At 40.1% G+C, this 505,678-nt stretch overlaps 18 protein-coding genes, 2 long non-coding RNA genes and 2 other non-coding genes across 45 annotated transcripts; 12 read left to right on the plus strand and 10 right to left on the minus strand.

The window, feature by feature from the left end:
• Window positions 1-366: 366 nt before the first annotated feature.
• On the plus strand, window positions 367-5,573 carry LOC146708069 (CD209 antigen-like protein A). The gene is made up of 6 exons (XM_085459796.1): window positions 367-493; window positions 1,446-1,535; window positions 2,070-2,126; window positions 2,983-3,125; window positions 3,215-3,315; window positions 4,180-5,573. Exons 1-6 carry the CDS (start codon window positions 373-375, stop codon window positions 4,325-4,327), a joined length of 660 nt encoding a protein of 219 aa, XP_085315922.1. The 5' UTR covers window positions 367-372; the 3' UTR covers window positions 4,328-5,573.
• Window positions 5,574-11,660: 6,087 nt separating this feature from the next.
• Window positions 11,661-50,112, minus strand: LOC146708070 (uncharacterized). The gene is made up of 4 exons (XM_085459798.1): window positions 49,665-50,112; window positions 49,418-49,504; window positions 12,332-12,532; window positions 11,661-12,246 (listed from the first exon to the last, which is right to left on the minus strand). The coding sequence occupies exons 1-4, from the start codon at window positions 49,732-49,734 to the stop codon at window positions 12,224-12,226; spliced, it is 381 nt and encodes a 126-aa protein (XP_085315924.1). The 5' UTR covers window positions 49,735-50,112; the 3' UTR covers window positions 11,661-12,223.
• Window positions 21,265-31,496, minus strand: LOC146708071 (uncharacterized). Of its 7 annotated transcripts, none has more exons than XR_014920910.1 (6): window positions 26,022-31,496; window positions 25,704-25,814; window positions 25,393-25,614; window positions 24,110-25,304; window positions 23,796-23,932; window positions 21,265-23,709 (listed from the first exon to the last, which is right to left on the minus strand). XR_014920910.1 is itself a non-coding variant. In XM_085459792.1 (2 exons), the coding sequence occupies exons 1-2, from the start codon at window positions 31,424-31,426 to the stop codon at window positions 27,742-27,744; spliced, it is 3,525 nt and encodes a 1,174-aa protein (XP_085315918.1). In that variant the 5' UTR covers window positions 31,427-31,496; the 3' UTR covers window positions 27,670-27,741. The 7 variants fall into 7 exon arrangements, 1 of the variants encoding a protein (XP_085315918.1); XR_014920912.1 differs by having other exon boundaries at window positions 25,704-25,822; XR_014920911.1 differs by having other exon boundaries at window positions 24,110-25,272; window positions 25,704-25,840.
• On the minus strand, window positions 35,422-43,198 carry LOC146708072 (uncharacterized). Its single transcript, XR_014920915.1, has 5 exons — window positions 42,789-43,198; window positions 41,149-41,179; window positions 40,167-40,198; window positions 39,015-39,041; window positions 35,422-36,002 (listed from the first exon to the last, which is right to left on the minus strand). It is a non-coding gene; the product is annotated as an uncharacterized LOC146708072 (long non-coding RNA).
• Window positions 50,113-55,301: 5,189 nt separating the features above from the next.
• Window positions 55,302-59,476, plus strand: LOC146708073 (uncharacterized). 3 transcript variants are annotated; one of them, XM_085459793.1, is made up of 8 exons: window positions 55,302-55,479; window positions 55,638-55,727; window positions 55,950-56,012; window positions 57,542-57,601; window positions 57,679-57,741; window positions 58,510-58,652; window positions 58,766-58,866; window positions 59,007-59,476. In XM_085459793.1, exons 1-8 carry the CDS (start codon window positions 55,356-55,358, stop codon window positions 59,149-59,151), a joined length of 789 nt encoding a protein of 262 aa, XP_085315919.1. In that variant the 5' UTR covers window positions 55,302-55,355; the 3' UTR covers window positions 59,152-59,476. The 3 variants fall into 3 exon arrangements, with proteins under 3 accessions (XP_085315919.1, XP_085315920.1, XP_085315921.1); XM_085459794.1 differs by having other exon boundaries at window positions 58,588-58,652; XM_085459795.1 differs by having other exon boundaries at window positions 58,766-58,861; window positions 59,007-59,105.
• A 12,078-nt stretch (window positions 59,477-71,554) lies between these two features.
• On the plus strand, window positions 71,555-86,113 carry LOC146708074 (CD209 antigen-like protein A). Its single transcript, XM_085459799.1, has 6 exons — window positions 71,555-71,591; window positions 76,411-76,500; window positions 76,679-76,765; window positions 76,863-77,005; window positions 77,108-77,208; window positions 85,317-86,113. Exons 1-6 carry the CDS (start codon window positions 71,555-71,557, stop codon window positions 85,453-85,455), a joined length of 597 nt encoding a protein of 198 aa, XP_085315925.1. The 3' UTR covers window positions 85,456-86,113.
• LOC146708075 (uncharacterized) lies at window positions 81,073-82,041 on the minus strand. The gene is made up of 2 exons (XR_014920916.1): window positions 81,920-82,041; window positions 81,073-81,330 (listed from the first exon to the last, which is right to left on the minus strand). It is a non-coding gene; the product is annotated as an uncharacterized LOC146708075 (long non-coding RNA).
• A 14,029-nt stretch (window positions 86,114-100,142) lies between the features above and the next one.
• On the plus strand, window positions 100,143-103,790 carry LOC146708076 (C-type lectin domain family 4 member M-like). Its single transcript, XM_085460917.1, has 6 exons — window positions 100,143-100,305; window positions 100,558-100,647; window positions 101,072-101,134; window positions 101,260-101,402; window positions 101,503-101,603; window positions 102,967-103,790. Exons 1-6 carry the CDS (start codon window positions 100,269-100,271, stop codon window positions 103,112-103,114), a joined length of 582 nt encoding a protein of 193 aa, XP_085317043.1. The 5' UTR covers window positions 100,143-100,268; the 3' UTR covers window positions 103,115-103,790.
• Window positions 103,791-105,756: 1,966 nt separating this feature from the next.
• On the plus strand, window positions 105,757-119,563 carry LOC146708077 (centrosomal protein of 95 kDa-like). Of its 2 annotated transcripts, none has more exons than XM_085459800.1 (21): window positions 105,757-105,951; window positions 106,685-106,813; window positions 107,524-107,631; window positions 107,849-107,959; window positions 108,402-108,522; window positions 109,176-109,294; window positions 109,517-109,722; window positions 110,501-110,561; window positions 110,679-110,746; window positions 110,918-111,135; window positions 111,278-111,407; window positions 111,520-111,637; window positions 112,829-113,034; window positions 113,282-113,377; window positions 114,207-114,357; window positions 116,339-116,508; window positions 116,605-116,679; window positions 116,962-117,114; window positions 117,697-117,843; window positions 117,931-118,002; window positions 118,681-119,563. In XM_085459800.1, exons 1-21 carry the CDS (start codon window positions 105,927-105,929, stop codon window positions 118,855-118,857), a joined length of 2,661 nt encoding a protein of 886 aa, XP_085315926.1. In that variant the 5' UTR covers window positions 105,757-105,926; the 3' UTR covers window positions 118,858-119,563. The 2 variants fall into 2 exon arrangements, with proteins under 2 accessions (XP_085315926.1, XP_085315927.1); XM_085459801.1 differs by having other exon boundaries at window positions 111,281-111,407.
• Window positions 119,564-122,731: 3,168 nt separating this feature from the next.
• LOC146708078 (E3 ubiquitin-protein ligase SMURF2-like) lies at window positions 122,732-184,404 on the minus strand. Of its 2 annotated transcripts, none has more exons than XM_085459803.1 (20): window positions 184,087-184,404; window positions 157,899-157,937; window positions 155,986-156,094; window positions 151,538-151,671; window positions 148,081-148,146; window positions 147,495-147,579; window positions 147,164-147,247; window positions 145,486-145,697; window positions 142,010-142,094; window positions 140,548-140,706; window positions 139,441-139,494; window positions 131,296-131,509; window positions 128,638-128,741; window positions 128,408-128,522; window positions 127,956-128,134; window positions 127,162-127,299; window positions 126,892-127,012; window positions 126,559-126,760; window positions 125,884-125,959; window positions 122,732-125,743 (listed from the first exon to the last, which is right to left on the minus strand). In XM_085459803.1, the coding sequence occupies exons 1-20, from the start codon at window positions 184,136-184,138 to the stop codon at window positions 125,644-125,646; spliced, it is 2,328 nt and encodes a 775-aa protein (XP_085315929.1). In that variant the 5' UTR covers window positions 184,139-184,404; the 3' UTR covers window positions 122,732-125,643. The 2 variants fall into 2 exon arrangements, with proteins under 2 accessions (XP_085315929.1, XP_085315928.1); XM_085459802.1 differs by having other exon boundaries at window positions 139,441-139,497.
• Window positions 184,405-185,653: 1,249 nt separating this feature from the next.
• On the minus strand, window positions 185,654-193,759 carry LOC146708079 (importin subunit alpha-1-like). 2 transcript variants are annotated; one of them, XM_085459812.1, is made up of 11 exons: window positions 193,678-193,759; window positions 193,259-193,372; window positions 193,023-193,157; window positions 192,482-192,570; window positions 191,697-191,965; window positions 190,330-190,424; window positions 189,468-189,731; window positions 188,845-189,078; window positions 188,383-188,565; window positions 186,906-187,055; window positions 185,654-185,932 (listed from the first exon to the last, which is right to left on the minus strand). In XM_085459812.1, the coding sequence occupies exons 2-11, from the start codon at window positions 193,322-193,324 to the stop codon at window positions 185,843-185,845; spliced, it is 1,575 nt and encodes a 524-aa protein (XP_085315938.1). In that variant the 5' UTR covers window positions 193,325-193,372; window positions 193,678-193,759; the 3' UTR covers window positions 185,654-185,842. The 2 variants fall into 2 exon arrangements, with proteins under 2 accessions (XP_085315938.1, XP_085315937.1); XM_085459811.1 differs by having other exon boundaries at window positions 193,017-193,157.
• Window positions 193,760-194,055: 296 nt separating this feature from the next.
• trnar-ccg (transfer RNA arginine (anticodon CCG)) lies at window positions 194,056-194,128 on the plus strand. Its single transcript has one exon. It is a non-coding gene; the product is annotated as a tRNA-Arg (tRNA).
• A 700-nt stretch (window positions 194,129-194,828) lies between these two features.
• Window positions 194,829-200,882, plus strand: LOC146708081 (uncharacterized). Its single transcript, XM_085459813.1, has 5 exons — window positions 194,829-195,304; window positions 195,918-196,580; window positions 197,492-197,578; window positions 198,168-198,359; window positions 198,875-200,882. The coding sequence occupies exons 1-5, from the start codon at window positions 195,232-195,234 to the stop codon at window positions 199,060-199,062; spliced, it is 1,203 nt and encodes a 400-aa protein (XP_085315939.1). The 5' UTR covers window positions 194,829-195,231; the 3' UTR covers window positions 199,063-200,882.
• Window positions 200,883-204,599: 3,717 nt separating this feature from the next.
• LOC146708082 (nucleosome-remodeling factor subunit BPTF-like) lies at window positions 204,600-261,776 on the minus strand. 6 transcript variants are annotated; one of them, XM_085459806.1, is made up of 36 exons: window positions 260,985-261,776; window positions 256,680-257,502; window positions 249,981-250,032; window positions 249,591-249,759; window positions 247,214-247,474; window positions 246,574-246,771; window positions 245,386-245,571; window positions 245,002-245,177; window positions 243,947-244,126; window positions 243,446-243,627; window positions 243,039-243,170; window positions 242,177-242,306; window positions 241,467-241,602; window positions 240,908-241,180; window positions 238,691-240,776; window positions 235,973-236,097; window positions 235,060-235,212; window positions 234,463-234,613; window positions 234,077-234,116; window positions 233,591-233,813; window positions 232,365-232,514; window positions 227,214-227,344; window positions 224,558-224,672; window positions 223,921-224,138; window positions 222,258-222,498; window positions 221,855-222,132; window positions 221,499-221,612; window positions 221,060-221,221; window positions 220,614-220,696; window positions 216,879-217,104; window positions 216,373-216,695; window positions 215,789-215,962; window positions 214,287-214,479; window positions 213,608-213,692; window positions 209,733-209,919; window positions 204,600-207,017 (listed from the first exon to the last, which is right to left on the minus strand). In XM_085459806.1, the coding sequence occupies exons 1-36, from the start codon at window positions 261,556-261,558 to the stop codon at window positions 206,981-206,983; spliced, it is 8,967 nt and encodes a 2,988-aa protein (XP_085315932.1). In that variant the 5' UTR covers window positions 261,559-261,776; the 3' UTR covers window positions 204,600-206,980. The 6 variants fall into 6 exon arrangements, with proteins under 6 accessions (XP_085315932.1, XP_085315933.1, XP_085315931.1 ...); XM_085459807.1 differs by having other exon boundaries at window positions 235,060-235,188; window positions 245,386-245,574; XM_085459805.1 differs by having other exon boundaries at window positions 245,386-245,574.
• A 1,046-nt stretch (window positions 261,777-262,822) lies between these two features.
• trnas-aga (transfer RNA serine (anticodon AGA)) lies at window positions 262,823-262,904 on the plus strand. The gene has a single exon. It is a non-coding gene; the product is annotated as a tRNA-Ser (tRNA).
• Window positions 262,905-263,289: 385 nt separating this feature from the next.
• On the minus strand, window positions 263,290-275,018 carry nol11 (nucleolar protein 11). Its single transcript, XM_085459814.1, has 18 exons — window positions 274,854-275,018; window positions 274,079-274,192; window positions 273,411-273,467; window positions 272,662-272,810; window positions 272,487-272,544; window positions 272,227-272,368; window positions 271,499-271,705; window positions 270,794-270,870; window positions 270,209-270,332; window positions 270,000-270,091; window positions 269,569-269,634; window positions 269,273-269,457; window positions 268,902-269,027; window positions 266,677-266,901; window positions 266,408-266,486; window positions 266,211-266,303; window positions 263,934-264,041; window positions 263,290-263,801 (listed from the first exon to the last, which is right to left on the minus strand). Exons 1-18 carry the CDS (start codon window positions 274,998-275,000, stop codon window positions 263,688-263,690), a joined length of 2,163 nt encoding a protein of 720 aa, XP_085315940.1. The 5' UTR covers window positions 275,001-275,018; the 3' UTR covers window positions 263,290-263,687.
• Window positions 275,019-282,424: 7,406 nt separating this feature from the next.
• On the minus strand, window positions 282,425-287,568 carry LOC146708085 (beta-2-glycoprotein 1-like). The gene is made up of 8 exons (XM_085459820.1): window positions 287,415-287,568; window positions 286,706-286,882; window positions 286,132-286,228; window positions 285,661-285,737; window positions 285,153-285,341; window positions 284,371-284,550; window positions 284,038-284,235; window positions 282,425-282,731 (listed from the first exon to the last, which is right to left on the minus strand). Exons 1-8 carry the CDS (start codon window positions 287,482-287,484, stop codon window positions 282,667-282,669), a joined length of 1,053 nt encoding a protein of 350 aa, XP_085315946.1. The 5' UTR covers window positions 287,485-287,568; the 3' UTR covers window positions 282,425-282,666.
• A 1,311-nt stretch (window positions 287,569-288,879) lies between these two features.
• LOC146708086 (beta-2-glycoprotein 1-like) lies at window positions 288,880-293,561 on the minus strand. Of its 4 annotated transcripts, none has more exons than XM_085459817.1 (9): window positions 293,103-293,561; window positions 291,438-291,536; window positions 290,957-291,136; window positions 290,712-290,808; window positions 290,556-290,632; window positions 290,211-290,396; window positions 289,875-290,054; window positions 289,447-289,644; window positions 288,880-289,060 (listed from the first exon to the last, which is right to left on the minus strand). In XM_085459817.1, the coding sequence occupies exons 2-9, from the start codon at window positions 291,505-291,507 to the stop codon at window positions 288,951-288,953; spliced, it is 1,098 nt and encodes a 365-aa protein (XP_085315943.1). In that variant the 5' UTR covers window positions 291,508-291,536; window positions 293,103-293,561; the 3' UTR covers window positions 288,880-288,950. The 4 variants fall into 4 exon arrangements, with proteins under 4 accessions (XP_085315943.1, XP_085315945.1, XP_085315942.1 ...); XM_085459819.1 differs by lacking the exon at window positions 293,103-293,561 and adding an exon at window positions 292,918-293,025; XM_085459816.1 differs by lacking the exon at window positions 293,103-293,561 and adding an exon at window positions 292,855-293,025.
• Window positions 293,562-295,376: 1,815 nt separating this feature from the next.
• On the plus strand, window positions 295,377-448,772 carry prkcaa (protein kinase C, alpha, a). 4 transcript variants are annotated; one of them, XM_085459821.1, is made up of 19 exons: window positions 295,377-295,446; window positions 295,584-295,756; window positions 297,459-297,490; window positions 355,858-355,940; window positions 387,716-387,827; window positions 390,656-390,784; window positions 403,315-403,471; window positions 404,068-404,202; window positions 404,526-404,619; window positions 407,338-407,367; window positions 409,893-410,036; window positions 410,125-410,298; window positions 412,107-412,198; window positions 412,457-412,519; window positions 412,686-412,824; window positions 424,755-424,835; window positions 427,951-428,058; window positions 434,778-434,918; window positions 443,178-448,772. In XM_085459821.1, exons 2-19 carry the CDS (start codon window positions 295,590-295,592, stop codon window positions 443,340-443,342), a joined length of 2,046 nt encoding a protein of 681 aa, XP_085315947.1. In that variant the 5' UTR covers window positions 295,377-295,446; window positions 295,584-295,589; the 3' UTR covers window positions 443,343-448,772. The 4 variants fall into 4 exon arrangements, with proteins under 4 accessions (XP_085315947.1, XP_085315948.1, XP_085315950.1 ...); XM_085459822.1 differs by lacking the exon at window positions 407,338-407,367 and adding an exon at window positions 406,168-406,194 and having other exon boundaries at window positions 295,377-295,756; XM_085459824.1 differs by lacking the exon at window positions 443,178-448,772 and adding an exon at window positions 438,078-443,162 and having other exon boundaries at window positions 295,377-295,756.
• LOC146708088 (uncharacterized) lies at window positions 360,616-382,925 on the plus strand. Its single transcript, XM_085460701.1, has 2 exons — window positions 360,616-362,679; window positions 382,845-382,925. The coding sequence occupies exons 1-2, from the start codon at window positions 361,117-361,119 to the stop codon at window positions 382,923-382,925; spliced, it is 1,644 nt and encodes a 547-aa protein (XP_085316827.1). The 5' UTR covers window positions 360,616-361,116.
• Window positions 448,773-453,148: 4,376 nt separating the features above from the next.
• LOC146708089 (voltage-dependent calcium channel gamma-5 subunit) lies at window positions 453,149-472,604 on the plus strand. 2 transcript variants are annotated; one of them, XM_085459825.1, is made up of 7 exons: window positions 453,149-453,363; window positions 462,981-463,221; window positions 463,933-463,974; window positions 466,541-466,627; window positions 468,898-469,038; window positions 469,529-469,674; window positions 469,919-472,604. In XM_085459825.1, exons 2-7 carry the CDS (start codon window positions 463,026-463,028, stop codon window positions 470,180-470,182), a joined length of 876 nt encoding a protein of 291 aa, XP_085315951.1. In that variant the 5' UTR covers window positions 453,149-453,363; window positions 462,981-463,025; the 3' UTR covers window positions 470,183-472,604. The 2 variants fall into 2 exon arrangements, with proteins under 2 accessions (XP_085315951.1, XP_085315952.1); XM_085459826.1 differs by lacking the exon at window positions 463,933-463,974.
• A 14,121-nt stretch (window positions 472,605-486,725) lies between these two features.
• LOC146708090 (voltage-dependent calcium channel gamma-4 subunit-like) lies at window positions 486,726-500,128 on the plus strand. The gene is made up of 4 exons (XM_085459828.1): window positions 486,726-487,332; window positions 494,804-494,887; window positions 497,319-497,459; window positions 497,732-500,128. The coding sequence occupies exons 1-4, from the start codon at window positions 487,110-487,112 to the stop codon at window positions 498,286-498,288; spliced, it is 1,005 nt and encodes a 334-aa protein (XP_085315954.1). The 5' UTR covers window positions 486,726-487,109; the 3' UTR covers window positions 498,289-500,128.
• Window positions 500,129-505,678: the final 5,550 nt, after the last annotated feature.

The following is a 505,678-nucleotide window of genomic DNA, read 5'->3' on the forward strand; positions in this document are numbered from 1 at the left end:
CTGATCATCATCGGGAAAGGCCAGACTACCAGACCCACTACCACTGTTGCCTTTTCCATAGTGTTCTAAAGAACTGCTTTTAGCATTAGTTTTCCTTGGGAGACCCTATACTACAGACAAACTGCCACCTGCAACAAATCACTATTAACTATGGCAGACAAATCCCCCCCACCCCCAATAGAATTACTGGTTTTGGAACACTGGGTGTTCCCCCAGAGGAACTGGTCCATTGGAAGTGGGGGGTGAAGGGTAAAACCTATGTAATACTGAGCAAAGTGAAGGACAGAAAGAGGAAACAAGCAAACAGAAAAGTATAAAAGAAGAAGTGGATTCTACATCATCACTGACACTCTCCAGGCAGTTGTTTAAAAGATGGCAAGAGTTGCCCATAGAGAGCAACTAGAGATTACTATGGATTATGCAAATCTGCCTGATGTGTCAGACAGAAGTCGCTCTAATAAACACAGCCAAGGGGCTGCTGCTGCTGCACCAGGTAAGAAATAAATCATTTTGATTTTTTCTTTAATAGCAACGGAAAAAAAACACATTTTTAAAGGTATATTTTAAATGAAGCAATAATTGATGTACACGTGTTACTGATGTATACATAATTTGCATTGAAAACTCTTACTGATTTTGCTGTTTTGTGAGCTAATAATGAGCTTTTCTCTCTTCTGTATTTATTTGGGCAGCACGGTGGTTAGCACTGTTGCCTCATAGCAAGAAGGTCCTGAGCTCAATTCCACCATCAGGCTGGGGTCTTTCTATGTGGAGTTTACATGTTCATCCCGTGTTTGCGTGGGTACTCAGGCTTCCTCCCACAGTCAAAAGACATGTAGTTAGTGGGAATAGGTTAATTAGAAAAACTACATTGCCGATAGATGTAAATGTGTGAACCAGGGTATGGGATGTATAGCTATATACAGAGCAATTGAGTAAACAACAAAAAATATTTTCACAGAACTGCACAGAAAAAAAATGTAGACCATCAATACTACAAAAGCATAAGCATACAGAAACTTGCATCGAAGGCGCTCGTGGGTTACAGGGAAAGAAGTGCCATGCTGTGTCCATCTTCTGCATTCTGTTCTCTCTTTCCTTTGCAAAACCATTACACATTCTTACTCCACCATGCTCGCAAATTGATGTAACTGTTTCAAGTTTTACAGTTGTTTTTACATAACTAATCCCCATAATTTTCAACTAAAATGCTTTTACCAGGATCATCGTCCACATAAAGAAAATTCATTTAAAATAACTTTCCAAACAATCATTGTTTATACTGCATATTCGCCTAATATTTAAATGAAAACATGGAAATGCAGATATCTTTCAGTTTTGTGAGTTTGTCAGGTTTCGATGAGTAAGGTTAGCCCAAAAATTCTGCAGACCTGTTTCTTTAAAGAGGCTACTTAAAGAGGACTTTTTATATGGTTGTGTTGCAGGGAGAAAACTAGCCAGACTGGTTGCTGTTAGCTTTGGACTCCTGTGTATCCTCCAAGCTGCCATCAACATCTCCCTACGTTTTGCTTTCTGTAAGTAGCGTAATTAAACGTTTAAACACTTTTTTTACAAATCAGATATTGGAACAGAGTACTGCCCTAGTTTAGTTTTGTTGTTGTTGTTGTTGTTGTTGTTGTTTTATCACTGTGTACATCATTGATTAATGACAAGATGAAACATTTGTAGTCCTGTGTCTAGTTTTCATTTAGCTCACTAATACTGAGGGCAAGGAATTGTAATATGTACTGCTAGAATTAATAGTTGTTTGACATTCAGACAGAGAAAAAAGATTTGGGGAAGTTTAGATTCAAAAACATCAAGTCAAAATGCAACCAAAGAACCCCTAAAGATTGCGTTAGAAAAAGAAAGGGACTTTCCAGTTAAAGTCATGTTTCAGTTTTTGAGTACCAAAAAACTCAAAATAAAGCCATAGTCATGAGGTACTTACATTTCGCTGTGACACAAAATGTTTTCCAGTATCGGTTTGAAGAAAAAGTAATTTTAGGCTTTTTTTGTAGGGAGGGCTTGTCTTACATTCTGTTGACAACATGTTTCTGCTTTTGCAGACAGTAAAACATCATGTATTAAGACAGTGGAGACCGAAGAGCTGAAAAACCTCACTGGTAAGCATGAGTTTGTAAACTTTGTAAAGAGGCCTTTCATACACATATATGTATATATACTAAGGGTTAATAATATCAACACTTTGGTATACCTGGGTATCATGTAGGATATATTACAATAAATGAGTCTTTTTTATGGCTAATCAAATTAATGCAACATTCTCAAGCTGTAAATGATATTTACATTCAAATGGTTACAGCAGGATTTTGTTCTGTGGTAGGCGGCATGATTTTATTCACCATCTAGAGTTAAATGAAAATTTACACCAACTTAAACTTAACATGTTACAGCGTTTTACATCTCACTTTTTGTATTTGACTATTTTTACCCTTGCAAGGCCCTTCCTCATTAGCAAACATTGTGTAAGTGCTGTAAGCAAGACTTACAATACTTAAAGGAGATCTATTTAGCTCATGTCCAGCTTTATAATTCTTATTCTTGGACTCTGCTTAAATTGCTGTGCTTTTCGCAGTCTATAATACCTCTTAGGCCTCTTATGTTCAGCATTCTTGCGGCCTCTTGGTTTATCTTTTATTTAAAAAACAAACACTTTCCCTTTTAAGAAGACTCAAAGCATTTGAACTGTGACCACAAAGGCCCTGGGTTGACCTTATTAGGAATATCATCTCTAAATGACAACATACTGATCACAGCAAATTAATAAATAAACAAATAAATAAAGCAAAGACTGCCTCTGAAGTCTGATAATTTTGCTTAAAGAGATTTTTTACATAAGCTGACTATTTAAAATGTTCTAATTTTTAACAGGAGCCGAACTTTAGAATAAAACTGTTAATGTAAATTTATGTGTTAATCTCTGAAATATTAAATGTTGTTTTTTTTCTCCAACAACAGATCAATATTTTCAACAAGGATGGGTCTATTTCCGCCCAAGTTTCTATTATATTTCCTCTATTGCGAAATCCTGGAAAGACAGTAGAGACGACTGTTTACAGAGAGGTGCAGACCTGGCAATTATCAACACCAAAGAAGAGCAGGTTTGTGAATGTGACGTAATAATAATGGAAAGAAATTCATAAATACGTGATTAGTTCCATTAATTAATTATTTACTTTTGATTTGCTAGGACTTTACAAGAAACTTTAAAAAAGTCATGTGGATTGGATTAACTGAGACAGCCATGAAAGGGACATGGAAATGGGTGGATGGGACTCCACTGAGCAAAAGGTTTATACATTATTGTTTTATTCTACTTTAATCAGTGGCAAAACTAAGGCTACGTTCACACTGCAGGTCTTAATGCTCAATTCCGATTTCACACTACAAATAAAATGCGACAACAAACGCGCTCTATAGTGTGAACGCTCAAAGCGGCCCGCATGCGCAAAAGAAGTAATATTGTGTGACTGATGGCCTTAATATAAAGACTTCGGACTTTACGTTTCCCAATTTTTGCTTTAAGTTATTTTGTTATTTACATAATAATGTAGATAACCTAATAATTATCCCCATTGCTGTTTTAGAGAAGCGGTGCTTCAAAGGATAGTTGCAGATTTCTGTCAGAATCTGCAGATTATACAGTACAAATAAAATGTTCACGTTTCTCCAATGCTGTCTTCCCAACAGTTTCACTGACATCTACACGGGATGGCCAGGAAGCATTCGCGATGTCTTCTCGGGCGCTTCTCCGGAGCTGATAATTGGCGTCTGTCTTGTGTCGGTGACGTAAAAGACGGATTTAATGCGACTTGACCGTTCAAACAGCAGTCGCTTTCTAAAACATCGGATATGTATCGGATTCAGTACCACATACGAAAGTGACCCAGATCGGATTTGAAAATATCGGATTTGCGCGTTCACACTGTCATAACATGATCGGATATGGGTCGCATAGGGTCAAAAATATCGGATTTGATGCGCTTTCGCCTGCAGTGTGAACGTAGCCTAATGCCCTCACATATTGTTGTGCCAGATTACAATACTGCCGTTTATTTAAGGAAGCTATTTGAATTTTCTAACTTTCTAACTTGTCCACATTATAGTGAGCTGCATGCATCCTGGATTAAATTCTCTGTTTTGTTTGTTTTTCAGTTACTGGGGACCTGATGAACCCAATGGTTTTGAAGGAAAAAATGAAGACTGTGTCGAAATAAATTTTTTTGATTTCGAAAACAGCTGGAATGACATACCATGTGAAAATCAAAACTTCTGGATCTGTGAAAAGAAACTGGTTTCTTAAGTAAGCCAGTAACATCGTGCAAATACACTTCCTCATCTGAAGGCTTAAAATCACATTTCATGTGCAAATGCCTAAAAGCTGTCTCACAATCCTTTGACTGCATACTGCATATGTGAGCAGTGATATTGCATATGTGCATATGAACATGTGATATTGATGAGATAGTTTTGCTGTTTTTCAAACTCACACACACAATTTGTGAAGTGCAGTAAGTTTGATCACACAGTTCAACATCTTAAATGACTAAAATAACTAACTACAAAGTCTGGTTGGTATGTTTAATTGTCTGCAATTTCTCTTTTTACATGTTGAATTTTCTTTGCTGCATAACAAGGACGACTTTAACAGCACTCTTACAAATACTCAGAACAAGAACTCACCGAAGATCTAAGAGTTGTAGATTGAAGTGGAAGATAGAAGTTGAGAAAGTCTCTCGGATCCATTTATAAAACAACTGCAGATTTCAAGATAATTGGTTCAAACAAATGTGTAAAAGTACAAGTTATTCCAAAGAGTAACCACTTTGCCAAGGTCTCAAAATAGACCTACACGCTCACATTGAAATGTGACAAAAATGCAAGGAACTAAGAAATCAGGAAGGGCACAAATTGTTTTTTCAAAGCACTGTATGTAACGGTCAATAAATGTATTTACCAATAATCATGCCTCTTCTGTCCAAATGCAACCTTGAAAGATTAATGCATGCTCTTATAACCTTTCTGCCATGTACTTTTTTATCAGAATTTGCCAGGCCTGCATTGCTTGCCTACGGCTGGTGTAAAATGCTGCAGCTTGATTTTTATGTGGTGCAAGCAAGCAAGATCATGCCACCTCAAATCTTAGCCTCCCTTCAATGGCTTCCAGTTTGTTTACTAATCTATTTTAAAAGGCTTGTTGTGGCCCCTTTTATCTGTGCCAGCTGCTGGAAACATATGTCCCGTCTCGTTCTCTAAGATCAGCAGACCAGATGCTTTTGCTCGTTCCAAAGATGCAACACAAACTCAGAGGTGATAGAGCTTTCACAATTTCACATCAGACTTCTCTCTTTGCCATTTTTAAATCTCTTTTGAAGACACACTTTTACGCCCTGGCCTTCGGACCAGTTGAAAAGTTCACTGTGACCTTGAGTTACTTTTTGTGTACTCCTTTATTGTTTAACTTCTACTGCTGTTTTGTGTTTCTATATCTGTTACCCTCCGGCCTGTGTTTGTCTTTTATGTTTGGTGATATTGATAGGCCATGGTGGTGTTTTTAAAAGTGCTTAATAAATAAAGTAATACGGTATTGTATGGTATATTTAAAATAGAAGCGGCAGTCAAGTAGCTGCTGCAAACAGGTTAAACAGAAAAAGACAGTCACCTTTAAAAATAATTGCATCAGTCATCAATTTCCTGTTGAGCAGACACACATAATTGGGCCTCTTTTAGAAGGTGTTCCTTATTAGAGTATTAGACAGGCACTCTCTACAAACTGCCACCTTCACATTAGACATCGACAGTTCTAGAATGGAAATGGATAATATCTATGCTAATGTTGATGGATTTTCAGGAAAACACAGCAGGAAGAAGTGGGAGACACACGATTCACAAAATGTTTATGGTAATGTGTTGCTTCACAACCAAACTGATGCTGCACCCTCAGGTAATACATCTGTTGAGGAATATAACACATGTGTTTGAAAACCTGATTGAAAGTTTATGAATTTTTGTGATAATTTTCACCCAGGTGTTGACAGACGTGATAACACTGCAAAGAAATAATTGTTAGATCCAGCACATAGGTTTAGAAACCATTCGAGTCAGCTTAGAAGTGTAATTTTTGTGACTGGCAACCCCAGAAAACTATGTGTACTAACCAAGTTAATACATACAGTGTATGAAATAAGGCAACAATATGGTATGTCATGCATGTAAGTGTAAATAATGCAGTGTAAGTACACAATGATTTGGTGACTGGGTTTGAGTTAGTGTCACAGTAAAAATTTTTCATGTACGCTTCTGCAATGATCAACTTCTGCTGAGGTAAGTGTGAAAATATGTGTATAAATTTAGAACATGACTTTTTAAAAAGATGATCATTGTTCTTCTTTGACCCACATTAAAGAAGAAAAAGCAAAAAAAAATTTATGTGGTCTAACTTTTTTCAGCCCTGTACTAATGACATAAAAACAATGTAATAATTAATTTCATATTAAAAAGGTAAAAGATAAATGAATAACATGTGATTACCAAATAAATACCCAAGAAAGCCTACCACTATCACTATTAGTCTAACATTTATTATGGGAAACACATTCAAGTGAATGAGATTAAATAATTTAGCAATGCCTAGATTATATTTGGGTAACAGTATCATAGCTTGCTAATAATAATACTGCATTCTATTTGTATTTGGATACAAATAGTAAGGTAGCCTCAAGAGAAAACTGAAACCTGCGCTGAGGTAATGAAAACCATGCTTGTACTGATGAAAGCTGTGCTGGCTTTTATTCTCATGTCAAAATTCAACTCACTCTAATAGATGTGATGTGAAGCTTTGATAAAACGTACATTCATTTGGAAGAAAACAAATAATACATTTCTGGTTTTCTTCAGCGTCTGGACATGCAAAGAAGGATTCCTGCAGAGCTGCTATAGTGTTTCTGGCTCTGTTGTGTCTTCTCCTCCTGGCTGGACTCATTTATATGGTTTTCTTATGTGAGTATTTTTTTGGTATGCTGATGATGCCCTAAGGAGATAACTGGTTGATTTTTTTCTTTATTTGTTTATGTGTCAAATGCAGATACCAAGAGCAACTCTGATTGGAAAATGGAAAAAACTCTGTTACAGAACAGTTTCAACAATCTGACTGAAGAAAAAGACCAGTTTCAGAACAGTTACAACGATCTTTCTAAAATAAAGGACCAGCTAGAAAGTGAATATAACTCCCTTAGTGATCAAAGTAATAAGTTACGCTCCAGTTATGAAAGCCTTGAAAATCAAAGACTCCAGTTAGAGACAAAATACCAAAACCTCAGTGATCAAAGACGCCAGTTAGAGATAACATACGAAAACCTTTATAATGAGACCAGTTTCAATAATCTGGTTCAACAGATAGAGCAACTACAGACACGACTGGAGTCCATGGCCAAAGCCAAAAATGATAATCAGTGAAAGCTGGAAGATTACTATCTTTCATCTCCTCTCAACAACAAAAACACTCATTTTAACTGGGAAAAAAAACAGAAGTCTATAAGAAGAAACAATAACGGCATTCATATGTTCCAGTTATCTTTAAACTTATATCATTATACCAAATTATGTGCAGCAGCTTGCAAAACCTCAGTAATATCATAACCGCTAAATAACCTTTGTAATAACTGATGATTCGATTTGTTCATAAGAAGAAAGAGTTGTAATTAAAAGCTCCAGAAACAGCAAGTAAAATGGACTTTGTGATGAAGTCAAAGGGAGAGTTTTAGAAAATAAGCACAATACATAAAATTAAAATTTAAGATGTGAAATTAAACGGTCTTTACTGATTACCGTCTACCATTCTGTAAATACACTGCTTCAAAAATTAAAGGAACACTTTTTAATCAGCATATAGCTTCAATTCAATTAAACTTCTGTGATATTGATCGGGTCAGTTAAGTTGCAAAGGGGCTTGTTAATCAGTTTCAGCTGCTTTGGTGTTACTGAATTTAATAACAAGTGCACCAGAGTGGCAGCAATGAGTCAACCTACTCAATTCAATTAATAATTATTGATATAGCTCCAAATCACAATAACATTCAAGGTGCTTTATATTGTAAAGTAAAGACCCTACAATAACACAGAAGGGTTTTACAGCTTTTAAGTTTTTTTGCCTTCCTCTTCTTCTTAAACTGTTTTTTCACTAGTTTTGTATTTGGCTGGGGTCAGTGTCACTATAGGGCTTGGATAGCTCAGTAGGTAGAGTGGTCGTCCCATGATCGGAAGGTTGAGGGTTCGAATCCACTGAACGGCTACCCTGAGGTACCCCTGAGCAAGATACCGTCCTTACACACTGCTCCCTGGGTGCCTGCTTAGTGGCTGCCCACTGAGTGAATGGGTCAAATGCAGAGAAAAACAAGTAATTTCCCCACGGGGATGAATAAAGTATACATTATTAGTATTATTACTGCTGGTAGTAGAGGTCAATATTTCAAGCCTTAAGCGGCTGCACAGAAATCAACACATGCCTTTGCCAGAAGGTTTTCTGTGTCTCCCAGCAGTCTCAAGAGCATGGAGGATTTTCCTGGAGACACACAGTTACTCTTATGTGTTTTGAAAGTCCCCCTTTGGTTGGCATACACTTGTGCATCTAAATGCATAATCACCACTTTCCATGTGTTTGCATCTGCACTGTACATATAAGCATAGATTTTTAGTAGGGAGCATGATAATTTACAACATGCAACTCAGTACTGTTGCTATCAGTAGCTAGATTAGACTTTATGGGAATATCTGGATATTGAGTTGATATAGACTTCAGAGGGACTTTTCTTAACAAAGACTCAAATTAATTAGTCTTTGTTTATATTCTTGTCTTATATTTTACCCCCCAAAAAACTTCATTGCAAAAAATTTGTGTACTAAATACTGAATAATAGAGTCTAAAAACACATTTTGTTTTGTTTTGGGGGTTTTTCTAAGCTTATAATGATGTGTTAGGCAAGAAAAGTATTGTCTATTATAATATTTGACTGAAAATAAAACCGCTTTGATGGAGCTTTACTTCAAATTGTAATTTAAATTGTAAATTTTTTTGTCCACGTTGACTTATGGTGTGCTGACAGTGTGTATGTTAGATTATTTTTTCTTCAACAGGAAGGTCAGTGTTAAGACTTTTTAAGTTATCAGTTGTAAAAATTAACATTAACAATTAACATCTTGTATCTTGTTGTTGTTACTTTTTCAATACCAGCTTTCCTGTTTTAATATAAATGTATCAGCCAAAGTTAGTTGTACTGCACTGTATGTGTGATGGTTCATGTGGAAATAAAATCAGCATTAAAAAAAACAAAAACATTATCTGTATGGGTTAAAGTGGGCCAGAAGGATCCAGAATAGTATTCCAGCACCTTCACTTGAGTGAGTTATTAAATTTGACTGGAAAGTTTAACCATATGACTTTGAAATTATTATACTTTTATTTTATTTATGTATTTTTTTTGCTGCTCCCTGGCGTTGCATCCAGTTAGTAAATATCTCCAAAGTGTCCTAAGTATTAAAAATAATGACCTCCCAGCGCCAAAACATCCCTTTTTCCTTCTCATTCACTGTGATGCATTTATGGTGCACATACGGTACCTCAGCATGTAGCTAGCTCTGCTGAAGAGCATAAACAGAGTGGCAAATCGCTGCATCCTGTGGTAGAACAGTGAACCAGACCCTCATCTACTGTGGGAGGGTTACTTGTCTTTGTTGCCTTTAAAATAATAAATGATTTGCCGTTAAACCACAACATCCACAACATGCTAATGCCGACGGAAGATGGTGTTAGATTAACATGATCTTTGATTCACTGAACTGCCAATACAAATCAGTCTGATAAAATGCATACCTAATTATTTAATTAGGTATGCAGCTCTTGAAGGACAACTGCCCAGCAGAATACTGTAAGACTGACTAAAGATGTGGCTGTTGACCATATATACAGATATTTAGACCGTGAGACCATAACACCATCACAGAAACAGGAAAATGGATCTTCAAATACAATTTATGAAAATGTATATGAGACCAAAACTTTGTGAGTGGACCTGCTTTCTCAGGTAAGGAGTCTTTGTCAATTTGGTCATATTTGCCAAGAGAGAAAGCCTAAGAATATCATCATCAGGTACTGGCAAGACCCAAGAAGCAGACTTTGTGGTCAGTACTCAGTTAATTGAACTTTACTATCAAGTAGGGGCTAGTGAGTGTGGGGGGTAATGGGTGCTCTGTCACAGAGGAGGGTATAAACTAGAGTGGTCTTAATTGGCGGGGAAGCAGACTATGGGTGAGAAGCTAGGTTAGACAGGTGGAGTTTCTGTGGTTGCACAGGTGGTGCAAAAAGCGAGCAGATTTGTTGGAGATTTTACCGGCCTCAAGGCCAGTAGGCTGACTGAGCCGGCAGACCAAAGGATGGAGATTTTGGATGGAGATTTTTTGTTTTGTTTTGTTTTAATTTCTGGAACTTGTGTTTCAGCTTAAATAAAGACTTGTTTTAATTTGATTCCCTTTTCTTGCATCTTGCATTTGGGTAATCTTGATTACTGCATTGGTATTTGAAATATAACAATTTTTTAAATACAAATAAATAGTTTAATTACAAAAATATTTAATTTCATATTTTAAGTGTATCGTCCTTCAGAGGAAAAAAGTAGGTAGTTATTCAAAGGCCTTATACTTTGGTCATTGGACTTTTATCCAGCCACTTCAAGGGCTCATCTCTGCCATGTAAAATGACCCAGTAAAAGATATAAAAATCTCCTTCCAGATGATATATGTATGTTTATGATATATGTTTACATAAAGAAAAGTGCTAAAACCCCTTAAAATACCCTTAAATTACAAATTGTGTTTTCAAATCCAAATAGTTGCCAATTTTGTGACATACTGAACAATCAAAGAAGTGTTTCAGAAGAACACAACATCACATCATTTGATGGCTGTTGTTTATGTGCAAAATGTGAATTTGTAACATTTGCTGTCAAATAAATATAGTGGAGTAGATGTATTTTCTTCTGAGATCTGGTGAAATACATGACTTGAATTCATGTTTTAGCAACATTACAAACGTACGATTTGTTAATGTAACTCTTTCTTTAACAGTTCCTTTTGTAGGCTATTTGTTCTCTGTTAACTGTTGATCAGAACCAGGTTAGCTTCTTCACTCGCACAAGACTTTCTGCTTTCTGCCATTTTGTTCCCAGTAGAAAGGGGAAAACATCTAGATATGACTTCCCTCCAATGATAAGGAGGCTGCTGAGATGATGCTCCACTGCTCAGCTCTGTGAAAGTGACAAACAACCATTCACAGCCTACACAATAATGCGCTGAGATGTGCTTTAGAGAAGCTTTAGGTACAAAATGCAATTTGTTAGTGAAATTGACTGTACTACAAAGATACAGTTCTATAAATATAAACTTTCTATTCTATTTATCATATCTTTGACTTCAGAGACTTCTAGTGCAGGTGTAGGAAGACAAAATAAGGTCTAATGTGCTGGAAAATAAGAAAAAAATGTGAAAATATTCAGTGTTCTAAACTGCATGAAAAGATTGGTTTGTTAGGTCGTGTGGCATGTAAAGGTTAGGACCCAAAAGCAGGACACAGATGGCAGACTTACTAACAAAAAACAAGCCATTTTATTGAGGTTAATGTAGAAATTCAGGGCGTAAGAAAGTCCAAGAAGCAAATGAGAAACAAATCCAAAAGTCCGACAGCCATGAGGAGACAAATAGACAAGAAACTAGTGTGAAATTTAACAAATAGGACCCAAAACCTTCATAAAGAAAAATAATAAAAAAAATACAGCTCACTTTGGTAGAAAATGATGGATGGTAAAATAGAAATTATAATGAAAACCATGAAGTAAAACCAGACATGAACAACTCAATTTAACAAGAAATTCTCTTTCAGAATAATACAGACATAAACATTTCAAAGAATAATTAATAAAAATTATAAAAAAAATGTTTAAAAACCCCAAACAGAAATCCAAACTGTAATACAATCACAATCATTAACTGCAAAAGTCAAACATGTGGGACAATTAGCTTAAAACAGATTATAGACTAATAATAATAATAATAATAATAATAATAATAATAATAATAATAAACTTTGTTGAAATAATACCAAAACCATTTTAGAGAGAAACTCAACTGTTTCATATGAGCCGCCATTTTTCTAATTATACGATGAGATGAAACCTAAGAGAGAAAAGATGAGCGTGAGATCAGAATACCACAATTTCTTTTGCAAGTACAGAAAAGAGGAAGAACTGAAGTTTCTCACCATTCTGCCTCTTCTTCTCCTCCTCAAGACTCTTTATGATGTTAAGGAGCTCTTCATTTCTCTTTTCAAGCAGGCTTCTGTCTCTGTTCAAAGCAAAGATTCTTTCTTGTAGTTCGCTACAAGAATTTTGGTTAAAATTTCCTGGTTTTAACTGGTTGTTGCCACATAACTTTTTTGTGTGGGGTGAGTCATTCCCCTCGACTAAAACAAAGAAAGACAAGCACTGAACAAACTAGAAAAATTTGCATTTCCTGCGAAAATGCAGTGTGGATGCTTAAAGCTGAAGCTGTATGCAAAAAGTAGCTGAAAAAGCTGAAAAGTTGCAGAAATTGTAAAAACTTTGCAGAAGCAAAAGAAGTTTGCTAAAATGGAATAACTTAGCAGAACTGCAATATCTTAGAGGAAACATAATACTTGGCAGAAATACAATAGCATAGCAGAATTTAGCAGAAATATTGTAACTTACCAGAAACATGATAACTTCTCAAAAATACAAGAATTTAGGAGAAATAGTATAAGATAACAGAAAGAATATATTTAGCCAAAAATACTTAAACATTACAGAAACACTATGATTTAGAAAAATAGTACAACAGAGCAGAAATATTGTGATTTACCAGAGACACTGTGATGAACTATGAATATTGTAATTTTAAATTAAGACTATGTTTTAGCACAAATATTATAATTTGGCAGAAATACTATAATTTAGCAGAAATACTATATTAAGCACAAATCCTATAAAAAGCAGAAATGGTATGATTAAGCATAAATACTACATTTAGTAGAAATACTTTGTTTTAGCACAAATCCCATAAAAAGCAGAAATACTGTACTATGATTTAGTAGAAAAACTATAATTAATCAGAAATACTAAATTTAGCAGAAATACTATATTAAGCACAAATCCTATGAAAAGCAGAAATAGTATGATTAAGCATAAATACTACATTTAGCAGAAATACTATATTAAGCACAAATCTTATAAAAAGCAGAAATACTATATTAAGCACAAATCCTATAAAAGCAGAAATAGTATATTAAGCACAAATCTTATAAAATAGCAGAAATAGTGTGATTTAGCACAATAGTAATAAGTTAAACAGAAAAATTGGAAAAGCAAAATGGACAGCTGAAAAAATGCTGAACATGCTGAGGTTCCCTCAAATATACTTGTTAAATGACAAAAATCTGCAAAAAAATTTATGACAGCCACACAATTACAAATATGTACACATGAGGAAACACACATGCACAGAGAGACACACACACAAGATCCAATTCAGTCAACCAGTCTAAATATATTGAATTTGAATCTTACAATGGGATCATCCCATTAAAAGGCTTTCTCTCTCTCTCTCTCTCTCTGTCACACACACACACAAACACACACACACACACACACACACACACACACACACACACACACACACACACAGGGAGAGAGAAGTAAGTTTCTAGGTCAGCCTGGGAGCTGCTGAATTTGAATCCACCAATCAGAGTGGCTGTTTATGTTTTCCCGCCAAAACAGAGAGGCACAGGATTATTGCAGTCTATTTCTCATAGTGAGGACTCCCCTCAAACAAATGACCATAATTTCCTAACCGTAGGGGTTAGAACGGTCATTCTTACACCGTTTTGTTCAGAAGAGATGGGGGAATCTTCAAGTGTTGACAATTTATCATTAAAATATGAATTTTTAGAGATATATGACATGGATGACTTGTTGACTTAGAAGCCACGAATTCCCCAATATGCAAATTTGAATGCCTGAGGCCACATATATGATTGGCTGGCTGGGAAGCTGTGCAGGCCCTGATTTGTGGATTTGAATTCCTCAGCCCTCAGATATGATTGGCTGGCTTAGAAGCCATGAAGGCCCCAATATGCAAATTTGAATGCCTCAGGACACTTATATGATTGGCTGGGAAGCCGTGCAGGCCCTGATTTGAAAATTTGAATGTCTAAGTCCTCACAGAGGATTGGGGACCTGGCAGAAATATATAGAAATACTATGATTAAGCATAAATACTACATTTAGTAGAAATACTATGTTTTAGCACAAATACTATAAAAAGCAGAAATACTATAATTTAGCAGAAATACCATATTAAGCACAAATCATATAAAAAGCAGAAATACTATATTAAGCACAAATTCTATAAAAAGCAGAAATACTATATTAGGCACAAATTCTATAAAAAGCAGAAATACTATATTAAGCACAAATCCTATTAAAAGCAGAAATACTATATTAAGCACAAATCTTGTAAAATAGCAGAAACAGTATGATTTAGCACAATAGTAATAAGTTAAACAGAAAAATTGGAAAAGCAAAATGGACAGCTGAAAAAATGCTGAACATGCTGAGGGTCCCTCAAATATACTTGTTAAATGAAAAAATCAGCATAAAAATGCACAGGGAGAGAGAAGTAAGTTTCTAGGTCAGCCTGGGAGCTGCTGAATTTGAATCCACCAATCAGAGAGCCTGTGTACTTTTTCCCGCCAAAACAGGTGCATCCTTTTTACACACGCAGCACAGAGAGAGGCACAGGATTATTGCAGCCTATTTCTCATAGTGAGGACTCCCCTCAAACAAATGACCATAATTTCCTAACCGTAGGGGCTAGAGCGGTCATTCTTACACCGTTTTGTTCAGAAGAGATGGGGGAATCTTCCAGTGTTAACAATTTATCATTAAAATGTGAATTTTTAGAGATATACGACATGGATGACTTGTTGACTTAGAAGCCACGAATTCCCCAATATGCAAATTTGAATACCTGGAGCCCACATATATGATTGGCTGGCTGGGAAGCTGTGCAGGCCCTGATTTGTGGATTTGAATTCCTCAGCCCTCAGATATGATTGGCTGGCTTAGAAGCCATGAAGGCCCCAATATGCAAATTTGAATGCCTCAGGACACATATATGATTGGCTGGGAAACCGTGCAGGCCCTGATTTGAAAATTTGAATGTCTAAGTCCTCACAGAGGATTGGCTGCCTGGGGACCTGGCAGAAATATATAGAAATACTATGATTAAGCATAAATACTACATTTAGTAGAAATACTATGTTTTAGCACAAATTCTATAAAAAGCAGAAATACTATATTAAGCACAAATTCTATAAAAAGCAGAAATACTATATTAAGCACAAATCCTATTAAAAGCAGAAATACTATATTAAGCACAAATCTTATAAAATAGCAGAAACAGTATGATTTAGCACAATAGTAATAAGTTAAACAGAAAAATTGGAAAAGCAAAATGGACAGCTGAAAAAATGCTGAACATGCTGAGGGTCCCTCAAATATACTTGTTAAATGAAAAAATCAGCAAAAAAATGCACAGGGAGAGAGAAGTAAGTTTCTAGGTCAGCCTGGGAGCTGCTGAATTTGAATCCACCAATCAGAGAGCCTGTGTACTTTTTCCCGCCAAAACATGTGCCTCTTTTTACACACGCAGCACAGAGAGGCACAGGATTATTGCAGCCTATTTCTCATAGTGAGGACTCCCCTCAAACAAATGACCATAATTTCCTAACCGTAGGGGCTAGAGCGGTCATTCTTACACCGTTTTGTTCAGAAGAGATGGGGGAATCTTCCAGTGTTTACAATTTATCATTAAAATATGAATTATTAAAGATATTTGACTTCTAATGCACCATAACTGAGTAGAGCGAAGCAAAAACTGCCTTGACTTGCCCTCAAACAACGCTTTCTAACTCTAAATCTATTTGGAGTATCGATATCATTCTTTCACCGTAAGAGACAGCAGGCTTTGGTGAACAATCATGGAAATTTTCAGGTCTCTGTGGAAATCCAACAAAAAGTTATGACGAGAGAAAAAAGTGGTTCATTTCCACAGTTTGAAATCTGAAGAAATCTGAGCGAAGGACGAATTTCCTACCCTCAAACAAGTCCAACTCATTTCAGAACGGTAATAGCTGAGAAAGAAATTCTTGAATTGTGAGCGTCAGGGGTGTCTGAAGATATTCGGGGACAAGCCTCATGTCTTAACTTTGCTTTGTTAAGGAGATATGACGATTCGAATATGCCTCTCATTACAGAAATGCAGCGATGATTTTGAACAAGCTCTCCATTCACTTTATATGGAGAGTTTTCTGACATTGTGTTGGTCTGAGGAGATTTGCAAAAATTCTATAAATCCCACAACAATGATAGTGACATTTTCTGAAAGCCAGCAAAAATACCTACGTTTTGATGTATAATTTGTGGAAGTTGAGTGAAAATTGAGCAAGTAGCAGGAAGTTGTTCGGACATGAAGTGAAAATTGCAAAACCTTCAGTGGCACACTGGAAGCCAAGAGCATAGCAACCATAACAACGCATGTATTTTGTGAAAAATCACAATTTTGCAACTCAAAACTTTAAGAGGCATAAAAGTAAAACGGTAAAATATTTGAAAAAGCTGAAACATACATGAATAGCCCAATAATTTGTGAACATTTTAAAGTTTGAATGGTTGTTCTAGGTGAAAATTTGAGGAAGTAGTTAAGTTTCAAAAACAAGCAAAATTTAGCAGAATTGCTGAAGTTTCCCATTAATTTCAATGGGACAAATTAAAGGAAAAAAGTGGAATATTTTAAAAAGTATAATAGTTAAAAATACCAAAAGATATAGCCGGAAAGAGCAAAAATAGCAGAATAGTTTAAAATTTGAATGGTGAAAATCGGCTGAAAATTGTGGAAGTAGTTCTACGGCGAAAAGTGTACGGAAACACCCGGAATAATAATAATAACTAGAAAAATTTGCATTTCCTGCGAAAATGCAGTGTGGATGCTTAAAGCTGAAGCTGTATGCAAAAAGTAGCTGAAAAAGCTGAAAAGTTGTAGAAATTGTAAAAACTTTGCAGAAGCAAAAGAAGTTTGCTAAAATGGAATAACTTAGCAGAACTGCAACATCTTAGAGGAAACATAATACTTGGCAGAGATACAATAGCATAGCAGAATTTAGCAGAAATATTGTAACTTACCAGAAACATGATAACTTCTCAAAAATACAAGAATTTAGGAGAAATAGTATAAGATAACAGAAAGAATATATTTAGCCAAAAATACTTAGACATTACAGAAACACTATGATTTAGAAAAATAGTACAACAGAGCAGAAATATTGTGATTTACCAGAGACACTGTGATGAACTATGAATATTGTAATTTTAAATTAAGACTATGTTTTAGCACAAATATTATAATTTGGCAGAAATACTATAATTTAGCAGAAATACTATATTAAGCACAAATCCTATAAAAAGCAGAAATGGTATGATTAAGCATAAATACTACATTTAGTAGAAATACTTTGTTTTAGCACAAATCCCATAAAAAGCAGAAATACTGTACTATGATTTAGTAGAAAAACTATAATTAATCAGAAATACTAAATTTAGCAGAAATACTATATTAAGCACAAATCCTATGAAAAGCAGAAATAATATGATTAAGCATAAATACTACATTTAGCAGAAATACTATATTAAGCACAAATCTTATAAAAAGCAGAAATACTATATTAAGCACAAATCCTATAAAAGCAGAAATAGTATATTAAGCACAAATCTTATAAAATAGCAGAAATAGTATGATTTAGCACAATAGTAATAAGTTAAACAGAAAAATTGGAAAAGCAAAATGGACAGCTGAAAAAATGCTGAATATGCTGAGGGTCCCTCAAATATACTTGTTAAATGACAAAAATCTGCAAAAAAATTTATGACAGCCACACAATTACAAATATGTACACATGAGGACACACACATGCACAGAGAGACACACACACAAGATCCAGTTCAGTCAACCAGTCTAACTATATTCAATTTAAATCCTACAATGACATGCTGCCAAATAAGGGCAGGGTCCTCTCTCTCCCACTAAACACACACACACACACACACACACACACACACACACACACACACACACACACACACACACACACACACAGAGGGAGAGAGCTGCCGAATTTAAATCCACCAATCAGAGTGGCTGTTTACGTTTTCCCGCCAAAACAGGTGCATCTTTTTACACACGCAGCACAGAGAGGCACAGGATTATTGCAGTCTATTTCTCATAGTGAGGACTCCCCTCAAACAAATGACCATAATTTCCTAACCGTAGGGGCTAGAGCGGTCATTCTTACACCGTTTTGTTCAGAAGAGATGGGGGAATCTTCCAGTGTTAACAATTTATCATTAAAATGTGAATTTTTAGAGATATACGACATGGATGACTTGTTGACTTAGAAGCCACGAATTCCCCCAATATGCAAATTTGAATGCCTGAGGCCACATATATGATTGGCTGCCTGGGAAGCCGTGCAGGCCCTGATTTGTGGATTTGAATTCCTCAGCCCTCAGATATGATTGGCTGGCTTAGAAGCCATGAAGGCCCCAATATGCAAATTTGAATGCCTCAGGACACGTATATGATTGGCTGGGAAACCGTGCAGGCCCTGATTTGAAAATTTGAATGTCTAAGTCCTCACAGAGGATTGGCTGCCTGGGGACCTGGCAGAAATATATATAGAAATACTATGATTAAGCATAAATACTACATTTAGTAGAAATACTATGTTTTAGCACAAATACTATAAAAAGCAGAAATACTATAATTTAGCAGAAATACTATATTAAGCACAAATCCTATAAAAAGCAGAAATACTATATTAAGCACAAATTCTATAAAAAGCAGAAATACTATATTAGGCACAAATCCTATAAAAAGCAGAAATAGTATGATTAAGCATAAATACTACATTTAGTAGAAATACTATGTTTTAGCACAAATAGTATAAAAGGCAGAAATATTATAATTTAGCACAAATAGTATAAAAAGCAGAAATATTATAATTTAGCACAAATAGTATAAAAAGCAGAAATACTACATTTAGTAGAAATACTATGTTTTAGCACAAATAGTATAATAAAGCAGAAATACTATAATTTAGCAGAAATACTGTATTTAGCACAAGTACCGAAAAGTACCAGAAATACTATGATTTAGCAGAATAGCAATAACTTACAAAATTACAAATATGGAGGCATATTGAAACAGAAATGCAGAGAGGGACACACAAACACAGGCTCTAATCCAGTCAATCAGTCTAACTATATTCAATTTAAATCCTACAATGACATGCTGCCAAATAAGGGTAGGGTTCTCTGTCTCCCACTAAACACACACACACACACACACACACACACACACACACACACACACAGAGACACACACAGAGGGAGAGAGCTGCCGAATTTAAATCCACCAATCAGAGTGGCTGTTTACGTTTTCCCGCCAAAACAGGTGCATCTTTTTACACACGCAGGACAGAGAGGCACAGGATTATTGCAGCCTATTTCTCATAGTGAGGACTCCCCTCAAACAAATGACCATAATTTCCTAACCATAGGGGCTAGAGCGGTCATTCTTACACCGTTTTGTTCAGAAGAGATGGGGGAATCTTCCAGTGTTAACAATTTATCATTAAAATGTGAATTATTAAAGATATTTGACTTCTAATGCACCATAACTGAGCAGAGCGAAGCAAAAACTGCCTTGACTTGCCCTCAAACAACGCTTTCTAACTCGAAATCTATTTGGAGTATCGATATCATTCTTTCACCGTAAGAGACAGCAGGCTTTGGTGAACAATCATGGAAATTTTCAGGTCTCTGTGGAAATCCAACAAAAAGTTATGACGAGAGAAAAAAGTGGTTCATTTCCACAGTTTGAAATCTGAAGAAATCTGAGCGAAGGACGAATTTCCTACCCTCAAACAAGTCCAACTCATTTCAGAACGGTAATAGGTGAGAAAGAAATTCTTGAATTGTGAGCGTCAGGAGTGTCTGAAGATATTCGGGGACAAGCCTCATGTCTTAACTTTTCTTTGTTAAGGAGATATGACGATTCGAATATGCCGCTCATTACAGAAATGCAGCGATTATTTTGAACAAGCTCTCCATTCACTTTATATGGAGAGTTTTCTGACATTGTGTTGGTCTGAGGAGATTTGCAAAAATTCTATAAATCCCACAACAATGATAGTGACATTTTCTGAAAGCCAGCAAAAATACCTACGTTTTGATGTATAATTTGTGGAAGTTGAGTGAAAATTGAGCAAGTAGCAGGAAGTTGTTCGGACATGAAGTGAAAATTGCAAAACCTTCAGTGGCACACTGGAAGCCAAGAGCATAGCAACCATAACAACGCATGTATTTTGTGAAAAATCACAATTTTGCAACTCAAAACTTTAAGAGGCATAAAAGTAAAACGGTAAAATATTTGAAAAAGCTGAAACATACATGAATAGCCCAATAATTTGTGAACATTTTAAAGTTTGAATGGTTGTTCTAGGTGAAAATTTGAGGAAGTAGTTAAGTTTCAAAAACAAGCAAAATTTAGCAGAATTGCTGAAGTTTCCCATTAATTTCAATGGGACAAATTAAAGGAAAAAAGTGGAATATTTTAAAAAGTATAATAGTTAAAAATACCAAAAGATATAGCCGGAAAGAGCAAAAATAGCAGAATAGTTTAAAATTTGAATGGTGAAAATCGGCTGAAAATTGTGGAAGTAGTTCTACGGCGAAAAGTGTACGGAAGCAACTAGAATAATAAAGTATAAAGAATAAAGAGAAACAGGAACTCAATAGTGTGGATGCTTAAAGCATCCACACAACTAGAAAAATTTGCATTTCCTGCGAAAATGCAGTGTGGATGCTTAAAGCTGAAGCTGTATGCAAAAAGTAGCTGAAAAAGCTGAAATGTTGCAGAAATTGTAAAAACTTTGCAGAAGCAAAAGAACTTTTCTAAAATGTAATAACTTAGCAGAACTGCAATCACTTAGAGGAAACTGTAAAGCTGAAGCTGTCTGCTGAAAATACTTGAAAATAGCTGAAGAAGCTGAAGAAATCAAAGTCAGTGTTTAAAAAGTTGTTGAAATTTTAATAACTTTGCAGAACAACATCAAGTTAGCAAAAATGTAATAACTTAGCAGAAATGCAATAACTTAGAAGAAACATAACAATTCAGCAGAAATGTTGTAATTTACCAGAAGCTACAACTTAGCAGAAATGTAATAATTTAGTCAAAAATTAATAACTTGGCAGAAATATTACAACTTACCAGAACTGCTATAATTTTGCAGAAATGTAATTATTAGGAAAAAAATGTATACAGATAACAGCTGAAAACGATGACGTAACCTCAAAGTTACTTGTTTAACTGTGAAAAATGACCAGAAACATTAGAAAAGAAAGAAAACCAATTCAATTCAATTTATATAGCACCAAATCACAACAAAAGTCACCTTAAGGCGCTTCATAGATACAGAGAAAAACCCAACAATCATATGACATATGACCCCCCCTATGAGCAAGCACTTTGGCGACAGTGGGAAGGAAAAACTCCCTATTAACAGGAAGAAACCTCCAGCAGAACCAGGCTCAGGGAGGGGCGGCCATCTGCTGCGACCGGTTGGGGTGAGAGAAGGAAGACAGGAATACCAGCCAGCAGATAAACTGATGTGAAACAAAACCAAGGTAAAATTGCAGAATTTACACAGTTGGTGAAAGGTAAAAATGGCAACAACAACCCCCAAACAAACAAACAAAAAAACAAAAACAAACAACATTTAGTTAATAAGTGCACAAGATGATTCGATGATAAATATGGTACCAATCTACAAAATACTGTCGAAATGAAGTCCACATTGTGATATATTTCAGGTGTGGAGAGTCACAGAGCTAAAACAATCGATGTGCATATTTAAAGAATCAAATAAAGAACATTGTTGTGGAATAAATTACAGTGAATAATAATCACTGCCCTGCGTTAGAGAGTGACTTATGATGATGTATTAATTGGCTTAACTTTACCTCTAACAGCTTTTCACATAGTGCTGTGACCAGGGTGAAATCCATCATAAAGTAACTGTAAACAGTAGAACCATTAGCATGAATGTTATGCTTCTACTCTGATCAAAACTCAAGTCAGCTGTGTGACCTGATATAAAATGATAAAGAGGAACACATATAAATGACCTTTATGAACTTTTCAAAATGACTTTATATGTCTGACCCATTATCTATATATATTAGAGCAGATGTGGAAAACCATTGTTAGACCTACTCTATACTAACACAAACAAAGTCAAAAATTCATTGCTAGTGTGACATGTGGTCCTTTTTGCCTTTGACCAATGATATGCTGGTTACTTGGACCAGTTTAGTATTTGCTGTCACAGAGGAATGTTAACCATAAATCCAAAAGACAAAACTGAAAAAACATGTTAATTGCAAACATGTTTTTGCTTAGTAAAAGGATTGAAATTACATGGAAACTGTCACCTTAAAGCCTCATTGTAAATATCATCACAAACAGATGTTTTCCACACGGTTAACAAAGCTCCACCACATCCAATCACTGCATATAAATCTAAAAGAAAACAACAACAAATAAAATGTAATTAACACAAGTGAAGTCTAAGGAGCTTGGAAAGAAAAGCGTCTGGACTTCTTTGAGTTCCTTGAAGACGTTTCACCTCTCATCCGAGAAGCTTCTTCAGTTCTAAGGGTCAATGGTGGAGAGTCCCAGATTTAAACCCAGTGGGAGTTTCCCCCCAAAGAGGGACAAAGAACCCCCTGATGATCCTCTACCTAATCACATGAGCCAAGGTGTGAAAGTGGGTGTGGGTCCCAATCAGCCAGGGTTTCGGGTGAGCTCATTGTGAAACCTGGCCCCACCCTATCATGTGATTTCCTGAGGTCAGGAAATCACCCACGCCCACTCCCAGGATGTGAGTGGACGTTACGGTGTCTGGAGAGGGAACTCAAAACTGGATTATAGATGGCAGACAGTTGGTGTCGTAAACCACCGCCTCTGTTCAAAGATGGTCGCTCACAGTGGACGTAAATGGCTTCTTTCACTCCTCCATCTGTCCAAAATGTGAACATTGGCATCCTCAAAGAGTGACCTTTGTCCTTTAGATGCAGATGAACTGCTGAGTCTTGTCCTGTGGAGGTGGCTCTTCTATGTTGTGCCATGCGCTGGTGAAGTGGCTGTTTGGTCTCTCCGATGTAGAAGTCTGGGCATTCCTCGCTGCACTGTACAGCGTACACCACATTGTTAAGTTTGTGTTTAGGAGTTTTGTCTTTCGGGTGAACCAGTTTCTGTCTGAGTGTGTTACTGGGTCTGAAGTACACTGGGATGTCGTATTTGGAGAAAACTCTCCTGAGTTTTTCTGATACACCGGCTACATAGGGGATGACAATGTTGTTGTGTCTGTCTTTCTTATCCTCCCTCGCTGGTGTCTGATGTTCTTTTCTGTGAAGCTGGAATGCAGGCACACTGGACGAGCTTGTTCTAAAAAATACAGAAAAAGGAACATTTTATTTGTGTTAAGGCCTAAAAACTACAAATAAGTTATACAATGAACAATATTGAAATACCTTATAGGTGCTGTGGGCCACATAACCAGAATCCAGAGCAATCTCACACTCCCATGATGGTGAGGAAAGACATGAGCTCTGCAGGGAGGTTTGAATGTCTCAGTTGGGACACTGAAGAACTCAGAAGACAGCAATACCTGCACAGAGAGACAGAGTAGAAAAAGCATAGATATGTAATCTATAATGTCAATTAAAACTCAAAAAGTGTCAACAAGTATAATCATTTGAGTGTGGAATTATTTATGCAATAAACAGGATTTTAATTAATTGAATTAAAAACACTGACATTTTTTATCAAAGATAAAGAATCATACCTCTCTCTGCTCTGAGGATCACTGAGCATCTCTGACAGGAAATACAGTTTCCTCAGTATGAGTCATCATTGATGGTCTCAGAGGTTGTAGTGTGGCAGCATGATCAGGCAGGAGGTCAGGTGATGGGTGTGTCATCTTCTCCATTGAAGACACACTGGTATGGCAGTTCATAACACAGCAGTCTCCTTGTGGCATGTGGTTATCTGTGCAGTCCAGCACTGATGGATCAGGTTTGGCTCAGCAGTTTATGAAGATGGTGTTAAGATGTTGTTGTTTCAGCTGAGGATGGTGAAGTTTGAAGGTTTTGCCACAAAGGAGACTGTGCCGTTTCTGAAAAAATATATCTAACAAAACAAGTGCTTTTAACACCACCCACCCAGCTCAGCCCCCAAGTGTCTATGTAATGCTGGTATGGGGTGTCGGTTACTAAGTCTAATTAGTACATGGGGGATGACAATGTTGTTGCATCTGTCTTTCTTATCCTCCCTCGCTGGTGTCTGGTCTTCTTTTCTGTGCATCTTTGCTGACTTTATAAACGCCCAATTAGGATAGCCACATGTTTTAAGTGCTTCATTTACATGTTTGTGTTCCTTCTTTTTCCCTTCAGGCTTAGAGGGAACATGTTCTGCCCGGGGGGGTGTCCTAATTACTCCAAGTTTGTGTTCCAGAGGGTGATGGGAGTCAAAGAGGAGGTACTGGTCCGTGTGTGTGGGCTTCCAATAAACTTCAATGTTGAGGTTGCCGTTCTCTTCAATGTGCACAGCACAGTCCAGGAAAAGCAAACAGTCGTCCTTTGTGTCTTCCCTGGTGAACTTGATGTTTTTATCCACGGCGTTAATGTGCGCAGTGAAGGATTCCACTTCTTGAGTTTTGATTTTGACCCAGGTGTCGTCTACATATCTGTACCAGTGGCTGGGTACTCTTCCTTTGAAAGAGCCAAGAGCCTTCCTTTCCACTTCCTCCATGCAAAGGTTGGCTACAATAGGTGACACGGGGGAGCCCATGGCACAGCCATGTTTTTGTCTGTAGAAACCCTCGTTGTATTTGAAATATGTAGTGGTAAGGCAGAGGTCTAACAGTGTGCAAATCTGATCGGGTGTGAAGTTGGTCCTGTCTTCCAAGGAGCTGTCTTCTTGTAGTCGTTTTCTGACAGTCTCCACGGCCTCCGTAGTGGGTATGCAAGTAAAGAGAGAGACTACATCAAAGGACACCATGAGAACCTTCACAGACATAACACAAGAGAAGACTTTTGATTTAATAACTAAGCTTAAAATAAATGTTACCTTTGAATATTTGTGGGAAAAATCTGATGCTACCCCAAGAATACAAAGCCACACTGGAAATGATGACAGGCTTGCAGCCCTCTGTCTTCCTGGATGAAGTGCCTGATCAGTAGCAGTGAGTTGACAGAAGTCAGTGTCTGTAAGAGTGGTCAAACACTGATACTCTGTCCACTTGCGTAGAGTCTAAGAAGCTGGAATGCAGGCACACTGGACGAGCTTGTTCTAAAAAATACAGAAAAAGGAACATTTTATTTGTCTGTACAAACCCTAAAAACTACAAATAAGTTATACAATGAACAATATTGAAATACCTTATAGGTGCTGTGGGCCACATAACCAGAATCCAGAGCAATCTCACACTCGCATGATGGTGAGGAAAGACATGAGCTCTGCAGGGAGGTTTGAATGTCTCAGTTGGGACACTGAAGAACTCAGAAGACAGCAATACCTGCACAGAGAGACAGAGTAGAAAAAGCATAGATTTGTAATCCATAATGTCAATTAAAACTCAAAAAGTGTCAACAAGTATAATCATTTGAGTGTGGAATTATTTATGCAATAAACAAGATTTTAATTAATTAATTGAATTAAAAACACTGACATTTTTTATCAAAGATAAAGAATCATACCTCTCTCTGCTCTGAGGATCACTGAGCATCTCTGACAGGAAATACAGTTTCCTCAGTATGAGTCATCATTGATGGTCTCAGAGGTTGTAGTGTGGCAGCATGATCAGGCAGGAGGTCAGGTGATGGGTGTGTCATCTTCTCCATTGAAGACACACTGGTATGGCAGTTCATAACACAGCAGTCTCCTTGTGGCATGTAGTTATCTGTGCAGTCCAGCACTGATGGATCAGGTTTGGCTCAGCAGTTCATGAAGATGGTGTTAAGATGTTGTTGTTTCAGCTGAGGATGGTGAAGTTTGAAGGTTTTCCCACAAAGGAGACTGTGCCCTATCTGAAAAAATATATCTAACAAAACACGTGCTTATAACACCACCCACCCAGCTCAGCCCCCAAGTGTCTATGTAATGCTGGTATGGGGTGTCGGTTACTAAGTTTAATTAGTGCATCAGAAAGCGGGGGCTACACCTAAAGCCCACACTTTCTGATGTCTTTGTTTATTAGCAGCTTTTTCCAGCTGCTCAGAGCATTCTGACTTGGCCTTTATCCACCCAAACCCAAACCCACCCGGATAAAGGCCAAGTCAAACTCACACACCATACCAGCATTACATAGACACTTGGGGGCTGAGCTGGGTGGGTGGTGTTAAACTGTAGTCGGGAACTTTCAGAAAACTATCCATTTACTTCTACATCAGTTTTTATACACATTCTGTAAGCTGTACTAATGTTTTTCTCTACATAATGTATCATTATAGACATCTCTGGTAGCCTAAAGATAGTTTAAAACTTTTGACATTTTTTACCTGTAAAACATGATAAGCAAAAACTCATTCATCACAAAAACTTTTGATTCTACAAAATCTACTATAATCAAGAAAATATAATTGTCTGTATTTATTCGTGTATGTCATCATAATATATACCTGCATTTATCTGGGATTTATTTATTTACTATTTCATATTTTAAAGCCCTTGGAGGGGAAGATCTCGTTTGTTGAGCTACATACGTCATAGTAAAAAGATTTAGTCATTTAAAACATGATGTTGGTTTATCAAATGTTGCAGCACATTTCAGATCAGAGGTGCATGATAGCAGATGTTCTCTGCTCTGCATGAAGTTCAGCAATAATTTGGTGAAATGATTAATAACATTGCAATAAGAAAGGGTCTTCTGACAGACAGAGTAGGGAAGACCCTTTTTTCAATGAAAAATCTTTTTCATGCTCTACAATCAGTAAACTCTGTAACAAACATGATCTGTAATTGTTTCAAAACTCACCAGACGACTTCATGATTGGCTCGAGGACAGGACACAAAAGACAGGGTTGTGGTAACTGTAATATGATCTCAGAACACCTGAATACAGACATTTCTGTGGCTGAGAAATAAAAATGAGGTCAAGCAGGGTGTTCTTGTCTGTAGTGGCAGAAGTGATCAGCTGTGAATACCCTCTCGACTGAAACTGCTCCAGAATCTGTTTTCTTCCACTCTGCAACTGGTTCTCATTAAAATCTCCACACACAATTATTGGGTGACAGTCCATTATTTCAAGTGAATCTAAAAGACTTACCAGGTTTTGCATGAATGGTGTCAAACTGTAGTCAGGGGGTCTGTACACAACAGCAATGAGTGCAGGGAATGGAGCCTGAACCTTCAACACTAAAAACTCAAGATCAGTGACATTATGCAGATACTGTTTTACCTGAACCTGAAAATGATTCCTCAAATACACAACAACTCCCCCACCACTTCTGCTGGCCATGTGAGGAAAGTTTGTGTAGGACACATGTCTGTTGCGTTTGAACATGGTGTAGCCGTCCAAATGAAGACTGTCTGCAACAAAGGAGCCTTGAAGGTGAGACTCAGTGAGACACAAAACATCTGCTAAACACATTTCATGATGACTCTTGATGTCACTGATGTGAGATGGCAAACCCTCTGTATTGTGATGGATCAGTGTAAGAGTGTCAAGTCTGCTGGCTGTTTCTCTGACCTGAAGAAGAGGCATCATTTCCTCAACACTGGCTTGTCTCATGGTTTGGAGTGCTGCAGTTACCTCGGGATTGGCGTAAATCTTTTTCTCATCCAAGTCCTGCAAATAGAGTCCACTGAGAGACGTCACCCTGCTGAGAGCAACGTAAGCCATACCTGGTTCAAAAATGTTCTTCATTGAAACTACAGCTGTCTGTGTTGTAAGACCCTGAGTTTTGTGAATTGTGCAGGCGAATGCTAGCTTTACAGGAAACTGTCTGCGTACTGCTCCTTTAAACTTCAGACTCTCCTCTGCTCTCTCAATGTAAACAAGATCATCAGATGCTGCATTAGCACTGCGGTTGTGTCTCATAGGCTGCCGGTTGTCCATCCTGAGCCCCAGTTTAATTATGTGTCCATCATTTTCAGATCTCACCACCTTTACCAGTATACCAAAAGCACCGTTGACTAAACCGTTTAGTGTGTCCAAGTTTCTGGTCAGCATGACTCGAGCTCCTTCAGCAACATTCAGAGTGTCAGGTAAATCATTTCGCCCACCTGTAAATGGTTTGTCTCTTCGTTCCATTCTGCCTGTACATTTATCCTTCTGGAAATCGTCTGCATTGATTATTATGATGTTTGAATGAAGCTTCTTCAGGGTATCTGTGTTGTGGGATTCCACATTCTTGTTGGTGGCATAAATGTGTAAGACCTCAGTTGGACATTCTTCTGGTGCAGTCACAGCCTGTGACAACAAATCTCTGTCGCACTGAGAAAGTTCATCCGTCTTTTCTTTGACTCTAATCCTGTTCAGCATCTCTGCAAAGGCCACATCATCTTTCTGACGCATGATCTCGGTTAGAGTGATCATCTGAAAATGTTCCTGCCATAGGTCAATCTGTTCTGGATCGTAAACACAGAGAGGTTTAGACTGTCGCACTGGTGGCAGCTGGTAAAAATCTCCAACAGCTAAAACTGACATTCCACCAAAAGGTCTCTGAGTGCCTTTGATTTGTTTCAGTCTTGCATCCACATAAGCAAAAAGGGGTTTTGAAACCATTGAAATCTCATCAATAACAATAATTTCAGCATTCATCAGCTCAGATCTGACTTCATCCAGTTGGTTACCAAGTCCTTGAATGGGTGGTTTCAGACTCCTGGGTAGTTTCAGTAGAGAATGTAACGTAGAGCCACTGATAGAAAAAGCTGCTGTACCGGTAAATGAAGTCAGTAAAACAGTTGGATTTGATATGTCAGCTTCTTCTGCATTAGCAGGCAGTCTGCTCAGGATCTTTGATGCTTCAGAATGAATACACTTAATCAGATGTGACTTTCCAGTTCCTGCACCACCGTTGATATAGAAGAAAAATGGATCTGGGTTCAAACCACAAACTCGCTGAATACACCAGTCTCTTATGGCATAGAACACGCAGGCCTGCTTCTGGTTCAGATTCTGATACATTACACGTACCACGGCTGGATCTACTGCAGGTTGTTCTCTGATGGCTCTGATCTTTGTTACAGCATCAGACTGACGACTGTAGTCGGGAACATTCTCCTGTTCGTTCTCATCATCAGAATGTCTCTCAGGAAGATTCTCATCACATTGCAGCCTCACAACTTCAGATTCAGGAGCAAGATTACACCATTCATCAATCACAACATCCCTATTTTGTTCAAACTCTTCCAGTGCACTCTCAATATCCTCAGAGTTCTTCTCATACTTGTCTTTATTTCTTTTCACAACCCTTTTCACAGACTCACTGTGGTCTGAACATGGAAGTCGTACAAAACCTGAGTTGTAGAAGGACTGATAGGTTTGGAACCCTTGTGGTTTCAGTTCCTGCTCTGATCTGTGTGGAAGGTAAAGTCTCAACAGTCGACCATAATATTGCTCAGGATCTTTTTCCTGTGAACAGTGGTAATACCTGATTATAGCTGGTTTATCATTCTTTCGCCTTTGTACAAATCCAAGCTGGTTTAGAAGAGGAAGCACATCTTTTCCTTCATTTGGACCACTCACCAACCTGCACAAGGCAGCAAAATCAGCCAGTGACATTTCCTCATATTCTGGGGTCTCAGGTCTGCATTTGTATTTATCACTCAAACTTGTCATCCAAATATTACAACTGTCATGTGTTGTGCTTTCCAGGAAGCTCATGGGGCGACTCATTTTTACTGGGTTATCATCTGTTGGTACAAATACAACACTGCGGGAACATTTTTTCATTTTTAGGCCACAGACTCGAGTCACACACTCCTGTGCGCTGATTTCTCTCTTTTTTGAGTAAGCCTGCATCACAGCTCTCATTTCATCACATTCATTGACGGTGTTCTTATCAGAGTTGTCAATAACTGTCTTCAGGTATTCAGAGAGGCCAGATTCTTTCTTTGTTATATATTTACAGAGGTATTCTATACATGAATAGGCATTCAAAATGAATGAGACATCTAAATTAGAGTTCCAGGCTTCAAGCAGGTCTGGGTTGTAATTGTTGATCCAACACTCATTTGGGTCACGTTTCAGAATCAGAGCTGTTTTCTTGTTTATGTCTTGGAGGCACTGTTCATACTCATTCATTGTCAAGTTGCATCGTGACAGAATCTGCTCTATGGTGAGGGAAGCAGCTTCAGGTTCCTTCAGCAGGTTCAACAAAGGTCTGAGTTTGGCTTTTGCAGCTTCAGTGTCTGAATCCTCATCCTGTCTCACAATCATTGTTCTTGTGGCTGGTGGTTTGGGAAACCCAAATCTACAACCAGAGTTCACACTCTTAAAGCATGTCTTTGTGTGGTTTTTGCTGTGCTTTTGTAGCTCAGTGACTTTTTTGTGCAGTTCAGGTTGTTTTTCTGGATCAGGGAGTTGAGCTGAGATGTATCTGTCCACAAAGTCACAGACAGTTTGGTCATCATCCACATCTGCTTCTACCTTTTCTCGAATCCACAGCAACATGTGTATATGTGGACTACCTCTGTGCTGGAACTCAACTCTGTAAAAGTAATCAATGATCTCACCAAGGGGCTGTGCAGGAGAAAAAAGCAAATCTCTGAACAAAGCCTCAACACGTTTATCAAACATTCGCATGGTGGTTACTGGATTTGATCTTAGAATTTCACACTTTTCTGACCAGTCCAGGGCTTCAAAATCAACCTCTTCACCTTGCTGTCTCTTTATTGCTTGAATCACTTCAGGCCATCTCATCTCAGCAGCAGAGAAAGTGACAAAGAACTGAGGTGTTCCTATTTGGCGAACCATGCTGAATAGATCTCTGGTAGTTTTCTGCCAGTAAGCTGGAGTTCCTCTGAGTGGCTGCATAAATCTGATTGCATCTTTATTTCTTACCAGCTTCTCTACTTCTGTCTTACTTTGTAACATTCCTGATGTGATTTTGCGTCCATCTTTGGTCATAGTTTTACCTTTCCTTAGCTGTATTGTCATGCTGGAATTAGCCAAGTGTATTTCAGTGACAAACTGTGAGAAAAACAGGTAATTTGTGTCTTTAGCAAATCTTGCATCGATGTTGAAAAGCCTTGACTTGAAGTAAGCACTTGGTGTGAGTTTAAGACGTCTCTTTTCATCCAGTGTATTCTGACCAGTAGGAAACTGCACAGGAAATGCCATGGCTTCCAAATGAGGAGTTCTGAAGAAGCTAACAGGATTGTTTCTTTCTGCAGGAGCCACACAATATGTGTTATCAGTGAAACAGAGAATCTCTTCTGAAATGTCTACAGGCTGCAGACAACTTTCTAGAGCAAAACCTCCATTGTTCAAATCACTTTCTGGTTCATCTGGATTTTGTTCCTCTGGTTGTTCATCACAGGATTGCATATTAATATCTTGGTCACTTTGAGACTCACTTTCACACAAAAGGGCATCTTTTTCATAGTTGTCAATTTCCATTAAATCTGCTTCATTATAATCATCACTTGCCATGCTGGCTTCATCACTGCTGTCATCATCAGGTAACGTTGGATCACAAAGCAATGCATCATCTCTGATAACAATATCTGTGTACTGTGGATGAATTTGTTTCAGTTTACGCAGAGCTTGAATGAGTTTAGACCAGGTGACAGTCTGGAACAGCTGATGGCCTTTGTAGCACAGTCGTCTTTTCAGCTTTATCCTCATGATCTGTGATTGGCTTCTGATCCTCGGTAAACTGTCAACTGTTTGTTGGACTTCAGATGGTACACACACCACATTACCACGTATGAGTCTCTGTCTCCCCTTTGGAAGAGGAATAATCTTAGCAAATGGTATGCATTTGGCAATCAGATGTCTCTCCAGAATGTTGAGATCACAAAGTTCAGCTGGAATATCCTGCAGTTCTAAACCATTAACAGCAGCAAGCCTGGGCATGCATCCACTTTTGAGGGAACTGTGACACGTGTGACAGATATACTCTTTTTTTCTCTCAACAGGAAAGCTGCAGTGATCATTACATGCTTCATCACACACATGAACATATTTACCAGTTAGACACTGATGAGCTACAGTCTGGTGTTTTGAGTAATTTTGTCTTTTGCAGATTTTTACCTGATTAGGAAAAGAAGCTTTTAGACAAACAGTACAAACATAAGATGGTGCTGACTTAATGTTTGATCTGAAACGAGATATGGCCTCATTCATTAAAGTGTTCTCTGGATGACACTGTAAAGTCTCAGCTGGTCGATGCATCTGGCGATATTTTCTTTTTATGTTCATTGCACATCTGATATTATGCATCTGTCTAAAAGAAATACTGTTCCAATATTTTACTCTCATTCGTTCTCTCATATTGTCCTTGTGTTGTTGCTGAAATTGTTTTTCTTCTCCATACCGCTTAGTCATATAAGATCGTTTTTTCTGTTTAAAATCTTCGCTTTTTTTATATAGGTTATATACATATGACCTCATGTAAGCTTTATGTTTCTCTCTGAATCCAGCACAAGTTCTGTATATTCTTCTTATACGCTCTTTCTGCTTATCTCTGAATATGGGAGATTCTCTATACGTTCTTGTTATACGTTCCTTCTGCTTATCTCTGAATATGGGAGATTCTCTATACGTTCTTGTTATACGTTCCTTCTGCTTATCTCTGAATAGGGGATTGTCTCTATATGTCCTTATGACACGTTCTCTTTTTCTCTCTCTAATTTTAGCACTTTCTCTATACATCTTTCTCAAATGTTCTCTGTGTTTCTCCTTATAGGTAGCATTTAATTTATACAGCTCATTTTTGTACAGACTCTTTTTCTGTCTGTGATCAGGATCATTACACTTCTTAGTTGAGTTTTTTTTCTTTGTCTTGAAGCTTTCATCAAACCTGTACATCTGCCTTTCTTTCGTCTTCTGATTTTCCTTTCTCTGTGGTAGCTTTTGTTGGGTCAATAATCTTCTCCTCATTTTTTGCCTTTCATGTTTACTATATTTCAGCAGTTTATCTGAGAGTTCCTCTGTTATCTTAGTTGAACTGGAGGCACTGTTTGAATCATTCTGAGGAACAGAATCTGATGTTACCTGAGTGTCTCTTACAGAAGATGCAGAGGTTTCTATTTCTAAATACTCAGAAGGAAGATGGTTGTTTTCAGTAGCAGCTGTCTCATTTGAATAATCCACTCTGGATGATGTCACTTCAGTCGTTAAAGTGTCTCTCACAGTCTTCTGTGTCTGGTCAGTAGATCTTTGGGAGTTTATTTCATGAACGGCTTCATTTAAAGCTGGTGCTGTAACAGTTGTAGCTGTTGGTCTGTATTCGGTGGTTTGATTAGCATCTCTTTGGTCAGCAGCGTTTTCACTGTGAAACTCGATGGGCTGTAGTTCATAAGTGCAGCTTGGTGCGATGCTGAACATTCTGTACAAACGTTTGATCCTGTCAATCATGTCATTAAGACGTGTGAATTTCAACATAACTGCAGTTCCACCACTTACACTTAGCGACAATGGCATACCAGTAGACTTACGTGGGTGAGGGTCAAAATATGCATATTCACCTGAAGTCAGCCTGCTAACAGCGATGACTGTTCCTCCCATGACTAGCAAAGCATAGCGAACGTCTGAAGCCAAACACTGTAATCCCTGTTCAAGGCTCGGAAAGTGATCTGTACCATCAAATGTGCCGTAATGAGCAAACTGAGACATGTCGACTTGATACTCGTGTCTGCGGCTGGTAACAACTGAGGGAAGTTCATCGCAGGCTAGAAACACACTGTTCACAAACCTCAGTCTGGCATCTGAATAGACGGCATGGCCTTTGTCCAACACACGGTTTAGATCTGCTCTGGTAATAAATTCATCCTCATGTAAGAATGACAGGAAAACCAAACTGTTAGCCATGCATTGCTGATTCCGGTACTTTCCATACCTAGGAGCGGCCTGGCTTCGGGAAGCACAGACGCTACTCACTCGTGGACTTTCACTGTTTGTAACCTGTACATGAGACTGTACTGGAGCGTGTCCATCATGCTGTGTTTGTACAGTTAGCTGGGGTTTAGTCTGGATTACCTGCATAACTTCAGGCTCTGGGACAGACACTGAGGGAACACTTCTCTTTACCACATCTGCATAAGACACTGTGGCTGTCTCTTCATCATGCTGTGTTTGTACAGTTAGCTGGGGTTCAGTCTGGATTAGCTGCATAACTTCAGGCTCTGGGACAGACACTGAGGGAACACCTTTCTTTACCACATCTGCATAAGACACTGTGGCTGTCTGAACACTGCTCTGCACTTCAGTGCTGGGAAAAGTTGAAACACACACCTTTACCTGCTCACTGCTCTGAGAAACATTCAGCTGTTCTTTCTCCTTCTGACGTCTAAGCTTCTGAGACTGAGACCTTTGACCTTTTCTTGGCATTTTGCTGAAGTACAACCTGGAGCTTATATGTGGTTATACACAAATGTAAACAAAACTGAACCTTGAAACACAGAAAAACGTATAACTCCTCAAATTACTGTTAAATCTGAGAAATGTACTATTATATATAAAAAGCTGATTTTCTACTCCAAACTCAAAATAAAGGAAATTCAAAGTTCTCTGGAAACAATTTGATCCGTTTTATTGTAGCTCTTTTTGAAACTGTATAATTTTACTTATATTTTTTTAACCAGACTGATAAATAATTACAACTTCTGTAAAATGATATGCAGAATAAATCTCAACAATCAACAGGCTATATTAAAAGTCTTAGCTCTTAGGGGAGTTTATGTAAATCTTTCAGATATCTAAAATTGAAATCAAATATATGGAGCTTTGGTGGTGTGGTGATAAGATGACTGGTGATGAGGATTCTCCAGCTGGATTTTCTGCAGCAGTCAGGAAACAGGAAGTCCTCAGGCGCTTCTCGATGACAATACTAACTGAATACTTACACTGAGTGACAAAATGGGTTTGTCCTTAAATAATAGTACTATAAACTTGCAGTCAAATGTTATAGCCAATGAAACAGACTAACAGACTGGATCTAATTTATTATTTATCTGAATGTATGTATTACAAAATAACCAGATTATCTTATTACAAATAAACTTATAAAAAGGTGATATTTTATACAATTGATCAAAGTAAGCCAAACTAGCAGTCCAAACTAAAGTCTAATGCAAAATTAAAATGACAAATGTAGGGCTGTGTAAGTAGTTTCTACTATAAGTTCTACTGTACTGTAATTCTACTACTGTATATTCAACTTGTAATTTCCAGCAAAATGACTGAATGTGAGAGAGTTTAAAGACAGGAAAGAAAGAGCAGTGAGAGCAGAGATCTCTCAGAATTCTGTAACAGATAGATCAAGTTCTGGTAACTTGGATTTCTGAAAATTGGATTCTGAAAGGATTCTCAAAACTTGGATTCTCAAATTAGATAGAGCAGTAGAGATAGAGGGATACAAGATGGAATGGCTTTCAAATTAGATAGAGCGGTAGAGATAGAGGGATACAAGATAGAATGGCTTTCAAATTAGATAGAGTTGGGAGAGTGATAGGATAGACAGAATTGCTTATAATGATAGAGAGAGAGAGGATCTTCTGCAGCAGGTCACCTGTAAGACACAAAAGGACTGGAATTAGTCGTATTTCCAACATGCTTGGATTTACCATATTCTTCAGACTATATGGCACACCTAAAATCCTGTCATTTTCTCAAAAATATACAATGTGCCTAGTGTATCGATTCTGGTTATGCTTACTGACCTCAAACGGGATTTCTGTGGTACACAGCGCTCAAAATTCTGTGAAATATTTTAGTAATACTTCGGTAAGCTACAAAGCTGCGCTGCTTGATGTATTGTCAGAGCATTATGGCTACCATAGTCAGGACCCTCGCAGAGTAATTCGTACGGTGCTTCAACATAACATTATGGTGTGTGTACAAGGACCTGGCACGTGCTAAGAGACATGCTTATGAAGCAGATTTCAAACTGATCAACCCATGAAGAGTTTGATGGATTTGTAGATGAGGAATGAACTGAAAAAGTGAGTGTATTGTTCTGTATTTTATGTGTTACAACTGAACAGTGTTGAGAGTTGTTGTGAATGACTTGAATAAAGTTGGACTTATCTGACTGTTTGTTCGGCTTAATCTGCCTTAAAAACAGGCTTGTTTATTGACATTATGCCTTATAATCTCAAAAATACAGTACATGTAGGGCTTTAAATACTAAAGACTTCTACAGTAAATTATTCGAGTGAACAGAATGACAATGTTTAACAAATGATGGTGGAACTGTTATAAGGACATTTTTACGTTCTATTAAAACAATAAACTAAGTCTAAACTCAAACCAAGACGTGCTGCTACAGTAACTTACTGTAAATATTATATGGTCCAACAAAACCAACACACTGAGGTTAGAGCAGACAGTTTCAGGCCACTCTGTATGAATTTTGGCAAAATGAGAAATTTGGAGACAGCTAGTTTCTACACAGCAGTTTCTACATATTTCAGTCACATTTGGGGCATGTTTGATACACAGCAATAAGCACTACACTAAATCTATAATAAACTTATCATAGCTGATATAAAGGCCTAATTACCATAATTTAGTATGATGATAATTTCTTTGTAGATCATTTCATGATAAAAAGAACAGAAGTGAGTGCTGTATCTGAGCTGTTGCATGTAAGATCTTTGCTGGACATTCCCACATTTCTTAAACAAACAAACAAACAAACAAACATGACTTTCAGACAGTTCATCTTTTGTAAATTAGGGCAGGATTATTTTCAAAAAACAGCCTTGATAAAAATATCAGGCCACTATAAAATGTCTTATGTTTATGTTTTCATCCCACCTATATTTTGCAAGTCATTATGACAAATTACAAAAAGCAGTTTTTAGGCAGTGATTTAAGGGAAGAAGCTTTTGAAATCCACCATGCCCTACCACCAGTGGTCTCAAACTCTGGTCGTTAAGGCCTGGTGTCCAGAAACTTTTCTATGTGTCCCTGTTGCAACACACCTGAATAACATTAGTAGGTCATTAGCAAAACTCTACAGAACGTGACTGCATGCTGAGGTGGTAATTCAGCCATTTGATTCATGTTATAGCAGCTCATGAGTGAATGAACATGATGCAATGAAAGTACTTTTAGAAGTACATTTTTCCAAACACTTAAATTACTTAAATTTGAACAGTCTTCGGGGATGCCACTTCAACACAGTCAAATTCTATACTCTCACTAATGACCTACAAATGTTATTCAGGTGTTTTGTAACAGGGACACGTGGAAAAGCTTCAGGACACCGGCCCTTGAAGAGTGGAGTTTGAGACCCCTGCCCTATGTGAATATTTAATTGTCCCTAAACTGCTAGTCGTGAGCTGCTCTAATGTGAAACAAACACATATAGTTCTGTAAAGGTTTACAAAGAGATTTCTAAGGATCTGGAGACCCCAGAAAACAGAAACCCTCCCAGACGTTGTAGCTGAACAGGCAAAAACAAGTTGCCTAATAATATCTCAATGATAACCAAGAGCTGTGCTGACTAACTGCACTAAACTGAATCATCTATAGTGAGAGAAAAACACCAGCATTAAAGTCAAACATGGTGCTGTTACTGTGATGTCCCAGAGTTCCTTTACTACTTCAGGACCTACATCAACTCATCAGGTCCTGGGCTTAAGTTTAATCACACTTAGGATCTGAAGCACACAAGCAAGTCCAATTGAATGAATGAAACAAAACACTTGGTGTAAACGAATCAGTCTGGACTTTAATGAAATTAAGATACTTGGTATGACTTGAAAACCCTATCCATCCATCCATCCATCCATCCATCCATCCATCCATCCATTCGCTTCCGCTTATCCTTTTCAGGGGGCACTGGAGCCTATCCCACCTGTCATAGGGCGAGAGGCAGGGTACACCCTGGACAGGTCGCCAGTCTGTCGCAGGGCCAACACACAGGGACAGACAACCATTCGCACTCACATTCATTCGCAGATACACACCTAGTGACAATTTGGATTATTCAATTAACCTATCCCCACAAGCTGCATGTCTTTGGACGGTGGGAGGAAGCCGGAGTACCCGGAGGGAACCCACGCAAACACCGGGAGAACATGCAAACTCCACACAGAAAGACCCCGGCCTGATGTTGGAATTAAACTCAGGACCTTCTTGCTGTGCGGCAACAGTGCTAACCACCGTGGTACTTGGTATGACTTGAAAACCCTATATTGGGCCTTAATTAAGACTTTTTTCTTTTCTTTTTTTGCCTGTCCTGTTTGGATCTAATTAAGACAATTCTGAAATTATAGTGGACCAAAATCAACCAGTGATGTAAACCAGTCATTACCAGTTACTGTAAATGCTTGATGGTAATTGTTGCTATCAGGGCATCCACAGCTGGGTATTAGAGACCAATATGTTTTTACATTAGACCAGGTTGTTCTGGTTCAAAAATGAAATCATCACTTTAAAACTGCTTTTTGTATTTATCCAGGTCATCCTTGTTAGATGATTTGAAACATGTGAAAAAAAGCATAAACAAAATAAATCTGCAAAGAAGAAAGACCTTTCTCAGCACTGTACCGCAGACAAAACCTTTACTTACCAGACTTGCGACGATCAGATCAGTATCCTAGAGAAAGGAAACAACACATCAGATCACTGTTTAATGACTTACACTGTTGAACCTCTTCACACACAATCCAATTTACTGTGACATGAAATAACTAGTAAGATCCTCAATTTCTTCAAGCCTTTATGAACTCACTGTAGTCTAAAGAGGACAAACTTCAGTTACAGAGTCTCACAAGACGATAACATGTGTAATAAAGGCATGCATACTACAGAAGTGCAAAGAAGAGGCACCAATATTTGTTGGTACAGATTATGGCTTTTTAGCTCCATCATTTTCTATCACAAGTCAGTGCTTAATAAAGTGTGGAAAAACCACAACTGTTAGAATCAACGGAAAACCTCATTAGGTTTTAGTTCTGATCTGAATATGTAAATCCTAAAATACATGTCAATTCTGACATGTTATAGTAACAACAGTGGCACGCCATTTTTGCAATTAATTTCTTAAAAATTATAATAAAAAGTCCTTCCATTGTACCTGTTGGCAGGAATCTTTTTGTATTTTGCAATATTTCCCTTTTATATATAATTTTCAAACACATTGTATCAAGCAACTTATTAAGAAACTGATTTAAACTTAGTGTACATAAATTACACACAGGCTTTAACATACACAACATTGCCTACTCACAACTCTGGTTCTCTTAGTCTTTTATTATTGCTTAAATGTTTAACCTACCACTTCTGTTCACTCAGGCAAAAATACTTCTATAGTGGTCTGACTTTAATGTAATACATAAGCAGAATATGAGTGAAGATATAAATCAACAACTGTGGTGCTCTTAAGTGTTTAAGCTACCACTTACACTAACTCACCTAAAATGCGTTCATAGTTATGTCTGCTAGGTAAATCCATAAACAAACGGAGAACATGAACAACTGTATAAAAACAGTTGTTTGTGTTCAAACATAAAAATCAGACACAAATGGCCTGTTAAACTTCAGGGACAGTCAGAGGTCATGTGTGGGGCCTTTGCTGCTACAAGGTATAAATTCTGACCATTTGTTTTTGCCCATCAGTAAATGGTAATGTCACAAAAACCAAACTACGTTAGGTAAGTTGCTAAACATGTTACACAGTGACAATGTCATATTACTGCAGTTACAATTGCTGCTTACTTACCAGCAAAGGCAAAACCGAAGTTCTGTTTCACTCTGTAACAAAAGAACAAAAATACAGAATCAGACAACTGAAATCAGCATCAGAGTCAATACTGCATCACAATCTGTAGTGAAAAAAAAAATCTGTTAAATTCTTTGTTTACAACAGCTTTACTATAAACACCCCATCTTCTCTTTCTGCACCTTATTAAAGATTTCTGTCTTTATTAAGGTGATGTGTCGTTTTATCCATCTGCAATTCCACAGAAATTCCTCATGAACGTAAAGCTCTAATACTTTGGTGCTATTACATAACACAGCAGATACCACAAGCAATGATTTGCTCGCACTGCACACTTGATCAAATGATAACATCACAGTTTCAAAGCGTGCAACAATCACAAATAATACTTGATACTATAAATGCTTGATGGTAGTTCTTCGTATCAGGGCTTCCACAGCTGGGTATTAGAGACCAGCATGTTCTCACATTAGAACAGATAGCTCTGGTTTGGTTTTCTCTGCTTCATACGTGAAATCATCACTTTAAAATGCTTTTTTGTATTTATTCATATCATCCCTGTTAGATGATTTGAAACATGTGACAAAAAAGCATAAACAAAATAAATCTGCAAGGAAGAAAGACTTTTCCCAGCACTGTACCTCAGACAAAATGAACTCACTTTAGTCTAAAGAGGGCAAAATTTAATTGCAGAGTCTCAAATGGCCTTAACATGTGTAATAAAAACAATAATTACTACAGAAATGCTTTGATAAGCCTTTAAAATTAGACATAAATGGCCTATTAAACTTCAGGGACATTTTTAGGGACACTCAGAGATCTAGTGGGGGGGGGGCTTTACTGCTTATAAATCCTAAATGTGTTTTTGCCCATGAGCAAATGGCAAGATATCACAAAAAGCCAAACTATTGTATGTAAATTGCTAAAAATGTTACACAATCCCAATTTCATATTGCTTCAGTTACAATCACTGTTTACTTACCAGCAAAGGCAAAACCAAGCTTTATTTCACTCTGTGTAACAAAAGACAAAGAACAAAAATACAGGATCAGAAAACTCAAATCAGCATCAATACTGCATCACTCTCTGTTGTCAAAAAGATTCACTAAACTTCTTTGTTTACTACAGCTGGAATACAAACAACAACTCTCCTCTGTTTTCTTTGGTCTACATCTCATTTAAGATTGCAAAACACTCATACATGAAAAACTGCACGACATATTTTTAAGGCTTTAATATTTGAGGTGGTCTGCATTCAAATTCTACTTCCTAAAATATTACCAACTGCACATAGTATCATAGTAAATATGCTGTAGTTTTAAAATAAATATCTATGTACCATACTAATAATAATATACTGCCATATTTTATTTATGTGAAGGTGGGCTGTTGTTTATTTCATTAATTTCCCACAAAGTGAGAATTTAAACTGTGCTGCAGATTTAGGTTGGCACAAACAAGCCTTTGTTAAACAGTTCTTAAAAATTAAAGTCTACATATTAGGAGTTCTTATTATTCTTGGGCTATGTCCACACGTACACAGGTACTTTTGAAAATGGAGATTTTTCTATCCGTTTGCACCTTTCGTCCACACTTAAACGGCGTTTTCGGTCACTGAAAAACTAAAAACGCTTGCCAGAATATTTTCGAAAACTCCGTTTTTGCATTTATGTGTGGACAGGGAAACGGAGAAAACGCAGCGCCTTTTTTGACGTCACACTGTGCGCCACGTTATTGTTTCGGTGAAATGCATTTCTACAATACGGTTACTGTTAATTGTTCTCTCTGCAGTGTTTAAATGCTTACATATGCGCACACAGTTACTGTCCCCACACAGATATGACTCGGTTCTGCTTCTATGCCCCATCTTTGTTTACCATTTCCCACCGAGGCTTCTAGACTTCTGATTGGCCAACATTTCTACACGGTTAGGAATATAGCGCCACCTGCTGCTTTGGCATGTTCCTAGCAGCGTTCTCCTTCATTTCTGCATTTATGTGTGGACGGGATTGTTTTTTAAAACAGAAACGGAAAATCTCCGTTTTCAAAAATACCCGTGTATGTGGGGACATAGCCTATGTTTAATCCTCAGTTTCTCCCCCCCTCCTTTGTCTTAATTAACCCACAAGACCTGCACACACGTGACTCTTTTTCTCCCGTGTTCGGTCAGAGGCGGTAAAATGGCTCCTTTGATCTTGCCGACAGCTGACACTGAATCTAAGATGGCGGTTCGTTAAAAACTTTACAGCATAAAGAATGAGGCTGTTTTAACCAACTGATTTGTGAAGAGAACTAACTGCACCTTATGTAACAGACTGACAAACACGAACACACCAAATGTAATTAATAAAACAACACAATAACCGTGGTTTACCGTCAAATCTTCATTTCACACTGGGCTCAAAGGAGCGCTAGGCATTAGCATCGGGTTGTTAGCTCATCAAACACTCCTTTTACATACAAAAATGACAAAGTTTCACTAAGAAAAAGCAACCACTGTGTTACTCTAATATGAGTTATACCTCGGTTGGCTTTATAAATCACTAAAAGAACTCGTTAAATCGCACAAACAGACTATAAACATTTAGGAGAGAAGAGGAGAAGCAGAGCAGCTGCACTCACCCAGAGCGGACTCAGCGAAGTGTGCGGAAAGGCGGATGTCCGGCAGTCAGGTAAAAGATGAGGCGTTCACGGGTAGTAGGAAATTCCAGTATTACACACAATGGGCATTGTAAACATCAAAAATGTAGGTGATTTTAAATATTCTATACAATATTTATTTGCTACAGAAAAAACTCGCAGAACTTTAAATCTATAACTTGAATAAATATTATTAGAAGGCTCTACTCCTGAACACCAACACCAAAGAGCTGAGTTCACCAGACCTGAAAAAAACAAAACAACAGCCAGTCCAGGACAGTCAGTCTGCAAAGATGTTTTAAAGACAAATATATATATATAAACATTATCCATTAAGGATTCCCCTCAAAACAAATGACTATAATTTCCTAACCGTAAGGGCTAGAACGGTCACTGCACCGTTTTGTTCAGAAGAGATGGGGGAATCTTCAAGCGTTGACAATTTATCATTAAAATGTGAATTTTTAGAGATATATGACATGGATGACTTGTTGACTTAGAAGCCACGAATTCCCCAATATGCAAATAGTATGATTAAGCATTAGTAGAAATACTATGTTTTAGCACAAATAGTATAAAAAGCAGAAATACTGTAATTTAGCAGAAATACTATATTAGGCACAAATTCTATGAAAAGCAGAAATAGTATGATTTAGCAGAATAGTAATATATAGAAATAGTATGATTAAGCATAAATACTACATTTAGTAGAAATACTATGTTTTAGCACAAATCCTATAAAAAGCAGAAATACTATAATTTAGCAGAAATACTATATTAAAATTAAAAATGCAAAAGACAATAAATGTCCCTAAGGACCTCTGAAGGTTAAACACAAATCCTATAAAAAGCAGAAATACTATATTAGGCACAAACAGTATAAAAAGCAGAAATACTATAATTTAGCAGAAATACTATGTTAGGCACAAATAGTATAAAAAGCAGAAATACAATTATATAGCAGAAATGCTGTATTTAGAAAGAAAAATATAACATAGTAGAAATAGTATGATTTGGCAGAAATACTATATTTAGCACATATACTGTAACATGACAGAAATTCCTCCAATTAGTAGTAATACTTTAACATAACACAAATGTTATGATTTGGCACAAAAATCATGATTTGGCAAAAATACTATGATTTAGCAGAAATACTATGATTGAGCAGAAGTACTAAGATGTAGTAAAAGTACTTTGATTGAACAGAAATACAATTATGGAGGAGTAATACTTTAAAATGGGAGAAATATTGATACACACACACACATACACAGAGCCTAAAGGGAAGAGTATTTGTGCCATGGAGTGTTAACAAGAATGTGAGGTCCATATTATCAAAAGCTGGTAAAATCATAAAAGTTTGCAGAATTGTAATAAATGATGAATATGAATTACTGGTCTGTGACAGTGTATTAATTTGTAGGGAAAAAAAACATGTTGACCAAGGTGGAATCGAACCCACGATCTTTGGCTTGCAGAGCCGTGTCATTACCAACTGCGCCACTGGGAAAGAGAGCGGCCGCTTTGGAAAAACAGGCTGATGAGGAGTCAGAATTAGATCGCGGTGAGAGGCGAAAAACACCGTTTTTTGGAGTTACAAAACGTTGTGTAACTCAAAAACTAGGTGGACTAGAAGCATAATTCTTCTACTGGGTGAATCAGCGGTGTACTTTGAGTGCGATTTTCATTGCTCTCTGTACATCTATTGCTGAGATATGACGAGAGAGGAAACGGGAGACCTCAGATATGATTGGCTGGCTGGGAAGCCGTGCAGGCTGTGATCTGTATACTTGAATGTCTGAGTCCTCACAGAGGATTGGCTGCCTGGGGACCTGGCAGAAATATATAGAAATAGTATGATTAAGCATAAATTCTATAAAAAGCAGAAATAGTATATTAAGCACAAATCCTATAAAAAGCAGAAATAGTATATTAAGCAGAAATCTTATGAAATAGCAGAAATTGTATGATTTAGCACAATAGTAATAAGTTAAACAGAAAAATTGGAAAAGCAAAAAGGAAAGCTGAAAAAATGCTGAACATGCTGAGGGTCCCTCAAATATACTTGTTAAATGAAAAAAATCAGCAAAAAAACCTATAACAGCCACACAATCACAAATATGTACACATGAGGAAACACACATGCACAGAGAGACACACACACAAGATCCAATTCAGTCAACCAGTCTAAATATACTGAATTTGAAGCTTAGAATGAGGTCATGCCATAAAAAGGCTCTCTCTCTCTCTCTCTCTCTGTCACACACACACACACACACACACACACACACACACACACACACACACACACACACACACACACACACACACACACAGGGAGAGAGAAGTAAGTTTCTAGGTCAGCCTGGGAGCTGCTGAATTTGAATCCACCAATCAGAGAGGCTGTGCACTTTTTCCCGCCAAAACAGGTGCATCTTTTTACACACGCAGCACGGAGAGGCACAGGATTATTGCAGCCTATTTCTCATAGTGAGGACTCCCCTCAAACAAATGACCATAATTTCCAAACCGTAGGGGCTAGAGCGGTCATTCTTACACCGTTTTGTTCAGAAGAGATGGGGGAATCTTCCAGTGTTAACAATTTATCATTAAAATGTGAATTTTTAGAGATATACGACATGGATGACTTGTTGACTTAGAAGCCACGAATTCCCCCAATATGCAAATTTGAATGCCTGAGGCCACATATATGATTGGCTGCCTGGGAAGCCGTGCAGGCCCTGATTTGTGGATTTGAATTCCTCAGCCCTCAGATATGATTGGCTGGCTTAGAAGCCATGAAGGCCCCAATATGCAAATTTGAATGCCTCAGGACACATATATGATTGGCTGGGAAACCGTGCAGGCCCTGATTTGAAAATTTGAATGTCTAAGTCCTCACAGAGGATTGGCTGCCTGGGGACCTGGCAGAAATATATAGAAATACTATGATTAAGCATAAATACTACATTTAGTAGAAATACTATGTTTTAGCACAAATACTATAAAAAGCAGAAATACTATAATTTAGCAGAAATACTATATTAAGCACAAATCCTATAAAAAGCAGAAATACTATATTAAGCACAAATTCTATAAAAAGCAGAAATACTATATTAAGCACAAATCCTATTAAAAGCAGAAATACTATATTAAGCACAAATCTTATAAAATAGCAGAAACAGTATGATTTAGCACAATAGTAATAAGTTAAACAGAAAAATTGGAAAAGCAAAATGGACAGCTGAAAAAATGCTGAACATGCTGAGGTTCCCTCAAATATACTTGTTAAATGAAAACATCAGCAAAAAAATGCACAGGGAGAGAGAAGTAAGTTTCTAGGTCAGCCTGGGAGCTGCTGAATTTGAATCCACCAATCAGAGAGCCTGTGTACTTTTTCCCGCCAAAACAGGTGCATCTTTTTACACACGCAGCAGAGAGGCACAGGATTATTGCAGCCTATTTCTCATAGTGAGGACTCCCCTCAAACAAATGACCATTATTTCCTAACCGTAGGGGCTAGAGCGGTCATTCTTACACCGTTTTGTTCAGAAGAGATGGGGGAATCTTCCAGTGTTAACAATTTATCATTAAAATGTGAATTTTTAGAGATATACGACATGGATGACTTGTTGACTTAGAAGCCACGAATTCCCCCAATATGCAAATTTGAATGCCTGAGGCCACATATATGATTGGCTGGCTGGGAAGCCGTGCAGGCCCTGATTTGTGAATTTGAATTCCTCAGCCCTCAGATATGATTGGCTGGCTTAGAAGCCATGAAGGCCCCAATATGCAAATTTGAATGCCTCAGGACACATATATGATTGGCTGGGAAACCGTGCAGGCCCTGATTTGAAAATTTGAATGTCTAAGTCCTCACAGAGGATTGGCTGCCTGGGGACCTGGCAGAAATATATAGAAATACTATGATTAAGCATAAATACTACATTTAGTAGAAATACTATGTTTTAGCACAAATAGTATAAAAAGCAGAAATATTATAATTTAGCAGAAATACTATATTAGGCACAAATCCTATAAAAAGCAGAAATAGTATGATTAAGCATAAATACTACATTTAGTAGAAATACTATGTTTTAGCACAAATAGTATAAAAAGCAGAAATATTATAATTTAGCAGAAATACTATATTAGGCACAAATCCTATAAAAAGCAGAAATAGTATGATTAAGCATAAATACTACATTTAGTAGAAATACTATGTTTTAGCACAAATAGTATAAAAAGCAGAAATACTATAATTTAGCAGAAATACTATATTAGGCACAAATCCTATAAAAAGCAGAAATAGTATGATTAAGCATAAATACTACATTTAGTAGAAATACTATGTTTTAGCACAAATAGTATAAAAAGCAGAAATATTATAATTTAGCACAAATAGTATAAAAAGCAGAAATATTATAATTTAGCACAAATAGTATAAAAAGCAGAAATATTATAATTTAGCACAAATAGTATAAAAAGCAGAAATACTACATTTAGTAGAAATACTATGTTTTAGCACAAATACTATAAAAAGCAGAAATACTATAATTTAGTAGAAATACTATATTAAGCACAAATCCTATAAAAAGCAGAAATACTATATTAGGCACAAATCCTATAAAAAGCAGAAATACTATATTAGGCACAAATCCTATAAAAAGCAGAAATACTATGTTAGGCACAAATCCTATAAAAAGCAGAAATACTATATTTAGCAGAAATACTATATTAGGCACAAATCCTATGAAAAGCAGAAATAGTATGATTTAGCAGAATAGTAATAACTTACAAAATTACAAATATGGAGGCATATTGGAACACAAATGCACAGAGGGACACACAAACACAGGCTCTAATCCAGTCAACCAGTCTAACTATATTCAATTTAAATCCTACAATGACATGCTGCCAAATAAGGGCAGGGTCCTCTCTCTCCCACTAAACACACACACACACACACACACACACACACACACACACACACACACACACACACACACACACACACACACACACACACACACACAGACAGACACAGAGGGAGAGAGCTGCTGAATTTAAATCCACCAATCAGAGTGGCTGTTTACGTTTTCCCGCCAAAACAGGTGCATCTTTTTACACACGCAGGACAGAGAGGCACAGGATTATTGCAGCCTATTTCTCATAGTGAGGACTCCCCTCAAACAAATGACCATAATTTCCTAACCGTAGGGGCTAAAGCGGTCATTCTTACACCGTTTTGTTCAGAAGAGATGGGGGAATCTTCCAGTGTTAACAATTTATCATTAAAATATGAATTATTAAAGATATTAGACTTCTAATGCACCATAACTGAGCAGAGCGAAGCAAAAACTGCCTTGACTTGCCCTCAAACAACGCTTTCTAACTCTAAATCTATTTGGAGTATCGATATCATTCTTTCACAGTAAGAGACAGCAGGCTTTGGTGAACAGTCATAGAAATTTTCAGGTCTCTGTGGAAATCCAACAAAAAGTTATGACGAGAGAAAAAAGTGGTTCATTTCCACAGTTTGAAATCTGAAGAAATCTGAGCGAAGGACAAATTTCCTACCCTCAAACAAGTCCAACTCATTTCAGAACGGTAATAGGTGAGAAAGAAATTCTTGAATTGTGAGCGTCAGGGGTGTCTGAAGATATTCGGGGACAAGCCTCATGTCTTAACTTTGCTTTGTTAAGGAGATATGACGATTCGAATATGCCTCTCATTACAGAAATCCAGCGGTGATTTTGAACAAGCTCTCCATTCACTTTATATGGAGAGTTTTCTGACATTGTGTTGGTCTGAGGAGATTTGCCAAAATTCTATAAATCCCACAACAATGATGGTGACATTTTCTGAAAGCCAGCAAAAATACCTACATTTTGATGTATAATTTGTGGAAGTTGAGTGAAAATTGAGCAAGTAGCAAACAGTTGTTCGGACATGAAGTGAAAATTGCAAAACCTTCAGTGGCACACTGGAAGCCAAGAGCATAGCAACCATAACAACGCATGTATTTTGTGAAAAATCACAATTTTGCAACTCAAAACTTTAAGAGGCATAAAAGTAAAACAGTAAAAGATTTGAAAAAGCTGAATTATACCTGAATAGCCCAATAATTTGTGAACATTTTAAAATTTGAATGGTTGTTCTAGGTGAAAGTATGAGGAAGTAGTTAAGTTTCAAAAACAAGCAAATTTTAGCAGAATTGCTGAAGTTTCCCATTCATTTCAATGGGACAAATTAAAGGAAAAAAGTGGAATATTTTAAAAAGTATAATAGTTAAAAATACCAAAAGATATAGCAGGAATTAGCAAAAATAGCTGAATAGTTTAAAGTTTGAACGGTGAAAATAGCACAAAAATTGTGGAAGTAGTTAAACGGCGAAAAGTGTACGGAAGTCCTAAGAATAATAATAATAAAGAATAAAGAGAAACAGGAAAACAATAGTGTGGATGCTTAAAGCATCCACACAATAAAGAATAAAGAGAAACAGGAACTCAATAGTGTGGATGCTTAAAGCATCCACACAATGAAGGCAGTTTGTGGATATTTTTTCTTTCTTTTGAATTTCATAGATAAGGAATGATGCTCACATGTGAGGCGTAAAGCAAGATTGAGAGTGGCTTGTATGACACACAGCACACCAAAGCTGAGGAAAAGCAGCTGAAGGAGTCGTCTCTCTGAAAAATCGAAATCATTTTTAGTATGTTGTAATATGTGAAGCCTATTCTGTTAAAACATATGCCATTCACTGCATTCATATCTATCTATCTATCTATCTATCTCTCTCTCTCTCTCTCTATATATATATATATATATATATGTCATTACTGTCATTACCTTTATTATTGTCCATCCTGCATTTCCCATTGCATCTTTGCAGCTCATTTCTAGTCTCCATTTTCTCCATTACCTGCAACACTCTGAAGGCATCAACAGGAACAAAACTTCAGTGCTGTCTGATCATTGAACTGTTTGTCCTCTGTTGGTGTATTTCTTCAGCAATGATGGGTGAGGAAATATACTCATGCATTGTGGTTAACAGATTTGGAAATGGTAAAAATAGGGGAAGCAAACTGAAAGTCTAACAAATGATGAATCTAAGCCTTAAAGTATGTTGTCATGCTCAAGGGCACTTCAAATTGGGGAACAAAACTTTAACCCACCTGACGTATACATATCCTTTTCCACATAATGTCATATCTGCCATTAGGTTAATTTTTTTCACAATCACTGCTGACACTAAATTCTCTTCATCACGTCATCTTTGGCTGACAACTGTACATTGTTTGAATGACTGGGAAATGATAAATGGTTTTTCAACATATCTTACAAAAAACATGTTTAATATATGTGTCATGGTCCTGAGTCTGTGACCCAGCATTTGTGTTTGGACTTTTGGTTTATTTAATATTCTGAGGTTGAGATTCTGTTCCTTATGTTGGTTACTATAATTAACCCTCTGTTTAATATTTGTATTCTTAGGCCGCATTAGTTTTCCCATCTATTCTTTAGGTTCCCCCCCTGCTCCACGCCCCATGTGTAGTCATGTCTGGTTGTTTACATTTACAGTGTGTCCCTCGCTCTCTCTTTGGTTTGTAAGTCACATCTCAGTGCTTGTTCCCCTGTCTCATTAGTTATTGTCCAGCCATGTTCCTCAGGTGTTTCCTCTCTGCTCTGATTCACTCGTGTCTTTATATTGTGTGCATTTTCTTGTGTTCGTTGTCATGATCTCCCTCATCCCCCGCAGCTGTGTATTTGACTCATTAGTGTTCACTTGTTTAGTTCCTAGTGTTTCAGAGGTTTCCTGTTTGGGGCAATCGTAGGCTCAGTTCCCTAGTTTTCCTGTTTCCTCAGCCAAAGAGAGACAAGGCTTCCACCACTGCCGCTCTTCTCGTGCAGACCAACAACCTGCGACCAGAGTGTGTCTGCATCACTTTCCCCTCAAAAACTGCCAGGTATCACCACCTGAATAATCTAAGACTGTTTGTGTTTCTCATCCTTCATCCCTAAGTCTATTGCTTCACCTGTTCCTGCTCCCATGGTGGCTTGAACCCAGCCTTCCCCTGCACCTGTACCTGTTGCTCGGGTGAGGGTGGCTGGGACCCAGCCTGTCCTTGTCCATGATCCCAGAGTGGTTTAGACCCAGCCTTGCCCTGCGCCCACTCCAGTTCCCCAAGTGAAGGTGACTGTTCCAGTACCCAGAAAAGCTACAACTCAGCTTGTCCCTGCACCCGTACCAGTTCCTCGGGTGCAGGGAAAGCTAGTGTTCATCCATCAAATGCTCCTGTGCCTACTTCCAGCCGAGGCCCAGTCAACCTCAGCACCCGTACCAGTTCCTCAGACGGGGGTCACTGGCCTCCAGCAGGTTTCTCCACCCATACCAGCTCCTAGGATGAGGCCAGCCGAGGTCCAGTCCACTCTTGTACCCGTACCTGTTCTTGGGTGGGAGAGGCCTGTGTCCGGCAAGTTCCTCCTCCTTTCCCTGTTCCTAGGGTGACAGTGGCAGGACCCAGACTGTCCCTGCACCCATACCTGTTCCTCAGGTGGGGAAGGTAGACTTCAGTTCTGTGTTCTGTGGTGCCTACGTTTTCAACTTATTTACTCGCGTAAAACTGAAAAAGTACAGGCTCTGAAATGTACTCAAAGCAAGAAAGGAAAAAATAACTCTTTGTAAGAAGCTTTGTGCAAAGCTAAACAAACCCTTGTGCTATATTAATCTAATCTAAAAAAAAAATAGTATTAATAAATTAAAATACAACCTTTACATCAGTTTTAACTTGAATTCTAATTCAATCAGCTTGAATCAATTAAGTAGAAAATGAGCAAAAGAGAAAAATTAAAAAATACACTGAACAAAAATATAAACGCAACACCTTTGTTACTGCTCCCATTCCCCATGGGATGGATGTAGAGACCTAAAATTCATTCCAGATACACAATATAACCATCCCTCCCAAACAGTGGTCACAAATCAGTCCAAATGTGTGGTAGTGGGCACATCTGCCATATTGAGATAATCCATCCCACCTCACAGGTGTGCCACATCAGGATGCTGATCTGACATCATGAGTAGTGCACAGGTGTACCTCAGACTGCCCACAACAAAAGGCCACCCTGGAATGTGCAGTTTTGTCTCACAGCAAAATGCCACAGATGCCACAAGCAATGAGGGAGCGTGCAATTGGCATGCTGACAGCAGGAATGTCAACCAGATCTGTCGCCCGTGCATTGAATGTTCATTTCTCAACCATAAGCCGTCTCCACAGGCGTTTCAGAGAATATGGCAGCACATCCAACCGGCCTCACAACCGCAGACCTCGTGTAACCACACCAGCCCAGGACCTCCACATCCAGCAGGTTCACCTCCAAGATCGTCTGAGACCAGCCACCCAGACAGCTGCTGGAACAATTGGTTTGCACAACCAAACAATTTCTGCACAAACTGTCAGAAACCGTCTCAGGGACGCTCAACTGCATGCCCGTCGTCCTCATCGGGGTCTTGACCTGACTCCAGCTCGTCGCCGTAACAGACTTGTGTGGGCAAATGCTCACATCCGATGGCGTCTGGCACGTTGGAGAGGTGTGCGCTTCACGGATGAATCATGGTTCACATTGTTCAGGGCAGATGGCAGCTGAGAATGTCCCAGTTCTTGCATGGCCAGCATACTCACCGGACATGTCACCCATTGAGCATGTTCGGGATGTGCTTGACCGGCGTATACGACAGCGTGTACCAGTTCCCACGAATATCCAACAACCTCGCACAGCCATTGAAGTGGAGTGGACCAACATTCCACAGGCCACAATTGACAATCTGATAGACTCCATGCGACGATGTGTTGCACTGCATGAGGCAAATGGTGGTCACACCAGATACTGACCGGTTCTGGGTCCCCAGACCCCCAATAGCGCAAAAAACTGCACATTCCAGGGTGGCCTTTTGTTGTGGGCAGTCTGAGGTACACCTGTGCACTACTCATGATGTCAGATCAGCATCCTGATGTGGCACACCTGTGAGGTGGGATGGATTATCTCAATATGGCAGATGTGCCCACTACCACACATTTGGACTGATTTGTGACCACTGTTTGGGAGGGATGGTTATATTGTGTATCTGGAATGAATTTTAGGTCTCTACGTCCATCCCATGGGGAATGGGAGCAGTAACAAAGGTGTTGCGTTTATATTTTTGTTGAGTGTAGCTATATTTTCTGTTGGGTGAGTTTGACTGGCACTACTGTTTATGGTGTCATTATACTAAACAGTATGAAGGTGAATTAATCTTAGCATTATTTTAACTTCTGTAGTTTCACTTCAAATTCATCTCTGCTATACTTAATGTAACCTAACTCTGACCATGAGCACACCATCCACTGTGCACCACTCAAACACAATGCTTTATTTTAAATTCATCATATTAATGCAAGCTAACTAGATTATCCTGAACTATGGTGCATTTTCATGAAACCTTTAAATGACACATTAGCCTACCTCAGTTGGTTTCGCAGCAGCTTTATGAGCACTTAGATGTAAGATTTAAATTTCCAGTTTATTTCATTTCATTTAATTTCTTTATTTATTTCACACATGGTTCAACAGTGTTTCGTTTCCCACATACAGATCCTCCTTCCCATTAATATAACACTGCACCCATGGGTGAAAAGGAGCAGGAAGAAGAATAAATTCTTGTTAGCACCTGCCCCTTATGTGCAATCCAATTATTCTTACAAGAGGACGCCAGTAACCCCCAAAAATCCCTCTAACGTGTATTTTTATGTAACAATGCAAAACTAAACAACAAATCTGTATAATCAGCAATATACAGCACTAAATGGCAATGAAAATTTTTCCTTCCACATTTAGCCCAAATTACTTTCATGTTCTTCATATTGATTTATCCTTTTAAGTATATAACACATTTTAAAACGGTGCATGTTTGTACACCTCTTGAGATTATCTTGAAGAGAATTCCATATTCTTATACCCTTAACTGTAGGACACATTTGTCTTTGTGTGGTCCTAGCAAACTGATGCTTAAAGTCAAACTTCCTTCTACTGTCCCCACTTCCTGAACACAATACAAACACATACCACTTAGCAGAGGTTAAATCTAATCTCTTCCTCCTCTCCTACACTGTCTTTATCTTTCTCCATCACTGAGTGAAGTTAACTTTTATTTCTCTCCCTGTGAAATACAGCAGCTGTACTTTTAGCAAGCAACACACTGTGTAACAAACTGTAAACAGAAACTGTGTTCACCAATGTTTGTTGATTGGATATAAATGTTGCATTTGAAATTACTTGCTTTTCTCGCTCCTCTTCTGTAGTGCTAGATAGTTGATGAAGTACGCAACTATAACTTACAGACATGTGCACTCGTTCCAGTCTACTTTGACTCTGACTATGGTAAATGGGTTTGGCTCCTCCTTCTCTTTTATGCTACATACCAGCCTGTTTTGAAAATGTAGGCAGTAAAAAGTTCTCATATTTCTTTAACAAGGGAATAAAAGTAAAAAGTTGAATAGATTACTAAAAATTCTACTTAAGTACAGTATTAAAAGTATTTGTACTTCATTACTTCCCACCTTTGCTGCAAATAAACCTCATAATTCAGAAATTATTGGTCATGCTTGGGAAAATAATTACTGGAAATCTTAATTAAAATGTTCAGGCACCTCTGATGGAGAGTTGTACTTCAAACTAATTTTTAATTTAAGCTTGTTAAGAAATATATATATTAAGAATAAACTCTGAAGAATAAACTGAGGAGCCGAACATTTAGAATGACAAATTAACTGATGACAAAACTTACAAAACCTAACATAATGCTCTGGAGGTTTCTTACACTATGAATGTGTTATGATTCATTGATTTTTTTAAAATTTGCATTCTGTAACAGCATACCAATTTTGTGCTTTTGGTGAAGTGAAGTATTAACCAGTTTGTAGCGCCGCTTGCTGTGTGGATAACAGTGTCTAGAGTAACTTTTAAGGTTAAAGATAATAATGAACCAAATAAAGGTCTCCATTATAAAAATTCAGGCAAATTATAAGATGCAAATAGATATATAGAAATATCTTTGTTTCTTCTGTTCACATAACTGTTTTAAAATAAATGTAGTTATAATCAAACTAACCAGACAGGCAGTAACACAGCCTTAAGAGACAAACATGAAAAAACAAATATTTTTCTTTTGAGTAAGTACAACAGATAAAGAAATAATGTTCTGATAATAGAATGTGTGACAGAAGTAAAGGGTGTGGATGGTAAAGTGTCATTTTGATAAAGTACTGATTTTAAAAAAACAAACAATAAAAATGAAAAAACAAAAAGACAGGACATCTGCTGCTTGCTAGACACTTTTATATGCGTCTCTTCCTTCCTGTCCAAATGAGGTTAAAAGTGTGATGACATTTCTTGAAAAAAAAAAAGACAAATGAGGAAGAAAGTATTTTCCTGTGTAAGCAACTTGAAAAACAATGCACAGTGACTAACGGTTGTGCAAGGTCACATCAATTTCTGTTAAACATGAAAGGCCATAGAGATGAATCTGGTATGGTTCCGGATATTAGAACCCTCAGCTCTCCAGCCAGGAGTGTTGGCTTGAACCGGATCACTGATGAAAGCGTTGAAGCTGCTGCATCTGTGTCAGGTAAGACACAAATGAAATTTTAGTGGGTTTTTTTTACACTTTTTAGTGTGTGTAATGAATGCGTGTGTGTGTGTGTGTGTGTGTGTGTGTGTGTGTGTGTGTGTGTGTGTGTGTGTGTGTGTGTGTGTGTGTGTGTGTGTGTGTGTGGTCCTTTACAGGAGGAAAGCTGCATAAATGGATTGCTGGGAGCTTTTGTCTCTTATGTATCCTACAGGCTGCTCTCAATGTTTCCCTGCGTCTGGCTCTGCGTAAGATGGCTTTAATTATAACTTAAATACTCATGTTAATAAATGTTGTTATTGTGGAAACAGACAACAGAATGGTCTATCACCACTGTTGCCATCTTATGTATAAATGATGCATGATGTCCCTAAGCTAGTTTATTGTTACGGTTATTTAAAAGAATAGTTTTAAAGAAAAATGTTGTGTTGGGTGGTCATAATCTGATATTTTGCTAATCTCTACACTAGGTACTGATGTTACCTGTGAAAATCGAACTAATGTAGAAGACAGTTTGAAGAAGATCAACTTTGGTAAACATCATGGGGATAAAAGCCCTCTAATAGTCACAAATAAATGCTTATTAAATATTGTGCACACATAATTTGTCAGGTTTTATAAATGCCACATAATAATTCAATAAAGCTGCCAGAAATATGGATAAAATTTTACAGTGTGCAAATAAGCACGAACTATATACACTACCAATCAAAAGTTTGGACACACCTTCTCATTTAATGGTTTGTCTTTATTTTTACTACTTTCTACATTGTCGTCGTCATCATAGTTTATGTATATATCACCTTAAAAACGCGCAAGGCTTACCAAAGTGCTGAATAACAGAAATATAAGAGATACAATAGGAATAATAAATACAATAAAATAATAAACATTGTAAAAACAATAAAATATAAGTAAATACAAGTCAGAGTCAAAAGCCAGTGAATAAAAATGCGTTTTTAATCTGAATTTAAAAACCAGCACTGATGTTGATTGACTAATGTGAAGAGGAAGATTAGATTGTAGATACATACTGAAGATATCAAATATATGAAGCAAGATATATGGAAGAATGTAGGCAAGAAAAAAAATGATAAAGAACTTGATGTAAGTTTTAGATTGCTGAAAGAAGCCACCCTTTGCTTTGTTGACAGTGCTGCTAACCCTTGGCCTTCTCTTACTTAGCTTTATGATCACCTGAAATAGTTTTCACTTCACAGGTGTGCCTTGTTTGGGTTCATTTGTGGAATTTCTTACCTTCTTAATGGGGTTGCGACCATCAGTTATCTTGTGCAGAAGTCAGTTTGGTACACAACTGACAGCCTATTAGAATTCATGCTATAGCAAGGACCAATCAGCTAAGTAAAGAGAATCGACAGTCCATCATTACTTTAAGAACTGAAAATAAGTCAGTTATTAATTTGTTAAAACTTTGAATGTGTCCCCAAGTGCAGTCACAATACCATACCATACACTTTGCGTTTAGTCGGACCAGCATTTATTTTTCAACAGGACAATGACCCCAAGCACACCTCCAGGCTGTGTAAGGGCTATTTGACCAAGAAGGAGAGTGATGGAGTGCTGCCCCAGATGGCCTGGCCTCCACAGTCACCTGATCTGAACCCAGTCGAAGAGATGGACCGCAGAGTGAAGGCAAAGGGGCCAACAAGTGCTCAGCATCTTTGGTAACTCTGTTGGAAAACCATTTCAGGTGACTACCACATGAAGCTCATCGAGAGAATGCCAAGAGTGTGCAAGTTATCAAAGCAAAGGGTGGCTATTTTGAAAAATCAAAAATATATAACACATTTTGAGTTATTTAACCCTTTTTGTTTACTACATAATTCCATATGTGTTCATTCATAATTTTGATGCCTTCAGTGAGACTACAATGTAAATATTCATGAAAATAGAGAAAAACCATTACATGAGAAGATGTGCCCAAACTTTTACCTGGTAGTGTATACTTTCATACATTTATGCAATACATTCAGTTTAAAATTATGTTTTTATCATGCTCTGCTTATGTTTCAAGTGTTGGTAAGCTCTCTAAAAATATCAGCTTTGCAGGATTCTATGAATAAGGAGCGAGAAGAGCAGGAGAGGCAACTCGATTATATTGGTGAATACACGTGTTTCCATTAGTTATCAGAAAACTGGCAATGTATGTAACAGCTCGTCTCTCTTATCTTATGGCAGCTTCACAGCTGAATTTCCTGACAAAAGAGAGAGAGGAGTTGAAGAGGAAGCTAGAGGACTTTGGTAAGTGTGAGCATGAAACTCATACTCATACTCATAACATGATCATATCGTTTTCTTGCTGCCAGGATTGCACAACCAGTTATTGGGTATAGGTGAAAATGCTCTTTATGATTTCCTTACTGTACTGCCTTATGCAGAATTTTCTGAATCGTTTTAGTCATTGCTGACATCACTGTTGGGTTTTGTTTAGTTTCTGTTCTTCTAAGTCACGTCTGTTTTTGTATTTCATCTTTCTATGTTCCCTGGTTTCCCTCCTATCTTCCCTCTGTGTCAGGTTCATTTTATTTTCCCACTTCTGTTGTTTCTACGTGTTGTGTTGTGTTTACTTCCCCATCTCATTATGTCAGTTGTGCCACCTATCCCCTCGTTATCAGGAAGATATATTGTGTCTGTCTCCCTCTGTCTATTGTGGCACCATCCCTCAGCTCTCACATCTGTGTGTACACTAGCTCTTTACCTCCCTCCTCCAGGTATCTTCTAGTGCTTTTGATCTTGTGTAGTTTGGGCTTTCATCAATAAATGTTCATTTTAAGTTTACTCCTTCCTTCTGTGTCTCTGCATTTTGGTTCCACAAATAACCAGCTCAAACAACAACACATGACAGGGGATATACCCATTCACAGCACTATACACTATATACACAATACCAAACAAACACATTCAAATGAAAACTATGTTGTATCTTTTAACATTTGACACTTATTTCACAGGTGTTATTTAGGTTTGTACAATACTGTAACTACAGTTCATTCTTTCTTCTCATGAAAGCTCACTATGCGCAACAAGGTTGGCTGTATTTCAACAGCAGTTTCTATTATATTTCTTCAATCACGAAAACTTGGCAAGACAGTAGAGATGACTGTTTGCAGAGAGGCGCAGTCTTGGCGATCATCAGCAACACAGAAGAACAGGTATGTTCATTTATGATATAATTAGATAACAGAGTGAAACATTTAAGTAAAACAAAAATGTGTGTGACATCATTTCAATGGTTGATTGCTGCATGTTTATGTTTATGTGTAAGGAATTCATAAGGCTGCAGCAGAAGGTAATGTGGATTGGACTGACTGACAGAGAGACAGAAGGAGTTTGGAAATGGGTGGATGAGACTCCATTGACGGCAAGGTTTCCACTTTAAAAATTTATCAAATTAAATAATTCCTCTATTTACATGTTTAGATTGTAAATATCATGAACTTGTTGATTTTAAGTTGTTTCTAATTTGCACGTGTTTGTGTTGCGATTTTGTCCTCTTTATCTTTCAGCTTCTGGTACTCTGGGGAACCCAACAATTTTAAACGCAGAAATGAAGATTGTGTAGTAATAAATCACTACTATGATTATGAAAACAACTGGAATGATGCTGCATGTGAAAACCTAAACTTTTGGCTCTGTGAAAAAGACATGTGAAACATGTGGGTTACAGTTTTGCTTTGTTCCTGCTAAATAGTTTTAATAAAATATCCTGCATTAAAAAAGTCTAAAATGTGAATGTTCCCCTTTAAGCCCTTTGTGAAACAGTAAAAGTAAAGATCTGTGTATTGTTATATCTCACTCAAGTGTTCATACAGGTTAATCAGGACTTAACAATTAACAGATCTTTGGGGCCTACTTTCCAGGCCACTAAATCTTAACCCAGTTAAATACCAAGTGCACAGATTATAGAGAAGAACTGCTGATAGCAGGTGTGTGATTTGTTTTTGACTGCAAAGCCACCCTGGCAAGTACATATTCAGTGGACGCAGGATTGACATACAGGGGACCCTGGTCCCCCAACTAAAATACTATGAAGTATGTTTATACAGTGTAGCCATGTCAAAAACTGTTTTTACAAATGAACTCATTCTCGCAGCTGGAAATACTCTGATTTAAGCCTTGCAGAAGCCAGAAAACATAAACTCACTGTAAATTAATTTGACAATTTTCTGCCATATTCTTATGTGGTGCAACTCGGACATTACATGGTTTTTATTAAAAGTTTAAACTTGGGAATATATTTTCCTCGATGTGGCCTCTAAGATAAAATGACTTTGAAACCTCTTGCATAGAGGAACCAGGGACCATAACAAAAACTGGCTCAACTAACAAACCATAACTTAAGATAGAACTACAGCAAAGCAGGAAGCTCTGTGCTTAAAACTGCAGATGCTGTCAAAAATGAAAGAAAGATAAGGAGGTTCGCTATATCCAACGAGGATGGATATACTTCAAACACAGTTTATATTACGTTTCATCTATTGAAAACACCTGGAATGACAGCAGAGAGGACTGTCTGCAGAGAGGGGCAGACCTGGTGATTATCATCAGCAGAGAGGAACAGGTACAGTATATAGGAGCAAAATCTGTTTCTGAGACACAAAGACAAAAGTGTCTCAGTATTTCTATATAAGAGAAAAGTCCTGGAATGATGTACCATGTGACAGTAAAAAAGTCTGGATTTGTGAAAAAAATGTAGAGATAATTTAACCCACCAGAAAAGATGTAAGATGTAAAATCATGACAAATATATGTAGTCATATAATATCACCATTGATTTCAGGTAGTCAGCTGATTTTAAGTGAAAGCAGAGAGGCAGAAGAAAAGACAACCAACATAATACTTTGTTTATAAAGTTGGTGTGCAGGCTGTTGTCTGTATATTATATAATCTTATATAAAGCTTCTCCAGCTTTTCTCAACATATTCCAGAAAAAAACCTGAGTGCCATAAACATGTGGACTGATCTGTGTGAGGGAGGAGGGAGGTAGTGACGTGGCATTTCAAACCATATAGTTTTATCCTTCCACACTGAGTAGTAAAATCTCCATCTTACTTACTTTTTTTTTTTTTTTTTTTAAATTTAAGACAACTCAAATGACCAGAGCTGATCAGCTTTTTGAATGAAAAGTACTAGTAACTTACTTAAACTGAGTTCTAAAAACAAGTTGATAAAAACTCAGTCTACTTGATATTTTTAGTTAAACACATTATTAGATTTTACAGTGTGAAAAGAATTTAGATAATGTTCAAATTTTCATTTAAAAATATATATCTTTACCTAAATGTGAATGGATTTTGCCACAATTAAACAAATATGTAGGACTACTTTCTTCCATTTGCCTAATATCACTAAAATTAGAAACATCTGGTCTCAAAGTGACACTGAAAAATGGCAGATGACCGACGATGTGGAGGTGGTAGTAGGGGACCTGAAGGCTGCGTGGCCCCTGCAGCCCCAGGCGAAGCGGAGGCTGGACCAGACGAGGCGGAAGCGGAGGCTGGACCAGACGAAGCTGGTGCGGACGCTGAAGCAGAAGCTGGACCAGGCGATGCTGATGCTGAAGCTGAAGTTGGACCAGGCGACGCTGATGAGGATGAAGACACGGAGGCTGGACCAGACGAGGATGATGAGGATGCGGAGGCTGGACCAGGCGAGGCTGAAGCAGAAGCGGAGGCTGGACCAGGCGAGGCTGAAGCAGAAGCGGAGGCTGGACCAGGCGAGGCTGAAGCAGAAGCGGAGGCTGGACCAGGCGAGGCTGCAGCAGCTGATGAGGAGGCTGAAGCTGGACCAGGCGAAGCAGCTGATGAGGAGGCTGAAGCTGGACCAGGCGAAGCAGCTGATGAGGAGGCTGAAGCTGGACCAGGCGAAGCAGCTGATGAGGATGCTGAAGCAGAGGCCGGACCAGGCGATGCTGAAGCAGAAGCCGGACCAGGCGATGCTGAAGCAGAAGCCGGACCAGGCGATGCTGATGAGGATGCTGAAGCCGGACCAGGCGATGCTGATGAGAATGCTGGAGCCGGACCAGGCGATGCTGATGAGGATGCTGGAGCAGATGCTGGACCAGGCGATGAGGATGCTGAAGCAGATGCTGAAACCGGACCAGGCGAGGCCGAAGACACGGGGGCTGGACCAGGCGAGGCCGAAGACTCTGAGGCCGCAGCAGGCAAGGACGATGAAGCTGCAGCAGGCGAGGACGATGAAGCTGCAGCAGGCGAGGACGATGAAGCTGCAGCAGGCGAGGATGATGAAGCTGCAGCTGGTGATGAGACTGCAGCTGGTGATGAGACTGCAGCTGATGGCTGGACGGGCTCCTCGGGCCACCCAGCTGACGAGGCAGAAGGCTGGACGGGCTCCTCGGGCCCCCCAGCTGACGAGGCAGGACGCTGGACGGGCTCCTCGGGCCCCCCAGCTGACGAGGCAGGACGCTGGACGGGCTCCTCGGGCCCCCCAGCAAAAACAGTCTCAGAACCAGCAGGTGCGGAGACCTCTGGCAGGAACGCAACAGGACCAGCAGGCACACGGGCCTCTGGCAGGGACAGAACAGGACCAGCAGGCACACGGGCCTCTGGCAGGGACAGAACAGGACCAGCAGGCACACGGGCCTCTGGCAAACACATAGCGGCCTGCAGCTGCGCAGAGCATTGACCCTGCTCAGGCAGCGACAGCCGGGTGCAGTCCTCAGCTGGCTTCTTAAACTCCAGGGGTCCAGAGTCTGATGGGGGCTGAAACCCAGCCTCTGGGGAGGCCCTGGTGTGCATCTCAGTCTCAGAACTGGCCAGCCTTTGAGGAATGTTGACATTATTATTAGATTTGTCTCTCTGCTTGGAATGGATGGGCGAGGAATAGTGTCTTTCGGGTAGAATTGACTTGTATTGTTTTACAGGTGAAGCAACTGACACAGGATGCAGGGCTGGTGGCTGCTGAACAGGAGGCTGAACTGAAGGTGACTGACATAATGGTTGTGATGACAACGGTGGTGAAGTTGGAGACTGAACGGAGGATAAGACTGGAATCCTCAAGACTGGAACTGCTGTCAAGTGTTAAAGATGTTGCAGAGATAAAACAGAAAACTGTTGAAAATGATCAGTTTTAAAGTGTAATGTATTACATGGAAAGGAAGAAAGCATTTCCTATTTAAAAACTGAAGCAATGAAAATTGGGCTCCACTCTCCTTTCACTCATAAACAACCCAAAATGCTTGAATATCTTGAAGCAGCAGCAGGATACAAATTCACCATCGGAATAATGAAAAACATAATATAAAAACTAAAACAAAATAGTGCAAAACTGAGAAAGGATTACAATTTTTCAAACTGTAATGTAATTAATCTAAGTTTATTTACTGTATATCACCCTCTGATATAAAACATGTCATCTCAAGGCAGCTAAGACTTTAAAGCTAAGACTTTACAGTGTTATATAGAACGGTGTAACTAATGAAACAATAAGAAACACATGATTCTATATTTCCAATCATTTGAAGTATTGGCTCCATATCAAATATACAAGAGTCAAATAAAATAATGTCATATAATGTTTTACTCTAATGTAAATACTTGTCTTACTTTATAATTCCTTTACTGCAATTTTTAAAACTATGCCGATAAACTGCTGTAACTGAGGTTGCTTTTATTTTAAGCATTAGTATTAGTGGTGCAGTAGTTAGCATTGTCTGTGAAGGTTCTCAGTCATCCAGGTAATCGTAGTCAAAGGAGCTTGCAAAGAAAAGCGTCTGGACTTCTTTAAGTTACTTGAAGACGTTTCACCTCTCATCCGAGAAGCTTCTTCAATTCTAAGGTCAAATGGTGGAGAGATATAAACCTAGTGGGAGTATCCCCCCACAGAGGGACAAAAGGACCCCCTGATGATCCTCTAATCGCCTGAGCCAAGGTGTGAAACTGGGTGTGGGTCCCAATCAGCCAGAGTTTCGGGTGAGTTCATTGTGAAACCTGGCCCCACCTTGTCATGCGAATTCCTGAAATCAGATGGCCCAGGATGTGAGTGGGCGTTAAGGCGTCTGGGAAGGGAACTCAAAACTGGATTATAGATGGCAGAGAGTTGGTGTCGTAAACCACCGCCTCTGTTCAAAGATGGTCGCTCACAGTGGACATAGATGGCTTCTTTCACTCCTCTTTCAAACCATCTGTCCTCTCTGTCCAAAATGTGAACATTGGCATCCTCGAAAGAGTGTCCTTTATCCTTAAGATGCAGATGGACGGCTGAGTCTTGTCCTGTGGAGGTGGCTCTTCTGTGTTGTGCCATGCACTTGTGAAGTGGCTGTTTGGTCTCTCCAATGTAGAGGTCTGGGCATTCCTCGCTGCACTGTACAGCATACACCACATTGTTAAGTCTGTGTTTTGGCGTTTTGTCTTTCGGGTGAACCAGTTTTTGTCTGAGCATGTTGCTGGGTCTGAAATGCACCGGGATGTCATGCTTGGAGAAAACTCTCCTGAGTTTTTCTGATACACCGGCTACATAGGGGATGACAATGTTGTTGCGTCTGTCCTTCTTATCCTCCCTCGCTGGTGTCTGATCTTCTTTTCTGTGCCTGTTTGCTGACTTTAAGAACGCCCATTTAGGATAGCCGCACGTTTTGAATGCTTCCTTTACATGTGTGTGTTCCTTCTTTTTCCCTTCAGGCTTAGAGGGAACATGTTCTGCCCGGTGGTGTAGGGTCCTAATTACTCCAAGTTTGTGTTCCAGAGGGTGATGGGAGTCAAACAGGAGGTACTGGTCCGTGTGTGTGGGCTTCCGGTAAACTTCGATGTTGAGTTTGCCGTTCTCTTCAATGTGCACAGCGCAGTCCAGGAAAGGCAAACAGTTGTCCTTTGTGTCTTCCCTGGTGAACTTGATGTTTTTATCCACAGCGTTAATGTGCGCAGTGAAGGATTCCACTTCTTGTGTCTTGATTTTGACCCAGGTGTCGTCCACATATCTGTACCAGTGGCTGGGTACTCTTCCTTTGAAAGAGCCAAGAGCCTTCCTTTCCACTTCCTCCATGTAAAGGTTGGCTACAATAGGTGACACGGGGGAGCCCATGGCACAGCCATGTTTTTGTCTGTAAAAGCCTTCGTTGTATTTGAAATATGTAGTGGTGAGGCAGAGGAGCTGTCTTCTTGTAGTCGTTTTCTGACAGTCTCCACTGCCTCCGTGGTGGGTATGCAAGTGAAGAGAGAGACTACATCAAAGGACACCATGGTTTCATCTGGATCCAGGGTAAGTTTCTGGACCTTGTCAGTGAAGTCGGTGGAGTTCTTGATGTGGTGTGGGGTGTTCCCCACGAGAAGAGCAAGGATGGTAGCAAGGTGTTTAGCAATGTTATAAGTGGCTGAGTTTATGCTACTGACTATGGGTCTGAGTGGGACAAGCTTCCTTGTGGATTTTAGGAAGTCCGTAAATGCAGGGTATGGCATCCCCCGGGTAAAGGCGGTGATATGTAAGGTGATTTTGTCCTTTTCAAAGTCTTGAAGGCAAGCTATAACTTTCTTTTTGTAGCTGCTTGTGGGGTCTCGCTTTAAGGCTTCGTAGGTATTGTTGTCACTGAGGAGAGTGGTGATCTTTGTATAGTAATCTGTAGTGTTTAGGACCACGGTGCATCTTCCCTTATCAGCTGGTGAAACAGTGATGTTGTGATCTTTGCTCAGGGACACGACGGCCTTCTTTTCCTGTATTGTGAGGTTGGACGGAGGGACTTTGGCACTGGAGAGGGTGGCTGAGACTTTCATCCTGATTTGCTCTGCTTCTGTCTTTGATAATTTATTAATCCGTATGGCAGATTCTGTGGCTGTGATGAGGTCCACTATGGGCAACTGCTGTGGAGAAATGGCAAAATTGAGTCCTTTGGCTAATACTCTCTTTTCAGGTTCAGTGAGATTCCTGTCTGAAAAGTTCTTAACCCATTTCTCCTGACTGTCTTCAGGTGTGTTTTCTTCTCTGGGTTGTGTAGGTTCAGAATGAGGAGTGTGTGTTTTTGAAAGCAAGGTGTGAAATTTCCTGCGTTGTCTTTCTTTTCCTTTAGAGTGTTGGGCCCGCTGGGCCTTGTCCACAAACTTGTAAACCTCTTCTAAGATTGGAGAGGGTAGAAGGGTTTCCAGTTCCTGCAGAGTCTGGCTGATCTTGATCTGGAGGGCATCTATAGTGAAATGGACCTGTCTTATCCTTTCACTTAAAAGGTGATTTTGTGCTCTCTGTAGAATCAAGTCTGCTCTGTATCCCTTGACAGTGGATCCAAGGCGCAGGCTCTTAGGAACAACTCTGCTTTGTCTACATCTTAGGTTGAAACGGAGATGGTTCCTATAACCCGCTAGTTTCCTTGATTCCCTTTCATACTCCCGCACCAGTTGAAGGGTGTTCCTCCCAAAATGTACGGCAATATGTCTGTGAAGGTTCTCAGTCATCCAGGTCATCGTAGTCAAAGGAGCTTGGGGAAGATGAGGGAAGATGCACCGTGGTCCTAAACACTACAGACTGAGAACCTTCACAGACATATTGCCGTACATTTTGGGAGGAACACCCTTCAACTGGTGCGGGAGTATGAAAGGGAATCAAGGAAACTAGCGGGTTATAGGAACCATCTCCGTTTCAACCTAAGATGTAGACAAAGCAGAGTTGTTCCTAAGAGCCTGCGCCTTGGATCCACTGTCAAGGGATACAGAGCAGACTTGATTCTACAGAGAGCACAAAATCACCTTTTAAGTGAAAGGATAAGACAGGTCCATTTCACTATAGATGCCCTCCAGATCAAGATCAGCCAGACTCTGCAGGAACTGGAAACCCTTCTACCCTCTCCAATCTTAGAAGAGGTTTACAAGTTTGTGGACAAGGCCCAGCGGGCCCAACACTCTAAAGGAAAAGAAAGACAACGCAGGAAATTTCACACCTTGCTTTCAAAAACACACACTCCTCATTCTGAACCTACACAACCCAGAGAAGAAAACACACCTGAAGACAGTCAGGAGAAATGGGTTAAGAACTTTTCAGACAGGAATCTCACTGAACCTGAAAAGAGAGTATTAGCCAAAGGACTCAATTTTGCCATTTCTCCACAGCAGTTGCCCATAGTGGACCTCATCACAGCCACAGAATCTGCCATACGGATTAATAAATTATCAAAGACAGAAGCAGAGCAAATCAGGATGAAAGTCTCAGCCACCCTCTCCAGTGCCAAAGTCCCTCCGTCCAACCTCACAATACAGGAAAAGAAGGCCGTCGTGTCCCTGAGCAAAGATCACAACATCACTGTTTCACCAGCTGATAAGGGAAGATGCACCGTGGTCCTAAACACTACAGATTACTATACAAAGATCACCACTCTCCTCAGTGACAACAATACCTACGAAGCCTTAAAGCGAGACCCCACAAGCAGCTACAAAAAGAAAGTTATAGCTTGCCTTCAAGACTTTGAAAAGGACAAAATCACCTTACATATCACCGCCTTTACCCGGGGGATGCCATACCCTGCATTTACGGACTTCCTAAAATCCACAAGGAAGCTTGTCCCACTCAGACCCATAGTCAGTAGCATAAACTCAGCCACTTATAACATTGCTAAACACCTTGCTACCATCCTTGCTCCTCTCGTGGGGAACACCCCACACCACATCAAGAACTCCACCGACTTCACTGACAAGGTCCAGAAACTTACCCTGGATCCAGATGAAACCATGGTGTCCTTTGATGTAGTCTCTCTCTTCACTTGCATACCCACCACGGAGGCAGTGGAGACTGTCAGAAAACGACTACAAGAAGACAGCTCCTTGGAGGACAGGACCAACTTCACACCCGATCAGATCTGCACACTGTTAGACCTCTGCCTCACCACTACATATTTCAAATACAACGAAGGCTTTTACAGACAAAAACATGGCTGTGCCATGGGCTCCCCCGTGTCACCTATTGTAGCCAACCTTTACATGGAGGAAGTGGAAAGGAAGGCTCTTGGCTCTTTCAAAGGAAGAGTACCCAGCCACTGGTACAGATATGTGGACGACACCTGGGTCAAAATCAAGACACAAGAAGTGGAATCCTTCACTGCGCACATTAACGCTGTGGATAAAAACATCAAGTTCACCAGGGAAGACACAAAGGGCAACTGTTTGCCTTTCTTGGACTGCGCTGTGCACATTGAAGAGAACGGCAAACTCAACATCGAAGTTTACCGGAAGCCCACACACACGGACCAGTACCTCCTGTTTGACTCCCATCACCCTCTGGAACACAAACTTGGAGTAATTAGGACCCTACACCACCGGGCAGAACATGTTCCCTCTAAGCCTGAAGGGAAAAAGAAGGAACACACACATGTAAAGGAAGCATTCAAAACGTGCGGCTATCCTAAATGGGCGTTCTTAAAGTCAGCAAACAGGCACAGAAAAGAAGATCAGACACCAGCGAGGGAGGATAAGAAGGACAGACGCAACAACATTGTCATCCCCTATGTAGCCGGTGTATCAGAAAAACTCAGGAGAGTTTTCTCCAAGCATGACATCCCGGTGCATTTCAGACCCAGCAACATGCTCAGACAAAAACTGGTTCACCCGAAAGACAAAACGCCAAAACACAGACTTAACAATGTGGTGTATGCTGTACAGTGCAGCGAGGAATGCCCAGACCTCTACATTGGAGAGACCAAACAGCCACTTCACAAGTGCATGGCACAACACAGAAGAGCCACCTCCACAGGACAAGACTCAGCAGTCCATCTGCATCTTAAGGACAAAGGACACTCTTTCGAGGATGCCAATGTTCACATTTTGGACAGAGAGGACAGATGGTTTGAAAGAGGAGTGAAAGAAGCCATCTATGTCCACTGTGAGCGACCATCTTTGAACAGAGGCGGTGGTTTACGACACCAACTCTCTGCCATCTATAATCCAGTTTTGAGTTCCCTTCCCAGACGCCTTAACGCCCACTCACATCCTGGGCCATCTGATTTCAGGAATTCGCATGATAAGGTGGGGCCAGGTTTCACAATGAACTCACCCGAAACTCTGGCTGATTGGGACCCACACCCAGTTTCACACCTTGGCTCAGGCGATTAGAGGATCATCAGGGGGTCCTTTTGTCCCTCTGTGGGGGGATACTCCCACTAGGTTTATATCTGGGACTCTCCACCATTTGACCTTAGAACTGAAGAAGCTTCTCGGATGAGAGGTGAAACGTCTTCAAGTAACTTAAAGAAGTCCAGACGCTTTTCTTTGCAATCTCCTTTGAGTAGTTAGCATTGTTGCCTCACAGCAAGAAGAGTTTGACTCCACCATCTGGCTGGGGTGTTTCTGTGTGGAGTTTGCATGTTCTCCCTGTGTTTGCATGGGTTCTCTCCTGGTACTCTGGCCTTCTCCCACAGTCCAAAGATATGGAATTACTGGGGTTAGCCTCTTGCCCTATGATAGCTTGGACAGGCTCCAGGCCCTGCCAGGATGGATGGATGAATTTAGTTTAATAACAAGAAGGATTCTTAATGCAACTCCACCAGCAGTTGGAGACTAGAACAAAGCCTGACCACATACAACTAAGAACAGAGGAAACATGCAGGGACATCCCAAACCAGCCTGCGACCCTAACATTTTCATAACTGTACTTAATGTGCTTTGTCTCAGTAAAATATCTGAACAAATGAAGCTAACTGAAATGAAAAGTTTGTCATCCTTTCCCATCCAACAATAACAATTGTTTATTTGTTCTCACAGACAATTCTGATACAAGAGCAGATGCACCAAAAAGGATGTGAAATACTTTTTTGTGAGTATGATGTTGAAAATGTTAAAAAAAAAAATTTCATTCTTGTTATCACTTTGGTCCCTGTAATTATTTAATTATTCAGTTATTTCTGTGTAAGAATTTATTTTTTTAACATTTTCAAACGGATTTCCAACATGGATGGGTGTACTTCAGGGGCAGTTTTTATTACATTTCTTCTATTAAAAAATCCTGGAACAACAGTAGAGAGGACTTTCAGCAACGAGACGCAGATCTGGTGATTATTAGCAGTTCCTGTTTGTTTATAAGTTGTTGATATGCATCTCTGATTTCGTGAAAAAAGCTGATTCTTTAGTTTCAGATGGCACAACGGGGAGCCCAACCGTTATAATGGCCGAGATGAAGACTGTGGAGAAATGAAGATCATTAAAGATGAAAACAAATGGAATGACAGAGTGAAAACTTTTGGATCTGTGAAAAGATTGTGGATCTGTAATTGGCTATCGGACTAGTATTTTAAGCTACAGGGAAAACGGCTTATCATTATGCATGCAAGTTCAAACAAATATGGACATTAAAATCAAATTCAAGAGATTAAAAAATTATTCTGACCATAGAAATTGCATAAACATAAGGATAATGGCTGTAAAGTATATTAATGCACAACCAATAACAGGAAATATGTTGCGTTGCCACATGTTTCCTGTTTTTGTGAACATCTCCCTTAATGCACTTTCCCAGCAGCCAACAAGAGTTAGCAGCACTGTGAAATTTCTTTTACAAAGAAGGACAAGTCAGGGACTTTGCTGTGTATTAATAAATTACTGCAACAGTGAAAACTGTTCAAGTGTGTGAACAAGAAAACCTCTGACTATGTAAAACTAACATGGTTATATTAAGATGCATTTACCAGTTTTAGCTAAAAAGTCATGTTTGTATATAGTTTGCAGATATCCAACTGAACTTTATTTCTCTGTAAGACAGTATTAGCGTACTACTACATACTAAATAATAACAATTGTAACAATATTTTGTTGCCAAGACAACAATGTGGCAGGCAGAGTACTTTGATGTGTTACTCATTAAGTAAACTTCTTGCTGTGGTTAGCACTGTAACCTCAGATAAATTTGGCAAAGCCGTTCTGAATCAGCCATTTTTACTAATAAACTGTATATCACATGAAAAGGACTGGATTTCAGTTTTCTTATAAAGAACTTTATATTATATAGCACAAACTTTTCATTCCTTTAGATCAGATTTATTGGTGATTTGTTTAAAAAAAATGCAGAAAATTTTTTATAGGTTACTATGTTGTTTAAACGTTTTCCTTTTGTTTTAATAATCCTGGATCATTGTGGAACTCAGCAACCTTTGTATGGAAGTGTGATTGGATGCTTGTATGTGTATGTCATATCTTATATATGACTATGAACTCTATGCAGGTCTGTACACCTTATAGACCAGGGGTGGGCAACTCCAGGCCTCGAGGGCCGGTGTCCCTGCAGATTTTAGATGTGTCCTTGAACCAACACAGCTTATTTAAATGGCTAAATTAGCTCCTCAACATGTCCTGAAGTTCTCCAGCGGCCTGGTAGCGAACTAATCATGTGATTCAGGTGTGTTGACCCAAGGTGAGATCTAAAACCTGCAGGACACCGGCCCTTGAGGCCTGGAATTGCCCACCCCTGTTACAGACTATAGGTTTAGACTATAGGTAACAGCTACGTGCTACTATTCAAATGCACTTAAATAACTGATCATTAGTTAGTGAGAGCACTTCTATAAAAACAGAGGTTTTGCCTCTACACCCACAACTGCAGTTTGGCCCACAACAACAACCTCATCATCAAGTTTGCTGATGACACCACGGTAGCCCCCTAAAATATAAGCTGTTTTTACTCAGGTTTTAACATTCCAGCTTTTTAGTATAATGTTCAAATGATGTCCAGTTGTGCCAATAAGTAACTGTCCACAGAAATCACTGCGAGGTAGTGAGTAGATGTCCTGTACCTGCCTCCTGCACATTCTACCAAGGCAGCTGTCTCTTACTTGAAGTAAAGGGAGTAGTTGAGTACAATAAAAACTAGTAAACTATCTCAGCATGCCGTCTCATATTTAAAAGTAGATATATATGAATGTTTTTATCTTAGTGGAAATTGGAAACTGAGTTGATCTGATAAGGGAGAAGGGGTAGATGTATTCTGTGTACAGGAAGCTGTGAGCTTAAACCTGCCGATGTTGTCATAAACGGAAGAAAGAAAGGTAGATAAGGTTATTGATTAGTTCTGCATTTTCTCACTATATGCCTTTGCCATACCACAGCAAAATAAGTTTGTTCTTAAATACGAATCTGACATGGATTGTGAAAATGGAGCTGATACTTCGACCGGTAGTAAGTAATTCAATTTATTTAGAAGATTTTCATGCTGTCAATGTCGTATGTTTTATTCTAGTTTCAAGTATGAGTTTGCACTGAAAACCCCACCTTGGTAGATATTCTTGGAATCAGGTGGAGGATTTTTTATTTTTTTAAACAAACGATTAGGGAATAAACTGCATTCAAAGTTTATTTTTTCAACCACTAACACAATTAAAATTATGTAATAATTTTATTTAATAATTATAAAATATTGAATAGTTTCTTCTTTTAAAGAACTCAATATCAGGGCTTTCTTCTTCTAAATTCAGCTAAAACTGAGGCCACCGGGGGACAAAAGTGGGCACGTCTGTTTTTTCTTTTCTAGAATTCTGAGATTAAAGTCAGAATTCTGACGTTTTTCTCAGAATTCTGGAAAAGAAAAAAAGATATGCCCACTTTTTTTTTCTGGTGTCCCTAATCCTCTTCCATACTAAACAGATTCTTACTCTGGATGGCGTTATCTTGGCCTCCAGGAACACTGTGAGGAACCTTGGAGTCATTTTTGTCCTTCAGTGCAGGTATTAAACAAATACGTAGGGCTGATTTCTTCCATTTGCCTAATATCACTAAAATTAGAAACATCTGGTCTCAGAGTGACACTGAAAAACTAGTTCATGCGTTTACTACTTCTAGGCTGGACTACTGTAATTCATTATTATCAGGATATCCTAAAAACTTCCTGAAAAGCTTTTAGTTGATCCAAAATGCTGCAGCAACAGTACTGACAGGGACTAGAAAAAGAGAGCATATTTCTCATATATTGGCTTCCCTTCATTGGCTCCCTGTTTATTCCAGAATCTAATTCAAAATCCTTCTCCCCGCATACACGGTCTTAAATAATCAGACAAGAATAAATAGTGCCATAGGACCCCAGTAGAGCACTTCACTCTCAGACTGCAGGCTTACTTGTAGTTCCTAGAACAGGGGTCGGCAACCCTGAGCACGCATGCCACAGCTGGCACGCGAAGGGTTAACTGATGGCACGACCATAGCTGGACTGGCCATCGGGCATTTGCCTGGTATGCCTGATGGTCATTTTTCGTTTTTATGGGCCGATGATTTTTCGTTTTTTTTTTTCTTTCTTTTTTTTGTTACTTTCGAACAGTATAAACAATGACAGGTGGTGGATTGGCCAGATGCTGGCTGATGTGTAATAACTAGGGCTATCTCGATATCCTTTAGCTGGATGGCGATATACAATATATATCTTGATATTTCTTTAAAGCCATATAGTAGGAACAAAAAGAGAGTTCTCAGTCATGCTGTGTCCCAGATCTCACACAGGCACTTTTATTAACATACAGCGCAGATGTACATCAAAAAAATTGGTCAGAAATAAATTATCAGCAATTATTAAATAATAATGCTCCATAAATAAAGTAAAACAATGTTGTTTTTGTGCATAACAAAAAGCTCACAATTGTGCCGTCAAAATGTAAACTAAAAATACACTGAGCATAATAACAAAGACAGACAGATTTCCCAGCTGCTTTGTTCCCAAGTTCTACTGCGCGACTGACAGCCTGGAGTTTGAAATCTGCTTCGTAACCGTGTCTCTTAACAGGTACCATTTGTGGTCCTAATACACACACACAATATGGTATTATTACGGTAATATTACTCTGCAAGGCTCCTGACTACCGCAGCTGTAATGCTCCCACAATCCATCAAGCAGTGCAGCTTCGCAGCTTACCAAAGTCGCACTAAAACAATTTTTGACAGATTGCTGCCTGCCGTGTACCACATAAAATCAGTTCGCGGTCAGTAAGCACAACCAGAATTCATAAAAAAGGCGCACTGTCGATTTTTGACAAAATGAAAAGATTTTAGTGTAAGGTTATAGTTGGAAAAATACAGTATACGAGTTTTGTAAGGTAGTTTGTATCGGGGCAGGAGGTTGGGAGACTTCGCGGTCTGGGATACAGCATACAGTTTCACACACTTTTTATTTTGCACTTTATGGCGCTGTTGTAAATGGTGAAAACACTAGTACTGCTAGCTGCACGCCACCAATGCGTTAACGGGCTAACTGCTAACGCTAACCGCAACGCTAACGTGTTGTCCTCTTTGATAGCTTCTGTGTCCATCTTGTCGTTGCCTGCAGGTGAAGCAATGGGGGAGGGGGAGTTGTGTTCAGTGAAGGAGAGAGGCGAGGCAGAGTAACTTTGCGTAGAGACAATAGTGGATGAAAGAGAGACAAACTTGCGGTTCCACAAGTATAATTATAACGTAACAAAGACTATATTTTCACATCTCATATCTCATCTAAAAATATATCAATGTATTAAAAATCTCAATATTACGGAGCCCTGCAGGGGACATGGGAGAAAAAAAAATTAAGACAGACTTTTGCGAGATCTCGCAAAACTAACTCAACTCGGGATCTTGCAAAACTTTTGCGAGATCTCGCAAAACAAACTCGGGATCTCGCAAAACTAACTCAGGATCTCGCAAAACTTTTGCGAGATCTCGCAAAACAAACTCGGGATCTTGCAAAACTTTTGTGAGATCTCGCAAAACAAACTCGGGATCTCGCAAAACAAACTCGGGATCTCACAAAACTTTTGAAAGATCTCGCAAAACAAACTCGGGATCTCGCAAAAGTTTTGCGAGATCTCGCAAAAGTTTTAGCCGCATACTTCGGACGCTGGCTTGAAGCCGACCGGGAGGTCAAGGCACGATGTGCCGGGAAAGCGGTGTTCCTCCCGGCTGTATTAAACCTCCCGTTAACTTCGAGCTAACGGGAAGAATGCGGCTAAAACTTTTGGGAGATCTCGCAAAAGTTTTGCGAGATCCCGAGTTTGTTTTGCGAGATCCCGAATTTGTTTTGCGAAATCCCAAATTTGTTTTGCGAGATCCCGAGTTTGTTTTGCGAGATCTCGCAAAAGTCCGTCTTGATTTTTTTTCCTCCCATGTCCCCTGCGGGGCTCTGTACAATATGTCACCCAGTCCGAGTAATAACCACCTGATGGGTGGATGAGGGAAAGGGGAGGCAGGAGGAGGAAAGACCCGAGGCGGCCGCTGGCCCGAGTGTCAGGTGAACTTCAGGTAAGAAGTTATGACCTGCAGTCTATCTGGATCAGATATAAACCAAGTTTAGGTGTAGTCATAGCTGGACTGGCCATCGGGCATACCGGGCATTTGCCCGAAGGGCCGATGGTGATTTTTAGTTTTTATGGGCCGATGATTTTTTATTTTTTTCCGGTAACGGTACAAACAATGAAAGGTGGTGGATTGGTCAGATGCTGGCCGGTGTGTAAAAATAACTCAGTTGTTTGGTGGTGGTTATAGCGGAGCTTCCACAGATTCAGTAACATTAGCAAGTGGTGGAGGACAGCAGGTGGATGAGAGAAAGGGGAGGCAGGAGAAGGAGAGACCTGAGGCGGCCGCTGGCCCGAGTGTCAGGTGAACTGAACTTCAGGGAAGAAGTTATGACCTGCAGTCTATTTGGGTCAGATATAAACCAAGTTTAGGTGGAGTTTATTTTCGTTTTGCTGACTTTTTACCGTCAGTTACAATAACTTGTACTGCGTACTAGCTAGCATGACGGTGTTTCTATACATCTGGGTGGGTGTTATGATGTTACTGATAGTGAACTTTATTTTATTCATAAGGTTAGTTAGTAGAGTTGCCAACCGTCCCGTAAAAAGACGGAAATGTCCCGCATTCAGAGAAAATATTATGCGTTTCGTATTGAGCTGAAAAGGAACACAGTTTGTCCTGTACTTCAGCTAGGATGGAAAAAACACAAAGCTGGAATTATTCTGTTTTTACGCTGTCAGCTGCCTCTTCTTCGTTCATTCTTTCCCCTCCCTCTCCTGTTTCTACTTCAATGAATATGATCATGAAACTGATCAATGATCAGCTGATCAGCTTTTCTCTCTTGTTTATCGCCCACTTTGCGCCAGAAAGAGGAAACCAGCGGATGTCGCGTTAAACAACAGCAGCATGTTTAAGCTTGATCAGCTGTTGTTAGAATTTATTTAATATTAATTTCAAGTATCAGCTGATGTTTGCTGGAGCCACAGCTGTTAAGCTGCTGGTCATGATATCGGTTTGGATATGTGGTGAGAGATCTTTATGGTTTAGCACACCAGCTAATGCTCCTTTATCAGTCTGCTAATACACATCTGGTAAGAGATACAGATGCATAAAAAGTCACACCAAATGATTCCTGAACAGTTCTTACCCTACAAATGTAACCACACTGAACTGAAAACCACTAAACCCATTTGTACTTCCTCTTTATTTATCCCTTAATACATTTTTTATTCGGCAGCACGGTGGCACGGTGGTTAGCACTGTTGCCGCACAGCAAGAAGGTCCTGAGTTCAATTCCACCATCAGGCCAGGGTCTTTCTGTGTGGAGTTTGCATGTTCTCCCCGTGTTTGCGTGGGTTCTCTCCGGGTACTCCGGCTTCCTCCCACCGTCCAAAGACATGCAGCTTGTGGGGATAGGTTAATTGATTAATCCAAATTGTCACTAGGTGTGAATGTGAGTGTGAATGGTTGTCTGTCCCTGTGTGTTGGCCCTGCAACAGACTGGCGACCTGTCCAGGGTGTACCCCGCCTTTCGCCCTATGACAGCTGGGATAGGCTCCAGCGCCCCCCGCGACCGTGAAAAAGATAAGCGGAAGCGAATGGATGGACATTTTTTATTCTCATGTTGGTGTTTATAGTATTATTATTATGCATGAGTCCATATCCTGGCAGTGCACCATAATTTTCGTTGTACATTCTTATATAATGACAATAAATGTAATTTTCTTATCTGTTTGATACCTGCACACAGAAAGAAAACTCTGCAGACTGGTTGCTTTGAGCTTTGCACTTCTGTGTATTCTTCAAGCTACACTCAACATTTCACTGCGACTGGCTTTTTGTGAGTCAATTTACATTTTCTTTGTAATGTGACCATAAATTCACCATCTGAATAATATAAGAACAGAATGACAGAGACCGTTACAGTTTGAAGAATTGCAATGAATTTAACTTTAATCAGGTTCATTCATGTGGCACTCTGGTGGTGTAGTTACTTAAGGAAATGTTTGCTCTTACAGACAGTTCTGATACAACAACAACACCAGATTGTGAGGCCATTATGAAAAACTTGACTAAAGAAGAAGACATTAAAATGAATGAATTAGGTGAGTGTAACGCTAAACAGTATTATCATTATTAACATTGCTGTTTGTTATTTTCTTGAGCATAATTTTGAAGGTTCAGTTTTACTGTCCTTTGCAGCTCGCTATATCCAACGAGGATGGATATACTTCAAACACAGTTTATATTACGTTTCATCTACTAAAAACACCTGGAATGACAGCAGAGAGGACTGTCTGCAGAGAGGGGCAGACTTGGTGATTATCAACAGCAGAGAGGAACAGGTACAGTATATAGGAGCAAAATCTGTTTCTGAGACACAAAGACAAAAGTGTAAAACTCAGATGTATTTTATATTATTGTTCATTTCTTTTTCTGTGAATAAGAACTTCATAAGAGAGTTAAAAAATCGGACATGGATTGGACTGACTGACGCAGAAAAAGAACAGACATGGAAATGGGTGGATGGGACTACACCTACCATCAGGTTTCACACTTTATGTTTGTTACATAACTCTTTCATAAATTATTATTGGTAACTTGCATTTTAAGATAAAGTGTAGGTGTAAATTCTTGTCCTTGTGTGTAGTTGTTTGTTCAGTACGGTGGCCCCTAGAGACAAAGCACGTACAAACTCCAAAACACTTGCTAACTCCAAAACACTTGCAAACTCCAAAACACTTGCAAAGTATCTGAGGCTGAGACCACAGGACAGTAAAACATGATTGTTGGGCTTCATTTCTGTACTGAACAGTCATTTAAGATTAGTTAGTAAATAACAATTAGCTAATGTTGTTCATGAGACTAAAGTCATATCACTTTGGTAATGTAAATATAATATGGCAAATATTATAGTTATTATATTAATCATTATTGGCTATTACAGCAGTGAACATGAACTCTGTGTCAAATACTGAGCCTCAGTACAGATTCAAGTTGCAGTTATTTATATGTCTTATCACCTTAAATCTTCACTCAAAGACAAGTATCTTTGACAGTGCATATATAGGTGTATCATATATAAGAGACAAATGTTGTTCCTTCAGTATGTTGGCATTACTAAATTTGGCTCATTGCTTACATATATTTATAAAAAGAAAATGTACGAGCTGTGATAACTGTTTCTGATAAAATGAAGAGTAGACTGATATATGAAATATTCCTTTATTGGGTGAGAAAATCAGACCATGTCATAACTGCTGTAGCTGTAAGTCATACAGAATAGATATCAGAGCCTTAAACAGGCTGACTTCTGCTAAATGGGTCAAACTGGGCAGAAAGTCTACAAACACATAACATCCTTATAGAATATGATGTAACACTATAGATCAATGTAACCACGGTAACTTCTGACCCCACTTCCGCCAGTCCCTTTATTGTGGCGGGAATGAATCCTGTATAAGTTCCGGGTCAATCAGCTGCATGTCCCTGCTCCTCTGGCTGCTGTTGTCCCTGTGGTTGGCGTACTTGTCAGATATCGACAAATTTTGCACTACAGGCCAGTTGACAGCGTGCAATAACCCGGCCGATTCATTCATCTTTACACTACCTCACAATCGACTCAACGGTGAGTTATTTGTTTGTTTTGTCACAATTAATGACAATGCGGAGCCGCGATCGCACATCCTAAAACGCCAGTAAGCTAAAGCTAGGCTAGCGACAGTAAGTGCAATTACTAGTTTTATTTATTGAATATTGTTGTTTTTGTTTATTCCGTTATGGACGAATGTTGACTTAATGTATCTAGAGTTGAACGAGTGATTTGATTTTTGTAGTTTTGTCCGTTTTGGATGTTTTTTGTTACTTTTCTGATGAAATGCCAAAACGGCCTATGAGATTTTGCATTGAGTTAAATTCCATTGAGCTTATTGAATCTGTTGCGCAACACCTGTGATTAAATGAGTTTTGTAAACATATTTGATTAACTTTGGATAATATTTATTAGCTTTAACGCTGATATACTTTGATGGGACCCATGAGAATGTTTTTCTATAATAGTATTTAGAATGAAATTCATTATAAGAGATGATGGTTTATTGATTGTTGTATGAAACGTGGCATTGATTACTTGACTTTGTTATTTATGGATTTATGTATTTATTTTGTCACAGCAGTAGAATGCTGTTTCGTTTTCTTCTGTGAATGATGATTTATGTTTTTGACCTTGTTTAGGTCAGGTTTTTTTTTCTCCCGCGATCAGCCCTGATCAGCGCGAGATGGCGAGCCACCCGACCACCGCTACGTTGCGGTAGGATTATGAACCTATGGACTGAATCAAACTGTTGACACATGACCTATCACAGGTCCATGGAACTAAAATAAATCACATACTGGACTACACCTCATTCCACCTCCCTTTTGGAACCCAATAAGCTGTTTTGTATTGTCAACATTATTTTTGGTTGTGATATATATGCATATTTATTTATTTTTTGTACATCTGTCTATATATTCCTCATAACATAATATATATATTTTGAGCTCAACTTTGATTTCCTGTGTTTTATTCACACCCTCAGGCTCCATAGTCGAAACTTATTCTGATAGCTCATTGTCTATGAGGCTGCAGTCAGGCGCCCTGGTCCTTTAACCGCATTACATCAACTTACCTCAGAATATATAAAGCATATAAACAATTACAGCAATATGATGCAACTGTCAGGGTTCCTGGGTCGGTGACCCAGTGTTTTCAGTTTTGTTCATGTTCAGTTTATTTTGCCACTTCCATGTGCTCACTTCCTGCTTTTCCTGTGTCAGCTCGTCTTGTGTCATTAGCCAGATTATGTTCAGCTGTGTACTCACTGGTCTCTCATTATCATCCTCATCAGTCTGTGTATTTAAGCACTCTGTTTCTACTCGTTCACTGTCGTGTCATTGATGTTAATGTCGTCTGTGTGTTCAGTTTGTCAACCAGCCAGCCAGTCAGTCAGTCCTTTGTTCATTCATTCAGCCAGCCAGCCATTTCCTACCTCTGTACTGTTTGTTCACTCCTTCGGCAATAAACATCCACCTTCACCTACCTGCCTGTGAGTCCAGCGTTTGGGTCCTCCTTCTCTCATCCACGACACTACTCCTGACAGCAACAAACACAGCAGTACTACTAATGCAAAATACTCAAAGCTTTATAGAAATGAAACAAACATTTATTTTTAGCTCCATTCTGCTGCTGATACATACTTTAGGTTTCTGAATATTAAACTTGTTGCTGCCTTTCATAGTGTGTAACTTGAAGGCCCTGAGTACTTTGTCCCACACTGAAAACACTGGAATGATACAATTATTTGAAGATTGCCTAATAAGACTGATTCAGGACAGACGATTAGTTATTTAAACTTTCCTAGCAGTCCTTCACAAACAGGGAACAGTCTGTCTATTCTCTCCATCTGTCAGCTGCTGCTGGCTCTTCCTCTTCCTCACACCCTGCTGAGTTTGTCCTGGTGGATCATCAGGGGTGCAAAGCCTCACAGATGTGCAGCAGTGGGTCCCTCAGTCTGTCCTCACTCTGGACACTTGCAGTTGTCACACATGGAAATCAAATGTGTGATAAGCTGCAGGATTCAAACACAAGTGTGACTTATAAATGAATGTTCATACTTTTATTACACAATCAGAGAGAAAGAAAAAGAGAGAGAGTGCAGGACAGACAGACAGATGACAGTCTCAGGTGTATACACTGCTACAAAACAGCACAAAAGAAGGAGGATTTAGTGTTTGTGTTATTACGAAACAAGAAGAGTTCCCAGATGGTACAGTGGACACGTGTGACTCCTGTGATTAAAGCATCTTTCTTTCAGCTTAACGAGTGAACCGTCAGCTCGTTCAAACACACGTTAAAGTCAGTTTGGCTCGACCCCACCGAACAGAGGCAGCAATATAACATAGCTAACATTAACAGTGCAGTGAATCCTGCTTGTGCCGTGATATTCAGGACTGCAAACCGAGCAGCATCACTGACTTTCAGCTTGTTGTGTTTGTGGATATATGACTGACTTTAATTATCCATAAAATCATCACATTCTCTGTACACAGCAAATCCAGCATGTCCAAATTAACACTGTCGGATTTGATTTCAACACTATTAAAGTGTCTATATGGGTCCACACCAGAGAGTGTTAATTTAACTCTTTTTGGAGAGTTGGTACTTTAACTCTGTTTTAGTGTTAAACACCAAATCTGTCTGGAGTTGATAATTTAACACTTGGTGTTAAGAGTTAATATATAAACTCTCCAAGAGTATTTTAGTTTAACTACGTAAGAGTTATCTTCTAATTCATTCTAAAAAGCGGGAATTTTACTGTTCTGAACTTCTAGAAATTTCTTTTGGAAATAAACATTTACTAAAAAGACGCAATGGTTTTTGAAAAACATTTATTCTGAACTGTGCACCACAATTTCAAAACATTTTCTGAAAGATGTAACAGTATACATGTTCTCACTTTCATTAGAATTTTGTTTATCAAAAGGTCTGACATAGGTGAGCTGGTAAATGCAAATAACAGCATTCTCATCACTTATTTCTTCAATACAATATGCATGTCCTTCATTCATCACTTTGTGGAACTTCAACGCACTTCTGCTCTCCCCCATATTCCATCTTCACAAGCATATCCTGTGCGGAGATTAAATAAAAATTAGTTGACCCTAATTAATGGCACAAATAATCCAGTAAACAATTGCAGCACAGTAAAAAAAAAAAAAAAAGGAATCCTCTTTGAGCCTTTACTTGTGTAAAGTATTTTCCCAAAAGACAAAGACACAGGCAACAGGTAATACTGAACTAAATGTAAAACCTCAACCTTTTTCATTTTTACCTAAACCGTGTGCACAAAACTCTGGAGGGATCTATGCTAACGTAGAATCCAGTCAGGACGTCTGCTACTGCTGTTTGCTCGGTTTTTTTTTTTTATGGGCGATCGTTTTCAGGCTTCAAGTAGCACCATTATACCAACATTTCACATTCTAGACATTGTTTTAGGTGTATTTGACCAAAAGTTTGACTGAAAATTCACATGCAAGCTTTTTTCAAGGCTGTGGTATTTGCCCGCAGACAATACCTTTCAGCTAGCTAAAACAGAATATTATGCTATCACCGAGCAACATGGCTAATGCCTTTCACACAGCTTTGTCTCAACTCCAAAGAGCCACAGAAGTAAAAGCTAATAGAAATAATTGAAACAATCTTTGAAAAAATGACTTACCAAGCATGGCAAACAACTCAAATACGTAGAGCAAAATGTTCTGAAACGGCTTCACTTCAGCTTCGATTGGAGCCTATGGTGCTGGGGGCGGAGTCTGTGAATTTACTCTGTTGGTGTCATAGCCCCTCTAGGAGTTCAGAGTTAAGAGGTCAAGATGTTTCCATTGTAACACCTCCAGATTTGACATAGAAACACTCATTTTTAACACTCGATTTTAACTACTATCATTTTACACCTCAGAGTTACATTAAAACAGGGGTCACCAACCTTTTTGAAAGTGAGAGCTACTTCTTGGGTACCGATTAATGTGAAGGGCTACCAGTTTGACACACACTTCTCAAATAACAAATTTCCTCAGTTTAACTTAATTATGTGTTATCATTAATAATTAATGATATTCATCTATGTACGGACACTAATTATGTTAATTATTTTTCACCATAATTATAAAGAATGCAAGTAGGAAACAAGGTAGGAAACATAAATATCAATATGCAACGCTTTATTTCTATATATCTCTGCAAGTATTTACATTTTGAAGTGATCACTTCTACAACATTTTCACTTACCACTAACAAATTTTAACAAATCATGCACTGTTACATACATTATTTTTGTATGTATGTAACATACAAAAAAATCAACTTTCAAATTTTACAGAACTTTTCACCAAATTGGCAGCATTTTAAAGCAAATTTTCACATGTTACACTTAACAAACACATTTGTTTTTCAATAATTAAATTCAACTTTGACATGACACTGTAATGTTGCCACTGAGAACATCTAATATGGCTTTCTTTGTCTGTTAGTGGGAAACCTGGCATTGCATGCTGTTCACCAGTGTGTTCTAATCTGGGGTATAACTTGACACTGCAACTCTGAGTGAGTCTTGCAGATGTGCATCGGAGAGGCGTGTTCTGTGTTTGTTCTTGATGAAGTTCATGTCAGAAAAGGCTGATTCACAAAGATAGGTTGAACCAAACAGGCTGGCAACCTTCATAGCTGCTGTGCACACACCACTGTACTTTTCTGTGTCAACAAGGCACCAAAAGTTTGGTGCACCCAGATAGGCTTTGAGGTGGACGTCATTTTGCAATGTTACAATTTCGATTTCCACCTGTCCAGCATCCAAGCTGAACATTGAACTTAGTTGCTCAGCAATGCATGTTGTGTCCACATTCATGAAAGGATTGGAAACAAATGAGACACATGGCTCAAGCTGATCAAGGTCACAAAACCTGTTCTCAAACTCTTGACCAAGTCAGTTTATGACTTGAGTGTACTTTTCTGCAACTTTGTCAAAAGTCTTAGATGCTGAAGCATTGTCTTTCAGCACCATCTGCACAGAGGGAAAGTGCAGCACCTATTTTCTCTGTAAATGCACAGAGAAAATGTTCATCTGGGCTTTAAATCCATTTAAAGCACTTATCATGTCAGCAACAGTCTTACCTTTGCCTTGCAGCTCACAGTTCAAATGGTTCAGTTTCCCAGTAATGTCTGTTAAAAACGCAAGGTCAAGTGTCCACTCAGTGTCCTCCAGCAGAGATGTGTCTTCCCCTTTGGATTGCATGAACTCCTTGATTTCACCCAAAAGTGACAAAAAACGAAGCAAAATCCGTCCCCTGCTGAGCCATCGGATTTCCGTATGTAGTAGCAGGTCACCATATTCAGCTGACAGCTCCTCCAATAGCACCTTGAATGTTCTGTGCTGTTTAGCTCTGGAGCGGATGCTGTTTATGATCTTCACGACGGGAGTCATGACGTGCTCGAAGCCGATCACCTTTGCGCATAACGCCTGCTGGTGAATGATGCAGTGGTAATGCATGAAGTTTGGGAACTCTGTGTCACCTTTACAGTGAGCGATGAATCCCGTATGTCGGCCGATCATAGCAGGAGCCCCGTCGGTAGTCACTGATACCAGCTTTTCCAACGGTACCTTTTTCTTCGCGAAAAACTCCTTCACCACGTTATAGATGTCAACTCCCTTCATAGTTGTCTTTAGCGGTAGTAGTGTCAGAAGTTCTTCTTTTGTGGAGAAACCATCAAATACCATCCGGATAAAGACCATCAGCCGTGCTGTACTGCTGCTGTCGACGGACTCGTCACACTGGATGCTAAACCAACTGCACTTTGCCAGATCCTGATCCAACTGATCGGCCAAGTTCCCGGACATAGCCGACACTCTTTTAACAATTGTAGTTGCCCCCAGCTGGACATCAGAGAGAGTGGAGATTACATCGTTTCCATATTTCTCGTCTTTAAGCACAGTTTTTGCAATTATCATCATTGCTTCTTTGAAAACCTCCCTGTCTAAAAATGCCTTCTTTTTCTTAATCATGAAATGTGTAGCTCTAAATGAGGCTTCGGTTGCTTTTTGAGAGTTTTTCACCGGTCTCGTGAAAAAAGACTGCTGTTTGCTCAAACCTGCCTTTAATTCGCGGGCCTTTTCCGCTCGCAGTGTGCTGCCCTTTGGGTAGTTAGCATGGTAGCTTGTGTGACACGTTCGGAAATGTCTCTCCACGTTGTGCCGCTTTGCCGTTGCCACAGTTGCCCCGCAAATGAGACACACGCATGAATCTTTCACAGTGGTAAAAAAAAGAACTCTTCCTCCCATTCACTGTGAAAATTATACGTTTTCTTCCTTTTTTCCGCCATGTTTTCCTCATCTCCTCACCTTTGCCTTTGCTGGTCTTCACGGCAACTGTTTCCGTGGAGACCAGCTAGCACTAAATATTAGATCATGATCTAATATTTAATAATAAACATTTTTTTAATATATTATCTCTAACAAATTAACACCAATGCAATTGTGATTAAAAAAAAATAGCAAGAAAAAATAAAAATAGATGCAGCTTACTGGTAAGTTGTTATGGTGAGCTATTTTTAGAACAGGCCCGCGGGCGACTCATCTGGTCCTTGCGGGCGACCTGGTGCCCGCGGGCACCATGTTGGTGACCCCTGCATTAAAAGAATGTGACTCTACTTAGAGTAAAATTAACTCTACTTTTGCAAGAAGACTATTAACACCAAAACATTTAACACTTTTGAATTTGCTGTGTAAGATTAAAGTCAATTATTGAATGGCGTATATTTTGAAGTAAAGGCTTTAAAACCAAGTTAGTACAAATCGTACTAGTACATAATCGGCCTTAAAATGCGGCCTTTAAGGCTGCAGACCCCAAATCCGGTCATTGGTACTTCCTGGCTTGTGTAGTTACTAGGTAACAAAAGCTCAACACTGCCCCTAGCGTCCTGGAGCACTTCCGTTGTGTTTTGGAATTTGCAAGTGTTTTGGGGTTTGCATGTGTTTTGTCTCTAGGGGCCACCGTAGTTCAGTATACCATGACTTCAGTGTCAGTATAAAATGGTTAGTCTTTTTTTCTGTTTGTGTTCAGCTTCTGGTACATCGGCGAGCCTAACAATGTTGATGGAGGTGAAGATTGTGGAGAAATCTATTTCTATAAAAGAGAAAACTCCTGGAATGATGCACCATGTGGCAGAAAAAATGTCTGGATTTGTGAAAAAAATTTATAGATAATTTAACCCACCAGAAAATATTAAGATGTAAAATCATGACAAATAAATGTAGTCATATAATATCACCATTGATTTCAGGTAGTCAGCTGATTTTAAGTGAAAGCAGAGAGGCAGAAAAGACAACCAACATAATACTTTGTTTATAAAGTTGGTGTGCAGTCTGTTGTCTGTATGTTATACACAGAAAAATATTTAAATACTGTTCAAATTATGTGATTATCTTCTTTTTATACATATAAAATGTACCTCTGTTCCAGAGTTTTCTGCCATAAGTGGTACAAAACTTTCCATAAATGTGTTGGCAGCACTGATTTGCTTTGAGCAAACATAATCATGTGTGTTTGCAAATAATATCAAAAATACTTTATTCATTACATTATAACAGCAAGAACTGTTTCTCGAGTTATGTGTGACAACATGAGCCTGGTTACTGGAAAACAAGTAAATGACTTCAATAGTTTGGAAACTAAATGAGAAAAATGCAAAAACCCATGTGGAAGATTGTCACAGTTACCATTTTTTAAGGGTGCCAGAAAAAAACCAAATTATTTGTAGAAAGAATGATGTGAAGTTGTCTGACTGCTTGTATTCAGTGCCATTTTGTTATTACCACATATACTTCATTAAAAGGCCTGGAATCGCTTTTTCTTATTAAAAAACCCATTGCCATTTTACATGCAACATCTGTTAATGTTTAATGATCTACAGAATTATGAAAACAGCACACATAGCATTACAACAGGTAATCATGTACAGGTACTCAGAATTCTCACAGCCAGAAGGCATGCATGTGGTTACGTTAATTAGGTTGGTGATTCTAAATGTAAATAAGTACAAGCGAGCATATTCTTAGTATGGATATAAGCCTTTATTGTTTGTTTGTTTGTTCATTTATTTCAAACATGCAAACAATATTCAGGTAGATTTAATAAAGAAGATAAGAGAGAGAAAAAAATACTAAACAAAAGTCAATACATTTCAATATTGCTACCGTTCTAATTCATTTACATGTTGAAAGGGAGTGGTGCCACTAGCAGCAGCAATTAGACAGAATTCAGTAATTAAGGGCATAAAATGCAAGAACGTGGAGCATAAAATCAGCCTTTATGCGGATGATGTGTTACTCTTTCTCCAAAATTCACAAACCAATATCTCTGGGGTGATTGAATTGATAAACTCTTTTGCAAGAATATCAGATTACTCAATTAACTGGTCAAAATCTACAGTTCTACCGATTAATTGCTCCCTCCATAATTCCTCTTCTACACCACTGCAATCGGGAAATATAAAATATTTAGGTATTAATGTTTCTCCCAAGCTTGCAGATCTAACTAAATTAAACCATATCCCGCTTTTAAAGAAGGTAGAAGATGATCTGGCTAGATGCATTGTTTATTGTTTACGTTTTTGTGTGTAGCGTGCTTATTTTGCACTATGTATGGATAACGTCGCAACTGGTGTCGGTGTTCGTGCATACAACAGCCAGACACTTTTCAACCTAAATAACCTAGTTGACGACATCCAGGAGGGGCTGCGGGAAACGCTGCGTGAACTCGGCTTGCTCCGCGAACCAGGCCTCGAAGCCTCGGCGTTGCCTGATGCCGGCAGACGGAGGTGGAGACATCGGAAGCGTTGCGCGAGGAAGCGGAAGCGCGGCAAGCGGGCGGGAGTCTGTGCTAGGCTAAAAACAAACCCTAGCCGGCCGGCTCTACCGTCCATCATCTTATCCAACGTCTGCTCCCTGGATAACAAACTGGATTACATCCGACTCCAGCAGGCCACACAGCGTGAGATTAGAGACTGCTGTGTCTTTGTTTTCACGGAAACATGGCTCAGCGAAAGAGTACCGGACGCCGCTATTCAGCTAAACGGGCTGGCCTCGTTTCGCGCCGACAGAAATGCAGCTCTGTGCGGTAAGACTCGCGGTGGCGGCTTGTGTGTTTACATCAACGAGAAATGGTGCAAGAACTCTGTGCTAGTCTCTAGTTATTGCTCATCGCTGGTGGAGTTTGTGACTGTTAGATGCAGACCTTTTTACTTACCACGGGAATTCACCACTGTTTTCATTATCGGAGTGTACATTCCACCTAGCGCTAATGCTAAGGAAGCGCTATGGGAATTGTATACAAAGATCAGTGAACTGCAAAATACACACCCGGATGGACTGTTTATTGTTGCTGGGGACTTCAACCATGCAAATCTCAAGTCAGTGCTTCCTAGATTCCATCAGTATGTGGACTTTGCAACGAGGGGAGAAAACACGCTGGATCTTGTTTACACAAACATCCCCGGCGCATATCGGGCAGAGCCCCGCCCCCACCTCGGCTACTCAGACCACATCTCTGTTATGCTAATTCCAGCATACAGACCACTCGTCAGGCGATCAAAACCGGTTCTGAAGCAGGTGAAAACCTGGCCAGCAGGAGCCATCTCTGCTCTTCAGGACTGTTTTGAGAGCACTGACTGGAACATGTTTAGAGAGGCTGCAACTTACGGCGACTTCACTGACTTGGAGGAGTACACATCATCAGTGTCCAGCTATATCAACAAGTGCACCGATGACGTCACTGTCTCCAAGATCATCATCTCACGACCCAACCAGAAACCGTGGATTACTGCGGAAGCGTGCACTTCTAAGGACCCGAGACTCTGCCTTCAAAGAGGGAGATAAGGTGGCGCTTAGAAGAGCGAGGGCTGAACTTTCTCGGGCCATCAGAGAGGCGAAGCGCGCACACGCCCAGAGAATCCACAACCACTTTAAGGACAGCGGCGACACACGACGCATGTGGCAGGGCTTACAAGCCATCGCTAACTACAGGACGACACCACCTGCCTGTGACAGTGACGGCTCCCTCCCAGATGTGCTTAACAACTTCTATGCTCGGTTCGACAAGCAGAACGACGTGGCGGCGAGGAAGACCACCCCTCCTCCGAACGACCAGGTCCTGTGTCTCACTACAGCTGAGGTGAGGAAAACTCTACGCAGAGTCAATCCACGTAAAGCTGCTGGACCAGACAACATCCCAGGCAGAGTGCTCAGAGAATGTGCTGATCAGCTGGCAAATGTTCTCACCGACATCTTCAACATCTCTCTGAGCAGTGCCGTTGTCCCCACGTGCTTCAAGGCCACCACCATCGTCCCCGTGCCCAAGAAGTCTTCTGTGTCCTGTCTCAATGACTACCGCCCTATCGCACTTACACCCACCATCATGAAGTGCTTCGAACGGCTCGTCATGAGACACATCAAGACCCTGCTGCCCCCCTCACTGGACCCAATGCAATTTGCATACCGCCATAACCGCTCAACGGACGACGCCATCTCCACTGCACTCCATCTTGCCCTGACACACTTGGACAAGAAGGACTCACACGTCTGAATGCTGTACATAGATTTCAGCTCAGCATTTAACACGATCATCCCCCAACAACTGATCGGAAAGCTGAGCCTGTTAGGCCTGAACACCTCCCTCTGCAACTGGATCCTGGACTTTCTGACCGGAAGGCCTCAGTCAGTACGGATCGGGAACTGCACCTCCAGCACCACCACACTGAGCACTAGGGCCCCACAAGGCTGTGTGCTCAGTCCTCTGCTGTTCACACTGCTGACTCATGACTGTGTAGCAACACACAGTTCAAATCACATCATTAAATTCGCTGATGACACGACCGTGGTGGGTCTCATTAGCAAGAACGACGAGTCAGCGTACAGAGAGGAAGTGCAGAGACTAACGGACTGGTGTAAGGACAACAACCTGTCTCTGAATGTTGACAAGACAAAAGAGATGGTTGTTGACTTTAGGAGGACACGAGGCGACCACTCACCGCTGAGCATCAACGGCTCCTCTGTGGAGATCGTTGACAGCACCAAATTCCTGGGTGTACACCTGGAGAAGGACCTCGGCTGGTCCCTCAACACCAGCTCCCTGCACAAGAAAGCCCAACAGCGTCTCTTCTTTCTGAGAAGACTGAGAAAGGCCCGGCTTCCACCACCGATCCTGACCACCTTCTATAGAGGAACTATTGAGAGCATCCTGAGCATGAATTATGCGCCAGCAATAATCCCACAGCTGAGCGAGGTACTTTCCCTCTGAGGCAAAAGGTGAGTCCACTGGATCCATCTTGTGGTCGCGTCATTCTGTCAGGGCTCTGTGTGCAGGCGGATGGAGAGGAGGATCCAAATGCGAGACTCTGAGACTGAATTGAAGCTGAGAACCTTAGCTTTATTGCTGGTGATAAACGACAACGTGAACTGAACAATGACACTGCGAACTGAACACACAGGCATAATTCTGAGGGTACGACGCGACACTGAGCACAGGAAAACACAGGGCTAATATACACAGGGTGGTAATCAGCGAATGGGCAACAGGAGGGAGACACAGCTGGGAGAGATCAGGGTTAACGAGACGGGGGGAACCAAGCTGCACACACTAACATAAGACAAAGACTTTCACAATAAAACAGGAAACATGAATTACTACTCAGAGACAAGGACTTAACACAGAGAGACAGAAAATGACACATGGAACTGAACTATACTAAACATGAGATATAACTGAGAACAAATCCTTAAGCACGGATAACAGAAACAAGAAACTAATAATAATCATCATCACTACGAGAATAAGAAAACAATCCATGAAGCAGAATTAAACCGAAATATAATAAACTCAAAATACTGGGTCCAACGAACCCAGAACCGTGACACCTGCGGGCGGTCTATCATTCAAGCTCAGGTCTTCTACCACAGGCCTGGGAGCTTGACGGTCCTGCACAGTATCTTAGCTGTTCCTAGGAGTGCGCTCTTCTGGACAGAGATTTTTTTTCCTGGGATCTGCTGGACCCACTCACTTAGCTTGGGAGTCACTGCACCTAGTGCTCCGATTACCACTAGGACCACTGTTACCTTCACCCTCCACATCTTCTCGAGCTCTTCTCTGAGCCCTTGGTATTTCTCGAGCTTCTCGTGTTCCTTCTTCCTAATGTTACTATCATTCGGAAACGCTCCATCTATCCCTACGGCCACCTTCTTCTGTTTGTCCACCACCTCTATGTCCAGTTGGTTAGCCATTTAGCCATCACCATTTTGTCCGTCTGTGTCTGGAGGTCCCACAGGATCTTAGCTCACTTATTATCAGCTTATTATCCCGGCAGGGTATCTGATCACGGGTAGGGCGTAGGTGTTGATACTTGTTCATACCATTCAGCTGACTCCTCAGGACTTGCCTGACTCTCTGCAGGTACTTGGTGGTTGCAGTTTTCCTGGCAGCCTCTTTGTGGTTCCCATTTGCCTGTGGGATCCCCAGGTACTTGTAGTTGTCCTATATGTCTGAAATACTGCCTTCTGGTAGTTCGATCCCCTCAGTTCTGACTACCTTCCCTCTCTTTGTTATCATCCGACTACATTTCTCCAGTCCGAATGACATTCCGATGTCATTGCTGTATATCCTGGTAGTGTGGCTCAGTGAATCGATGTCTCATTTACTCTTGTCAAACAGCTTGATGTCATCCATGTACAGGAGGTGGATGACAACTGTTTCCTTCCATAGTCGGTATCCGTAGCCAGTCTTGTCAATGATCTCACTGAGGGGGTTCAGGCCTATGCAAAACAGCAGTGGAGACAGAGCATCTCCTTGGTAGATCCCGCACTTGATGGTGACTTGTGCTATGGGCTTGAAGTTGGCCTCTAGTGTTGTACGCCACATCCCCATTGAGTTCCCGATGAAGGCTCTTAGGGTCCTGTTGATCTTGTACAGATCTAGGCATTCCAGAATCCAGCTGTGGGGCATTGAGTCATAGGCCTTCTTGTAGAAAATCCAGGCAGAGCACAGGTTGGTCAGCTTGGTCTTGCAGTATCACCTGATTGCTTGTTCTACCAGTAGCTGGTGTTTTGCACCTCTGGTATTCTTGCCAATCCCTTTCTGTGCCCCACTCATGTATTAAACCATATGTCTGTCCATCTTAGCCGCTATGATGCCTGACAGGAGCTTCCATGTGGTACCGAGGCAGGTTATTGTTCGGTAGTTGGATGGGAGCCTTGTGGGGGTCCTTGAGGATCAGGACTGTCTAGCCTTCGGTTAGCCATTCCGGGTGTCTCTCGTCAACTAGTAGCTGGTTCATTTGTGCTGCCAGACGCTCATGGAGGTGTGAACCATGTCATGGCCTGGTGCTGTCCAACTCTTCATATTGGAGACCCTTGAATGTCTGCTATTGTGATGGTTACTGGACCCTGTTCAGAGAGGTTGCTGTGGTCTGCCCTCAGCCCTCCAATAGCCACTGAGCATTGCCATTATGGGTTGTGCCCTTCTCCCATATGCTCTTCCAGTATTGCTCCATCTCCAGCCTTGGTAGTGCTGTTCTCATGTTGTTCTCCTGCCACTGAGAGTACACCTTGGCTGATTCTGTAGAGAACAGCTGGATTATTCTCCTGCCTTCAATCTCTCTGGTGTACCTCTTTAAGCGGCTGGCAAGGGCTGTGAGCCATTGCTTGGCAGTTTTCAAGGCCTCAGGTATGGACAGCTTGCTGTACTTCTCAGGCACCTTCTTTGTCCCACCTTTCTGCAGCTCTGACAGTTGGCTAACCTCCCTCTGTGCTACTTTGTTCTTCCAGTATTGCTCCGTCTCTAGCCTTGGTGGTGCTTTTCTCATATTTTTCCCCTGTCACTGAGAGAACTTCATTAAACAATTCAGAGAGTTCACATGGATCAGACTGACTGACTCAGAAGAAGAGGGGACCTGGAAGTGGGTGAACGGGACTTTACTGAACAGAAGGTTCATAAATTCTCTTTATAATTTAAAGTTATAATCACTAATAATGTGTCAATATTGACCAATCATGACCAGTCATAAAACTGTTCCACAAAGTAGTTGCATTTTGCATAAGTAATGTTGGTCATGTTGTATAAACAGTTTAAAGATGAGTGTAGCTGAAATGCATTCACAAATCAATAAATATGTTTTTATCATAGTAAGTAATTACTCAACCTTCAGTGAATTGTATTCTGTGATTGAATGTTTCGTGATATGTTGCAGCATCTGCAGGTATACAGAGACTTGAGTTCAGTGTATCGGACAATATCTACCCAGATAGCAAGGAAACATTGAAACAATGTTGAGTCAATATCAGGCTGTGTCATTGAACCAACGTTGAAGTGTGACGTTGACCTAACGTCACTCTTGCACCCTTTTTTAATGTTGAAACAACGTCAGGTTTTGATGTTGAATCAATGTTGAAACCTGACGTTGATTCAACGTTATATTTTCTAATACTGCTGACATTGAAACAATGTCAGATTCTGATATTGAAACACTGTTGAGCTATGGTGTTGATTTTCCGCCTCTTTCGCACAGTTGCTTTTTATTAAAACAACAGTTAAATCATGACTGGAAACCTTATTCCTTAAATTGGACACCCTTTATAAAAAAAAAAACCCAAATGTCTCACAATGTATCATGTCAATATTAATATCCTAAAATAAGAAAGCATTGCATGTGATGTAACAGAAAAAAAATAAACAAAAAAAGGGTCAATAGGCATGTTTCGTTTGCTAAATACTTTATTAAAAGACAGTTTCCTATTTACGTTTATATGATTCACAGAAGTTTGTAATTTTTTGCATGATGTGCGTCCTGCACCACCCAAACGATCTGGGGCGTATCGGAGCCATTTCTGCACTGCTTGTGCAAAGACTAACTCGGACATAGAGTTTGCCCCTAACTGCTGCGTCAGGCTCCAATCAAGGCAAAGCGTCTCACCTATAGACACATTTTAAGAGATGGAATTAGCGTGTCTCATGTCTTAAATGTGTATGCAAGTGCTTGTGTGTTTAATCAACAAGCCGTTGTTATGTATTTAAATCACATCTGACAGCTATTACACTTTATAGTTACAAAGTGTACATAACCTTTATATACTTACCATTGCCTTATTTGCCTCTTGTGATTGAAGAGCTGGCTCTGCATTGTTTAGCTCCTCAATGTTGTGCAAGGGCAAATCCAGAGCCAGTACCCCAGCATCTACCGATTCATTGCAGCCGGTATTGCGGATGGCTCTGACCTCCTCACGGAGTTCGTTAACAGCTCTCGTCAGGTCTGACAGAAAAAGATGCTTTTTTTTTTAAGTATTTAAGAATACAGACAACTTGTCAAACGTTTCCTTGTGTCACACACAGATATGTACAAAGACACTAGACAGTATTTTATTACCTGGTATTTTCACTCGAGGGGCCTGGGGAAACCATTTTTTTTGTGGGCTGCTCATCCTCTGAGTCACTATATGTGTACAGGGGATTTGGTCTAAAGAAAAAAAGTTGAAAACGGTCATAAGTAATTACAAATGTGCTTTTGGAATATTTTTTCCTAAAGTTACAGTTTGATTTATAACAACACACACAGGAAACGGAGATGTGCAAGAAGGTACAGTATACAAGGAATTTTTGAAGTGCACAAGTGTACACGGCTTTGCATTTATAAAAAGTTTACAAGCTTCCACTTTTTGGACTATATTATGTGGTGGTATTGCAGTATGCAAGCACCACAGATATGTATAAAAGACAAGATCATAAATTCTTAGCAATCAAAGATATGTTTGTGAAATAAAAAAAGTTTTACTTGTGCTTTCTTTTATGACTGGTCTGAGTTTCAGCTTCGGACTGAAGGTCAGACATATCACAGTGTTCACTTAGATATTTCTGAAGACTGCATTCTGCTTCGTGAAATGTGTCTGGAAGTACAAACACAATGTATGGCCAGACATAAATTAGGACACGAAAAACTTGTTATTGTTACATTTATACAACACCAATCCAGATGATACCCACCATGGCTTATTAGAAGTCGGACTGGTGCATAGGTGAGCCATGTTGCACCAGGATGAACTCTCCTCTTTACTGCGTCGTGGATCCTGAATGTGTCTCACGGAGGATATGGAGGCCATGACAATTTCTCCCCATTTATCCATGATCTAGGGACTATTTCTGTACCACCAGTGCTAAACTGCACAATGCACCAGTCTTTCATTTTTATCTTTTTTTTAATTTGGAGTCCTTTTTTGCCCTGTCTAGGATAAACAGGAAACAGATAATTACAATATATTTCATAGTCACTACAAAACTTGATCTATTGATTGAACTAAATAATAAATAATAGCTTAAAATGTATATAGGCAACAATTACAAGCAAACCCGTATATGTAAGCATTTAAACACTGAAGATAATAAAATTAACAGTATTTTGTCTAAGTCTGCCATTGTAGGAATTCATGGCACCGAGACAAAAACTTGGCGCACAGTGTGGCGTCAAAATAGGCGCACACCTTTGACGCTGCGTTTTCTCCGTCTTCCTCGTCCACACGTAAATGCTAAACGCAGTTTACGTGTGGACAAAAGGTGCAAACGCAAGTTAGGTGAGCGTGCAGCGTAAAGTTAGGTGAGCGTGCAGCGTAAAGTTAGGTGAGCGTGCAGCGTAAAGTTAGGTGAGCGTGCAGCGTAAAGTTTGAATTGAGTGCGAATCGAAGCGGGTGCTCTCCAATCATTAAAAGTAACAAAGTCATTGAACACATTTATACAGTTACCTTTACGTTTATCAATCATATATCACAGATTTACAATTTTTTGTAGTACTATGCTAAAAAGCAACTACAGAGCGAAAGTCTGGGTCAAGCGCCGAGGCGACGGCAAGAACAAAGGAACCCTCGAAGCGTTAAAGCTAGCTTTGTAAGGGAATATAACGGAAAAGTATGAAACGAAAATGTTTTCTTTGTTGATAGACTTTGTTTGCAGTGCAATTTATTTGTTGCCGGATTGTAAGATGAAAGTAGACACAATTTCGGGCTCCCACATTTTATCCGAAACTTTACATTAACAAGTTTTTTGTTTTTTTTTTACTGTTATTCAAATGCAACCGTGGAAATAACGAATAGAACAAAAGTCATTCATTCTTACCTTATACTAATCGTGGCGCAGGCCAGTGCAGTGCATGAACTGATGCCTTCTCCGGTCAATTCCGCTGAGAGTAAATCTAATGTCCCGCTCTACTGTACAAGACAATGGTTACCTGGAGGGATGTACCACTGAGAGGGGTGCTGCGGAATAGTCCAAGTGGTAGCAGCTTTAATTTCCCGCTCAACCATAAATCGATGGTTTTTCAACGTGATTGTTGTCACCTTGTCAACTATAAATAGATCAACAATCAACGATGACAGAACAACAGTGAATCAATGTTATTTCAATGTCAGTGTAAGGTTTCATCAGTATTTCAATGTTGTTTCAACATTGGTTTTGTGTTGACATTTCAATCCTGACGATTCTGATGGTTCAGATGGAAAATCAACATCTGTTCAATGTCTCCTTGCTATCTGGGTAAGATTTAAACAGTTAATCATTATCATTATTCATATTTAATCATATCATATTTATTCAATATTTTATCGTTATTTGATTTATTTAGTGGTTACTGTTTTACTGATGCAGGTTGAACTTCAAGCTACAGCTAATTTGAGGACCTCGTTCCTGTTTGTTCACAAGTTGTTGATATGCATCTCTGATTTCTTGTTCAAAGCTGATTCTTTAGTTTCAGATGGCACAATGGAGAGCTCAACAGCTACAATGGCCCAGATGAAGACTTTGGAAAAATGAAGATCGTTAAAGATGAAAACAAATGGAAAAAACATATGGATCTGTGAAAAGATTGTGGATCTGTAATTGGCTGTCGCACTAGTATTTTAAGCCACAGGGAAAACGGCTTATCATTATGCATGCAAGTTCAAACACACATGGACTTAAACCTTTATTAATGCACAACTAATAACAGGAAATATGTTGCTTTGCCACATGTTTCCTGTTTTTGTGAACATCTCCCTTCACAGCAACCAACAAGAGTTAGCAGCACTGTGAAATTTCTTTTACAAAGAAGGACAAATCAGATACTTTGCTGTGTATTAATAAATTACTGCAACAGTGAAAACTGCTCAAGTGTGTAAAAAGAAAACTTCTGACTATGTAAAAGTAACAGTCAGCAAATATCCGACTGAACTTTATTTCTCTGTAAGACAGTATTAGCGTACTACTACCTACTAAATAATAACAATTGTAACTATATTTTGTTGCCAAGACAACAATGTGGCAGGCAGAGTACTTTGATGTGTTACTCATTAAGTAAACTTCTTGCTGTGGTTAGCACTGTAACCTCAGATAAATTTGGCAAAGCCGTTCTGAATCAGCCATTTTACTAATAAACTGTATATCACATGAAAAGGACTGGATTTCAGTTTTCTTATAAAGAACTTTATATTGTATAGCACAAAATTGTCATTCCATTTGATCAGATTTATTGGCAATTTGTTTATAAAAATTAAATATGCCGAAAAATTTTTTAGAGGTGGCTATGTTGTTTAAACATTTTCCTTTTGTTTTAATAATCCTGGATCATTGTGGAACTCAGCAACCTTCGTATGGAAGTGTGATTGGATGCTTGTATGTGTATGTCATATCTTATATATGAATATGAACTCTATGCAGGTCTGTACACCTTATAGACTATAGACTATAGTCTCCACTCACAGGCTGAGGACCGGCTCCCCATAGGACAGTGTGCTGAGCCCCCTCCTGTATTGCCTCTACACCTACGACTGCAGTTTGGCCCACAACAACAACAACCTCATCATCAAGTTTGCTGATGACACCTCGGTAGTCGAACTCATGTCAAGGGGAGAGAAAAAGGGAGACAGAGAGGAAGTCTTAAAGTTGGCAGCATGGTGTTCAGAGAACAACCTGGCACTGAACACCAAGAAAACCAAAGAGAACATTGTCAACTTCAAGAGGCACAGCACTGACATAGCCCCCTATTCATCAACGGTGACTGTGTGGAGAGGGTCCACACCTTCCGGTTTCTCCATGTCCTTATCTCCACTGACATCTCCTGGACAGACAGCATAACAGCGGTGGTCAAGGCCCAGCAGCAGCTGCACTTCTGCTGATCTTCTACTGCTCATCCATTGAGAGCCTGCTGACATACTGCATCACAGTATGGTACGGCAGCTGCACTAAGCTGAATAGAGTGAGGTTTCAGAGAGTACTCAAGGCAGCACAGAAGATCATCGGCTGCCCTCTCCCCTCCCTGATGGACATTTATTGTTCCCGGTGCCTCCGCAGAGCAGCAAATGTTGTCAAAGACAGTTCCCACCCTGGTTTTGACCTGTTCAACCTGCTTCCCTCAGGGAAGAGCTACAGGTGCATCAGCACAAAGACGGACAGATGCAAAAATAGTTTCTTCCCAAACGCCATAACCACCCTGAACTCACACATGCACTGACAACACAGTTTCACCCCCCAATCCAAGGACTTTCCTCAATACACAGAATACACATCTACCATCACCACTGTGCAATACTTAATTTACATGCAATGTCCCACACTGTAAATGTATAAGGTTATGTCTTTATTTATTTTTCCCCCCAATTTGTATAATTGTACATTTTATTTATTTATTTTTGAATACTGTTCATATGTAAATAGTCACCCACCTTTTCCCACATGTCTGCATTGAGTATGAGATGCCCTGTATCTTATTGTACATGTGTATAGTGGCAATAAAAGGCATTCTATTCTAAAGCTGGGTCATGTAAAGGACATGGATGCAGAGCTCAGCAGAAAATCTGCAACAGAATTGCTGAAAAAGAAAAATTATGGTGTTGCAACACCCCACTCAAGGTCTAGACCTCAACCGGAAAAAAATGCTGTGGTAGAAACTTTACAGAGCTGTGCTGAAATTAATGCCCACAAACCTTAAGGAACTGAAGCCACAGTGCAGAGGTGTGGACTCGAGTCACATGACTTGGACTCGAGTCAGACTCGAGTCATTAATTTTATGACTTTAGACTTGACTTGAAATAATGTTCTAAGACTTGTGACTTGACTTGGACTTTTACACCAATGACTTGGGACTTGAATTGGACTTGAACCGGTTTACTTGAAAAGACTTGATATTTTACCCCAAATATAAAATTTAACATGCATATTATATAGAGATTGAAAATGTGACGTCATTCACGGGTAGAACCGCAAAGGATTCTGGGAACTCGTGGCAAGCGGTACTAGCGCACACAGACTTTCAATTGAAATCAGTTATACAGCGATAAAAAGAAACACAAAAATGTCAAGAAGCTGTTGTATTATTAACTGCAATAGCCGGTCGCATGACAGCCACGGGAAGCCGACGGGTAAAGAGATCGGTTGTTATCAGATTACGTCGTTGAAGAGAAATTGTTCGAGCCATGTTTCCGAAGTAACAAAGAGGCGACGGATGGCCTGGATTGCAGCCATTCAAAGACCAAATATAACGTCCCAGAACACTCCAGCTCACAGGTTAGTCTGCTCCAAGCATTTACACGAAGGTCAGTGTTTTTTAGTAGTTAATACGTCATTTTTCATAAAATAATTGGTGATATAGGTTACAAGCAAGTCTGGCGCTGAACAGAAATTGTCGCGCTATGCTCCTTTATTTATTGTGCATAAATAGTGAATTGTCCTGACACAATATTGCGTTTCGCTTCTGTTATTATGGTACATTGACAAAAACATATACTTTTATTCACAGGATAAAACAGGTTTTTTGTATCACTAATTGCCCAGTACGATTACAGCATACAGTATTATTGTCACTGCTACATTTCTGTGATGCTACCAGAAATTATTTCCACTACTAATTAATTACCGTTGAGCTCAAAGGTCCTATTAATAAACGGTTAACGAATGTGTATTTATGACGACGATTTGTGAGACTGGTAAACTTATGATATGTACGATGGTCTTTCGTTCTACACGGTGCATTTCAAGGTCCTGCACCCATCCGTCGGTAAACTGTACCCGGGCTTGTTGCAGTGACCTGAAGTTACTAAACTTCATGAGTGTATGCACTCACTCCAAGAACCGTATGATTATAAATATGCATATAAATATGCTAAGATGAGATAGCTGACTTCATCTAACTAGCAAATGTTTTCCAGGCTACGTTGGTGATGCAGTTTTTTTTAAATGTGTATGATATTTTTGTCATGCGATTTTAAAGCCGGTCCTACAACCGCATCCAAGAATAACATGCAGCTTATCTCAGAACTGTCGGTGAAAATTATTCTTGGAGCTAGGTTTAATTGAGCTGCATTTTAAAGAGGTGCAATTTCACAATTTGTGTATATTTTCTAAGTTCACTATTTTGTCATGTGTTGAGAAAAACACAGATTTAAAAATTACATGGTCTAATATTTACATTTAGCATAACTGCAACATTCTTTTTTTCGTTTTTTTGAATGACTCGAAAGGACTTGAAATTCAAAGTTTCAGACTTGTGACTTGACTCGGACTTTTACACCAGTGACTTGAGACTCGACTCTGACTTGCCTGACATTACTTGAGACTTGACTTGAGACTTGAGGATAAAGACTTGAGACTTACTTGAGACTTGCAAAACAATGACTTGGTCCCACCTCTGCCACAGTGTAAAGAAAAGTGGGCCAAAGATCCTCCACAATGATGTGAAAGACTGATAAAGTCCTACAGAGATGTACTACTTTATGTTATTGCGAAAAGCAGATCTAATAGTTACTGAATCAGAGGGTTCATTGGTTTCTGTGGTGGTAAGTAAGCAGGGGCAAATATGTAGCAAAAGGGTCAGTATTTTGAGGAACAGGAGGTTGTTTTTTCAGTGTTAAAAAAGGGAAACAGGAAAAAGAGAAATCAGTTTGTGGATGAGTTCAAAATATCATTATATGAGTACATTCCTTAATTTTATCCTGATAAAATAAAGAACAGCCTGAGATGGACTATGAAAATGTACCTGATACATCAGCAAGAAGTAAGTATCTTAAAGATTGTTTATTTGTTTCATTTCAGCTCGGTGTAAGTACGCGCTCCACCATCGTCCACCATCGTGGGCAGTGTCAGAAACAGGTGAAGGGTTTTGTTCAAAAACAAACAGATCCAACCAACTGTGTGGAGTTTCTTTTCATCTGCTGGCAGTAATATGAAAATACTTTTTAGACATTTGAGTCTTTTTGCTGTTTAATAAAGATGATTTTGTGTTTGTCTATTTGATTTCTGCACACAGAAAGAAAACTCTGCAGACTAGTTGTTCTGAGCTTTGGACTTCTGTTTATTCTTCAAGTTATTCTCAGCATTTCCCTGCGACTGGCTCTTCGTGAGTTCACTTACATTTTATCTGTAATGTAAAATTCATCATTTGAATAGTGTACGAACAGAAGTTAGAAATAATTACCATTACCATCGGAAAAACTGCAACTAACTCCACTTAATTCAAGTTTATTTTTACAGCACTCTATTATAACATCACAGTCTAATTACTTTGTCAGCAGTTTACTTAATGAGGCCAAAACCTCATATTATTATATAAGACTGGAATAATTTATAAAATAATTACAAAACACTTACAGCTGTCTGTCCACTCCTTTAATAAAGAAACGTGGCCCTCTAACACATACTATCACATCACTGTATAATTTCTTCACTACAAACTGTCTTGGCCTCCATCCATCTGTGGAATAACTGAATAAACTAAATATATCTAAATGCATCCTTTAACATAATGTTTTATTTCACATCAGACCAGGCCACTAAAAATGAGACTAAAGAAGAAGAGTCACTGAGGAGGAAGCTGAATATTTTCGGCAAGTATGATGCTGGAAATTAAGAGTCAAATCTTAAATATTAGCCCATTTTACTAATAGTATTATCATTAGTGAAGTAGATGAAACCGTTTTCTTTTATCTTTTTATGTTTACATTTTGAACAGATCTCAATACAGAACAAGGATGGGTATACTTCAGGGGTGATTTTTATTACATTTCTCATATTAAAAAGTCCTGGAGTGACAGCAGAGAGGACTGTTTGCAAAGAGGTGCAGACCTGGTGATTATCAGCAGCACAGAGGAACAGGTACAGACTGTAATTCTGAAATCTGCAAGAGTTGAAACAAAGTTTTAAGAACTGCAAGATTGCTAAGATTTATTTTCTTGATTCTTTTACTGGGAACAAGAACTTCATAAGGCTGTTCAGGCGTAACACGTGGATCGGACTGAGTGACACAGAGGAAGAGGGGACGTGGAAGTGGGTGGACGGGAGTTTGCTGAACAGCAGGTCCATACAATAAAACTCCACAAAGCAGTAGTAATCACTCATAATAAAATCCTCCATCCATCAGCAGCAGCACTTTATTCATCCTCACTGTGTGTTGTGTAAATATACTTGAAGTAAATGTATTATAGTTCAAAATTGGTATGATATCAAAATATTCTTCTATTAGAATAGAACAGAACAGAATATATTTTAGTTTCACATGTAAATATAACTAAAATAACAACTATAAAAAAAACACATAAAAACTTTGTAGACATAAAAAACGAAGACATAAAGTTGTCATGAATATTTCAATATCCACACAATGTTTATGCTCAAAAAGAAGTAGGAAGAAGTTTGCATTTATTTGTTCCCACCTCCTTATTTAAAATTCCATAATTTGCAAATCAGAATTCACAGTTTGGCTTATTATCCCACAATATACACGTTTAACTGCATAGAAGTCTACACTCATATAAAATACTCACATAAAAGAATTAAAGTTCAAAAACCAAAACATTTTTACATTTGCCAAACACCCCGTCATTAACACGCCACTAAAGCTGTGTGCTTTGTCCACATAATCTCTTTTATATTTGTTTTTAAACTGAGTTATGTTTGGGCATTGCTTCATATAGAATTACATCGATGTGACAGTTATCTTAATGAAAACTTTAAGTTTGGGTTACTCTCGCCTTGATCTATATAAGATGTCACACTAAAATGTTTTAGATCATCAAACAAATTTAAATTTTAGACAATGATAACACAAGTAAACACAATACAGTTTCTAAATGAGGGTGTTTATTAAGGGGGGAAGAATGCCAAACCTACACGGCCCTGTGTGAAAAAGTAATTTCATCCCTGTTTGTGGATAATGGCTCTCACTGTGGTTTGCAAGAGTCTCAAAGCCTTTGTAAACCTTTCCAGACAGATAGCTGTCAGTGACTTTGTTTCTCAGGTGTAACATGTAGGTTGGACAAAAATGCAAAACAGGAAACCAGGCAGGGGGTAAACACTTTTTTACACCTCTGTAAGCTATAGGATAAGTACTCACTATTCAGTGGGTGGATATCTGTGACTAAATATCTCTTAATGTGCAGTGGTATCTCATTTTGTGTAACTTGGGTTTTGTAATACGCACACACTTTGTTTTTATCACTATCTGCTTATTACTTTATTCAATTTTATTCAATTTTATTTATATACCACCAAATCACAACAGCAGGTGCATCAATGTGCTTTAGGATTAGGATTAGGGTTAGGATACCGTGTGTGTAGGACTTAAAGTCAGAGCTAATTTGAAGACTTTCTCCTTTGTTTATAAGTTGCTGAAATGCAAATCTTCATTTCAGCAACTTGGCTGAAAGGCAACTTTCTTTAGTTTCAGATACTGGCGAACCGGGGAGCCCAACAGCCTTGGAGACGAAGACTGTGGCGTGATGGCAGCCAATGACGAAGAAAACTGCTGGAATGACGCAAACTGCAGAGATGAAAACTTTTGGATCTGTGAAAAAAAGGTGGAACAGTGATCAGTAGCAGGAAAATTGTTCCATCACATACAGATGTTAACATGTTTGTCTCGACTGCTGGCTTGCTAGGTTGTGGAAAATCCTTTGAATTGATAATTTGTGAGTCTTTTATATCTGCTTTTAAATTTCTTAGGGAGACCTCTAAAGGGAAGTCTGCAGAGCATGTAGATGAAACCCTATTTATAAATTGCTGTTAAACATTAAGTTCCTGTTATTATTGTATACTTACTAACACATACATAGAGTTCCACTAGCTGATGCAATTTTTAAAATAATTCAAATGTTGAGAGAATACCAATATAATAGATGAGATTTTCTTTTATATTACATTTAAAGTTCCGAAGTTCTCACTTTGTTGTTTGAATAAACTCAGTTTTCTGGTTTTAACATTTTGTTTAATCAGGGTATGCTGTTGTAGGCTATTAAAGAACACTTCTTTGTTTCTGTTCCATAACAGAAGCTATAAATGCTACTAAGCCATCTTTCACATAACAACGCTAAGCCCTGACATCATATTACTGTAAATACAACAAGACAAAAGTCTCTGTACAAAAACAAACATCCTTGATTTGTGAGCATTAAGATATTGAAACATATTTTTCTCTCTATCTGCATGTAGCTTAACTTAATTTGAGTGTGTGAAGGAAAACTGTGCATTAAAGTGAACTTCCTTATATTAATGTTTCTCATTTCTGATGCAAAAGAAAAAGCCAAGAATAACAACATATACAAGAGCATTGGTGACTTTTACAAAGTATGCGCGTCAGCAGCCACTTTGTAACTTTGTATCTATCCTACTTGAGCAGTCAAGGCTTTTTGTTCACACACACACACATTCATACAGCTCTTTTTCTGTCGAACCAGTTTCTATTTAACACACATGAAAGCATGTTCCATATCTTGCTCAAGGACACTTTGACATGCAAACTGGAGTAGTTAATCAGAGCAGTTAATCCTGGAATATCTAGGATGGACAAAATTTCACAAACTGACTTGTTGTAATGGTGGCCATCTGGTTACAGCCAGATGGATAAAATCATGCTAAAAAGCCTCTATTGATCATATTAACTATGTATCACTCACACCGGAAAAAGAGAAGTATTGCAACATATTTTTGCATGTGAGATGTACACTTTCAAAACAGGACAGATGTACAGATGATACTCATCCTGTTCCTGTTCAGATGCTGCAATGATAAAAACCTGATGAAGCACGCATTAAGGAGCGATATCTATGACAGCTCTGTAGCGTTCTTATTTAGATATCATGCGCAAGTTCCTAAATGATCTTTAGTCAACACATCTGCTGTTTATTCTTAAGATTTAAAAAAAGAAAAGAAAAAACTTCACACCCAGTACACCTCTCACATCCGAATGAAATGTAACTGACATGAAATTAGAAGTGAGAACTTCTTTCTTTTTATCTTCTTCAGTGTCCCATCCCACAAGGCTCAGTTCAACTGTGCGGTATTTACCTTTTGGTGGTTCAGTCTTTAGTTATTTAAAGCAGAATGTAAAGTGTTATGTTAAGGCACTAACATGACACCATTATTTCATCTTACAAAGTTGTGCCAAAGCTCAGTGTTGGGCTTTAATTCAATGCTTTTGTTTAGTTAATCCTTCACCTTTATTTCTTTCTTAATAATGTTTTCTTATGTTGTTCATTTTAAATTCTTCTTTCTTGTGCTCCCTGTATGGGTCACAACAGAGGATCAGCTATCTATCCCCAGTATCCTCTTCGGTCACACCACCTCTCTACATGTCCTCCTTCACTATATTGATGAATCTTCTCTTCCTCTTTTCTTCTGCCTGGTAGCTCCATATTCAATATCCTTTGTCCTGTTTACTCTCTCTTCACCTCCAAAACAATCTTTAAATAGCCCAGTCCTATCTACACCACAGCAGGACAGCTTGAATTCACCTCCAATGCCCCTGCCTTTCCTTCCCTTCAACCTGGTTTCCTAAACACAACAGTATAACTACTTCCATCATATCTCCATCATACCTGTTTCTTTATCAGCCATAGTCCCTACATTTAAAGCCTTCGTGCTGTCTAAGCAGCTCTAACCTGTTTATCTGTGTCAATATCTGCATCCTGTGGTGTATAACACTAGACAGGGACAACAGATTTTTAAGGTTATGTGAGCAGCAGCATTGCAGTTCAGTGTTCACTCTGTTACTTGAGTTTCTCCTGGGCAGGTTGTGTAGAGAGCTTCATCCTCCCTCTGACGTAAGGAACAGCCAATGCTGTGGGGAGTGTGTTTCTTCTGCAACAATGTTTTGGTGGGTGGTACGTGTCAAAGTAATATCCACATGAATGCAGGAGTGCGATTGTGACTACTTTGTGATTGGGTGAATGATACTTGCGTTAGTGCTTACTATTACTATTACTATTTACTTTTTTAGTGGTCTTCCACTTTTCCTCCTTTCTGCTTGCTATATGTTCAGCATCTTTTGTCCAAGATATCCACTACAGAAGGACGAGAACGATATCAGAAGGACACCTCAGTCCTTCTGATGTACTTACTTGTAATCCTACCCCTCGTGGTACTGTTGTTGTCATTGTCTATGGAGGTTGGAGTATTGGTACCAGTAGGGGGCGGTACGTACCAATCGAAAGGCACTTCCGGAAACAAAGAACGAGCTAATGTCCAATCAGAAGACTTTTCACTTTCAAACGATGGTTCCTTCTCCCAGTTACCGAAAACCACAACAAAACGGATTGTAGCGCTCGGTCCAGGCGTTTACAGGACTCTCTTTTACAGCTAGTAGATTTTTGTCAGCCCCATCTGCCTGCTGCAGACAGCTGTTTCATGGGAACCCAGGAGGGAGAGAGAGGTAAGGCAGAAGACCCTCCAACTCCGAGGAAAGCTAATGACACGTAACGCTGACTTAGAGCTAACGTTAGCACACGGTTAAAGTTGCGACTCCTCACTTGTCAGTAAGCCTGGCTGATATAAGCGATTTATCCATATATTATAGAGAGAACCAGAGATGAAAACGTGGGCTCTGCTTATGTTGTTTTCTTAAAATGTTCACGTTCGTGTTAGCAAACATTAGCAGTCTTAGCTAGCTACTTTTGAGTTGTCTTAGCCGGTGAAGTTGCGTAAAAAACATAAAATATAACGAAACAGATGGCAGACAAATTTAGATAGTTTTTTGATTTCAGGACAAAACACGACTACTGATGTTATTTATTTAAAACTTAATTTGTTCCCATCAAATCAACAGTTTTAGCCGGCGGCTAGCGTAGATAGTAGGTAAAGACTACCCCCGCCCCGCTCTCAGACTTAAGTTTGCCGGGGGCGGTCGTGATTGAGGCAAACTTAAAAGGCGTTGTGATAGAAGAACCACTTAATGTCATTGAAATGAGTTATACAAAAGTTAATTAAACTCTTCATGCTCGATAACCTCGATGTATTTTTTTTAATTAAAGCGAGTTTTCCACTCGAAGTGATGACAAGGGCTCTGCTTTTGTAATTTCTTTTATACTCCATGATTACGTCAGAGAAATAAGTTCTCGAGTTGCTGTTATATGAATGAACGTGACTTCTCTTTTTTTTGTCTACAGATTGGGTTGATGTGGCAAATGATCTTCTCAGCAAATGTCACGTAAACCTGAGGCTGAAGAAACTTACGGACTGTAATGCAGATGTTTTCATTGCCCTGTATGAGAACATCCTGGGGGAGAAAGTTCCAGGTAAGAAGAAGTTACAGATCTGGCAGATGTCCGCTTTTACATTTTTTTTAAGCAAAAGTGTAAAAATGTCTCTGTTCATACCTTTGTAACTCAGTATCTTGAGATTTTGACATGTCTAATGTCTATAGATGGCGGAGCATGGGGGGCATTACTGTTGCAGGTAATCATGTAATCAAGTAAGGGGGCTACAGTCTTAAGAGAAATTCCAGTTCCAGAGTTAACAGTACTATGGCATTAATCAAATTTACAATCTTTTAAACAATACTGACATTACAATCGTTTAACAAAAGTACTCACAGTATTTGAGAAAAACCTGGATAAATAAAAATTTAAAAACAAACCAATTCAAACAAATAAAAAAACTGGACTGCACTTGCTACAGGGAGTTAACTGAACTTTCATGGAAGGACAAAAGTAAAAGACAAGATGTGCTAAAAGGGAAATGAGTGAATTATTGCAAAACATATAATCCAGAACAATAATTGTTTAACTTTCATTATATGTGGAAGCAAAAGTTGTAATTCAAATTAAAATAAAATTATTGCACAGTCCAACTATGACTTTAGTTGGGAGATTAGTTTTGTAAGATTGCTTTCTAAGACCCTGTTTTCTTTATTGTTAAGTTGAAGGGGGAAGTTCAGCATGTATGCATTAATTAATTCATTGAGCATTTGGTTAATCAGATGCTTGTTTGTTTTTTATATGTTTAGATTATATTGCAGTGCCATGTAGTCAAGAGGAAGATGTCCACAATGTCCAATGTGTGATTGATTCTCTGTCCTTGGATTACCTTCAAATCAGCCTCTCACATATTACAGGTAAGAGAAAAAAAATAATTTGTAAAAACAAGGAGTTAATAATATAGGTTTAAAATTTTGAATGTGCATGTCAGAGAAGCGCAAATATGAATCACTGTTTCACATCTGTGCAACATTAACTTAAATGAAGTTGAGATCATCATGAAAGTCATTCAATTTGTACTGCATGGCAGATGTTGCAGAAACAAGACTTTAATGAGTATGAGTTTGTTTTCAGGAGAAAATGTTGTCAGAGGGGATAAAGAGTCGGTTAAGAACCTCTTGGAAATCTTTGATGGCCTCTTGGAATATCTGAACGAGGAGATAAATGACGGGTCGCCGAACAGTGGTAGGAAAATGAAATTGTTGCTTTTCCCTCATCTTTTCCTCATTTGCTTTTACTTTGAAAGGCAATTAAAACTATATGATTTCAAATGTCTATAGTGGCACAGCTTAGTGTTTCTAAAGGACTTTTGTAGTGTTTTTATACATTATAAAATGCTTTTTGTTAGGAGGCATAAAAGCTGCACTCCTGCCTCTCTTTGTTTGAGTAGAGTAGTTAAGTAGTAAAATTACAATCTGTTTTTTTTTTAGTGTTTGTCAGACATTTATAACTGTGACTCTTTGAGGTTAGCACTTTGACATTTGGTGAGGGGGGGTTTCTGACTCTGTATGAGTTTGTTTCTCTTTAAATTTCCATGAAACATGTTGTTATCACTACTTTTGCTCTCTTTTAAATTAGTGCCTTTTCTGTTTCTACCTCTGTCATTTGCAAAATTCATGTTTTTCAGAGGAGCAGAATGGCAGTCTCAGTGAGGATGCACACGGTGACATCAATGATCCGCCTGGATGTGATGCTACAGAGCAGAAGGAGACAAAGCTGGAGGTGGCGTCCTTGTCATCGAGTGCAGAGTAAGCACAGACATGTTTTATAGACTTTACACAAGTCTCAGTACAATGTAGAAGAATATTACTGTTTGTTTTCTTCCCATGAACCAAAACACCACTGACAGACAGGTCTGATATTGATGACTCAGACCGCCATCATTCAGCTTTAGAGCACATCCTGCTCTACACCCTGTTGACACAGCAGCCTTTTAACAGCAGTGTAAATAATAAAATGTTAATGGCTGTCATAATAGATGAAAGACATCAAAACATGTTTGAGTTTTTTTATGGTGCTGCTTGGACCACTGCTTTATTAATTCTCTTCAGAACTCTTAATATTCATGTTTTTTTTAAGAATAATAAGAAATGAACAAAAGTACTGATACAGCACGTGTCTGAGTCATTCTACACACCCGTTATAATTACTGGTAATCTTTTCTAAGCCTTGTATCTTAAAAATATAATTAACTGGCATTTTAATGTCTAAGTTTAATTTTTTTCTAGACTTCTTGTGCTGCAGTTGAATTTAGTAGAAATTTGTCCTTATGGGTTGCCCACTCTAATCATCTGAGAAAGAGAGATACGCACGTGCTGTGAAGATTACAGAGGTGGCTTGTTAAAGTTGAAAAACTTGTCGGTAATTAATCTGATACAGTCTGAATGCTCTCATTATTCAGGTCTGCCGTCCAGTCCAGTAAACAGTCCATCCACTCCTGGAATGGTGAGGAGGTGGGGTCAGCCAGCGAGCTCATCGGGCTGGGCGTGTCTGCGCGCACATTCATAGATAAAAAAGAAGGTAAGGCTTGCTTTGCCTCAATGACAGTGATTGTTTTGGGGATAATACTTTATTTCTTTGTACATATAACAAAAAATTATAATTTTCCACAGTTTCTTCAAAAAATTTTGTGTTTGATATTTTGGAAATGTATAAGAAGACATAGACAGTTTGATGCTTTATTAAAAGTCCAGGTGAGCTACCTTTTAATCCAAGGACTGGCTGTCCCTCCCCCAACCTCAGATGCAGCAACCACCTCTGGTCCTGTGGACAATGATGAAGCTCCACAGACTGAACCGATATACTCAGCCATTGCACTGCAGCCACCAAACCAGTCCAACACTCCCCACACTCCCATTGTAGGCCCTCACTTACCCGATCAACTCCCCACAGCTGCTGGTGTCAAAGAACAGCACACAGAGGAGGAAGTCAGCCTCATCACTACAGAGGTATCCTTTAAATACAGTATGATAAGGTTGAAGTGTTTTATGTGTTCTGTCTGCTGTGAACTGCAGTTTAAAACGACATGCAAAGTTTTACAACTGGTGTGTTGTGTTAATATTCTATACTTTTCCTATCATACACACACTTCCCACTTTGGTGACTCCAATTCAAATAAAGGAAGGATGAGCTTATGCTGACTTGGCTTCTCTGACAACATAAGTTACTCCAGTAATGCACTTCATTTTGACGTTCACATTTTCTGAATGTCTTCAACATTCACTTGCTGAACCTTTATATATATTTGTGTTTTGAGTATCTGTTGTCTGCAAGCAGAACTTGGTTATAAGATAATATCTGCTAAAAGATTAGCATTTTTCCAGCATGTTTCAAGTCGGTTTACATCTGTTCATCACTTAATGAGGAAGTCTCTGGAATCAGGAAGTGCCATGTTTATGCTGTTGTGATCTGTAAAACTATCTATGCTAACAGGTCTGACGTGAGTCTGACCTTCTACAGCACAAAGTACACAGAAACAAGCACCAAGTTAATTTTCCCTTATCTTTCTTCTGAGTAGTTTTTTTTGTACTTTGATTATCAGCCCTTATATTAGATTCTAAAAAACCTTCTTAGGTTTCTGATTATTTTGTTGAGTTGAGTTTTGAGTGCTGCAGATTATGTTTAGTGCTAAATCTAAGTCTTTGTAATGAATGTGAATGACTTCTGCTCAGTTTTGCCTAAAACTCTTTATGCTTTCTCCTTATTTTTTCACTCCTCTTTTCACAGACTTCAAAACTAGTGGCTGAAACTAATGGACTACAGTCTCCTACCCACTGCCAGTCCCCTGGTGAGTCAAAGCACACCACAGTCGATAAGGACACAATTTCAAGTGAATTGTGATGAAAGTGATGAAAACATGATTGGAGATTAAGTGAAGCATCACATAGTTTTGTTTAATTTTCAGCTGTAAGTGAGAAATCTTCAACCAGCCAGCAGAGAGTTGAGACAGAAGTGGAGGGAGAGACGCTGGAGGTGAGAGTGCAAGCAGTAAGACTTCACTTGTACCAATTTTACAGTTTTAATATACCATCTAATGGTAAATTGTAAACTTGTGTGCTAGATGTGGTGGTTAATTAGCATGTACAGTAATACTCAGATACACAGTTTAAGTCAAATTGACGCTTTTCTTCTTTCTATTCTTAGCCGACTAACGGAGGTCCCAGGAGGGTTTTATTCCGAACACAACCAGATGTGCTTTTCCTCACCCTGCAAGATGGGACGACACCTGCCACCCCTTCTCCACCAGACACTGAAGAGGAAGATGAGGAGAATTTGAGTTGCACACGAAGATTAAAGGACAGAAGGATACACTGTAGAGAAAGAACTGCTCTCAAGGAAGACTTTGTAACTCACCCTGAGAGGTAAACCGAATAGAAGAAAGCTATGGGGAAAAAACAGAATCTATCACAGATTCAGATTGTTATGTGGAGGCAGTGTGGTGAATGTTATGCTTTTGATTTCCTAACTATCTTCTTTATGCTATATATTATTGCCCTGGCCAAGCAGTAGCAGGACAGCACAAGAGGATTTTGAAGAGCCTCTGTCTTATAATCGAAAAAGGAACAAGCAGGCAGAACAAGAGTTGCATGAGATATCTGAAAACCTCTCCCATCGACTAGAAGAACTCGATCAGGTATGTTTGCATTTAGTTGACTGAAGTGATCAGCGAGTTCACAATTCAGTTGTGTCACTGTTCTCGAGTGAGTACTGGTTACGATATTTTAAGTCTTGTGTAATTAATGTAGATGCTTAAACGAGTTCTGGGGGAAACTGGAGAGTCCACCGAGGTCAGAGAGGAGGACAAGCAGTCGCACCACAGCGACAGCATCATGGAGCGTCGCAGGACTTCAAGACAGGACACAGGTGTGCACACATTTTTGAGCACAAACTTTGTTGTTGTTCTTTTCAATTTTGACAGTAAACTACTAACAAATGCCACAACTTTTATTATTAATTTTTACCACATCACATTGCCTGGTTGGTGAAAAAAAGATTTCCAGTTGATTTTAAAAATCTTGTTGTAGGTCTTTATATTGTTCTTAGAAAATACTATCTTAACTAGGGATGGGTACCGGTGTCACATAAACGGTAGTAACCAGACCGAAAAGCAGCGCACATTTCGGTGCTTTATTTCGGTGCTTTTTTTTCCTGAGCTGTGATACACTTTTAGCCAATCGTTTTACGTTTCCGAGGATAGTAGGCGGGGCCAGGTACGTACATTCTGTTAGCGCAGAGCTACAGATTAAAAATGTCCAAGGCGAAGCGGTTAAAAGTCTGGCTGTACTTCACAGCAAAATATGCAAACTCAGCAGCAACAAGTGCTTTAAGCTGATACTGTGATACTGTCAAAGGAGTTAACACCTCGAATCTCATGAAACACCTGGCGATGCATAGCGTTTTTTTAAAAGCCGAGAAATGCGCCGTATTTGATGGCAGCAGCAGCCGTTCTACTCTGCGTGAGTAGCTTAATGTTGTTCTTGTGTGATTTACGTTGAGTAGGCTAACGACGTTATTACATTAATGCATGTAAGGTGAACTAGCAAACACTGTCGTAGTTACATGCGGCTGTCTTCTTGTTTGATGGCAGATACTCCCTTCACCCTGGCCAAAAAGGCTAAAATGACCAAAGAAGAAGTGGAAAACAGTTAAACATGAGAGGTTTAGGACAAAGTTTGTGTTTTTTCCATTGATTAAGCACTGCTTCCAGCCAAGAGTGATGCCATATCTTTTTACAAAAAAAAACAGCTGAACATGAGAGGTTTTTGGACAAAGTTTGTGTTTTTTCCATTGTTTAAGCACTGCTTCCAGCCAAGAGTGATGCCATATCTTTTTACAAAAAAAAACAGCTGAACATGAGAGGTTTTTGGACAAAGTTTGTGTTCTCCATTCTTTAAGCACCGGTTTGAGCACCGTTTAAGCACCGGCACCGTTTCAAAAGTACCGGTTTGGCACCAGTATCGGATAAAACCTAAACGATACCCATCCCTAATCTTAACCATTCTGGATCTCATGCAAATTAATGAAATTGGTGAAATACACATTTAACTGTTTCAGGAGCACCTGATTTTGAGTCTACCCACCGAGCACGCTCCTTATCCCCTTCCCCTCCACGAGTCCGTCGTTCCCTGCAGGGACAGCTGGAGGATGTGATGGCAGAGGCTCTTAGCTTGGATGATGGGAGACAGTCCAAACTCACAGCGTCTGATCGATCAAGGCGAGGAGAGCTACACCACAGACCATCTCACAGAAAACATGACAAGGTACAGTACTAGTGCACTAAATATTACAAGATAATCAATTAGATGCTAAACTGACTTTTAAGAGTAGTTAAAGGACAATAATGATCAAATTTAGTCATGAACGTTTTTGCAACTGAAAAAAAATGTCATATTTGGCAAATATACTGTGCAAATTTAAAGATGCCATACGCAAATGTGAGCAATATGGTGAAGTTGCTTGATTACTTTCATATGCTTTGAAAATAAAATGATTATTACTCTTTTTCAGTATCTGGAGAACGAAGCGTACGAGGAAGAGCTAAAAAGATATGAAGAAAAAGAACGTAAAGAGTTAGATAAGGCTCGCATCAAAGCTCAGGAAGCTGTAAGTTATAAATCTACGGTTTTCTGTTAAAGATTATTTAATTATTAAAAAAGTAAAACCTACCCTGGGTCCAAAAAAAAAAGAAGAAAAAAAAGATGGTATATTCTAAAAAATAGGTAGACCTTTGAGATAACATAAGTAGAAAAAAAAATCTCTAATGTCTGCGGAGGGAAAGCATATTGGTTCACAGAGAATACAAAGTTGAATCTATTTAAACAAAAATCAGTGAACTATGGTACAGTAAATGTTTTGGGATGCATTCAAAGAAAATTTCCAAATAAGTAAATGAAAAAAAATTACTAGAAAAATAAAAACTCCCCTTAATTTTAGGCGTATTTTACTTAAGACTTTTATAAACATAAACAACAAGATTTCCCTTTTAAAGCAGCGGTCCCCAATCCCCGGGCCTCGGACCGGTACCGGTCCGTGAGTCGTTTGGTACCGGGCCGCGAGAGTTGAGGCTCGTGTGTGAAATGTATGGTTTTCAGGGTTTTTATCGGTTTTCAGCGTTATTTTGTTATCGTTTTTATCGTTAACTCAGTTTTCCTGGGTCTTTTCACGTGTGTTATGAATAAATCTTCTTTTTTTTCGGTACCGGTACTAGTTTTATTTTGTTGTATTTATCCGCGACACCTTAAAGGCCGGTCCGTGAAAATATTGTTGGGCATAAACCGGTCCATGGCGCAAAAAAGGTTGGAGACCGCTCTTTTAAAGCAATATGTCAAAATGTTAAAGAAGCAGTTATATTAATCTCTGTGAATCCTTCTGTTTAGTTGTGAGCGTAGAGTCGTTTGTTCTAGTTTACTAAACTAGGACTGTGTGTGTGCAGGAGCGAGAATACAGAGAGGCCATACTAAAGGATGTTTCGCCAGACCCCAGACCCTCACCAGCTAAAGTGAAAGCTCAGCATAAATCACAGCGTACTGCACAAACCACTCCAGGGCAGAGACGACTGGAGGCTCCCAGGAAAGCTCCATCAAGTAAGTTGTGGGTGAGGCTGAGGGTTTGGAAACTGTTCTGTTTGGCTGTGATCACTCAGCTTTAGCATTAACCAGTGTTTGGGTTTTATGAATGTTTGTATTCCGGGCTGGCTGGCCCTCTGATAATCACAGAAATAGCACTTCTGGTAGATTCAGAGGTAAGGACACCAAGTGTGTTTGCTGCTGCAGCACTTTCTGTTGGACATTAGGCAAGTCTTCATCAGCTGAATGGACTCCTCATCTACTGTGTAATGTGGAGCTTTTCTGAAATGCATCAGAAAAAAGAGCTGAGAAACAAAAGGACTGATCATCTACAGATGGTGAAATACAGGAGACGGTGGAGTGGAGGATGGAGTTCAGAGTACTTGAGTGTAGTTGAATGATGTAAAGCAAAGCTTAGAAAGAGTTGCTGAATGTGATCACTGCTTACTTAATTCTCTGGCAGATTTACTTGAAGGTCTTTAAACTAATGTCAGGATGCTAATGTCTTTATAATGGCTTTATAACTTCATAGCCTTTAAATGGTTGAAGATATGGAACGTTTGGCAAATTGATTTTAGATTGAGAAGAAACAGATATTTTTTAAAAATGGCGAAGGAAAAAGTGTTTTGGTGATGGGTCTAAATTCAGAAGATTTGGGCATGCTGAAGCAATGATTCTCTTTTGGTGAGTGTTCTCGTTTGTGTGTTTGTTGTTTCCGTTTGTCAGTGGGTTGCTTCTTGATGCTAAGAATGAAGATGAAGAGACTAGCCTGAAACATTTGTGGACATTTACCAATAAATTGACACAGATATTACAACGCCTCTGTATCTTCCACACTGCAAATATCACATGTTATGCATGACTATTACACAGGTTTGGCTGTGTAAATCATTCATAGTGATGCACAGAGAATCCAAATTAGATGGAAGTAGATTATTCACCAACGCCCGTGTGCATCTGAACTGACCTGACGGTTGGTCCCTTACTTCCTTGTCGCCATGGCAACAGTACCAACCAAAAACACATACTTTAAGACAGACCGGGTCATAATGTATTATTGTTACACTCAAACATTGCAACTATTCTTTCTGTATTTGCTTTTGTTGTGTGGAAGTGAACCTCTGTTATTGTCTGTCTTTCTTTAACACTCCCCCCGACTTTGCTAGAAAAAGTAATGAGGTCAAGGAAAACAATGCTTTAGGAAATATCCTATATCCTGTGATCCTCGGATAATGACTGCACACTCATACCAGATTTCAATTCGCTGATAAATAACATTTACATAATTTGCACCACTTCTAAACAGAGAGTTAGTTTAATTTTGTGTGAGAGTTGTTCTGCAGTCTTGTATTCTTAGTTTAACCTTTAAAACTGTGGTTTTGAGTTTTTGTTTAATCTAGTTTCCTTACTGGGTTTCTTGGGGATGGTTCAACTAGTATCTCTTTTTGAGCCACAGGTTTCTATCTGAGATTCAAAAAGAGAGAATCATCAGCTGCATTTCCTGTAATTTGTGGTAGTTTTTCCAGACATAAATGTTGAGTATCTTGTGACTTTGTGATGGCTGAAGTTTCCACCCCTTGGGCGTGTAGGCAGATGATGTTGACATGTAAACCTGATGATGTCCCTCTGAAGAGCTACTCACTGTGTCTAACTTTAGAATCTGAAGAAAAGATGAAAAGTGTCTGGATATAGGACAAGTAATGACATTCTTGTAAAGCCCCACATAAAAAGGCACACACACCAGGTTTGATGTTGGCTTCCCTGTTGAGCTGATGTTTGAGTTGTAAACAGAAAAAGACTTAATCCAATTAGACACGTTTCTGGTTAATCTGCTTTGGAATGGGTATAACTTTAATTCTTATTGTAGTAAATGCCATCCGTGGAGTCTAATAAAAGAGACGGATATGTTGAATGGAGGATTGCACTGAAGTACGTTAGTTGTTAGTTTGTCACAAACAATAAATAAATGTTCTTCTCTGTGCTTCATGTGTCTCTACAGTGAGAATAATGGAGAATGAGCTTCTCCCGGTGCTCCGGAATGAGTTGCCTCACCTTCACATCTCACCTCACGCCCTGGGTCGAATGTGGGAGCAGCAAATGCAGCAGGTGGACAGACTCCACGTAATGTCGTCCAATCACAGTCGGCATCGCAGCAAACTCTCCAGAGAGGTAGGACAGTGGTCATTACATGTCTGGTGCATTTTTGACCTGTACTAGATCATCTGATGAATGGCCTCATTAATAAATATGTAATTAAACTTCCAGTTGGAGGAAGCTCAGAGGAAACACGATCTGCTGGCTGAGCTCGTTCATAAAGGACAGGACCACAGCAGGCGCCTGGTGAGCTTTAACATATCAGTTACACTACAGTCCACTGCTGTCCCCTTTTCAAAACTAAACCTGATCCTACACATTTCGACCAAACATCGTCTGGTGCAGGTGCCAAAAACCTGGCAACACTGAGTAAAAATCATTTCTCAAACCTTTCAACATAAAAGACACCAAAGTCAAGCTGGCTCTGCAATGGCGTCCTGTTGCTGTGCAAAAAAAAAAAGTGCAGGACACATGCTCTACCTGCCTGTGCTGGACAGCATTTCTCTAACTGACCTTTCGATCATTTAGAGAGACTTCAAAGAGCGAATCCAGCAGCAGAAGTCGACGCAGAACAGGCTGAGGGACCAGAGACAGCAGATAGCTCGAGCCAAGAAGTACCACAACGACTATCATGTTCAGCACCGAGCCCGCCTCATGAGGGCTCGCACCAAGGAGGAGAGGGTGGGTACTGAAGGGACAGTTTAGGACTAAAGACAAGTAATTATTTACTCATAATCATGATGTTCCTCTTTGTTTTAAAAATGTGCATGCTGGTGCCTGATGTGATATTAACAAACTCACCGTGTGACAGCATAAAGACATTTTATTGCTGTAAAGGTAGAAATGTATCCACTGATCTCAGTTAACAAGCTGAAACAGTAAATGCTGGATTTATTTGACGGCTTCTACTTTCTACAGTGGACTTAATATCGTACCTACCATTGTACCCTCATCCATGTCCCCTGAGTCCAGACTGTTTCTGACTCTAAGCAATAAAGTTTGAAACGTGCCCTGAAAAATTCTTAACATCAAATACTGGTGTGGGTGTTTGAAAGGAGCAGTACAGGAAATTTGAGCCACCAGCTTATTTTCCCATTTTCAGCAGCTCCCTGTAAATAGATAAATATGAAAATGAAAAAAGGTTTACAACAGATATTTATAGTTACTGGACTGCTGTAGATTATTTATTATTTATCAAGTAGACTTCAGTAAAGTTTGGGCTAATTTGAGTGATGACTAAAGTGTGTCTGTGTGTGTTTGCAGATGTTTCGGCAGCTATTCGACGAGGGTTTGGAGATACAGAAGAATCGGTTGAGAGAGCAGAGAGCTTATGCCAGAGAGCAGCGACTGGAACAGCAGAGACGACACGAGGATCAGATCAAGTCCATGGAGAACTATTATAAAGATCAGGTAAGATGCAGCTTTCTGCCATTTCAAAATAAAGGCGATGACACACCCGTTCCAGGTGAAGTCGGTGACGTGCTGTCTCTCTTTCAGTTTTCACTGCTAGCTGAAAAACTTGCACAAGAGCGGCAGGACATCCAGGTTCGGAAAAAAGCTCAAGAAAAGGTAATTTATATACTTGTTACTGCTGCTTATTGTTAATTTAAATATTTGTTAGAAAGTAGGAAAATTAAATGTTCAAATTGCACCTGATCCCGTCAAAACGCATTAAAGAAATCAATGTAATTTGCTATACGGTCCAGCAGAGGGCACCCTTTAAACTCACCTGCATGCTCTGCAGGTAGAGAATGCAGTACCGCAGCAATTGTCCAGAAATCCAAACAAATAGTTGTCAAAACCAGGCAGCAGCATCAACTGTACTTTTTTTTTTTTTTGCACACCCAGTTTCTCACAACCATAAAAAGCATTTGTATAAAAGGAAATGCAGCGATTTGAAATTATTTTTGGTAGAAGTTTTTCAGGATGAAGCCAGAACTGGGTCCCAGCTGTAGGACATCCAAGAGGGAATTGTATAAACTGTATAGAGTTTTTATGTGATTTCATGTGAATCCACAGATTTTCCTGTGCATGGTATGCAGCATATCAAAACTAAATATATTACACTGAATTTTCTCAGTCCACTCTTAGAGATCCTCATAAACCACAGTTCTTTGCTGTTGCACTGTAGTCATGGAAACCGCAGGACAAACAACATACACAGTTTATATGCCAGAAAACACAAATGATCAATCATTTAAATAATTTAAAGATTTACAGTTTGTTTTCTTTCTTTTTTCCCCGCAGGCACTGCTGAAGATGAAGCGAGAGCTGCGTTCCAGGATGGAGCGTGAAATCGGCGAATTGCAAAGAATCATAATCCAGAACAACGAGGACGACTACTTCCAGGAGCTGGAGATCCAGAGGCTGCGTAATCGGGTTCGGATGGCCTCCTTCCAGTACAACACTAGCTATCTGCACTGACCAAGGAAGACTCTGGTCTGACTGGTTTGAATCAAAGGACTTTCTGCCATTCACAGCCAACAGTACGAGAACTCGATGAACAGTACGATCTACTAAGGCGTCCTCCTTCAGAGCTTTGCACAGGAAAAGGATTTTCTCTTTGTAAGAACTTGTTCATGTGCTGATTATTGATTACTGATGAACTGAACACACTCTGACTAAATGTAGCTATTGGCTAGTTTGGCTAGCTCTTCCGCTCTCACCTCAGCTGCTGATCTTAAAAAGACACCTTGGACTCTTTCTGGGTGGGTTTTTGGTACTTGATAACTAAGAATGTTTTAACTCCTTCACTGTGCAGTCTTTGTGTTGTTAATGTAGCAAAAAACCTAGCAATGTTCTTCCTCTTGCCAAATAAGGACCACAGATGCAAAGTTAAGTATGAACGTCACAGACTGACGACTCTTAACATTTTTCCTTTTATGTGCAACATCTTCCTTAATATTTTAACCATGCCAGTGGATTATTTATTTTTTAACTTTAATGTTTGGATTTTAATTAACCTGGTTTGCTTTCTCATCACCGGGGGTAGCGATAATCAGTCTTTAATGATCCTTTAATTTCCTCAGCTCAATTGTGATTGTTTTTTTTTTTTTTAACCTCAGCTGAACTTGAAAGCTTTGGACTGATGCACAAAGGTTTCCTCCATTAAAAACACCGTCTACTGACACTGTATCGTTTCTATGAGCACACACACAACGACTGTCAGCACCTATTAAATGTGTGAGTGTGACTTGAATGATACATAGATGCCTAATACAGTCAACTGAATGATCATAAACATACTGTGAAGGATGAAAGTTGCTGTTTTAAACCTGAGGTAAGATTTATTTATTTATTTTTTTGGTTAAAGTGAAGAGGAGACTGTGGCTCAGGACGTAGACTAGGTCATATATTAATTTGAAAGTCAGCAGTTCAAGTCATCCAGGGGCAACCTCTAGACTTCAATCCCCATGTTAAGATGGACGGCATTAGAGCATTAACCTCTTGAAAGCCTACCAGGAGTAACCCTTGATGATCTTTTCTAAAATGAATGGTTTGTCGTGTTTCAGGCCTGTTACATGACTGGATGTGCATCAGAAGTTAGTAGGGGTGGTCTCTGCCTATGTAGCTATTCTTGGAAAACTACGACCACGAAAATAGTTTCCAAACTCTGACTTTATTGATACGTGCTGAGGTTAATTGTTTGATCTCTGGGTAGTTTCCCCCTTCATAACAACTCTGAGTGAGGTGGTGTGTTTTTAAATAACTCATCCACCCGTGTAATTCGGTTAGGGGTGTTGGCACATTAACTGTCAGGTGTACTAGGCTCCATCAACGTTTGTGAGATTGATCAGCAAAAGCATTTAAAATCTCTGAGTGCTCTGTGGGAGTGGGCAAGTGCCATTAAACTACCAGTCCATTTACCATGGCATGCAGAGGAAAACTGGGAAATCTAGAGGCCTTTGGATATATTATCTCCTTCCTGTCTGCCCTTAGTTTGCATAATGATTTCCAGTCATTATGCAAACTAGTCTGGGTTAACTTGAAAAGGTTTTTTTTTTTTAAAAAAAAAAAAGGCATTGCCACTGATGGGTAACCAGGCAGCAGTCAAACTAAAATCACCTTTGACAGGGAAACTTGCTACTAATGCACACTGCTTGTAGCCATTGCCAGATTTTGGATTTGTGGATACTTATAAAGCAGTGGGGTACACGCCCCCCCCATTAAATTCACAGTTAATCGTACATCTTTAATAGCTATAAACAGACATAGAACTTCTCATTTTGATAACACCTTCCATACAAGGTAATAATCTTAAGCCCTCAGAGTATCTGAGTGCTGGTTATCGCCTCCAGTCATCTGTTGCCAAGTAGAATAAAATGCAACAGGTTTGCAACAAGAAGCTGGAAACATTTGGGCCTCTGCTCAGGCCTATTCCTAGATTATATGTATTATATGTACTGTAAGCATGCATTGCAGTTATCCTTCTATGTTCTAGTTTCCCTCAGCATGTATCACCTGGACAGTCACGCCAGTGAAGCTTAAAACCCTTAATGAACCGAACATCAACTCAAAATGAGCACAGATATGCAATGTGTATAAAATACTTCCAACCGTACTTGTAATAAAAGTTAACATAATGGAAGGATCCTCAAATGGACATCTTCAATAAACAACTGTAATGCAGTATCAATACTGTGAGAAATATTATTAGATGAAATAATGCTGTAAAGCATAGGTGTCAAACTCTGGCCCGCGAAGCCATACCAAATTATTATTAGAGCTGGCCTACTGGTATCATACAGCTAATATATCTATTTTTTAGTATTAAGCTTTGCTTGTTCCATATTCAGTTTTTCAGCAAAACTTCTTTGAGTCCATAAGAAGAGATTCATTCTTAAATCTGGAGGAAGATTTTTTTACAATAAATATTGATGTTAGCCCGCGACTTTGTTCCAGTTTTGAATTTTGACCCACTGTGTATTTGAGTTTGACACCCCTGCTGTAAAGAATGTTATTAATGCAATTATAATGATGCAGATTATATGGCAGCAATAAAAGAATTTCTGTATCTCCACACAGTCCACTCTCCCTGCAGCACGGACTACACTGCCTATGATGCTACATTCTTTAGAGCTATACCTGTAGCATTCTGCCTATTAGCTAACGACGACAACGACAACAACAACTCCTCACCGAGGAAACACGCAGAGACAGAGCGTCACCCTGTAACCATGGCAACCGTAACGCTGCCGCCTGGAACAGAACGTAGTCGTCAAAAAACCCAAACAGGCCTGGCCCGCCACAATATGAAACAGGGAAGTACCGCCGTGTAATCCATTTATTTCCATCTGCGTCTGCTGAACAGCCAACAGGAAATCAGTCCCTCTGAAATAGGCACCTGATTGGCTAAAACCTTTCCTAGCCCAGTATGCGGAAATGTTCGGTAGTGTTTATGTTTTTTGGTTCAAGGTACCCGAATCCAAACGGTTAATGCCAGCTGACGGTAACTACTAACTAAAAGCCTACCCCACCTCTAGAGCATTGATCGGATCAGTGGTTAACTGTGCAACCCCTCATTTCTTTTATTTACGTAATTTCCTCAGGGATAAAGAAAGTATTCCGATTCTGCTTTTTTTTTTTTTTTTTTTTTTTTTTGAAAGCAGAAAATATTTGCAGCAAAAATAGTTTGTGCTATTCTAATGAGCTCGAAAGTCAATATTTGGTACGATCACCTTTATTCTTCAACACAGCCTTCAGGATAATCAGTAATAATTCTCCGGGATTCTTAAAGTACATTCAAAATTCTTATTTGTTTTTGCCTTTTGTTCCACTCTTTGTGAGACAACCCCGCTCTGCTCTGATGAGGCTTTAGTGAACTGAAGGGTCAGACGCATCTCTGAGATCCTGCTTCAGATATTTGTGTGTTAAATTAATTTAGAATACTGTTCATCTGGTGTAGGTAACTTTTAGGCCCAGCACTTCTTTTGTCCTCCATTTGTCAAATTTATTTAAAAAAATTAATAAATAATAATAAAATTAACTCTTTGGGAATCGTATTTAATGCCTGTCAGATTGTGCACTTTGCCTTTTTGTTGCTTTGTTTAAAATTTGAAAGACGATATGAAAAAACGACAGACCAATGTTCTCTAAGATAATTTTCAACACAGCATCAAATATGTAGATTTTCTGAAGGCCCTACCTGTGTCACCCCCCTGTGAAACTCACCCTGTACGTATTCACTTAAGTCCTACTTAATAAGCAGATTATTACATGACCAGAAAAACCATCACTCAAAAAAAAAAAAAAAAAAAAAAGCTACAACAATAGATAAAAACCACAGTAACAGCCATAATTCTATAAAACATAATGCTGTTAGGTCCAAACAGCACAGTTTTATTGCTCAGCTTTCTGCAAGGGTACAAGAAGTTTATAACTTTGCTTCTTTATTGTCTTTATGTACAGGTGTCAGTTACAAACTCACAGAGCAGCTGATGTTAAAAACTATGCAAACATATACTGTAATAATAAATACAAAAACAGGATTCAAAAGGAAACATGGTGCATTAAAAAAAAAAAGGTTTTTTTGTACTGAATTCCACCAAAAATCATTAACTCGCTCACACACACAGGAATTAAAGGGGAGAGGAGTCTGCCGAACACTAACTTGTTGTGGTTTTTAAACCAGCTGATTTTTTTTTAAGTGCACAATATCAACCAGAATCAGATTTAAGTTTGCACTTTTATAAATCGCAGATGTTTCTTCAGAAGGTTAACAATCATCTGTAAAACTGTTCAGACTGTCTGATTAATTTGGCTGCTTAACAGGAGGGAGAGAGCATTTTCACCTCGTCTGGAAGCACTCAGCCCCAACAGCTTTTGTACGGAAGACCAAACCGTCTGGAAAAAGCAAAGGCGGCAACAAAGACCAGATGCGGACTTTGTGCACTGAACAAACATACTTGTGAGTCTATATATGCCATCTACATAAAAAAAAATATTTAGTCCAATAACTATTTGGTAAATAGAAGGAAGTGTTGGATTATAACTTGGAGTCCAAGTATGCATAATGTGTGCAAAAAACAAAAAACCCCATAAACTTGTAATGCATTTTCCAGTAAAATTATCAAAGATAAAAATCAATGAATATATCTGTAACTAGACAAAGACCACAATTTCAATGTACTCACTTTTATTTGTTTTGTCTCGTGATGAACAAAAATAGATTAAAAAAAAAAAAAAAAAAAAAAAAAAGGTTTACGATGCGAGGGGTGTCTGCTAATAAACCACCGATGGCTGCAAGTAAATGCAGATTACATATAACGACAACAATAAAATTAAAAAAAAGTAAAGAACATTTATTAGATTCTTTCCAAGTCAAAAAGTTTGCTAATAGGAAAATTTATGCAAATAAATATCCTTTAATCTCAAGCATCCATTCATGCAGTGTGTGGTTTTTGTTTGCCTGTTTTCTTTTTGGATGGATGGAGGCTTTGCTGATGGAGATGCTTCTCGCTGTCGCCTCTCTAGTATTTCAGTGACTTTTCATTTTGGTTAAACATTTTCACCATGTAGCACCCAGGAGCTCAGCAGCAGTCAAACTCCAGCATTTGCAGCTCTTAAGATCTCAGGACACCCAACAGCACAGAAACAAAAAACAGAAAAACAATGAATGTCGCCGAACAGATCGCTCCTGCACGTGTGAAATCACACCGCTGTCTGTGCTACCAGACCTCCAGAGCAGCAACTGTGGTCTCCTGTGACAACGTATGTTTGTTAAGAAGTGACGGTGAAAGACCACAAGAAAACGTCACTTTAAACTGCTAGGTTTACACTAATAAAGGTTTAAAGAAAGGGCCCCCATATACAGTTGTATCCCCTCCTCACATACTAGCCTAATGTAAAATTTAAAAAAAAATAATTAAAAAATAAAGGACAACTTCACCTGAGAATGCAAAGAGGTCTGTGACAGACATCAACATGCTTGCATTTAAACTGAACAGAAAGAACAAGCAACAATATACAAAATAGCTATGTATTTGTACATATATACTTAAAAATTACAGGTGTATAAGATATTTTTTACTCTATTTCAAATGTAGTTGTATAGCAAATGAAACGTGATATATTTCAATCTAATGTGAAGAAAGCACTCCTGCCATTACCGCTCAGTTTGTAAAGTGCTCTAAAGTGACGCGAGAACGAGAGAACGAGAGAGAGGAATACTTCTGCCTGTTTAAACTGATGATGTGACCGTTAACGAGCAACTGCCCTCAACAGCTTTTCGCCGAGCCTCATCCCGTGGACAGATGTGCTCTTTTCACATATGCTTTGACATTAAGTGGGCTGAGGCAAGCTTGTCCGGACAGAAAAAAAACAGAAGAAAGAAATAGGCATGCTGCTGGAGACAAACGTGTGAACGAGAGCAGGGAGAAAAAGGAAAGGTGAACCGGAGATGAAGGGCGACTGCGACATGGCTACTTTTCCTTGTACACATGCAGAAACACACAGACAAGCATCATTACACGACTGCAGCGATTTACGGAGAAAACATGATTGAGAATCCTTCACCGCCAGAGTTCGACCCTCGAAAACGCCACGAAACACGAGGACCTACGCCCGAATCATCTGTGACAAGTTCCACTTCAAAATGACACGAAATGACCTAACAGGTACAAAAGTACTGCTGGTGCGAAAAATCAAACTAATTATGGCCCACAGATGATCTTTTCTGACTCTTAACTGCCTAAATTATGACCTTTAGCATTTTGAAATGAAACCCTATCGATATCGAAGCAGGACATCGAGGTAGGATGAAGTCGTGACACTCCTACGAGATCAGGAGCAACAGCTCCACGAGGATCGGAAGGTGTTATATATGCTGAGGTTAAGATGGCTACTATGGTTTAAAAAAAAAAAAAAAAAAATGTATATGGCTACCTGCAGTATTAAAGATTCAGTAGCATGACATGCATCAGTCAGTAAAAACGGCAAAATAAAGAAACAAAGACTAATGGTTGCTAAATGTCTGGGGGGAATTTTCTAAGATGCTGACGATGACAGAGGGAGGACTCTATAGCAGCTGTTCAAACGCATCGATAAGGGAAGAGTGTGGACCGTGGTGGTGAGAGAAGAGGAAGACTGTAGGCTGGACACGCGCATCAGGCTCCGAGCGAACCTGTTGGCGCGTCACAGTGTCAGAAATAGTCACTATAGTCCTGCACAGTTACACTCGTTCATACACAAAAACACTCTACAAGATGGCTCTCATTCCACTGCGAAGCCACACGTCTCCTCGATTGCCGTCAGTAGCTTGTCGTACAGTTTATCATAGCTCTCGTAGGGCGGAATGTCGATCCGGTTAAAGCTGGAGAAAGAGGAAAACAAAAGAGGATTTGGACATGTGCTGTGAAAAAGGATCATTTTCTACTCCAAAAATATTTAAGTTTTTGTTCCTGTTAAATGTGTAACACATGGATCAGTCCTGGAGATACACGTCACACATACCAGGTATGGGCTTTGGGCAAGTTATTGGTGTTGGCATCAATCTGATGAATGGTGAAGAGTCTGGGCCCTGCAGCGCCTGCAATCAGAGCACGAACAGGATCCATCACCAACATAAAAGTGAACTTGTTATGCTGGTGAAGGTACAAATACTGCAATGTATGTAAAAGTAATGCCTGTGAGCAAAAGCTCTGGATTTAGACCGTTGCAAAGACCTAATTTCATAATTTTCCCCACAACTCTTAGATTTAAAAAAAAAAAAAAAAAAAAAAAACTGATAACCTGATAATGGCCATGGCAGGCACAACGATTTGACAGCGAACATAGTCGCTACTCCCACCTGCTGTGCAAACCTTCTGTTTGTGAGAGTCAGCCAATCAGAAGAAAGTTGGCTTAAATTAAGAGGTTTGTTTTAGACAGCAGATGAAGACAAATAATGATCCCAGAGTACAAGAAAATGTAAATATATGAAGCTGCACATGAACATGAAGTCCTACTCACTTTTTAATTTCAAAGAAAACTGAAGGAATTGCCCATTTGTTATATGGAGGGAAAGCAGAACCAATATTTAAAAGTGGGGTTCTACCTTTTTGTGGGTTCACAAAATAATTTAGAGCTGCAGGCAGAGGCCTGCTGGGAACACACACACAGACACACACACACAGTCAGGTTAAGTACCCTGTAAAGCCTTGAAGCCTTGCAGTGGGACTCTAGATGAGCCAGTAACAAACTGCAGTAATCGGGCCCTCCTCTCCTCGTCAAATGACTCCACGGCTTTCCAAAACCACTTGACGATGTTGGTGTCAGGGGTGCAATGCTTCAGGCGGGTGTTTGACTTCCAGTCGGCGATGTCTATCTTTCCCAGGCCGCACACAATCAGCTGAAAGAAGAGACACTTTTACATCATCCTGGAATTTGTTACAATACCTGAGTGGGCATAGAACTCATCAATATAAATGAAACATGACGATCTTTATGTTTTACAAGAGGTGCTGCTGTCATCTAATGTACCTCTAGTTCCTTCTCGTCAAAGGATTTGAGCAGATGTTGTGGGATAACCTCATTGAAGCCTTTCTGCAGGGCCAGAAACTGAGCCTCAATGCCATGAAGGAAACGCCAGTTCACATACAACCTGCATAGAGCATGAGAGAGCAGAGGAAACAGAGGGTTATCATCAGACAATGATGCAGAGAAGTGTAAAAGAGGAGAGCTTGCATGGGCTCAAATTAAACTCGGCTACATGCTGCACATTGTTGTCTTTGGGTTTCTTTTAGTCCATACCTCACATATTCTTTCTTGGTGTCTTCTGTCACAGAGATACTCTTCCCGTTGGGTTTGAGTTCATGTGGGATGATTTCTCCGTAAGCATTGTGCTCCACACAGAAAGTGTGGTCCAGGACACCAGTGATGTCATTGTCCCTGAGCAGACAGGGAGACAGAAAATACAGGATGTAGAGTGATAAGTACAAGCTCATTGATTCTGATTTCTTTATCTTTCAGTATTTGTTCCACAGTCACTAAATTAAGGGAATTATACTCCCAGGGTGTTTTGTCGGGGCCATTTGTTATGTCATGTTAATGTAAAGGTTTTTGTTTTTTGTTTTGGGGTTGTTGTTTGTTTGTTTTTGTTTTTTTTTGGGGGGGGGGGGGGGGGGGGGTTCTCCAGTGTTCACCTTTACATGATCAGCAATGTCTGAGTAAGAAACAGAACCAGCTGCATCACCAAAACAAAGCTGTTTACCATTAATCAGGCTAAAACAGAGGCACACAAGCCAACACAATTTTTAAAAGCGGCGGGTGAAGGAGTAAAATGGGCTGTTCGTTTTTGACGTCGGATGTTGCGCTCATGTGGCAGCAGGGGGCAGTGCAGTCATAAGAAATGGTTTGGTTGAGGACGAAATGATCAGGTTTTTGTGGGTATCTGAATAAGCGGTGCTCTGAGCTTTGTTTTAATTCATTTTAGTTTATGCAGACATGTTTCCCCCCTGCATGCGTGAAACACTACGATTTCAACTTTGTGTTGTCAGCGTTTAGAAAACAGATTAAAAGAATGATGTGAAAACAACAGGACTCACAAAATCCAGACGAGGCTGTTGTGTAGGTCCGGATCGACGGATTCCATATCATCCAGCGTGATCGGTTTTCCTAGCAGCTGTTTGTAGAAGGGCAGAGTGAAGCCTCCGTCAATGTAGTGGCCGTGAAACACTGCCATGCCCATGATGCGACCCACAAAGTGGAAGTATGACAGGTGCTCCTGCAGATTAAAACACAGAATAGTAATAAAGTGAGATTTCTTCCATAGCTTATCACATTCACCTCACCATTAAGCTGAAGCCAATGGTGAAAACCCAGGAGAGGAAATAATTCACTAGTTCAAGGCTTACAGAACTGAAGCTTGATCATTTAAAGGTGAAGTTGTTCTACCTACCAACCGTATTTCATGCTTTTGCCTGCAGCAATTAGCCGTTTACATACATTATCACATGTCTTATCAAATATTATGACTATTAAACCAAAGAATTCCTACTGGGTTGACAGCAGAGTCCGGGTTAATCTGTAGAGTGTAGATATCATCTCTAGAGTACTGGAACAGGCCGTAGTAAGGGTTCAGCATCTCGTGGGACAGCAGGTACAACCACTCCCTAACACAAATACGGGTTCAGTGTGAAAATGTAATACAAAATAACACTAACAAGCATAAATCAACGTTTAATGATATTTCAAGAACAGGAAAATAAAACGCATGGGACATGTTACCTTGCTACCCCGCCATAATCCAGCCCCTCTTCTCCTCTAAACTTGATCATGAGTCTCTTCCAAAGATCTTTCGGCCGCATCTTCATCACCTGCCGGTACGACTCCTATGAATCAGCAAATTTAACATGCAGGTCAGTAAAAGACGACACCCTTCAGTATCACATTTCTATGCAATACGACTTAAACAGTGGCACTGCTATCTTTGCTGAATGGAAATACACCAACTTTGCAACTTTGGTTGGGTAGGTGTATTACCTGCTGCACAAACACACCAAAGACTGTAAAGGAAACCAACTCACACCTTCAGAGAGTCGTGATGTGTGAAATAAATCAGAACAACCAGTACAGTTTGTCACTGTGCCAAGCGCGCTCAAACTCCACGGTCAAAGTTGAATATGTTTGGCCACCATCAGTGAATTTAACCTATTAATGAAAACTACCCGACCTGGTAATATAAAGGGAAGGAAAAAAGTTGATCATTTGTGTTTGAATTCAGTAAATTACAACAACACAGGTTGTTGTCTGCATGTGTCCTTTTTGTTTACAGGTTTCTATTCAAACAGACACGTCGGGTGTGTGTTTTAACAGGCAGGTAGCTTGCTGTAAACGTCGCCTTCCTCTTAGGGCTTCATAGTTTTGGTGATGAGGAAATGAGCGAAACTATTACAGAATATTTTGCTGGACTCCCACTCCAAGTTTTCGAAACTTCAAAGCTCTGCAGTCCTGAGTCAAAGTTTCTATAATCAGACCAGACATGAGAATATTCATTCATGTGCAGCCTAAAATACTACAGAATTACTACCATCATTAAATACTACTATTAAGATATTGCTTTAAAACAAACAAAAACCTAAATCCTCATCATCATACGGATCCTGTACAATTAAAAAAAGGTTTTGCTTATCAAGATCAGTCCTCTAACACGAGTCCAGACGCTCAAAGGCCACCCTGCAGTAAACAATCTCCTGCCACAGCAACGGCACTGCTGCAGCTGTGAAAACATGACAGATCTAGGCTGCACTGAGTCAGCTGCAAGATTAAATTCATCACAAACACTTTAGTTGTGTAAACTGAAGTTTTGGAGTCTTAAAAAGGTGCCGCTGATGTCTGGTAAACCACACAGCCAGCACATGGGAAACAAATGAAACTAGCCCTCCGACTACAGAATGTTAGTGAGCAAAAGGATTTGTGTACAAAGTCACCAAAACATTACTGAGGGACATCAGAGAAACTCAGTTAAAGATCATTATTTAGCTAAACATTGAGTATGACAGAAAAAAAGACCCCTCCACCACTGAAAGGTGCTAAAATGAAGCCAAAAAACCTGAAACAAAATAGCAGACCACAGTAAACAGAGTTTTACGAGTAACATTAAGTAAACTGGTTGATTACTTTGGCCTGCCTCATTGTAGTTTGGGTCTGTACAGCATCAGTGAGGAGACGCCTGTGTCTCCATGAGAAGATAAGAAGCCGTCCATGGAAGGGAGCAGAGTTTATTAACTTCAGAGGATTATTTATTTTTCTTCTATATCAAGATCTACTCTAATCTACTCTACCAGTATCTGTCATGTCAGGCTTGTAATCAGAGTTGCTGTGAGGTAGCAGTACATGAGCCTACATGCAGAGCAGTAAGCAACTTTCTGTTGACTTTTCTGTTTTCGGTTAAGTGAGATTGACCTTCGTTTTAAAGAATCAAACAGGTGCAATGAAATATCAGCTTGTGGCGCAAAGCAAGTGTAACGAGGTGTCACCGTCACTGCAACGCTGCACGAAAACCTCCAGTAGATCTGCACTTCAGGTTTTCACACTTTCTCAGATGTTCTTCCTAAGCCGTCACATCAAAGGGAAATGAAGTCATATTCTTCATCGCGCAGCTTGGAGTAATGAAGTTACGTCTAGCTACAAACACTTGCCACTGCTGCCTGAGCTCCTTTCCACACCCCCTCCCCATTACTGTTCAGCTGCTGAAATCATCCAGAAAGAATGCCTCTGCCTTGGTAGAACAAATGTTTGGGAGAGCACGAAAGAGGCAGAGGAGGAGAAAAAAAAGGAACATAGAAATAGGTTTTTTTGTGGTGTTGTAAAGGCCATTCTGTTCTGCTTTTCCCTGGAAATCATAAAGTAGCTCTCAGTACTGGTTCTGTGCTGTAATGGGCTATTTCTGATGCACATCGTAAATGGGGTGAAAAAAATTCCAGTAAAAATGCAAAGATTTGGGGTTTGCGAGCATTATGTTATTGTTTTAAGGCGTGGGCAGCAGTCATATGATGCTTTCAATGCCACGTGATTAATTAACCATGAATTTGTATGTGTGTAAATTCTTAGTTATTAGGTTTAATTTGAATACACATGTTTGTGGCTGCGTTCAGACGTCCTTCAGATGTTTTCTGTTATTGTTTGCAGCACACAAAAGTTTTAGGTTGGAATGCCAGGTTTATAAATATGACAACTATTCTTAGATAAAACATTTGTAGTCATGCGGTTCATCAATACAGTTCATGGAAATAAAGGTTCAGACGGTTCACTACCTCTGAACACAAAGAAGCGTGGTGTTTGTGTTCATTTTGCATTCTAAGAAGCATGAAGGTTATGAAAAGCTTCAGACCACCTGACCGTGTGTTTTTCCTTGCGTGAAAAGGATTCTGCTTTATTCCTTACCTCAAAGATCTCCTCACGGCTGACCTCAATGCGGCAATGGCCGGCCTGGGGTTGGTGCTGAGAAAGCTCCTGTCGCAGAATCTTCAGCTTCTGCACCAGGTCTCTCTTGTACTTGGGAACCGTCAGGCACTCTGCCTCTTCTGGTAACTGGGCTGGGGACAGGGCTTGCTGAGGGCCACCAGGAGCAACCTGTTCCTTTAACTGAGTCGGATGGCTGAAGGTGGTGAGATGATCAGTAGAGAATAGAAGAAAGGGAGAAGAGCATGGGAATAGATGGAGGGAGGGCATGAAAGAAAAGCAGGGGGGAAAGAAAAGAACAGCGGTTTGTCAGTAAGACCCATCAGTTATCTTAAAATGTTTGTCCTTAGATGTTCTTTCCTGAAAGCAAATTACTATTGTGTGATTGTTTATACAAAGACAGAGGAGATATGTCCGGTAGGGAATTCCCTAACTCCGCCATCCACTAACCACAGGACCAGGGAGTTTTGTAAGAAATTCCCTCTGAAGCCCTCACCCGCTTCACTGGTCTTAAAGCAAAAAGTGCTAAACAGAGCTCTAAGCTCTGAGCAAATCTAATCCAGACCTGTGGACAAGCTGAACCTTTGCCCAGAAAATTTAGACAGGACAGTGGTGTAAGAGTAGCTGGCGCCTCCGGCGAGCTCAACTGGACCGATAAGTTGATCTGTTCTTTTCCTCTTCATGTCAAACTTGACCTACTGTTTTGAAAAACACTCTCCATCCCACAAATCTTTACTTCCTGTTTTAAAGCTAGAGAGGTCCGTGGTTCCCAGTAGGTATCACTGCCCACCAACAAGCACAAGCAGAGCTTTCATCTAGCCCGCGGAGCTGCCCTCCCTTTCCATGCAGTTCCAGCTAAATTCGTTTTGCTAGATGTCCGTAGACCTGGAGCTACAGATATGGATCATATGTGAATATCTTCACATTTAGAGGGGGAAACAAACACTTTTAGAAAAAAGGACTAAGAACTAAAGTATGATACTTTTACATCCTCTCTGTAGAGAAGAAAAACAGAGCGGTTACAGGACTATTCATCATCAATTTCTAGGACAACATTTCAAAGAAGAAAAAGGAGGGTGAAGGGAACAAGGAGCGGGTGATCTTAGAGGCGGTGGAGGAAGAGATTTCAGCTGTTGCTGTAGCAGCAGGTGAATCAGGATGTGAAAAGTACCACTGCTTCATCTCCAAACTCAGGCTCAGAGCAGGAGGCTTTAGCTCTCTAGTCTATCTGAGCGGTTCTCAATTGTGTGTATCAAAACAACCTGACTTTAATTCTAAAACACAGCAACTGATGTGCTTAAATAACTGGTTACATCCACACAGACAGAGTGTCAACAGAGTTTGCTAACTATGAGACCATCAACATAGCATTTTGTTTAAAAACAAAACAAAACAAAACATTGAGGCCCTTATTTTTCTCCTCGTTTAACTTCTTCCGCCAACTTATTTGAATTTTTTAAAGCCAACCGCTAAAGTCACCTCTAGTTTTGCTCTGAATTTAGATGGAAGCCTAAAAAAACAAAAAAAAAAAACAAAACTCAAACCATAGTTCCATGATCCTGATAGCATCTCTGGTCGAAACTGACTGGCCACTTTGTCGTTTTCTTACTTGAACACTAAATAGATTTTTCACTATTGTCCATTTCTCTCAACGTGTTTTTCTTGTCCTAACACAAAATAGAAAACCACCCTTTTCCAAAATGCAGTTAACTATAATTCCAATTAATGCATTCAGTTCATGTTTGTGCGGAAGCCTTGCATTTTTTTAGACAACAAGGTCTATTGTGAGGAAGGTGGAATTTGACACTGAGGCACTTAAATGCTGACCTTCATCTTATTTTGCCCCCTTCGTTTTCAGAGCTTCTATGTTCTAAGAAATATTTAGATACAGCCTATGGAACGTGAGCCATGGTGAGGATTCATGTTCTAACTTCCTCCAGCCCTCACTGTGGTTTTGGTGGTGAGATGCCTGGGTGGGCTTCGTAAAAACAAACTCCATCTCTCCCTTGAGCAGGGCAGCAGCCCTCATTTTCCTGCGATGAGACATGCAGGCAGCAGACGACTGCTTTAAAAGAAGCTACTGTCCTCTGCTGGGAGTGTCAAAGCTGCTGTTGACTAAACAAAGACAGCAAACCAACCGGCATGAATTGAAACAAAAGAATGAGAAAGAGAGGCCTTCCAATGCAGCATCACATATCCACCCACTTATTCCAACACTTAGTGTACACTTGGGTTGTTGGGATCAGTGGGTTGAAAAAGGCCCGTCTATCTATGAGGGCTTTCCAAGCTAAACGGGTACAGTGTTTCACCAGCCTATCCCTGTATAATCAACTCAGCTGCTATTTATTTTATTGGCAGGCGCTGGGGCTCCTAGCATGTCAAAGAAAGGGTAAGACTGCAGTACAGCAGTCTTGAAAACCACTTTTAGGAAGGAGGAGGGGAAGAAAAGATGCCTTAAAACAAAACTGAATGAGTTGCTTTTGGCTGGAGGACTTAAGAACCATATAATAAAGCGTAATTTCAGCGCACTTTTTCTTCTGAGGGCACAGTGCAATTAAAAATATGTTTCGGCATAGTTCACTGTCTCAAGTTCCCAAATGGGACAAACTCTGCATATTTGATGGTAAATATAGAAAATACAAGCACAGCAAAACTGAAAATCTTTCCCTGAGCCAAAAAAGAGAAATGGTTCTTACTGATGTGACAACTGTGAAATATGATGAGTGGGGAGAAATCTAAACTTTCAAATTCAATCTAAAAGACACAGGATTGTGATATTGTTATTCCATGCTAGAGGGAACAGGAAAAAGAGGCTGTAAAGGTCAAGAAATTAAGACGCAAACATTTGCACAAACTGGATGACCCCACACCTGAACCGGCGGAGTCATGATAGCCTCTCTCTGTACTTGCAGGCTGTGTGTGCAGAGCTGCACGTCTCTGTGTGAGAAAGTTTACTTGCTGCTTTTTACACTACAGCTTGCACAGGTGGGATATAATGAGTGGTGACTAAGTGTAGTAGTGTTAAAGCCACATGAACACACCCACTCTGACCCCCACCCAGCCCACAGAATCAAAGGGCCCTTTAATAGTGGGGCTATCAGGCTGGTGCCATGCTCCTTACACTTAAAATGCATAAGAGAACAGAAAGAGCGGGGAGAAATGTCACTGTCGTGCGTCTTGCCAGTGAACCGTGACCTTTGACATTCTTTCTAATTTTAAAATTAGAGAACTTCTGCCTTCTCTAAAAGCAGATGCATTACAGGAAATAAGCACTAGACAAACTGTGGATAGCCTGATGATGAAAATATTCTGTGTATGAAGACATTTTCTAAAAATAAAGGATTAACATCATTTTCCATTTCTGATCATTATGTGATTTCTGATTTAATTAGAATTTTTAGCATCCCATGGATACTAATGCCTAGCTAAAACTGGTAGAAGTTACACTGTATATATTTGTTAAGATGGATTTTTTTTTTTTTTTTTTTTAATTTAATTTTAGGCTTTAATCCATGTAGTTTTTTTCTGTTTGCTCTAATACTAAAGGTTCCCTTTCAGGTGGCAATCACTGCACTGGTGAATCATGTCAGGTTTAGAAAATACAGTAGAAAAAGTCAAAATCCCCACAGCCAAGTAATTTCCATTTAGCTCTACAGGTTATTATACTAAATATAATCATAACTTCACAAAACATCAATGCAAATGTTGATATAAATGTCATCAAGATTTACTGCTTGGTTGGGAAAATACCTGCTGATGCCCAGCAAGGCCCAATCCAGCGCCACCTAAAAATACCTTCAAGCAAACACTGATGTAATTTTTCAGACATACTCTATGAGTGGGTGCAAAGCAGGAAGCTAAGTATGCGAGAGACGGTGTGGCAGACCACAGTAATGCAGCCGTGTCTGACTATTCGAGCCCTGCATCAGCTGAGGTCAAAGGCAACAGGGCTGTGAGTCTTATTTAAATGAAGTGTATAGGATTACAGTTTGCATCCCAAATCTGCTCCATGCATCTAATACTGCAGACTAAACATGCTGTTACTACAGAGAGGATGAATCTGAATCATGAAACAACAGAAAGAGTGCAGAAATGTGAGGTACTCTAGCTAGCAAGCTTCCAGCCAGCGTTTTTTTGTCACTGGAGTTAAAAATCAAGAAAAATATTGTCTGCCACATCACATAATTTTTTCAGCTGCTGTTTACGACATTGCGGCCTGAAGCACCAAAGGCTGAGCTGAGGTCAGGATAATAAAAATGGAGCACATGTCTGCATTAGCTGCAGTGCAGTGAGTCAAAAAGAACATGAAATTTTTTTAGAGCTTCAGGATCGGTAGAAAGGTTTTTTTGGAAAGATCATCAATGTCTGATGGCGTGAAGTGGGCAGTAAATCTGTCAGAGAGAAGGAGTTGACAGAGTTTATATTTGTTCCATATCTGATCTGCCTTCCTCTGTGTCTTTTTAAAAAAAAAAAGTCATAATTTTTTTTCCCCCCCACTCTATAGTCAGAATCTCTTCATTGTTTTTGAGTGGCCAAGAATTTCATTCTGTGTCTGTGTGACAGAAAATGACAGGAACATTAATTGTGGTAGTGGAAGGAAACACAAACAACAACTGCTTTTCTTTTCCAATATGCACACAAAATTTCCTGTTGTGCTCTCTCCTCCTGCGGTATGCATACTTTTGTTAAAACCCACGGACTCTCACTGAAATCAATTCTGCTGCTCTGAAATGGAGTTTCATGCCGTACTTAAGTGCGTGCTTCTATGTTATAGACCTAGGAAGTAGGAGGAAAAGTTGAAGAAAAAAAAAAAAAAAGGTATCTGATCTCAACTTGGCTGATCTCTCTTTCGAGGTCATCTTGTGCATGACTGGATGACTTTTTTAGATGTCTCAGTGGAAGTCACTTTCTGTATCCTTACACTTGCACTTCTGTGATGTGAGCTGGATCTCCTCCAGAGTGTCAAAAAGATTCTTCAACTTTAATTTTATTTAGTGGAAGTGGAAAAGCTTACTGGGAGCCAAGTGTTACGAGTGGGACAGGTGGTGGGGCAAATATTTTGTTGGTGTGTTCTCAGTGTGCTCGATGTTTGTGAGTGTAATGTATTCAGTATATTTTGAATAGAAATATAGAAAACTATTCGGCGCGTATATAAAACAGGTCCGCGGCTCTGAACCGTAGTAAAGGGACCTCTGGCTAATACGTCGGGTTCTGTGTCGGGCTCGTAGCCGAAAACTAGCTTTACTTTGTTGTCTGGGTCAACTTTGCTAGCGAGAGACAGAGAGAGGCGTTGAAAGGCTGCTCCAACGGGACTTATTGTTTCTGAGGAAAACACGAACACAGCGTACAGTCGAGTCTTAATAGCTTACTTACTGCTGGGCTCGTCAGACACTCTTTTTGGCTGCAGTGGTTATTATTATATTTACATGCTTCCAGCTCCTGTTTCTGCTCGATGACAGCTCGTACTTTTCGACTCTGTCCTTTCTTCCTCCCCTCGCGCTCACAGACACATAACGGGTATGGCAGTCCATTCTCCCTGCAGCACAGACTACACTGCCCATGAGGCTACATTCTTTAGGGTGATGCCTGTAACACTCTGCCTATTGCCTTCATATTAAATAATTTTTGAATAATCATTTTTAAAAATATTTCTTCACGTCATTATGCGGGCCACAAATAGAGGTGACATGGGCCACGAGATTGAGACACAGGCATTAGAGGCTCTTAATGTGTGTTTTGTTTGAGTGGAATTATCAAAAATAGAGAGGAGGGCATAACCTAACATATGAGTCAGTTTTAGATTTAATCATAAATCGTACAGTTCAAGTCATCATACTGGGACTTCCAGGGAGAGATCGAAACAAGCAGCTGTACTGGAAGCTGTCTGGGTATGCACAGAAAGATGGCCTTGAGGAAGAGATCAGCCAACTTTAAATTAGGTATTTTCATAATACCTTAAATGCAGTTTGGAGGCTAAATATTCTTAAAAGTAGATAATATCCAGCAATACTGTTTGGAAATAACAGTGAAGCTTGGCCCTTTCTCTGCCAAGAGTGTGTGAAAGACAAGAGGCGCTTGGTGACTTCTGACTTGCTGCCGACCAGAATTCGCTAAAATAAAAAAAGCAAATCAAAGTAGATGTCACTGCATACGGATCATGAGTGATGACTGAAACAGGTTGCTTTTCAGTTTACAGATTTTCCAAAGAAAATGCTACATATTATATCTTTAAATCCTGACAGCGATAAAAGAAACAGGTCCTGGTATGAAGTCAGCAGAAAAATCCAACACCTTTTCAGGACAGAAACGTTCAAGGTGGAAGCACAAAGGGGATTAAAAGAAAAATACACAACAAGGAGGAGGAGATGTAGAACAAAAACAGTGGTGGTGGTTTGACTGGTTGTTCTACTAGTGTTTACATACCGGCTTAGTAGACAGAAACTTAATGAGGCTGATACTCCCAAATGTTTCGACGAATCTGCTTCACTCGTGCAATATGTGTAAACAGCCTGGTGTGGCATTCGTGCATGTGCCTATGCAGCCTCTGTATTACTGCCTGCTGTTGTTTGTGTACATGCTGTCACAGTTCAGCCTCTCACCCAGTAAGAAGTTCAACATTTATCACCACTAAGAAAATGTTGTGTTTCAGTGCCAAAAGTAGAAAAGTGACTAATACTGAACATATTCCAATTTTGAAGAAAAATAAATAAAATTAAATAAAACACTGATTTTGAAGTGCGTTTACTTTTTCCTGCCACGGTGACTTTTCTACTTGAGTACATCAGGGTAGTAATTAAAAGCAATGTTGCCAGTTTTTGGTTATGGTCAGACATAAAGGAGCAGCTTTAAGGAAGCAGATACTATCTGAGCTGAAATTGTTTTTACAACTGTGCAGTTTTACATATGCGAGGTATACCACCGGACCATCACACGCCAAAGTTTTAAAGCCCAATTAAAAATGTAATCCAGCCAATATTCGACTAGGCTCTCTAAACTCCCCCCCCCCCCCCCCCCTCTGTAATTGTACCTAATAAAAATACAAATAAAGACAACAAGTGCTTACTTTTACATACAATAACGTATTCGGATATTACATATTTCGGCAGAGCAGAACATTGCCCTTGCTGTGACACAAAATTGCAAACGGACTGTCTTTCAGTTTTATTTTCATTAATATCGTGTGCATCACTGCAAAAGCTGCAGTACAAATGACAGCTTATTAATTTTTCAAAGCTCTAAAGTGTTGTCTGGACTCAAATCGCACCTAATAAGGAGTCAGACAAGCGGTTAACGATGCTGACTGTGGATAACATAACTGAGCTTCAAATCACAACCAGAGGCTGTTCTGACACATATGGATACTATTTGACCAAATGACCAGATGTTGATTTCCCAAACATGTCTATCGTGCCAGCCGCTATTATTGCAAGAGGTTTTGACTAAGATTTTCTACCAAAAAAGCAAAGACGGAAAAATCCCTACATCTCTCTGTATGCTCCTCTTGTTCTAATAATCCCCACTGCGCACGCTGAAAGTCGTAAGTAAAGTAAAGAGACCTCCCTGACAGCCAAAATACTTCCTAAAATTTAGTCTGTCGTGTCTACAAAAATACCACAGACAATTTTGGTGTAATTTTCACTAAATTATGCGTCCGGCCTGCGTCTTCTGTTGAAGAATAAAAGAAGATTTGTGCTAAGCTAGCAGCTGCTTCGCTAATATGTGTTTAGTATTTTCATGAGTGAGGTTTGGCTTCATTGGGTCAGTGTACTAAGCGCTGATCTTCCATGGAGGCAGGCTGCTGACAGACTAGACGAGCATAATGAAAGATGAACTGACAGTTCTCCGATACGGACAGCAGGCCAGAGAGTGTGTGTTTAATACTTGCATGGCATCCAGTTGAAAGGTAACCTTGAGAAAAAAGATTCGCACATGTTTACAATAACACAAGCAGACATGCTCCCCCTTTGGATGGCATTTTCTCTCATGGTATTATAACAGTGCAAGTCTGTGTGTATATAGTATGAAAGCCTATGTGCCCTGTGGACAGTTTATCTGTACGTTGCAGATTATGAATGCTCATGTTCTTCTCTATGCATGTCTGTGTTTTTGTGTGCATTTGTGGGTTACCTGAGGTTAGTGTTTTGGCTGTCCATGGCCACACGGGAACCATTTGGACTTGGGCTGCTGGAGAAAGCAGGAAAGAGGAAAAGACAGAGAAAGACAAAAGGGGGGAAACGAAGAAAAGGACATAAAAGAGAAGGTGAATGGCAGAGAAGAGTATTGGAGCATTGAAAACATCAGGGGATGGGATTAAAAAAGGAATGGAAAAAGAGGACAGACGTGAAAAAGGACAGAATAAAGGACATAAAGAAAGAGAATGTAGGTAAGATCAAACAAGAAAAATGGTGTAAAACAATCCAAAACATGGACAAAATAAAGAAAGCAAGATTTTTAAGGTTATAAACAAATAATAGGATAGAGTGTTAACATAAAAGAAAAGAAAAACACGACAGAGGAAGTGATAAGGAGGAACAAAACAGCAAAAAGAGTGAGTGAACCATATACATATTCATTGCTGGTGGATTAAACAATGTAAGCAAAACACATCCTCTCTTCTGTTGGTTACTCCATACACATGATGACAGGAGTACTGTTGATTTCCACTAACACAATGAGCGGGAAGCTCATTTTAAAAATATTAAGCCATTAATGTCCCTCTGCTTCAAATACAAAGATGTCAGAAAGCTAAAACAAACCTTAGCAGTGCAATAGGCACAGTGAGGTCAGCACTCAATGACGATGAAACGTTGGACTTCTTTTAGAAGAAGAAGAATATAAATGATGTCTTAAGCAATGAAAATATCTACTTTATTTTACAGTCATATCCTTGATCAGACTTGTTACTTTAATGGTTACCTGGTTTCCAAATAGCTGAGGGTGCTTTACAGAAACTACCATCAGTGAATTATGTGTTTCAGTCACCGCTACGCTCATTACCTTATGATTATAGAGGGACAGCTAATAAAAGGCTACAACAACTATATACCTGCATACTTCCAACATATCTAACTTCATTCTTTGGCATCTGACAGTTGTATGGAAATGTTTGATTCTTATATTACAGAGTGAACAGTACACAATAAAAGCAAGCATTTGTCTGTGCATACCACCACAAACCTAAACAACAACCATGGGACTGCTCTCAAAACACTCTTGAACAATTGTTAAACTCACTTGAGCACTAGATGCAGGTTAGCAGACAGCCGTGGGTCTGTGAACTGTGTTGTTCGATTGTTGTGGTCAACAAAGTAGACACGGCCGGTGGCAGTGTTTCTGATCTCCCAGCCGGGTGGCAGTGGGCCAAGCTCCTCACAGTTTACATTGCTTAAGTCCCTGAACCAAAAAAAAAGATTAAACTGTTACAAATTCACTCATGTTGCATTGATCAACCCTCTTTAATATAAGTAGCTGGATAGCACTGACACCATTAACTCGAGGCAAGATGAAAACGTTTTGCTACTATGATCATAAAAATAAAAAAACCAATAACTTAAGTGCTGTTCCTTAACTACAAAGTCGTGTCATTAGGTAGCATGCATATGCAGCTACAAGTGGTGAGAATGAAACTTTTACAGGATGCAATCTAAAAACAGGCAGTGCTGGTGCAGAGGTGTACGAGGAGACGACCTTGAAGGGCAGATGGGTCGTGCCACATACCTACTACAATTAATACACTACCAACTACAGTAAAACCAAATAACTGTTCATACAGAATTTTATATGAGGGACAATTTGTTGACATATTTGATGATAGTTGTGTTGTGTGATAATAAAATAAAGTGATAACCTGTAACAACACTGTTGTTACCACTGAAATTATCATTTTGCCCAAGTCCTTGTTCTTATTTCTTGATTCTCCTTCTGTCTTGCAGAGTGACATTTCTGTTAGCAGAAACTAAAGTTGCGATCTGGGACAACGCTGTAGCCTGAGGAGCTTCTGTGCCTTTCCTTGTGTGCGAATCCATCGTCCTTGTGTGAAGTGAGGACACATCACTCAGGCACAAAGCACATGCCTGGCTGCACTCATCGCAGATACTGGGTCATTTTAGCAGCTCTGTCCAAAATGACCAAACCCAGAGGTTTATGCTCTCAGTCGGATGCTATGTGAGCAGAAGCTACATCGAGGTGTAGCCAAAAACATAACGCAACAGAGCTGCTTGTAATCTTTGGGGAATTAAGCAGAGAACTGTTGAGAGTTGGTGAAAAAGCATGATTGAATGCAGAACCATTGGCTTATAGTTTGGTCAGTTCAACAAATGCAAAAATGCTCTTCCAACTCCGCATCAGACCCAGGGGTTGTCCGTTTGGCTGACACAGAGTCTGAAATTTGACTAATAAGAGTGTTTTTGAACACGAAAAACAGCAACAAAGGAAGAAATAACGTCTAATTCAACCAAGTCAACTCCAGTTTGCTCTTGTCAGTTTTGCAGTTTTGTGTCAGGTTTGATACTAGGAATCGAACAAAAAAAGACAACACACTCATTTCAACACACATTGAAATCAGTGTGTTGTTAATTCCAGTACAATCATATATATTAACAACTGCATATGCCTTATCAAATAGGAATTGAAAAGGGTTTTTACAAGTAAAGGCACAATGAAGATGAAAAGAAATATATGAACACAAATGAGTTACCTGGGCACCCGGGGATCATGCCATGTGCTGACTCCAGTCTGTGTATGGAGGAAGTAAACTTGGCCCTGCTGAGTTGTTCTTTGTTCTGTAACAGAGAGGAGATTCATTTGTCAAAAAAGGCCAAAAAGAGCACAGAAAAAAAGCTTGGGACTGTTTGTGGGACCGATGTTCTGCAGTCTACATGGGTATAAGCAAGGATAGGGAGTTTGTGTATTCTGGAGTAGGAGAAGTCTGTTTATAATTTATGTGACAGCCAAACTGCTGGGACACTGTTGACCTAAGAGTTTCTTAAGGTGTGTGCCAATGTAATCAATTAGTTCCTCTTCAGTCTCCAATAGGTGTATCCCAAGGGGATGGGAAAAATAAAATGTGAGGGAAATGTATCAAAGACTTCCATGAATGTTTTTCCTTGTGGACAGTTCGCTGATGCATCCTAGTTGCCTTATTTCACTTAAAGGTTTGTGCGTGCTTTGAAAGTAATCCACCCCCGTTAACCTTCAGAAACAAAGGAAATGGAAAGTTAAATGCTTTCATGTCGCCAAACCCACTAATTCGTGTGTAAACAACCAGAAGAAATCAAAGGGGAGTGACACTCATTTGTAAGCTATCATTAGCTCATTGAATCTGTGGTTCCATCCAGCGCATAGATGAATGGAGAGCAACTGTGTGAATGTTGGCATAAAGTCAGTGCTGCAGTGGTGGGGTATTCATGTGTATATTCACCAGCTAATCCATTACTAACTCCCACTCCAACTTCCTACTGGCAAAACACATTCCCTCTCTCCCTCTTATTCTCTCTCACCACACCCAGCCAGTAGTTCAGAGGGTTCAGCTAAGGAAGAAAGCTCTTGAGTTGTTGGGCATCAGTGACTCACTTTGTCCAACCTCAGCCAGTCTCAGTGGACACAGCAGGACCTTTCAAAGGGGGCACAGATCCAGTAGTGTCATTCCCAAGCACTGGCATATAAGCACCACACTTAAAATAATAATTTATTTTACAGAGACTGTGGCTATTGTGGGGTCCACTGTGGCTGACTGTGAGAGAAGAGCACTTCTTTGCAAAGAAATCTTTCCCACGTTGGAGAGGGCAAAAAACAAACAAACAAAAAAATAAACCCCAAAAACCATTTCTCTGTTATTTTCCCCCAAGTACTTGCATGCTGTAAGCAAATCCAGCTTAAAGAATAGACCAAAAAAACAAAACAAAACAAAAAAAAAACCCAACCTAAAGTCTCTTCTTGGAGTGAAACACTGAGCTATGAAAAGGATTCCCACCTTCTTTTCGTTGTGGGAATAATTGCGTGCAAAGCCAAAACATTCCAATAGTTAAAACGAGGAGAGGTGAGGAGAGGAGCCGAGAGGAGAGGAGAAGAGGAGCAGTAACACAAACTAAGGCTACGTTCACACTGCAGGTCTTAATGCTCAATTCCGATTTTTTGATCAAATCCAATTTTTTTATCTGCTTATTCACACTACAAATAAAATGCGACAGCAAACGCGCTCTAGTGTGAACGCTCAAAGCGGCCCGCATGCGCAAAAGACATCACACACAACGCGCTCTGTTTAGACCCAGAGCAAACAATATTGTTTGACTGATGGTCCTTAATGTGAAGACTTTGGACTTTACGTTTCCCAATTTTTGCTTCAAGTTATTTTGTTATTTACATAATAATGTAAATAACCTAATAATTATCCTTATTGCTGTTTTAGAGAGGAGCGGTGCTTCAAAGGTTAGTTGCAGATTTCTGTCAGAATCTGCAGATTATACAGTACAAATAAAATGTTCACGTTGTCTTCCCAACAGTTTCACGGACATCTACACGGGATGGCCAGGAAGCGTTCGCGCTGATAATTGGCGTCTGTCTTGTGTCAGTGACGTAAAAGACGGATTTAATGCGACTTGACGGTTCAAACAGCAGTCGCTTTCTAAAACATCGGATATGTATCGGATTCAGTACCACATACGAAAGTGACCCACATCGGATTTGAAAATATCGGATTTACACTGTCATACCATGATCGGATATGGGTCGCATAGGGTCCCCAAAAAACAAAAAAACAAAACAAATCTCATTTGATGCGCTTTCGCCTGCAGTGTGAACGTAGCCTAAGTGATGACTGCAGTTGTCACGATGTGCTTCTGCAGGGTGGGGGTGGGAAAGGAAAGAGGCGAGAAAGTGTGAATAAATCGAATGACGGGACGGGAATACAGGAAAAGACAACAAAGGGGAAGTTAGAAAGCTATTTAAATGAGATTCTCATGAAAAGAAAAAAAAAAAAGTGCCCCCAGGCAACAAAGAAAACACTCGCCCCAGGATCAGAGCGCCACGTCTTTCATCTGCATACCTTGGATATTTGGGGTTGGGGGGGTGGACTGATTTTGGATTGCACTTTTGGATGTTCCAAAATGCACTTTTTTAGTTCAACGAACATGGGATTTGGTAACCGCTCTAGTCTGAAACAACAGCTGTGAGAACGTAGTAGCTGACAGTATAATCACACCAGTACAATATAATGTGATGTCAATGAGGCAGCTTTCACTTAGTGGTAACAATAAGGAATTTAAATATAAAACAGTAATTAATACTAGATTTGTATGCATTTCCCGCTTTGCCATGTCTATATTTGTATACAACAAAGAGGCAGAAGAAAAAATCTGATGAGTTGGATGAGGTTTTGGCTTATACTTGTCAAGTTCATGCTGACCGTAGAAAGAAACTCCATCTTTCTTTAATGTCGCTAAAAGTTGTGAGGCATCACAGATACAGCATTGGTCTTCATTCATTATGACACAATAAGCATTCCTGACCAAAGCAACTCCCTACAGCATCTGGTTTAGGCCATAATTTGGCTGTAGTCTGAACCACCGATGTGTTAATACTAAGGCTACGTCCACACGTACACGGGTATTTTTGAAAACGGAGATTTTCCGTTTTCGTTTTAAAAAATAATCCCGTCCACACGTAAAGGCAGAAATGAAGGAAAACGCTGCTATGAACATGCCAAAGCAGCAGGTGGCGCTATATTCCTAACCGTGTAGAAATGTTGGCCAATCAGAAGTCTAGAAGCCTCGCTGGGAAAAAGTAAACAAAGCTGGGGCATAGAAGCAGAACTGAGTCGTATGTGTGGAGGGACAGTAACTGTGTGTGTATATGTAAGCATTTAAACACTGCAGAGAGTAGAATTAACAGTAACAGTATTGTAGAAATTCATTTCACCGAAACAATAACGTGGCGCACACTGTGACGTCAAAAAAGGCGCACATCTTTGACGCTGCGTTTTCTCAGTTTTTCTCATAAATGCAAAAACTGAGTTTTAGAAAATATCCACCCTGGCCGGAGTTTTTAAAATTCTCAGTTTTCAGTGACCAAAAACGCCGTTAACGTGTGGACGAAATCTGCGTTTTCAAAAATACCCGGGTACGTGTGGACATAGCCTAAGTGTGTGCATTTGTGTGTCACTCCACTGTCTCTCACCATAACCCTCAGGCAAATCTGGCGGCGTATGTAGGTGTGTTCGACTCATGTAGTTACGATGCCGCTGCGATCGAACCCTTCGCTCCTGGATCCGCTGTTCGCCCGGAGGGCCACTCGCCTCTGCCCCATTAACGGGCGTCATCACTGGGGTGTTTTCATCCACCACGCAGCTCAATGGACGCCCTGATGGGCTGGAGTACTCTGATGCTGGTCTGGAAAAGAAAAGAAAGGGCACATGGTCAAAGTGGGGTGATAAGGGGTTTGTATTTCACTTTTGCCTCCATTTTCAAATCACATTCTATGAATCGGTACATACTCTGACAGTATATTTCTTGGCATATCTGAAATAGCTAATCCTATGTTTGAAAGAGCATTTCTATTCCATCTTGCTATAAACTGGGTGAATAACTGAAAAGAACAATGTGTGCTTTTATTCCTACAAGTCGTATGTGTGACTCCAAGAAACAATTTTTTGGTGAAGTGATAAATGGTTGGCTTTTAGTTTTGGTGAATTTAAGCAAATGTTTACCATGCTTACCAGCAAAGCTGTGTTTTCTGTTAAGTCTCAGAAGCAGCAACTTGATCTCTTTTTGGTAAGCACACAGACACATGGATAGCATCTTTGTTGCAAAACACTTTGTTTCATATGCTCTCTTGAAGATAAATGTGTTTTATGATAATGCTTAAGCTTTGAATAATATCAGTGATTATGGGTTGCATAAAAAAAAGAACAAAAAGTCATGAGACTACAGTCTGTGTCAGCATGTTAAGAGCGGGACTTGCAAACAGATATCTGATAAGGAGACACAAACACAGACAGGCTGGCTTACTGGCAGTCATTGTGTGTGCAGCCTGTCTGACCACTGTCTGGCTGTCCAGAGTTACTGACGCCTTGGCTATCTAAAGTCTTGGACCCACAACCCCTCCAAATGCTCTTCCTCCTCCCATTTCCTCTTTCACTGTGCTTATTTTTCCCCCCCCCCCCATCTCTGCATCGACTTTCCTTTGTCCCGTCTTCATGTTCTACCCCTGGACAAGTGTCCCCTCACGACAACCTAATTCATCAACTCTCACTTTGTCATTGCATCCTCCTACACAGTCCTACCCACTCGTCTTCCTCCTTAAATTCATCATTTCCTCCTCCTCCCCCAAATCCACACCGCTTGACCTTTTCCTCACCATTATTTCCTGCCGTTCCAACTGTGTTCCACTCTGCTGTGTAGGGGTGACTAAAGATGTGAAGCAAAAGTGGGTGAGGTGGTCCAGGGTGTTATTTGCTTACACTCCTAATGGCTCCACTGATACGGGCCAAGTAGGAAGGCGACAGTTGTTCCTGTAGCAACGGGGGCCAAATGAAGCCAGGCTGCCTGAATGGCTGGATAGTTTATTTAGCCATTTGTGTCCGTGTGTGTTGGGGTGGAGGACTAAGGAAACTGAGAGCATTATCAACAGACTGTTTTTGTTGTGCTGAAGTGGATTTTCTTCTCAAAGGGGAAGTGAGGAAGGAGTACAACCACTTTCTCAGATCCTCGTGCAAGCTCTCTATAAAATTTGCTTTGGATTAAATTTGCATTCTTGCTGTATGTAAGGTAAAATTAAAGTGCAGGTACATTGGTATTCTTTTTAATATCCTACATAGATTAAGGTATGCTAAAACTAAAGACGTGTACATATGTACCTGGTTGGCCTCTCCCATTGTGTGGTGCGTGTGATGTGGTTCAGGTACTGTATCCTTCCAGAGGCCGTCCTCCTCTCTTCCCAGCTGTTTCATTGTACACAATGACACAAAGTTAATATTCACCATTTAAAAAAACTAAACAACACGAAACAAACAAACAAAAAACCCCACACAACATTACTTCATTTGTTAAAAGGATAATATTCAAAAGTTACTACTTAATTCAATCAAATGGACAAACTCCAAATACAAAAATAAGGTTTTTTTTTTTTTTAAATTAAAAACAGAACTAATAGCCAACAGGATAGATAAAATGTCTGAGGATACTGACCCGTCAGGTAAGTCATTGTCAAATAGACGACTGCAGTCTACCACTGGTCCTCCAGAACCGATGCGATCTCTGGACTGAAGACTTACTACAGTTTAAGACGAGAAAGATAATACAGCAGCGATTTTACTCACTATAAGGCTCAAAGTAAATTGAGCATTTTGTATTCTGTTATGCGTTTGTGTCACTTAAGCCATTTTCACACATGCACTTTTCTCATATGCAACCAGCAAAGCTGCATAATATAAGACAACAAATGTCAGATGGCGTTGGATTGGACATTAAAGAGTCTTTAACCTGCCAGCTTGTGAGTATAAAGTCAGTGTAATGTAAAAGAGATGTTATTCGCCTCCTGAAGGCAAGCTGTAGAAATGTATTTTCACTTCAGGGTAACATCTCTATTTACATTTCAATACTTCTGTTTCTGAGACCAACGCATGGAGCTGATGATCTGAGTTATTTGCATAATGGTAAATGCAGGTGTTAGAGACAATGCCAGGTGGTAACTGTACTTCGTGCACAGGCAAATGGGAAACAATACCCACACACTTAAACAAGCAGTTTATGCAGTGATAACAGTATTTCTTACCTACTATCTGTCCTCTCACAGTATCATTGTCATTTGGGCCCAGTTTATTCAGGTCAAGTCTCTGATCTGCAAACAAAATAGAAAAACGGATTCAGCATCTGCTGCATGTTTAACCTTTAAAAGTGTACCTCAAGGAGTCATACCAATAATGACACTAAGGAAAAAAAAAAAGAAGTTGTGTAGGTAGCACAGGCTATAAATACAAGATTGTTATAACTACTCTGATGTAAAAATAAATAAATAAATAAATAAATAAATAAATAAATAAATAAATAAATCATCATCATCATCATCATCATCATCATCCGGGTTTAAACCCATAAGCTGAGCATTTGTTACGGCAAAACCAGATGACGCAAGCGAGGACTTTGAATTGTGGCAAAAAGTTGAGCCAGGATTAGCATTTTTTGTCTGCGTTTTAAATAGTGCAAGAAACCACTGCTTCACTTAAAAGCCCATATTTCTGTGCATGTACAGAGAATACTTCAAATGTCCCTATAATGTTTTTCTAAGTCTGTAAATTGGATCGCCGCTGGTTTCAAATGAGTGGTGATAACCCAATTTTTAACATGCAAGTTTAATAGCAGTTAATAAAAAGAGGAATCTGACTCAGGAGACAGCAAATGTAGCTATGTCTGGACACAAACTGTAATTAGCCTTGTTGTTTCTGAGTAAGTAAGAATTCACTGTCTGCTCAGGAAGGGGCAGTGGTGCTAGACACATAATCCAAGTCACTGAACAAGATCCAGACACAGATACACTCATCTACACACACACACACACACACACACACACACACACACACACACACACTAGATCCTACAAGGAGATTTGGACATATTCCAATTGACCAGTGCAGGAGTAATATCAATTAATTTTCATTAACAACACAACGGATGTGTGTACAGGTGTGTGTGTTGGCTAAACACAAGACGTAGGTTGAGTGTAAAATAAACAGAAATATGCAGAAGAGAGTGTGAAAGAAAGCAAGATAAAGGGACACTCCAGCTCACCATAAGCCAACTCTTAAGTTGTCATGTCTTTGGTTTGTGTGCATGACTTATTTTGCACATTAAATCGTTTAAATGGGAAGAAGCATATAGCTCATTTCTATAATGCCTGCGGGTTTGTGTGAGAACAAGTGCATCTGTTCCAGATATGTGTCTAGACTAAACAAGGATGGTTTGAGCCTTACATGGCCAGAATAGTAAGCAGATTTTTTTTCTTAAATAAGAGAGGAGGAAAAACAGAGAGACAGAACATTTAAAGACCTTTAACCACAAGCCCTCACCACACCATTCAATTCCTCAGAGCTTTAAAAGCTGTGTGCTGCAATAGACTAAACTGCATAAATATGTGTCAATGTGCACATGCAGAGCCACATGTTTAATTTAGTCGCTTCATTTAGATAATGCACAGCTGTCTGGACATGTTTGCATGCATGTGTAAAAACTGTAGAATCAACAGTATCACTATCAGCACATCAGGAAAAATAACAAGACGTTGCATCAACAGTATCAATACCAAGAACAAAAAGCAAAGTTCAAAGTGAGTGTACCAATAGTAGTAAGGCAAGTCATTTTGAAAAACTGGTGGTCTGTGTGTCTGTGTGTGAGTGTGTTAGTGAGTTTGTGGGTACAGAAATGAGGCAGATGACTTAGAGGTTTGTGTCTGTAATGCTAAAGCAGGAAATGAGTTCAGTGTAAAGCCAAACAACCTTCTAGTAAACTAGGCAACCATGCTGGATACCCTTTTGCAAGACTGTGCAAGAGCAGTGTGTGTGTGTGTGTGTGTGTGTGTAGGGGAAGTTTTGTAAGGGTTTTGTGTTTATACTGGATGGCAGAGTGTGCTATGTGTATGAATATGACTTGCAGGAACTCAGACAATTCCAGTAATGCCTTTTTGTGTGTTTGGGTTGTTTTTATGTTTTTGCCTGTGTATGTGCACATCTTGGTTAGACCACAGAGTGGGCTCCATTCATATGTCTAAATATGAATTCATGTATCTGCACAACACAGGAGGAGGACAAAGGCATAAAGCAAGGACCTGTCACAGAACATGCTTCCCTGTCCACTTTCTGTGGCTGAGATAAAGTATAATTTCTGCCATGTTGACTGCACAGTAAGTGGCTTGTCTGGAGCCTAAACTGTCTGCCTCTGGAAGTGGATAAATTTAAGTCCCCCGTCATAGTGAGGTAAAAGTATTGCACCAGGCTTTCTTAGGTTGTCAAGGTCCCTTTTGTGGCAACAATAATGCTGTTGTGGTTTTCGGAGGATTAGGGGGAATTTCATGAGCCAGAAATACCATTTAGAAAATCCAGAAAGGTGCTGGAAAGTATTCTGAATGCTTATGTGAAGTATTTAGCTTGACAGTTAGAAGCTGGAATAAGAGGCTGTCGCATCTGGGCCAACCAAACTACAACTGCTTGCATTCATGGAATTCATGCATTAATAGCTTCAATATTGCAGTTTGGATTAACAAAACACTTCAGTAAGTGACATTGTTTGACAACTCCATAAGAGTTTTTTTTTGGAGAAAGACAAGCAGACTGGAACAGAGAAAAGGTTGGATACATATAAAAAGGGATAAATGTAACTCAGTGTGGTCTGGTACAAGTCTGACGGCCTGTGTTTAGGGCAGGCCAGGAAGACAGATTGAAGGAAAAGATGAGAATGACTGGAAGGAATGTTAATTTGATAGTCTGGACTTTGGTTAAGGGTATACGTGTCTGGTACTGCCAAAAAGTTAGGCAGGGTTAACAGGCATTTGGAATGCACAGAATATATTTGAAATAAAAGACCGTAACAGTGAGGTGACGGTCTTAAGCATGTAGATTAAGAACTGCTCATTTGAGAATGTGAGCATCTGTACAAGTATGTTGGGATCTTGTTCTGGGGCAACCAGTGATTATCTCATGCCATCATCAATCAGCAGCATGTTTCTTCCTCTTTTTTTTCCTGACAAGAAAGTCATTTTGCTTTAAATAGAACTATTGGCACTGATTTGGTCACAGGAGCCAGATGTCTGCAGCAAAAAATATTTGTGATATGTTATAAGGAGTTGCCATAAATCTCATAGCAATGAATGGCTGGCATATATGCTGTAGCAGGTTGCAGGCTAGGACACAGCTCACATGCTGCATGCCTACTGTAGCAGCAGGCATGCTATCTATTGCTGCAACCAGCAGAGGCACAGGAAAGACGAGTGTCAAGTCTGAAACCTAGGCTGTCTGGAGACATTTGGTTTGATTCACACATTTGTTTATGTGCGATAAGTTCAGTGCAGAATGTGTGAACAAAGGTTAACCTGGCATACCTAACTGAATCACACTTCAATAACAATCCTGACAGGTCACCTTATGGCAAAAGATGTACAAAAACAGAACACTGACCTGTTTTCAGTCAATGCGAAAGAAACACCTAAATTCATACTTACAATAATACAAATAGCTACTTACAGCCCGTGTCTTTGAGTCTGTTAATGGCATTGGACAGGAGGCGTACACAGCCCAGGAAACCCGCGCCCTGCTTTTTGTGGATCTTCTTGTGGTTCCATACACTGATGGTTATGGAGTCGGACTTTCCAATGTATCTGATGGGGTGAGAGAAAGAAAGTGAAAAAAAGACAGGTCAATAAAATAGAAACGATGAGTAATAACAAAGCTTTTAAGTCTTGACACTGTACTTGGAAAAAAAAGTTCCAAGACGTGTGCTTAGAGGCTCAACCCTTAAGAAGAGTGATATGAAATTGAATGAACTCACAAGTTAAAATAACCCTGCGCTCCAGAGATTTCCTAAAAATTATTACAGTTACTAAAAACTAAGCCAAAAAGAAGAAACACAAAACCATAACCTTCCATTTTACATGTACTTCTCTCTGAACCTGTCACAGAGTTTTAGATGTACACTTTGTAATGAGGCTGATTAGTGCATCACATTTAAAAGTAACTTCTGTCCCTGTGTGTGTGCGTGTGCGTGTGTAGAATCAGCACCGCTGAGGCCAGTCTAGTCGTGGTTTAAGGAACAGAGGAAGTCCCTGCGATGTGCTTCACCGCTGTCTGAGGCTTAGACAGCTCTTACAGTAAACACAATATTCAAATGCACAATCTCACATTCACTAACACACACGTAATTACAGTCTAGCAGCTGTTTTGCTATTATGCTGCATCGCAGTGGCATGGAGGGGATTTTCCTGCTCAACACATCAAAACATATAGGTTTGGTATAAAAGCCAAAACAAGGATGTTGGTAAAATGATAAGATATTCTTATGACCAGAATCCAGTAGCACATTGGCACACCGTTTGCTTCCCAGTAAATATTAACGTGTGGTTCACTGCGCATGTTTGTTAAAATCTCACTCTAATACTTTAACACCATTTGATGGCAAATTTTTTGAACGAATAGACCATTTTCTTTGCCACAAAGCATCAATTAAGCTCCAGTTTTTTAACATAAAGAAGAGTTAAATATACAGCATATTTGCCAGGGTGTTGATATTGACACAAAATGATTAGGATCATTAAATTTTCGGTTCTTTAGTTCCTGCTTTTTGTGTGCTGGGGTAAAAAGAAACCATACTTTTTTTATGTTTTCTTTCTACACAGTGTGGTTTACATTAAACAGGTCTCTTGATGCGGAGGTATGCTGTGCAAAGCACCACCTCAAGGCAACAGATTTAGAAGAGAGAAAAAAAAAGCTAAATTGCTGACAAGACTATGAAAGAGTGTCGCAAGATAAGAGAAGTTGAAAAAGTCATTTCCTGACTCACAAAAACATACTGACATAACACTTCAAACAATCTCGAATTTAGCAACAGTGAGGCACTGTCTGATGGTAGCCTGTCTGATGAAAGTTGAGTAAACTTTGCAGGACGGTTTATGACTTGAAATGCTGATATGACACATCTCTAAAGTGTGAATTAACCAAGGCTTCCTGTTTTCAATAGATGATTCCTGGGACAGATGGGATGTGAAAACAAGTGCAGGCCCCTAAAGTTCTCACTGAAAATCCTTGAATTTTTTCCAAAATCTATCTTCATCAATTATTTCTTATTGCTCAAAAGAAAATTGTCTTTATGTTGCTATGCTAACTTCTTTCCCGTAACTCTTCATCTCTTTCATGAATTCAAAACAAACGATGATGATAACATGGAAAAAATACAGAAACTTAAAATGTAAAGAGCATAGAGGATCAATAAGGATTCAGCCCTTGTTTTTGTCACAAATTTTTATTAACAATTTATAAAATCAATAAAATTCTTAACTTGTTGGAGATGACTGACTCGGCATTGTGATCGTCCAATCACATTCTGTGTAAACACAGCCTCAAAAGACGATCTTCAGCTGAACTTTAACACACAGTGTGAAAATGTTGTGTTTTGAACAGTTTTTTTTTCTGTTCTCATCTGTACGAAAAGCACTTTGGCTCAATGTACTGATCACTACAGATAAAAATGAGATACAAACTTTATTGTCAAAACCCAAGTTTAAAGGGTAATTCTACAAAAAAGAAAAGTATTTAAGGAGAAACACTGTTAAATATGCACAGTTTATCACTGTGTTAGGAAACCCTCCCAAAAACCTTTATTTTTGCTCGAATTCTTTGGTTTATTTACGCACTGAGCACTGTGTATCTGACATCATTCTCAATAAGTCACACAGATGCTAGCACGCGCATAACACATGAAGTTAATCTAGTGGTCTGAGGCGCCTTCGTCATGTTTTTATGAAAAAATAAAAAAGGTTACTGGCCTAAATTTGGGACAATACTCTGTGTGTGTCTCTCTCATCCACATACACATTTATGGAAAGAAAAATACAAGGATATTAGCCACAGCAGCAGCAAAATTAGCACTTTTTTATTAAACTATAGGCAGGTAAATTTGATGTAGAGGTAATGCCTGTGTCAAGCGATCTATATTGAGGAGAGTTGGGTTGACAACTACTACCAATATATTATTGATCTGGATGTCAACAAATGCCAGAAGGAATCAACGCTAATGCCATCTATGTGTTCAACACTTTACACATCCTAATTGAACAAGATTTGATTTGTTCCCAGTGATAAAGACGGCTGAATTACATAAGGCTGTACAACACAACATGTACAGAATTTAACGTCTCTTGGGGAAAGGCAGAGGGAGCAGCAAGCAAACCCAATACTCCCAACTAAAGTAATGTGAAGACTTGTACTGAAAAGCCTGGAAATAAGAGGCCAAGCATGAAAAGACAACCTGCCAAAACAAGACCTGCATACTGCAGAGTTCATAAACTTTCAACACTTACTAGATTTTTTTTTTTTGTGTCCTCAAATATCTTCTGTGCAGGACACCAAGGTGAATTATAGTGTGTAAATTGTAGTCTAAAAAAGCAAATAATTATTTTAGTGTATTTACAATAACAAGGCCCCTGTCAGGACCAGTGTCATGCTGAAAAAGACTCCACCTCCTAAAGCTAGAGGCTGAGGTTGGGGGTGTGGTGAGCTGGCGATCTGCCAAGCCCACACTCCCATTTGCTTTCTGTGGCATGTTAGCCATTTCCTGAACCAGAGGAAGAGGCCAGGGGTCACGGGTGGGGAATACACCCTCTCTGAGACGGTGGGGAAACAGAGAGGGGAGGAGAATTATGTAAACGGAGGGAACCTGAGGTCATTGTTGACAGAGCAAAAATATTCGAATTGTCCATCTGTAGAGAAATGAGAAACCCTCACACATGCATGTTCACCGAAAGTGTATTTACTTTAACATTTGCATTAATTTAAGGCTGTGTGCACGATTAATATTTCTATTATTATAAATTACTGTTATTCATTACATAAAAAGTAACTCGCACACTTCGATGCTGTTGAAAAGAAGCAAACATAGAGACAACTGTCAGAATCGAAGAAGCTGTGACGGCAAAAAACGAGGATGAACTAAACCAATTGCTAGACAGTGAGCCAACATACCAATTGTGATACATATTTTCACCCTGTAACTTGACACTGTCTTTCTTTTGGACTTCATGTGTGCATCTATTTCTTCATGACTCATTCTTCAGGCCCCTTATTTCCTCTCATTTTCTTCAGTTACCACAGTTTCATCTCTTCATCTCTCACCAGTGCATAGGCATAATCAAAAGTGGGGTTTACTGTGATCAGTTCTTGAAATGGCCTGTCAACACAATCCTCGGTAGAGATTAACATTCAGAGTGCACAGCCCCAGTGAAATCAATATCTGAGACCACAGAAAAGATGATGAACACATTATTTTATACTTGATCTGAAACCGTAACAAACAGGTGTTTTTAAACATTGGGGACAGAAAGAAAACGAAAGGAGCCCGCCCTTGTTGAAGGAGCAGGTTTCAAGATTTAAGTTGCATAGTGTTACAAAGGCTGATGATATGTGGCTAATCCTAAAAGAGATTAAAATAAAGTAGAGCTTTAAATGTGTGCGATCCACATTTAGTTGAGACAAAGCTAGCTTGCCAAAAAAAGTCTTCAGATTCACACAGAAGACCTTTCTGGAGTTATTTCCACAAATGCTCCGGAAGTAGACATAACCTGTTACTTTAGAGCACCATATCAATACAAGTTGGCTCCCTCCACATAAAATGTAATGAAAATACCTTTTGTGAGGCCTGTGGTATGGGACGCCTGAAATGTTACGCTACAGGTTTTGTTTTTATGTAATTGATCAGGTTGGTTTGTTTTTTTAACAGGGGAAAGATACAAATCAATCTACCTTCCTTCCACACAAAGACATGTGAGTGAGCAAAATCAGTACACTACATTCCTTCCTTCTATGTTTCTTTTGACCATTTTGAATTTGATTGATAGTAAACGCACACTTTTACAGCATTTGTTTCTTAATTAGCCACAAAGAGTAAGCAGCAATCTGGCACACGGCTTCTCCTGTTGACTTACAGATCATAATGTTGATTCCATTTTGGGTCCAGCGTATTTCTCACAGTATCTGTAGAGTGGCATTGTCCTGAACCATCCACCACCACTTTGGCAAAGGGATCTGGCAACCCTGTAAAAGTGGACAAACATTTTGTTTAACCTTTGTACAAACCCTGTGGGTACACCAATCATGGAGGCACTAGAGGTGACACAGTTTTTAACCCTTATTTTTGTCACTCCTTTGAGACTGCAGTGACAAGTTTATCTGGTTGTCCTCATTTACAGACAGTCAGGTTGGCAGCTACACCACTACTTTGTGAGAGTTCCTCTTAAAATTACATGTTGATTTTCTCTGCATTTCCCCCCCCCCTGCTTTTTAACTGTAATAATAATCTGCTGTAGTCCATAAACATTACATTTTTCCCCATATGATGATAATATCCCTGCAGTGTCTGACTAAAACTAAACTCAGGTTCATGTGAAGGTCATGAAACCAGCAGAGACAGGAGGATGGATACATGTGTTGCTGTGTAAGCTTGTGGGTAAATATATGGACACTATAAAGAAAGTTATTAGTCTAATCAAGCGTCTTGTTTTGTACGTTTTGGTTAGCTTCCTATTTCATGCTATAACTGATAATACACCTATTAAACAGGTATTTGATAAGATAAAATACTAACTTTAACGCTCTTTATCTTATGTTTAAGATGAAGGATTTTTTAAAAAGTAAGAAAGTACAATTAAAATCTTCTCACGGGCTACTGTATTTTGTGAAACATTTACACAACACATGGAACATATGAAGCAATATGCAGAAAAACTTTACGACAAGTCTGTTCACAGTATCTCACTCATTTGGAAATCTGATAAGAGATTCTTCATGGTGTATTTATCTTAGGGTCCCTGTCTAGGTCTGTGCATGCATGTGTATGTTTTTTTAAACTGCCGAGGTATGAAACTCTGAGCGCAGACACTTTACACAAGATAAACCTGTTTAGTCACTCAGTGGTGTCTTGGAATTTCCTTTGTTGTGGTTGTGCATTTGTGTATATACATAAGAGCATTTTTTTTTTTTTTTTAAAGACAAAAATGAAGTACAAGCTGCTTTTGGCAGTTCAGTGCTTTCAGAGAAACCATAATTTCCAACTGAAGTAAAAACAGTGCATTTCTTGGCTGTATACTTTGGCAGTGTTTCTGCAGTGCAGTGTACTGCAAGCCCAGTGGCTGGCTGAGTCTGAGTCAACGCCAGGCCTGGCCAAAGCACTGGACAATTTATTTTTAAATATATTTTTAAGTTGTTTTTCCCCTTTTTTTAATAAACATAAGCTGAGCTGTTAGAGCTAATGTAAGGTATGTTTTAATCCTACTTTTACATTGCAAATTTTTAACTATAACAGCTGGAAACCAAAAAGGTTTTAAAACAATTTTTTTGTAGTCGTTTACTTGATGATTTTGGATTTAAATTCAATAATTAAGGTATGTAAACCTTTGAGGGTAGTTAACCAATGAGTTTACGTTTTAATTAAAACAAACAAACAAACAAACAAGCTAAGTATAAACTTCGTCCTTGCATGCTCTTAAACTAAACTGTAAATGTAACCACTAAATCTAGTACTATTATTATTTACAGTATTTCATGGGTTTGACTAAAATAGCAATATCCATCCTGTCCAATTAAAGTCTTTTAGTTTGGTTTTTATGTGCCAGTGAGCCACATTCCTATTACCAGAATTTGGGTTAGCATTGGGTCCTAGTGTGTACCAGGGCTCCTGTTGTGTTTAATAGACAGATGGCTCCTAAGGGACTTCTTTTACAGTTTTCCCAGTTTTACTTCAAAATGCTGCAAGCCACCACTGCTGACAAAGCATTCTAATGTACAAGAGAGGAAACAGGACAGGAATAGCATCTTATAAATAAAAATAGTTTTTACTTACGAAAGAAGTCTTTCTTTGCCAGGTTCTTTGCACACAGAACTGGGAAAAAAAAAGAAACAGATATTGTTTTCTTTTACTTTTTTTTTTTGCCAACAAACGCAAAAAAAACAAAACAAAAAACAAAGTGATTCAGATATATTTGCCACAATAATTTTGAAACAGCATTCCAACAATATTCGGTATCATTTAAAAAATTCTTTCCTTATTTTTTTATATTTAGCCATATTTAAAGAAATAATGGCCACAAATATGTTTCATATATGTCAAAAAGCTATTATAAAAAACACAATATACATAATGTATAAATGCTTGACATCTTAAATAATAACTTTCTCTCTCTAATTTTAGTAGATTTTCATTAATTATTTTTTAAGTTTCTAAGGCTGAATAGGTACTACTCTCTTTTGGCCTACATCTTGGTTTGTCCATTTTCACAGTCCCTCACAGGCTGAGACACTTGTTAAGGGTTTCTCACTGTAAAATATTGAACAGACAAGCTCTTTTTCTTGTAGCAAGCAAGTCTATGGGGGTTTGCAACACGAACTGCATACACTAGCTTTCAAAAGAAACAAGAGGGATACTAAAAGTATGTCCATGCTTGGCTATGGTTATACCCTTTAAGATGTTTTTTTAATTCTTAATTTTCCTACTCCTAAATATTTTGTACTACATGCTATAGAATATAAGTGAAATTAAGCTCTGTCTGGAACTGGCTGGACAATCTTATGATGCTTACAGAGTAAGACAAAATAGGCCAAGCATAGAAGGAAAAGAGGGGGGAAAAAGAAGGAAAAAAAACGAGCGGTGGCAGAGAAAACTTGCACAATGAATGTTTAGAAAAAAACAACAGTGAAAAGGTGAAAGATGCAAAAGGAAGTTAATAAGCACCCTTCACTGCCAGCAGACAGACCAAGATCCCTATCACAAAAAGGCACTAAAGAAACACACACTATTCAGTCTCTCTGCTTTTAGCCATCCATGTATTTTAATATTCACTGCTTTCTATTCATGGTCCTGGGCAAGCCCTGCCAATACATTACTAATACAGGTACAGGTAACTTCTCTCTTTCCAAATAGCTTCACTGAGTTTTAGTCTTTGAGCAAGAAAGCAAACACCACAGTTAATCTAGAACAACTTAAACAGGAGGTAGTGCAAATCTGCTGAGCCCAAGGCAGCTCAATGAGCTGTAAAGGTATAACATCTGCTTACAAACACAAGTCTCATCTTTTGCTGCATATAAGCTTTCCTTGTCTCGAAATAAAAAGAAGAAACCCAAAAAACAGAATTGATTGTAAGCCATGCCCCCTTTCTGTTTTCTTAGCCTCAACTGAGAACTTTAATTTCTGATGAGTCCAAAAGGTAAGTTTCCGGTAGAGGAGCTGTTGTGTAATGCTTAACCGGCACCTACTTGCAGCAGAAAACAGGACGATAGCTATACTATACACAGCGTAGGTTAAAAGCTGCCATTGATCAGACGTTTCAAGCTTCAAAGTTGTATTGTCATATGCACAATAAAGAAACATGTTTCCCCGTGCAAAGAAATTCTCTTTGCCCTCCACAACAAATGCCAAACAAAAACACACACATATAAAAGCTATAGTATAAACAATAACTAAGACATACAAAAACTATTCTGGAAACTCCATATTAGAAATATAGTACAGACTATGAAAAAAAATATATAACTATACAAATGCAGCAATAGACTATATACCTAGGCACTATGGATAAAGGCATTATAAAGCAATTATAAAGCAATACTACCAACTCAGACTGCCTACTGCATACATCATTTACTATTTGATTCAGTACAGCAAATAAACAGTTTCTTATGCATTTGTCAAACTAGAAGTTTTCAAACGCATTAAGACAAGCCAAAACAGTGGGCATCTATTGTGTACATGGATTATATAACAGATTGCGTGTGTGTGTGAGAAACTGCCACTAATGAGCACTACTTCCGATAAAGATATGAGGCCGACTTGAGAAACAAACCTAGCATTACAGCCATTGCATGTGGAGACTTTGACAGTGACCAAAATGATACAGTCAATCAAATCAGAATCACAGCACAGGAACAGACAATCTCAACACAAACCAAACTGCGTTGACTGGATGAACACTAACCATCCACTTGTCAGGGGAAAATACACAGCCAAAGCCAACAGGTGCAGGCCAAATCAGAAGCAGCCAAAATAACCTCGCATGGGACAAAATGGACACGGTTATGTTGGCCAACAAGTGAAAAACAAGAGGTCTGAAATCTTGGCAGGACATATGTGAATAGATGCTACAACTGAAAGACTAAATACTGCAACAACAAAAAACAAAAACCCTCCAGAATGATCAGGATAGGCATGAAACCCATGCTTCAGGGTATTTGTAGAACTCTATAATGCAGATGTATTTCAAGGTGTTAGCAGTACAAACTTGGTCAGAAAGCTCATTTGCTCTTCTGCTTTGAAATTCTTGCCTGCTAAATATAATCAACATAGTCAATCCAAAATGAGTAACTGAGTAAAAGCTTTGATCATTCTGTCCACAAAAAAAAAAAAAAAAAAAAAAAAAGTCTTTAGTTTGTTCCTGATTATAGGGCACAATTTGCTGTGGTTATTCACAACAACTGAAGCTTTTAATAATAAATATTTAAAAGTAAAGTCATAGGCATCACCTCTATCCCATTTATTTGCTCTTATGTAGGCTTTATCAATTGTATCTCTATATCTATATATCTCTATCTCTATCCATCTATAGATATATATCTATATATCTAGATCTATATCTCTATATCTCTATCTATAGATATCTATAGATATATAGTTGTTATATTCTATATAACACATATTCTGAAGTGAATTCATAAGTGAATTTCAAATATATCATTACGCAAACTGGAGACAGGTTGTCATTTAGAGGTCAGGAGCCAGGCTGGTAACCTCAACAAAATCTGGAGTGTAGACCTGACAGCAGTGTGCGCTCACCAGTGCTGAAGAGGCAGCACAGATTAGTAGCTAGCAGGTTAAATTGGGTGCACTTGGCTCTTAAGTTACCAAACTGTGTTAGTGAAAATTAAGGGATTAATCTGCACACTGCTCCACTGTCTCAGCCATAATTACGACAGGGCGAAAATCCTCTTTCTTGTTATCAATGGCCTCTCACTAACTGTGCTGCCAGGCACATCAGAATAAAGCTACTGATAGTGCTTAATATGTTCAAGGGGGTGTAACTTGCACAACAAATCAATAATCAGTGAAATAAGACAAACACAAGATCTAAGAGGGATAGAAATAATTACTGCAGGTAACTATGTTACTGGTGATTTTCTAAATTTGTGCTGTAAGATCATGGGAGGGAACAAGACAATATTAAAAGTGACATTTCATGAAACAAATAGTTCTGGACTGTAACCCATATGGACATGTGAGTTTGTACTAAGTGCTTTTTAGAGAAAAGATCTTCATTATTGATGAGCTAATGAACTTCTCACCCTTCAAATCAGGGAGAAAGCATCCTCCTCCAATTAGCTTCTTAAGGAGAACTGAGATCCAAAAAATACATAACTGGTACCAGAATACCAGAATACATAAAATAAAATTGTGACTTAACTGGCACCAAACATGACTTTAGGTACATTTTGTATTCATCATAATGCTCTTAGAAAACATGAATTTGGCACAATCTTAATATGGACTAAATACAATATAACAAAAATTAATTTTCAATAACGCTGTCTCACATAAACGGGACTTTGTACAACTAAAAGAAAAGATTTAAAAAAACACACACACACACACACACACACACACACACACACACACACACCAAAGAAGCTCCTATTTGAGCTTTTATTCAGCTTTTATTACTACTACCCCAGATCAGATTTCTATATCAATTTACAGCCTTCCCATAAGGATTTAGAAAATATGCCGAAATATTTTTATAACCTTATCTACACATATGCACACTCTTCCACTGTGAACTACAATCACCAATGAGTCAAATCTCACACTGTGCCCTCTAGGGATCCGACAGTGTTAAATAGCTGCCACGTGAGCAGGCAAGCCATGGCTGGCAGGAGACCAGACTCATTCAGATCCTAACACAGAAAGCTAGGTCAACTAGGAAACAGTAAACCACCAAGAAGCCCTGGGGTGAGGCTGTCCTTTGTGTTGTCTATGGGTCATCATCCCAACCATAAAACCTAATTTTAAAAGCAAGGGGAAAGATAATAAGTCTGACTGAATACTTGCGCAGTCACAAATGACAACCACTAACTGTCATTTTCTCTCTATTGTTTAATGAAAGAATTTCAGAATTCCTGGTATTTTAGATGTATGATTTTCAGCACATCTCCTGTTTTAATAATTCTGTTTAGCTGCTGATGTTATACCAAGATCTTTCACAATTCACTTAACCTTAAATACAGGTTACAGTTGTAGACATTCTTGGTAGGTAATCTTAAGACTGGAAATACTAACAGTACATACTAAAACAATAAATAATAATCCCTATAGCTATTTTGATTGCTCTCTTTTCCTAGTCTTGCAATAACATGAAGTTTTGATGATTAACTTACATCAAAAATCAGTTCAGTTAAAAACCTCAAGAGATTTGCATCTATTTTCACACTTCTCACTGCAGTGTTTGAATAATCAACTTTAAACATGGATAGCCAATATTCCACAGTATTTTTGTTAAAAATCATAGTCACATGCTGTGCTTGAAAAAATACTTTTAATAATACAGATTCTTGGGGAAAAGATAAATAAATAAATAGCTTCCTCCTAACATAGTCCTCTGACCACCCAATATTGCTCTCATCTTAAACAAAGCTGTGGTAGCAGTTAAAAGTTCAAAATGGGGTCAACTCTACTCCATTGTTTATTCAAAATGATTTAAAGGAGCAGCTGCTGTTTTGGGATAATTTGCAAGTGGATCACCACATTACACAGGCTAAAATAAGCCAGTGAAACAGCTACCCCAAACCAAACTTACCCATCTAAGCAATTAACATACAAGGATAATGTTTTTACCACTGTCTGGTAGATAAGGGATGTGGAGACACACAGTGCCCTTTCACTAATCCAGACAATATGTCTGTACATTTCAGAGGTCAACGGTACCACTTCCCCAGGGGAAATGGAAGTATACCATTTAAAGCCCATGAAAACCTTCCAAACCTACATTTGAATGTGTTAAAACGAGGACACAGGCTATAAACAACTAACAATTAAATGGCTTTTAATTAGAGCAGGGCGATGTGACCAAAAATATTCATCACGATATACATTTGAAAATTGGCGATAACAATATAATTCACACTAGACAAGACACTTTACAACTCCACAACTTTATTAGTGCGAAACAAACCAAAACAAACCAAAACAAAAAAACATCAATGTATTTTCACTTAAACAAGCAGCTGGTTTTTTTTTTTTTATGTGCATTAAAGTTATATAAAAATTTAACAGTGCAAATGCAAATTCGTTGCTGGCAGTTTAACCAAAAGGCATTTCCAGTGGAAATTGGCCGACATATCCTCAGCATAACCACGTATAATATCCACAAAACTTAAGAGGTTATACACACACACACACACACACACACGGTAATATTATGTTGAAGCACAGTACGAATCACTCCGCGAGGCTCCTGCCTACGATAGCCGTAATGCTTATTCCGCCATGTGCGTATAAAAACAAAGGCACTGCGCATGCGCGTTTTACCCGTATTCTATTGCAGTATTTCATTTTCTTATTGTTGCCCAACATCATACCGGTATTACCGTGAACGGTATGATATGGCCCAGCCATACTTTTAATTACTTTTCCTTACAATGCAATTTTTGTCCAATCATCTTCTCAGATTATAAAATGATTTCATATGGTGATACTTTCATTTGCTACAACAGAGGAAATTTTTAAAATATTTTCAATTATAATATAATAATGTGTACAAATTACATCTTACAACTGAAAAAAAAAAATGTATTGCTCTTCATTGCCACCCATGCAATTTCCATGAATTCACATTTGGTTATAATTATACTGTGAATTAAAAAAAAGAAAAGGTAACAAAATATTATGAGTGTCTTTGATCACAAAGGGAGGCATTTAGACAGGCGGCACTTTTGTAACATCTCCACCTGTCAGAATAAAAGTGTCAAGCTAAAGGTTGGTATTAGTTCTGGTCATAAGGTGAAAGATCATAAACAGACACATGCGGGGGGCGCCGGGTGATTCTGACTTTTTTTCTCAAGGGACCCTGCACAAGAAGTCATCAACAGTTGTTAAATGCCCTGCATTAGTTCGGAAAAGGGGTGAGGGGTGGGATGTGGGATCGGACTCCAAATCCTTTGAGTGTCCCGTGAGCCTAACGGTCAGAATAGATCGCAAGTTAATCAGTTTAATTCCGGTCGAGTACTTCTGTTGCAAAGGACCAGAGTAAAATCTCAAAAATATTAATAAAGAGAACCTTGACATGATACAAGCCTGGCAACTGCACCACAAACTAAATGTAATTGCTTGATCTGTCAATCAATGAATAAATGTTAATACATTGACCAAACTGCCTGCAGACCCTGACAACGTAAAGATGAATGGAAAAAAATATATATTTATAAAAAGGGATGACAAGAAAAAGGGCATGAGCTGCATTAGAGTTCACAAATGTTTGTGATTTGCAATCACCAGTTCACTGCACAACTACCAGCATGCCTCTAGCCTACTGCATTCTCAGATAGAGCAGAGCTGGGTTGCGCTGTCCGAGTAACCCCAGTAGATGACTGTGTGATTGCGCACAGCTAACACTACAGCCAAATGCAGCCATTTTGTGGTCCATTTGCTCAATTAATTATCCAGCAGCAATCCAAGGACAGTACAGTCAACAAATGCTGCATCAGCACGACCCTGCTGTTGAACATGCAGGGAACACTCTTTTGAAGAGCCTTTTTCTGTATCATGTTCATTGTTTCAAGTTCAGTTTAGTGCATATTTGCCTTAAGTTGTGATGATTAAACTAATGTGCAAGTTTACTGCTGTGCTGGTATTTAATTTAGATAGCATTAAGCCCATCGAGCTTCAGAGTTACCAAATATTAGCATAGTAAACTGTGTGGCGCAAAAGAAAATGTTCAACACTGTTGACTTTGAAAAGAAGCCCGGTGAAAGCTCAGGTCTCGCTAAAACTCATGCAGGGCCGGGTGAGAAAAGGCTTCTGTTATGCAAGCACTTTAAATATTTTTAAGCAGAATCCCAGTTTTCTGCCAAAAAAGGCATTCTCACAAACAAATAAACAAACTGAAAAAAAAAAAAAAAAAAAAGGTTCAATGACCCAACAGGCAATGACTCACTAGAAAGCACAAAGTGGAATATAATCCGTTGGGGCTGGATTAAACACAACACAGCCAGAATAAGGAGGAGGTCAAATGCAATTCACAAGCTGAGTCATATTTAACAGCTTATGCCAGGGTGTCAGGTTTGACTATTAACTAGGATATTTTAAACCTCATTGCATTAGCAACATAAAGCTAACAAAGAATTCCTGTCAAATATGCAGGGTACAAACAAAGACAAAAAAAAAAAAAAAAAAAAAAAAAAACATGGTGAAAGTCATAATCAGCATTTTTTTAGTTACTACCTGTAATGTAAATAGTTGGAAACATTATTTGCTAACTTAAACTGTGGTTAGTGAGGGCACAAACCCTAATCTTGGCTGAACTAAGCATGGAGACAGTTAGGGCTTTTTAAGGAGGGGCAAAACAGCACAGCAATTAAAAAAATGATAAAGAAATATAAATGGGTGTGGTTGTACCAAGAGCTGTATCATTTTAGTCCGATGAGCTTGTTTTCACAATTGCTGGAAATTAAATGGAGGACACTCACCCAGCTCTAAATGATGATAAAAGTGAATCATTTCTATAGGATTTCTATAGAGACAACTACTTCAATAATGCACTGGCTTGCATAGTCATTCAAGTATGCATCTATAGCAACAATGTAAGTGACTTCAGGGACAGAAAGTTGCACAAAAACATATCAGATTTGGAAGATTAACAATATAGAGGGGAAAAATGAATACTTTTCTACTTTACCAAGTCTTGTCTGCCAAGTAATGAAATGTGTTTATGGCCCATAGCCAGAATTTTATTACTCTCGCCTCTGAACACATTTCACCTGCTGCCTGCCAATGTGGGTTGAGAATAAAGCTTCAAGCTGCTAAACTAAGCTGCTTGAGACCATGTTAACATCCCCTTTTTCAATTTGGAAAAACAAACAAACAAAAACACAACAACAACAGAAACATAATAAAAGTCTGGCCAATGAAGGACTGTATTTACAAAAAAAAAGTTCAACATTATTCCACACCAAGGTACACCAAGCCATACTACCAGTTTGCAGAGTTTATGAACACTGGGATTAAATGTCTCTAACATCTAAGCAAACTTACATCTAAAATGACCAAAGTCTACAAGACTGCCATTGCTAGGAGTGACTCTGTTAAGACAAAGTAATTAAGGAACCTGCATATTTTAATGAAAATATTTAGTGCCAAGAGCTGTATAGATATTTTTTCCTACCTCTGTAATATACCCGGTTGCATCGTGGTAGCCTTTGTGATAATGATAAGAGGGAAGGCCTTCAACTTCCCCCACAGATTTGGCTCTATTATGACTCTTACAACTCCCTTATGCAGTCTCATTCACAGTATTGTTTAAAAGTTAAACCAAACATTTCCACTTCCCTTCCTCGCTTACTTGCTCACTGCAATACAAGGAATAGAGCTCATGAGGGGAAGACGTCAGCACAAGTTGTCTATATGCAAGTTTATCTTACACTCTCCAAAAAATAAATATACATAAAAATAAAATAATGATGATGTGGTATGAATAAGCATTTATGGGTCTCCAAAACCTAATCTACACTTCCTCTATAAAACCATTACTCGATTTCTCAGCCTCCTACACTGAGCCTTCCTTGAGCCCAGTAAATGCGCAGGATGCCAATTGTGTCACTCAGTTGAGAGGCCAGTAGACTACAGCTGACACTCCCCCTCCTCTCTGCTCCCTGAGGAGATGCCAACAATTTGCAGGCAGGAATTTAGAGTGAATGTAGTCACTACATAGAGAGGGGTGAGAAGGTAAAGGCAAAATGTTCATCTGGAGGCAGGAATTTACGGTGGAATGAGAAGGGAGGAAGAAATGTCAGGAAGGGAGGAGAAAGGTATATCTACAGTCACAAATCTGTGGAATGCAGATATTAGAGGGGGAGAAATGGAGAGAAATACAGCAAAAGAGAGGGAGGGAAGGGGGGTAAAATAACTAGGGAATGACAGTGATGGTATTCCAGAAACAGTGGAAACACTGAGGGAGGAGTAGCAGGGATGGCAGTGAGAGATAAGAAAAAGTAGGGCAGGACTTTGTCTGGAAATCTATTGAGTGCATGCCATAAATAAAAAATGAAAAGTTCATTTCATCAAGTTCAATTGTTTCCACATTTATCTTTTCATTATGAACCATCAATAAATCTGGCATGTGTTTGATTACCATCGAATTTAATGATAACTGGCATAAAGCTTAAAAATGGTCAAATGTATTAAAAAAAGATCTCTATTTATATACTTTTATCCATAGTTACATGGAAAGTTGATTGAGCAATCCTCCTTATAATAAAATTCCCCAAATAATACCAGAACAACTACTGAAAGAGTTTGGGTTTTTCCATATCACCTAATAAAATACAAAGATTATTCTAAATTAGTATTTTGGATGCAGGGAAGCTGGCAAATAAGAACTAAATTGAGAGTTTTTTAATCTTGTGAAATCACTGATGAAAGATGTGGAGTCAGTAAAGAATCTAGGTCCAGATAATAAGAATTAAGGAATTAAGGAAAAGGAAATGAGCTGTGAGTCAAGCAAGACCATCTAAAGCCTGAGTCACAAAGTAAATGGAATAATCATACAGGAAGAATAACGCTTGAATCGGATACATTGAAGTATAATATACCAGAGGAAAGTTATTCACATGTGACTTATTAGGTACACTTGTGACTGGGAAATAGCTTACTTCGGTCTGATACTTCGCCTAGTGGAAAGCTGGTCCAGGATCTTTATGAGGACAGACCACAATGGATGTGATCCAAGTAAATAGTGGTTCAAGAATGTAAGGTCATTTTTGTCAATATCTAAGATTAGAAGGCTACTGTGATTCAGATGTCAAACTATGTAAGGTTTGGGCTGGAAGAGTGATTTGTTTCATGTATAAGACACTAAGGAAGAGACAAAGGAAGACGGCCATTAGACATAGAAAAACATTGCTGCTTATTGTGCTTTCAGTTCACCCAAAAAGGCAATTTGCTCCTGAAGCTGCTTACCTGTGTGTAGATAGTCAAAAAGTTCAAATGACTGTTTTGTCATGGCTATAGTTTTAAACTACTTTTATATAATAATTTTCAGTACAAATGTATAATTCTATATGTATAATGTGTTTATTTACTATTCAGTACATGTAAAATTGTGTGCAGAACATGCTTGTCCATGTCTTAACAGCTTTATCTTAAAAGGCAACTATGGCTTCAATCTAAGTGCCAACTGGTTATTTGAAGGGATGAAAACTATAACTAGTATGCAGTGTAGGTCTATGCACAAAGTAACACGAAAACAATAGTTACGTGGATTTATTCCCATATGGATGGATTAATTTATTAACAGTCTCTGCGTGGACTATTAGCATCTATAAACAACACAAAGAGAGATGACAGGTGGAAAATGATGATGTTCATGACTGTGACGTGGAAAAAAAGCATTCTGAGGATCTGAGGATGGGATGGGGAGGTGGAGATCTAGGAGAGTACCAACAGAGAAAAGAGCGATAAAAGAGGAGATGAGATGGAGCAGTGAAGGGAAAAGGACAAGCTAGTCACTACATGAGAGCCTACATTTTCATCACAATACAAAAAGCTAGATAGTCATATATTATTTAAGAACAAGGGCCAAAATACCACACGAGTTTGACTTCTTATAGATTTAATAGACCAACACCTAAAGTAAGGTTTAAGCTGTTTCTTTTAATGTGGCACTCCTTCCCTACGTATTCCCCAAAATATAAAACCGCTCTTCAAATAGTATATTTCAAAAGTGTCTGTGTGTGCTTGAAAGACAAAAAAAAAAAAGAAGCACAAAAGTAACTGATCTACTGAGACCATTTGATACCCCTACTTGGACCTAGACCACTAAAGCACAGTGTGAGAGCAGGCCAGCCAGGTAGGGGGCACAATCAGTGGAAAATAGGTGTGTTCACACTTACAGGTACAAGGCAGCCGTATCTAGTGTGAACACACCCTATGTCTTTATTCATCTTGCAGCTCTATTCTAGTTGACAGGACATTGAGAAAGGATTGTAATAGCTGACAGAAGTGTGAGACTAAATGGTGAGAGATAGGCAACTAGTGTGAAGACAGAGGTAGGCGAGAAAGAGCAGTGACAGAAGTGTTGCAGTAAAAGTTATTTCCTGTCACTCTTCTCGTAGAGAAGCATTACATGAATGTGTGTGATATTTACCAACTAATTCTTGGTATCATTACTTTTCCGGTTCCATTTTGAAATGTTGGCCTGGACATCTGCTGGCTACACTTGACGCTTGGAAAAAGCTGTCTACTGCGCAGATGGTTAAGTCTGCATAGAAGCCAATTAGCTTCCATACTGATTACTGTAAAGATGCCATCGTTTTCAAAAAGGCTCTGGGTTCGCTGTCCACACTGCCACGCGAAAACAGCGTTTTCAAATGTATCCACCTTTTACCGAAAACGCCGTCTCAGTGTGGATAGAAGGCCAAAACAAAGAGAAAAAGATGCGTTTTCAAACGAAAACGTATTAGTGTGGCATGGCCACAAAGACAGACAACCATTTGCACTTTACTCTTTGACCTTTGCACCTAGAACTGTTATTTTAATTATGTTCAGAGTTTGAGCTACATGATCCTAATCTCCACCACTGCATAACTCACATCCTCCAAAACTGTATCTCAACCACAGTTACACTGAAAACACAGATAGAGAGCATGGAGTGTGGTGAGTGTGTGTGGTGGGGGGGTAACTTGAGTGGCAGTGGACGTGCTTGTGTGTTTATATAGTATACGCTGAGTGGTCTAGCAGACACTCAAGCAAACAGAAATGGGCAGTCTGACAGCTGAAACAGTAGCAGGAGAACATTGGAGGGGAAGAAAGTGTGGTCCCTGAAGTCTTGCCTTCCTTCCTGACAATAATAACATTTGTGGATGTTGCACATTGCCGTCGTTTTTACTTTCATGAGAAGAGAGAAAAAAAAAAAAAAAAAAAAAAAAAAATTATATATATATAAAAAACACCCAGCACGCCCCTGCGGGCGGTTTATCCTTCAAGCTCGGGTCCTCTACCAGAGGCCTGGGAGCTTGAGGGTCCTGCGCAGTGTGTGTGTGTATATATGTGTGTGTGTGTATATATATATATATATGATTTGACATAATGTTCTCCGTTGGCCTTATATTTACACCATCAACTGAATCTAATTTCACTTTCTCTGTGTTAAAGGGATTAAAAATAGAGAACATTACATTCTAGGGGTCCCTGGAATCCCCTCAGAGTCCCCCCAACACCCCCTCAGAGTCCCCAAACACACTTTGACAAGCATTAAGTACTGTGCTGTGTTGAGGAACTGGCACAGGAAGTGTGCGTTTACACGTGCGTTTTTGTGTGTGTAGGTGCATGCGTGCACAACACATGCATAAAACAGATAAAGAAAAAAAAAAAAAAAAAAAAAAAGTACACCAAACTGGAGCCACACCGGCAGAGCCGTCTGACAGCTGTCTGGACTAGATCCGGGGGTGAGTGAAGGAGAGGAAGGAAGAGAGAGAAATGACAGAGAGATGAGGGACATCCTGTTCAAAAACGAAGTAATAAGACAAAAAGAAATAAAAAATAAAAAAATTCAGTATAGAAACTTGCAATGAGTGTTGCAATGGGGAGTTCAAAGCTGCAAGCTGTATCTTTTAAGCAGAAACGCAGTATGTTTGGTTTTACATTCCCATTTGAACTGACTTTAACATAAAAGTAAACTGAAAATATTTGGGTTTAGACTGTTGGGTCGAAAGGGAAAAAGGAAACTGCAAGTTTTTGATGTTAGAGCCAAAGAAATAATCATTGAAAAATTAACAAACAATAAAAGGTATCTGCCAGTTGCAACCCTAGAGGATTTATATAGTTTAGGCAGTGACAGGAAGACAAAACCAGGAGTATTTTAATTGCAATGCAATCGCTGCTGAAAAATCATTTGTAAACTAAATACCTGTCTTTAGACATGCTCAAATTTAACTTTTGAAAAGCTATAATCGTCCCACCCAACACACAAACACTTTGTACACTGATGTTGGCTTGGGACTACATATACATTGTCATACACATTGTACATCATACTGGAGAATGGTTAATTTTGTATTAGTCTACACATATTTTAATAAAATATGCATGGAGTAATACCTTTAAGCATTTAGGATTTTTTCCTAAGAATTTAGTAAGGGCTGTCAGAAATGCTATTCTGCAGCCATATGAAAAGTAAAAGGTGATATTTCTCCTCCACATTCAGCAGGAAAATCCTCTTGAAGCACTTGGAAAGTTTAATGTGTTTTGCATATTGAAGCCCACCTCTTCTCCCGTCAGAGGTTGTTATGCAATACTGAGGTGTTCAGTCTTTCCATTTTCCTGCTCGCTCTATACTGAAGTACTAAAGTAATTTGAAAAGCAGATTAAACTAGACTGACTGAAACAACGGAACAAGTTTTACAAAGCTATTAAGAGAGGCAAATTCACAGACTATAGTGTAACGTAGTATAGGTGTCACTAATAAAGTGTAATAAATGTGTCAACAAGCATACGTGATAAAATGCAGGTCATGAGTGGGGAACAGTAACGCTGAGTTATGGGAATGGCAGCAACCTGTGGGATTTCATTACTTAGACTCCTTATATATGCCAAATGCTTCCTAAAACACAGTGCTGTGTTAAGATACAAACAGACCACCAGAAAATGTTAAAGCCAGGTTTAATTTGTCATTTTTAACAGTAATGACTCAAAACAAATCACCGTAGCCTGATCTGATATCAAGTATCATTAATCTTAAGTTAAAGAGAGCTGACATCTCTCCAGAGCAATGCTCCTTTACGTCTTCTTTGGTGTTCCTATTAGATTTATGTCCTAAATCTAAAAGGAAAATCCACAAGTCAACTAAAAACAACCTTATCAATGAAAGAGGATATAATTTTACATAGCAGAAACCTGAGGGTTAGTTATCCCAAAACATGAAATCCGAGCACCAACAAAAGCTGTGATCACCTCAGTGCGAAGCAACTTTTTTCCTTCTCACTCACATTATGTAATTACATCCCCAAGAGTCAGTGTCTGTAATGCTGAAATTCAAAACAACCAAGTGTTATATTTTTTTAAGCTGACCAGGAAAAAGTAAAAGTGCGGCTTTTCATTTATCCTCACTTATAGGGCTGTGCGATATGACCAAAATCTCATATCCCGATATAAGACATCTATCGTCCTGATAGGATATAAATCACAAAAATTTTACCAACCTGGTGTTTGCGAGGAAAGACCATTAGAGGAAAGGAGTTTTACAGTACGCCTGACCTTAAAGATATAGGAGCTGAAATGACAGATGATTAACTTCAAAGCTCCAAAAATCCCCAGTACAAGCTAATTATGCATTACTTTATGCTGTGAATCTTAAAACTACTCAAAAAGAGTCAAAGAATAATGATATGGAGTTATGAGCATAACAGGTACACTTGAATAAAAACCATGTCACTAGAGTTCCACATGTCATATAACATTCAGTAGTAAAACAGCAGAGCTGAAAAAAATGTTAGTCTTTCAGCTCAAGATAGCCTTATCTGATATCATTCAACAGAGAGAGGAAAAACAAAACAAAACAAAAAAAGAAAAAAAAAAAATCAGACTGCAGATACCATTCTTTGCCATGAAAAAAAAAAACAAATTATCTCACAAATGCAGACTAAATGAGGATTTAGGAATTTTACAATCCTCACCTTCTGGAGCTTAAAAGTAAATCTCTGGTGGAAAAAAAAACCCTTTGATGAAATAAAACAACATGTTTTGTAATTTCCAGCAAAAGTTTTTGCTCATTTTAGCTTTGAGCTGAATAATTGGTTTATATTGAAAGGGAAACCAGTACATTAATATTTGATGTTTGGATTATCACAAATATTTCCGATCTGAAAAATGACGTCTTCTGATAACAGAAATGATAAATACAGCTGGAGCAGCTGGATCTTGGAGTAGATATAAACATTTCCATATGATGATGAGGGCCATGTAAACGGGTGTATAGAACCTGTGTAGTGTGTGGTCAATTGAAGTATATACTAGTAATGCAGACTAAACAGAGCTGGAGGAAGTTTGGGTACAGATCTCGGTGCTGCACTACAAAATCTAACCACAGCAAAGTGACCGAGGCGCTACAGGCAAGATCAAGCAGACATGCAGGCACACACAGTCACACATTTGCTTCATATTGGACATGCACACGGACAGCTGCAGACAACATGGACGCATAGTCTTCTTAATCTACTTTCTAGTTCACTTGGAATCTATGCTGCATAAATGCACAGTAGATTGGCATGGACAAGAAGACTTGTACTTCTTTGAAAAGTCTGGGCAATTTCTTCTAACAAAAAATAAATAAATACAACGCATTTAATTGTGCAATATTTTTTTTCTTGTCTACAATCTTAGAAAGAGGAACTGCACAGATGTGGGTGGCCATAGACCTTTTTGAATCCCCCCCCCCCCCCCCCCCGGCATGTATTTGTATTTTTTGGGCAAATACACAGATTTACAAACTTCACCAAAACATTTTGCTGAAGAATTGGTGCATTGGTGCCCATTTCTTAATTTGAGATTAAGAATGGTCATCAAATGAAATACAATTTCAAATTTATGCTGAAATTCTACGAAAGCATGACTTGCATTTTTGTGGTTGTTTGATGTTCTTGATCAAACACATCTGCATCAAGGTGCTATTCTTTAACACATGTGCTGTGAAAGCACCCTTCCTATGCATCAACAGTAAGTTCTAGGCAAATTTATGAATCACTGAAGGCAAAAATAAGGATTACACAGAATAAACTTTTTTCCTCTTTCCTGTCACCAGTGTTATGAAAAGTAGCTTTTAAGCAGTTGTTTGTATTTGTTTCTTTAGCCTTGACAATCCAGTTAAGACAAACAACCAAAACGGGCTAGAAAAATCCTGTCCAGCTGCTTTATCTCATTAGCGTAAGAGTACAACTATTGTCAAAGACGCTGAACACAGCATTTTATGTGAGGACACACACATTACTAAACTTTCTTATATCAGCCTTTAAATATTTCTAGTGGTGGTTCTTAACATAGGATTTTAATCTTTGGAAGTCATTCAAGACCACCATGCTAAGAAACGCCTTACTGAGATTCAGATCTTTAGAAATATCCCCAATTCTGGGAATTAAAACTCAGTGCTTCACAGAAAACATGGCTTGATGATGAACGGAAAAAAAATATTTACAAAAAATTAAATCAGACAGTATTTAGCAAGAGAAGGGGTTGTTGGAGAGGACAAAGAACAAGAGATGTTATAGGAGATAAAAGAAGTGGCATAAGATGATGTAGGAACAGACAATGACTCCTGTGCCTTTTCTTAACAGATTGAGTGCAAATGTTTAAGCCAGAACAAATGGTAAATGGGCCGGTTCTTATATAGTGCTTTTCTACTCTGCTTGAGCACTAAAATCACTTGATTCACCCATTCATTCATTCATTCAACATTCATGCAAGCATTTTTTTTCTATGCCTAATGTATTCTATTTAGTATTCACAATCTGATGAACAAAGAGAGCAACCTAGGGTTCGGTCTCTTGCCCAAGGATCCCTTGGGCAATCCCTTGGTATGGGATTGAACCACCAACCTTTCGATTAGCAGGCAACCTGCTCTACCTCCTGAACCACAGCCACCAGAATTGAAATGAGCATCATTCTTTTGTTAATGTTTGCTAAGAAAACTCAAACACTGATCATTCAAAAAGGCAGTAGACTGGTAAAACAAGTTGCATGCAGAGCTCCAGATATAAAACTGCTTTTTCAAAGCAGTAGGGTGGAGATGTGGTGCTGCATTCATAACAGCTAAAGCTTACTTATCTGAATGCCTGGATTGTTAAGGTATGTGAGCAACCTATGTAGATAGCACACCACATGCCTTAATCATAAAGGTTATTAGCACAAATGTTAAGCAAATATTTTCAGCCTATTATTTCTTCTTGTTGAGTGGACGATTGCATAAATTTGTGAAAACATGTGTTATAATTTTAAGAACAGCCCAGTATTCTAGAGGAAGGAAATTTTAGGCAGTGCCTATTAATTATTTCATATCTGGGTCAGACTGCACAGTCTGCTGGTGCCAGGCTTACATAAAGCAGAAAGGAACATACCGAACACGTCACTATATGACTCGCATGGATTGTGTGCTGATGAATCATAATCACTTACTCTATTCCACATTTCAACTGTCAAAACTGTATTGTTTAAAGGGGAGAAAAAAAGAGGCACTGAAAAATTACACAATTTACAGTCCCAAAAATAAATTACACCACCAGGTACATACATCTCCCAAGCCCGCTGGTACTAGGCTCTAGCAATGTTTTGACTAAATTTGACAACCAGCTACATTCAATATAAAAGAAAAGATCAAGCCAAAATGAAAATTTTATTTAGGGTTTTGCCTGTCTCAAAATGGGTCTCTGGTGTGTAAATATAGACATACATGACACTGATCTGAATTAAAGCAGTCTATTACTTTGTTTGATAGAAATATACGGCTTTTACTGCCAATTACTAATACTTAATAAAAATGTCTACTATACTTAAGCAACAATAAACTTCTTTTGTGAGTGCAAAAACATTTTCTATGCAGGAAAAACCCTTTGATTAAGCTAACAAAAAAAATCATTACTTAAGAAAAGTAGTTAAAGTTAAAATTTGCCATTAAAAAGATTAATACACCTTTAATCATAATCTTAGTCCAACACACTAACATGAGCAAATCCAAAATTAAAATATAACTTAAAATTTGACAATGCCGGTCAGTTTTTCACTATCACTAACGTCCACTCTCTTTGTGACATTCATTCCCTAAATTTCAGGAAGCCAGCACACCTAATTTAGTTCAGCACTGCGTGCTAACAGTACATCCTGTGGAAGCTCAACTGTGCACAGAAGTGCATGCAAGTATAGAACCAAAAAAAGAAAAAATGTGTTTAACACACAAACAAGCTGACACACAGATGTGTTTCCTGAGTGCTGATGATGAATACTGAGACAGTGGTCCCCGATAATTTCCCTGAAATACAGTCTGCCCTGTGGTAAAGCAGAGTCTGGAAATGAGGCTGGATCTTTATCTTAATCACCAGCTTCCTAGCTACCCACCTCCCCACCCCAACCTCAGCACACACACACGAACAAACAAGAAAGCATCAGCATTGCTTTCCCAAAATGTCAGAAAGAGAGGGACACAAACACAAGGCATGACTGTAGATGAAAAGTATACAGCCTAGTATCACACGCTCATACTGAATGGGAAAAATCCTGAGATGATTCTTCCAGTCCTTCCCTGCTTGCTGCATGCCAGTTGGAGGCTGATGGAGGAAATGGATCACATAGACAGACTCCCTTCCTCCTGGTTTAATGCAGCCAAGAGGCCATATTTGAGAGAAGGATTCATCCCCTTGTACATCTCGTGTCAGTCACCTATGAGGAACTCCATGTTCCACTGGATGAAGGAAAACCAAGTTCTGTTCTTATTAAGTTCAAATCACCCACCAACTCATTCTTCGCAGGAGACCAAGGTAAGTGAAGGTCAGCACAAGTGCCTGCAACCCTGCAGTGTTTGGAATACCAGTACTCAAAATCCAAGATTACTTTCTTTTCCATGCTCTGTGGGAACACTACAACATACTGCCTACCAGTAAACTAAAAGTAGGCTGATTTTCTAATTAACTGAAGCATCAAAGAGTAACTGTCACAGATAAATGTAAGAAGCAGCTCTGAAAATGTGAGAAATTTCATGGTGCCATTTAAATGCAGTGTGGGATGACATAACTGGGGATGAATCCTGTCACAATTCAAAATCCTGCAGCGTGTGGGAGTTCACCCTTTGTAATTTCTAAATCAGTGCTGCTGCAAGAGGGGATCCTAATGAGTGTGGATAACGAACAGAGCACACTTCAAATTCAGCCATCTCTGTGACTCATGACCAGAAACACACTTACTTTGGTGGAGGAGAATTTAAAAACAAAATCAGTTCAACGTTACATTACTGTGAGAAACACGGACAGAATAAGACATGGCTGCAGTTGAGCTTTGCAGCAATATCATCACCTACAATCTTTTTTTTTTTTTTAAACATCTGTATAGAGTTACAAATAAAAGACCTGTGAGCCTCTGGCTGTTCCCTGTCATTATTATTTAGCAAGTTACCAAAATGATTAGTCCTGGCACGGTACTTTAAGAAGCAAACCACATTAAGAGAACAAAAAAAGCTTTGAAGCATTACCATTTACAGCATTTAATAAAGGTATTAAGAAGCCATAAGAAAGATTTTTGTGAAAATCCACAACTATGCAATTTTTTAAAAGCCCAGCTGTGCCAAAGGTAGGTTTAATTTTTTTAATTCAAATTTTAATGCTGCAAATCATTGGGTACTAGCTCATAAATAGATTTGGAAACTGAGGATGAAACCAATAAATCAAATAACTTTATAATTATTTACTTAACTTCTTTAGATACATCCTTGCTCAGCCAATTTCCCATTTTTGCTAACACTGAAAAACTAGGAAGCCAAGGAAGATGGCAGCACACTAGAAGAGCTCCCAGAAGTACCAACCCTTTTTTCACATAAACTGGAAATATATACCCTGACAGGTTGAGAGGTATAAGTACTTTTGATGCGTTAAAACTTAAGACCTTCATAAGTGGCCAGATATTTGCAGTCTCCCAGAGAAATGTTGAGTAACAGTAGGGCTAACTTTTTCAAAGATGCGAGAATGAGACGCGAGCTAAGAACAAGGACCAGCCCGACGTTTGAAAATATTTCAGTGACTCCGAGCCCTCTGGAGGGCTCAAGCTGAACTGATGGGGGGGAAAAAAAACAATTCTGACTTTATGGAAGAAATACGAAAGACGAATGCGACATTGCAAAGAGCTTAAAGACTCAGCGAAAAATATTTAAATAAGACTGGGCAAAGATGTGTGAGAAGAAATTGGTGACGCTCTGGGCACATATGGAGGATTTGGAGAACCGGAGCAGGGGGAATAATGTGAGAATGGTGGGGCTGAAAGAAGGCAAATAAGAAAGGGTGAACATGGCTCAGTATGTGGAGAGGATCGCCTGGTGGCACCTAAACTAGATATGAACAAACCACCCCAAACCATCCCGATGCAGTTTCTGTGCTCATCAGCTTGATAAGGTACTACAGATGGCCAAAGAGAAACGGAGTTAGAATGGGAAGGCTGCAAACTATCCTTCTTTGTGGATCTGATGAAGGAGCTTGTGGAAAAGCGGAGAGCTTTCAACATTGTAAAGAAACACCTTCTGGTGTTCCCAGCAACACTCATCTTCACTTGGAAAGGAAATAGAAATAAAATCTGAGATAGCGCAGAGACTGAAACTTTTCTGGAAGAAGCCAATTAGAGAAGATGTATTATCATAGGAAGTGTATATTCCTCAAACACAAGGTAAAATTCATGCTGGTTCTATGCTTTGGGACTCAGGTGGTTGTTTTGCCTAAGCACAATTTTCAATGAGCCTCACGGACCAACTTTAAATAATAGATAAGTAGTAATTAATAAAGGACTATAAAGCGGCAACATGTTCCCTGTTGCATCCCTATAGTTTTACGTTGTTGGTTTTTATGTTTGTACAAGTATAGAACACAAAGCACCCACATTTTACAAATTATTTATTGGCATAGAAAAGGATGTCTGTAAAGGTGTAAGGATTATCTGACAGAAGGACCTTGGCTGTAGTATTAATGATGATGAATGGTTGCAATTGTGTTAAATAATGGCAAACATATTAAAGAGTCTAGAGGAAAATGTATTAATTGTAAGATGGTACACAGATTTTATTTTACTCCATCTAGGCTTCATGGAATGGGTCTACTTTCCAATAATTTATGTTGGAAATGTCGAGCAGAACCAGGAACCTTTATACATATGACCTGGGACTGTTAACACATTTTCCCATTTTGGAAAATAGTATTACAGCACATAGGAAAGTGGCTGGGCACGGTGATACCCATGTCACCAAGACTATTGCAGGATCAGACAATAATACCTAATATTTCAAAGCACCAAAGTACAGTGACGCAGGTGGGATTGGTCAAGGCTGTCAGAGTAATCCTCAGATTATAGAAAACCACTTCTGCTCTGGATATTAAAAACTGGTTGGAATTCATGCTGGAAACAGTATCATTTGAAAACATGCTGGCCAAGCTAAATAACAATACAGAAAACTTCAAGAAATCCTGGGACTGCAGATGCCATGAACTGCTATTCCGAGAAACACTGGTGACCGACTTCCTTTCCCTTATTTGTTGTGGCTGTTGTTGTTTTTTTTGTCGCTCTTTTTTTTGTTCCCTCTGAGGATGTATGTAAAAGAATTTCCTCTTTGAAATTTTTACACTATTATTTTGGTATGGTAAGCAATGACCTGGTAGCTTTATGTTTAAGTTATGTTATTCCTTGTCTGTTGTAAAAAATAAAAAAATTAAAAAAATACTTAACTTAATAACCTAATAACAGCAAAAAAAAAACAACATTGAAAAATAGAGAGACTATAGAACAGACAGAATAATGGTGGACCAGTTTGCAACGTTAATTCTAAATTCCTGCAGTCTCGATCACTTAAACCAAGGGTGGTCTCAACTAAACACTTGTGTACGGTGAGAGCTGCATGCTCAAGCCTTTTACGTCACTGGTCATCACTGTAAGAACAGAAATTCTGGTCATTCTATATGTGAACCTCAATCCCCCCCCCCCAGCACATACTTCCTTGTAATGATCACAGAATGTGTTTGTTATCAGGACAAAGTCTCTCCAAGGTTTCACATTCCTGGAATTCACGCAAGTCCATGTAAAACCATCCACATATTGGGGGGGGGGGGGGGGGACCCAGGACAACAAGCAGGAAGCTCATTCACCAAACCACTGCTTGCAGATGATATATCCGAGCAGCTTCTATTATCTATTACCACTATTTAATGGCACAACTGCTTCAATACCCATGAACCACCGATGCTGTGTCCAGCTTATTGAAAATGTTTTGACTACTCAATCATTATTTCTGATATTAATCTTGTGCTCAGAAATTGTAACTGTAAATTCGCTCTTCGTCTTCCCCACATAACAAAATCCATACTTTTACTACAGGTTTGGTCCTACAAGCGATTCTACCACTCACTTGAATTTTTTTTTTACCTATATGTCAGTGTGATAAATCATCTCCTTCAATAATGGCATTACAGTTCAACAAGGAAAATTTCCAGAGGGAAGAGAATTTAAAAAAAAAATGTGTAGGTTCAACAGATAAGTCTGTCGTTACAAGATTATCTCTCAATTTAGTAGAACACTTTGTGGGTAGATGATTAACACTTTCCAACCAGCAGGGTGATCATACAAAATATGCCAATATTTTCTCCCCACATTTATAAGAGTGAAAAAGTAAAAGTTAAAAGTTATCTATTTTTCTAACCCTAGAGAGAGAAACAATTAAAATTTTTTGAAGAGGTTTTTTTCTTCTTCTCAGAAACAAGAATACAAAGCATTAGCTTGTTTCTCAAACTCCTCCTCAAAACTGCACATCCTTTCTGTCCACAACAGCTGACTATACGGTAATCTCTTCTTCAAAGAGAATGGATGATATCTTGAATAATGAAAAAAAAAAAATCCTATCAGCCCACTTTTAATAAATAATAGTTTGTATTATTTCTGATTTATTCATTCTCACATTTAAAATGAAACCTCACAATTGGCCTCTGTAATAAATGTAAAACTAGGTAACCTTGAGTTAAATCTATTTAGATCCTCAACAGTGCCAATAAATATAAATATAAGTCATAAATATATCTGAACCAAAAGTTAATAAAGGAGAGGTATGATCATGATCAACATGACTAAGTTCAAGTTTCCCCATAAATAAATTCACATAACTAGGATTGACAGGGCTACCCACTGAGACCCTTTGCTTCTATAGGGGGAAAAAAACAAAAACTCAAATCTGAAAAGATTCTTAGTGAGAACTATTTCTACTAACTTTATCAGCAATGCTGTTGCTAAAGTTCCCTCTTCCCTTGCATTCAAATTATAATGTAGGGCCTTCCAATTCCTGTTTATGGGGAACATTCGCATATAAACTCATGACTTCCATTGGACATAAGATTAGTATCTTTGATCTCTCTCACAGATATTAATTTACACAAAAAAGGAGAGCCTACTGACAACAGGAGATCATGGAACAGGCCCCCACACAACTTATATAAATCTTGGGCAATGTATAAGAGAATGGGAAATCTAGGATGTTCTTCTAACAAATATCCAAATTGACCTTGTGATATTAAAGTGCCATTTACAGCTAGAGTGTTCTTTATTTACTTCTAAACTTTCAATGTAAGATCATAACTTTATGAACTGTAGAAGTCTGTATTATGCAACTGACTCATTACTTGAACTGCAGTATGATTCTTTGTTCTGCCTACCGCACCACCTTCACTAGCATACTGGATAACTACTGTTTCATCATTTGCAAGATTTTTTAAGAGCCTGTGGAATAAATTAGGATAGCACTTGCACCTCCTCTTTAACTAAATGACGGAAAGTTTGCAGAGAAGCATTAATATCTTGGGGAAGAAATATGTTTTTAGATTTTAACTTCTTACTCCTCTGCAGCTCGTTAATTTTATCTTCATCACTTGAGTAAACAGATTTTGAAGAGGGAGAGAATCTTTACATGAAAAGAAAGCTTTGAGTCTTAGTGCATGAAAATTCTTGACAAATTCAATCTTGGTCATAAACTATTAGTCTTTTTAGAAGGCTTAAAAGACAGACATTTGGATAACATGGTAAAAAAAAAATGTGATTACCTACTTGTGGTGTTAAGTTTGTAAGGGCTAAACTTAGAATGTATATTCTCTTGCAATACTTTAATTTAAGAGCATGTGTAAATTCTGAAATTAACAAGCTCAAGTCCAGTGAACATTTATTCAAGCCTTCCCCACCAATAGGTAAATATGTACCTTATTTATCCCTCAATCCCCTCAGGATCCTTTTTGTTCCTCCAATACTGAGATAATGCAACTCCCTCTGCTTCATACATTCTAAGTGTTACAACAAAAACTCGCAAGTCCAAAATACCTTGGGAGGCAAGTCTGAGGAGAAAAAAAAAAGTTCCTCTCACTAACCACCACAGAGAAGAGGCAAGCAGGAAGAACAGCTGGGTAATTCTTTGAGTACCGATTTGTCTTTTCGGTACAACTATACCCTGTTCTGTATGAATGAGCTTGTTGTTCCCCGTAGCAAACTGCACTTAATGAGTGCAACCAATGACTCCACAGCCATAGACATGCTACAGTGCTGAACAGTGACACTAAATAAAGGTAAAAACATCTCATCACGGTCAAATAGTTTAAGTTCCCTTCTTGCCTTCAGCAGTCATGCCAGATAAAAATCAACAAATCATTTGACTGATTTTGATCAACCTAAGAATTGTGTCACGCATAAAGTAATAGGTCCCAGCTCTCAGAGATTTACAATACACCAATAAGAAACCAGAGCCAGCTATGACATACTGAAGAAATAATGCTACCTGACAGCTTTTCCAAGCTTTGGAAACAAAGGCAGCTAACTTATAAACACCGAAATTATTGAACAAGTGTTTCACTCAGTCATCATCAGCACATCAAAACACCTGGTGATTTTTAAGATTTTTCAATAAATAGAGATATTCTTACATCATTAGAAGAGCAGAACAAAGGAAAATGTAACTCATTCTCATCTTCTTCTAATTAATTCATACAGCTTGCTTTAATTCTGCCCGTTTGCAGTAACACAAGACTCAAGACTATACTTTTGTTGATAACTTTGGCTTTAACAACAACAACAAAAAAAAAAAATATGCCAACCACATTTCTTCAAATGTATCAAGTAACTTAATTATGTTCACCTTTCATTATAAATTCATCAGAAATGGCATAGAGCACTACAGCCCACGTAGCCCACTGTGAAATAAGCTCCAAGGGAGAAACTACTTTATCTTTTGTTCTGCCAAGCTAAGCAAACTGAACAAACTGACATAGCTTTCACCAGATAACTGCGATGAAAGACGATGAGTTCCTGTATCTACCCATGACGAAATATATCCTACAGAGGTCATTTCCCTGTTAAACCACTCGCTCTTCAGGGTAAACAAAAATAAATACCTGTGTAAACTAAAAATAAAGCGGTGTATTACACCACCTTCACCTCTTCTGTTGCTTCACGCTTTTCCTCGAAATTCATCATTGCCATTAGGGACGTTAATTTGTAATATACTGTTGGCTTATTCTGCACTTGCCGTGAAGAAACACAGCAGCTATCTTTGGAAAATTAAGATAATATATGATTTTTAAAAAGGTAAGGCTGTAATGTAAGGCTTCTACTGCTAATAAAAGTATTTAAAATAACCACTTATCACAATGCTGAAGGGCTTTGAGGAAACGTGTCGATATCAAGCTTAAGTATTTAAACATAGCTAACCTTCGGGGGGGAATAATAACCACCCAATAAACACTGTTGTCAACGCTAATGTGTGCTAACGATAAAAGCTCATTCACTAGCTTCCAATATTCCTCAGTATGCTACCCCGGATTTCAATTAGAAATAAAGGAATTCAGTCAAGTCAGAACAATATTATTAATAATAATAAGGTAAGATATGGTTTAGCGCTTTTATAGATTACAACACAGGACAGAGTTATGCTGTACAATCAGGAGACGCTAGTTAGCATGCTGGGCTAGGAGGCTAGCTCGCTAACGTTTCCGAGCGGCGCAGGAGGGGGTTTAAATTTTCTTACCAGTCAACCGCAGCTTTACTGGGCCATTTCTCCTCACTCCTTGGTTAGACATTCCCCTTCGTGTTCCAGCTTGACGAATATTCACAAAATTATCACCGTCTAGGTTTTTTTTCCTTCTTCTTTTTCAAAAAGACATCTCCCAAACAAATCCCTCTGCTAGCTTGGGGTTAGCTTGTAGTATCACCATAGCAAATCACGCTGACTGTGCACGCAACAAACAGGTAACATAATCACATCCCTGGAATAACACTCTCCGCGCGAACTCCTTTTCCGCAAAACAATTGCAAATAACTACATTTCCAAATGCAGATCATGCCGTGTGCCACGAGTACTGATACAAGTCAGCAGAGAGGCTCGTCCTCCATCCGGACAGGCGTCTGCTCTGCCTGGGCTGCCTGGACTCAAGTTGTTCGTGATGATGGTGAAGACAGTTCTACTGCAGGCAGGCAGGGACAGGGGAGGAAAACACGAGAGGACATCCGGTGCGAGCGTTCAAAATAAACTCACAATCAAAACAATGCTTTATAGTTTTCCAGTACAAATACTTCCTTGTTATGAATATTATAGACCAGATTTTGCTATTAAAAAAAGAAAAAAATCGAATCTAACAGGATCACTTCACTGGGTTCAGTGCTGGGCCCTGAACTGGTCATGTTGGTTATAAACTCAGCTGTGTTTCTTAATTGTTCGCCTTATTCACCGATGACAGCAAGCTTCTTATGATAGTGAGACAAGTGAGAGTTTTAAAGAAATGTTTTGATATTAGAAAACTATCATGGTTAACTGTTGTAGTAAAAGGAAGCATATTTATATATTTGGAAATAAAAAACAAACAAAACTATGATGAATAATATTGAAGGAGGGGTATAATTTTATAGCAAAGCTCATATAAAAATGCTTTTTAAAAATGCATAAAACTAATACGCCAGTATATAAAACCAAAAGATTTACTGAATCAAGAAATAATTAGACGCCTTCTAATTTTGATACACTTAAACACAAAACTAATATAAAAATATATATAATTCCACTATAATACTATAATTCCAAAAACTTTGCTTAAGGGTCGCCTGAAGTAACAAAGATATAGTGTAAACCTAAGGCGAAAAATATGCTCTAAACTCTCAAATAATGAAACCAGTTAGCTCAAAACAAGTGGTGCCACCCCACCCCAAGGTTACCTGCTGTATAGATGCATATAACCTTCCAAGTCATCACCCCAATATAAAATACAATATACTGCAAAACTGAAATTCCATCCAGACTATAGTTACTACACTGACACACCTTGTTTTTAAACCTAACAAAAGTAGAAATACAGTGTCACCTAGTGGTGGTGAAGACATACTGCCTGTTTAGCGCAACAAAACTGTGCATCTGAAATTAATCCACTAGTTTGCGCAAGCTTATTTAATAAAAATAAGTTAATATAAAATAACCATTATCATTAATGATGAATCATTATTAATTTTCTAATTAATTTTCTGTTTTATAAAAAAGCACAAGCTCATTGTTTGTTATACACACACAGGGAAACAGATGAAACATCAATCAATAAAACTCCATATGAATTAATAAATGTTTATTTACAAATGTTTTTTTTAAAAAACAAAACAAAACAACAACATGTATATTTATTTTTCTATGCTGTTAAGTACAAAGTTCAAAAGACTATAAAAATTCCCTCCCCCCAACAACAAGAACCACAATGCAACAATTACTATTTGTTTATGTTACAAAAAGATAAGTGGACATGTTAAAATTTAAAAGTGCTTTGGTCTTCGGGGATGTGGAAGGCATAGCAGTCTCCTCCAGCCTCAGGAATAACCGACTCTTCAACGTCATTCTAAAAGGCAAGTTTGAGAGAAGCATTAGACGACTAACCAAGTTATGGTAATGTTTCTGGGATGTCTCACGTACACACACTGAAGATTTTCAGACATGAGACAAATAAGATTGTTGGTTTCATCAGTCAGTTAAATTGTTGACATTTGTGATTCAGACACAACACCATTCAGAAATTAACCGTGCATGGCTGGACAACACAGAGCAGAGCACTCTCTGCCCATGTTGCTGTTGATGACAAAGCAGCTGCTTCTTCCCTGAAGAAGCTGGTTTTAGTTTCCTCTCTCTTTTTCCATATCACAATTAGATGGTGCAATCGTAACCAAGTTATGGCAATGTGGCCTGGCCTCTCTCCAAAACATGTCCCTATATTCCATCTGCTCCTGGATGTGAACATAAATGTCTACTCCGGTAGACTCGACCAAGAAGAGTGTATTCTTTTAGCTATGAAAGGGTCTCTGTAAAGTGGTTAATATTAAAAGGCAGACTGCGTACGGACAGGCTGCACTAGAGCCAAGATCAGTGAACCTCTAAGTGTTTTTGATTAGATTTGACTGATGACTCTACACATTTTTTTTTTGGTTCAGGCAAGAATTTAATTCAAAGTAAATCTAGATAATACAAAAAATAAACTGTTCACAGAAGGCGCATGAAGGGATTTTAAGGAGGGTGCTGAGTGGCAAAGGCGAACATCTCTTTGGAATTTTACAAATTATTTCTAAAAGCCTGTTTTATGTCTTTAAAAACAATTTAGACTGATGATTTATCTTTACATTTGTAAAATTAAGCAAGTTTTTAGAGATGCCCCCGTTCTAAACGAACCCACTGTGGTCTGTCAGCATCATTAATTTCAAGCTGCATACAGCTTCTTCTGAATGCTTTCATTGTCAGTGCTGAACACTGTTGCCATCAACCACTCTTCAAACCGATCTGACTGAGTATCTGACGGGAACCTTGTTAGGAGGAACACCTACCTCGTCAGAGAAGAATGTGTCTATAATATTAAGCGAGGACTTGTAGACTGCTTCATTGTCGTGGGACTGCAGTGCTTCAATCTTGTCCAAACCACCCAGCTCCTCAATCATTAGGCACAGTTTCTGAAGTTCTACGGTTTTTTTTGCCATCTGTGCAGAAAGGGAAATGCACGTTAGATCAAAGGTTTCCACACAGAAATGATTAACCTAACAGTTATCAGATTTTATTAGTGACCACCAACAATGTACCACTGAGACAATAACATGAGCAAATTCGGTACATCATTTTAATGTTTTCTAATCTCAGAAACTCAAGTATCCCAATTACCCAAAACTACTACACTGTTAACCTACAAAAACAAATGTCTCCTGTCAGGGGAGTGTATAAATCAACTAAATTCATGTGATTCACATTCCTCACAGAACCTGATTCCATACATTAGGTCCATTTCACTTCACTTCTTGAAACGTTGACTTTGTAATATTGCTAGAGTTCTGGCATTAAAGTTTTCCCTTTAAAAAAAAATAATACTTGAAATTAAGTCTAACAGTTCATGTTGCAAACCTAAAAACTAAATGACAATTACAACTCCAGATAAGGATAAAAGATTTTTTCAGGTTCCCTCATTTCTTGTTTTGAATGAGATATGAGCCATATTAGAGGCTCAGATTAAAATAGAAAAAACTTTCAATGCTACGAAGATCATTTCTATTATTATATTTTGACTTAGTTTTTAATGTTAATTTAACACACCAATGAAACTATGAATCTGACTTTTTGTCTACACACCTACTTGACTCGACTCAGTTTCAGTCGTTTTCCATTACAACTCAGTACCACCTAATGTGCCTGGAGTCATTATAGCAATGCAGCCTATAGTCCCATCATGTCATTTGTTTGCACAAACACAACACTACAATGTGTGTATAACTGCTGCTGCGGTGTATGGGTTTTGTCAGACTTGAGGATCACTGTGTTGTTTTTGTGTAGCCATTTCCCTCGTTTTTGGGTTTCGAAAAGGGTGGTTTTGATTTTTGTAAAGAAGTCACTCTCATGACTCATCGAGTGACAGCACTGATCAGCCAACGGGTGGCACGCAGTACGGTGATGTCACATTTCAGATCGCGTCAGATCACTTGGAACTAAAAAAAAGTACCTGGTACCAGGTAATACAACCAAATGGAAAGCCCTAAAAAACTGAGTGGAGCCGAGCTGGTAATAGAGGAAAAGGGCTGTTATATTTTAACCAAAAAAACTGCATAATTTTCTCTTTAAACATTACCTTTAATGTCTAACTGGTTGTTTTCATAAAACACTGAGTTGATTGGCTAGAGTCTAAAGAGAGACTCAGAATATGTCTGCGTTTTCAGCCAAGTTGAAATCTATTCCACACACCATTAACTCCACCATTCTGATTGGTTTCAGTTTAGAACTACCAAGCAGAAACTGCAGTTTCACTTTAGCCTTTTATTATACCTGTAAAATATTGTATATTGCATCCAGGATGACTAGAACAATCTTGCTGTCCTTGGTTATCAGCAGATTGAGCAGAGGCTCTAGCACATTGCAATGAACCAGGTAGGCCACCTGGTCCACTGTTCCACCGCTGGTATAATTGGTAACAGCCCACACTGCCTCTCTCTGCGTCTTGTAGTCTCCCTAGACAGGAAATCCATCAATTCAGTTTTTATATCAGAAAAATTATAAACAAAAATGATCAAATAAATAAATTGCTGAAGGTTACAGAAAAGTTGGGGGAAGATTCAATGACTATACTGATTAGCTACAGAGAAGTCGGTGTTTATAGCAGATCTATAAATAAAGCTCTATTTTATTTATTTCCTCCTTTGTTTTAAACACTGACAAGTTTAATATAAATGTATTTAATAATAAGGACACATGTAACAAGTCTGCTCTAATTTCTGGTAGCACTCTGACCTGCTGGAGGATCTCCACCAGGATGGGGATCAGGCCTGCATTTATAACTTCCTGAATCTGGTTGTCCTTGCCGGCGGTGATGTTGGACACTGTCCACGCAGCTTCTTTCTGGATGTTTGGCTTTGGGTGGCGCAGAAGGCTGGGAAACAATGCCAGAGAACCTGCATTCAGCACACACTGGGTCTGCTCATCTGTCCCAGTCACAATGTTGCCAAGTGAGCGCAGGGCTGGAGTCTGTGAGGTAGAGCAAGAGCAAGCTGATTATTTTAAGCACTCTCAATTTAGAAAGTATACGGAATACAATCACACACATCTGACCTTCATGTAATATAAATAAAACAGATTATATATAATGAAAAAGTAATGAAGAAAGAACCAAAGAGAATATTTCTATCTTTGTGTTCAGCATTGATTAGATGGAAGAAAGTGACTCAAGAGGCCATAGTGTATAACTTCAACCCCTGTTGTGAATTCTGGATATGCTGTTTTACCACCAACAGCTACAAACTTAACAGGACACCAAGCCTCTATCAGTCTCCATCATAGCATCTGAAATTAGTGGGAATGTTTGATAACTAAACAAATACAACAGTCAGAGTTTAATAAATTGCACTGCCACATACCACAATACTGATCTCCCCACAGGCGAGTAGCTGCACCAGACGGGGCACCAGGCCAGCCTGCACCACCACCTCTATCCTCTCATTGGTGTGATCGGTCAGGTAGGACACAGCCCAACAGGTGTCCGTCAACACCTCCTTGTCATCGTGATGCAGGAGGCGCACAAGGGCTGGAAGGAGCTCCAGCACCGCCTCCAAAGGAGGTGGGGGGTTCTTGTTCCGACACAGGTTGGATATGGTCCAGGTGATATTGCGCAGGTAGGCGGGCTGGTATAGTGGGTTTAGATTCAAGTGTTATTTTATAACAATGATCACAAATGTGATTATTAGTGAATTACTATAATGACATTAAATAGGTAAGTAACTCTTTTCGAGAGTCTTCAAACTGTACAAGCTCAGTGCCTTAAACAACATGGCCTCATAGTTAACAACACACCCAAAAATAAAAAACTTTTAGTAACACCTGCAAAAATAAAATGAGAGCAGCTCAGAGGGAACGCGTGCACTATGGATTACCCCAGTAAATAACTGCCTAATTTGCTCAAATCAAACCAGTGACCTCACTACTGCCAGCTAAAGGTGTGCATTACCCGTTGAACAGGAATAAAAAATTCACAGCTCATGCTGAGGCCTCATTGACACATTTTAAGGGGTAAATATCAATCTACTTGAGCGTCATTTTTGGATTGGTCTTTAATTACATATTTAATTGTTTATAGAATGCCAGAAAATTGCTGGTTTTGTATTTTGATATAAGGTATAGAAGCTGTTTGTTTCAACTTTTTCAGGTTTTTGATGTATTTATCGTGAGATAATTTAATACAAATGTCTGTTAAAGGCACAATAATATTTGATAGAAACTCACAGGAAATACAGACAGGTCAGGGGCTGACAGCAAAGCCAGGAGTGAATGGACACCACCATGTGAGATCACTAGGTCTCTGGAACTGGGCCCATCACCTAAATATAGAGGAAAAAAATCTTTAGAGTAATCAGAAAAAGGGCACATAAAGGCAGATACTTTGAAAGTACACATGGTTAGCAAAACTAAAATTTCAGACTTCTAGTTTTTAGCTTAATCATCTTTGGAAAATGGACCCAATGTGGGACTCAGCAACAACGCACTTTTTACTGTATACTAGTGGTGCAACGGATCAAAAATCTCACGGTTCGGATCGGATCGCGGTTTCAAGTCACGGATCAGATCCATTTTTGGATCAGCAAAAAAAGAAAAAAGACAAAATTTAACATTTACTTATTCACTTATTGAAGTATTTTTTGCCTGTTAAAAACATTCAACTCTAGACTCATTCCACGCAATTATTAAAAAAAAAAATTATGGTTCAATATAAGGCAGTATAGGGCTTTGTATCTACCACTCAATTCAATTTTATTTATAAAGCGCCAAATCACAACAACAGTTACCTCAAGGCGCTTTATATTGTAAGGTAGACCCTACAATAATACACACCGCTCATTATATCGCACTTCGCTGTGATATAATGAGCTGTCACGGTCACGTAGCTTACGTTGCCCTGGAGGTTCACCCAGTTGTAGTAGTTAGGGCAACAGAAGATGCCTGGGACAGTTCAGCCATAACTTTAAACTTTTCCTGGTCATACATGCTTGGAACGATCTTGTCACACTAAAGTGGACGTGAATGGGATATCATAGTGTGGCTCAAGCACGTTCATCATAGTTTAAACCCCTTGTTTTGCACAACGGAATACGGCCTCCCGTCTGCAGCTAAACACCCCAGTAGCTTTTGTAATAGTTTTAGCCCGGTCGGACTGGGCAGCAAAGGGCTGCTTAAATACCGAAAACGCCTCTGCTCCTCCACTTGGACCGCTAGCGCTGGCCATAACTATTGCTTGACAGACCCACCACGCGCACCATGCACATACTTTTTTTTCCCCTTCTTTTTCGAATCTTCGGATCACGTGCGTGCCGAACCGTGGAGTGGGATCGGTTCGGATTACGGATCAACCGTGATCCGTTGCACAAGTACTGTATACATACAGAAATGCACTTTAAAGCCTTTAATATCACAGGCTAAATGGAACTCCAGATGAACTAAAGTGGGCACAATTGTCCACAATAATCTACAATGCATCCTAAAATCAAAACTATCAGAGCATACACCCGGAACAGTGTAGGATGTAGTAATGCACAGAAGTACATAAAATAACATCAAATCCAAAGAAAGAGGTTGAGTTTTGTGAGCCACAGTACCTGCAATGTTACCCAGAGCCCAAATGGCCTGTTCGCTGATGTGCTGATGGGGCGATGTCACCAGGCTGATGAAAGCTGGAATGGCCCCTCCATCTATTACAGCAGAAGTCTGGTCTGAAGTACCTGAGGCAATATTAGTCAGGGCCCAAGCTGCCTCAAATTGGATGGGGGGGCATTCAGACAACGCCAGAAAACTAACAAACGTTGGGATGAGTCCAGCAGCAATGATGCTGTCAATGGGTGGCTGTTTTTCCCTGGAAAGTAGCCTTCTGTGAATCAGAAAAACACAGTTGGATCGTTGTTAAAATTGAAGTAACTTAAAAGTAAAGGAAAATCTATTTTCAAACTGTTTAATATCATTAATATAGTAATACCAGTGATATAACTACAGGCAGATAGATAGAGAGTGTTACAGAAACAGGACAAAGAATAATAATAGTACAGTGTACAACAAATAAACAAAGTTAAAGTGCCACAGGCCCATAGTGAGTCCCTTTTACTGGGAGAAAGCGCAAACATTTCATATATATACGACACCGATGTAAAAAAAATTATTACAAATTAGGTTAAGTTTAAAAAAGTAAAAAAAAACTGAGTGTGCAGAGTAGTGCAAATTGCACTGATTTAAAAAATATGTACACTATAATACACTACAAAAGCACAAGTACCTCATTACGCAACCTTTTTTTTTCTTCCAGCCTGAGGTTGTCACTGAGCAACTGTCTCACACATTCACACCCACACACAGTCAATTAACCCAGCATTACAAGTATTATAAGTATTACCTGGCTGCCTGCGTTGCCTGCAGCTTATGATCTAAATTCTCGCTGTTTACACCTCCGACAATTTCCTCTACTGTCCAGTGATGAGGAGGCTATGAAAACAGAAAGAGAAATGAAAGGGGATTACTGCCAATAAAACCAGAGCAGCTAAAAATAACACATTTAGAGGAACTTGCTTTGAATGTTTTTAGGTCATGGTAACTCAATCGGGGCAACATATCTCAATTATAAATAGACATTTTATAAATTATCTGAGATACATTTTTTTTAAAAGTCAACAGTCTGTTATCACCAGACAGACACCTGCTCCAAGATTTAGTGACCTTTGGATAATGCTTGAAAATTGAGCAGGCTTAGCTTTTGTTCTTCCTGTGTGCACGCTCAGCAGAGGTGTTCCTTTGGAAGCTGTTACATCCTGTTTATAACGAGTAAACTTCTCGAACTCCAATGTTTCAAACAAGTTAAGCAGCTGTGGTTATATCAGGTGGGTCACCTTTACTCTCACAGCCAAACCAAACACAGAGAACCTGCTGATTACCCTTACGTTGGGGTCTTGCTCTTGCAGAGGGGACGTTGGCTCGTCCAGAAGGCTGTGGACGTTTCTCCTCTTGAGGATGTGGTCATCCTTCTTGGCTCTTCGCAGCTCCACATTGACTTCCGCTCTTCTGCGCCTCAGCTCCTGATTATACCGACACACAAATAAAAGATATACCACAGCATTCAGCGCATTTGGGATACCGAATTAACTCTCTGACGTTTACTGCTAGGTTCAGAGCTTACATTAGCATCTTTTCCTTTATTTTTGAACTGGTTGAGTCTCGCTCCGTTGTCCGTGCCCGCTGACATTCCTGACCGTTGAGCAACACAATCGATTCCACTAAAATCAGACGCTACCTGTAATAATTTCACAACGACAAAAAATAAGCGGCAGCAGCCACGGTTGCTTTTAGTCTCAGGTGTCAACTAGTAAGCAGGCGCTGAGCTAGCTAACCAGGCGGTTGTCTTGAAGCCAAGCCGGTTATCTAACACCATGTGGCCCTTCAGATACAGGGTCTGTGTAATAATCTAAAAACCCGCTGAAACTCAGAAAACAAAGGTTATACACTGTATTAGCAATTACAAAAGCCCAATAGCAATTTCAATTAGAGAAAAAACAAATAAATGCACTATTAGCCACATAGCATGTACAACGTGCTTACCGTTCAGATTTCTTGTATTCTTTTAATATATGCACGACGTCATGTAACGACGTTCCAATTTTTCTGATTTTTAATTGGCCAGTTGGATTTTTTAGCACCGCCTCATTGGTCACGTTTAAGGAAAAGAAGCATCAAATATGTTGTCAAAGGCAACCGCTGTCAGTATCGCGAGAAAACCTGTTAACGTTTCTGTGTGTTAGCTTGTTCTTCGTGTGCTAAATGCTATTGCTGGGTTGTAAATGTTTTCATTGCGAATTATTCCTCTTTTAAATAAAAAATAAATATAATCTTTACTATTAAGTAAATGAGTAATATCACTGACTACATATTCGATTTTCTATTTTCATGACTGAATTTTCCACACTTGTGCTACGTAATGACCCAGTGGCCTAATGGATAAGGCATCAGCCTCCGGAGCTGGGGATTGTGGGTTCGAGTCCCATCTGGGTCGTATTTAACTTCCTTTTCGGGGTTCTGCTGTGAGCTCTTTCACAGACTCAGAAACAAGAATATTGGAACATTGGAACATCCGGTTGTACATTGTGTGATAATACTAACGAGATGAAATTTTTTTCTACAGTCATTGGGTTGAACATATGACTAGCGATGAATCCGGTAACAAGCTGTTTTCAACATTTTATGGTTTGTGCCTTGTTCATAAACCCATTCAATTGATCTGCACAGTTATATTTAATATATATAAAATGTAAAAAAAAAATTGAAAAGAACAAAAACCTCTCTATAGGTAACATACAGCAGATCTATGAAAAAAGGCCTCAGAGAACCTGTACCACAATATTATGGCCATCTAAACTGTCTGTAGCACAGCCACGGCCATCCTTGAGACAAAGGAGCAGTAAACCACCGTCTTATGCGACAGAGCAACAGAAATAGCAGCAGCTAACAGCTCTGTAAATATATTTGAATAACACAAAGTCATAAATATACATTCAAAATAGGTTATTTGCTTATATCCTGTTGACTACAGCCTATTTAACAATATAAACCAATATATCAGACATTAAAAAACACATCTGCCACCACTGTTTTCAGATGTCTCTATTTCTGCTCAGCAGAGGGCAGTGAATACACATGGATCAGTCAGATCTAAAAAACTGTATTTAAATTAAGTGAGGAAGGATGTTAACTTAGAAAGTCTTATTAGCTCTTGTTCCTATTTAGTACCTATTTAATAGAACTAGGTTAATTATTATTAAATAACTAAAAAGCAGAGTAATGTAACTTCAAACAGTCAACTGGAAACCACATCCCAGGAAAAGTTTCACTTTGAATAAAAACTGACTTTGTGTGAAGCAGACAATACGCACACAGTGTCACAGTTTCCCTCACAGGCTGTAAACAACACTGCGGGCCTATTCAGAATCCGTGCATGAATGAAAGGAGTGTCACGTCCAAGTGTTTATTTTCTGTGTTTGGGACGTCCCACCACCTCCCTTTTCCATCCCATCTCCTTCCTGAGAGCTCCTATAAAAATCCCAGGAATCCCAACTGTGTAGCAGACCCCTGAAAGTGTGTCCACAGTGAGCTTGAAGGATGGCAGGGATTACTTTGACGCTTTTGTTTGTGGTGTTTCCTCTTTACAACACAGAGGAGCATGTCGTTAATGGTGAGTGGATTATTTTTCTTAATCTTTTTTGAACGCTGTGTTCAGTGACATTAGTATCATTCATAAATAGCCTAAATATCTGTTATTACATGCAATTACAGATATACAATAGGCTTTAGATGGAGAGTGACTTGACTTCATGTTGTACCTTTTTTAGGTTTAACCCTGTAACATTAAGTGCATCATATTTGATAGATGAATTTCTGATACCCTTACATCACCAGTGTGATGTTTTTAACCCTAACCCTCTCATGTGTTTTTGTTTTGCTGAGCAATAAATTGCACAAAAATGGCAGATGTAGCAAAGAATAATACAAATTAAGACTCACATATGCAAATTCATATTTATTTATGTATTTTTATTTATCATAAGGTTCAATAAACACTCCAGTATTTTTCAAAAATTACAAATCTGTAATTATTTCAGGCATAACAGGGATAATATAGCATAATATTGTTTGTACTCTATTGATAATAGAGTAATGAGTAAGAATTCATCCAGGTTTCAAGGAAGGTCCACAATGGGTCAATTACACAAAATTCACCCATTGTTGTAGATCTCTTTTTGCCAAATTGTGCAACTAAATGGAAGCTTTGTTTCTTTCGACTGCAGGTCTGTACACGCTGATAGAAAAGGGTCAGAGCAGCTTTGTGGATCCAGCTCTGAGCAATCAGAGCAGACTGGTGGTTAAAGAGCCCAACCTGCCCATCAACGAACTCCTAGAGAAGAGCAGCAAGAGCAGCGAGTCCAAGTTCAGCCTCCATCCTCTTCCTTCTGCTGTGTGGCCCAAGCACACTGACCTGGCCCACATCCCCCACCACCACAGTCCCCACAGCAAGAGCAAAAAGGGCCCAAAGAGTGACCGTTCGGAGGAGCACAACAGCGAGAAAGCCAGAGGAGAAGTTGCTGGTCTGCATCCCAAAACCCAGGTCACTGCAGCTGCAGGTGCTTCCACCAACCGCACAGTACAGAAACCCAGTCAGGACGCTCAGTCCAACATCAGTCCTCCTCAACACGGCGAGCCAGAGGGACACCCCAACTCCAGACCCAGAGCGCCGCCGCAGACCCAACCTCAGGCTCAGCCACAACAACCAGCTGCTCCCCCGCGCAAAGATCCCCCCAACCGACGCATGGACCCAGAGGAGAACCGGCCGGGGAAGTCCAGTCTCTATCAGTCTGGCATCAGTGCAGCGACTCGGAACAACAGCCGCCCGCCGGTGATCTTTAACCGGCGCTCCTCCAGCCTGCTTTATCAGTTTGACATCATGCGGCGAGGTATGGGAGGATTTTTTGTTTTGTTTCCTGACCTCAAAATGTGACCTGTGCATAATTACAGAGCTGTCCAGATATCTTTTGATGGGATCTTTGAACCTTACTCCCTCCTGGGAGTATAGATTTTAAATTATTAAACTTGAATAAGACTGTAGCCAGATGGGAACATCTTTGATCTTTAATATTACAATATTTCTCACTCGTAACCATCTGCAGCCTCTGGCCTTTAAACAATATATATTACATGAGTGCAAATTATCAAAACAATAAAAACATTTGTTACAGAATGAAAAAGAGCTGCTTTGTGATGGTATTTTTCTTAGCGTAGTGTCATTAATGGAAAGTTGACATTTGATCACAAGAAAAGGCCCAAACTCAATTTTATTATAAACTTATAGTGGCAAAAAGTGGATCCTGCTGAGTTTAAATTTACACTGCTGTTTTCTTTCCTGTGCTTTAAATATCACTTTAATTATCACTTTGAAAAGTCCAATTTGTTGCTGTGCCAGTATATATGTCATGTATGCTGACGCAGGTCACAGAGTTCACACAGAGGGTTGTGATGAGAGCGGTGGCTTTGTCTTTTCCTCTAGTAGCTAATTAAAGTCTCCTGCCACTAATTATAACTAATTATAACCGCTTCCCTCAATTCTGGCTGTCAATGCGTCCCCTGTGTGCAGTCCAGTCGTGGTTATAATGAAACTAATGCAAAGCAAGAGGGAAAGCTCTGATTTTGTAGTTAAGGTTAAAAAATGTACCACCAGCGTGATCCCGAGACACGGTCCACCTCCTCCAGGCCCCTGCCGAGGAATGTGACGCCTCGGTTTCGTAATGACAGCCTCGTCTTTTCTAATGATGCTGGAATGAGAGTCAGTCATTCCCTGACTCGCTGTGTTTGTCCTACTTCCCCACAGAGTCCGACTTCACACATGACGCCGTCTGTGTGAGCGAGTGCAGGAAGGAGAAGGACGAGAAGGAGCATTACTGCTACAGTGAATTTGGTATGTGTCTAATGTGAGACAAAGACGGACTGGTTTTCAGTGCTGGTCTTCTTTATCACACACACACAAAATCACATTAACATGTTAGTCCTCTGGACTGTTGTTCCACCATCAAGTAAAGGCAGGGATTTATTCTGAGAATATCTCCAAAGTTGGTAAAGTTTGGATGGCTAATTTGCACAAGCTAGAGCAAAAATACTTAAATTTAATTTTTGGAGTTAACTCTCCTTTTTAAATGTACGCATTAACAGCTGAATATCTATCTGTGCCTTTAAAGTTTTGATAATAAAGAAATGTATACATGCAACAGCTGGATAATGAAACTATGACCTTTGAGACTAGATGTAGTTTCAAGGAAATGCATTATTCACACGCATGGTTATGTTTGATCACTTAGACGCCAAGGAGTTTAGCCTGAAGACCAACAGTTTTTATATTAGATGAACAAAACAGAGTGCTTTAGGGGTGCTGGCAGCTGAATTTTCACCTCATAAAAGCATCAAAAATATTGCTTCACCTTCAAAGCCTGAGTTATGATGATAGAAAAATCTGATATTTTAAGATCTGATCATGTTTTTCTCTAACATAGCTGTCAATGGGATTGTCCATGACATCGACGTGTTGCGCAGAGGAATCCGGCTCATTACGCTGATGGTCAGCAGTGATGGCTTCTACAAGATGAGCCGTCTGTACGTGACCCCTGACAGCTTTTTCTTCAAAGTGCGCCTTCTGGTCCTGGACACCTACAAGTGTAGCAAGCCATGCCCTGACATCAAACTAGGTAGGTGTTGCAGTGTAGCTCCTTAGCTCTAAAGAACAAAAAACAGGCTTCATCAGAGAAAAACAGTCAACTGTCTGAATCCTTGCAAAGCATTACTGTGCCGGTTGAGCTCTCCTGAACGAGAATAATAGCGGTGTCCCTTTTAATTATGTTCATTTGTTGTTGGTTATGCAGTGTAGTTAATTGAATGATAAATATCATTTAATATTTACTCATATTTATAGTGTCTTCTAGCTGTTCAGTTCTTTGTTCATGAGTAATCAAGAGATGAGATTAAAGTAACAAATCGTGGGAAGTACAGAGTTTGATAATTGATATTTTACACGAATGCAACTCTTGAGACCCATAAATTAAAAACCATGTGACAACTTAACACCAAAGCGTCACTTTGTGGGATGTGGGAATTCCTTTTCCCTGAGATCAGCAGAACGTGTTTAGTGCAAACACAAAAATTGTTTGACTTTGCACTTTTTCCCCCCTCCGTCACTTCAACGTTCGCTCTCTTTCTTCCCAAGGGACCAGATACGTCATAATGGGTCAGATCTACCACCGAAGACGCCACCTCCCCTCTGAACTCCTGAACCTGCTGGGTGGTAAACTGAAGCCCGGGGACGGCATCCTGAGAAGCAACAGCTACGTCAAGAGATACAACAAGCGGCGACACCAGAAAGCTCTGGAGGCCACGCGCTCCAGGTGTAGGTGAACCAGAGATAAGACTATCGCCCCTCGCTGCAGGGGAAGAGACACTGCAGCAGACGTGAACTGATCTCACGTAGACAGAAGACATGTGGCGAAAGCATCGATTGAGTTTCATATGGACTGCTCTGATGCTAGCCAAGGACTGGATCATCTCCTTTTTACCGATCTTTGAAAATCCACAGTTGCTGGCTTGTGATCTTTTTTTTTTCTTTCTTTCTTTTTACAGAAAACACAAGCAGCTACAATTAAATGGGTTTTATGATGTTTTTTCCATGAGGCAAATGTTATTTTGTCAACATACAAACTCTTCATCCATTCATGGCTGGTTCATGAAATCCTTGCATTAATAAGGCATTGCATGTTAAAGGGAAATTTGGCTCATCTTTAGTTCACATATTACCGAGTGGGAATATTTTTATGGAAGAGTAATGCTTTTACTTGAGAAAAGGGTTTTCTGAATAAACATTTAAATAGTAAATCATAACCTTTAACCCTACAATATCAGGATATTTGATTTTTGTCTTTAAAAAATCATTCTCATAGTACTCGGGGACATTTTGCATTTCTCTTCTCCCCCCAAAGAAATTCTTTCTTTAAATTCTCTAGATGATAGGGTTAGGATCCAAACATTAAGGCATTTAGGGTACACAGACCACAGGATGTTACAGAGATAATTATCTCAGCTTTCCTGTAAAACTTTGCATAAAAAAAGCAGAGAAAGCCCCTCATTCCTTCAATTTAATGAGTGTAACAGTGTCCCCCTTACATAGTTTCCTCCAGTCATACTTTGGTTTGGTCTTTGAGAAATATACATGGTATTGCTAGATGAACTGTGGAATATGCTGTTAATTTAACAAAAACAAAACGTTTTTTTCCTTTAATTAAAAGTTTGCTCTGTATTTCCACAATAACCTAACAAAACAAAGACATGGAGCAAATCTGGTTAAACTGAAACACTTCTACGCACGACTGTTCCAAAATTACTCCAAATCCTTTTTTCCCCTGTAATTAACAGTTTCTATAACCTTTTGAAGACTTATAACATGTAAATCTTGCTTTAATTAGCCAATGGATGCAAAATATTGTATGGCATTGGACTGTGTTGGTTTGCAACACTCAGTCCTGTGCATGGCGTCACTGTGGGTTGATAATGGCAAGCAGGAAATGCAATAATAAAAGGAAGGGAATTGGGGGCCTTAAAAGCAGCACCAAACCTTCAGTGGAGGAGGAAGAGGAGGGGGAAAAAAAGACAAAAAGTGAGCAGAGATTTTGCATGTCACGAGAGTGGCTTACTTCTTTTAGTTTAATTATATATTTCATGATGATGTCTGGCTAGGTCGACTGGGACATCAAAAGGAGTCTTGCTGAATGAGGAGGAGGAGGTACGCTGTTGTTGGGAGTACGCCATAAATCTAATCGCGGGAATCTGATCCTCCGCACACCTGGACACACGACTGAAAGAAGTGCCTCCGTCACAGCTCCTTTTTGGAGTGCCTATTGCTTTCCTCTCTTGCAAACAAACACATACTCCTCTTGGACGGTGAGCATTCAAAGTATGTCGGCAGGATCAGAGGAAACGTGAGGTGGGGAGCAAAGAGGAGGAGGAGGAGGAATACAGACAGTTGTGTAAAATAATGCAGGGAGAGAAGTGAAATTGTAGAGACCGTGTTGTTGCGTCTGTCTTTCTTATTTAATAAAAAATCCCAGGCTCAACTGTAGTATGACCCTGAGCTCATGCTTCTTAGGAGAGGGAAAAGATTTGCACTGAACGCTTACTTTGCTTTACTAAACATGAACTCAATAAAAGTGTGTATTTGTTTTGTACTGTGGCCCTGCGAAGAATTTATTTATCTTTAAACCAACACCCCCTGGCTCGTTCAGTCACACGTACACTACCAACAGTGATCCTTATTGTCATTCCCACTGAGAGCCGGACAAGGAGTCACCAACCTAATTAGAGTTTAGCAACCAAAGGTCTTGGCCTGGCCTCCACGAAGAGAGAGACTGACTTGGGAACTTGGATGTTGATCCAGGGAGTGCTGAGCCTCTTTTCTCCCTCTCTGCATGTATGTCAGCCCAGGTCAGTTCCCAGGCTCGATGAAGCCCCTATCTGGGATCAGCGCTGGAGGGAACAGATGCATACGGGCAGGAAACAGGAGCCTGCTGCACATTGTTGCTACTATCACAGCGGGAGCACATTCCTCATGACAGAGGATGTAAAGGAGGGGGAGGGGAGAAAAAAGGGAGGGGAGGTTGGGTGAAAATATCTATGAGCTGCTTCCTGTGTGAACGCCCCTCACAACCAACTTCGGGCTTGTGGTCATCTGCGTCCATTTGAATCTCTGGATCCATTTAGTGGTGAGTGGAGAGTTAAAGAGTCGGGGGTGGGTTGTGGAGAGGGGTGTGTGAGAAAAGTGAAAGATCAAAGCAGGAGGTGGCTGGATGTGTCATCTTGGTAATTTCATCACAGGAATAGATGGTGTGTCTCAGCGCAGGGGTCATGACCTTGTCCCTCATGCTTGCCTTGAGCATGCAGCTAACAATTTAAGCTGAAAGCTGAACTTCATATTTGGAGTCAGATCAACTCACCAAGTACCAAAGAGGAACAATTAGCTGTGGCTCCTGCAGAGACCCCTGTTTCAGTTGCTTCAGACTGCCTCTCATCTAACCTCTCTATAAAACAGTTCCCAACAAGACAAGTGTTTCTCATCATGTCAATTCAAATTACCATGGGTCACTGGGAGTAATCTACCCCAGTTTGCCCAGTTAATAAACCAGTATTGTTTTAATGCAAAAACAGGTGTAGATACAGATATCGAAAGTAATGTTAATATGTAATTTCCAAGTAATAAAGTAGCAAGAAGTCAGTGAATTTGTGTTGCGGTGTACCCCAAGGTTCTATTCTTGGTCCTGTTTGGTTTACTGCGTGCATGCTTCCTTCTCAGGAAATGATGATATTCCCTTTGCATCTTTTTTTTTTTTAATTGAATGCATTATTAGAGAAAACATGATAAGAGGGGGGAAGAGATGGAATATGCATCTTAGTTAAGCTATGTAAAATAGATAAAATGTTGCAAATGTATAAATTCTTAATAACTGAGCTTCCAGATTGGAAATTAGATTTCTCCAAAGGGTGGCTTGGCTCAGCCTAAGGGTGAGAAGTTCAGTCATTGAAGAGGGACTCAGAGTAGATAAATGCTACTCCTCCACATTGAAACGAGCCAGTAGACGTCATTTGGGGATCTGATAAGGATGCCTCCTGGATGTCTCCTGCGTGTAGTGTTCCGGGCAGATCCTGCTAAAGGCCCCAGAGTAGACACAGGACATGCTGGAGAGATTATGTCTCTCGGATGGCCTAGGAACACCTCGGTGTTCCCCAGGTTGAGCTGGAGGAGGTGCCTTGCATTCACCTGTCACCCGTTATATAAGGACTGCACTCACCTACAGCTCACTCTTTCTTCACTCCCACATGGGTTGGCAGCTGAGGAGAGTTTCTGTTGAGTTTCCCGAGTTCATGTATTAATTTGAGTTACTGAATGACTTAAGTCATACTTTATTTCCTTTCAGAGTTAACAGTCCATGTGTGTCTTTCCTTTACACGCATTATTCAAATAAAACGAGAAACCTACAAGTAATTGCTGACTGTTCATTCTCATCCTGACCGGATAAGCCATGAGGGTAACAACCTCCAACCTCCTCTGAACCTTCCTCCAGAACAGTTGTTTTATTAAAAGCTATGAGCAGATTTATTTTAAAACATGGACCTCGGCCCAGCGTAGATGTGATTACCGTTTGGAGATGCTCCAGATCCTGAACTAAGAATTTTTGGAGGGATTCTTTCCATTGTGAGATTTGAAAAAAATGGCCATTTTTACTCAAATGGTTACAAATTCAAAGAAGAAAAAATGTGAGAGATCATCCTGTTGTTCGTTCATGCACAGTGGTCGAGCATTTCTTTTGTGCTGAAAATTGGCTGTTTATATTTCATGCTTAATTGGAGACTATGCATGCTGTTATTTCATCTCATTGGCTGTGGTTTTCTCTTTAAAAGTGTCAGTAAAACATCCCTGGACTGCTTACAGTTCTGCTCTTGATCATTAAGTTATCAATATGGTCATGTCTCACTGATTCAAAGGGAAGGGACGCTTCTTGTATGGACTGAAAATGTTATATTTATATGCAGTAACTTATTTCAAAATTATTATCATACCTGCCTGAATTGCTGTTTGGGGTTTAAAGTTAGAATTAACTTTAGATTAACGTAAGGGTTCGATAGTTAAACATGGTGGCTAAAATTAGGTTAAGATTTTGGTGTACACTTTATGTGTACACTTATCAGCTCTCTTATTAGGTACAACCTGCTAGAACTGTATTTAATTGCTTTCTCTTTCAGAACTGCTTTCGTTCTTCAAATTCACTAAGGAGAGGAAACATGGCTCAAAGATTTTTGTCCATGTTGACACAACAGCATCAAACAGTTGCACCTCCAGGGTGGGAATTGTCCATTCCACCATATCCCAAAAGCTCTATTGGGTTGAAATCTGATGACTGTGGAGACGGTATAAGTACAGTGAACTTACTGTCATGTTGAAGAAACACGTTTGAAAAGACTTGTAATTTGAGACATGGCGTTATGCTTTTGTAAGCAGGCATCAGAAGAATACACTGTTGTCACAAAGGGATGGACATGATTAACAACAATACTCAGGTAGGCTATGGTTTTTAAAGGGGCACACAGTGTACCAAGAAGACATCCCCAACACCACTTGATACAATGCTGGATGGACTCATGCTTTTGTGTTGTTTATAACAAATTCTTGATGTTACCACTTGAACCCAATTTTCAATTGTCCAATTTTGGTGAGCGTGTGTGAACTGTAGCCTCATCTTCCTGTTCTTAGCTGACAGGAGTGGCACCCAGTGTAGTCTTCTGCTTTTGTAGCCCATCTGCTTCAAGGCTTCTTGTGTTGTGCATCCAGAGATGCTCATCTGCATACCATGAGTTACATGAGTTACTGCTGCCTTCCTTTCATCTAAAAACAGTCTGTGCTCTGACCCCTGGCATCAACAAGACATTCTCACCCAGAGAACTGCTGCTCACTGGGTATTTTCTCTCTGTTTAGAGTTAGATCCCATCAGTTTCTAAAGTACTCAGACCAGCCTATGTGACACCAACATTATGATCAGCTTGAACTTCAGCAGGTCTTCTTGACCATGTCTACAAGCCTAAATGAGCTGCTGCCATTTTGGGTGATTGGATGTTTGTGTTAACGAGCAATTGAGCTGCCGCAGGTTGCAAAATGACTGGTGAGGCTACGTCCTCACAAAGAGCCATTCAAACATACCTTTGTCTGCGTGGGGGGACACAGAGTGGAGCAGACAGAAGTCTCTTTGGGGGAAACACTGATCGAAGACATTTGTTTTAGACAAAATATGAGAACTGCTCATCCAAACAACCTTAAACTCGACTAAAACAATGCACGAAAAAACAAAAACAACCTTGTATCAAGCTTAAAAAGCAGAGGCAATGAGAGAAAACACTGGTGTCAAAAACATTACTTTATTATCTAGGATGAAATGTCCTATCAAGTACAAAAGAGAATCTCCTCAGAGTTGCCACAATCTGTTAAAAACATAGAGTACTTTTATCTGCAGTTACGTTTTTTTTTTCTTTTTTCCAACATTACTCAAAAAACTGAGAACTTTTCATTGATATGAATAAATAATACAAGAAATGCAATGTCAATATAGACGTTATGCTGAACTGGTTGGTTTCTTACAAAAAAGAAAAACTCTGTACAAGAGTTACTGTGTCACTCTACCCCGTTCAAAACCTTTATGCTCACAATATGCAGCACTTTTAATATAAAGGGCAATTTCACCTAAATGTAGAGTTCACTCTAAAGAGAAAAAAATAGACAGTTAAAATATACAGGCGGGCTTAGTTGCTGGTTCAAATAGTGAAAAATAAAAGTTTCTACTGCTCTAAAAATCTCTCATCTCTACATATTTGGACAGCAATAATATACAATAGAGATTACAAACAGTGGATAAAGCACATTATCGTCAGATTAGAAAGTGACCCATGTTTGAAAAGACAGACATATGAAAGACATACAAACACACAGAAGATGACAGAGGCTACTTTATCTCTCAACTCTAATTAAAACACCCGGAAATGTAAAAACTTTACGAGTAAAACTGAAACGTTTCCTGATTATAAACAGTCTCCAACATATAAACTAAAAGACAACTGCAACTTTGCCTTTTAACGGCTCCCCTCCTACAAAACGGATGATCACAAATTACAAAAATGCTCCCAGAAATGCCAAAAATGCAGTTATAAAATTTTCATACAAACCCCACGGTACAAAGACTCCCCAGTCCCCCCCACTCCACTCGGAGTTTACCCTGCTGCCGCGGACCGCAACATAACTGAGTTGATTGTGAGTGGAAAAGTCCATTACCCAATTACTTAACCATGCTTTGAGGCAGAGTTGAGAGACAGATGTGAGCCAACCTGTCAGCTTCAGTGAATTATGCTGGAAGAAGTGGCTGAAAGATAAGGAGAGACAGACTTACAGACTCAGCCACCGACAGAAACGGACACCGGAGTTCGATGAGAGGAGGGTGGAGTACTTGTAGGTCGGTTAAGCCTCGTACAAGTTTCACCTTCCCTGAAGGCCTTTTAAAAAATAAAATAAATCCCCCTCCCTCTCCTCATACGTGGACCTTTGCCTCTTTCAACTAGTCATGTTTAAGGAGGCACAAAACTAGCTAACTTTTTTTTAAACTTGCATTTTAGAAGAACACTAAATGGAAAAAAGGTCAAAAGAACGGCAGGATGCTGTGGGTGGGGCAGCTTATTTTGGGTGTTCCCTGTGGAAATCAACATGAAAGCACTGCTGCACTGAGACTAAATGAAGACCCCCCCTCACATGAGGTCCAATTTTTTTTTTTTTGTACAAAATTGAGCTTCTGTTACAGGGGGCTCATCTCAGCATCAGCAGGCTGCTTCGATAATATACAGTGAAATGTGACCCTGAAAGACACACTGAGTTATACGAGGCTGATTCATGCTTCATGCAGCAGTACAAACCTGAAAACAATGTGGTCAGTATAACTAGGTCTAATGTAAGGTGATGCTGCGTCTTCAGGACTGGCTGAATGAAGCTGGTCTGCAGTGTCGACCTATCTTTGTGGGGTTATTATTTTTTCCTGGCAAAAACAAAGGTGGCGCTTATTGAATATGAGGGAAGTCAACTCCAAATTGCACATTTAGCTTCAGATGAAACATTTCCCGACATCGGCTGTGCACGTTTTACAGCAGTTTCCAGTTGAAGCAGTGGCTAAAATTGAGCGGGATGTTTGCATTGTGAAAACGGGACAGGATGAAGTTAAGAAAGGGGGACAGAAGGTGACACTTTGCTATATAGGATACACAAAACAAACAAACAAACAAACAAACAAACAAACAGCCATCAGCTACAGAATGAACTTCCAAGAGTCTGCTGCTGCTTTAAAGATAAGACTGCCACCGACCATCCAACGAGCGCTGCTGCCTCGCCATCTGCGCTCTGCAGGCTTTCTTCTCATGGAGGGGCTACACTGGCAGGGATGGCTGATTGGGATGTAAAAGGCTGCCAGAGAGTAAGTCTGCAACTGCCCTGCCCCTTGGTATGAAGACGACACTGACATTTTTGATGACAAATGAACCTTTTTCCAATTCACTTCTTTCTTCTCAGCACTGCAGGTGCCAGGTGAGGTGTTGTGTGAGGTGGGGGCGCCGTTCCTCCAGAGAGGAGTCGGGTTCGGACGCAGCCTGACTTGGACCACGCTTCTTAATCAGTCAGAGGAAACCACAAGCCGGGTCTGTGTGACACCTGGTTTGTTTAGTTTTTGTTTTGTTTTTTTAAGCAGAGCTAAGAGGCAGCTGACTGCAGCTTGTTGTTATGTGACCTACAGAAACAGGCAAAGAGAGGAGGAAGAACACAGTTGGAAAACTTCTTGTTGTTGTTTTTCTTCTTATTTTTTTTTATTAAAGGCTTTACAAAGTGACAAATATGTGACTAGGGGAAAGTACAAAAAAAAAAAAATGCAATAGCAAAACATGTATTGGATGCCAGTGGGTCAGACGGGTTGTTGCAGACCAAGCAGCCATGTTGGTGAAATGTTACTGAAATGTGTGTTTTTGATGTCGACCCAACAATAAGTATACAGAGTCTTTTTTTTTTAAAAAAAGATTTATTTTTATTATAGTGGAGACCGCTAAGCTCGTCATATTCTGAATATGAAAGCTAAACTAGATTTTTTTTTTCTTCACTCTACTTTGTTTTTACAGCGTAAACCATTATTTCCTTTATAACATAAAACATATTCCTTCACAAAAAAGATAAAATATGAACATGAAATATAATACATGGGTACAGCCAATAAAGAAAATGTAATGAATGTCAAAAAAAAAGAAGAAAAAAAAGAAATGAGGTAAAAATGTTCTGCAGCATGTTATAATGACAAAAAAAAAAAAAGAAAGAAAAGAACAACAGTTCTATCAAAGCAAAAGTAAAGTGTGTGTTTGTGTCGCTCACGTGTGATTTTACAGTCAAAATCAACACCTGTGATCAGAAACTGAATCTCAGAGACCAACAAATTTAGCAAAACTTCTTTTTGCCTCAACAAAATGTCATCTGGTGGAAGAGTGTAAAAAAATACATTTTCCCTTGAATGGTTTGTGTGACCAACATGGCTGCCATTGTTTTGTTTTTAATGTTTTTAGACAGTAGAAACTTTTTTTCTCCTTTATTTGCTTTTAAAATAAAAAAAATGATCACACCTAACGTGTGTCTTAATATATGCACTTTCTTACAAAGTTTTTAATGCTGTTTCTTTTAAAACAAGTGAAAACAGCAACATCCAGGATAGCGAATTATGTTTTGTTTGTTTTTAAGAGTGACCCCGGCACCCAGGAGTCTGACATCACAATCTGCAAGAGAGAGACAGAGAGAGAGAATGGATGACGTCAGTACATGCAGGTGAAGTACGTCGCCACCTCAAGCACATAAAGCTGGATGCAGACCACAAGACTTACTGAGCCCATTAAAACATCGTGGCTCAAATGCTCACAGGCGCTCCATCTTCTCAGTTAGGAGACGCCCGCTACCCTCCTCGCCCTATTTAATCAAACTAATGCACACACACACAAAGAAAGCCACCTGAAAGATAATGTGACTGCATTCCTGCCATCTTGTAGAGTGCATCCAACCAAAGCAATCACATGGCACAGCGAGGACAGCTCAGTGAGATGAGTTCAGAGGCACGACCAAGCACAGGCAGACAGTGGAGAAGGTGTCGGGTATAAAGGTGCATCTAAACAGGTCTGACTTCCACAGATCCTTCCCTACGCTCTGTCATACGACATGTCGGGTTGAATGGTAGAAAGTGGGCTTTTTATGTAGCTGCCAGCATGAAGTGCTCCGACGACACGATGAAAGCCTGAGCAGGTTTGTTGTTAGGAGTGCAAAGATGAGCTGACTGAAGCCTGAATGTGTGAAAGTGTGAAGGTCGCACTGATAAACAGTGAAGGTGTGAATGAAAAGAAAGAAAAAAATATATCCAGTAATTAAGCAAACACAACTCCAGCAAAACATTATCAACGACTATATAAATCTGACAGAGTGAAAGATTTGAATTAGACGTTTCTATTCGTTTCTTTCTGAAGTGTGTATTCCTCATCCGGTTGGTGTCAGTGGATAATGTGAAATCTGTTACAAATACAGGATGCTGTGCCGAAAACCTCCTTGCGATCGGTTTTGGTCACTTGCAGGTTGCCGCAGTCGCCGGCAGTTTGCATGGAAGATGGCGAATTGTCTGCAAACTGCTCCCTGAGCTTTATGCAAAACAGAAATAGGGACTTCAAAGTGAAAGCTCTGCTTTAATGCTCCAACCAAAACATCTGAAAAGGCCCAACTTTTACTCGTGAGAGCAAACGTTCTCCGTTTCCGATCTGCATCGCACTTCTTCGTTTCTTTATGGCTCAGACAGCGAGCGGCCAGTGTTTGTCAGCATTTTCCATGCAGACTATTGGCAACTGTGGCAACCTGCCTGCAACCTCCAGCAACCACCTATGAACCAGGTTTCCCTAGCGACTGGAGGTTGCCAGGGAGTTCTCTGACTGGTCTCTATGCCTGTGAAACTGGGGCTGTAAATATGACCATACTGGATCTGTATCTTTAGACCTTCTGTTTCCAGAGGAAAGCCAATCAAGAAAGCTGGCGTAAAGGGAAGGGCAGTTGAAAAGGGAAAGAGTTTGGTATTAAGGTCCAGAATTATATTTTAAAAAATAGGCACAATAGAGGTGTTACCGGCTTATTTCAGACAGAACAAGCTTGGTGGTTGAAAGAACATTTAAAACATTGAGGAGAACCATAAGATAGTGATCTAGGAGCAAATTTATTGTTATTTTTCTGTGAGAGATTAAATTTTATTGCTCTCACTTGAGTAAATCTACCAGTCAGAGTCAATTATATAGGGCTACAAGTGAAACTGCTAATTAGTTGGTGTCTTTCTGAAAGACACTGAAAATTCTCTCTGATTCTGGGTATTAAAAACAAAGCCCATCTTCGAAAGTACCCCGCTGCCATTTTGTTATCCTCATCATCCTCACCGTCATCTTACCTGCTGGCTTTGAAGCCTTTGAGTTTCTGGACAAAGAAGTTCTCCAGAACCTCGGCACACTGGTAGAAGGGCGAGTCGCTGGGGTTGTAGTAGCGGCAGTTGTCGAAGATTTTGGTCATGTCTGCTACAAACTCCGTCAGCTTGATGTACTCGCGTTTCTGTAACCTCTCCTCCATGGTGGAAAGGTCTGGCAAAGGGAGATTTAAAGATCTGGTTTGGTAAAAGACTTGATGGCAAGTTTGTAATATGAACGTCATTTAATTGTTAGTTTCTGGCAGAGAAACGCATCACATATGCGGAAACAGAGCACAAATATCTGGGTTTTCTAATCGATTTCGTTCCACAAATCAGCATGCTTGCGTCAAAGTAATTGCAGCTTATGTGGTATGTGCTTGACAGACGTTCAAATATGTTTCGTGGAAGCACAGAGCATCGCTTTATATGTGACAGCAAAAATCCACAACCTCTGCCAGCATTAACCTCGATCTATTCAGCCTTCCAGATTAGTTACTGAGACGTGACCGATTCGTCATTCCTGAGGAGAGCGCCATTATCTAAGAGTCATTTCTGAGGGGGTGGAAAAAAGCAAAAATGGTTATCAGTTCCTCTCTTGAAAGGGAGCTTTGAGAGTTGCTAACCTTTTTAAAACAAGTAGAAAACTTAAGAAAATAAGAGATTTAGCAAAGAAGCTAACTGGCAACAGATGAGGCTCTACATAATCTGCCGTTGCTGGCAGTTCGCACTGCGTGGCATCCCCAGGGCTGCGTTTCAAACAAACACATCCGACTCTTAACCTCTTTAACCCCCACCCAGATGACCAGAGGCTCACAAACCTCATGGTCAATATCAAAGACCTCCTTCTTCTCTGTCATCAGATTTCATCTCAAAACCCTCCAAAAACTACCACCGCCAGCAGCTTCACCAGCCAAAAGCTCTTTTTATTTTTTGTAAACCAACAAGGACTTTTTCTTGCGGTAGACGGGTGAGGGGAGGACTAGAGTTTCCAGGACCAGGCCAACAGGAGCTGAATGTGGGGCTGGTCCCTTTCCACAGGGAGCCCGGCAGACACGGACCAGCTCATTAACGGTTTGTTTGGATGGAAGTTCAAAAAGGCCCTGTTGACGCAAGTCCCCATTTACATGGCCGGTTTGATCTGAGTTGGAGGGCTTCCTCCGTGTTGCCCTCCTGGCGGGTGGTGTTTTTGTTTTTTGTTTTTTTTAATGTTTAAGATATATAGAGCCTGGGTGTTACTTCCAGAGCCTAAAGCAACTCCAAAATAAAAAAACAGCACTAAAGAAGTACAAATTATGTACCAACTCCCACTTTTGTTTTTATATTTTTCTCCTCAAGGAGGCTACACACTCCCAACAATTACAGTGCTTTTCATCACCAATCCCTTAATTGCACCTCAAGGAGACAAAGTGCGTGGAAGAGCGAGGAAACATAATTGTGTCTTTCATCACATGGCATGTTTTATAAAGGCTGCTTAAGACTGATTCTGTGAATCGCAAGATGTGAGGACGATGCGAAGGTGGAATGTGAGGATGCATCCTGTCATAATGAATGAACCCTAGAAGTAGAGCACACAGCTATAAAAAGAAAGCTTGATAGTTATAGAGAGTGTTGCATCATATTGTGCACCTTACATATGTTTTTACTGAGACAACCATCATATACAAAGTCCTTTATACAACCATCTATTAATCAATATTTTGCAATATTTTCAAAATGCAAAAGTTATAGTAGTAGTTAATATATGCAACAGTTAAATTTTACTGATGCAGCTTTGTCTTTCTGGCCAGGCACAAATTATTATAATAAATACAAAAACACCTTCACAAATGAGGTTTCTGGGAAAATTAACCTTCAGTAACATCGCCTAAAAAAGGTATTTACCTTAAAATTAAAAAAAAAAAAATCAAATGGTATGCTGCAGAAACTAAGCATCATATGCAATTTTAGTAAATGAGCTGAAACTTTTTAGATTCAGTGATATCGCTTTCAAGATTTCCAAATTGATGTGGGTTTTATTTCATTTCAGAGAAAAGGCTTCAGGAGTTATATTATGTAGACAGAAAATGAGGGGAGCTGTCAGAAAAGTTTAGAAAAAGTTTGGTTAAAATGTGCACAAGTATAAGTTCAGAAGTAACACAAACAAGGCTCAAATCCAGACCAGACGGCAACCTGCGGGGTTGAAAAATGAAGCCAGCACAGGAGTGTCAAAAACTCCCACAGAGGCTGGCCACAAAAGTGAGGCAATCCCCATAGAGTCCCTTATCAAAATGCCCAACCACCTGTTATATTAACATATTTACAGCCCGGTACAAAAGCTGTTTGTTTTTCTTGTTTCTACAGCTAATTTGACAGTCCGAAGGACTCGAAATTAGGGATGGACCGATCTGATATTACGTATCGGTCCGATACTGATCTAAAGTACTGGATCGGATATCGGAGAGAAACAAAAACAAATGCCATCCGATCCATTACATATCACAAAAGCACCTCACAAAACTTGCGACATGGTGTAACTCAGCTCATAACCTTAGCAGTCGGAGCAGTATGCGTCACGTGACAGAGCGGCTGAGCGTGCGAGACCTCTCAGCGGTCTGGTTCAGCATTTGTAGCCTCGCTACCAAACCAGCATTTCATCGCAGAGAAAGTTATCCCAGAGAGACGTAAAGCAAGTGTGTAAGTTCATCTCTGAATGTTTGTAACGCATTCCCACGTTAAGCTTAACAACCAATATATGGAGTGACTGCCTCTTCTCTCTCCTGTTGCTACTTCAATCATGAAACTGATCGGCTGATCGGCTTTTCTGTCGCGACTCCCGTCTCTCTTGTTTGTTTATCTCCCACTTCGCGCCAGAAAGAGGAAACCAGCGGCTGAACAACAGCAGCACGTTTAAGCTTGATAAGCTGTTGTTAGAATTTATTTAATATTACTTTCTAGACCAGGATCTTTTTCTACGTAGCTGACAACTGGTAACTGTGCAGGGGCGGATCTAGCAAAGTTTAGCCAGGGGGGCCGATAGGGCATTAACAGGGAAAAGGGGGCACAAAGACATAGTGTTTTGTTTTTTAAAACTTGAGTATGAATTTATACAAAATGCAGCAAGATATTAAAAAACAGTTTTATTGATTAAAAAATACACTATATCGGATTTATATCGGTATCGGCAGATATCCAAATTTATGATATCGGTATAGGACATAAAAAAGTGGTATCGTGCCATCTCTACTTGAAATGAAGGCAACTGAACTTCTTTTTGGTCACCTCTGATCCAAGAAGCTTCTTCAGCGCTAAAAAACTGATGGACATGTATTTAACCCCAAGTGTGGTTGTCCTCTTGGAACCCCTGAGAGTCACTGACCCGCCCCTGTAACCATCTGTGAATCAACGCGTGGGTCATTACTGTCATCATGGGGAAAAGGTGTGAATTACCTTCCTGAGACACTGCCCCATCCCTCCAACATGTGAGCTTTTAAGGTCACATGGGTCAAGCTGTGAGTGGGGATCGGACTGCATTAGAGGTGACTGATAGTTGGTGTCTGTTTGAAGTGCCTATCTGGATTTTGTTGAGAATTAATGTTGAGGGTGTGGCCCCTTTGACTGACATACTTGCAGACTTGTAGCTGTAACCTATACTTTTAACTTGTAATCGTACTTGAAATTTGTGCTTTTTTTTTGGGAGTAAAATTCTAATATTTTATTAGTTTAGTTAGGTCACTTCTAGCTCCAAAGAAACAATAAAACTCTAACATTGAGGCTATAAGATGCATCCAGAATAGGATTCTATAACGTTTTAGAAATAAGACAAGAGCTATTAACTGTTCATTTACAAATTTAAATAACTGAATTCACAACAGTGCACTCACCCATTGGTTCCTTGATAACCCTGTAGTAGTCTGGGGCGTCGTTCGTGTCCACTGGCTCCAGGAATGGCCACGCCATTTTATGTGCCTGCAGAGGTGGGAGAGACAAAAAAAATGGAAATAAAGACAAAGAAAGGCGCTTGAGAAAGCTGAAACCAATGAAGAAAAACAAACAGCACCATGAAAATTACAGTGAAAGCAGGTGGGTCAACACAGATGTTCTCTCTCACTTTCTCCCACATTTCACAGACACACACACACAGACACACACACAGGCTGCTGGACAGAGGAGGAGAAAATTAGAGGAGAAGAAAGAGAAAAGAAAGGGAAGCCAGAAAAGACGCCGAGGCCAGGCAACTGTCCAAGTAGGGGGAGCCAAACCCATCAGATAAGACGCACACAGAGGACTTTTTGTTTGCTGCTCTTGCATTGTAATGGGGCTACAAGGAGCTACGTTAGTGTTTTTCCCCCATTGCTGATAATAAAACTACAACTACAGTCCTGCTGATTCAGATACTGCTTGGTGTGTTTATGTACTTGTTTGTGACCCTCATAAATAAGCTTCTGTGACTCAACCTTCTCTTCCACAGCACACATTAGCAGGTAGTCTAGGCTGGAGGGTATGACCCCATCTCTCGTGTGAGAAGTGAGCTTGTGCAACAGCTATAAATCTTCAGTTCACCTGTAAGGAGCGCAGAATTCTTCTCAGGCCATCGTAGTCCTTGTCGGTGAGCGGTGTGAAGACCGTCATGGCGTCCTCTGTCGATTGACACTGAGGACACACGTATTCGTCGATGTGGTTGGCCTCGCTCTGCAGGATTCCCACGCAGCGACCGTGGTACCAGTTCTGACATCGATCGCAGCCGATGTAAAACCTGAGTAGATGAAAAGTACTCACGGATTGGTGTCATTTACATATAAAGCACTTATGATGGATTCCTATTTGAAACATGCTCATATTGATAATTAAAAGAAGAAGAATTGTTTGCTTGGATAGTAAAGAAGCCATTTTTCATGTCTATGCTTAATATTTTAAACTACTTATTAAGAAAGTCTTATTTACCGAATGAAACAACAAGGTGACACGTAATAACAGTTGGTAAAAATGATTCTTTTCTTTACAAATGAATAAACTCCGTCCATTAAAAACAGCTGCAGCAACCAACTGGTCGTCCAAAGGGTTCCAGGTGCTGCACATTCAAACTCTTATTGGCTGCTTTTGATCACAGGCCACCTGGTAGAAGGCAACCTGTCTGCAAACAGTTGCAGGCCAGACTCAGACTGACTGGCAAAGGTTTGGAATTAGTTGCTGTCTAATGTATAAACTCAGATTGCAAACACACAGCAAACATTCTGAAGCAGTTTATGTGAACCAGTGCAACTCATCTGCAACACATCTCTTTGCAATAGTGGACTTGACTCAAGGGGTTGCCAACTGGTTATATTCATAAGTAAAATAGAGGTTGCTGAGCACCTATTGCATTACGCAAGTAAATCTGTCCTGACGCAACTGCGTCACTATTTGTGGAGGAATTTCTGTTTCAAGCTGCTGGATTCTGAATGTATGTAGTTAATATGAATTTCTGTCAAGGTAGACGGCAACAGATTTGAGATTTTGTTTGTGTATCCCAAACAGATTGCACGTAATTGCCAACTTGACCCCGATTAACTGTAAACTGATATCAGACTGACTCTATTTTATTGCTGTCTTGATGCACCAAAGTCACTTTGAAGACAGCAACTGACTGTGAGTCGTCACAGACCCCCTCCCCATCTTCCAAGTAACCATTTCAAAGGCAAACCAGATGTTGTTGTGTTTGTTGTGTCTCAAATCACTGTTTTTACTAGTGCAACCGTAGCATAATACAGATTTTGATATAACTGGATTTAAGGAGCTTAGAAAGAAATTTAAGAAGTCCTCGATGACTGAGAACCTACACAGACATAACTGGATCGCTACTTTCGACCTTCAAACATTAGAACTGTTATCTATAGGGAAAAAAAGTAAAACATAAATATACTAAAGACACATTTTCATCAGTTCAAAATAAACGCTACGGTAAAAATGAATGAACCAAGATGAGTTTAAGGAAATTGCAAAAGGAGCAAAAATAGCAACTGTGTCTGAAATTCTCACACACTCCATTAAGCTGAATTTAAAGCAATTAAAAACTTGCTCCTTACTGTGACTCGTCATATGGTGTCTGACAGATGCAGTACAGCTCCTCTGTGCTGCTCTCCTGGCCCCGCTTACACTCCACACAGATGTAGTCGTCCATTTTCTTGGCCTCCTTTTCTGTGATGCCCACACATTCTCCGTGATACCAGTTGGTACACAGATCGCAGCCAATGTAGAACCTTTAGAGAGAACGAGGACACACAGGTGTCACTGTAGACAGTCACCGGTTTACAGTAAGTCAATAAATACAATAAATTTTAGTTTTAAAAATAAACATATGAGATTGGAAGGATTTGTTCTGCAATAGAAGACAGGTTTAATTCAATGAGGACTTGATGAATAGAGCAATACTGAGTAAAACCCTGAAAATAAGTGTACATTTAAAAAGAGTAACTGGCTGAGAGTGAGAACATCGTCTATACTTTGACCTCTGATATCAGGGCAGTAAAAACTGTGAATGTTTTAATGTGGACAGCTGCACGTCTCCAGTCTTTTTTCTTTTTATTCAGCTTAGTGCTGTCACCAATGCAGCTAAACTCGCTCATACAGTATTTTTATTGTGACAGTGTTTAACAGAGCATCATCATACTTGGTCTCATCGTAGGGCGTCTTGCAGATGCAGTAGAGCTTTGTGTCCTTCTTGCTCTCTTTTGTACTCGTCGTAGAGATCATTTTCTTCTTCTTGGACTTGGCTGACGTTGTCATCTCCCTCTCCTCTTCCCGTTTCCTCTTGTGTGCGGAGCTGACAGTCGTGCTAAGGTGATGCTGAGAGGTGATGTGGGACATATTTTTCTGTTGCTGGTTGTGGGCGGCAGCGGCGGCGGCGGCGGCAGCCTGGGCTGCCTGTTGGGCTGCAGCTTGAGCCCTTTCCTTCTCCCTCCTCATCCGCAGCAGATCCCTCTTTAGCTCCTCCTGGAGAATTCAACCCCAGAAACGAATGCGATTAATGTCACTTCCTGCCCTTTTTGTGCAAAATAAAGGCATTCTAGTGCCATTTGTCACCAGTTCTTTATAGTTGCCTTTAAAACATCACGCCCAGAGTAAAAACCTTTATGCTTTTTTAATATTTTTTCATGTCTCAAGCTTGCTTCATACCTGGGCTTCTAGCTGCAGCTCCTTGTCAAGAAGTGCCCGCTTCTTCAGAATCTCCATCTTGAGGCTCTCTTTGTGTCGGTAAAGGAGCGAGGAGAGCTTACTGGCGTTGGCTAACCTCCTCTTGGCCTCCACAACCTCTTCCTTCTTCCTCCTCTTGGCTGCCTGCCTCTCATCTTTGTCTATCCGGTCTAGGATGAACTTCATCACCTGGTTGCACACGATCATCCTGAAAGGATGAGAACAGAATATGGTCGAGAGAGAAAACAAGAGAGTAATCACATCTCTTAAAACTAAAAATCACAACTCATAAAAGCATACTGTATTTAATGTTAAAGTGCTGAAACTGTGAATGTTGCAGACTAATAAGAAAAAAGCTAAAAGAAGAAATAAAAACCCAGAACTCTACTAAATCTAATGAAGGCCCATGTGAAAAAGTGCTGTGGCATTTTAAAGACATTAAACACACTTAATACTCCTGCTGAGAGAGCAGAGGAGGATGAAAGGGCTGGGAGGGAAAGGATTATCACATATCTGAAGCTAGAATTCAAAAAGTCAGTACAGTCAAAGTCACAGAGGAAGAAATGTATCCCTATGACACACCAGTGGGCTGGAGCAGCGCATTAATCCAAACAATGCTTCTATGTTTCATGAAGTACAACCTGTGTGGCTACTTTGAAATATTAAAATTTTGCTTTCCACATGTAAGAAATGGCAGTCCGTGTCAATGAACAATGAAGGCATTTCTCTGAAAACAAGCCCGCGGGGCATTTTCATGGCTCAGTTGTGTAATCCATGTAACTACAAAGTTCTGACTCAGGTTCTGAACTTGCATTTCATCTCTATCTGGCTCCAAATCTCTTCTTTCTCAGCTGTGAGCAATCAAGTAAGGGTTAAAATCTGAGAAATATTAGGCAGGTTATGAAGAAAAGCGACTTTGAACGTGGCCTGATTGTCGGTGCCATGTGGGGCTGGTCTGAGTATTTCAAAAACAGATGATCCTCTGGAATTTTCCCACACAACCATCTCTAGGGTTTACAGGGGATGGGCCGAGAAAGAGAAAATATCCAGTGAGTGGCAGTTCTCCAGGAGAACTGCTTCAAGCTGATAGGAAGACAACCACAACTAAAAACAACCACTCTTTAATTTTCTTGGTACCCTTTAGGCCGCTCAACTGTGCATCACTTAAACACCACAGCCTCCTTAGTATTGTTAATGACCACATCCATCCTTACAGACTACAGTGTACCCCTATTCTGACAGCATTCCACCAGAATAATGCACTCCACAGTCCACATCTCAATCCAACTGAGCAGCTCTGGGATACATTGGATCGGGAGATTTGCATCATGGATGTGCAGCTGACAAATCTGCAGCAGCTGTGACGCTCACGTCAATATTGACAAAAAATCTCTGAGGAACATTTCCAGCACTTTGCTGAATCCATGCCACAAAGAATTAATGCAGTTCTGAAGTCAAAAGGGGAGTTCAACTCCGAAGCAGGTGGCGAGTTTAAGCTCAAACAAAGTGTCTAGCACCAAAAACCTCTGCTAGCCCACTGCTTAGAAAAGCACGAACATTTCCTTCTTTTAAATTCTGAGCCAAACATGATTAATTTCTAAAAGTGTTAGGCAAACGTGACATCATCTCTAGTTTTATTACTCACCCGCATGTTTGTACGGATGCAGAGAAGACTATTTATTTGTCTAGTGTTTATTTGTATAAGAGACTACGCTTCAGTGGCAAGCGAGTAGACTTGAGTGTTGGAAGACTGGAAGAGAGGCATGTTGAGAGATGAACAGATAGAGTGGGACTGGATGCAGGAGGAAGAAATGTTATCCACGCCATTGTTATTCAAACAAATGAGAATCCATAGAGGGAGAAAGTTACATGTTAGCAGCTTCATTTCGCAAAATCAAATAAATCCACACGATTTATGTGTTCCCAGTATGTTCACTTGTGTTCGCTAACATTCACAGACGAGATCGAAAGCCGTTGCCTCGTTCGGCGCCGAGTTTGTGCGAACAACACACAAACACATCCTCGGCTGCTGAGGTCAAAGATCGGCCAGGGATCCTACCGCGTGCCCGCTGAAGTACAGAGGCCAAATGCAGCGTGAAAGTGGAGGAATAAAGCAGGACACACATAAACATGCAAACGGATGCCAAAGTTCCGCGTTATTACTAACAGAACCGTGTTTTGAAGGAAAAGAGAGAAAAGGATGACATGAAGAAATGGAAAAAGGTTGAAAAAATAAGCAAAGACAGACAGCTGCTGCTTGAGCTGCTGTACTGATGTCACGGTAGTCTGGGTTTGGTATTTCAGGTCTGTGTGAATGGGTACAGTGTTTACACAGTGCCTGTGGACATAAACAAATGGTTGTCAGGGTCGGCTATAGGTCAGAGTATATTCTACCTAACATAAAAACACGGGAAGGAGGAAAGGAAGAACGAAGAAAAACATTTTTTTAAGCATTTGAATATTTTGGCTTTTGTTTTACAGTTGCAGTTGTCCTAACTAAGCTTGGTAAACAAAATGGTCTTGTAGCAGCAATCGTAGCTCGCTGCCTGGAAAACAAACACGTTCTGCATAAAAAAATATCGACCTACTAACGGTAGGATTGGTCACAGGGATGATGCAGTGAAAAATGGGGCGGCTTAAATTTCCGACTAATTTTTCAGTCGCTTTTCTGAAGTTTACGGCACCACAAATCCCTGAAGGAGTCGAGGAGAGATGTATATTTTTATTGTACAACTCCCGTCATTTATAAAGGGATTTGCCTGCTTGTAGGGTCACAGTGAAGACATGCAGCTGTTGGTGGTTACACGTCCAAATGTTCCCATGTTGTTCTGCACCTCCCAACAATGTGTTAGACAAAAGTCAGACGGAGAGAGAAGAGGATCCCGTATGGGCTGCAGGGAGCATGCATACGAGCGTGCACATGGGCACGAGAAGGTATCAAGTCAAAGACACAGTAGTGTCATGCAGATGCTGCAGGCTTTGGATTGAGATCTGGTGACTGTGGAGGCCATTGCAGTACAGTGAACACATCAAGCCAAAAAACTCAGTCAGAGATTGGAGAGTGGGAATGCAGTTGTAACAACAGGATGGACATTTGAGGAACGATATGTGGGTGAGCTGTGACTTATAAATGATGCTTAATTAGCATTAAGGGTTATGAGTCAAATCCACCCTCCAGCCAGGTAATCTGGCTTCCACCCATGGTCCAAAGACATGCACTAAAGGGGGCTAATAAATCACTCCCCGCACCAGCACATCACTTCTTTTTTTTCCTCCCTGCCTTCCATTGCTGAGCCTTAGCGAACCTCAGATCAGGGCATTCTTCTCTGATCTCTGCCATTAACTACACTGAGGTTGGAGAACTGCTGATCACTGGATGTTTGTATTCAGTGATCTATTCTTCATAAACCTAGACACAGTGCTGCATGAAAACCTCAGCAACTTCTTACATACCCAAACCAGCCTGTCTAGCACTTAAAACCACCCACTTAAACCACCTTTGTTCCCATTTGGTTACTTAATTTAAACATCCGATCATCTTCATCGTCATGTCTACGTGCCTAAATGTACTGTTTCTACCATTTGATTGGCTTATTAGATGTTTGCTTTGAGAAGCCATTTAATGTGTCCTCCCGGTACTAATGAAGTGTTAACCTGTTGACTTTTAAAGCAGCACATGTGACACACACACAAAAAAACCCTAATCTGGAGGCAAACCTCTGATTCTCTTCTCTCTCTGCAGGCGTCATGGTTTTCTTCTGCTTCAGGTGCTCGATCACAGCGTTTTGCTTCATGACCACCTGGAATATGCGACACAGAAGGATGACGGAGTAAACCTCATGGAAATACGAAAAATCAGAAGTATGACATTCATGGTAACAGGTCAGTCAAGGACCTGTTACCGTGAACTTCCAGCAGTTTGATGCGAACAACATCTATCTATAGAAATGTATTGTTATTAAGCACAGCACAGAATGTCAAATACAGATAAAAACAAACACAGGGACAAGCATTGCCAGGATAAAGCTTTATAAACAAAGACAGATCTGAGCTGTAAAATCAAACAGAGTCCAGGTTGAAGGGTGACGAATGTTTATTTACTGATGGCCAGGAGTTTTGGAGTGAGATGATAACCTGACTGTGACAGCTGCGTACATACACACCTGTTTCTGAATGATGTCGCTCTGGCTGGCTGCGTTGAGCGCCAACTCTCTCTTTGCTTCTGCAGCTTGTTTCTTCTTCTGCTGCTGCTGCTCTCTGAGCTGCTGGATTCTCTGCAGTTGCTCTTGGACAGATGCGGCCTGGATGGTAACCACGTTCCCAATCTGTGCAAAGCAGAGTGTGGCAGTCAGCTTGTGCTTTAAATGGGGAGTCATTGGATAGTTTTGTTTTTTTTTTAAAGTGGCTTTGTAAATACAGAAAAAAAGGTAGAGGAATAAAGGATCAGATTATTTAACATCTTCATCCCAATGATGACATTATTGGGGTCATTAGAACATGTGCAATACAATTTTGCTACAAGCTTAATTTTACATCCAACGCATTTTCATTCTGTATTTTCTGAGGATCTAAAGTCCTGGAGTAGCAAGCTGAATCTAATACCTGTCCTCCCTGAGCTGAGGTGGTCCCACTCTGTTGTATCTGGATGGGAAGCTGCAGCTTGATTTGCTGTGGCAGCGTGCCTCCAACCTGCTGGGCCTGCAGCTGGGCCAACACCTGCAGCCACAACACAGAAAATTCACAATTTTAACAAATCACACTGTCAGCTGAATCGCAGTTCAAAGTGGGAAACAATGGCAAATCCACAGACTGCACCAAATTGCAAACTGGTTTACTGCCGGCTGCTGTGAGGCTTTCACTGGAGGATTTTAAATGTGAATAAAAGTCACAGTCATCATCTTTGAGGGGAAAGGAGTGACTGAGGATGCAGTTAACTTTTTTGCTAGTCGTAACTATACCTGCTGCTGAAGTCCAGACACACTGATGACATGGGACGTCTGCTGCAGTTGCAGCTGGGTCGTTCCTTCCTGTGTTTTAACCTGCAGCGAGGTAGGAGACTGGATGGGCATGTGGGCCTGCGTCTGTGGGGGTAACTGGCCCTGAGGGCTGGCCGATGAAGGGGTGCTGGCGGTGGCCAGAGGGGCTGCCCCTGTCTGAATCGGGGCAGCGGCCTGCTGAGCAGGTTGGGCTGGAGTTTTGGTTGAGGTGGAGCTGGGCTGACTGGTTGCTGTTGTGGCTGGAAGGAGAAAAAGGAAACAGCAGACATGCACTTAAATTCAGACATCACATTTAAGTTTCACACTTATTTTTTATCCCTTAATGCAAAGGCCTCATCTGCCCTTCATTTGTCTCTTATCATACCTGTGCTTGACGTGGGCGTAGCAGCTGAAGCCAGCGGTGTGAAGAGGAACCGCTGCACCTGGCCGTTGGGCAGCGCAGCTTGCATGAGCTGCTGACCAGGTCCTGGAATGACAGTGACCCCGTGAGGTATGACCTGCAGCTGGCCGGTGGTCTGACCCTGGCCCTGAACCATCACCGTGAGAGCCTGCTGAGTACCACTGGCACCAGCCTGCCGATCCACACCAGATCCAGCCTGCTGCTTCTGTGGGGGGATGAAGCAGAACGGGAAAGCTTGTAAATAAAATTTTACAGTCCAGTCTAATCCAAAATAAATTGCCTGTTGTAACAAATGTTGATTGCATACCATTATCTGAGGAGTAGTAATACCCTATTTCCCCCACTAATTCCCAAACCTCATTACAACCAGGTGAAATTTGTTCAGGAGGAAAATCAGCACTGCGTACATCTTGTGTATACGAGACCTTCTTTTTAACCCTCCAAAATCCCATCTGAACTCTTTTTTTGATGGGTCTGATGCATCCACAGGAGTCCATCATTTTTTAATTATTTTAAACTATTGTGAGAAAGGGCATTTTACATGTTAACAAATAATTGCCAACAAGCAGAAGGAGCCACTGTCTCTGACTTTTCTGCCACTGCTTAAAACATGTATGTGGTTTAAGGCACCATCCACTTTGTGTTTCATAGTTCATAAAATTGTAAAACACCATTTCTTTAAGAGAAATCCAGATCAGATACAAGGGCAATGCGGTATTGTCTTGTTTTAAATGCAATATTTTTATGAGTGTAAAGCCTTTTTCATTCATTGAATGTAAAGTTAATCCTTTACTGGGTGAAGAACCGTATATGTTAAAGTGATCTGCAACATAAAAGTTAAAAGAAAAAAATATAAAATAAGTCCTGTAACATCAACACTTTTGGTTGAAATGTTAAATTTCCAAGTATTTCAACCCTAGTTTGTCTTAGAAAGACTTAAAGCCCCTAAAAAACTATTAATATCAAATAGGAGTTATGCAATATTCTAAAATTGTCAAGCTGAACATTTATAAATCTGAATACACAATTAAAGATAAACGTATACAGACAAATGTATATCTACAGGTTATTTGTCTTACTTTTAAGAGCAGGATGAGTGTAATATATAACCAAGATCAAATGGTTACAGGCCACAGTGCTGTTTGTTATTTATTTTTTTATTTTTAAAAGGCCTATTAAGATCACTTCCAGCTTTATATTTTTACACTTGGCCTCTACTAGAGTCACTTTGCATGACTGACTGCTCAAAAAACATCTTGTTTATCTTAGACCGATCCCTTTTGTGCTCCATCAGCGGATCCACTCTCTCAGAGAAGCTGATTTAGCTCCTCCCCCCTTACGGCCACCTTTGCTTTGTGCCAACTCTATACCGACAGCCTGCCCTTCACTGACAGAAGGATTTAACAGAAGGTGGCACAGCCAGAGCCGTGTGCCTGAGACGACCATACTGAGGATATCCCCTCTCTATGACAACACAGAGCCAAGAGTAAGAGAAAAAAAAAAAGCTGCAAGAGTTTAGAGCACATGGAAAGTAGTCAACTTTCCATACGTGAATTAATAAGGGGAAATTCATTTTAATGCTGCCTGTTGTAGATATGCTGCTTGTGTATGACAGGACCTCACAAACCTGCGTGAGCTGGGTGAGCTGTGCCAGGGTCAGTTTGACCTGGCCTTGCCCCTGTGCTCGTGGGGTGCCGGGTGGTGTCTGGCCTGCTGCCTGTCCCGCTGTGTTGGGACTGGCCACTCCCTGGCCAGTGACAGTGGCGACGGGGCTGGCGGCAGATATTGCCGTGGAAACTGCCTGCCCACGAATGATCTGTGTCACTACCTGCTGTCCACCCTGACCTGAAAGAGAACAATATCACAAATTTAACAACCAGGCAACAAACTGTATAAACAGTGGGTCACTTTTACTCTCATCCAGTAGTTTAACTTGAGTAGTTTTCAGCATTTTTCCCGCCACACTTTGGCCTTTGTGGGGAGACAGTGTTACATGACACTGAATATGATTACTTACAGTAACGAGTCTGTTATACAGTCTGTGTTAACTTATTCAACATAAACCTATAATTTGTTATTCCTGAGAGTCTATAATGGGTAAAATCAAATCCGAAAACAAAATGGTGCAAAAAAATCCCCCCCAAAACACCCATATTTATAACAATGATGGCAACTTTAATATACTTTCAGGGATCGGGTTAGTTTGCCAAAGCAGATAGCAGTACTCCTTTATTCTTTGTTCAGCCAAAATGAATGTAAATCACCTTGTTGGACCACGAGGGGTGTTCGAAGTATCGTCTTTCCCATTGGTCCTGTTTGCTGGACTGGCGTTCGGATCATTGTCATTCCTGGACGGATCTGACTGCCACCTGCCAGAACCTGGAAGATATTATCCATAAAGACAGTATTAATGAATTATTCCAAAGCCAGCAGCTACTTTTTAAACTAGGTCAAAGATCCAGGTTGGGTTCATGCAAAAGAAACATGCCTAAGACTGATTAAAGACAAATAAAGAAATAAAAAGTTCCACAAAATTTGACTTTGCTATAAGGTGTTTATCATAAAGCTACACCGTTTTCTCTATAGACAGCACTCTTACACTCATCTTTGGCTAAATACATAACAGAGTACCCAAATTGCCATAATCTGTATCTTAAAATTTTGTATAGGGAGCATGTGTATAAAGTTATTATCAGTCTCTGCCAACCAGGCCCCTGGGTGGGTCTGGGGCGGGCGTGGGGTTCTGGGGACGCTCCATCTCCGGGCTGGGGCCCTGGCTGGGCCTTGGGTCCTGCTTGGTGTGTCGCCAAGGTTATGGGCGGGTGGGTGCAGGGGAGCTCAGCCGTGGCGCGGGGGGCCTCCGTTGCATCGAGCCAACTGGGGGGCTCTTCAACTGGTGGGGAGGCTGTTACATCCTTACCAAAAAAGCCTCAGAATCAGAATCAGAAAGGGTTTTATTGCCAAATGTTGAGCGGGTTTACAACATTAGGAAATTGCTGCGGTGCTTCAGTGCAAACATACTGTTATAAATACTGTTATAAATTAAGCTTAAATAGACATAAAAATGAGAATAAGAATTAAAAGTGCTAAGTAGATAGATAGATATATACATGATATATACATGAGTGCAGGTGGTGATCAGTGCCAAACATGGAATGATGCAGTGAACACAGCGTAGGGTCATGTGTTAGTGGTGGGAACAGTCATACGGTTTTTGTTCATGTGTTCAACAGCAGAGGGGAAGAAACTGTTCTTATGGCGAGAGGTTCTGGTGCGAATGGACCGGAGCCTCCTGCCTGAGGGGAGCAGGTCAAACAGACTGTGTCCAGGGTGAGAAGGGTCAGCTGAGATCCGAGCTGCACGCCCCAGTGTCCTGGAGGTGTACAGGTCCTGCAGAGATGGGAGTCTGCAGCCAATCACCTTCTCAGCAGAGCGCACAACACGCTGCAGTCTCTGTTTGTCCCTGATAGTGGCTCCAGCGTACAACGCGGTGATGGAGGAGGTGAGGATGGACTCGATGATTGCAGTGTAGAATTGCATCATCGTCCATGTTGGCAGGTTGAATTTCTTCAGCTGCCTCAGGAAGTACATCCTCTGCTGGGCTTTCTTAATGACGGAGGTGATGGTGGGCTCCCACTTCAGGTCCTGGGTGATGGTGGTACCCAGGAAGCGGAATGAGTCCACAGAGGTGATGGGGGTGTCAGTCAGGATGATGGGGGGGAGTGGAGCTGTGTGCTTCCTGAAGTCCACAATAATCTCCACTGTCTTCTGGGCATTCAGCACCAGGTTGTTGTGGCTGCACCAAGACACCAGACGTTCAACCTCCCTCCTGTAGGCAGACTCATCCCCGTCCGAGATGAGTCCAATAACGGTGGTGTCATCTGCAAACTTGATTAGCTTGACAGACTGGTGGGTGGAGGTGCAGCAGTTAGTATACAGGGAGAAGAGCAGGGGAGAAAGAACACAGCCCTGAGGGGAGCCGGTGCTGATGGTCCGGGAGTCCGAGACATTCTTTCCCAGCCTCACATGCTGCTTCCTGTCCGTCAGGAAGTCAGTGATCCACCGGCAGATGGGATCAGGCACATTCATCTGGGAAAGCTTGCCTCGGAGATGGTCTGGAAGGATGGTGTTGAAGGAAGAGCTGAAGTCCACAAACAGCATCCTGGCGTAGGTTCCTGGGGAGTCCAGATGCTGCAGGATGAAGTGTAGGGCCATGTTGATGGCGTCATCTACAGACCTGTTGGCTCTGTATGCAAACTGCAGGGGGTCCAGGAGGGGGGCCGTGAGGGTCTTGAGATAGGAGAGAACCAGGCGCTCAAAAGACTTCATGACCACAGATGTCAGAGCCACGGGTCTGTAGTCATTTAGTCCAGTGATCCTAGGTTTCTTGGGGACAGGGATTATGGTAGAGGACTTGAAGCAGGCAGGCACATCCTAATAGATGCACCTATGGTATAAATTTGGGAACCCTAGGCAATTTTTAGAAAGGTTGAACTCTGACCTTGAGGTTGATGTCACTGGGATTCAAACTTGTTCAAGATTTTTAGTAGCTTTGAAAATCCTACATTGCCTTGTTCTCTATTTATTCTGTTCACAAGATTTTCAGAAAACTTTACCTCTGACCTTGAGATCGTCGTCAGTCCGAGATTTTACTAGACACATCTATGGTATCAATTTGAAAATCCTACATCGTCTCACTCTCAATTTATCGTAGTTTGGATATTCTGCTGTAAGCCTACCCAATCAGCCTTTTACAGCAGAGGGGTAATCACAAAGCTCATCATCAAACGCAATCAAATTGTATTGTGGGGTGTTGGGTGATTCCCATCACTGGCAAACACGGTTGAAAATAATATATCAACACAATTATGAACAAAATGTACAAACTAGAGCTGTAACCTGAGAAAACAACAGCTATACCTGTTGTTGGGAGCCCGCGGTATTGGGCCTGATGTTGAGCGTGGTAGTGCGGGGCTGGAATGTGGTGTAGGTTTGGGCACCTCCTGCCGTGCTGGATGGGATGATTCCCAGCACTTTCTGCTGAACCACACCTGCAGAGAGGAGAGGAGTGGAGAGACAGAAAGGAGGGTGAAAAAATTAGAGGTGAGTAACATTTGAATGAGGTTTCTGAGGGAAGCTTTACAAGTCTAAAAACGACAAAGAAAAGAAGAAAATTTGGACGTGAAGGAAATACTTTCGTGATGGTGTCTGCAAAGACGTGGCTTAAATACATGACAAAGATGTAAATAGTAAGTTTGGATTGCTTATTGCTTTACATTTAACAACTACACAAACATCAAACAAACAAAAATATTCTTAATAAGATTAAAATGCTCAAAACTAAAGTAAATTCTGATGTGAAGCAGCGGTCCTACATTAACTCTGCTGAATAGATTATTTGTAAGTTTCTCTTTTTGCTAGAGGGCCACGTTTTGATCACGGCACTTGTAAATATTAGTTGAGCAGGTAAACAAAATCTTCAAAGGCCCACTGAAAGCTTAGTTGGGTTTTCCCCAACATACCTGAAACCCCCTCATATATTATGCATGAATTTCACATCCTAGTTCTTAACTTTAATCTGACAAAGCCGGCGTTTCATAGCTGTTCACGGGGTTTCTCTGCCTTCACGAGCTCACGTGAAGCTGACGGCAGAAATGGAAACCATGAGAGCGTGGCTCTTTTTCCCTCTGCTCCCTCATTGCTGTGGTTTTTCAACCGCAACCGAGCAGGTAAACCTATATATCAAGGGTTTCCCTCTTCAAACAGGGACGTTAAGCCCGGTCGTAAGACTGAGGGAGTTGCTGCTCTGGTCACACACATCAAACAGGCTTTTCTATGGGCTGGCTGTTTGGAGAGGTCGAGGAGTTGGGATTCCGGTGAGTGGAGAGGTACACTTTTATTCAAAAAGACGAAGGGGGGAAAAAAAAAAGAAAAAAGGAATCCTACTATAGAGGGCTACCTGTCTGGGAAGCAGACCTCAGGGTAAACTTGTTTTCCTGCCTAACTTCCTTAAGCCCTTCCAAACCAAACAGGGCACCAAACAGTCATGCTGGATAAATACATATGTCCATTAAATGGTTACACTCCACCTGAACTTAGTTTCTCCTTCATGGTAACTTCAAAGGCAAGAAAAATCACTTTATGCTTGGTGAGCATCATTCTCATTTTCAATTGATTGCCTCTTTTTTTTTTAATATATATTTAAAGAGGTGTGTAAAATTAACTGTAATGTTCCTTCTTCTTTTTACAGTTTTCTGGGTAAATGGGATTTTGCACTAGCAAGGTGATTCCCAAAGAGCTATTGGCTGAAACTTTGCCATGTGCAGTGTGAACCATTCTTCAAGACTACTTCAAGAAAGTACAAGAAAGCTTGCCTAAGAGATTTCAGTGTGTGTTTCAGAATAAAAGGTGATGATACCAAATAATGAATTCCAATCTTGTCAGCTTATTTGTAAAAATTCTGTTTTTGCCTTATTTCCATTTTTTGTATATGTTTCAATACATCGCTGTAGGGCTGCACGATTAATCGTTACAAAATCGCGATCTCGATTCATACTTATGTGCGATCTCATTTCCAAATGACAACGATTTAAAGAAAGAAAAAAAAAAAGACGACGACGATTGTACCGCATTTTGATCCGGGACGTAATCTGCATGAAAACAAGCGCTCACTCTTCCTGCTCAACAAATGACAAGGGCGGAGCCTTATACCACGTGATATAGAAGCTGTGCCGTGTGATGCTAAAATTAGCAGGGAAAAAACAACGGAGAGCACGTCAGGGATGATGAGAAATTGACAGGAGAAAATCCGTCCCGGTCAACCACCCAAACATCAATAACGGGAACCTTATGCAGCGCTTCCCTATACCCGTCGAACTCCCGCAGGCACAAAGAAATTACGGAGGCTATTACTTATCACCTGACCAAAGATATGGCTCCCATCAACACTGTGCAAAACGAGGGATTTAGGAAAATGATCAACACCCTAGCCTAGACAAACGCTACACGGTGCCGTCCCGCAACTATTTTTCTGTTGTTGCACTACCTGCTCTATACACGCAGCGTCGAGCAACAGTGGAGACGGAATTACAAGCAGTACAACATTTTGCGGCAACCACAAAACGTGAGACATTTGTTGTTTTTATGTTTATTTATTGTTTTTATGTTCAGTCTCAACTGTTACGAAGTTGATGTGCAGTTAATAAGTGCAATAAATATTTATATTGGAAAAGAAAATCGTGAGAGAATCGTGATCTCAATTCTAAGCCAAAAAATCGTGATTCTCATTTTATGCAAAATCGTGCAGCCCTACATCGCTGCGCATATTTCTAATTTTCCTACCACAATAGAAATATGTGACGCGTGACTCTGGACTATTGCACGGCGCTGTAATCATCAGATGAATTCTTTTTGTGTTTATTTAGAGAAGCCAAATTTCACTTTAACAAATGTAATGTTTAAAAGCACATGCTGACATAATAGCACTGGATATGACTCACATTAGAGCTGTCAGCAGTTTAATGAAGCATGTCAACATGACAGGCCACAACTCCAAAGTGCTGAGCAACATTCATCCCTATAATTTGACAGGGCCACAGACAGAACTGACGGTGTCCAGAACAAACCACCGTCTCCTCCAAGGTGTCAATATTGACATTTCAAACTGCTCAAAAGCACAGGCGTTCGTACAGATACTACAGTTTTGAATCCACAGTCTTGATTTAGAACCTCAGACTACACAAGGCTACCATCCCAAAAACCATCCAACCAAAATAACATCTTCTTAAAAGAATACCACGCCAACAAGACAGAAGCAGACACGGTGTGCCACACCAAACCAGTGACTCATGCTGGCTCACACTGGGCACCACAATGGGGTTGGTGCAGACCAGTCTGGTACAATACGGTACGCCAACCTGGTGCCGTGATTATTATTGCTGCCTCACAGAAAGAAGGTTCTGGGTTAACATTGTGGGCCTTAGTATATAATATACTCTGCATAAATAGAATACAGCAGGGATGGAGTTCATCTAAATTCATAGGACCTAAAAATTGTGTATGAAACTAAAATATTTTTTAAAGAAGGAGCCAATGGCCATAAATTACAATATTTACTAGTATTATTTTCAAAATTCAGTTGAAAAAGTTCCACGTTTGTTGAATGATCTTATCGCCTTCAGTAACTTCAGCAGTCTCTGCATTGCTGCTTTACATCATCTCAAACATTACACACAGAGTTACGTTTGGAAAGACGTTCCTCTCATTCGGTCCACTGTTAAGTTGTATTTAACGCATACAGTTGTAGGATAAAAATTAGGGCTGTGCGATATAAGCAAAATCTCATATCCCGATATAAGAATTCTATCGTCCCGATAACAATATAAATCACAAAAATGTAACATTTTCTGTAAATTCTGTGAATCTCGGGCAGCTCGACTTGCGGGAAGTGTTTCCAGCTGCGCGTCAGGTACCTGGAGTCGAGTGTTTTAACCGATGCATGAAACTATACATTTTTAGACATAAGTTGTAACGGCCGCCGTTTTCTTTGTGAGTATTTTTTTTTACACGGCGTGCTGCAGGGAAAAGCTTGTTCTAACGTTTGAGTCCAAGGTTTATTTCTTAGCACCTGACGGCTCTTATTTGCTTCTCATCCGTAAATACTCGGCATACTCTTTCACGTGATTCTGTTTATTTTGAAAAGTCTCAAAAGGATCTTTGAGCTTTGTTGTGAAAGGTTTATGTGGAAAATACCGTCGTTGTTGCTAACGGCAACGTATAAAAACATGCGCTTGTCCGTGTGTAGTGTGGTTATATTAAATATAAGAGAAAGAGAGAACTTTAAGAAATTAATATAGCCACTACAGTGACCATCAAAACAATTAAAGGAAATTGCCGTAAACAGTTTATTTTGCGACACCACGAAACAAACGATAGCGTAAAATGAAACGATAGATGTTTTTATATTGTCATCCGATATATATCGTTATATTGAACAGTCCTAATAAATTCATTCTTACTTTTCATTCCCTTTAAACAGGCAACAAATATATATATATTTTTATCTTTGGAGTGACAAAACAGAAGTGCATTGCATTCACATCTACAAATGCAAATGATTGTAGTGAAACCAAGCCCCAAACTAAATAGTAAATGATAATTCAGTTGCACGTTAATTCTCATGTAATAGAAATCTGTCAACAAACAATTTAATCACTGATGGAGGATGGACAAAGGAAGAAGCCATTAAACTGTTTCCCCACATCAGGAACACTTTCCTTAAAATTGTCAGCTAGTTGAAGTTTGTCACTACACGCAACCACTTTTCTGACCCATTATTATCATAAGATATATACACACACGTATATATTGGCTACATCAGTTGTTTTCACAATTCGTTTCATGTCCTTAATTTAGAAAGCCATGCTTGAAATGATGTACGATATTTTAGGGTAAAGAAACGGGGCCAGAGAACAACTGAAAAAGCAAACTAAAGCTACCAGTGAATCAGAGAACAAATCAGCGATGCAGGGTGATAAATCTAGATCTAAACCAAGCTAAATACAGTATTTTAGATGCATGTAATTTCATGCCCATTAAGAAAAACATGGTCGCATTTGAACCATGGTGAATCTGCGACAGCTGTGTGACTGATTCTGAAAGAGTGCTTTAAATATTGACCAGCTATCCTGATACTTGAGCCCTGCAGTTCCCCTAAGTCGTGTTGTTGGCTCGCTGACCGTCGCAATCAAGGACAAAAGGAACGCCTGATTTGAAAGGTTCAAAAAGTCCGGCTTGCAGCAGCTGGCACCAATAACATTTATGAAATGAATAAAGACAAGCTCAGTCCCCCTGGAGAACTCTGTGTGTGGTTAGTACGCTAAATTACTTACAATGGCATCCAATTCATGGGCCAGATCTAATTTGGCCCCTCTGACACATTTTAAATGCTGCTGGTGTGGATCTGATGTGAGGCAATGAAAACAAACACACATGCATCCCCCAAATGGACGGAAAGAAGAAATGCTGCCCGAGGTCTGCCTCTGAGGTGTGACTTATTAAAACCAGCAATACCTCCTTGCGAAGTTGGCACGTTGACTGTGACGATCTTGCTGTTGGCAGGTAGTGGCAGCTTGGTGGTCACAACCTTTCCACCAACAGAGGTTCCCGTAATCTGGAAAGTGTGCCCACCAGATGTGGCCACCGTGGTCTCTGAGCCCGCTCCTAATTAAAGGAAGGAAATAAACAAAAGGTACCTTAAATACAGCAACACTGCAAATTCAATAATATTTCCCTTCTAATTAACGCACATAACCACTGTGCTTAAGACACAACACAGGAAATCAACACACTTTAGAAATGCTTTACAGTTTGCTGAGTTGAATTAATAAAAAAATAAGAGAATTAAAAATTAGAAAAGAGCTATGCCTAATAAAATGTCATCTCCAGCACCAAAACATATTTAAGACATTTATGCATTATGGCCTCCTCTGAAGGTGATGCAAGCTGTCACCCGTCTGTGCATAAACTGTGGTAAGGACTTGCTCTCCATTTCTGGATGAGTACAGCCTGCAGCTGTGCAATGAACACATGAACCCAGCATGTCCCAGGCACGGTCAACAGGAAACAAAATGAAGCTAAACGCTGGCCTAAGTAAGAGCCTGCATGTGCTCATGATCCAGAGGAGCCCACGATCCTCTGGCAGTGTGGGGACAGGAACTGTCCGGCTGAAAAAGCTGCAGGGCGGGGTGCAGTCGGATTAGTTGGAGGACCTCATCTCTGTGGCTCCAGTGAGATTTCCATTAAGAACAATCAGATGTTTGCTGTCATGGAGATGCAAGGGTGCAGCAACACCTCTGACACGGATGCCAGCATCCAGCATAACAACAGCCCAGCCTTGATGAAGATCAGTTATGGCTCATGGTGACATACACAGTTTGTTCTCTTTTGTTTGTGTGCATGTGTGTGTGTGTGTGTGTGTTTGTCTTCTGAAACAGCTCCCTTGGCAAGTGCAGTAAATCAAGTCAATTGTGAGCAACTGGTTCAGTTTGTGTTCAGTAAACAAATTACTAATCCATGACTAGAATAGTTAGACTGTAAATTGATTTTAAATTTTTAATTATTTCTTTTTGTTCACATAGCTCTAAAACAAATCCACTTCCTGGTACCAGCACCTGTTGATATATATAGATCTTAAGCATTGTTCTGATAGGTCCTACAACTTTATTTAGTATTCAGGATATTATAAAAAATCTATAAAAATACTCCAAATGCTGATTATTAGTTACACTGTAAAGTACCTTGTGTGCTTTGACCCTGCTTCACCCAGGTAGCAAACGACTGCTGGAAGTTTTTGTTCTGCTGGAATGTGACAGGGGTCCCCATCTTGGTGGACAGGACCACCTTGGTGCCGGGGGTGCCCTGGCCTGACAGTGAGCCAACGATCACTTTGGGTGTGGCAGCAGGTGTTGCAGGACTTCCTGCTGGGGTTGTGACTGAGCCTGGTTTCTGCTCAAGACGTTTCTGAAAGAATAAACAAGTTGATCACAACATTAACTTATTTATTTTTAAAAAAAGCCCCAAAACAATAAAATACCGTGACCTGGACTTGTTTATCTTTTTATCCAGGTGGGACCACAGATGTCCTTTTTTTCCCCACTCTCACAAAGACAAAAGTTTTACCGTAAGTTTGAAAAATAAATCAATGATTGAATAAATAAATACAATAAAATAAAATAAATTGATAAAAATGAAAAAACAGACTTAAAAAACTGAACCTCACTCACCTTGGCCTGCTCAGCTGCCTGAGCTTTCTCTTTCTCCACCCTGTGAAATGAGAATATGTGAAAAAGGTTAAAAGATAAAAAGAACAATTAAAAGATTATTAGAAATTTATTGAATTTGTCAAATTCTTAAGTAATATGCAAGTAGGATGTCTAGAATACTAAAAGAAAAAAAACCTCCAGTGAAATCAACTTTTAGGCCTTCCAGCATATCTCGCACAAATCTAACCCGACGATTTACTTCTAGCTGAGTCAGAAAATTCTTCTTCTGAAAAGAAATCTTCTGGAACAATATCTGGCTCTCAGTATGGCATGTTTCTATACTGACTAATATAATTAGTCCTACACAGGACGCGCAAACATATTCCGCTTAAATTTGTGACTCTGACCTTTCTGAGAAGGCTCTAATCTCCCAGAGGTCCAGCTCCTCCTCGGCTACCCAGGTCTCAATCACCACTGGGCCAGTCTGCTTGGCAGGCTCGGGCTTCTTGGGGCGCAAGGCACTGGATCGCAGACCCTTCCTCTGTGGGGTGTGGGTTTCTGGCAGAAAGATGAACAAATGATTGACGACAATTTGTAATTACATTTGGTATTGGACAGAAACGGGGCCCATGTAAATGTGTCAGTTTTACAGCCTGGTTACAATAATAACTTGTAAAATATAAATTAAAACAGACTGCACATCCTTTAAAACCAATATTTAGCAATAAATAATACAAAGACAGCATATCCAATGCTGAAATACTGAGCAACAACCAACTATTGCAGGGAAACCAAACAGAAGAAAGAAAAAACTGTATTTAAACATTTATAGTATGGTTTTATTTATACAGTTTAAAAGTTCAAAACAGGTTTGCATATTTCTGTTATTAACAAAGAGTTAGCAATGTAATAGTTTCACTTTGTGTTTGATGGTGAGAAACGACATGAGACGATTTTGTTTTGTTTGTTTTTTAATAAATGTGAAAAAGAAAAGTCTGTTTTACCTTTTGGAGTTTCTGGCACTCCAAGGGGGCAGATGATTTTGCGTATGCAGTACTCTGAGCGGATGCCGTATGGTCCCACATCGCGGCGCTTGATGATCTCGGTGGTGGTGATTTCAGTATCTGATGTCTCTGTAGCAATGAGTGGGGATAGGGCTGGGTTGGTATGGTGATGAGGAGGAAAGCCCGAAAAGATGGAGGAAACGCACTCCAACATAAAAACAGTGATGCCCAAAAATGTTTTGCACATGTTTTCTCTATTATTCTGTTGGGCCAGCACAGGGATAAGTATAGAGAGAGAGGACATCAAGAAGCAAAGACACTACAAGTTGGAATTTTTGGGAAGACAGCAGTTGCTGACCGGAAAGATTACCATGCCTTACAACAGCGGTCCCCAACCCCCGGGCCACGGACCAGTACCGGTCCGTGAGTAGTTTGGTACCGGGCCGCGAGAGTTGAGGTTCGGGTGTGAAATATATGGTTTTCAGGGTTTTTAGTGTTATTTTGTTATCGTTTTTGTCGTTTACTCGGTTTTTCTGGGTCGTTTCACGTGTGTTATGAATAAATCTTCTTTTTTTTCGGTACCGGTACTAGTTTTATTTTGTTGTATTTATCCGCGACACCTTAAAGGCCGGTCCGTGAAAATATTGTCAGGCATAAACCGGTCCGTGGCGCAAAAAAGGTTGGGGATCGCTGCATTACAAGTTAGTAAAAAGAAACCAATTGAAATAAAATCCTGAAAAAAAAATCTGGACTTACCTCAAAATGAAAAATAAATAAATAAAAATAACATTTATAATCCAAGCTGTAGCTGGAAGCACTTATTTAGCATAACACCTCTGTAGGAGTTTGTTGCCATTCCTCACAGAAAATGGATGAAAACTGTAAATGATTATTGGAACTGTTGAAGGTCTACCTGTACGCGTGGTGCCGACAGCAGCGGACGGTTTCACGGCCATGTCGTCCCATCTCAGACAGGCCCACAGGAGCCTCAGCATGAGGCTCACTCCAGCCATAGACTTAACTGTCTGCAGTCGATACCTGGACAGATAGATACCGATTACATTAAATTATCTACCACATTATTCCAAAGAAATAATGCACACAAACAGGCCTCATGAAACAGGAGCCTTTTTCCTCCTTTCACAGCACCACTGTGCTCCCTGTCTCGTTGTTGTATAGTGCAAATTAATATTTGAATCAGGCTTAGAAACACTACTGACAGCACTTAAGGTGTCACTGAAATGACTGACTCAGAGTTACAGAAAACACGATCATGGGTCTGGAAGCGGCAGAATAAAAACAAACGAGAGTTGTTGGTGATGATGTTGACACTTCACGCCTGTTTCCACTAAAGAAACAGAACAGATCCCTGCAGGGCTATTTATTTCTACAAGGCAAATCAAGCAAGTAAACAATTCTGAACATAACAGACTCTTCTCAGTCTAGAAATAGACAACAACATCTCATCCATCAATAAATAATTTCCAAAAGAAGGAAAAATCCCTTCCTTATATCGTTATGACTGCTATGACAATGAGGTTAGCATTTGGATATCGTCATTAACGGCATCTTAAACATCTGAAAAAACACAATCGTCACAGGGCTTATTATGTGTACGGGGTCTGGTGGATATTCCCTTTCCCATGTGTAACCGCAGGTGGAAAAATATGCCTGGGTTGCAGGGCTTGGTCAGCGCGCAAAGCGAACATCGTGACACCTCTCCGACCACCGAATGATTCATGTCTCCTTTGGAACTCTGAGGTCGGGTCAAAATAACCAGAGGTCCCCGTGTGACACCAGAGTCAGAGCTACAGCATCACCCGAGGCCAAAGCCACGAACGGCAGACAGGAAGAATGAAGACATAACGAACAATAAATCACCAGGACATGGCGCTCTGCCAAAGCTGGGAAACTGTTTAAAGGGGAAGGATGAGAAGCGAGCGCTTATAAAACTTAGAAGAAACACAAAAACTGCTTTTGTATAATCCTACAAGAACCACAGAGCAATACAGAGATGATTACGCACTGTGTCACACTTGCGCTCTGGCTATCATTACTTAAGTTTTCTTCTTAGGAAAAGAAAGTGTGGTTACAGAGAGTTTACACTGTGAAATGCTGCATTTTTGAGCTCATTTCCTGGATATTACATTTCAAGAGAAATGAGAAGTCCAGTAAAAAGAACTCATTAAGAACATTTTTAATTGCAGTGCTGCTGGACACAATATGACATGAAGCGGAACCTCACAATATCTGATAAAAGTGGATAACCTTGGTTATACCATGATGTTCAAAAGCCATTTAATGTAATTCTAATTCGATGATTATGCTGCTCCAAAATCTGAAAAAAGACAGCTCCTTTGGCCTGCTCTTTTACTCACAGCGGGTAGAATCACCAGTTAACATAACAAGCACGTGTTTTTTAACTGTGGGCGATCATGAGCTCTAAAGAAAGCCTCCAACTGCCTTTGAACCAAGAAACGCCTTGCAGTAAGGCGACATTGAAACCATCGGAGCACTCCGAACACATCCAAAGGAGTTAACACAGTAAGTATTTCCACATATTTGACTTGACAGATTTTTACGCCCCACCTGATGTAAGCCTCAAGAAATTTGCATCTCCTCCCGGGATACAACCAGGGAACTCAGCTTATGAACCAAGGAGGATGTCCTCGCATTTTACATATTTTGAAATATACTCCCTCTGAATGGCCATTAATTAACAGTTAAAAGCAATATGTAAATGGTAAATGGCCTGTATTTATATAGCGCTTTACTAGTCCCTAAGGACCCCAAAGCGCTTTACATATCCAGTCATCCACCCATTCACGCACACATTCACACACTGGTGATGGCAAGCTACATTGTAGCCACAGCCACCCTGGGGCGCACTGACAGAGGCGAGGCTGCCGGACACTGGCGCCACCGGGCCCTCTGACCGTCACCAGTAGGCAACGGGTGAGGTGTCTTGCCCAAGGACACAACGACCGAGACTGTCCAAGCCGGGGCTCGAACCAGCAACCTTCCGATTACAAGGCGAACTCCCAACTCTTGAGCCACGATCGCCCCGTAGCCACGATCGCCCCGTATGTTGTTGTTGTTTTTTTAAATTTCCTTCAGTCTATTCAATTCAGGGTCACGGTCTGACTGGAGACTATCCCAGCTATCACAGGGTGAGAGGGAGGGTATACCCTGGAGGGGCTGCCTGGCTATCACAGGCCTACAGCAGACCGACAGATCACCATTCATGCTCACATTCACACTTACGTCCAATTCTGAATGACCAATCAAAGGAACATGGGAAATAACCAGACCTACGAAGTTACGCTCAGGATGCCCATGCTCGGAAATGATAAAAACAGGATCAAACAAGATTAAACTCCTAAGTAGTTTCCACCGCCGGAGACAAGAAAAGGAAACGAATGATAATGAAGATAATGAGCTGGCAATGTCTCTTCTAGGCTTTAAAGATCAACTTGCTTCCACTTTTGCTTTTTCTATTCATGCTTAAAGAAATATGGATCTTATCTAAGACTCAATACAGATAATAGAATTTAATAACACACCGGCTTCAGAGAGAGAGGACAGTAAGTAAGACGTGTGTGAGGAAGACAAACTGAGAATGGGACCTTACCTCCAGGTGATGCCAAACGTAGGCCTGGGCGAAGGATACGGCCAGATATCAAGTGCTGGCTTAGCATTGTAACTAAACACTGGCACCTCACGGAATCCGCCTCGCCTGGCCAGGATCTTTAAGTCATCGTGCGGAAGTACAAAAATACTCTTCCGGCTGCTCTTGGTGACAAACTTGCAGTAAGAGGGAAGAGCTGTGTCCGAGCGGGTCTTCTTAGTGCGGGAGAACTTGAGGAGGCGCACACGGCCCTTTGTTGACGAGTCCTCCTCGCTCACGGTAACAGACGACACTGAGGTTTTACCGCTGGCGTCAGTAGTTGATTCGCCCACAGAAGCTAAAAGTGTTGTTTTCTGCTCTTGTGTCACCATTTCACTCTGGCTGTCTTCAGACTGGCCATCGAGCCCCGGGGAGAGGATTTTGGTCACAGTTGTTTTGGTCATGGTTGTGAGGGTAGACACGGCGCTGCTCTCTGTTGTCGACACTACAGGCACCACCGGTTCTCCAGATGTCGTCGACGGCACCTTGGCTATCCTCATTTCAGTGGAAAGTACTGTGGTGGTAGTGGTGGTGGAGGTTGTGGTTACCTGTGTGATGATGGTCTTGACTGGTTCTGTCGCCCCACCGCTGCCGTTCTCCTCTGCAAAGTCGTCGCTCAGACTCGACTCCTCCGCTGAAGGTATAGGAGAGGGAGCCATTCTTATGATCTTGACGCCAAGACTGGGTTTGGTCTCTGTGCACTCAAAAGATGATGTGCTGTTGTGAACATTCGGAGTATGCTCTGCGGGTGTGTCTACGTTATTTTCCAGCTTTGTTTTCTTCAGTGGAGGTTTGTAATCTTGGTCAGAATTTGTAATCTTGCTTTCTGCCTCTACCTTAGAAGCTAAACAATTTTCTTTGACCCTAACCTCCGTGCTAGTGTTTAAAGAAGCAAGATCCCCGTTCACTAGAGGCTTTTGCTGCGTGGTGTCTTTCAGCGACACAGCAAGCCGTTGTTCATCTTCATCCTTCCCAATACTGTTCACTTTGGGCTGAGGCCTGTTGTTGAGCATGCCATTATTTGAGCTCACCACAGAGTTACCCAGCATGTTTTCACCCCCAAAACCATCATTACCATTTACCTGAGGGAGAGGAGAAAGTGGCTCGGGAGTGCCAGTTACAGTCCTACCATCTCCAATATCTTGCATATTGTCTTGACTATCCTCTGGCCCCATACCGTTTTCCTCTGTGCTCAAATGCACTGAGCCTAAAACTTCTGTGTTTTGGGGAATCGGTTTTAAAGGAGCTGTGTCTTGACTGTCTTTTTGGTCAAGACCACTTCTAAATGTCACTGCAGCATTCAGTTTTAATTTGGGTTCCTCAGACCCTTCATTCTCAGTAAGCGCAGCCTTCGTAACATCTGATGCTACACAGTCTGCTTGTTGCTCTAAAGAACTAGCTGTTGTTTCTTGCACATTGGGGAGTTTAACAACCTCTTGCCCTGAACTAGCTTCCTTTGGCCCCGTAGTCCTTTCATTTTCCACCAATTTCTGGGGCGAGGAGGTGGTTTGGTGTTGTGGTGAATTTGAATTTTCACCTGTACTGCTACTGTCTTTGGGTGTGGAGTCTATAACAGGAGAAGGAAGAGGAGTGACAATCTTATCTGTAGTTTTAGAGAGCTCATCCCGACTCTCCCCTTCTACTTTTTGTCCTCCAACTTCTCCTTGCCCTGGAGTTTCAGTTGTGGAAGGTTTCTCCTCCACTTTCACAGCTTCACCCAATGTGAGATGTGTCTGAGTGAGAGCTTGGGGCTTGAGTGGTGACCGTGGCCGGACCGGAGTGCTTAGAGCAGGGGTTGGTGTGGATGAAACTTGTTTAGGCTCCTGGGGTTTGGAGGCTGACACCTGTTCCCTTTGCCTCTCTTCGATAATGTGCTGCTTCACTCTGCGTTCAAGTAGACTGTCCAGTTTGGAAGACTTGACCTTCTTCTTGTAAGCAATGCGGGTGAGGAAGCCTTTGCTGACATCCACTACGTCGTAGTTAAATGGTCGCTGAAGGCTTTCTGTTGGCTCCTCTTTCAGGGAATCCTTATCTTCCTGAATACAGGAACCTGGAGAGAAAACAATTCAGATTAAATGTGTTTCTTTACATTAGAATCATAAGTATTAGAGCTGAAGTAGTTTAAAGTAAATGACCACTCATAGTATACATGCAACAGAACGCAATGTTAATCAGTCATACTTTGCACTTCATCTGACGGCGAGTCTGTTGAATCCACTTCCATCTTCGTTGGCAATTCCTCTTTCGCCTTCTCCTTTTCATCTAAATCTTCTTTCTTTTCTTCGTCCCTCTTCTCATTTGACGTTTGTTGATCTGTCAGTGGCTTGGGGAGGCCAGAGGAGTCTTCTTCTGTGGCTTCGCTGCTTGTTGCAACAGCTCCCTGAGCTTCTGGTGTGACTACACTAGGCCGTCGACTCAAGTCCAGCAGAGTACACTTCTTGCCAAGTTTAGCATCTTTGAAAAACAGAATGAGAGGACAACCTTATATTAAGCTGCTCACACATTGTTATTATATTAACTGAGCAAATTAGCAGGACAGACCATCAATAATTGAATTTACTGGGAACTTTTGAGAAAATTAAATTAAATACCCCAGGACATCACCATAAATCCAGAGAAATTAAATTCACTGTTGACCAATAAACACAAACAATAACACGTAAAAATAACTGAATGAGGTACAAATCTGTCTAATAACTAAAAAGCACAGTATATGCCATAAAAGCCTCCTGTTCCACACCTTCCAGTTCTTTGCGGTAGTTGGCGTTGGTGTTTCCTGGAAGTCTGGGAACAAATCGTGGCACATAAGTTTTACTGATCCAGCTCCAGCCCCCGTAGCCTGTAACGCGATACTCCTCTCCTTTTTGCTTCCACACCTACATGTAGGACAAGAAAGTAGGCAAGAAAAGAGGAATCAGGTAAAGCGAAAATATTCACATGGGGGGGAAATATGTGGTGGGAAACTAAGAGGGTGATCATACAAAGAGCTTTAAGGTTACAAAGTTATTTGCACACCGATCACTAATTGCTGAGGGAAATGACTCACAGCAGAGCTTAACTTTCTGCATCAAAGAGCCTTTGATCGGCCCTCATGCATGTATGCACAACATGCACTTCAGTGTTTCCCACTAAAAGGACTCATTTTCCAAAGTTTCAATGCAGATGTAGATTAGACCGACACACTGCAGTTACCATTAAAATTAGTGCACAATCATTTCACAAGTGCATCTAAGCTTGATTGCCTATCTTACCATTTACATATTTGTCATTTAACTGTGGTCTTCCTGCACAGTATTAAGTACAAATTTACACATGGTCCAATCTGAAATGATGTGCTAATCTCTGGATGAGCTTATCCAGGTTTACATATGAAATCCATCATCCATTCAATAATTCATGTGCCAGAATTTAAATAATCAGTTCAACTGCAGCAATTTGTGCGGCGCCTACCTGATGTTTTATTGGAAAGGTGTATTTGACCCAGGTGGCCTGTTGCAACGTCTCCTCATCCTCCAACTTCTTCTCCCTTTTCTTTACTTTTTCTTTCTCCTCACGCTCCATGGATGTCATGCGATTTAACCTGAAATGCATTTTAAATTGTCATACAGCTCGTACATTTTAAATGTTTCCATCTTTATGCTAAGAGAAGCAGAAAACAAGTCGTTTTTGAGCAATCTGCATCTGAAATTTTGTTTTCATAGAATAAGATAAGATAAGATAAGATAACCTTTATTAGTCCCACACGTGGGAAATTTGTGCTGCATCAACAATATTATCATTGCTGCATGTGATAACATCATACATGGCGATGGATCACAAAAACTTCTTCCTTTCAAACTCTGATTAAAGATGAGGAGATGACAGCAAGTCTTGAAACCATTCCATGAAAACCTCCCACATATACACACTGATAGAAGTCCTTGAAACGCCACTTTCTCTCTCACTTACTAACAGTTCGGGCTTACACATACACACATTCTGCTCTTAACCTTGTGAAATCTTGGACAATCACTTCTTCAAAAGAGCCCTTGTGTTGCTGAAGCAGTCGTAGAGGCAGGGGTGGGTGGTGGCTGGTTGTGGACTTGCAATCTAAATATTATGCCTCACAGCCAGGGTGGGCCTTTTGATCTGATCTGGGTAAGATCAGCTCTGCCAGTTAACTGCATGCACATCCCCCCCATGTACGTGCACTGAAAGCTTGTTTGAGCTCTTCAAGGTATTTGAATTTTTTTGTAAAACTCAATTTATTTGTGTTTGTGAAGCGATAGCAGCATGTATGGTGCGCACTGTAAATATGTAAAGATTTTCATACCTGGTATGGCCCAGTGAATCCTTCCAGATGGGCAACATGGCCACAGGTTTGATTGCACACTCCAGGATGGCCAGAGCCAGTGCAAACTCTCTGGCCTTACTGCACATCTGAACTGCTTTGATCCAATTGGTCCTTGAAAGAAAAAAAATAAACAAAAACAACATTTTAGCATGTTTCGACCTCCTCCTGTACTCTGGGTTCTTTCAGATTTAGGCTACAGAATATTTGTAAGCGGACAGTCTGACCACGATTTGCTTTTACATCTGTTAAAAATGCTACTTTGACCCAAAAAGTAACTGATTTACTGAAAGATGTTAACCTCACTAGCAAGTTATGACATAAAACCTAAAACCCACTAAACAAAGCCAGTGGAGCACATGAGATATTATTGTTATATCCTTTTATACCTGTGTGACGCCCAGTTCGGGTGCATGAATGGTGCTGGAACATTGTTCTCCAGCTGAATGATAGTGAGCCTCAATGTGGAGATAGTCAGAACCTTGGAGCCATAAATGGATCCGTTCCACTTAAACTCTCCTGCTGGTGTCATGCAGAATTTGTGGGAGAGATGCCGCCTCTTGTCATGGTCCTGTAAACAAACAGATAAATGGAATTTAGTTGGGAATTGGAATCCAGTAACTCAAAGAACTGAATGAGATTTTTCACTTGGAACTTAATTCCACATCTGTAACTAGATAGTAACTGGTGTAAACTGCCACATATAACAAGTAAAGACACATATGTTCACAAGTGAGGACAACTTCAATGTGACTAGCACTACCATAAAAACAGTAGAAACACATGCAAATAAAAACAGCAGAAGAATACCGTAACCAAAGAGCCAGGCAGACAGATGCAGTAATGAAAGAACATTCAAATGTTAGAAATAAAGATGTCATGCTACTTGCCTCTCTGTGCTGGTGCTTGTTGAGGGCCAGGGCGTTGGAGCTGTACTGGTTATGGTAGATGCGGTACTTGCCCTCCTGCCCAAGCTTGAAGTATTGGCTGAGGGTCCCCTTCATTACCACATCTTTGCTGCTGCGTGTGCTGACGCGAGTGATGTCACCTTGTGCGTTTACTACCAGTACCTAAAAAAGTAAGCAAAGAATGAAAATCCAGTTGGAATGGAAAACGTGTCCCTATTGTCTTCTTCCCATCACTCCCAACTGTTCACAGCAAATGCCTGCCCCTCCCTGACCCTGGTTTTGCCAGAGGTTTTTTCCTGCAAGAAGGGACTTTTTCATTCCCACTGCTGCTAAGTGCTTCCCAATTGTTGGAGCTTTCTCTCCATTATTTTAGGGTCCTAACATGACAATTTTAAGAGCCTTAAGTGGTGCTATATAGATAAAAGTAATCTGAATTGAACTACCCACACTGACAATGCAGCTTTGAAATTAGCTAAAGTAAAAAAAAAAATTAAAAAAAAAACTTATGAAAACGTGTATGAGTATGACACGCCTGAACAACCGCCGCGTTATATCGTAATATCCAGCGTTACAGTAGGTGGTTCAGGTGAAGATGATAATGTATGTTTATTTTCAATACCAATGTTGTCTCTGTGCATTTTCCAAGTCACAGTAAAATTATTACCAGCAATAACGAAGCATTCCCTGAACCTTTCATTATATCCTTAAACAAGCTCCTCCTCCCTTTTCTCTTACATTTACTATTGCTGACTGTAATTTTACAGCCAGCAATAAAAAAAAAAAATAGACAATATGATTTGTTGGATAAAGCATTAGAAGATATCTTAGTTATAAGCATCAAAGTATCGCAAATAAAAATAATACTTTTAAGGGGAAAAAAAAACACTGTTTAAGACTTTTTTGAAAGAATCTGTGGGAATCCTTGTGTTCCTTGTAACGTCATGAATCTAAATGCCGGTCTGAACGCCCATGTTAGGAAGTTGGCACCAATTTTTCATGTATAGTCTAAAAGCCCAAATCCATTGGTGGTTTCTTACCTCTCTGCCCTCCTTGAAGCCTTTATTGGCTTCATGAACAGCAGCTGCGACCTGTTGGTTTTTCAGCTGGCTCAGCTTGCTGTCCGGGTTTCTCAGCCGGGTCACCATGCGAGTTGCTGATGACTTCTTAGCACCGGGACCTGTCCCCTCACCGTTGGTGGAGTCTTTACCGTCCCCTGGTAATGCAATGTCCAATTCACTCAGATGCAGAGGGAGTGATACACAGCTCAGTAATAAACTCAGTAATATACAGTGTGGTGGGGATTAGTAAGACATAGTGAACAGCTTCTTCTGGGATCGTTTATCTTCTGAGGTAGTATAATGAGGTAGTATAATATAGCATCATTCAGTATAATGTAGTCACATAACGCTGTTTTGTCAGACCTGCATCATCAAGGCTCGCCAGGGATGACTGGGAGGACTTGTCAGCCAAGTCTGGGGGTTCAGGACACCTCGGAGGGACACCAGCTCCAGTACTGCTGTTACTGTTTTCCTCAATGGGGTGGGGAGGCTGGCTTAGGCTGGGGATGCCATCGCCACTGACAGGAACAGAATTTGATGGCGGGTTTTCTGCTGAACAGGCAAAATACAATAAATGTAAATTTAATCATATACAGAGCTGACAGGTTAATTAAGAGTAATGTGACTCAACTGTGCTATTCCGTGGGTAACAATCCGAGACACATTTCATGGATCGTTTAACCCAACAACACAAAAGTAAACAGCACATATTGTAAATTAGAAAAATGAATACCAAGCCTTTAAAAACTTGGTCAAAAAGTGAAGGGTTAATATATAGGTTTAAAAAAAATCTTTCAGTTTCAGTAAAGACAGGAACTTTCTTCTGACCATTCTGAAAAATGTTGGGGCTGTGGCTCCCTCTGCTGATAAGCCATGCCTAATGCATGCAGCACATAAACACTTCAGGTGTAGCGATTGGTCACTTGAAAGTTAAAGGCTACTAGTCCAGAGAAAGAAACGCTCAACAATGAGGCTTGTGCACACATGACATCAATGATGAAGATGAGTCAGTTTTCTGGAGAAGTATATGCACATCGTAACTGAGCTATCAACCCAACAAAAGCAATTAATAAACAGAGCAATGTCTAATCAAAGGCAGCAGTTGCAAACAAGCAATTACAAATAAGCAGCCAAAGAAAAGCTTTTTGAAGAACCAGACAATGTGAATGCTGCCTCTAGCTGTTAAAGGAGCGTTTCTAGTCGTGCTGATTGCAGAGACAATGCAATGTGATTGCGAATCAACACAACACAACCAGCTTCTTAGCTCTTTAAAGAAAGCAAGTGTGAGGAACTGAGTTAAAGCACGAAATGACTGGAACAGTTTCAAGACAAAAGCCAATATTCAAGAAGTAACTACACCACTGAACACAAAAGCCAGTAGACGGAATGAGAGCAACATGCAAAGAGGAACACCAAAGCACTGGGAATAAATGTTGGAATGAAAATGAGATTCATCACTCAGTCCCGTGAAGTTGCAAACTGTAGCAGGGAAGCAGATCTCCAAAAGCAGCTTAACGAGGGCAATTTCTCCCTTAAATATTATCTATCTACCTTCATTGCTGTTAGAGACCTCCATATGGGAACACGCCTCCGTCAGAGCCTCTGCAGTCGAGGCCGGAGGCTTCGGAGCCTCGGCGGCCACACTAGAGCTTGCAGTGACCGTTTGCGTTGGAGAAGAGGTTGCTGGAAGCAGGGATCCATCTGAGATGCTACTATTGCCTTCTTGGCCAGTGGGAGGAGCTTCACCGACTACAGATGAACAGCAGCAACATTGTAAATATGTTGATAATGCATTGGTTACTTGGAGACACTGGAGAGGGGAAGTGATGATTGGGCACGTTTGTGTATTGTCTTTCTTAGAGTACGTGCAATAAAAGTGCTATTGCTCTTTTTAAATGCCTCTTTATCACAGAGGGCAGCATAGTCCCAACAAGACGTTGATGTGAATAGGCATATGTCCTTTTGTGATTGCCAGCCTGTGGCTTGTCTTGAAATGCTCACAGCATTTTAATAGGTCAAACACATGTGAAATTGATTCATCAATCAATAACTAATCACAGGATTGCAGTGATGTCGTTTGTTCAAGGCTCAAAAGCAGAATAAGACGGCTGCATACATGTTTTGTTTTCCTATGATTATTACTTTGGTCATATTTTTATGGGTTTTAAAAAAAATTAAGAAACATAATTACCTCCAGCTTTCGCACCATCCACTTTTTTCTTTGTAGCTTCTTCTTCTTTTGTCCGCTGCTCCCCCTCTTCCTTTGCCGCTTCCTTTATCTTGGCCTCCTGCTGTCCTTCATCCTTCAACTTGACATCTTCGTCTTCCTTCTCCACATCCACCTCTCTTTTCTCCTTCTCCATCTGCGCTTTCAGGGCCTCCTCAGCAGCCCGTCTCTTCACCTCTTCCAGCTCCTCCTCCTTCTTAGCCCGCAATCGTTCCAGGATCTCCTCTGGATAAAAGAGGAAGACGTAAAGTGAAATAAACGAAAGAAAAAGTCAAATTCAGGGCTGAGCCAAGAGAAGGTACAAGAAAATTTGAAGGACTGGAAAAAAAAAAAAAAAAAAAAAAGAGTTAAAACACATTTGCTCTTCGTATGTTTATGTTGGTGGTTGAGATGTTCTCAGTATATGATCATCTAAATGTCCGTAAGAAAACTGATGAAGACTTTTTTATTTAATTATTAGAGTAAATCAACAAGTAGTAGATGGATTGATAGAAATGATGACTGAAATAATAGCAATGATAATGAAAAATGAGCCATGTGAGTACATTATATGACAAGATTGGACTTTATTTTTAAACATAAACTAGGAGAAAAGAGAACTGCCTTTCAATGGATTCCTGATGTTATGAATGGTGGAAGCGTTAGACTGTTTATGATTTCGATAAGTAGCACGTACAATATCTATATAAACACTTGTGTTAAACTGGGAAGAATTTGCTGAGAAGCAGCCCAATAGAGCTAGATTCTAGTAAGGGTCAATTTTAGGTCAACTAGTCCAGTGCTGGCGCACACAGCAAGAGTGACATTGCCGGGTAGGGCATGCTGGGTATTTAAAATCCTGGAAGGGTGCTTTAGAAACAGGAATCTTTGGTGGTCTGACGACAGGTGAATGTAAAACTGGTCAACGTAAAACCTCTCCCTGTGCTGCTGTAACTGAAATACAGCAAAAGTAATAAAAAAAAAAACTGGACGGCACGACTATTGATTCATACATTGTCCTACTGCATCAATAGCCAGGGAGAATTCAAACAAAGCAGTAGAAAGACTGTTCAGGTGAGGCTGCCATCTCTCCAAAACACTACAATTCTGATAAAAAACAAGGGCTAAAATCCCAGTGCAGCAAGACAAAAGCAAAACAAAACATAAAAAACAGGTCAAGGGAAAAGAAACACCAAAAATGCAAATGACTGACATCTGTTTTTATTGCTGACGCTGACAAATCTATGTTTGCAGAGGTAGCTTGTAGGCTTTGATGGAAGATTTTGTGGCCAATTTGATATTTGTTTAGTACATCAACTCTTTGTGAACGCATGTGTGTCATCTTGCACATCATTATCTGCCATTTGTGTTTATTCTCATTTTACCCAAATTGGGAAATCTTGCTCCAAGCAGTCCAAACAGAAGACCATGCAAACACTGAGGAAATGCCTTTATTGACACACACAAAAAGGGAATTACAATTATTCTTTTAACTCCATATTTTTGTTTCTTTTCTGTCCTAAAATTTCTTTTTTGTTTAAACAGAACTGCTTTGAAAATGCCAGAGCTGCTGACAAATGTCGTGTCTCCACCTCCCAACCAGATATGAAACTTGTAGAGGGGAGAAGACAAAGGTATGCCAATTCTGTACTGCGTATTATCACATTAAGACTTAAATATCTGTAATCCAAAACATAAGAGAGTTATGTAGCAATACATAAACTAGATTTAAATTTTAATTCAAACCCTCTGTTTACAAGGAGCAGCCAATCAGAGGAAAGTTGGCCTTAAAGTTAAAGGAGCTGAAGTGGCTGTTTTAAGGCAGAAGAAAACCCAGTGTAAAGAAAACAGAGAAAAGATCATTATGAACCATGACTAATGCAAGACTAATCTAACATATATTTTCCAGTGTATTATTCTTACCAACTTCCACTGCAGAGCAAACAAAATGCTATAATAAATGAGCTGATATGTGGTCAAACGCTCTTAATTTTCAGACACACAAAACGCCCTGAAACAAACAAAAGACACTGGGAGATACTCTATAGGCAGAAAGAAAGGGATAAGGAGAGAGAGAAGCTCAAGTGCTGGACATGCTCCAGACTGGGACCAGCGTAACGTTACATAATAGCTGAGTTGATTCCTATGGCCAAGCCATCTATGACTGGGTGGCATTCATGAGTACTGGCGAGAACGCAGGCAGGAATGAGGAAAGAGAGGCAGGAAGAGAAAGGGGAAAAAATTACTTTGAGTTTAAAAGAGATCATTCTCCTTTCAAGCATGATTAAACTCAGCAACAGAGAGTATCTGAGACTGTCAGAGCCTATTTTATGAGGAGGAGAAAAAATGATAATCTCTTTACCATTTGCAGCAGTGAGGAAACATTTGTTGCTGCCACGGGCCTTGTTGGTTAGGTCCTCGGTGATGTCCATATGCGTGTGCACTTCGTCCCTTATTTCCTGAAGGGCTGCATACAGGTCAGCCTCCCAATACTCCTTATCCAAGCTATCTATCAGCTCAGCTAGCTGCACCTGAGAGAGATGTTCAGGGAGCATTCAGTAAATGATCACTCCACTTCATGAGCTCAAAGTTATGACAGGCTTACTGCCAAAAAAAAAGAAAAGAAGAGGGAATGCCTGGAAGCATTTCATTAGAAAGAAGGTTTATAATAAAAGAGATGATCCAAAATGATTAAATGTGATTTGGTGAAGAGCCTACAACAGAGGCAACAAGAAAAGATGAGGCACATTACCTTGGTGCTGTAGTACCAGATGGCTTTGTCCTCCAGCTCACCATCCTCTTCACTGTAGGGGAGACATGGGAAATTAGATAAAAAAAGAAAGAATTAAGGGGAAGAAGGAAGAGTTGCTGGCAGACATGCTCTAAATAATACAGACTCTGCTGTCTGTATTCCTTTGTTGGACTTTATGTGATTTAATTTGGCTTGTGTTTTTCCTTGTCAGGAGATTTATTCTTTTCATTTTATTTTTCATATCGAACTGTACAAGGTCCCTGAAGAGTGTGGTTACGCTTCCATTTCCTCAGATCCATAAAACAGGCTGTGCAAAACATGCAAAGTGACATACAGCGTTTGCAGCGCGGCATGATATATTATGTCGCAAACGACCGCTGGTGGTGACCACAGTGTGAGTTGGCACACCCAACGCTCCGGCTCTATTGTAGCTCTGCATTTAGAAAGATAACTTGAGGACCTGACTGCAGCTTTGGCTCATTCAGACAAATGTAGCTATGATTGTGACGCTAGCTTTCACAGTAGAGGACGGAGGCTTTCTGTCATGGGCCACCTTATCTCGTCAGTGATGTTCAGAGTAATTATATAACTTTCAACATAAAATAAATAAATACCATCGCTGTCAAAACTTTACTAACTGTGTGAACTAAGCAAAAACATAATTGGCTGTGAAGTTTTTCGTAACTTTGAAGAGTGAAGACAACATGAGAGATTAAAACTAGCAGCGAGCAGACCGACATCCTGAAAGGAGAATCAAAAGAGCAGAGATATGCATCGCCGCTTCCAGTCACACCTTTCAGAGTGCAAAGCAGGATGCAGTTTTAAGTTAAAGTGACATGCTTTGTATCCAGGCAACCACACGCACAGCCAATCATGTCCACCTAAGTCTTTGGAGAGAACTGTGATTTAAACCAAGGATTAGAATTTTTACCTGGATTCTGGAAATGATCTTTGCACAGTGGCCCTCTTGTTAGGTTGCACATGTCCCTGCCACTGTGGTTTGAATATTAAACTTAAGGTAGTAATACATTAATGGGTGTCAAGAAAAACTGCGAGGCGTAGCAGCTTAAGACTTAGTGGTACTGTCAGACTCACTTTATAAAATGAATGATCAGCAATAAATGCATAATCTTCAAAGTGTATGCTTGACTGACCAAAAAAATGAACAAAATGAGCCTTGTCAGAAATGATAAAGCCTATTTTTATCTTCTGTTTTGATTCAAATGAGTCTTTTTTTATTTATTTAAGTGAACTACATATAAATTCCTTAACAATAAGCAGGTACAGGTCTGACATGTCTATCAGAGGGACTGTTAGACATGTTTTTGGTTCTTATCTGCATTTACTGAACTCTTTAAATCTTTAAATTCTTTAAATTAAATCTCGTATACCTATATATAAAATTCTGGAAGCCCATTTGATATACATTAGATTAGGGCTGTGTCATATTGTATTGCCTGTGGTAAAAAATAGTCTAAACTTTTTACATACATGATATAAAACTGTCACATTAAGATATCACCGATATAGATGCCCTGTGTTCACGCTTTTTACATACATGATATAAAACTGTCACATCAAGATATCACCGATATAGATGCCCTGTGTTCATGCTCCCCCGTGCACACAACAAGGAGACAAACCCAGACGTGTTTGACAGCGAGCGCCTCGTGTCCACATCTGATGGCAACTGAATAAAAAGGGGGCCAACTTCATTATCCTCCAACAAAGCTTTGCAAAATTTGCAAATTAGAAACATCAAACTCAAGAAACACACCATCAAGTAGAACCAGGCTACAAAGGCACGCAAGAAGGAGATATTAGCAGCTGGTAATGAGGGACCCAAAAGTAAACAAATGACTCAACCAAGTGTTGCTGGAGCACTCACTAGTTGCGCTCCATGTGACAGGACGAGCAAACGGTAGATGGAAACTACTGATGCGGTTACGCGGTGGAAAAGCAGCTGATTAAAGAGCTAGACACAAATTACAGCATCCCGAATAGAAAATATCCTTCACATTCAATGTTATTATGTGACAAAAACAATAGAGGCTGATGAAAACTTTAATTATTAAGTATTAAAAGGTATAAAACGCCACCTAAGCTACTTTTGCACTAACATTTGATTCCTGCTGTGTCACTGCCATTGCCATATAATGCTGCTGCTAGCATCATGTGGCAATAGCTTCACACTTTGAATTAGGTAGCAGTCATCAATGACAGAAGCTCATTGGAAAATACGTATAGAAAATACCCTCATTTTTTGGCCCTGATAAGTGCTGCTGAATGCAAGCTGCAATCACTGATTAAACACTGTTCAGTTTTTTTTCTATATTATCAGAAATTTCCTTGAAATACTGTGATGTACAAACACATATTAATGCATATTAATATTTGAGCTACAGTACATGTACTAGAGTATCACAGCTGGCTTAGGCCTCACAGGTCTCTTAGCAACAACTTTCTCAATAACAAGTGATTACAGAGATTACATGTTTTGTATGGAAATTTTGTACTTTAATATTTTTCCCCAAAGGCAGAGCCCATGTTTTTTTGCTTCAAGTACATCTTTGACATGATATGACGGTGCTTATCTGTTCATTTTAAATAAAAGGTTTATAAATCCTTTTGCTTTCTCTAAATCTTAAAAAACAAAACTGGAAATATCTTAATCTTTACATGACAATGGAACAACTTCACTTCACATGGACACTTGACTTCATTTTGCAGCAGCTACAGAGTTCCTGCCAAGGGAATGTGAAGCCTCAGGCCATGTAACAGTAGTGTCTATTCAGCATCCCTCCAGGCCATCTGTGCGCACAAAACTTTATTTCCCCCCATTGCACATACACAGCTTGTGCACTTCTTGTAAGTGAACAGAGCTTTTAAAAGGTAGTCCAAAGACTGGTTGCTCAGCACCTGCTGTTGGCTGATTTGATGATCAGGGTGGAGCAGAGGAAGCAAAAAAAGTGAAATGTAGCAATGACAAACCTCAGGCCACCTAAACTCCTAAATCTCCTTTTGTTTAGGTCATTCACGCTCCTTTATGATTTATGTTGCACACTGTCTGCTGCTGCTGATCCAGCGGGTGCACATACACACCATCTGTGGCTGCTCAATACTAATATCAGTTGCTAGCATATGGGACCAATACTGCTGATAGTAAGGTTATGTTAAAACTATAATGGAGATGTAGCCTGGTTTAATAAAAAGCCGGTCTATTCCAACATGCAGATATGTACTCATATGCATGAAACCAAGTTATGATACAGTAGGGCTGTTCGATATAACGATATATATTGGATGACGATATAAAAAACATCTATCGTTTCATTTTACGCTATCGTTTGTTACGTGGTGTCGCAAAATAAACTGTTTACGGCAATATTTTTTCATTGTTCTGATGGTCACTGTAGTGGCTATATTAATTTCTTAAAGTTCTCTCTTTCTCTTATATTTAATATAACCACACTACGGACGGACAAGCGCATGTTTTTATGCTTTGTTGTTAGCAACAACGCGTTTCCGCTTGTTTATTTTCCACATAAAACTTTCACAATAAAGCTCAAAGATCCTGTTGAGACTTTTCAAAATAAACTGAATCACGTGAAAGAGTATGCAGAGTATTTACGGATGAGAAGCAAAAAAAGAGCCATCAGGTGCTAAAAAATAAACCTTAAACTCAAACGTTAGAACAGGCTTTTCCCCGCAGCACGCCGTGTAATAAATACTCACAAAGAAGGCCGTTACAACTTATGACTAAAAATGTATTGTTTCATGCACGGTTAAAACACTCGACCGATTTGCTGGACCGATTAGGGCCCCCGGGCCTTATGTTTGACACCCCGATCTAGAGTTTGTGAATGATTCTGTGGTTATGCTATACTCTCAGTACACGACGCCCAGCTGGAAACTGACTATGCTTGGCTGTGCTTTTTGGATGTTTCAACCTGAATGTTAATATCAAAGGCATTTGACCAGTACTCATAACCGTGACACTGATCTGGGCTGAACTGAGTGGGAACAAAGCCTGGTTGTAACCTGAAGACCTTTTTAAAATTTCCAGACTATTTCCAGGTTCAGACATGTTATTTGCTGTTAACTCTGTCTGAAAAAGGTTACATGTTTTATTACTGATAAAGCACATATGTTTGTCCTCATATTAGCTCATTAGAGCTCTTGAAAAAGACAAACAAAGAATTTCAATCGTGTCACGTTTGGTGGGTCATTAGTGAACTTTCCAGTAGGGCTGGGCCATACCATACCGTTCACGGTAATAATGTTGGGCAACGATAAGAAAATGAAATACTGCCATAGAATATGGGTAAAACGCGCATGCACAGTGCCTTTGTTTACATCTGCGCGAACGCAGATCGTTGAATGAAACAGATAAACCAGAACTGGTTTGTAAAAATGCTGCAACCTCAGTGGTGTGGAACTGGTTTAGCTTTCCTCCGTCAGATACACAACAAAGCACTATTTTTGGTAGAGCATGCTGGTGGGCCGTCGTTATTACCGTGTTTTTTGGAAAATGCGGCACACTTAAAATCAATTCTTTGATTTTTCTGAAAACCGACAGTGCCCCTTATAATCCCGTGTGCCTTATGTGTCTTAGGTCATATCGCCCTGCTCAACTTTCCAGTACCGGTAATCTAGATAATCTACTAATGTATTCGCCACCCTTTCATATGGCAATCAGTGTTATCATGGCTGCTTTAATCGCAGTTGGGAAAAGTTGCTAATCTACTTTGCCTGTAGTTGCTACAAGTTTCTTTGACATTTTATGCTCTCTGGTTGACGTGTTCCTGCTTACTTCTTCCTCTGTGGCTCCTTAAGGGCACCTGAGCATCATTGTTTTGACACAGGTGCTGCCTGTGGGCAAGTAATCAACAGTTATGTTAATGCTAGCCAACTTAGCCACCTAACATGCCAGTATGTCCTATTGATATGAAGACATTGCCATAAAAATAAAAATTACCCATTAGATCCTCGGTTTCGTGGATGCCAGAAGTGCATGAAAACTCTTGTGTTCTGTCTTGCAGCCGACCACAGAAGATGTAATGTGCTCTACCAAGTCATTAAAAAATGGGGCCTAAGAGGAAGCGCCTTGTTTCTGTGTGTGAGTTGTGCTAAACTAGATGCAAAGTGAGGCACTGTGCAAATGCAGTACATAATCACATAGATAACTCACTGAAGAAAACACTGGACTGCAATACGAGCCATTTCAAAAGCAGGGTCTTCTGTAGGAAAGACTAACCTCTTTTGAGCTGACTTTTTGTAGTTTTAGTTTCTACAATGATTTTGCAAAGACACAAAAGAAAGTTATAGCACCCTTAACCAAAGGGGAAAAAGGGTAAAAAGCATTATATGAGCACTTCAATTTATTGCACATGACATTTATAAAATAAAAAAAAAAGTTATAGAGAAGCTTCTGGTATTTCATTGCTCAGACTGTCCTGCAATTATAAATTTAGATTATAAAGTTTTCATTGATTCAAAGAAAATGTCCGTGTACTTTGGTTTAGTACTGATTGCAATGAGCGGTGGGGGTATTTCTCAATTGGAAAAGCTGTAAAACTTAGAGAGTTAAAAGTTCAAAATCTATGCACTTCTTCACATTTTCTAAAGCTGTCCACTGGACCGCATTGGAGTCTTTGCTGGGCCGATTAGGGCCCCCGGGCCTTATGTTTGACACCCCGATCTAGAGTTTGTGAATGATTCTGTGGTTATGCTATACTCTCAGTCATGCTCAGGAATAAACTTGTGACAATATTCTGTTTTTAAATCAGCCGAGTTAAGTGCATGTTGAATATAGTGCAGGTCTTTTTTTTTTTTAAAGATTAACACCTACAGGCTGGAACAAAGATGATGTCAATCACTGATGCCAATCTGTTCATAAGTGGCTGTGATTAACCAAACAGACCCCAAAACACGACATAGTAGTTAGAGTACATATCGTACTAAGAAGAAAAACTGTACAGAAAGCACATTAAGGGATTAATGGGCATATTGTGCTTCCCTGTGATGTTCTTTATAAGTCTATGTGCATATGGTTTGTGACACTCATCAACACTCCCACTTTGATACGACACCAAGTTGGAGACTCTGCCTTAGAGTGGATTAAAGTGCTTTAAAGAACACTAGTCGAACAAACAAATGCTCTTTCGTTGAGATAAACCACAAACGTCTGGCACCTGTGTCTTTGTTTTGTATTAGTAGTTTACAGTATGATTCATATCTCAGGTTTTGAGCCACGGTTTCAGCTCAGATCAGTTTTTTGAGAGGTTTATTAAAAAAAAGAAAATGTTAAAAAGGTATTTTATGGAAAGCCTGATTATTAGGTCATTATTGGACCATGAAAAAAATTAATAAACTCTATTACTCTGATGTTTTTTCTGAAAAATTACCGATTTCACCAGAACAGCACGCTTTGACTAAGCGATAGAGTTTGCTTGACTCTAGATAGGTATTACAGTATAAGAAAATGGAAATCGTAATTTCGGTCTCAGTTTCGCAATGTATGAACCCCCCTCAGAAGAAATGTCAAACTGTGTCAAAACTGCTGTGTCTTTTGGAAACTTTGAGAAATAACTAAAGAAATAAATCTCATATTATCAACGTACATCAGCTTACAAAATGAAGCCACGTGTCACTGTTCAATCTTGTGCAACAGCATAACATGAAACAATGTGAACTTACACGATAACGCGGCGATTCAAAAACCAGTATTTACGGTGGTGTCGGTCGTAGCCAATCGGTAGTTGACGAATAAATGGTCTGCTCTTCTGCACTTCTGGGATGCTGTCCGCCACACCGGGTACCTTGTGTGCCACACACACCTCGCACTGCCACTCGTCCTCTGGTACTTCCTGCAGTGGCGGCTTCACACACTCCAGATGGTATACAGCTGAACATGTCTCACAGCACAGCAGGTCACCAAGGCGATGGCACACCCTGCAGTGGTCGTCGTACGCTACCACCCCCTCTGACATAAGCTCCTCTCGGGCAATGTTGGTTGCCAGGAACTGGTCCACCAAAAACTGAAGAACTTTAATTTTGCTATCCAATGGTCCGTAAGGGTAATCCTCATTTTCCTGGAAAGGTAAAATGTGCCGGTACTCTGGGTCACTCTCACAGTACGCCCGCACCACCTCCGGCCAAGTCATACCATCCACAAAATACAGAGTGGAGTTAACGGAGTCCTTCACGTCAGTGGGACCAAATGTGGTGTTAGAAGTGTCCTCTTCTCTGAGAATAGCTTTGAGCAAGGAGACGTGGGTCTCTGCCAACAGCGTGCATTGCTCTTGGCTGGCCAAAGCTGTACAGAAATCCTCAAAACGGAACGGAGAGAGCCGTAAAACTGTGCCAAAGTTGCGGAGCACCTCGTAGACGGCAGACACGTTGAGGAGCTGTGAGGTAGGAACAAGGAGGTCCTCAGAGGACTTGGGAAGCTCCAAGGAAGGAATGTCCTTTGCCTCATGAATAGGTGACCGTGGTTGCAGTGTCCGAGTCTTTTTCCGGCCTATGCAAGAAAAAAAAGGGGAAAAAAGTCAGGAGAGATGAGAGATGTGGTGAAAAAGCCAAAATCACAAAAAAAACATTACAAACACGACACCAAACTGTAACGAGCTACACTGTATGCAGTTTACCGTTAGTCATTACATCCTTATACCTTAATGTAGCAACACCCTTAAGGTCTTATTGACTTTGCTCTGTCATTTTGCAAGAATAAACTGTCTGCAGTAACACAGCCACAGAGAGATGCCCTTGGCAAACCCAGAGCAATCTGTGGAGATTCCTTCTTATAATTTCCGCTACAGGAGAACCCACAAGAAGCATCTTTTAAGTGCTATGAGTGCAACTGGCGAGCTCCAAGCCCAATAATCTCCTCTAATAAAAAAAAACGGATGCAATAACACAACAGTAATAGAACTTTGCACCCTCCCCTTACAAATAGAAACAGGAGATGTGAGGAATTTTGAGGAATCACAAGCTAGTATGGATGTGAGCTGGGCTATTTGTAACCAAGTGTGAAGAGCTGGGGAAGTGATCTTAAAGGCTGACAAAAATATCCTTGTCTTAGGATAAACACACTAAATGCTCCAAGTTGATTTATAGGCCTGCTTTTGTTACTGTTGAGGAAATGTGTGCAGGTGTTGCAGCATAAGCTGCATGTACTAAACCTGGGTATTCATTCTGGACAATCTCTGCCTACAGACCCATCTGAAAGAATAACTAAATAAACATGACACTGTGTAAAATGTAAGAAAAAGCAGGATGTAGGATTTAAACATATTTTTAAAAATCTATATTTGTTTGAATGTAGCACTAATACAAAAATATATAGCTGACAATGTGTATTTCTTCTTTATCATTTTAAAAATATACTCGTTTAAAATTTTAAGCCTGCATTTCAACAAAGTCGGCACACGGGACCGTTTCTCAAAGGATTGTATCACCTCTTCTTTTAACGGCATGTGGTGAGTGTTTGGGGAACTGGGGAGACAGACTGTTGTAGTTTTGGAAGCCAAATACTTTTCCACTTTGCTGCATATACATAAGAATTAAGCTGTTCCTTTGTTGCTTTTTTCATCTCATAAAGCTCCTCTTATTTGGTGACAGACCCAGACTGTAGGCAGGTTTTTCAGCACTGCCTTCTAGTAATAGATAGATAGATAGATGACAGACAAAGGCACAGAAAGATGGTTGGATGGATGGATGAACATTTGCATTGCGCACTAATAACAAACTTGATAATTCCCCAATTCTTTAGTCATGATTTCCTATGAAGAAATTCAGATTTTGACAGATCAAACCCGTTTTCCACTTCACCTCACTCTTAAATGACTTCAGGTCAGGATCTTGTTATTGAGGGTTGGTTTTTTTTCCTTCTTTACATAGTAGAGTTTTAACTTTTGGGCTCCAGTGACAAACTATGTTCAAGATCACACTGATGTTCACAAGTGTTTCTGAGACCATTCAATCATTTCTACACTAAAATCATCTCTTTTTTTGGTTTCTTTAAAAATGCATTTCGCCGTCATGGCCACTCCTATTGCTTTTTGGCCTCATCCACGGCATACAGAGATTTCACCAGATTCCTCGAGTATTTGAATTTAATTATGCACAAATTCTTTACTATTTTGTCCATACAGTCTTGCAGAGTGCTCAAACCCTCCCTATATTTGATCAAGACTCAGTCTCCTGGGGATGCTTTATAGCCACCCATGTTACAAACATTAACATCATTAGTTGTGAGATGTTCTACAAACTCCTTTTTCCTCCAGGCATTTTCCAGTCTTTCTTTGCCCCAACTTCCGCCTTTCAAACACGTGATTAAAAAGTATGATATGATTTTTTAAGACTATTTTTTATATGTAGGCTTTAAATTATTTGTAAGTCATTGTTTTTATCCCACTGGATGTATTAAATATGTATAATCAGTGTAGTATTACTTTAAGTACACTGTTTTTATAACATTTGCATTACATGAATACACAATAGTGCGTGCAGATCTCACAGGCTCTTAAGTTTGACATGAGGTTTTCTTTCAAAACCCAAATAAATAACTCGATTATCAGCATTGCCTGTCATACTGTACAATTGGTGTAAGTGTGCTAGTCACTTTTTAGCAGCTGTATGTATGGTTGGCCTGATATTGTACTGTGGTTTAGAGGTGATGGGTAAACAGAGACTACAGCAATAAAACAATTAAATGGTCCAATAACGGCAGGCAGGAGGTTTAACTGAGCATCAAACACAGGGATTGAGTCCACAAATGGTGGACTGGCATATGCAATGTGTTTGAATTTACAATATGTGTCAGCCAGTGGACTGAATGATGCTTGTCTGTTGCTATTAGTCCTTCGAAAGCACATTCAGGGTAGGGACACAATGCTGCCATGTTCACACATCTATAGCAAAAGTAAACAGATTAATAGAAAGTCGAAAATTATGGGTGTATCCTTTGAAAAATGAATCCTGACCACTGCAGACAAAAGTGGAAAAAATATTTATATGTAAAAGAATAAAATCCAAATTCTATTATTTCTTTTCAGAGATCTGCATAAGCACAAGCTTGTGCTGTTGGACATACTGGAATGCACTCCTGAGTCCTCCTAATCCTATCTAGAATTACTTCCAGTAGTTGGCATACTGTTTCTAATGCATTGCATTGCATTACAGGAGTGTCAACAAATTTTTGCGCGCACAACTTTATTAAAGTGATCATTAAGTGGAAAAGAGATGAATTCAAAGCCCTTAATTGATAAACATGAGTGGTTACTATGGTAACGTCGACTACGTAATGAGCTGCAGTTTGCAACAAGTGAAAGAAAGAGCGGTTCTCTTCAAAACAAACGCCTGTCAAACTCATTTGGCAGCAATATGAACGAAAATATGTCTTGTGCAAATGCCCTGTAAAAAGCCTGAGTAAGGTCTACCGACTGTGCATAAAAATCTTTAAACTGCTCTTTTACTACGAACACTTACTGCACTTCACGTGGAAAAAGCACAACAATGCCCGATAAATCCGCTACAAACTGGAGACAATATTTACAAAACACGTGTTTGGCTACAGCGTCTCTCTTTGTACAAAGTTTCATTAATACGCACACATTTTTGGGGAAAAGGTGAATGAATGAATATAAAGTAACAAACGCTTTTCGTGCATCCTATTTCTCGGTGCGTATGAAAAGAAATCCAAGGCAGCGCGCGTGGTAATACCGTGCACGAGAGCACGAACAAAAAAATTTATTAATTACAAATTAATAACAGAAATGTGCTGATCCTTCAAAAGTCAAAAGCACGAGAGCCGGTTAAAGCGTGGAGCAGATTTGCAAACCAGCGATCAGGAGCACGGGGTAAACAAAGGCCCGTTTCTGAGTGCAAGCTCCATTTTGAACAATGCGGCTTGGTTTCTGTACTGAGCTAAAAATATAATGCACACTTTAAGTACTGCAAAACCCGGTTTCCTAAAGTGCGTGCACCTGCAAACGAACTTACCTGGGGTGCTCCCGAGTGTGCTGTGGCTTCTAAAACTACTCTCGGTACAGTAGCTGGCATCATCATCATCTGGTAGTTCCTCCACATAGTCAGAGTCGTTTCCCAAGGCCTCCTCTTCTTCAAGATCCGACGAAGGGTTGTCGTTCAGGAGTTCATCTTCGTCTGATCTGTAGCTTAAATTATCATCCTCCTCGTCGCTGTTGTCGTCGTAGACCACCTTGGTTTGAGGCCGCCTCACTCCGCCTCTACTGCCGCGGCCGCCTCTAGACCCCCTGCCTCTACCTCTGCCTCCTCTGCCCCGCGATGCAGCGGTAGCGGCGGTGGTGGAGGCTCCAACTTTCCTGCGGCCCCGGGACGAATGAAAGTTCTCTCGACCGGAGATTTCTGTATCTACCTCCACAGAGCCAGTGCCACAAACACCCCCACTTGCACCCCGTCCCCGACCCCTTCCTCTGCCCCTTCCCCGTCCACGCATCCCTCTACTCCTGCCGCCTCGAGAGCCACGGACTGGCCCGGGTGAACCTTCCCGCATCACTGCTGCTTGTTTGGGCGGCCTTCCTCTTCTCCCTCTCATTGTGGGAGAGAGTATCTTCTGTTCCGCTTCAATCTCGCTGCTTGAACGAGCGACGCACACCGGAGAAAAACGGGGAAGAAAAGGCCAACAGATCTGGCGACGGTTCCAGATAGGTCCCCACCAACCCCCAGTCTCTATTTGTGAGCGGAAAGCTCAAACTGAATGGCCGGTGTCCCGCTCTGGGTCGCCTGCAGACGCCATTTTTCTTCACCACTCTCCCTCCGTTGAAAACACAGCAGGCCCCAAAACTGCGTCAAGCTAAAACTCAGGTTAACAGTGGCTCAAAGCAGACGTAGAGCGCTAGCTCCTTCAAAATAAAAGCAACTAAAAGCAAAAAATTAAAACACTGACTATATACCCAGTTGAACAGAGCAGAGCAGCCGTTTAAAATGCAGAATATTATTTTTAATGCCACAGTGGGAGGCCATACATTTAAAAAAAGAGATTTAAGCGATTTCGCCTTAAGGACGTCGCTGTAGCATACACGGAAGTGATAGCGTCATTCTCGAACTTGATCTTAGCAGGCCTGAGTCTATTCGAGATCACGTGACTCACTATTCCACAATAGACGAAATTGCCGTGCTAGTTCATAAAATTGGTTATCCATGCAAAAGCTGTCCGTCAATAGTACTTTATTAGTGTTTGGTGCTTCTGTTGTGTGGTTTTAATCTCAGGTGGGTTGAGTGCACTCAGTAAAACATAATAATTCATTTTCGGCCCTGTCGCCATCGTCGTCACTGCAAAGCGAGGCGAGAAGATAATGCGTCCGACATTAAGCTCTTGTACATGGACACAAATATGCGCTCATTAAAGTTAATACCACACACCAATCACTTTGAAAATACCACGAATGTGTGAGAGCAGCTGCAATTTATTTAAGATACGAATGTATATTATATAACTTTAAAATCGTTACGCATTGTTTGCCAGTGTAGTCAGTTAACTTAAAAAGTAGTAGTGCTTATTAGCCTTTAAAGTATGTACAGTATGTACAGCGTAATAGTTGTAACTTGTTACCCTCTGGGTTGACTTTACAACTTGTATAGGTTAACTTGATTTTTTAATCTTTTCTGTCCGTTTTTTCTGTCACTTTGGATTGCTAATTCACCAGCAGACGGAACATAACCTTACCGCAGAACGGCTAAACATACAGAAAAGTGTCTTTTTTTTACCTCATATTATCCTGTAATACAAAACTCAACTAGGCAATAGCTACGTGGTTGTGTAGTGTGATATTGGTTCTAATAGACATGTGTGAGTAACGGTTGTCGTGGCCGAGTGGTTAAGGCGATGGACTAGAAATCCATTGGGGTCTCCCCGCGCAGGTTCGAATCCTGCCGACAACGAATCGTTCTTTTCTTTCACCACGAAGATAAGTTTGCGTTGATTATTGGCGGGAAATAATGGAAACACCAATCGATTGCCCTCATCTAGATTTATTCATCTTTACTTTTTAGCACCACATTCATTGATGGAAGAAAACTACAATTCAACTGGAGTTTCACTCAAAATCTTGCTAAATGCTCACCCTCAGTAACAGCCATAACAGTTTTCTTTTCACCTACTTCCACATACAGTACATTATATATATTTATATATTTTAGTACACTTAATGAAAGTGATATTTTAATCTTAGTCAAAATGAACACTACAAACTTTTAAACCTAAAACTTTAATTAAGCTGATATCTGACAGCAGCTTTTAATAAAAATAAAGACAAATGAATTCACATGTGTTCATCATCTTTTTTAATATTAAACATAAAAGGTTTTCACAACAGTTTTCAGCTGTGTAATGACACATACAAAAATAAGTCATCAACTCTCACAGTTCTAAAGGCAAAGCCCCAATATTAACATTACAATCTCACACCATACTGTTGCATGAGGTGGCTTCTGCATTAAACTTTTACAAAACCAGAAATTAAGCGAATTGTCAAATATTTTGACGACTTAAACAAGTTAAAACATGGTTAAAAGAGAGCCGCAACTTTTTCAAGGCCTACACATCTGGATAGCAAACGTCTGTGGCAAAAAAAAGCACTCAAGAATAATAACCGTGAAATCATTTTATCTAAAAGGTTGGAAGAAGATGGTGTTATGAATGATTAAAATTATTTTGTACACATTCTAAAACAGCTCAATGATTTCAATGGAGTACTGTCCGATGCTCTCCTTCGCCTTCATTTTACGGAGTTCTTGAAGGCTTCCCTCAATTTTTCCAAGCTCAGAAACCAGTCTCACCTGAGGATACAAGAAAGCATTTTTTAAAATAAGCTTGCAGTAATAAGCACAATGCTGACACACAAAATAGGTATTATTAAAATTAACATGCAGCTGATTACTGAGCAGATAAAAGGAATAACTGTTTGTTACCTGAGATTTAACAAATCTGTGGAGGTTCAGCAGCAAGCCTTTAGCTTCTGGAGTCATTACTAGCACCGTAAAATGAGCATCCAACAGCAAACACACCCAATCCATGATCTACAATCAAACAAAGCAACGCACAGTGAGCATTTCTTTTTCTTCTTTTCTTGTTTTGCTCCAACAGGAAAACCAGATTTTTTGCATTCAATAATTTGTGTACAACAATTTTGTGCCAAACTCCAGTAAAGTATTTTTATTATTCAGGCATAAATAATTACAAGCGCAATAAAAATCGTGCGTCTCCAGTGATTGCATTTCTTTTAATCTCTCTTGTAAATGTTTACACTGCGTGTATGTGCCGTGGGAGAACTAACCCACACCCAGGTGAAAATAGGTCCACAGCATCCATACAGGAAAATCTGTCAGCATGGTTGATAAAATGTTTTTTCTGTCACTTAATATTTCTTGGCGTACAGATAATAGCTGCACTGACACAGCTGCAAGGAACCCTGGCATTATTGTTTTTTATGTGTTGAGTTCTAATAAAATGCAGTCTGAGCTTCATCTAAGTCGTATTTATAAGCAACCTCAATCTGACTAAACCAATAACAGTCAATTTTTTCACATCTTTATTCAACAAATGAAATAATCATCCACACTACAGGTTGGAAAACCTAACTGAACCTCTGTGCTAAAGATTTCTTTAAAAACTATGTAAAGGGTGGTTGGTGGGAACAATACCTTTATCACAACAACTTTTACAGGGCCTTGGGAAGAAGCTTTAGAGAAACATTAGGAGTGAGGCATAAATAATTTCCAAAGATGTGAGTCTAAGTACTAACAGTTGCTCTCAGTGACACATTTATAGGAAAATTATTACATTTATTATGATTTTTAATCATTTCCCTTTGAGGTCTGGACTACAGGCTGGTAAAAACAAAGGTTATTCACAGGCATTTAGAGGCTCCTGGGTTTCTTAAGTAGAGGAGAAAATGCCAAAGACCCTGAACAACTCTACACCATCACCTGTTTCACCCATCAACAGAGGGAATACACAGATTTCATGCAATCCAGTTCATCTTTTTAAACTCAAAGTATCACTATTTAAATTATTCAGACAAGCTGATTTGTCAAAGCTGTTGCACCAATATTTAAGGTGCGCTGACGGATTCACTCATGCAAGAAAATATCTGACCTCTTTCATTTTTTTAAAATTTTTTTATAGTCCACAGATGGAGACAAGTAGATGGAGATAAGACTGGAGAGACAGCTGTCTTTATAAACCCTAAATATAATTGTGGGATTATAGTTGACCGACATATTGAAATCTGCCACCATTAGAATTGCTATTTCTCAACGGCAACACCAAGGCTCAATTCACTTCTATACTTCAACAACTACGGTGCAGTCCATTTATAGAACATGAGTTTGTGGTAGAAATTTTCAACTGCAATGCCCCCTCCAGTCGGAGCAGCCCCACCAACCCCAAATCAAGACGGCAGTGGTGCAAGCAAAAGAAATTGTAAAACTGTGTGCTAACCAACTAAACAAATTGTATTTTTTCTTGCGTTTACAACTAGGCTGTTTGAATGCTCTCGTGTCATGAGTGGCATCACTCCTAGCTTCGACATCCGAGGCAAATGAGCCAGGAGAAATATTCTCCAAATGCTGCGGGTTAGATTGTGATAATGTTTGAGGCTGATCTCATTGCAGGTTTGCTCACATTTCCCACTTAAATCAATAACACAAAAATTTCCCCCCCAACTGACTCACAAAAGAGTACTTATTTTTCCATTCTGCCCATTACTGCTTAGATTTAATTTAATCAACCAATCGTGCTTCTTTTAAAGAATGGATCATACCAAGCAATGGGTCAACACCTCGTCATTAAGATACAACTTTTAGCCCCTTAAGCCAAGACAAAGATGTCTAATCACACAATTAAATGAAGAAATAAAGTTTGGAAAGTTTCACAAATGCCAGCTAGACATTTGTGGGATGGCCTGAAAGGTGCTTTTCATTTAAATCGGCCCTAAAAGTACTGATGAACTGAAATGATTTTGTGGGCAGGAACGATCCAAATTCCCTCCTCGTGCTTGTGCTGTAAAGTGCTCCATGAAACACCTCCTTCCAATGGAGGTTCCACAAATTGCTAAATTCAACAGTTTGGTAAGCAATTTTTAGAGTGCACTGAGTGCTTACATCAAGTGTTCAATAAACTGTAACTTGGAAGACTGCATGTAAAGCAAAGCCATCCTAATTGCTTATTTGGACACAGATACAAACCTGACTCAGACTTGGTGATCTAAATCCCTCCATCTGTGGGAAAGCATCCTGGGAATATTTTAGGTATAGAAATTGCAGGTACTGGAGGAAAAGCTGGTTGGAAGAAAAAGAAAATGGCAAATATCAGAGTTGTTTGGGATTAAAGCACTGTCTAGTTTTTTTTAGAGAAGTGGAATAATTTGATAGCAGTTACTTACCATGACATGTTGAGAGGAAAGATCTTTTAGGTGTGGGAGGAGAAAGGTGTCACTGTACGGTGTCTGCAAGATCTCATTTCTATGCAGCTCCAGTTAAGACCCAATACTTTTAGATTTTCATGCATTTTTACATTTAAATTATTACACAACCACTTTGCAAAACTGCAGCTTAACTAACAACAAAGACTGTCGGATATTTAAGCTGAATGCAAGAAGCTGTGAGGACAACAGAACAGAATGGTGACGATGTCTGAGTGCTGGGAGGATACATTAGAACAGCCTTGTGTAATCCCACTGGACAACTGAGTTGTGAAGGAGCTGAGGCCTTCTTCTTCACGTCTTCAGCTCTGGTCTGACGGTCATTGACGACTGACGAAGTGGGGCTAAAACCATTCTGCAAGCCAGCCTCTGCACGATCTCTCGTGATTAGGTTTTCCATAAACTCGACGCTGTCAGGCTCCAGGCTCACCTTCTCTGCATCAACATCTGGTATACTGCATGAAACAGAACAAAAACAACTTGCATTAATAGAACATAATGCTATGTCAGGCCACGAATCAGATTATTAAAGGGAACCTATAATCCCAATTCCCATCTCTAAATTTAGATTCTCGTACTCCACTAGGGTAGCTATGCATGATTCACAGTTCATAATAATCATTTATCTTATGCTTACCCGCAGCGTTCTGAAATGAGACATTTTAACTCCTTGCCCTTTGAGGCTACTTTCTTCAGACTCATTGCATCTCACAAGCAGGCTTGAATGTCAGGTGGGTGGAGTTTCTCTGCTTTTAGTGAGAGGTGTGTGGCTGAGATGGCCATGTTAAAGTCACCTGCATTTGAGATACACTCACCAGCCACTTCCATACATCTAAACAGCCAATCACTTGGCAGCTGCTCACTGTATTTAGGCAAACATACATGGTCAAGAAGACTTGCTAAAGTTCAAATGAAGCAGGTCATCAGGTCAGAATGAGGAAATCATAGCTTTGCTGTTATACACAATGCCGTTTGGATTTTTTTAATGCATTTATTACTTCACTATAAGATGGATTCTAGGGCTGGGCCATATCATAACATTCAGGGTAATACCAGTATAATGTTGGGCAACGATAAGAAAATGAAATATCGCGATAGAATATGGGTAAAACGCGCATGCGCAGTGCCTTTGTTTTCATACGCACATGGCGGAAAAAGCATGGCGGTGATGGAGAATGAGAAGGGCGAACGCAGATCGTTGAATGAAACAGATGAACCAGAACTGGTTTGTAAAAAATGCTGCAACTTCAGTGGTATGGAACTGGTTTAGCTTTCGTCCATCAGACACACAACAAAGCACTATTTTTGGTAGAGCATGCTAGCGAGCAGGTCGTTATTACCGTGTTTTTTGGAAAATACGGCACACTTCAAATCAATCCTTTGATTTTTCTGAAAATCGACAGTGCCCCTTATAATCCCGTGGGGCTTATGTATCAATTCTGGTTGCGTTTACTGACCTCGAAACGATTTTATGTCGTACACGGCGCTTGAAAATCTGTCAGATGTTTTAGTACGACTTTGCTAAGCTACGAACCTGCACCGCTTGATGGATTGTTGGAGCATTACGGCTACCGTAGGCAGGAGCCTCGCGGAGTGATACGTACTGTGCTTCAACATAATATTACAGTGTTGTGTGTGCGTAACCTCTTTTAAGTTTTGTGGATATTATACATGGTTATGCTGAGGATATGTCGGACAATTTCCACTGGAAATGCCTTTTGGTTAAACTGTCAGCAAGGAATTTGCATTTGCACTGTTGAATTTTTATATAACTTCATAAAAAACAGCTGCTTCTTTAAGTGAAAATACATTGATGGGTTTTTTGCACTAATAAAGTTGTGGAGTTGTAAAGTGTTTTGTCTAGTGTCAATTATATCGTCAGTTATATCGTTGTCGCAAAATTTTCAAATGTATATCGTGATAAATATCTTTGGTCATATCGCCCTGTGCTAATGGATTCTATGGCAAAAAGCTCAAACCATCTCAAATTGGTTTCTTTAACATGATAGTGAGTTTACTGTACTCCAATGGGCTCCACAGTAACCACAGCTCAACCCAACAGAACACCTTTGGCATGTAGAGAGACAGGATGGATGTACAGCCAACAAATCTGCAGCAACTATGTGATCCTCTTATGCCAATACGGACCAAACTCTCAAAGGGACATTTCCAGGACCTTTTTGAATCTGCGCCACAAAGAATTACGTAAGGCAGTTCTGAAGGCAAAAGGGGATTCCTGGTACTACTTTGGTATACTTAACAGTGTCTCCAGTGAGTGTATATGTGGCAGAGATAAGGACAAACATGGAAGTCCACTTTAAAATACTACTGCAACTGTATGCATACCAAAAGTAAGAATACCGTTAGCATGCAAAGGACACTGGCAGATCACTTACTGTCCATAAACTGGAATTTGTACATAAGTTGTTGCACAGTTAAAAACAGCCTGTCTTACCTGATGAATGCCTTCAGGCAGGCACAGGTAACAGCTTCAGGAATGTCAGGGAAGAACTGCAAGCAGAGCTGACACAGGAAGTAATCCTTCTTCTCAAGGGCCAGAAGCACAAGGTCAGGACACACACTGTTGAATGCAATGACGGCACATAGTTATATTCAATTGCTCACTCGTTGAATATTTCCATCTGTATGCAAGAAAACAGTTTGGGGTTTCCTTCATGTTTCCCACATTAGAGTACAAACCTATTTTATGGTACCTTATTAAAAATGTAAACTACATTAAAAGAATATAAAATAAATTCTACACACTAAAAGAGTTTTGAGAGTCAATATTTTTTCCATCTACCTTATCTCACTTGCCATACATACCTGTGGCAAAGGCACCGAGTGTGAACCAGCTGTGCCAGCGTGCTAGAAGAGTAGAAGGCTGGATCGGCAAGACTCCGGGACACGAGGGTTAATGCAAGCTGTCCCACTGAGGGCTGCAGGTCCTGGAACTCTGCCCTGGTCAGGAACCCCTCCACCTCTTTCTGGATCTCTTCCACTGGTGCTGTCTAAGAGGGAAAATAAATATATTTTTTAAATTCAGAATTGTTTGGTATAATTCTGTTGCGCTGAAGCATACAGAACGAAAGCTGTGTCATAAAAATAAGTCACGTTTTTACCTTGATGAGCTCTAATACTTGGTCAGTTGTTAAATTAGTTGTTGACTGGGACTTACGGGTCGTTCTCTGTATGGAAAAACAGAAGAATCAAATTAAGGATCTACCACACAACACTGGTGTCTCACAGATAAGTTTAATAAATAAATATTACTATATTTTTTCAGTAGTTCGTAATATTTCTTCTTACTATTTAGAGTACCTTATTTCAGTAATTCCAAATGTTATGCAACATTATTTTTTCTTTTAATGTCATTAGAGATTTAAACAGAACGACAAAGAAACATGTTTTCTATTATCATATTATATAACTCTTTTATATAAAGGTTTTACAAACAGGAACAATGTTAAGGCTTCTGCCATAAGCCGTTCGTCTCTGCAAGAGTGTGGACAATGACAAACTCACAGTTCGCAAAAACACTTATCCAACTTACCGTCCTCCTCGTTTCTGCAGATTTTGAGGGCTGAGCTTTTTCACCGTGAAGAATGTTATTCCAAGACGGCACAGAATTCGGAGTCTTCGACTCTGTGGTTAAAAAACAAACAAAGGAGTATTGAGTGAACACAATTTCTCATGTAAAAATGGGAATCAGAGATATAATTTTGAGTCGAGCGAGAGTATAACATGTTTGATTCAGCTCACCTTCAGTCTTTGTATGTTTTAATTTTCCCAGGGCAGAGGCAAGAGAAGATTTGGGGCACTCGAAGGGTATAATGGAGAGGGTTTTCCCATGTGGAATAAATACCTTGTTGGAATAACTCCAAAGCTGTATGAGAGACAATAAAATCAACATAAAGATGATGCAGACATAGTTCAAAACTGTTGCTACATATTTGTGTCTAATACACTGGTTTTAAGATTGTAAACTGCTATAAAGTTGTGAGAAGGGACAGTGAGCCCCGTCACAGTGGAGTGCAGACACAGTGCTCTACCAAAGTCATACAGTCCTCCATCAGCACCCAGCAGCTGGAAGGACAGGGAACCTTGGCCCACACTTAATAACAATGAAGCCTGAGCACGTGTGATTGCTGTCGTGTGAGTATGAAGTAATCAGTCACTTTTAAAGATTAGGCTTTACTATTGTGAATGATGACTTAGCACTAATGTAAGTCACAATTTCTGAGTAGCATTATTGCTTTAAAATTTATTGCTTCATCCTAGTCAAAAACCAGGACAGTTAAATAAATAAACAAACTTTATATTCTGTTTGGGTCAATGCATTCCTACCTGTCCGTAGATCTTTCCAGCCATCTCTTTTCCAGCCTGAAGCGTCTGAAAGTTGGTATTCCAGATGCAAAGAAAGTCTAAAATAACACAGGCAGAGAGACATTCAGGAACTACAGACACCCAGATCAGATACTTCATTTTTGATCTGACAGATATCTTTTAGGCCAGAAAGCTAGCATGTTAACCAAGCATTCATTTCAGTTCTAATAACTTCAACCTGCAAAACCACTTCAGCTTCAGAACTTTTCTTTAGCCACTGAATAAAATCCAGACACTAGAAACCACATTTAGGCCAGCTAACCCATTATTTACTATATTTAATTACTTAAAAACAAAGGGCAAAACAACATAGCATCAAGTGATAGCTGTTTACACCGCTATTACTATTATTTGTGATCTTGGCAAAAAGAGAAGAAATAACTAGCTAAGACTAAACAAGCAGAGTTGAGTTTTACGTTTTTTTAACTGATTAACTAAGACATAAAAGACAAGCAGGTAGGAAAATAACAGCTCTACATTTCATCAGTATGATAACTGTGCTACTAAAAAATAAAGCCGCTGTTTCCATGCCAACTCCCTACAAGGGCTTACTGAAAGCCTTGATATATAAAAGACTAATTTCAAGAGGATTTGCCATGCACAGTATGGTACTTGTAGAGGAGTTAAAGATCTTTATTTTAGATATTGTAATTTAACAGCATTTACCTTTACCACCTCCAGCAGAGGGATGTGGAACCCCAACAACAGCTACATGGGCTTCATCCAGAGCCATGGCCGACGCTGCCTCCAGCTGGCCATCACCAACAGGAAGACCCAGCAGCAGGCTACGGGGCAGGGGTAAGGCCTGGACCCCCTCTTCAGTCCCGAGGCCCCGCACGGAGAGCACACTCTGGTACACGTGACCATTAGGGTCTAAATGTGAGAGAAATGTTTAAACATTAGCAATACTACATACTGCATACCTCACCAACTGTGTGTTTGTGTAATTTAGCTTCATACATGTAGAGTGCACCACTTATTTACATCAGATTATCAAACTGTGAGCAATTGGAGAAGAGTGCATTCACAACTAACTGAAGTGAGAGAGCAAAGGGGATCTTATTCACAGTAGTGGACCTTCACTACACGTCTTATTTTAAACTGCTAATCCTTCAAAAGTGTCCCAAATCAGCTCAGCAGTACTGTTCAGAGGAGGGGGACTAGGGGCCTTTTGAGTACAAGTTTAAACTTAGTTACTTAAGGGATGTCATTTTTTTTTAAAGTCACATTTTTATAATTGTTGATGACCCTGATGAAGGAACACAGCTGTACGTTTTTACACTCCCACCCCCTGTAACTGGCTTACAGTGCCAGTAATTATCTTTTCCAAATTCCATAGCATATGGCCTCAAGCACCAACATTCAAAATGTTCTGACAGGAAAGTGTGGCTTACAGAGATAAAGGAGGCAGATGTGCTTATCCCTGTAAGTGGCAGAGAAGCTCAGCGGGGAGAGACCAGGTTCTTCTCTCTCAAGCCGGTACCTCTGTACAGAGTTAGGGTTCAGTCTCTGCAAGTAGAGAAAATGCTCTCCTTTCTGCGGGGAGACAGTGACAGTCATGTTGGGCAAAAGCAAGGACATTAGCTGTGTTGCAAAAGCAATGAGCACTTAAAACTAAATCCACTTGAAACTTTTAGCCCATCAAGTATTTTACCTGTTCAGTTGTGATGATGATAAACTGCTGGGTCTCTGCCACTATGATGGTGCTCCACCTGCAGAGAAAAAAAAAAAAAAAGGGGGGGGGGGGGGGGGGGGTTAAAAGTTAACATGTTGCACTCAAGTACAGCTCTAGAATAAGGTCAACATAAAGTTTGCCAAATGACATCGACCTGATGGCTTCTTCTTGAGCTAGCACCTCCTCTATGGGCTGCTGCGGAGCAGCAAGGAGAGAGTCCAGCAGTCTCACAGCTCCTCTCTGAAACAAGACCACAGGCTCCCCTCCATGTGTACAGTGAACCTTCCAGACATCTGAAGAAACCTGGAGAAAAAGCACACGGAAAAGGCAGAAGTGTTCACGTCTGTCAATAACACACTAGTTAATTCATTATTTTCAGGTTAATTGCTCTAAATACCACTGAGAATTTTAGGAGCAATGTGCAATTTAACATCATCAGCAGGTCTACAGTGGTTCTTATGTGTTTTGTTGCTCTCTCCAAGTCTTAAGTACATCAGACAGGCTCATACTGTCAATCTTTTTAAATCTTATCTTAAAACGCATTTTTATTTACTGGCTTTTAATACAGCATGAGAGTTGTTTGTTAATTCATATTTGGTGTTTGCTTTTAATACTCTAAGTTGTTTTATTATGCACGTTGTATTCTTGTACAGCACTTTGGTCAACGCTCCTGTTGTAATTAAATGTGCTATATAAAATAATTAAACTATTAAAACCAGTCTTGCTGTGGAGACGGTGAGCAGTGGACTCTACAACAATCTGTACTAAAATATTTACACCAGTGGAGAGGAGATACCCTTAGAGCTGGGATTGTGTGTTTTGTTGTAGTCTTCATTTCTGTTCTTGGTGGTAGAAGCGGGGTGGCTGTCTACTGTCTACATCAATGTATATGTTCGGACTTACTGTTGCTTTGAAGGCTTTGTCCAATAGTATGTCATCTTCCTTCCAAATTCTTATCACCTTAAAGAAACAACATCAAAAACATTACAACATGAAAATTTATTCTGAAAACGCAGATCACTGGAGACATCTTTGAACTGATCTCATATACGAAATACAGATACTGCCTATTGAAAGAGGGATGCACATATATGTTGGCCGATAGACTTTTTTTTTGACTGATACTGGCCCTTCACAAAATAAAATAGTGTTTACCTATTGTGCCTATAGTGACTGATTCTGCTCCCAAGTCGATTTTATAGTAACTAAATGGTTGTTCTTGATAATATCCACCCCTTTTCATCATAGTACACCTAACTGTCAATGGCTGCTTTAGCAGGATAACGCCCCATGTCACAAAGCTGAAATCATCTATAACTGGTTTCTTAAACATTACAGTAAGTTTACTGTACCCAGTGGGCCACACAGTCACCTGATCTCAATCTAATAAAGCACCTTTTGACTGTCATGTTTATACAGACCAAAACCTCTGAGTAATGTTTTCAGCACATTGTCGAAGAATTAAAGTAGTGCTGAAGGCTAAAAAGTCTCCAACTTTGTATTAGTAAGATGTACCTAATAAAAGTGTCCAGTGAGACACTGCAGCAACCAAAGCAGTCACCAAAGCCTACCTTGTTGTCTGTTACTGCCACATATTCGTTGGTTTGTGAGTTGAAGACTGCCGGGCACGTCAGTTTTTGTCCTTGTTTCACTGTCCAGCTCCCCAGCGGCTTCTGGTCTGACACCTTTCAGGCCATAAAACAAAGGGATAATTAATAAAGAGGTGATGTTTCACATAGCTTCTATTTAGCCATACACACGCAGTGCAGAGTTATGTAAAGACTGTTTGCTACAACCACATCTTTTACCGCTGTGAACGGATCTCAAAAGACTTGATAAAGATCTGATAGACAGTTTACCTTATTCAGGACACACACAGCAGTAACTTTAGCTATTTTAACTACACTGTAATGCGTTTAGGTTATCCAAACAACGAGGCTTGACACGCTCATTCACGTTGGAGAAAACGAGGATAAGACATGCAGCCTTATTGTCAAGCCGTTTTTATCGCATGCAAAACAACGAGTTAGCCGCTGAAGCTGCCCCCCCAGAGAAGTCACATTTTAAAGGTATACACGACTTGTGATGTCTGTAGCTAACTTTAGCAAACATTTGACTGTCATATTCGAATAGCAAGTTTACAAAACCAATGTAAAACATTTACTGCCGAGTTTCACTTAAAAGACACATAATAAGATATAAGACAGCTTTAAATGCATGTTCGGTTTCGTCTAACGCTCTGGTTCCAACGCTGCTGGCCAGAAAACCGGAGGATGCTAACACGAGTCGCACTGATCAGCTGGCCCAGGTTAGGGGAGCCTCCTGAAAGCTAATTTTAAACGTTACCTTGTACAGAGTCACTGATCTGGTTGAATCCGTGACCACGACATGATCGCGATCTCTCTCCTCTTCGATCCCTTGAATGCCTGAACTTGACAGATTTTGATCTGGAACAAGCCCACACAACGTGTATCCTTCATACAGCGCTGCCATGCTGGACGAGAAGAACTCGTTGGATCTCGCGAGAATACAGATGAACTGACGCACCGGATCCACGAGACTTCTGTCACTGCGGCGGGATCTTGTTTTGCGCCCCCCCCCCCAAAAGAAAAAAAAAAGAAAGAAATAAGAAAAAACGAAAAACTTAATTTTTTTTAAAGTTTTGAGACATTTGAAAACACTTTTAATATTTTTTTTTACCCAATGATTAATTTTAGATATATAGAACTTATTGGATGAGGCTTTATTTTGAACACGTTACGATAATACAAAAACTAAACAAGGAAAACGGTAATTAAAGAAGTAGAAAGAAGTCCTCATCCTACTCCTCACCAGTCATCACCTTTCTATGTCATGTCATATCACGAATTTGTGTATGTGCTTGTATATAAACACGTGCACACATATTTTGCAACGTTGATAATATTACAATACAATACAATACAACTTTATTTATATTGCACATTTAAAACCGAAGGTACACCAAAGTGATTCAGAACAAGGTTAAAAACAACAGATATAAGACCATAACAGAGTACAAATAAGCTAACAAATGAGAAACGCTGGTTAAACAAAAAATGCACATAAAATAAGAAATAAAACATCAGAGCATAATTTAGAAGATAAAATCACCGAGTATTCAGAAATATAAGGTGGGGGTATTGATACAGTGGTACATCAAGAGAAGATAAATAACGTAGGGATAAAATATAGGGAATCTGCACTAACTAACCAAAAACGCTCGGTCAAACAGGTAAGTTTTTAACTGTGATTTAAATAAATGGATGGAACCAGAGGTGCGAATAGAAGCAGGAAGATTGTTCCAGAGGCTAGGCGCTGCAGAGCAAAAGCATGGTCACCTCTGGTATTTAGCCGGGATCTAAGCTGCACTAAGAGTAATTGTCCTGATTGGGGATATATGGACTAAAGAGTTCAATGAGGTAGCACGGCGCAGTATTGTTCATGATTTTAAAGGTAAGCAACAGAATTTTAAACTCAATGCCGTGTTTGACAGGGAGCCAATGCCAATGATAGTGAACATTCATAAGTATTGTGCCAAACCCCTGTACAGTGAAATCGACAGGAGAGAATCTGAATATGTTTTGCTTCTTATGTATATTCTTATGTATATATTTTATTGCTATTTTCATCCTGTTTAATCAATTATCACTCTCTGAACCAAGAACTGAAACATTCCTGACTTGCATTGCAATTGCACACACCTGCTGCTATATATATATTTTTAGTATTCTTTTAGCACTATTTATATTATTATATTACTATTTATTATCTTATTGTTAGGGCTGTTTTTGTTTTTGTTGTGCATCTGCACCTTATTGTTGTCAATGCCTACGCATTTTTTTGGGACAGTGTGAAACGTAATTTCAATTCCTTTGTATGGCAAGTACATTTGAAGAAATTGACAAATAAAAGTATTCTATTCTATTCTATTCTATTCTTATCACATCAAGAAATGTATTTTTATTAAATGTATCAATTTCCACACCATCTATGTGCACTTGTACATCATTCTTACCGAATAACAAATTTTAGTTTTATGTAGATTTAATGATAATTTGGTCCTACCAAACTACTTTTTTTCCACATGTTTGAAGTGACCAGTTCCAGTGACTCTTTTTCCCTAGAATAAAAAATATTTGTTCCATCTGCAAATAATACTAATTTTAATACATCCAAGCATGATGAAGAATATTCCCAGCTTCACAAATTGTGTCCTGTCAGTTAAAGGTTTCACTTCAGAGCACAACAGCTCTTCTAAACTGAATACTGTTACAGTTTATATTATGACTGATTTTTGTCAGATGCTTGTGTAAGCATTTATTGTAATCTCCTTGATTTAGGCAGTTATTACCAATGATGTAGAATCAGAGAATGATAAGATATACCTTATGTTAAAAAGTGAGTTATGGCCCTCTGATTTATGACAATTGAAGCAATAAAGGAAGTAATAAAATATGTATGACAGTCATGTGTGGTTTGTATATGGCTCAGCTGCAGTGGAGGGCTGGAGCAGTGATTTCAGGGTGTGTCGGGGAGGCTGACCAGAACAAGCTGTTGACCATTTCTGATCATGTCTTCCCTATATGAGTAGGACACCAGGACCTGAATTAAGAGCTTTGTGTGGTGTGCAGAGTGGAGGGATGCAGCTGGAAAGCTGAGCAGCGATAAATATCATCAGTTGGAACAGCTGCAGGACCAGTCTAAGTGCCAGACAAAGGTGTTTGAAAGTGGCCCGGAGGACCGACCTTTTGCCTATGCCTGGTGGTGGAGGAGCATTTCTTTGCGGGGCTCCCCACAGAGACCGCAGAATGAGTCCACTCTCACTGGCCAGCCAGCCTGGATGCTGGCATAACACTGGCCAAGGAAAGCAGCGGGACATCTACAACCACTAGTCCAAGCTCTGAGGAAGATGCTCCAGGGTAGTGGCCAAAGTTGGCCACTAACCCGCTTGTCTGTGCTCTATTTGTACAGGTCACAGCAGCTACAGACACCACACCTCACTCACCGTGAGCTGAACAAGCGCCGAGGCAGCCGTGTTGGAGGTGTGGGCAACCCGGGCATGTCTACCAGCAGCCTGCTGTTCAAGATGGAGCAGATGTTTCGTGTTGCTGGCCCTCCAACAACCTCCCTCGGTCTGAGAGGGATGTACGGTGTACCAGTAAGGTTCCAAAGCGGTATACGCCAGGCCTTGGTGGACTTGGGCTGTACCCAGACCATGGCGAATGGCAGACCATCCCGAGCAGTGGTGCTGCACACAATTTCTGCAAAGAGTGTGGGGCAGGCACTGTTTCAGGTCATCTCCCGAGTCAGCGTCCCGAAAGAGATACTGACTGGCCAGGGCACATTGTTCATGTTTCATACACTAATAGAACTATACAAATGACTGGGAATTAAATCTGTTTGGACCAGTGTCTACCACCCTCAGACTGATTGGCTGGTGGACAGACTCAGTAAGACTTTAAAGTCCATGATTTGTAAGTTAATTCATGACGATGAGTGCAATTGGGTTCGCTGGTTAGACCCTCTGTTGTTTGCAGTGTGGGAGGTGCCCCACACCTCCATGGGATTTTCACCCTTTGAGTAACAAGAAGCCGCAGACGATGTTGGACCTTTAAAGTCTGTATCTTCTGGACCTCAGAGCTACACACATTGGGAAGACTATCACAGGGAAATTTGCTCCAGGCCCAGGAACATCAGTAGTGCATGTACAACAGAGGGGCTAGACTCATGCAATTTTCACTGGGACATAAAATGCCTGTATTACTCACTTCTTCTAGCTCAAAGTTACTGGACAAGTGTACTGGCCAAGTGGCAAGGGCCCTTAGCGATCACACGGCAAGTGGGGGGTGTAGACTAAGAAGTTGTACGGTCACACAGATATATCACCTCAACCTCCTTAAAGTATGGAGAGAGGCTGAAACCGCTTCTCTGGGAAACAGATGAGTTGGGATCGGAGGTGCCAAATACTCTACATCAGCTGGAAGTTGACAGGAAGTGAGCAAAAATAAAGCACCATGGATAAGGAGTGCCTGCCAATCTGGTGGTTGGTCAACTCCCTCCGTTATTACCTCCTGGGACGTTCATTCACCCTCTGCTCGGACCACGCCCCACTACAGTGGTTCCACCGCATGAAGGATGCCCATATCACCTGGTGGTATCTGGCTTTGCAGCCGGAGCAGAGTGTGGGAGAAGAGTGTCAGAGTGTCATGAGTGGGTGCTCAACCAAAGTGGAGAAAGAGACTGTCAGTAGTGTGTCTCTACAATAAAAAAGAAAATAAGAACGGACAGCGTGTACACTTGTGGTCCTTTTTCACACTGTGACAGGCTTGTCTTTATTCATTCACCGTCATCATTCCAGTCACTGTAGCCTTTTGAGTCTGATAATCCAGATCATTTTCAACTTTCTTCTTGTCTGTCCTGAATTTAGATTCATTTCATGTAGCCGTTTGATTTGTTCAGGAGAGATCAAATACATTTTGTGCATTTTTATTGTTATTATGATAATACATGTATGGAAACAGATTGTTATTTACTAATTGCACATATTGCCACCATGATAGGTAACACCGTAGTAAGAAGTAGTAGCATGACTCCACCTCACTTATTAGCCATCAGTCTGTTTTCCTTGTATCGTCTTATTTTTTTTATACTGGCAATCTGTAATAAGGATATTACCTTTTAAAAGGTTGATGCAGAGCTCGCTTGCATAAAATCTGGTGAGCATTCTTCTAATATAGCTGTGCGATTTCTCTGTGAGCTAGAGGTCAGTGTTTTCTGCAAAGCAAAGTGTCTTCTCAATCTTACAGACATATTTTTAAAATCATTTTTTCCTTGATAAGAAAACACAAAGCTCTTTCTTAGACAGTATCCCTGATCTCAGCCTCAGGTGCTCTGGACAGCTGGGTGTGAGGTCTATCAACAAATAACCGTGAGGTTAATTATTGATAGAATTATTGATATTGATTTAAAACTCTCAAATAAAAAATGTTAGTGTCCAGGAAATATTTGAGGAGCTATTATATTAATATGTTATTTATCACATGGGCTTTTGAATAACAGCATGTAAGTGTTGTTATGCTTGATTAATGACCATTGATCAAAGGCCATGAGTACCATTCACAGAGAGTTGGGGAATGGCTGCAATCTCAGCATTGTAAGATGGTGAAAGATGTACCACTAGGCCCCCTCCTCGATTCAAAGATGGTCTTTTACTTTTCACATAAATGCCCTGACTGATGAGACCGGGGAAGCAAAACTAAACATAATGCGACCAACAAACTAGAAATAAACTGAAATGCACTACAGGACGCTAAATTATAAAGTACTGACTTTATAGTTTGGCTTTAAGTGATCTCTTAAATAACCAGAAAGAATAATGAGTCTACAACCAGCTCAAAACGCTGGGTCAGAGATGCAGGACCATGACAAAAGGCTGTTCCTGTGATCTAAAATAAAAATCACAGAGGCATGAAAAATAAAAATCTTTGGCAAAGTAGGAAAATTTCCACTTTACTGTATCATAAGCACAGCAGGACACCGGCGTCTATTTTGATGAGCTCCGAATCTTCCTTGGTCAACGCAGAAGCTTGACATCTAGAGCGCCAGTGTGACGTCCTGAACTCCCCCACTGTCTGAGGGATACTAAACACCAAACCCTTTATCAGAAGGCCGTAAAAACATCTGTGTTTCTAATTTGTCGGGTAAAGCCACCCCCCGGTTTCTGGCTGGTACCACTTTGAAACTGCTTTATTTGTGCTTCAGGGAGGAGCTTCAGGTTGTGGCTCGAACCCTGAATAATGGTTATTGTCATTAGGTGAAATTCTGGCTGATGAGACCTGGGTTGGGCCACCTCTTTTTTAAACTGCTTTATTTGTGGTTCACCTCGGTGCTCAAAATGTCAGTCGAAGGTCTTGTCATTTGGCCCAGACTGGCTGCTGTGTGAAGATTCACCTGTCTATTCAGAGTCTGCTCCTGGACAGTCGACTCACATGGAGCTGTAGAATGTGTAAGTCTCACTTGGATTGTGATTTTCCTTTTTCGGATTAAATAAACACATAAAATGAGTTACAGACTTTCAACGGGTTTGCAGCCTCCAGCTGCACCCATCACCATCACCCTCTGTTGTCACAAAAGCAGCCGTTTAATGACAACAACCTGTTTACTATCATTTAACATATTTTCTCACACACAAACACACAGCCAACAGCTGTCTAAAAAGTGAAGACATCATTATGAATGAATGAATCATATTCTCAAACATAATATTCATAATGCTGTTCCATATGTTCATCATCATATTTTCATCATGTTGTTGTCAATTATACCCAGGTATGATATATAATAATTGTATGACATGTCATTAACATTATAACTGTCATAAATCTTTATTACTTCCTTTATAACTTCCCTTGTCATAAATCATAGGGCCATAGCTCACATAATGTATACATTATTACTCTCTTTTATCCTCTTTTAAGCATTAGTTAGAATTAATCTCTGGCTCTCTTCCATCTTTTTTCCTGCCTTTAATACCCAAAAGGCTACACTATTTGGCTGCATTGACACACAGGCGCAGCCACAGGAGGGCCTTCGGTCCATGGATGGCAGACTTCGCCCAGGTGGCAGCAAGACACCAGCTAAAACACTTTAGCCACAGAGCAGCGGCGGGCGGAGTTTAGAGCTCTGCCCTCGCGGGGTAAATCCCGTTGTAGAAATGTATAAAGACATCCCTGGTACAGGATGGGTGACTGCCGCTGCTTCACTGTGTTTAGCGGAGCGGAGTGGTGGAGGACACTACTGGAGGGCGCTGTCGGCCTGGCCCCACTGGTGGAGTTCGGTGGACTGTTATCAGCCTTAAGTGTGGCGGAGACTGATTGGGACTGTTGCGGAATGGACCTTTATTGTGTTTAGTTTTATGTTCTTTTAATTATTCTTTCCCCTGATCAGGATACATTTTTATGCTGTAAATAAAGTATGTATTTTATTAATTACTTTAACAAGATTTTACTTGTCTTTCTGGTCCCGTGATCATCCCCTGCTGCTCTTCCCGGGGTTCCCTTCTAACTTATACCCGTGACACATCCAAGTGACTTGGACTTGGATCCCACCCTTAAAGTAAATTTACAAAATGAGTGAAACTAGCACCACTGGCAAACAGTGGCCTGTGTGCGGTCAGTTCCTTGATCATTGATATGTAAATTGTCATGACCACTGACCAACAAGGGAGTTTTTCCTTCCCATTGTCGGCAAAGAGCTTGCTCAGAAGGGGTCATATGATTGTTGGGGTTTCCTCTTTTTTGTATTACTGTAGGGTTTTACCTTACAATATAAAGCACATTAAGGCACCAGTTGTTGTGATTTGTTGCTATATAAATACAACTGTAGTAAATTGAGTTGAATTGAATAGTTTTCACTCCCTGTGACCCCATGTCTTTATGTGATGTTAATTTGTAAACATGTGGGAGTGAGGGTCACGACACATGGCTGCCTCTCTCTGAACCTGGTTCTGTCTGAGGTTTCTTTCTGTTAATACACAGTTTTCCCTTACCACTGTCACCAAGTGCTTGTTTATAAGTTGTCTGATTGTTTTGTGTGGGTGTTTTTTTTTGTTTTTTTGTTTTTTTACATATTCAAATAAATTTGAATTTAATCATAGAATTTGTCTAAATTGGTTTTTGAACCATTTTTCTGGGATTTTAGAGAATTGTGTAAGTAGAGAAACAGCAGTACAACTGCAGCAATCTTCATTTTGTTAAGAACTTTACCAGTTTCAATGAAACACTAAAATAATCTCTAAATTTAACAGGACACTAGATGTGAATTGATAGAAGCAAAGGTACTCTGAAAAACCAGCTTGCAAATGTGCACACAGACATATACACACTTTGAGCAACAGCTAAATGTGAACACTTGTCTCCTGGCCTTTAATGGAAAGTAATATCCACACATCGTGTTTCAATCCTGAACACAGTAAATTTAAATTCCTTTCATAAATGAATTATAAAACTACTACAAATTGAACTGCATTTTTTACAACGTAAATGTAGCTTCAGTGAAACCACATTCTTTAATTTCAGCGACCAGAATGCGTTAACATGTGCTCCATATTGCATCACCTCAGTTGGCATCTGCATTTTCTTCAGCATTGTTGAATTTCTGATGGAAGTGAACCTGAATTGAGATTATAATTTATACCACTGGGCTCTGGAAAAAGACACAATGAAACATGGAACAAGTTAGAATATTCACAGTAACTTTAAGCTCTTAATAACTGAAGAGTGCTGAGGAGAACTGTCATCGTTACATTTATTAAGATACAGAAAAAAAGGAGGACAGTTAAAGGAAATATTTTCTGTTATCTCAAGAAAGCAGACAGCAGAAGAACCCATGTGTGCAGCTGTGCTTTGCTATTTTCTGCACGATTGAGTGATAATAGTTCTAATGGGAAATGAGTACTTTTAGCATCTCCACATGGAAAGTTAGTACAAATCCCTGTGTCACAGTCTACTGGTTACTTGTTGAAGACTGTAAATATGTCACTTTTACTGGCATGTCCCTTTAAAAAAAAAACAACCTATATATTAAGGGGGACCTTAGGGGCTGCGACAACTCAGAGGGATAACACTTTTCAGCCTCCCCAGGAAGTCTATGTCAGGGTGCTGGCATAGACTTTGAATACGTGACCAGTTCTATATGTGTTTTGTGCATTTGGAGGAAGCATTCAACGGCATCCCCTGTAGTACCCAGTGGGAGTATGTGGTGGTGAGACTAACAAAGCTTCCACTTTGGTGGCCTCAAAATCTCATCTCTGCTTTTTGCAGATGATGTGGTTCTGTTGGCTTCATTAGGTGGTGGCCTCCAGTTTGCACCGGAGCAGTTTGCAGCCAAGCTGGTATGAGAACTAGCAGCTTCAAGTCTGAGGCAATGGTCTCCAGCAGGAAAAAGGTGGAGTGCTCACTTCAGCTCAGGGACGAGTTGCTGCCCCAAGTGGAGGAGTTTAAGTCTCCGGGACTTGTTCACAAGTGAGGGGAGAGGGACAGATTGGGGTATAGCGACTACATTGATAGTGACTGAAAGAACGAGATTGCAGATACAAGCAGTGGAAATGAACTGAGAGATGAGTTTGGCCATTCGAGAGGAGCTCAGAGGAGAGCCACTATTCCTCTGCATTGAAAGGAGCCAGTTGAGGTGGTTTGGCTATCTGACTAGGATGCGTGCTGAACAACTCCCGGGTGAGATGTTCTGGGCATGTCCCACTTGGAGGAGGCCGCGGGTCAGAATCAGGACACGCTTGAGAGATTATATCTCTCGGCTGGCCTGGGAATGTCTTAATGCTCCCCCAGATAAAATGGAGGAGGTGGGTGGGGAGAGGGGGCCTGGGCTTTTCCTCCTCCCCCCACATCCCAGTCCCAGATAAGTGGAAGAAAATGGATGGATTATTATGATTATTCATTTTTTGCTAGTGTATTGTTATGCTTTCTTTTATCTTTCTTTATGAAATAGACCTTACCTTCATAGCATTCAGGGATCATGAGCCTTCCATCGATGCACTGCGTTGACACAGAATATCCACATTTCCTGGCATTGTTCATGCACCAGACAGAGACAATATCTTTGTGGAAGACTTTGTTGGGTTTAAAGTCTTCAATCCACATTTTATTCCCTTTGTAAAGTATCCTCCCTTTATCTATTCCAATCTTACAAGGAGCTGTAAGTTACAAGAAGGAGAATTAAAAAATACAAGAGATGAAGGTCTCCGTTCAACTAATATAATCTCCTAAAAAGCGCAGCTCTTTGAAAATAAAGTGTGGTTTAAAAGATGTGATATTGGCTACAGTCCTACCCTTGCAGGATGGCTTCTCAGACCAAGTTCCATCCTGCTGGCAAACAATCTGCAGACTTCCCTCCACTATATAATCTCCAGTGCAGCCATATTTGATGGTCTCCAGGTAGTCAAAGTCTCTCTGGTCATTGGTTGACATGTAGCCTCTATCAATGTTCTCTGGTAGAGAGCAAGTCACCCCTGTAAAGGAGCAATTTCAGTAGACTGCTTAGACGACAATATTAATGTAGCTAGGCTTCATGCTGTCTTTCATAGCTCTGCATCATTATGACCTTTTTACTGGAGAGGAATATTTTACTTTACAGCTAAGAAGGGAGAAAATTCCAAAATCTGTCCAAATGTATTTAGATTTATAGTATTTTTCCTCAGATTTCACATTATTCTCAGTGAACAAACAGAACCACGAGTTGTCCATTAACTGCATATTTGATCATTCATCCTGTCCTGAATTGAAAAGATACTTATTCAATCAACAACTATACTTCTACTATGCTTGTTATGATCTAATTATGGAGTATGATAGAGACGCTCATACTTTTTAAAGTATGATTTTTAAAGTTTTCAGAACTAAATGGGAGATGTTTCAGCTTTATCCTAAGTTTAATCAATCTACTGTTACTGACATAAATACTAAACTCTAATCCTCAGCTTTTTAACAGTTTGAAATTGTGACACGTCAAAGCTAACACATATATTTTTGGGCTTTCTTTTAGTTTGAAGGGATGGTTGTGTTCAGTAAAATACATCTGCAGTGCCGCTGTAGCTTTTACATCCTCACGTACGTCGACATTCGGGTGTCTTGGTCCAGGTGCCACTGGTCGTGCACTCTGCCGTTGCATCACCGAAAAGTGCGTATGGAGGCAGGCATTTGTAAGTCCCCGTGATGCCGTAATCAGTGGTGTTCCCTCTAACCCTGGTGTTGTAAACAATCATCCCAAACTCTGGGATCGGAGGAAGACCACAGGTCATAGCTGCGACAGGAGAGACACAATGAGTGAATTTAGATATGTATCGTTACATGAAATTGTAAAGTGTCTTACCTAATTACTTATAACTTGTGCCTGTTTTAGAGTATGTAATAATTTGCATGGCCTTCTACAGCTCGGCCCACTCAGTAAATTCTTGTTTCTCATCAATTTTATTTCTGAATGTCATAGATATAAAAACATATAAACAGTACGAAGGAAGAACAACTGCATATTCCAGATAGCTGTAACATATATTTATATACATCAAATACAATTTTAATAAATAAAGAAATAAATATATTTTCTCTTTGTGATTCTGTACCTATGCATTCTGGTACAGGTGAGCTCCATGTTCCACTGGCTTGGCAGACAGAGGTGCTGGATCCAGACAGTATATACCTATGCAGTGCAATATTATTCATTAAGTTAATGCTTAAAATGTTTAATCACATAATAACTCAAAAATGTTAAATCTATTTGAATGCAAAGGCTGACTGAATGTTTGATTGCTATTTACTAAACATGCATTTTCCACTAGACAGTATTTTGCACCTCATTAGAAGTTCTTTATTTGCACGCCAAAAAACCAAAGCGTTAGCGAGAACAAAGTGCCCGATAGATTAAGGAAACAAATTTGTCTTTAAATGGCGCATCAAAAACAGCAGCTGGTTATACATCTACTTTTACTGCATATTATGGAGTCTTATTACTCTTGGTTTGTGGTGTATGTGCAAAGATATGGTGTGGTGTACGATGTCACACAATAAAATTTGACAAGATGCTCTTCCTTTACCCTTCCTGACAAGTATAGTTGATCGTACTCTGGTAGACAGTATCCTCGTAGTATAAGTCTCCATTAGGTGGGGAATCAGGATAAGGACACAGCTTTGCTGCAAGAAACAATATGTTCATGATAAGTTTCGGTATTTATTTGTTGAAGAATAATGTAAACAGAAAAAGATTTGCATTCTGTTCTTTCATGAAACCATCAAATACTGGTCCCACTGTATATAGTCTAACCTTTTCATTATTTAAACGTTTTAAATTATATAATATATATTACAACATAAGAACAAACATGAAGCGTGTCAATTAGTAGTATTAGAAAATGTTACAGTTAAAATTAGGTTACTCTACAAAAAATAGAAAAAACACTCCTTCTAGAGCAAATTGAAACATATTAGTAATATTTGCACTTATTACAGTTTCCTTTAAATTATTCTGCAAAAGTGTTGTTATTAAGGAGACAATTGACTTGAAAATCTTAAATGCGTCAAAAAGATGATGAATTTATGTTGATATTAAGTTACAATACAAGGCAATCAGTTCCAAGATGTTAAATTCTCACAAAAAAAATGGAGACCCACGCTTGCACAGAAGTTTAGTGGCTGTCCACGCTCCACTGGTAGTGCAAACAATTGTGCGAGGGCCTGAGATGGGGGTGTATCCGTCTTTGCAGGACAGCGCTAACTCCACACCAGGGTCAAAGAACATCTGGTCCACAGCCACATTGATGTTGGCATTCAGCTGAGGTCTGCGACATCCTTTGAAAACAAAATGATTTATTAAGAAGTGTATGCACTCTGTCAAGTTAACTGAGGGTTTATATATTATTACATTTGCAAAATATCTAACACTAAGCCTTACAGCACTACAAAGTGAACACCAGCATTTTCCCATAGAAATGAATTATTCACATATAATTATGGAAACGTATTTTTACTAAAAAAAAAAAGTCTTCGGATTATCAAATAATATTAACTGTCTGTGCTAAACAAATATTGCTACTTTAGAGAAGCAGTATTCACTTGAAAGTATTGTTTTTTTGCATATGAAGCTCAAAAACACTCATTTATGATCGTACTTCAGTAACTGATTACTGATTGATTTCCTTATAACTAAAAAACCCAAATATTTTACTTCTGTGACAATCATTAACATAAAAACTGCACTACAAAAGTACATTTCTTTAAAACAAGGCTATTGCGATGATGTGATCCTAAAAACAGAAAACAGTGAAATGAAAAATGTATATACAGTCAAGACATATGATATCAAAAAAACAAGAAATAATACCCTTGGCAGATGTCACGGTGCTAAAAAACAGAACTGGAAACAGCAGAAGCAAAGTCAGCCATCGTTCCATCTTTTGTCGAAATGTTCAGATGTTCTTCAGTACTTTCCTGTGGCCTCTGGTTCAAATACTGACTCGCTCTGTTGCTGCTGTTTGTATTTCTCTAGAGTAAATAGATAAGAGCGACATGAAGTAACTGCTTACTGCCTATCTTTGTTTTGTTTTCTGTATTTTGCTCGCTATCTGCAGTTACAGATTGTGATCCTTGTGACCTTTTACTGGAAGTAACAAACCGGACGAGTGGACTTTCCCTTGTTGCCACGATTGTTGCCCAACGCTGCAACCTTTTTTACATTCCTGTGTCACCATTTTGTAGCGGATAAATTACTCTGCAGAGCTTAATGCAATGCCTTGGGACAAGAGTCACCACAGGCAGGAGACAATCAGAAAAATATATACTGAATCTAAGTTGGATATGTTTTTTTTTTTTCATTTATGTTACCAGCTGATGAAAAATTGTAGAGTTTGAACCGTTTTCAGTATCTGAAGTTTGGCATGCAACAAAAAGTTTGAGAAACATTAGCACAAGTGAGTCAGAGATGCCTTAGAACATAGGAATGCCTTAAAATCAATCATTGCTGACAAATTTCTGCACTCACCTATGTCACCATTGCTCATGGTGTCCATGCTTGATGTCTTATACAACAGTATAAAGAAAATCTGTCTTACTGAGCTAAAACTCAAGAGAAATTTGAATCTATGTAGAAAGAGACACATTTCTCAAATAGAATCTAAATTAGTGATTGTGAGGATCTATGTTACTGTAAACCAAAGCCAGAAACATTGTATGAGCAGCTACAGTTTTAATATCAATGCCCGAACTCAAATGAATTGAAATAAAGTAGCACACTAATTCAAATGAAACTGCGCGATTTTCTTCACAAAGAAGTAATAATAGAGCCACACAGCATCTCATCACTGAATATTTTATCAACCCTATTACATGTTCAAGCTTTCAAGTCCATTTAAATTCATTTTTATCACAAGTGGGACTAAAGTGGCATCAGCACGAGTGTGGGTTGTTCACTCCCTGATATCGCATTTGAGTAGCTAAGGTCAAACGGAGAATCGACTAACATAAAAAGGTGTGAATTGGCTAAACTAAATCTCCTGGGGAAAGTTGTCAGTTGGACACTGCAATTATGTCAGCCTCTCTCATGTTAATAGCTTTTTATTAGCCACGAGCTCTCTGAGCTATACTTTGTATAGCCGTCATCTGGTTAGGAAGTTTAAACTTTTGAATGAGCCATTTCTCACAAGTTTAGCATATCTGACTGAAATGTGAAAATCATTAACGCACGTAGTTTAAATCTTCATATTTCATAGCAAAGTCTGGCCTGTGTATGGCTACGGATACAGTGTGTTAATAAGCGTTAATAAGTGTTAATGAATGCACACTTTCATGACTGACCAATGATATTTTATTATCAGTTGAATACAAGAAAACAGACAATGCCATTTAAAGATAGCGGCTTCCATCAACGTGTGATTGTAACGTTTCCTGGACTTGAAGTTGGGGGAGAAGCACACATCGTGATTTCTGATGGAAGCGTTTTTGGCCTCAAGTTGTAATCCATCCTGCCTGGGTCTAAAAAAAAAAGTGTGTGTGGGGGGGAACAAGACAGAAACAAATATATTACTGCAATCTTTGAACATCTTCATTTGACTGCATGGGCTTTCTAAAAACATCTGGAAACCATGTGACAGGAGTATTATTTAATTGTTTGGGGGGTTTTACAAAAAAATGTAATGGGTTGTTTAAAGTGAAAGCATGCGAGGCCGAACATGTTCATCACGAGCCCAGTTAACATAAAATAAACAAGTTTTGAACAACCTACATGTCACAAAGGAAGAAGAAAGAAAGTGAAACTGCTCTTTGATTTTCTTTTTTGGTTTTTTTTTTACTCTTAGGGACCTGAACACCACCAAACTACAACTGCTTGAAAGACATTTAGCGAGTTAACAGGAACTCACCCTCGAAGCATCCTGGGATGGGCAGGTTTCCATCATTACAAGTGGTGGCCACAGGGTAGCCACATTTGTTAGTTTTGTTCAGACAATAGAAGGCGACATGTTCTCCATGGAGGACTCTGTTTGGTTTCAAGTCTCCAATCCAGATCTTCTTGCTGTTATAGAAAATACGGCCTCTTTTGATGCCAACTGTGCAGGGAGCTGGGTGAACAAACAGAGCAGCTGAAGCATTTTCACTGGACGTTACAAATCCAGTCTGTGGCTTATAAAGAGAGTGCTACATGCTGAGACACCAACTTATTTCTCGTTAGGGTGAGAGAGCGGACACTCATGAACACAAACAATCTGAACCTATCAGAAATGTTTTGGAATAGTTTAAGATGAGGCTAGAATTTCAGCCTGAGGGAAGATCTTGTTTTCCTATGACTCACCCCTGCAGACCGGCTTTGATGACCAGTTTCCTGTGTTTTGACACTGTATTTCATCCCGACCTTCCAGAACATAGTGCTCACTGCAGGCATACCTAACCTTCTCCTTGTAGCCATGTTGTCTCATCACAGCAAAGGTGATGATGCCGTTCGGTATGTTTGTTGGAATTGGGCAGCTCACGTCTAGAATAAGGTTTTGAATAGGAATTAAACAGTTACCAGCAATTTCATAAAAAAACCAAAAACATTTTAAATAAAAAAAAATGGAAACAACATTTAGAGCAACAAAATTTTCCAGTTTTTTGTGAAGATCCAAAACAAAAGTAGACGTCTGCATACCTCGACACACCGGCGGTTCAGTTACGCCTCCATTAGCCATGCAGAATCCTCTCTCATAGCTTGGTGCTTTAGGTGGATTACACTCATATGTCCAAGCTTGGCCATACTTAGTTGTGGTTCCAGTCGATGGCTTATCGTGAACAATCCTACCATCGCTTGGTGGCTTGGGCAGAGGACAGTTCACAGCTTTAAGGAGAAAAAGAGGCCCGATTAGAGTCACATTGACAAAAGTTGAATTCGTTTTCTCTCAGCTTAATTTAGTGTACGATGTGCATTGGTTGTTCTCTTTGCTGTCCATTAAACATTAATGGTTTGATTTTCGCTCTGTACATTTTCCTGGATTACCTTTGCAGAGAGGTAGTGGATGGCTCCAGGTGTTATCATGTAAACATCTGGTTTCATTGCTTCCTATTAAGACATACCTGATGACGAAAAGTTCTCAGATATATTAACTGCAAACACAACTGTGTTTTGGGGTTTCATTCTTGCCGTCGCTCTTACCCATCATCACATGTGAAGTTAAGCACGCTCTTGAATGGTACTTCTGTCCTCCCCTTTGCAAACGGTTGCAGAGGTCTTGGGATCTGGCACATCTTAGCTAGAAAAATATGTCACAATATGGACAGCAGTGAATATTCTGTGGTTACAGAATATTATAAGCTGCAGGATATTAAAGCAGCTATTGCTGATTGTGTCTAAGACATATTCAGGAGGTCCCACGGCCTAAAACCACGATTTTTACTCACGAGAACATGCCAGGTTTGCCTGTGTCCATTCTCCTGTGGCAGTGCAGGTTATCCTGGCTGATGGTGTCCTTGAAGGCAAGTACCCCTGTTCACACGTGAGAGTCACCTCTTCTCCAACCTCATACACACGTTTTAGTGTTGAAGAATCAATCCCATCAGTGGTCGGAGGTCTGCTACATACTGGTTAAAGATCAGGCATAGAAATGGTCACGTTTTGCAACTAAACATTAAACTTTGTATTTTTTTAAAATATAACACTGCACTAAAACTCTGGGATCTATTATTCAGATAATGAGGCTTTCAACTGTAAAAACGTCACACAATAAACACACATGCATGAAATGCACAAATTAAATCATGAACAGCACGATCACTGACAGAAAGTCAAACGAGATATCTCGCAGCACATAACTCATAACAAATCTGTTTAATGCGAAAATACAAATGGTATAAATGGAGCAGTTATCCTCCTTCACTTTACCTTTCACTGATGTTACAGTTGTGTATAAAGCTACTTGGCTGAGGAGCAACAAAGCCAAAGCTGGAGACATCTTCCTGGGTTTGAAGACTCTCAGTGTTCCTGCAGATGTGTAAGGATGAGGATCAGGAGGGCTCCTGAGTAACAGGAGCGTGATAGCTCTGTCCAATCAGATGCTAGAGTAAACCCCTATTGATTGAGCACAAAGGTCGAAACTGTTGTATATTTACCTAGAGTTGATTGATAACTTTGATTTGTTACAAGAGCAATCAGCAGACACAAAGAATTACATGAACTCACAAGAACTTAACATAAAAACTTTGCTGTGCAAAGAATTGTCAATGAATAAACGTAAACAATCTTATTAGGAATGCATTTTTGCTCCAATAAAGCAGAGAGCAAATAGTTACCATGATAATGCCAACAACACAAGCACATTTAACTGCACGTGTTCTAGTTTGAGTTGACTAAAAGTTGTCCTTTAGCTCAATGAATTTAGAAAATTGTGGATTATATCAGCATACAAAAGGAGATTACTTCTAAAAAAAAAAAAAAAAAGAGGAAACTTTGTGACCTGCAGGACCATAATCAGTGAAATTATGCAAAACCTAAGTGGGTCAGAGGATTTGTTGATTGCCAGCAATGTCATGTGTCCTTCATGGACGAATCAAAGTATTCAGATAGGCTCCGCTGATTTATCGTAAATCAAATTACTCAGGAGGTCTCAGTTTTTACAGGGATCCCTTAATATTCTTGAAACACTTAACCATACACTTACTACTATACTGTTCACACTCTTAAATGCCTTTGGAGCTATTTTTATTTCAAAACTTTTCAACCTGAATACTTCAGACAAATGAGACTCATGTGACAAAAGCACAGACAATATGCTTTTATTACTGATAGCGTGGCTATGGGAAGAACATTAGATCTGCCAACCTAATTAAATTTAGAAGAAGAAGAATAGAGATAGCAGTGCTGTACCGCAGGTCAATGGACCATAAAGGAATTGGTAAACTCAGAGAAGTCTGACAAATAGCAAGCAATTCAAAACAATCCATGCAGCTGTGACCAAATGCTTCATATGGGAACAAATAGCCGAGCTGAAGCAAATAGCATTAGTAAAATCTGCAAAATGGAGAGTCCAGTGAGAGACATATTTATAACTCCAATCACAGAATTTGAGTGAAATCTTAAGCACATTATTAGAGAGCTTAAATGAGAAACTGTGCTTTATTAACCAAGTGAGAAATCGGTCTCCTGGTGCTCAGTAAATCCCACAAATGATAATATCAACACGTTCTGCACAAATTGTGCTGCAATTTGATTCAAAGCAACATGAAAATAACGGATTCAAATGTAAGCTGTGTGGTGTGATCAGTGTCATTATCTCTTTGTCCTCAGTACTTTTCCACACGACCTGTGAAATCTGACTGCGTGCAGTATGGCGTGCCAATGTAACCGGTGTGATTCTGCGTTGTGTCTGATAAAAAAGGTAAAAGAAAGAAAGACCTCCAAGTAAATAATTTGCCCACTCCAGCTCCTCTCCCACAGGGGAATTGTAGAAAAAGGGGCTGGCATTTATTTTTACATTAAACATAAAATATGCATTTACACGTAACATATTTGACATAAGATAAAACAAAAACAACATGAAATCTGACATACCTGATAAAAAAGGTAAAAGAAAGAAAGACCTCCAAGTAAATAATTTGCCCACTCCAGCTCCTACGACCAAATACAGACAGTGGGGAAGAGGATTAGCTCAACCCACCACAGCTCCCAAGCTAGCAAGGAATACATATTCATGCTATCATTTATGGCGCCTAAAACACATTTATGACACACACATACTACACACTTATAACATCTTACAAAAACAGGCTCAATAATGACAATAACTGAATTAAAATCGCAATCATAAACATCAGGGTGGTTAAATATGAATTATGTGTGCTTTAAGGTGCTGGAAAGAAATGACACCCACCTCTCCCACAGGGGAATTGTAGAAAAAGGGGAGAGGCAAAAGGGGTACACTGTATTTATAGTATTGCACCAAAGAAGAAGAAAAGAATGAGGAGGGGCTCTAACTGATAATGAACACAACTACAGGCTTGGAGGTCCTAAAAGTCAGGTATAAAAGGAGAAGTTTGGGGGTTTAGAACACATTTTGTGTAATTATAACAATGTTATTTATGACTCTGTTACACCAACCCTAACAGACTTTTTACATGTGTTGATCAAAATCCCCAATCGTGGTTATTTTATGCTGTCTCTAAAGAGGGCACAGACAATACTTCTGAAGACAGGCAAAATAATCATCTAATTTCTTCTGACTTGACGACAAGGATGAGTATGCAGATTATCAGTGCCTGAAAGAATGGATCTGTCTACAAGCGAGTCACCGTGAGCAAAACTCTCGATTTTCCTACTTTTTCTACACACCATGCGAGAATATGTATTGCGCTACTTTCTCCACGCGATGACGCCCCATCCTAAATTCCTGCTGTGGGATCAGGGGCCTCCTCCCACCCACAGCAGAACCTGTTGGGTGACATCAGCCCGAGAGGAAAGGAGGAAGAAGAGCGGAGCCGCGTCAAAGTCCGCAAAGAAACCAGGAAGTTCATCTTCAAAATAAAAACGTTAATCGAAGAAAACGAGTCAATGGCTGAATTGTTGAGCTCTTAATTTAGTGCCTAACTAACCAACCAACCTTCTTTTTTAAATTCATGCTTATAATTTAAATGCTGAAGTCTTTCATAGGGAGCTAAAAAAAAATAAAGATAGAAGTGGTTAATGAATGTAATCCACGTTGATCTGCGTTTAACAGAGTGGATATGCAGAGTGGTTTCACTGGCTCTTTTTCATCATTTGAAAGGTTGTGTGTGTTGCTTTCGTGTATTGTTTGAAAAAAAGGGGCACCGTGGACCGCTTTCTGCGACTAAGATTAAAGGACGTGCAGACACGGAGATACTAAGGACCCTGAAAAGGATCCTGACCCAGATGAATTATATTGCATTATAAAGAGAGGTGATTTTTAATAGTTTACCCCCACTGAACAATGGCAACACACTACACTACATTTTCAGCCCAAAGAAAACATTATCATCTTCATTAAGCCTGGGTTTGTTGCTTGATTTTTCTGTCTTCAGTCATAGTTATTATCGTATTATTATTATTATTTTTTAAATCAAGTACTATTACTACTAGTACTAATATGATACCCATAAAAACAGTAATGAAAATAAATATCACAACTACACAGAAACTTACAAAAACAACAATCAGGCAAATATTTACAATAGTAAATTTCTGCATTACTCGCACAATACCGATTGATGTTTTAAATATCATACTTATTGCCAGTATGCAGTAATTATGAACCGACTTATTTTTAAAGGAAAGAACAAAAATACTTAGGCCCTTTTCAATAAAAGCTCCGCACGCGGTCTGCACAGCTGCGGGCGGAGACTAAATAATTCATTTAAAAAAAGGCTTCACAGTATTATCGACTGACTGCTTTCTGTTGCTCAGGTGAACAAAAACACTTTTTGTGATTTTACCCCCCCTTTTTTTGTCAGTTTATCTGTTCATTTAACCATTCAAACGAACTGAAATGTTCGATTTAAATATGATATGATGCAGATGAAATGTTTCCCCACTAGGAAATGCAAATACACCGCTGAATGCAAATCAAAGACTCGGTAGTCCACTCCTGAGATCTAACTCTGAAAAGGTTGCATGAGCAGTTATGTTAGATTGGATTTTCTGCATGCTGCAGGTAGTAGTTTTTATTTTGGTTTTTAAGGTATGTGTTAGGATATAGCAAACAACCTCTTACACACGCACTCTAATTAAGAGAGAGAGAGAAAGAGAGAGGGAGCGAAAGGGCTTTTATTTTGAAGGGACAGAAAGGAAGCAGTCCTTCTCAATGTAGCTAGCCTGTCCGCGTGCACCTCTGTCAGTGGAGCAACCCAGTGGTGTCGACAGGCAGGGAAAGCCCTCACTGACTGTAAGTACAGTGTCTCCGGTGAAGACCGCCGCTCCGCACTCTTCCGCCGCGACATTGAGGGCTGCGCGTCTGAACGGACTGAAAACCACCCCGAGACAACAACGCAAAGCTGTTGCATTGTATCTTTTCGTTTTTAGGGGGACATGGCTGATGTAAGTTTGAACGAGTCGTCCTCCGCGGACGTCGCAAATAGGTTTGCTCGGAAAGGTGCCCTGAGGCAAAAGAACGTCCACGAGGTCAAGAACCATAAATTCATAGCCAGGTTCTTCAAGCAGCCGACTTTCTGCAGCCACTGCACGGACTTCATCTGGTAAGCTCTTCCGTTACCCACCTCCACCCCCTGCCTGACTGCAGCCTGTTGCATATTGGATAACTTCAGTCGAGAGCCTACACTCTGCTCGATGATGTAACACAACTACAGGCTAACTTTTCCCTTCATAATCCTGCGATCCATGCACCTCCTAAAGACTTTCCTACTAGTGGAGAGTCAGCGCAGGAGCACTAACGTCGTCATAACCCTTCCTAGCAGCTCCAAGCTTCTCCAAGGATCCCAGTCTGTTGTATTATTGTCAGACCTCTCGCATTTTCATGTTTGTGTTGTCTACTAATGTTGCATTTTCTGTATTAATCTGTTAACCTTCCAACTGGGAGAGTTCTTAATAAGAAACGTAGTTAAAGCGTCTTTTTGGTCCCAGTAAACCTCTGTGAGGACAACGTCAAAGCTGCAGCACATTCCTGCAAGGCTGAAACAACTTCAATGAAAACTGTGCCAAAAGCTTCCCATTGCTGCTGTACCAGCCAAGACTGGACCTGTTTGAAGTGCTCTGATGAGTAACAGGTTCCCCCTTCCTGGCACCCACTGTAGTTGGCCTGTTCGAATTTTCAATTTTAAGCTGCTAGGGATTTTTTTTAACTTGAAGCAGCTCAAACGCTGGTTCTGAGATCTGCAATTAATTGCCAGAGTGAGCCAGTATGGAAAAGCACTTCATCTACTCTACGTAGACTGATTTATGCATGTCCTGTTTTGCTGAAACACACTGGTGTAGAGGCACAGATTATTATCTCTCTGTTGCATTTGTGTTTTCTTAATTTGTGGCTCATGAGGAGAAATGCATTTGGATAACATGACGAAACACAAGTTTCCAAATGCTGTAAATTGTCTGATTCCATCTATATACACTAGGCGGTTCCAGTCTGTGCAGCAGGTCTTTAATTGCATTATGTTACTGTCCTAAAAAGCGTTCGTTTTCACATTTTATGCCGTATCTTAAATGTAAGAGGAGGAAACTTGCAGACAGCTTTGCAGAGTTAAACTGCTCCTCTCTTGTTAGTGGGTGTGTCTTCCAAGACCTTTTTTTCTGTGTAAAGCTAGTATAGCACTGACAGCTTTACACAATGACCTATGTTCAACCAAGCGCCACTCCTTAGTGCAAAGCACAAGCTCCACATAACCATAATTATTAAGGCAAACAGCTTGTTGCTTTTCTTTATGAGGTCAAAGCTTCCCTGTGAGGGCTTTGATTGATGAGGATTTCTGTAATGACATTGTGATTAACCACAGAACATGTCAGCAGAAGAACAAACTCAGTATGGGCACAAAGGATCTGCACACCTAACCATTACACCGGCGTGATTCTAGAGGACTGTGATTCACTCCAATTCAGCCACAAGAGCCTCAGTTCAGTTGCAGTTGGCCTTTCAGTTTGTTTGAAAGGTGCTGGATTGGGTTGAGGTCAGGGCTCCTCAAGGTCACTCAAGCATATCCACACCATAGACAGAGAAATACTTCTTAATAGGCAATGAATGCTTTCAGGAAAACATGAAATCCCAAGAACTGTGCAATGCTCTTCCTTAATAGTCATGGAAAACATGAGACACGTGGGTCCCTGGATTGAATGAATGCGTGTACAGTACGTGTGCGTGCAGGTGAATGAATGGATTTACTGTGCACACGTGTTTGAAAGAGTGTGAGCACGAGCAACTGTTCAATCCGTCCTTCTTTCTTTTCACAGGGGGTTTGGAAAACAAGGATTCCAGTGCCAAGGTAAAAAGCAAAACTTATTCATGTGTGAGGCCTTCAATTAAAATGTGTGTGTAAGAGAGACATGTACATGTTAAACTTTGATTTAGGACTATTTTGTCATTCTGTAGAAAAAAAATGGTGTTCTTTGTCTGTCAAGTCTGCAATTAATTTATTCTGATGCTGTTTCTCGAATCATCACATTTAGGGTTGATACATTTTTGTCACTTTTCCATGCATTTTGCTGCACTAGCTCCATCTCATACGTGCAACTACAAGAGAAAATGACTGAATGCCTGTGAATGCAATTACTGCTTATTCTGCTGTTTTATATATTTGGAAGCTTTAGATAAAAGCAGTGTTTTGCTGTTTGATAGCCATGCTTTTGATACCTGTGGCACCAGGTGTATCCGTCGAGTTTAAAGTAATCAAAGTAATGACTGAAGTTTGGTGTGACATTTAAAGACTTATTATTATCAAGTTAAATGAAACTTCATCCTATAAAAACAGGCTTATCAGAAGTAGGGCTGCCACAAACGATTATTTTGATAGTCGACTAGTCACCGATTATTTTTGCGATTAGTCAACTAATCAGATCATCATCCACTGGACGTAAAACGTACAGCTTATTGCACCAGCAGCATCTGCTCTTATATAACTATCATTAGCTTACAGCTTTAAGTGTTTCAGGTATGTGCTAACTAAAAATAAAGACAAGATGATAGTTTATTAAATTTTATTGAAATTTGCAGATTGTTTCAGTGAAGTTTAATAAACTCCTTGCTATCTAAAATATAACAGGACACCGGAGTAAATTCTCGAGCATCTCACACTTCTGATAATCAGCTGTCTGCTTGACATTTATTCAGCTGTGTAAAAACTAGAACTTTAGTCTCAGCCAAACCGATTTACTCAGGAACAAATAAAATACTAAAAAAAGCCAAACAATAACATTTTAAGTTATCTAAGTGACTCATATGTCATGTTTAACCTGAGAGAGAAAGACGGCGGTGGGTTTGAAAACTATTAGCCGGGAGTCCGGTGTTCTCACGGCTCCAGTTAGCCTAGCCCCCGGCTAGCTATCGAGCTAGTGGGTAACAGACGTCTCCGAAAACGTCGGAGCGCTTTTGAAAATACGTGGTGTCTTGATAAGCTGAGCAGATATTTGAGGTTTCCACAGCTACATTCTCGCCTGAAATATGTTAAACGTTTATTTTGTGACCCAGAACGAATAATAAGAGTAATATTAAAACTAACTAGCTGCCGCCATTGTTGGAAACTGAGCTGGGCTGCGCTATGAATTCTGGGACGCTGCTTCTTCTTCTTCGGGGTTTAACGGCAGCTGGCATCCTTGTACATGCAGTGCTGCCATCTTCTGTTTCAGTCCGTTATTACACTCTTAAATCCTACTACTTATTCCTGCGTCTTTTGTGATCTTACAAAGCTTCAAACGACGCGTCGACTATGAAATCAGTCGTCGACGATTTTGATAGTCGACATAATCGTGACTAGTCGACTAATCGTGGCAGCCCTAATCAGAAGTAGGGAAATTGGAGTAAACAAAGTGTGCTGAGCAGTAAATGTGCTATCTTAAAACAGAATCTAAACAATGACGTGTAAAGCAGGTTAGGGAAACAGAAAGTGAAAGAGAGTGGACAGGGATAGGGAGGAGATGCAAAGTGGGAAAAATGTGGACAGTTTTCTTGTTAACTGCTGTTTTTAGCTTTAGCAAGCACATAGTCTCTGAATTCCTCATCTAATTTGGAAAATCTGTGGACTTGCCAAAGCATTAGTTTGGCTGTAATTGCCCGGGTAGCAGGACAGATGATGTCCAACGAGATCTGGTTGGAGAAGTGAGCGAATCGTCCTAGCAGGTCAGACTCTGTCTTTTTACACTTAGGCCACCTCGCAGCAGTGAGAGGGCCGGGGCTGTGGGCCCTCCTTGCTCTCCCACTGACAGATCACTAACCAGAGTGTGTGTATCTCTGCTGCCTTCTCCCGCCCAGATTAGACAAAACACTGAGGAAGGGTTTCCATTACAGTCGTGCCATGAGCTTTCATGTTTTAATGGCGTTCTGCGTACTGCGCTCCCCCCACTGCCACAGAGAGAGTGGTGTTGGAGGAGAAAATAGCCTCATTCCTGAAGAAGGGAGTAATAATGTCAGTCTTCTAGTCTGAGGCTCAGAAGGGCTTCTTCTCCAGTGTTTGTTGTGTTGAAACAATTGTAAAACCTTAGCATTCGAGAAAGGATGGTTCAAATAAAACAGAGGCTTTAGACTAGATATAGGTAGATGCCTTTATCAGCTTTTTTTAGATTGATTTTTTTGTTCAAAAAATGAAAACAACACATCACATGTTGTTTTCGATATCGCACGGTGCTAATTTATAATCGGCGTCTGCGACCGAGATGCAGCGCAGGTGGATTTTGTCTGCGTTGCTTTGCTGATGCATTTGCTTGGTTGCAGTTTTTGTCTGTGCAGCCTTTGTTGTTGCATTGCTAAATTACTGCATCAAAACCACCAACTATTCATGAACTAACTGCAGGATGTGCGTCGTTCACGGAGACAGAAGACGCTCTTTCAGTGGGAAACTTAAAGATAAACACTTTGTCACATCGAGTGTTTAATCTCAATGATTCATAGACTACTCTCCTGAGAGTGTCAGGGAGAATGAGACACACAGGGGTTTTAAGTGAATCACAGCTCATCTTACTTATAAATGTAGATGGTTCATAGTGCCGTTAAGGGCGTATGGTATGTCTGGTTAACGTTTGCGCATAGGAACATGCGTATTAGCCCGTGTCTACATGGAAAACCATGTTTGACCCGTGGGCACGGCTGCCAGCAACCTCACACCCACTCTTCTATGTGATCGCCTCTCACACAAGTGAGATGTTGCCTGTTCTCAAGCTTTGCTCCTACTTGAGAACAGGCTCGGTAATGAGTCACTCTAAGGTGTCAGAGTGTTGATAGCCTAACATGTTTTTGCATAACCTGACATTATCGTCAGCGTGTCCGCGAGCCCCCTCCTCTGCTTTCACAGCAAGTTGCCATTTTCCTCCTGCCTCATTGTTACTGTCGCAGCTTCTGATGCAGGCGATGATAAACTCAGGGGTGGAAGGCCATCGCGTACACTCACGAAACACGAGCACAAATGATGCGCTGCAGCTTTTCTCTTCCCCGCTCAACACTGGCCGCACCTTTGTTATTCTATCATAAATCCAAGTGTGGACCTTTTAAATAAATTATGAGTCCGTCTCATCAAGACGGAGGTGATTGGTTACGCTGCAGCCAGTCAAAGAGAGAAAGGTCCCTACTTTCTAACATCTGCTTAGCCATCAAATATTAAACTTAAGCTTCTGTAAAATGGGGGTCAAGTCCTCCAGCAGGGGCAGCGAGCCTCTCGCTGACTACTTGAAGATGACAAAATGATGAACTGGAGAGTGGCATTTCTATAACAAGAGTGACATTTAATTTTCAACCGAGTAAATGTCCCTTTGCTAAGAATAGGCCGGGCTCCACTGTATTACATCATCAAGTGTAGTTTATGTGTTGAGATTTTGCGTCATATATTTAAGCTCAGTGAATATGTTTATTTTTGCATGTATTCCTTTTTTTTTTTTTTTTAACATTTTAAGATTAAAAGATAGAGCTCATAACAGTTTGGTCAGTTGGTGTCTCTGAACTAAACACTGACAAATATACATGAATCAATTTGATTACTGCAAAAGCCGTTTACGATAATGATTAATGAGCATCCCAGCTTGGGCTTTGGAATTGTGCTTTTTATTGATAAATTTATTAGGTACAAAAATAATTGGCAGGTTTACTATTAGTATACACTCACTGGACAGTTTATAAGGTGTACCTCTTCAAGAGTGGAGCAGTTAAGATAGGCAGGAAAAAGGGGAAGACACACAGCAAATGGCAGCAGGTCAGTCTCAAACCCAGGCTGCTGCACTCTGGTCATGTGGCATATGGTCGCCTACTCACCCACTGAGCTAAACTGGGGCCCCGTTCAACTGATTCTGAAAGCCAACGTCTAATCAACCAATCGCATGGCAGCAACTCAGTGCACCTAGCTGTGTAGTTGTGGTCAGGATGATCTGCTAAAGTTTAAATTGAGCATCAAAATGGAAAAAAGGGTGATTTAAGTGACTTTGAATGTTTTGTGCTTATTGGTGTCAGAAACTGCTGATCTGCTGAGATTTTCCTGCACAACCATCTCCAGATGGTCCGAAAGAGAGAAAACATCCACTGAGTGTCAAATCTCTGGGTGCAAATTCCTTGTTGATATCTGAAGTCAAAGAAAAATGCCCAGACTGCTGAACGGACAGCGATAGTAACTCACATAATCACTCTTTACAATCAAGGTATGCAGAAGAGTATCTCTGAATGTATAGCATGTTGAATCTAGTAGTTTTGGTACAGCTGTAGACAAACACAGCAGGTGCCACTCCCATCAGCTAACAACAGGAAACTGAGGAAATTCACCAAAATTGAGCAATAGAAGTTTGGAAAAACGTTGCCTAGTCTGATCAGTTGCTTTGAGCACAACAAACGATCCTCCGTAGTCGTCACTCAGAACATCTCAGAACATCAGAGCACCCTTGGCATGTGGCAGGTTGCCATCATGGATGTGCAGCTGGCAAATTTGCAGCGGCTTTGTGATGTAATCATGTGAGTATGGGCCAAAATATATGAAGAATGTTTTCCAGCACCTTGTTGAATCTGTGCCATGAAGAATTAAAGCACCTCTGAGTTCAGAAAGGGGTTGACGACTACTACAGTTGCAGAGTGCGAACTATCCAGTGAGTGTCTGTTTGTTAATTCGTCCTAATGATGCCACATGTTAAACTTCAGCGTGTGGAAATAATACTCAAGGGAAGCTATTAACATGTTTGACTTCATACAAAACAACACAGTTTATTTTGAACACAAATGTCTGTGGTCACATGTGTAAAGAAGAAAAATCAGATCTCTCAATGTGACACTTGAAATAAAATACTGAAGGAAAGTTAATGTTGTGGAAACAAACAAGCCTATCAGTAACCACCTTTCTAGATGGTATCTGCATTGTGAACAATCTGTCTGTCGTCTTCTGGCTACTTTTCCTGCGGAGTCTTATTTCAAGCTCCTGGCCTGCTGTCGTTGTGCAGCAGCGCAGCTCAAATCACTATTTAGACGACGCTGTAATGCAGTCAGGCCGTTCGTACTCGTGTCACTCAGCTCATTTACTGTTCAGACCTTGTTAACCTCACACTGTCTCTGGAAATCTTGAAACTTGAGGTTTTTTTGGAGGATTATTTTCAGGATTTATTATTTTCACCTCTTGATTTGCCAAGGTTTAATCTGATGGTTTGCTATTTTGCTTAGTTATACTGAGCTGTAGAAAAATCCTCCTAAGTATTTGGGGAACAGGTGCTTTCTTCAAGGGCACCTGTGTGACACTATGAAATCAAACAGTGCCATTTCAAAGTTCTGCCTCTAGTGGAGATTTCAAAGGAAGGTGTCGATGGAATTATAAGGCCATTACTCCCTGCCAGTGTAAGCCGAAACACAAAGCCATAACAGTCTCACAGTATCGATCCTATTTTAGATTTTTATTAATAACAAGCTTTTGAGTCCATCTAGTGCTGCTAATGCTTGGTTTTGTCCGCTTTGATAGATATGAAGCAGGAAATTGTTACTCAGATCTCAAAAACATGTGCTCAAAAATTGATGTTCTTTCCTGGCCTTTGTGTAAAATGGCAGCAAATGCAAAATCAATTGAATAATACGCGTAAACTTCCTGTCTGTACTGGCTTTAATATAAACAGGGCTGTTTGAAGCTACAGCTGAGCAACAACTAAAACGTCGGTTGAGTAGAAGGCAGAGCGAAAAAGAAAGATTAACTGAAAACCAGGAGGTCTCCTTGTTATTCACGCAGGGTATTCCTGTGATGTAGTGATGGCTGTCTTGTTTTCATCTTCCCACACTGGTCGTAATGCAGATGATTTCTGGAGTGCTGAGGCAGCTGATGGATATGTTCTCACATAATGGTTTCTTGAAGATGACCTGTGAGGTCGGCTTTTTTTTTTATTATACAATTAAATTTTAAGCCAGGCTCGGTATTGCACTACGGGAATCACCCTCTGGTGTGCTGTTGTAGAGCAGGGGTGTTAAACATATGGCCCTGGGGCCAGAATTGGCCAGCAGAGGACTCCAGTCTGGCCCACTGGACACCTTTGGAAAATATAAAGGAGGGGGATAGACTTTGATTTTTTTCACTGTATTTTCATTGTTTTAAAGTCATGTGTATGTGTATGTGGCCCACAGTGTAGAATGAGTTTGACATGCCTGTTGCAGAGAAACCCACATTCCTAAGAGGAAGCAGTGCACAACGCGCAGCCATACGTGCATTTATAAAATGAGATTACTTATTGCAGGGATTACGTTAATCAGCCTTGTTGCTTCTTTGATGGTGAAGTGTTGGATCTCGCTTTGATAGATAAAGAAAGATCATAAAGTTTGCAAACGTCTTCATTTCTGTAACTGCGTTGATGTGCAGTCACTTTGTTAGTCTTGGGCTGCTCGCTGTTTATTTAGAATATCCTTGTCCACACCCAGCGTCATCCTAATAAGGTGTTGACAGTCCGTGGAAAGTCCACGGGCTCCTTTCAGGATGCTTGGTGCATGTATTCTTATGCTCAGCTGCTCAAACAGCACATTTCTTAGTTGTTTTCTGCTCCTATATCATTTAGTACAGAGATTCCAGCATCAGTATTAGTGTCAGTGTTCAAAAGAAAAGGCAGAGTGTGTGCAGATAACTTATTTAAACCCTTCTCTCGGATTCATTATATATTGCTGGGTAGCCAACACTTTCGATTATATACTGCAAGCGTTGGCTAATGATCGCAAATTGTCCAACATGGACATAAAAGCACAGGCATTAAGAGCAGGAAGCCAGCATTTAAGGGTGCCATTTCTGTTGAGTGGCAGATTAGGGCTTCGTAGTGAGAGGAATGCATTGGCTCGTGCTTTTACTTCTCCAGGGGGGCCTGTAATAAACTCCATCTTTTTTCATGAATGGTATGAAAGTTTATTACAATCTTAACCTCAGGTGGTCTGAACACTAATGCATGCCTAGGTGAGTAATGCTCTTTGCAGCTAAATGATTTTAAAAACAGGGATGTCTGCTGTATAATAGTGAAGCCAGAGGCACAAGATATTACAAATATAATATAATCTCTAAAAATCCACACCAGTCATTTATTTAATATGCAGAAGTGAAACAGCTTATTTTTTTGCGAGCACTGTGCTCAGCTTGGTCTCTTAAATGCAATGCAATTATAATAATTTAGTCTTGTAAAAGCAATGAGTAGAAATTACCAAGGGTTTAAAATCCTCACTGAGTGTCCCTTGAAATACTAATCCATGGACCTCCTGGTAAGTGCCTCTTCAGATTGTGGGCATGGAAAAATAAATTAATAATTTTAATGACAAAATTAGTAGTTATTGCAGTTTTCTCCTCCAGTTTTCCCTAAGCACCTTTTTTTTTTTAATCTAAAAAAAAAAGCTAATAAATATGGAGCAAGACAGAAAGAAAAACACAGAGCGCGGGCATTATTTTCTAATTCTAACCATTAAAGATCTGAAGATCATTTTGGTCCTGATGATGATGAGCCACGAAACCCTCGTGGTGTCGAGTTTCTTATGTAGCATCAGTTTCAGTCAGGGCTTTGGACACACAGACCACTCTGCAACATCTGTTGCTTTATCTCCGCTGCCATAGTGGTCGTGCCTTTGTTTGCACCTTCATCTCTCTGATTTTTTCCTGTCCTCTAAAGCAGCGGTATACTTAGAACAAAGAGGCAGATCAATTGCTTACAGCTTTGATGAATTATCTGTAGCAAAACACCGCCAGCTTTCTTTGTTTCTTTCTCGTCGTCTCTCGTCTTTCTACCCGTTTGCTGGTTTCTCTGTTTGCCCTCTGTCACAAAGCTGCCCTATATTTCACCCTGTGTCCTGACCCAGGCCCTGGGGTTTCTCCTTTAAGGACACTGCCTTTCTTCATTTCTTTCAGCACAAACGCACTCTCGCATATCCATTTCTTTTATCTCCTCCTGGCAAACAGGGGAAATATTCAGTTTCTGGTTATTGAAGGGTGTTTGTTTGATACACTGCACGTTTGTGCTGTCAGGAATAGGATGTCCTAACTGCAACCTTGATACTATTTTGGCCCAGAGTTAGAGATAGAGAAAAATACAAGATTCAGAGATCCTTTGAGCAGAGCAGAGCAGAGCAGAGGCAGCGTGGCATATGTGTGTGTGTGTGTGTGTGTGTGTGTGTGTGCATCTGTCTATGAGATGCAGAGGGAAAGGGCAGAGTTCAGGTTTGGCTATATTTAGAGTTGTTCCTTGGTCCCCTGAAGATATACAGTGCTATGCAAAGCATTGGATCTGTTTATAGGATGCTTGTTCTTTTGATATCTTTTTGGATTACATAAGGGCTTTAACTAGGAATGCACACATGTTGTGCAGATGTTATCAACCTAATGATTTCACTCAGGATATTGTTCTTATGCAAACTTGGGTCATTGTGGCAGTGTGTTTTTTTTTTTTTTTTTTTTTTCTTTTTCAGTTTCTGCGTGTTTGCTCAAAATAAAACAAACACAAGCACAAATGTTCCTTCATTACAGGAGATTTACTATTTTGAATAGTTTCAAGTTGTTGATTATTTCTATCTGTTAGAGAATTCACAAACAGTTCAATAAGGAGAGATCATTTGGAAGAACTGAACGTGAGACTGAGAAATTAATCTGTTAATTATGAGGCAATTAAACGTCAATGACCCGTCATGGCAGAACGAACTTCCAGCTGTGATAGGATTTAGGACAGGTCTCCCTGGAATCTAGATGTTGGTGGTGGTGAACATGAAGAGTGAGGCTTGGATGGAGCTCTAGGTGCCTTGGTGAGGTGGAGATGGCAAGGTGGTGTGTTGCAGGAATGAGATTTTGAAAGGGAGAATGATGGAGAGCACAGAATGAATGCAGAGTGGAGGCTGATTGGCTCAAAGAGGGCGGGCGAGCAGATGATTGGACTACAGTAACGATGTCAGTGTTGAAACAGACAGCGTGGGAAAGTGGTAGTGATGCAGTGAACAGCCAAGCAGGCAGATGACTGATTACAGATCTTCCGTATTAAACTTATGCATAAGAATCATTATATGCATGAGAATCATTATATGCATAAGAATCATTATATGCTATAAGAACCTACAAGCGAGTACTTAAACCTGTGTAAGACTGAGCCACACTAGTCGATCAATTATGGTTAAAAATAACTAGAAAGGAGGGAGACAGTGCAGTAAATTGGTAAGCTTCAACAAATGAAAGACTACATCTGCTAAGCTGTAGCAGATGTAGTCTTAATTTGCTGGATGCAGAGCAAAGACGTGAATCATATGAAATATGTTTTATTGTTTTGTGTGGTGTCTATACTTAGATTAATCAAAAATGTAAAAATATACAAAAGTAGACAAAATGCATTCTGTTAAAAGTTCCAGATCTTAAATCTACACTATTAGCTGCAGATCTGGCTTTTGACCAGAGCCACTTGCGAATAGGAAGCATGTATCTCGATAAAACAAGCGCAATATCAACCGTAGACTGTATTTAAAAGACTTAATGCAACTCAGTGCAGGTTAGCTTTTTCGACCTATGTTTGGATGAAAGCTTGGAGCACCAACAGTACACAAATTGAGTTAAACAATCAAACCTTCCACAGAGTTCTTATGAAGGGGGGAAAAATCCACAGAGACCAAAACCATTTTGATGCAAACATGCTTTTTGACCCTGTAAGGTTGGACATGTTAACATGGGGATCTATGAGGATCGACTTGCTTGTGGAGCCAGCATCGAGTGAGCTCTTGCAGTTTTTTTGCACATCTCCTTGTTAAGTTTATTTTTCAGCAGTTGCCACTTGGTATCAACCAGTAAAATCCCTTCACCAATACTGATGAGGCCAAGAGGTCCAACATAAGGAATGATATCTGTATAATTTAACCTGGTGCATGTCGAGGGATGCAGGGAGTGATATTTCTTTTTTGACAGTTGCCATGATAAGAAATTCCAGTAATTACCCAGGAGGAGTCATGCTCGACTCATGTGTAAAAGGCTGAAAACCTTTTCTTGTAAGATCATGTCACGGTGATTTAAGTTGTCTGCTCCGTTGCTTCAATTGAAATTAGACTGGAGTCAATGAGGTACCGAATTAACCCTCATTTTGGAAGAAAGTCAACAGATGCAATCACTCATGTCAAACACGAGAAAATACAATCCTGGGCATGACATCATTGCACTGGTTGCAGCTAGTGGCATATGAAAAATAAAAAGCGATGAAAACACTCAGATGCATGTAACTCCCAAGAAAATATGTAAAAGCCACACTTTTTGGTCTTGCTCCCTGCAGTCATTCCAGCCTTTGCTGGAATCACAGGCAATGTGCTGGACAAACAGGAGCAGCAGGCAGTAAAAATAAGGTGTTAAATTAAAGTTAACGCTATGTACCTAAGTCCATCATCTGTCTTCTTAACTGCACCTCCAATTCAGGGCTACAGAGAGGCTGGAACCTGTCCCAGATGTCTAATGCTTAATTTATGGTTTGATTGTGTCAGTTTCAAGAGGTATTTGCCTACCGTGAGCCTATGGAGAGGGGTATTAAACCAAGGGAAAATTTGCTCTGGTGTAGTGCTCCAAAAACTGTAATTTACCCATGAAATGGACACTTAACCCAATACCTGCGCCAAAGAGAAAAAGTCACAATGTGCACAAAGTTAATAGCATTTTACACTGTGCTCATTGTGTCAGAAGCTTATAAATCAATAAATCACATTTACAGCATCTTATCAAATTGTGAGAAACCCAGAGGATCTTGATTAAAGTCTGCGGTCATGTAAACCTTTTAGTCAAATGCCCGCCTGTCTATTAGAAATGTTTTGAATAATGGGATAAGTCGAATTCAGTGTTGAAAAACCTTAGCAAGTGTATTGGAGAAGCTTAAATGTGAATAAAGGGCGCTTCAGATATACACACTATATATTTGTCTTTAAGACAGAATTGAATACAGTTTTAGTGATGCTCTAAATGGTCAAGTGGAGCTGCTGGCTTGTGAATGTTTGGGTAATTTAGATTTCCCTGAAAGCCTCTCACCTCACCTTACGTTTCCTTTTAGACTAATCCATCATGACAGCCTGCATTATTTATCACCTTAATTCCCATTATGCATCTGGGGGAAATGCTGTGTTGTGCTGCATAGTTCTAATGTGTTTGGTGCTGAATAAGGTAATGTTTGTCAGATTTGTCATCCTGTAGGGACTGTGTTGGAATATGTTAATCCCAGTGCTTACAATACGGATTTATTATAAATATTGCTTTTAAAGTCAACATTGATGTTCAGTCAAAAATGTCAGTGTTTTAAATACCGTTTTGATGATTGTTGTTCCCTTGCGGCAGTGTTTCACAACTCTGAAGTGGATTAGGTTCCCTTCCTGGCTTTCATGGAGATTTATGTGTACACGTTGCTGCAACAATGCTCATCATTTCTGGACAGGATAGCTCCTAAACAGAGAGAAATGCATCCTCTGACACCTGCATGTCATGAGATAATAGGCCCCTGTTCAGTTCCTGATTGCATGCTGGTGCCCATTATGTAGCCCAAATCTGTCCCACAGTTTGATAAGGGGATTTGAGGGCAGGAAGGGGACCGACTGAGCAATTGCAGGTGGGATGACGTCCATGTTCCTGCTGTCACGCTTACGTCATGAGAGAGTTCACCTGGGAATGAAGCTATGGCTGCGAGGCATAGCAGAGCTTTGCTGACTTTCTGGTTATGTGCGCTTGCATGTTGAGTCAGATCCTGGATTTGAATAGGTACCTTTCTGCCATTAGCCCCAACTGTCAACCTCTAATACTAACTGTTACGGCCCTAGCAGGGCCTCCTCCTGAAGGTGCCTGTGTGGGCGTGTCCCACCACCTCTTCTGCCTGAGGTGCCACCTTTCCCTGTTACACAGCTGACTCACATCAGTAATTAAAAGTATTTAAGCCCAGGGAAAGGTGAGCTCTGGGCCAGAGTGCCATGAGTGTGGTTACAGCTAGTGAGCTGAGTGTGTTTGTGAGTGGTTACAGCTAATGAGCTGTGTTATTGTGGTTTGCAGCTAGTGAGCTGCTCTCTTTCTTTTTGGCTTACGTTTTACTTTATTGACCACGCCTGAGTTTTGTTTGTTTTCTTAAATGGTGATAGCGGCTTGTCCGTCTTTTTTAGTTGAGCTACTTTAATAAAACTCTTTGATTTAACCCTTTTGCCTCCTTGACTCCTTTTTCTAACCCGGTCACTTTTTGTTACTCCCCCCTCACCGCCTAGACCCCTCAGGGGAACGTAACACTAACTAAGCTTTGATCATCAGTGATGTCAGTTCTGTGATTGTGCTATGTCTGTAATCCGTAACAGAAAATGTCGTTGTAATGATGAGGTGTTTTGTTATTGGTTCAGCAACTAAAGCAGTAAATTGTATTTTATTTTAGGTAATAGCCAACACTTTTCTGGGCACAGTTGCACTTTATTCAGTACTCTGCACTTAAAAATGTTTTCACATTAGGAAGCATAAACTTGCATGAGATCTCTTGAATGTTTATTGATTGTTGAGCATTTTGGTGGTTGGTGTGGTTATGTCTTCCGGGCACTTGGGTGGCTGCTCAGTGCCTGGTGGAGGCAATGTTAGCCATGAGTATAATTGATTAAAGTGTGGTTAAAAAGTGTGGGTAAATGTATTTGTGCAATCTATTGTGGGTGGGTGTTTGATTTTAGTGATTTTTTTTTTCTGAGGGTCGAGGCCACTAGTGTTTTTGAGCCCTGCCATGTTGAGCTCTGTACATGAGTACTGTGCATGATGGATAAAAATAATAAAATTTGGTAAAACCTGCCATCACCCGCAATCATTGTAGCTTATCTGCTTGATCATTTGCTCTTTATAGTAGTTCATGTTGCTTTGGAATAATAATATTTCACATGTTGGGGCAAGTAACACATTTTGTAGCTGAAACTGTCAAAAGTGTATCTGCCCTCGCCTACAACAGAATCAACATTGCTCAGCTTTTGTTTTAGGCAAGAAAAAATCTGAATGAATTTTCATAAAAGTGGCACGAACTCAATCTTTAGAACACCGAGTGAGTCAGACTTGGCCTTGAGCCTCAGTTTGTCTGTACTGCTGCATGGTCGGACATTTGTTTGTATGCCCATGTGGAGTTAGGTAAAAGAATGGACTGCCAGCACCTTTGTGTTACTGCGTCTGCTCTGTTTGCTCGGGCACCTCGATCTCGTACAAGAGGAAGCGTTTGGCAGCTCAGTCGTAAATGGACTCAAGTTGAGAGCATGCAGATACCGCATGGTGAGCCAAAGTCTCAGAATCTCAGCTGTAGAGTGAGTCCCTCATTTGGCTGGATATAATTGATATTTATTGCTAGTTTTATGAGACTTGTCTTTGGTAATGTGCAACTTGTGACAGCTGCAAAAACAGCCGTTAAACATGTGACTCAGTTTATTATAAGAAAAACACAAGGGTTCCCATAATTAATACAGAATTGTGTTATTTTTAACTCTCTGCTTTGCAATCGTGCATGAAGCAATCCACCATAGAAGACACTGAGAATATTTCTGCACTTACCGTCCTCTGAATTTTATGAGATCATGCAATGAAAGCTACACTCCATTATACATTACAAATAAGGACTACGACTCCCTTTTTGCTTTCCTGGAAGGACTTCATTTACTGATGCTGGTATTGTGTTCACTGTAGCATGTTGCTCTCGCTGCCTTCGTCATCAGTGATGTAAACAGTAAATGTGCACGAATCCAGTGTATCCATCCATACTTTGAGAGTGCAACACTATGCGGTAGTTTGACCTATTAAACAGACCTCTGATGGCTTAAGTAATGGTCCATTTAGATGATTAAAGCCACTTTCAGATGGTCGACAGTTCTGAGGGGTATAATTGTATCATAGGTGCTTAATGGGAGCTTAACTGTAGCTTTTACTTGAATGAAACACTCAGACGGTTTATATTTGTGAATGAGACCACCTGTTGCTCTGTCATTTGCTCGTAGGAAGTGTGCCTGCTTACTGGGATTAACTTTTAGGCTGGATGTGAGCAGCAGGGAACAGTCCTTCTCGGTCCTTCTGAATCAATGCTGTAATATCAACAAGTCACAAATCCCACATCTGTCTGTACACAAAGTAGGCCTCTGCAGGCTGCAGTACTTTAAGCTGAATCATCTGCCTTGCCATTTAGCACAGTTGGCTTCTGCAGTTAAATAAAACCCTCAGTTTTAGTGTGTTGCTTTACATCAAAGGCTACTGATCTTCGGGGGTCAACATCTAAGGTCCAGGCACTCTTAGGGGTTATTGATCAGGGCTGGTTTTAATTTCTTTGCCGATCTATAACTGCAAGTTGGGAAGAATTTACAGTTTAACCGATAGAATTCGTTCCATCAGCTTCAAAAGCATAGTTTGACATAAGGGAATGAAGAAATTGAAATAGAAAATGCTCTTTCTTTTGAAAATAAATAAGAAAAATTGTGAAAGGTAATTGATTATTCCAATATGACCAACTGAGAAAGGAATGCCTTCAGGTCTGGCTCATTTGTAAAAATATCACATATTCAATCACAAACAGCGATTTCCTGTTTTCTTGTAATGGGTGTGGTGTGTGTGTATATGGAAAGTCCAGTGTGTAAATATAAGGAGTCAATGTGGGTAAAGCCTCTCACATTTTTCCTCTCACTATGATGGAGAAACATTTGATTTTAGGACTGTGAGTCTATAATCTTCCCGCCTTCTTTTGTCTTCGGAGTTTGATCTCGATGGCAGCAGAGACACGGAGCTGTAATGCATTTTGCAGCACAGTTTGTGGGCTTGTCAGTCACTCTGTTATTTTTTCTGCCAGGTTTTGCATCTTTGCTTTATTGTTATTTACTGAGTTGGTGAAAAAAAAAATAAACTCACATCTCCAGAGCCTTATGCAACAGTGAGTAACCGCAAGCAGGATGGAGGCTTAATAAATCAGTCGCACAGACAGATTTTAAACAACAGCTTCCTTTGGCATATCCTGGGGGAGATTGTGAATGAGACATTATGACTGTGTCATTTATTTTCCTTGATTTAGCAGGATTCCATGCTTTTCGACTACCCTTCCCCTGCACAACATAGCAAAACCACCAGATCGCTGCAAATCCTTTGCACTGAATTCACCCATGGATTACAGAATACTGAATAATCCCAATGATGACAAATTTTGTTGGGCACTATCTTCTCAGTCATCACCAGATGCCTGAAATTATTTGCACGCACATTCAGTTTGGGTTTAAGTTAAGAGTCATGTAGGCCTGTATGCCAGCATCTGCTTCCTGAATGTGGTGAGTGATGGCTTTCAACTTAATCCACTTCAAGAGCACGTTGCTTGGTCTGTAGCTGTTTTATTGTTCCTCCATAATTTATTCTTACATGTCACATATTGTATCATTTGTTATTTTTGATTTTTCTACTATTCTGGCTTTTTATTTTACTCGTATGGGTCACTAAACGTAAAGCTGAGACATTATATACTTATCCTTCGAAGTTAAAATCATCCTTACAAGTTTTGATGAAAGTCAAAAATTGAAGCAACTTGGAAACACCCAGAAGAAAAAATTGTTTTCTGTTGCAATATTAAAGGATGCAACAGAAATAAATAAAGGAAGGGCTGTTATTAAAAAGTCATCATGCAACAGGATATTTGAATAAACGGTGTATGCCTGTATTATGTCTTCACAGAGATGAGATTCTTAAATGAACCAGCAAAGACAGTCGTGCTCATTCTATCCTACTTGTGGTGAAATTATGGTTCAGCAGTTAGGGTGTGGTCACAGTTCGCTGGCAGTCCTTGGGTGGCCCGTCTACCTGCAGAGAGCGTCTGTTGTCAGTGGAAGCAGTGTGCAAACTGTGCGGTACAACTGGTCTCGCTTGTGCTGTTGATGGTCCGTCAGCCATCTGCAGAGAAGGGTGAAGTTATAATGTACAAAGAGCTGAAGCGAAACTCAACCCTGCAGTTGGGATTTTGGAGGAGTGCATGAGTGCACGTTTCCATTGGGTGTAAACTCCTCTAACTGTCCATAGGGAAATACATGAGCAAATGGACATAACTGTGGTATGAAAAGATATGCATTCCAAGCTTGCCTGGAATGGCTTCATCCAGGCCAGCATACTTTCAGTTTCACTTGTTCCACCTAAAGAGGCATTGCATTTTAAGTGAGTTTACTTGACGCAGTGATATATAATAATCCAATTACATATGCATATGTAGATCAGAAAAATCATTTGTTCCTTCACTGTACTTTAGTGAAATGCAGTGTAAACTTGTATCATGACCTCATACTGGAACTATACCTAGTAAGTCCAGTGTGCTACTGGACCATGAGGATGTTACATTGCAGTCACTAATGGCTGTTAAGCTTTTATTAACAACTGGTAGACTTCCGGTCATTGCGTTAATACGCTTCATCCACATAGCTTTGTGAGTCGAGCACAACGATCATCACAAGGCTTTTGCTAATGGTTCTGGCTAAGTGGCTCTTAACCATCGTCATTATGGCTTTTGATGTTTCCTTGCAAACATTCTGTGATGTCATTCCGAACAATTTCTCTAATCTAGACTTTTTAAAAAAAGATGACGCAAAGTATGCCTTCCCTTTCGTTTCACTATTTCCAAAACTATTAAAACTTGATGTGAAGTGCTACTATGGAAGAAACACACACACACACACACACACACACACACACACACACACACACACACACACCAATTGTTAACTAAAACAGATTTTAAGAGACTCTAATTTACAAAATGTAGGACAAATTTCACAGAAGCTAAGATAATTGTAGTATTCGTGATTTCCTCTTCGCTGGAAGATCATTTGGCAAATTAGTTTTAATTGTGTTAGTTTAGGTTGATAGAGAGTATAGATTGATGAATAGTGTTCTCATAAATACATTTATATTTGAATTTTGGATTAGATTTAGTTGCGGTCCTCTCTTATCACCATTAAGTGAAGCATTAAAGTTGCACTACTGCTCAAAATATTCATCTCAGCAATAAATTCAGATAGGTGTGGTCTTAATTTTGTCCTTAAAGACAATAAGATGTGTCATCTCTCAAATTAATGCAGGCTCAGATTAATAAAATATTATTAGGACATAAAGAGTAACACGTACATACTTTTGACATCATCAGACTGTCTGACCTTCTAATTTTCTTTCAATTGAAACTGTGGACGGTTAAAGACCACAGCAGGTTTCAACTCAGCACAAGTTTTGTTGTATTAATAACAACAGGTTGCTAAATAGACTTGGTTTTTATGTCATGCTGTTCAACCACAGCCGCTCATAATGACACCGAGCAACAGCAATGAACTGTTTCAACTCTAGCTGACCTGAACGCACCTCCTTTGAACTGCAACTTGGTGAATAACTCACATTAGAATAATACAGATTTTCTCAGTGACATGGATTCAACTTAATAAAAGGTGTACCTTCCAGAGGTTCACGCCACTTTGGTTACGGATCAGAATGCTTTTAAAACTGAGAGGGTTTGGTTAATCCATGGGGAGGTGCAGCACTGAGCATTACCAAGGATTAGAGTAGGACATTACTACCACAATGCATTAGAAGAGTATTAGATAGCTCCATGATGGAGAACAGACTAATGCACCAGGCTCTGAATTACAGCATAATCTGCATTTAATTGCCATGAGTTTTGTTGTGATAATGGCATTATCTAATGGAAGAGCTCTAGAAGGGTTGGTATGAAGAACCAAAGGCAAGGGAAATGGAAGGGGTAGTGATGCAGTAACAGATGTGCGACTCTCACTTTAAGGATAATTATGCAGGCTGGCAAACCAGTGAGGATTTTTTTTGTTTTAATCTTCCTTGCACAAAGATCCCTCTCGTTACAACAGAGATGTTTTTCAACAGTGAAAATGTCAAGAATGCAAAAAACATTGAGTGAATATAATAGAACAGCTTTGTAAAGCATAACAATTCAATGCTTGTTTTGGATGAGGCACTTTGTCTGTTTGCTTCCAGCTATTACCAAGACCCATCGGCTGTTTCTGATACATTGCAGTGTTTAGCATTGGGATTTGCAGCGGTGGTGTTGGTGGGCTGTGTGCGTGCATGTGCGCTGGACAGGAGATACATGCATGCTAAACAGTGCCACATCTGTGGTGTTCATCTGCAGATGAAAGACATGCCAAATACCCTATGTTAAAAATTATTGTTGCCTTATATAATATATTAACTGCCTCTCCATGTTGTCTCTCAGCCTGCTCAGCAAAGTGGTACCTAAAGCAGTTTTCTGCTTGCTGTATCCTCTGCTCATTGAATAGGGACAACTGTCATCAGCTGCGGCCCACGATGGCAGAGCTTGGGAAGCAAATGAGCGAAACAGAAGACACAACAGTGACCTAGTCAGTGGTATATTGCTGGTATTAGGGCTGGGCCATATCATACCGTTCACGGTAATACTGGTATAATGTTGGGCAACGATAAGAAAATGAAATATCGCGATAGAATATGGGTAAAACGCACATGCGCAGTGCCTTTTGTTTTCATACGTACATGGCGGAAAAAGCATGGCGGCGACGGAGAATGAGAAGTGCGAACGCAGATCGTTGAATGAAACAGATGAACCAGAACTGGTTTGTAAAAATGCTGCAACTTCAGTGGTGTGGAACTGGTTTAGCTTTCGTCCGTCAGATACACAACAAAGCACTATTTTTGGTAGAGCATGCTGGCGGGCCGTCGTTATTACCGTGTTGTTTGGAAAATACGGCACACTTCAAATCAATCCTTTGGTTTTTCTGAAAATCGACAGTGCCCCTTATAATCCCGTGTGCCTTATGTATGAATTCTGGTTGTGTTTACTGACCTCAAAACGATTTTATGTACACGGCGCTCGAAAATCTGTCAAATGTTTTAGTACGACTTTGCTAAGCTACGAAGCCGCACCGCTTGATGGATTGTCGGAGCATTACGGCTATCGTAGGCAGGAGCCTCGCGGAGTGATACGCACTGTGCTTCAACATAATATTACCATGTTGTGTGCGTGTAACCTCTTTTTAAGTTTTGTGGATATTATACATGGTTATGCTGAGGATATGTCGGCCAATTTCCACTGGAAATGCCTTTTGGTTAAACTGTCAGCAAGGAATTTATATATATATATATATATATATATATATATATATATATATATATATGTATATGTATGTATGTATATGTATGTATGTATGTATATATATATGTATGTATATATATATATGTATGTATATATATGTATGTATATATATGTATATATGTATATATATATATATATATATATATATATATATATATATATATATATATATATATATATATATATATATATTAGGGGTGCAACGATACACAAAATTCACGGTTCGGTTCGATACTTTGGTGTCACGGTTCGATATTTTTTCGATACAAAAAAAATGTTCATGCCTTTTTAATTTGTCATTTATTAAAATTATAAATATATATTTTAACTCAAAAGTACAGTTTTTAAATTTAAGCCTAACCCTTGTGCGTGTTTTTTATTTTGACAGCGAATGCGCACCTGCGGACCACTTATGTGCAGCCCTGGTTATTTAGCTCGTCATATTGCAGCAACAGAAATTCTTTTGTCCATGAAACCATAAAGCTGCACTTTCTTTTTGCCTTATAGTCTCATTTGTCATAACTTCTCCGTTTTGTGGTAAGCTTTTCTTTGGCTGTCACTTCTTCACCCTGACCTGTCTTATTTGGCTCAGCAGAACTAAAATATATATACTGCTGCTTTTACACACGGACTCACATAAGCTCAGCGATTCTCTGCGCGATCAGCCTCTCACATGTTTAAGCTTGCTGCGGGAGATTTCACTTGTCATGTTTGCATAGTAAGCTAACGATTAATAAGACGATGTCAGAGGAATTGGTGCACAAATTATCATCACTCACAGATCAGTGCTGTCGCTCTCTATACACAGTTCGCGCGATTGCAAAGTGAAAGCAAAAAACAAGCACAAATTCAAACGCGATTTCAATATGTCACATATTGACAGTGGCTCACTGATGCCAATGACATAATTACCCAGCTACATTTCTGAAAGAATGCAAAAGCATTGACATATATTTTTCCTTCCTACAATAGCCCGACGGGCAGGGAAGAGATAGATTTTGGTAGCCCGACTGAAAAAATCGCTAGCCCCAGGACGTCGGGCTAGCGATTTTGCGAGCCCTGTATCTGATTGAGGAATCACTCATCTTTGGAAAAGAGAGTTTATTACAGAGAAATGTCTCTTTCCAAAATAAAAGCTATACTATCCGCTTCTTCTGGGCTATATTCTCAGCAGCATAAGGAGAATCATGTGCTAACAGCTGTCTAAATGACTCGGCTAAAGTTAGTAGCATGCTTGTTGTTTTTGTCTTTGCACTAGGATGATGTCGGCATAAATGTGCACTCATATTCGTTGTGTTCCCACTAGTGCTTTCAGGTTAATCTCGTTGAAATGACCTTAACGCCACAACACGGCAAATCTCCGTTAACGAGCTACCGCCGATCGCCCCGTGCATGGGGCTAGACGGCCAACACGTTAACGAGCTAACTGCGCTAACACACTAGTTCCCACCCATGTAATTAAGCATTGCGTGGCACATCCAACATACTGTTTTACTTTAGTCCATGACTCGCTTACCTTCAGGGTCATACGTCACATGAAAACCAAAATAATTCCAAACGCCAGATCTGAATGAGAGTGGGGGAGGTCCATCTTGCAAGGAGAGCTTAACTTCTGTCTTGTTAGCTTGCCCTGCGCTCTTCCTTCTGACTATGCTGTCTGTGTTGAGCGCTCAGTGGATCTGCGCTCGACAGTGCAGCCTAGGCGGAGTAGTCGAACGCAGATTCACTGAGCGCTCAACACAGACAGCATCGTCAGAAGGAAAGTTGATAAAATAAATTACAAATGTTGTATTGTTCGATACATATGCGTACCGAACCGAAAGCACTGTATCGAACGGTTCAATATCGATACGAATATCGTTGCACCCCTAATATATATATATATATATATATATATATATATATATATATATATATATATATATATATATATATATATATATATATATATTGTAACGATGGTTAAGTGTTACTGGACAGTGACATGTTGGTTTTCTCTGCACACTGTTGTTGTTCCTTTAAGATTCATGTTTAGTTGGGCTGCAGGAAGTAGTGAGGGTGGTGTACAGGAAGGGGTGGGGGGACCTGGTTGTTCTGTGTGTGTGCCAGGCTGAAGAGAGGTGTAGTTCGAGAGCGCTTCCCCCTGAGTTAACAACCCGCTGGCTTATGTGCCGAATAAACGGACAAACTGAGACCCCAACCGTCTGGTTCTTGTGAACGTTACATTGGTGTCAGAAGTGAAGAAAGAAAAAAGAACCCCAGAACGCCCGAGACCCTGTTGCCGGCGACGCTTGCCGTTACGAGACGAGGATGTTGCCGGGCAGGATTAAGAAGGAGATGGAGGAGAGGGAGGTTCGTCCGCGCTCGCCCGCCCATGGAGTGAGGGAAACGGCGCTGCGGCTGTCTGCCGAGGCTGGATTTTCTCCAGGTTTGACTAGGCTCGGGAACTGTTCGCACAGCGGCCGCGATTCCGGCGGGAAGGAGTCGACCTCGCTTGGCGCGCCGTCACGTGATGTAAACAAACATGGCGGCGCCCAGCAAGCTGCAGCGAATATAAAAACGCCTAAGTTCAGCGGCAAGACGCCATGGGAAGTGTTTATCGCACAGTTCGAGCTGTTAGCTGTTGCAGCTGGCTGGTCTGAGGAACATAAAGCTCTCCAATTGGCTTTGTGCCTGTGTGAGGATGCAGCTGCATGCCTGCTGCTGCTGACCGAGGAGCAGAGGGGAGATTATAATGCTCTGGTCGGAGCACTTCAGAGGCGCTTCGGGCAGTATAACCAACCAGTGCTGCTGAGGTCGGAGTTCCACAACAGACGCAGATTGCCAGGTGAGCCCCTCCGCATTTTGGCCCATGAAGTCGAGTGCCTTTGCCGGAGGGCGTATGACAGCATGCCACCATCAGTGCAGGCGGAGTTAGCTCGGGACCAGTTCCTGCAGGCCCTGAGCCCTAAAGAGCTCCGCATGCAAACTCAGCTTGCTCGGCCGGCCACACTCAGTGCAGCCCTGGAGCTAGCGTTGGAGAGGGAGATGCTTGCAGGATCCTCTGGGGGCGCTGACGACGCACACGTGGTGAGGGCTGTGTCAGCACCTGTGGAACAGATGGAGACGCCAGCGGGCCTGTGCAGTTTGGTGCAGACAGCTTCGCTGCAGTCGCCTTCCCCTCGGGCTGGCCCACACCGCCGACTTCAGAGCTGCTGGGGATGTGGACAAGTCGGACACCTCATCAGGCAGTGCCCCAAGCTTGCAGCGGTTCAGGGAAACGCCCACGGGCCCGTGTAGGCGGGAGTACACGGGCCTGGGAGAACGACATCCCCACACCACTGCCACCTCCACCCGGTGCGGCCATCACTGTGGGCTGGACCCAGGTTGGCGGCTTTTGCCATGTTCCAGTGACGATTGCGGGGGTGTCCTGTACGGCCCTGCTGGACACGGGATCCAATGCAACGCTGGTCCGACCCGATATTGTCCCAACCGGAGCTGCTGTACAACCGACTAACGTGCAACTTAAGACTGTGACCGGTGATCTGGCCCCAATGAGAGGGAAGGGAGTGTTCCAGTTCAAGGTGGGGGACCTCGGTGTGTCTTATGCTGCCTGGGTGGCTGACGTGCAGGACGCCTGCATCCTTGGGCTGGATTTTTTACGAGCCATTGGTGGTGTACTGGACTTAGGCAAAGGCCTCCTCGTACTCCCTGATGGGAAGAAGGTGCCGCTTATTCCTCCCCCGGTCTGCACAGCATCTGCCGCGGCGTCCACCTCCACCGCAGAGACCCCTGCAGACCCGCCAGCAGAACAGCGAGCGGAGGAGGAGGAGAGGCTCTCAGCAGTGAGGAGTATCTGGTCAAAGAACTGTGAGGGGCTGACTCCACAGCAGCAAGAGAGTCTATGGCAGGTACTAAAAGAGTTTAGTGACATTTTTGCCCTGAAAGAAAGTGATGTTGGCTTGACACACTTGGTAGAGCACGTCATTGAGACCGGGGATGCCCAGCCTATTAAAGTGCGCCCCCGCCGCCTGCCCCAGGCTCATCAGGAGGCTGCAGACAGGGAGCTGTGTGAAATGATGAAGGCGGGCATCATAGAACCATCTGATAGCCCGTGGGCCTCCGCGGTGGTGATGGTGCCTAAGAAAAAAAGTCCTAGGATGCGTTTCTGTGTGGACTACAGACCACTCAACAAAGTGACGAAGAAAGACTCTTACCCCCTTCCCAGGATTGATGAGTCCCTCGACTTAGTAGCCGGGTCCTTCTGGTTTTCCACCCTGGACCTGCGGAGTGGCTACTGGCAGGTGCCACTGTCCCCGGAATCCAGACCGAAGACAGCCTTCTGCACTAACAGGGGACTATGGCAGTTCAAAGTCCTGAGTTTTGGCCTTTGCAACGCTCCTGCGACCTTCGAGAGGCTCATGGACAGTGTGCTGGCTGGCGTCCCACGGCAACGGTGTCTGGTTTACCTGGATGATCTTCTAGTGCACGGGAGCTCCTTTGATGCTGCCCTGGATGCCCTGAGACAAGTGTTGGAGAGGGTGGCGGCTGCAGGCCTGAAGCTGCATCCCGACAAGTGCCACTTCATGAGGAGGGAGGTGGAGTCTCTGGGCCACAAGCTGGGTCGTGAGGGCATCAGCACTTTGGAGGAAAAAATTCACACCATTACCGAGTGGCCCACACCAGCAGACCAGAAACAGCTCAAAAGCTTCCTAGGACTGGCGTCTTATTACAGGAGGTTTGTGAAGGGCTTTTCCTCCATAGCCGCACCACTCTTCCACCTGCTGCAGAAGGACCGTGACTTCATCTGGACCCAGGACTGTCAGCAGGCGTTCGACACCCTCCGCAGATCGCTGACAGAGTCCCCAGTCCTTGCCCCCCCTGACCCCGCCCTGCCTTTTGTCCTGGACACTGACGCAAGTAATGTGGGGCTGGGAGCGGTGTTGTCGCAGGTTGGACCGGAAGGGGAGAAGGTGGTGGCGTACTTCAGCCGGGTCCTGAACAGGAGCGAGCAGCGCTACTGTGTCACACGACGAGAGCTGTTGGCTGTGGTGGCGGGGGTGAGACACTTTAAATACTACCTGTGCGGCACAGCATTTGTTGTCAGAACTGATCATGCTGCCCTTCAGTGGCTGATGTCTTTCAGGGAGCCAGAGGGACAGGTGGCTCGCTGGCTGGAGGAGCTCCAAGCCTTCAATTTCACCGTGGAGCACAGAGCAGGGACGCACCATTCTAACGCAGACGCCCTCTCTCGCCGCCCATGTGCTGCAGCTGGCTGCCGTTACTGTGAGAAGCGAGAGGAAATAGAGCGGGAACTCACGACAATAGACAGAGCAGCACAGCTCGCCTGCAGGGTTCTTCTGGTGGTGGATGCAGCGGAGTGGAGGGCACGGCAGGAACAAGACACAGACCTGCTGCCGGTCCTGCAGTGGCTGGAGAAGGGGGAGCAACCCCTTTGGGATGAGGTCACTGGGTTTTCCATCTGTACCAGGGGGCTGTGGGCCAAGTTTGCAGCTCTCAGGCTGAAGGAGGGGGTGTTGGAGCGTGCCTGGAAGGATCCTGCCACGGGGGAGGAGAGGTGGCAGGTTGTGGTGCCAAGGTCGCTGAGGTCAGCTGTGCTGGGAGCCTGCCATGGGAGCACTGGCTCTGGCCACTTTGGGGTCTCCAAGACTCTTCGCCGCCTCCGCCAGGGCTATTACTGGGGTCAACAGCGGAGGGATGTGGAGGACTTTTGCCGCAGCTGTGATGCATGTTCCTCACACAAAGGGCCACAAGACCAGTCCCGGGCTCAGCTTCAGCAGCAACCAGCAGGAGCCCCAATGGAGCGAGTAGCTGTGGACGTCATGGGCCCATTTCCTCGCACAGACAGAGGAAACCGCTATGTTCTTGTGGCCATGGACTATTTTACCAAGTGGCCGGAAGCATACGCCATCCCAGATCAGGAGGCTGAGACGGTCGCTGATGTATTAGTGGAGGGGATGTTCAGCCGCTTTGGAACAGCAGAGACCCTCCACAGTGACCAGGGGCGTAACTTTGAGTCCAAGGTATTTGCTGCCATGTGTGAACGCCTTGGGACTAAGAAAACCCGCACCACCCCACTTCACCCCCAAAGCGATGGGCTGGTGGAAAGGTTTAACAGGACGCTGGCCCAGCAGCTAGCCATCCTTACCTCAGAACACCAACGGGACTGGGATTACCATCTTCCCCTTACCCTCATGGCCTACAGGTCGGCAGTGCAGGACTCCACCCAATGTACGCCTGCCCTGCTCATGTTAGGGAGAGAGCTGAGAACTCCTGCAGAGTTGGCTTTTGGGAAACCCCCGGACGCGCCAGAGGCACCACCGGGCCGGGACTACGCAAGGAAGCAGGACCGGCTGGATTCTGCACATTCCTACGCCCGAGAGCAGCTGGCGAAGGCAGGCCTGCGCCAAAAGAGGAATTACGACATCACCACTAAAGGGAGGCACTTCCGTGCTGGGGAGCTGGTGTGGGTCTACAGCCCAAAGAGGAAGAAGGGACAGTGTCCTAAACTGGATAGCAGCTGGGTGGGGCCTTGCAGCGTCCTAGAGCGAGTGGGGGAGGTTGTTTACAGGGTGCAGTTGCCTCCTAGGGGGAGGATAGTAGCGCTGCACAGAGACCGGATGGCCCCCTACAGAGGACAGTCCCTCCCCTCCTTTCCAGAGGGACGTGTACAGAGCGTCCATGACCCTGCTCAGAGGGGCCCCCGACCGGGGCTGCGTTCCCCCCCCCTCGGACTCTTCACCCCAAAGCCCCGAAGCTCCGCGTCCTCCTCAGGGACTCAGGAGGTCAAGGAGGGAACGTAGGCTACCGCCCCGCCTCAGAGACTGTGTCGTTCCCTCGGGGACGAGGAACTTATTGCTGGGGGGGCAGTGTAACGATGGTTAAGTGTTACTGGACAGTGACATGTTGGTTTTCTCTGCACACTGTTGTTGTTCCTTTAAGATTCATGTTTGGTTGGGCTGCAGGAAGTAGTGAGGGTGGTGTACAGGAAGGGGTGGGGGGACCTGGTTGTTCTGTGTGTGTGCCAGGCTGAAGAGAGGTGTAGTTCGAGAGCGCTTCCCCCTGAGTTAACAACCCGCTGGCTTATGTGCCGAATAAACGGACAAACTGAGACCCCAACCGTCTGGTTCTTGTGAACGTTACAATATGTATATGTATATGTATATATATATGTATATGTATATGTGTGTGTGTATATATATATATATATATATATATATATATATATATATATATATATATATATATATATATATATATATATATATATATATATGTGTATATATATATGTATGTATATATATATATATATATATATATATATATATGTGTATATATATATGTATATGTGTATATATATGTATATATGTATGTATATGTATATATGTATGTATATGTATATATGTATGTATATATGTATGTATTAGGGCTGCCACAAACGATTATTTTGATAGTCGACTAGTCACCGATTATTTATGCGATTAGTCGACTAATCAGATCATCATCCACTGGATGTAAAACTACAGCTTATTGCACCAGCAGCATCTGCTCTTATATAACTATCATTAGCTTACAGCTTTAAGCTTTTAAGGTGCTAACTAAAAATAAAGACAAGATGATAGTTTATTAAATTTTAATGAAATTTGCAGATTGTTTCGGTGAAGTTTAATAAACTCCTTGCTATCTAAAATATAACAGGACAACGGAGTATATTCTCCAGCATCTCACACTTCTGATAATCAGCTGTCTGCTTGACGTTTATTCAGCTGTGTAAAAACTATAACTTTAATCTCAGACAAACCGATTTACTCAGGAACAAATAAAATACTAAAAAAAAAAAAAAAAAAAAAAGCCAAACAACAACATTTTTAATTTATCTAAGTGACTCATATATATTTAACCTGAGTAGCGAAAGACGGCGGTGGGTTTGAAAACGATTTGCCGGGAGTCCGGTGTTCTCACCGCGCTAGTGACCTAGCCCCCGGCTAGCTATCGAGCTAGTGGGTAACAGACGTCTCCGAAAACGTCGGAGCGCTTTTGAAAATATGTGGTGTCCTGATAAACTGAGCCGATATTTGAGGTTTACACAGCTACATTCTCGGCTGAAAATATGTTAAACGTTTATTTTGTGACCCAGAAAGAATAATAAGAGTAATATTAAAACTAACTAGCTGCCGCCATTGTTGGAAACTGAGCTGGGCCGCGCTATGAATTCTGGGACACAGCTGCTTCTTCTTCTTCTTCTTCGGGGTTTAACGGCAGCTGGCATCCTTGTACATGCAGTGCTGCCATCTTCTGTTTCAGTCCGTTATTACACTCTTAAATCCTGCTACTTATTCCTGCGTCTTTTGTGATCTTACAAAGCTTCAAACGACGCGTCGACTATTAAATCAGTCGTCGACGATTTTGATAGTCGACGTAATCGTGACTAGTCGACAAATCGTGGCAGCCCTAGTATGTATATATGTATGTATATGTATGTATGTATATGTATGTATATGTATGTATGTATATGTATGTATATATATGTATGTATATATATATATATGTATATGTGTATATATATATTATTATATTTACATTTTTATATAACTTTAATGCACATAAAAAAACAGCTGCTTGTTTAAGTGAAAATACATTGATGGGGTTTTTTTTTTTGCACTAATAAAGTTGTGGAGTTGTAAAATATCTTGTCTAGTGTCAATTATATCGTCAGTTATATCGTTATCGCAAATTTTCAAATGTGTATCGTGATAAATATTTTTGGTCATATCGCCCTGTTCTAGCTGGTATATTGAGTACTAAAACAGGTTGCACAATATTCTTAGTTATTTCTTATTATACCTAAGCAGTCATCGTGTATTTGTAAGACCTAAGTGATCATCATGGTTGCTTTACCTTTTTATTTCCAGTATTTGAGTAAATAAGAGCGCCTTGTATGTGTCATCGCCCGTTTAATAAAATGTTCTAGGTCCTAGGTCTGCAAAAGATTCTGTTCTGTGCTCTGTTCATGTGAAATTACAGCAATATTTAAGTGTCAGAAGGAAGCAATAATGCATTTATTTTTAGTTCTTTTGACGTGTAATTTGTCAGAGCCTCTGCTAAGCCCTCACAGTCTGGTGGCTCTACTCAAATGTGGTTGGTCTGTTACGCCAAGCCAGCCTCCCTCTGTGAGGACAAGAACATATGTCCTCACAGGATTGTTAACTGGTATTTGGCTACTGCAGCATGGACTGTATTGTGTACTTCAGAATTATAATAACAGACTTGAGTATCATAGGCTGAGCCAGAGAAGCCATATAATTACCTTGAGCACTGAATTTTATTCATTTTTGAACGAATCCAGTGAAGGATCAATGCAAATACTGTTGGCAGGTTTGAAAACTTCTAATTTGGTTCAGGGGTAAATGGAGGAGAACAGCTTGTGTCAGTTTCAGTGGTTTATATAGAGACTGAATGTTTAGCACACTAGAAAAATCCACAAGACAAACAAGTGCATATATCTGTATATATTTCAGCTGCATCTTGTGCACAAATAGAAATGTACAAAGGAAGATGAGACTTAAATTGTAAACTAGAAGTCCCTGAAAAGCTTCTACATTTAAATGTCATAGCATGAAACCTCTGTCTCGAGCCGACATCAGAACCAGTTGTAGCTTTCTTTCATAGTTTATTGTTGGTTGACAGTTAATTACTAAATTACAGCATTAATGCCCATTTCTTTGATTTTCAAAGTTCAGATTTGAGCATTTGCAAGCCTGATAACATTTAATTGACAGCTGGGAACATTCATTTTGGGGAAACAGAAATGTTGATCCTCTGCCTTTCATTTTGGAAACCTTCCTGCACAGTTTCCTTGTGGAAAGTTACTGTCTGTGAGCTTCACCTTCAATAAACAGACTTTATCAGCTGATGCTGAAAAGATTGTCTGTGTTTGAAGGGGAATAAGAAGGCCAGTGAGATGAATTGTAAGATGAATCCGCCTTTAAAACGCATTTCTTGTCAGAAGGACTTTTTCCTGAATAAAAGTTTTTATTGGAATGAATCTTGAATTTGTTCAGATTTCAGTCTAAATGTTGAAGACTTTCTTACATTTGATCGAAGTGCTTGGTTTGGTCAAATGAAGTTTTAGCAGTTTTACTTTCATAACACATTTTTAAAGCCTGCGGACGAGTATAGTTTGGGAGTTTGAATTAAAAAGTAGCTTCATGTTATGTTGAGAAGATTGGACTGCAGTAAATGATTAACACACAAATTAATGATCTGCAAATCAGTGACTGGGGATGAGTCCGCTTCCCCTTGCATGGCTTCAGAGGTATAAAGTTCTCAGTGTTTATCACATAGTGTAGAACAGAAAGGATTAATGGACGTGCAGTTTGCTTTTACCCTGTATAAACAGATAATTCTGCTTCTGTCTGTAGGAAATCAAAATGCAATCCCTTTTAAAAGGTTCCATTTGTTAACAGATGATCTAAGTACCAAGTTAATCCTGCCACAGATGTGTTTTATAATCCATTTGTGGCTTTAAGCCAATGTAAAAAAAGAATGGTTTTCTCAAAACGTGTGTTGTGTGTTTGGGTCTGTTTATTAAGCAAAATCTAACTCTGACTGAAGTGTGACTGGAAAATAAGATTTCTAGATAAATGGGAAAACAATTGTGGACTCTCTGGAATTTCAACAAACCTGGAAAAATGGAATTTTAGGAATTCACAATGATCTATTTAATACTTAGTAAGTCCAAATATAAGACGAGGCTGCTCCCGATCCTGTGCAAACCACACTTCATCTGCAGGCAGGTGCAAAATTAAATCATAATGCAAAAGAAATGGGTACATATTTCTGAGCCCCATTATGACAACTTTTAAAAAGTGGATAGCACAAACAACTGTGACCTTTCATACAGTGACACGGTGCTCATAAATAACTTAAAAAACATTACTTATACTAATGTCTCCCTCTTGCTATAGCAACAACTGCAAGACCTGGTACCGCCAAAAAATCTTTCAAGCAGAAATCACCATTCTCATCGCAACTTCTACCTCTCTGAACTATTCACACTCACTTGTGGTGCTTAAGGCAAAGTGGCTTTTATATCCAGCATTTTAAAAGAAGAGCATTTGAACTTGGAGTGTTTGATCTGTTTTTTTGACAGGTCACTTGAGCAGATGAGCTCTGTATCTATTAATATGTTCCAAGAAGTAATGCTTGGGCCTCTGGTGTCTTCCATGCACCCTTTGTTAATCCCTAAGGACATTTCTAAAGTATTTTGATTCTGATTATTTGGAGTTACTTGACACACAAGAAGATATCTGTTTAAGGAAAGGTTGATATAACAATGATTGGTATAGGTGATGTAGCTGAAATAGTAATCGACAGTGACCCTTTGATTGAAAGCATTTATCTTACACAAGCCTTGGACAGTGTTGTCATTTACAGTGTGTCTTCATACTGATGATCAACACACACTGAGCCTGGTTCTAAGCCATTGCTGAGCCTGTCTGAGGTTTCTTCCTGTTAAAAGGGAGTTTTTCCTTCCTACTGTCGCCAAGCGCTTGCTCACAGGGCTTGTCTGCTTATTGGGGTTTTCGCTGTATTACAGTAGGGTCTTTAGTAGGGCTGTGCGATATGTCCAAAATCTCATATTCCGGTATAAGAATTCTATCGTCCCGATAACGATATAAATCACAAAAATGTAACATATTCTGTGAATCTCGAGCAGCTCGACTTGCGGGAAGTGTTTTCAGCTGCGCGTCATGTAGCTGGAGTCCAGTGTTTTAACAGATGCATGAAACGATACATTTTTAGACATAAGTTGTAACAGCCACCGTTTTCTTTGTGAGCATTTATTACACGGCGTGCTGCGGGGAAAAGCCTGTTCTAACGTTTGAGTCCAAGGTTTATTCTTTAGCACCTGGCAGCTCTTTTTTACTTCTCATCCGTAAATAATCTGCTCTTTCACGTGATTCAGTTTATTTTGAAAAGTCTCAACAGGATCTTGAGCTTTATTGTGAAAGGTTTATGTTAGCGTAAAATGAAACGATAGACGTTTTTATATCGTCATCCGATATATATCGTTATATCGAACAGCCCTAGTGTTTAAGCTTCTCTCCACACTAATATAAAGGCTTGATCTTACTGTAGTGCTCTCGAGATAATATAATTTGTTGCTATGCAAATAAAGTTGATTTGAATTTAAAACAATAGAATTAGCTTTATTTTATCACTTTCCCATCATGTCTGTTTGTTTCAATGTAAATGGATTGCTGCTGTCACATCGTGTGCCCATTAAAAGATGTTAAATCAGAGCATTTGTCTGTCTCTCTGAAAAGCAAATGGACCCATAAAGTGACATTAACATGAGTCAGCATTTGGGAGTTGGCCTTTAGGAATGAGTCATAGTGGATCTACAGTGTGAGGGGGAAAAAGGTTCTGGAGCTGTTTATTCACTTATGAGAGGTGTTCCTGTCATAACTGTGGTTAGAAACAATCGAGTGTGTGTGTGTGTGTGTGTGTGTGTGTGTGTGTGTGTGTGTGTGTGTGTGTGTGTGTGTGTGTGTGCGAGTGCCTTTTTTTCCAGGCATACAGGCATCTTGTCGTCTTTGTTGTTTACTGTCTGTATGACTGTATAATCCCTGTGTTTAATCCGCATTGCTAAGGATTAGAGATGATGGAGTGCAGTATTGTTGTGACCTCAGCGAATATATTGTTGGAGAGGAAGGATATGTCTGGAAGACCCATATGAAGTTTTTTGGAGAGGCATGACATCATGTAACTGGCATGAACACTAACTCAGCAGATAACTTTCCATTCTAGAATTGAAAGGTCTCTTACTTCATATTCACTAACACTTAAATTGCTTTTTTTCGTTGTCGGACTAACAAATTGGCTCATATTTAAGCCCATAGTCATACAGGCCTAGATCGCAGTCAGTGACCATTTTTCCCAGTTGCCAAGGAAAAATATGTATTGTCCTACCAAGCAAGTGGTTACTGAAGGTTGCTACCAGTCATCATGAAATCGATTGCTAATTACCCCGTATTTCCTAGAAACAAGTAAAGTGTGTACTCTGGGAGTGCTGGAGGTTGGTGGAAGTTGGTAGTGTGAAACTGTTCGCAGACAGATCCAAACCCTCCTTTGAATTGCTTTGGTCTCCCGAAGATTGCTGCAGTTGTTTGCATGGAAGTTGTCAGCTTGTCTACAAACACTCATACCCTATTTACCAAGCTGTAGTGAGCTTTCAAAATAAAAGTTGTGGCTTTTGAAATATCTTGGTTACAACAGTGAGGCACAACTTTTACTTTTAAGGTGAATGTTCTTTGTTTACCAGTCGGTCAGGGAATACACATATCTTCTTAGTGACTAGAGGTTAGCAGGGTTTTTTTGACTGGTCTCTAAGCCGATCTGACTGAGGCCTATTGTACAGTTCAGCTCTTTTCTAGGTTACATCACACACACATACAGTTTTCATGGTTAATTATTTTATATAAGGTAGTTTTCCAGTACAGTCTATGACTGAATGATATTGACAGACAGGGCCATTAAAGTATCTTGTCATACCATAAAAATGATTCACACAGCAGACTGTCTGACTAAACTTTTAAGATAAAACATCCTGGCTATTGCGTTACACACCTACTGTTGCTATTTGTCTCACCTTCTGCCACCTTCTGTTTTTTTTTTTTTATTTAAATGAAATAAAACTCTTTTTAGTCTCCCAAAGATGCACCGTTTTTGTGTCTTTTGAAGGTTTAGATAAGGAAATGCTTAAATATCACGGGCATCTACACAGAAATGAAAATGCATCATATTTAAGATTCTCCTGAAAGAGAGCAACAGTGGTTCCTTCACAGTTTGTGATAATTGCTCATCTTCTCTTCTGTTTATGTTGCTGAGCAGTTGATGTTTCTGCCAAGCATGAATGTGTCTTCCTTTAAGGCATTTGATTTTTCCTATGAAAAAGAATGCAGGACAAATAATTTGCAGAAGAAATGCCAACACTGACCTGTTTTAAGGTTTGGTCAAGGAAACATTACATGACAGAGCCACTGATAATAAGATGTTGCAGGTTATTACTAAGACTTCACATTTCATATATTTGAATGATTTTCAGTGCTGCTAATTAAACAGAGCTACCAATAGTAATGCTTTACTGAATGATTCATCTTTCCATACAGTGGCTTTTTCTGTCTTTAGGACTAAGCTTTTACTCCCAACATGAGATTGATAGATATATGCTCTTTTGTAAATGCTTGCATAAAGTGATTAAATTTGACTCTGATATTCCCCTCAGAATGAAACTGGAACAGCTGTGGTGATTCCTATCAAAAACTTGAAAAATCAGCATTTCCAGCTGTACTTTGTGATTACGAGTAGCATCCTATATGCTGATGATAATCATGGTTAATGATTAACTGGAGAACATAAGTGTTTTAATCTAATCACAACGGTGACCAGAAATGACATAAACTTGGAACTGTTTGCAAGTCAGCTTGAAGGCTGGTTTAAATAACAGTCATAGGCTTACATGTGTTAAAGGTTTAAGCACATAGAAAATACCAGCTCACTGGGAAAGTCAAGCAGTTCTGTCTTTACTTTGCTGATGAAATTTAATACACATTGCACACTTGTCATATAAGCACCATATAATACAGTAATGTGCTGTTTTACTGTGCAATTGCAAGGACATGTTACGCACTATGCTGAGACATGCCAAGCCTTGGGCCTCTAGCTCTGTGGGAATGCATTTGTTTTATTTTACATCTTTCAAACTGTGTTATCTTTGGCAGTCTTCTTAGATTCAACTAAAGAAATGGGAATGTAAAAGTAGTTCTTTGTGTAGACACAACACTGTGTCGTCTCTTGAAAAAAAGGAGAAACTGTTGTGATACAAGGACTAGACTAAAAATGAGTGAAAAAGCAGCCAATGTCCAAAGACATACTTTGAAAGCCCTTCAGAAAGCCTGGAGAACTACAGCTAAAGACCACTTTTTAAAAAATGACAAGTAGCTCAAGACTTTGTTACATATGATTTGTCTAATTCACAAATGTTTTAATCATACATTTGTTTTAGCCACTGTGATGAAGAAAGATGAAAAGCTAAGCCAAATTCTACTTTTCATTTAGTATCAGAGGAACTGTATTTACATTGATCATGAGTGGCTATTGTCCTTCTTCCCGCTCAAGCACCGTAAAAAACACGAGTGCCTGGCAGTAGGTGGGGCTTAGGGAAATACTTTGAGTGTCACAGCTGTAGCAGTAAGCAAGCTGACAGCAGCTTTCTGCCGATGTGAAAGCTATTTATGACTTAAATGGATTACTGCTAGTAAAGATATAAATACTTAATCTCTCTCCATTCTTCACCTATACAGGATGGGCCATTTATATGGATACACCGTAATAAAATGGGAATGATTGGTGATATTAAAGTCCTGTTTGTGGCACATTAGTATATGTGAGGGGGCAAACTCCTCAAAGATGGGTGGTGACCATGGTGGCCATTTAGAAGTCGGCCATCTTGGATACAACTTTCGTTTTTTCAATAGAAAGAGGGCCATGTGACACATCAAACCTATTGGTAATGTCACAAGAAAAACAATGGTGTGCTTGGTTTCAACGTGACTTTATTCTTTCATGAGTTATTTACAAGTTTCTCTTTGTTCACAGCCATTGACATGTCGAAGAGGTTAACACGTGAGGAGGGGATCGAAATTGTGTTGATATCTGGTGAACGCAGTAACCGGGTCATTGCAGCAGATTTCAATGCATGACACCCTACAAGACCACCCATCTCCCATGGGTGGTCTCGTAGGGTGACCTTAGCCAGCAGTCAGTAAACTGCTTGCTAAGTTTCGTGAAATTGGTTCAGTGTTGGATTTGCCAAAATGTGGATGCAAGAAAACTGTCACAAAACTGTCACAAGAAACATCAGTGTCTGTTCTAGCTTCATTCAGCAAGAGCCCACAGCGTAGAACTCGCCGCATGTCCCTGGAGAGTGGCATTAGTCGAACGTCCCTTTGGTGGATATTAGCTACTCACAAATGGCACCCTTACAAACTCCAGCTACTGCAGCATCTCAACGAGGATGACCCAGATCGGCGCACAGAATTTGCAGAATGGGCAAAACAAAAATTGGAACAGGACCCTCAGTTCACGCAGAAGATTTTGTTCAGTGATGAGGCAAACTTTTATGTGAATGGTGAAGTTAACAAACAAAACCACTGCTATTGGTCTGACACTAACCCACATTGGATGGATCCCTCCAAGACTGTTGGAACAACAAAAGTGATGGTCTGGTGTGGTATATGGGGTACAACGATAGTGGGTCCATTCTTCATCAATGGAAACCTCAAGGCCACTGGATATTTGAAATTGCTACATGATGATGTGTTTCCCTCTTTATACACTGAAGCTGGCACGTTCCCTGAATTTTTCCAGCAGGATGGTGCACCACCACATTATGGGTGCCAGGTCCGAGCATTCCTAGATGAACAGTTTCCTGGAAAGTGGATTGGTCGTCGTGGGCCAGTTGAATGGCCCCCAAGGTCTCCCGATCTGACCCCCTTAGACTTTTATCTTTGGGGTCATCTGAAGGCAATTATCTATGGTGTGGAGATACGAGATGTGCAGCACCTGAAACTACGGATACTGGATTCCTGTGCAGGCATTTCTCCTGCGGTGTTGCTATCAGTGTGTGAAGAGTGGGAGAAGAGGGTTGCATTGACAATCCAACACAATGGGCAGCACACTGAACACATTTTATGAGTGGTCAGAAACTTGTAAATAACTCATGAAAGAATAAAGTTACGTTGAAACCAAGCACACCATTGTTTTTCTTGTGACATTACCAATAGGTTTGATGTGTCACATGGCCCTCTTCCTATTGAAAAAGTTGTATCCAAAATGACCGACTTCTAAATGGCCACCATGGTCACCACCCATCTTGAGGAGTTTGCCCCCTCACATATACTAATGTGCCACAAACAGGACTTTAATATCACCAACCATTCCCATTTTATTACGGTGTATCCATATAAATGGCCCAACCTGTAGATTTGTAGTGTATAAAAAGGGGAGATGAAATGCCCAAGGATAAATATTTTTTGCTTTGAGATGTGGGTGTTGGACATGCCAGGTGCACTCATTAATAACTAAACTCTGATGAAATGATAAAGAGGTTTTCCTTCTGTTTAAACTGTAACTGTAAAATCGTGCAATAAAACAATTTAAGAGCTGAATAAAGAAAAACAGTGATAAGGAAGGAGGACACGGAGCCAGAAAGTGAACTCAGCTGGTGTTTAGCATGCAGCAGGAGCATGGAAACATCTCACTGAGGCCGATAAAATAGTTAACAAAATAAAGAGTAAGAAACGCTGCTGCTTGCTACAGTATGACCAAAGATTAAACAATGAGTGAAGTTGGCAAATCCTCATGGCATACCAGTAGATCTTATATAGCTCTTGTGCCCTCACGATGTATAATTCATCCAGTGTGTCAAATAGATTTCTCCTTTTTTATGTTTGGTGTCCACCTCTAATACAAAATATATTAGTTCAACATGTCCGCTGAGCTGCTGCAATGGTTTTACTAAAGCTCAGGCATTTTTAAGAAAACATTCCAGAGGTTTGAGGGAGGGATGAGTAAGATTAGGTTCAGTTGTTGGTTGGTTTCCAGTAAATCCACTGGAATCTGTCAGCTACTCTGCCGACTTAGCCTCTCAGGGCAACAGCCAATATTTGAACTTCCAGTTTAGCTGGGACATCCATGTAGGGGATTATCGACTCAGGTTCAAGACTTCCTGTTCAGTTCAGCGTCCATTGTTTTTTCACTGATTTTGTTTAAATCAAACAAAACCCTACAGATTCTACATATTTATATGTCGATATCTGTTTATAGGATGAAGTGAATCGGTGCATAAAGAGTTAAATAAGAACCACTTAATGGCAAGGTGGACTTCATGAAATGCTACCAAACCTGCCAGCTATGACTTTCTGCATCATTCCTTCTGAAATTAACAAAAGCCATAGGTGAACGCCGCTCACTCCTTCGCAAATCGATTGATTTCGGTTCAGGCGGGTGTTTGATGTAGTATCCCCTACGCAATTACTGCTGACATCACAATCAAACCTATAGCCCGCCATCTCTCCTTTTTGTCCACCTGCTTTTGTGCTCCTACTGCTGCTTTTATTCCAGCACTTTAGCATGAAGGTTGAACCTTTACAGCCTCAAGGGACATGGATGAGTGACACATAATGCAGGACGGAGCAGTGAATTGGTAGCACAGTAAGGCAGCAGAATTGTCTTGGCAGAGCTCTGGCTTCTCCCCAGGCGTCTTGGCCTTAGAAAATACCTGCTGCATTGTGTACCACTTTTATGGCGCCTCTCCTATTAGAAATGAACTTTGCTCAGAAAGGCGGTGGGGTGATAATGATGTGCAGTTTGTGTGTGTTGGGTGTGTGTTTGTGTGTGTGTGAGGGTATAGTTAGAGGGTTGTGTAGTTGTGTGGGGGTTGAACAGGTTGTTAATAGTGACTGTAGTGTGGAGAGAAAAAAAACTCGGTTTCGTGCTTATACGAGAGAAAAACTTTTTAAGGCCAAACAGCTTAATAAACATACAGTGTTCAACTAAAAAGTTATGATTACTATTTATTTATATTTCTCCCTTGGATCTCCATATTAATGAAAATGCTGGCTGGACAGTTTCATTTTTTCAGCCAAATCCGTTGGCCAGTGTGAAATCCAAAAGAGAAAGTAATTTGGATATTTTTCGGCAGGAGATGAAACACGAGGAGAAGAAAGATACAGGCGAAAAAGATGGAAGCGGGAGGATAAGGGAGGAGAGGATAGAGGGGTCTGACAGATGACCTGATTTCTGTGGCAAAGTAAGGTGACAACCAGCATGAGGTCATCTGTCACTTTCGCACAGCCTGCTAATTTTAGAATATCATCACCCTCATCTTTCTCCTTCACCCCGCCTTCCCTGCCTGCCCCCTCCCCCCTCCACTCGTCACACCATTTAGCACCAGCCACCGCACGCTTCCTTTGTCAGTGGTGGTTAAAGGGTGACACAATCAGCAGTACCGACTGTGCGCGCACGCGTGTCTGCGTGGTAGACAGTGAGAAAGCGAGAGTGCCGCGCGCGAATGGATATGGTGCGCATGGGGTGTGAACTTGCGATCGCTCGAAGTGGCCATTGTGGCACAGATTGTTTACATGCCTTGTAGCTCATGTCATATTTTCCATAAAAATAATAAAGGCCAGTGCTTTTTTCACACATGGGCATGAATCAGCGAGAAGCAGCGCAGTCACTTCACAGACTGTGAACGTCGTCTGCTTTTGTTTTGTGTGCACGTGAATCAATGCAAAACAAGTGTGTGTGCGCGAAGCTTCACCAAGTGTTTGCAGTTGACAGCGAATGCATGATTTGTTCCTTTCGTGAACTCCTTTCACTCCATTCTGAGTGAAAGGAGTGTCAAGGGGTGTCATGCTAACAAATTTATTTTTATACAGTATGTGCTTTAAGTGCAGGGAATCATCTTCTAATGGCTTGCTGAGTCGCTACACAATTTTCAGAATCTGGAGCTTGAAAAAGACTATTTTGAGTGCGTAATTAGAAAATCACCCAATAAAAAAACAAACAACTTCACTTTTGAACAAGAAAATTTTCTAGCACAACAAAACAAGCTTAGAAACATTACCTTTAACATTACCTAAGTGCCTCAGGTAATGTTAAAGGCGCTTGCTACGCTTTTTCCAACAGTCTCCAAATGTCACTAAAGCTCTTCTATTTCCAATTCCAAAATGTTAAATGGGATACATGTGCAGTGAAAAAATGTAAACACATTCAAAACCACCTAATTCCAAACAAGCCTCAGTGAGCGCCATTGGCGTCCCACGTCCCGCGCGGCTTCCTATCGCATTGCTCTATCACGTGATTAATCTGCCTTTAATGTCAACTACTTATCCAGGCAGCTGGCTGTTATGAAGATGGAACCGGGACACGCCCATTTCCTGACACGCAATCACTTAGCATTTCCTTGACACCAATTTCCTTCTTCCTGCGCTCCCATTATTTTTTTTATTTTCTGCCACAGGAAGTTATAGGCTGCCATAGATAGACACAGGGAAGACGCACACAATCTCACGAGCGCAGGGATCAAATTCCGCAGCCCGTCCATCATCTGCTCTGAAGTGACATGTCTCAAATGTGCCCAAGTTGGCAGACCTTAATGCAATCTGTTGGGAAGTAAAAGTTACCAAGTTCACATTTTTTACCCCCCTTCCATCTGCCAGCCTTCACTTCTTAGCTTCTCGCTGAAAATTGATATCGGATAAAACTGCCAAAGCCAATGTGCTACATCTTGCGATATATTAGATCTGCTTATAAATTACAAATGAATTTAGCTGATAAGTACATGTCTTTGAGTCTTCTCAAAGAAAATTACACTGTGAAAAATTACACATCCTTTTCCAGGACTGCAACGGCACTAAGTCAACATTAGTCCAAAGCTGTTTGCATTTAAAGGCACCACAATCACATGACCTTGTTATTTGCATCAGTAGACCTGCTTTCCTTACTCTACCTTGTGTTTGCAACATTGTCAAAGGATGTGGTTGATTTTAGCAGCACACTGTGAGGCAGTTTCTCCATAGCTGTGCTCTCTTTGCCTATGTGGGCTAATGCAATTTCTCAAAACCACAGAGTAACTGTCAGCTCTTGCTGCCTTGGCATTTGTTGCATGCTGCTGTGACAGTGAAGTATGAAGCCCTCGCAACAGGCGTTGCTCAGTCCTCGTGTTAACAAGTATGCAGAGATGCTGGAGCTAAACGTACTGTCAGAGTGGGAGAACTGAGGTGGAGACTGTGAAAGCAAGAAAACGAGAAAAAAAACATCATTTTGAGTGAACAAGAAGAAATTAGGGAATAAGAAAAAGAAAAGAAGGCCCAGTTATGTAAGTGGCAGTAAAGCTGTAGTGATATCTTGGAGCACTTCCAGCTCTGTGGTGCACACCTCCCCGCATATTCACACACACCCACCCACATAGACCCACTCAGTGGATGGCTGCGGAGAGTAATGTCCTGTTTGTGTGCATGCTGTAGAAACCACAATGAGCTGTTTCTCTGGCCAGCTGACCGCAGCTGAGGGAGCTGAAGGAACAGTACAGGAAATACAGTCTGAAGCGGAGGACCAAAGGCTGACACAGGCCTTTGTAATTAAGTTCTCCTTTTTGGGCTCTTTTTCATTACCCCATTTAACTGCAGGGGTCATTAAACTTTTATCGTGATTCTCATCAGTCATGCCCAGCCATTATTTTCTTCTGTTCTACAGTTTTTACTTTTTGCACCGCACCACATCGTGTCCCATCGTTTCTCTTTTTAACGATTCCTTCGGATCTTTCCCGTATACTTTACAATTCTGCCTTCATCTCAGCCAGCCTTTTCTGTTAGAGGTCAAGGAGTCTGTTTAGCTACTCTTACCTAACTTGCATTCATGCTGCTTTTATTCTGCACTCACCCTGCCAGTTTCAGGTTATGAGTCCATCCCCCTGCTCTGAGCTTTCCTTCCATGCTTGCGCCATTTGAAGTGGCTTATAATAAATGAGGACGGTTCTTCTCTTACACTTTATTAATTTGGCTGCGTTTAGATAATCTGCTTTGTGTCTGTGTGCTCAGTGAAACGTCAGCTTAAATTACTCGAGTGATTTACAGTTCGAGTAAATTGTTTAGTACAACCACCTGTTAATGTTTCTGTCTTCCTGACCTGACATGACAGTGAAGATTCAAACTAATATCGCTGATATTTTGCAATATCGCTGATATTTTGCAATATCGCTGATATTTTGCAATATCGCTGATATTTTGCAGTATCACTGATATTGCAAAAATGTTAGTCATTATATGTTGTCACTAGAAAGTTACATTGTGCTTTCTTATAATATTCATACAGTAAAAATCTGGAAGATTTCCACAGGAAAAGTTTTCAAACACTACAGATGACAATAAATCATGTACAAAAGCATTTATGGCATTTTATAAATAAGCATTTATTTATAAAGACTAGTATTTTTATGGGGCAACATGCCCCGTTGTTCATAGTGTGCTGTGCTGCAATGTCCTAATAATGGCTTTAAGAGGATTCAGCAATGGCTAATTGCATTTAGCTGCCTGGACAGTGAGTCTGCAGCTTGACTCTGACCGTACCTGCCCAAAAGTGGTATGACTGCTGCTTTGATGCTTCTTGGTTGGTCCACCGTCCCCCACTCTTTAACCACATTTATGAGTTCTGTTTAAAATTGTGTGACCACTGTGACAGGCAGCAAAGAAAGGCAGTCAAAGGCTAGGCCTTCGGCAGATACAAAATCAATCATATTTGGAGGGTCTATATGTAAGCATTTTATTTTGAAAATGTTTTGTTTTGCTCTTCCCCGATATCTCCTAATCATTCTTCTTGGACTGCAGTTTTCTTGGCTAGTTTCCAAGTGTGCTCGGCTCTGACTGGTGAGCAGCCGGTCAGTCTCGCAAGCCGGCCCGTGTCATGCATTCACACAGCATTTAACAATAACAATAAAAGAAATAATAACAATAAACAATAACAATAATTTAACAATAAACATGATCAGATCGCTTTCACCAAACTGAACATCGGCATTTTAAAGAAGCTAAAGCTGTCCAGAGCTCAGACCTAGCCACAAGGCAGCAGCTTTGGTATGAGCCTCGGTATGAGCAATGAAAAGACCAGAGGACTTACAGTAAATTATCGAAACAAAGAATGAAAAGAAAATAGAGAGCTGTTTACCTGAGAGAAGATTCTGTAACTTAATGTTAAGTTTATAATTTCTTTATTATTAAAACAATACTCTTTATTTAAGAAAAATATTTGTAGTTCTTTGACAGAAAATCGGCAAAAATCAGTATTAGCAGATCACACCTTCAAGAAAATTGGTACATCCCTCCCTGTTACCCCCAATGGGACCTTCCACCTCACATCCAGAAAAAAACTTGAACTAAAAAAGCTACATATTTACTTTTTTAATAAACTTTTGAGCCTTCGTTCTATTTTATTGCAGTAGAAGTCTCTTTATCCGTTTTCAATTTGTGTTTGAAAAAGTTGAAAAATCCCCCCTCCCATCCCAGCCTGAAGCAGTCAACCGGCTTGATAAAGGTTGTGAGATGAATCAGGCTGTCTGCCACCACACCCAATAATCTCCTATGATTATTTATAGCCTCTGCAATGCTAGACCCCTGGAAGGATGGAGAGTTTTAAACCATTGTGCAACAGTGGATGAGCCTTCTGTGTAGATGGGTGTTATTGTACATGTGTTCGTTCATGTATTCGGCCTGCGTCTTTGGGTCTGTGCTGTTATATTTGGTTCTGGTTTAGTTTGGCTAAAACAAACACACAATAGTATTAGAAGTTAAAAAAGACAAAGACCACTAGAATAAAATGTATACTCTTCTCATGACTAATATGAGGCTTTGTACAGTGCATTAGTCTAGACTACAGTGCAGAGCAGTTAAACGTTAGGCTGGCTCATCATTCCCGCGAGTGGGAATGCATCATCTTTCAAGGTAGTGGGGGTTACACATGGTGGGCAAATTACTAACTGTGTGCATACAGGCAGACTGCACACACAAACACACCCACACACACAAGCACAAGTCTGCATGCTCTTCATAGCAACTCTCATGAAACGAGAGTTATTCACGTGTCTACCTACAGCTTAATTTAGACAGTGTATCATTATAAAGTCTAAACTCATAGGCACACCTGCGAGTTAGTTTGTGTTCTGGCTTTATCTGTGACAAATGAAGCGCTGTCATGCACTCTTCAGGTGTTGTAAGTAATGAAGTCCCAGAATGCTGAGACTAGAAAAAAAAAACAATTTCTCTGAAATAGTGTCATAGTGTTTTCCATTTATTAGCCTGATCTGTCACTTTGTAAAATTTATATCTTAGAGCAGTACCCGGAGCTGCGGGGATATTATCAGAGATCGATGTATTTGGCTCCATCTGGTGCCGTAATTCAACTGGAAAAGATCCACACCGTGTGAAGCATCGACAGCGCTGCCTGTGAAGATCCGAGTAATGGCAGACACGTCGATGCTTCCTCCTAACTTCCCATCACGAGGTTCATCTGTGTTGCTCAAATTTTTGCCATTAAATCAATCGTGGGGAGTTAGTTTCCTCTAGTACTCAGGGAAATACATTGGGCATATTTTTCACAAGCACGTCCATCATTTAGGTATGTTGTAGTTAAAAGTCATAGCAGTTACTCCATTCATGCTGTTGAAAAGCCTGCAACAGTGAGGGGCCCAGTTTGTTGGCGGTGAGTTGTTTATAATCATGCTGTGTTCTGCTGGATAACTAATTGTAATGCCAGAGTTGTGGCATTTCCATGGAATAACAAAGAGTCACTTTAATTTTGTAATTTTCTTCAAGGATTTGCCAGCTGATAAATTTTTCCTTTCCTGAGAAACAACAACTCACTGTATTTTTTATATTCTCGTAGGCACATACTAAAAAAAAAATCCCTGTTATTTTCAGTGCAGGCAAAGCATTTAGCTCAGATGCTACTGTTGCTTTTTTCTTCTTTGAATCCTGTAGTACTTGTTCTTGTGCACAAAAGCTCAATTAGCTCATCTAGCCTTTTTTTGTGCGGCTGTTTTAAAAGAGTTTCCCCCCCTAATTTGAACCTCTTCCTGTCACATGTAATTAGGGATCTGTGAGAGTTGATTAGGTGCTTTTAGACCGTCTGCCATTGACCTCTTACAGTCTGACCTCACAATTGCAGGTTGGATTTCAACCTCAAGACACTGGCTAGAGGAGTTTTGTATGTATGAGTTTAGCCATTTTGCAGATCCACATCACTACAAAGGCATTATATTCATTTCTGCCTTACTGTGTGTGGCATTTGCATTACTGCACTTTTCCAACTGCTTCTTGGCTATAATTGCACAAACACACACACACACACAAGCTGACTAATTAGATGGGCAGATGAATAGGAAGTCCTGTTGCTTATATAGCTCCCACCCCAGCACACTGTTAATAATAACTCAGCACCAAAAGTGAACATTGTACCAAAGAGGAATATGATTCTAAATTAATATTGTCGGCTGAGAACAAAATAAAGACATTAAGAACAGATTCCAGCATTATTACCCTGAGTACTTTCCTGAGGGGGTTGGAAAAGGGAGTGCAGTGTAGTTTAGAAGTCATACTGAAATGCACTATAAATAATGTAAATGCATACAGTATAATAGATATGAATAAAACAGGAGTGCAGCTGCAGGAATTTATTGCAGTGATCAGGAATAGACCATTCTTACACACTAATCCTTATCTAACATTATGCATATGAAACCAAGAAGGAAGTCATAATGAAAGCCCTTTAAAATGACAGATTCATCTTTATTAAAATGTTCTGCTTGCCCTTTGCAACTGTTTTTTTCCCCTTTCACCACCAATTTCTGTATTCATGCCCTGATTTTTGTCTGTGGGGTACAATTACACTTCAACAGTTTAAACATTTCATTGTGTAGTGACAGCCATGTCTTATAGATGCAGAAGTGTCCCTGTGTGTACTCTGCTGAGTTGTCGTCCATTATGGAGGTTTAAATGTCAGTGCGCAGCAGTGAACTATTGATGCAGATAAAAATTGATTCCTTTATCACAAAGACTAAAGATGCATGTCAATAGAATCCTAAAAAGATGAATTGACTTTGTTTTCACAGATGTTTTTCTTGTTCCTTCATCTCATTGACATTTGTAGAGTTAACCAAAGCTTCTTCTTGGATCTCATTTCAGACATGTTTGAGGCTGGATAGCTAGGAGAATGCAGAGTGGATGGTTAGAAAAAAATATTTTGTTCTTCAATGTCAGGTTCTGCACAAGAATGCATTAGAAAACCAGGGGGTTAAAAGTAGTTAAAAATGGTATTTGCATTGGTTTAATGCTAATTTAAGTCAGGATGAAAATATGCCACCCGTGGGTCCTTGTTAAAAATGTTCTCTAAAGTTTTGTGATGTATAAAGAGAAATTTTGACCAACTGAAAGGGCTTTGTTGACGTTAGGCATTTTGAAGCTTAGGCTGTCGTTTCAGCCAAACACAAGTTCTTAAGGAAATCCTGCGTCCTTTGTGAAACCTTTTCACCCCTCAAAGCCATGTCTTGAAAAATGACAACAAACGCGTTGTTTTTATTAATAAAACACGCTTGCTTACTGCAACTAGCGGTGTCAGCTATTGCCTGCCAGGGTTTTGTTTTCTTTTTTTTTTTATAATTCAAGTATTTATTAGATTTTGCATTTTATAACAGCAAATACAGAGATGCAACAACCAAAAGCAAGAAGCAAACAAACAAAAACAAACAAACAAAATAAATAACAAAAATAAATAAATTAAAAAAAAAAAACACAACAAAACAAAACAAAACAAGTGAGGTTTTAACATATGTTGTATTAAACTCAAATGTCCAAGTCAGGTAGACATGTAGGTGCAAAAATTGTCCCACTGTTCCAGCGCAGCTTCTGTCACATGATGTATTTTTCCCAGCATCTTTTCGCATGCAACATTCCCAATCATTCTGTCTTTCCACATTTTAAGCGTTGGAATATGAGAGTCCTTCCAGTGTTCCAAAATGACACGGGCACATGTTACCAATGCAGTACTTAACACTCTAAACTGGTGTTTACTTAATTGCGGCACAGGGTTTTGTTTTCTTTGCCCTGCAGAGAGTTTAAAGGCCATTCTTTGGATTAGCCCTATCAACATCCCATTAAGATCCTACCCTGTCGATTACTTCAAATCTCAGCCAGGTCAAGACTTCATGTGAGATCACTCACTGTCAACAGGATGCATTGTCTGATTTGAAGTATTCACCCAGCAGCATTTTGATTTGGTTATTAAGGACCCAGAAATTCCAGCATAATGAACAACTAAGTGTCAAACAACTAAGGTATTTTTTTGCATTAGAGAAAACAAAAACTTTGTACACATCTCAGAATGTTTCTTTGTCATTTTAATTGGCTACAAGTGCTTAGCAGTTTGAGCCTCAATATAGAGTTTGTGAGATGCTAACGTCTGCGCTATTTGATATCTGTAAATCACCCCAAACCCTGTGGGATTCCTGTGGGAACCACAACAAACATCCGTGTGAGATCCAAGTAAGAATAACTGGATGGAACGTGATTATAAACTGAAAATATGTGTCATGTTCTACCTCCAAATGATATCTCCACAGTATGGACTATGTAACAAGATACTTTTGAGGTGTGTGCAGTCTCTTACAATATTAATAAAAGTATATTTTTCCAGCTGGTTAACCGTTAAGGAATATGGATGTTATAACCTTACATAATGCACCTCTTACAGTTGAGGATAATTGTTGGAGTGTAGAATAAACGTCTTCCAAATATCAGATGGTACAAACAAAATGTTTCATATGCATGGCAATGCAGTGGAAAAAGTGTCTAAATAAATCCAGCTGTGTCTATGTTCGTGTTAGCTCAGGGCTTGGAGCAGGAAGCAGGGCCCAACTCTCTGATTCTACTGGGAGGAGAGCTAGGCTGATCCTCCTCTGAACTGCAGGAATTAGTGTTTAAATTGGCATTTCTTGATCTGCTTTGAGCCTATGTGAGCCATTTGAGCCACACAGGAACTGGGCTCTGCATGAAGAGGTTCTTCCTTTGATTTTATTATGGGTTAAACTGAAGGAATTGTTTTTTCTATAGTGACAGTTCTAGAAAGAGTGTTTGTGTGTGTTTATGTGTGTGTGTGTGTGTGGTTGTGGGTCACACTCCAAATGACTACTGTTTTCAATCTTTGGTCCCTGATAAAAGGAGTAAAATGCACTTCAGAATCGGTGAAATTGTCAATTGTCCATTAAAGAAGAAGCAAGAAGCAAACAGTTTGCAGCCCTGAACTTTATTTTTATTCCTCAGTAGGATGCTTCTGGATTTGTGTTAACCGCTGTTATGGGCAGCACTTTTAGTTGTCTGGCTCACTGGTTCGACCCTGAAAAGGATAAGCGGAAGCGAATGGATGGATGGATGTTATTCTTCCTTGCAAACCATTATCAGTACTGAGTGATTTATTCTTAAACACAAAGCATTGCTCTTCAAAACGAACTAGCCATGTGTGAAAAGACTTTCTTTACCTCAAAGGAGTCAGTCAGGCATTTATCAAAGGCGAGTTAGCAGAGAACAGTAGCAATTTTAGAAGAATCCTAAGTATGTCTTATATACACAAACACACACAGACACACACACAGATTGTGGCGCAACTGTAAGTGACAGCAACGCTGCAGTTGAGATTAATGCTGAACTGAAATGACTGCACATAGTTACCATAAGCCTTCAGCATGCTTATGTCATCATTTGATGATGTTTTCCTGCTGTGTTGATAGACCTTATCCTCTTTGTGATAACATCTTTGATCACATACAGATATATATTGATCACAAAGAGTAATAGGAATTCATGTACTGGTTAAGCCAAACCTGAATAGACTGAGTTGGTTTGGGCATTGTGAATGTGAATAGCCAGATTGCTTGACATAGTCGATGTCCTATTATACAGAGCATTTGATTGGACCGTGTTCTGATAATAAGCTGGAAGATCGCTCTCATGTTTAGTCTGAAGGATTCAATGTCCATATTTTCCAAGATGAATGTAAAATTTCTATTTTTCTGACCACAGATCAGTTTCCACTTTGCCACAGCCCATTTTCAATGGCAGATACCAGCCTCACGCTCACATATAGCTTCTTAATTGCATGATAGAGCTTTAACCTGCGTATGTGGCTGGAAAACTGGAAAACTGTGTTCGCTGACAGTGATCTCTGTTCTGGAGATGTTCCTGAGCCCATGCAGTGATTCGGTGCCTGAACATCATTGACATCTAATACTGAGTTTCAGTTGGGGTGTTTTGTGAAATAAATATGCATTTATGAGATTAGCAAATAATTACATTCTGCTTTTATTTATATTTCATAGCTTATCCCACCTTTTTTGGAATTATGGTCGTACCTAATGATTGTATAATAGTAATACATTTCTTTCCCCTCCCTCTGTTCCATAATTAATGCATTTGTGTAATCATACACAACTAATGTCTCAGTTACTGGGCTTTCTGCATGAAACAGTCAGTTTAAAATCGTCCTTGAAACAACACTGATGATCATTAGGGTAGTGCCCTGTTTACATTTAAACTATATAACCACAATATTGGCCTTTATCAACTGTGCGTGAAGTGTAAATATCACAGGGAAGCTTTCAACTTAAGCGTGTTAACACATGTGCGACTGCCAAGTAGTGCACTAGGTTTAATGATAAATGTGTTCGCATGAATTTTGTTTCCTTGTAATGCTTTGTGATTACAAGGAAACAAACAGCAGCTCGTTACAGCAGCTGTGTAACGAGAACAAACTACAGTTTTATTTGACTTCTTTTATTTACATCCTTGAGTGGCATTTCCTATCTGTTTGATAAATGTGATCAAATGCGTATCTGCCAAATTTAGGTATTGATTGTTTTTCACAGCAACATTTACTGGAGGCTTTGAATGAGTGGGGACCTGTGTGTGTGAAGGACAGCATTAGATGCAATCAGAAGAAGGTTTTGTAATAAGCTTTTGTAAATGGCTTGTACAATACAACCTCCTACTCTTTGCTTAAGAATTGAGTATTTTCAAAAGCTATTACTTAAAAAGCTTTTCTTAAGAAAAGGGCAATTAAGCCATATTCCACTGCTGCTGGTCAGGGCAAGGCTGTCTGAAATGATTGGTTTCATAAAAGATGCTGCTGTTCCATGGTATGCAGTAATATTTGGGTTTATTGGGAGCTGAACTAAAATCTGTTGAACCACCATGCGTTTAACTTACCTTACAGACAGTAAATATTGAACTAACTAGTCTGATTCTTCTAGTCATCATTTTTCTTACCCACTTATCAGACTCACCGTTTTTTGGAAGTGGAGCCTATCCCGCCTTTTATTGGGCAAGAAGTGGTGCACATCCCGAACAGGCTGCCACTCTGTCAGACTAACAGGCAGAGACAGATAAGCTTGTACACTCTCATTCACACCTACAGCTAATTTAAAATCACTGGTGGACTTAACAAGCATGTCTTCGCGCTGTGTGAAAAGAGCTGGAGCACACAAAAAACCCCACACAGGCACAAAAAGTTTTAGGTGTCGTGTAAAGAGATGCGCTGATCCATGGATATCGTCCGTGTCGACTATGTAAGACAGCATTTGCTGTTGTAAGTTATTTAAGATATTTACCTGTCGCATCAATTTTACATTGGCTAGATGTGCAAAATTGCATGATGATGAGCTAAAAGACTTTAAAACAGATCACAACGTGGAAGTAAATTTACTATCAGCTGAATTATTTTTGGTTTACAGGCTTGTTGCACTTCTATCGACCCAGAATTTTACAATTGGTGGATCTTTAATAGTGTGCTACTTTTTGTTTTGTAGTTATTTTGCAATATTTACATGAAACTGTAAGAAAATGTAGAAACCTGTCTGTGAGAACTTTACCTGTATTTCACTGACAGTCAGCCAGTAAGGTATTCAATTAGAACTCAAAGGTCAAAACCGAGTAAGAGGCAAGTATTCACTGATGCTGCCATAAATTCACATTCAATGCAATTTACTTTGCTGTACAAAGCAGTACAAGGTTTATTGATTTATCAGGTAACTACTGTTTCCTGGTGTTCAGTGGATGACATTAAAGAGAATTAGAAAGGGATTTTAATCAGTGTCACTAATCTACAGTAGCTCTCTTTAACAGGTAGAACGATTGGGGTCCAAGTCGAATCAGGGGTAGATCACTTAAAGTCTGTGTTAATATTTTATATTTTCTTTCATGTTGTCACTTCACATGAGAAGCGATCCATTCTCCTCTGATGGATCTGCTATGTCTCGTATGACAGTGATGCACAATGCTGCCAATTGTAATGCAGACAGCTTACAGTTAGGATGATAGTGATAGTGTTGATGATGAAGCAGCCGCTTGAGTGTTGTTGACGTTTAACATCACTTTATCATCCACAGTCAGTAGCTGTTTCGACCGCCAATACTTCAGGTAGAGAGTTTATTCATGTCAATGTGTGACTACTTAATTACTGTGGTCAGGAAACTTTGAAATGAAGGTCAAAATGTACAAAAGTGGACACCCCCCCCAAAAAAAGAACCTCCCAGTTATTTAGGGTATTATCTTATCTTTAGTATCAACACAATTTCATTTAATTTTAGGGTTATGGTTATGGTTAGGGTTAGACATGGGTGTATGTCACAATAGCCTTTTTAAAGTAACTCCGAGGTCCTTTTTGAACATAAAATTGTGACTTTGAAAGGATGACCCAGTTTTCTGCTGGGACTCTATTACATAAATGTATTAGTTTTGAAATATAGTGATACCGTGCTATCCTTTAGTTGTTGTGCCGTGTTAGGATGAGTCTTCTAGTACTAGACTCATTAAAAACAAATATCTATAAGCACAGTACTTTTTTTGTTTGTTTGTTTCTATTTGTAGCAAATAATGCAATCCTAGATTTCCGCTATCACACCTATCCATGTGGTAACACGGTTTATTCTGTTCCACGCTCACTAGAATAAAATATTGCTGGCAGAAACACTGTATGTTTGGGAATTATTTTTAGTTGAAAATAGAGCTGGGCGATAGAACGATAACGATATGTATCGCGATATAACTTTTACTCGATAGAGAAATTAAGCTATCGCGATAGACCTCGCCGCTCTTGTCCTCTTAAAAAAAAAAAAAAAAAAAAAAAGGTCAGCCAAATTAAGTAGCGCAGAGCTGAACCAATCACAGCCGCAGCGTCACGTCGCGTGACTTGTTACGTACAGCACAAGTGCCAAGCCGCACGTGTGTTTGTTTGGGAAGCAGCCAGCGGGTAATGGAGCCAGCGCGTAATGGAGGAAATGAGTGTGCCGACTAGAAAAATCAACCGAGCGTGACCGAAGAGAAAACCGATGATGGTTCCAATGCCGGAGAGATTGTCGAACGGAAGAGCCATAGAAGTTCCGTAGTGTGAAGGTATTTCGGCTATTTCAAGTCTGACAAAAAACAGAGTAGCGTGCACTGTAAATTGTGCCGAAAGCAAGTCTGGAAATACAATAAACTGGTGCATGCGTCACACTGTGCGCCACGTTATTGTTTCGGTGAAATGAATTTCTACAATACTGTTACTGTTAATTCTACTCTCTGCAGTGTTTAAATGCTTACATATACACACAGTTACTGTCCCTCCACACATACGACTCGGTTCTGCTTTTATGCCGCAGCTTTGTTTACTTTTTCCCACCGAGGCTTCTAGACTTCTGATTGGCCAACATTTCTGCACGGTTAGGAATTTAGCACCACCTGCTGCTTTGGCATGTTCATAGCAGCGTTTTCCTTCATTTCTGCCTTTATGTGTGGACGGGATTATTTTTTAAAACGAAAACGGAAAATCTCCGTTTTCAAAAATACCCGTGTACGTGTGGACGTAGCCTCAGTCTCTGACTGGAAGCGCTAATTCGTCATTTGGCTTTTGTCAGACTAAAGTAACTGTTAAAACTGTTTGAAAAGCTCAGCTATACAACAAGGAGAGATTGAGAATTTCCTTTTAGTTCTCAGTTTATTTGATATTGACAAAAGTTGGTCAGTTTTGTCTGTTATTCTGTAAAACAAACTAAGATTTATTTTTAGAATTAATATTTTGTTTCTAAGTGGAATTGACAATTTAGTCTGTTTCGTTTGTTCTATTTTGAAACTTAAACGCTTTAGCGGCTGCCTTTTGTGTAGTTTGCAATATTTGCCTTTATTTATCTGAAAAAGTCTCATGTTCCTTAAGTACATCTACCCTGTTGAACTTATTATGAGAAATAAATATTTAAATCAAAACAAGCTGCTGATTATTTCACATTTTACTTGTGAGCAACGGCACATTTAAATCTTACAAATATAGTTATTTGGCTTATATCGTGATAGATATCGTTATCGACTGAAATGAAAAAAACATATCGTGATATGAAAAAATCTCATATCGCCCAGCTCTAGGTGAAAATATACAAGTTCCTGCCAGTTTGGATTAATTTATTTCCTTGGTGTTTCATTACTCTGGATGAACCAGAGACGATATTTGTCAGCTGTACTTCCTTACCCGTTACATAATGCCTATTGCTCCCTGTGAGACCTCTCTATTCTCGAGGGGCAACATTATGGAGGCATATTGCTCAGTGTTTTTGTCAGACGCTCAATTGTCAAACTGAGAGGAAAGGCGTGTATAATTATATCACACAGTGAGTAAAATCTCAATCCAACTCAATTTGATCTATACCGTTTGTCTTTTCCAGGTGTAAATTGTTCCTTTTTAATGATAAGTCTGATTGTCACAGAGTTATTGTTCAGTGAAAGTAGTTCTGCTGTTCCAAATGGGAAAAAAATGTAAAAGAATAGAAATAATAAATGCTTCCCAGTCTAGGAAGAGAGGCCTTTGTCAAGGCCACCGGTGGGCTGCATGGCCTCCTGATAATTAGATTTAAAAGCTCTGGGTTACTTTGTTTTTGCGAGGTGCCTTGGAATTAAATCGCATCCACATAGCCAAAACCCAGTGAATTTAATCGTTGCCTCCGTCTTATTTCCTGCCTGCATTCACGAAAACTTCAGGAAATTGCTACTATGAACTTGTGACCTGAGAACGGTTTGGAATAAATTGATTTTCCAGAGCGGGAGTAGGAGCATATCTCAGCTATGTTCTCTTTTGGGAAAAAAGTAGTGATTTAAAAACCTCTATTACACTTAGAGAATGAACAATCCTTTCCAGAGAGTGAGGAAATTTTTAGGTCAGAGGAAGACAAAACTCTAACAAATGTCATTAAATCTTCACAACTGAGCTGCTTTTTTGGTTCAGTCCATGAAATCTTACATCGGATTTGGAAAAGTCACGTGGCAAACCTTCACGTAACCAACTGTTTGATCCTTAATTGCCTAATAATAAATTGCCCACTCCTAGAGGTTGATGTTTTGATCTAAATATCTAGCAGTTTTGCTAATTGCAGTGGTATATATAAACCTATAAAGTTGTTGCCAGTTTCGACCACCCTGTTATTAAGACTTTGCATCATTTATCCCCTCTACTTACTGACCCACTTACATAATGTTTATCCGTCCCCGGGAGACCTTTTAGTTACTTTAGTAACTATCAAGTAACTATCTTGGTGCCCTAATGGAAACAAGCTGCAGCAGTGGCAATCAGAGATGATGTATGTGATAAACCTCTTAAGTAGGGCTGGGCGATATATCGAGTTTTTAAAAAATATCGATATATTTTCATACGAGATATAAGATGTGACAATATCGTTTATATCGATATAGTCTATGTTACGTTATAATTATACTTGTGGAGCCACAGGTTTGCCTCTCTTTCGTCCACTTTTGTCTCTACGCAACGTTACTCGGCCTCGCCTCTCCTGCACTGAACACAACTCCCCCATAGCTTCACCTGCAGGCAATGACAAGATGAAAGCGGAAAATCTCCGTTAGCGAGTTACCGTGCGTGGGGCTGGATGGCGTCAACGTGTTAGCGAGCTAACTGCGCTAACGACATGCAGCCCAGAGGGGCTGCACGGGCTAAAATCCTTTCCTTTTCTCAAAAATCGACAGTGCGCCTTATGTATGAATTCTGGTTGTGCTTACTGACCGCGAACCGATTTTATGTGGTACACAGCGCTCAGCAATCTGTCAAAAAATGTTTTAATATGACTTTGCTAAGCTACGGAGCTGCACCGCTTGATGGATTGTCGGAGAATTACGGCTACAGAGGAGGAGCCTCGCGGAGTGATACGTACTGTGTGTGTATAAGGACCACAAATGGCACCTGTTCAGAGACGTGGTGCAGCTGTGAAATCTGTCTCTTTGTTATTATGCTCAGCGTCTATTAGTTTACATTTTGACTGCACAATTGTGAGCTTTTTGTTATGCACAAAAACAACATTGTTTTCTTTTATTTATGGACCATGATTATTTAATATATGCTGATAATTTATTTTTGAGTAATATCTACGCTGTATGTAAATAAAAGTGCCCGTGTGACATCTGGGACACAGTGTGACTAAGAACTCTCTTTTTGTTCTTAACTTATGGCTTAAAAAAAAAAAAATCGAGATATATATCTTATATCGCCATCCAGCTAAAAAATATCGAGATATGAATTTTGGGTCATATCGCCCAGCCCTACACTTAAGTGTTGCTTCAAAGAAATGCTGCTGGGAAAACTGATCAGAAGCAACTCCGCTCTAATGAGAACACCAGATGATACCGAGTTTTGATGTTCTTAATCTTTGCCTCGTTTCTTTTTTTCTCCTTTGCCTCGTTTCTGCTAAACTAATTGCCTGCCACCTCTGTTGCTCAAATTTACACCATCGCCTTTATCCTTCCCTTCATATCGACATGCAAGCCCCATTATAGAAATCTCAGAAAAAAGCAATCGGTTTGTATGTTGCAGACAACAGCTTTCTTTGCCAGGAATAAAAAATTGACCAGTTTGATCCAAACAATTTAACTTAAACAAGTTTACTGATGTAAGAATCTGAAAATGATGCATCGCTGGAGTGCCAAAATAAAGCGGACGAAAGCTACTAGCACATATGTTTTGCATTTTCTTTATTGCACAAGTCATAATTAAACACAAGAAGAAGAAGAAGTGAAATGATGAAATACATGCAAAATATGCAGTGCTGATGCAGAGGAACTCGTTGCTCTGGTCTAATCCATTCAGTGTTTTTGAAAGAGTACCTTTTAACTCAAGCCATAATCTCATGTTAATTCTAAACCAGTAGTTTTGGTGCCTAAACCAAACAACAAAGGAGAACAGGAGTAAACCACAATCGAAATTCAAACTTTAAAAATGTCGCTGTAGAAATTTAGACCCTATTTAAAAGAATTTTTCAAAAGTTTTTTAGATGAATTTGTGTTTTTGCCACCAGCTGCCCTCATTTGAGATGATATGGTCATTCAGGTGGGGGACTTGATAACTACAACATAATGTCTTTCAACATAAATATACTACGTTATGAGTTAAATATGCTCAGCAACAGGATCAGCACTTATTTTGAATGAACAGACCAAAGAAGATTTGGCGTTTGGTGAATGCTGGCTGCTAAAAGAACAAACGAACTACAACCTTTAAAGAAAGTCCAGTGGAAGAACAAAACACAAGACTGGGTTAAGGAGTAGTTGCTGTAACATTCTGTCGACATTTAGTGTTCGTAGGGTGAACTTAAGGGACTTTGTCCCTTGTCCTTATCAGCTATTTACCTCAGGATGAATTGTGGAGGTCCTAAATCACTGACCTGTCTGATTTGTGGGTTGGCTGTGGTGTGAGTTATGGGTCATGGTTTCATGTTGGCTATTGACCGTACTGACTGATAGCTCCTAGGAGACAAGAGGGGCCGGAAGGTGTCAAGTTGTGGTAGTGTGATATATCTGTGTGCGGGCGGCTGTATTGATTTGCCATCATTAAAGCACATGTGAATACCATCATGTTTTCAGCATAACACTTTCTTTATTGTTTAGTACAGTGTATATAGAAAAAATGCAGTAGAGAAAGTGATTTGTGACCATATTACTTTAATTAAAACCAGTTTTACCTGGTATCTAGGCAAAACTGAAAACAAAACTCTTGGTATTGACACAAGCAGTCTCTGTGACACTGTTTGGTTTGGGTGTCTGCCACCCACATTCCAAATATCGGCAAAGAAAATACCATATGAAATGTAATGACGGCTATGATGACAGACAGTGACAATCCAGAATGTCAGAAGGTTTTCTATCTCACAAGCAGACAAGTTGAAATTCTGTTTGTGCATAAAACACAGAAACAGTTTAGCAAGTCTTAGTGGTACTATTATTTTCTCGAGTTTAATTTCAAGTCCATTGTATTGACTGTTCGGGAATTACAGCGATTGTTATGTATAGTCCCAATTTTCGGAGGCTCAAAGTTAATCGAACAATCAACTGACAAGCATTTGCATTTCACGATGAGGCCTGTTTCCTTCTTATTTCCTGACGAACTAGGTAGATAAAATATTTGGAGTTGATTGCAAGTGTTAAACTTGCATTTCACATCTTTTTATTGGAACTCTCAATATAGATGTCTAAAAAGATGTCAATGCAAATGGAGGAGACGATCATTAGGCTGGAAAAATAAACAAACAAATACATGTACGGGAGAACCAAGATCCGAACATTCCCAAGGTGGTAGGCATATCAAAGTCTACAATCAGGAAAGGACTTCTTGATTGTAAATACAGAGGGTTTACAGTAAGGTGCAAACCACTGGTTACATTAAAGAACAAGAAGCCCCGATAAGACTTTGCCAGAAAACATCTTTAAGAGCCTGCATAGCTCCGGGAAAACAAGCCTTTGGGAATACGAAACCAAGATTGCCTTTTGCCAGAATAATGGAAAGAGAGAAGTAATGGAAAAGGAGAGAAACGGCTTTGATCTGAAGCATACCACATCTTCTGTCAATTATGGTAATGGCATGGGGATGTATGGCTCCCAGTGGAACCTGGTCACTAGTGTTTATTGATTATTCAACTGCCGATAGAAGTTGAAGGATGAATTCTGAAATGTACTCTCTGCTCAGATTCAGCCAAGTACTGCAAAACTAATTGGGCAACACTTTGCAGTGCAAATGGATACAGACCCAAAGCAAAGGGCAAAACGAACATGAGAGTTTCTGATGGCAGTCGCTGGAGACAAAACTGAAAGTTGCTGCTGAAATAAGCAGCAGCTTTAGTGAAGACCTTGCGGAGCATCACAAGGATGATGATCTCTTCTTGACTGAAGTCATTTGCAGTCAAGCAATCATTATATTTAAACTGATGTTGATTTCTTGTATTATAAGTCTCTGTAAATGCAAGATTATGTATAAAAGTGGCTGTAAGTCATTGAAACCCCTTGAAATAAAGCTTAAAGTCTGCACTTAAAAACCTCCTGGGGTGGTGTACAGATGTATGCTTAGCTATGGGGATGATCACAGCTCATTTTTAACACTCAGTCATGTGTTCCTTGTTCCTGGTTAGAGCTGTTTGACAGGGATGCAGTTAAATAACGAGAGGTGAGAGGTGGGTGTGCATGAGTGAAAGATACGACCCGATTCACATTACTTTGCTGAACAGCTGAAAGATTAAAAAAGTGAAACTGAAAAACGGGCCGTGTCTCTGAAAACGCATCACATCATTGATTTCTCATAAATCACTAATGGAGTCTGTTCAGGGATTTTCAGTGTGAAGTGAAGACTATTGAAAACCACCAATTTAGATGCTTTCATCTCATTCTGTAAGCAGTAGCCTTGAAAACACTAGGAAGTACTAGGAAGAAAAAGAGGGGCTCGCTTGCGTTTAGAAAGGAGAGAGAAGCAGAAATAACATTTATCTAGACACATTTATTTTTAACAAGGGGCAGCCTCGACATCTATTGACATAATGTGCAGTTTTTGTCAATTGTGCTAGCCAGTTTGCACAATTAGACCCTCCCCAGCCTGTCTCTTTTTTCTGTTTCCCAATTTCTAAGCACCAGAAACAGGCGCCGCTCTCCACGTTGAGTCGGTTGCTTACTTGGCTGCGCACTACCGTGCACTCGGTGACCTTGCTTTTATACCGAGAGAGTGACTCTGACAGCGTGTAGGCAGATACATTCAAGTGTGTGAGTCTGGATGTGTATTCTGTGGATACATGTTAAACAGTTTTGTCAGCCTGTGAATCTGTTTGTCTTGGGTGTGCTTCATGTGCATAATATAGAGTGTGAGTTTGTGTACGTGGTGTCTGCCTTAGCTCCGGTCATATCAGTGAGGAGGTGGCACTGTACTGTCCAATAAGAGCAGTCAGCCTGCAGGCAGGATTGGCCATCTGGACACATGATAGGGAGCCTAGCCCAGACATCAGTCTTTCTTCAATTCCTCTTAGTATTATCTGAGCTCCATGTCTTTCTGCTGCCTGTATATCCATTAATAATAAAACACTGTATTTTAACATAACCCTTTCTCTCCTTTCTCTCTCTCTCCCCATCTCCCACAGTTTGCTGTTTTGTGGTCCACAAGAGATGCCATGAATTTGTCACGTTCTCCTGCCCAGGGGCAGATAAGGGGCCCGATACAGATGTAAGTAACCCAGCCCAGCTGTTGCCTCTTACATCTTTGTTGACGAGGAAGTGCTTTCCTTGTCATTAAACTGAAGTACGTGCCACCGATATGCAGTTGCACCAACCAGACCTCGCTCTTTCCCGAACAGTGTCGCTCTTTGACAGCTGTAGTGCTTCCATGTTTCCTTATCGTGTTATGAAGCAGCTGTCTGTAAAGGGGGAAATGAAAAATTAAACTGACATTTCTTCTGAGAAGTATCACTTTCCAAGCATCTTGAGCTACAAAGATACTCCAGATGTTTAAAAATGAAATAAAATCCTGCCTTTTATAGAGTAACGTTGATAGCTACATATATAAATATTGATCTCAGAAATGTGGTGATTATGGTGGTGTTACGTCCCTGTGCAGCTTCTAATCGTCTCAGTGTTTTCAGCTGGTGCTAATTGGCCACACCTAGTCAGGTGTGGATAAAAGCATACCTGAGGCAAGCTTCCCGGCAGTGCACTAGTCTTTGCCATCTGCCCATTTCTCCGAGAGAGAAATGACTTCAAAACATGGCAGGAGAATGGCCCCCACAGCGCACCCGAACCACTGGATTCCCTCAGGATAAAGGGTTTGTTTATTTCCTTGAATGTGTCACCATCCTTTATATAGTTGCATTAATAAACGAATCTAATGGTTATCTGAAGAAGCCCATTCAAATTTTAAGTCCTGTTGACTCAGTGCTGAATTACTACAGCAGCAGGTGGCAAACTCATTCATTGTTTGTGTTGCCGTTGAATAACTGGTTGCCACCTTTAGTGAAAGTGACTAAAATATTTCTCTCAGTGATCTTCTCTCCCGAAACCCTTAAGGGAAACTTGACTTTATTGTCTCTGAAATAGTGCTGTGTACCACATTTGATGCTTTTATGGCATCAGCTGATTTGCACCAGTATTGAAAAATGAATTGCCCCACCAGCATTACCCAATGAATCCCATCAGTGTCAGTGAGGCTTTAAGGTTTGTCTAAGCTAACCTTACATTCAGCAGATTGTTGGAAACATTACTCAGAGATTTTGCTCCATTTTGATATGACAGCATAACACAGTTGCTGCAGATTTGTTGGCTGCACATCCATAATTTGAACCTCCTGTTCCACCACATGCCAACGGGGCTCTTTTGGATTGAGATTTGTTGACTGTGCGGGCCAGATGAGCACAGTAATATCATTGTCACGTTTCAGAAACCAGTTTGTGATGATTTGAGCTTTGTGACATGGCGTGTTATATTACTGAGAGCAGCCATCAGAAAATGAACACACTCTGGTCATAAAAGGCGTGATCACCAACAGTACTAAGGTAGACTGTGGTGTTTAAACAATGCTCAGGTGGTGCTGAGGAGCTCAGAGTGTGTCGAGAAAATATGCCCAAGACCATTACACCAGCAGCAGCAGCAGCAGCCTGAATTATTTATACAAGGCAGAACGCTGTCGTGTTGCTTATGCCAAATTCTGACCCTACGACCTACCTGTCACAGCAGAAATGGAGACATTTTTCCAATCTATTGTCCTACTTTGGCCAACTTGTGCAACTTGTAGCCTCAGTTTCCTGTTCTTAGCTGATAGGAGGGACTCTCGGTGTGGTCTTCTACTGCTGACATCAACAAGCCATTTTCACCCAGAGAACTGCTGCTCACTGGATATTTTGTCTTTTCCTCACCATTCTCTGTATATCCTAGAGATGGCTGTGTGGGGAAAGACAGATCAGCAGTTTCTGAACAGACCCGGCTGAAGCCAACAGCCATGCCAAGTTCAGAATCATTTAAATCACCTTTGTTCCCCAATTTATTTTCTGGAACATATTTTCATGGCTAAATGCTAAAGTTCCTGTCATCTGACTGACTGATGAATTTGCATTCATGAGCAGATGATCAGGTATACCTAATGAAATTGCTGCTGAGTTTATATGGAAAGTTGACAATGCTGTTGATTTGATTTCATTTACAATGAATTTCATAAAATAACTATTACAAAAAATTTGATTAGGAACTAGTATCAAAAGCAATAGAAACCAATGCAATCTCCAAACATCTTTAAAAAACAGGTTGTGACTTTGTGTAGGACGGAGTTCAGAGACAACCCGACTGGCATACAAATGTTGCATTAATGATGACTGGGTCCTGATGTAGTTCACAGACAGATGGGCAATGTAGGATTGGTGGCTATAATCAACAAAACTACATCTGTCTTGGCAAAGCCAAGAGGTGCACACAGTTCGAGCAGCTGTTTCTCTGTACCTGTCAAAATAAATCGTGACCGAAAAGAAAAACTAATCCTAGCGAGACACTGTGAAATTTAGTGAGCGTCCATGAAATTTGCCATTGTATTAGTTTTGCTTCTTTTTGCATTTTGCATTATTAAACCACTTGGCATTTGTGCTTAAAGTTCTAGTTGAAATGGTTCATAAAGTGATCAATTCTGTAAATTAGTTTTTTGCCTGATAATTTTATCATTTTAACTTAGTAAATTAAAAAAGAGCTTTATTTTAAAATCCAATTTTTAATTGGCCTGTCAAAATTTTGAGATGAATATCATCTCTTATATGACACGTTTATGAGGTCTCCCACTGGCCTCTTTATCAGCTTCTAGTATCAGCTATCTGCCATCAACCACCGCTTGCTTGCATTTACATACCTGCTTGCCTACTGGACATTCATGACCTCCAAGTGTAGCAGCAGCATGGCCTGGCCCCTGTAACTAGAGATATGTCACACTGCCGTTCAAGATCATCTAGTCATACTCTTTAAATAGAGCACTCTGTGGAAGACATTGAAGCTGTAACTGTATGAAATAGTCTCAGGGTAAATCTCACTCATTTCTGTTTCATACATGTGTTACATAAAACTTCGGAGTGCTGCACTCCCTCCCCATTGGCAAAAGTGGGAACGTAAAACTCCCTTTTAACAGGAAGAACCAGGCTCAAGGAAGGGCAGCCATCTGGTGCGGCTGATTAGGGTGAGGGGAGGAAGACAGGACAAAAGACACACTCTGGAAGAAAGCCAGAGATTAATAACAACTCATGATTAAATGCAAAGTGGTTAGGGCTGCCGCGATTAGTCGACTAGTCACGATTACGTCGACTATCAAAATCGTCGATGACTGATTTAATCGTCGACGCGTCGTTTGAAGCTTTGTAAGATCACAAAAGACGCAGGAATAAGTAGTAGGATTTAAGAGTGTAATAACAGACGGAAACAGAAGATGGCAGCACTGCATGTACAAGGATGCCAGCTGCCGTTAAACCCCGAAGAAGAAGAAGCAGTGTCCCAGAATTCATAGCGCAGCCCAGCTCAGTTTCCAACAATGGCGGCAGCTAGTTAGTTTTAATATTACTCTTATTATTCTTTCTGGGTCACAAAATAAACGTTTAACATATTTTCAGGCGAGAATGTAGCTGTGTAAACCTCAAATATCTGCTCAGTTTATCAAGACACCACATATTTTCAAAAGCGCTCCGACGTTTTCGGAGACGTCTGTTAGTCACTAGCTCGATAGCTAAGCCAGGAGCAAGGCTCACTAGAGCCCGTGAGAACACCGGACTCCCAGCAAATTGTTTTCAAACCCACCGCCGTCTTTCGCTACTCAGGTTAAATATATTTAAGTCACTCAGATAACTTGAAAATGTTATTGTTTGGCTTTTTTTTTAGTATTTTATTTGTTCCTGAGTAAATCGGTTTGGCTGAGATTAAAGTTATATTTTTTACACAGCTGAATAAACGTCAAGCAGACAACTGATTATCAGAAGTGTGAGATGCTGGAGAATATACTCCGGTGTCCTGTTATATTTTAGATAGCAAGGAGTTTATTAAACTTCACCGAAACAATCTGCAAACTTCATTAAAATTTAATAAACTATCATCTTGTCTTTATTTTTAGTTAGCACATACCTTACACACTTAAAGCTGTAAGCTAATGATAGTTATATAAGAGCAGATGCATGCTTGTGCAGTAAGCATGCATCTGCTCTTAAGCTGTACGTTTTACGTCCAATGGATGCATGATCTGATTAGTCGACTAATCGCAAAAATAATCGGTGACTAGTCGACTATCAAAATAATCGTTTGTGGCAGCCCTAGCACATGGTGAGTGAAAAGAGTTGAGAGAATGAGAAAGACTCGGCGCATCATGGGAAGCCCCCAGCAGCCTAAGCCTATTGCAGCAATAAGGGAGGATTCAGGGTCACCTGATCCAACCCTTGTAAGCTTTATTAAAAAGAAAGTTTTAAGCCTGATCTTACAAGTAGAGAGGGTATCTGTTTTCCAAATCCAAACTGGGAGCTGCTTCTGCCGAAGAGGGTCCTGAAAGGATCTCCCTCCCATTCTACTTTTAAATATCATAGGAACCACAAGTAAGCCTGCAGCCTGAGAGCGATGTGCTCTATTGGGCTGAAATGTAATATTTAATACAAGGTCTTTAAGGTAAGATGGAGCCTGATTGTTCAAGGATAATGATTGGTTCAATTCTGGATTTCTGAGAATGCTGCAGCATTTTGGGTCAACCGAAGGAGTTTTTAGGACATCCTGGTAATAAGAAATTACAGTAGTCCAGCCTAGAAGTGACAAATCAATGAACTAGCTGTCATGGTCCTGGGCCATGTTGGCCCAGTGTTCTTAGTTTCCTTGTATGTTTATGTTTTATTCCACGCTTCCCCTGCCCATCATGTCTAAGTTCTCCCCGTGCTCTCTCTTCCCCCTGTGTGCCCTCTATGTATTTATGAGCCCTCGTCCCCTTTCGTGTTTATTCCATGTCTCCCCTGCCCGTTACGTTGGTGTTCTACTCGTGCTCTCTCTCCTCTGTACTTCCTGTTTCACCTCTCCCGTCAGTGTTCAGTTCACCCCGCCCTGTCTCGTTATGATTATCAGTGTCACCTGTGTTCCCCGTGTGTTCCCACTCCCCTCGTTAACCCTCTGTGTATTTCTGTCTGCGTCTCCCTCTGTTCAGCGTGACGTCGTCCCTCTTGCTGTGTGGATCTCCCTGTGTGTCTCTCTGTGAGTTCTTAGTTTATGGTTTCCCAGTTTGGTTTAGTTTATATGTCTGTTCTGCCAGCGAATAAAGCTGAGTTTTGAGTTCATTCCCTCGTGCCTGTGAGTCCTGCATTTTGGGTCCTACTCCTGCCTGCCGCACAGCGATTCATGACAGTACGACGTCACCAGATATGGACCCAGCAGCACTCAACCCACCAGAAGAACTGCGTCTGGACATTATCTACTCCGTGGAAAAACTCCTGCATCTGTGGCTCGAACATGAGGGAAAGGAATTTCGCCGCGCCGTGGAAACCAAACTACAGCGTTTAATCTCTGGTCTTCCCTGGCTACTCAGTGCGCTCCACCCACTCGAACAGGACTTAATCCGCAACGAGCTCCACCTTCATCCCCCAGCTGCTACTACCCACCTGCCTGAAGGGCCGGATGCGGAGCCGCTCGGCCCGTCAGAGCCATCATCAAAAAAGAAACGGCATTCACGCCGCCGACGCGCCACCCCACAGCCGGACATTCGGCCTTCTAATTCACCTTCTGTGCTGCCAGAAGCTCCGTCGGCTCCCTCGCTGCTACTTCCAGCTCAGTTAGCTCCCTCGCCGCCACCCGCAGCTCAGTTAGCTCCCTCGCCGCCACCCGCAGCTCAGTTAGCTCCCTCGCCGCCACCCGCAGCTCAGTCTCCTGTGTCCCCGCTAGCTCAGCCATTAACTCCACCACACGCTCCATTTTCACCTCTACCATCGCTTCAGTCATCAGTTCGGTCTGCCACTCAGTCGCCCTTAGCTCCATCATCCACACTACCACCTGTTTCTCTTCCACCACAACCGTCACTACACCCAGCCACTCAGGCTGCTACTCAGTCAGTCATTCAACCCATAGCCCTGCCGTTACCATACCCTGTAGCTGAGCCACTAGCCGTCCGACCCACAGCCACTTCAGCCACTCCTTCACCCGTTACACCTCCACTACAACCATCACTGCAGTCTCCAGTGTCCCCAGTGCAGTCTCCAGTGTCCCCAGTGCAGTCTCCTGCAGCCCTGCTGTCCCCAGTGCAGCCTCCTTTAGCACAGTCACCCACTCAACCACCAGCACCACAACCGTCACTACCTCTAGTTCATTCCCCTGTGAAGTCATTAACTCCACCACCTACTCCACTCTCACCACCACCGTTACTACAGACATCAGTTCAGTCCCCTGTGCAGTCATTTACTTCTCCACCGTTAGCAGCTCAGGTCCCCGTGTGTCCAGCAGCTCAGGTCCCCGTGTGTCCAGCAGCTCAGGTCCCCGTGTGTCCAGCAGCTCAGCTCGCACCTGAACCTTTGGCCCAGTTCCCCGTAGCAGTGCGGTTTTTTAGCCAGCTTAACATTGAGCCCGGGGTCCCTATCCTCTCTGGCTCTACATCAGCTCCTGCTGGAAGCTCGGATGAGCTCATCCAGGACTCCGTGGCTCCCACGCCGCCATCTACCTCGTCCGCTGGGGGTTCCAGTGAGCCCGGCCAGCACCTCCTCGTCTCCGCTGGAGGGTCCGAGGGGCCCGTTCAGCCTCCTGTCTCCGCTGGAGGGTCCGAGGGGCCCGTTCAGCCTCCTGTCTCCGCTGGAGGGTCCGAGGGGCCCGTTCAGCCTCCTGTCTCCGCTGGAGGGCCCGAGGAGCCTGTCCAGCCGCCATCTGCGACCGCCTCGTCAGAGCCTTCGTCTGCCTCTGCAACCTCGCCTGGCCCGGCCTCAGAGCCTTCGTCTGCCTCTGCAACCTCCTCAGAGCCTTCGTCTGCTGCAGCCTCCTCAGAGCCTTCGTCTGCTGCAGCCTCAGCCTGTGCTTCGCCTGGTCCCGTCTCGACTGGTCCTGTGCCCACCGGGCCTCGGCCAGTACGCCTGACACTGGGGAGCCGCCGCCGTCGCCTTCCGCACGGCCGGCCCCCGGACCGCCTTCTCCTGGGTGGCCGCCGTCGCCTTCCGCACGGCCGGCCCCCGGACCAGCGCTGTCATCGTCGCCGCCGCCTCCCGCGCGGTCGGCCTCCTGAACTGCTCCGTCGTCTCCTTCACCGCCGCCGTTGCCTTGCGCACGGCCGGCCTCCTGAACGGTTTCCACGTCGCCGCCATTGCCTTGCGCACGGCCGGCCTCCTGAACGGTTTCCACGTCGCCGCCGTTGCCTTGCGCACGGCCGGCCTCCTGAACTGTTTCCACGTCTCCGCCGTTGCCTTGCGCACGGTCGGCCCCCTGAACTGCTCTGTGTTTGGGTTATTTTCTTGGGCTCCGGTGTTTGCTGTGCTCTTCTTTTGTTTTCTGTTCCGAGCCCTCCGTCCTGGGCCCCCGCCGCCCGCCCTGGGTTGTTTTCTGTTTGGTTTTGTTTTTCTGTGTTTGGGCTGTCTGGAGCCAGCCCTTGAGGGGGGGGTACTGTCATGGTCCTGGGCCATGTTGGCCCAGTGTTCTTAGTTTCCTTGTATGTTTATGTTTTATTCCACGCTTCCCCTGCCCATCATGTCTAAGTTCTCCCCGTGCTCTCTCTTCCCCCTGTGTGCCCTCTATGTATTTATGAGCCCTCGTCCCCTTTCGTGTTTATTCCATGTCTCCCCTGCCCGTTACGTTGGTGTTCTACTCGTGCTCTCTCTCCTCTGTACTTCCTGTTTCACCTCTCCCGTCAGTGTTCAGTTCACCCCGCCCTGTCTCGTTATGATTATCAGTGTCACCTGTGTTCCCCGTGTGTTCCCACTCCCCTCGTTAACCCTCTGTGTATTTCTGTCTGCGTCTCCCTCTGTTCAGCGTGACGTCGTCCCTCTTGCTGTGTGGATCTCCCTGTGTGTCTCTCTGTGAGTTCTTAGTTTATGGTTTCCCAGTTTGGTTTAGTTTATATGTCTGTTCTGCCAGCGAATAAAGCTGAGTTTTGAGTTCATTCCCTCGTGCCTGTGAGTCCTGCATTTTGGGTCCTACTCCTGCCTGCCGCACAGCGATTCATGACACTAGCCTTTCAGTGTCACTCTGGGACTTCAATTTCAGAGATATTGTGCAAATGCAAGAAAGCAGTCCTACGTAACTGTTTTATATGCACATTGAAGAAAATATCCTGATCAAAAATTACTCCCAATATTCCTCACAGTGTTTCTGTAGGCCAAGGTAATGGCATGCTTTTACTTAAATGCCACTATATTTATCATAGTTACTCCTGCTCTTAAGGTAATTGTAAAAGATATTGTATACTTACCTAACAGAACGGCTCCTAAGAGGGGTCCTAATACACAGAAATCCACTGCAATAAAAGAAGGTGTTACTTAGAACACCGTGACTATGAATTATTCTGATCCGTTTGTTCATGCAGCGAAGTGCGTGACTCTGTAATTCTACAATTTAAGGAAAAAACATTACCACCAAAGACCAAATCCTTTAAAACTGCATGCTGTCTTTTCCCTTATCAGAATACTTGGTGCTTCTTTTTCATATACATTTCTGTGCACTTACAGTAGCACTACTGTTGCCAGGGGCAACCACACATATTACATGGCTTTCTGCCTCCTAGGCGTGCAATCCAGGAAGGCAATAACTCCCATAGCCAGCAAATATCCCAAAGATCTGCTGTATCTAGGCTACCTGCATTTTATGACTCATGTCTATGTTTTATAACTCCCTTCCTGGAAGAAACAAAGTGCGCACTAAGGTGCCCAACTAGTTCTTTTTAGTAGCAAACGCGTTGTTAGTGTTTAGCCTTGAATTGATGGGGCAGTATAACCATGAATGCATTCCTCACAGCAACAGCTGCAGGGTGTGTTTTAAGGGTACGGCAGGCTGCAGATAGGATTATACTTACCATCAGCCAGGTAGAGTATTCAGATAATCTACTACAGTATAGCCAGTGGTATTATATGAGATTAAATTTGAGAGTTCTGTCTATAAAGAAATAACCAAAACTGAATTCACCTACCAGCTTGAAAGAGGTTAGCTAAAGAAGATTTGATTTCAGGCCACAGGCTTACTGATCAAATGGCTAAATTAGTTCCAAGCTGATACTCGATTTGGTGTGGGCACAACACAGGACACCTTCATAGTTCAAGGGTTCATGTGTTGACCAATCGCAGTGTTTAGATAGCAGTCATGGGGGCTTACATAATGTTGAGTAAGTGATTTCTACCGTCTGGTTAATTGGTGTATAATACACAAATGGAAAGTGGTGAGGTATCAGGTGTAAGCAAATTCCAGGCTGGTATCAATAAGACAGATTAAAGCACTTAGTTTAACTAAATGTTTCAGTATGACTGACTGGTGTAATTTTACCAGCAGCTCAAGTAATTTTGTTGCCTTACAAGACAAGACCATCAATAATGCAAGCGCTCTTCGTTTCACTACAGGGGCTCAGCAGATGAAACTGAGAGGCTGATGTTGCTGCATCATTGATGTCTACTTAACCAGAGCAGCACATATGACCCCGGGGCAATTTGTAAATCTTTTTGTGCTGATTGCCCCTCTTCTTACCTACACAGACACACGCATTTAGACACCTAGCCCCTTGGGGTAATTCAGTGCACAGATAGCTGTGACAGAGTAACATAGTTAGGCTGTAGCGCAGTGCCCTTTATGTCTCATTTGCTTGGAAACAGACAGAACTGACCTGAGGGTTACATTGCAGCCAGGCAGAGTGTTTTTTAAAAAAAACATTTTACACGGAACCAACGATCCCGTAAGGGTCGAGAAGGAATGCACGTACACGATATCCCCCTGTTTCACTTTTAATCACCATACCTGTATAGGAAAATGTAAGTCACAAAAGAATGTTTAGCTAGAAGGTGTTACCAGCCCTTTGTTGGGGTTAATATGGGCTAATGTTTAAAATGACAGATCACACAGGAGAAGATTTTGGCAGAATCAAGTGGGTGGGTGAAAAGAGGTGTTGTGGTTACAAGGCTTGGGACACACAATGTCTCATTACAAGGACTCTGCTTGGGAATTGAAAACAAGATTAAACTGGAGTGGAGCTAAATTGCATCATCTGTGCCACAGGCATCTTGGGTTGTCACAGGCAATGGAACCTTTCATCTGTATTTTTAGTCCATTTCCTTCCAGCAAGGGTGCTGGCCATCTCTTTTAGACAGGCCTGTTCTGGCCCAGCAGTTGCCATTTCACCATTCAGCCAGCTACTGGTGCAAAGATGTGAATCCATTGTAAATTCACTTAAACACATCTTCTGAGTGGCAGAGAGGGGGAAACTGTGGACTAAAGGCGAGCTTGAGATGGAAATGTTGCAAAAATATCCAAACTGGCAGGGATAAAAGTATTTGGAAGTTTAAAAAGCATATCTGTTCCTTCCCCTTCCAAGCAACGAGTGAAAGGCAAGACCCAAGGCTCGAAGTGGTGGATGTGCAACAAGTGAGCACAGAAACAGTATAGGAGCAATCAAATGCTGCATAGCAAGTGTAGATCAGGTGGCTTGAATGCAGTTTGTCGAATCATAGCGGTGACTGTTATGTGGCATGGTTGAAGTGGCACAGTTGGGTATTTGTAGAAGCTTTTAGTGTGACAAATTAAAGCTGATGAGACTTTGCGCTGCCTCGGGTCACCTGTCTTCAATTGCAATTAAGCAGATACCTCAGACACACCACTCAGAATTAGAGAGAGATAGAGTCAGTCTGACCTGTCGCCACTGTCGTCACTCCCAACAACTGGTCAGACTGACACAGACTGGGATGGTGAAGGGTGGTAAGAGGGATTGCACAGGTCAGTGTAGCAGTGTTTAAATTTCTAACATAGACCTTTCACTTTTAGATAAAACTGACCCTCCAAATTAGGATTGGACAAAGATTTGAACTTTAGGTGAAATATGCGATTAGCTTTATTTAAAAGTCCCCAAATCCAAACAAAAAAAATCAGTCTCCCACTCCTTACTGAACTGAATCCCAGCACATGTTTTTTATCACACGTCCCTGTGCAAACCTCGGCACATACACTGCTTCCAAAGGGACACGGTCACAAGGAAACTTGATGCTGATTAGTTGTGCTTACTGAACTGAATTTATTATGGTGTGTGGATGCTGACATGTCCTGCAGACCTCTTCGGGCTGCGCTGCTGTAGCAAAATGAGATTATTATAGACTCAAACATGCCTGCAAACACACAAGATGTGCAGATAAAGTCACACTGTCATAAATGCCAGATAGTATTATGTCTTTGGCCGGTTATTGGAGTGGGCACATGTGAGGAGAAGCATCACAGCTACTCATTTCCTTTCACAGGGAATAAGAGAATGTACTCTGCTCACACAGTGTGTCCAGTGAAGTTTGACCTCTCTCACCATGCTGTAGTCGTTACCATGGATCAGCCCCACGACTCGAGCGAGGTGTTCGGAAATGCTGCTGGCTGCGAAGTCACTCTCGGCTTGCAGATTGTAAACTTTGTCATCTGAAATTTGCACGACAGCCAGTAGCAATGAGACTGCAGCAGATGAGAAATCAGAGAAGTAGGAAAGTGTGAGGCTTCTGCCTGCAAAGACAAATCACTGTTGGACCATAATAGTTGAAACATTCAGAAACTAGTGGTCCAATATATATCAACAATACAGGATAGAGTTTACTCTGAAGGCAATTCAAACCCTCTGTTTAAGACTGTACAGTGAGAATTCGTACTGCTGTAAAACCCCGTGGAATCCCATAATAGAATTGGAGGTACGAGGGTGTTGGTACCAATATGTAACCAACTCTCTAGGGAGCACGGGTTGGCAGGCAGAATTTAGGAGAGAGAAAAGATGGGCGGATAGAGAAACGGAAAAGAGAGATGATATCTCTATAATAAAGCAGACAGTACACCATGAAGCTCTGTGAAAATGCCAAGCCCACTCCAAGATTTGATTTTAAGGTCTGTTTGGAGTAATTTACTACTACATACTTCTCTATTTGAAAGATGCACTGGATATATATCTGCTGGAGGATGCTTTGCTTCTTGCTGTCTTCTCCGCAGAATTTATTTTATTTAAAACAAACAAACAAACAAACAAATTGCTGTTAAAAAAGGCAAAAGATACTACATGTTAAGGAATGGGTTATTATACTTGATTTAATTACATCAAAATGAGTGCCATGATTAAATTGTGTTCAATCAGCACGATTTAATCCAGTTTTTCGAGCGTAGAGCAAATAGGCATGCTAAGATCCAGGATGCGTCTTTTCTGTATGCTGCTGGTGGTGCATTTAAAGGAGGCTGTTGATATGCAGTCCCTCACAGTGTTGACCATTTGCCATAGATGAATGTTTGTTGGCTATGCCTTGGTGCGGGTTCTTTATCTGGTAGAAGAGAGGCTCATAAACTTTGTCAGCTTGGACCTGAAAAGGAATTAAGTCTCCTGAGGGGATGCAAGCTAATATAAACAAATATGTGGGCTTACAGAAACACAATGTTATTCTCATTGATACTATAAGTGTATATAAAAGTTTTATTGTCCTCATAACTCAAAATGCTATTTACACTTCAAGCTTTTCTTTCTGAACACAGCCATATACAGATTGTTCCGAGTTCCCATGGTCTTTGCTATGAGAGTTTATAGAGCTGAAGAGAGGATCTCAGCAGGTCTACAACTGCCTCTCACTCCAGATTTATGCATCAGAGACACTGCATAAAAAGTGAGTTGACATAATACTCTTTCAACACTGCACCGTGCGTGCCCTTTTATTTCAGACAAAAAACTTTTAACTTCAACATAAGCGTAGACATGTGAGACATGTGGGAGGTTAATGTGAATCTGGTAGCGTTTGGTAAAGGTCAGATGTGACTGTCAGTGTGTGCAGATGCGTTCCAGATATTGGATGCTCCTGCTAAGACATGATGCATGCCAGCAATATAAATTCGTTATATTTAGTAAGAGGGAGACGCATTCAAATGCTTTGATTTGTATGATGTGAGTCACATTATCGTTAGCCTTGTCTGCCGAATGCTCAAATAATAAGAGCTATTAAATTCTAGCTTCAGGGCTCTCAGATTGTCATCTGTGCAAAGAGTAAATAGCTTGAATGTTACACAGCAGCAAAAGGATACAAAGTGAGCAGCACTGTTTTCGTTACAGATCACAATAAAATATGTGAAAATAATGAAAAGAGGAATATAAATGTTTTCTTTCGCTGTATTTGTGTTGCTTAAGTGAAAACTCAAGAGCAAGTAAATGTATTACAGTTTGATTCTTCACGAAAGAAGATTAATTGAAAATCTGGTCTTTCAAGTAGGTACAATGCTTCTGTTAAGTTCAGTAATTCTTAGACACATAGTCTTAGCTGGAATTGTGTATTGTGCAGAGGGCCACAGATGACTTAAGTAAATGTTCTGAACCGTGGAGTCACAGACCTAAATCTTAATATTTATCTGTTCAAAAATGCTAAGTGATTTAGGCGTGCCATATCTGGATTAAATGCCATCTGATGTGGTCATGTCTTAAATGATATATCCATATGTTGGATCAGATATGAGTGTACTTATGTTTCTGCCAAATGTGGCTTAATTTTGTTCTTTTAAGATGAAGCTTAAGTTCATTTGATGTCTATTTCTTCAATGAGTACTGACTGCAAGTTTGTACAGTTGTAAGGAAAAAGAGACTTTAGGTTTGCATCTTAAGAAATATCAGTCAGTGCTTCCACTATTGAATGATGGGTGAAGTGATAGATGAGAGTCCCCTGGGCTGCCTGCTGATGGTATTTATACTCTCTGGGATCCTAATGAACGGATCGGGAGTCTCTCATGTTAATGGTCTGTGACGTGCCTGTCTAAAAAGAGGTTTGATCTAGGGTTTGCTGGGGGGAGGTGGTGCAGAAGGGTGTAAGTACCCAAGTGCCTTTGAGCTAGGTGCTGTTGCATATCTTCCTATTGCAACATTGGTGAGGCATTGAATTTCCACTGTTGCGGGATAAACTGGGTCTAAACTCAGAAATCCTCTGTTGTCATCCGCTTGACCTTTCAACACAGGCAGCTGTCGATGAACTATTTCAAAGACTGATGCTTGACAGTGAATGCAGACTATTTGTCACAGCTCACACCTACACTGTTTTTCACACATCCTGCACACACACGCACACACAAACAGTAAGGAATGGTTAAAAGAAACTTTTATTTTCTGTGTGGTGAATCAAAGAGGCATTTTAGCTGACGTATAACTGATGTTTGGGATAACTCAAACCGTATGAACAAATGTCTGTGAAGGTTCTCAGTCATCCAGGTCATCGTAGTCTAAGGAGCTTGGAAAGAAAGGCGTCTGGACTTCTTTAAGTTGCTTGAAGACGTTTCACCTCTCATCCATTAACTGAAGGAGCTTCTCGGATGAGAGGTGAAACGTCTTCAAGCAACTTAAAGAAGTCCAGACGCCTTTCTTTCCAAGCTCCTTAGACCATATGAACAAATAAAAACAAAAGAATGGGGCATGCAATTCTTCAAAGGGTGGTTAAATTTAACTGTTAGCCTTTCTGGAGTTTTACCAACCTGCAAGTACAGTTTCTCCGTGTTCCCCTAGATCTGAGTTTCATGGGTGAATCAGTGTGAGGGATGCATGGAATCACAACTCACAGAATGTACATATTGGACGATATATATATTAAGTCAAGTAGGACAAACACTCAGTTTATTAGTTATACCTTGCTAATACTTTACCTTATAGAAATTGAGACTCATCAGAGCAGGTGTGATTCTGTGTGAATTGTATCCTCAGTTCATATTAGTGGTACAAGATGTGGTCTTCTACTGCTTCATCATTCAATGTGTTGTGTGTTCAGAGATGCTCTTCTGCATATCTCTGTGGTTATTTGAGTTACTGCTGCTGTTGTGTTGGTGTGAAGCAGTCTTGGTATTCTTCCCTGACATCAACAAGACATTTTCACCCAGAAAATTGCCACTCACAGCACATTTTTTCTTTTTCTCACCTTTCTCTTTAACCGTAGAGATGGCTGTGGGGGAAAACCCTAATAGATCAGCAGTTTCTGAAATACTCAGACCAACTCGTCCGGCACCAACAACCACGCCAAGTTTAAAGTCACTTAAATCACTTTTGTTCCCCATTAAGCAATAGTATCGACCATGTCTACTGGGTTGTTGCCATCTGAATGGCTGATTACATCAGAAAAAGTGTATTTGCATATTCATTCTGGATTTCTCAATTTCGGTTAAGGAACACATATTATTGTAAAATGTGAGAGCACAAATTATCATTCAAAGAATCAGTTTTTAGAGTTTATGACATATATATGTTCATAAAGGATCTTTAAAGTAGTAGATTTTTTGTAATAGAAATACATTATTTAGATGCTAATATGTCTTTTAAATAAGAGCCTGTACTACAGGTAGCGCACAGATTGTTATTCACCACATGCAAACCCAAGCATGCAAACCGTTTGCACTTTTTAATGAGATGTTCAGACATAACATATGTGAGAAAGTGACAGCTAACACTTTAAAGTAGCTGAACAGGAAGTTTATAGTGAAGCAACGGAAGAGATAATGTCTCATCCTTCGCCCTTTGCCTAACATTGAAATTTTTCTATATTACCATAGATAATATTTTTAGACTGTCTTCAAAGAAGTTGGTTTGTTTTTATAATAAAACGGTTTTTATTCCCTCTTTTCTATGTATTTATTGACTTTTTTAAGTTTTAATTTTATGAGTGACTCATTTTTATCATATTTTCCTGTCGGATTAATTGCAGATTTTATGCCACATTTGTACTGGTGTTTTAAATTTGTCTTTTCTTTTTGGGTTTTCACAGTTTTTCACTTTTTGGGTTTTCTTTAAGTCTCTTTAAGTTTCATTATTTTTTTCATTATTTTGAAGAAGAAAAAGAACATTTGGCCAACAGCATCTATCTAGAAGTCAAAGCTGTAAAGGTTTCCATAGGTGAACTTGTGGAGAGATCATTAACGGTTGTTTGCAGCTGCACACAACTGAGGTGTTGGTTGGTTGTCGGCTTTGTACATGCTTTGAACCACAAACATCCCCAGGTGAAAAATGTGGGTTGGCAGGGACCTGTTGTTGGGCTTCATGGTTAAAAACATTTTATAGTCTTGGCTTTCCTGCCACACGATACTGTGTTCCCTGCACTCACAGCTCTTTTGTTCTTTTTTATAAAGAGACCTTTTTTTAAAGTTTAATTAACAAATAGTGTTAGTTAGGCTAATAAACAATTATGTTAAATAAAGGACATTACAGGTAATGATCAATAATAGTAATAATAATATTTTTATATCCTTATATAAAAATATTCTGCTAGATAGGCTGAGACACTGGGTGGGTATATCAGGGGCTGCTTTGGACTGGTTTGAATCCTATTTGCATGAACGATCCTTTTCTGTGGCTACCTCTAAGTACAGTTCCTCTTCTACTTTTCTTGCCTATGGTGTGCCACAAGGTTCAGTTTTGGGGCCTTTATTGTTCTTGCTGTATTTACTTCCTCTTCCTCCTTTATTGAGCACTTTTAAGGACATTTCGTATCACTGCTATGCAGATGATATTCAGTTATATATCTCCTTTAAGCCCCGTGATGTTTCCAAGCTACAGATTTTGCATAAGTGCATAGACTCCATTAGAGGTTGGATGGCTGGAAACTTTCTTCAACTAAATGAGGAGAAGACTGAAGTCCTTGTTTGTGCTCCTAAAAATTTTGTACCTACTGTTATGGAAAACTTGGGTCCACTTGCTGCATTTGCCAAACCGTCTATCAGGAACCTCGGTGTTACTATTGACTCAGCTCCTACTTTGGATGCTCATGTATAATCTCTGGTTCGCTCCTGTTTTTATCACTTGAGAAACATTGCTAAGCTGAGTCCCATTGTATCACGCTCCGAATTAGAAATTGTCATTCATGCATTTGTTTCATCTCGTCTGGAATATTGTAATTCTTTTGTTACTTGTTTATGTAAAGCCTCTTTGGAGCAGCTGCAAGTTGTTCAGAACGCTGCTGCAAAGCTTCTGACCAAGTCCTCCAAGTATTCCCATGTCACACCCCTGCTGATTCAGCTGCACTGGCTCCCCGTTATATTCAGAATCCACTTTACGGTTTTGACCTTGACTTTCAGGGCTCTGCATGGACAAGCACCAACATATATAAGTGAACTTTTACATCCATACATTCCCAGCAGGTCCCTGAGGTCATGTGACCAGGGCTTGGTGGTTGTCCAACACACGAGGCTGAAAACAAGAGGTGACAGAGCTTTTGTAACTGTGGCCCCCAGATTGTGGAACTCTCTCCCTTTGAGCCTGAGATCTGTGGACTCTGTGGTCGCTTTTAAAAAACAGCTAAAAACTCATCTTTTTAAACTTGCTTTTGGTTGATTTTTGTTTTTTTATGTTTTAGCTTCTGTGGAGCACTTTGTGATTTTTATCTTGAAAGGTGCTATATAAATAAAATTTTACTTACTTATGAATCAGTGACATTTAAAGACTTCCTGCTTCCTCTTCACATTGAGGAGATATAGTGTTAACAAGGTGCAGCTTCAGTTTGCATCTCAGTGGATCTGTTCAGTTTGTTAACTGCATACAAAGCAGTCCACAGAACAGTCCACTGAGAGAGAGACACACTGCCTTATGTGACACTTTAATTGTAGTTTAAACAACACAGAATTGCACAGTATAACACTGTTCTCACTGCAGTGATGTTCTTTGGTATCTTTCATTGGATTTTTTATGCCTCTAATATTTTTTTAATCCTCTATTGTAGAAGTGAAAGCAACAACCTTCAAGTCATGTCTAAAAACCACCAAGCTTCCTTTAGTAAACACAAGCAACACAGAAAAGTCAATACACAAATCTATGTCTTGCATATTAATAACTATATTCAAGACACTGGGGATTCACTGGCTTTCACAAAACTTAGTGGTCCCTGTTTGTTTGTTTTGATGGGAAACGCAGCTTATTGTCAGGGTTTCTGGGTCGTTGACCCAGTATTTTCAGTTCATGTTCACTGTTTATCCTCTGTACGTTCCACTTCCTGTTTTGTGTTAACGTTACTCTGTGTGCATTATATTCTAGTTCTTATTCCATGCATCGTTAGTTCAATTGTGTTCAACTGCTCACTCACCTGTCACCTATCAGTCATTGTTCAGCCAGTGTATTTAAGTCCTCAGTTCTCTCCTGGTCGGCGTCGCGTCATTGATGTTGTCTATGCCCCATGTTTGCCTTCCAAGTTCAGATCAGTCAGCCATTTATTCAGTCAGTCAGCCAGCCATCTCCTGTTTTCGTCATTCGTCCCTCACAATAAACACCCTGAATCTTCACCGTGAGTCCTGCGTTTGAGTCCTTTTCTCCACATCCACTCAGCAACCCCTGACACTTATAAGAATTTATGTCCCTTTGACCTCAGACACACACACACACACACACACACACACACACACACACACACACACACACACACACACACACACACACACACACACACACACACACACAGCCTCTAAAACGTAAACATATGGATGCAATTTTTTTCCATAATGCACAAGTACACACTGACTTTTATGCATAAGCAAACACTTGGAAATTTTCAAAGCACACGCTTACTAACACATTCCATCAGTAGCCACTTTCACACAGTGTGTTCAAGGCTACCTCTGATTTTGGAGTGCCAGCATGATACCTAAAAGTGCAGAGTGGACTCACACATGAGCAAAGGCGTGCAATGACTTCCTAATTAGTTGATTTCTTAGTTGTATCATTTCAAAGTTCCTGTGTGTTTTGTTTAGATTAAGTGTCTGATACCCAATTGTGTTCCAACTGTTCTAAGTATGACTGATAGCCAGCATATTGGAGACTTGGGACTGCTCATGACCCTCTGTCAGCTCAGTGCATAGTTTTCGCAGGAAATGACTGTAAATATAAAAACAAACAAAAAAGTCACTATTGGTTTTACCTACTGCTTGTGTCAGGCTTGTCCCCCAAAATGAGAATTTTACACTGATTTCTTGTCTTTGAGGCATTTACTGCTATTTTTTAATTTCAAACTGAAAATCATTTCTTAGAGACCTCATGTCATTGTGAGACTGGAAATCTATAGTTCTTAATATAATCTTAATTTTTCATCACCTGTTTTTGCCATCTTGTGATGGTTGAGGGGATTGTGTGGCTCGGTGAGCCCCGGAGCTATGTTGTCAGTGGTTTTTGTTCGTGGTAGGGTCTCCTAAAGCAAATTTGACTTTTGTAACCCGGTCCTTTGCACCGTTGCAGCTACAGCTGGTTTGAAGACAGGACTGTCTGATTCGGTTGGATTTACTGCCGTTTCAATGATATAACAATAAAGAAGGTCAGAGATTAACAGATTATACGGAAGTAGATGTTGCTACAGTTTGAAAAAATGAACTTTGTTTTGACTTCCTCTCCTTCAGAGTCAGTGCTGATGTTGTGGTATTGTCTGAGTGGTGACATCTATGTTGCAAAATAGTGCAATGGCTATTTGCGCCGTAACCGTGAGCATAAATACATGTGGGTGTTTGACGATGTTACTGGCAGTCAGCAAAGCGACCGACACAGCAGGTATACTGGAGCCTTTAGACTGCTGCATCCGCAACCCAGACTCAAATGCTCAGTAGAAAAGGAATGGATGGATGGATACCCTGGAAGCCAGGTTATTATATTAATGTGTTGTAATCTGTACAAGGTGAGTGATTGGAAACTGCATTCAGAGTAGATTGACTCTACTGCCCGGTGTATAATTGTAAAGGCGTGTCTTTTTTTGATATCTTGTCAAACAGGAAGGCAAGCTATAGTTGTACTGCATGCCACTGCTAGATATAAGAATAAGAAGCCAGGGAGGGTGTTAAAGTTGGACTTAGACTGAGATTGGACCAGTTAGACTGAGACCTGAAGCTGAAACAGCAGCAGGTCTGAAGCTCAGAGCCAGAAATAGAACGATAGAAGTTGCAGATAGGTCAAGCCGGCTCTCTCCGTCTCCTGCATCTCAAGAGACTGCGATATAGTTCTCTGCACTTATGTGTGGTCCAGATAAACCACAGCTGACAATAAGCATTTAAAGTTTATTTCATGTGTCTGGACGTTGTGGCTGGTATGGGTGTGGTAATTTTATCTTGTATATGATGAATCACTTATCTCATGACACCATGAAGATGATCTTATGTAATATAAGTGATTATTGTACAAACTGCTTGTAGTAAACAAAAATGCTGAATCGAGCTGAATAATACATTCAAGCTTCGTCTCCATTCATTCGATGTTGACAGCTTCATTTGAAGGAACACGGACTCACTAATTAACCATCATTATTATATTCATTGCTGATAATGGATTCATTTTCTAACACTTTAAAATGAATGCCATTTATATAATATAAAGCTAATATTTTATGCATTATACTGTATCACAAGCAAAAAAAATGTCTTGGAGCCATTGCCGCCCCTCATCTGAAGTTAAAAATATGCTTTTATAGACTTGTTCTGGCCTTATATAGGGAAGCCTGTTTCCGCCACTGAGATTAAAAAAAAAAAAAAAAAAAGTATCCATAACTCAAAATTTCGAGTTATTTTATTGAAATTTCGACTTGTTAACTTGTAAAATTTTGAGAAAAGTAGCTCGAAATTTTGACTTCCTTTTCTAAAAATTTTGAGTTAATAACTCGAAATTTCGAGTTAGCGCTGCCAATCAGTAATATACGTGAATGACGTCATTTCCTTGTTACCTGGAAGCTGAAGCCCTCAGCTACAAATGCTACAGCTAAGCTACCACTATTACAGCCAGTCATGAATACACAAATTTCTGATTATTTTCAGCGTGGCTTCACAAATGATGAAATCCTTGTGTTATTAGCTGAATCACATGGCGTTACTATCAGCAAGCGTACTCTCAAAAGCGCCAATTTGTTGCGATCCGGTTTTGAGTGCGCATTCCACGTAGATTACTGATTGGCAGAGCTAACTCAAAATTTCGAGTTAATAGGTCAAAATTTTGAGAAAATAACTTGAAATTTCGAGAAAGATAACTAAATTTCGAGTTATGAATACTCTTATTTATGTTGGACTTTGGAAAAGCAGATTTTAAAGTTTTGAAGTTTTAGGTTATACTAATAGGAATTTAGAGAAGCACCTTAAATTCTCTACATTCTGTAAAAATAAAACATCTTTCCCCATGAAAATATGTTTCACAGTGGGCTGTGTGGCATGTTTGATGAATTCCTGGACTTCCTGGTGTTGTGTACTGCCAAAGAACAGAAAGAAGAATGTCATTCGATTTCTCCAGTCATTTATTAAACTCATGCACAAACACATTTAAACAAAGCTGCAGACACTAAATGGATTTTAAAGACAAAAGATAACTTTTATGGAGTTTCCTGCAATCCAAACCACAAAGCAAAGAGCGCAGAAAGCAGAGTTGAACAGCCAAGCTACTGGCCCTGTCAGCTGGCTCATTATAGTGAAAAAAGACTCTGCCAAGACTTTGGCTATTAGATAACTTTTTGGAACACATCTTGTGAAGTTCTTTTAATTATTAAGTACCTGACAGATGGCCTGTGGCCGATAAGCCAATTTATTCTGGCTTTTGGCATTTGCAACATGACCAAATGAACCAGCAGGTCCTCTTTTTTTAAAATCGTTTCCCTTTTTTTCCTACCTGGACCGTCTTGGAGGAAGGGTTAGCATAGAAGGGAGTAAACAGTGCAGTCATCTTCTAGGCGAAGTGACAGCTGTGACAGCCCCCGCCCTCCCTTCCTCTTCTGACCTTGTGGATGTCATGCACAGCATGTGTGCACGGCTCTACCAATGAGCCAGCTCCTGCAAACGAACACATCTCTATAGACCCATGTGTGCGGGGTAGCTGGGACTTCAGCTTTCTCCAGCTGTGAAAAGGCAAGCAGAAAAACTTGTTCATAGGGCTCTAAGGCCAGAGCTGTAAACTCTGTTCAGTCTGTCTCACTTTAGGTTTTTCTCTAAAGGGACCGTTTATGTAAAGCACGTCCATGAAACAGTAACAGTGTTGTCTGCCTTCTTGCAGTTTAATAGCCCTTGGATGTTGTTATATTTCCCTCTTCCAGGCTATTTATTCACTGCAACAAGTGTTAACTGCAAATAATCATCACTAGATATCTGATTTGCAGCGGGGGACTCACACATGTCATAATGATACTTTAGGAGAGAGTTTAACAGCTGTTATTATTATTATGTTATTAAGAGGGAGTTGACATTTACTGAAAACCTTAATCAACACGTGGACTCTATTCCTTATCAATTCCTTTTATCAATTTCTGTTTTTAAAGTACTTTATGTAAATTTGTCTTTTGAGTTTTTGAAACGCTTTAGTCCTGATGTCTAAAAAATCTGGATTTTATACACAGTGAAAATTAAGATCTCAATATGACTCCTTTTTTTTCCTGTGGCCAGATTTTATTTTATTTATGCTCCAGATACTTTGATGAGACTCTCAAATCATTCTAAGAGCTGAATTTTAATGTGGTAAAATCTAATATGCTCTGAAGACATCAACTGATTGAATAACTTGACAGTAAACAAGTTTGTCAAATCACATTTTTACATTTTTTAAATCACACTTTCTTGTGCTAACGCATCTTTTCAGAAAATAAAACGTTGGGGTTACGTGCACATATTTCTCATCTTGAACTCATTGAACCTGGTGATTAGTATCTTCAGTGAGTCCAAGGTATACACTTCCATGAGCTTCAAGCAACAGACCCAACAGGACAGTTGGACGGTTGGACTCAGTTGACGCTTGCATTATGAAAATGCCTTTTCTCCATTGCATCAACAAACTCAATAAAGGCCAGCATGTAGAGACTGATCTGATATAGAACCATCATAAACCACTGAGGTATACCACATGAGACACCGCAGTTTTTCTCACAGTGATTCTGCAAATGATCAGCAGACATCAAAAACATATATCAGTTAAAAAGACAGACGAGAGAGACAGCAACTCTGCACGATGGGGGTCATAACTCTGTTACATAATGACGGAAATAAGAAGTTTAACGAACAGGTTCCTGAAGATGTGACAACTTATCGGCATATTGTCCAAGAGTGACCATAAAAATAGCACCAGTACTAAAGAGAGAAGTGCTGTGATAGGTGTCGTTAATTTAAAGCTTGTCAGAATGGCAACTTCAGACAGCAGTTAAAAATTTCAGCTGTTATTTGGGAGCAGACAGATGTGTTACCAGATAGCACACTGTGAGGAAAACCCCCTCTGAGCTGCAGCAGCAACCTGCCCTCCCTCTCAGCACTGAGTAGCTTAGTGAAAGGCCAAGAGGAGTCAGGGTGGTGATTTGTAGGCTAAAAATAGTAGCCTTGCCTAGTCTAATGTCTGGATAAATGATAGCTTCAGTTTGTTCTCATCAAAATCTCTCCTCATATTAGTAACCGCTCAGTTATAAACGTCAGGGTGAGGATGTTCAATAGACACTACGTGTTCACAAAGTTTGTGTTTGTGTTTACATTCTGGGGAAATAAAGTCATGGCTGTCATTGCTCATAATCGGCCTTTAAATGATTCTCCAAGTATTTTAAACGTCGCTGTGTCTCATTTTTTTGAGCGTAATGAATGAGTGTCGCAGTTTTTCTGATACAGTTTTTTTTTTTTTTAGGAGAGGAGGTGATTAACATGATGTAAAATATAATTAAATGCTGAAGGCCACAGTGACAGAATTAGGTGACACAGTAACACAGACTGCTTATGTTGATTATATGTCATTATCGTGCTGTGAAAGAGCTCTGACAATGACTTTTTGAAAATTAGTTATGAGAGCGGAGGAGAGTGCTGTTTGAAATTTAAAAAGGGGGTCAGAAATTAAGCAGAAAATCTCAGTTCAACGCATTAGAGTGATTACTTCTTAAGTTACAGTAGATTAATGTATGTAATCGACATGCATTTCATTCTAGACTGCAGATAGCATTAGGTGAATCCCCAAAAGAAAAAAACAATAAAAAGTAGAAAATAACAAGTCAAAAACTGGGTAAAGCAGGAGCATCCTGCCAACTCCAATTTAAATGTCATCCCTCAGTGAGCGTACACTGTTAGTTGAGTGAGTGAGCAGCTGGAGGTGAGACAGTTCTGCTGTTTTCAATAATCATCCGATGCTAAATATCAGGAATATTTACCTGCATTTTCAATCCTAAAGGGAACAGATGGCAAAAAAGATAATTGAAGGAAAGATGTGACAGAGCTCATGATCTGTGTGTCTCATGTCACCCCCACTCCTGCTCACTGGCTGCAAATGTCACACCAGGTGGATCTCTTTTGACTCTGTGGGATACAGTTGGACAGCATTAACCACACAGCCTCTTTGATGATTGCTCAGCCCATATTTTTCCACACAACTCAATAAAAAGAATAAAACCATCAGTCGTGTTTTGATTGTGAATACCTTGTTTTTTCATTGCCTGAAACTGATTGTGAATTACAAAACACAGTTTCAGTGTAGACTGGAGCCTCTCTTGTTAGTGTCTGCTGCATTGGAGGTGAGTACACTGCCAGGTCAGAGACAAGAAAGCAGTTAGGCTTTAACTCAGTGTGTCAATATGCACTTAAGCAACCGAATTAGAGTCCTACTTTTGCAATAATGTGAATTTTTCAATTCGATTTCACAAGTGTTTGAAAAGAGATTATTTGTGTTGGTGAAATACGTTTACACTAATAGTTTATTTGTAAAATTCAGTCACATGTTGATAGGAAGGAGTGTATCTCATTGATACTACTTTTGTTTTCCTCTGTCGAGATAAGCCCACACTAATATTGAGGTCTGAGGTCTGGGGAGGCTAATTGATGACTGATGGTGTTACATTGTGTGGTTTGAATTTACTGCCATAGCAGTTTGTTTGGGATCTTTGTCAAGCTGGAAAAAATAAGCCATTACAAAGTGGCAATGGTGGATCAAATTCTGATGGCACTTTTCTGTGTTCATAATTCCATCAGTCTTGAAAAGATCTCAAAAATCACAGGTTGAAATGTGGCCCCAAATCTTGACTGACCCTCCACCGTGTTTTAGAGATGCCTGGAGACACTCTTGTCCCGCTCTTCTGACCTCCTCTGTACGTACTGATTGGACTTGAAAATGTAAAACTTCATAAGATCTTTTGCCAATGATTTTCAGTCCAGTCCTTGTGGACTTATTCATACTTGCTCTTTCCCCCTTGTTTGTTTGTTTGTTTTTTTAAGCTTTTTTTTTAAGGCATGATTCATATCTCAGTGTTTACTGTTTCAGCTGCAAGCAGAATGAAAATGAATAAGAAAGCAGCCAATGTCCAAAGAAAAACTTTGAAGTTACTTAAGAGAATCTTGAGCAAAGAGTACTACTACTCAAGATTAGGGATGGATATCGTTTAGGTTTTATCTGATACCAGTATCAAACCGGTACTTTTGAAACGGTGCCGGTGCTTAACCGGTGCTCGAACCGGTGCTTAAAGAATGGAGAACACAAACTTTGTCCAAAAACCTCTCATGTTTAGCTGTTTTCCATTTTTTTTTTCTTTGGTCATTTTAGCCTTTTTGGCCAGGGTGAAGGGAGTATCTGCCATCAAACAAGAAGACAGCAGCATGTAACTACGACGGTGTTTGCTAGTTCACTTTACATGCATTAATTTAATAACATGGTTAGCTTTCACACGAACAACATTAAGCTACTCACACAGAGAAGAACGGCTGCTGCCGCCATCAAAATCCGTCATCATATCTGCTACACTGGCAGGGCTAGGGACCAGGACTCTACTCTTCGGGTTTTTGGGGGATGTTGCTAACTCCGGGTCCGATAACAGGCAACCCACCCGCAGTAGATGTGCTTGGTGTGAGGTCTCGATACCGGTACCCATCCCTACTCAAGATTGATGCATCGGAGAGCAACTTGGGATTAGTATCTTGCCCAAGGATACTTGGCATGCAGACTGCAGGAGCCAGGGATCAAACCCCCAACCTTCCGATCAGTAGGTGACCTGAGCTACAGCCACCCCCAAAAAGAAAGTCTGGCTCTTTGGAAGCAAAATATAAAGAAATGAAAGGTGACTCAAGACTGTTGCGCAGCACTGTGCATATATTCTAGACTTCTCCTGAAGCCTTGACATTAACGCTGCGCTCTGACAGTAGAAGAAGGTTTTGTTTACATACTGTGATGATTGAGGGAGGGAACAAGGGTTTGATTTTAGGCTCTCAATACTTTGACATCAGCCGCCCATGTTGATAACATGGGTGGAGAGTCTAGGATGACCCCAGTCTTTAACATTATCCCCTTCTGCCCGCCCCTTCCTCTCCTGCCGGGAAACCCCTGTTCAGTTTCACCCTGCCAAGCTGTTCATTAACAGGAGAGTCTGGCTAATTAGCCGACATCACTGCGCTGACCCCCCATGCTTCTGTTTTCATTACTGTCTGTTGGCTGCTTTGGGTCTTTTGATCAGCCCTCTGCTCTGTGTCTTTTTTTATCCATGGCCTCGTATGCAAATCTGCCTGACACACTACTAAAGGGCAAATGCTAAAATGTTTTTAAAGATACAAGGATATATTAAAGAACAACACAACACTAATTCAAAACAAAATGAAAGCATACCTTGGCGTAAATTGTTCTGGTATATTTTCCATCCATAGCATAGGAAAAGCTGGCTTTTGATTAAAAGCACAGACTAATGAGATAAAAGTGTGTGTTTTAAGCTCGTTAGTAATGTTCGTGTACTTTCTCTTAAGAAAGAATAAAACTGATGATAAAATAACTGTCTCCTATTTTTTGCTCTGCACAATCATAAAGTGCAGTCGGAGTGTTAATGTGTCTCTGCTGTTGTTTTTAAGAGAACACCAGATTGTGCCCATCCCTTTTTAACAGCTCCACTGGTGCACACATGTTGTCACAAACTGTGCACACATGTCTTTTAATAGCTTTGGGAGCTAAGCACACCAAACTGGAAATAATTCTAGAGAATTCTGCTTTGCATCTAATGCATTTCTGCTGATGTAAAATCGCCCTGTCTGTGCATAGGACATCTGGGAAATCCTGTTGGCCCTCATGTTACCAAGGGGCATCCTTCACACTACATCATCCAGTCACTACGTGCTGTAACACCACCTGGCTGTGGGCTGCCATCGCGGTCTTCCTCTGCTGAGCCTAGTGATTGAGTTCGTCGTTGCTTTCGTTGTTACACTCTGCTTCCCCTGCTGTTCTGGCAAAGCAGCGCCACCCAGTCTGTCTTGAATTTCCCATTAAGACCCAATTAGGCTGTAATAGGGGATAGAAGCCACAGGAGTAAACCCTTCTGTCCCGCAGCTTTCAGAAAGAATGCGTTAATGGACAGCCTAGTGTGTGCAGTAATGTGTAGTCAGGTACACTCATTTACAGGTTTCATTTTCTGCACCATTACGACTCGCCCTAGTGAATCTTTAAATGGAACTTTGCAAACCAAGCACAGCAGACAGAGTAAACCTACCAGGCTGGATGCCGATAACAGTTTGTTTAGGCTCATGTGTTTAGCTACAAGTGGTTCGACATGAGATATATATTTATTCATAACAGCCAGCATCACTCATCCATTAGCCTTGCTCCTTGGCATTGTCCTAGGGAAGGAAGTGTTTTCCTTTTGCTTATCTTCACTTTTGAAATGAAATTTTGTGCAGACTTGAACTGCTGGATGTACTGTATCTGTGTGAAATTTAATACATTAATTTCCTTCTCATTATTGTAGTAACTACTGTCATAAGGTAGTGTTATTACAAAATCCATCCATCCATTCTGAGCCTGTCCTACCTGCCACTGGGCGATTGGGCAGTCTGCCAGTCTATCGCAGACTCTCAGACACTTTAGCATTACCGATTAACCTAACTCTACTCACCCAAAGAGAACCCACACAGACATAGGGAGAAGATGCAAGCTCCACGCAGAAAGGCTTTGGACAGATGGTGAACCTTACTGTAAAGCAACAGTGCTAACCCCAGCACTATCATGCTTTTTACAAAATACCTGCAAAATTGATAATAATCCTCTTTAGCGGTACTCGAACATAATGCTAGTAGCCTAGTGTTAGGTTACTTTAGCATCAGTGTAAGCAACACATCTGTACATTTACAAACGTGCCATCTCTAACACTGGTTTACCATTTCTTAGACCATTTTCATTCAGTGCAGCTCTAAACTTTTCAAGAAATTGAGCTGCAAAGACCCGATGCAGTTACATAGGACATCAAACAGTCTTTAAGCCGCCAGCTCCCTAGTACAAAGTGCTAACTTGGACAAACATGTATTTATTTGTCTTTTTGTTCTGAGTGTTTTCCATTATCTGGAAACATTAAGCCATGGTTCACCCTTTGAAAAGCTGATGTGAAATACACAATTGATGTGCAGCTGAATGTTTGTCCTAGTTGCCATCACTCATTCATGCCGTAGATGAGGGAATAAAGCAAAAGGGGAAAACAAGAGGATTATCCTTCAGGATCAGCTGTGTGTGGGTGGATGTGAGTAAGTACTGCAAGTGCAGTCTCCCTCTCTCCCTCTTTCACTCTCTCCACTCATGTCTGTCAACCCCTCTGTTATCCTTGTGTGTCCTTGGGTAACATGCTAACTACTGACCTGTAGTCAGTGTGTTGGGGGTAACTAAGTATATGGTGTCGAGGTCGCAAAGCTCCTGTATCAGATTTACTCTCAATGCTGAATATGTTGTATTCCACACCCCCATATAGATTGTTAATTTCTCCTTACTTGAGTGTTTCACACATGAAAATGTTGGTAAACTTTGCTGTTTGTGTGAGCTGTTACCCCAAAGTTAGTCATCCAAGCCCAAACTGTGATTGTCCATCTAAAAAATAAATTAATTCGTTAAACAAAAAAACAAAACAAGGAAAAATGAACCCTTCAACATGTAATTTTCCTGTAAATCATAATTTATTTTTAGATAAATAACATATGTCTTCACAAATTTAGCACTTACAGCAGTGTAGCTGATTTCTGCAAGATCTGAAAAGGAAGCGTTTCTCTTAGACCAGTAATGGTGTAAAGCCTCAGCAGGCTGACATGGAAGAAAGTGGCAAAGCAATCTCACGAGGAGCCCGAATGAGTCTCTGTTGCATTAGTCCAGAGGCCAGTGTCAAACTGACTGAAATGACATTGATCACTGTGGCGCCTCACTGCGCGATACTGTCAGCTCTCGCTGAGATACGGGTCATGCGTCTCCTTTTACTGATGATTTATTTCTCTGGGTTCAAGCTCTTTTCATTCGTTCTACGTTTGACTCTATATTTTTCACGATCGAAAAAAATCGGAGGGATGTTCTCAGGACTGGTACTTTTTCTCATAGGATAAGAGATGCTTTCCTGCATCCAGGGAATATATATTGGCAAGTGTTCAAATAGATGCAGGAAAAAAAATTTAATGAAGACTAGCCTGGATAGTGTTATTAATCCAAATCCACTTAAAGGGTTTTCTAACTGAAATGAATTTACAGGACAGCACAAGTTGAGAATGAGCAGGATGCACTGTGTGTTCTTGGAAAAATGGCAGTCTTCCAGATTTCTCTCTAGCAGAGAGTACTTCCGAAGCCTCATGTTGTATGTGTGAAATTAATGAATGTATGCAAGTGACTGGGAGCCTACCCTGTATACCGTATGCGGATGCTGCTGTAATATTTAAAGTGATCTGTGCCTTATCACATGCCCTACACATTATATCAGTAGCGATGATATGCCAGCCATATGTTTACCCTATGCATCATGCGTATGTTTGCACTGGGCTCTTGCTATTTACTGCTGTGTACACATATATATGAAAAAGGGAGGCAACTGCTTTTGCTTGTTTAACAGATCACATAAAGAAAAAAATGCTTTACTTAACACCTGCAGATATTTACTTAAGAAGTTTGCGCCCACTCCAGGTTGATGCTGTATTTTATGTGCTGAAAGGGAGTGTTAAGTGAAATGGACTTGTAATTGTCACATACCATTTTGCTGCTTAGTTGAACTGGACTGAAGGAAGGATACCTTAAGTAATGTCAGCTCACTCCACCTGACCATTATTTATAGTGTTGCAAATGTAGCATTATTTTCCTCAGCCTATTTTACCTGTAGCAACTCTACTTTTATCTACTTTTATCTACCAACACATTTGCCTGTTTTGGCTTGCATAAATGTTAAGTTTTGTTCTCCACATTCCCTTATTTGAGTATCCAAATTTCCCCCAAATTTACAATGGTTACCAGTGGGATGAATGTCGATGAGGCTCTGATAAAAACGATGGATGCTGCATTTACTTGAAAGGTAGGAAGGGATGTGTAAATGCAAATATCGGTCCAGTGTTCATGAATGACAAATGCAAATGAAGAACAATAGCTGGGATGTTATTTTAGTTCTGTCTTACAATACTAGCCACATGTCATAATGCATACAGTGTTTATATATATATATATTGCATGTTAACAAGCTCATTATTTTTTATGATATAATATATAATGCAGTAGTGACATTTGAGGGTCTTACTGTATCTGCAATTGCATTAAAGATGCAAATCACATTGAGTCATTTTAATTGATAGATGGAATTCATTCATTCACCACTATCCTAAAATCAAAAGTAAGCCTTCCACTTGAGTATAATTTATCTAAATGTATTTTATGTCTTTAATTTTATGTTAATATAATCACGTGGCAAATGTGAATGTGCTATGTGAGTAGCTCTGTGCATTGCAACACTGTGCCAGATCAGTTTACAGCCTGTAAAATGCTTACATTACAAGAGTGTTCATACTCTAAGGGAGCTGTGGATGACAATATTTAAGGCATGTCAGAAACATTAGGCAGATTTTTTTTGCACCAAAATATTAGAGTTGGATAAAAAAAAAAAAGGTTTATTTGCACATGCTACAACTAAGATTATGTTGCTTTATACAATGGAAAATACTAGCAGAATCAAGTATGGAGGTTTGTCTTCCATGTAGGAAAAATAATAATAAATCCAACAAGTAGTTCTACAATTTTTACAGAGATGTGAGTCATACTCTTCCAGACTTACACACAGACTTACACACAGTTGTGCACTCTCATTCCCCCCATTAAACCCTAATTTCTTTCATACATTGAGTGATCTAATAATCATGTGGAGAGCCTGGAACAATGAACAAATTTAATAGAATAATAATGAAATGAAAGGCTTACACATATGTGCACAAACAGTTTGATAGGTTAGCAAAGGACCAACAAATCCTAAGACACTTCCGTATGGCGTATTTTCAGACACTTCATAATATTTTTATTGGAGTAGATGGAGTAGATTTTATTTTGAGAAATATTATATTGTAGTAAAGAGTCATGGATAATTATTTGAGTCAGCTGCACTGTATTTCCTACATTGGTACTCTTGAATTTATGAGCTGATCTTTAACAATAGCAAATTATTAAAAAGTTGTTGCAAATTGATCGGCTTGTCACCTTCAGTTGAACCATAGAATAACCAGTGATTGCCGTCTGTTAAGAATCAGCAGCGTATTATCTGCTGAGTGATTCCTCTGAGGTATTAGGTTGACTCATTTTGTCCTTCATTGATGACGTAGAATGCCTTTTTAACGCAGTGCTATCCGAGTGCTGATTTTCCACTTCGTCCCTTGCGCACAGAAATTTCTCCAGATTCTTTGACTCTTTTGATGATATGTAGTGTAAATAATGAGATATTCAAAGGTTTCCCTCTAAAATTGTAGATTTCTTTTTGGATCTGCAAACACTTGTTTCAGTATTTAATTTGCAATTGGCCTTTCTGGATTTGAATACTTGTACTGCGATAAATTACTCTCTTTGTGCCCAGTGTTTAAGTAAAATGAACAGTATATGTTCTCAGTGGTTGTCAACCATTTATTTTCTTACTCTTTTGGTCTTTGCAGGATCCCAGAACTAAGCACAAGTTCAAGATCCACACCTATGGGAGCCCCACCTTCTGCGATCACTGTGGCTCTCTGCTCTACGGCCTCATTCACCAGGGCATGAAGTGCGACTGTGAGTAATTAAGTTTAAGGGAAAAGTTTAAGAGAAAATGAACATGTGTGACTCTACACTGATTATGTTGTAGTTTAAAGCCATTTTTTCAGAATGACTCTTGTCAAAAAATATCATATGGGGATCTGTTCCCCTCCTCCTGACTTTGACTCATTAAAATTACACATTGTCTCTCTTCACTGTGCGGCCGTGTTTGCTGCACCTTCATAATAAGCCTCGTATCAAAGCTTTTCTGAGTCTTTATTAATATTTCTTCCTTAGTCTTCCCTTTAATCTTGCATTAGTGGATTAACGTCTGAAAGCCTTAATGAGCTCCTGCATTATCTGCTACATACTCAGAATGGCAGTTATGATTGCTCCAGGGTGTACAAAAATAGAGATGTGGAAATTATATTTTAGCAGATCAGCCACACCTCTAGTCACGCCACTATGTGATTACACATTTTGGTAGTTTTAAGCACTGTTAACACAAGGTTGTTCCAGGGAGGTACAAATAATACAACAGTCCCAAGGAAGAATGTGTCAGCATCACAACTGGTTTTCATTTATTTTCACCTTCTGACCTGATGACGTGATGATGCAACTGTTCCCAATCCATGAAACGACAGCTCAGCTGACTGACACACATGTATAAATATGGGTCATAACCTTGTTAACTGCTCTTCAAAAAAATAATAATTTAACATTGTGTGAAGATGGTATTATTATATTAGCCTACTCCAATGGGACATTAAGGTTGCATGTGTAAAAACAACACTTGTAAAATATGGAATATATATATATATTAGGGGTGCAACGATACACAAAATTCACGGTTCGGTTCGGTTCGATACTTTGGTGTCACGGTTCGATATTTTTTCGATACAAAATAAAATGTTCATGCCTTTTTAATTTGTCATTTATTAAAATTATAAATATATATTTTAACTCAAAAGTACAGTTTTTAAATTTAACCCTAACCCTTGTGCGTGTTTTTTATTTTGACAGCGAATGCGCACCTGCGGACCACTTATGTGCAGCCCTGGTTATTTAGCTCGTCATATTGCAGCCACAGAAATTATTTTGTCCATGAAACCATAAAGCTGCACTTTCTTTTTGCCTTATAGTCTGATTTGTCATAACTTCTCCGTTTTGTGGTAAGCTTTTCTTTGGCTGTCACTTCTTCACCCCGACCTGTCTTATTTGGCTCAGCAGAACTAAAATATATATCCTGCTGCTTTTACACACGCACTCACATAAGCTCAGCGATTCTCTGCGCGATCAACCTCTCACATGTTTAAGCTTGCTGCGGGAGATTTCACTTGTCATGTTTGCATAGTAAGCTAACGATTAATAAGACGATGTCAGAGGAATTGGTGCACAAATTATCATCACTCACAGATCAGTGCTGTCGCTCTCTATACACAGTTCGTGCGATTGCAAAGTGAAAGCAAAAAACAAGCGCAAATTCAAACGCGATTTCAATATGTCACATATTGACAGTGGCTCACCGATGCCAATGACATAATTACCCAGCTACATTTCCGAAAGAATGCAAAAGCATTGACATATATTTTTCCTTCCTACAATAGCCCGACGGGCAGGGCAGAGAGAGATTTTGGTAGCCCGACTGGAAAAATTTTGCGAGCCCTGTATCTGATTGAGGAATCACTCATCTTTGGAAAAGAGAGTTTATTACAGAGAAATGGCTCTTTCCAAAATAAAAGCTATACTATACGCTTCTTCTGAGCTATATTCTCAGCAGCATATTAAACATATCAGGTCCCCATAAGGAGAATCATCTGCTAACTGCTGTCTAAATGACTCGGCTAAAGTTAGTAGCATGCTTGTTGTTTTTGTCTTTGCACTAGGATGATGTCGGCGTAAATGTGCACTCATATTCGTTGTGTTCCCACTAGTGCTTTCAGGTTAACCTCGTTAAAATCACCTTAACACCACAACACTGCAAATCTCCGTTAACGAGCTACCCCTGATAGCCCCGTGCATGGGGCTAGACAGCCAACACGTTAATGAGCTAACTGCGCTAACACGCTAGCTCCCACCCATGTAATTGAGCATTGCGTGGCACATCCAACATACTGTTTTACTTTAGTCCATGACGCGCTTACCTTCAGGGTCATACGTCACATGAAAACCAAAATAATTCCAAACGCCAGATCTGAATGAGGGTGGGGGAGGTTCAATTTGCCATGTTGCAAGGAGAGCTTAACTTCTGTCACACTAGTCAAAGGAGCTTGCAAAGAAAACCTGGACCTGGATGACCTGGATGACTGAGAACCTTCACAGACATTCTGTCTCGCTAGCTTGCCCTGAGCTCTTTCTTCTGACTATGCTGTCTGTGTGGAGCGCTCAGTGGATCTGCGCTCCACAGTGCAGCCTAGGCGGAGTAGTCGAACGCAGATTCACTGAGCGCTCAACACAGACAGCATCGTCAGAAGGAAAGTTGATAAAATAAATTACAAATGTTGTATTGTTCGATACATATGCGTACCGAACCGAAAGCACTGTATCGAACGGTTCAATATCGATACGAATATCGTTGCACCCCTAATAAATAAATATATATATATATATATATATATATATATATATATATATATATATATATATATATATATATATTATAAAAGATGGACAGCAAAATGTACAGATAAGTCAAAAAATGTCTTTTGCATCTTTATCTTAAAAAAAATATATACTTTTTTCATGTCAGTCAATTCTGAGAAAGCGCTCATTCTTTTTTCAGTCACCTTTGATTGATTTGAATCAAATGCATAATGTATAAACGTGCTTTTCTCTGATATCTTATATTTCCTCTGTCCCACCAGCCTGCGATATGAATGTCCATAATCAGTGTGTTATGAATGTGCCCAGCCTGTGTGGAACTGATTACACTGAAAGGAGGGGGCGTGTTTTTCTCAAGTGTGAGGTCAGCGGAGATAAACTGCAGGTCACAGGTAGGCCTCATAACCCTTCATAGACTCTTAATGAAATGAGCTTATAATGCAGAGGGGATGTACCTGAACCGACAGATTTATACTAATGTGTCACTCCACATCAAATGGGATGAGGGTATAGATGGTTGCAGACGCTATTGCTCTGGTTCAATTGCAAGCGTGGATCAATCTCAACACTTTACCCTTATTGTCAATAATCTCTGATTGCCCACTTTCACACACACACATTCACTGTCTATCCCCGCTGCCATTACCTGAATTGAACCATCCTCATTAATTCTGCCTCAACTCGGCCTGCATCTGACGCACTGTGTCGAACTTCTAGCTACATAACTGGCCTTGAGACTATCGCCTATCAGTATGCCAAAAGCCTGCTCGCTTCTGGGTCATAAATCGATAAAGTTTCTCCTGTTTAACATTCTGCTGTAAGAAACGATTCACAGTTTCGACACATTTGGAAGGCAATCCCAAACCAAATATGTAGTCCTGCAGTGGTGTGTGTGGTCTGCTGCGTAGGCCTTGTGTTGATACTTTATTTAAACAGTCACGACTCGCTCTGCGTTTGCTGGATTTTCTATGTAACTGAATTGTCTCTGCAAAGCAAATTCAAGGCTTGATTTTATTAATTTATGTCCAGTCAGAATTACACACAGACAGGATCTGAGTGTTCTCCTTGTGAACAGGGTCATGGCACTATAATTATATGTCTCACTATTATTCATTTGAAGGCTGCTTTACATGAGCATGTCACTGGCTGTTATTGGTGATGCATCTGGTTTTAAAGAAACATCTGTTAAGCTTATTAACAGATGTGATATATTGTTGATAACATTTCCTTAGTGCAATATATTAAATATTGATGACATGTTCCATAAACCTTCTGAAGGGGAAATTGTTTCTTGCAGCCATTTGTTATGATTATGTTAGCAGGCAAAAAAATAGCAAGGCTATGTGAGAAATATACAGTATTGTGCAAAAGTCTTGACTCTAGCAGCCTGTCAGCATAGAACATAATTTGTTTTCATTTATTTTGTTGAATCTATGAAAAATGCCAAAGACAACACAGTTTGAGAGGCTTGAAACAGTATTACTGCACCAACAAGGTGATTCCCAAAGAGCTATTAGCTGAAAACTTGCCATATCCTGGCATGTTATGGAGTGTGTCTTTAAAAAAAACTGAGGAAACTGGACAAGTGAAGGTTAAAAGTCTTTGTCTGTGTGCTGTTTGTCCCGTCTTACTGCCATCACCCTTCACCGTTCAGCGGCAGATCACCGCCCCTCCCTGAGCCTGGTTCTGCTGGAGATTTCTTCCTGTTAAAAGGGAGTTTTTCCCTCCAGCTATCGCCAAGTGCTTGCTCAAAGCGGGTCGTTTGATTGTTGTAGTTTTCGGTGAATTATTGTAAGATATTTACCTTACAGTATAAAGTGGCTCGTGGCAACTTTTTATGATTTATCTAAATAAAACTGAATGAAAAAAACATTTAAAAAGAAGATGTGTCAGACATAAAGACTCTGAGTATCTGAAAATCATGTTTTTAAGAAATAAGAAAAAGTCCAGAAGACATGACAGGACCTGAGAGATGCATCTGGCTCTTAAGTTGATCCATTTATTGTTGACAGAAGGCTCATCATAAATGGTCTCAGTGGAAGGATGCCTGCCAAGAAGTCATTCAGACAGGAGAAAAGACTGAGGCATGACAAATGAGGAGCAGCTCAAGATTTTGTCATTTTTAGTGTCACACCAGTTTAGGATAAAGATTCATGTCTCTCAACATCATGCAGTAAGTTGTCTCTACACATAAAAATGTCTCAGGGTTAAGGATGGAAACTTACTAAAATATAGCAAATCCATTATGAATGTCACTTATCAATTCCTTATTGAGAGTCAACACCAACTCTAAGCAGCATATCAAAGACATTAGAGTTATGCAAATTAATTGCATGCTGTGTGGTCAATTGTTTGTGCATGTTGGAGGTATTTCCCTCTTTGTTGTGATCAGTGTTGGGGTTGTTACGCAAAAAAAAAAAAAAATCCCTACCGTAATGACACATATGATCTTTCTCTTAGTATTTAGGTATGAACACAAAGCCAAAAAACAGCAAAATTAAAAACCAGCACAAAGAGACTTAAACGCGATCGGTTCAGTGATTCTACAGCAGAAACATGAACAGGTAGAAATGGAGGTTGTAGCCCGATTTCTGTTGAAGTTCAGGGTCTGACTGCTGGGCTGGGGTCGGCATTCACTTAGCTTTCACATAACTCTGGGCTCTTGGATAGCTTAGCATTAGCATACTGTCTGGTTAGCGTAGCGTTAGCAAGCTTTCTGTGCAAAGAGTCATAGTTTTGTTAGCAGCATAATGCAGCTGTTTCTGCCTTGAAGGCAGTTTACACTTTAGCATTGCACTCTCGTCCGTGTTTGCTATGAAAATAAAAGCACTGATAATATTCATGCTTTAGACTGCGGCTCTATTTTTCTTCACTAACACACGAACTGAAATCAGCTGATTGCAGTGCAAGTGTAAGTGGAATCATAAGCAGGATTAATATGCAAGCAGAGTAACAATTCCAAGGATTGCCATCCCTACTCAGGATGACACATCTTGAGCACAGGATTGTTAAAAAAAGAAAAAAGGTTTTTGACCTCCTGCGAAATCTATTTCCTACTTTTTCCACCAGCTGGTGTCATTTTGTGTCAGTCTATCTGCGTTTCTCTCTGTGTCTGTGTTTGACAGAGTATATAATAACACAGTATATCCAACCAGACAGATACATAACTGTCTGACTACAGATAATTCACAACCATAAAAGACAGAGTTATTAAACTTTGTATCCAGGTGTGCAGTAGTGATCAAAATGAATGCTGGGTTTGAGTCTTACTTATGAGTACTGATTAAAGAAAGCTGAAATAAGGGGTCAAAAGGGTTGAAGCCCCTTCCGACTTTAGGCCTCCTGTCCAATTTTTCTCTCTCTTTGCTTTTTAGAGTGATCCTATCACAAGATAATCTCCAGTTTCTATATAATTTATGTGTTTATTTGTCTTTTGCATGACTGGGCTAGCCAATTTCCAAATATAAACAGCATGCAACAAGATGAAGTGTTTTCGTTTATAAATAACAAATCATTTCAGTTTTCAATTGTTGTATTTGCAGACAGCATAAAATAATCCTTTCAGAGCAAATAATGTCTGACCAGCTGCTGTAGCTAAGCTGAGATAATTTCATACGTAATCTGTCAAATGTATTTGCTGTTACATTCACAACTAAATGTGGCACAAAATGAACACTGTTAGATGGTGTTAGATGCTGCCATTTGTGCAGATTCTTCAGTGTTCAGTATGCAGCTGTTCTGGGATGTGTGGTCCTAATTGTGCATTACTGAACAAAACTGTTATCAACAGGGACAGTTTGTACCAGCTTAATAATAATGATGCTAAATGTAGAAGAATAAAGGGGAGCAAAAAATAGGTTTTTATACAATTCTGTGCAAAATATAAGACAGCAAAGGAATGGTTAATATTGATTTTCAGCTCTTTATGTAAAAGGTTATAAAAATAGTGGACTGTAGACAGTGAACAGTTGCCCAACTGTGCAGTTTATAATGAAAAAAGAAGAACCCAGCAGTGTGTGTGTCATGTAGGAACCCATTTTGTGTTGTATTTCAAGGCATGCTGTAAATCCCCTGGCTGAAATGATGCATTAGCACATTAGCTAGAACAATAGAGATGGCAGGGAGTTGACAGCAGCCACACATAATCACTGAATTAACTGGCTAAAAGGGGTCAGTGCATTACAAGTCCCTGCTGAACTTCACTGACATTCACTTATCAAATTAACACTAGAAGAAACAGGGTCAGCGTTGGCAGGGAAATGGTGCAAATGTTAGGGAATATGTTTTGAGTGAGGAACAAAATTAATTGGATGGTTATATCTTTTCTGTGCTTATCTAAGTGTTATCTAAGCACAACTGTACTCATTTTTTTGTTTTGCTTTCCTTGGCTAAAAATAGAAAAAGGAGCGGATGGTCATTTATTGGTATATAAATCAATGATTATGATGGATGTGGACTAATTTCATGCAAGATAATGCAAATACCTGGCTCTGACCTTTGGCACTATTAGTAGAATTATTGCAGTTTGTAGTAGTAATACACTTACATGCTGGGTTAAGCGTTGGGATTTTAGGACTGTAATTATTCATTTGGATGCAAAAAAAAAGTGTGACATAAAACATAAAGTACAACTATACCCATGAATAACCAAGATTAGGTTTATTCATTCAAGATCGCTCTGCTTCTTATGCTTCTCGCTCTCCTCCTCGCTTTTGCACATTCAGTCTCATCTGGTTGCCAAATTCAAGAAATGATAATAATATCCTGCTGGCATTTTTGGCCGCAGCTCCTTCAGAAGCATTTTAGTCCAGTATTTCTTTCATTTTTGTTGAAATCTGCACTGCCAGCGTATCTCAAGATAATAAAAGGTGGATTGTTTCGCACATTTTCACATATACTATATGCACTGTGTGTGAAAACGCCTGCTAATTTTAAGCTTACATGCGTTTAAGAGCTCACGAGTGTGCATGTGTCTACATCGGGAACAGGAAACCACGATTATCACCTCTAGCTGCATTTCATTTGACTCTCGGCCTTCTGAGGCACATACGATCAAATTCCTGATGTGGACTCGGTGAGTTCAAATTTGCATGTGATCTCTGGTTAGCGTTAGTGTGTGCATGTGTGTTTGCGTGTAGGTGTATTTCTGTAGAACTGCTGTACCAGCCTGCAGCCCACTCAAGCCAGATTGCATTGCTGATTACATTAGCTGCTGTAGATGCCCCGCAGACAGCCTGCCAAACAGAGTCCTGTTACAGCCAGTCAAAAAGTTTACAGAGAAGGTGTAGCAGACAGCTGGGAACAATAAAGTCCACATCATTTTCACATGCATCATTACACACAGAAATATGAGTGTTTACAGACTGGTGTGTAGGTAGTAGGTAAATCTTCTGAAAGCTTCATAAAACAAATTCCCTACATTGTTGTTAAATGTAAAAAAAAAAAAAGGTTGTAAAGATTTTGGAAAGTACATCTTATAGATAGAAGTTGAGTACATTTTTTCACTTTTTTCTCTCTTTTTCTTTTTCCTGTAGTTGGGAGGGGGTCAGACTTGTTCTATTGTTCTTAATATACACAACATATTTCCCTAGATCCCTTTATTCAAATGAGGGTATTTGGTTAGAGGCCTTTTTTAAAATAGATGCAGCTGTGTGTGTTCACAGTTTTTGCTTTTTCATATACATTTGCCCCACAAATCAGCAGCTTGGTTAAAACTGCTCTCACATGTAAAACATGACTAGAGTTGGAATGGGCAGAATTAGTAGCGTGCGATGGTGCCTTTAAGTGGAGAAGGAAAACTTGATTTCCTGTAAGTGGATAATGATTAGTGTTAGAGTTCTTACACAGTGTGCTGTGATTGAAGAGTTTCCCCAATTTCCTTGAAATTGGCCGGAGCCAAAATGTTCAACAGGAAGTGGCATAGATGCCAAGGGAAGCAGCTGCGCTTTAAGCAGATCAATGAAGTCACACATAAACCTGAGTAATAATAACAATATGAATAATAAGAAGAATAAAATGAGTCATTTCATACCAGCGAGAGGTGTTTGTGCAGTTTGCAGAAACATGCATGAGCTGTTAGAGTGTGTTTTGTCAGTTGGAGCAAAATAGAGAAAGGGATATGGTGAGGAAGACAAAACGAGATCTGTTTCTCTGGTGAAGGACAGAGATAACCCACTAACCTTGTTTTCTGCCTCTTATTCCTGCACATAGCTCTCCTCTGTTAGTTGGCTCTGAGACAACAACAGCCCTCCTGTTTTTTTTATTTTCAGCAACCTTATTGTTCATTGATTTTCTGCAAATTTTTCCAGAGTTGGAGAAGTCTTTTGGTAGAGAGCCCTTTGCCGTACGTTCATTTTTCTGCTTGTTTACTGTGCACGAATGTAACAAATGAATGGGGTCAAACTCGGTTCAGGCTTAGCAAATTGACTCTGAAGTATCACTTGGGGACGCTTAACCTCATTTCATCCTTCAACAATATGTACTTTTACCCGCTGCGATCATAATAACTCAGTCAGTGACTAAAAATTGGCTTCACTCTTATCATTACATCTATCGATCTAAGCAGTATATAAATACTGAAACTCACAGGAATTCCCTTCATACTTTTGCCAAACTTTAAGATACTCCTACTAGTTGGTGTTTTGTTTGCTCCTAATCTTCTCCTGTTAGTTTGCTACTGATACACATAATACATATATATGTATACATAATGCAGCCCATACATTGTTCAAAACACTGCTCACACTGCAGTAAACAGCTGACACTGAGAGGAGACTCCAGACAGACTGTTGGAGGATGTTCTGCAGAGGCCGACTGTCTCATAACCTGATAGTTATGAATGACATATGAGTAACCTGATTACTGATTACATCCCTGGAAACATTAAATTAATAATACAAATTGCATTCAAGCAGGTGTGTCCTTAGTTTTGGTCTTGTAGGGGTCAGTTAGTCAGTAGATTTAAGAAAAGAATGCCAGTAATGAGCAACAGTACATTAGACATTCTTAGTCTTTCAAATATAAAACCAGATATTTACTCTACAGAGACAGCACAAGCTTAACTCTGGGTAATTATTACATTTCAGTTTGGTTCCCATGTTGACTTACCAAATTCTTCAAACTAGCATCATTCACCACCCCCCTCAGCTTCCTTTTATCTTTGCTTTAACTTTCCCATTAGACTTTGTGTCTCCTTTCTTCGAATGTGCCTCTGCTAGTTGTTACATTATACCTGCTGTAGGAGTTTACATGTAGGTGCATTGTAGGTGTGTGTAGGTCAGATTGGCAGCGGAGGCTATAGATGTGGGTGGATCAGTGAAGCCAGATTTGACTTGTTGAACCTTGGAGGTGTAGTTACACTTTACAGTAATCGAGAAAAAAAATTCACCCTCGATGTTGTTAACGTCTTCTAGCTGATGGAGCTGCAGTTGCTTTTGCACTTTTCTTTTCCTGTTGCTGCTTTTGTGGTTTTCTCAATCCTGATAATGCTTGCCAAAAATAGACAGCGTGAGGTTCAAATGAGATCCTGACAGTACTGCTAAAATTCATTGGCCCTTCAACCATAAAGGAAAATACAAATTATTTAAGCATGTATGTAGTTTCTGGGTTCATGGTCAAGTTGCCAAGGAGACATGAAGTGACCCAGTGTATGTGTATTAGTGATAGCTTATAGTAATAGTCACTCTGCAGTTTTGTGCACACTGATGGTTTCTAAAAGTTTTCCTGTCACATTTTGGATATTCGTTTGCCAATATATTCTGCACAGTGTTCCACCAGTTTTGTAGTACATCCCCTTTCTTACCTTTTCTTCTCAGTGATCAAACTCAATTAATTAGTAAAATGTCAAAATAAAAGTCCATTCTGGTTAAAGTGTTCATCCTCACCTGTTCATTCGAAATGATTAAACACAAGACTTTACTCTCTGAATCCAAAGAGGCCTTGCTGGAAGGCACAGTTAGGGTCGGATCAAAGCTCTGTCTGAGTTCTGGCGGAGGTTACGCCAGAACTGCCCAATGACAAGCTGCATCCACTCTGCAGCATTTTCTCCGAGTAATTTCCATTTCTTTGTACTGTCTGAGTCATTCTGCAGAAAACCCAACGAGTTCTTGCCAAGAGAAAATTTACTTTAAAATCCCGCTATTAAACTTTCCCAGTGAATCAGAGCTAAGATGGAGCAGCTGACAGCACTTGTGATGCTAGCCTTGCCAGCGTTTTTCCACTGCAGGGTGTTGGCCACTGGGCCAGCAGTGTTTCCTGCCTGAAGATTGTACAGTGAGCTCTTTGGCTGTACAGCTATGTCCTTGTAATGAAGATATGCACAATCTGAACAGTACGATGAATATATTATTGTTTGAAACAAACTTCACAGCTCTTTTAGCGCCCATTATGTTTTCAAGTTTTAATAAATGCATTGCATTCGCTGAGATAATATCCTCACTCATCAAAGTAGTAACAAGCACAGGCATTCAAATTTATGTGGCGTGCTTGTGCAAGATTACATTACATTCTTTTCAGGCCACTTTGTAAATACCGGGCTTTCAAGGTACAGAGTTAGACACACTTAAGGGACATTTGCTCAGGGAGGGTTTGCACACAGTGTTTACACTAGGAGGTGAAGAACAAACATGGCTGGCCTAATTTTTAGTCGGGTCATCCTGCTTCAGCCGAAGACAAGGCTCTGTGCGTCTCTGTAGATGGCTTCGCAAAGTAAATAAAGACTTGAAAGACTGTGGCTTACCACAGCATAATATTGGGTTGTTGTCATATCCATGCACACTCTCTTATAATACGCTCTTTATTTGTGAATCATAGCTTTGTAGATCGTGGAGGTAGTGCTGTTCCAGCGGTTCTGGGGGATTAAAAAAAAAAACAGCAACCGAACAGATCAAAAATCAAATTTGGGCCAACACCGTTGTGCCAGATTAAAGCTAAGCTAAACTAGACTAAACTGTCATCACAAACAAATTTAAGTTATTTATTTCAATACTGTAATCAGAGCATTTACAGTAATCACTCAAAATCAGCAAGAAGAGGCAAGTAGAAGCAGCTGTTTACAGTTTGCAGCGGTCTCTCTTCACTTCCCTGCTGTTTCCCGTCTGTCTTTGAATCCTTGCGATAGGGAAAGAATCTAATTAGAGTCAAAAATTTTGTTTACAAGCATGGAAAGTCAGCAGGCTAAGAAACCAAACTCAGTGGCGACTTTTGTCTGTGTTTCTATTGATCTCACTTTTCCCTTTTCGCTAATATTACAGCATACACTAACAGTAATTGCATCCAGTGCATCCAGAGTAGGCACACGTCTTAATAGTGCATTATATGGATATTTTAAAAAATGGGCAGAACTGAAGCTATGGATAACGTAATGATGAATGTATATAACTAAAAAAAATAGTCCTTTTTTTATTGTTTGCATTGTAAGTTTAGTTGTTCTGGCTTCTTAACCTAAAGCTTCGTTTTTCTGAAACAAACAGTTGCTGACAAACAGTCATGAATGGAAATTTGGTTGAAGTTCTGGAGGAGGTTTTCCTGATTGCAGGGAAACCATTGCTTTAAATCATCTTGTGCAGCTTGCTTCTGTCCTATTAATGCATAAATGCACACACAGACTCTCTCCTTCCTTCGGTGTCTCTCCGGACCTCAGAAAACAGCTGAACTTTGTTGCTCTGGGATTTGTGCTGCTAGACTCCCAGGAGTCATGTCATTGGTATTCCCAGTGTGTTTGTCGGTGTCCTGCCTCAACTCCCTCCTCTCAGCATGTGCACACTCCCTCCACACCATTTGAACATATGGCTCTGCTTTTCATCACATCAGTTGTTGCTTGTTTGGTTTTTCTTATCTGGTTTTTGCGCTCTTGGTTTTGTTACGGTCTGTAGAACAGAAATGGACAGAAGTGGTTTTTGAAAGGAACCATGCATATTTGCACACGGATGCAGTTTTCAGCTCACTTGGACTTACACAACAACAACAAAAACTATCACAGCTATTTGGCCCAAGTAGGTCGAGTCTGTTTCATAAGTAGTCATCTAGCGTTTAGTGTGCAGCAAGTTTTCTAACAGTGCAACTGAGAAAATCAATAATGAAATCCAGCTGAGGCAGAGAAAACAGAAGGTGCACTCATCGTATGAGAAAAGAGACAACTAGAAGATGCAAAATCATGCTAAGATTATATAAAATGCAACATTTTACAGATGGAGGCCCATCCAGGGGTGTAAAACAACAAAGGTGTTTATATATTTGATATTTCATTTCAAATGTAGTTTCCCTTCAACTAACAGATTTCTACAACTCAGCAAAAAACTCACTCAGAATTTAAGACTACTCACATATCTGGTTTGTTTTGTGGCACACAGTTGTGCGTGTGTGAGCTCTGTGCCTGCAAAGCTCAATTAGACAGTCTAGAATGCCCCCTACTGGTCAGGACTGGAAGTACAGTTTTGCAATGGCTGTCGGGGACTCTTCAGGTACTTGTTCGTATAAGTAGTGTGTAAACCTATAATGTTGTGGACAAAGCAGAGCTAAAATTCAGACACACAGTTTGTCACATATATAAATATTAAATATCCCCCCCCCCCCCCCCCCACACACACACACACACACACACACACACACACACACACACACACACACACACAGCTGGTTGAAATCTGTGGTTAGCATAAAAACATCTATGCCTGATCAGAGGAGTAGCTAATACAATGATTTATATTTCAACCAAATTACCAAACTATTCAAGCTCGCAAGCATAAGACACCAAGAAGTGTCCCTTTTATATGCTTTACAGAATGTCTTTTGGTCCCAGGTCTTGGCATACATAAGGCCAGAATATGAAATATTCAAAACATGACCTTTACCGTCTAAGGATTGGAAAAAAGTCTGGTGTAGAAGTTCAGCTTGCCGCAGATATTAAATTCAACTTCACTTGAATATTAGATGTGCAATCAGTGCATAACCATTCACTGGACTACAATTGTAGGTTCGCACAGCACTTAAATCGGTCTTATAGAGTTACACTAGCACTTTTCTTCTATTCTGTTTTTGTCATTGTAAAAATAGCCCATGTGAATTCAGGTCTGAGACTACAACCATTTTTATAGCAGTTAGAGCTGCTGCTCTTTTAGGGCTAAAGTGCCCACCAGCTATTATGTCAGGAAGAAGAAGAGATGTATTCATTTCCATTGCATTTTCTTCTGTTCAAGAAATGAAAAGAAATTGAAATAGAGGTTTACCTACAGACTGCAATTCTACTGCAGAGTGCATCTATATTAGAATGCACTCAATAGCAAAGATGTTCTTTGAAGATACTTATTCAACACATCTTGACTGGATTTCTGAGGAAGCCGAAGGTTGCCGGTTTAGGATCGCTCAATATCTTCCCACACTTCAAGTTTCTCCTGGAAACGTCTGACGCTCTTGTGAAGTGTGCTCTATCTCCCAGCATGTTCTACAGCAGCTTGCTCATCACTCATCAAACTTCACACCCCATTATCATCACTCGACGCCCAGATCCTCCACCACAGGTGCTGAGAATACAATACACCATCATTGAAGTGTTATATGCTCTTTTCAAAGATCCTTTTGAGTCTGTTGTGATGTGCACAATGTGGTTTATTCTGTAAAAGTCCAGTGGAAAATTGTGCTGTGTTTTTACCTTCTTCTTGGAGCATCTCGACATTTGCAACAGCTGCTATACTAACCCAACAGTGTCAATCCCTTATTGATTTTATTCATTTATCCCTCCTAATCCTGCCAATCTGTATAACATTCAGAGTTAAAACACCGGGTTTAGCAGTTCTGTCTTGCATTCTTAACACACTGGCTTAGCGCCTTCTTTTCCAGGTCAAAGATCATTTAGCTTTGTCAGCCCACGGTTGCAGTGTGACTGACAGGGCCACATGGGGAGACAGCTCCGATCTCCAGGGTATGAGGTTTAACAAAGCAGGCAGGCATCCATCCCTATCTCTGCGGGGACGCTAGATACATTGTGTGTCGATAAACATACTCTGTGTACATCTGATTGTGTGCAGGGAGGTGTATATTTATGTGAGCATGTGAGTCTGTGTGTGCACTGTACTGCAGCCCAGATCTGGCAGTGCTCCAATGCTCAAAGCTAATGGAGTACTAATGTCTCTGGTGTGCCCTTGTTTACCGAATAGCTAAATACAGAAGGGAGAGAAGAGAACCTTCGCCCACTTAAGCATGACACAGTTCGCAAATTAGAATCACCGTTCTCATAACACTTCCTGCATTTGCTCCCATTATGGCTCGGATCCATAAATAATCCTCACAGGCTGCGCCTCGCTGGTTGATCTTGACCTGCAGGTGTTCACCTGTTGATTAAATGAGAGCAACTGTTCCTTATGCTCAGGGCTGTTTGTGCTGTTGTTATCAAGTTACATATGAAAGGAAATATTAATGAATATTGGATGGATACTAGGTTGCACTTATGCTAACCTTATATAGGTTTTATTTAGATATTTTATTTGGTCTTTAAAAAAAGTGATACGCCAGTACTGTGCAGTGTTAGCACTGTTAGCCTCACATGATAAAGGTCCTGGGTTCAAATCCATCAACCAGCTGGGACCTTTCTGTACTTGCATGGGGTTAGGTTAATCGGTGATTCTAAACTGGCTGTAGGCATGACTGGCTGTCTGTGTCTTTGTGTTAACCCCACACTAGAGGGCTGTATTCCACCTAATGCCCTGTGAAAGCTGGGACAGGCTCCTGTCCCCCTGCAACCCTGAATAAGTGGAATAAGTGGTAAATGGCCTGTATTTGTATAGCGCTTTACTAGTCCCTAAGGACCCCAAAGCGCTTTACACATTCAGTCATCCACCCATTCACACATACATTCACACACTGACACATAAGACGGATGGATGGACAAATGTGTCAATCTTTTGTTTGTATCCTTCATCGTTTTCAGTGACTGAAGCCAGAAACCTCATTCCCATGGACCCCAACGGGCTGTCTGATCCATATGTGAAGCTCAAGATCGTACCAGATCCCAAAAATGAGACCAAGCAGAAGACCAAAACGATCCGCTCCAGCCTCAACCCCAAATGGAACGAGACGTTCACTTTGTGAGTACACGGGTCCATCTTCAGCCTCTGGCCCACTCTAGGCTGTAGTATGGCACAGATTATAAATTAACAGAGGATAAGGGGGAAAAAAAGCTAAATGTATTTAATGTTTAAAGTACTATTAGTATAAGTAGTAGTAGTATTAAGAACGACCAGAGCCTCTCGCCATAAGAACAGTTTCTTCCCCTCTGCTGTTGGACACATGAACAATAACCATATGACTGTTCCCACCACTAACACATGACCCTACGCTGTGTTCACTGCATCATTCCATGTTTGGCACTGATCACCACCTGCACTCATGTATATATCTTTCTACGTAGCACTCTTAATTCTTATTCTCATGTATATATCTCATGTATAGCTCATGCACATATCTTTCTACGTAGCACTTTTAATTCTTATCCCTACTTTTATTTTTTCATGTCTATTTAAGTGCTATTTATGACACTATGTTTGCACTGAAGCACCGCAGCAATTTCCTAATGTTGTAAACCTGCTCAACATTTGGCAATAAACCCCTTTCTGATTCTGATTCTGATTCTGACTCTGTAAGCAAATGTGTTATTTTTTATTAACCATAATGTGCTGTACAGCAAGCTGAGGAATACAGATAAAGACCGCAGACTATCAGTAGAAGTGTGGGACTGGGATCGGACCACGAGGAATGACTTCATGGGAGCCCTTTCCTTTGGCGTGTCAGAGCTCATGAAGGCTCCAGTCTGTGGATGGTAATGCTGACTTGTTGAATGCCCAGTTACTGTTGATCTGTATTTATAGTTTAGAATGACAGAGTATTGATTGATGTAACGAATGAAATAACTTTTATGTTACTCTTTGTATTTACACTGTTATTTTAAGTAAAAAAAACAACTGTAGAGTCAGAAATATCAGTAGTTTAAGCTCTCATCAGTTGCTCCTTGGTACCCAGTAAATGCTTTATATCATCCAGGTTTTAACAAACACAACATCTTCTGATGTAAACAGAATGCTTGGATAAGCTTGTCTTTGTTTCTTCCCCTCACTTCCTGTCATGTCATGTCTCTCCTCTCAGGTATAAGTTATTGTGCCAGGAGGAGGGGGAGTACTACAATGTTCCCATCTCAGAGGAGGATGATGGTAATGAGGAACTGAGGCAGAAATTTGAGGTGAGGATTGTATTAACATAATCAAAGCTGCGCGATCTTTTCTTTTGCAGTATCTTCAAACTGCATGGCACAAAGACAGAAGCATTTATTACACGCTTCAGACTGAGGTGGATCGATCTGATCCTGCCACCCTGTCCAGCAGAATTATCGAACTGTCACATGCTCTCCTGGACTGCAGATAACCGTGTGACAGCTGCAGCTTTCACAGAGCTCCTCGGCGTGCCCTCTTTGAATTCTGAGGCTTCACTTCTACTTTACATTTTTTGCGTGTTTGTGGATAATTGTTGTTATTACATTCCAGCCAGAACCAAACAGAAAGGGGGATCAGCTTTAGTGACTGTGCTCAATAGCATGTTAAAAGGATGAGGAGAATAATCAGCTCCTCCTACTTTGCAGTAATGTTTAAGCACACATTGTGTTAAAAAAAGATGTTATTTGATACAATTTCATGTTCTTCTTGTTCGAACCTGTGTGCGTCTGGCCTTCTTGGAGTGAATTATTTCACCTGGTATTCTGTGTCACAGTGTGCAATGAAAGCCCAGGTCTCTAGAAGATGTGTTTAAGGTTACTTTCCACGACCTTTCTGCGACACATGGTTGAGAATAAAGGGGGTGGATAGAATGAGAAAGAATAGAAAGTTGGGCTGGGACTGACAGCCAATTCTTAGCTGACCGAAAAAAGCAAACAAACCTCATGCTCGTTAATCTGGATTCAATATGAAGCTCGATCATTGTCTGGAGTTTTATATATGTGTGCATATTTTTAAGTATATGGAAACACTTAGAAACACGTTTTCCATATTAAAGTAAGCTTTGCCATAAAAATCATTTCCTGTTCAACTTTTTGCAGCTTTACAAAATGCGTTCATTACATTAAAGGAGAAGCTGCCCTGTGTAACGACACAGTAACAGAAATACATTCTGAAATATATCCAGGCAATGAGAAAAAAGGTGATGATGATTAAAAAAAAAGAGAGAAAAGAGGTGAAGAAAACAAATTTGGCCTGAAGTCAGAGGGTGACAGTGCAGTTGTGTTGCGTTTGTCTCGATAACAGGAACAAAGACCAGTAGCGAGCATGTTCCTCACAGTGCGTGACACGAAAATGTGGTGATTTTTCTCTCACACACAGAAGCTACAGTAGTGTACTGTGCAAATGTGCAGTGCATAAACGGAACAGGTATTTTCAACATTGTTCTAGTTTTTCACATCGTTTAAATTGCCTTTAAGAGAAGCCCAGTGCAGTCATCATATCTCTCTCATGGAGCTCCGAAGTAATTGTCTGGCATCTGTAGATGTAATGTTTCATCCACTTGACTTTAATGAATGTTTTTTTTTAGTTTTTTTATGGCCTGAGAACTCCTCTCCCTTCTCTCCCCTCTTCATAAACCCCTCTGTGGTTCTCTCCCTTTTTTCCCTTAGCTTCCTGCTCCCTCCTGTGTGCTTGGTGAGACTTACACTGTACAAATGCTTCTTCACCCTATGTCACAGTGTCATATTTAATGCAAGAGTTTCTCTCTTCCTTTCTCCACGTCTTGCCCCTGCTCTCAGGACTGCCAAATTAATTTTAATCTAAAGGTAGCCCTCTCCGCTCCTCGACCCTTCTCTCCTCTCCTTCTCCTCTTTTGTCTCGTCTTGCTGTGGTGACATGTTCCTCCACTTCTCCTCGTCTCTGATCATTTGTATGTGGTGCCGCGCTACTACAAATTGATCCAGTTTACTAACAATTTGTACATTTTGGCTTGGATAAAAAAAAAAATTCAAATCAAAAAATGATAATTTTATAAATGAATGAAATAAGCCCGATGGATATTTAGTAACTCCCCATTTTTGTGAAAGTACAGCTCTTCCTCGTTTTCACGGCTCGCATTTTCTCAGAGTTTGACAAAGGATTGTTAGTAAATCCTGATTTACTGCTTACAGTTCATAGCTTTACATGTGTCTGCATGTGCGTCTTTGTGTTGTGCGCCCGTCTTGTCTGTGTACGCTTCATGTTGTGTGCTTATGTCGATGTCAACTGAAGTATAACCCGTAGCTAGTTTCTTTTCTCATCTCACAGCTGAACATTTGTCTGTAAGCGTCTGCTTCTTGAACCTGCAAACATCTCAGTGTAAACCTAGATAAACTTCAGTCTAAGGCATAACTACATGGATGGAAATATTGCATATTTGATATACTGTATGAATAGAGAAATAAACCAGATGCAAACACTAGATGTCAGCATTGACCTGAGTACATGGCGGGTAATTGTTCCTGCTCTTTTATGTGTGTCTGTGTGTGTGTATAAGCACTTATCCCTCTCACCTTAACGTTTTTTTAGTCTCCATGGTTAAATCAAAAGTTGTTTTTAAAACATAATTCATGAAGTCACCTCTGGGGGTGACTGCTTTATCAGAAATATAATAGAGATCAGGTAATTATTTTGACTGTTCTCGCTGGTTTCTTTCTGTGAAGCTGCAATTTTGAACTTGTACATGTCTGTAAACTCTAACTGGAGCCCCGTGGACTAAGTTTGCTGATCGAAAGGCTCGACCACACGATTTAGTGTCATATTATGAATGCTGTATCTTCATTCATATTCTCTGTGTTTGTCTGCGTGTACGAGCCTCACTATTGGCCCTCAACTACCTGTTCATACAAGTCAGCTGTTGTGGTGTGCGCCTGTACACAAGTGTACTAAGTGAGTTAGACCTTTTGGCTCCCTTTTCCCTGTGGTTTCAGGACCAAGCAGTTGTGGAAGACTCTGATCAGGTGCGTCTAAAAGGAAGGAAGGAAGTAAGGCTGCTGCTTGCTTGGCCCGGCCAGGCTTGTTTCTGTGGCTAAAGCTTACAGGTGTGCTGTGATCTGGTGCGGTCTGCTCAGCTTTCTTACTGCTCTCCTAGTTTAAGAGCAGGCAACGGTAGCTTTCATTAACCAAACTGCAGCTGCTCAGCACTGCTAGAAAGTATTTTAATATTCAGTGTATTTTACTTGAATGTTATAGAGATAAATGGGTGAATTTATCAGGTATCTATGGTGTGGGATAACACTAAGTTCTTCCTGTTTTCCTGTTTTTTAAGAGGAAAAATATTGTAATGGCCTGGAAACCTTTCAGCCCCACACAAGTTGGTCTTCCTGTTTCATGTATATAGTATATTCTTATGCTTCACTGGGAAAAATAAAAGAAGATTTATCTCCTGTAGCAGAAGAAAACAAACTTCTTTGTGCAGCATGAAGATTTAGGTAATAACTAGGATGTTGGGGAGAGCATGATTTTTGCCTTGGCTAAGAGTGAATATGAAGCCGGTGTGAGGTGTGTTTTGTGTAGATCTGCTTAGAGAAAGATATGAAGCGGGACGCTTCGTCAGATTGTTTTTAGTGTTCAGACTGCCACAGTAGTGTATTTTTCAGCATAGTGCACTGTAGTGTCTTGAAGCATTTGCACTGCTGAAAGATTGAGCATGACTTGGCATGAAGAGGTGCAAAGACGAGAATGTTTTTGTATTTTTACAGGTCAGAATTAGAAATATATTTTACACTGGACATGCATGTGAATGTTGAAGCCACGTGGTGGCATCCTTTCCTTCGGTGCAACAGCAGCCACGTAGAAATCGAGCGTTTTAAGGTCTGATTTCAATGTAGAGATTTTAAATGCTGTTTTTTTAGGTTTTACTTTGATCACTGATCTTAATGATTTAATACTTAAAATAAAATTTCTATGCCTAGCTTTGTGGATGCTATGTCTGGTTAAAATATGTTACAGTACTGTGTGAAAAGCTCAAGTCAATCTTCATTTCTATATATTTTGCAAGAAACATGGGAAATAGATGCAGGGATTTATTGAAACATGGATAATACATGAATATAAAAAGCAACACAGAGTCAGTTTTTGCTATGACTGCCTTTATGCTTCAACACAGCCTGAACACTCTTGTGCAAACTTTGTTTATGTAATTTCTATAAGTCGTCTTCAGGAATAGTTCTCCAGGCTTCTCGACGGACATTCAAAGCCCTTCTTTGGATGTTGGATGTTCTTTTGTTTTGCTATCTGTCAAGATGATCCCACACTGCTGCAGTAGTGCTGAGGTCTGGGCTCTGGGGAGACTAATCCATAACTAATAGTATACCATTATTGTATGCATTTCTATCCAGGTTTGTCTTTTACTGCTTTGGCAGTGTGTTTAGGATCATTGCTTTATTAAAAAATGAAGCTGTTGCCAGATGGTGAGTCAAACTCTAACAGTACTTTCTGCATTCGTAATTCCATCAGTTTTAACAAGACCGTCCTCCAACCATCTTCCTATTTCCCAACCTTAAGATTGACTTCTCTTCCAAAGAACTTTAAAAACTTTGAAAGACCCTCAGAAAGCCTGAAGAACTATTGCCCAAGACCATAAAAAATCACAAGAAAATTAAGGCTCCTCTGAAGCAAAAGGAAAAAGAACATGAGGGATAACTTGAGACTTTTACACACTACTGTAAATGAAACAATAGAAAATGATCATTGTTGATAACAGCAGTGTCATGCATTAGCTTTGCTATTGAATTTAATCAATGATGTTTATGATTAACTGATTCTCACAGCAAAAGCAGATGTGACAAACAATGCTTGCATGATTTTTTTGTTTTTTTTTTGTTTTTTTTCCAAATCCAACATTTCAGCTTTCTCGCTTTATGCTGACAACAACCACCAGCACTGTTTTACTTTGTTTAAATGATAGCAATTTGTTAATATAGCTAGAGTAATTTATTGGACAGTAATTGGACAAGAAGACAACTGCAAATCTCAATCGGGTTTATCGAGTCATTTTGTATTATAGGAGCTCCAAAAAGGCACATCAGTTTTGCTTGATCTCATTAATCTTGAATTGTGCCTGTCAGTCAGTGTATTCTGGCAGATAGTGAGCTAATGGCAAGTATAAGTTATACAGCAGGTAAACAGAAAAATCAATTAAGGATATTTTGTGTTATTTTAGTAAATGAATTGACACATATTGAATATTCATCTGTATGAAAATGGTTTTAGTGGTTGTAGACATAAATTTAAAAAATTGGCAAAAACGTGTGAATATGTTGTCTTCTCTGTGAGAAAAATCCACGATAAAGAAGCTTGAATATGTTCTGCCATTTTTTTATTTGCTTAAAAACAAGTTTTATGCATTTTATCAAGGTTAACATTTTAGGTATCCACGATCATTGTCTTTTCTGAATTGCACATTGCAGCCGCTTTAGGTTATATGCTTTTCTTATAACCATTTAACCTTCAGACACTTTATTTTTTTCTACTCCGAGTGTAGAAAGCCAAACTTGGTCCCACTAAGAAGGTGATCACTGAGACTGATGACAGCCACTCCAGCCAGCTCCCATCAAACAGCCTGAACCAGGTCAAACTCATCGACTTCAATTTCCTAGCTGTGTTGGGGAAGGGAAGCTTTGGCAAGGTGCGCGATATCCAAAGTTGGAAGAACAAAGTGCATTGTACTCTACATGGAAATGATTTTTACTTGGCCACCTTCTGTCTCTGCAAAGGTGATGCTAGCAGAGATGAAGACCACTGAGGAGCTGTATGCTATAAAGATTCTGAAGAAGGATGTGGTAATCCAGGATGATGATGTTGAATGTACCATGGTGGAGAAGAGAGTCCTGGCCCAGCAGGACAAACCGCCCTTCCTCACATACCTCCACTCGTGCTTCCAGACAGTGGTAGGTAAAAGGCTTCTGGATGTACCAGGATAACTCACTCGAGGTCAAGTCAGGTCAAATTAATTCAGCAAGCGGCTTTTAGCTAAACAGCTTAGTCATAAAGTGCTGGAGAAGGCAGCAAAGGACGTTTATGACAAGTCCAATTAAAAAAAAAGTGAAAGGGGAACAAAGTAACCCCAATTAAAGGGTGAGCTCTCTCTCTGTTTAAATAAGCAAAAGGCTTTGTTACAAAGGGTACCAAAGTTATCTTTGATACCCTTAATATCTCTTTTTTGTACTCAGTAAATGTAATGATCTAAAGAAATTGTAAAATGTTTTCAGTAAGTAGTGTTGTGAACTTGCATAAACTCTGCAAATCTATTATAGTCCATATGCAAAAGAAGTCGATGGCTTCCTTAATCTGAATGTCTCTTTGTTAAATCTGTAAATTGCAAATGAACGTCTACCAGCATCCAGACTCTGAGAGAGGCCGGGCTAAACTATAGCAGCTGATTAGAGCTGAACTGGCAGGCAAGGCAGAGGAAATAGGAAGAGACACAGCTTGGCATCACTCATAGCATATTCATGAATACACATACTCGCACACCCATTCGCGTACAGAGAATAACAAAAACACACTTACTCCTACACTTTTGTGACCTCTTTGTCTAGTTTCACATTTGCTGTGCAGACCTTTTCCTGCGATGCCCGTACTCGAACATTTTCTTTATGTGAATGTTTTAAATTTGGGAAATAGTCCAAATGTTTTAAATATGTCCATTTTCTTGAAACTGATCAGTGTTTGAGTTGTTTTTTAAACAGAAAATCTTTACACTTAGATAATGTTTCATTTGATTTGACTGTTTCCCTAAAATACATTCAGGTTAATAAAAATAAAAATAGTGACACCAATCGTGAAATGGCCCGATTGAGTTTTCTGTGATCCTCAAGATATTTCTGTTAAAGAAAATCATACCTGCATCACAAAAAAGGACTACTTCTTATTCTAATTGTTATTGCTATTACGTTATTTATTTTACACATTAAATAACCAGAGATAAAATAAATGATAAAAACAGATTTACTTCATTTTTTGCCCAGTTTCATAAATCTGCACAGCAGCTGTCTTTTTAAAACATAATTAGCTTAAATGCACGAGTTCCACACAGTGTTCTGCTAAGACAGCACGCTCTCAACATCGGATCCACTGAAGTCAAATCCTTTACTGAGTGAAAACAAGGAGGCTTTTTATATCAGAGGCGCAGAGAGGTCGAGAAGCTATAATGTGCATTTTGCTGAAGGCGCTGTCATTGCAGTACAGTGAGGGTCACAGCACACACAGTCCAGGGTAAAGCCCGCTTTGCCAAGAGTGGTGACATTTGGTGTCAGACCTGGTGGAAGGTTCAGCTGCGCTGTCTCCATGGGTCTGTTGTTATTGTTTTGTTCGTAAGAGACCATCAAACACATGTGGACTGGAGTCAGGCCAAACTTGTCACGGGCAGTAAGGGACCAGCAGTAGAACACAAAGAGAATATTTCCTGACAGATGTCTGTGTTGAGTGTTTTCATTTTCCATGAAGCGCTTTGCTGTGGGCTATTTGGGTCACCTTGTCATGGAAAGAGTAGCAGGAAAGATGGAACAACTTAGACAGCGGGGGTAGGCAAGCCGTCAAGACTGTATTTCTCTGATTTGAGGTTTTACCACGAATAGAAATGTAAACATATTTTGAAATTCGACAGTTTTTTACGTAGAACCTATTATTATTTTTTCTTGATTTCTCACACACTCATAACTCTTCTTTCACCTTTTTCCTCTCTGCATGACCACAGGACCGCCTGTACTTTGTCATGGAGTATGTGAATGGTGGAGACCTTATGTACCATATCCAGCAAGTGGGCAAGTTCAAGGAACCTCAGGCAGTGTAAGACATATCAGTTTATCTGTGTGTTTCTATGATTCGGCTGTAAAATGAATCTGTGGTTACAGTCAAAATTATATTTGAGAATTTACATTAAGCCTTTAGGTTTTATCCCCTTTTGTATTATGATCACATTAGTGTCTAATAACAGTAAAGCATAAGCTGCAACAATAATACAGACATGCTGTATTGGAACTGTTTGTTCTGAGGTTGAAGGCTCGGTTTTAAGCAGTTGTAAATATGTGAATGTTGTCATTGCAGGTTCTATGCAGCAGAGATCGCTGTTGGTCTCTTCTTCCTGCACTGTAAAGGAATCATTTACAGGTGAGTATTAAAAGGTTTACACGGTATACATACCTAGGTTGCTTTTAAGCTAGGAACATCCTTTGTGATGTAGTAAATGTCTTTTATAACCCTATCATAAAAGACAACCACTAATGGAAGAGTCAGCATCTGAAGGTATGTTTTGAATTCCCGCCTGCTTCCTCAGGGATCTGAAGTTGGACAACGTGATGCTGGACTCTGAGGGACACATTAAGATTGCTGACTTTGGCATGTGTAAAGAGAACATGACAGAAGGAGTCAGCACGAGGACCTTCTGTGGCACTCCAGACTACATAGCTCCAGAAGTGAGTACAGCCGCAGATGTAAAGCGTGTACTTTTTCTGTTGCATGAATTCATTTCTGTCACTGTCTGGTCTGAGCCTGTGTCACCCTTGTGCTCCAGATTAAGGTCATTGCCTCAGGACAAGATAGGCCCGCACACAAACGCACACAAACGCATATACACGAGCTCTCTCTGATGACGTAAGTGTCCCAGTCAGACCGACACCCAGCGTGTCCGCTGGCGAGTCCAAACTGAACCCGAAACATACAGGCAGGGGGTTTTCTTGTGAGCAAGCATTTCTTGGATTTCTTTTAATTGAAAGCCACATTTATTTAACGTGACAGTTTGACCTTACCATTTGTCATCACAGTTGTGGTCGTCATACCAGGATACCTCAATATTTTAATTCTCTTTGATTTGTAAGGCGCATTGGTTACATTTATATTTACAAATTTCACATTTAATGTCTTCTTCTAAGATTGGGTGATATGTTAAATCACCTACAGATAACTTCTGATTACTGATAAAACACATATGTGTGTGTGTGTGTGTGTGTGTGTGTGTGTGTGTGTGTGTGTGTGTGTGTGTGTGTGTGTGTGTGTGTGCACTGCTCCTTTGTGTACTCCTTAGTCTAGATATAAACCTGCTTATATTTGTCTCAAACTGAATAAAACTGGAAGCTGAAATAAACAAATTGTTTGGGATAAAATATGCTATGAAATGAACAGTAAGCAAAGCCTGTAAGGTGTGAGTGTTTCCATGAAAAACTAGAAGCCCGTTTCTTGAATACCTTGTTACCTTAAAAAATAGTCAGACACAGGAATGAAAACTTCCACACTGGTACCTCAAGAACACAGAATTGGGAAGAAATGGCATTGTCTAAATACACAAAAAGGAAAAAGACACTATGTGGCAGCAGGTTCTGTGGTTAACAATAAAACATACCAGTAGACTCTATGAGCCCATATATGCATCCAGTTACCCAGCAGCGCACTCACACACACTGCTAATGTTGTTAGATTTTAAGTGTTTCCTTTTCTGTTGTTTCTGACAGCTCTTTGACTTTGCAGCTCATCAGCTGTTTAGCAGTTAGACTGGATCCTACCTTAGGATTGGTTGTTGGGCCTACTTGCTGCTTCTTTTCAGGTCTTAATTATTGGCTCCAACCAAACTTAAAAAGGAAATGACTTCTCCTTCTTGGAAAACTATACAGGCTGGTTTCTGTACAAGATGGCTCAGACACGCTACTGGGAAAGTTTTTGGTTTTCATTTACTTTGGTTTGATAGCATTGAAGTTCAAGCTACATTCAGTCTTTACCCACTGAAAGCCTGCTAGTAATCTTTGAAGTTCTTTTATGAACTTAGCAGTTTCTGTTATATTTCAGGCCCACTTATAGAACAAAATGACTGGGTGTGCATCAGAAGTTAGTGAGGGTGGTCTCTGCCTGTGCAGTTATCCTTGAAAGCATTCTAAGAATGGTCAAACCACATGTTTACTTATTTTAGATCATCTTTAAGGGTACTGGGGAGGTCGACAAATGTTTATGGGGAAAGGAAAGAGTTAAGCCAGGTGTGGTGAATAGGCTAACACCTATTTTCCTTTTGCTCACTTTGGGATGACTCAAATTTTGATTCATAAATGAAATTAGAAGAAATTGTTAATGTGCTTCTCCCTCTTTTATGGGTAGGGTTAGAACGAGACATGCATAACAGGTTGAGGCTCATCCATTGCTAAATCTGAAATATCCTTTAATGATTAAGGCTGTAAAATAGATGATTTTTTGAGTGAAATGTGCTGGAGAGGTTAGTTCTGTGTGAAACTGCCATGCAGTTGTGTATACAAAAAGATCCAGCTCTGGGGATGGTTGTAGCTGATTAGCTACATCTTTTGTTTTTTGGTTGGAAAGTATTTGTGCCCCCCAGATAGGTAGGAGCAGCATTTATGTCTTCCCTACATCTTTCCCTTGTAGCATGAAGGAACGTCCTGCTCATAACCAGCTGATTTTACTGTTATTTGTGTGTTTGATCCAATTTAGGATTATTAAGTTCTACTATTATCACTTAAAAGATGTGTTACTCATTTAAATACTATTTTATTCTTAAAACAGGTGAAACAAACAGAAAAAATGCAGCATATATCCAGTGTACATAATATATGCTGCAAAATTGAAAAAGTCTTATTATTAACAAAGATATAAAAAAAAAGACAGCAAACGGGTGCATTAGTCATTCATTAATTAATGCTGAATTTAATCATTCTTAAATATGTATTTACATTTTTTTGTTAATAATTGCTGTTATTGTATTTTTTAACACATTGCATTCAAAGCAAATGCAAGTAAGCCCTTTTTAGCATAAAAAGAATAATTCCTCTGATTCATTTAATGCAACCAGTGCAAATTGTAGAAGTTCATACGCACTAAGTTTTTCCAATTCTCTGACCATTATCAGTTAGCTGGCTTCTATTTAATGATGGGCTGGATTATCGATTCTCTCTAAAAAGCCTCTCTGATAGACTGAGAGGTTAATTCCACCCACGATGCCAGGCTGAACACGCTGTGATCGCTCGAGTCAGACTGACACTAATGCACCAGCCAGGGATGACGCAGTATGGGGCCGGAGTAGCTACTGTTTCCATAGCACCGCATGCAGTACACATATTTTCAAACACTTTTTATTTTTTTGATTACACTCACATGACTATCACACAGTCATGTTGATGACAGTCACACATGATGTGTTCACAGGTTAAATAGGGCATCAACACATAGTTATGCATCTGTATGCATATATTGTTTTTATTAAGCTTAAGAAACCCAACCATTTGAGTCTTAATAGTCTTAACAGTTAAACATTTGCACTGTGTATCCACCCACTCCAAAGCACTGTAGCTAGCTGGAGAGTGACCTTAAAGAGACTTAGATTCACAGTGGTGACATTTACAAGGTAAAGTGAGACGAGGTGTTCCTTAAAGTGTTTCTGATAGAAGAATCCACTACAAATAAATACACTGGCCTTTTCTGTGTTCCTGCATTCCTACAGAATCTGCTTTTGCCGGACCTGAAGTAACACCCACGGGGCATTCTGTTCATTTGTTGTCCCCCAAAAGCTGTTCAAAGATTTGTCTAATGAGTTTTGTAGTGATTTGTGATGTCAGGCTTTTCAGCGGGTGTGGTGCGACTGATCTGTTTGGAACGAAGTCAAATTCAGTGAAGTCTTTTATTCTGAAAAAGGAAAAAAACAATGTACACACAATAGAGAAGAGAAAGAGAGGGTGTTAAATGTGGACATGACACTGGTTGAGAAAACACCTGTTGGTCATTTCAGATGAAGGACACCGAGACAATTAGAGCGTTCATCAAGTTTTATCACATTTTATTACCATTTTACAGAAAATAATTGAGCTGACAGGGATGGCATTAATGGAAGCAGCTCTAACTGAAGAAGGAATGGACTGCAATGCAGCCTGGTGCATCTGGATTTAGGTGTGGAAACTCCTTGTTGTATTCGATGTTATCCCAGCTTGGCCACTGGTTGCCATTATACCGATATGTTAAATAGTGACGTAGGTGAGTAATGGAACAAAAAGTCAGGGCTCCGTTTCAGCGTCAGTGTTTTCTGAGAGGATGTGACTGAAGAATTTCTTTTGGTGCAGCCTTGACAAAGAAATAGCTGAAGGGGAAGGAAAAACAGAAAAAGCATAATATGGGATTTATAAAGTTCATTATATGTTTATTAATGATATGGAAGCCTCTCTTGTGTGACACATTTTATATTCTTGACAGAGGATTCCCAAAGGGGAGTCCCTCATAGTGGTTATGTCAGCTATCCATACAGCATTACATATTGTGATTGTATAACTTTGTTGCTGTGTTAGTGCAGTTTTGTATATGCTTGAGACAACTGTGAGATGAGAAGTGTTTTCACACTTTCTCACACACAGGAGCTCAAATACAACCCACCAGTCTGGAAGTTTATTTCTTTGTGGAAGTGGGTCCCTGGTTAACAGTACACAGGTGACAGGATGCCTTACTTTTACTGCTATCCTGCAGCTTGCCCAGACACACACACACACACACACACACACACGCTCATATGTTCAGGAACACATTTATTGCTGGCTCTGTTTACTCTGACCTATATAGGCAGTCATCGGTCGCTCCCGTCTGGCAGGAATGCTCACACTGATGTGACTTTACACTTCAGTGACTTTGACACGGAGAAGAAGAGATAGCAAGGAAGAGAGGCGAAGGATCAGACAGACAAAACAAACTGTAACTTGACATAAAAGGAAAGAATCAAAAAAACATTGACTTCACAATGGGTCCATTTCAGGAGAGTATTTGAGGCTACGGAGTTGCCTGACACAGGCTGTTTTCCTGTGTGCTGTAGTCGTCTCCCAGTGCGGTGTGGCATCAGGAGGAAAAGGGTGTCTACTTTTCTGCTGACGCGTCTCTGGAGTGCAAAGCAGTTGGTGTCAGAATGTTTTATTATACATTGAATCATTAAAGAAGACCCAGTTTTCAGTCTCTGAGGTGATATTCTGTTGTAATGTGTCAGTATGTGACATTTCAACAAAGGCAGGGAGAATTTAATGTAAGATACATTATTCATTTACTATAAACCATACATATGAACAACACTTAGATTTTCCATATTTTCATGAGGTAAATACATTTATTTACAAAAAAAATCTTTGTCAGATCGTAACAGGCGCATATAGTTAAGTTCTGTGTATAAAAATAGCTGTAATTCAGTTAATGCAGTTCTTTGTTAAACCCCTTGAATCAAAGTTGGAAAAACTGCACATCACTTACAACTTGTTTGATTTAAAATCCAGTCTAGGGGGTTCACAGAGGAAAAGTTTGTTGTTTAGATATTTTTGTGGCTGTTCTTCAAAAAGTTGGAGGATTGAAATAGCAACCCTGACTCATGATAGAGGTGTCATCCGGCCACATGCTTTGGCATCTTTAATTCCAATTTAAACCCTCGGCCAATTACCGAACACCCCAAACTAGTGTTTTTCAGAAAAAGAGCTATTAGTAGTTTCACACAATCATTTCATCCATGGTTGGAAAAGTGAGTGAGACGTGAGAAAAAAGTCAGGGGGGGAAGAAGAAGGTGAAAAAGAGAAACCGAGAAAGATGCAGCAGATGAGACAAACGCAGCGAGCATGAATATGTGAGGATGCTGCAGACAAGGTGGCAGCCTGAAAACGTCCAGACAGCAGTTTAGGTCTGTCGATTTATTTATTTAACTGCAATAAAAATGTTATAAGAATTCTATATTAGCTTTTAGGTTTAGCATTAGGAGTAAAACAGTTTCTCGTGCAGCTGTTTTCTACATTATACTCCATATACACTACATTACATTGCAATTTTTCAATAGGGTTGCTCTTAATTACATCATAATCTCACAATTTATTCATATCCTCCTGGCAACAGAGTTAAAGCAGGTGAAAGAAGCCAGACACTTTATTAGGTATACGTTGTTTTTGCTGTTTTGACTCCTTTTTTCCTTCAGAAACGCCTTTGTGAGACATTACTCTGACATTTTGGTTCATGGAGACGTGACAGCATCACACAGTTGCTTATTGGCTGCACATCCATGATGTGAATTTCTCATATCACCACATCTCAGAGGTGCTCTGTTGGAATGAGGGTTGGTGACTGTACAGTGTCAAACCAGTTTGAGATGATTTGAACTTTGTGACATTGTGCATCACTCTGCTGTAAGCAGCCATCAGAAAATGATTACACTGTGGTCTTAAAGAGATGGACATGGTCAACAACGATACTCAGGTAGGCTGTGGCGTTGAAACAATGCTAAATTATCGGGATCAGGATTTGTTATAGGGATACCAAAGAATTCACATATTCAAGGTTTTCATATAACTGCATTTTCTCACATGCCTCTACAGTCATAGAGCATTTCAATACTGAATTTAGCTCACAATTCATTGTGATCACGTGAAAGGTGCTGTTTATATTGCACCGTAGGATGCTCATGTAAACCCCAGGGCTGCTCATTAATATCCTCAGTGAATGAAACCATCCACAGCACAGGCACATACAGTACCAAGAAATGCTTTCAAAAACAGACCACTAAAGCAAGGTCTGATGTGCGCTGATCTGCTCCACAGCACACACATCCCTCAGAGGGATACAGCAGCAGCGGCACAGCAAATATTCATGTAGCACGCTGTAAGAGTGTTGGTCGTGAGGGTGGTACTGTGCATTGTACTGCACGTCTGTGCATGAAGAGCAAGGGTTATAGGGGCATAGGTTGGTACTTGTGTGCATTTGCACACAAGTACCAACTTGTGTGCAAAGTTGTGTGCAAAGTTGTGTGTCTGTGGTGAGCAGAGTAGCCTTGAATAGCTAGCAGTCTGATCCAGAACTGTCATGTAGCATTAGGACTAATGGGAGAGCGATGTCTGCAGCAATGCCCGTGCACAAGCGCACATACACATGCAAAATATACTCAGAAACACAGGCTCTTCAGGTCACGAGCAGAGGTGCATAAATGAATACACACATGCTGACAAATTATAAAATCTAAACACTTAACGTGTTTAAGCGTCTAAAAGAAAGAACAAAATATTTTTTCTCCTGCCCTCTTTCACTCATGATCAGTGAATCAGCTCTCCCAGCTGCAGGGCTTGGTACAACAAGCAAAATATAAAGCAGGAAGAGAGCACAGACTCTCCATCACTGGCTGCCTGGAAGAATGAGTGAAAACTTAATGCAGGTATCAGGTTTTTTTCCAAACACTAAGGTAGACGAGCATACAGATTTGGTGGAAATCTGAAGATCTAAACTTACCGCGGTGGTTCGGAGTCACGGTGGTTACCAAGGTCACGGTGCCTGAAACTGTGTTTGTCCGCCGGTGTTGTTGCAGACGGGCGATGGGTGGCAAGGGCAGAAAGTCACAGCAGCACCACATTAGTGCAGCTCTCTGCAGATGGCCTGAAACTGATCTGTACAGTCTGTTACTGATTTTTTATTTTCCTTGTTTTCTCTTTCTGCTTGTCTTAATCTCGCCGAATCTCAACTTTCTCCCTGACTCCTCTGCCATCTTGCACCTTTTACCATCTCTTTCTCCAACTTCAACATCGTAATGATTGCTAATAAAATAAATCATGTTTTATAGTATTTTAATCACATGAGACACAGCAACAATTTTCCCCTTTTTAGATTATGGGTATCTACATATTTGATTTCATAACTAATGAGCACAAAACATCCTGTATCTAATTGTACGTATGCCATCTGGAGCTCTTTTTTTAATCGATCCCTCCCCTTTTTCTCGCTCCCTCTTTCTGTCTCTCTTCCTCTCTGTTTTCATTCCAATGATACAAGCCGACATGAGGCTGCAGATCTCCTTGCTACATTGACCTGATGTGTCTTCATTCTTTCCACGCTTAAACCGCTTATTGCACACAACAAGGGAGTCTGGGAGGTCAAATCTCAGTGACACAGTGGAACAAATGTGCCTCGTCACAATAGGTCCTTCGGTGATTTGTTGGCTGGCATTAACCTAATTTACTATTTTAGCTAAAACTGCTCCCTTTTAGTAAATGGGTAGAATTTTATAATTAAGATTTGATGAGAAAACAAAAATGAGTTTTGGGGGTTTTTTTGGTAAATGTTCATAGAGCTTCTGTTTACAAGGATAAGGAATGATTCCTTTTTCATGCATATTGAATGACTTCAGCAGTGGAAGTGCAAACCTTAAATGAAACAGAGTGAATTTGTTGGCAGTTGTTGGGTTAGAACGAAGGTCGGGATGTTTCCTGCAGGGAGAAGGATTTGAACAGACAGGCTCAGGGATTTTACCAAGAGGTTTCCTCTTACTGTGGAGTCTTTGACCCTTGAGCTCATTAAAACACTGAAGCATGATCAGGGAAATGGTCTTTTCCCTACTGCACCTTCCTGCCCTCTCACCATAGCACAAAAGAAAGCCAAGGATTAAAGCTTATCACTTTTCACCTTCTCATAGCACCGTGCTTCATGCCTCCTTAAACATGCACATATTCATCATTTAAACATTATTCAGTTTGACATTGATTTTTGGGAGCGAGCAAACATTTCGAAACTATTTGATTGGAGGCATCCGTTCATTTAAAAACACAGTGCAGTATTTTTGTTTTTTTGCCATATTTGAGTGGTTATCAGCAAGTGTAGACGACATAGAACAAGATGGTGAAATGGTAATATGGTGAAATTAGTCAACCCACCTACTTTGGGAATTAGCACCTTAGCAGTGACAAAGAAAGAGTGAGAAATGGCTCAGAAAGGTCAACAGTATGCATATTTTCTAATATTCATCGAACACTTGAAATGGAAGAGGAGAGAAAACAAGAGGCCAAGTAGTATGTAGGCGGCATTGAGCCCTTATATAAAAACAACTGTGTTATATTAGCTAGTCATAACTATCACCATGGTTGGTGATGACCTTCTTAGGTATAGCGAGAATCTGTTAAACAGCTGAAAGTGCAACGTTGACAAAAGAAAAACAAGATGTTAATGAAAGTAAAGAAAGTAGAGCTGCAACAGTAAATATATAACAACATAAACTTCATCCTTCCTGGCTACCTTAAGTCGTTGTCTTCACTTCTTTCACTGCTGCAGCTGCTTAATCAACCTTGTTTTTCATCAACTTTACTTTTCAACTCCTCTCATATGGCACCTCCTCTCACCTTTTGTAGAAACTGAGTCAGGACAGCACCGCTGACCGTGTTGTACTTCAGTCTGGATAGAGTTGTTTCTCAACCCATATTCACCACTGGTCCATCATTTCATGTTATTTCTGACCTAATCAATGGCATTGATCTCTGATGTATGCTGTGAGGGAGTCCTGCTGACTTTCCAGAACACTGCAATGCCATTAAATATACATTACTGCATAAAAATCCTATGTTCACTAAAGTGTTCCTGAGAGAATTTTAATCAAATAAGTTATGGATAGATTTAAAAAACGAAAGGATACATAATTGCGAATCCCACATATTCACTTACTCGATCAATGACAGTTCATTTAATCTGCTTCACACTTTGGACACAAGAAAGGACAAGTGACTCCATACAGCTCCTGGAAATAATAGGAAAGGACCTTATTTGCACGTTGTCCAGCCCACTGATTAAGAGTTACTACAGTACCACACAGTACCCCAGTAGGTGAGCTCCATTTTCTCCTTAATCATATGTTGTTAAGTGTTTATATTTACCCATATTCATCTTCTTCTAATCAAATAGTTTTGGTGCCTAATCAAAATTAAGCAGTTTGTGATTAAAAAAAAGTTAGATACCTGAACCCGCCTGTCATTCCAGGTGTCAATCCAAACATCGTTGTTGGGAAAAAAGGCTTTCCTGCCAGCAGAAAACAAAAGACAAAAGACAGAATTAAGTGTAATTAAAGGCACTTTATTTACTACTGACACCTCAATCATCTGCTCCACATACGCAGTACGTCTTGAAGTTCCTCTAGTTACTCATAGGTGTGCAGCTCATATCTGTTTATTCAAAACAGCAATCATCTCCCTGAGCTGAGTAAAGCTATTTGCTTCAGCTGGCAGCTTATCTTGAGTATATGTGATAGCAGTCAACCTCTGTCCCAGGATGTTAGCTTCAGACAGCAGCAGCTACACAACATGAGTAAAATAACCCTCATCTTCACGGTCTGCAGAGTTGTGAAAACTGGGGGATTTGCAAAACGTGTTTATAGAATTACACGACCGTGTGAAAGGTTTTGCAAGGTTTCCATGTTGTTTGCGCTACGCTCAAGATCCATTTTGGATATATCCAGAGTCAAGTATTGACGTACTAATATAAGAGGTGTTCATGTGTAAGGACTATGAAAAAATAATGACATGGCTGCTTTGTAAACACAGTACTTTATCTTTTAACAAACACTGGAAATACTCGAAAAACTGAATGTGACAGCACAGCTCACGATATTATCTTTGTGCTGTATTAATGGGGTTTTTCCTTTTTATAAAATCCAGAGCTGTAGCAACATTCACATTCATTCATATGCATGCAAGTCTATACACATGCTTGACTTTTGTGTGAGGGGAAACATGTGGAAACACTATTTGTCCAGTTGATTGTATTCAACCCTCAGGACAGCAAAATCCCATTGCAGTTCAGAGCTGGAGGGGTGTTTGTCCACCTGCGTGTGCTTGTGTAGGTATGTGGACTCCTGTGGGAAAGGCAAGGGTCATTAAAGTGATGCAGTGAAGGTTGCGATGCAAGGTTGATCTGCCTCCACCCACCTAGACAAAATGCGTCCACTATATTTGTGTGTTGCTGTACATACAGTACATACATTCTCTATTTTTTGTGTTAGTTTTCCTTTTCTCAGGTACAATATGGTGTCCAGTCTTTTTTTATGTGTTGTGGCATTAAGCTGGAGGAGTGTCCCAGGGCGGCATGTGTGAAGCAGAGGTCAGAAGTTATTCAGGAAAGCACGCAAAGCAGTACGCCAGCACTCATGTTGCACACCGAAGCTTATTTATTTACAAAGATCACCAAATCGTCCTGTTTTTCATGTTTCTCGTTTATCTGTATGTACATGAATGTGTAATCTCAATATGCCTGCGTGTTAATGTTTCATCAAACCATTGCAACGATTTGATGTGTCACTGAGTGTAAAGCTTAACTACAGTGTGTGTGTCTTCTGGGTGGCGTTACTGTGGCCAGAACAGGCGAAAGCATTAACCTTTAACCATGACAGTGTAACCCAGAGGATCTCTCTGTCATTCAAGGAAATGTCACAGTCAAAAGAAGCCTCCTAAGAGCTCCCCTTGGAGACGTATACACTCTTAGTGTTTTATGCCACAGCCTGAGCTGCAGTCTATCTTCACAAAACAAATATTTAAGTAAAATATAAATGTTGAGTGTTTTTAATATGCAAAAGTGTTTGGAAAAGTATAAAACCGTTTTCAGCTTCATGCGCTGCTACATCGTTGTATTAAAACTGCTCTTGTAGCTCTGAGTGTGTCTTATAAATTGGCGTACGAATACTGCTGTGTAATTCCTTATCAGCTTCTGTCCCACGCGCCCTGTGCTCCCTTCTTGTCACAAGATATGAGCTTCCTATCGTCTTTGTTCAGCCGTAGCAAAAAATAATTTGATTGTTGCAGGTGATTTAAAATGTAGGCGACTCAGGGTTCATGCAGCTTTTATGGCTGTGATCATATTCTTGCTTTAAACTTTACCTTGTCTCTGTCTAATTATGGTACAAAGAGGAAAACAAGTAGACATCCAGTCTTTGAGCTTTTGATTTATTAGTAATTATTTTAAAAGCTGCTGTCAAACTTTATGTGTATGTAGGTAGAATTTTAACAGGAATTCAGTTTGTCCTTTTTCTTTACTGCCCAGCATCTCATCAAGGATATTCTGAAAGTGCCCTTTGTGAAAAATATGTAAAAATGTAGATGAGAATTTGAGTCGTTTTGTATAGCAATAAAATATATTTAGAGAATATTTAATAGGCTGCTGCAATGCTGTGATCTAGGTTATCATGCTTAATGATATTTTTCTTACTCTCAAACTTAATTTTTTTTTTTACAAAAATAAATATTTTACCAAGATGGACGAACTTAAATACCTCATCTTCTTAAAGTATAGCTGAAAATATTTGGCTGTAGAGCCTTTTATTACAGATTGTGATAAAAAATGTGGATTCAAAGTTAAGAGTATTTATAAAATTCTTCCAGCAGAAAGAATCAAATGTTATAAAAATGTGAAATTCTATCTGATAAATTTTAAACTGTGACTGAGTGACAAGGTTGAGGTTTAGTATAGAGTAAACTTCAGGGTTACAAATCTTATCCGTGCAGTTGAAAAACAGCAGGTCAGTGTTTGTCTTTGGTCTATTTTTTTAAACAGAGACTTCTTGTTTAAATTAAACTGAGCTAAACTTTTTGCTATTGTTTTTCCTCCACAGATCATAGCATATCAGCCATACGGTCGCTCTGTAGACTGGTGGGCATATGGAGTTCTGCTCTATGAAATGCTTGCAGGACAGGTAAGTGGTACAAACCCACATACACCTCCACAATGGAACTTTGCTGTCTACAGAAAATGCTAAGACCTTCACACAGAAACAAGGTTTCTCACAGACTGCTCACACCTACATTTTTCCCACATATCTTAGAAGCAGCACGGCTCTGCTGGTGCCTAAATGAATTCAGATGGTGATGCTTAGTAAAGATCTCAACGCCAGATCATCATAAACACGTGGTATATTAATATAGACACCTTTTAATGTATTAGGTTTAGTTTTAGAGTCATACAGTGGGGCAAAAAAGTATTTAGTCAGCCACCGATTGTGCAAGTTCCCCCACCTAAAATGATGACAGAGGTCAGTAATTTGCACCAGAGGTACACTTCAACTGTGAGAGACAGAATGTGAAAAAAAAATCCATGAATCCACATGGTAGGATTTGTAAAGAATTTATTCGTAAATCAGGGTGGAAAATAAGTATTTGGTCAATAACAAAAATACAACTCAATACTTTGTAACATAACCTTTGTTGGCAATAACAGAGGTCAAACATTTACTATAGGTCTTTACCAGGTTTGCACACACAGTAGCTGGTATTTTGGCCCATTCCTCCATGCAGATCTTCTCGAGAGCAGTGATGTTTTGGGGCTGTCGCCGAGCAACACGAACTTTCAACTCCCGCCACAGATTTTCTATGGGGTTGAGGTCTGGAGACTGGCTAGGCCACTCCAGGACTTTCAAATGCTTCTTACGGAGCCACTCCTTTGTTGCCCGGGCGGTGTGTTTTGGATCATTGTCATGTTGGAAGACCCAGCCTCGTTTCATCTTCAAAGTTCTCACTGATGGAAGGAGGTTTTGGCTCAAAATCTCACGATACATGGCCCCATTCATTCTGTCCTTAACACGGATCAGTCGTCCTGTCCCCTTGGCAGAAAAACAGCCCCATAGCATGATGTTTCCACCCCCATGCTTCACAGTAGGTATGGTGTTCTTGGGATGCAACTCAGTATTCTTCTTCCTCCAAACACGACGAGTTGAGTTTATACCAAAAAGTTCTACTTTGGTTTCATCTGACCACATGACATTCTCCCAATCCTCTGCTGTATCATCCATGTGCTCTCTGGCAAACTTCAGACGGGCCTGGACATGCACTGGCTTCAGCAGCGGAACACGTCTGGCACTGCGGGATTAGATTCCCTGCCGTTGTAGTGTGTTACTGATGGTGACCTTTGTTACTTTGGTCCCAGCTCTCTGCAGGTCATTCACCAGGTCCCCCCGTGTGGTTCTGGGATCTTTGCTCACCGTTCTCATGATCATTTTGACCCCACGGGATGAGATCTTGCGTGGAGCCCCAGATCGAGGGAGTTTATCAGCGGTCTTGTATGTCTTCCATTTTCTGATGATTGCTCCCACAGTTGATTTTTTCACACCAAGCTGCTTGCCTATTGTAGATTCACTCTTCCCAGTCTGGTGCAGGTCTACAATACTTTTCCTGGTGTCCTTCCAAAGCTCTTTGGTCTTGGCCATGGCGGAGTTTGGAGTCTGACTGTTTGAGGCTGTGGACAGGTGTCTTTTATACAGATGATGAGTTCAAACAGGTGCCATTCATACAGGTAACGAGTGGGGGACAGAAAAGCTTCTTACAGAAGACGTTACAGGTCTGTGAGAGCCAGAGATTTTCCTTGTTTGAGGTGACCAAATACTTATTTTCCACCCTGATTTACGAATAAATTCTTTACAAATCCTACCATGTGAATTCATGGATTTTTTTTTCACATTCTGTCTCTCACAGTTGAAGTGTACCTCTGGTGCAAATTACTGACCTCTGTCATCATTTTAAGTGGGGGAACTTGCACAATCGGTGGCTGACTAAATACTTTTTTGCCCCACTGTATATAAATCTCTTTACGCAGTCACAATATTATGGCTTACCGTCCTTTTGTGAACAATAACTCAAATCCTAATAACATAAAACATCACATTTTTAGAGTGAAAAAGTATTTTGACACAATTCTACTCTTAAACAACACTGGTTGGTTCAAGTCTTCTTATAGTGAGCTTGTTTGTTTTACAGTACTACTGTTCTTGTTTATTTATGGATGCAGCATGGTGTGCTGCGAGGAGACATGAGTCAATATTCTTCAGGTGAACACATCAATAACATGTTGGCTGGTACAGAAGTGCTTCTTTTAGAATAAGTGCAAGTCAAGAGAAAGTGGACATGAAGCTTTCTGAGGAGGTTTTCATGTACTGCATCTGGAGTTACTAGTTAAGACTTTCTCTTTCCTTCAAATTATAATTTGTGTGCAAGCTAGGCCAGTAAAATATTCTAACTTGACCCAACTTTTTTGACCCCTGATGTGTTTGGGAAGCTTAATTATCTACTGTTATGCTAATATAGCATCAGTCTGAAAATGATAATGGTCCACACATTGGTTAAATTTTTTAACTTAATACACTGTTTATTAATATATATAACAATTCATAGTGTCATAGTCATCAACGAATCAGTACAAAAATGACTTTAAATCACTTTAAGACATTATTGAGTCAAAGTGAAGCATCTTTAAAAAGGCCCAGAGTAAATGCAAAAGCATAATTGTATTGTTTACGTTAATCTAATTAGCTCAGAGAGCAAGTGGCTGTTAAACAATTAACAAAGACTTTATTCAGACGTTCCCTTCCTCTGTCCCTGCCTTGTGTGAAATTGGGTAAAGGGGGCATGACGCAGACAGGCTACCTCTAGTCGAAGAGGCCAGCGGAGTGGAAATGACGAATAATTCATTTTATGGACTGTCAAAACACCCACATTATGGTTACTGATGATAACAACTCAGTGAGCAGGGGAAGAGAGCTGGGTCATCCACTCCATTTTTCCCTGCAAGGTCTTCCTATGAAACTTATTCTCCACTAATAATATTTTTTCATATCTTTATTGTTCTTGTTGTCTTTATTTGTACGTAGCTCTGTTCAGTTGAACTGTTTTTTTCTGCTCTCTTTTTATTCATAAGAGAAAACTGTTGAGTTTACTTGTCTATAAAAGAAAGTATAAACCGCAAATGTTTAGAGAGCAGCAACCATTTATTTATATGTTGTGTGTCCTAACACACTTAGTGTTGTCTTTTTTGACTCACAGCCTCCATTTGATGGTGAAGATGAGGATGAGTTGTTCCAGTCCATTATGGAGCACAATGTGTCCTACCCCAAGTCGATGTCCAAAGAAGCTGTCTCTATCTGCAAAGGGGTGGGTGAACTTGACAATGAAACATGATTTGCCATTCATCAGTTTTTGTGGTTTTAGCAGAAAGTCAGAAATATGTCAGTTGAGTTAAGTTTTATTTATATAGTGCCAATGTACAAGGCACTTTATATTGCAAGGAAAAGACCCTACAATAGTAGAAAGAAACCCACAGCATATGGATGACCCCCTGGGCGACAACACGTGCTAAGAGTGGGGAAAAAACTCTCTTGTAAAGGAACAAAATGACCAGTTTGGGTAAGAGGGAAAGGACAGCTGAGGATATATGAGTCCGTTTGGTACTAAAGAAAAAAACCACAACTGTCGTTGTTTTTTAATTTTTGCTTTTAAACACATTCATAAAAACTCATTCAACTAAACATTCAATGTGAGAGACGTTTATTCTCCTGTTTGGAACTGTTTCTTCTGAGAAGCTTTCACACTTTCCCTGACGAAGCTCTGCAGCCTTCACTCTCTTCACTGAGGCTAACATAAATGAACCTCCTGGAAGAGTGCTAAAAGCTCTTACTGCTACTTCAGGTTTTGAAGAGCATTATTCGTCACTGACCATGAGAAGTAAAGCTTAATTTTGCAGGAAGAATGAAACGTGGTCTCTTTTAAATACTGTCCGGGAACTCATCTAAAAGTCCCTTTCTTCTTCCCACTCAGTCCCCACGTCTATGGCCTATATATTATTAAAATACTGAAGAGGAATTCTAGTGGATCATTCAATATACTCATCACAAGTCAGACTGTATCACCAGGCTCATGTGCACTTGTTCCACTGGGTATGACTGTATGGAAAAAGTGTACTGTCAGACTGAATTCCCTCTTGAGCTGGTTCGTCTGTGGTGTAAATTATTCAGGGGTCCTTTTGGTCTCATCAATTTTGAAAAACAGTGAATGTTTCTAATTTACAGCCAAGGTTATCATGCATCAGGAAGCATGCTTACACACTAACACTAAAGGGTGCAGTGCCAAGAAAATGTAATAATCCCTCCCTGATTTCTTAACTTTTGCATATTTGTCACGCTCACATATTTCAGATCATCAGACACATTTTAATATTAGAATGATATTTGTGTGTGGGGAGGATTCTGTGGAGCTGGATTTGTGGAAAGGTTGGAGTCCTGTTATGTCTGACATGAAACTAACACAGTGTTTTATAAAAAGAACGTCATACCAAGAGTCAAACATGGTGGTGGTAGTGTGATGGTTTGGGATGCTTTGCTGCTTTGGGACGATTTACTGTAACTGATGGAACCATGAATTCTGCTCTCTAGCAGAAAATCCTGAAGGAGAATGTCTGTCCATCAGTTCATGGACTTAAATCAGATTGCGATGCTTTGGCATCTCCTTAAACAGGGTGTTCATGCTTGAAAAACCTCCAGTGTGGTTGAATTACAACAATTCTGCATAGAAGAGTTTGCAAAAATGTCTCCACAGTGAGATGAAAGACTCATTTCTAGTTATTGCAAACCTTTATTTGCTGTTTCAGCTCCCAAGGGTTCCAAAACCAGTTATTAGGTTTAGCAGGGAATTACTTTTTATACCGGGACATGTAGGTTTGGATAGATTTTCTTTTTCTCTCCCCTAAATTAAATCATCATTTAAAAACTGCCTTTTGTACTTACTCAGGTTACCTCTGTCTAATAAATAAAATATGAATGATGATCTGGTACATATAAGGGTGACAAATATGCAACAAACTAAGAAATCAGTAAGGGGGCACAGAATAAAGACTCTAGAGAGACTTTTCCTCTTTTTCTGTCAGCCTGCCATAAATACTGAGCTGTCTAATTTCAGACCAATTTTTCTACAAGTACATTTGTTAGGATGTTTTTCTTTTGTATTAGGAGTGTTTCACATTTCTCTGCATCTCTGGTACACATATTTCAAAATAATGTTACTAGGAAATGTAACTTGAGACAATGTACAGTGTTAGTATTTTAATGGAGATGTCTAACATGTGGAGCAGAGTTTAGTATTTGTTGTGTTGGCTCATTACTGGCCTTGTTGGTCACTGACCTCACAGAATGCACTAACCAGGACTGTTAGCAAGTCTGTTTCAGCAGTTATTGGCAAATAGCTTCTGGATTCCACAGAGGGGAAGTAAGTGGTACATAGGGTCAGTGCAAGTCAAGCAAGAAAAAATAGTGGGTTATTAATATTGTGTGCCTAATTTTATTTTAGCACAAGAATGTTTGACAGCAATGACATCATAAAAAGAGTTTCTAGGACACTGAATTAAATGAAAACACAGTGAAAATCTGAGTGAGCTATAGTTTATTCAATCAGGGAATAAACAAGAAGGCAAAACATGCACATTAATTGGACCTTAGATGTAAAGAAATACATGTTTTTTTTGAGGATGACCTGAATTTTATGTACATTGCATATGACAGTTAATAGATATCTATGAAATCAAAATTGGTCAGTAAAATTATATTTAAAAACTCATTTTATTTGTTATACTTGGAAGGTGTTGAGAAACAGAACCGCACACATTTATGTTTTTGTGAGCCTACAGTGAATTTAATAGTGAAAGTGGCAGTAGTTTTATTTCTGTCCAGAGGCTATGCAAAGTCAATGAGCTGTGCATTAATACGCTTTGTCTCCCTGTCTCTCCCTCGACTCCACTTGTGTCTCTTTGTCCTCCTCTGTCCTTTCTCCTTTATTTTTCTTAGCTTTGTGTATGTGTGGGTTTGCACACAAAAGTATAATACAAATTCTATGGGGACTTAACTCTGTTTGCAGTCGTATTTTGGGCTCCTGTCTTCCTTTCTGCCTTTGAAAAAGACTTGGTTTAAGTTTACTCTGAATTAGATAAGTAGTACTAATGGTTAAGTGTAAGGTAGGTTTACTGGAATTTAGTGGCAGCCAGTGTATTGTCCTCTGAAGTGGAAGAAGCAGAAATATGTGCCTGTACTAGTCTTAGCCCGACTCCCTGTCCCTGTTGGGCAGGGCGTCTGCGATTTTTCTCACTGGATATATATATATATATATATATATATATATATATATATTGCTTGACAGCAGCCCAATCCAATGATGTAAGTCAGAAAAAGCTAGGTAAAAAAAAAAGAAGATAGATTTAGGTTAAAAAGGTAACAGGAATGCTATTTTAAATGTAGAAGGTATTCATCTGGATGTACAGTAGTCTCAGTAGAGCAAATGTTCACGAGGCCTGCAGGATACTTCCTGGTTTTTAAAGGATCATGATTATGATAGAGTTTCCTGCCCCATCATGCCCTTTCTTTTTGAATCGCTCCAAATTCTCCTTTTCTCACTTTTCTTCTCGATTCTCAACTGCCTCGCCCCTGCTGCCCAATCCGTCAGATCTTAACTATTTTATGTTCTCAGCAGGAACAGCAGGGTGGTGTCAAGGTTATGTAAACTTTTGGAAAACGTGCAGCTAAACTGTTTGCTGCCAGTTCATGATGTGGTGAAGTTTTTGAAGTTTGAGTGTTAACAGTTGGCAGACAGGATGATCAAAGGCTTCCTCTGAAATGTCAACACTAGACTTGCAGTTTTCTGATGGTAATTTTCACATCACACTTGTGCAAAGTTATTCGAGTGCTCAAGATCCAGAACAAGTTTGAGTGTTTGATACTGTGGTGAGCCAGCAGCCGATTTCAAGTACATTTCAGCAGGATTGCAGCAGGATGCTTTCTTGGTGTCACCGACAGTCCTGTAAAAGGCTGCAAAGGACTTTTTCTTCCTTGTCAACAGCTGTCTGGTGCACTCTGCCAGCTGAATGCATGCCATTAGTTCAGATGTGACCGAGCCCACAGCCTTAAGGGACTTGCAGAAAGGAAACCGACTGACTCCTCAGGACTTGCCTGACCCTCTGCAGGTACTTGGTGGTTGCAGCCTTTCTAGCGGCCTCTTCATGGTTCCCATTCGCCTGCGGGATCCCAAGGTACTTGTAACTGTCCTCTATGTCTGCAATGTTGCCTTCTGGTAGTTCAATCCCCTCAGTTCTGACTACCTTCCCTCTCTTTGTTACCATCCGACTACACTTCTCCAGTCCGAACGACATTCCAATGTCATTGCTGTATAGCCTGGTAGTGTGGATCAGTGAATCGATGTCTCGTTCACTCTTGGCATACAGCTTGATGTCATCCATGTACAGGAGGTGGCTGACAACTGCTCCGTTCCGTAGTCGGTATTGTTAATGATCTCACTGAGGGGGTTCAGGCCTATGCAGAACAGCAGTGGGGACAGAGCATCTCCTTGGTAGATCCCGCACTTGATGGTGACTTGTGCTATGGGCTTGGAGTTGGCCTCTAGTGTTGTACGCCACATCCCCATTGAGTTCCTGATGAAGGCTCTTAGGGTCCCATTGATCTTGTACAATTCTAAGCATTCCAGTATCCAGCTGTGGGGCATTGAGTCATAGGCCTTCTTGTAATCAATCCAGGCAGTGCACAGGTTGGTCAGTCTGGTCTTGCAGTCTCGGCTGACTGTTCTGTCTACCAGTAGCTGGTGTTTTGCGCTGCTGGTATTCTTGCCAGTCCCTTTCTGTGCCCCACTCATGTATTGACCCATGTGCCTGTTCATCTTAGCCGATATGATGCCTGACAGGAGCTTCCATGTAGTACTGAGGCAGGTTATTGGTCGGTAGTTGGAGGGGACCGGTCCCTTCTTGGGGTCCTTGGGGACCGTTCGACCTTCGGTTAGCCATTCCGAGTGTCTCTCGTTAACTAGCAGCTGGTTCATTTGTGCTGCCAGATGCTCGTGGAGTGCAGTCAGCTTCTTCAGCCAGTAGGCGTGAACCATGTCGGGCCCTGGTGCTGTCCAACTCTTCATACTGGAGACCCTTTCTTGGATATCTGCCACTGTGATGGTTACTGGACCCTGTTCAGGGAGGTCGCTATGGTCTGCCCTCAAATCCACTAGCCACTGAGCATTGCCGTTATGGGTTGCGTCCTTCTCCTATATGCTCTTCCAGTATTGCTCCGTCTCCAGCCTTGGTGGTGCTGTTCTCTTATTGTTCCCTTGCCACTGAGAGTACAGTAGAGTTCTGTGGAGAACAGCTGGTTTATTCTCCTGCCTTCTATCTCTCTGGTGTACCTCCTCAAGCGGTTGGCCAAGGCTGTGAGTCTTTGCTTGGCAGTTTGCTGTATTTCTTATGCACCTTCTTTGTCGCACCTTTCTGTATCTCCGTTAGTTGGCTAACCTCCCTCCGTGCTACTTTGATCTTGCCCTCTAGCCTCCTTCTCCATGGAGGGTACTGCCCCTTGTGGCTGTTCAACTTGTAGCCAAGCATCTCACTGATCACTGCTGCCGTATTGTAGATCAGCTTGTTAGTGTCGGTAATCGTGGTTGTAGGTATTGTCCGTAGTGCTGCATTAACATCATCTAGCAGACCTTCTGAGGGTACTTCACATAATCTTGGTAACCGGCTACGGGGGATCCAGGTTTCAAGCCTGGCCATGATCCTATTTTTCAGGTCAGTTCCTCTCGCACTCAACGATCCTTCTCCTATCGCACTTGGGGCTATGTACCCAATCTCGGGTGGGGGTGATGATATCTCCCCTCCTGACTCCTCCTTGCCGTAGCATTTGTGTTGTACCTCATCAATCTCTAGCTGTGAGAGCAGTCCCTTCTTTCGAATGTTGGAACACTGAGCTACTAGTTGTTTCGCCGTCATTGTTGGGTATCGAAGAATCCATAGGTCCATATATATATATATATATATATATATATATATATATATATATATATATATATATACCATTTACAGAAGCACACCCTGCACAAAAATACCAAAGCAATGAGATCAATGTAAGCATTTAACTCAGATTTTTCATTCATTGTCGTTAATTTATCCAGGTGAAAAGTCTTGAGATCTAAATCTCATTTCCAAGAGAGACCTGGACAGCAGGGCAGCAAAAGTTATAACAAATACATAGTGTTTTTTCTTTGGAGTGTTAATACCGAACTCCACCAGGTTCTGCATCCATCTCCAAATGAGCACTTTGCTTTCTGTTGCACTTCAGTCAGGGCAAATCACCAAACTATAACGAGAGAGCAGGTGCAAAATGTGTTTGTAAAACATACTCTAGTAATATTCCAGATACACATACACACATAACAATTTATATTCCATTATGAGTCTTGCTTCTGTGCATTTCAAATATTTGGCCTGCATATTTCCCACTGGTACGGTGGCTCTAATTTTGTAGTCAGCAAGAAGGTAAAGGCAACTGAAAAGTCAGGAAAGAAACATTTAAGTTTCTTGTCATTTCCAGCACATTATTTGAACATTTATTTTTAACTAATGCCAGTGGCCTTCTGCTTAATTTAAAACAAGGACAGGTTGTTTGGTGGTTTTGCTTCCTTTGGGTCCCTGCATCTTGTTTTACTTTTTAACAAAGTCGTCGCTCGATGTGCGATTAGAAGTGGCAGCGGTTCTCTGAAGGCAGAGCATGCAGCGGGAGAGAGGAAAAAACCCCAATGATATCACTCTTTTTAAGACCCATCTGTTTAGCTGTCATTTGGTCACCTAGTAAAGAGGTGGAGTCACATTATGAAACATGAAACACAGCAGTGAAAGAACTGAGCTGGAAGTTTAGTTCAGAGAGATAAAACGAGTGTTTACCAGTGTTTCAGGATCTTCAGTGCTCCACAATATTAAAATAAATCTTTATTATCATTATTATTATTATTATCCTTAATCTAACTGTATTTTTTTTGTGCGTGTGTGTGGCCATGAGCAGTTGATGACTAAACACCCATCCAAACGTCTGGGCTGTGGCGCTGAGGGAGAGAGGGACATCAGAGAACACGCCTTCTTCAGACGCATCGATTGGGAACGTCTCGAGAACAGAGAGATACAGCCCCCCTTTAAGCCTAAAGTGGTAAGTCTTAAAGCACACATAGGCTACATGTATGGAATTACTGTAACCAAGGTTAAGATAATTGGTAGCTTTCCGAGATAACTTTAACTTTCATTAAAATAAGGCCGGCAGCGTTTATCTGTCAATCATTTTAAGTATGCTGGTCATCAGTATTTCATCCTACTCACTGCACACAGCACTGCAGTTTGCATCATGCACCACAATGGAAAAATTAGAACCCCTTTTCTTTTATCATATAACTGTTATTTATGCATTTATTATTATTATTTTTGTATTATCTGTCAGTAATTTAAATCCTTCTAACAACGGGCCCTCTTTGTGTCATACTGTTTTCTCTCACACACGTTTCAATGCTTGATGCAGTTTAGAGGTTGGAAGGGAGACTATACTTGAATACCTATAGAAACATTTATATCCTGTTAACATTATTATTAATTCATAATAAAAAGTGGCTTCAGGTGATCTCCTCTCGGTCTTAAGCACATGTAAACACATGCAAACAAGACAAGTAGATAAATACAACCTTGTGAACTGCATATATCTATAAAGAACAGATGTGCTTATCTCAACATGACAAATCTGTTATGGCAAGGCATCTAATAGCCCTCTGCTGTGTTCTCTACTCCCTGGGGGACTATCTGTTCTTGGCTGTTTGTTTACGAACTTCTGTCTCAGCCTTCAGTCAGATTTGTCTCAATACGCACAAAAACTCAAGAGTTACTGGTTAAAACTTATTAGATTACTGTACACAACCAGAGTAATGCATCTTCACGATGCCTCATACTTTATATCTATTGGCTGATTGCTGTATGAATTTATATGTTCACAAATTTTGTCTTAGATTTGCAGTATTCAGACGTTCATTACTTGGTGTTTTTCAAATGGTGGATAATGTCAGAAAATAATCTAGACAAAGTTATATTTTATGAAGTATTAAACACCCAAATATAGGAGATCCAGCGACGCTAAATGAGATTTATATATAAGTTTATCTGTGGATCAAAAACTATATAGACACAAGTACAGACAAAGCAATTTCAGATTATCCTTATCTATGCAAGCCACACAGTGTGCTTACTTTCCTAAGGGGTTCATTAGCATTTGATCCATTCTCTTTTAAAGCTCTACAAAGGCCCTCCAAACAGTATTTCTTGATTGTGTTATAAAACGCACCATAAAGATTTTCTTCACCCAAAAAATTAACATCATGTCACATGACATGAGTTAATGTTTATTTAAGGATTTTGTAAAGTTTATATTAAACAGATTCATTCCTGTGAAGGAGAAATGACGGAAAACTCCCTCCTTTCTGGTCTTTCCCCATCTGCTTTATTTATCCACACACACACGCACACACACTCTCCACCAGCCATTCTGTCATGTTGTGTTTGGCTCTTTAGCAGCCAGATATCAAAAACTCTTTGACCAACTTGGTTAAAAGTATACCTGGGAGTATACCTTGGAAGTTTGTTCAGAGAATTACAAATTCAGCTGCCTCCTTGGCTGCTGAATTTGCAAGAGGGCATATGATGGCAATGTTTTAATTAGTTGTCATGCACCTTTTAAAACCGCCAACGAAATGCCCTCTGATATTTCTAAAACCATATCTCCATTAAGAAGTAAATGGCCTGTATTTGTATAGCGCTTTACTTAGTCCCTATGGACCCCAAAGCACATACACTACATTCAGTCATCCACCCATTCACACACTGGTGATGGCAAGCTACACTGTAGCCACAGCTGCCCTGGGGCGCACTGACAGAGGTGAAGCTGCCGGACACTGGCGCCACCAGGCCCTCTGACCACCACCAGTAGGCAACGGGTGAAGTGTCTTGCCCAAGGACACAACGACAGAGACTGTCAGAGCCGGGGCTTAAACCGGCAACCTTCCAATTACAAGACGAACTGCCAACTCTTGAGCCACGATCGCCCCTAAATTAAGCATAAGTGCTATAGCACCTTGTGAAAAAGATGACAAGCAAGTCAGTGTGACTGCTTCCTGCCTCACAGCTTACTTTAAGTCTCAGAGGCACGAATCGGCATAGTTACAACAGGTAAGTTGGAAAACATCGTTTATTCAGGTAAATCCATCACTGAAGAGGAGTACTGTTTACACAACATTGTGATGTCATGGTGTTCTCACTTATTTGCTCTGTCTGTTAATGTGTGCAAAAGTGAGCATTAGGATCTGACTGTGATACAGTCTCACTTTAATACACATTAATACTTGTCATTATCCTTGCCTCTGGTGGAAGATTTACTTTATTGCAACATTTTTTTTTTCCATCAGTAAAAGATTTGATTAAATGCAGTTACTTACTGCACGCTCTTGTATTCTTATATAACTCAGCAGATATTGCATGACCACAACACATTCACACATCAACAACAAGGAGAGTGCGAGCACATATGTACGAGATGTGTTGTTGGCGATCCAATGTGTTGTTTTTGAATATAAACAAGACCAATGGTGTTACTGAAGAACATAATATATCATCCTGACTGGATCGAATGGTTTATAATGTGCAGTAAAATAGCTGATCTAATGTGACTGCAGTCCATTGTAACCCATTAATGGTGATTGACAGTGGTAGGAATGTCTATTAAGAATTTAAAACACAAGATGGAGAGCCTTACCACTGGAGTAATCTACTACCCACTCAAGAACTCAGTGTCATAAACATAGTGGGAGGAAATCAGTCTTAGAGTTTCGTAACAGCAGATCCAGGCTCAGAACTGTACAGCGTTGTATGTCTCACAGTAAATACCTAATTATTGGCTTGGGACAATTAATAGAACTGTTACATTAAATATAGCCTGAAGTCACTCTGATTTCCAGTGAGCCATGTGAAATTTGATACAGCTTTAACATAATGCTCATTTGTCTTGTTAAACCAAGCTGTAGGCGTAAGCTGCAAATGACATGTGCTTTGTCAACAATTGGTTATTTCAGAGTCAGATCTCAGTGTATAGTTATAAAGAGCACACATTTTGCAGCACATCAATCATGTAGAGCACATATGTTTGCAGATTTCAATATAGACTGCATTTCTTTAAACAGAAAAATATATATAGTAGGTCAATTAGTGCTCTATATGTGTGTGTGCCTGTATCCATTACATATTCATTTTGTAGTTTTCTTCTGTTTCAACCCTCAAGGGCTCCAGTTCTTCTAATAAGGTGAATCCTGACCTCTTCCATGTAGTTTTCTGCTGAGTGTGCTGGGTTTTCCTGAAAATGCTTTGCGTTTGTATGTGCGGGTAAATGTATGTGTGGAGGAAGTGTAAATATAAAAGGTTAAAGGAGATTAAGGACAAACAGAGGTGGAATCATTCCTTGCATTTACGCCTTGTCTCTGCGTTCGTTTGCTGCACAAGCCTGCAAGTTTGTTGCCGCGTAGGGGGTGGTAATCAATATCGTAGGGAGAAAGAAAGGTCTCTGTGAAGTTGAAGGCAGGTAAAAGCATGCAAATGTCCATGCTCTTGGCATAGTGCATGTTTGCATGGATCTAATAGGTGCAGAGAAGTTGGAAAGATGACAGAGGTGGAAAGATAATAATTAACATTTTTGAATGCTCCCTGCAGCCATGTAAAGACACTTATGGTCTATCATGTCCATCTCGCTGTGCCATTTAATACAATGTTGTTTCTGATTTCATACATCTCCTTCTCACAACTTACCAAATATGTTCCTGTCTTTTTAATCCACTCCTCTTCTTTCTTTTCTCCCTGTGCATCTTTCCTTGCTCAATCTCACTTCATCCGCCTTATGACAGCTTCGGAATTGCAATCAATACACTAGCTGCACCCAGCTGGGAGACTTTTACCATCTGTATCTATTGGACCGGGTGTCAGATAGCATGAGGGACATTGTCTGTGCAGTAGAATGATTGTCATGGCAGGCTCACTTAGCGTTGATCCACTGTTCCATTATTGTGCTGAATGCTGTGACCGTTCAACTGTGTACTGCAGGTAGCAGACACACAATTAAATGCCAGCAACATTCAGCTAACTGTGTTGGTATTTGCTATGAAACCAGGCCGATTTCTTCAGAGTACAAGACACTTGATGCCCACACGTTTGACGCCTACTTGTGGATGGCCGATAGTGTTTATGTCAAAAAGAAGTAGGTCAAAGCTGCTGATTGATAGTAAATGAAGGCAAGGATGCAGGGCAAGACAGAGTGGGAGGACTTAGTCACTGCACAGAAGTCTTGGAACATTGGAACGTTGAAGGAAGGGATGTGCATGGCTCATAGGATGCACGCACAGGCACACACACTGAGAAAATGATGGCAATATGGGTGATTTTTGAGTCACTGTGGCTTTGGGAAATAAGAGGCAAACACCGTTGCCTTTTGCTGAGGATATGAGCCTTTCCTCTTGTTTTTTTGTTGTTCATTTTGAAGTTTTATTTATTATGTGTTTTTGATTTGAGGTCAAGAGAAATCGACTCTTTATCACATTTTCTGTAAAATCTTTGAACTTATTGGTTTCCCATCAAACACAGTTTATCTGTCACGGACCAAATTTGTAACTACAACACTGCAATATCTTATAGTCAAAAGACGTATTTAAAGAAATATTTTGGGTTGGGTTTTTACAAGTTGAATTCATTGGAGCACAGCCAGTATGCAGTTTGCAATACAAACTTTTGATTTCATCTCTCTTTTATCTTTCTGCACCAGTAATCACAGGCTTCAGCTGTACTTTGCAATTTAGTCACATTATGGCCTTGTGAGAGCTAAAAAGCAAAGAAATTTCCCTACAGATAAGCTGTTCAGATCCAAAGCACATTTCTGGAAAACCTTTTCTTCCACACTTTGACTGATGTTCTCCCTTAAGTGGTTCGTTGATGTTGACAAACTAGCAACCCAACAAAGAAAACATAATGTTTGGAAGACGATGAGAACAGAGTGCTTCCCAGGCCGCTGGCTTCAGGGAGCTGAAGGTAGAGAAAAAAGAGGAAGAGAGAGTCTTGGCACAACTCTTAATGGAGGCAGGCACTCATTTGTCATCCTAAGTAGCTGAGTGTTCTTTTAATATGCTTGGGCACAGAGGCGTGCACGTCTGTATGTGTGCAGTGAGAGAGGGAGGGAGATTAAAGATGAGATAAAGTAGGTCAAAAACCCATGTAGGACACTGTGTCACTATGTATGAGAGGATGTATCAGCAGCATCATAGCCTTGGTCTCACCCAATCAAGGTTGGTTGAATCACATAGTAAAAAATAGGAGTTGTAAGACCAGCCTTGTGCTTTTCCAGCAGAGCATGTTTGTGCGCCTAAAAAGTCACAAAAACACTAAGACCATGTTTCCAAGACAGTGGGTCAAAAGATAATCTTCTTTTTTTTTTGTTCTTTATTTTCCTATAGTCAACATACAGAATATGGTATTTTCTCATCAAAGTCCTTTACTTGGAGTGTGACGATCTGACGCCAGGAGCTAAACTGTTTACTCAGCGCTTGGTGCTGCGAGGGGTAAAAACAACACTAACCACTGTCACAGTGGTTTCTGTTGACAAAAGGGGGGGAAAAAAGCTCACATATGCTTTACGTACACACTGGTTAGAGTATTGCTTGAGAGCAGAAGCCTCATGTCACAAGGAGTTTTGTGACCTAGAAAGGAACATCTTGGTGCTGGAGATTGTCGTTGGAGGTCAGAGTTAAAAATGTGCTGCTTCACTTCAGCGATGGATTGCCAGTGATGGATAGAAGAAGACAAGTGGGCAGCAGAGACGCAGCGGTGGAAGGATGCTAGCGATTACCCATCAGGTGCCCGCTGTGTGCGAAGCAGAAAATTCAGAGGCCCCCCACCACACACGCACACAGAGAGTCACATCTTGATGTGCGTCTTTGCCCTCTATCTACTCTGGTGGTGATGGCTTAGAGCGAATGTCACCTGTCAGTGACAACAGTCGCAATCAAAAACCTCACACACAAACACACGCCTCTTAGAAACAGCAGTGTCTTATGTTTTCATCGTATGTTGTGTTCACATCACCTGGCACGCTCTGTCTAGCCTCCTAAAAAAATAGTAAAGAGAAAATAAAAATAGAAATGTCTGCACCTTCATACTTGTGTGTGTTTACTTGACAAACAAAGACAGGCATACCTTAACACACACACATAAAAACAGAATTTCCTGTATGCACAGTGACAGTGATGTCAATTTAAGCATGCATAGACTTAGGCAGACAGCGTTATCTTGTTTGTGAATGGAATATAGGACAACAGCGAAAAAGGTCAGTTAGTCAAGAGTTTCAAATCCAGGTCACAGTCAGTCGTGGGCTTCAAATGCCCAGATACTAATAATTAAAACTGATTGAAAGGGGCTGAAAACAAGGGGAAGACAGTATATAGTGGCTGGCCAAGCTGAAATTGCTGGTGTTCAGTGGTCATAGCGTTTACAATCCAGAGAAGGGACAGATGCTGTGATGGTGGAGATTGATGTCTGCTAGGCTGTTTTGAAGTGATGGGTGAAGCACAAGTCAGTGCATGCCAAGAGGAGTTTGCTTAGCAGAGGACAAAATCAAGCTTAAGCTGTCACCACTTGACTAAGTAGCTGGATATAAACATATTTTATCTGAAAAGGTTTAGCAGGTTTCATTATTGTGTTATAAATACTCTCCAAACAAACTATTTTTACACACAAATTTACTTACTCATTAAATATTTTCCTTTTATTCAAACAGCCTTTTCAGTTTATTGCATCATTGATTGTTTTTGTATAACAGCAGAATTAAAGGCGCTGTGGTTGCTGTCATCCTTTCTTTCTCTTCATGTTCTGTGTTAGAGTCTCATGGAGTTTGGCAGAGTGTGTTATGCTATCAGTCAGCTGCAGAAGTAATAATTCGTGAATCGAGTATGAACATTTATCAAGTTGTTCACTAAGTTACTAGAGTATGAGCATATGTGTATTTGGGAATTTGTGCATCCACATAGATGAAGTCTGTGTGTGGGTGGACGAGTAAATGAGGATAGAGAAGGATTTTGTTTTCCTTTTTCCTTACTGAGGACAAGGAATAATCAATCTACTTTCATTAAACAAGATAATATTTTAAAATTATTCTAAAAAATTATCAATTTGTCTGATTTCTTTACCGTCTTGCCAACCCCAGCTGGGCTGGTTAAGAGAAACCTGGACACTGAGATTCACCCTTACACCCTTACCTAGGGCTAATTTAGTATGACAATGATTGTGGGAGAAAGCAGGAGTTTCTAAATGAAAACAGGGAGAACAGCCTACTAGGAGCTTTGAACCATGAGCCTGTGGGTTTTGAGGTGCAGTGCTAACCACTGTACCACCCTACGACCCTTGGCTTTCATCATTACCTTTAGGGCAAAATTTTAAACCTGTGCTTGGAGATTGAATTGAACAAACCTTGTAGATCTTACTGAGTGTCCCCTCAACTCACGAGCATGAACACTTTTGACGGCGCCCATTCTATATTGCACCCCACTCATGAATATAGTAATTAACCCCTCTGTGACCTTGTTGCACCTCGATGATGTTGTCATTCTTGTTGAAGGAATAACTTTCTTCTTCTGTAACATACTTAGCTGAAGCCAAAACAAGGGCTTTGCATTGCAGCAGGTTTTCAGAGTTTTTGGAAATGGAGTGTGGCTTATCCTGGAGGTCCTGACACGATTTCCTCTCGTAGAATCAGTTCACAGTTTGTTTGTTTGAAACTGCGTTGCTGTTTCACAGCTGTGCCGATGTTGGTTCGGTATTCAGATGGGTGCGTTGTGATTCAGGTGAGCAAGATGTGGAGCATGTAATCCACATTGGGGGGGTGTCAGGTGTGAGATCTCGTCCATATCTATGCAGGTCAGAGGCAGAATGAAGAAAGGTTTTGATTAGTCGGCAGGTTAAAGCAGGAGTATTTATAGTTGTTGCCTGTTGCACATTGTCAAAATACCCAGGCTAGTGCAATGTTATTCTGCGATATGAATGGCGAAGACAATAGTAGTGACTAATGATGTTAGACAACGACTATGATGAGTGTGTCCTGTGCTTTGGGCGCATTGGTGCAAAATTACCAAGTAGTTAAAAACAAATCCTGCTGAATGCAGTGGCTGCTGCCTACAAAAAATTGCTGTGTACTTGCCTTTTAAAGAGATGCAGTGTGCACACTCCTGCCTGAGCTCCACAATTTCTTCTCTGCCCTGTAGAGTCGATCTACTTGCACTTTTCAAATCATTTTCCACACCTAACGTCTAAACTGCTCCCTCTTCTCTGCTTTCTCTTTGTTTTTTTACAGTGCGGCAAAGGAGCAGAGAACTTTGACAAGTTCTTCACACGCACCCAGCCCCAGCTCACACCGCCAGATGAGCTGGTTATTGCCAACATTGACCAGGCCGAGTTCGCAGGGTTCTCTTTCATCAACCCCCAGTTTGTACACCCGTCGCTCAACAACAGCGAATGAGAAGGATGGGAAAACCTCTGTGAGGAACCTTTCTGCTCATCGCTACCCATTTAAACCAACCACCCACCTAACATCTGACTACCATTCAATCCTAATGTGTTGGTGTTATTCCTAAGCAGGATTCTAGGGCATGCACATTTTGCCAGTATATATTTTGAATTGGAGAGGCTGTATTTGTCTACAATTTAAGAAATGTATTTCTCTGCGTATAAATCTCAATGGATTGAAGTTATATTCTACAGAAATAATTGGCAGGTTGTAAATTGTATCTACTTGGATAATCACAGTATGGATATTATGTGATAATCTGAGAAACACTCGTTAGGCAGTGTAGATGCTATAGCCAAATATGAAGGAGAGGCGGTGCAGGCGTTTAAACAGCACCTTGTTGTTCAATGTTTCCTGTATAATGTTTACAGTTTTTCTCTCCTTTGATTTCATGGTGGTGGTGTAAAATGAAATGTTTTTACAAATTGATTCTAGGCAGTCTCAACTTCCAGTGTGTGTGTGTAGCAAGCCAACTGAAGGATTAACGGTGAGGTTCTAAAACATATGCAGCCTGTAAACTATCAAAGTGTTGCGTCATTTTGGCAACAAGTTCACTTGGCTTTACTGTTATCAGCCACTTTGACCTGATTGTGACAAAAAATAATAGTGTAAGCTCCCAATCCCTTGTCCTTATTAAGCTTCAGCTTGTATACTTTCCTTGTGAATGATTATTTGGACAGTATGCGGACACACAAGTTTAACAGTGGCAGTCTTATTAACCTACCTTGAAATCAAACCGTTTACAGTTTGTCATAGTCTAACACTTTTTAGAGTTAATCACTGTTTTGTCCCATGCTACACCCACAGAGCCTCACATTGGTCTTAAATGTTGTAACAGAGACTGTAAAGAAATTTTCAGTTGCTGAACACATGACATTTTGTATCAGTGTGCATTAACCATAAAATGTTTTATTGAATATGGTGTCATCAGCTTAAAAGCTGATAAAACACTGAAGTTCGATACAGAAATTTGATATCAAATTTGAAATCCTTTCCCGTTGCGTTGCTGTAATGAGAACAAACTTGTCTTGCATTTGGAGCCATTATTAGTTAAATCAGTTTTTGTTTTGGGGGTTTTGTTTTTACTGTTTTTACAGATTTGATCTCACTCTCATACCGTATTTTTCCATTATAGCAGAATAATATTTTAATGTACTTAAAACTGGTGTGTATCTCATCTGTAAATAATTGCAAGTTCTTTAAAAAGAAAAGAAAGTATAGCAAGTTACAGTTTTATACCAACACCTGAATGTGCTTTTATTACATCAGTTAGATAAGCCAATATTTGTATGTTAAAAGCCCAGTACAGATCAGCACTGTAACAGTTTCTTTAACAGAGTCCACATTTAGAAAGTTGTGAAACATTTGTTCTACTCTTTGTCTGAATTATATAAAATTCTTCTTTTAAAAAAATAATAATTTTTGAGCGATTTTGACTGCAAATATTGTGTGTTGATTGGATACACGTCTGGCTGTTGACCGTCCCTTCGTATCTGCATGCTGTTGGTAGGCATCATTCATGCACGTGATACATTACGGTAAATGCTGCATGCTAAAAAAGTACGAAACTCCAAAGAATAACAATGTCACAGTAATCAAAATCATGGTTTACAGTAAGTACAGATCCACTTTAATGTTTTTACTGGTTTCTTAAAGAATGGTGACCGTGATTAGCTTAACTACATGCTGGCTAAAAAAAATCCTACTGATAGCACTTCACTCTTAATGGAACAAGTTGTCAAAATGTTAGTAGTAATGTCTCAAACTGCTCCTGCTTGCTCTGATTCTGTATGTGCTGTTTAGTACAAACTGTATTTTTCTTTTTTTTTTCTTTTTTTACAAAAATGCACTATTTCCATCTCAATTCGCCCACACAGCTCCAAACAAACCCACATTCAGCTTGTTTGTAGGTCTTGCCTTGTGAGTGTTAAACAGTCAAAAGATTAGATAGTAAAAACAACGCGCTCCTTTCTCCTCTCTTACACCTTTTCCTTTACCTCAATCGAAAATGTCATGAAGTCAGGAAAAAAGGTTAAGGATAATCTGTAGGGACTTAGAGAAACAACAGTGGTGCTAGGAGAATGTGACCTCCACTAGCAGTTCATCTTAGAGAGACCACATCTGAAGTATGTAGGCTGTATAAATGTGGATCAACCAGTAAAAGGTGTTACTTCATTACCAAGGTTGGATTTGTTCAATCCTACGAGTTTAACATATTGCTGAAATTTCAAAACACATAATTGTATTAGGAGGTTTATGGACAACACAGCAATGATTTGCAAGTGGTCTGCATCCCTTAGCAGCAATGTTGATTGTTAGCTTTCGAGATTTCTTTAGTAAAGGATTCTCTAGTGTATGATATGCCAAAGTAGAAAAGAAAGGAAGCAAGGAGGCACTGAAAAACCTTTCCTTTGCAGTCAGAGAATTCGACCATCTGTTATCGTGGTTGCTGTTTAAATAACTGGTCAAAAGACAATTTCACCAAAAACCAGATTTAAGGTGGGCCGTTACACATCCCTGCAGATTATTATCACTGCTTAACTGAGAAAACTAGTCAGCTGTCTCAGTCATTCAGTGCAGATAGATTGGTGATTGTGAAAACAAGCTACAAGATCAACAGTGATTTGCCAAAAGAATGCAGATCACAGGATTTGAATGCTATCGAATAGACATTTATTATAGCATAAATGTAAATACATCTAGTAATAGCAGATAGACTTAAATTGCTTTTTAAATTCTTTCATGAGACCTAGTCGCTGTCACAGGGCTTAGATCAGTGCTGTCTTCTGTAGAAGCTTGATATACTGCATATATATTGTATAGATATATATATGCACGCGTATACACTCTATGTCCCCGTGCTCCTTTTGCCTTTACCTAAGAGAATTTGGAACACAGAGTCCAGATCTTTGGTGAGTTTTGGCTTAGACACTCTGATAATTGGTAGATCAGTGGGGGGACCACACGCTCTCTAGTGTCTCATGAATGTTTATTATAATCTTAATGTTGTGTTGTTGTTGCTTTTTTTCCCTTTTTGGTTGTTTCTTTTTTTTTTTTGCTCTCATTTTTTTGTTGTCAGTTTTATTTCTCTAGCATCTGCACAATTCAGGAATGTTTCAAAGGATATATCTCAGTATCATACTGCAAAGCTTATATCTAACTGACATAGATAGGATGGATATTGTTTGAATGTAATTGAACTTAATATTTTGTCAGTATTTTTGTCCGATCTCTCCTAGTTTGTTTCCCATCTTATACGGACATTTGCATGTGCCAAACCTGGAAAACACCGGAATTTGAAAATTGCAGCGTCGCACTAGCTGCGGTCACCAAAACAACTTTGTTTGGCAGCTTCTAAAGGCATACGCTGCTGTACAGTCAGTTGGCCACATTACAGTAGCATGCTAACACGAGTATACAGTGCACATTGTGTCAGTACACTTAACAATGCCAGTCGGTTTGATAATTAACTTATCCTGCACGTTGTTCCCTTTGGGCAGAACATTTCATTTGGTAGAGCATTTGATATTCACAGTGAATTTCAGAGAAATGAGAGAAAATATTCCTTGTACATACTCAGAGTTTGCTCAGCAGCAGTCTTGCCCTTGTCTAAACCTAACTTGCACCTCTGTATGTGACAAGTGCTGACTTAATAGCCTAGCTTCATCCCTTTAATAGAATCTCTGTTGACTTGCTGTGTTTTCAAAATGTCAAGTCACAGTCGGTGTGGGCATAAAGATTATTCCTCCCTTGTGTGCCTTTCCCAGCTTGTACACCTATACTGTACATATTCTTTTTACTCTTTGTCTACCGTGTTCTAACCTGAAGTCTCTTTTCCATTTTTACTTCATATCACAACTCAGCGTCTCAGATCTTAATGTTAAATGTGTTTTCAAACTAGGTAATTAATAAAAATAATAATAATAATTCACACGAATGTAATTTTAAAGGTTTTTTTTGTTACTGTCACAATAACCTTTAACTGTCTAAAGATTTTAAACTGGATTCATTCTTGCGTGTCTCCTACCTTTACCTCCCTGTGCCTATTTATGACTGTACAACATGGCGAATTAATTAATATTCTGTTTCAAAAATATCAAAAGATTACGCTTGTTGATGGATGAGTGAAGAATGAACAGGTGATGAATTGGGTTAAGCCGAAATGAATGACAGGAGAGATGATAATTGCTCGTTTTGAAGAACAACCCCCGTGCCTCATCATATTGAACCGTCCCTCCTTTGTCCTCTCTGAATCAATCTGTAGTTCCTTCCTCAGTGCCTGGGCCATGTAAATCCATTCCTCATTGATAGTGTCCCCCACCTTTTAGATCCTAGGGTAGTGGTTATTGTCTCACTTTGTGAGTCTGCACGTGTCATCAAGACTAAATGTGGTCCTGGGGACACCTACTCTAGTGGGAACTGCCACAAAAGCAGGTGAACACAGTAACATCAGAACTTTACAGGTGTGTAGTTGGGATCAAACGCAGTTGTGGTCTAAACCATAAGTTCCCAAAAAAAGATTAGAAGTAGGGGGGCAAGAGGCCCAGTGGCCCTGTCTGTTATCACGCCCCTATCAGTCTTTTGTATTGTATATGTATTTGTAAATCACCATACGAAGAGTCATATTTGGTGTATAAACTCACTACTTTCCTCTATGGGGCTAGTCCTACAACTCCTTGGTGCTGCAGCTGGTTTGATCCCATCACAAGTTGGTCTCTAGTTTCTAGTTCACGCAATTCACTCAACAGACACGACATCAGCCCAAGACTTTTCAGTTCTCTCTGGGTTTGACTAATGCACCGCAGGAAAGAAATTAGCCAAAAGTATTTGTTCTTTTACATTTTTTACATGTCCTCAACTTTTTTAAATTTAGTTAGGGTTAGGTTTAAAGCTATGGTCATACAGCTGTTTCAAGATTTTATTTTAATTTATAGATTTTAATTAGTACTTCTGTCAGTCCTTTTCTGTGGATGAATCTGGTATGACGTCTTCTTTGTAGTTAGTCATCACTCTGCTGTTTCCTGCTCGATTTGAATTAAGAGAGTTTTAAGTAAACTATCCTCTTGGCCAATCAGAGCATAAGATCATGTGCAAGAATGCCTTATATCTTAATCCACAGTGTAACCAGTTCTCCCACTTTCCTCTGTTCAGTTATAATCTCTGCACCCCTGTCCTGTACATAAATGACTTAAATTAGATATCTACATAGACTGTAAAAGAAAGAACATATTGTATTTTGCAAATGGTGTATGTTTGTTATTTTTTTTCCCTTGTCAGCCTGAAACCTTTAAAATGAGTCTGAGCTACTTACCTTGTAATTGATTGTGTCATTTGTACCTAATGTATGATAATGCAAATAAAAAAAGAAAAATGAGGTCCATACTTACACAAGTGAATGTTTTTGTTACTGGCTTCTTTCAGACTTTGCATGAACTGTGTATTATTTCAAAATGCATTGTATTGTTGGGGTTTAGTTTATGTTTCTCCTCAGATGGAACACAAGCATGTTGGTCTATTTTGAGCAATGTGTCATTGGTGTCACATGATGTGTCTCTCTCTCACACACACACACACACACACACACACACACACACACACACACACACGCATGCACGCACAAAATTGATACTGACCAATTTAGACAAAGTTTGAACTGAGTGTTGTTAGTGAGTCTGTGGCTTAATTTTATTTTTATATTTCCATCTTCTTTGTGTGTGTGTGTGTGTGAGTTTGTGTGTGTCAACTTCTGCAATGAAAAGCTGTGATTAATTTAATTAATTCTATGTGCTTTATTTGGCCGTTAAGTTGGCAAATATATATATATTTATATATATTAAATATATATTAAATACATTTATTTATTTACATATATATATATATATACATACATACATACATACACATAAATACACACACACATATACATATATATATATATACACACATATACATATATATAAACACCCAGCACGCCCCTGCGGGCGGTTTATCCTTCAAGCTCGGGTCCTCTACCAGAGGCCTGGGAGCTTGAGGGTCCTGCGCAGTATCTTAGCATTAGATGTTGGACTGATTATATATATATATATATATATATATATATATATATATATATATATATATATATATATATATATACACACATATATATATATATATATATATATATATATATATATATATATATATATATATATATACACATATATATATATACATATATATAATCAGTCCAACATCTAATGTGCTGCAATACATATTTCTGAATTTTTACCTGCATTCATCCATTTAGCTTGAAATGTATTAGGATGATTTTATTCTGCACAGATGGAGGACATGTGAATTTATTGAGCTGAAGTCCGGATGAAGGAAGAGGGTTGTTATTGATGGAAGACATAGTGTGGTAGTCACTGCTGTCACGAGTAATCAGTGTTGACTTAGACTGAAGAGCATTACAGACGTGCCACAGCTGAGGGACACCGCACGATCTTTAGATGTGGTGCAGATTAGGTTTTTGGTGCACCTGGGGCTTTACTTTTCTACCAGAAAGGGATTAATGTAGAGCCCATTAGCATGTTTGAGCACTACGCTGACATTTCAGAAGCATAGCATGATTGCCACCTAATCAAATACCTGTCAGAATATCAGATTTTTGTTTTCATGAAACACACCAGCATCCATAGTGCTTACTGTTATAGATTGTGATGTCATATTTGTTGTTTCTCACACACTAGCATATTTTCTCTTTGACATGACAGTATAAGCTTGACATGCCTCTTTAGTGTAGTCTAAACAAAATGTAACATTTGACATGTACCTTGTGCCAATTTAAAGAAGGCAGCAAAACAAAAGACAGTACCATCTCAGTGGTCATTGTGAGCTAATCTTATTAGTCTTAGAAAGAAACAAAGACAAGTGAAAACAGGTTGCAAGCATTTCTTACTGCTGCCTCCATTATAGTATTGATCCCCAAACAGTTTTCCACTAATTTCTTTCAACCTTGACCAAGACAGAGGAGAATCTGTTATCTTGTTAGTCGCAAAACTTGAGCTCATATTATTCTCAACCCACTTGATAGCTTTCATCCATCTTACTGAAATTTTCTTAAATGAGAGCCCATAATTACTATAGCTCGTTGCTGGCAGGCAGCCAATGTCCTAAGTGGTGGCTTAGAGTAATAAGAAGAGGCTTGCCAGGATTTTACAACAAACTGAGCCTGGTTTTATTCAGTTTTCAATCCTTGCTCTATAGCTCTTGAATCTCATTGTTGAGCCCGTCACACTGCAAATTTGACCTAAATATGACAATGTGAGTCTGAAAGGGAATTATTTCCTTTTCTTTAATATGACTTAAAGTCTATTAAATGAATCAAAATTGTATTTATTTATTCTGTTCTGGGTTGTAATAGAGAAAAGGACGATATTGTTTGGGTATACAGGGTTTTGAGACGATGCTTAGCTGCCATCTGATTAGAAAAAGTCCTGCAGTATGTTTAGTGTTGGACCCAGCTGGTGTGTGAACTTTTGTTATGTTTCAGTCTATTGGTTTCTCTCATTCTCTATTTTACACACACACACACACACACACACACACACACACACACACACACACACACACACACACACACACAGAATAATCATCAGAATAACTTAAGCTGTTGTGAAAGTTCTAGAGCTACTGTAAATGATATACTGTCATAGTTTTTATGAGAATTGCTCTAGCCTTAAGTAGAGCAGATACATTACTATTACTGCCTGATACACATTTGTATCTTTGTGATTAATGACTAAGAAAGAGTGCATTACTGAAGCTGACTGATTTATGTTTGCTTTACATACATAAAAAATGAAGAATGAATGAAAAAGGACGATGCTGAGCATTTCTGAATTTAGATTCTGTTTGAAAGCAGAAAAAAAAAATTATGCACTGTAATGATGAGACAAGTGAGATGGCCTTATTAAACAAGAAGAAATGGAAAATAGAAAGAGAAGGGGCCTGTCTGGCTTCCAGTAGAGCCAGAGAGTGGTTATGTACAAAGCCGAGTCAGAGCACAGCTGATGACAGCTCATTGTTCACTCCTGTGATCAGTTGTGATTGTTAGTCATCTGGAAGTGATTAGCATGCTTGTATATGACTCTATGAATATCCATGTATAGAAGTGCTAAATTCATTCTTAAAAGAACCCAACAGATTAGTGCTTCGCCACACTATCACATTAAAAATTATTACTGAATAAGCTTCATGAGTACATTGAATAAGTTTCCTACTTTTTGAATTCTTTTTTCATCGATTTAAGCAATCACACAAAGCTCCTAATCTCATGTGGAAACACGTGCACAGACTATACAGTGCATCTGTTTCAAGTGCAAGTAGAAACAGAGATTACATGGATGAATGGAAATGAAAAAGAATTAAAGCCTGTTGAAGGCTCTTTTTTAAGACACAACATGCACAATTTTAAAAAATGTTTGCGTCTTAATGGAAAAGTGAAGGTCAGATATGGGAAAACAACGAGGACACACAAATGTTCCCACTCACTCTCACTCATCTAGTCATTTAGTTCTGAGTACAGCTATTAAAAGCTGGTAGCAAGCTATGCTGAAGGAATATAATTTTGAACTTTGCCTGGTGGTTTGATGAACATGATGGCCATTACAAGCATTGGATATAAACTCAGTTACCCATATGGATGATGTTGTACAGATGTTTTAGTATTCTTCATCAAAATCAAGCAAACATATACACCAAAATATAAATTCTGGTAATATCCTTTGGAAGAGTTTTTTTATATTGTGCAAAAATATAACAAAGTTGGTAAGTTAATATTGTATTGTAAAGACCCTACAGAGAAGTCCCAACAATCAAACGACCCCCTATGAGCAAGCATTTTGGCGAGAGTGGGAAGGAAAAACTCCCGTTTAACAGGAAAAAACCTCCAGTGGGACCAGATTCATCTGCCAGCACTGGTTTGGGTTGACAGGAGGACAAAAGAGGTGCTGTGGATGAGGGTCAGAGATGAATAATAACTCATAATTTAATAATTAAATACAGAGTATTGCACCCTTGATCTCTGGCTCTCTTCCACAGCTTGTCTTTTATCCTGTCTTCCTTGTCTCTCCCAGCCGGTCGCTGCAGATGGCTGCCCTTCCCTGAGCCTGGTTCTGCCGCTCATAGGGGGTTATATGATTGTTGGGTTTTTCTCTGTATGTATTATTGTAAGGTCTACCTTGCAGTATAAAGCGCCTTGAGGCGACTGTTTTTGTGATTTGGCGCTGTATAAATAAAATTGAATTGAATTGAACTAATTTGAACTGAACCCTTATCATTGTTGTAAGTGACTTGTTGGGTGATCCAGAGAGAGCATTCTTCACACGAGGTACAAGCTGTTTGGGGCTTATCCAGATTAAAAAAAAAGTCTTTTTCAAGAAATGGCCAAGGCGGCAGCAGAATTTGCAACAAATATAACTTAACAGGCTTATAGAGATAGTTTCAGCGGTCAAAGGGGGTTAGATTGATTATAAGGTAGACCACAGAGTCACAAAGATCCTTGCAAAACAGGTCATTTTTTAAATTTAATTTTATGCATAACATTGTGGTAAATCCTATAGCAGAGCTTGATTTTTGTGCTGCTGCTTCATATCAAAACAATATCTGCTGAAATCTTATCGCTGCATGTGGTTTGAACTACAAATTCACTGATCCATATCACGTCACTTCACCTCCCTCCCTCCCGTTCACCTGAAGAGAGGTGGAGTGAGGAGTTGGGGTGCCACGTGCCTCACTCCACGCGGGCAGAAGGTATTGCTGTTTTGGATAGTAGTGGTGCGCGAGCGACGCAGCTGCGGGTCAGGTTCAGTTAACGGGCTTATTTCCAGCCAAAGCCGAGATAACGCGGAGCGACTGAACAGGAAGACAAGAGAGAAGATAACAGAACACCAGGAGAAAGGCGTTTCATCGACGAGTCTTCTTCGCGAAGGTAAATTATTTTTAGCCAACTTTTCCTTGAGTGTCCACTGTAAGCAAGTCGTTACAGAGAATATTTCGAGGAGGAGAAAGCAAAAAAACAAAAAACAACAACAACAACAAAAACACGGAGTAGCTACTTTTCCTGTTGTTGTTTTCTCCCCCATGCTACTAATGTTTTTGCTTAGCTCCAATCAGACTGAGACTTGTTTGAAATATTAACATGTAAAACACATGTTTTCTCTTTGTCTCCATAATTACTGTTGAAGCCTTTACTAAGCTTTGTATGTGACTATCCTTTACTCACATCTGCATGTGAAGACTGGAGTTGCTTTTCTCTGACACATGTTAGCGATATTCAAAAGGATTTGTTGCACGTTGATTAAAACAAAAACTTAGAAGATAAATGTACGCCTTAAGTGGCAGTCGAAGAGAAGCCGATACCTCCCTTATGCCGACTCAAAGTCTGTTCGGTTATTACACCCTTTCAATTGTGTCACAATGCCGCTAATCGACACGTGAAGTGCTGTAACTTGCAGGAAAACTAAAGTATCACATGTGTGACAAAGAATATCGCTCTTAGATTTTTTAGGATTAGAGGGATGGAAACGAATTAAAAAATAGAGTCGTTGAGACTTTTAGGCGAAACCCACGGCTCTAAAACGGAAAACAAGACACATGCAGTATTTACTGTGCGCATTCCAGAGCCTAGGGCGTGTATTAAAAGGACAGTTGAGGTATTCTTGTTTAGCATCAGGTTTGGTTAAGTTTATCACTGATTCAATACGAGAACGTGTGTGAGTGGTTCAGTACCGCGGACAGCGGTTTAAGCCGGAGCCAAAGATTAACTGGTATCAGTAGCCTAACAAACAGCTGGCTGATTGCACTACAAACAACAGTCTCTCTGGCTAAATGACATAATGATTTGTTGAAAACTCCGATCGAGATTGAATATAAGGCTAATATATTTGCTTTATGTCATCTGACATCTAATAATTACTTGATTTGTTGCTTCCATTAATATGATGGTGGCCATTCAGAATGATTATGTGTTATAGTTATGAGGTTTAAAATAGTAGATAGTTTTGTGGTGTTGTGATGGAAAATGATTCTGTAAGATCTGATACATGTGTACATTATAATCTGACCTAATACAAATCATGATTATTCTATAGTAAAGTAATACTAAACTAATCCTTGGCATTTGTATAATTTAAGATTTAAATAGGCAGCTTGTGTCATTGGGTCAGTGTGTCAACCAAACAAACATTGTTAAAACACTCATTCAGTATGGGGATTATTTCTCAACAGTTTCAGACGCATACAGGCTGCGTTGTGGATACTTGTGCATTTGCCAGGTGAGAAAGTACTTGTTGCATTGAGGTACATGTAGGTAGTTTACAGTCTATTATTATCTGGACATAACGGTTCAGGCTGTGACTCAAAGACAGAAAATGTGACTTCATGCACTTTCAATTGGGTCTATTAGATTTGCAGAATTAGCCCCTCACATTTTGTAGAGCTTTTAATTTTTCTCCGCTGTAAAAGCCTCTTTAGCCACATAGCTCTTAAAGAAGCTCAAAGATGTATCTAGAGGTTTGGTATTTAATTGAAAGTCAGTCGACCTAAATCTTGGGGTTTTTGTTAAGCACTGATTTTTACTGATCTCATCATTAAACTTCTGCAGGCACTGTTTTCTTTCTGTGCCCATGTCATAAATGCCATAAATTAAATACATGTTTAAACTCTGGCTGGCAGTTTTTATGTTTATCATGGCAGCCTTGTAAAAACATTATTATGGGCCACGTTTCAAACATGATAGGATCAGAGACTGTGCTACACAGGGTTATACAGCCCTGTCCCTGTGTCTTGCCATTAAAATAATCAATTCTTTTCTTTTCCCCATCCTTATTTCTTTGTTGTTTACACATAACCAATGCTCACAGTTGTCACTCATGACAAAAGCAAAATGTAGCTCCTTTTTGATAAATGTGAACAATTTCCATGTTCCCCTGTTATCTCTGTGGCAGAAAACATTGCAATCACCTAACACTGACAAAAAATATAAATAACATATCATTAGTAAATAGATCGGTGTAGGTTTAATCCATGATTTAATGAGCATATCTATTCATAAAAGAAACCCACGTACAATATGTCTTTTGTCAGAATTGCAGGATTTATTAAATTAATTCTCTATTCCCAGTGTGGGCACAAAGCACGAGCAATTAAACAAAGTGCATTAAATAAGTGTTCCCCATTGCATCAGTTACTGTCCTGGTAGCAAATCACTTGGGTCAGCGATCGGCCACCCTCTAAAAAGCACCCCGATGGGAATATCCCCAAAATGTAAACACAGTGCTCTCTGCTGATCACAGCTGCCATGTGCCCAGTTTTTTAAACACCTATTCTGAGTAAGACTCTCAAAGTTGCTGTTAAAGTTTTACCGGAGTTTTAAGCATTTCTTTCTGGGTCTGTGGAAAATTAAAGTAAATGTATTGTAGAGTGTAGACAGGATGTACTTTAGGATGCCTGTTCTAGATATATTTTATCTCCAGTTACATTTTGAGATCATTCTGTGCCTATGTGGCTACATGTAGTATGTCTTTTTAATGTTTCCTTCTGTAAACCTTTAAAATGTATTTGCCTCCCCGTGTCTTTCTCCTGTTTCCTTTCTATCCCCTCCCCAGCATGTAAAAGTGCACAGCCAAATAGGAAGCCTTGTTTTGGGACTCACTCATCAGCTCATTCATGCTTAACTAATTTGTGGGCCTCTCTGTATAGCGTTGCCTGGCGACAAGGCCAAGTCAGGCACTTATAAATAAATGGGAGACTTGTTCTTACAACAAACATGAGGAAATGATGTTAGTGCTATTGCTGTGGGTCACTATTTTATTTTGTGCCAGAGTCAATGAAGTGTCTACCCTTTTAGAGATCACAAAAGTGCCATTCACTCGTTTTATTAAATAAAGTGAACCTGTCTGTGCTCTTTTTTATGAATATGTCTAAGAGAAAAAAAGCAGTTCAGATAATTGTCCCGGCTTTACACAAAGTCATGGCAAAGGAAATGGGGTATTTAAATGGTCTTATATATTTAAGGGTATAAGCTATAGCCTTTGTTCAGCCTTTTGCTACTATTTTATATTCTGTTTATTTATTATTCTTAGAAGATATAGAGATCAAGTGGAGAGGCAAGAAATCATGATATTATATGATGGCATCCTCAAGGGCTGATAGTTCAAAGCCAAAATGCTTTGCTAAAAATCATAAGGGAAGCACATTTGGAACAGAATTAAACGCTTGAGCTATATCCAGCTCTGTATCCAGAGCTGCCCTGTCAAATTAAGATGATCTGACATTACAGAAGAGAGATGGACTGCATTTTGATACAGAGTGCTTTAGAGTCCCGAGAGTGGGAGGGAGACACATTAGGTCAGCTGGTTAAACTGCCGTAGCAATATAGTAACACAAATTGGCAAATTTTTTCACCAAACTTTTTTATTTTAAAAATACTAAAACTATCCTCTGTCTTGACAACTTGAACTTGCACCACCATCACCACCTTTCTCTGCTTCGTGCCAGATGAGGCATTGTAAGCTGTCTGGCCTACAGCAGAGATTGGGCTTGGACTATAGTATGAATTTTGTGATTTTAAGTAGGCATGCCTTCAAGCAAGAGTGGAGGCATGTCCAAAATTAGACCACCGAGAAATTATTCCTGCTTGTTAGCTATGTGCTTGAGGCTGGTGTGGATCGAAAATGCTCGCTTATACACAAGAGCATGTAAAGAAATTGTTACAACCTTAACTGTTGTTTATGGTACCTTGCTTAAAAGCCAAGACTATATGCTGATTTGAAGTAGTCTTTAAAATAAGGAAACTAAACTCAGTGACTTATCTAAATGAATCATTTTAATCGAGATAGTAAAGGTAAAATAATTGTGTCATTTATTTGGGTTTGTGTTATTCTATTGTATTTGTATTTCTTAACTCTATCACGGATTGAGGAAACATAGAAAAATAGCACTGCTTGAAACCCCTTTATGACACGTTCCCTCTGTAAGATTTATTATGTGTGAAGTGAGGCTAACAGAAACTGGCTGTAGACAACTGGCTCTGCAATGATGTGTTCATTCACAAGTATAATTTGTGAGATATACCGTATGACCCACTTCATGGATATTTGTAGATCTGATGCGTGGCTGAGCTTGTGGATATATACTGTTGACATGTGTTTCCCCTTTAGTATGCCTGCTGAAAATATATAAGCAGTTCCCAGCCACACAGTGATGGGGCTGCCAGCTTCACCCAGCTGTGACTGTGGCTTGATGACATGGCATATCTCCTCTCTGTTGCTTTGGACTGCTATTGTCCTTAGGCTCCCCCAGCCAGCCCTGGCAACATCAGCCAACAGGAACTAACTCACACAGTGTTAGTTGCCTGTCCACATCAGAAGCAACAGAGGGACATGCACTCAGCCACGCTCTTACAGCCACAGTAACTGGGTCAATAAGCATGCCAAAAGAGATCCGCGCTACGACACTGACGAACCCTTGACGCAGAAGAACAAATACACAAATTCAAATGAGGGTGTTCATTGCAAGATTTCATAGATTTCACAACCATTTTGTGGCATTTTGAATTGAATTCCAAATACAACTTCAAACTCAGCTGTGATGGACATCATCTATTCTTCATGGTAACATTGTGACCATTTTAATTTGTGACTGCATATTTTAGTTGACAATCAAAGGTATCAGTCAAAAATCATGAATTTTTTATAGCAATGCTATTTCATGAACCACGAAAGGACTACTGACATATCATAATTATACAGAGATATGTTGATATAAATAATAATTTCATTTGGATAACTTACTACAATTTGTGTTCAAGTTACAATATATTTTTTATTACCAAAAAAATATAGATCAAAATGTGTTTTCTTGCTTTGCCATCGTTTGATGAAAAACCTCTGGATTTTCAGTTTAGGGAAAATGCTGTATTTCTGGCAGTGAGCCATTTAGATTAGGGTTGACAGGAGGGTCGGTGCATATTAAGGAAGTAGGCAGAAAAGGAATTGCCCTACTTTTGGTGATGATGTGCCCTTTACTCTAGCAGTTGTGTACATTTCCTTTACTTCACCTCTGGGCCCCTAGTGGCCTTGTATCACATTAGTGGCAGAAAATGTGAACATTATTTACTTTCATTCAAATTAATTAGCAAATGTTTTTGCATTTTGAGCATTCTGACTTCCATTAACTACATAAACATCCCCAATAAAACTCATTACTGACATTTTAACTTGCTTATTTTTTTAGTGCCATTTCTACGTTTTTGCACGAGCACGCAGCTTTTGAGAAGACGGCAACAAATACAAACCTCGCATTTATTGATGGATGGTTTCTAGTCACAGGTTCAGACATTTTCCTCCAAAGGCAGCTCTGATAAGTATGCAGGAGAAGGGTGTTTTGTGTACTCCTTTGATCCCACAACAAGAGCCAAAGCTTTGGTGCCCGTAGCTTTGAACATTTAAAGAGAAAGCTTTCAAAATGAAAACACATTTTTCTCATCTAAGATCAGTCACAATTACTGTCCTTTCAAGAACAGAACAATGAACAGAATTATTAGTATTAATGAATGACTGGTTATGGTAATTGTGTGTGTGTTGACAAGTGTGTTGGATCTCACTGATTATGATGGACTAAGAACCTTTTTTTTTTTGGTGCTGTCTTTTCTACTCCTGGTTCCTGCTTTTCATAATAGTAAGAAACACAAGCTAGGACAAACCTACATGTAGTTTATTTTAACAGATTATAGATGATAGATGAAACTGAGTGCTTAAGTCTAAAGATGACATCTGAAACTAGAATACTTGTTATTTAGTTTTTTTTTTTTAAGGAATAATGTAAAAGAAAAGAACAAAACATGAAAAATAATACCAGGTCTGTTAGTATGGGACCCCTGAATGAGGGAATTATTATTATTGGTTGCACATTCTATTAACTGGTATATGTTTGCAAATAATTTTATAAAATACTCTTACGGAGTAAAACGTAACACATTTTGCAAACTCTACAAACATTTTTAACACTTGAAGCATAATTCAGCCAGACACTACAGGGACAGTGATGCAGAAGTTCCTCCATTTGCCAGTGCAACAGTTTCCTCATAATAACCATAAACTGTGACAATAGAGACAGGATCATATTATATTTTTATACAATGCAATTTTCACTTCCTGCCTAGCGTAGGGAGAAATGGTTAAAACTGTTTGGAGAGCAGTGGTATTAATTTATGAACTCATCTGTAAAAAACATTGTTAGATTAATACTTAAAACTTGTCTTGTGTTCAGTCCCTATGGCGTGCTAAAATGCTTGCTTAAGCAGCTTCTAAAAATCCCAATTTGTAATTTATGCATTTGTGATGTCACTTAATGTAAACTGACAACAAATGACTTGTGATTTCGCCTTTCACAAATGCACAAATGAAGGCTTTGTTGAGGTTAATTAAGTCAGATGAAACATTATTGAGTATTTGGTGGACTAGACCAAACATGAAAATCAGCACTGCTCATTGGTTTTCATTGTTTTTACTTTGTCAGGTAACACAAAGTCAACCATGGTTATTTCTAGTCCGAGACACTGATTTTTATTGAAAACAGCTTGTGATTTTATACTTCTTTTTTCCAGTAAAAAGGCCCCAGAGCTGTGGCTGGTGAGGGAAATGGCTGGCTGATGGAAGTTTAATGGACAGAGCTAGAAGTGAGACAGGTATACTTTACGAAGGCAGAGTGAAGGTGGTGAACAGGGCAAGGCAATTGGCACAGTGGAAATTGGAGAAACTGATCCTGAGGGACAGGAGATAAAGATTACCACATGCGCAAACACACACACACACACACACACACACACACACACACACACACACACACACACACACACACACAAAAATAGATCCAACTTGTAGTGTTAGCACCACGTGGAGGTGACTAAAGGTCTTGCAACAATTGATTTAAAGACCAGAACCTTAAATACTGCTGGAATTTGATGACTGGCTGATTATCAGGTGTGCAGGTTGAGTGACCAGAGAGATGGGAACTTGGTGCACACACAGAAAGGCAAGAAACATTTTGGACATCAATGCAATTGTATTTAGTCAGATATTAGCTGAACTATTTTGTTTGAAACAGCTTCAGCTGTTTATTAATAGAGACTTTTTCTACCAAACACTATTACAATTTGATGCCATGCACACCATGCTGAAAAGTTAACAGCCACATTGGATCTGATACAAGCACAAATTTCTACGAATAAATATCTATATCCACACCATGTGCACACCATGTTTGTCTTGAAATGCTCACTAATTATTAGCCAAACAGTAGTAAAGCTTGGAAAAAGTGCAATGCAAACTAGTTTTCTTATTACATCTTGGAGTGTAGCTGGACAGTTGTTGCAGACAAGTCCATCATTTCCATTCAAACCATGACTGTAACAATATGCTACTGACCAAAGCAATGAGTCTTTTGCCAACCAGTTGTGGAATACACATTTTTCTCTAATGATAAGTGGTTTTCAGGGGGTCACTGACTTGGGCCAGCATGACTGGGACTTTAACAATCATTTTCCAACAACTACCATCAACCTCTGGCATCCTGTCACATTGAAACTGGGTGCCAGATGGTCATGAACTATTCTCTTGGCCTGTGTGACTGGGGTCTTAGTTATTTGATTCTACAGTGTCACCATGATTGTCACACCCTTATTTACTGATGGACAGAGGGGGCAGGGGTTGCTCCAGAATTTTTTCATAGGGGCAATATGGGGGCCACTAAAAATAATGGGGTGGCACACCAAAAACAGAATTTCCCAATTTATTTATGCTGTTGTCAAATATAGGTTACTTGAAAAAAAAATGGCAAAAAAGAAAGAAAGAAAAAATCATTTGCCTAGTTAATTCCCTGCTATTAGAGTTGACATCTCTGATAACATGTACATATGAAAACCAAATAAGATTTTGAAATTCATAATAATCTGTTTTAACTGATTGACTGATTAATTTACTGGAAATTCTGGGTGGTGTGCAGTGCCCCCCGGCAGCCAATGTCCCAAGAGAATGTCTGAAAGATCATCAGAAAGCCTGGAGAACTGTTGATTAAAAAATATTTAAAAAAATGAAGGGTTGTTCAAGACTGTATATTTAAGCACAGTCACTACTCCAGTGTGTGGGTTTTGTACTGTACAGCTAAAACAGCCCTTCTGGGTAAGTGAAGTACACAAAAAGGGTTACTGAGTGGAATGCATCCATCTACTTACAGCTCAGTAGCAATTGCCTGAATATACAGCCTTTATGGTCATTGTAAATGAATAGCTGCTGATTGCAACAGAGCCAAGAATAGCTTAGGTTTAGTAATAGTCCTTTTCCATTAATGCTGCTCCTGTGCTTGGTGAATTCTGATTACTTACAGTATGTGCATTTCAATTGCTTACAACTGGCATCACTATATGAACTGTGTGGTTTTGATCTAAAGTTACTATCCCCATCAGACTTTGTTTTTTCTCTCACTGTGTGCTTTAACTGGTTGAGATGCCCACCCTCAGATGACTGATACTTCAGTGGTTAACTTCTGTTAAAAGGGAGTTTTTCCTTCACATTGTTACCAAAAGCTTGCTTAAAGGGAGATGATCGTCTTTCTCTCTACTGTATTACATGGACTTTTCCTCACTATGCAAACTTGTTCCTCACTACATGCTGACGGTTGCATGGAGATCTCACTCTTTTCTTCTAACTTGGGCTTTGTATTAAGTCTTCATATAAGGAATTGTTGGAGGAAAGCGATTTCCAAATGCGACGAATTTTCTGAAAAGTTCAAAATCCTTTCACAAATTCTCTCTCCATCTTCTCAAGCTCACAGTGGGTGCTCAAAGTAGCAGCATGCTGAGATCTCATTATGTGAAATCAATTCCTTTCAACATGTATCTCAGCCTCCCAGCGCTTTAGCTTCCGGCAAAAGTGGGCTTCAGCTAAGAACAGAGCCATCGTTTTGTTTGGCAAGCACTCACATTCATATGCCGTGACATACTGTATGCCAGCTGTAGTACTTACATAACAGACAGTTATGTATGTACTACATAACTGCTTTAATAATCATAGACATGATTATTAAAGCAGAAACAAATCAAAACAAACTCAGTTTTGTAATTCTCCTTTGTGTGCAATCAGTGCTGTTAGGTACATTGCAGGAGTGTTCTTTCTGCCTGGAAGCAGTCAAGGGTAGTCAAGTGAAAAACTTTCCTCAAACATGCTCTACTAAATCTTTCGTCCTGCACAGTTTGGTTATTTAAAGATTAATGGGAGATTTGAAAGAAAGAGACTCATTCCCAGATTTAAAATTCAGCAGAGATAATACTGTCCTATCTGCAGGTGCGTTTGTTACTTTCTGTTTCTACCTGATCTCCATTTTCAGTCGTAAGCCTCAGTTCGAGTGAAATTAAATATTGCAGAACGTCACACATGACAACACCCAAAGGCCCAACCACCACCTCTGAGCACCGAAAAAAGTGGATTTTACAAAAAAAAAAGGAAAAAAATAAAAGTAAAAATGTTTATCTCTCTCTCCCTTTCATAGCTCCATTTTCCGCCACCGGTGCCCCCCTGCTCTTGAGGCTGTGGTATGAGCCTATGTGGCAGGAAGGCGCTAACGTTGCTGAGCAGCGTGTTCGCCGTCTGCGGCCTCGGCCTGTTGGGGATCGCCGTGAGCACCGACTACTGGCTCTACCTGGAAGAGGGCGTCATCCTTCCTCTCAACCAGAGCACCGAGATGCGCATGTCGCTCCACTCTGGTCTGTGGAGGGTTTGCTTTTTGGCTGGTGAGTTAGTTTGAAGTCAGAATACAGTTTGAACACAGTAGAGTAGATTTCCTGTTAGTCTCAAAAGCAGTAACAAAGTGGAAATAAAATCGTGATGCCATCTTTCAGAACTATTTTTATTATACACAGCTAAGTTTGAAGCACACATTCACCAAAATTTTTTGCATTGTCTCGTTTGCAGTATATTGTGCATTGCATTTTTTCCCTCTCATTTCTTTCCTTTTTTTACTTCTCTTTAACCACTAGACTGCTGCAAGTATAGAAGATGTATTTTTGTTTTTGCTTTGCACTTGAATATTTGAGCATGAACTTTGAAACTTTGCCTTCACCTCTGCATAGCTTTATGATCCATCACCTTACCTGTATACTATCTCCAAACTGTTTTCCAGTCCTATGCTGTATCCTTCAAAATCACTTTTCCTGTTGATAGAGAGCTATTCAAGACTGCTTCTCTCATGATTTAACCGATTGCTGATTTACATTCAGTGGTGCCAGATGAAGTTTTGGTTGGTGCAGACACTCCTCTCTGCTCCTTAACTGGACTTTCCTTTTCCTTCTTTTTGACCTGCATTTTTCACTTTACCATTCCACATTAAAAGCAACTGCAGAAGCACAGCACATTGCATGGATAAACACCATCTTAACGTGTTCCTCCACAGTTCTTGATTGGAAAATATTGGAAATACTAACCGTTTTAAATCTTTTCTTTAGAGAAACAACCGTCCAGACAAGTGTTGTCCCAGAGTAAACCAGGTATCCATTCTTGCTCTTACCCTCTCGATTCCTCCAGTAATCACAACAATTTACTGTACTTGCAGTACTATGTTCTGTTATTTTGCTGGATATCTAGATACCAAAGAAAAAAACAATCTCCTTTATGTTTTGTATTGCATCCAATGATATTTGTGCTTAGGTCTTTAAGATGCTTTTATTAGTTATGCTACAGAAGCCAGACGTATATTAACCAATTAAAATAACATGCTTTTTCCTCTTTTGCTTGGTCATTAAATTGATTTTGTCTGATTTTGCTCACAAGTACAGATCAACACAATGTATTTAACCCACCGTAGGAGACATACCAACAGTTATAATCATACTGACTCTTCTTTTTTATTATTGGTTTAACTTTCTTTGATCAACTGTTTATGCATCAGTCAGGACAAGAAGGACATCTAAGTCAGACGAGCTGTCTTTAGATTGTTTCAGAGTTCACTTTACTTGGTTAAGTTCTGGGCGCTGCCTGGGAAAACCGTAAAGCAGGTTTTTCCCAGTATTTCTGTAGATCTAATCTGTTCTGGTTTGCCAGCTGCTGGAGTGTTAAAACAGCTGGAGAACACCAGCTTCTTTCTGTCTAGAGTATGAGATATTGCTCACCACCAACCAGTATTTCTTGTTTTTAACTGAATGTCCACATCTAGGGAGATTAGCCACACTCCATTTTCTTTGTCTAGCTTTGCATTAAATTATAGTTATTTCTAAACTACTAATACTAATTTGTAAGCCTTTCCAGTCTCTTTTTTAAGAACAGCAAACCTAAAAAAGGTGTTTCAGCAAACCTGATTTTATTGATTGAATTCCATCTTTACAAACTTGTACTGTTTAGCTTAACATTTCACTTTAGCCAGCCTACACTGGGAATGTTTCAATTATTTTGATCAGTATGGTCAGGAAGAATATTTGTGTTTTTCTTAAATGGTAACATAACCTTTAACATCAGTCCACTTACTGTTGATTTAATCTATACGACAATTGAGCTGCTTCGTCCTTTTTCAGGGTTAATGGTTAAGTCTTAGTAAATATGTTGGGATTCCAGTTGTGATTATGTAAGAGATGTTCTGCTGCCATGAAGCAGGCCTTTGGTTAAAACAAACTAATGGTTTAGTGTGTTTTTTAGGGGCAATTGAGTGGCCTTATTGCCCACTTAATTTGACCCAGAAACAACCAGTGCTTACCATCACAGTGTGTAGTTACACCAGTGAATGTGAATGAGGTTGCACGGTGTTGTGGCAGGTGAAGTATATCACGTTTTACAGTTAGTATTTTATTCCAGAATCAGTTATTATAGAGAATAATAAAAAATAAGAGAAAAATTGAAATAATAACATAAGTCTTCATCATGAAAGTTCTGTAATAGTTGTTATTTTCCTTTGTTGGGAATAAAAAGAAAGTGGTGATTAGTAGTAGTACAGAAATGCTGTTGACTGGAGTACAAAATATTTCATGACCAAAGGGAACCTTGGACTTACTGCATAGTGGCTCAAGCTTTTACTTTATGTTAAAAGAAAAGCTGATACAATGAGCAAGTTTGAGGGAGATCTGCAATGACTTACATATGTATACACAATGTGGACCTGAACTAGTCCAATCAGTCTGCGTTTACAAACTTCTTCTCCATCAGTTTCTCCTGCTGTCTGTCTGTCTTATATTCATATGCAGACATATTAATCCTAATGTCTGTTAAATATAACTATGTCATGATATAGTTAGGTAATTAACTAACAAATTACAGACTGTATTTGCGCATATGTGCAAATGTAGACATACTGTATGTGATATCACTAAGAAGTGGGGGCCCGATATTTGCATACACAAAGAAACCCTAGAAATGCACAATAAAAACTGACTTTTCATTAAAGTGAAAACCAGCAAGACTATAAACATGGGGTCAATAACTGGCTAAATCCTTGGAGAACAGTCTCAAGAATCTCCCAGATTTGTTTGATATATTATATTTTTCTTAAATAGCTATGCAAAAACATAACACATCCTTATATGTGTATTCTGTGGAAGCAGTATGAAGGTAATTACATATGCTGAACCCCAGAATATCACCTAATCCAACACCTCATAGTGTGTGGAGTTAATGAAGTGATGAAAAAAATCAGTTGGTGTGTTTTGCTGCCACATTTTGTACTGTATGTGTCAGCGCGATAAGGAGAAAGGTGTTAAAGTCTAATGTTGGGTGTTCCTCAAACAAATACTGACAGCATAAACTGTGTGGAAGCTATAAACTCCCCATTCTCTTTCTAAGTTGACTGATTTTAAGTGATATTTAAATTTAAGAGCCTCACAGAGAAAATAAACTGAGCTTGGTCCTTAGATACCACTTGCAACTCGTCGTTCCAACAACTTGTTTGAAAACATGACATTTGTGACATTTATTCGTTTTTGCCATTATAGGTATTCATCATGTCAAGACATCCATGTATTCTGCATGTGTACTGTATGACCTTCAGGGTTGGATTTAATTAATCGCTTGTGTACAAAAACATATACTGAAATTTCACTTAATATTTTTTTTCCCTGTGTTTCATTCTAGGAGAGGAGAATGGACGGTGTTTTACCATTGAGTATGTGATGCCTACTAATGTGCAGATGACATCTGAGTCCACTGTTAGTGTACTCAGTAAGTAACTGTTCACATGTCATGATTATTTCTGACCATTTTTCAGTCTATTTTCTAAACTGAAAAGATGCCATTTAGTTTAAAATGCTTCACCATAATAGCATCTAGGGGCACAGCGGTTTTAGTCATAGAAAAATGTACCGTACCAAAGCTACTGCACAGAAATGCAGAACCAAGATGATAAAAACATAAATGTTTTATATAGAAGTGTGTGAAAGAACTGTGTTAACTGAAGCCACATACATTTGTCAGAAGTCTTTTTTTTTTTTTTTACAAGACAATGATTCACCCCAACCGGTCGCAGCAGATGGCCGCCCCTCCCTGAGCCTGGTTCTGCCGGAGGTTTCTTCCTGTTAAAAGGGAGTTTTTCCTTCCCACTGTTGCCAAAGTGCTTGCTCATAGGGGGTCATATGATTGTTGGGTTTTTCTCTGTATCTATGAAGCGCCTTGAGGCGACTTATGTTGTGATTTGGCGCTATATGAATAAAATTTAATTGAATTGAATGATAAGATTATTCTTAACAAACACTCAATTCATATGTAAATCCTGTTTTGATATTGTAAAGTCTAACAGGATAACAGAAAATAACTAAGTTTTACCTGAGTACAACTCACATGAATTAAGTCCACACCTCTTTATTTATTTTATTTATTAACCTTTATTTAACCAGGAAGATCCCATTGAGATTAAAAACCTCTTTTTCAAGGGAGACCTGGCCAAGATAGGCAGCAGCAAGTGTCTCACAGTTACAGAAATTACTCAAACACAGGCAGCAACAACACACATGCAACAATAAGTGAAAGAATACAAATAAAATAAAAAATAAAATTCAATAAAATTCAAATAAAATAAAAAAGTCAGTTAAAATGATAATCAATCTAATTGAAACAGTTGCATGTTATGGACTTGGCCTCAAGGATTCGTAGTTTAGATTTAAAATCACTTAATGAAATGAATTCAGTCATTCATTCATTGCTGTCCTGTCATCTCATACAGTATGTGGGGGTTTTTTTAGGATGGAGTGATATTGCAATTTGTGGAATAATCCCCAAGGCAAATGCATGCAAGACAAATACTGAGTGTTAATGAAAAATTCAGTGATGCTATTTAAATAACTCCCTACATGGTGAAAATGCATGGGCATACATATACGCATTAGCATTTGGCACTTTAAGTTTAAATCTGTGGAGTCTCACCAAGTCAAGCAAGCAAATTGTAGGAAAATAACATTGCCAAGCTATATAAAAGTCAGTTTTTCCAGAGCCTGCAATTATATAGTTATACTGAGTAGGTGCAGTAACTCAAAGATTAGCACACTCTTTTATGCTGTTATGTGGGGGTTGAAAAAAACTGACACAAATGCAGAAAAGTTGAAAAATAAAATGTAAGGGATTGCATTTTCTGGAAGAAGCAAATAACTAAATGAGAGCCACAGGATGAGTTAAACAAAATTCCAGCAAAGTACAAGCTAACAATAATAATACCTAAAGACATGAGGAAGCAAGCAGGAAGCTGTGAAGAGGGACAAATGGCCAAAAGACAAGGGAAACAACAGGAGAGCATAAACTGACCAGCCATTTAATTAATTAGGACTAGAACTAGGTTGGACTTCCTCTTGTTTACTCAACTGGCTGAATTTTTTGTGCCATAAATTAATCGAGATGCTGTGAACAGTCCTCAAGGATTTGGGTCCAGATCTGGTGACAGTGGATGTTTAAAACAACAGTTTAGGATGACATTGAAAGTAAACCACTGTCCAATGTATCCGCTAGCCAAATGTTTATGTTTTCATTCAGAAAAGATTTTTGAATATTTCTTGTAGATTTCAACTGGCAAGATTGCCACTGAATCCAAAGTTTTACCAGCTAATGAACATTAAAGCCAAATTCCATTAAGATTATGGCCTTAGACATCTGGCCCACTTAGCTAAAAGGCTATATTTTGGGGGTAATGAAGAACACAATGGGGGTTCGGGAAAAAGTACCAGAGACTCTAAGAGGTCTTTTGCCATTTTCTCACAGCGAGCAGGCCCTGCTCCGTCTTAACATAAAAGAATCAAAAGTTAGTCAAGGTAATTAAACACTAAATCCATGAAAGTGAGGCATAAGATAGACCGACTGAATATTTCATGCTGCTACTACAGCAAATTTTAATAAGAAAAATAAATAGATACAGATATTGAAATTTTATATTAGCTAAGATAAGGACCCATAAAACACACTCAAACTCATCAGTTTATTTTCTTTTTGCTTCCCTTCTCTCCTTTTAGAGATGATTCGCTCTTCTACACCCTTTCCTCTGGTCAGCCTCTTCTTCATGTTCATTGGTTTTGTACTCAGTAATATCGGCCACATTCGACCACATCGCACCATCTTGGCCTTTGTTTCTGGAATCTTCTTCATCTTGTCAGGTACTTGATTTATACTTACTGTATCTGCACTAGTTGGACAAAGTGGCGCCATGTGTGCATGCACGTGTGCTTGCTTGGTGGGAGGTTGGAGGACAAGGTTCAACTGTGCTACCATCTGTTGCACGTCATTCATCTTGTCACATTATAATCTGTAAAATGAATTACAGTATGCCAGTGTTGCAGCTACCAGACCCCTGCTGCACACAGCAGGAAAGTAAACAAAACTTTCCAATTTTTTCACAAATTTTGCAAACCCTGGTGTTTGATTTCATACATCTGTGGCAATGGACTGAAAACACATGCATTCACAGATTAAGAGAGACTGTGGCCCAATATATTTGTGCATGTCCATCACTGTCATATAAAAGAATGATTGTTTTCATTAACTCTGTCTTTGGAAAATATTATGCAAACTTATGCAGCTATCAGTGATGTGTACCTTTGCTATATAAAATAAGTTTTAATCATTTCGTCTCTCTGCCTTCCACAGGTCTGTCTTTGGTTGTTGGTCTGGTGTTGTACATCTCCAATATTAATGATGAAATGTTGAACAGGACCAAAACTAATGAGGCTTACTTCAGCTACAAGTATGGATGGTCATTTGCGTTTGCTGCCATCTCCTTCTTGCTCACTGAGGTAACTTCAGAAAGTCAAATAGTATCTCACATTTTACAAGAATGTTTCAAAGCCACAGTAATATTTAACCATTTTCTGTCTAACTAATGGTTTTATGTACATAAACTTAGCACTGGTCTCAGTTTTGTTTGTATAGATTTAATCTCATCACTTGCCTTGTACTTCAGGCATTTAGCAAATCTTGTCCTTATAGCAGCTGAAGATGTACTGTGTCCCAGCCTTAATCTGTTTATTCCCTCCCCAGACGGCAGGTGTGATGTCAGTGTACCTGTTCATGAAGCGTTACACAGCAGAGGAAATGTACAGGCCCCATCAGGGCTTCTACAGACCTCGTCTCAGCAACTGCTCAGATTACTCCGGTCAGTTCCTCCATCCAGACGCTTGGGCCGGACGTGGTCGCAGTCCCTCCTCCATCTCCTCCGAGGCCTCACTCCAGATGAACTCCTCTAACTACCCCGCCCTTCTCAAGTGTCCAGAGTATGAACAAATGTCCTCCTCACCCTGCTGAGGCAGATGAGGCGCGGTTGTTTCACTGATGGGGTCTGTTTGAGCTGCCTGAATTTTGACATAAAATTATTGAATAATTTAATATTATCCAGCTTGATCTTTCCGCTTCAGCTGTTTGAACTATCTTTACCCTCTCTACCATTAAGTTTTTTAAGCAGTTTTTGATTTTGTAGAGAGCAACAGTAAACTGAAAGTCGCAGGTTCACTTTGTTTCCAGGCTGTACAACAAGTGACAGAGGAAATAGTTTTACCTGGTTTTACTTTTATTAGCTTTTTCTCAAGTTTTTGTGTGAAAGCTGGCTGCCACCCTGCTAGCTTTAGACTCTAGGTAAGAACTGGATCAGTAGGCTCTGTATATGTAATTATTGTAGAATCTGCAGGTTTTTCCTCAAATGCAAACATTTTACATCGATGTAGTTTCACGTAGAAACAAGCAGCTAATCAGAGGAATCACATAGTGTAGCTGGATGTGCTTCAAACATCCCGGGTTCTTGTTCTGAGAAAATGTTTCCTCACTCTGATTCTCTTATCATGTGATAATTGAGCAAATAGCGTGCACTTGCCATTCATAAAGGTTAACAGGGTTCAGAAAATCAGCTAATAGGGTTCAGAAAATTGCTTCTCATTTATTCTATAAACGTGCATGTGCAACAGCGGTGTTAGTGTGCACAGGCATTACATGCTCACATGCTCAGCTGTTTCTAATTAAAGTAGCCTCAACTGCAAAGCGTTGCACATTTTGTTGCCATGTACATCTTTGTATGCACATCACAGTTGTTTCAGACGTGTTCATGTGAAGGCTCTAAAATTCAGCTTTGAACATTTTCATGTTCAAGTGCAGGCTTAAGGTTATGAAACAGCTGTGAATCACAACTGCTCAGATAATTTTACTGATGTTCCATCTTATAAATAAACAGTTAAAAGATGTATTTGTTGGGTCCAATGCAGTTGGTATTTGACATTTTTATATGACTTTTAGTTGATTTTCTCCATGTCTGTACACCGAATAAGAACCGTTTGTTGTTGTGAAGCCATGAGAGTTTTGTAAACTTTTTAAGCACTATCAGGAATATGTCATTATTTTGTATTTACGCATAATATTACTCATTTTCAAGCTTGTTCGCATTGGTCCATCTAAGAAATGTAAATGTTGACATCAAAGGATGGGTTTGCATTATAAGTTGCTTGTTCACACATATGAGCTACATTATTTCAAAGGCCTAAATACAAACACGCTAATGGCTATAGAAACTGAGTGTTTTATTGTACATAGGAAACAAACTAATGCTTTATATGCACTCATATCTCGTCATGAATTACATACAGGACTGCGTCACACCGGCGAATATAACTATCCGTATATAAACAACCCTTTTACTCAAAGAGGACCTATAATTAATTTGTGCACTTATTAGTTTTGAAACAAATAAAACAAGAAGGAAACAAAAATATCAGAAAGGCAACAGTGTTTGAGTGTTGCTGCTAACTTAGAGTTATAAACTATTAGTTTATAAGAGAATGCCAAAGGGGAGAAGTTGAAGTTTGAAGTTTCTACTTGGATGTAGAACGAGTCAGTCAGGTTGTATTAAATACCATTTTCAGATGGGTTTATTGTGAATGTAAGATGTGCAAAGAAGATGCTGCTAAGTGGGACGTTTCTGCATATAGTGAAATACCTCTCCTATAGAGACACTTCAACCAAGTTCTGTAAGCATATTTTTTTATTTCTCCCTCAAAAAGAAAGAATATTCTTATATGTTAACAAATGCACCGCAGTCCTGAGTGTGCCAAGGAAGACACTGTATCCAGGTTAAGCACCAGTGTATTGAATATACACATTTCATGCAGTATAAGTGTAAAAAAAACATATTACATAGCTGCATTTTGTCTTGTTGCAATAATTTTGTGTTAGTTTGACATATAAATAAAATTTTACTTATTGTCAGTATATGGTGTGAGCTCCACGTGATATTAATGCATGCAACATTTCATCACTGGATCACATTGTTCCACCTGCACAAGTACATAAAACTAACAAACACAAACTGTGCCAAGTTAAACTTTCACTCTTTGAAACTACAGTATACACACCCATTCTATTTTCTTTATTTTAAACACTGTAAATATAAAATCATCTATGTGTATAGATTTTTTTTGTATAGACATCTATTCATGTAAAAACTGGTTGTTTTATTGTTGGGTAGACTTACTTGCAGTATATTTGACAGCTGCTTTGCCTCCTGCTTCACATTGACAGTGTGAGCTTTTTCATATTGTTAAGCTTACATTAATGCAAAGTATCCCAAATGGTGTCATGAAATGTTAATATGTGTATTTTTACATTCAGTCATATTCATGATGTTAGATGTGCAATTGACGGTGTGTTCTCTCAAATAAAATTATTATTTGATAAATACTCACTGCATGAATCTACTAAAGTCTGAGTTTATTGTGCATGCATATCCCTAAAGGGTCCTTCAAAATTCCAAAACTCTGAACCTGAAATCTCTAAAATCCATGACTATTACAGCTAAAAATGACGATAAATCTTAAAAACAGCAAGGCATCCTTAAATTCAATCATGAGTATCATATTCAAGAGGAAACTGTTATTTACATCTGTAATAGCTCGTATAATATTTATCTGTTCTGGGATCACATCAGAGTCTTGTTGCTAAGTATCAGTAGCAACAGACATAATGCTGGATGTGGGTCAAAAAGCGGCTTGCAGATGCTCAGCAGCTGTGGGCAGACTGAGAACTGCTGAGAAGACTGAGAACAGCTGCATCGGGGCTGTGGCGCTTGATTTCATAGCTTGCCTAAACTAATACTCAGTTAACTGCACAAAATGAGTCAGGGAAGGAGACTGTGGCTCGATCAATAACACAAAACAACAAACTAATGCAAGGAGATTGACCCTTGTTACTCTCAGGCAGGTAAAGCCATTTGCTGTGGATGTTTATTGCCATTAAAGAAAATGATCTGCTGGTAAACTACAAAGTATAGTAAATGTGTAGTCAAGTACCACCTTCTGTTGGCACAGAGTGGAAATGCATAACAAATAGAAACTGTAGTTACACACCCGTTGGCCACTTTATTAGCCACACCTGTTCAGCCACTAATGCAAATATTTAATCAGCCAATTGCCTGGCAGCATCTCTTTAGGCATGTTCGAGATGACCTGCTGAAGTTCAAACCGAGCAACAGAATAGAGAAGAAAGGTGATTTCACTGATGCTGAACGTGGAATGGTTGTTGGTGCCAGACGACAGTATTTCAGAGGCTGCTTTTCTGCTGGTAGTTTCCTGCACAACAATCTCTAAGGTTTACAGACAACGAGAAAATATTTAATGAGCTATCAGGGTGAAAATTCTTTGTTGATCCCAGAGGTCAGAGAAGAATGGCTTCAACCTGAAAGGAAGGCAAGAGTAACCCAAATAATCATTTGTTGCAATAAACTTATTGATAAGAGCATCTCTGAAGCTACAAAAGTGAACTTTGAAGCGGCAGAAGGACACACTGGGTACCCCTCCTATCAGCAACAACCTCCATAATCAGCAGATCGCTTCCAATTAGAGCTTCTTTGTGATTTGGTGGAAAAGGACATTCTCATCATGGATGTGAACAACTAAGAAATCTGCAGGAAGTGATGCTCTGAGTAAAACCTCTGAGTAATTTCTCCAGTAGCTTGTTGAATCTATGCTAGGAAGAATTAAGGAAGTTCTGAGGACCAAAGGTGGATAAGCAACTACATGTACCTAATAAACAGAAGAATATCAACCACTGATCATTCAATGTCAAATTCTTTTCCCACTATGTGGCATCTAAATAAATCTGTAAATCAACAGCTAGACTAAGAGAAAATACATTGCAATCAGTAATGTCTTTTATGAACTATACGGCCACAGTGAGTCACTCTCTCTGAACCAGGCCTCCCTGTGCGAGCTGGCACCATCTAGGTGGATGAGATTTAATGAGGTTATCAGCAGGATGGAAACAGGCTAATCTGCACCGTGCACTGACGTGCCCACAAACTGAATGAACCGTTTTATATATTGACCTGATGAGATGGCACATTCCCAGACTGATTACCTCTATAACAATGAAACCATTTGTTGCAAATTTAATTACTGTAATAAGTAATTAACACACATTTTGGGACACACGCTCATTTGAACTCGTCAAAGTTCCCTTTCTAGTTTCTGTATAATTAAAGAAGAACATTTCCAGATGAATCAAGTGAATGTGTGTCTGCACTTCTTCAAAATTCTTCTGTCTTGGCTAGAAGGGGACCCAGTGCCTTTTGACAACACCTCCATCTAGTGTTACTTTTGTGAATGTACAACACTACCAGGTCATTTCTTTTCTTTCTCATTCACTTACATCCACATAATGTACACTGACCATGCAAAGATCTTAAGATTAATAAAAAATGCTACAAACAGAACAGCTTTTTGTTTCATTCCCAACAACACTGGAATCCGGTTTGTTCATTATGCAGTGACATTTATAAGTAACCCAAAACCTATTTTCTCAATTTTTATCTGTGTGAAACTTTACAAAAAAAAAACCCCAAACAAAAAACACAGAGGTGGGAAACATACACAGTTTTGTTTCAGGTAAGAAATGCATTTACAGCTTCACACTGAATCACTAATTCAAGGTGTAAATAGGATGACTAAAGTGATATATACAAGCTGCATATGTGTCTCAAGGAACTGGAGCAAACCGAGACTATTCATTATTGGTTCATGAAGAGGAAATAGCTAAAACACCAAAACTACCACAAGGGAAAAACCAAAACCAAAAAAACTTTATAATTCTCTTTAATCTAATGATAATGAGATTTTTTTAAAAGTTGAAGTTAAATAAGCTCTTATCTCGCTTAGTGTAGGAATAGTAATCTGGATAATTTAGATAGTCTAAGGTAGATTACTGAAATAGTATCATTACACCAGTATTGGGATTCCCTTAAAGAGCTATTAGTTTTGCATAACTTGCCATAACTTGGCATGGTGTGCACTGTGTCTTTGAAAACTTTGAGGAAACTAAGCAAGTTATGGAAAAATGAAAAAGCACATAAACAGGTCTCTGAAAGGAATGTCCTTAAAAAATAGGGGGGAATTGCATCAAAGATCTGATGCAGAACCAAAGAGATGCATCTGACCTTTCAGTTGATCCCTGCCTTTCCCTGAAGCCCCATCAGAAATGGTCTCAGTGGAAGGGTGGCTGTCAAGAAGGAAGGGAAACAATGAGAAAGGAAGAAAAGCCTCTGGCATCGCAAATCACACAAGAAATAGACATACAATTTCTGGAGTGATGACTCCAGATTTAAAATTCTGTGGTTCATCAATATCTACAGAGGGGGTCACCAGAGATGAACAATAGTGAGTGCATACAGTGAGGCTGCATGTCAGCCAGGGGGTTTGGAGATCCAAAATTGATGAAGTTATGAACATAAAAATGGGCCATCAGATTTTGATCCACCATTATGTACCATCTGGAAAGCAGTTGACTGGCAACAGCAGTAAACGTTAGCTGGATGGAAAAACACACAATATTTTTTGAGTAACAAAATCACATCCATATTGAAATCCATCCATCCATTCACTTCCGCTTATCCTTTTCAGGGTCGCGGGGGGCGCTGGAGCCTATCCCAGCTGTCATAGGGCGAGAGGCGGGGTACACCCTGGACAGGTCGCCAGTCTGTCGCAGGGCCAACACACAGGGACAAACAACCATTCGCACTCACATTCATACCTAGTGACAATTTGGGTTATCCAATTAACCTACCCCCACAAGCTGCATGTCTTTGGACGGTGGGAGGAAGCCGGAGTACCCGGAGGGAACCCACGCAGACACGGGGAGAACATGCAAACTCCACACAGAAAGACCCCGGCCTGATGTTGGAATTGAACTCAGGACCTTCTTGCTGTGCAGCAACAGTGCTAACCACCGTGCCACCGTGCTGATTGCATATTGAAATCATATGAGTGAAATTAAAATCACATATTATCCTAAAGCGATGGGAAACTAGACTCAATGAGGAGAGAACAATCGAGTCTCACAGTTTGAGTCTTGTACTTTAATGTGTACAAGGTGTTTGGCGGATATAATGTAGACCTAAATCAGACAAAATATAATTAAAAAATTAAAAATAACGGGGCATCGCCTTGCATTTTAATATCCGAAATGTTTTACTAAACATGTAGGGTACTCAGGACAATTTGGTGTAGCATTGACATCTATGCAAATCAATGTGTGCATCATCTGTTTTCATTAATGTCATGCAAATCTTTTTTTCTTTTTTTTTTGAACATCAGGATCTGGGTGTAGGAAATGATGCTGAACCCTATGTTAACGCCAATGCACAAACTATTAAGGAAACCTGAAATATTAAAGAAAGTAAAATCAAAATCAAGCTGAAACTTTCATAGGCTCTTCCTTTAGCCACATGCCACCAGATGGATTTTAAAAAAGCTGCATAGATAATATATCCAACCAACTTTTTAAATGAATTACACCATATGCTTCTCAATATTTTCTTATAAAGTCTTTTTGTAAAATACTAAACTGGATAAAATATGAAAGCATGAGAAGGAAAACCTGATTTAAAGGTTAGAGTTAGTTTTTAAAGGTCACGGGCAGGCGTGGTTGGGCTAAATGTTGAGGAAAAGAATGTAAGTCGATGTAATGTCCTCTGACTTGATGAAAACAAGACTGTGGCTGTGTGTGTTTTGCATAAAACTAAAGGAACTGATTAGCTCTTTTTCACTCAGTGGTCGTACAATTAGTTTCACTCCAACTGTGAACCCCCTGCTCTTTAAAAAAAAATCGAGCGAAGTTCTTCTCAGATGTAGCAAAGACAAAAAAGAAAGAGAGTAAGAAAGTTGTTGTATAAAAGAATAAAACAAACTATTAAGCAACATTTTTCTTTGAGCTGAAACAACAGCAGATCCAACAGAGATTAATTCCTCGAGGGATGTCGCTAACAAGCACCAAACACTTGGACCTCTGCACTGCTTCCATTTTTTCAAAAGCTGATTGGAAGTTAAAACACTGGTCCTGAGAATAGGTCAGAATGTGCACGCTGTGGGATAAATCACTGAGGTATGTTTACTCATTAAAACTGGAGACAGAAAAAAAGAGAAAAAATCAAAAAGAGAGGCCTCAGAAACTTCAAATAGAATCACAAAGCTGTTTCTTCTGTGGCTGTGATGAAGGTGTTAGACGACGAGGTGGGGTTTCTTTACATATTGCCATACTTTTGTCTATGTGTAGGCCTGTGTGCACTGTGGGTGCATGTAAAAATAGTTAGCAAGCAAATGATAACAATTATGCTGCGTTGCTGGTTTAAATATTTAGGGTGATGGATTCAAAACTAGAGAATCTCGGTCAAAACATTTTCTTTTTATGGATTTTGATCTATTTATTTTAAACTGCTGGAAACAAAAACAAGATATATGAAATGCAACTAAGGTCGCCAGTCAGTATCAATCAGTGGATGTTGTGGTTCATGGTCGCAGATGTGTCTCACTGTTGCGCTTTAGGCGGTCTAGCCGCACAGAAGTGTGCAAAACAGACTGCTAATAGGAGAGGTAAACCCTTCTGGGTGTTCTTTTTAACAAGCAAAACAAAAATACAACAAAAATAAAGTCTGACTCATCACTTATTAATTAAATGACTCCTTTTAGTTGCTTGTTTTAATACCAAATAACTGTCAAATCAATTAAAGACAAAGCAACTGTTTTTGAAGATGCAACAGCTTTGGCTTCCTGAAATATTCAGAGAGAATATCACGCCTTTAATCGCAAGTGTCGAAGCCAGATTCAAAGTCTTATTGGAGTCAAGGGAACTGAAAATTAGTCTTTGAAGATCAGACCTCCAGTATGCACCCTCTTCAAAATCCCTAGACCACCCACTGCTTACAGTCTCCAGCCTAAAACATGTAGAGGTTTGAAAAGTCAGCAAGCACAGCGAACACATGTGCACACTGAGGGCCCTTAAAGCTTGGTGCATTGGTGCTGATACAGCAGTTTGCTGAGTGGCTAGCAAAAACAGAGAATGGGGGAAACAATGTCCTTTTATAGCTTGTTTCATATGATGTGACAGTTGAATTCATATCCATCTATTATATGAAAAAGTGATATGTGATTCTAAAAAAATTGCTTTAATTAGATCTGGGTCTTATTTTCATCCTAACATATATTATAATAATAATGTCCAACTGTCCAATTCAGAGGATGAGATTGGGTGGAGCTGTGGTTGGAGTACGAAGTAAGAACAGTACGACTTGGACAAGCTCACAGTCAGCACAGGACTTGATTTTTGCCATAACTGGCTTTATTGTAGCAGGCCTTACATACATAGCAAATGTGTCTAAAACCATTAAGATACAACTTAAGGTGAAATAATCTGTTTTCCTCTTAAGCAAGAGGTAAAAATAGGCAAAAGAGGAAAGATTCCTGGTGTAAAGTACAGCTTGTCACGGCGCAGCCAGCCTCTGGCAGCCTGACGGATAAGTCTGTGTTTGCTTTCTTTTAGCCCAATCTCATATGCTCTTTATCTCTCTCTTCTGCTTCAGGCGCTGTCTGCACACACACAGCTCCTCGTGTGACTGCAGCAGGCGGACTGCATGTGTTTGCTTTGCTTAATGCTAACCATGAACCAATAGACACAGAGCACATTGGTCAGTATCTTTTAACCCTTTTTTGGTGCAGGCTATTTCAGAATAACAGATACTCACGTCCTTTATTTAAGTCACTGGAAATTATAATGTACAGAGATTCTTATATTTAAGACTGTTGGTGTCCTTTGGCAGTTTTTGAGAACTATCAACAACCTGTTATATTTATTGCTGCCTTTTTGAGATTAACCTTAACATAATGTAGCTATTTATTCAGCACACTTCTCCACTGGTTTAAAGTAGTTATAGCCTACAATAAATGGGCTTCACAAAATAATAGGAAAAAATGGATTTCATTTTGATAACATGTTAACTTTCCAATAGAAGAGAATATATACGACCAAATTTGAGTAGAGGTCATCCCTGTGCTGTGCTGATTGCTACAGTCTCAGTCTGAGATATAAAACAACTCACTTTAAAACATGCAGGCTGCTCTGTTTGGTCTCAGAAGCCTAAGAAAATGTTTCTTTGAATTTAAGCTGATCTTTTACCACATTTCACAGCTGGTGCATTTCTTCTTTGCATATATAATTTTTTTTCTTGCCTCTGACCTTTTTCCTATCTTACCCAGGCCAACTTTCTCTCATGTGCTTCTAAACATTAAAAAATAAACAAATCAGAAGGCTTCTGCCTTCGCACTACAGTTTAGCAGAAATCAGTCTAAGATCATTTCTAAGATAATAACAATTTACCTCCTTGATTAGCCTCCACATTCTCTAATTCTGTCCATCAGGCAGCTTCACTGGATCCTCTAATGAAAAGGCCAGCTACTCAACACTACTTGAAAAACAGTCCAATAAAAGCAGTTAAAACACCATACTTCAAAACCTAAATATAGAAGATAATCTCAGAAAGGTCAAAGATAGGTCATAGATGGCAAAGGCCACAATCTGGATGGAAAAATATGAAAAGAAAAAAAGAAAATGAAGGAGGCTGGAAAATGAAAAATCAGTAAAGTGAATAAAATGAAGAGCTGTCCCAGCATCCTCTCAAATAGAGAAAGGAACAAACTGTCAAAATGGAGAGAGGGAAAAGCTCGAGACGTGTTTAATAAAATGGTTAAATTCATTGTCGCTTGCCTTCATCCACTCTTTACTTTGGCCAGGCTGGGCTGAAAAGCTCAAATGTCAGTTGTACTCAGACATCTCTTGTCAGGATGCAAAAATAGCCCGAGGACAATGCGCTTGGAATCCAAACCACAACAAGCATATGCAGGGAAGACTCACACACACCTCCTACAGTACAGTGAGATAGTCTGGCTGGGAAACCAGTCTGCCCCCCCCCCCCCCCTCCCCCTCCCCGTGTCAAAGTGAAGAAGGTTGCGTCACTGAAAAAGATCTCCACTGGAAACTGCCGAGGGTTTGATAATAAACACTCCTAGTAACAGGAAATTTGAGTTGTTTAGTCGTGACAAAGATTTATGTCTTACTTTTTTATTTTTATGATCTGGGTAATCTTGCAAGCACTCTACTCCAACTTGTACAAGACCTCTAATATAAATTTGACTCATTACACGACTATTTTAAGAGACATGCAGTATTTTACCAGCCTCGTCTCAGCTTACGGTTAATTGGACCAATTTCTCTGACTTGCTTTGAAAGCGACAGCAGACAAGGAAGCATTTGAAACAGTCCAAAATAGATGAAAGGATAGATAGTTGATGATTTTCTATTACATGACGGTACAGAAGATTTCAGAGTCTAGGTTTTCTGTTTAATGATGCAATGTGAAGCATCACATCTCATCTTCTGAACACTCACCTGCTGTGATCGTCTCGTGTTCACCTTTCAGTTCAGTTTCATTTATATAGTTCCAAATCACAACATAAGCTACTTTACACAGTGAGGTCAAGAGCTTGCAATATTATACAATATTACATTCATAATTTTGCATTCTGCTGTTATTTACATAGCATCCTGTGTTTTTGGAAACAAGGCTGTGGGGAGATAGCCAGTCACTGAGCATGCACTTAGGAACTTGGTAAGGGAAAAACTCCCCTTTAACAGGAAAAAGCCTCAGGCAGAACCAGGCTCAGGGAGGAAGACCATCTGCCCTGACCGGTGAAAGTGACGGTAGATTGGAGAGAAAAAAATGTGCATTCAAAACCAACTGAAAAAAAATCCACTAATCAGTTTGCTTAGCCCAGAAATGTGCAAGTCATGAGCCAGAGATACTTGCCAAAGGTACATCCAAAGTGAAGACACAATAGTATCTTTTTTTTTTTTTTTTTTTTTTTTTTTTTTTTTTCTAAATGACATCAGAAACAGCAGTATGCGACATTACGTGATGGCAGAGCTTCAGTTCATCCTTTGTCATTTTTTTTTTTTTTAATAAATAGGACAGGGGGAATGAATGAGAGAAAGAGGGGGAGAGAAAGAAAGAAAACCAAAGGGGAGAAGAGACGGTGAGAAGGGGGGGGAAGAGAGAGAAAAAAAAAAAAGAACTCCTGGGTCACCTGTATGGAGAAAAAAAACAAACAAACAAAAAAAACAAACAGAGGAGACAGCAAACAACAAAGAGCAACATAATAATAGAGAAAACAAAGCACCATCACAATAAACTAGCTAGTCATAGATATCAATATTTACTAAATAATAAACGATATTGTGCAGCACGCAAGATAGACAGCGCACAGTGTGCTTTGAGGCAGCAGCCAAGAAAGCTTTAGTCCGCGTCTGTGAATACCCATGTGTGCATACCTGTGTGGATCAGCATGCTTGCATTCCAAAGGTTTCTCCATGTAATGATCTGCTAGGGAGTGTGGGGGGGCCACAGCCCCGTCCTCCAGGGTGTGAAGCGGGTATGGAGGAGATCAAAACTCCAGACATCCAGAGGCCCCCAGAACACAAGAGACCATGGAAGACCAACAGAGGGGCAGCCGCGCCACTGTTCCAGTAAGAGCTGAGGAGAGTCCCAGATGAGGGCTCGCCCAGCAGCCGCGGAGCAGAAGTCAGGGGGAGTTGCAGTGACGCGCCCGTGAGCTCCGCCGGCCCTCAGCTGTGCCTGAGTGACCGAGCCCCAGGCCGAGAGGCCGGGGGCACCCCACCTCCAAAGGGGCCCGAGCGAGCCCCAGGCCCCAGGCCCCGACAAGCGGCCGCCAAGGAGTGAGCCGGTGTGTACCCGGACGCCCACCCCCAGACACAAAGAACCACCAACACACCGACACCTGAGGGAGTCCGCCACCGGCAGGGGAAGTGGTGGTGGGTGGAGATAGGCCTCCAAACCTTGGAGGGCCTGAGGTGTCCCCAGAGAGGTGGCGTCTGATACCCAACCTGACATATAGACACAGACATACAGGCACACACAGACACAAACATCCATTCCCACCCTCATGCTCTCATATGCACTCACTCCACACTCAACCAACGTGGAGACAGACATAAAGAGACGCTGTACACACAATCACACTCCCCAAGCGTACTCTACAAACCGGGTCTAGGTACCCTTGCCCCTGGAGGGGGGAATTGCACCCAGACCCAGGTGGTGTTACCCTTTTCCCTGCGGTGGGGAGAGGCAGACCACCCCGACTCCGCAGCAGCAGGGAGGCCCCACACCCCAGACCGCAGTCGGACGGCCAACTCCTCCTACTAGCCCTCCCGCTCCAGCAGGCCGCAGAGAATGGGGGTGGGAGAAGACTCCAAACCTCCCTCCACCCGCTCATTGTAGTGTTGATGCATATGTGTTCTAAGGTGCAATTAAAACCCAGGAGGGCATGGAGCTACCTGCCAAGGAGCAGCAGGTAAGCGCATGGTCCCTCCTGCTAGCCCTCAATGACTAAGTGTATTTAAAATTGAGAGGTGGGCAACGACGTCAGGGGTGAGGTGTACACCCTGATGGTAATTTGGACTCCGTGATTGTGCCCACCCCCAAGATCCTATATGTATGTGTAATGAGAGTGTGAATAATGTGAATGTCTAAGTTGTGGGATAAAATTGAGGCAGAGGCAGCCAGAAGGGGACAGGGGGGGGGTAGCCTCCTCTGCACCCTGGTGACATACCCCCACTCCAAGGACCTGCATGTGTGGGTGGTTGTGGAGGAGCGGGAAGAGGGAGGCAGCTGGAGATGGGGAGGGAAGGAAGGGAGGGGCAGGTAACCCCTCCCTGGGGCCAGCTCCCCCGCTGACCCCAGTAGGCACTCCCACCCTCCGCGACCCGCCAGGGAAGGGGGGCCCAGGCCCATCAGACCGGGGCCCAGTGCAGTAGCGCCCTCCGGCTCCACAGAGCCCTGGACAGTCCACCCAACCCCACCACAGAGAAAACTGCACCCACCCCACCATCCACACATCTTCCAGACTACATAAGACGGTAAACGCCCAGGCTGAGATCTTCCTCCACCTCTCCTGTATCTCCCCCTCCTGCAGAGAGTTCCTGAAGAGAAGAAAGCTCCTGCAAGATGTGACCATCCCCCCCACCAGTTGAAGAGCCCCCCAGGCGGCTCGACGCACCGGCGGCACCCTGCTCCAGGGCCGGGCCCCCATGCACCCACCCGCCCACAACCCCGGCAACACACCAACCAGGACCCAAGCCCCCGAGGCCCGGCCCGGGCCCCAGCCCAGAGACGGAGCGCCCCCAGAACCTCACGCCCATCCCGGACCCACCCAGGGGCAGCCAGGTTGCCAGGTCAGTAACCCACGCCCGTCAGCACAGACCCTCCCCTAGCCCCGCTGCATGCAGCCGCGAGGAAACAGTCACCTGAGAGCCAACAGAGCCCCCAACCGGACGTGACCGCTACCCCGGGTTGAGCCCCCCAAGGAAGATGCCTCCGGGGAACCCCCCGACGCCCTAAGCCTGTCCCTACCCCCTCACCAATCACAACAGTGAAGGCGGGACCAAACTATGACCCCCCACCCCCACTAGGTGATGGAGCTGATAAAAGGGGCCCAGAGCAATTGATCTAATGTGGTGGTAGAGGCTGTGTCAAGACTAATGTAATCTAATAGATAATTTCTATATTGGTTAGAATTAAGATTATTTTTATTTTTCCAGTTCATGAGGACTGTTTTCTTGGCTATGCATAGGGCAGTGAAGATCATATGGGCTATATTCTTTTCTGAAGTGACATTATCTAAGCTGCCCAACAAACACACTAAGGGGGAGGTTGGAATGTTACATTTCAGACACTTTGATAAGTCTTCACATATCTCGCGCCAAAACTTTTGCACTGGTGGACAGAACCAAAGAGCGTGGATGTAATTGTCTGGTGTATTGCCTTGACAGTGTGAGCAGTTGTTGGAAGATGTAAAGCCCATCTTGAACATCCGATGACCTGTATAGTGCACTCTATGAAGTATTTTGTATTGTATTAATTGCAGACTGGGATTTTTAATTAATTTAAAAGTTTTTAAGCAAATCTGAGACCAGAAGTTTTGGTCTAGGTTGACTGATAAATCTGCTTCCCACTTTGCAGTAGGAAGGGATATTGATTCATCTAATTTAGAAAGTGTTCTGTATATTTTAGATAATAATTTGGGGGATTTAAGAGTAAGAAAATGTGCCGCACTTGGTGGTGTTTGTAATTCAACTTGACTGAGGTTAAATTTCTTTTTTACTATGGATTTAATTTGTTGATATTCTAAAAACCTTGTCTTGTTGATCCCATATTGTTCAACTAGTCTGTCAAATGGAATAAATTCTGTTCCCTCTAATATATGTTCTAAGTATTTAATTCCTTTACAACTCCATTCTGGGAAATTAATCATATTATTGTTTTGTAATATGTCAGGGTTATTCCAGATAGGTGTACGTTTGCATGGGATTAATGAAGACTCCGTTATTTTTAGAAACTCCCACCATGCTGTTAGAGAAAAGCTGATGTTGATACTTTTAAAGCATTCATGTCTTTTGATGTTTGAGCTAATAAATGGTAGGTCTGAAATCTCTAGATCCTTGCATAGTGCCTGTTCAACATCTAGCCAGGGCTCAACTAAGAAGGTATGTTTTAACCATTCTGAGATGAACTGAAGCCTGTTGGCTAAGAAGTATTGGTGAAAATTAGGCAGATCTAATCCTCCTCTATCCTTGGTTCTTTGTAGCGTTTTTAAGCTAATACGCGGGGGTTTATCTTTCCAAAGGAATTTGGAAATATATGAATCCAGAGATCTGAACCAATCTTGTGATGGTTTGTTAGGGATCATCAAAAATAAGTAATTTATTTTTGGCAAGATCATCATTTTTATAGTGGCGACCCTTCCCATGAGTGATATGGGTAAAGATTTCCATCTAGTCAGATCGCCTTCTACTTTCTTTAGAAGTGGGATGTGGTTTAGTTTAGTTAAGTCTGAAAGCTTAGGAGAGACATTAATACCTAAATATTTAATATTTCCGGATTGCAGTGGGGCAGAGGAAGAATTATGGAAGGAGCAGTTAATGGGGAGAACTGTAGATTTTGGCCAGTTAATTGAATAATCTGAAACTCTTGAAAACCAGTTTATTAAAGTAATTACCTCAGAGAGGTAGTATCTTGCAATAGTGGCATAAATGAATTGAAGGTTAAGGAGATGTAAGTATTTCAGAGGTGCTTTGTACATCTCAGGACCTTCCATCTTGGACGTAAGGTCATGGTCACCCAAGTCCACATAAACTTCATTAAAAAGAAACATTTTAAGGATAAAGCCCGACTGAGTAAAGACCAGTGGATGCACTCCAGTCCTATCAGCCATCTGAGGGAGAGCTTAGCCTGTGCTGTGGCATAAGATGCCAAAATGTGGAACAAATACTTCTAACTTGCTTCCCAGTAAATGTATTTATGCAAAATTGTCCTCACATTCTCCGTGTGCTCATTTTTTTTGTCCACCCTCTTTGTTCTCATTTTGCTCCATCTCTCATTCCTGTTTTCATGCTTTTATCTTTTGCTCTCTAATCCTCGTTTTTCTGTCCTACTTCATATTTCCAGGCTTTCCTACACACACACACACACACACACACACACACACACACACACACACACACACACACACACACACAATTTTTTTAACTCACTCTCTCACTCTGCAGGGACCAGGAAGTGAGTCAGAGTCCGGGATCTTAGAGCTGAATCTATACTAAAGGATGGACCCCTCTCTCTTGTTTAGTGTGAAAAAGACCACGGCAGGGGGGCATGGATCACGCTGGCCTTTATTTTAATACATTTGCAAAAAAATCAAATTAAATAAATATTTAATTTATTTAAATACATGAATACACGTTTATGTTTTGATGAAAATGTGCATCACACTGTATCGCATTATGTGTGATGGGAGGGGTCCGGTGGCATTTTTCAAGATAAAATACGAGAGAGAAAAAAGTCTAAAACTGGCAGAATTCTCTGATAATTTTATAGGATTTTTATCAGTTAGCAGAAACGATACGTGGATTTTTCGTTGTGAAAAGATCTGCTCTTGCTTTTCTACTCTTACGAGCTCAGCGATGTTGCACGCTGACTGCTCCGACTTCAAAGTTGTTTTGATGGATGTTTTCAGAAATATTTCATCACTGGTGATCCTTTCAACTCTAAAGTTCCTGCACAGTCACAAAGCAAATCTCTCTCCTAGCAGTGGTGGCGTGTTTTTTAAAGACTTTTCCTTGATTTTAAATATGCATTTAAACACTTGAAGCCCAGTTTTCAGTGCGTGTGTACGAGTGTTCGTTATTACCGTGTTCGTTTCTGTACACTTGTTGATCATTTCTTCATTTTATGTGCACTCGGTAAAAGCTAGAACCGTTTTCCACCCGCACATGACGACCGCCAGTAGAGTGACGTTTTCTTCATTTAACAGCTGTTACCATCACCGTTTCCAATTGGCTAGATCCGTTATAGGTGTGGTCTGGAAGAGCGATGCTGCGTCCATTGTTAAACCGACCAGTTTTATTTTGAACACTGAGCTGTAAAGAAGCTTGAGCCGTGTGTGATCCGTATGTATGCTGCGGTTATAAACGTCATTTACAAAATGTTGTGGTAAAAAAGAAGTGCACTTGTTCGAGGAATTTTTCTCTTCTTCTTTTTTGTGTGTTTTGAGTTAAATTTCCACCTGTTGCAGGATTGAAGACACCACCAGCTCACTGTAAGGAATTAAACGAAAGCTGTGGTCGATCAATCTCTGCAACTTGGTTTGAAGTCCGATTGAAGTTTGGGAGAAAGTGGAGCATTAATTAAGCAAAACGAGGATCGACACGCAAGTCCTTTCCCCCCAAGCCATGATCACTGGTACCGTGCGCTCCTCACGGTGTGCGTAAGCTGCTGTGGAGAATCTTCACATTATGAGACGCCATGGCATGGTGTGACCGAGGGGTTCAGACTTTGCTGGCTATTGTGGGGGCCTTCGTCGCCTTTAGCCTCATGACCATCGCCATCGGCACCGACTACTGGCTTTATTCCCGAGCCTATATTTGCAATGCAACTAATGCCACAACCGACGAAACCCAGATGCAAACCAAGAAAGTCAAAGGGGACCTGACGCACTCCGGGCTGTGGAGGATTTGCTGCATCGAAGGTAAACAAAGTCTGGTACCTTATGCAGTGACTGTGTAAGTTTCCAAACTTTTTTTTGTTTTATTTCGACTGCTTATGAACGATTTTCTCACTGTTGCGCCACCTGATTTCTTCCGAATGTTTGCTTTAACGTGGGGGAGGTGACGGTGTGCACAGAGATTAATTAAATAGTCAACGAGTCTGAACACCTGACCAGACCAGAAACGTTGCTAATTTCTAAAAAAGTTCGCATTTGTTTGGAACCTGCGTGTGATATTATAACAAACCATTTAACACAATTTCCTTAGGGATTAATAAAGTATGCTGATTCTGAACTTTATTATCAGAGTCAATTCTCCCTTTTTTGATGGAATGACATGAAACATAATTTAATAATTTACACAAGTATTATATTTTCTACGAGAATCTGAGTGAAAGAGCTTCGTGTTGCGCACCAAGGAGGAGTTGTGTGTGCGTAACGAATCTTTTACATCTTTCCCCCCCCTTTAAGGTAAATTATACATTCACTGAAAAGGGAAAGAGCGGAGAGATGATGAATTGAACACGAATACGATTTAATGCTGTGAGTTTGCTTCTATGGCAGAGCATGGAAGAATGATCCCAGTTTTCGCATTCAGAGGGGGCGCAGCGCTTTCCGGTGTATTAGACTTTGTTTTAATCTGTTCCGAGGAGCGTCTGACTTGTTGTTTCAGGGAATTTTGTTGTTTCCCTCAGCTGTTCTGCATCTCGCTCCTGATCGCCTTTCCATGTTGTGAGAAAAGGTCGTTAATGTTTAGGCACACCTATCCACCGTCCATCGGACCGCTTCCTTGAAAAGACTTAAAATAAACGCAAACAATCACCTGATCCGCGGAAGTAGTCACCAATGACGTCTTCGATTGTGGCGCTGTCCATTACCATTGGTTCTGAAATTCTCAGTCTTGATGATTTTTTTTTCTTTTACCTGAAGAACAATTAAATTCTTCACAACAATAGAAGAATGCTCCGTCAAACAAAGCGCCTTTTTTCGTCAATGACGAAGTACCTTACTGCGTTTCATAATTCACATGTATTTACAAAGCTGCAAAGCAGGCTACCACCAGTAACTTGGAGAACAACTTGGGGTACAGTGCCTTTTCCAAAGAGTTGGGGTGAGGGATCTAAGAGACAAGGCATTTTCCCAGAACCCAGGCGTCTGTCTTGTGTGGAGATGAATACAGCCATTATTGAACTCACACTCCAAGCACCAACCATTACCATTACTACTTTTACTGGAATTTCATGTTTTGTTTTGTTTTTTAAAGCCTGGCTATTTATGGATTTCTTGTAATCCTGTTACTCAAAAGACATGTTCCCTCTCTCAATCTTCCTAAGAGATTCAAGCAGACGTGCACGCTGTTCTAAACATCTTCCCTCTGCACCATCTTCTCATTTCCTGCTTAAAATATTAGAAGGGTGTTACAACCTGCATGGACCTGGAACTGAAAGTAACACAACTTATCTTGCTCTTTTCCTTGTTCTCTCTCATGCATAGAGAACATCAGCACTTTTGCTGCAATACTGTGTAAGTCTATCTAGTGGCACACCTCTATATCTGCATACAAACCCAGGCTAAGTCAACATGTCCAGTCAGTTGGGATACAGCCTCTTGAAAACGGTAGTACTAAATGCATTCCTGAAACGTTAAAAAAAAAGTCTCTCAGTTTCTACAACTTAGTGTATAATTCGAAGGAATCTATCCTGTTTTATTAAGTAAATTCAACAGCATAGATGCTGGGTGAGCCTCAGGAGATGTTGGCTAATGTTGCAAAGAGTAGCAAACAGACATCTATGAGTGCCTTGTGTTGTAGAACAAGCTGATGGTTAGATGAAGGTGAGCACTGGTGGATAATGAACTCTAATGGAATACAAGTGGAGTCATGCTGAAATAAGTAAAAAACTCACACTTAGGGACTCACCGCTAGATTCAAGCAAACACTTGGTCTGACTTTAAATTTTCAGTTCATGCAGGTCATGAAAGGTTAGTTAACTGTTATGTGGCTTTGTATGTGGTGATGAGGGTTAGGGTTGTTTTTCTTGTGTGTGTGTGTGTGTGCGCGCGTGTGTGTTGGCTGATGAATGCATTAGTAAGATGTCAAAGGCGTCCTCTGAGAAGAGCTAGAAATGTGATTCTGGGTTGCTGGGGGGAGGTTGCTATGGTGAAGCTATGCTGAGCAATAAAAGATGGGCCCTGCTCTCTCAGACACAGGGGCTCTTGGGAGATACCTCCCCCAGTGAGCTTTCTTTTCTTTTCTTTTCTTTTCTTTTCTTTTCTTTTCTTTTCTTTTCTCCTGACATTCCCTTGATCATTTTGTTACTGCTGCTGCATGAAATATTGATATGGTTATTTTACTTTCACAAATGTTTGATTTATATGCATACAATCAACTATACCATAGCAGTGAATGTACCGTTCTGAACTTGTTAAAAGATTTAAAGTTATATCACTTCTTAATTTTTTTTTTAAGTTGACAAGAAGAGTGCTTCCACCTATGAATAGCCAAAAACGTACTTTAGAAAGAATGCACTAAAATAACAACATGAACCAAATACAGCAAAACTGAATCCACCTGTGACTGCTGACAAGTTAAATTCTGTAATCACTGGGGGGGGGAAAAGAGTACACTTGTGATTTACTATTAACCTGTGAAAGTGTATGAACATATTTAAAATGGACAAAGAATGGACCAGAGAAAGGAAAAATTCAGACTGAGACAGAAGGAAAGGACAGCGCAAGATCTTTAACCAGCTAATAATTTGTTGATTCACAGTGTCAGGAGTAATCGGGACCCACGTAAAAATACCAAAAATCACACCCACAGCAGCTGTCCTCCTAAAATGACATCAAAGACACTGTGATACTTGCACAGTCTCGCTGTGAAAGACAAATGGGCAAATGTGTTATGGTCAAGAAAAAAAAACTTATTTGGTGCTAAAGAACATAGAAAGAAGCTGCTGGGAGCTCTTTGAAACCAAGATAAATTTACTCTGTTGAGATGAGGTCGAGCATATTTGGAGTAAGTCTAACCTAACTGCCACAGTGAATGTATTGTCCCCACAGTGAACATACAGAGGGGGGAGCTCAGGTTGGATATTGGTAAGATTTTATTGAAGGAAATGTCATTATTGATTGTGTCTGTAGGTCCATTTCCCTTATTGATTCCAGATCAATGTTCTGTCTGGGGGGAAAAAGTTAGCGTACACATTTTTGTCAGCTTTAATGCAAGTGTTTTATATCTGAGCCTCAACAGTTTAAAAAACAGGCAGAAATGTATGCTATCGATTTGGAACTCACAACTCTCTTAAAAACATGCCAGGATTGATCACAGGATGGATCAAAGCTATGAATAAGCTTGGATGCATAACGTGCAGAGACTGGACACCTTGGAATTAGCTCTAAACTGCACCTGATTCTTGATTTTTGATTTTATTCATGACACCATGACTGTCTGTGGATAGACCAAAATATCAGGTGAAAAGATGACTTTCATTCTCCCAGATGTTTGGCTGAGGAACAATATTATAAAATATGAATATTACACAAAGCACACTAAAAAAACCATTTCTAATGAAGTTAAAACTATGGCCTGAGAAACACAGCCCCTGTAGCTGAACAAAACAATTCCCAAACTGGCTGAACATTTAATAATAATGTATACTTAATTAATCCCCGTGGGGAAATTCCTCTCTGCATTTAACCCATTCACTCTGTGAAGCAGTGGGCAGCCATTGGGCGCCCGGGGAGCAGTGTGTAGGGACGGCACCTTGCTCAGGGGTACCTCAGGGTAGTCGTTCAGTGGATTCAAACCCCCGACCTTCCGATCATGGGGGCCACCACCCTACCTACTGAGCTATCCCTGCCCCATTTCTCCAAAAATGTGTGTTACACAGATATTCCTAGGGTATTTAAAAGTAGAATGGGAGGCAGAGCCTTTGGTTGAGACCTTTTTCTGTGGAACCAGCTCCCAGCTTGGATTCGGGAGACACACATCTCAACTTTTAAGAATAGGCTTAAAACTTTCCTTTTTGATAAAGCATATAGTTAGGGTTGGATTAGGTGACCCGGAATCCTCTGTGTGTCTAGGCTTTTTTTCCCCTGTCTCCCTCCCCTCACCCCTGACTGGTCGTGGCAAATGACCACCCCTCTCTAAGCCTGGTTCTGCCAAAGGTTTCTTCTTGCTAAAAATTAGTTTTTCCTTCCCACTGTTGCCAAAGCACTTGCTCAGAGGTGGTCATCTGATTGTTGTAGTCTTGACCTTACAGTGTAAAGTGCCTTGAGGAAACTGTTTTGGGGCTATTTAAGTAAAATAGAATGGGGAAATTCCCCATGCAATGGAGGATAGGGTAGGTCATCAATTCTTAATGATTCCTAATGGATTAAGCAACACAGTGGAGTAGATTATTTCATTTTTATTATAATACATTTTAGCTGTCAGCTGTGTTGTTATTTTTTTACTCGTATGTTCAGTCTAGAAGCCATATAATCATAGTAATGTTATTGATTTTTGAATTTTCTGACACTGATATAACATTCCTGGGCTATACATCCAACTGTAACCCTACATATGTGTACTTTATATATGAAATTTTAATATTCTACACCTGTTGCTCCTTAGACCTTTTGGATTACACACTCAAAAAAACTGATCCAGTGTCACTAAAATAGTATGTTTACAAATATAACAAATATACATTAGAGTAACACAGTAATCTTATTTAACAAGTTTTCTTGGTACAAAAAAATTGAAAAGAAAACTGAGTGGATAAAGAGGTTTTAGAAAATGGAAGTGAAGTGGCTTATTCAGACATGATTGTGGCGAGAGAGAAAAAGACAGAATGGGTGTTCAAAGAGACTGAAAGAGTGAATTTAAGAGCGTGGAGCCAACAGACTGAATCTGGGCTGTTAGGGATGTTTCATCACTTTATCACAGCCTGACTTTAATTTTCTTTCCCAGCTGTCTCAGAAATTAACCCTAAGAATCATAAATTTTGCACATCAAAACCGTGCGCTGGTGGCAACACTGACATAAGCTCTAAATGTGAAACGTAGAAGTTTTCTTTGCACTCATAGTGTCACGTTGTCTAAGTGCATGTCCTGCCTCATAAAACATTTCCATCCCAAAAATGTATGAACCATCTGAATGAGCTGTCGATCATAGAAACGTGATCTAGCTTGAGGATGCGTAAAGCCACTTGGGCATAGAAGAAGCAGCCAGTGATTGCAGCTAATCAGCCAGTGTTCGTGCTGATTTTGATTTTTAACCCTCAACTCACTCCTGACCAAACTAATAACAAATGCTCAAACATTAGTGGAAATCCTGTTCCCAGTATTTGCAACAGTGCATTTGAATGCACTGAATAACAGATTGTAGATGCAGAAAACCGGCTTCAAAGCTACCTGGTGGAGATTTCCATACGCTGGTCTATGATATTGTAAGGTTCAGTAACAGTTAATGAGTGCCTGCAAATCAAAGGCACCTCATTCCAGATTCAAGATTCAAGACTCTTCATCGTCATCATGCAAGTGTAATGAAATTAAGACAATACTCCCTCATATGGTACAAGAAAAAAGGCTTAAATAATATCAATACAATACAATATAAAGACAGGATAGGAATACAAAGTACAATATTTAAACACAATTAACTGATTAACTGATGTATTATAGTAAATTATAGTGAGTTTGGCACTTAATAGTGCATTTATTTAGAGGCTATGTATATGTCTATGTAACGTAACGAAAAGTGCACCTCACATGAGGTATTTTACATATTATAAAATGTACATAATGATTGCACATAAGGTTTGGAGTGTTACAGTTAGAGGTGGATGCAACTTTCTATGATTATTAGTTATTTAGTTGTTAGTGGTGATACAAATACAAAAACAGATGAGGAAATTCATAAGTATTTGAAGAGGTTTAAAGAGTTAAGACTGATTTAAAAAAAACACCTGAAATGCAAAGAGTTGTCAAAGACATTGATGCCTAGCAATGAGGGGGAAAAAACAGCGATGAAGCTGATGAAAACTAATGAGAAGCTCACAGTGAATTACTTCCTGGTGATTCTGGTCTGTCAGTGGATGTCACTGGGTGTATTCTTGAAAGCTTGTTGTCCCTTTAAGCTGATGTGATCAACAGATCTGACTCCTGAAGCCACGCCGACTTCTTTGCTTACAGTATTTTGACTCGGACTTGGCCAGTGTTCAAGGCAGAAAAGAATTCGTTGCTGAATTCTTAACTACACTCCACGGGCCCAGTGGAAGCCCCTATGCCTACTTCCAGTGACTACAGTGCACATTGAATTGTTGTCAAAAGATGAGACATTCTTGCCTGTAAAACTGAAAAACATCTCATTAAACAATTCTGCCATGGATGCTGGAATAAGACTGTCATAACAAATTTGCAACTTGAAGGGAAGAAAGACAATCCTCCATCCTTTACAGAGCTCTTGGGGATGACACCATCGCGATCAGATTCATTGGCTATGACAGCAAGCAACTGGCATAGCTGAAGTTTGGAAAAGTCAATAAGATGTGAGTTAACTCACATCTTATTGACTTTGTCGCCCTGCCAGGCAAAGTGAAGGAAAATTGATGTTGAATAGTGACAGACTTTTTGGATTATAAATAGTGATTAGAAACATCTCCCTCTAAAACAGCTGCTCTTCCTTATGGACTGTTTACATGCACCCATGTTCTACAAGGTAGATGTCACTTGATTGCTTATGCCTGAGTTCAAGAATCTACTGCATGTGAACTAGGATAGAATATCAGTACTTCATCTCTTCCCCTTAATTGTAGTGTAATATTGGCACGTTGGACGACTCTTCCACATTTATTCACATTAGCAATTTGAAATCTACAGAATTAAACGGGACAGGGCTGACAATCGACAGGCATGGTTTGATTTCTTGGATTAAGATACTGTGTGTATTTGATTTAAGTTCTAATAAATTCTAATCTAGAAGTTCAGGCAGGAAATTCAAGAGCCAGACTTTAAATTCAAAGTCTAACCTTTCAATATTCATAATGCTCCAATGTTTTATTCTCTTAAAAGTGGAGGGAAGATTTTCTCAGTGAAGAGCTTGGGTGAATAGAAGGTGCCCGAGGGCTTGGGAACTTCAGAATCTCAGATCCACAGTGGTCTGCCCTCAAATGGTTTTTGACATGGTTATGGGTGAAAACAGGACATGTCTGCTCCCGGTTAGATATACTTTGCCGAGAATAGACTTTAGCTTTCTGCAACATATTTGTCTCAGGTTCATAAAAGTTGCATGCTGATCGAGTGAACGGTCGATGTGTGGCTCCTTTTATCTCTGAGCTTCTCGTGTTAACTTTCAACATGAAGACCCAAATTGCTGTTTTAATTTTTGTAGTTTCGAACCTGCACAGACTCTTTCTGCCACAAGTCACATTCACATTCACACTCAGTGTGTTTTTTGGCTTTTGCACAGGTATCAACAAAGGAAGCTGTTTTCGGATCAATCATTTTCCAGAGGATAACGACTACGATACAGACAGCTCAGAGTACATCTTACGTAAGTCACTGCAACCGCTTCATCTTCAAACACTCCAACACTTAATCCCTCTCTCCCTGCTCTTTCCTTCTTTTTTTTCTTGAATGTGATAGAGTTATTACCAGGCTACTTAATGTGTTATGGCATGTCTATCCCTTTCCCATAAAAAGCCTGATGTCATGACAGCAATTGGAGCAATGGAGATAATGAAGTGTGTTGTGTGCCGAGTAATAAGGCCCGTCCAAAACAAGCCAGACTTTGGCCACATGAGAGCAGATTTCATATTTGGCCTTGGCCTTTTGCTTAATACCCTTGTTAAAAATAAATAAACAAACAGATGCACTGAAAATTACAGAGCATTTAATCATTTTACTGAATATTTATTTATGTTTCAGGTTTCAGATCAGCTCTGTGCCTCAAGGCAACTGTTACCATTTCGTGTGTTGTCCACAATATGAATTTCAATAAGCTCAAGAAAAATTTATTCTGGAATCACTTGGTTATGTTTTTTTTTTTTTTAAAGGCAGCTGAATATGCTAGCTGGACTGTGTATCTGTAAAAACCTTTATGCGCTGAACCACTGGACATTATTTCACTTCATTTGTTTCACTCGTGGAAGAGTAATGATGCTTGTTTGGCAGGGCGTGTCACTTACTGCCGTTTATTCAGCTTTTAGGCTGCTCACAAATTCCCTCTAGTGGCATTTAAGTGTTGGACATCAATTCAAGTATTAAACAGTTTTTTATTTTAAACATACCCATCACAATTTTTGCCTATATGCTAACTGAAACCATTTAGAAAGAGAAATTACTATATTTCTATATTTTGCGGGAAAAAGATAAATTGTATCGGTTTAAATTCTGATGATAAAACAAGGCGAATAAACGATTCCAGTTATTTTACTAATGTGTGGTGCTGTACTGCAGTAACTGTAAAAAATAAAAACTTACAGTATAGCTGCCTAGCCTGTGGGTTAGACTTGGATTTGTAGTTTTGGACTAGAAAATGTGTTAAAGGCTTGGGCTTGGGTTGGCAAGTGAGACTGCAATCAACCAAAGGATTGCTGAAGCACAGACAATGTTCTGGTGTTAAGCAGTGAGCATTTAAAGGTAACTTCAGCAGCTACAGTCAGTGGGGCTTTGTTCAGACTCTATGCACCTGTAAGTAATCTTGCACTCACTCAAAGCAGAGAGAGAGAGAGAGCCTGCAGACTAAAGAAGACAAGACAAAACAGAGGCCTTGGCAACAACCACTGTTACTGTTAGCAGTTCCGCTAAGTCCTCATGTGGTGCTCACTAAAGCAATAATGAAATGGTGAAATGTAAAAAATTAAAAAATGATTCTAACTGATGAGATGGTGATGGATTAGCTGAACTGTTTTAGTAAGGACCTTGGAAATATGAGTGAATTACTTTTTAGTGGAAAACTAAACTTGTCAGCCACATAAGGTCATTGTCAGTCAATCATTCTTTTCATCACTTTTAGCCTGCACACAGGTTGTATGGACCCTAGAAGATTATTGAACATTTGTTGGAAAGCTGAGTTCATTTTCACTAGCCTTCACCAGTGTTTAATCAAAAATCCCTTTCTCAGTTGGAACCTGTCTGACAAAGTGAGGGACGCTAAAAGTTAAAGAAGGTCAACAAAGGATGAGAAACATAGTGATTGACATATTTTAAACAGGAAGTTGTAGAATAGGAGGCAGAGCCTTCGGGCTGCAGGCCCATGTTCTGCACAACCAGCTTCCTGTTTGGATTTGGAAGACAGACACTCTGTACTTTCAAGATTAGGCTTAAAACGTTCCTTTTTCATGAAGTTTATAGTGAGTGCTGTATAACGTGAGCCTTAGTCATGCTGCTTCTATCTAGGCTGCTGGTGGTTCCCATGATGCACTTTCTTTTCCACTCACCTTTTTACTCCCTGTCTTTATGCACCACTCTGCATTTAATCCCTAGTTATTATTCATCTCTGACTCTCTTCCACAAAGTGTTTTTTTGTCCTGTCTCCCTCCGCCCACCCCTGAATGATCGCGACAAATGGCTGTCCCTCTCTGAGCCTGGTTCTGCCAGAGGTTTCTTCCTGTTAAAAGGGAGTATTTCCTTACCACTGTCGCCAAAGCACTTGCTCAGAGGGGGTCATCTGATTGCTTGGGTTTTCTCTGTTTTCTCTGTATGATAGTTGGGTCTGTAGTATCTGTAGTCTAGGATCAAACACCTGTGAAACTAATGGTATTTCTTTCAGTAGTAGTTGTCCTTTTTTAGTTAGTTCTCTTACCCATTAGACATAATGTCTGTGTGCCAGTATGTAATATAATCTAATATTGGGGGGTATATATTTTTCACCTGTGCTCCACTTTACAGTGGTTATCTTCTCTTTTTGAAGTAGTTTACATTATATTCTCAATTGTGCTGACAAGACATTTTCACACTCTCTGTCTCTCTCGTCTAAACAGGTATAGTTCGTGCATCAAGCCTGTTTCCAATTCTCAGCACCATCCTGCTGATGTTGGGTGGCCTGTGTGTTGGAATTGGACGCATCTACAGCAGCAAGAACAACATCCTGCTCAGTGCAGGCATCCTGTTTGTAGCTGCAGGTAGGACGAGTCAGACAGCGTACCACAGATAAAGAATCAAAACCAGGGTGACAACAAATAGATCGTGTGTAGTGCAAGAGAGTGAAAGAAGGAAAAGGTCAGGTTTTATTCTGAGATACAGTGCACTTCAAAAATGCCTTAAGTCATTAGAGTGCACCTTTCTCACACTCACAAAAGGACAATGGCAAAAACACTGATTTTCTTTACATGTAGAGTCTCAGTTTTGACCTTTCCTACAACAGCATTCCTTCTCTCATTTATCCTCTCTTCAGGCCTGAGCAATATCATTGGCATCATCGTCTACATCTCCAGCAATGCCGGCGACCCGAGTGACAAGAAAGACGAGGACAAGAAGAACCAGTACAGCTATGGTTGGTCTTTCTACTTCGGTGCCCTCTCCTTCATTGTAGCAGAGTCAGTGGGCGTTCTTGCAGTCAACATTTATATTGAGAAAAACAAAGAGACGCGCTCCCGATCCAAACGTGACTTCATCAAAAGCACCTCATCCTCTTCGCCGTACTCTCGCATACCAAGTTACCGCTACAGGCGGAGGCGATCGCGTTCCAGTTCCAGGTCAAGTGACCCATCCCGTGAGCCCTCCCCAGTGGGAATGAAGATTGGCGGAGGAATTGGGGGGGGACCAGGGCTGGGGCTGAATTTGCCAGTGGGCGGTATATCCCTTTATTCCCTGAGCAGGGACCCTTTGAAGGGTGGAAGTGGTACTGCAAGGCCCTACAGCCCAGAGCGGGACTCCAGGTTTTTACAAGTCCACAACTGCTTCCAGAGAGATGTCAAGGATGGAGGAAACAGGAGAACCACTCCAGTATGAGGTCAGGAGTGTATCCAACAATAAACTTGATGGTACACATTAGATGTTTACAGTTGATGAGAAAAGGGTATTTTCTCGCCAGGACTGTTTTTGGCAGCGGCAGCAATGAAAGGTCCAAATTTAGAGTTGCTTTTCTTACATCCCTCTGTGATAGAAAAACACCAGTATTTCAATGGGTGAGAGAGAAAAATGACTTTTAATGATTGTGGTTGCCACAATTTTGTAGCAATATTTGAAGAGTTTGGTTTTTGAAAAATATAATGCTTAAAATCTGGAAGGAATATTCTGCTCTTACAGAAAGAAATGTGCCCGTCCTTGTATTCTGTAAAGGTAGTCATTTATTACGTTGCCTTGAACCTTTAGTCTCAGAAAAGGAATTCTTTTGATTAAGATGAAAATAACCTGCCAAACTTGTTTGCAAAAGTGATCTATGTAACCGTTTGTTATCAGAATATAATCGTATTGTATTTGTTTGTACCTTAACACAAATGGTGCTAACTCAATCTGTACATCTTTTATAGTTTTAAGCCTTTCAAAGCCCATTTGAATACTTTTATTGCGTCTTAATAACCTTTACCATGTACATGAGTCATGTCATAAATATGTGTTGCCGTATGTGTGTGTGTGTGTGTTCCTGTCTAGCTATCTTTGTGAGGACCGAAATCTGCATTCTACTATTCTTGTGAGAACCACAGTCACTTGTGAGGACACACAACCCGGTCCACACAAGTTTGAAGGCCTTTTTGAGGCTCAAAATGTTTTAGTGTCAGGGTTACAATTAGGTTATGGTTAGGTTTAGGGTTAGGGTTAGGCATTCATTTTTAATGGTTAGCGTAAGGGGCTGGGGAAAGCATTATGTCAATGAAGGTCCTCACTAAGATCGCTGGACGGGGGTGTGTGTGTGTGTGTGTGTGTGTGTGTGTGTTATGAATCTCAAACACGCCTACCACACCATGGCGTAATTGTGCTATGAATATGGATCTCTGTATATATACTGTATATTAAAAGTGACAAGGCACATATTAATGTCAGTACATCCAGTATGCTGTGTAATGTGTCAGTGTTTATAGGTACAGACTGCCTGTGTAGTTTGTTCTCCATTCGCTCAGGGACGATGTACAGAACAAATGAGTTCCTTTCCTAAGCCAGACAGACTGTTACAGCTGGCGTGTTTAAAGGCATAGGTTATATCATGCTCTTTGTGTTGCTGTTCTCTAACAGGACTCCTGCTTCTGCCTTTACTTTCTTTGTGTTGGGGAAGGTTTTATGGGAGGGCTGTCTGGTACAGTTTTGATCACGCTCCAAAAAATACACTTGCAGACACTTGTAATCTCATATTTAAGTATTTCTGTATTATTACTGATCCATATCAAAATCAGCTGTTGGGGAAGTTATGGTTTTCAAAACAAAAAACAACAATAAAGATTTTTGTGTGAGGATGTAATAATGTGACTTTGTTTTGTATAGTCTAACTGTATAGATTTGGCATTATTATAGCAATGATGACTACAGTTAACCACAGATCCATTCATGCTCTTAAATGTTTTGGATTAAAGTTATTAATTATGCTCAAAGCAATTTCCCAAAAAAGATTTCTCTTCAAACTAATACCACAATAGACGTTGGTGCTATTGAACTAGCTAGCTAGCGTCTCTCAGTGACTTCCTTATATTTACATGCACTGTGTCTGTGGCATGTCTGATTTGGCAGATTTTTATACCTGATGCAACCAATCCCAGTCTCAATCTGGTGATCTTTCATGTGTTAGGTGAGTGTCTAAACCACTAATGGATAGAGTGGATTACTTTATAACCCACCTGGACCCTAGAGTTTGGGCGTTCTTTGAACCTCTTTCATTGATATCTGTTCCTTCAAAAGCAGCTACAACAATTGTTGTCTGCTAGATTTCACTAGAGTCATTAAAATGTCTGTTTCCACCCAGTTTTTGCTTCTTTTTGGGGTGAAATCCTTTTTTTTATTAGCCATTTAATTACTAATAATAATAATAATAATAATAATAATGGATTGGATTTATATAGCGCTTTTCAAGGCACCCAAAGTGCTTTACAATGCCACTATTCATTCACTCTCGCATTCACACACTGGTGGAGGCAAGCTACGGTTGTAGCCACAGCTGCCCTGGGGCAGACTGACAGAAGCGAGGCTGCCATATCGCTGCCATATAATAAGCAAGTATATGCACATCTGCATTAAACTGGACATGAATACAGCTTGCTAAACAAGCTTGCTAGCATTAGATGGTAACATTAGCTAACACAAATATATGGAGAGTTTTTAACACTGCAATCTCCCATTTAAATTGTGACTTCCTTATGGGATAATTTGACTACTATATATGAGCACATTTTGTATGTGTGTGTGTGTCAACGGGATATAATTAACTTAGTAAGCATGGCCACCCCCATGCAAATTTGTCAAGCTCATCCACCAGGGAGACAAATTCTAAAACTCAACTTTCAGCTGTCTTCACATTTGGTTTAATGCAAAATATGAGCTGAGACTCAGTCTGAAGAGACAGCATGCCGTTATTTTTCATAGCCTTTGCTTTTCCTCGTAGAAGTAGGTAATGACGCAGGGCTGATAGGCCTGTTATGTTCTACTATGAAGCTGCATGAAAGACAGGCGGCCAACCACAGGGTGTTAAAGGAAATCGGCATCAGCCAACTTAATGCTTGACTGAACTAACAGGCTCATAAATGCTCATCCAGACTTTGAAAAGCTTGTCCCCCTGTCTCCAAACAAGAGCTGGAGTAAAGTGGGTGTTTCGTATGTGTGTGTGTGTGCGGGAAGGGCTAGTATAAGTTCAAATTACTCATTCTTGGTATAGTACATCATGCTTGTCAGGCTTCCGTGTCATGGTTTGCTTCCCTGTTGGGTATTTTTAGCAGAAGCTGGAATCGGTTTAATTTGGTTGTTGGTTTTCGGAAATCGGTGTCACAGTGGTTGCACTGTGTGTTTAAGGCTACCGATCCATGAGAGGAGAGCCTGTATAGTCGCTGTAAAGTCCCTGCTCTCCCCGCTATCGTTGTCATTCAAGTCACTGAAGTGGACAAGGGTATGCCTTGAATTACAATAGACTTATTTTCCATCCTGCTTGTGTGTGATGTATCTTTATTATGCTGAACTGCTCTGATGACCCGGTTTCCATCCCAGCCCTGAATTTGAGCAATTCATCTTTCACCCCTCTCTCCAGCCATCACCCAAGCTGTTAAGCCCTATGAATGCCATGAGCCCCCACTGATATTTTCATCCATAAAAAAGCTATGCCCCCCTCTCTCTACCCCCACCCCTTCCTGTTGGGCGCCATCAAATTCTTCTCCAGTAATTGAGAGGAAAATGGCAGGGTCACCTCTCCATGCAGTCGCAGGACTAGCCAACATGCTTGTTAGCAGTAGTATCTTGCTGTTCAGGAAGGATAGAATAAGATTTCAGGATTTAAAGTCTGGTCCTATAAAGTTAATCAACCGACAATATTTATTGCTTTGACTTAAGGGACTGCACAAAGAAAAATCATTTTTGTGCGCTGTAACATGGTACTGCTACAAGGTCAGCCTCATACACCATGTTGTTGGCTTGAAGATATAAATATCATCTCCTGGGTCTAGGTACGGTTTGCCCCTCTGGGGGCAGGTGTACCTGGACCTGGGATATAGAGTATGTTTGGTGAGTGTGAATGTGTGTACAGTGTCTATTTGTGTCTGTCTCCACGTCGGGTGAGTGCCGAGTATTTGTTTGTGTATATGGGGGTGGGAATGCACGTTTGTGTCTGCGTGCGCCTGTTCGTCTGTGTCTATATGTCAGGTTCGGTCTTAGACTCCACCTCTCTGGGAACATCTCAGGCTCTCCGAGGTATGAAGGCCTACCTCCCCTCACCACACTCCCTGCCGGTGGCTGATGCCCTCAGACGTTGGTGTGTTGGTGGTTCCTGGGAGTCTGGGGATGGGCACTCATGTATGTACCAACTCAATCCTGGTGGCCGATTGGCGGGGCCTGGCGCCTGTGGCCCGGCTGGGCCCCTTCCGGGGGGTGGGGTGCCCTCAGGCCTCTTGCCTCTGGGCCTGAGGCTCGGTCCTCTCTGACACAGCTGGCTGCCGGCAGAGCCCGCGGGCACGTCACTGCAACCCCCTCTGGCCTCTGCTCCGTGGCTGCTGGGTGACCTCTCGTTTGGGGCTCTACTCAGCTCTTCCCAGGAGGGTGGCACGGTTGCCCGTGGTCCTCCTTGGGTCCTCGTACTCTGGGGCCTGGATCTCCTCCATACCTGCTTCATGCCCTGGGGGACGGGGCTATGGCTCCCCACACTCCCTAGCAGATCGTTACTTGGAGAAACCTTTTAAATACAAGCGTGTTGATCCACACAGGTTCACAGACACAAACTACACCTTTCTTGGCTGCTACCTCAAAGCACATTGTGTGCTGCCGATCTTGCGTACTGCACAATAACATTTAATATTTAGTATCTACTGTTATCTACTGTTAGCTAGTTTATTGTGATGGTGTTGTATTTATTATGTTGTTCTTTTTGTTTGTTTTCTCTTCTTTCTTTCTTTTTATCTCCATACAGGTGATCCAGGTGTTTTGTTTGTTTTTCTTTTTTTTCTTTCCCCCTTTCTCACCATCTCTTCTCTCCTCTATTTTTCTTTCTCTCCCTCTCTTTCTTTCATCCTTTCTCCCTGTCCTATCCTCCAGTCTCATCTGTAACAACCAAAAATCAAATAAAATAAATACATAATTATAATAAAGGTCACTCAAATGGACCAATATGGCAAGGCCATGATGATCCACTTGGTAAAGTAAATCCGCTTGGCATCTTTCTTGGATTTCAGACAACAATTCTGATGCCTAAAGATCCAAATGGGACAGGCAAAATAAATAAATAAATAAATAAATAATACAATTTAAAAATGAAGATATAAATACAAATCCAGGATCAGGTAGGTTAGGCAAACAAAATTTAATGGCAATAAAGCTAAAAAGGCCATGGAGCACAGGGAACATCCGTCCATCCATTTGGAGAATAGCCCAGCTGTCATCGGGCCCCACAGGGGGAACAAACAGAGAAGCAGATGATCTGACAGAGCAAAGGGAAAGACAAGGCTACACTGGAAACGAGGCACAGGTGGACACAGTTAGGAAAGTGTAGAGGCAGACATACAGGAACTCAAACTCAGAGGTGGCCTTCACAAGGAAAACCCATTAACAAAGCATAGGATGTGACTAGTTTTGTAATATGTCATCTTCCTATTGTTTATTAGCACAGAATGTGTTGTGAGGCTACAGAACGAATGTGAAACTCAGATATGATTTCCTCTGCTTGATCACATCTCTCTGGTTCCTCCCGATTTCTTTTTGAAAATTTAAAATGGCTGACATTATTCCTAGCAGGGGGCACGATTCCTCACTCCCTGTGCCACACTGTCAATCCAGGAGCCACGGGCAGCCATTAGGACGGCATCTGTCACTGCACTAAGACCGGATTTAGCCAGCAGCAGTTGGAGTTTAACCCCTTTAAGCAGCTATGACACATCAAAAACCAGATCATAATGGTGTAGCGTAACATATCCAATTATATTACAGTCTGCAGAAAAGCAGCTGACAATAAGCAAGCATTAATGCAACGCTGTTGCTAATACCAAAGTAACCTTTTGATTAAGTCAGACTCTGTGGGAAAGCTATTCACAAGGGAACTGTTATTCAGGCACCAGTTTTAGTGCTGACTTTAAAATTAGAGCACCAAGGGACCATCAGTCATCACAGAGGTGAGAATGAAGCTGGCTGAGGTGGCAACTATTTTCTTTTACGTTATTGTCACAGTTAAGTATCTGTTGTCTAAATACAGCTTTGATGTTGTCCCATTTGAGGCCTTTGAATTTTACTAAAATAAAAATAATGATCTATAATGTACGCTACTGCAAAGCATACACATAAAGAGTGCGTTTTATTAAACTCATGTCAGAAGAGAAAATAAAGTAAAATGCATATAATATATGCGTCTTTGCTTTATATCATTTTCTCAGCTGGATTAAGTTCATTACTGGTGACAAAACCTTTCAGTGTGCTTACCCTTTCTTGATTCCATGGCAAGTCGAGCGGGTCTTGGTTGTTTCAGATGCCTTATATCACATGTAACAAGGTAGTCCAGCTCAAGTTTGGTGCAGAAGCCGACAGTGATAGAGCTTCAGGCCTGATTTCATTAACAAAAGAAGATGAGGTTTGATGCATGCAGAGAGAAAAATAAATGGTTTATTGATCCAAGAGTTGCCATAGCGGTAAACCACAAACGGACAGCCCTAACTGCTCCCCAACTGTGTCCCTTCCAGTAAAGAAGAGTTATATTTTTACATATTGTTATAATTATTTTATCATCATTACTTAATAATGTATCTGATTGGTGTAAGCAGTAGTCCCGAGGATCATTTTCTGTGGAAAAAGAGTCACTGATGAGTGAAATATCCATTTATATGTGATTCTGAAAGCAGCAATCCAGGCTTAACACAGAAAATTAATAACTGCTATTGTTATCTTCCACTGGGGTTTTAGGTTTTGTTGAGCCAGCTAAAGCAAAGAAAGTCTGGTCTTGCTGAATTTTCTTTGGTGTATACACAACCACATCAGCGGATTAACAATCTGGCAGCAAGTTGAGGAGACAGCTAGGTTTCAATACAAACTGAAAGACATCTGGTAACTGCAGTTTCTGACTAAATGAGTCTTAGATTTTGGTCTTACAAAATCTTGGCCAGTGTAATTTGCAATGGGTGAAGGAGGGCATTACTAATTATTACAATTTATAACAATAGCCCTCTCACATACAATAATGATTGATAATCATCTTAACCTTTACTCATGATTACACGCTCTGTTCTTTTAATTATGAGATCATCATTTATGCAGTGTTGTTTTTAGTATTATGCCACCAGCTACCCTATCAAATAGTTTAAGCATTCACTTCTTTTTAGACTGGTGGTTGGTCGAAATGAAGAATATAGAAAACCTCCTCAGAAATAAGGTAAGCATGATTTTGTTTCAAATGTGAATGGCTTTTATTTTCTGTTGTCGCTATTCATATTGAGATATAGTCAGGAACTTTATTTTAAAGCCAAGTGAAAAGCCCAACCAGGTGAACTACAACAGGAGAAACCAACAAATGACATGTGAGGAGAGGAACAAAATACATAAGGGAGAGGATTTGAGGTAGCAGGCATTTAGCAAAATGAAGCATCAATCCTTCAAAGCCCTCATTTTAAAAATATGCAAATCAAATATGAATAGCGGTACAGAGATCACAAAAATGGTGGGAGAAAGGTTTGATCATCTGAACTAACTAAAACAACTGAAACAACCAAATCCAAAGGAACACTTATCTTTAGAGTAC

This window comes from Copadichromis virginalis, linkage group LG6 (genome assembly GCF_057382275.1).
Source record: "Copadichromis virginalis isolate Kocher_CV1m ecotype Utaka linkage group LG6, C_Virginalis_male_GT1.1, whole genome shotgun sequence".
NCBI lineage: Eukaryota > Metazoa > Chordata > Actinopteri > Cichliformes > Cichlidae > Copadichromis > Copadichromis virginalis.

What these genes read in the sequence shown, in the direction of transcription:
- LOC146708069 (XM_085459796.1), top strand. Translation starts at nt 373, where the DNA reads ATGGCAAGAGTTGCCCATAGAGAGCAACTAGAGATTACTATGGATTAT. An exon ending in GGCTGCTGCTGCTGCACCAG is followed by an intron (nt 494 to 1,445) that starts GTAAGAAATAAA and finishes GTTGTGTTGCAG; the next exon opens with GGAGAAAACTAGCCAGACTG. An exon ending in CTCCCTACGTTTTGCTTTCT is followed by an intron (nt 1,536 to 2,069) that starts GTAAGTAGCGTA and finishes CTGCTTTTGCAG; the next exon opens with ACAGTAAAACATCATGTATT.
- LOC146708071 (XM_085459792.1), bottom strand. Translation starts at nt 31,426, where the DNA reads ATGACAATACAGCTAAGGAAAGGTAAAACTATGACCAAAGATGGACGC. An exon ending in AAATGATGCCTCTTCTTCAG is followed by an intron (nt 27,853 to 28,012) that starts GTCAGAGAAACA and finishes CCTTTGTTGCAG; the next exon opens with ACAGTCTTCATTTGGACGGC.
- LOC146708070 (XM_085459798.1), bottom strand. Translation starts at nt 49,734, where the DNA reads ATGGAGAAAATGGAGACTAGAAATGAGCTGCAAAGATGCAATGGGAAA. An exon ending in TCTTGCTTTACGCCTCACAT is followed by an intron (nt 12,533 to 49,417) that starts GTGAGCATCATT and finishes TCTTTGTTTTAG; the next exon opens with TCGAGGGGAATGACTCACCC. An exon ending in GGAGAAGAAGAGGCAGAATG is followed by an intron (nt 12,247 to 12,331) that starts GTGAGAAACTTC and finishes TTTCTCTCTTAG; the next exon opens with GTTTCATCTCATCGTATAAT.
- LOC146708073 (XM_085459793.1), top strand. Translation starts at nt 55,356, where the DNA reads ATGAAAGGCCATAGAGATGAATCTGGTATGGTTCCGGATATTAGAACC. An exon ending in AGCTGCTGCATCTGTGTCAG is followed by an intron (nt 55,480 to 55,637) that starts GTAAGACACAAA and finishes GGTCCTTTACAG; the next exon opens with GAGGAAAGCTGCATAAATGG. An exon ending in TTTGAAGAAGATCAACTTTG is followed by an intron (nt 56,013 to 57,541) that starts GTAAACATCATG and finishes TAAAAATATCAG; the next exon opens with CTTTGCAGGATTCTATGAAT.
- LOC146708074 (XM_085459799.1), top strand. Translation starts at nt 71,555, where the DNA reads ATGGATTGTGAAAATGGAGCTGATACTTCGACCGGTA. An exon ending in AGCTGATACTTCGACCGGTA is followed by an intron (nt 71,592 to 76,410) that starts GTAAGTAATTCA and finishes ACCTGCACACAG; the next exon opens with AAAGAAAACTCTGCAGACTG. An exon ending in GGGACTACACCTACCATCAG is followed by an intron (nt 77,209 to 85,316) that starts GTTTCACACTTT and finishes GTTTGTGTTCAG; the next exon opens with CTTCTGGTACATCGGCGAGC.
- LOC146708076 (XM_085460917.1), top strand. Translation starts at nt 100,269, where the DNA reads ATGGACTATGAAAATGTACCTGATACATCAGCAAGAA. An exon ending in ACCTGATACATCAGCAAGAA is followed by an intron (nt 100,306 to 100,557) that starts GTAAGTATCTTA and finishes TTCTGCACACAG; the next exon opens with AAAGAAAACTCTGCAGACTA. An exon ending in GGGAGTTTGCTGAACAGCAG is followed by an intron (nt 101,604 to 102,966) that starts GTCCATACAATA and finishes AACTTTCTTTAG; the next exon opens with TTTCAGATACTGGCGAACCG.
- LOC146708077 (XM_085459800.1), top strand. Translation starts at nt 105,927, where the DNA reads ATGGGAACCCAGGAGGGAGAGAGAG. An exon ending in TTTGTAACTCACCCTGAGAG is followed by an intron (nt 111,136 to 111,277) that starts GTAAACCGAATA and finishes GCCCTGGCCAAG; the next exon opens with CAGTAGCAGGACAGCACAAG. An exon ending in CTCGCACCAAGGAGGAGAGG is followed by an intron (nt 117,115 to 117,696) that starts GTGGGTACTGAA and finishes GTGTGTTTGCAG; the next exon opens with ATGTTTCGGCAGCTATTCGA.
- LOC146708078 (XM_085459802.1), bottom strand. Translation starts at nt 184,138, where the DNA reads ATGTCTAACCAAGGAGTGAGGAGAAATGGCCCAGTAAAGCTGCGGTTG. An exon ending in CAGACTCAAAGACACGGGCT is followed by an intron (nt 148,147 to 151,537) that starts GTAAGTAGCTAT and finishes TTTTGTTTGCAG; the next exon opens with ATCAGAGACTTGACCTGAAT. An exon ending in CAATGGGAGAGGCCAACCAG is followed by an intron (nt 145,698 to 147,163) that starts GTACATATGTAC and finishes TTTCTTTTCCAG; the next exon opens with ACCAGCATCAGAGTACTCCA.
- LOC146708079 (XM_085459811.1), bottom strand. Translation starts at nt 193,324, where the DNA reads ATGTCAGCGGGCACGGACAACGGAGCGAGACTCAACCAGTTCAAAAAT. An exon ending in ATAAAGGAAAAGATGCTAAT is followed by an intron (nt 193,158 to 193,258) that starts GTAAGCTCTGAA and finishes CGGTATAATCAG; the next exon opens with GAGCTGAGGCGCAGAAGAGC. An exon ending in TGGTGGAGATCCTCCAGCAG is followed by an intron (nt 188,566 to 188,844) that starts GTCAGAGTGCTA and finishes TTTCCTGTCTAG; the next exon opens with GGAGACTACAAGACGCAGAG.
- LOC146708081 (XM_085459813.1), top strand. Translation starts at nt 195,232, where the DNA reads ATGGCAGGGATTACTTTGACGCTTTTGTTTGTGGTGTTTCCTCTTTAC. An exon ending in AGAGGAGCATGTCGTTAATG is followed by an intron (nt 195,305 to 195,917) that starts GTGAGTGGATTA and finishes TTTCGACTGCAG; the next exon opens with GTCTGTACACGCTGATAGAA. An exon ending in TTACTGCTACAGTGAATTTG is followed by an intron (nt 197,579 to 198,167) that starts GTATGTGTCTAA and finishes TCTCTAACATAG; the next exon opens with CTGTCAATGGGATTGTCCAT.
- LOC146708082 (XM_085459805.1), bottom strand. Translation starts at nt 261,558, where the DNA reads ATGAGAGGGAGAAGAGGAAGGCCGCCCAAACAAGCAGCAGTGATGCGG. An exon ending in TTTCCTCACTGCTGCAAATG is followed by an intron (nt 247,475 to 249,590) that starts GTAAAGAGATTA and finishes TCTTTTATCCAG; the next exon opens with AGGAGATCCTGGAACGATTG. An exon ending in ATTAGAGCCTTCTCAGAAAG is followed by an intron (nt 234,117 to 234,462) that starts GTCAGAGTCACA and finishes CTCATTTCACAG; the next exon opens with GGTGGAGAAAGAGAAAGCTC.
- nol11 (XM_085459814.1), bottom strand. Translation starts at nt 275,000, where the DNA reads ATGGCAGCGCTGTATGAAGGATACACGTTGTGTGGGCTTGTTCCAGAT. An exon ending in TGGCAGTAACAGACAACAAG is followed by an intron (nt 273,468 to 274,078) that starts GTAGGCTTTGGT and finishes TGTTTCTTTAAG; the next exon opens with GTGATAAGAATTTGGAAGGA. An exon ending in ACTCGGTGCCTTTGCCACAG is followed by an intron (nt 269,028 to 269,272) that starts GTATGTATGGCA and finishes TGCATTCAACAG; the next exon opens with TGTGTGTCCTGACCTTGTGC.
- LOC146708085 (XM_085459820.1), bottom strand. Translation starts at nt 287,484, where the DNA reads ATGGAACGATGGCTGACTTTGCTTCTGCTGTTTCCAGTTCTGTTTTTT. An exon ending in CACTAAACTTCTGTGCAAGC is followed by an intron (nt 286,229 to 286,705) that starts GTGGGTCTCCAT and finishes TGTTTCTTGCAG; the next exon opens with CAAAGCTGTGTCCTTATCCT. An exon ending in ACCTGTACCAGAATGCATAG is followed by an intron (nt 285,342 to 285,660) that starts GTACAGAATCAC and finishes CTCCTGTCGCAG; the next exon opens with CTATGACCTGTGGTCTTCCT.
- LOC146708086 (XM_085459817.1), bottom strand. Translation starts at nt 291,507, where the DNA reads ATGTCTCCAGCTTTGGCTTTGTTGCTCCTCAGCCAAGTAGCTTTATAC. An exon ending in AACTTCACATGTGATGATGG is followed by an intron (nt 290,633 to 290,711) that starts GTAAGAGCGACG and finishes TTTCGTCATCAG; the next exon opens with GTATGTCTTAATAGGAAGCA. An exon ending in ATCAAAGCCGGTCTGCAGGG is followed by an intron (nt 289,645 to 289,874) that starts GTGAGTCATAGG and finishes TTGTTCACCCAG; the next exon opens with CTCCCTGCACAGTTGGCATC.
- prkcaa (XM_085459821.1), top strand. Translation starts at nt 295,590, where the DNA reads ATGGCTGATGTAAGTTTGAACGAGTCGTCCTCCGCGGACGTCGCAAAT. An exon ending in CACTGCACGGACTTCATCTG is followed by an intron (nt 295,757 to 297,458) that starts GTAAGCTCTTCC and finishes TTCTTTTCACAG; the next exon opens with GGGGTTTGGAAAACAAGGAT. An exon ending in CCCCCTTTAAGCCTAAAGTG is followed by an intron (nt 434,919 to 443,177) that starts GTAAGTCTTAAA and finishes GTTTTTTTACAG; the next exon opens with TGCGGCAAAGGAGCAGAGAA.
- LOC146708088 (XM_085460701.1), top strand. Translation starts at nt 361,117, where the DNA reads ATGGACCCAGCAGCACTCAACCCACCAGAAGAACTGCGTCTGGACATT. An exon ending in CAGAGCCTTCGTCTGCCTCT is followed by an intron (nt 362,680 to 382,844) that starts GCAACCTCCTCA and finishes GTCTGTGCATAG; the next exon opens with GACATCTGGGAAATCCTGTT.
- LOC146708089 (XM_085459825.1), top strand. Translation starts at nt 463,026, where the DNA reads ATGAGCCTATGTGGCAGGAAGGCGCTAACGTTGCTGAGCAGCGTGTTC. An exon ending in GTTGTCCCAGAGTAAACCAG is followed by an intron (nt 463,975 to 466,540) that starts GTATCCATTCTT and finishes GTTTCATTCTAG; the next exon opens with GAGAGGAGAATGGACGGTGT. An exon ending in AATCTTCTTCATCTTGTCAG is followed by an intron (nt 469,039 to 469,528) that starts GTACTTGATTTA and finishes TGCCTTCCACAG; the next exon opens with GTCTGTCTTTGGTTGTTGGT.
- LOC146708090 (XM_085459828.1), top strand. Translation starts at nt 487,110, where the DNA reads ATGGCATGGTGTGACCGAGGGGTTCAGACTTTGCTGGCTATTGTGGGG. An exon ending in GAGGATTTGCTGCATCGAAG is followed by an intron (nt 487,333 to 494,803) that starts GTAAACAAAGTC and finishes GCTTTTGCACAG; the next exon opens with GTATCAACAAAGGAAGCTGT. An exon ending in CATCCTGTTTGTAGCTGCAG is followed by an intron (nt 497,460 to 497,731) that starts GTAGGACGAGTC and finishes TCCTCTCTTCAG; the next exon opens with GCCTGAGCAATATCATTGGC.